The 576716-nt window shown below is 43.0% G+C and overlaps 3 protein-coding genes across 6 annotated transcripts; 2 read left to right on the forward strand and 1 right to left on the reverse strand.

Moving 5' to 3' along the window:
• The first annotated feature begins 6346 nt into the window (after positions 1-6346).
• Positions 6347-40802, forward strand: Rnf145 (ring finger protein 145). Its single transcript, XM_090321254.1, has 11 exons — positions 6347-6670; positions 14279-14500; positions 15458-15566; positions 23423-23514; positions 26038-26273; positions 29054-29229; positions 31011-31151; positions 32926-33108; positions 35585-35732; positions 36718-37074; positions 39205-40802. Exons 2-11 carry the CDS (start codon positions 14317-14319, stop codon positions 39571-39573), a joined length of 1995 nt encoding a protein of 664 aa, XP_090177380.1. The 5' UTR covers positions 6347-6670; positions 14279-14316; the 3' UTR covers positions 39574-40802.
• A 21258-nt stretch (positions 40803-62060) lies between these two features.
• Positions 62061-448227, forward strand: Ebf1 (EBF transcription factor 1). 4 transcript variants are annotated; one of them, XM_090321094.1, is made up of 16 exons: positions 62061-62330; positions 64163-64319; positions 64740-64803; positions 65267-65322; positions 77562-77635; positions 86384-86452; positions 302836-302917; positions 317017-317158; positions 345042-345175; positions 362008-362134; positions 415685-415773; positions 432407-432472; positions 433252-433429; positions 433999-434178; positions 437856-438050; positions 445779-448227. In XM_090321094.1, the coding sequence occupies exons 1-16, from the start codon at positions 62197-62199 to the stop codon at positions 445808-445810; spliced, it is 1779 nt and encodes a 592-aa protein (XP_090177220.1). In that variant the 5' UTR covers positions 62061-62196; the 3' UTR covers positions 445811-448227. The 4 variants fall into 4 exon arrangements, with proteins under 4 accessions (XP_090177220.1, XP_090177221.1, XP_090177223.1 ...); XM_090321095.1 differs by having other exon boundaries at positions 345045-345175; XM_090321097.1 differs by having other exon boundaries at positions 317017-317134.
• LOC150044575 (DNA-directed RNA polymerases I, II, and III subunit RPABC4-like) lies at positions 270938-271184 on the reverse strand. Its single transcript, XM_090321072.1, has 2 exons — positions 271128-271184; positions 270938-271057 (listed from the first exon to the last, which is right to left on the reverse strand). Exons 1-2 carry the CDS (start codon positions 271182-271184, stop codon positions 270938-270940), a joined length of 177 nt encoding a protein of 58 aa, XP_090177198.1.
• Positions 448228-576716: the final 128489 nt, after the last annotated feature.

Genomic DNA, 576716 nt, shown 5'->3' on the forward strand with positions numbered 1-576716 from the left:
TCTTTCTTTAGCCGCCTACCTGGCCACAGCATACTCATCTTTCAGTCCATTCCCCCTGCAGTCTAGGGTCCACTCATGTTTGGATTGTTGAGCTTCCTCCAAGTACTTTATTCCCAGGCAGTAACTAGCAAGGAGGATCATGTAATGTCCACTGTTCTTTTAACATTTTTGCTTAGAAGGGAACATCTCCCTTTCCACTCCTATTTGTCCACTTGAAACTTTGGCAGATGCTAAGAATTAATTAATCATTAATTAATAATAGGTAGTCCTGCTCACTGTAAGTCAGAAATCACAGCTTTGATCGGATTGCAATGTCCCCAGGCAATATATATCCAGCAGTGTTTACTCCAGTTGGAAAGCAAGTTGTCCCCTCTTTTTGTGAAGGCTTGTGGCTGGTTCCTGCCCTCTGGGTCTACCTGAATCTTCCTGTTTGTCCAAAGTGGCTGTTTTAGGCCAAGGAGGAAGTGCACTGCCAGGCATGGTTGTTATCTGCCTTCAAGTTCTCTGGACCCAGTGGGCAGTTAGACTTTAATACTTAATGCACTTTTTTTGCTCTTGTTTTGGCAGTTCCAGAGTTTGAACACAGGACTTCAAGTTCCTTGTGTTTGCTTGCTTGACAGTGTTTTATCACCTGAGCCATAACTCTAGTCTGCTCTTTGCTGGTTATTTTGGTTTTGGTTTTTGTCATTTGTGGGGCTTGAACTCAGGGCCTAGGAGCTGTCCTTGGGCTTTTTTTTTCTTTTTTTTCTTTTTTACATTCTACCAGTTTGAGACACAGTGCCACTTCTGGTTTTCTGGTGATTAATTGGAGATAAAAGTCTCACGGACTTTCCTGCCTCAGCTAGAAACCTCACACTGCAATCCTCAGATCTTAGCCTCATGAGTAGCTAGAATTACAGGTGTGAGCCACTTGTGCCCACCATGCTGGTTATTTTGGAGATGGAGTCTCAAGGATTTTTCTGCTTGGGATGGCTTCAAACCTCCATCCTCTGGATTTCTGAATAGGGATTGTAGTGTGAGCTACTAGCACCCTAAATCCTTTTTCTTTTTAAATAGTTGACTATAAATGTGTATAGAGCCAAACAACTGACATAATTGGTAAAAAAAAAAAAAGAAAGAAAAGAAAAAACTACAATATCACCAGTTCTCTGATTACTTCCATGCAGTGATTGAGAAAGGATCTTGTCAGTACAGTAATATTGTAGAATTTCTAATGCATAATAAGCATTTTATACAGCATCCTGCTGTTACTGATATCTCAACCAGTGGCCTTTTTAAAATAAATGCTAAATATGGCAAGAAGCTGGCACCTTCCAGGGGTTGTCTGGTGTGTCTTGCTTTTAGTATCTGTGGTCCAGGTGGATGTATCTCTGTCTTACAAGATTGCATATGCCCCTAGGAGTCATGTTTCTTTTCCTTCTTTCTTTTCTTTTCTTTTTTTCTTTGCCAGTCCTGGGCTTGAGCTCATGGCCTGAGCACTGCCCTTGGACTTTCTCAAAGCTAGACCTCTACCACTTAAGCAAAAGCACCACTTCCAGCTTTTGTCTATGTATGTGGTACTGAGGAATTGAACCTGGGTCTTCGTGCATGCTAGGCAAGCTCTCTACCACTAGGCCAAACTCCAGGCCCATGTTTATTTTCTTTTCCTCCAGCTTCTTACTACTGGATTCATCTGTCCTATTTAATCCCAGATAGAAGTGGACGGGTCCTCTTCCTGCTGTGCTGCCCAGATCCTCCCGTGCTCTTGTTCCACCAGAGATGCTAACATTGTTTATTCATGTCAGAGCAGCCCCTCTCTTCTGCAGCCCCAGACTTTGGCTTGGCTTTCTCCGGTGAGCAGGGGACCCAAACTTCTTTCAGGGGACACAGGGGACACTCCTTTCAGCTTTGGTGAGTGGTCCCACAAAAATCTCAGTACCACTGTATCTGAGTAGAAGGAGGTGGCATACACCAGGACTCTTCCCCCACTTTGCAGGGCTGACAAGAACAGATTGATCTATCTAAAGAAAACTTCCTAAATACTCTTCTTTCTTTTGCTGGATAAAAGTCCATCTGGTTAAAGGGTCCAAGAACTTTGGAACTAACTTACTCTTATTCCTTCATTCTCTTTGTAATGCCAAATGCTACCACCATCTCACCGGTACCCACCCTCTCCCTCATTTTTGCCTATTCATTCATGACTGGCTTAGCAAAGTTCTGTATTTTTTTTCTCCCTTTACCAGCCACATTATTTATATCTTTATTGTCAGTCATGGGCTTAAACTCAGGGAGGGGCAGAGTGCTGTTCCTGAGCTGTGTTGCTCAAGGCTAGGGCTCTACCACTTTTGAATCCTGGTGCTACTTCCTATTTTCTGGAGATAAAATTCTGGAGATAAGATTCTCTTAGACTTCCTTACCTGGGTTGGCTTTGTACTGTGATGCGTAGACCTCAGCCTTAGAAGTTAGTTGGATTATAGGTGTGGGCCACCACCTCCCAGCTATATTCTATTTTTCTTTTCTTTCTTTTTTTTTTTTTGCCAGTCCTAGCTTGAACTCAGGGCCTGAGCACTGTCCTTGAACTTTCTCAAGGCTAGAGCTCTACTACTTGAGCAAAAGCACCAGCTTTTTCTGTGTATGTGGTACCGAGTAATCTAACCTGGGTCTTCGTGCCTGCTAGGTAAGTACTCTACCATTAGGCCAACTTCCTGGCCCCAACTGAGTGGGATTCTTTCATACTTCTCTAATTTGGACAGTTCATTATTGAATTGAATATCCATTTTTTAACTGGATAGAGAAAAATCTCTTTTCTTTTGTTGGTTGTGGGCCTTGAACTCTGGGCCTGGGCATTGTCCTTGAGCTCTTCAGCTCAAGGCTACCACTCTACCCCTTGAGCCACAGGGCCACTTCTAGTTTTCTGGTGGTTAATTGGAGACAAGAGTCTCAGGGACTTTTGTGCCTGGGCTGGCTTTGAACCTTTATCCTCAGATCTCAGCCTCCTGAGTAGCTAGAATTACAGGTGTGAGCCACTGTGCCTGGACTGAGAAAAATCTCTTAACTGCTCAGGAGATAGGAACCTATAGTGTGTCAATGAATGAATATAAACATGAATTCTCTTTGCTCTTAAATAATCTGTGTCAGTTATCCCCATTCTTTGGATTTTGGCTTCAGTTGTGAAATCTGTTACCTGAAATTCTGTGTCTAGATTTGTATAGATCAGCAGTTACCTGAATGTTCACATCAGGAATTTATTTCTACAATTTATCAGCAGTGATCAGTGCTGCAAGGTCTCTTTTAGAGCAGCTACTAATGCTGCAGAACCAGAACCCCTCCCCCCCAAATATGCACAGTACTGAATTTTGCACTATCTTCCTCCTCCAAGTCTGATGTATCTGTAAGGAAGATAAACTTTAGAATCCTGTGTGCTGTGCCAAACCCAGTCATAAACAACCCACTCCTTTCCTTCAAGCTCCCTATGTTAGTTCCTTATACTCAGATTGGTGGTTTCTGCAGCGTGTTCAGTTTGTCTTAGGTGTTTTATGGTAAGTTCAACTCCTGGTTTTTCCTGTGGGTGGTTAAGGTATCTCCAGGAAGTACTTGTTGGACACTTAACCGCTGTCTTCTATTTGTGGAGCCCTCTCTCCAAACTCACCCCTGTACTTTTTTTTTCCCTCATTGGCTTTTCTTTTTGGTTCCATTTCATTGCCCCTTTCCAGTACAGCTCTCACCAAACTGGACTGGCAGCAATGTTCTAGCTGTAACCATTTCATTCCCACAGTAATTTTCTCTTCAAGTTGTTTTGATCATCAGCATTTACAGCAGCTCCTATAAAATTCCAAGGTAAGAAGGCGTATGACTTTTTCCTGCTTTTACAAGTGCAGACTACTTATGGTGAAGCCATTTTCTTTCCCCTTAAAAAACAAAAAAGGAGGGCCGGGAGTTTGGCCTAGTGTTAAGAGTGCTTGCCTAGCATGCACGAGGACCAGGTTTGATTCCTCAATACCACATAGAAAAAAAGCCAGAAATGGTGCTGAGGCTCAAGTGGTAGAGCTCTAACCTTGAGAAAATCCCAGGACAGTGCTCAGGCCCTGAGCTCAAGCTCACAACTGGCAAAAAAAAAAAAACCCAAAAACCAAAAAAACAAAAAAGGAACTGAGGTGAATCTTTTTCTGTTTAAGCAAAATAAATCCAATAACAACTAAAACAACATTTTCAAGCTTGTGCAGTTTATCCCAGAATCAAGAATCCATTCAGAATGGAGTGCTATATATATTCTGCCTGCCTTGTGTTCTGTTCTTCTGTTTGCTTGATTAAGGCAACAAGGGAGCACCTTGGAAAAGGCCTAGATATTTTAGGCAGTTTCTGTTCCATTCATTAATCCTGGGGATGTCTGTATTTTCTGCTTTACAAGGCTCATAAAACTGCCTACCTGAGATGTGACAGGCTGAATGACTAAAGTAATGGAAGGCATCTGGATGAAAGGTTACAAAGACATTAACACAATTCCCAGAATTAAAAAAACAAAAACAAAAACTTGACTTGTACAGAGCTCTCAGGCTACTTACTAGAGGACAGTCACTGAAATTGGCAGACTGATGTCTCCAAGGATTGAATTTTCTAAGTGTAGAGCTTAGCTTGACAGCTTTAACAAGACATAAAGTGTTCAGATTGGGGGAGATGGGCTGCCATTGAAAGTGCCAGGGGCACAGACTGGATCTTCCAGAGTGGGCAACACAGGTATCAAGAGTAAGGTACACCCATTTCTTTAGTATATGCCTGAATCGAGGCTTTGGCAAGCTCAGCATTCTCCAGTACAGTTGCAGCATTTTACTCATTACTGCATTGTAATGTTTCTGGTCTTGTGTTGACCAAGGCAGTAGTAAAATGTTTAGGAAGGTGAGGGGGCCAGCTTTTTTTTTTTGAAAGACTTTATTAACACCGATTTTTACATATTTCAAAAGTCATGTTTAACAAGTATTTAAGAAGGGAGTCTATATATGCAATCACTGGCACGTAGATTTTAGAACATAATTAAAACCAAGCTGAGGGTTTGTACGTCATAGATGCATATCAATCTGTATAACATTCTGTCTATAGAGTATATATCCCATCATAGATTCTTTTTTTTTTTTTTTTTTTTGCCAGTCCTGGGCTTGAGCTCAGGGCCTGAGCACTGTCCTTGGACTTTCTCAAGGCTAGAGCTCTACCACTTGAGCCTCAGCACCACTTCTGGCTTTTTTCTATGCATGTGGTGCCAAGGAATCGAACCCGGGTCTTCGTGCATGCTAGACAAGCACTTTACCACTAGGCCGAACTCCCGGCCCCCCATCATAGATTCTTATGTCTATGTAGTTATGTTTTATATCTCCAAGACCACGTCCACCACCTTATCTGAATACTGAGTCCTCGCTCTTGTACAGTGTGGATCTAACATCCACACATCAAGGAGGCCATGCGCCTTTTGATCCTCAGGTCTTGACTTGTCTCGCTCAACATGATTCGCTCTAGTGTCATCCACTTCCCAGCGGATGCCATTATTCCATCTTGTGTGTTGGCTATGTAGAATTCCATTGTGTGTAGGTACCCCGTCTTTTTTGGTGTGGATTCGTCGGGGGGGGGGGCATCTGGGTTGTTTCCACGGCTCATCTATTCGAGTATCAGTGAACGTGGCTGAGCAGGTGTCCTTCTCATATCCTGGGTGATGAGTACCAGCTTCTTATTTGCACTCCTCTTCCCAATCAAAGGCCACACTGGTTTCTGGGACTAACCAAGGAGAAAGTGGGGTGTGTGGGGGGGGTGGGGGGGGCACTGTGGCTGGGAGGGGAGGGGGGGGAGTGAGGAGTGCTGCCCAGGCCGCGCGGTGCTCGGGCGGACGCGCACGGTGGGGGTGGGGGTGTCCGGGTGTCCCTGCCCCACGGAGCGTGGACGACCGGCCTGCCCCGCAGCAGCTGCTCCAGTCATTCGCCCCGGCCTTGCCCTCCTCCGGGGTGAGAGGGCCCCGCGCTGGCCCCGGGCCGGGGTCCCAGCGGGCCTCCCGCGCGCCCCCTCCCCGTGCAGGCGCGCGCGGGTCCACACCCGCGGGAGCTCCCGCGTCCGGTGCTCGGGGAGTGCGCGAGGGCACGCGTGTCGGGACGGCGCGGGCCCCGGGGGGGGGGGGGGGGCGCGGGGCCGGAGCCCGGCTGGGGTGGGCGCGCGCGGCGGGAGGGCTCGGGGGCGGCGCCGGCCGGGCGCGGCTCGCCGGCGCGCGGGAGGGGCGGGGCCGCGGAGGGGCGGGGCCGGGCGCGCGGGCGGCCGTGCGCAGGCGCAGAGCCGGGCGGCCGCCGCAGAGCGCCGGAGGCGGGAGGAGGCGGAGGAGGAGGCCATGGCTGCCGCCGCCGCCGCCGCTGCCGCCTCCGCCGGTGCCGCTGTCCTCGCCGCCGCGGGGTGCTGAGGGGCTGGGCCCGAGAGCGCCTGCCGTCGCGGACGATGGTGACCGCACGGGTCGGGCTGCTGCCGCCGCCACTGCCTCCACCTGCCAAGACGCAGCCCCCGAGGCCCGGCGCGGAAGAACCGCCGCTGTGAGCCGCGCCGTCCCGGCCCCCGCCGCCGCCGCCGCCGCCGCCCGGAGAACCGGAGGGCGGGCGCCAGAGCCGCGGAGCTGAAGAGGCCGGCGGCCGGCCGCGACGCCCCGCGGGGAGCGAGGCCGCCGCCCCAGGTGACCGCCCGCCCCCCCCCCCCCCGCCGTCGCCCCCTCCCCGCCTCGCGTCCCCCCGGGGCCCCGCGCGCGGCCCCCTCCCCGCGGCCCTCTCCAGCTTCCATCCCCTGCCTCCCCCGCCGGCTCGGCCCGTCCGGGCGGTGCGGGGCTGGAGGGGTGCGGAGGGGCCTGGCGAGCCCTGGGAGCGGGGGCCCCCTCTTCCCCCCTCCCCGCTACATCCTCACGGTCCTCCCCCCGCCCGCCGGCCGGGCTGCGCCCCGCTCCACCCCCGTCCCCCGGGGGGTGAGCGCCCCGGCTCCCCGGGCCGAGCCGGCACCCCCGGGTCCGGGCGGCGCGTCCTCCCCTCGCCCCGAGGGCCGCGGCCGGCTCCGCGCCTCGCCGGGCCGGGGTTACTAGAGTTCATCTGCGGCGGGCGGGGTGGGGGCGAGGAGGGCGGGAGGGAGGAAGGGGCCCCGCCGCGCGCCGTCCGCAGGAAGCGCGGCTGCGAGGCCCGGCGAGCACCCCCGCGCCTTTCATTCCTGTAAAAAGAAAAATACGTGTATTTAATCACCGTGCGGAGCGTGCCGTGCCGTGCCGCCCGCTCCCTTATCCCGCCCGGAAGGATGAGCTGTCGGCCGCGGTCGGGATCCGGGCCGCGCGCCCTCCCGAGGGGTGAGGGCCGAGGCGGGGCTGTGATGAGTGGACCCCCCCCGCGGGGCCGTCCCCGCCACGCCGCCCTCCCCCCCGGCCCGGCCCCCCCGAGTCACCAGATCGCCGGGCGTCGGTGGGTGCCGACGGGGCAGCACCGCGCCAGCCGGCCGCGGCCCGCGCTTATGTAAGCGCGTGCGGTGGACGGCGGGCGCCCGCGGGGACAGCCAGAGCCCTTTCCCCGAGGTCGGTCTGACCGGGCGGGGGATTTTAACTTTCTTTTCTTTTTTAAACACTGGTGGGAGCGCAGAAAGGTGGATGATAAATGAGCGTTTGGGTTTCCTCTCCTTCCGGTGGAGGAAGGCGTCCAGCCTTTAGCCGCGTTCGCAAGTTGACGCGTGAGTGTGGCCCTGTTTCTCTGCCCTCTTGAAGGGGAGTTCGGGAAATACCAGGGGGACGCACTCATCTTTCCTTGGGTGAAAGTGCAGTTCCCGTCGGTTTCTTATTTAACACAGTCGTCTTTTTCTTTTCCCCCCTTGCTCAAAGCGGACATCACCTGTTAGGTACCAGATGTAGTTTTTCTTGCTGTTCAGGATGATGTGTTTGGTTTCATCCCATTCAGTATTCAGATCGGAAATGTACCTTCCGTCACGTGCAGGATGAAGCCTCTGGGTTTCTGCCCCCCACACAAATCCTAGTGGTGAGCGTGCGCGCCTTGTGTGTGTACCGCACACCAGACATGACTATGCGTGAACTTATCGGCGGCCGCGTCCGCGTCTAGGGAAATCATTCCTGGGAAAGAAATGTCACTTTTCTCTTTCGCTTGTGTGTGTAAACCATCTTGGAGTCACCTTTAGTTTATTTAGACTACTTCAAGAGACATGATGTGGGAGTATTACTTTTCTCAGTTTAAGAAGGAAATTTTAAGATCTTGCATGGAAAGTAATACAGAAGAGAAAGTTTGTATATTTGGCCTTAGGCATGTTAGATCTTTAATTTTTTTTTTTCTTTTTAGTGATCCTATTTATTTGTTTTTTTGCCGGTCCTGGGCTTGGGCTCAGGGCCTGAGCACTGTCCCTGGATTTTTCTCAAGGCTAGGGCTCTACCACCTGAGCCACAGCACCACTTCTGGCTTTTTTTCTATGTATGTGGTACCGAGGAATCGAACCCCGGTCTTCGTGCATGCTAGGCAAGCATTCTACTACTAGGTCAAACTCCCAGCCCTTGATCCTACTTATTTTTTTAGGACTATTTGGTATTGCTGTGGTTCTTCAGAGAACTTGAAGCTCCCTTCAATTTTATAATATGCTCTGCTGACAGTGAATCTAGGAAAACATCTTGTAGAGTAAATAACCTCTTTATCCCAGAAAAGAAGCCTCCATTCAGGTATCTGCAAACAAAATGAATTCTTCAGAATTTTGTATAGATATGGGTTTAGTGTGTGGACTAGAAACTAGTATAAGGTAGTTATTTGTGGTGATCACTGCCTGCCCTGTGTACTTGTACTTTAGAAAGTGTAGACTGAGGTTTTGAAAAACACAAGTTTCTTTTTCTTCTTTTGTTTCTGTGTTTTGAGTTCGTTGCCTCTGTGTAGCCAGCCTACCGCTGGGCCTTTATAGCATCACTGAAGTCCACAAAGGAAAACAATATTTAGTAATAGATGTGTTATTGAATGGTCATGCTATATTCCTTCCAACTTTCTTCTTAAAGACATTTGACTTTTTATTTATTTTGGCATGCTGTAGAGCTTGGGGGAATCTTTCTTCTTTCATATTCTGACTCAAGGTTTTCTTTTTGTTGTGTATTTGTGAGTTGAATGTTGTGACTGGAAATTAGGGGGAAACACATACCATGATGATCCCTGGTCAGGATTAGAGAGGCCCTCCCCTCTTGTTCAGGATTAGAGAGGATTTCCCCCCTCCTCCTTCAGCATATCTATTTCTAAAACAGGATTATTGGTTTATATTTTTCTTTCTTTTTTTATATTTCTTTGGGAGCTACAGTTAATAGTCAAAATGGGCACATTTTTAAAAAGAACATTAAACCGAGAGGGAAGACTGAAAGTTAGATGCCCATGAACATGTATAACAAATAGTGATAATAGTTCTCCCCACCCCTTTTGTTATAAAAATTGGTAGCAATTTAGTGAGTTCCTGTAGTATAGCAATTATCCTGTTTGCCTCACAAAAATTGACATCAATTTATATTAGACTATGAAAAACAGTACCTTTTTTTTTTTGCCAGCCCTGGTACTTGAACTCAGGGCCTGAGCACTGTCCTTAGACATTTTTTGCTCAGGGCTAGAGCTCTGCCACTTGAGCCACAGCGCCACTTCTGGCTTTCTCTGTGCATGTGGAATCAAACCCAAGGCTTCGTGCATGCTAGGCAAGCACTCTACCACTAGGCTATGCTTCCAGCCTGAAAAACTACTTTTTCAGCATAAAGAACAGATTCTGTTAGTAACACTTAGTAGTACTGGTTTTCCACACGTGGCTAGTGGGCTGTGAGAACATCTGCAATTCATAGATGTTGAAATCAGTTCCAACTAGACGTTGAGTTACCACTTTGACCACAGAGAAAGTAGCTCTTCCCTGAGGTCATTGAGGTGGCTGAGATGCTTTACAAATGACAACAACAATTCCTTTAGTACTGTCACCATAGAGATTCTAGAAACCTTAGCACAGTGATAGGATAGAAAGGATACTAATGAGAATATTTTGGTATACTTTTCCCCAAGGTACCGGGTCCTTCAGTATCCTGAGGGGTTGATGGTAGGTCTCTCTCTGGTAGCAAAATCTACAGAAGCTTGGGTTTCTTGTACCTTACCACAACTCCAGGTGACTCTTCATTCTTTTTCTTTTCTCTCTCTTTTTTTTTTTCCCCTTGGGTGCTGGTCCTGGCCCTTGAACTCAGGACCGAGGCACTGTCCTTGAGCTTTTGCTCTCAAGGCCAAGAGCTCCATTTCCAGCTTGTTTGGTCTCTAATTGGAGTTACGAGTCTCAGGGACTTTCCTGCCCTCCCATCCAGGGCTGGCTTTAAGCTGTGACCCTAAGATCTCAGCCTCCTGAGCAGCTAGGATTATAAGCATGACCCACCAGCATCTGGGCCTCTAGGTGACTTTTTAACACCTAATATGTATGTTATTCTGTGGGTAGTTGTTTCGCTATATTGTCTAGGGGAAAACAACATTAAAGCAGTCATTACTCATTTACTACAGAAGTAGTTTCATTTCCATGAAATTTCCAAGTTGCAGTTAATTGAATGAATGGGTGCAGAACCTCTGGAGCGTTAAATGTAAAGTCAGGCCTTTCTGAAATGTACTTTAAGTTCCTGCATGGCATAATTTGCACTATTAAGAGATTTAGCTTTTCAGTGCTTTTTTTTTTTTTCTTTTTCTCCCTTTCTGTACCTGTTCTAGAGCTTGAATTGAGGCCTGAGCGTATTTATATTTACTCAAGGCTGATGTTCTACCACTTGAACCACAACTCCATTTCCAGATTTTTGGTGGTTAATTTAAGATAGGAGTCTCACACACTTTACTGTGGAGGCTGGCTTCCCACCACATCCTGAGATAATAGCTTCCTCTGAGTAGTTGAGGTTATAAGCATGAGCCACAGTGCCTGTCTATAGGAAGTTTTTTTTTTTTTTAATGCTTACGGTAGTTTTTTGTTTGGTTTTGTTTTTGCACAGGAAAATTATTAAAAGCTGTTCCTTTGAAATAATCAGAATTATAGCTGGGCGCCAGTTGGTTCATGCATGTAATCTTAGCTACCTAGGAGGCTGGCATCTCAGGATTATGGTTTGAAGCTAGCCCCAGCAAACCAATCTGTGAGACTCTTTATCTCCAGTTAACTAGCAAAATGCCAGAAGTGGAGCTGTGACTCAAGTGGTAGAGTGCGACAGAAGCAAAAAAAGCTCAAGAACAGTGTCCAGGCCCTGAGTTTATGCCCCCCCTCCCAAGAACGTCAAAAAAAATCAGAATCACAATATTTATTGTAATTTATTGGTAATATTAATGTACATGAATATAATAACACTTGGATTATGGTACTAACATGATCATTAAAAACTTGTGATGTGAGTTGAACTGTGTTGGAGTTTTAACTTTCTGAGCTAACAAGTTAGGAAAATTGGAGGGTAAGACAGAAATACTGACAAATATTTAACCATAGCTTAGCAATCTGTCACTGTAATTTCCTTCAGAGATAAATGTTTTCATTTATCCTGTAATGTCTGAAATTACTGCCAAAACAAGGAATGTGTTTAGCTTTCTCAGCAAAATTCTTAAAAGGATAGTGTAGAAGCCAACAGTCCAGAATTATCTTTGCTCTTTAAATTCTCCTTTATCCTCTTTGCCCTCTTCTGATTCCATGTATTTATTTGCAGTTCTAATCCTCATAACTCCTTTTCATTAAGAAAAAAAAACAAAAACTTTTTTTTTTTGTTTGCCAGTCCTGGGGCTTGTTCTCAGGGCCTGGGCACTTCCTTAGACACTTTATTTGCTCAAGGCTAGTGCTCTACTACTTGAGCCACAGCACCACTTCCAGCCTTTTCTGTGTCTATGGTACTGAGGAATCCAGCATGCTGGATGAGCACTCTTCCATGGGCCATGTTGACAGCCCCTCTATTTTCGTTCTTCATAGTTGCCAGCATACTCATGGAACCTTGCAGGCTCCATGTTCAGTTCTTTTCATTCACTTGCCAGTCTGTAAAAGACACCACAGGTCCAGAGAGACAGACCCTGTGGGCCCCACCGGGAAGAGAATTTTAAACTAAAAGTGGGAATGATTCAAGGACAGGGTATTTCTTCTACCTGTGAAGTCATTATAAATTCTCTGGGTTGGGGGAGGGAAACGGGTACCAAGACATGTGAAAGGGTATCAATGTATGTGAATTAATGCACCTTCTATCTGGCAAATATCATGTAACCCTTTTACTAATTACAATAAAAAAAAAAAGAAAAAAAATAAATTCTCTGGGTTGTAAATTTAGTACTCCAATGTTGAGTCTAAGTAAGAAAAAGGAATCAGGACTTGTAAGAGGTTACAGACTAAATGTGAATTCGATAAACTTCCTAGTTTCATTTTTTTTCTTAGTATTCAAGCCTTGCCATTTAAAAAATAATTTTGTTACTATTAAATTTGTCTTCTTCTTAGAGAGCTTCTGATATTTCAGATAATTAAAACCAAATGAATTTTTCTCAAATTAATTGGGCTTGGGTGCTGTCTCTTAGCTTTTTCACTCAAGGCTGGTGCACTCCCATTTAAGTTGTTGCTCCACTTCCGCTGGCTGGCTTGCTTGCTTGCTTTCTTGCTTTCTTGCTTTCTTTCTTTCTTTCTTTCTTTCTTTCTTTCTTTCTTTCTTTCTTTCTTTCTTTCTTTCTTTCTTTCTTTCTTTCTTTATTTTTGATCGGTTGTGGGGCTTGGACTCTGGGCATGGGTGTTGTCCCTGAGCTCTTCAGCACAAGGCTATCGGAGATAAGAGTCTCACAGTCTTTAGTGCCCGGGATGGCTTTGAACCTGGATCTTCAGATCTCAGCCTTTGGAATATCTAGGATTACAGGCATGAATAGCCAGCTTGGGCTGGCTTTTTTTTTTTTTTTTGGCTTTTTAGTTATTTTTTCAAAGTAATTCTCAAGTTTTCCCCCTCGGCTGGTCTCTGATTTTCACCTTCCTGCATATGCTTCCCTCTTAGTTGAAATTATTAGGGTATGCCATGACTTCCAGCTCATTAGCTGATACAAGGTGTCCAGACTTCTTGCCTGGACTGGTCTTCGATGCCAATCCAACAGTTCCTGCCTCTCAAGTAGCTGGAAAGTATGTACCATCATACCTGGACAACTTAGCATATTCTTATACAGGGTGGTTTGTTGCTAAGTTCTTAGATTTGGAATTGGTAGCTTCCTTAAAAATTTTGATGTGGTCTGAAGACATCCCACGCAAAAGTGCAAAGAATCTATATGACAAGCAACTAAAGCAGAAGAGGGGGCTTGGAGGTGTGGCTCAAGTGTTAGAGTACTGGGCAGACTGCCAAAGGCAAGTACTGCCCTAAACAAACAAATAGCATGCCATAGCTGTACAATTTTGTATCCCCCGAAGTACTTTCCAATTTAGAAGTCTGCTAACACTTTGTTTTGCCTAAATTAGTTTAACTCACTGCTTTTGTCAATATTATTCTTTTAGCTCTGAGATTTTTCATCAGAGTTGAGTTCCCCAAATATTTTCTGTCGCTCCACCTTTGGTGTTTCCTTCTTGGAATTTATCAGAATTTCTAACTATGTTTGGAATGTTAAAATTTCATTGGTATATGAAAATAGCATGAGGCAGAGACTGGTCTGTTCAAGAGTAAATGCTGCTCACAAATTGTGTTTAGTTTTGGCAAAGTACAGAAACATGGATTTATACTCAAAATAGTATTTTAAATAATAAACTGGCTGAGTGCCAGTGGCTCATGCCTGTAACCCTAGCTATTCACAAGGCTGAGATCTGTGGATTCTGGTTCAAAGCCAGCCTCTGGGGCACGAAAGTCCATGATACTCTTATCTCCAGTGACCACCAGAAAAATGGAAGTAATGCTGTGACTCAAGGAGTAGAGCATTAGCCTTGAGCTGAAGAATTCAAAGACAACACCCAGGCCCAGAGTTCAAGTCCCACGACTGACCCCCCCCCCCAAAAAAAAAAGTAATAAACTGGCCAGAAAAACAAACAAGTTTTGAGGTAGTAGAATCCTCAGTTTGGGTAGACCTGAAAGGCTAATGTAAGGCTGATTTCATAAATACCTAAGAATAGCTGAGGAATTTCAGTGCTCCTCCTCCCCGGGTCCTGGGGCTTGAACTCAGGTCTGAGTTTTGTCCCTGCGTGATCTGAGGATCTCAGCCACCTGAGTAGCTGGAATTTTCGTTTTTATGACAGTCCTTTAGATTTATAAGAAAATAGCCGATGTTATTTGTGTTGACTTATTCTTGTGCTTTCTGGATTTTAGATCTGTCCCAAGTGAAAAAACGAAGACAGAGAAAAAGCATGGCTGCTAAGGAGAAGCTGGAGGCGGTGCTGAACGTGGCCCTGCGCGTGCCCAGCATCATGTTGCTGGACGTCCTGTACCGCTGGGACGTCAGCTCCTTCTTCCAGCAGATCCAGAGAAGCAGCCTCAGCAACAACCCCCTTTTCCAGTACAAGTACTTGGCTCTCAACATGCATTACGTAGGTGCGTGTCTGCTCTCACCGCCTGACCTGCTGTGTGCCTGGCTTTGCACACGACCAGTTTGGGTGAAGTAAGCTTCAGTTACACTGCTGTGGCTGTGGCAAGCATCTGGGGAAATCTTGTTTATGGCTTTGTCTACCATGGTGTACAAATCAATAGGAAGAGAGGAAAGTAAGCAAAGTTGAATTTGTTTTACTAGGTAAAACTCATAAGGCAAGAGGAAAAAAAGGCATTTTAAAGTGCGGTGTTTTTTTGTTTTGGTTTGTTTTTTTTGGTGATCCTGGGATTTGAACTCAGGGCTTCAGGCTTCCCAGGCTGGGATCTTCTGCATGAATCATTTTACTCAAGTCTAACAGTTTGATTTTTAATATGATAAAACATAAATAATGACAGATACTTTTCAAATAACTTTTCCTTTCTGACTTGTCTTTATTTTAGGGATTGGTTATAATTCAGAAAGTAAGTTTTAAAAAATGTAACTCTCCTTTTATTCTTGAGACAGCCTAAACTATTAATGTTAATTGAAGATAAAATACTCCTTTTAATTAAATGGAATTTTGGGAATGATAGTATAATGCAGTATTTTCTCCCTTACAAAGTACTCCTGGCATTAATGTTGATATACTTTGAAGTTAGTAGTACAATTAATGATGCAAGATTAAATTAGAAGCAAGAAGTAGTGCTGGGGCTCAAGGGGTAGGGTGGTAGCCTTGAGCTGAAGAGCTCAGACACAATGCCCAGGCCCAGAGTTCAAGTCCCACAACTGACAAAACAATACATAAATAAACTCAGTGGTATTATGGTACTGAATGAACTTTGGTAGTGAAATTTAGAAAAGTAGTGTCTCAATTTGTGATACCTATTGGGAAAATACATGTTTCATATTCCTAGTATAACTATGTGTGAGACTAAATTAGGAGCGTTTTTCAACCTTTGCATGTCTCTTAATTTGTGCTGCAGGTTACATTCTAAGTGTTGTTTTACTCACCCTGCCCAGACAGCATCTGGTTCAGCTGTATTTGTATTTTCTGACTGCCCTGCTCCTCTATGCTGGTCATCAAATCTCCAGGTAAGAGTGTGGCCCCATTCTTGATATATGTGACTAAATTCAGGTTTCCTTATGCCAGTGTAGCACTATTCATGAACACTGTTAGGAAGCTAAGGCTTTGGTAGATATTCCAAACTGATTTTTTTTCACATATGTTTTGTAAATAAATACTACCATTCAAGACTAATACCTAGGATTGTGTTCAAATTTTATTCTTGCAAAAAAATTAAATATGAAATAGGCCCTCTGGTTATGTTGAAAGATTCCCCTGGGTTTCTTTTTTTTTTTTTTTTTTTTTTGGTCAGTTCTGGGGCATGAACTCAGGGCCTGAGCACTGTTCTTGGGTCTTTCTCAAGGCTAGAGCTCTACCACTTGAGCCAAAGCACCACTTCCAGTTTTTCTGTGAATGTGGTACCGAGGAATTGAACCCGGGTCTTTTTGCATGCTAGGTAAGCACTCTACCACTAGGCCAAACTCCCAGGCCTATGGATTTTTGGGCCTAGGTTGGCTTTTAACCATAGTTGTCAGATCTCAATGTGTTGAGTAGGGTTACAGGGGTGAGCTACCTGCACCTGGCTTGGAGTCTGTGTTTTAGTGAAAAGTAAGTGCCCAGACTCTTGATAGTAGGCGAGTAAATTCATGATGCAGATGATGGACTCACTGCTAGGTGACCCCGGGTGTCACCAGGAAAACAAGCCTTAGTTTTCTTTCCTATAACATGGTGTTCATATCTGCAGGAGTGATTGTAAGTTTCAATAAGACAAAGCATGTAGTTTTTAGAACAGTTTTTGATAGTGAAGGCAGTAATACTGGGGTTTGTACTCAGGGCTTTGTTTGCTAGGCAGATGGAGGTGTGCCTCCAGCTTTGGTAACTTATCTCTAGTGTTTTTTTTTTTTTTTTTTGCCAGTCCTGGGCTTGAGCTCAGGGCCTGAGCACTATCCTTGGACTTTCTCAAGGCTAGAGCTCTACCACTTGAGCCTCAGCACCATTTCCGGCTTTTTTCTATGTATGTGGTACCGAGGAATTGAACCCAGGTCTTCGTGCATGCTAGGCAAGCACTCTACCACTAGGCCAAACTCCCGGCCCTCGTATATTTTTAATAATGCAGCAGTGCTTTATGAGGATTTCCTTGTGTCAATAATATTTAAAAATGATTTTAAAGTGGGATCTGGTGGCTCATGCCTGTAATCTTAGCTACTTGGGAGCCTGAGAATGAAAGGATAATGGTTTGAGGGCAGTGTAGGCAGAAGAGTTCAAGAGATCCCTAGTGGCACACACCTGTCATCTCAGCAGGAGGCTGAGATTGGGAGACTCAGAGTTGGAGGCCAATGTGGGCAGAAATGTTTGTGAGACTCCTCAGTTCTTAGCTGGGTAGTGGTGCAGACTTGGTCGTCCAAGCTGTGAGGAAAGCCTTAGGTGAGTGGATCTCTGTCCAAGCATGTGCCAAAACAGGAAAGAAACCGGAGATTTCATAGACTTGGAAACCTAGGTACTTTTCCTTAATACATGCATTTACATAATGCAGCTGATTAAATTGAGTCAGAGAACTTGTTTGGAATTTGATTGTAAAATAGGATACAAAGTGCACTGTGGAATTAGACATTAGAAAATCTATGGCTTCAGTCAGTGTAATATAAACTTTTAATATTAGTATTCTAATTGAACTCATTAGAATTTGAGAACTCACATTCCTTAATTTTTAAAATTACTAAACTCCGCTTTTCATTCTGAATGATGCTAAGGAATTTATTTTCCAGTATGAATCCTAGTTTACAGTTGAGGTTGTCTAGAGCTGAGGGAGAAAAAAAGTGCAAAACTGTGCCTGACACATCATTCTTATGGGGGTCATGGCCACCGTTCCCACCCACACTTGTGTTTTTCTGTATGAATTTTATTATTATTATTATTATTTTTGCTGGTCCTGGGCTTGAGCTCAGGGCCTGAGCACTGTCCTCGGACTTGAGCCTCAGCACCATTTCCGGTTTTTTCCTATGTATATGGTACTGAGGTCTTCATGCATGCTAGGCAAGCACTCTACCACTAGGCCAAACTCCCGGCCCCTCTGTATGAATTTTAAATTCCAGTATCTTCCGTTATTTATCTTACTATAGGTTTATGAATCAGCTTATCAATCTTGTATGTCTGTGACCTGAATTCAATGTCCACTGCACTGTGGATATCCTGGCTCATGAGTGTGGAAACTTGGTTTCAAGTGAAAAACTTTCCCAAGGGGTTGTTTATATGTAAAATTTAACTAATTTCGTGCTCATTTAATGAAAACTCATGTGATTCTAAGCTGTATGTCGTGCTTCTCTGTCTTGGAACCATTCATGCTATGACTTTGCTCATTCTTTGTTATGCAGACAGGTTATCCTGGATGTCTGCTCACTACCTGTCAGCACTTTGGACCACTGAAAAGTGTCTCTTAAGTATTGTCACACATGTTTACGGATTAGCAAAGCTGTCCTTAGTTGAAAATCACTAAATCATTACTGTAGTTAAAAGTAACTTTTAAAAGACTTTTTACCCCTTACATACTTAAAAAATTGGGAGGTCAGAAAGTAGCTGGAGCCAGAAGTAGTAGTATGTGAAAACAATTTAAATCATGGGTAGATGTACAACAGCGGAGGTGCCACCACAGTGCTAGTGTGTGTGCCAGGTGTGTGTGTGTATCTAGGTACTCAGTATTAGCATTTATGGTCTCTGATGTTGTAGGGCTTTTTGTTTGCTCATATTTCAAGAGATGACTTGAAGGGTTCTTTGATTTGTGTGAAAGCGGACTCTGGTTTCTTGGAATTAGTGTCTTTTGAAAGCTTCCTGTAAATGGGCATTGTACAAGTTGTCTCTAGGTGGTCCAGGGTCTGACTCATTGTGTAAGAGACTGTTGTGCAAAGAGAGAGGAAGTGCATGGTTTTATTGGTGCTGTTTCTTTATTTTTTAACTTGGATGCAAGAGTTTTTCTAATTGTAATTTCTAACTGTCCTTAAGGTCTTTTTCATAAACCTTGTACTGTGTGCCAATGCCCAGGATGGTTCGTTTAGAAGAGATGGGTGTCACAAGGGAGAATGTTTTCAGAGTGTTTAGTCTATTGGTGCTTAGGGTTGATTGTCAGCATTCCACAAATTACATAAATGGAAAAAAAATTTTAAGAAGAAAAATATTCAGTTACAAGTAGAATGGCCAGAATTCTTGCTGCTGAACAATTCAATACGTTTTGGCACTCAGATTTTTTAAATTAATTTTTAAAATTTTAGTTAATAGAGGGTTACAGTTTTATTCGCCAGATTGAAGGCATTACTTCACACACATTGCTACTACCCCTTTGCATGTTTTGTCCCCATTTCCCTTCCCTCACCCCCACCCTTCATTTTGTTTGCTGCTTAGATTTTCTAAAGTGAAAATGACAAACAGCTTATGTTTGTCTTAAAATAATTGTCAAGTATTACAAATTAGAATTTCCTGTCTCTTACTGTCACCTACCTTTTTTTTTTTTTTTTTTTTTGTGGGTTATGGGGCTTGAACCTCGGTTAAGCTCTTCAGCTCAAGGCTACAACCCTACCCTTGAGCCAAGCCTCACTTCCCATTTTCTAGAGATTAATTGGAGATAAAGAGTCTCAGGTCCTTTTGTGCCTAGGCTGGCTTTGAACCTTGATCCTTAGATCTCAGCCTCCTGAGTAGTTAAGATTATAGCTGTCACCTAATTCTTTTTTTTTTTTTTTTTTTTGCCAGTCCTGGGCTTGAGCTCAGGGCCTGAGCACTGTCCTTGGACTTTCTCAAGGCTAGAGCTCTACCACGTGAGCCTCAGCACCACTTCCGGCTTTTTTCTATGTATGTGGTACCGAGGAATCGAACCCGGGTCTTCGTGCATGCTAGGCAAACACTTTTACCACTAGGCCAAACTCCCGGCCCCTCACCTAATTCTTTAACTTAAGATAACTCATGAATTTTGGGTAGCCCCTTCTCTGGGTCCTTCTTATTTATAGGCTTTAAAAAAATTACATTGATTGACTGCAAATGGCTGTATCTTTGGGACTGAATAACACCCTGGAAGATGTGTGCAGTGAGTATTGAGATCTGTTTTAGCGTCATTCCTGTACTTTAGTTTTCCACAGCTCAGCATGTGGTGACGACTGAGTATTTCAGCTCTTACCACAATCACTACCCAGGTCCTGGGGCCAACTGTCTTTACTGGCCAGTCAAATGGAGGGTTCTGTAAACAAAGGTGATTGAGCTGGGGGGTGACTGACTCAGAACAGTAGTGATTTCTGTGTTGGGATAGTTGGTACGTACACACATCAGGCTGGGTAGTCCAGGCATGGGGAGAGCCAGAGCTCTTCCAGAGCTTCCTAGGCACGAGAGGAGGAGAATGGAATGGGTGATGGTGTGTGTGGAAGGAAGTTGCTCTGATTCAGGGTTGTGGTTATGGCCTGCAGGTTGACTTTTTTCTTCTGGAATGTAGAACTTCCTTTGTGCCCCATGGTTGTAGAAATCACCAAGTAGTCCATATATAGAATGAAGAAAAATTAAAACGAAAGCGAAGGGAAGGATTCAAAAGTTAAGAGGAAGCTGAAAAAACAAAGGACTAGAACACAAAGTTGGGTAAGAGAAAATAGTTACGTTAATACCTTGCATAATAACCCTGTCAAGTGGATTGTTTAACATAAATGAAATAAAAGTAGAACTACGTAGATGGAAAAGAACCTAGCAGGGAAAAAGAATACAAGATGGGCTTTGTAGAGAACACTGTGGACTTACGTTTTTAAGACAAATATAAAACTTTTGACAGCTTCCCAGCACTTGGTATTTATTTTTATAGCATTTCTTACAGCTGTAATTAAGTATTTTTAAGAGCAAGTCTTCTTGCTCCTGGCCTACTTTGTAAGCTGTGGTTCAGGCAAGGTGTCCTTTTCACTACAAGCCCTCAGGGCCTGGCAGAGGGCTTACAATGCTGTACTGCTGTACCACAAACTCCCAAGTTTAGGCCAATGTAATTTCCCTTAGAAGTTGGGTATGTGATTTTAGAATAGAAAGTAAAAAACTTCAAAAAAATATAAGCTTTTACAAAGAAGATAAACTGAAGAAGGACATGAAACAATTAAGGGATGGTTCAGCACGCAGAAATTGCAGAAAAAGGTTGGGTTTTCTCAGTTATAATAAAACAGTGAGAGGAAAACAACAAGCAGAGTTGAGGTGATACAGCCAGGGACCCCACTACGTCTCTTCTTACTAACAGTGCTCAGTGTTCGTAGGACCCTGAACCTTTGTATTGAGATGCAGTTCATGTAACAAAGAAACAGCCCTTTGATTTTCAGGTGGCATATAGAATTCTTGTAGCCATTACCTTTATTAAATTCCCAATACATTTTATTACCCCACAGTAAAACCGATACTTCCTCTTGTCTCTCTCCCAGCCTTGATAACCATCGGTCTGCTTTCTTTTTACACTCTTTTCTGGCCCCCATTTTATCTGGGCCTGTTGGGAAGGGTTATGTTGTGGTGAAAAGAAAAGATTGGGGGAGTGGGGACAGGGAGTTTGGCCTAGTGGTAGAGTGCTTGCCTAGCATGCACCAAGACCCGGGTTCGATTCCTTGGTACTACATACATAGAAAAGGCTGGAAGTGGTTGTTGTGGCTCACATGGTAGAGTGCTAGCTTTGAGGAAAGCCCAAGGACAGTGCTCAGGCCACGAGTTCAAGCCTCAGGACTGGCAAAAAAAAAAAAAAGAAAAGATTGAGCTTTAGAGTTTCAGGTAGCATTGGAACTGTAGTATTGGAACTGTGCATTTATTTCTTTAATAACATTTCAGAGACTTAAGTATTAATATTTTTATATGTATAGTTTATTTTAGATTTTGTAATTCTTAATTTTCTCTCTTAGAATTGTGTAAAATTGTTATTTTATTCCATTGGAAGTTACTGGAATAACCATAAATTTTAGTGTTACTTGTACATACAAACATTTACCTTACAACAGGGGTACTCAGCTACCATATGACATCTTAGACCAGACAGTCCTTATTGTGGGGACTCCCCTGCACATTGTAGAGTGTTGAGGCTGTAAAAAATGAAACCAAAAATGTTTCTGATACTGCAGAGTGTCTTCTGGGGCAAAATTGTCCACAACTGACAAATGCTGACTAAAGTCTTTCTTGTTGCCGGGTGCTGATGGTCACACCTGTAATCCTAGCGACTCAGGAGGCTGAGGTGTGAGGATTATGGTTTAAAGTCTGGGCAGAGAATTCCCCTTAAGAATCTTACCTCCAATTAACCACTGAAAACACAGAAGTGCTGCTGTGTCTCAGGGTGGTAGAGTGCTAACCTTGAGCAGAAGAGCTCAGGGACAGTGCCCAAGCCCCACTTCTACAAAGAAAAACCGGTGCTTCTTCTAAATCCTTGTGTAATAGGAGTTAGCAGAGAAGAGATGTGTTCCATCATCTATGGAACCAGTCAGACTCAGACCCAGAAATTTACAATTTTCCCTTAGACCGTTGCATTTTACGTACTCCTGAATTATTTGTAATTCCAGTTTTAAATTTTGAATGCTTAACAGTGCTCTGTGGCTTGATTATATAATAGCCATTCCTTGTTTGGATATGCTATGCTAAAGGAATCCAAGTTGATTGCCTAACAGGAAGTGATTTTTTTTTTTTAGAAAAAGTAAATACAGAATTTGAGTGTTTAGAAATACTAGAAGCATTCAAATTATTCTTAAAGTATAATGTATAAAGTATTCAACAGTTGAAAAATCAGGGAGGCAGTTTTTAAACCCATTATATTTTTTTCCCTCAATGCCAGACAGAACTTAGGAAGAATACCATCTCCTAGAAAGCCCATTTAACTTACTGCTGGTAATTCAGGCCTGCGTTTCTGTGCTTCCTGCTTATACTTTCTCCAGGTTTAAAAGGCTCTCAGCAATCCTACGATAAATAAACACTTAGAAAGCAATATTTTATATGACCTAATATTTGTTTCAAAATAAATATGTAGCCTACCTATTATGATTCTTGTAAAATATCCCCTGTGGGTTTGAAAATGACATTTTTTTAAGGATTGCTATGAACTGAATTTTATAATTAGTTTGAGATTTTTATCTGTAACTAATGGAATGTAACTGGGGACAGACTCGAGTTGGGGGCGCTGGTGGATAAGACAGGTTTTGGTAGAAGCAAGCCAGAGGGGAATTTAATGTACTGTCACTAGATACTTTCAGTAAAGGAGAGCTTGAGAGATGGTGGGTCTTTTAATTGAAATACTGAAAATGTCCATGGGAAGAAAGACAGTCCCCACTAGTACAGCTTTGGTAGCCATCTCTATATAGTAAAATTCAGCTTCAGTTCATTGTGTTCTTTGTATCTGGGCCTTTCCTTGGGTACAGAAAGAGAAGTATCAACATATGCTTTTATGAGACTGTTGCTTCTCCTCTTCCTCCTCCTCCCCTCCTCCTCCTCCCCTCCTCCTCCTCCCCTCCTCCTCCTCCCCCCCCCTCCTCCTCCTCCTCCTCCTCCTCCTCCTCCTCCTCCTCCTCCTCCTCCTCCTCCTCCTCCTCCTCTTCTTCTTCTTCTTCTTCTTCTTCTTCTTCTTCTTCTTCTTCTTCTTCTTCTTCTTCTTCTTCTTCTTTTTTGCCAGTTGTGGGGCTTGAACTCAGGGCCTGAGCACTGTCCTTGGACTTTTTTTTTTCCTCAAGGCTAGAGCTCTACTACTTGAGCTTTCCAGCTTTTTTCTATGTATGTGGTAGCGAGGAATCAAACCCAGGTCTTTGTGCATTCTAGGCAAGTATTCTGCCATTAGGCCAAATTCCTGGCTCTGTTTCTCTTCCTCACCCAGTAGGTTGTTGTTGTTGTTGTTATTATTATTATTATTGTTCTTTTCTCCTTCTAGGGACTATGTTAGGAGTGAACTGGAGTCTGCCTATGAAGGACCGATGTACTTAGAGCCTCTGTCCATGCATCGCTTCACTACAGCCTTAATAGGTAGGTATTGTCAAAGAATTCAAGTGAAAATAGAGTCTCGCCAGGCTTACTAGCTTATAATGAAAGTGGCCGTTTGAAATTATTCAAGCACGGGAAACTTACTCATGGTGATTCTTTTCAAGTTCTCTTCCTCTCCTTTCTCCCCTCCTTGCCCCCCCTCTTCCCTCCCCTCTCTTTTTTTTCTCTTGTTCCCCTCCCTTTTTCCCCTGTGTTCAGTGCTAGGTGTTGGAGGAGTTGTGGGTTGCTGTGGGCTGACTCAGGCCGACAGAACCTAAAGCTGCACAGTGACAAGCTCATCACATGTGGCCACTGAGCATCTGAAATGCAGTTCTTCCAAAATAAAGTGCACTGCACATGCAGACTAAACACGCAGTTCCCACTTAGTACAAAACAGGATACACAATGTCTTTTTATAGACTTGGTATTTGGAACATATTTGATGATGTAAAATATATTGTGCATTAATTTTTACCCATTTTTAACTTTTGAGATGAAGCCACTAGACACTTTAAATACATATGGTCCGTTGTATTTCTCATATAATATAAAGCTAGTGATGGTTTCTGCCCATGTCAAGTGATTATGCAATAGAAATGCCTATAGGAGTTCCTATGTTAACTGCTTTGTGGAGGCAAGGAATTTCCTGAAGGTTAGAAAGGAGTCTCAGAACCCACATGGGATTTTCTTAGGGCCTGCTCAAGGGGACCTTTAGAGCGAGGAGATGACCATAACCTGTGTTGAACTTCAGGATTCTCAGGAACAGAAAATAGAGCCAAAAGCAACCAGTGGGAAGTATGTGCCAAGCACCCGAGGATAAAGCAGAGGAGAGCCAGGGTGATGGGGTTAGCCCTGGAGAACCCATAAATCTTAGCAGTAGCTTGTAGCCACCTTTTACCGAGAGTCCTCTAGTAAGGAATTGAAATATCCATAAACTAGTGTATAACGTTTTCTTCTTTGATTTCTTAAGTATGCCTTATTTCTTCATCATCGTCGTTATTATTTTTTTGTAGTAGGTCGTGGGGCTTGAACTCTGGGCCTGGGCACTGTCCCTGAGCTCTTGAGCTCAGGGCTGTTGCTGTACCACTTGAGCCACAGCAGTTTTGGTTTTCTGGTGGTTCATTGGAGATGAGAGTCTCAAATTGTGGTATCAGGGCTGGCTTCAAACTTTGATCCTCGGATCTCAACTTCCTGAGTAGCTAGGATTACAGGCATGAGCCGCCGGTGCCCCGGCTTGCTCGTATGTCCATTTCTTATCTCCTATTTCAGTGGTAAACTTCACGAACACCAGAGTAAGTTGACTATGTCATGCAGTGTTGCAGCTTCTTGCAGAAATTTGGTAGTAGCATCTGAAGCCATTTATTCAGGATTCCCAGTTGGGACTGGCACATCCGAGTGGGCAGCTCGCTCTCTGGGAGCTTGCAAGGGAGATTCCACCAGCTGTGTGACTCATGCCTTTGACAGGGTCACTCCTTCCTTCTTCCACCTGCACAGAATGAGCAGTCCTCTCTCAAAGAGTATGTCCTGTGAGTCATGCTCTTCAAATGAAGCCTGGAATACCAGAGCTGAGCTCTACCTATTCTGGCTGCCATAGATTTCTGAGAATCTGAGAGCCTCGGGGAAGTTTATGTCATGCGGAACAAGGAAATTTGAAGTACCATAGCTCTGAGCACAGGAAAGTCGGATATACCAAAATGCATTTCCTTTGACCCGTTCAAAGAAATACGCTTGTTTTTGCTCACCCAAACCACTACAGTTTTATGATGGAATCACATTCTTTCTCCCTAGTCCAGAATAGTTTAAAACTGGAGTATCTTGCAGAGGAGCTGCATGAGAACAGTAGCAACTGAGTTACTGTAAATGAATCAGACATTTAAACAACACTTTTCTCCATGTTAGACCTCCATGTTATTTCTGTTGTCAGAAATGTGATGAAATTGGTGCAGATTTATGCTGCTGTTTTCAAATCATCCCAAGGAAATAGAATTGACAAAACTCCCACTGACAGTTATCATCTACAAATGAAACAGAAACACGGATCTTAATGTACCGTGTCTTAGCAAAGGCCTAGAAGAGAGGGGAGACACGGATAGGAAGCCTGTGGTGTTGGCAAGGGCAATGCCCTTTGTATTACAGTGCACAACGGTCTTAACTTTTCAGAGCAAATAAATAGCAAAGCCAGGGAAAGAGCTGTAGTCAACAGTGGGACTGTAGTTATGAGAAAAGTCAGGATTTGATCATGAGGTATTTGACTCCTAATATTTTTTGCCTTCATTCTACAAGCAACCACTAAATGAATGCCATCTGCCTGGCACTGAGCTCATTGAAACTCACAGCACCCTCAGAGAACAGTGTTCTTTTTAGCTCTCCTGTCGTCAAAGCCAGGGTTGTTGTTTTAACCTTAAAATTTGAGGTAGAGTATTCAAGAGGTCTTAGACCCTTTCAGAAAGTGCAACCTCATTAGGTTTGGTGTGTTCTGCCTTCTGCACGAGGATAGATTGTGAACGCCTCTCTTCCCTGTTGCAGGTCAGTTGGTGGTGTGCACTCTTTGCTCCTGTGTCATGAAGACCAAGCAGATCTGGCTCTTCTCTGCTCACATGCTTCCTTTGCTCGCCCGGCTCTGCCTTGTTCCTTTGGAGACCATTGTGATTATCAACAAGTTTGCCATGATTTTCACTGGCCTGGAAGTTCTCTATTTTCTTGGGTCCAACCTTTTAGTACCATACAACCTTGCTAAGTCTGCATACAGGGAGTTGGCTCAGGTAAGACTGACCAAGCACCCCCAGGTGGGCAGAATCCTACATGGATATTTAAGGTCTAGTAGCCATGGTTACGGGACCATTCTTTTTTCTTTAATATAGCTAAAAACAGCAAGTGTTCTCTGCCCAGTTAGGAGCATCTGAAATTCTTTTCTAGGAAGTTCTGTTGAATGACAGTGAGGTGATGATTTTCTGGGCGCATACTCTAAAGCTGAGGTTTGCAGCTGTGTGACCTTGAGATTGCTACTTGCCTTGGCTTTATGGAGCTAAGGACAACACTGTTCCTCTGAGAGTGCTGTGAGATTTACATGAGCCCTGCAGTGCCAGGCAGATGGCATTCATTTTGTGTTCACTATTTTAGTGAAGGCAGAAATAATCAGATACCTCAAGTGAATCAAATCCTGACTTTTCTCATAACTATAGTCCTGCTGTGACTGCAGCTCTTTCCCTTGCCCTGAAAAGTTAGAACATTGTGTGCTCTAATATGATGGGTTTTGTTTAGGTCCAGTGCATGCACTGCCCTTGTCAACACCACGGGCTTCCTTCCCATTTGTGTCTCCCCTTTCTCTTCCGCCTTTGCTGAGACAGAGACCTCCCAGACATGGAAGAGTGAGATCAGTGTTTGTGTTTCGTTTGATTGACAACTTTCAGCGTGAAGTCCATCCTGAAGTCTGTCTTGTTATAAACAAGACTGTTGTCTTGCTTATCCTGACTGTGTGCTTGGGACCTTAAGGAATGAGCAGGAAGTTCCAGATCCCCCACATTCATCCCAGATCCTGGAGAACAATTTCTCTGAGCTCTGTGGCTTGACATTCTTTGTGAGAATGAGAAATTGAACTTCTTGTAGAAATCTTTGAATTTACAACAAACAATAAGTAGTAACCATTTATTGATAATACCTAGTATTATTTAAAAAGTATTTAATTGCCATGAGACAAAAATCTTCGATTTTTCATATTCTTACTGCTTTTGCTGCCATAATGTTCATGTATTATAAATGTTACAGTTGGGGGCCGGGAGTTTGGCCTAGTGGTAAAGTGCTTGCCTAGCATGCACAAAGACCCTGGTTCGATTCCTCGGTACCACATGCATAGAAAAAAGCTGGAAGTGGTGCTGAGGCTCAAGTGGTAGAGCTCTAGCCTTGAGAAAGTCCAAGGACAGGGCTCAGGCCCTGAGTTCAAGCCCAGGACTAGCAATAAATAAAAAAATAAATATAAATGTTACAGTTGGGAATAAATGACAAGCTGAGAAATTTATGGCGTTGGAAGAATTGAATGCATAAGAAAGGGTAACTGCTAGATTTCTCTGCACTGATCCTTGAATGGAAAACCTTCTCTCCACCTTTCAGTTATCAGTGTACCTCTGATTATAATTTTGCCAGTCCTGGTGGTACACATGTATAATAATGTTACCACGGTAGAGGCTGAGGCCGGAAGACTGCAAGCTTGAGATGGTCTGGGCTTACATTGTGAGACCCCGTCTCAAAAGTAAGGCACGAAAGTAATTACAGGTCTTTGAGGAACTTACTTGGAAAACAAAACAAAACAAAAAAAACTAATTGTGGCTAAGTGTAGAAAAAGCATTTGTTCAACTGAAGAAAAGATTTTTAAAGTTGTATTTTTGAATGACCACTTAGAGCTCTGTAAACATGACTCAATCATGTTCCTATTACATGGAAAGAGCAGTGGCAGCCGTGGTGCTGATGCTGGCAGCTAACCTGGGCTGGCAGCTAAACCTGCGGGGCTGGGGATTTGAAGCTGCCTTGGGGAGCCTGCCAGCTTGGCAGGGTCTGATCCCTGGCTTAGAAAGCTGTATAAACTTGGTTACATTGATGATCTTAGATCAAATCAGACTCTTGGAATTGATTCTTGCCAATGTTTCATGAGTGATTGTTTCATAAACTGGAAAACTAATTTATTGAGTTACAGTAGATTGGTAAGCTTTTTAAGAGGTGTGCATTATTCCTAGTGTTGACATGCCAAATAGCTTGATGAGTACAGTAGGAGCAAGGTAATTGGTTTGTCTGGGGCAAAATACTTGCTACTGTGCTATCTGTATATTTCTCCAGTAGTTACCTCAGTCTTCCATCTGTGAATAAGCCAGGAGTGACATTAGCTGCGTGTGTATCAGCTACTCTGATACAGGATTATTGTGGTCTAAGGCTGGCCCTAGGCAAATCCATAATAAGACTCTACCTGAATAATAACCAAAAAATAGAAAGGGCTGGAGGCAAAGCTCAAGTAGCTTAGCAACTGAGTTCAAACCCCAGTACCAGAAAACAGAAAGAAAAGACTCTTTTTCATTTCCCTTTGCCTGTCTTTGTCAGTGTGTGTGTGTGTCGGTGTGTGTTGGTGTGTCAGTTGTGAGGCTTGAAATCTGGGCCTGGGTGCTGTCCCTGAGCTCTTTGGTAGCGCTCAGGTAGTAGAGCGCTATTGAAGGCTAGCACTTGAGCCACAGCACCACTTTCTTTCCTGTCTTTTTAGTCAATATTGAATTACTCAAGCTGGTTCTCCGAGTGCATTAGAGGTCGTTGTCATCTTAATCTGACCTTATTCTGACTTGACTGAACTACTGTTCCCTGCTTATGCAGTGTATCATGTGCTAATAATAATGCAAACTTCAGTACATTTTTCTTAAAATGCCAACTGCCATGTGTAGAGCTAACTTTAGAGGAACTAAACAAAGGAAACAATATTAATTACTGTTTGCTGTAGATTAAACTGCCTGATGCTTGGAAGTGTCTACCAAAGGTGACAGGATGTCCTCTGTCTTTTCTCACTCAGGTAGTGGAGGTGTATGGCCTTCTCGCCTTGGGAATGTCCTTGTGGAACCAGCTGGTTGTCCCTGTGCTTTTCATGGTTTTCTGGCTTGTCTTATTTGCTCTTCAGATTTATTCCTATTTCAGCACCAGAGATCAGCCTGCATCACGGGAGAGGCTGCTTTTCCTTTTTCTGACAAGGTAATTTATAAGAGCCATACATAACCTTGAAGAGAAACTTTGATCTGTAATAGTAAGGTTTACACATTTTATTAGTCAGGTAATACCACTTTATAGTTCATCAAGTCAGATTGTCACACGGTGGGGATCTAGGTCTGACAGTATAGGGATGTTTGGTTCACTGGGACAGGATAGCCAATGAGCAGAGTCTAAAAGTATTCTTAAGTTTTGAGTTAAAACATTAACAGAGAGCTGGAGTTTGGCTTAGTGGTAGAGTGCTTGCCTAGCATGTACAAAGATCTGGATTCCATTCCTCGGTACCACATATATAGAAAAAAGCCAGAAGTGATGCTGAGGCTCAAGTGGTAGTCTCTAGCCTTGAGAAAGCCCAAGGACAGTGCTCAGGCCCTGAGTTCAAGGCCCAGGACTGGCAAAAAACAAAAAACATTAACAACTCCCCCCCCACACACACACATTATAGAAATACTATGATGTATTAAGTCTTTTAAGTGTTTAATATATGGTCATACTATGGAACTGTTCTTAAATTACAAATCCTGGCAGCCCTAAGGGAAGAAGCAGCAGGCACCTAGGCACCTTTGTAGTAGAGGGAGTGTGCCTAGAGAATCGTGCCTGAGGCACATGGTCACACGAGCCAGGGTGTTGCTCTGACCCTTACACCCCTCTGACTTGCCTCTGTAACTCCGCTGTGCCCTCATGTCCAGTGCTTGGTTTCAGTTTAGAGATTTGAGTCAAATAGGCAAGGGCTGCATCATGATACTGCACTGTTCAAGCCAAGAGAGAGATGAGGTTTGTAAGAATTAGGTGTGTTTTCATCATGTATATCATGAGTCCTTTTCTCATTTTTACTATAAGCTCTGTAGGCCTGCCTTTGTCATTTGTTCCACCCCCAGTGTGAATCTCAAGCCCCCAAATCTTGGTTTCCTGGATCCTTGTCACTTTGGAAGGCAAGGAAGAAAACCTACTTTCCTGGAAGTGGGGGTAGGGAGCCATGGAGCCTTGAGATCCCGATGGAGGGGCTTCTGCTGCTTAGTGTCTGATGTGGGGGTGAGGGGCACGGTAAGGCCGTCTTGCAGCCCTATGGCAGCATGCTGCGTGCTGAGATGGCAAACGCTGACACACATGGGGCATGTGTCCACCCTTGGGGGATTGTCTGAAAAAGTGACAGGCAGTGCCTAGCTTGACTGTTAGAGTAAACTTGTCCATACCAAATCACAGTTCAGAGTCATGAAAATGAGTAACTTGTTTAATTCTAAGTAGCTTCTAAAAAACATGGAATAAGTTTGTGTTGACAAAGTCCGCATCATTTTAACCATCAGTTCAACATGAAATGACCCTGCCCTGGGACAGTGCAACCTAATAAGGGACTGACATCAGCAGCAAGATTAGCAGTACAGTCAGACAAAGAGAAGAGGCAGCATCTTTTCAGAAGAAACCACGCAGGTTTCTCCTGGGTATTTGCCCTCATGCTAATCCCATATTGTTTGACATTTGAGCTAGATTTTAAGCTCTGAATTTCTCTGCCTTTGAAGATAGCACATATGACGATGGCAGATAGTTAAGAAAAAATACTCTTACTTCAGTTACGATTCTGTGTGCTAGATATTTGCCAGAGAAGTAGAAAAATAGGGTTTTGAACAATAGTACCATGGCTTCAATTATTCATGGCATAATTGGGTGCTTTTATCTGATTTTGATTGGAGACAGTTTAAAGCTCGGCTATGTAGACTTGAAATGTTTTTGTTCCAAATAGGAGGTCTCTTGATCCCCCTCTTTTCCAGCATCGCCGAGTGCTGCAGCACCCCGTACTCTCTGCTGGGCCTGGTCTTCACAGTCTCATTTGTGGCCTTGGGTGTCCTTACACTCTGCAAGTTCTACCTACAGGGCTACCGGGCTTTTGTGAACGATCCCACCATGAATAGGTAAGTCCTTTACTGAGTACGTGGAAATCCAGCAGACAGCTTGGAGGTACAATGACACATTTCTTTTGTTGATGAATTAGGAAAAATGTAGCATATTTATCATCCTGCCTTGTCCTGCCTGCCTTATCATCCGTCCTCTGTTACCCTCAATCAAACTGCAGTGTTTGGAGGAAATCCAAGACATCATTTACACTAAACATTGTAATCTGCAATTTTTAAAAAAGACACATTCTTCATATACTAATTCTTTTGACATCCCATGTCCAGTTGTTACCTCTCTGTTTAATTGTCTGTCACTTTGCTCTAGGTAAGTAAGACCCACATTGTGTTGGTTGTGAAATCTCACGAGTCTCGTAGACAAGACGAATCCCCTCTTATGTGCTTCCTCTGCTGGTATTGGTTAAAACGCTATAGGTTTTCAGCCTGGATTTTGCAAAATACTTCCACAGTATCACAGAATACCTCCCACCTTCTTTTTTTGCTTTTGTGCTGGTAATGGGGCTTGAACTTCGGGCTGGGGCACTGCCCCTCATCTCCTTTGCTGAAGGCTGACTTCTTAAGCCACACATCTGCCTCTGGTGCTTTGGTAATAATTGTAAATGTTTAATGGACTTTTCCTGCCCAATCTGGCCTTTGAACCCCACTCATCATACGTAAGCATCGTAAATAGCTAGTATTACAGGTATGGGCCACCAATGCCTGGCTCTGAAAATCCAGACATTAAGTTATCAATAGGATTATTAAAGATTTCTATCTGTGCACCTCATTGTGCATCTTTCACATTTTTCTACACTACACCATGTTATCAAAGTATCTGAGTGTAGAATTTAAAAAATTTGCCAGCCTTTGCTAATTTCTTTATATGTGCATGTTCTTTATAAATCAAGCCACTAGATTAAATGTTTATGACTTCTTTCATGAAAATTAAATTTCAATAAATATGTGTATTTGTCTTGTGTCTACTAGTCTATGGTATTTTTGTTTTTATTTATTTATTTATTTTTGCCAGTCCTGGGCTTGGGCTCAGGGCCTGAGCACTGTCCTTGGACTTTCTCAAGGCTAGCACTCTACCACTTGAGCCTCAGCACCACTTCCAGCTTTTTGCTATGTATGTGGGGTACCGAGGAATCAAACCCGGGTCTTCGTGCATGCTAGGCAAGCACTCTACCACTAGGCCAAACTCCTGGCCCAAATCTCAACACTTTTTTTTTTTTTTTTTTTTTTGCCAGTCCTGGGCTTGAGCTCAGGGCTTGAGCACTGTCCTTGGACTTTCTCAAGGGAAGCTCTCTACCACTTGAGCCTCAGCACCACTTCCGGCTTTTTGCAATGTATGTGGGGTCCTGAGGAGTTGAACCCAGGTCTTCATGCTTGCTAGGCAAGCACTCTACCACTAGGCTAAACTCCCAGCCCTACTCTATGGTATTTTTAAAGAGACGCTTTCCTGAGCCTATGAAGATGTGGCCCATATTACATATTTTGGATAATCACAACGTAATGATGGAGTAAATGGGTAAATCCTGTGTATATCTGATAGCAACAAAAGTACCTAGCACTGTGTGCTACTCTTAACAGCATGTTCTTGCACATATGGGGATGTGTTTAGTTGCCTGTCATCACACCCGTGTTATGGGACAGCAAGTGACCTTGCAGACTGAGGAGGGTTTCAGCCTTAATTGTCAGACTTGCTTTAAAAATATACCCACAGTCTGTGTCTTGAGATTACTTTCTTTGGGGGAAAGAGTCGGAAGCATTGCCAGAAGTGCTTCTCTTCCAGGGGAATGACTGAAGGCGTGACCCTGTTAATCCTGGCGGTGCAGACGGGCCTGATCGAGCTGCAGGTGGTGCACCGAGCCTTCCTCCTCAGCATCATCCTCTTCATCGTGGTCGCCTCCATACTGCAGTCCATGCTGGAGATTGCAGATCCCATCGTGCTGGCCCTGGGAGCATCTCGAGACAAGTAAGAACCTTCTGTGTGTTGTTGAACTTCATTTGATTGGTGTAAAGTCCTTCTCACGAACTTGTGGTCTGAGGTTCAGGGAACATTTACAAAGATGGACCATGGCCATTGGCAAATTCGTTCAGCGAAGTTGGCATTTCAAATTTTTAATATAAAACACTTCACTTTTCTACTCTGGGCTCTTCCTTGAAGAGCAGAAGTTACAGTGCAGGTCCCTGATGAACTCTGGGACCAGATAAAATTAGTAGCTGGGTCCAGACACACATGGTATTACAGAGATTTTTTTTTTTTAACATTTTATTAACACTTTTTTTTTTTACATCATATTTCAAATGTCAACTTAACAAATAAGTATTCAAGAATGGGATCCCTATATGCAATCACTGGCACATAAATTTAAGAACAAAATTAAAATTAAGCTGAGAGTTTGTTTGCCATAGATAGATATTGAACTATATAACATTATGTCTATGGAATATATATTCCATCGTAGATTTTTATGTCTGTGTAGTTATGTTTATATCTCCAAGATCGTATCAGTGACCACGAGCACCCGAGTACTGAGTCCTCGCTCTTGTACTGTCTGGATCTAACATCCATACATCAAGGAGACCATGTGCCTTTTGTTTCTTTGGTCTTGACTTACTCAACATGATTTGCTCTAGTTTCATCCACTTCCCAGTGAATGCCAGTATTTTATCTTGCCTGATGGTTATGTAGTACAGAGATGGTTTTAAGGAATGAAACTCGGGGCCACAAGTTTGGCCTAGGAATAGAGTGCTTCCCAGCATGCGTGGAGGCCCAGGTTCGATTCCTCAGTACCACATACATAGAAAAAGCTGGAAACAGTGCTGTGTCTCAAATGCTAGAGCTCTAGCTTTGAGAAAGCCTAAGGACAGTTTTTAGGACCTGAATTTAAGCCCCAGGAATGGGAGGTGTGCAGGTCGGGTGGGGAAGGAATAAAACCCAAATGATTTCTTCTTTAAAGATACTGTTTTTGGGACCTGCAGGTCATTGGCTGTGTCTGGCTCCCAGTTGATACAGTCAGGGCCGGTGGGGTCAGTCTGACCTTCTCCCCTTCCTTTCCTATGGCTGTGTGCTCAGAGACAGCCTTTCCATTTCAGGATGACCTTGCTGAGGTGAAAGGTACATATGTAGCTGCTAGACCCTCTAAACAAACACTCAAGGTGCTGGCTTGTTGTTTTGTTTTATGCTGGTACTGGGATTTGAACTCAGGGCCTCAAACGAGGCTCAGCATACTGCATTGTTCTGTGTGTACTGGTGCTGAGGCTTCACATCTCAGGTATTGTTTGGATAGTGTACCTATCTAGTGAACAAACACACTGCTAAACAAACAAGAACCATTTTGAGGGCTCAGCTAAGTAGCCCACACAGGAAGATGGGACTTAAACCACCCAAGACTCATAAGGCTAAGGATCTTCACAGCATGCCCTAGGGAAGCAGCACAACAGTTTATAAGAATGAATGGTTAAAGTTTTAAGAACTCTTGAGATCCAGTGGTTACATGCAACCATTAGTAAAGATTAAATGTATCTCTCATGTGTAAATTTGCTGTTAAATCTTTTTAATATACTTAAATGCTCCCGATTTACCATGTTATGCTATGCTGTTGGTGGCATTAAACCTGTCATGTGTGTGTTAAAAATAAAAATGTGCTTTCATGGGGCTGGGAGTTTGGCCTAGTGGTAGAGTGCTTGCCTAGCATGCACGAAGACCCAGGTTCGCTTCCTCGGTGCCACATACATAGAAAAAAGCCAGAAGTGGTTGAGCTCTAGCCTTGAGAAAGTCCAAGGACAGTGCTCAGGTCCTGAGCCCAAGCCCAGGACTGGCAAAAAAAAAAAAAAAAAAAAAAAAAAAAAAGTGCTTTCACATCTCTTTCCAAAAAATTAAAAAAAAAATTACCAAAAATAATATTTCAGCTTATGTTCATTTTTGTAAAGAACTTGTTAAGGGATGGCTGAAAATGCAGTGTCATTCAGGTTTTCGTGTTTTCTGTCTACATGGTGATTATTATTATTGGAATACCCTGGATTATTGCTTAGTGTAGGAGGTAGAATTGTGAAAGCAGATTACAGAGCATCCTAAATTAGCATTTTATTTCTAGGCCATCCAGTTTGCTTTGCATTCCCACAATCCACATTGCCAGACACGACTTTCTCCAGCAGTAGGGTAGCTGAAAGAGTCACTTTAAGCCTTTGGATTTGCTTTAGATATTCTTTATCACCACAGTTAATTATAGTTATTTGAATTTTGTTTTGGGGACTAAGGTTTCTCCATGGAAGCATTTGAGATGTTGAACTTTAAGGGTGAGCTCAGATAAATAGATCTGAATGTGACTTTTCTCATGGGGAGGTTCATGAGGAAAATGTAATTCCCCACCCGTGATTGAAATATGGACAGTTGTGTAGCAGTCTGCAAAGGTCATCCCCTAAAGGACCATTTCTTCTTCCTCCAGGAGCTTATGGAAACACTTCCGTGCTGTGAGCCTGTGTCTGTTTTTGCTGGTCTTCCCTGCCTACATGGCCTATATGATCTGCCAGTTTTTCCACATGGACTTCTGGCTTCTCATCATTATCTCCAGCAGCATCCTCACCTCCCTTCAGGTAAGTCCAGCATAGCGATGCCAGCAGCTGCCTTCTGACTTTGCCTCCCAGGGAAGAAGCCGAACTCTTCAAGGTCTCTGAGTTCCCGTGGCCTAAAGTTTAGGTAGCTTCTTCCCCAGACAACAGGAGGCAGGTCATTAAATGTGCACAGGATATGTCTGTGTTGGTCCGTTTTCCCTCATCCTTCCAGGTTTCTCTTACAGAGTGGTATAATACAGTTGTAATATGAATATTAAGTTGATTGACAACCACAAAATATTAAAAAATCTTTTAGGGCTCAGGTAGAGTAGTTTTTTAAAAGTCAATGCCAACTTTAAAATGGCTATCATCTCACAATCTAAATCTATGGCAAAGCAGAGATTTTTTTTGTTTTTGTTTTTGTTTTTGTTTTTTGCCAGTCCTGGGGCTAGAGCTCTGCTACTTGAGCCACAGCACCACTTCCAGCTTTTTTCTATGTATATGGTACCAAGGAATGGAACCGGGTCTTTGTGCATGCTAGGCAAGCACTGTACCAGTAAGCCAAACTCCCAGCTCCAAAAACACTGTATTTTATGTGCACCAGCAGCACTGCCCTAGAAATGGCAGACATTGTAACTCACAGGTGGGTCTGCGCAGCCTGAAAGAAAATGTGGCACCTGCAGCAGTAGAGGGGGATGCATGGAGGTGAAGGTCCTTTTGTTGCCAAGGACCAGGGATGGGTGGGCAGTGATGGTGAGGAAGGCATGCTGGACTGAGGGGCTGGGATGACTTTGAGTCATTGCAAGTGTTGTATCTGATACCTGGGTCACTCTGCTCACCACCTTGTTCGCGCTGCTGGCATTTTGTTTTCCTTAGGTATTATTTAAAGAAGGCATTTGAAAGGTCCAGAAATGCAATAACATTTAGCACTTGCTAAAAAATGTTCTTAATGGCCACATGCTATTTCACTGTACGTATGTATATATGTCTGTCTGTCTGTCTGTATGTTTTGTTTCACTGTTTTCAGGTTCTGGGAACCCTTTTTATTTACGTCTTATTTATGGTGGAGGAATTCAGGAAGGAGCCGGTGGAGAACGTGGATGACGTCATCTACTACGTGAACGGCACGTACCGCCTGCTGGAGTTCCTCGTGGCCCTCTGTGTGGTGGCCTATGGTGTCTCCGAGACCATCTTTGGAGAATGGACCGTGATGGGCTCCATGATCATCTTCATCCATTCCTACTACAACGTGTGGCTTCGGGCCCAGCTGGGCTGGAAGAGCTTCCTTCTCCGAAGGGACGCCGTGAACAAGATCAAATCATTACCCATTGCCACGAAAGAACAGCTGGAGAAGCACAATGACATCTGCGCCATCTGCTACCAGGTAACTTGCCGGGAGGAAGGCATGTGGGGAGGTCACACCATGCGGCCCTGGGCCTGCAGCTTAGACCACAAGGCCACTTCAATTTCCAGGCAGAATTTACTCTTGGGTTGGGGGAAAGAGGCTTCAGAAATGATTAAAGACATCCTAAAATATTTCCCTCTTAACTTTGTAATTTAGTTCATACCATTCTAATTATTGTGTTCACCATTATTGCTCACCCACCAATAAAGGAATAACAGGTTGAGGTATATTTCATATTTACTTCTGAACACACACACACACACGCACATGCACAGAGGCACTGTCAAGTCAGCAGTCAACAACTTGTGAAAAGCAGTGTGTCAAGCCTCTGACTTTTCCATCAGGGAACATGTACTTGGTGAGGTAGGGGGAAGGTGTCCCTGTGGGTTGCTAAGTGTCAGAGTCTTTGCTGGGGGTGGACAGTGAACGTCACTGTTAGCAGGTGTGCTTGTGACGCTGGCCTGCTGCCACGTGCTCTGTGATGTCCTTGAATTACAGATGAGAGATAATACTTGAATTGCCTTGGGGAGCAAAGGCCTAGAGTTTGGTCAGCAGTGTATTTAGGAGGGTGACTGAGGAGCAGCTTTCCCTACTGCACTAAATGGCTAGTAGCTCCAGAGACAGTGCTCTCAGAGTCGCCTTTATTTAAAGAATGGGGGCCAGTGGTGGCTGCTTAAGGCTGTAGCTGGCATCATCTGATGGCAAAGCTTTCTTTCCAGGGCCCCATGAATAGTTCAGGTGTGTGTATGTTGAAAAATCCCTAGCATAAGGATTTTTTCCTTTTCTGTTGGTTATGGGACTCAGCCTGCGCTCTTCAGCTCAAGGGCTAGTGCTCTACCACTTGAGTCACGGAACTACTTCTAGTTTTCTGGCAGTTGATTGGAGATACGTCTCACGGACTCTCATGCCCAGGCTGGCTTTGAACCACAATCCTCAGATCTCAGCCTCCTGAGTAGGTAGGATTATAGGTGCGAGTCATTGGCACCTGGCTTAGGATTTTTTATTTCTTAAAGTAAACTACAAGAAAACTTCCACTTTTAAAAAATGTAACATGCTTTTAGCCATTAGCAAAACAGTGCTTTCCAGGGCTTGGGGTATTTGAGGGAATGTGTCTGACTTCAGTCCCTGTGCTTGGTTGTGTTGGTTGTTAAAGTGTACTCCAACTTGTTTGTGGCCTCACTGTTTTCAGCAGTGCACATCAGAAGCAGATTTGGGGCACTTAGCTCCAGGACCCAGGAGTCTTGAGGGAGCTGAAGTCTTCCTTTGGCATTTCCTTGAGGTGCTGGGGCATGTGAAAGCCAGAGTAGAATTGCTTAGCTTTCCATCTGGATGCTCTTCTTTGGATGGCTTTCTGCTTAAAAGTTAGCTCCAGGTCTTCACCAGTTCTTGGCAAGGAATTTCTGGGATATCCACACTTCCTTGCTTGGGGCTTCAAACAGAATGAATGGTTTATTCCCCAGGTGTATGCACAGGCCTCCGCTCTTGACGTCATGTCCTCCTCCTTCCCTCCCCAAAGGTTCTTATGCAGGATGCTCCTCATTCTTATCCAACTTGAGAGCGTGGGCTTCACACATCCCACTTCAGATGTCTGATTGAACAGGTCTGGAGTGGGTTGCTGGCTGATGGTTCTGATGCAAACAGATGTCGCATGCAGTCCAGACCTTAAGCACTGGGTATGCATGTGGTCTCTGATAATAATGCCATTTCCTTGCCCAAACCTTGATGTTCTCCCCACAAATAATCTCATCATGGAAGTATCTGGCAAGCTGTGTTCAAACGTAGTTGTGGGAAAACTCCTGACTCAGATTTTCTGAGGTAATTTTGTGTCACCCAGTGATTCAAGGAGCTTGAGTGACATGTGTGTCAGCCCAGTGGCAGCTGCAGCTGCGGTCCTGAAGCTTTGCAAACCCAGCTGAGAAGGCAGCGTCTTCCTCACCGGTGGCTTTACTTTTTCAGTTTGTAGAAGGGTTAAGATGGAAATAAAGTGAGTTTTGTTCTGAGATCTGTGTTACTGGTTTTTGATGTGTGTGACATTAGAAGTGTTGGGGGTGGCTGCAGAGCTCTGACACGGCAGACACTTACGCGGTACCTTTTTGGCCCTTCCTTCAGGACATGAAATCTGCTGTGATGACACCGTGCAGTCATTTCTTCCATGCAGGCTGTCTTAAGAAGTGGCTGTATGTCCAGGAGACCTGTCCTCTGTGCCACTGCCACCTCAAAAACTCCTCCCAACCTCCTGGACTAGGGACAGAGGCTGCTCCTCAGCCCCCCGCTGCCGCTCAGCAGAACCTTGTGCTCCAGCAAGGCCCCGAGCCCCTAGGCCATGAGCATCCTCCAGAAACCCAGAGGCAGGAAGAAGGCTCTGGAGACAATCGTGGTACCCTCCCCGGAAGCTCAGATAGTCAGCAAGAGGCTGTGGACCCCAGGCCGGAGCCTCAGAGTGGGGTGGAGGACATGCATCCCTCGGAGTCCGTCTAGAAGGGAGGAGCAGCAGCGCCCTGGTACTGCACAGGCGTTCACCATGGAACTCTGCTGAGATCTGACGAGGGGTGTGATGGCGTCAGGCAGAGGAAGCTCCATTCCGGGGATCTGCCCATGCTCTGGGAAGCCCTTCGGGCGGAGACTTCCCACTTCAGCCCCCGGGGTGGTAGGAGGGGTTTGCAATGTATGCTCATCAAAATGTATTTATATGTTCTATGCCGATGTTCTGTCGAGGTTTGCCAAGAAATTCAGCCCCAGCAACTCGAGGCACAGCCCCTGGCTTGTGAGGGATGCATAAAATCAAATTTTGAGTTTGAGAGGGGCTAAGGAAACGATGCTGAGGAGCGGAACTGGCGTTGTTTTCCCTGTCCCGAAGTGTAAGCTGTGACCAGCCCTTTTCTCCACTTCTTTCCTCCCAGTTATTCGGAACTCAGGTGGCTGTTGAGTTTTGTACAGCGCTGCAGTGAAATCAAAGATGTAGAACACAGATTGTATTCAAAGACTGACGCTGGATCACACTCGGATGTACTTGGAGGGGAGGGGCTGATGTCGCATTCCCGCCACTGGGACTGACTTAGGATGTGCTGTGGGACTAGGGGGGGCTGGCCCTGGTCCTGGTGGGTGCATTCGTGAGACTGAGACTCTTGAACTTCTGACAGAGTCCTTGTTATTTTGTTGTATATGGAACCTCTGTTAATATATTGTATACTTGGCTGGCTGGGTGAAGTAAACTAAAGCTCTAATGAACACTTTGGAGTCTGCTTTAGCAAAGGAGGCCACAGTGGGAAGGGCTTTAGGGCATTGATAAAGCCCCAAGTGTGCTTTCCAATCCTGTGTAATGTTTAATTCTTTCAGCTGAATCAAAACAGTGTTAAATTATGGCAATACTTGCACTTTGGGAATGAGTACAGACCTGTATGACCACTCTGCAAATGCCACTTTAAAGCTGTTTGTAGTACTTGCACCTTTTCTTTGACAAGGACGTGTCATATTTAAATTTTTACCTTCATCATGGCTACAGGTAGAATGGGGGGGATTTTTTTATGGGAATTTTGATATGAAAAGAAATTAGTCATTTATTTATACAATAGGCTTGGCTCAAAAAGTGTTTTTCAGACTTGGTATTCCTAATGTGGGATGTTGACTTCATTTTTTCTTAGTAGCAAATTGGGGTGTAGACTGACAGACATAGCTGAATGTCTTAATAAATCTAAATTTGAAGATAACTGGGTTTGGATCCTGTGGTTTGTTACTGTTGGAAAGTTCTTGTCTCGCTTGTCAGTCCCTATCACAAAAGCCCTGCACATGGCAACACTGAAGGGTCAGTTGGGCAAGTCTCCTACAGCGGAGGAACAGACAGCTTTCTTTAATCTGAAGCCTGCCTGGGGAAACTTGTAAAAAGATAAATACGTATTTCTGGTTACCACCTCAGACGCACAGACTCAGTGCGTGGAGTGCCTGACAGCTTGGATTTCAGGCCCTTCCAGGGGTTGTGTGCAGCACTCCAGTTTCTCAGTGTCCCTTTGCATATCAGATCAGGAAGGAAATAAAGCAGATGGCTCCCTCTGGTGGCCAAAGAATGCTGCTTGCCCTACCCACTGGGCTGAGCTTTGAAAATCTGAGTCTCAGTCTTTGTATATTTAAGTTCAAAGGTAAGTGTTTTTTTATACCTTACTTAAGGAACAAAACTGCAGATCAAGTTGAGATTGAGTTGTCCCTTAGGCCGAGAACCTGTGGGAGATCTTTTTCAAATCTTTCCACCAAAGGTCATATGAAGTTGTAAGGAAAAGCTCCTGGCTATTTTAATACCTATAGAGATTGCTTTGGTTTCAGTGTCACAGCATTTGTTATAAAAATACTTGCTTCTGCCTCATGGTAGCAAGTCTCAGCAGCTCTGCATATTGAGTTAAATGAGCCTCTTTGGAGCCATAGAACATTGTGTGCATGTATGAACACATATGTACAAAGGACACTTATGTAGACAGAAGAGCCGTACTATGTAGCAGCAAGCCTCAAAATTACAATGGTTCTGAGAATACAAAGATTTATCTCAAATTACCGCAAGAATTTAGTTGGCAGGGTTGCCCTGCGAGGGGGAACCTTCCCGAAAGTCCTGCTGAAGGGAAAGGACTGCAACGCTGTACAACCACCTGCTCCTGAAGTAAACCATCACCTTGACATTTCTGTCCTACAGTCTTCCGTTAAACCGGCAAAGTGCCAGTAACAGCTCAAGTAGCAGAGTGCTGAATGTTGAGCGAAAAAGCTAAGGGAGCGCCCAGACAGCCTTGCATTCTAAAACAGTACTGGCAAGAAACAAAGCACAAAATGCACATACACATGAAAGGACTGGAGTATATGGTTCAAGTGCTAGAGCACATGTCCACAAAAAGAAGATTAAAAAGTTCTTTGTAGAAGCAGCAGAGAAAGTAGTAATCCATGCCAACTGGAAAAGTCATTTCTGTGGGTGTCCTTTAATTGTCTCACTGAATTCAGATGAATTGGACTTGTTTTTTTTTTTTTTTTTTTTTTTTTTTTGCCAGTCCTGGACTTGAGCTCAGGGCCTGAGCACTGTCCTTGGACTTTCTCAAGGCTAGCACTCTACCACTTGAGCCTCAGTACCACTTCCAGCTTTTTGCTATGTATGTGGGGTACCGAGGAATCAAACCCGGGTCTTCGTGCATGCTAGGCAAGCACTCTACCACTAGGCCAAACTCCCGGCCCCAAGGACTTGGGGTTTTTAAGGCCAACTAGCAGATTTGGGAACTTTGGGTGATGAATTTTGTTTTGGCCTCTGCAGTATATTTTTATGCATTTAAAAATAATTTTTGCCAGTACGAGCGTTTGAATGTGGGACCTCCATCTCTCAGCTTGTTTTGTTGTCACAGCTGCTGCCCTACCACATTAACCAGACTCCCAAACTAATATTTTGCTGGTTAGCTGGAGTCTTGTGGACTTCTGCCCAGGCTGGCTTTGAACCTCAGTCCTCTAGATCTCAACCTGTTGAATAGCTAAGATTATGGGTGTGAGCTAATTGCTTCTAAAAATATGCTTTGGAATATATTTGGGGGTTAGCTCAGGGGTAGAGCACTTGACTTGCATGCACAAGGCCTTTGGTTCCATCCTCAGCATCAAAAATAAAGACTAGAGGTCTGAATTCATTGTTGGTATTTTAAAAAGATGGCAAGTTTTGCAAGTTACTCAAACTCAGATTTTACGTTCCTAGGAAACATAACCTGCATCAGTTACATCTTTGCCTGTAATAATTGAACTCAGGGCCTCAGATTTCCTTGGTTTACTTAGTTGTCCTGTCTTTTATCATTTTTCTCTACCACCTGATCCTCCAGGTCTCAGTCTCCTGAGTAAACTTGCAGGTGTGAGCCACTGGTGTCTGGTTTACATTACTTGTAAAACCTAATACACTATCCATGCTCGGCGTAGATATTTTTACTTGTAAATGGATTTGATACATGGTTGAATCCGTTGGTGAAGCCAATCTATATTCCTGTTAGGATCTGTGCTTGAATTTGTATACTCCAGTGAAACACCAAGTTGTTCCATGGCCTTAGACCACTTTGGAGTTTTCTTTGTTGTTTTTGTTTTGTTGTTTTTGCCATTCCTGGGGCTTGAACTCAGGTCCTGGGAACTATCCTTGGGTTTTCTCAAGGCTAGCGCTCTACCACTTGAGCCAAGTACCACTTGTGGCTTTTTCTGTATTTGTGGTACTAAGGAATCGAACCTAGGGCTTTGTGCCTAGGCAAGCACTCTACCGCTAGGCCACACTCCCAGCCCCAGACCACTGTGTTTTCTTAATGTGGTAAGTTGTTAGCAGGCGGGATAGTCATAAGAACTAACAGAAATCTGGGCCTAATCCTGTAATTCTGACTTTGTAGGTATGGAATGGAGCCAGAGCTGAGGTTCGTTTAGAGAATTCAAAGATTAAAAAAGCAAACAACTGCTTTCTTAAAGGTGAGTATGGAGTCAGTGCAAGAAGTGCATGTCGAGGGGTGGTTTTCACAACTACTAGTCTTCCCTAAACTACCCTGAAATTCACGCCCTGAGGAAAAGAAGACACAGCAGCTGAGATTTGAAGCCCGGTTCTATAGTTTATGATGGTGCAGCGAACCTGTGCACTGAAAGGTCCCTGGTTCTGGTGCTGGTGGGTTTTTGATGTCTGAAAGGAAAGGGAGGAGGTCAGTCAGCTGAGCTAATTTGCATAACATTTAAAACTTTCCATGTGTGATCTTTTTCCTTTAAAAAACAACTTAAATCGGGCTCTGTGGCTCTCGCCTGTAACCGTAGCTACTCAAGAGGCTGAGATCTGAGGATCAAGGTTCAAAGCCAGCCCAGGCACCAAAGTACCTGAGACTTTTTTTTTTTTTTGCCAGTCCTGGGCTTGAGCTCAGGGCCTGAGCACTGTCCTTGGACTTTCTCAAGGCTAGAGCTCTACCACTTGAGCCTCAGCACCATTTCTGGCTTTTTTTCTATGTATGTGGTACGGAGGAATCGAACCCGGGTCTTCATGCATGCTAGGCAAGCACTCTATCTACCACTAGGCCAAACTCCCAGTCTGAGGACCTGAGACTCTTATATCTCCAATTAACCATTTGAAAAAATAATTTGATTGGTATTAAGATATTGTATAGAGGTGCTGTCATTTCATAAGCAAGTAATGAGTGCATTTGTCTGTTTTCGGACAATGTCACCTGTCCCTTTACTTTCCCCTAGTTTCCCTCTCTCATCCCTGCCCGCAGGTTATTTAGGTCATTTTCCACACAGTGCATACTAAATAGCATAGTTGCATTTGTTCAGCCTTCTCTCTCTTGGTGCCCCTCTACCCTTTACATAGCTGTAGTCTACAGCCTGCATGTTATTGTCATTGGTATTTTGCTGTGAGTGTAGGTTTTTAGCAAATAGTAACTATAAAGAAATGATACCTAAGAAATGCATCTGCCACCATGTGCTTGGCACTCCAGGAAGCAAACCACCTTAAAACACACAAAAACTTCTACAGTAGTGACTCACCATGGCTGTTTATTTCCAAAGCCTGAGATGTTTTAAATTTCCTTTCTTCCTTCTTCCCTACCTCCTTCCCCCCCCCTCCTCCCTTTTGTGTACTGGGACTTGAACTCAGGGCCTCACGCTCCCTGTGTTGCTAATTTTTTATATTATTATTATAAAGGTGATAGAGGGGTTACATTTACATAAGCCAGGTAAAGAGTACATTTGTTTTTTTAACAATGTCACTCCTTTCCTTGCTTTCTCTCAGTTTTTCCCTCTGTGTTGATTAGTTTTTGAGATGGAGTGTCACTTTCATGCCCTCCCAGCCTGGACCACAGATTTTCTTATTTGTGCTTCCGACATAGCTTTGATGACAGGCTCATGTGCTACAAGCATCCAGCCCTCAGTTGAGTTGGAGTCTTGTGAACTTTTTGCTTGGGCTGACCTTGAACTGTGGTCCCCCCATCTCTACCTCCCAAGTAGCTATGACTATAAGTATGAGCTACTTCATCCAGGTCTTCCTCCTTCCCCTCCCCTCCCTCTCTTCCTCCCCCTGCTCCTCCTCCTTTTCCTCCTCCTCCTCCTCCTTCTCTACCACCTCCTCCCTCCCTTTTTGTTGGTCGTGGGGCTTACAGGGCCTGGGCACTGCCCTTGAGCTCAAGATTGGTGCTCTACCACTTTAGCTACAGCATCACTTCTTGTTTTTGAGTAGTTAATTGGAGATATGAGTCTCCCAGGGACTTTTCTGCCTAGGCTGGCTTTGAACCAGAATCCTCAGATCTCAGCCACCTGAGTAGCTAGGATAATATGTGTGAGCCAATGGCACCCAATGTCTTTTTCTTTTATATAAAACCCACTCACTGGGAAAGAACGTAGAGGAGTAAGAGTTCTGGATGAGGAGTGGGTGGTGTGTCGGGCAGGCAGCTTCCTGGGGTGCGGGGGGGCCCTCAGTGTCAGTCATGCAGCCTGAGGCGCGCTCGTGCCTGAGCCACGCTAGATGTCCTGTCTGGGATTGGGTCATCCAGCACACACCTGCTGCTGACTTCTGCCCTGTTTTGGCTTTGCTTGTTTAAGGCAGAGGTAGCAATGTGCCTGCGACACATCAGCTTCACTCGAGATACAGAAACCTCAGGCGATGTAGTAAATGCCAGTTGTCAATTAGATTTTAGCTTGGTGACCAACTTACTCTGTTATACATCAAACTCCTCATCCTCCCAACTCCAGTGTATTCCTCTCCCAACCAAATAGCCACCAGTTTCCTTTAAAATAAGAGTATCTATCTAAGCCCCTCCTCCTGTTTTGGTAGCTCAAATTGGGGGTGATTCCATCTGGTATTTTGTACATGATGACATTAAATGTGTGTGCTTTTGTACAGATGTGCCTGCCTTTAAGGACTTCTCCAGGCATTTGGAGGAATTTAAGGTAATAATATATGATAGATAGTCTTATCTGGCGAATGTAACTGTAACCCCTCTATACAATAATTTTTTTTTTTTTTTTTTGCCAGTGCTGGGCTTGAGCTCAGGGCCTGAGCATTGTTCTTAGACTTTCTCAAGGCTAGAGCTCTACCACTTGAGCCCTAGCACCATTTCCGGCTTTTTTCTATGTATGTGGTACCGAGGAATCCAATCCCGGTCTTCGTCTTCGTGTATGCTAGGCAAGCACTCTACCACTAGGCCAAACTCCCGGCCAATACAATAATTTTTTTTTTAAAGCTAGATAGTCTTGACTAGCAGATAATTCACCCATAAAAATGGAGCAGCAGTGAAAAGAAGTGGAGTTGCTAAGATTCAGAAATTCTCAAGCCCCTAGTTTAGTTCTTTTTTTTTTTTTGCCAGTCCTGGGGCTTGAACTCAGGGCCTGAGCACTGTCTCTGAGATTTTGCTGAAGGCTAGCACTCTACCACATGAGCCACAGCACCACTTCTGGCTTTTTCTGTGTGAGTGATATCAAGAAATCAAACCCAGGGCTTCATGCATGCTAGGCCAGCACTCTACCACTGGGCCACATTACCAGCCTAGTATGCTCCTTTTTGTTGAATAGATGAGGTGTTTAAAAGATCCTTAGAATGTCATTTCCCCTTTTAGCTAACTTTTTCATATAATTTCAAGCTTTGATGAAAGTGGCTCCATGCATCTTTTACACAGATTTACCCATTATTTGCATTTCGCCATATTTTCTCTATGCACATGCATATACATGCACATACAAAACATGTGCATATGCACATGCGAACACTCATATACATGCATGTAATACATAGTACACATGCCTGCACATGCACATGTGAGCATAAACACACATGAACACACATGTGAATGCAAGCATGCATGTACATGCACATACACCCCTGTCCAGTGTCTGTCTGTTGAGCCTGTGCAGACTCTAAGCCAGGCTTGGACATTACAGGGAGTGATCTTAATCTAGGATATGTCCTCATATTTTGTTACCTTTGTGGCATTTAAAGAGAATTATAATACCAAGAAACAACATTGTGTAAAGCTTTAGGATCTGTATTTTGCACACAAATACATAATCTATCATATGTATGCATAGCCATACCTGAGTGGACCCCAAAAATCTGGCACATGATAAGAATTCATGAGTCTATACGAGTAAATGAGAATGAATACATAGGGAATTAAGAGAGACTCCTATTTTATTTAGATGATAACTAATAAAAACATGAAAGAGAATTAGAAAATTACCATTTTGCAAACTATTACAGTAATAACTAGACAAGATTTACTGTTGGATACTAAAACAGGTAAGTGCAAGTTTGAAAAGGCAGATGATACCCAGACAGTCTAAAAATATTACTTCCTGAGCTAAAACTTTATAAGGAGTAAATTTGGGCAATTAAATAATTGAAGTTAACATCACAATGACCTGACAAATAGCTACGATGGATCTGTAGGTACAATGCACTAGGTCTTCACGTAACTTGTGTGCTGCTCCTGTGAAGGCAAATCTAATCACCAAGGAACAGACAAATCCAAACAGATATAGTCTGCAAAGCTATATTTCTGTTTCTCCCTGTAAACCTGATTAAATTGAGTTGCATAAAGTACATTACCAGAGATTACCACTAGATGTCACTGTGGCCCTGCAAATTGTGTGTGTGTGTGTGTGTGTGTGTGTGTGTGTGTGTGTGTATGCATGTATCTTAAGTGGTTGTGTAGACATTACCATTCAAAGCCAGGCTCACACCTCTAATCTCAGCAACTCAGGAGGATGAGGTCTGAGGATCAGGATTAGAAGCCAGCCCAGGCAGAAAAGTCCATAAGACCCTTACCTCCAATTAGTCACCAAAAAAGCCAGAAGTGGAGCTGTGGGTCAGGTGATAGTGTTAGCCTTTCATCGGATATGCACTGAATACTAGGACTGCCTTCTCTACTCCTTCCTCTCTTCATTTTTGTTCCAAGAAAATGCAGAGGAGTTGTCAAGTTTTATGAATGCTGTGTGCACTTGCAGACCGGACAAATTTAGCCAGTTTGAATGCAGATAGCCTTAGAGAAACTTGCAAAGTAAATAATACAAAAAGAAATGGAGGAGCAGGCAGCAAGCTTAGAATCAAAATAGCTCAGTCTGTGGTCTGTGGGGCTGAACAGTGCCTGCCCGGTCTCTAGGTCTGCATTTCCTCATGTGTACAGTGAGAAGGCTTGGACAGCCTGCCCTCATCTCTTCCGGCTCTGACATTCTGTCACTTTAAGTCCATGGTTTCTTAGTTAAATTTATTTCAGCACCCTTTACGTGGTTTTTTTCCACCTACCATGGGGGATGTACAACTCTTCTGTCTCTGTCTCTTTTCTAACTCTGTACTGTTATTTATCTAATGTTTGTCTTTCAGTTAAATCAACAAGTTCACGTGCCCTGAAACAGAAGGTAGTCACAAAGATAAATACAATAAAGACACATGGTAATGTAGTATTATCAGCTAAAGACTAGGGATGTGGGCTGCTGATTTTTACCTGTGTTTTGCAAAGAAGATTTGGAGCTGTTAAAGAGAGGTTGAAGACAGACTAGCCCTGAGACTTAAGATAAAAAAAAGAATTGAGACTGAAAAGAAAGACCTTTCTCTCAGTGGGATTCGGTGTTACTGAATTTTGTACCCATGAACCCAATCACATACTTTATATATACGTGTCACCTAAAACTAGACACATACTTCCAAAAGCTCAGCCAAGTTCTATGGTTTCTGTCATTTTCCCTTCCCTTTCTCTCTCCCTGCCTCCTTTACATGTCTCTTTCTCCCTCCTTTATTCTCAGTTTAATATCTCTCATAGACACAAATGTTTTGTTTCCAATCTTCATTTAAGCTTTTGGGGTTTTTTTTTAGTATCCATTTTGTTTTGTATCAGTTTAATTACCCTAAAGTATTTTTTTTAAATTTGCTTTCCTATCCAGTCTTCCTCCACTGAAAATGCTCTGCCCTCTCTAACAGAGGATTTGATTCATACCCCTCCACTGTCAATGTCAAAGCAATTATATGCCACCAAATGGCTTGCGATTTGGCATCTCCTCCTGATAAAGGCTCGTGATAGATAGGGTGTGGGCAGAGGTCAGAAATTCCACTGAGTACAAACCAGAGGGGATTCTTCACATTGCTTGAGCTTTATCCAAATCCCCCAGGATACAATCAGAAAACGGGCTCTCTTCAATTTTGGGGCAGGGCTTTTTTCTTCATTCTTCACAGAGACTGAGAGTGAAGATGTGTAAAGCTGAGAATCTAATTACAATCTTCAATCCCAATGGTGAGTTAGCTTTTCCTGCTCTATGTAATCTCTTATAATTACTAATTTTCTGCCCACAATTAGCATAGGAGGGTTTTTGTCAGAGCCAGACAATTTCTGAGCTACCCAAGGTTACTAAATAATTTAAAAGGGGGAAGACAATGCCTGGGTTCTCATGATGGAAGAGGAATACTCAGAAAGGGAATTCACCACAGCAATGATTTCCCATGTTATAAACATGACTCCCCCGTTTTCTACAGGAGATGGATTTAATTTGCCATTAGCAGCTCAAGAGCTGAATGTTCATTTCTCTGTTAAAACAATGCATCCGGTTTGTAGAACTCTAGAGAAGAAATGGTCGATTGTGAGTCAGTGGTGACGTGAGAACAGAGCTCTGAGGAAATATCACGTACCTGACGCCAGCCGGGGCGGCAGTGCTCAGCAACAAGGACTTTCTTCCTCAAGTGTTTAAGAAACTAAACTCTGACGCTGCCAGCTGACCCCCTGAATTTCCAGCAGGCTGGGATCCCAGGTGATCCATGGGAACTTTGCCCAGCCCTTTTGGGCACAGTTTCTCCGCACTGCTTCCTGGCACATACTCAGACACAGATAGGGAAAACCAAGTCTCTCTTTGGACACAGCAGAAAGGGTCAAAGACAGCAGCTTGGCCTTGGGTGGCCTGGGACCTGATGCTGGCTTTACTCCTTCAGGTAGAGATCTCCCCTCTCTGTGTGTTCGTTTCCTCATCTGTTAGAGGAGAACAGTGAGTACATCTGCTTCATCATCAACTCGTAAGGAATTAGTGAGATTAACAGTGGAAAGAATTGAGATTATCACTCAGTAGATGTTGGATACTGTTATTCTAACTCGAGTAATATTTTGCACAGCTTTAGTTATTAACTCACCTAGGGAGAGAAATAGTCTCGAGTGATGGTTTTGAAAGTAGTTCAGCAATAATTAAATGCCTTCCTGGATTGAAATAGAAAGGCAATTAAGACAATGAAGTATCTAGGACATATTTTTCTCATTTTTTTAGTATTTGTTCATTTATTTTAATTTTATGCTGGTACTGGGGTCATTTTTCTTTTGTAAAGGGGAAATTTGAAACTCACCCAGAGCGGTGACAGATGACTCATCCTGAGGTCACTTGTTCCACAACAGCAAACACATCTCCAATGGGGGTGGTGGACAAAGGACCAGAAGACCAGAACCCAGGACCAGGTAACCTGATATTTAGAGCTTGAGCCTATGTATTCCAACACATGACTTCAGAATAGTTCTTTAACCCGTCTAAGTTCCAGACTTCCCTACTACACATGAGGAGTACAAAATACTAGTCCAAAATGGAGTGCTTTCAGGCTTGTGGGAGACAGGCTGTGCTAATATGGAGTAACTGAGCCAAAGCCCAGAACAAATGGGTTCCATGGATGGGGCACTGCTATAGGGAGCAAGCTGTCTGTGGATCATGTCATGCTCTGCTCACTGTACACAAGGAGAGTCACACACACACACACACACACACACACACACACACACACACGCATGCATACATACGTGTCTTTGGTTAATCCAGTGGTGTGTTTAGCCCCACAACTGACTCCCCCCCACCAAAAAAATTCAATAGCACAACAGATTTACTTCTGGCTCCTGGCTCGTACCAAGTCCATTGTCTCTTTACGGGCCTGACTCCTTCCATTTCACAACTCTGCCATAAGCTAGCATAGGGACAAGCAGTAATGGCTTGTGGGTCAAGTGTGACTTATTATTTTTGTAGATTCAGTTTTATTAGAGCATTGTCACACTCATCCATTTGCACATTATGCATGCTACAAGTCGAAGGGGTTGACACAGAGACTGTAGCCCACCAAGCCTGACACACTTAACTTGAAATCTGTTAAGTCCTGCACCAGAGACCTGGAGTCTCAAGCTGGATTCTCTAATTAAGCCCACAGAACAGGGAAAGAATGAATGGAGTGTGGGAGGGACTTCCATCAAGGGAGCTGGAAGGCACCACCTAGCTGTAAACAGAGGAAAACGTAGGCCTGTCCCTGTAGAATGGCACCCTCATAAGACTCTTCATTCACTTTTGTTGTTGTTGTTGGTCTTGGGGTTTGAACTCCTGGTCTGCTTGCTCAAGACCAGCACTCTATTACATTAAGTTTTCTGGTAGTTAATTGGAGATACAAATGTCATGGACTTTCCTGGGTTAGCTTTGAACTATAATTCTCAGATGTCAGACTCCTGAGTAGTTAGGATTACAGATGTGAGCCACCAGTGCCCAGATGATAGAATTTCTGAGCTCAAAATTTAACACACGTTTATTGTCAATAGTCATAGCTATCATGGGTTGATAAGAAAGGGACAATGAGTGGATAGTGAAATGGTTGCATGACGCTTCCCTTATACAGTGTGCATCAGGATTGTTTTTTGTTCACTGGAAAGGACAGAAAAGTGGTAGGAAATAGGACCACACCCTATAGAACCTACTTTACTGAATTCAGAGCAACTTCAACATTTTCATGAAAATTTAGTTTCAGCAAAATAGCACAGAATCTGACATATTATTACTTTTTATTTTCTTTTTGTAAATCTTGGTTCTGTGGGTTTTTTCCTGATTCATTTAATTTGGAATTTGGTTTTAGTGCTGCTTAATAATTATGTACACAAAGAATTTACTATTTTTAAGCTTGCTTATATTGAAGTAACATTACAAATTATTTAACTAACAATGAATAGTCTGGGAGAATATTTTCTCTTTGAAATTGTGTGTGTGATGGGATATGAAGTTTGAGCTAGTTCCCCCCCTTTTTGGGGGATGATACTGGGTATTGAACTTAAAACTTTGTACTCACCAAGCAAGTACTCCATCACTTGAACCACACCTTTAGCCCACAAAGGACTTAAATTTGATTTAAGAAACTTTTCCAGTCACGACAGGTTAATTTCAGCTTTGAGGACAAGCAGACCTAAATTCCCATGGGTGTTAGCCATTTGCTTACATTAAATTCATTGCATATTGGTGAAGTCATGCTAAGAACTGCAGTCAAAATGAAACCAATAGATCTATCCTTTGTATCACCTCTGCAAGACTAGTATTCTGGGGTGGGGATGGGGGAGGGCTCTCTAAACTCTGGACCAAGAAAGTGAGCTGGCTACACCAAACTTCCAGAAGAGTATCATCCTGTAGGAGACCCAAAAGGAGAGTGAGACCATTGAAAGTAGGAGTGAGGAGCACACGCCTCTCTGTGGGGAGTGCCCTGCGGCACAATTAGTGACACTCTGAATTCCTTACTAAAGTATTAGGCATCTTTGAAAATTCCATAGCCAGCTGTGGCTCTGGGGTTACAGCCACAACCACTAGCTCTCAACCTCCATCCCCCCCTTGAGAGGAGTCAAGGCACTAAGTCATGTGAAACTCCCTTGTCAATTTTTTGTCAGTCCTGGGGCTTGAACTCAGGGCCTGGGCACTGTCCTTGGGCTTTCTCAAGGCTAGCGCTCTACCACTTGAGCCATAGTACCACTTCCAGCTTTTTCTATGCATGTGGTACTGAGGAATCGAACCCAGGGTTTCAGGCATGCTAGTCAAGCACTCTACCACATTCCCGTCCCCCCCCCCATCAATTTTAAGTTAATATTTGAATGAAAACAGAGTATTATTCTTGGCAGGCAGTCATGTTACATAAGGATGAAGCACAGATCGTAATGATTTCACTCTACTGCTTGCCACACAATCAATATCTTCTCACAAAAGTTTCCTGAAAATTCACAGAAAGTTTCCCGAAGGGATCAGATAGCCAAAGAGAATAGCTCTTTAATGTAGAAGCATATTTCTCTTCTTGATCAGAAAATAATGAAACATTTTCCATGGTCCTGAATCTACAGGGCTCAGTTTTCTAGGAGATTCCTACATGGGAGACTTTTGAAGAAAAGAAGCACTGTTTACCTCGTCCAGGAAGCAACTGAATGGGAATCAATAGGAGGAAACAAGCCTTTCACGACATAGTGCTGGAAGGGAGCACCAGGTTATACTAGGAGAGCAGCCACTGCTGAAAGCAAGGACTAGGTGAACCCCCCAGGTCATTTTGTGCAATTATATTTACTTCTTAGATGTTGTAGTTATTACACCATGCTACAACAGACATTTACTTCTCAGTTTCCATAGTTGGGAAAACTGAGATCAAGGTACTAATATAGCTGGCTTTTCCTTCTTTTGGAGTAAGAAAATAAGGAAAGAAAGAAGGAAGGGAGGGAGGGAGGAAGAGTAGAACAAAGGAAGGGGGGAAAGGGAAGAGGGTAAGAGAAGGGGGAAGGAGGGTGAGAAAAAGAGAACCCTAGTTTTTTTTTCTTTCAGGACACTGTTTCCATCTGAGGGCTCCATTACATGACTGTTCCATTCATTTAGATATGGAAATCCTTTATACCTTCATTCTGTCCTGCCCGCCCTCCCTCCTTCCCTTCCTCCCTCCCTTTCTTCCTCCCCTTCTTTCTAGGTCTTGCCAATACTAGGGTTTGAACTCAAGACATTGTATTCTGGCCTTTTTTTTTCTTTTTCTGATGTTCAACCACTTGAGCCACACACAGCTCCACGTCCAGATTTTTGTTGGTGAATTGGAGATAAGAGTCTTGTGGACTTTTTTGCCCCAACTGGCTTCAAAGCATAATCTCAGTGTGTTGAGTAAGTATGATTACAGGCGTGAGCCACCAATGTCAGGCTCTTTATTCTAGAGGAAGAATTTTCTGGCTGCTCACCAAAAGGAAAGGAACAGTTCTGAGTATGCTAATTAAGAGAGGCTAGGTTACATCTCTAGGCTTTATAATGAGGACAGTTTCCCATTCATGCTGAATGCCCATGTGAGAAGAAGTCTCTAGATCATCTTTGCAAAGAGTAGCAGGCTGACAGGAACTCCATTTAGGGGTCTTTAACCCCTGGGGCCGGGGAAGGGGATTTTAGGAATTGCACACTGGTTCTTTGTTAAACTTGTGATGTATTTCTTCTGATTTTTCATTTTCCATGGCACCGTAGAGCATCACATCTGAATGCTCAGAATACTTCAGTCCTACTATGCACATGGAAAAATGAAGAAAAGCCAGAATTTTGGTGAACATCTCTAACAGATCCCATGCTAGGAATCCAAGAAAGAAGAGAGCTACAGTGTGGCTCAGGCACTGAGAGTTTGCCTACCAAGCACAAAGCCCTGAGTTAAAATCCTAGCACCATCAAAGAAGAAGAGGAGGAAAAAGAAAAGGAAGAGGAGGAAGAAGAGGAGGAGGAATCAGAACAGACTTCCAAAGTGTCAAATAATATAGTATCTTGCACCAGCAATGTGACTCAGATGGGACAAATCAAGGACAACAAGGCATCCATTAGCTGTTCTATAGTGTGCAGGAACACATGAATTTACCACAGGTAAAGCTTTTGGAATGTCTTTCTTTTTCCTCTGCTGAGGCTATTGGAATGAGAGGCAAATTCAAATGAACTAAACTAATCTGGGGCCAGAGGGAAGTTCCTAAAGATGGATTCTGGCCAAGTAAATGGAGGAGGCACATTAATAACTTTTGTGGATTTTATTAGCCTCATTTCTCGGAGGAGAAATGGTGTGTTTATGGCAGGCCCACACCAGTCTGCAGTCCTTCCAGAGTGATTTGAAAGCAGGAGAGTTACAGCCCAATCAGGCAGAACGTTCATTTTCACCTAAATATGAGTAATTTCATCTAATATGAGTAATTATTTAATGAGTTATTCTAGAAAAAGACCCTAAACTTTTAAAGGTTGGCCTTTTGGGAAATGCCTGAGGTCTGGATTATGTTCAAACAAACCTCATTTGTTTCTTTTATTTGGGTACAACAATTTGCTTAGACACATATTTTTAAACTTCTAATGCATTTAAAGCAACAGAGATTTTCAAGTGGGGAAAATCTTAAGTTGGCTTCTAATCTCCCCTAACTTAAAAAGTAAGGTTTTGTACTTTCCAGAATAATAAGCAGTTTTTATAGTTTTCCTTTACTTCTTGGCAAAAAAGAAAATCTACAAAGTAGGAGGAAAGGGTGTGAAGCAAAGTCTGTTGATTTACTGTCTAATTTATCTCTCCCCCCTGCCCCTTAAATGTTTATAACAAAGCAAGGTTAACATTAACACCCAAAGCACCATAAAATAAACATATTTTTATCACATCATTCAGATCCAAAGTGGAAATGAAGATATAACCATGAAGATAATTTTATCCAGAGGTATGGAGGAATGAGTGGCATGGGTGAGTTCACTTTGGTTTTAGTTTTAGCTTTTGTAAACCCTCAGTAACTATATTTTGAGTTATTATTGAGAGGCATATTCAGGCACTAAATTTTCCAAATTTAGTTTTCACAATAAATCTTTTACAGATGATGAGATGGAGGATAAGGTGACTTTGTCAAGCATGCTTAGCAAGTCAGTGGTAGAATGATTTTTGTTCATCAAGGTGTCTGATAAATGTGATGCATTTCCTAACTTGTTCTGGGTACTGGGAATTGAACTCAGGAGCTTGTGCTTGCTAGACAGTCATTCTACCACTTGAGCTGTGCCCCCAGTCCTTTTCTAGCCTAACTCTAGGGGAAGGCAATGAATGAGTGGCCAGTCTGTGGCTTGTCTCATAGCCTTTGGATATAGAGTAGAATAATTGCAAGACACTGAAAATAAGAGTAGTAGCCAGTCAGCAGTTGCTCATGCCTGTAATCCTGGGTACGCTGGAATCTGAGATATGAGGATTGTGGTTCAAAGCCAGCCTGGGCAAAAAAAGGCCATAAGACTCATCTCTAATTGACAAGATGCTGGCGCCAGACAAAAACTGGTTCTGGGACGCGCTGGGCTGGCTTGAGTTCCGCTCGGCAGCGGGACCTTGGCTAACTACTTATTTTCTCTAGTCTTCATTCCCTTGGTCTGAAAAAATGGGACATGATATTGGCATCACCTTCTGGCTTTTCGGGGAGGAAAACTAGTAAGACAACATCTATTGCCTACCTTGTCCCATAACATGTACTCAGTGGACAACTAGATGGATTGTTATGGTTGGAGAAGCAACACTCGCCACCGTTGAGGGGTAGCTCCAGGGTTCTGGGGGACAGAGAGCGATTTACACAGGGTTTCCCTTCCAGTGTAAAAGGAACTGCGGAAGCCAGGTGCCAGGCTGGGGTTTGACATTTTTTTTGTTCATAGACTACACCATGGGTGCTTATCACACAGTGTCTTCTTTTGTACACACATGTGTCGTCCAGGCCTGTGTGGGGGACCCTTAAGGGGTGATCACAGGGGTGCTGTTCCCGGGGGAGGAAGGGAGCCCAGGGGCCGCAGCGGAGGTTTGGGGACGGAGGGAACGGAAGGAGCGCACGGTGGCGCTGTGACTCCACCCGAGGACAAGATCCCAGCGTCCCGGGCGCCCGGCACACCGGGGCGGCCCGGCGTAATGATGGGGGTGAGGAAAACGTGCACAAATAGTCCTCCAGCCGTGCCTTCAGCACACGACCACCACAGTCAGAAAGCAGCCCAGGAGCCGGCCAGCCCGGAACTCTCCCGCGGGGACCCCCGCGCCCTGGGCGGCGCGGGGTGGGGGGCGCTGGGCGCCCAGGCCCGGCCCTGGGGCGGCCCTCCAGGCTCCGGCCCGTGGGAGCCCGCCCAGTGCCCAGTACACAGTCACCCGCGGGGCGCGTGCATCTCACCCACAAAGGTAGCAAAGACCGGCGGTACACATCCAGGGAGTTGGGGGACCCCGAAGAAACGCACGGGCGGCCTTTCGTGTCCCCCCTCTCCCCCCCCCCCCCACAGCCCACCTGCACCGGATCCTCCCCCATCTTTGCAGGCCGATCTTCTTTTCCACTCCACTTTGCACTACTTAAGCGACACGAATTACGCGCCCCCCCCATTACTGCACTGCACCCTGAAATCTCCCTTCCTGGAGCAGGCAGGGGCCTGGAGCGTGGTGACGCGCCGCGCGCAGCCTGGGCGGCAGAGGCTCCGCACGGTTTTCAGGTGGTTTTCAGGTGGACTTCGTGTCCTGTGTTTCCTCGGGGCTCTAGGATCTCAGTGGAGCCCGGGGTGGGGGTGTGGGGAGGGGAGACCGTGACTGACGTGTGGGTGCGGAGCGAGCGGGGAGAAAAGCCTTTCCCCAGCCCAGCACCTGGGATGCGCCTCGGAAAAGAGGTCTCCGCTTGCAGGAGGACTTCCAGAACTTTCCTTGGCTCTCCTTCGCCATCGGTTATCCCCCGAGGGAGGCCAGCACGCAACCCCCCCCCCCCCGTCTCTTCTCGTCCTGGCATACGGCAGGCCCGGGATCTCTGCTTGGTTAACTTGGTGCCGTGGCCCTCTCAGACTCAGTTTCCTCTCCTGTGAATTGGCCGCTTTCTTGGGACGTGTGGGGGGAAATCCAGTGAGTTTACGGCTAGGCTTCGAATGAACGTGGTCTTTAAGGGGGACAGCTTGGGGACGGAGCCTGCGGGCGCCCTGGCCCGGTCCTCCCCCCCCCCGCCCCGCCCGTCCTGGTGTTGTTTGCGTTTCCTCTACCTCCTGCTTCCGCCTGTGTCCCTCCCCATGCCTCAGTTTCCTTCCGGCCCAATGGGAGCAGGTGCGCTGGGGGGGGGGGGTGTGCAGAAGGCGGTGCAGACGGAGAGGGAAGAGGGACTGCTAGGAAACGCAGTGGTAGGGTGTGTGGTGGGGGGTCGGGAGGCTGCGTCCCAAGGGCGCTGTCACCCGAGCTGCGCCCAGCTCTGGTGCTCGCTCCCTTTCCCCACCGACCTCCCCCCGAGGCGCGGGGGGGTGGGGGGAGCGGCCTGCTCCCAGGCCAGCTCTCTCCAGCACCGGACACCCGGGCAGTCCTGAGTGTGGCCTCCCGAGAGCCGCCCGAGGACTCACTCGTGGGCCCGGACCGATCTCCGAGGAAACTCCCAGCTCAGCGGAGAACCTGCATCCCCGGGGAGACGCTGGTCTCCCCCGGGGTTCCTGCCAGAGAAAAGCGGTTCCTCCGAATCTGCGTAGGTTTCCTTCCCCCCTCCCTCCCTCTCCCCTTCTTCTTTCTCTTGGGAAGGGCGGGGGGGGGGGCGGGGGATGAAGGGTCCCAGTAGTTTTAATAGAGACTCCCAGAGGTTCTGATTCTGCAGACACAAAGCTTGGACATGAGTATTTCCAAAAGGTGTCCCCACCCTGGGCCACGCACCTCCCGATTTATAAAGGAAGAGCCACAGAGCTGCCCCCACTCACTCCCCGTCTCTGGAGGTAGGCTGTGAAGTCAAAGCTGCTCTCTGGCCACTTCAGCCACTCACGCTTTGTCTCCAGAGCTGGTGAAAACTTCACACGAGGGAAAGGTTTTTAAAATAGTCAAGAGATTTTTTTTTCTCCTCAGAGCTTAAGATTGCATCCACCAATTCTACATTCACCAGAGGATATCTGCCAAAAGGCTATGATGACTCTACTGGCCTGGGTGTCATTCTCAGTTTTCTGTCAATCTCTGTCTCTTCTCTACTTTCTTTTTAGCCTTCTTTTCTGCTTAAACACTTAATTACATAGGATGCAAAAGTCAGGTTGAAAGCACAAGGACACCTGGCAGAAAAACGGGGAATATACTTTTTGATTAAAAGAAGGAACACATGTCATGTCAGATGAGGTGCCAGATGCCTCTACACAGCCAAAGGGAATTTAGTCTTATCAAGAGATTCCTGCCACTTTAATGTTCATCCCATCTCTGGTTTGGGTGATGTGGACACGGTCACCCTCATGTTTGGTTTCTGGGGCCAGTAGCTCTGGGCAGGAATTGGACCAATTTCTCATGTGGTAGAGTAAGTTTCAGGTATCCCAACAACCTCTCTAGAGGTTTCCAGATCCTGCCTGCCCTCCCAAACTCATCTCTTGTGTGCCCCTTGCCTCTCCTCTACAACTTCAGCAATGATCTGTTTCTTTATTGTATGTACCATCAACCACACTCAAGTTGGAGTTCTGCAGACAGTTTACTACAAAGTAAAATGGAGGCTCCAATAGCCTCCAATAGCCAACCTCTTACACTAGACCTACAGGTGACCCATTGGTAGGAGAGTGGCCTCTCTTTCCTGACTGGTCTCCTGCGGGAAGGAGACTCCCTCCCTCCCCCCTCCCTGCCCTCCAGCTGTGGGAAAGGATTAGCTCTGGGCATCCCTGGGCCTGGGGCAGGAAGTGGAAGCTTGAAGCTTTGGGAAGCTATTAGCAGGCCTGATTTCACTTATGTACTTGCATTCTACAGAGGAGAGCCACCTTCCCTCTCTACACAAGACTAGAAGCCTCCCTGTCTCTACCAACTTCCCCTCCCTGAGCACCTTCCACTGCATGCTTGGAGTCCCACTTCATGCTCTGGGCAACCCTCGTGAAGCACATCCATCTCCTCAGGAATGTCCTGGATGAGATGACATGAAAAATGGTGCCAAGGACAGCGTCTTCACACATGAGTGGTCCAGTCTGAATGTCGTGAGCTCTGGGTAGCACATACATGTTTGAGAGCAGTGACCAAGCACACCTGCAGGCCTGGGGCACATGCTGAACCCTTTCCTTCCCTACTCATGCTCACCTGTCTCCCTCTCACCCTCCAAGATGAACATTCAAATGTTTTCCTCACCAATCCCAAGACCTTTCTAAATCAAAGGGCCAAGGAAGGCGAACCCGGGTATCTGGCAGAGAATTTCCCTGAAGGAGTTCTTTGGCAGAGTTGGCTGCAGTCAGGGGGTTCACTAGAGGACAATGAAACAGACGTCCACAGTGAGCCCCAAACCCGCTAAAACATTGGGGGGAGGACCCATTGCGCAGAATCATTCATTTCCGTGGCCAGCCACAAGTATAAAGGCCAACTCCTTCCTCCCTTTCCCATTTCATTTCTCTCCCCTCCCCCCTCCCTCCCTCTCTGTGTGGCAGGGGCAGAAGTCAGGGAAGGTTTGTGGAGTTGTTTGAGGGATATGTGTGTGTGTGTGTGTGTGTGTGTGGAATCAGAGGTGGTGTATCTTCTTGTTGCTGTTTCATTACTCTAAAGGTGTGGGGGGGGAGGCAAACTACTTTGGGGAGGAGAAGCTGGAGATTTGAGTTTGGAGAAGATGTAAAACACAGCCTTAGCACAGCCCCCGTGAGGTCATTAATTCCACCATTCACCTTCTTCGGGGCTGGGGGGGTGGGGTGGGATGGTGGTGGTGGAGGAAGGAGGAGGAGGAGGAGGAGAGAGCAGACACGAACAGGGCTTAACCCTGGCGGCTTCTAGGTTAGCGGCGCGGCGGGAAGAAGCATTTCCGAGAGCGTCAGGCCGGGCCCCTCACTCCCGGAGGGGGCGCGGAGCCTCCTTTCCGAGGGGCCCCGGGCTCCCCAGCTCCTCCCCGCGGCTTGGCCACCGTGCCCCTCCCAGACCCGACCTCCAGCACCTCTCCTCCATCCCACCTCCACCCCCGCCTCAAAGCGAAGAGGTGGGCACCTGGGATGCGCGTCCTGCCTGTTCTGCCTGGGCTCGCCCGTCACCTCCACTCTTTGCCCCCGACGTCCCAGGACAGCGGAGCAAGCCGTGCCAGCCTTTCCCCGCGAGGGCGCAGCCCGGGCGCCTCCGGCCCGCCTAGGGCGCGCGGTGAGAAAGCCGAGGGACTGCAACCGCCAGGAAGGACGCAGACCCTCCGCGTAAAATCCCCCGGGAAGGATGCACCCCTGTCCTGCCCTCAGTCCCCTTCCCGGCGGCGCAGGGTCCCGCTTCCTTCCCAGCCCAGACGCGGGGACTCGGCCCTCCCGTCCGCCACCCGGCCGGGAACTTTGGCCGGCTCCCCAGCGCCCCAGAGAGGACGATGTTAATGAGGGGGCGTGGCCCGGCGCGACGAGCCGGCGGGCTGCCGAGCTGCGATTGGCTGAGGCGAGGCGGAAGGATGACGTTATGCAAAGGAGGGGGCGGGGCCCCGGCGCGGAGGCCCCGCCCCCTCCCTTTGGGGTTAGTGTGCCCGTGTTTAGCTCTGGGGAGACTCAAACTGGATTCCATAGGGAAAGCCTGCAAATCACTTCTATTTTAGCAGGGAGAAAACAGAATCTCCATCCAGCGGGGTCCACCCCTCTCTCTCTTTCCCTCTCCTCTCTTTCTATCTCTCTCTCCCTCCCCCCTCCTCCCTCTTTTCCCTCTCTCCTTCTCTCTCTCTCCCCTTCCCTCCCCCCTACACCCCCCCCCTGTGTTATCTGTCTACGGCAACCAGCGTCCTTCCGATCTGCACGCACGGAAAGGAAAGCCACATCTTTGGATGGGAGAGAAGGAGGAAAAAAAAAAAAAAGGAGAGAGAGGAGAGGAAAAAACTTGCCTGGTGGTGGAAAATGACACTTGAAGTAGCAGAGCCGGCAGCGCGACTTGAGTCTATTGTTTCTTAAATTGCCAGCAGGGTTGTGTGTTTTTTTTTTTGTTATTTTTCTTTTTTTTTTTTGGTTTGTTTGTTTCTTTTTTTTTTCTTCCTGCCTCTTCAAGGGAAGGGTACCTCTACAAAAGGAAACTCCAGCCCCTCCTGTGCTCCACCCGCCTGTGATCACTACAAAAAAAAAAAAAAGCAAAAAAAAAAAAGCAAAAAAAAAAAAAAGCACCCAAACCAAAAAACCAACCAACCAAACAACCCCCAACAGCCAAGCATACATCTCTAATTTTTTTTTAATCATTTGGTCTTTTCGTTGGATTTTCCCCTGTTTTTTTTCTTCCTCCCACCCCTTAAGTGATCGCTCCATTTTAAGGGGTTTACTTTTTTTTTTTTTTTTTTTTTTTTAAAAATCTGCTTTCCAGCCTGCCTTGGGTCTTCTAGCGCGAGTTCATCGACTAAAAAAAAAAAAAATCACTGGTTGGCTTTTTTTTTTTTTTTTGATATTTTCAAGGGGGAGGAGATTTTTCCAGCAGAAAAGGTTGTTTTCATGTTTGGGATCCAGGAAAGTATCCAACGGACTGGGAGCAGCATGAAGGAAGAGCCGCTCGGCAGCGGCATGAACGCGGTGCGGACGTGGATGCAGGGCGCCGGCGTGCTGGACGCCAACACGGCCGCGCAGAGGTGGGTCCGGGGCGCGGGGATCCGGCCGGCGGGCGGCGGCGGGGCCGGGGGGCGGCGGCGGGGCCGGGGGCCGGGGGGCCGGGGCGCCCGGGCCGCGGCGGCCGGCGCTCGGCGTCCGCCCCGCGCGCCCCGGGGCTGCGCTCCGCTCCCCGCCGCGGCTCAGGGCCCGGCAGCCGGGGTTGCAGGCTCGCCTCCCCCGGCGGCGTCCGGAGCTCCGGGAAGGACCGGCGAGCAGCCCGGGCTCGGCCGGGCACTTTCCCCGGCCTTCGCCGGGGACCGTTTTCGCGTTGTCGTTCTCCGTCAGCCCGAGGAGGGAGACCGGGGTCTCTCCCCGTCTCCTCTCCCTCCTTCGCTCCCGTGCGCCCCTGCCCTTTTCTTTCTCCCTTTCCTCCCCTGACCCTTCCTGTGCTTACTTCTACTTTTTCGTTCCCCCACTTTCTCTCTTCCCATCTCCCCCCCCCCTTTCTTTGCGTTTTCTTTTCTTCTTTCGCTGCACCTCTCCTTCCCTGGCTCCCCGCGTTCCTCCTCTCCCTCTCCACCGTTCCTCCAGCCCCCCACCCCCAGCCCCGGGTTTTCTCAGCCCCATTTCTCCCTGGAGTTTTCTCTGATTTCTCCTATCTGGTTCTCTAAGCCTTCAGTTGTGTTCGCCGTTAGAACAGCAGCTCCCAAGTTTAATTCTCCCCTCTTCCCGAAGCCACCCCGTCCCGTCACCCGGGCCTCCTCCAGCCCCGCTCCCACCCGAAGCTGCCCGGGTGGCAGGCGAGGCACCTGGGCTGCGTCCCTTTGTGGGGAGGGGGGAGTTGACAGGAAGAACTTTCCTGGGCTCAGTCAATGCCCTTTCCAGGTGTGTGTGGGGGCTCAGGTCCCAAGTGGGGGACACCAACAGGGCTTTGGGGAGGGGGGTGGGTGACCCGGAGGGTGCTGAAGGGGAAGGGGACAGAGAACTCCTGCCATCACCCCCGGCCTCTCAGGCCTGGGGACCAGTGTCCCCCAGCCGGGTCCTTCTCCCCGCAGCTCGGGAGGTTGGGGGTGGTTGGTAGTGAGAGTGAACTGGGTAACTGGGCTGGGAGCGAAAGTGTGTGTGTGCGCGCGCGCGCGTGTGTAACTCCGCGGCCCGTGCGGGGCTGTCACGCGCGGCCGGACCCCGGGTCCCCGGTCCCGAGCCGCCCTCCGCGTCTCCGGGCCCCGCGCTCCTTCCTCAGCGCAGCAGAACTTCGTCAGGACCGCTTTGGGGGGGGAAACACCCCAATTCCTTTTCATTTATTTATTTTTGCCCAGTAACCAGCCCCCGACGTGCCCACTCTGGCATCCTTCTCCACTCCCGTGGTGTTTGGTTTTTTTTTCTCTTTTTTGAAGGGTGGTGGTGGTGGTAATTGGGTTCTCCAGGACCCGGCACCCGCGATTGGCCAGGGCGTGGGAGGTGTCCCGAGTGGGCGGTGGTGGTCCCAGCCGGGAGAGCCTCGCCGTCTTCCCTGCACCTGCCCACGAGCTCCAGGCTGCACATCCGAAGGGGTGGCGGGAAGCCCCGGGGCTGAGATGCTGTTCTCCCCGAACCTCATCCGCCGGCACGGCTCCCCTCCCCACGTGGCGCGCTTTAGGTGGGAGTGGATGCTCGGCGCGTGTCGCCTCCTCGCGCGCAAAACCCCAGCCCGCCCGACTTTCACACCTCGTCGGAGCGAGTCCGCCAAAGTGCGCGGACCCCGCGGCCGGGGATGGCGGGGTGGGGGGGGACGTGGGTGTCAAAGGCCAGCGACGCCCCGGGGGTGCGCGTGGGGCGCGGGGCCGGGCGGCGCGGGGGCTCCGCGGGTCTAACTCTGCGTCTTTGGCCGCAGCGGGGTGGGTCTGGCCCGGGCTCACTTCGAGAAGCAGCCACCTTCCAATCTGCGCAAATCCAACTTCTTCCACTTCGTCCTGGCCCTCTACGACCGCCAGGGCCAGCCCGTGGAGATCGAGAGGACGGCCTTCGTGGGCTTCGTGGAGAAGGAAAAAGTAAGTGGGCGCCGCCGGGGGCACCGCGGGGACTCGGGGGAGCCAGGCCCGGGCCTCGCGGGTGCAAAGCATCCGTGACACTCCCGGTGTTGGGGGGTCCCCTCCCCACGTCCCGGCCTGGGCGAATCTGGACTCTGGGTCCACGTGGAGCCCCCAGAGCCGGAGAGAGGCGAGCCAGGCTTCACACACCGTGGAAGGCCATGGGCGCGTGGAACCAACCCACCTCGTCCACTCGACCACGCCGGCCCTGGGAAGAGGGTCACCCCGTGCGCGCCCCACGGAAATCTCGGGAAGGGTGGACTGGGGGCGCGGGAGGGGGTGACAGCCGGGGGGGGCGGGGGTCCCTTCGAAGGGGGCCCCTCCGCTCACCCGAGCTCTCCCCGCGTCTCTCGTGTCTTTGCATCCTGCTGCAAAAACCAGGAAGCCAACAGCGAAAAGACCAATAATGGAATCCACTACCGGCTGCAGCTGCTCTTCAGCAATGGTGAGGCTCCCGTCGGGTCGGTGCCCGCACGCTGGGGCTCCGGGTCGGGGCAGGGGGCTCCAGCTGGACGCCAGCCTCCCAGCCCAGCTCCGCCGTCGGCCTCGCTCCAGGTGAACCGGCCTCTCCTCCACGGGCGTCCTGGGAAGTTTCACCTGTGGAGGGCCCGTGCGCCCGCCCGTGAGCCCCTGGGGCTGCGCGGGTCTCCAGGCCCAAGGCCCCCGGGGCTCAGAGCTGGAGGCCCCAGGCGATTGCAGGGGGCGCCCTGGGCACCGGGGCGGGGGTCGTGCCCACCTTTTCCCCTGGACTGTGGCTGGGGCCGGGGAGGAGGCGGGGGTCCCCCCCGGCCTTGGACCCCCCTGTGAGTGTGTCAGTGTGTGTTTGCGGGGTGGTGGTGGTGCGGATCTCCGAGGCTCCGGTCCCCCCTCACCTCACTCCTCCGCGTCCCTCTCTCTCCCTGCCCCAGGGATCCGGACCGAACAGGACTTCTACGTGCGCCTCATCGACTCCATGACCAAACAAGTAAGTGTCTTCACTCCACGGCCCCCCACCCGTGGCCGTGTGTGTGGACTGACCCCTCCACCGGGTCACGGCGTTCGTGGGGGGCGGCTGGGACCCCGAGGCCTGGCGGACCTCGCGGCCTGTCTATCTCCCAGCGCCTGGCACGGCCTGCGCCCGGGGCGTCCGCGTGGGGACGAGGCCTCGAGGCGCCTGGGGTTCAGACCCTGGGCGCCTGAGTGAAGCCAAGCCGAGGGGGGGGGGCTGCACTTCCTCTCCCTTGGGGCGCAAAAGGGACCCGGAGGCAGCCGCGGGGAGACGGGGCGACGTGGACGCCTGAGCCAGCCAGGCGTCCCCGGAGGCCCAGGTCCAGGGCAGCTGGCCCAGGGCCTGTGAGGTGGACTGGGAGCGCAGATGACCAGGGCACGGATTTTATTTTATTTTTATTTTTTAAAGGAGGTGGTTTGCAGAAGAGTAGTGTTGGAAAAGGAGCGACAATTGTTAGATGATATTTAAAAAAAAATACTCCTGCCTTTTTGCCTCTAAGTTTGGCAGGAAGCCAGGCAGCCTGAGCTAGCTTGGTGTCTTAAAGGTACATAGCGTTTTCTTAAGCTCCCCACACGCGGGTGTCAGGCAGTATACATTAAGGTTGAGTTATGGTTTAAAAGATACAATTATGAGCCGAGTCAGAAGAGAGGCCTGACATTTTAATGAGACACAGAAGTTTTTTTTTTTTCATTTCTTTTCTTCTTCTTCTTCCCTTCTTAATTTTAAGAAAAAAGTTAAGATTCAGAATGAAGAAGTAGCTGGTTTAGGTAATTGGAGGATTTTAGTAGCAGCAGGGGGGTGGAAAAGACAGCTTTATTGGGTGGGAGAAAGAAATCAGAACAAAGAAAAAAAAGTTATCCTGGGTACAGTACTTTAGGGAGAGGATTAAAATGTGTTTGCTTGTTTTTTCTTTTTCTTTTTTTGAAAATAAAGGAAATGATCTTTCGTAAATACTGGCTTAGAAAGTTTAGAATTAGGGTATGTACACATATTTAAAAATTGCTTTAGATATGCCATGCAGAGCTCAACTAGGTTGTACAAAATGCACATTGATATGCCGTTGGGAGTGTCAAAATCTTAACAAGAGCCAATTTAAGGACAGTTTCTTTAGATTATCCTTCTCATATTTCATTGTGACCCAAGCAACAAAAAAGCAGGAGATTGTCAAATCATTAAAAATATAATACTTAAGTATCTATTGAACTCAAGTTTATATTATTTCCCTAAAATATTTGTTTTTCTTGAAGATACTTTTCTTAGTGGATAGCTCAGAGTTAAGTTCACATGTACACTTAAGAGTATGTTCACATTTTACTTTTGGACTTTTTAAAATGGATTTACCCAGGATAGCTTTCTTTCATTTGAATACTATTATGTCAAAAAAATTTTTTTCCCTGCTAAGCAGGAAAAGCTTGGCTTTAGTGACTTTTTTTTTTCTTTAACAGTATCAAACCAGAAACGTCTTAAGTGGAGATTTGTTTTCAGAAATGTCTTTGATACCCTGGGTGCCCTTTCCTGTCATTCTCCTCAGTGGGAGGGTAGAGGGATAGGAGGGAGGGTATCAACTCTAATGTACACCCCACATGTATTTGTTGGGATTTACGTTTTTAAAGATTAAAAAGTACAAATAAGTATTTAGGGATTGTGTGTTTCTGCAACAGTGACCACATAAATATTAAATTGCAGCCAGCACTGTAAAACAAGCAAGTTTCAGGAGCACAAAATTAGGATAAGCCTGAAGTGATTATTTTTTATCTGATTTATCTTAGGTGACTATGAATGACTTTATCTTAGACCAAAAGTGCCATCAAAAATGATTTTGCCATTATAAAATGAACTGGCTTGACACATTCTTATAGATACACAGTGAGAAAATGTCTTTTTATTTATTTATTTATTTTTGTAAAGCAGTGCATTCAATATCATTTAACTAACAAGGCTATAGCGTCTAAGAAAAAAAATGTAGCTCAGGGCATTGGTTTATAGCTTGTTATTACTGTAAATTCTAAAGGGAGGTACAGATAGAAACAAGAGGAGGATAAGAAGCAAGAATAGATATAGTTTTGTTTTAATATAGCAAATACGAGATCATTTTCTGTATATGCTTTCTTACTGAAAAATTAAAATGATAAATTACGCTGGGGAAGTGATCTGAAAAAAGGTTTAATAATTAATTATGTAAGTGTACATAGATCAAGAAAAATGGGCATTTTAAGACATTTCTGTTTGCTTCATAATAATTAGTGAACTAGCCACCTTTTCTATTGCTTTCACTTTGAAAGGCAATCCTTGCTCATTATCCAGTTGCTTGTTCTTTGAGTAGGAGCTGTTAGAGTTTAGGAAGTAGGTTAGCTTCTTATATACGCAGTTAAAGCAATAGTCTCAAAAATGCTGGCAGATCAGAGTGAAGAAGCCTAACTTTCTCTAGCTATGGCATAATAAATTAATATTTAACCTTTATTAGTAAAACAGTGTATCCTCATCTGCTTCAAAATTATTGCATGATAAACAGTTTTGCATAAAACTTACTTTTTCATAAAGTAAAGAAGGTTTGACAGAAACTATCTGATTAATTGGTTACATTTCCCTCTTGTGGAATCCTTCCTCACAGATTCTAGATTTTGATATGTACAGTGCAGAATAGAATACTTGTGGCCATGTGATAAGTTGTAAAATAACAGATTGTGAAGGAAATACCTGGCCACCATTCAAGTGTCTGAGTTGTTTGTTTACCGTAACATTATTCAAAATATGGTTGTGACTCTGTGAGTGAGAGAGAGAGTAAGTGAGTGAGTGTATCTCCTATTGTTGACTCACACGCTGGGGTTAGAATTCAGAAAGAATATTGGGCAAGCAGTGAACAAAAGTAGATGTGCATCCCTTGTTTTCGTAGATTGTTCCTAATCTGAACAGCACTGAGACCAAACAGAAATGTAGCCAATCAACCAAGAAGTATTGGTATGACACAGAATTTCACACCTTTTCACAGAATCTCATTAGACACTTTTGGGTAACGACTCTTAATTTTGGACTCTGTCAGGAATAGTGAAACTTCATTAGCAGTGCATGAGGAAGGATCTGAAGTTCCCTTATCCCTGTGTCCCTTTTGTCAACCACATAATGCATAATATTAAAAAATACTGTCCATCGACTAGAAAATGAGGCTAAGTTTTGGGAAGGGTTCTTCAAAACCAAGTTTAGCTGGCCTAAAAATAGCTTGTTTTCGTGTCATTGCTGCTTTTGGTATTCTATTAGTGAACATTCACAGGCCTTTAGGTCCCAAAGTTTATGGCTGCTGAACTCAGAAGCTGTGTCCACTTCAGAAGCTCCCAGAACTCAACCGAAGTGTGAGGGTTAATAAGCTTCATTTTAAAATTCCATGAAGTTTTTGAAATAACATCATCTTCTGTGGTTGCTTCTACATAGTAAAAAGGCAAGGCAAAACTAGCTTTTTCTCACCCACCCCCTCTACCAGTTTTCTCTAGTGACACTCCAGAGAAAAGATAGCAACTTTTATAAAGTTAGTTGAAAACAACATGTTCTCTGTCCCCAAACTAAAGCTACTTTTTTTTTTTGTAGAAAGGAAAATAGTCACATCTTTGTATGAATTTAAAGCGGTGAGAGATGGACAGAGAATCCTAAGACAGCCAGGGTCTAAAAAACAGGAATGCTGTATGATCTATATTCCCAGGTTGACGTCGCTCTCCTCCAATCTGGAGTTCTTTATATATTTATTTGGACATTTCCAGTATTTTTATGTTATCAGTGCAATTATATATGTATATGCATTTCCTATTGATTGTTTAATTATACCTTGCCAGGGCTACTTGGATTTGACTAACAACCCTTTCTGTTCATTCATGGCTTTTCCCTGGTAGATAAGCCTATTTTTAGTGTATCACTCATTTTCCAAGGAATTCACTAGGCCCACAAGAAAGAGCCTTTCATATATCTGGAGAAACAAACAAACAAAAGGAATAGAGCAAGTTTATAGTGAGGGAGCATATTTCAGCAGCTTTCTGTCTCCTTTGGTAATTTGTCAAAAAAATGCAGGTGATTTACATTTCCTTGCACATAGAGGAATGAAGAAGTTTGGAATTTTTATGCATGATCAGGACCTGTGTTTGGGAAAATGTAAACTCATCACAGTGGAAAATGTGTTGTTTGGAGTCTGGGGGTGAAAACAAAGCTGATGGTTTTGGAGAGATTGCTGGAGCCAGATGGCCTAGTACTTCTCAGTCTGGCGATCCAAATGCTCCCTCCTGGATAATATACAGCCATTTGTTCGGGGATATTTACGCTAGAGCTGCTTCCATGTGAATGTTTGAATAGCATTAAAGTCAAACATATTAGTAGGGAAGCATTTATCGAACTTGTGTGACTGTACAGACAGCCTGTTATCTCTGTCTTCTGTTGCTCAGAGGGATGAAGGACTGTTTGGGCATTGGTGAATTGTTTACCTAGTTGTTGAGTAAGAAAAGATTTGGTCGTAGTAATTAAAATATATAAATACTTGGGATCCAACAAATAGAAATAGCCTCAAAGGTCTGTTATGAGAATTAAATGAATCTGTACATGTAGGGAGGTAAAATGAGTGATGGACACATCTTAATGTACAAGAAATTAGGTGCTCATCTTATTATTATTATTGTTCCATTGGGCTGACAAAGTCATTTGTGTGGACTAATACAGAGGTAAATATAGTTACTGTAGGAATGAAATAACTTTTGTGATGGTTAGGGAGGGAAATATAATATATGAGATTGTTAGAATGATTTTGCGCTTTTATTTTTGTCCTGGCATTTGATTCATATAAGGATTTTTCATTCTTTGGGACATAAAAAGATTCACTCACATTGAGCACGCATTTGTTTTTTTCTTGAACGCTGTGAAGTAACTGAATAACATTTGAATATGATATCATTCCTTTGCGTCTTGGCTAATTCACTTTTGAAAATGGACCTGCTTAGCTGCTGAGCTGAAATTACATCTTTGTAATTAGTTCACCAGTAGCCAAGCTGCTAATTGAAGCAAAATCATGGTTTTTTATTTTACCCTACTATTAATGTTATAGTGTAGTTTGACACAATTGTTTAGAAATGTGGTGCTTATGTTTTTTTCCTTTAAAAATATGAGGACTCTGACACTTACTGTACATTTCCAGGACCATATTACTTTTTTTTTTAATGACAAGTAGTCAGACTTGGTTGCTGAATGTATTTATTATTCGATTATTATTAGAGTTGCAGAGTTTTCATTCTTTTCCTAGTTTAGTTGTTGGTAATTTACCACCAAGGACTTACTGGCATTTTATGTTCCAAACATATTTCACTTCTGGTTGAAGCAGCTATCTTGTATATTGATGAATTTACCTTCTGGGGCAGCCAATTAGATTTGGTCTTTTAGTTTGTATTTGGAAAGGGGAGTAACATTTTTCAAAGTTATTGTTTTGATTCAAATGGAAAATTAGAATTTTTTGTTATAGATAAGTTTTATCTCTTCCTTCTTCCCTCTTTCTTATTCTTTCTTCCTCTTTTCTCCTTCCCTACTTAACCCCCCCCCCAAAATAATGGTGACAAACCTTCTATTTCTTATTATAAACAAAGACTCCTGGTGAAGCTTTTTTTTAAAAAAAAATACCCTCTCGTTGAGTGTTAGTGGCTCACATTTTGCAATCTTAGCTATACAAGAGGCTGAGATCTGAGGATCATAGTTTAGGTTAGTTTGGGTAAGAAAATCTATGCAACTCTATTTCTTTTTTTAAAATAATATTTTATTATTGATATTTCTCTATTTCCATTTTAATGGCAGATTTTCTCATGTGGTGTTTTTTTTTTTTTTTGGCCAGTCCTGGGCTTGAGCTCAGGGCCTAAGCCCTGTCCTTGGACTTTCTCAAGGCTAGAGCTCTACCACTTGAGCCTCAGCACCACTTCCAGCTTTTTTCTATGTATGTGGTACCGAGGAATCGAACCTGGGTCTTCGTGCATGCTTGGCAAGCACTCTACCACTAGGCCAAACTCCCGGCCCTGCAACTCTATTTCTAACCACCAAAAAGTGGAAAGTAGAGCTGTAACTCAAGTGGTAGGAAACTAGCCTTGATTAGAAAAAGTTCAAAGACAGTATCCAGGCCCTGTGTTAAAACCCCAGGACCATCACAAAAACAAAACAAACCCAACAACAACAACAAAAACCCTTTAGATTTTATTGAAACAAGGTGAAAAGTATTTTCCTTTCTCCCTGTATACTGATGTGAACACAGGGAGTTATACAGACTATTAGAAAACAAACAAAAAAAGAAATGCCAGGCTCAGTTTTCTACACTTCTTATTAAAGTGTTATCCTAGAAGATACTTGCTGTGGATTTTTCATTTTATTTGTGTGGTTTTTATCCATAGTAAGTTTTAATGAATGTTTAAGACAAGTGATATTTTTGAAAACCAAGGATAGACTACACTTCAAAGATAGTCTTTGAAAATAACAGTGGGCTGGGGGGGCACATTTAGTACATTGATTGACTTTCAAAGATATTGTTGGCTAATTTGCAACTGAGCATTTGAAATGAATATTTTATTCTCTAAAGTCACATTCCCTGCACTGTTGTTGCATACAAACTTAAAGCTTAACCACTTCTATGCCTTTATTCTTTAGTTAATTAGAAAATAAATTGTGTGTATGTGTGTGTGTGTGGGAGAACCTGCAATATGAAAGTGAAAAGAGTGTTAACACATTTTATTTTCTGTCTGATTACTATATTCTGTCTATTTATTGGAGATTGTCACTTAGAAAAATAAATCTTGAAACATGTCCAGTTTTGCCTGCTTGTTTGGCAATATTACCAGGTTTTAAAAGCTGAGATAAAGTTATTGCCATAATTTAATGGAAGCACTGGTGGCTCACGCCTATAATCCTAGTTACTCAGGAGGCTGAGATCTGAAGATAGCAATTTGAAGCCAGTCCTACTAGGAAAGTCCACGAGCCATTTATCTCCAATTAACCAAAAAGCCACAAGTGCATCAAGTGGTAGAGAATCAGCCTTGAACAATGAAGCTAAGCAACAGTGGGGAGGCCCTGAGTTAGGTCTCTATCAGCAGCCTCACAGGCACACGTTCTTACACACATGCACACTATTGCTGTCTGATATTAAACATTCTTTTAATCCTACCCTTGACGGGTTTAATATTTACATTATTAAAGAAAAAATAAAAACCTGGAAGGGGCGCTGTGGCTCAACTGGTAGGGTGGGTAGCCTTGAGCTGAAGAGCGCAGGGATGGTGCCTAGGCCCAGAGTTCAAGCCCTGAGACCAACAAAAAAAAAAAAAAAGGGTCGGGAGTTTGGCCTAGTGGCATTATTTAGAGTGCTTGCCTAGCATGCACGATGACCCAGGTTCGATTCCTCTGTACCACATATATAGAAAAAAGCCAGAAGTGGTGCTGAGGCTCAAGTGGTAGAGTGCTAAGCCTTGAGAAAGTCCAAGGACAGTGCTCGGGCCCTGAGCTCAAGCCCACGACTGGCAAAAAACAAAACAAAACAAAAAACACCCTCTGGTATAGTGTGTGTGTGTGTGTGTGTGTGTGTGTGTGTGTGTGTGTGTGTGTACACACTGTTACAAAGGTCTACTTGGTACATCATTTGTCTATCAAGTAATGCATTTGTGTACTTTGTCTCCTTTTCCCTGCCATCCCTGTAGCAGGCCTCCCATCCTCACTTCTGATACACACATTGATTTATTTAAACCACTGCTGACTTGGTGGCTCTCACGGCAGAGCAGCTTGCTTCCAGGCAGCAGACCCAGGATTTACTAGAGAGGGTCACATTCATGCTACTTTCCTGGTGCTCCATTGTCTGGGCCTGGAAGCAGCTGTCTATTAAAATGGTCTCACTTCCAATAGTCAGTGGTGTTTATGTGCTCCGGGGATCTCCCAGCTGATCCAACCTCAGCCAGCTTTCCTCCTGCCCCACAGAAGCCTACACATAAAATGGAAAGAAAACCAGAAACTTCCCCCTGAGTTGGTGTTAGAGGTTTGGATTTGTAGTCTGGGTTTGTGACCTAATCTTGACATGTGTGCTAATTGTAGGTGGTAGGGAGTTGACCAGAAATTTCTGTCAAAGGTACTAGCTGGGGAGAGAGCTTGGTGGCATTATTTAGACAAAACAAAACAAAAAGACAAGGCTGGTGATGGTGGCACCTGCCTGTAATCCTAGCTACTCAGGACTGATCTGAGGACTGAGGATCAAAACCAGCTGGGCAGAAAAATCCATGAGACTCCCATCTCCAATTAACCAGCAAAAAGCTAGACTAGAGGGATGACTTAACCGATAGAGCACACCAGTTAAGTAAGCTAGCTAAGCATTCTTGAAGCCCTGAGTTTAAATTTCAAGTATTGAAAAAAAACAAAACATAGAAACACATTTATACTAGATCCTATTGGATCTTACCAGAATGTTGTTTATTTGCGCCTATGTATTGTGTATGGTTGTGTGTGTATGTGTGTGTGTGTGTGTTTACAAACATTCCATTAAGAAAAACTATCAGGGTGCTGTTGGAGGTAGCTCTGCTTTTGAGTTGCCCTTGAAAGAAAGTCCCCGCCCCTTAAAGTGAAACTGCAGTTACAGATTTTTAGCCTTGTCCTGTGGTATTCCACTGGCTCTCTTTCCACTGGCTCTCTGTAGGCCCAAGGAGAGGGAAAACAGAAGCTTCATGTTTCCAACCTCCCCAGAGTTCTTCATTATTGCTGAGCAAATCCAAATTCATGGTTTCATTTTCCTGGGCTTGATTGGGAGGATTCTCTGTTTTGACTCTGCGGCCTGATGTGAAGAGATGGGGTGGTGTTTGGTACCAGAGATCTATTACAGAGGCCCTAAGTCTTCAATTAAGTAATGTTTAGTGAGCAAAGAAGAAAAAAAAAACCATGGGATTTCTGGAAGTTCGTATTGTCTACCGCTTGGGGGATTCATAAACAGATTTGCTGTGGAGCGTCATCTTTCATTGACCCCATTCAAGTCAATGGATCCAGGATTCTCAGTAACAGTAATATGTATGCAATCTAGAAAGAATCAAAATGAGAAGATCTGATGGATCTTCCTCTCCTAAAAATCCAAACATCTTTTGTTGTTGTTTCTTCATGGTGGAATAAACCTCACCAATATCTATGAATTTATTTACCAAGCGACTTGTTTTAGTTTAGCAAGACAAATACTGAAGTTGAAACAGAGGTTATCTAAAGCATTAAGAAAACAAACAAATAATTTCGTGATAATAGAATTTAGCAGAAGTGCGTCATTAGGATTTTTTTTAAGCACCATGTGTGAGATCTAATCAGTAATTTACTGTTTTTTTTTTTTTTAATTTAAGCAGTGATTGCAGGAAACAAAACAGGCAGATATAATTTTTGGTTTCCAGAGCATTTCTAATTAATGCATTTTTCTCAAGTAAAGTAACTTGGGAACTTGGAAAGGTCTTGTAAGAACATGGGAAAGAAGCATGTATACACATGTGGAAACCAGGAATGGCTGGAGATTTGATGTGTAGTAGGATATTCATATAGTGAAGATTATTTTCCCAGAAAGCAGTGATAAATCAACACAGGATAGAATAGTGGCTGGTGATCCCGGATGGGTGAGGTAAAAGCATCATCTCAGTGTTTGTGGGTCCAGTTGTAGAGCTAGTCAGTAGGGTGGCATGAGCCACAGACAACTCAGCAACCTACCTTCCTCTGGTGGTCCTTCTCAGAGTTTAGTGTTCAAATGAGAATCTCAGACACACCAAAAGGAGGTGTGCTCTGCAAAATGACTGGCCTAAATTCTCCAATAACATCAATCCCATGCTATTCAAAGACTAGAACATCCTACCGTGCTATCGTAAAGGGGATGTGGATAGCTGAATGAGTGGCTAGTATTTTCTTTGGCTGCAAAAGACATTATTGGGTAACTGGTAAATCTCAGATCTAGAGATGCAATTATTGTTTTGTAATTTCTTTCTTTTGGTTGAGGCAATTGTACTATGGTTATGTATGAGATTTTCTTGTACTCAGGACATATTGGGAACATAGTTGCAATTTACTAAGAGGTGATTTCAGGAAGAAGAGGAAAAGATCAAGCAAGTTTAGTAATGTGCAAACACTTGAGAAACCAAGGATAATGAGAATCCTTCTTTCTGTAATATTTCAAATTTTCTGTAAGTCCACAGAACTTAAATAAAAGCAGATATGGGATATCTATAAAATGGTTTTTATGAGCTAGTGGCAGAGAAACTTCATGTAAGTTATCTCTCTCTTCTCCCTCTCATCTCTTTCCCCCTCCCCCCTTTCTCTCATCTCTCCCCACCCCCTCTCTCTCTTTTGGCTGTGGGGCTTGAACTTGGCATGGGTACAGTTCCTGAGCTCTTTTTCTGAAAGTTAGTGATCTACCATTTTGAGTCACAGTGCCACTTGCCGTTCCTTAGTGGTTAATTAGAGGTAAGAGCTCATGAGCTTGACCTGCTCAGGCTGGCTTTGATCCATGGTCCTCAGATCTCAGCCTCCTGAGTAGTTAGGATTAATGGGTGTGAATCACCAGCACCCAACTCTTCTGAGTTTTTTTTTTTTATTTTTTTTATTTTTTGCCAGTCCTGGGCTTGAGCTCAGGGCCTGAGCATTGTCCTTAGGCTTTCCTCAAGGCTAGTGTTCTACCCTGAGCCACCTCACCATTTCTGGCTTTTTCTATGTATGTGGTACTAAGGAATCGAACCCGGGTCTTCGTGCATGCTAGGCAAGCACTTTAACCACTAGGCCAAACTCCCAGCCCCTCTTCTGAGTTTTTATTTAATTTGTTGCCAAGTTTACTTTGTCATGTGCTCTGATATCATAGCCCCCGTCTGTTGTAAGGATCCATTCACACTGGGTTTGTTGTGGTACCCATCATTTGAAGGTTCTGAAAGTCCCAGGTTCATAACAGAACCAAAACCAAAATGCATTAGAGGGAACTACCAGGTCAGTCATGAAAGCATCGTTCTAACTACATAAATCTCTGGTTAATTTAAGTCATTTTTTTTCCATCACCAAGAAATTGAGGGTTTTGTGAATGTGTGAAAGTAATTTTATTAACAATTTAAAGCTGTGTTACATTAGTATTATGCAGTGATACAGTGTTAAATTAGTTAAAAGTATTCCAGTGCAGGGTACCACTCTGTCAAATAGCTGTGTGCTTTTCTTTGGCTCAGGTTTGAACATATAGATTCATGAGGGAGGTCAGGTCTCAGGGAAGCTTCTTGGTGTCCTGAAGCAAAATGTGCAACCATTTAAAAAAATGGCAGAATTGTCTTGGCTGATGAGACAGTGGCCATAGTTTGAGTATAGGATGTAATTTTAGTTTAGGGAGGTAAGTCAGTGGTACATGCACAAACACAGCCTAGTAAGTATTCCTGCGTGGGTGGGTGTATACTTCATGAGAGTCTGTATTTTCAGCCTGTTGTTGGGAAAGGGATTTTTCTCTGACTGTGAATGATTTAAACCTGACACAGTGCCTGGATTCATTAGCTTTACTCATAGTTGTTTTCAAATGCTTACTCTTGGAAGACTAAATGTTAGGGCTAGAATTGGTAAGAGGATGAGGCAAACACCTATCATTTAAGAATCCAATCTGCATGCTTTTCTACATTGCAGCTATTCAACCTTCTGAGGTTTCTCCCTTATCGATTAGACTTATTTTTATTCTGTATTGAAAGGAGAATTATGGTTGTCTTGACAACAGAGGTTCGTCATACCCACACAGATTCAAAGATGCTTACTCTGATAAGATCGTTGGTGTGCAGAAGAATTTATCTTATTCCACTCAGTTTGGGTGGATCTTAGACAATGTGCCTTTTTTTTTGGTTCTAGTTCTGAAGTTTCAATTTAGGGACTGTCTCTGAACTTCTTTTGCTCAAAGCCAGTTGCTTTACCACTTGAGCTATAGTTCCACTTCTGGGCTTTTTTGGGGGGTGAGGGGCTAGTTTATTAGAGATAAAAGTCTCATGGAAATTCCTGCCCAGGCTGGCTTCAAACCAGGACCCTCAGATCTCAGCTTCAGATCATAGGTAGAATTATAGGTATGAGCCACTGATGCCAGGCATATATCTTAAGACAGGCTGCATAGTGAGGGCTCTGGGCCTGCAGCTGAAGCGATCCAGAATTCAGTTATTATAGTTTGTGTTTTGCTACTTGGTTCCATCCCAGCTAACTCATGCTTTTACTTTCAGGCCATAGTATATGAAGGCCAAGACAAGAACCCTGAAATGTGCCGAGTTTTACTCACCCACGAGATTATGTGCAGGTAAGAAATTTCTTGGTTTCTCTTTAATTAGTATTTGTGTCTCATTTGTGGCTGATTTGGGGTGAGGTGGGAAGTAATATATTTATCTTGCTTCTAGTGACCATCTAGAAAGAATTGTTAGATGTGAATATTTGATAGCAAAGTGTCAAGCATCATAGTCATTGTCAATTATTTATCAGATTTCATCCTGAAAGACATCCATTTCTTTTTTGATGTTGCACTATTAATGGATGGAAGGCAGTGTCCTACCTTCTCCCTTACAATTGAATAAAACACCATCAGACTCTTTCAGTGTTAATATATACCCTCAGCTGCATTGCTAGGAAAATGACCAAGCTGTCTACTGAAGTCAGCCAAGGTTTCTGTTTGGGTAAACTTGAAAGATCAACTCCCTATTCAGTTCTCACATTTAAGAATAGGACCACTTGTATCTGCCATCATTTCTTCTTAAATCAAGTGAATTTCTTCTCTTTTTCCCCTTTCATCTGATCTTTTCCTAACCCTGTATATAACTGACAGTATAGCTGGTATTTCTTAGAAGTAGTAAACTTTGAGCTTTCAGAAAGATAGCAAGATGAATCCCTAAAAGGTCGAACAATTCACGTGGCTTACGAACAAACGTCTTTCTTTATTTATTTCCTTGCACTCGGGCTGGAAGCTATGTTTGAAAACAGACGAGCAGGTCAGATTCACCTGCATGGCCTCAGCCAGGTCTGCCTGTGTGAGGAAGGAGACCCCAGAAGTGCCTGTGAACTGTTACTCTCTGTAACAATAACCCAAGCACTTAGCTCCCAATATATTCTGAGTAATTGGATAAAGCCCCGGAATGCCACTGTGCATCAGGAGAAAGCTACTAATTGCTTTGTTAGCCATGCCGCTCTTCCTGGCACAAAGTGGGTCTGACTGCTAGAGTTCCTGACCAATCATAGAGGACGTAAGCTACCATCTCTGTCTGGGGCCCTTTATCAGCGGCTTGTGGACTTGGCAGGGGGTAGAGGTGGGATCTGAAAACTATACAGGTAAAGATAAAATCAAGGGGGTTTAGTGTGTTTCCTGGATGACATACAGAGGTAAACTTCTTTTTTATTATCTTTTAATTTTTCATATTTGTATTTTTCCAAAAGAAGACTTTTAATATGTTATTCTAAAATATACAGGAGATTCACAGGTTTTCGCTTCAGTGGTTTGGAAAACTTGTTAATTATTGAAAAGAAAAAAAAAACACCCAGGTTGTTTTTCTCTAACTTTATATTTGTAGCAGAATCCAAAAATAAGTTCTTGGATTTCTTACATTATTAGGCACATATTAGGAGCATATTGAGTCTAACGATTGCATAATATAGCTGAGATGTAACTTCCAAAAGTGAATGAGGGAAAACCATCTTGAAAAATCATTAGAAAATAACTTCCTTTGTATTAATTTTCTAATCTCTGTATTTTAGTATCTTACAATTAGTGTGAATTTTCTGTGTTCTTCCATGTGTGAGTCTAGGAGAATGGAAGTAAGACTATGGATCTCAACCATTAGGCCAGATAATATTTATATATTATACACAAATCATAGATTTACATCTCATATCTGCACGTCTGGATTATGCTAGAAATAATTCTATTCTTGAAATACTTAGATATATTACGCCTTTCATACCCAAGCATACCCTCTATTAATGCAGTTTATATTTTCCTTGTTTTTAAAATTCATTGGCCCAAAGTGCTTTATTATGCTAGCTTGGTGTGCTTTACAGCTCATGTTCTCTCTATTTTTCAGAAACATAAAAATAGCAAAAATAAAATTCTGAAGCCACTGAAGGCAAATGATGCCGTGTTCTTTCTGCGTGGCTAAGAGGGAAAAGCCATATTCAAAATGTCATCCTGTTAATGTTACAGATTACCCAGCTCTTGGCTGCCTATAGATGTGTTTGTTTACCAGGCCGCCATGACCCCATTACACAAACCTGTCATCTATTGTATGGCTAACAGTCTTTTAAATTGCAAATCTGATGCTCTTTAGGGGGCTTTAGGAAAAAAAAATATTCTCACTTTCCACACCATCCTATTTCTCTTGATTTCTTGCCTGTTGTAAGTGGAAGTTGGGATGTGCTGAATTTGCACCAGGGGTGCAAATGCAGGCTCAATTATAAGCATAAAATTAGAGTCTGTTCACCATTAATCAGCTTGGCTAATTGCTATGCACCACCATTAGCCATATGGTGTGAAAGACAGCTTGCTCTCCCCAAGATGAAATTTCTTCATTGCAGACATGAAATAGTAGGGCCCTGGATTTTAAGATGGCTTGTTTTAGATATTTAATTTCTAAACAACTTTCTGCAGTGCTTTCTATCAAAGCTAACGGCACAATAAAACTTTGCTTGGATGTCACAGAAGCTATGTATTTATAGTTCCTTGGCTATGGTTAAGGAGACACAGAGAATTTAGATCGACCAGAAAGGACTTGATATGATTCTGTTTCGTGGTAGGCAAATGAGAGGGGAAAAAAGGATAAACACCAGAGGATTGTGTCTCGGGTGTTGTAAATTAAAAAAACCCCCTTGTGTTCTGTTACGAAGGTGACACCATTCTGTGTGCCAGTGAAAGGAATTGCTACTATTAGCTTCTAATTATTGCCACTCGGAGACAAACCCTCCCTGGTTTGATGACGTGGAGCTCTTTTGTGAGATCATGGTAGAGTTTTTGCCTTTTGGTGAAATAGAATCTCTCAAACCTATCATTGTTACATTTGTCAGTATTGGTGACATCTGTCAATAGTGTTCCTTAAAACAATTTGGCTCCATGAATCATGTTTTAGAGTGGGAATCTATGAGAGATGTGAGTGTAAATACATCCTGAAATTTGTATGTTCAAATGTGGATGGGAAACAGAAACTGTTCAGTAGGTGAACTTGGACCCCAGGCCTCAAAGGAGGTTGAATGAAGCAAGGATCTTCCATTTTCAGCACACAGGACATTTCGGGGCGGGGCAGGGGGGGACAGCCATTCTGTGGAGAGCCATACCGTTTGTCCACTAGCAGTCTGATTTCCCATAAGGCCATATGCTCTCACAATGGCCTGGTTGCTTTGTAGGCTCCTTCTTCCTCCGTCTTTGCAGGATTCTTCTGATTTCTTCCTTTGGATGCCCACTTGAACGTGGTTTTCTCATGGTTAGGCCCTTGGCTCTGGGTCTGAGTCCTGTCTCCTTGGATGCAATCCTGTACAGACTGTGCTTTTCCTGAAAAGCACTCAGGATTCTTGCAATGAGTGAATGGCACAGTCACCATTCATTTTTCTCCCATTTTTTCCCTTCTGTGCTTCAGTTGGCCTATTTGTGAAGCTGGGCTTTAAAACTATCTTAGAATGGTGGTAGTTAAGATTATATGTTATTGACCCTATCATTTTTGTTGTTGTTGTTGTTGGTCATGCAGCTTGAACTCTGGGCCTGGGAGCTGTTCCTGAGCTCTCCAGCTCAAGGCTACCACCCTCCCCCCCTGATCCACAGCCCCACTTCCCATTTTTGAGTGGTTAGTTGGAGAGAAGAGTCTCACAGACTTTAGTGCTTGGAACTGAGATCCTCAGATCTCAGCTTCCTGAGTAGCTAGGATTACAGGCGTGAGCCACTGCGCCCGGCTTCCCATAAACATTTATGATAGAGCCCTATACTAAATGTTTAATACTATTATTATGAGTAATAGGGTTTTTTCCTACTGCTTTTGTAGTGCTAGGGATCAGACCCAGGGCTTCACATACACTAGACACCATTGAGCCACATCCCTAGCTGAGATAGTGTTAGTTTTCAGGAGGCTATGGTAACAATATTCACGGTGCATAGCAAAGTACCTGGTGCACTGGTGTTCGGAGTGAATGGCGAGAAGAGATCCTTGAAAGGAAGGGGTATGCAGTAAGAAAAGATGGGGACCCGAGTGGCCCAGTTTATCCGGGCTTGCTGGTGCCTATAAACAAACAAACGAATTGAGTTCTCCTTGGAAAGGTTGAATGGGACGTACAGGCAAATCTGCCTGTCCAGACAAGGGAAGAGACATGTGCAGGCGGGTCATGGCCACAGAAATGGAGAGAAAGGTCAGGTAGGAGGAGGACTTTCAGAGGGCCCGTGGAGACACGTTTGTCGGTAGTCCTGCAGGACTTCTCCAGGGAGTAGTCTCCAGCTCCGTGCCCCTGTGCTGGGCAGAGAATATTGGTCAAAGCCAGATAAGTAACTTCGCTGGTAAAGGTGAGAGTGGAAGCCTTGGGCTGAGATGGGATTGGTCAGGTGGAAGAACAGAAACATGAGAAGCTCCAAAGTGGTAGCTCTCTACCGCTTAGAGCGCCAGCTCCACTTCCGGCTTTTGGATGGTTCATTTGAGGTAAGAGTTTCATGGCCTTTGGTGCCCAGGCTGGCTTTGAACCGTAATCCTCAGGTGTCAACCTCCTGAGTAGATTCAAATAGGTGTTGAACCCTCCCTGACCCTGTAGTGATGTGTGGCCACACATGGTGGTGACTCAAGAGAAAAGAAGGCAAACTCGATAGTGTGAACCCAGAGGGGAAACTAACTTAGGGAGGAGCAGTGTCAGATGCAGAACCGGGGCGTGGTCAGTATTGGGAAGTCACCAGGTAAGACAGAAAGGGAGGGACAGTCATCTTTAGAATGATTGTCTAGGCTCTCTTAGGCTTATTCCTCAGCTGCCTTAGCTTCACAGGGAAGGTAAAGTACAGAGTTCAAAAGGACACCTTTTTGAAGTTGAAAGGGCCTCTCCTTACAGGAAGCTCTGCACCTGAGAGCAGGGTCTGCAAGCCCCTGGGTGTGGAAAGCATGTTGATGTTTCCTGCCTTGATTTATGAAGCTGTGGGTCAGCTTGCTAAGAAAGACTTCTAAGCATGCTTTTCTCAGCATTGTGTGGAAGGCTCACAGTCCTGCTTGGGGGCGAGGGGGAGAGGTGTGGGAAAGGCACTCCAGGTGTATGTGGGAGAGCCCCTGCTGTGACCAGCCGCATGGCGGCTATAGATTGGGAAGTGGTACATGCCATGGTGGCACTTGCCTCCTTTTGGAATCTCGCTTAGTCGTGAGGTAAATTAGACAATGCTGAGTTCCTCAATAGATCAGCTTCTGTCCCAGGCATGTGGGCACACAGTAGGACTCTAAATATGGCTGTGTGAATGGAGGAAGGCCTCAGGCTAATGAGCACATTATAGTCCTATTCCTTTCCTTCCCTCCCTCCCTCCCCTTCCTTCCTTCCTTCCTTCCTTCCTTCCTTCCTTCCTTCCTTCCCCCCTTCCTTCTCAGTTGTAGGGCTTGAGGGCCTGGGTGCTATTCTTGAGCCCCCCCTTTTTTTTATTCTCAAGGCTAGCACTCTACCACTTTGAGCCACAGCTCCACTTCTGGTTTTCTGACAGTTAAGTGGGGAGAATAGTCTCACAGACTTTCCAGCCTGGGTTGGCTGTGCGCGGCCATCCTCAGAGCACCTGGAGTCCTGTTTTTCTTTTTATTCACACAGTACTTTTCCTTGCACGTGATACTGCCGTTGTTTCCCGTATTAGACTGCGTATGAACCAAACCATCTTCTGTCTTAAACGTTAGTAGATTTGTTCTCTTTTCAGCTGGGCCTTCCCGGTGAATGCCTGTCTCGGGCACAGTGTAGTGTGGAGCTCATCTCTCTTGATCTGAGCTTAGAGGCTGCTTAGCCTGAGAATGAAGCTCTCATTGGGCAAGACTCTGGAGGGTAAAGGATGGAGCATTTCCCTTCTTGGTGCTAGCAGGTCACCTGAGGTGGATGTCAGCCCGGTCTAGGGAAAGGCCCTCCTTCTCTTACTTGAGGTTACTTCTTAATTATTTAATGATACTGCAATACAAAACAGAGCAATGCAATTTCAGAGATATATGCACAAACATAATGGAAATGTATGTGTTTGGATTATTTTTGTCACCCATATATATGTGGAAATGCCTGTTGTTATTAGTAGTAGTAGTAGTTTATCACTGTGATAAAATATTTTTTGTCATCTATACATATGTGGGAATACATGTTGTTAGTAGTAGTAGTAGTATTCTATCACTGTGATAAAATACCTGGTGGAAAGAGTTTAAGGGACTTAATTTGGACAGAAGGTTTCACACTTTGACTATGTGGATGTGTTTCTTTAGCCTGTAACAGGCAGCAGTGAGCATCCAGGCAGAAGGGTGTGGTGGAGGAAATCTCACTTCATGGCAGCCAGGAGGGAGGGGCCATAGGCAGAAGTTAGAGCAGCTCCAGAGGGCACACCCCCAGTCACCTGCTTTCTCTAGCTAGGCCTTGCTCCCTAACATTTCCAGCTCCTTACCAAATAGTACCACCAGGCTTCAACATATTAGCCTGTATGAGAAATGACATTTTCAAACTGTAACTGTATGTACATATGTATGCATGTAATGCGTCTCTCTATAAGCTAAACTAGATGCATATATATATATACACATGTGTGTGTATGCATCTTAGTGGGGTAATATTAGAGATATGTTTGTGGCTACTGAGGTGTGGAATATCAGTATAATTCTCACTTCATTCCACACTCGGAGAGAACAACAAGCTGCACGAGGAGCCTAATTTTGATTATGGGTACCGTGCCAGGAGAGACCTCTCTGAGGAAGGAGCAGGTGCAGGCTGAGCTCTGAGGACCAGTACAGGTAACTGGCCTGGGAAGGTCTAGAGAAGGAGCTGGCCAGCAGAGACTCACCTGAATCAGAGGGACTGAAATGGGCCAGCGAAACTGGAGCGTGGCAAGCTGGAGGGAAAGGCAGGGGGTGGGTGGTCTGCCGTCATGTCATTCATGGCTTTATTCTGTGTGCAGTGGGAAGCTGTGTAAAGATCTTGCATCGTAAGCCCCATGGATGCTTTCAAGTTGCATTTAGGTCACAGTAGAAACAGACCACATGAGAAGCCAATGCCGTTGTCCAAGAAGTAAATGAAAGTGATGGGGAGGAAAATGGTGGCACCATCCTACGGCCCCAAGGGGTAGATTCTTGTCTAGTCATCCTCGAGACAAGTTGGAGGAGTCTTTGGCAGGCATTGCATCCAGCCAAGACCATTCGGATCTCACAGTCATTTTCTGCCCGTGAGCAAGGGAGTGATAGCTCTGTTCATGGGCTGCTTTCGCATGGACCCAGCAGGTTGCTTAGATGTGGGAGAAGGAGGAAATGGGGAGAAGACCCAGCAATGCTGCTTTTCCCTGGGGCGTTCATAGGATGAGTCAAGGAGCTTCAGGCTTTATACACACTTGTTGCATTGAATCTACACTGGAGTGTGTGGAGCTGGGTCACCAGCGTCACCACACTGGATAGATGAGACACTGGTCATTAGGACGTGGGCATACTTTGTGCAGGTGACACAGGCAGCTGGTTCCGATTGCACAGTCAGTGTTCAGACAAGCCTGACCAGTGTTCAGAGGCGATGGGATTGAGTGTTTAAGCCATATTGTTGCATGCCTCCCGTCTATTTGTACTTCCTTTGTCCCTTGTTCGTCTGCCTCAGCTATCCGGATACCTCGGATTTTCCATCCCCAAAATACTAGTACAGCAGAACTCAAGCCCAGGAGAACACCAGCAAGGGTAAACGTGGTCAGATGGTGGAAAGAGTGGTTTCCAGCCAGGGTTTTGACAAAGCAGGTGTAATTCTTAGTACCAGCTTGAGAGCTGATTCACCCCTCAGATAGATACACTTAGGGTGAGGAAAGAGGCCTTCCAGGTTTGGTGAGCGACTTTGCACCAGATCTCTAGCAGAAATTCAGCCTGTGTGATTCATTAAGTCACGCGTATGTGTGTACATGCGTGTGCAAGTACAGATTATACTTGTGGCGCATGCTAACTGCTCACCTCTGGATAACTTGCTACCTTTTCTCACTCATGAAAAAATTTATCAGTCACGGTCCATTCGTTATTTGCTAGTGGCAGGTACTTTTCCAAAACATGATTCCCCCCCCCACACACACACACTTTAGGGAGTATCTGTTCATTTGTTTGAAAAAATTAATGACAGGCTTAAGGTAAAAACAAAAAATTGGTGAGATTTTGGTAGGGAGTGCTTTGTTTACTATTGGCTCATCTTCTGAACTAATAAAGAAGGTCCACTGTCAGAGCAACCGACTCACAGACCATAACCTGACAGAGTGGCCAGTGCCAGCCTTAGAGCTATCTTACCCTTTTCTTACGCTATTAGTTATCTTTTACCTTTATGCTCATGAAGATAGTTCACGAACAACAGTTACCACATTAGGATCTGGGGGGGGGGTGTCAGTGGAGGAAATACCATCTAGGAGAACAAAAAGGAACCCATTTAATACAACATGACTAGAGGGGGTGAAATCACTTATACCTCATTATTGACGTGTTCCACACAATTAGTGTGATCTGGAAGGAAGAAGTTTGAGACACCCACAACCCTGACTGTTCTTACTGGGAGGATAAAATAATAATGCACTTCTCACATTGAACTCTGCCAACACTGCGGGCACTGCAGGAGAGACCCCATCTTGAGGCTGTCATTCTTGGCTCTGGGAGAGCCCCTGGCCCACTCTTCCCTCACTTTCCAAGGAGAGGGAGGTTAAGCCTGGCCATTAACCCATAGGTGACCCAAATAGAATTTTCTGTCTCAGGAATCCGTTGACTGCTAGGTATGGCTTTGTGGTAATTCTAGTATTTGCAACCCAGCAATTTGAACCTTCTGTCTGCTTAAATGATGATTTTACGTCGTAATGGTTGTACTAAATCCTTTCGCTTTTGCTCCATAGCCGCTGTTGTGACAAGAAAAGCTGTGGCAACCGAAATGAGACTCCCTCAGATCCAGTGATAATTGACAGGTAGGGACACTTTTCTTTCACTGGCTTCTTATTCCTTGTTATAATGAAACACCTGCCTTGTGTTGCACCCAGGCTGGGAACGCCTGTGGCCAAAATTTGTCTGTTGGTCTTGATTTACGCTGCGCCGAGCGACGGGAATTCCTGGGAAAGCCATATGGAATGTTCTTTGGAGGCCTGTTTCTTGGATCACGCCGGTTTTGTGTCTGATTCATGTTCCTAAAGGAATATACATATATATATTCCTGACTTTCTGTGGCTCTATCTTCATGCTGTGCCAGGAAGCTTCAGAAATAAAATAATAATAGTTGGTGATTTATGCAATGTGGTTGGGTGCTTATAAATATTTAACTTTTATTTGAAAAATGTTTGAATCATTATCACTTTTAGCTACAGTAGTTCTGTTGGATGTAATCCATCTACATTTTAAGGATTTTATTTATGCATAAAAGCAGTTTAAAGAGATCTGCGAACCAAGATTCTCTACTGTTATTCCGCCTTTGATTACAGCTCATCTTGAATTGCAAGTTGATTAATTTATCCTGCTTGTCTTAATTATTGCGTTTTTAAAACAGACATATTACTAATCTGACATGGCCAAGTAAATCACATAGGAAATAAATCTTTTAGTTATTCAGGGCAATTTTGAGTCAGTGACTACACACATTTTACAAAGTTGCATTCCAAATATTCATTCTACATTTTAATTATTCAAATTCATTGTATGGAAGCATGTATGCTATGCTATTTGTTAAATAGCATTACTCAGTAAAAGTTAAATGGCCTGGAAGCTTTATAGGTATTGTCATTTGTCAGCCAGAAGAGCTAGCATTTTATACTAGATGGAAAGGATCATGTGAAAAAAAAAAGAAAGAAAAAAAAAGAAAGAAAAATTGACTAGAGTTCTATTCCATATTGGCGATATCCCTACCTAGATAAATAAAAGTCCCATTTTGGAGTTTGGTAACAGTACATTTTGCTGAGTACATTTTGACAACAACAAAGAAATAAGAATTCTATCTTACAAATTTTCCACTGTTTCTGGAGTTGATTTGTCATTTTTTTCAACTAAAAGAAACCAAAGTATTGATTTGTCTTTATCAGAGATCAAAAGATGATTGATTTTTTTAAAGCTGTATAACTTTTCAAGTTTTAACCCAATATTGATTGTCAAGTAGCTCTATAAAAATTAGATTTCAATAGAATAGGTTAAAATATCTGTAATGAATATTTACTGAGACCTACTTTCCCTTGATATACATAACATACTTGATTCAAAGTTAAGAGATGTAAGAGTTCAGTGTGTAATCTGTTGTGAACAGCCCGGAGAAAGAGGATGGTATGTTTGTATGCTTTTCTTTGAATCATTTTCTCTACCCTGGGTGATAAAAACCTCCAAATAAGGTTAAAAGTAGACATAATCTTCAGGTTGTTTGCTTCATTTAGATACTCCTACTTAAAACACTATTTTTTCTTTTAAACACATTTTTCTTTCCCATTAAAAAAAAGTAGTCTGATCAAAGGACCAGCCCAAACATTCCTGAAACTTTGAAACTATAAACATTTTGCTCTGCAGAGAAACTTCTTGGTTTAAATGATGACAAGAACCTTACCTTGCCATCCGCAATGAAAACACCTTTTTCCTTACTTGTGAATAAGTTGAGCTTTTAAGTTCTCCATTTGGTTTTAAGCCGTGACTCTGATACAGAAGGTTGATATGAGTGTGGTTTGAATAACGTTTGATTTTGACCTGTTCCTGTGGGTTGCAATGGCTGAAGAAACTTGACTCAGGAACGCTGTAATTAGCCCAGCCGTGTTTTTGAAATGGGATTGTGTTACCTGGATTGCATTAGTGTAGCATCTATTGTTGCTTTGCATCTGTCCCACTAGGGCATTTAAAACCTTTTCTTGGCTAGAGTAGTTCAAACAGTTTAGGTAAAGTAAGTATGCATTTTATGCTGTTGGTGCCTTTAGAGATATTACAACTTTTATCCTCTTCCCCCACCCCGATTTTGATTGGACAGTGGCTAACGTTGAACTCTTAAGTCAGGCATCATTTAAATATGACTGGAACTTAGGGAGTGTGCACAAGTCCCAGCGTATGTTTATTTGCTGGCTCTTGCCTCTGCCCCACATGTACGATTCTTTCATGCAGTTCTATTATTACTTGATATGTATTTAGCCATTTTTCATTTGCATCTGAGAGTTTCAGAATTTATTTGTCCTTCAGTCTGCCAAAGGTTTTTTTTTTTTTAAATTAAAAATTCTAGTCCTGTCTGTGCTGATAGGTGAAACTTCCATTTTTAACCACAAGAAGAAAATAACCAGAAAAGAACTTATGCCAAGAAGGGTAAAATAGGATTTTTTGTTTTCAATTTCATAAAATTGTTGCAAAGAAAAAAAAAGTGATGACAGCCGCCTTTGAGTTTCAGGAGTTCCAATTTCATTCTGTATTACCGATTACTTCACATCTGTTACGTGCTTAGGGTTTGGTTTGCTCTCAGATTTCTGGATACAGATCTCAGAATATTTAGTAAAAACAGACTCTAAAGTCTGCATGCAGTGTCAACAGAGACTTGTGTTTACATGATGCACACAATAGCAATTCCAGAGCTGAGGGCACAGGATTGTTGCTTTAGGACTTAGCATAGCTTTAAAACACAGTCACCTTTTTGGGCACCAATAATTTTAGCTCCATTTGCTTGTCCTTCAGAATTTGGAAGAACACTGCTATTTATATCAGTCAAAAGACTTTTAGCAGTGGTTATTCAGGAAAACTATTTCTAGGATGGATGGAGGAGGCTTTCTGGTTATATGGACGTGCGGGACAAGCTATTTCTGTGTTGAATGTTGGCTGTATTACGTGCTGCTAGTACTTTGGGGATGTGAGCTAGGCACAACACATCAGAAATGGAATCAGCAAAACCAGCAGTTGTATACTGTGATTTGAGAAACTATAACCCGGGTCCTTTTTATCTTTATTTTATCTTTTGGCACTCATGATAATGTGTTAAACCATTTCAAGAAAGTTTGTAGAAGAATTGCCTGGAATGTAGGAAATGCACATCTTGACTTGACTGCTAAGGTTATATGGCTACCCACTGCCAAATAGCTTGAGTCAGCAAAACCTAGCCTGTTCCTGATGATTCTGATATTTGGGCTGTGTAGACATGGGGAGAGTCAAATGTGTTATGCTTAGTAACTTATGATCAGGAACTAATAACAGCAAATTTCATTATCTTTGAGATAAAGGGTCATTTGTAGTAATTATTCAAGTGAAAAGTAAAAAAAAAAAGAGAGAAGACTTTGTTATTGAATGAAGGTAGAGATTGATTTAACCTATTTATACACAAACTCGTGTTTGTGTTTTAAAGGTTGCAATAAAATTTGTTTCAAAATTGAATAAATTGTAGTTTTATTACTACATGGGATAGCCTTATGTTCTAACCTTTTTCCCTTAGAGTTAGCGCTTAGTTCAATAAGTAAAACCTCATTAGACTATTCCCATTTCAACGAGTTTATTAAATTTTGCAGGAGCAATTAGCATAAGCTGTGCTAATTTTTCTAGAAGACTAATGAGGGAGGTTCTTAATTAGGTTTACTTTGTAGGAATCAGAAAAGATGGTAATGACAAAAGTCAGATAGGATAGTCTAAACTGGGAACCCAGTTTTTCCGGTTCCATTGGAAAAAAAAAACCCTTCTGTTCTCTATGCAGAGGCTCGTTTATAAATGCTGATTTATGTAAAGACTGAAGACATTTACTCCAGGTTTAGCGTTAAGTTAGCGTTCTTACTAGATCTGCTTCATAGAACACTTGTTTTCTTAAAATGTCTTTGAGCTGTGACACGAATGAGTAAATAGTGTTATGGAAACATTTCTTTTTCCAAATTGTCCTATGGGGCTCCTTTCACAAAGAGCACTGATGTTTCTGGTGAGAGTGGGCAAGATAGGAGCAGCTCCATATTGGTTTGTTTTTTCCCCCTTCAATTTAGCATTAATATGGTTGCTGAGATTCTTAGGAAACTAAATAAATACTTTGGATACTTAGCTGTTAACGAGAAGGTTTTTTGTTAATGGACAGAAACAATGAAAGACACCTGTCCTGTCCTTTATTATTATCTTCTGCCATCTCATGCGAGCTAAGACATCATTCTTTAAGGTGATCAGGGGCTCAATTTGCAAACTTTGGGTTCCCCAAAGCATACATATGAAACTGAACTTTGAAAACCCGTCAATGAGTAAATTCCTCTAATAGGTTTGCTTTCTACACCAGCTCTGCCATGTCTTTCCTTCCCATTTGCAAGCAGTCCTTTATCTGTGTTGAGTGGTTTGAGATGTGGGCTGTGACATGGGACATTAAAAAACACCCACATTTTGTATCATGAAGACTCACTCTGTGTGGAATTTCTTCAGGCCACATTTATCCAACCTTCTCCTAAAAAAAGAGAGAAAGAAAAGGAGCTGTATTTGTTTGTATGTTGTTTTTTTTTCAGTATTGTTTGAAGACTGCCCACATCTAGGTCATCCTGGTTTATTTAGTAACACTAATTGGACCTGTGTTATGATTGTTATCTGCACTAAACTGTTAAGTAAGGAAAATATTAAAACACTCAGCTATTTCATTTACCTGGTATACTTCATTTAAACAGATAGCTTTTAGACAGGTGATGATTGTTCTGACAAATTTTTATGGAAGACCCAGTTTTCATCTAAGATGAATGCAGTGCAGTGGTATGCCTTTTCAGAGCTCAGTGTTTCCTTAGTACCCAAAGCTTTAGACTTAGGACATCTGTATCTACTTTTAGGAGGGAATATACATTCCCTTAAGACTTTGCAGGCCTTCAGATCCCACAGCTAGGAGTTCCTTCTTTATCATGAGCAGTAAACCTCACAATTCATTAAAACATTTTTTTGGGTCTTCCATAAAAGTAAAGTTCTTAACTAAGATGGGAGTGAAGATAATACTTTTATTAGTATTGCCAGTGAAGCTTTTAGTCCGTTGCATGACTTCATTTCTTTGCTCTTTTAGTTCTTTTTATTTTGGTCTCTTTCCAGTTTGTAGCAGAATCAACTACCAAATGGAATCCTTCTGTACAACACACAATCTACACAATACACAAACAGTTCCCCAAGTCACAAAGAACCAGAGGTGTAAATGTATTTCTCAGAGCTCATATAAAGGCTAATTCCACAACCTTGTTAAAATAGAAGAAAGTGGAATTACTCTCTAAAATCACCCCAGGGGACATAATTGTTGTCCTTTTGCCTGCTTTGGGAGGTTTGCATTTTTTCCCCCCCTCAAAAAGTGGCAAGCCAGTACGACACCAAGCATGAATTTACAGTTGTTTATTAACCTTCGTGTGTTTAAACATTTGTTTTCTCAGTGGGAATTCCTGTGTGATTATTAGCAATGAGACTTATGTGAGTGAGGATCATTCTAAATTTTATTACAGAGCAGATGATACCATCCCGAATATGAGATGAGCCTTGAACATTTGTGTGTAGTTTGCTACTCTGATAGGAAAATAACTAATACAATAAGCTAATAGCAGGCTCTATTCCATTTTCTATCAACTGTTCTCAAATATACAACTAGGATGCATTAAAATGCATTTCAAATACTCTGACAATATATCATAATGCAGAGTACTTTTGCATGGTAGAGTACTACTGCAGACATTGTATAATGAGCAACCGTGGTTTTCCTGTAAGGGAAGTAATGGCATCAACTTCCAAGAAATGTATTTAACGGAGCTTCAGACAATCCTCAGTGTATATGTGTCACGTGGGTCTGGTGTCAACTCATGGCCTAGGTTTTTACACCATACCTTCCCAACTTGGCTTTTGTAACCATTTTGGGAAAAGTGCAGAAAAGCAATGCCATCTCCTGTGTGTCATTAACAACTCTGGACACTTAGTAATGATAACTTATCTGTACATTACCCATGCTCTTACTTTAAAAAAGTTGCTTAGAATGGTGAACAAAACCCTTCCCAAGTACAGCTCTCCATTGATAAAAATCCTCAACTCTCTGAACGGCAAACAACTGCTCCTACTGTTCATAAAAACCCGCCAGATTGGAAAACTCCACGTAGAGGTTCCAGCCTAGAGCGATAGCCCTGGTCATTTCAATTTGCATGAGATGTTATCTAACGTAGACTACCAATTCTTTCTCCTCACTGCCCCCTTCCTCCCCCATTCCTTTTTTTAATAAACTGTGTAACAATACACTGTCCAGAACAATATAAAAGTGACTCAGTACTCCTGTTGGCAATTAGTAGAGTATGATGAACAGTACAGGTTTGTCTTCTGTTACTTGTTGCCTTCAAAGGTGTGGGGGAGATGAAGATACATTTCCCTTGCAAACCATTTCTCCAGTTACAGGCCTTTTGTCCAGAAGCAAATGAAGGTTTTCATGTTATAGGACTTAATTATAATACGATTCTAATTGCGCTAATCCAGCTAAAGTGCGAAGGTCTGTATGTGTGCGTGTATCTGCATGTATTCATGTGTATGAACATGGGTGTGTATTGTTCATGGGGAGGGAAGTCAACCCCCCCAAATTACCTGTCATATTTTCCTTTAGGGGGAAGATCACATGTTCAATGATACACATTTAGTAAACCTCATCGGGGGGCGGGGGGAGGAAAGGAAGCCACAGAGTGGCCTTCCATATTCACTGGGAAGTTTTGAAGAGGAAGTGTTTGGTCCCAGTTCTGAGCATGCTTCCACCTCTCTTGGTAAGGACTTAAGTAGACAAACTGCTAAATTAGATAGCTCGAGCCCACACAATAACCTCCAAAGTGGCACTCGGTAACTATACCATCCCGCTAACTGTTGGAGGCACAATAGTGCCGTAATATAATATAAAGTAATGGTGTTAGCCAACACATCTTTAATAAGATATTGTCCCTGCCTTTGCCATATGTTACAGAGCTGCCTCTCACTCGGTGGGCCTTTTGATTCCTCTCAATAAGATTATTTCAAATACTCTAATCCTGAATCATTGACATGAATACAAAAGCCCAGTGACATCTAATAGATGCCTCTTAGCTTTGCTTTTCCTCTTGTTCCTTTCCTTTTTCTTCTCTTTTTACCTGACAAAAAGCTTATGGACACTTGGGCTCTGTCTCTCAGGAGCAGCATGGGGGTTCCTCATGAAATATAAAGGAGGAAAAAGGACCGACAGAGGCCCGATAAGCTACAGAGTGAAGGGCCATAGATTAAAAGTAAATGCCAGTAAATCCTACTCGGTCCGCTCACTCGTTCTTTTATTGTTTTCTTTAACACTTTCAGTGCCAGGGAAAGGGGCAGTGAGAAAATAATTATCAGAATATGTGTGTTTAGAATCAGGACATTGTCCATCTATCTATATGTACAGTTTTAGGGCTTTCCATCTATATATACATTTTTAGGGCTTTGGCAAGATTGGCAATTTTTGGCTCATGTAAATGCTGTAGTCTAACAACAACAACAAAAACCCCAGGCACTTTTAATCAGTGGCAAGGATCCTTCATTAACTTTGTCTGCTTTGTCTTCTTTGCTGCTCAGTTGACCAGTTATCCGCCCTGTACATAGAAATGCTAGATAGATGAGCTAAAAGAGCTCTAGAGGGTGTGACCCCGAGGAGTTCTGGGTGCTACTTCTTCCAGGTAGAAATAACCTTTTCTTTTCCCATTTTAATCCATTGTGGGCTTTGAACTCAGGACCTGGGTGCTTGTCCCTGGGCTTTTTAGACCTCTTCCACTCTGAGCCACGGTTCTCACTTCCACTTTTTTGGTGGTTAATTGGAGATAAAGCATCTCATAGACTTTTCCTTCCCCAGTTGGCTTCAAGCCATGATCCTCGGATCTCAGCCTCCTGAGTAGCTAGGATTACAGGTGTGAGCCAGCAGCCCCTAGATAACTTTCTCTTTCCATCAATGAATTGAATATAATCAGAGGGAAATGCTGATACCTTATCCCAAGATAAACAATTGCCTGTTGTTTGCCTGGTTACTGTCTCTGCTCATGCTGGGAATATTCCACCAGCTCTGCCTGCTGGTTTATGCACTGATGGCTCGCTGGGTTGTTGTTAGCACAGCCTGGCACCTCTCTAATGGTCCTGAGTTTGTTTTCTTCTTCACTTTAGCAAAACAACTACGATTAATCAAAGCTCCTTTTTCTCCATTTGCAGGTCAGATAATCGCATTCTTTAAAATTTTTATTATTCAGGACTTAACTATTGGGATTTCTTTTTCTTTAAAAATAGTCTTCTCACTCAGTAGTCTGATCTGCAATATCCTAAAAGAGGTGAATGCACTATTGGCTAATGTCCCCTCATAGAATAGGAAGTAAAGTTTGCTGAACTCTAGACCTGTATCAAGTTTTCTATCTGCCTATCTGTCTGTCTCACTGCAAAGATACAAAGATGAAAGTGAGAAATCTCTTGTACCTGTTCTTTAGAGAAGAAATTTAGTTAGGAGTTCACTTGACTGTCTTCCTGCCTTATCTAAAAAAAAAAAAAAAAACCCCAAAGCTGTTACCAACAGTGTTGTAAATCCATTTTTCCTACACTCTCTTGGCATTTTCTTAAAGCCAGATGTTAATTTCATCTTTATGGCGTACATCACAGAATACCTTAAAAAATGCCTTCCTCCTTCCTGGGACTAGAAAAGAGTGGGAGCCCCTAGGTTGGACTGTCTTTAAGTTCTCATAAAGACCAGCATTCGAATTCTGGCCTTTGGAGCTTCTTAAAATGGAACAAAAATCCCAGAGCACTGTGAATTTTAAGAGCAACATACATGTTAGTGATAGTTGCGAAGCACCGAAGATTCAAAGAAATCTCTCCTTCCATCTACTTGATGAGCCCAAGACCCTCTGCAGGGCGAATGGAAACTTACCACCTCCAAGCTCTCCGCATGCATTCCTCCATTGCTCAGTCTAAAACATCCTCTCTCATATATTATACTTCTCTTGGTATCTAGATGTCTTTCTGTAAATCTGTTTACCCATTTTCTTAGTTGTTGTCATATACTTGCAATTAACAATGATAACTGCTGGAACAGTGTTGGAGTTCATATGTTCTTGTTCCACTTGATGAAGGAACTTTTGTGTATTTCATTGGTCAAAAACAACCCCCCCCCCCAGATATTGAGAGAAAAGTTTTGTATGATGGAAAAGGCAGAGGTTTTGGGTGAAGGCTCAAATCTCTTCGCTGCTGCTTATGATCTGAGCCTGTGTGCTCAGTTTTCCCAAAGTCAATTTCTCTTATGAAAGGCAGGTGAGGATTACAACATTTAGCACTGGGCTTGATGTATATCAAGTGCTTAAAGCCATGCATCTCTTATAATTCAAACATCATATACTATATGCATGTATATATATACGTGTATATGTATGTATCCATATACATGCAATACTGAAGCTTAACTCATGGCCTCATGCTTGCTATGCAGGTGCTCTGCCACTTGAGCCAAGTCTCTGGCCCTTTGGGGTTTAGTTCATTTTTCACTTGGATTCACAAGCTTTTACTCAGGAACAGGCTCGGGCATGTTCCTCCTACCTCTGTCTTCCACAGAGCTGGGTTACAGATGTGAGTTCAATGCCCTGATGGACTGGCCTTCTTTAGGTTATCAATTGCCATGAATTTTCTAACAAGCACAAGTACCTCACTCACATTCATTTATGTAGCTAGGTCCTCTTGAATGAGGAGTGGCGTGTCTGTTTCTCTCTCTTTCTCTCTCTCTCTCTCTCTCTCTCTCTCTCTCTCTCTCTCTCTCTCTCTCTCTTTCCCCTTCTCCCTCCTTCCCTCCCTCCCTCCCTCCCCCTCCCTTTCTCTCCCCCTCTCTTTCTTTCTTTCCTTCCACAAGTACTTATTGAGCTTCTACTGTATGCTATGTACTATTCCCAGGGTTGTCTTGGAAAACTGCAGAGTGGAGGGCCATAGACTAAAAAATAAACACCATTAAATCCAGACATGGAGCTTTCTTAGTGTCTCAGTGTTGATATAGTGTATGTATGTATGTATGTATGTATGTATGTATGTATATATATATATATATATGGATAAGGTGTAAGAGTAATAACACACAGAAACAACATATATATTAACTTTTTCTTTTTAAATAGAAGAACGCTATTTCATGTTGCATAAGACACATACTGGAAGTGAAAGAGCCTTTCCATTCACACTCAGTAACTAAATGGGGGCAGGGAGGGAATTCCATGGCTTTACTGCAGCTCACATGTTGATTAAAACTGCAGGCTAGGGAATGTGATGATCTCTGATCAAATCTTAGCTTTGTAGGGCTGTGGGCAGATCAACTTCCCAAAGCCTCCATTTCTGTTTCCTCATCTCCAAAATGAGGCTGAAAATGGTACATCCTGCTGTCATCCCTGTGCTTGGCATAGGATACATATTCAATATGATGGGGCTATTAGGTTTAAAATCAAGCCTGGCTAGACTTGATAGCACATACCTGTAATCTCATCTACTCAGGCATGGCAGAAGGATAACCATTCAAGGCCAACCCTGGGCAAAAAGCTAGAGGATATATATTAAGTAACTAAACCAAAGCTGGGGAGCTGGTGGTTTACACCTGTAATCCTAACTACTCAGGATGTCGAGATCTGAAGAATGCAGTTTGCAAAGAGGAGGAAAAAAGAATACCAGGAACTAGAAAAAAACAAAACAAAACAATTGTTGAATTTGGTAGTCTCATCTCTCTGCCTAAAGACAAGCTTGTTATAACTGTGCCATAAAATGAAACTGGCACTGGCATTAAAGAATGATGAGAAATAGAAAATGTAAGCTAAAATATTAAATTTGTTACATTTTAAAATGTTAATCTTTACACAATTACCATGCAAATCTCCTCGTTGCCTGGCTGTTTAATTGATCAAGTAAATCACAGAGCAGATAAGCACTCAAAAAGCTCTGCTGTTGACATTCACACAGAACGTACTTTCAAGAAAACATTCTGCTAATATGTGTACTCCACTGATTAACATGGATTTAAAAAAAAAACCCTAGCACATGTATTTTGTAACTTTTCCAAGTCAACATATTTCAGAGACTTTGGGGGAAAGCTTTTATTGTGGAGGTAACTCAGTCATAAACCTCATTATGTCCAGTGTGAGATATGTGTGCAAATCACACATTTAAGTTGAGCCTTTGTGTTTTATATAATAGTAGTAGAGGATGTAAGAATTCACTCCCCCCCCCCCCCCCCGGGCAAGTGTAGTATTGACATGCTACTCTGGTGGCAGAAGGGTTAATAAATTCTCTAATTCTTTCTCTTTTCCTCTCCACTCCCCCACCCACCCTCCTGTCCCCCACCCCAATCCCATCATGTGCCTGGTTGACACTGAAAGAAGGGGCTTGAAGTTGCCCACAGGGCAACCCTTTTCCCAGCTTTCTCCAAGGCCACCTGGGCAGACGGGAGTTTGCCTTCTGTCCTGAGGACACAAAATCCAATCAGGCACTGGGTCTGCCAGTCTCTCTGACCTGTGAGTTGGGGGAGAAGGAGGAGAAACAGAAGCTGCTCACATGATAGGATGGCTGTGTGTGTGTGTGTGTGTGTGTGTGTGTGTGTGTGTGTGTGGCTTTAGAGGACAGGGCTGGAGTGGGGGAAGGAAGTTTTTCCTTATTTTCATGATAAGGTGTCATTCAGGAGAGCAGTGTGCTGAACTAATCAGGTTAATTGAGAGGTCTGCAATGAGCCCATCTTTTCTTGCTGTTAAAGGCAGACAGTGCAGACACACAGCTTACACTTTCTCCCCCTCCTCTCCCCAAATCTCATGGACTCTGTGGGCAGGCAGCTGCATGTCCCTTAGACTATCTGAGCATGGGTTCTCACTATATAAAGGTGAAGCAGGAGAAAAGAAAACAGCAAGCTCTTCTGGAAATTAAGCCATTTGAGTGCTTTGGGGTGTTTAGTGGTATCTGGGATCTTTGTTTTTAAATCTTAAAACTAATCTCAGCATTTCAGATCAGCCAAGGAAGGCGGCTAGTGGGAGAACCCAGAGAGACCTCCCTATCCCTCTCTGGCTAATTGAAGTGGAAACATAAAACACTAATCTGGTGGTGGTGGTGTGTCCTAGTGACAACCCATGCCTTGGCCTAAGTGTGGGTTCTTCTCTGGCTTCGGAGCTGGACGCTGAGGGTTGTGGCTGAACTAATAATCGAATCCCAGGCCTGATGGTGGAGCTGCAGGGAGTGGAGGAGAAATAGAGCCAGTTCCACTGAATTCTGTACAGGGTGGGGCTCCTCCTACCTCCCCCACACTCCAAATAATTTGTCATAGTTTAATTTTAAACACCGTCATAGACTATTCTTTTTTTTTTTTGATGCCACCTCTTCCCGACCTTCCCCCACCCCCCGACTTTTTTTTTTCCTTGGAAGTTCCAGGAATGACTTTAATTATCTCCACAATCAAATTCTCATTGCTGCCTCCTTGAAAGTGTGTAGTCAGAGATTGCAGGGATTATTTTCTTTAGCACTTGGGAATAGAGAAACCCGTTGTTTCAAAATGAGAACCGGCTGGTTCCACAGAGCCGTCATTTACCAGGGAGTCTCTGGGTACACAAAGCCTCCGCTCAGCTCAGTCATTACGGCAAACCCCAAATCAGCAGTGTTTGGGCTATCGCTCTTCATTAAACGTCAAACAAAGACTGTTTAGCAGATAGAACGATAATAATAATAATAAAAAATCAACCTACCCCATGTCTTTAATTTTGTCTCTGCTAAACATTCAGGTTTGGAAGGAACACCTCTTAAACTTCTTCCTATGGCAATTATAATCGTGTGCCTAGTTTACCACTTTCTCTTGGGTGGTTTAGATTGTGTGTGTGTGTGTGTGTGTGTGTGTGTGTGTGTGTGTGTGTGTGGAGAGAGAGGGAGAGGGAGAGAGAGAAAGGAGAGAGAGAGAGAGAGAGAGAGAGAGAGAGAGAGAGAGAGAGAGAGAGAGAGAGAGAGAGAGGAGCTTTAACCCTCTCTAAATCTAGAAAATAAAATTAAGCTCATCTTTCAACATAATCTTTTATCTGACAAGCATAGTAGACAGACGAAAGGTAGATGGCCAACTTGTGGTCCCATTAATGGAACCAATTGGAGGGCAGAAATAACAGCTATTATCAAACATCTTTTATGCCATCCTGTGAAATAAGGACCAGGGTGAGATACCATATATATTTGGCTGTCTTTCTCCCTTGTAGAAATTGGTTTGTTGTCATACCCACTTAATCTCTAGCAGCACCAAATTCAATTTGAAATGAGAGTATTTTCACTATTTGTATGAAATACTTTTGGAGCTTGCAAGATAAAAAAAAGCATAAAAGACACATAAAAGCCCAGGAGAATAGGAGGAATGATTTGTTTTTAGAACTCAGGTTGTATTTTTATAAGATAAATGAATTTTGGGGGTACAAAATTTATTAAATCAGGGATTAAACATAAAAACACCTTTCTACAGTTAAAAAAAATCTAGTGGAAGCAAATGTTATCTTTATATGTGAGATGTTCCTTTGAATTTTATTACTAATTTATTACTTTATTACTAATAAAAATGTTTCCATTAAAAATCCCCATGGCCTGCTTTTTTATTTTGATAACACATCAAAATAATCTGAACAAAGGGTAAAGATTTAGAAATTAATTCCCACAGAGAGTTTTATCAATAAGCTATGGGAGTGGTATATATATTCTTAGTTATTTTCATTTTTGTATTGTCTGTTTGAAAACATGATTTGAGTGAAACTCACCCAATAATTTTTTTGGTTTGTTTACTAACTAGTTTGGGTGTGTAATGTCCCCTCAGTTCAAATGATAATTCTATGGTCTACTTCCTATATCTGTCTTTTCACAAAAAAGGGTTCTGTGGGTTTTTTAATATAAAAACAAATAACTGTTCTATTTCTAGTCACTCAAATTTGAACTGAATTTTACTTCCTGTTTCAAAGGTCAAGGCAAGCTGACCTCAACAGCAGTGTGGAAGCTGCTGAATTATTCATATCATTGACTTTGTGTCAGCTTCCACATTTGTGGAGAGGGATGTTTTATTCATTTATCTCATTTAGGGTTCTTCTCTGCACCTGTTTCTACCATTAAGTACCCTGTAATTTGCATTTGATGCTAATTTAGTTTCATATCAGCCTGGTCCCCCCTTGTTAATTTAATTTTCTAAGACCCTTTTCATTACAGTAGAACTGTTTTCCTCTTTAAAGCAAACATCTATACAAGTAATTGTATAAACTGCCTTTTAAATAATATCTTTTAGAAGATTCCATCGTTTAATTCCTTAATTCCTCTAATTAGCCACGGTTTGATTAATGTTTCAAAGGGTTAAATTAAAATGCAGAATTACTCAAATACATCCTTGAGTGATTTCTTATATAGGGCAGAGTTCATGTTGTGGTGGGTTCTTCCTGACAATCCTCAGAACAGGATGTCTTAAGTGCGGTAATTTTCTTTATTTTAGAGTACTGTTTAGTTTACTAGTAGAAGTTTCTTTCAAATCACCGTGCTCAATATTACTTGTGAAATGGTAGGTTGCTTTCTTTCATCAAACTCCTGATAGAAAGCTGCTTAAAAAATGTTTTGCAACATTAATGATGGTAATCAGGGCAGAAAAAAGTCTAGTTCTCTGATCTACCATGGAAGTTTGGTCCTGTGCATTTCACAAAATGGAAGTGTTAATTGTGTGCGTGCGTGTGTGTGTGTGTGTTTCTGTTTCTTCTAACCAGTTCTGTGATTTCAGTCTTGCTTGGAATTAGGTTGCCTGAGAATTCGTTAGCTTTCAAAAGTGGTTTTGAAGCAAGCCCTCTCTCATTTATATCCATGGGCACTCATTGTGGAGTCTAGGGATGTGCAGTCTGAAATGCGAGCTGAGTGAGAGTGGCCATGTCCCTAAGATGTCTGTCTGGGGTTAACAGTCACAAGGACGAGCAATTCATATAAACCAGGTATACAGCCCCACGGAGTGTGGGTCCCTGTGCCTGCTTGACACAGGCAGGTTGGTTTTCCTATTCGCTCCCTTAGTGGTGGGAATTTTAAACAAAGGTATGAAGCACTGTATCAAGTCTGTGAGCTATGTAGAAATTAACCAGAAGGAAAGTTACAGCTTTGGCCAAGTATTATTGAGAAATTAGCCCAATTTCTGCATGACTCTTTTCTCTACTGGGCTGCATTACTTTGATCTGTCATTCTTTTTCTCTGGGGACACCACATAATACTGTTGCTTTGGATTTCTATAAGGATCTCTCTCAGGCCTATGGAAACTGGAGTGTGAGGCAGGCTTTCTTTCTTTCTTTCTTTCTTTCTTTCTTTCTTTCTTTCTTTCTCTTTCTTTCTTTCTTTCTTTCTCTTTCTTTCTTTCTTTTCTTTTCTTTTCTTTTCTTTTTTTCCTCTCAGCTATAAATGACTCCTGGGGACTGCCGCATACACTCCTTTGTCATTGTGGAAACGAGAAGGGAAACTTCTAGATTCTCTAGCAGATAGCTTCATTTGTGTCCTTTCAATGTAGGGCCAGAGGTGGATGAGATGTGTTCAGGATGTTAGCCTTCACCTGGAAACTTCTGTGGTCTCTATACCATGATGAGCTTTGCAGATTTTAGTGTGTGTGAAGGTAGCCTTGGGTGCTTGTTGCTGGGTCTAAAACAACAGGAGATTTTTTTAGGACCACAATACAGGATCTTTATTCATTCACCCACCATTTACTTCCTTTGAAAATCCCTTCCCCTCAGGATAGATGTTCTTTCACTTTGAGCAAGTCTGTGAGCTCATCTAGAAAAGTCTCCCCAAGGTTTGCTCAAACAGCCAAGTTTAAAAACAATACAGAATATTTGTGGAACTCTAAAGAATGCAGGAAAGGTCTTCCTGCCCAGTTCTGGTTGGGGCTTAGAATTCCACTGTCAGAATTTTGTCCTTTAGATAGGAACCTTTGATCTTTCCAAAGATGTATATTAGTTAGGGAAGACTAGTTCTTGCTTTCTACCACTCATATACCTGGCAGAGGAAAAGAAATGATGATTGTACAGGGGTTCGGCTCTTTTCAGTTTCCATGACAACACTATAAGATCTGCAGAGCAGATTTTTTGTACCCATTTCTGGACATGGAGATTCAACCATTTAGTTTAATCCAATAAATACATTATGCAGCCAGGTCTCAAAGGCAGAATTTCTGAGGAATCTTAAGTTCCTGAAGGAAGAAACAGGCTTCCATTAGAGCTGAATGGACTCTCAGAGATTACATTCCTATCCCTTCATTTTACAGAAGAGAAAGCTAAGACTTAGAGAAGATCAGTGATCTTGCCCAAAGCGCTAATTAGCCCCAGAGCCAGGACCATAAGCCAAGTCCCTGGCTCTGATTCCAGTAACTTTTCTGCTGCTACACTGGGCCATCTGGGTCTCCTTCCACTATCCATTTCACCTTGTGTGAAATCAGCCTCGGGGAAAAGAACAACTCGCATTTTCTGGGTTTGGGTCCAAGGAAACCAGTGAGCTTCGTATTTCTAACAAGGCCTAGCCTGTGCACCAGTTAAATTGTTTTTAAGAAATGGCAGCCATTGCAGGGAGAAGGAATCTACAGAAGAAGCCCATCTGACAATTTTTTTAACCTTATTTTTCAAAAGCTCACATATTTATTTGCAACTGTGCTTCTTCCTACTATGTCATAACAGCAGGCAGGGAAAAAACTTTGCAGTTTTCTTTTTATTGTCAGAGATATTTCATCAGTAGTCATTTTCCAGTGAGAATTTTATAAATTTCCTTTCCATTTCCAGATGTATCATCTCATGAACAGTTGTCTCTGACTATTATCTTTTTCTAGAAGGTATTGACATACCTAAATATTGAACTTGGCTATTTTCAAAGTAAGTTCTCATTAAAAAATATACTTCAACCTACACAAATTTAATAATCTGTCACTTCCAAAAATAACAGTAAAGGAAATGAGGTATTGTTGCAGATTGTAATTCTGAAAATAGCCGTAGTGAAAGGGGAAAATGCACACTGCATTTCCACCAACTCAAAACCACTTTTGTGTTTGTTTTTGCTAATTCTGAGCAAGTGTGTCACACATTCGAACAACCAAGGAAGGGACCAACTTACAGGTAACTGAGAATCCTAAGTGAGAGTCCTGCATCTTCACCTCAAAAAAATGACACCAAAAGAGATAGGGTCTTGCACTGGGAGGTTGGGTGGCATAAAGCACAGTTGACCACTTTTGTACTTCTCCATAACTCTTGCACTTTTACTGTATTAAAGGAAAGGGAGATGCAATGATTTTTCTCAGCCTACGAATTATATGTCTACCTGACCCACCTGAAGTGACTGTGTGGATTTGGGAAAATTTTGACTTTTTCCATTTTAATGCAAAGGTGGGACAGAGTGCAGTAAGGAGCCATGGCTTTCCTTCTTACCTCTGTCTACTGCCTGGTCACAACAGGCCAATGGCCTCATTGTGAAAAGGTAGAATTTCAAATTTCTATAGCTTCTCTCTATTTTTTTCCATTTCTTCCCTCCACATTGTCACAACCAATCCCACCAGATGAGTTTTCTTGTTCTCTTTAAATGTCTTGATGTCCGAATGCAGACAGAATAATTCTGCTAATACCTAAAAGAAATAATTGTTTCATGATGAGCGTATGCGCTTGTTTGGAAGCCATTGTTTGCATTCACAGAGGTGGTGAGGTTCAGCACCTGTTGAGGTCGCTGACCCCACATTGATGAAACAAAGGGGCCAGCATGTCCATTTATTCAGTAAGTGTTCTCCAAGCATCTGCTTGAAAGTAAGATACATTCTAATCATCCTCCTGCGTTGCAGCACGACTCTGAGGCCCTCTGTGCCCCTTCCAGAGTGCTCGGGCCCGAAGGCAATTGCATTTGCTATAGAACCCTTACCCATTCCCCAGATTCCCAGTGAGTGCATCGTGTGGTTCAGCCTTCTCTTACCCTTTACCTTCACTGTCCCTTCCCAGGCCACTGGCCTATCTTCACTATCAAGTTTATTCATCGGATTTAATACAAGCTATATCACCTTGCTGTGTTCATTTTCAACCAAATGTATTCCTTGAGAGAGGAAAGAGAATGCCCCCTGTGAAGGAACCTTGCACAGAGACCTAACAAGTGGGCTTGCTCGTTCTGAAGTTGGAGTTTTCATTTGTAATGGAAGCGAGGATGGTGTAGGATGTTGCACCAGGACACAGGAGATGTGGTTCTCAGTACTGCCTCTGCTGTTTCTTAGATGTACGGGGTTGGGCGAGTCTCTTGCCTTCTCTGGGTTTCTGTTTTCTCATTTATAAAATGAGAGAATTGGACACTTAGGATCTTTTCAGGATTCCATTTCGCTCAGTGATCTTCATCCTCTCACTCCTACAAATCTGGTTCCCACTTGTACCTGGTATTGGATAAGAGTGCATAATAGTGTACTGTTAACCATTCAGGGTGGCATGCATTTTAACATGAATATCAATTGCCCAGGTCAGAACTAACAGCTAACAGGAGTAGCCTCTGCTAACCTTCCGTCCTCTGTTATCTTGTCCAAGGTACCGTGAGGCGATGACAGACAAGGATAAAGCAAACAGCCCATGTCTGTTACTAAGACCAACCTCAAGGCATGAGCCTACTAGGTGAGGGAGATTATTACGTGGGGTTCCTTAGGAAGCGAATTGACTTGGTATGTTTAATTTATTGGTAGTATAACTTGGGCAAGATAGGGAAGGAATCTATTGAACAGAAAATTGCAGGTTTGTAAAATGTGAGGCACATGGACCAATGTATTTATCTATGTGAGACAGTCACTCCATCAGAAGGGGTTTACCTGTGTGAGGCCTGCAAGCTGCCTAATTGATTCTTCTGCTTTCAAGTTGTTTTCCAGGAAAAGCACCAAGTGACACATAGCATGGGGTCTATAAATGGTAATTCCTCATCGGTCTATACACTGTATAGTGCAGACTTTCAGAATGGAAAGTATCTTTTTAAGGCCCCAATAACTGAGTATCTTTTTTTCCCCCCCAGTCCTGGGCTTGAGTTCAGGGCCTGAGCACTGTCCTTGGGTTTTCTCAAGGCTAGAGCTCTACCACTTGAGCCTCAGCACCACTTCCGGCCTTTTCTATGTATGTGGTACTGAGGAATTGAACCTGGTCTCCGTGCATGCTAGGCAAGCACTCTACCACTAGGCCAAACTCCTGGCCCTTAACTGAGTATCTTTTAAATGGAAATATGAAGTCACAGGCCTTGCAAGTACTCTCTGCTTGTATGCAATAACACTATACACACTTTTTCAAGCTTAAAGAAGAGAGAAGGTCACAAAACTTTGAAAACTTGGTTCTGACATGTGCAGAGATGAAACACAACTTTGGGATGGGTCCAAGATCTCTAGAATCATAAAAATGCTGTCTCTAACCTTTTATACATATCATAATATTTTGACAGATGCCCAGGGAAACAAATTTTAAGCTCCTGGATAATGATTTTTTCTTCTGAGAATTCCAGGTACAGAATAGGCTCTTAATATCTCCTGTTTTCCATTTGCTTTCCTGCATCTCTTATTTTATGTCCAAATAAACCTGCATTTTAAGCAGGATCAAGTGTTAAGACAAGCCAGCTCCAGAGCTAATGGATTGGGCATTAATTCCAGAGAAATGCCCTATAAAAACCCAAACGAAATAAGACTATAAAAAGAAATCCATAGGTCTCTGGAATTTTTATTTAACTTTATATTAGCAATAATGACCTTGGTCCCAGGGAACTAGGTACTGGATTAATGACCAGCAAGGGGTCACTGGCCCCACAGCGCTTTGGTCAACAACCTTCCAATGGGGATAAGAACTGGCCATTTATCCCGAGGAAGTGCCCCAAGGCGGAGTCCTTATCCTTTGCCATCTGATTGTAATTTCTCTGCTTTTAAAGGGACCTGAGGAGTGAAGATACAATGGGTTACACTTTCTATATTTTACAGAATTTGTGTTTACCACACCATGCATAACTGAACATCATCAAGCAGAAGTGGCAACACTGATAATTGTATTCCTTTCATTTTGAGATTTAGGCTCTCACAGTATATCTGAAATCTGCTGGCTTGTATTGATGCTGAAGATATCCAGATTTATATTCGTGTGTGTGTGTGTGTGTGTGTGTGTGTGTGTGTGTGTGTGTGTGTGAGTGTGAGAGAGAGAGGGGGAGGGGATTGAGGGAAAGGGATGGGGGAGAGGGAGAGAGGAAGGGAGGAGGTTAAAACATTAAATACAGGAGAAACCATAAATAAAACGACAGATTGTAGAAGCTTCATTCTTGTGGAATGGGGAGGATGTAATTCTGTCACATAGAAAGTAAGGGGCCAGAGTCCGAAGAAACTCCCCCCCCCCCCCGGGTTAAAGACGGCTTTCATGGGTTTGGAACTGGCTTTTGTATTTTCTGTGTAATTGCTACTGCAGTGGCCATTCCTATAGCCAACAGGTCTTAAGTCAAATCTTTCCTAACCTCTCTCAATCCTCTCCTTTGGTGAGTATTCTTCACCCACTTTATGGAGGAGGAAACTGAGACTCTGGGTGGTTAAATACCTTCCCTAAGGCCAACAGTGCCATTCACTGGTGAGCCAGGATCCGTGCCTTGCTGCGACTGATCCTAAACAGATTAGGGTCTTAATCATTGCACTCCTCTGCCTTTATCTAACTAACATTTCCATTTTTCCAAGTGCAGCCTTTAATATATTCATTTAGGCAAATTTTCCTCCTTTGCTGGAGTAACTGTTATTTCTTTGTTGGTCATTGCTCCCCTGGGCTTTCCTCAAACATGGCCAGAGGTGCCCCGGACTTTTTAAAGATTGAAGAAAGGCCACATGGCCCTGCATAATTTGACCGAGACAGCTGTGCAGTGGATTGTCTCATTTAAATTACACACACACACACACACACACACACACACACACACACACACACATACACAGATGTGCCAGCCTTCATTGATACAAAGCTAAGGGCAGGAATACAGAAACGGATTTCTTGAACCTGCCCTGGACAGCTGCCAAAGATGGGCATTCTGCTTGGCGGGGTCTTGGAGACCAAAGAGGAGGTGGCCGCTTAGCTAAGACCATTATCCCTCTCCAGTGGCCCTGAGCGCCACATTCTCAGGGTAGGAGATCTGTTCACCTCTTAACTCCAGCCAGGAATGGTTGGCTGAGGCCCAAAACCTTGAAGACAATTCACATGAGAGTTAGGCGTAAAGACAATGGTGTGGGCTCCAGTAGTAAAGAGATGGGTGGGCTTTGGAGAAACCCCATTGCCCAGGGCAGAACACCAAAGCTTTGGACTCCAGCCTCGGCTCCCAAGAGAGATTCATGGACCTGACCAGATTATTTCAACACAGAAGGCTTTTTGAAAGTTTCATATGTCTATTCCTTCCCCGGATATTTCCTGTATCCTTTAGAATTGGGTCGGGTTGCCCCAAGAGTAGCTTTCATGTACAAAGTTTTTTCTCTTCTCGTTGAGGTATTTAGGAACTTTTCTGGAGCTGTGAAAAAATGGATGTCTATGTGACAGACACTGTCTTCTTTCTTTGAGGGGCGAGGCGGTCATGATTTGTTCAATTGCATATTTTGTTTTTCTTTGAAAGATTTAAAAAAATTACCTACTTTGTTACTTTGTTTCATATTTTAGTCTTCTAAAACTTAATTGTTCACGTTAGATGCTCCAGAAATCAGATCTGTTAATTATGTCTTTAGGAAACAATTATTATAGCAATTCTTCCAGAAAGGTCTATAAGAGAGGTGTCAGTCATTTTTTTGCATGAGTGTATTAATAGCCTGTGTGTATGTGTGCATACATGCCCGTAGGATTGTATAAACATATCTGTATATACACACACATACATATATATATATATATTTTTTTTAGTATGTTTGGACAAAAAGAAGGTGCAGATGACTCTTCTCCATTCTAGGAAAGCAAAAAAACATTACAATGAAATTAAGGGCAGAAGTGGTAGGTGTTGGGCTCTGTGCAATTGTGTACGATTGGAAATGGAATGGGGAGGAGGGAGGCCCACAGAGCTGGAACACCCCGATTCTGCTGCCCCCCCCATACATCTCAGTAGTGGCATTGTGAGGCCTCATGAATTACTTCTTACAGTCGGACTCCTTGCTATAAATCCAACGTTGGTGCCGAGTGCGCTGTGGGCAGCCCGGCACAGGGCAGAGGCGGGCAGGCGCTGTTTGTGTTGTTGTTAGGGATGGGAGCGGAGTTCCTCCTGAACGGAAAGGCCCCGGCTCCAGTTTGTCGCCAGTGAAAGCTGAAACACAAGTCACACATGTGGAGAGGAGCTGGGGCGCCTGGGGGTGGGGGGACTGCCTGGAGGGAGCCGGCCTGCCCTGCAGAGAGGTCCAGCTTCTCTGCCAGGATTTGTTTTGGGTGGGAAGTTAAAGGGCTAGGGTGGAAGTACAGAAACTAGCCCCTGACCCCTAAATATTATTATCCCTCCCACATTTCACCTCACTTCTTGTCTGAATATTCAAGAAAATTTTTTTAAAAAGTCTCATTTGCAATGTGGCTTTTAAATGGTTTTCTTTCCCAGGATATCCGGTGTCTATCTTCGGGTGGGATTTTTTTGTGTGTGTGTGTGTGGGTTTTGGTTAGGAGATGTCTCCTAGCCCTTTAAGAAGCAAAAACAAGAACAAATGTAAATGTAGAGACTTTAACACTCCGCCCCCCCCACCCCCAACATTCACGTAATTGCTGTTAAGCCACATTCAAAACCCTGGGGCCTGGTGTTCACTAGGGTAACGTTACATTTCACAAGCAGAAAATTGACTCCTCACTTAGGAAAATTGGCTACCAATTATGTGTCAAAGGCTCTAAAGTCAGACCTGAGGTTTTCTTTAAAAACATTTCCCCCCCGAAAATGTGGAATTAAAAAGGGCCTAGACACCCTGCTTTGTCTTCCTTAAAAATCACTCCTGGGAGCAACTTCTTGCTTGCTGACCATATTTCTGAGTTTCCTCGCACGGCTCCTCAGCTCCATTGGGAAGGAAGGGGAGGCCTACAGACACCAGCGAGAAGCCAGCCCGCACCACTGTGTGCGGAATGTGGAGAGAGGTCCCTGCCCCAGTGGACCAAAGGTCTGGGAGGTGTCATGGAGTTTCTCAGGGCTAGGGGAGCTGGGGGGATGGAAGGGGTCCAGGAGGCCAAGCCACACAAGTTAGGGAACATCTGTTGTCTCTGGTGACTTGGTTGTCACACCCACACCATATGCAGAGTTCATTCTGGAGATTCACTGATCCTGCCTGTTGGGAGATGAACAGGAGGGTCTAGGCCCCTGTGGAATTGATGACCCTGGATAGGGGGTGTACGTAGAAGGCGAAATGGTGTGTGTATGTGTGTGTGTGTGTGTGTGTGTGTGTGTGTGTGTGTGTGTGCACGCGTGTGCGTGCGCGCGTGCACACACACTCACGCACAGTGGAAAGCAGGATGGGAAACCAGAGGAGGAAAGAGAGAGACCAAGAACCAGAAAGTAACTTAGAAGGGGGGAGAGGATGGGAGAGAAGTTCAGGAGACAGAAAGGGGGGCGGGGAGTGAGGGAAAGCCCTTCTGCACCTTTCCTTTTCCTCCTTCCCTCTCCTCCTTGCTTGATCCCTACCATCTTCTTCTGAGGCCTATATTCTGTTCCTGTCTGAGTGGCTTAGCTTTGTTGCTTTTTGTTTGTTTGTTTGTTTAAAAAACCCTGAAATTAAACCTTATTTAGTCGTTCATTTTCTGCCTCTAGAGGGAGAGAAAGAGAAAGCCATCAGAATGGGCCCCGACTGAGTAAATCCACTGTACTGTGTCAGGAGAGAGCGGAGTTTTTCAGGGTAACCAAGATGCAAAACCATCTTAGAGATTATCCCAAGACAAGGCCTTCTCCCCTCACAACAGAATAGGATAGGTAATCATTTTCATGAGTAAAACCGTTCTCATTTTTTTTGCCTTCTGGGAAATCTTATGTGAGCTATTTGTTTGATGCTAACTTTGTATAATTTCCAGAGTTCTCCAGAACCAACTACTTTAAATCCTTAGTGCTTTCGACAGAGAAGACTGTTTTGTCTAAGGGATAGCACTTTGGGGCTCATTCTCTTCCCAGATATCTAATTTCAAGTTAGTTCTGGCTTCTTAGCTGGAACCAAGGAAAGAAAGCATTCATAATTTACACAATATTTAACTCACCTCAACAACATCTTGATTGGGTTAAGGAATTTGCCAATGTGAGTTATTTTTCAGTTCAGAATAGATGAGGGTCTATGTTTTTCTAATTATGAGTCAAATATTTTGAATGGATTGTTTTCCCCCTTCACCCTCTCGTGTGTGTGTGTGTGTGTGTGTGTGTGTGTGTGTGTGTGTGTGTGTGAGATCTTTTCTAGTTTTAAGAATCTTACAGGATCCCTCAAGGGCTGCTTAATTAGAAAGGTGTTCTACCCGCCAAGTATTTTCTTAAATGTATAATTGATTGTACAAGGAAGGAAGATCGGCAGGAGTGAAAATCATACATCACTTCATTATTAATGGCAGTGTCTAAATAAAATGCAGACTTTGTCATGCTCACGCACAGTGGAATATGCCTAATGTTAAATCAGAACCTTTTCTCTGTTGTTATTTTTTCCTTTTCTGTTTTAGGATCGTGTAACCTATTGATATACATGTTCTAACATGCCATATACTTGGTTTTGGAAAAGACATCAACTCTAGTTCCAAAGAACTCAGGGGAACAGTGTGACATGGATGGTTACAGAAGCCATGTACATCATTTCTTTTACTTTGTTTCTTTTCTTTACTTTTGTTTTTTAACTACCTGTGAAGAAGTGGGATTTCTTACCTGGATTTAATTCGGAAGGTGTGTATTTGGCCCATGGTCACCTGGCTTCTTATATCTGGGCTGTGCTGAAGCAGAATGTTCTGGCAGCTGGGGTGTGTGTGTGTGTGTGTGTGTGTGTGTGTGTGTGTGTGTGTGTGTGTGTACACACACATGCATGTATATTTGTGTTTGTTTGTGGTGGTAAGGAAGGGTACAGCTAGGCTTCCTCAAGTTTCCAGACCCTCCCCATATAGTGTTACCAGCTTGGGGCCAAGTCTTCAATACATGAAATTTTGGGAGACATCTCCAACTGAAACCATTTCTGGAGACTTTCTTTTTGTTTTTAGGATAAAGAGAGTAAATTCCGGATTCTTACGCTGTTTCCATTGCTGTCAGGGACATCCTTCCTGTCTTCATTCATTAGATACTAGCTCCTGAACCTTCAAATCTCAGACACTTCTTCATTGGCCTTCTCTACTGGGTCAATTCCCAGTGGAGAATGTAAACTCCATGGGCCAGGACCCATGACTGTTGGTTTATGGTTTCATTCCTTCTGATCAACACAGTGCCAGAAGCTGAGAGTACACATGTATATGTGCTTGGGTAAGGGAATCTAGCTAGCTGGCATGATGGAGGAAGGAGCTAGTGTATGTCTACGTACGGTCTAATGGAGCATACACAGACTCCCAAGAACCAGCTGAGAAACTCTCTTCTCCATACTGGTCAGTGAAACCACATGGTGAAAAATTATTCATGGTGGGGGTACGTACACCATAAAAATTGGCAGATACTACAAAACTGATCTCCTCCCTCCAGCTTTCTAGAATTCTGTAATTCTGTTGGTCAGGATTCCTATTGAATCTTGTATTCCTCAAACTTTCCTTCTATTACAAATCTTTGTCATCATCAGGCCTCTGAAGGGCACAGTCCACCTTTTACCCTGCTCTGAATCATCAACTGGTAACAGAACGTGCAATTCAATAAGTATTTGTTCCAAAAAAAAAAAAAAGTCCAGGAACTTAGGTTTCCACTTGTGTTGTTTGTCACACTTCCCATGTTCTTGAGAAAGGCATTTTGAAATGGTATCTTGGGCTTCTTTTCACTCTACTCTTCCACATTCCCCTTGTGTTAGAGAGTATGCTTTATTAAAAAAAAAAGGGAGACTTGACATGTACACAGTGACACATGGAAGCGAAAAGTGAAATTGCACAGTGAAGTTAGTGAGTTTAATCCATGAAAGTTTTTGAGGGACTTTTTCTTTTTCTTTTTTTTTCTGGGGAGAGAGACTGTCTGTCCTTGGTGTAGCAGGGGCATTTCTTGTCCTCAAGTGTCAATGTATAAACACCTATGTAAGCAGCTAACCAGTATGTGTCCGATGGTTGAGGAGCATGTATGTGTACCCATAGCAGGACTGGCTGGTCTGTAGAGGATCACAGTCAAGGAGAAGTAATATTTGGGTTGGACCTGAGAGATATAAGGAGGGCTTTAGAGCGCAGAATCCTGGGGCAAGGAGATAAAATGAGGAAGGGCATGTGGTGGCATTGATTCAGAGAATAACGTCTGGGTCAGTTTTACTGGCGTGGATAGAAGGGAGTGGATGGGTGGGCTGTCTGGAGAGGAGGTAGAAGAGAGGCCAGAAGACTGCCTGGATCATTTTCTCCTCCGCTGCTTGTGATGGGAAGATGGAGAGGTGCAATAATCTAAATATGGCTCCTTAATGTTTATGATATCTTGACTAATCTTGATAAGACTTTATGACAACTTTATCTCAGGCTGCTGCTGTTTTGATAGATATTGGATTGTAGGTGGCACAAATTGATTTAGTTATACAGCTGTGGGCTCCCATCCTATTTCGTTGTCCCTGAGTTTCATTACTGTCATTGTCTGGCCACCTAATTTCATTTCTATTTGAATTACTCATTAAGTACCTTAACATTATGCATGTAGTAAATTCACAGGATAACTTATGCAAATAAGTAACCTCCTCTCACTAGTCCTCAATAAACTTTGTAGGTTTGTGAAATAAATTTGGGAGTTCAAGATCATTGGAGTCTCACACTTCTAATTCAGCCAAACATTCTTTTTTTCTTTCCTTTAAATTCTAAAAGAGAAAACAGTAAAATATTTTCACTTTGAGTCAGAAATAGTGTGTGAGGAGAGATAAAGGGCAAGGAGTAGCTGTATATTACATCCTTTTCTGGTTTTGGCAAAAAAGGGTAGTTCCCATAAACTTAACTTGGCTAAGGGAGACGTCCAGATAAGAATGAGATCTCTGACTCTCCACAAAAAAAAAAAAAAAAAAAAAACCTTAAAACTAATAGTAAGAAAGAAGAAACTACATGATACGGTCTTCAATGCCAAAACTCTAACCTTTGATGTTGGCTTTCGGAAGTTAAATAATAAACCATAGTTTATTATTTTTTCTTTTTTTTTCCTTTAAAGAGGCCTATTTTATAAAGCCTATCTTACTTTATAATAGAAGGAGGAAAACATAAATAAAAGACACTCAAATATTTATAGAGTCATTGAAAGGATTAAATGTATTTGGTGAGGTCAAGGGTTATTTAGTATTTTCCCTTTCTTTTGAATCTGTTTTTTACAGTGGCACATTGAGGATATTTTTTTTTCTCTGTGGTTTTGTTGTGATCCTTAATAAGTTGTTTAAGAAATGTGCAAATACAAGTGAATTCCAGCAAGGGAATATGAATTGATGAGATAAAGGAACATTTTCAGAATAACTATGCTGTTTATAATAATGCCAGATTAACCTTTGACATTATTGAGTGATTGACCAAAAACTGAGTAATAGGCTATTTATTGGACTTTAATAGAAATCTCAGGGACCCCTAAATATGGAAGAATATAATCTTAACTAGTGAAAAAATATTATATGTATTCCGTGGCAATGTACATGTTCATAAACATTTTCCCCCCTGTGACTTAATCTGGGAAAGGAGAGGAATGGTTAGTTTATGTGTTAAAAAATGCCGTGAATTTTTGTCTGGATGTACTCTGCTAACATCCTCTTCTGCATGCCAGCTAGGATGCCTTGGAAAACAGACCCAACTTTTGCTCTTGGTCTGGCTTCTAATTGTACCAAAATCGAAAATCCTGACATTGGTTTCTGGTAGATTAAAACCATGACAGCTCATCATGTAAGTCACCCATTAAATGAAGGCTCTCTGGAAATTCTCAATAATGTAGTTTCCTAATATTGTTCCCAATATTGTAATTTTTCTTTAATTCTACAAAGGGATTTCAATTCAACATATCAGATTATGAGTACAATGTGTCTCGATCATTGCCACCCCTTTCATAATTCTTCCCCTTCTCTTCCAACGCCACTCATCCCCTCAATTTTTCTTGCTCCATTGTCACATACCAATATTGTAATTTCAGTAACTAGGGACTAGGCCCAAACTTCTTTTTTCAAGATGGCCAGCACTTCTTATTTCAGATGGATTAAAGGTCTCCTTGCAAACATTAATGGGTATTCTATGGACTTTTAACATTCTAGTTAATAGATAATTTCTTTTCCTGGTACACCTCCAACATCACTGTCAGATATAATAACATAGCTATGATTAACATAGCTTTATTAAACAGTTATGTGTTGTATAAAGCCTCTGGGGAATTGTATCAAGTGGTCCCCTTTCTTGCACAAAGAACTTCTCACCTCATGTCATTTTTTTCCCTGTGATTTGGAGGATACCTTGGTGACTTGCTATGAATTAGGGTCATAATTATGGCTATCATTTATCATTGTACTGTGACTGGGCAAGTGCTTGTTAATAGAAAATTCAGAATGATAGAATGCAGGATAAATCACACTACCTCTTCTTTAGAGCAGTGCCTTGATGGGCCAGAGCAGGAGCAGAGACTGCAGAGAACACTTCCATCTGCAAGGCCTCCTGACATATGAAGTGCCCTGAGACATTTATGGTTTTGTTGCTACCATCAAGACCTTTGGCAGAGACCTGAAATATTTTGGTTTTTCTTTCTCTCCTCTTTCACTTTTTGTTAACCATTTCCAGCTGCTTATTTTTAGCTTGCTTTGAGATGTCTAAATGAAAGACATAATTTGAGTCTGAATTGTGGTTGTTATCAGATCTGGCTAAAGCAATAAGACAGTGATAACAATTTGGAATCTCCTGGCTATGTGTTTTGTGTTGCATTGTTACAAGGGTATGTTTGAACCAATCCTTCCTTCCTTCCTTCCTTCTTTCCTTCCTTCCTTCCTTCCTTCCTTCTTCCTTTCCCCTGCCTCTTCCCTCCTGCCTCCCTCCTGCTTTCCCTTCCTACTGTAAATGCAAGTATCTGCTATGTACATCCAGTGGTTGAGACAGTTATTCAAAGAATCCTATCAATAAGGTAGAATTATAGCTGCAAAATTACAGCCATAGGAGAAGTACCAGAGAGTGATGTATTATACTAGGAGAAGAGCCCCTGAGGACAGGGGAACTTTTTCCCAAGGGAATATGGTCCCAAGAAAGTGTGGCCCCAAGGAAGCGATTTAACAGAGCAAACCATTTGTATCTGAGCTCTCCACTTAGAACCCAGCACCACCAAGTATAATTTGCATGGACAGTAGAGTCAGGCAGGGCTTCCAGCCTCCAGTACCGCTGAATAGCTATATAACAACTGGAAAGTTTTCTCATCTTTTTTTTTTTTGCCAGTCCTGGGGCTTGAACTCAGGACCTAAGCATTGTCCTTAGGCTTTCTTAAGGCTAGAGCTCTGCCACTTGAGCCACAGCACCACTTCTGGCTTTTTCTATGTATAGGACCAGGTCTTTGCGCATGCTAGGCAAGCACTCTGGACCTTTTTTATTTTATTTATTTTAATTTTTTTTTTTTTAGGATTTTATCTGCAAACTAGAGAAGGTAAGCTTTTCCCTGGGATTATTTTGTGTGATAGAAATATTCTTCACATTCCTAATTGATGACTTAGTAGGTGTTTGGTAAACACCAATGACCATTCTTGTTTTGTTTATTATAAAATTTGAGTCAGGCAATTGGCCTTTTCCTTTCTAGGGCTTAAACTCCGGGCCCTGGTGCTGCTCGTTAGCTTCCCGTGTCCCCTCCAGGCTGGTACTCTACCAGCTGAGCCACAGTTCCACTTCTGGCTCATGAACTTTCTTGCCCTGGCTGCTCTGCACTGTGATCCTCAGAGCTCAGCCTCCTGAGCCATGAGGCAGGAGCCGTTGGTGTTGGCTCGGAAACAGCTGGTCAAAGAGCTCTTCACTGAACATACAGCCTAAGCCGGGTACTTCGCAGTTCCTCGTCATGACTTCGTGTTTAACCGTCCATGCTTTTTACCGGGGATATTCAGTAATGAAGAACTCATAGAAGTAACACATTAGGAGGTAATGAAAACCTGTATGTTTTGTACTGAATTTAAGAACTTAGATTTTTAACCATTAACTTAGATTAATTACATATGACATTCATGGTACAGTTCTGATCACGAGATAGATTTATTTTTTTAAAGTAAGCCAAGAGAGATAGTAAATAGGCCTCAGTATAGTTTTTGTTGCTGGGAAACCAACACACATACACACACACACACACACACACACCCACACCCCTTTTTTTCCTTTGGGAAAATAGTAATATGCCTGAATTTGTTTAGAGGAAATGGATTGTTTCTCAGTCAGATTGACATTTAGGATACCATTTGAACTGGTTGATCATAGTTTTATGTAAATAAACTCTAATAAGGTCAGCTTTTAGACATGTGGAGCTAATGGCTTTGGGCTAGGATGCTTAAACTAAGATGGCATTGATGGGCTGTGCACCTGTGGATATTTATTGTGGTGGTCATGGTGTGTGTGTGTGTGTGTGTGTGTGTGTGTGTGTGTGTGTGTGTGTGTGTCTGTCTGTCTGTCTGTCTGTCTGTCTGTCTGTGTCTAAGTCCCTGTGTCCTTATCCTTACCTCTAGACTGAGTTGATGCAATGATCTCCAGGGTTTAGCAATCCCTCAGCCAGCCAGCCGCTCTTAGAACTGTGGTCTTTCCAGATGCAGATTCCTTTATGATGGGGGGGGGGTTTGGGGAAGGGAGAGGCAGGCAAGGACCAGGCTCCCAGAGAGGGAGCAAGGCTGCCCACAGGTGTGTATCTTGCAACACATGGGCTGGTGCCAATAGCAGACTCCTTTGCATGGGAAAAAAAGTTCCCTTCCAATTACACAACAGTTTTGTGGTGGCTGAGGGTTATAATGGGAATGCCCGGCCACCCAAACACTCTCATTCATACATTCCATGGTGCCACTCTCTTAATTTTTTTTCTCTGTTGGAGGGATCACTATTCTGTGGTTCCCTCTGCCACAGCCATGTAAGCAGAAATGAGTAGTTAAATATTGTCCTGGCCTTTATGTCTCTGCAGTACTCAGAAAGAACAGTGTCAATAGTAAGCAATATTTGGTGTGGTATTCAAAAGTGAGTGGATCCTTCCGATATCTTCTGGGAAGCCGTCTTTTCAACAAAGTGCAGAAAAAGCTAAAGATGGGAGCTCGTTGGTTTCCAATGGATAGATTTCTGTGGAAATTGATTTTTTTTCCCCTGGTAAAAGCCCTCTGTTAATCACATGCTGCTAGATGCATCTGCCAAATGTCAACCTTTCTGTGCAGGTGTGAATATCTATTGTAAAATATGGAAATTTAAGCTGCTTTAAAAATATTTTCTACATCTGCTTTTGTAACTTGCATTGTTCCTAAGGTTCCCTTTTTTGGAAGAAAAAATGCAAACAAACAAAAAAAAGCCAAGAAGATATTGCTCAAAAGAATGAAATATATAAAATAATCACACAGCATCTGTATATGACACAGACTATTTAGCATTTATTTAGTTTTTAAACATAAGGAGTACATTCCCTTAAAGCCAGTGCATCAGTTTGTTTTTTTTTAGCAGTGACCTAAAAGATTTATGACTCATGAAAAAAAATCTCTTCATCTGAGAAGAGACTCCGTGCATTTGTATAGTTATATATATGGTACAGTGTTAAAAAACAAAGTGAACCTTTGCATTCTGCTATGTAGCGTTCACTAAACCATTCACGGTAGGGACGAGACACATTGAAACATTGAGCATAACTTTAATTTCAGAAGAGCCATTAGTGTCGTGCACCCTTGGCAATTTGTCAAATTTATTTCTCATGAACTTGGACATAATAAGAATGGGTATCATATTGTGGTAGAGCGAACTGTGGATTGTAACTTTGCCAATGGTTTGCCACTGTATTTTTCTTCAAAAACAAAACTATTCCTCTGTGGATATGTATCACAGAATCTGTTTCTAAACAGCTACAATAAACTGTTTAGTGGTATCTCTGGTCTACATACAGCCACTTGTCTGAAATAATAAATCCACATGTATAGAGGGGTCTCTTCTCCACTTCTTCCCTGCCCAAGTATATCACGCTTCCCCCACCTCCCATCAGTCAATGGGAGAAGTATGCTCTCCAGCAGAATAGATTCATATGCTGTGAAATGGTATGGAATTCTGATTTATAGTCTGTGTTGCTTTTAATGGATATACCTGCAACCACCACCTAGCTAAAAACTGTAAGGTGTTAAAATAAAACATTTTACAGTGCAATATATTGCCTGCTTGTTAGTTAAAAGCACTACCAGGGAGCACATTTTAGTCAGATTTGGTTGTGTGAAAAATACATGTGGAATAGCTTTGCTTGCTTTTCTCCATCCAAGCTGCCTGACTTTTTCCCCCAGTGTGTCTTTCCTTGTTTCAAGGGACTTGGGGCTCAGTGACTCCTTGAACCCCAAGGGTAGACGTTGCATGTAGCTTGAAGTGAAATTAAAATGGAAGGTTCAAGCAGTTTTGTAAGTTTTCAAGATAAGATACTGCTAACTCAGCTTCAGAGGGGGAAAGAGAGAGAGACAGAGAGAAAGAGAAAGGAGGGAGGGAGAGAAAGGAGGGAGGGAGGGAGACAGGGGTCTGGTTTTTGGGTCTCTTGTAGTGTGTATCATAGTTGTATTGCTGGTGGCCTCAATGGACAGAAAGTAGACCGAGCTTTCAAAGGCTTCTTGCCAGGGCTCAAAAACCTGTGCAGAACTGTTTATTAAATATTTAAGTGTTTCCCCTTTCTGCTTCTCAGCCACAGAGACAGAGAACAGCATTATTATTTTTTTAAGTCCAGTGTGTTGCAGGCAAGGGTCAGGCACCACTCATCTGTGGCTGGGGGCTACTGGCTACACAGACACACAGACACACAGACACACAGACACACAGACGCACTCACATGCACGTACACACACACACACACACACACACACACACACACACACACACACACACACACACACACACACACACACACACACACACACACACACACACACACACCCCCCCCCCCCCCCCAAGAACAAGTACCTGAATCCCTATCTTCTGGGATGTCCTTAATGAAAGATGCAAAAAAAAAAAAATCTAGAGCACTTTAAAGGATGATCAATACCACCAAAAAATAATTTTTGGCAGAAAATTACCTCTCCCTTTTGGAGGTGTATTGGCAAATATTTTTAGGTTTAACCATCTATGTCAAGATTCTATGTACTTTGTTATTATGAATGCTGGGTTGTGCTCATTTGACAGGTTCTGCTTTACATGTTTTTATTTTAGGCTCAATTCTTGCTTTTAGATAAGCATGAATCAAATCCAAAGAAACATTTTTAGGACTACCAAGGGCTCAAGAGAAGGAATAGTGTTACGACTTGGTTTTAAGTTTCATGGCAAAACTACTTTTAATATTTAAAGAATTATTTTTCTGACAAGGGGGAAAACTTCAAATAAGAAAGTTATTTAATAGCTCCATTACTTTAGCAACTGGCTTCCTAATTTCTTTAAAATCTCCAATGGTGCTAACATAAAGTATAACATAATATTTTAAAACAAATACGCCCAGGACCTGTGAAAATCCTACTTCACAGCATTTGTAGGGAAATGTAATGCATGCAGAAGGGTACAGTAGTTTATATAGTAGTTTTATTTTAACTAGTACAATATAACAACCTGACATGCTGTGAAAAATAAATAACTTTTTGAAAATGCATTTTCCAAGTATGAAAGTAATATTGAAAAATGACTTTTGTATAGATTCTGAAAGCAGAAGAAAGAGGAAAGAATAATTTATGGTTTAATGCAGAGAGTTACATATACAACCATGTGGAAGGTTTCCTTCTCTGGGATTCTATGAAGAGTATACTGGGCCATTTTGTCAAGTAAAAAAAAAAAGCTCGGAGGCCAGGTCGGACTTGTGTGTGTGTGTGCTTGCCAGAAGCCTGGCCAACTCATTTATTCCAAGGACTCTTTTTGTTTTGATTGTGGAGTTAGCAGATTGAGTAAATGGATTTCTGTCTTATTCCTAGGGAAGGGAAAAAAATTTCTCTTTGGCTGTTAAATTCCAATTTTCTGAAGGAAGTAAACATTCCCTCTTGGCCTCTCATACATTCAGATAAACACACCACTTTGAATCATATAGTGTTTATCCTGAAAGGAAACGGCCTCTCTGATTTAGAAGACATCCATCGTTTCTCTAGAAAGGCCCACTCATCCAAGGTCCTTCAGCCTGTGGGCTTCCATCTAACCGGTCCTGTCTATCCAGTCCTCCCCGGGGCATCAAGATAGTCTTTCACGGGTGGTTAGGTGCCCAGACACTGTACCATGGAACCTTGGAAGTGTGGCTACTGGTCTTGATAATAGGGCAGACAGTCTCCAACAAGCCAAGGATCATTGAATTACTGGTTCTATCAAGGCCAGGTCTTAGCCTCCCTCCACCGTAGTCTCCTTTGGCTGCCCTGGGGTCTGCACAAGTAAACATCTGATGTAAGTTCATGTTGTAGGCTTGCTGAGACACTAGTTTCTAGGTGCAGTTTCTAGCTCTCTGCATTCCGTGTCCCCCCAAACCATGCTTTCAACGCGTGTCTTAGGTAGACTGCCACTGTGTTAGATTTTGTTTTGGTTCTTGGACTTGCAAGTGTTGATATCTCTCTTCCATACCAGTATCTAGGGCTACAGATTGGAGATGATAACAGAAAAAGTTATTTTCAAAAAGTGTAAAAATCCCAGAGCTGTTGCCTAAGAGAAAGGATGGGGAGAGGGCGTTTCTCTATACATCTTCCTCTCTCATCTTCGACTGCTTCCCAAGCTTTTGATTTTTTTTTTTGCCATAAAACTTGTAAGTCAAAGAAAGAAAAAGTGTGAGACTCTTTTCTATCCACCATAGTGATGGGTCAGTGGTGAGGGGAGAAAGGACGAGAGATGAGCAATGTAAGGATCACGTATCTTTGGGGTAAGGATCACGTATCTTTGGGATAAGGACAGGGAAGGACCAGGGACAAAATCAGGATACTCTTTCCTCATGATGTCTGTAAGTCAACAACAACATGGGGCCCCAGGTTTCTCCAGTCACAGTTCTTGCTAGCAGGCTGGAACCAGAGTCAAGTTTCCCTAGAGGACACGTGGGAAGAAAGAGGACAGCGCCAGGCAAGGAGGCGCTTACCTTCCCTCCAGAAGCACAGCCTGTGGAAGGTACCAACATTCCCGGGGGCTGATGAGCGGTTGACATGCAGCCCTGGAACCTTCTTTCTTTTGACTTCTTTCTTTCTTCTTCCAGTTTCCTTTCTTGCAGTAAACCTCTATTCCCCTTCCCTTATGAAGCCAGTACCACCCAAGACCCAATGCCTTCCTGACTAGGGTAAGATGACTGGAATAGGGTGAAACCATTTAATGGTTTCCAGCCCTGGGAATGAGGGAAGGGGGGGAGTTCCATTTTCGGTTTTTGGGGGAGACCAACCTAAGGATTGAGGTTGTTCACAGGGAGCCACAAGGCCCTCTATACCCAGGGAAGTTATTTTGGGGAATGGAGGTTATTCCAATACTTTTGTGTAGACATAAAACTGAGATTGGATTGGTGCCAGTGGCTCATACCTGTAATCCACCTACTCAGGAGGCTGAGATTCTTAGGATCATAGCTCAAATCCAGCCTGGGGCAGGAATGTCCTGGAGACTCTTATCTCCAGTTACCCACCAGAAAGCCAGAAGAGGAACTGTGGCTCAAAGTGGTAGAGCGCTGGCCTCGAGTGAAAAAGCCACTAGCAAAAACAACAGCAGCAACACACACACACACACACACACACACGCACGCACGCACGCACGCACGCACGCACGCACGCGCACACACTCACATACACACTGGGAAAGGAGTAACATGCTAGGTAAATTCTGATTTTTTACATTCTATAGTCTCATCACTCATAAAATGCCAATATAAGAACAAAATATCTGGGGACTGAAATAATGATGGTCAGCAGTATTCACAGCTGTTGTCACCTTTAGACAAAGCAACCAAAGCTCAAAGGATGCAGTGACATGTCCAAAGAATGCTTTTAGCTCTGACAGGAATGCTAGGATTTGTGTCTGGATAGTTTAATTTCAGCATGGAGGTATCAAACCCACAACTGTATCTGTATCCCATCCTGTTCCTTATCTGTCCTGAGAGTCTTCAGTTCCGTGACGTGTATCACAACATTTCTGTTGATCATTTTGTTAATGTTCAATAACCAGAGTTGCCTTTTCTGACCGTTTCTTTTCTGCAGTATACTTTTCATTTATTTTGGTAGGTTTGACTGATGCCCTATAGAACAGAAGTAGAGCGGAGAATTCCTGGGTGATTTAGGTCTTTTTTTATTTTGTCCTCATCAGCTTGCAGTGCTGGATGGTAGATGAGCCTTTGTATTTATTGCTTCCTGATGAACTAGTGATCTAAACTCAGCTGGCCTGGTGTCCATTCTCTGTCGCTCTCTGTGCAACTCGGATGGCTTTGAAGCGTCAATAATATCATTAGGCCATAAAACATAGAGGACAGCAATGGCTTTTGGTTGCCTTTTGATTTCTCTACGAGGAGATGTTCTCAGTCGTGGCTGTTCTTTTGCATCTATGTTCACGGTGAGTGAGCTGTTGTTGAGTTGTTTTTGTTTTTATGACACTGGGATAGGACGTTGGGCTGTATGGACCAGGTAGTCAGGAAACATAGGGCAGAAGGATTACACGCTTTTGCTCTTGGATTTTATTACCTGGAGCTCCATCCTTAGTCTCTGGGTGGATTGAAATCCTATATTGAGGCCAAAAGTGAAAGGAAAACCAGGACAAAGAAATCTCCAGGGCAAGGGGCGGGGCTTTGGAGGAGCTTGTAGTTTGCTGCCTAATATGTGTAAAGCGATGGTACAGGCAAGATGGAGTTAATTCAATAAAATAAATATAAAATACTCTCTCCTCTGTCAGGCCTGCTGGAAGCGGGTCAGGGGTCACTGAGCCGCTTCACTGGAGCACTAATCGATTTGCTGTCAAGGTGGCCTGCTGGGGTTTCAAGCCAGAGAGGAATTGAGAGGCGCTCTGGCCCAATTTCCATAATTGCTCACTGCCTTTAGTGTACAACCTTTTATGAAACACAAAAAATATATCATGGAATTGTATTGATTAGCCATTGGGCTGAATAATTCACTTAGTATTTATTACCTGACCCAAAGAGGTTAAATAAATCCACTATCTAACTTGAGTTTGTGAGAAATATTACTTATTCATTGAAATGTGGCCTGATTATTGCACAATAGGCCTGTATCTTTGTTTCTTGATTTTGCAATCAAGATTAATCTTTTCACAGCGTTGGAGCCCAACAAGTCAAAAAGATGATGTGGAAGAAGAAAGAAATTGTTCCCTTCAAATAAGCCCAATAAGATCACCATTGACTGTCAGTGAAAAAAACCTTTGAAGCAATATTTCAATCTTGAATTGTAGACATCTGGATCAAATTTCAAAATTCCCCCTGCTCCCCCAAATGTAGGGATGACAGTGAAAGACCTTGGCCCCGACTTTTATTGTAAACACTACATTTTTAAATAACAGACTTATTATTGGCATTGACATCTGAGTCTATTTTTATGATACCTTTTTAAGAAAGGTTAGCCTCTTATCCCAAACACTCATAAATTAAAAGTCCCAAGAAACAAAAGGGGTGTCAGGGAAGAGGAACAGGTAGTAGGGAGATGACTGTTTCAGTTTGCAAGATAAATCCAAACGACTGGCACTCGTTTGTCAGATAATTTCACCATTAACTTGAAAATCTGAAAGACTTCAATGTACAGGATATTTTAAGCATTTGTAAACTTTGGGGGCCATCATTAATAATTTACTGGGCAGTGACATTTGCACATTTCTGCTCCTCTTGACTAGAGGGGCAATCTGTTTTGATGTGCTATATACATCCAGACACAACAGCATGACATTCAAATCTAATTATGTTCTCAGTTGCTCTCTCCCTGTCAAGATACAACCCTTCCCTACCTCCATCGTCCTTCCTCCAGAAAATAACGTTTTAAACTTTTGTGTGAAGTCTTTCTTTGGTTTCCTGTCTGCATCCTCCAGCATCTCAAAGCATTGTTTTTGAAGTTTAATGGAATTTGTTGCAGGTCAAGAAAAGGAAACCATGGGTAGGTTTCACCCCCCTTTCCCTTAAGGGGGGGGGGATGGGGAATTCATTGAGTTCAGGGCTAACTTTATGTTTGTTGACCATCAAGCATTTCTGTATCCAGGATCTGACCTTAGAATTGAGGGTAGGAAAAGCCAGGCATCTGGCCCCCTGCTCAGTGAGCTTTTCCTGTGCTGCCTGGAAGGGGGAGGAGGAGGAGGAGATGACTGCAAAGCTGGTGAATGTGTGCAGAGCTTCCTGGGGTGTGTCCAGGGGTACCCCACTTCCCGTTTTCCAGTGGCTGCTTGTGCAAAATTGTACATTCCATTTGAATTTTGTGTTCTGTGTGACAATGATTTGTTGATTACCACTTTGGAAAATTTCAAAGTCCTGGGTTTTGATGTTTGGTCTCTATATTTAGTTTGGGGGTGGGGCGGATATGAAAGGGTGGAGAAGGTAGGGAGAGAAAGAGAGAGAGAATAGAATATTGGAGTTGTTTTTTTTCATTTTTGTGTGTGAGCATGCGTGCATGCGTGTGCATGTGTGCGTGTGCGTGTGCGTGTGTGTGTGTGTATGAGAGAGAGAGAGAGAGAGAGAGAGAGAGAGAGAGAGAGAGAGATTTTAAGTCTTGCTTTTCATCTGCCTGTGTGGGGCTTGCTTAAATGAAGGCCATAGTTAACAAAATGATTTGAGAACTCTTGATGGCCTCTTGAGAGGATTTGGTTGTAAGCAAAATGCATTCTCGGGATGTACTCATTTCAAGTGCTCTGCAAGTAGTGTGCATTTTTTAAGAAAGCTAATGTCATAGTACTGTTCATGGTAATTCCAAAATAAATACGATTGGATTGTTTTAGAGAGAGAAGAGAGGGGCAGACACAGAAACAGAGAGAAACAAATAGGCTCTGGCTTAGGGCTCCACAGAAAACATCTATGACTGAACTTGGGCTCTTCCAGATTGCACAGGGGCTATCTAGACTTAAGAAGAAGAACATAGAGACATTAGAGGCAAGAAATACTTGCTTTATGCAAGCTTCATGTAACAGTTTATGGGGCCTAGTGAAGACCTGACCAAGGCATGAGAAGTGGTGTGTTTCTATTTCTAAAGAGAATTGTCTGGAATGGCTGAGGGAAATTCCTTCCTGTGAAAAGGACCATAATAAAGGAGCCTAGATTTTGGAATCAGATGGCCTAGATTTGAATTTTGGCTATTAACTGTAGCTGGCAAAATATATTCACTTCTTCTGCTCCTTAAATTTGTCCAATGGAGAGAATACTTCCAAGAAGTGCAAGATACGATTCTGACCCGTGAGGAGTCTATAAATCAAAAACATTTAAAAAATAGTTCAGAGACATTTTGTACTTCCATTACTCTTCAGAAAATTAAATAGGGATATTTGATATACCCACTATATTGACAAGAGCATAATCAGTATATATCAGAGGATTCTAGAACGTATTTATCAACTAATCTAGAACAAAAATGTAGTCTGACATTTGAAAATGTCTTGTTTTTCTTTACTGTGAAAATTCCTCCGGAGAGGAGAGGAAGATGGCAGGCTTTCAAGCTGCACCCACAAGAAGATGGCCGTTTTGTTTTTATTTTAACTGCAAGTGGCCAAGATTTCCCAACTGTTCTATTTTTATGAATTTTTAAAAGTTTCATTGCTGGGTCAGATTGAGGGCCTGTGTGGGAAAGGACAGTTCCTGCCAGCACGCACGAGGCCTGCTGGGTTGTGGTCTCCATGCAGTTTTACATTCCACACATTGCTGAACCCTACATACGGGGGAGCCCTAAATCACCGGCGCTTTATGTGAGTCTGCGGCCTTCCTATTTGGACTTAAGGGTGAACGCATGGCTTGAAAACTGGCCATTTTATGCTAGCGACCACCACGGACTCTGCCTCCCCCATCTCCTGGCTCCATCTTCCACTTCCCCAGTTGAAGTTAAAGCTCATTTTTATATATATAACACAGGAAATATTTGGGACTACTAATAATCAGATGTTAGATGATGAGGCTGGAATTGTTGAGTGTACCTCTGCGTGCGTTTGAGATGGAGAGATGATGGAGGGGGTGGTGGATCCAGATTTTTCAGGACAAATGGTTATTAGTGGATTCTTGGCCTGGTATGGGAGAATCCTCTGGATCTGTAGGGCCTGCAGCACTCCTTATTGGTCACCCCCCACTGGTCTCTGGGGCTCTGCAGGTTTCCCATTCTCCCCTCACTCCAATGTGTGTGATGCCTCCTGGGTCACATCTATCACAAACACCCATGGGAAGTCTTTCCCAAGGATTGTCTTAAGTTATTTACCCATTGGGCTCAGATCACCTTGTCCACTCATGCTCCTGTCCTGGCAGGGGCATGGTGTTTCCATATCCTCTGCTTCCTCTGCTATCCCGGGCCCTCTCTGATCAGTCTGCTTTGCTGTTCTTGCCTGGATGCTCCCACCACACCCTGAAATCCCCACCACCTTTCAGGTCCTCCACAAACACCTCCTTCTTCCCCTGCCCACTGAGAAGTTGTTTCTCTATTGTTTTATTCCTGATCAGATTTTACTAAAAAAAAAAAAAAAGTATCTATTTAAGAAATAGTTGTGGGGCCGGGAGTTTGGCCTAGTGGTAGAGTGCTTGCCCAAGCATGCACGAAGACCCAGGTTCGATTCATTGGTACCACATACATAGAAAAAAGCTGCAAGTGGCATTGTGGCTCAAGTGGTAGAGATCTAGCCTTGAGAAAAAGTCCAAGGACAGGCCCTGAGTTCAAGCCCCTTGACTGGCAAAAGAAAAAAAAAGAAATAGTTGTGAAATATGGCTCCTCTGCCAGCTCTCTGGTTTGATGTTGGGATGGAGAGAGAAATGATAATACATTCCATGGCTAGTCAGGGTTATTTTTAAACCTCTAGAAAAAAAGGTTTTAAAAGTATATTATGGAAAAAAACTGAAACAAAACACACACACACACACAACCCCATTACTTCATGTGCATTTTTACATGTTTTAAAAGCTAAAGTAATAAAAGTAGTATAATAGTTTGGGGTCCTTGTTTTAAATTCATATAGGTTTCTACACAACTCTTGCTATTTGGTTACTAGTTCATTTTTTGCAGGTCTTGAAAATGTTTGTTTTGTTTTATTTATAAATAAGGAGATAGGGAACATTCATATTTATAGCTATTTCTGCATTTTGGGTCATTTCTTTAAGAAAACATTTTTCAGAAATATCAACTGGTAGAACTTTCTTTCCAGTAGACTCAAAGCGCAATATCTAAAACGTAACTAACCTGGGTGGTGGTGAAGCTCATGCCTGTAATCTTAGCTACTCAGGAGACTGAGGTCTAAGGATCTGAGAAACTATCCCAGGAAGGGAAAAACTCTTATCTTCATTAACAGTAAAACAAACAAACAAACAAAAAACCACCAAAAAACAAAAGGAAGTCGCAGTGTGGTTCAAGTGGATGAACACAAGTCTTGTGTGAAAAAGCTAATAGAGAACATTCAGATCCTGAAGTCAGGCCCCAATACAGGCATATAACAACAACAAACAAACTGGAATGTTGGCCAAGGAGAGAGAGGACTTATCCACTCTCTCCCTTTCCTCATTCTTCCCCATTCTTGATATTCAGAGGTCCTGAGGCACTTCTGCAGAAAACGAGGGCTTTGCAGAAAATATTTAGCCTTGTGAGAAATCTCAGAAGAGGAATTGCTCCTTCAGATATTATAAACATTGTATGGCAATCAACCCGAGATGTCAAATTGCGTTACTTCCTGTTTTTGTCAGCACTTTGTAGCTATCATTGAATCTACTTTTACCTGACTTGATAGATAAAAATTAGATATTATTCAAGTATGCACTTGTCATGAGTATGGCTGGACATTTTACCACTTTGTGAAAGTGGTGGCTTCTCTATTTCATTCCTGTCAACTACTAATTGATTAGGGTTTTCTCTGCGTTTTTAAACCAATTTGTCTGGATTTTGATAAAGTAAAGGCAAATAAGCTGTCAAAAATAGTGCATTGCGCCTATTTTAGGGTTGCAATTCTCCCATTTTGTTTGGAAGAAGAGACTCCTAAAATTTCATTTATTTTATTTTGGTTTGTTATTTCATTTGCTTTAGATAGTTGTCAGAATTCCCTTTCTATAAAAGCCTGAGCAAGCAAAAGGAGCCTTGGGTTTCTTACACCTTGAAACTAGGGCTTTTATGTATCAGCGATTTTGGAAGTACGTTTTGGATGGATAAAATGACAGCGAGAGCTGGTTATTGTGTTTCTGCCCCTGTCTGTGTTCCAGCCTTCAACCTTGCCACCTCCCCATCACCTGAGTACCCCTACATCCCCTGCCAGCACGTCATCATGCCTCAGGAACTAGTTGTTTCTTCTCGCTGGAACTTTTCCTCAGGGGCAGTCATTGCTGGCTCTTTCTGGTTTTTAAATCTGGTGATCACTTCTTGGAGAAGCTTTTCTAGCCCACGGTTTGTTTCGCTCTGGCTTCTGTGCTCCTATCCATCTGTCTAGACTTCCTTCAACCCCCTTCTCCAACCAATGTTCACTGAGTGCACACGACATGCTGTATCCCAATTTTATGACTTTTTCACCCCCTCTTCCTGTGGAGGCAAACAGGCACCTTATAGCTTTTGCTTAACTACATCTACCTTAAAGCTTTTGCATCCTACACACACACACACACACACAGTTAAAGATTTGCTGTGGGAATAAATCCTTTAACACTGCCCCCTCCACCACCCAGCGCAGAATCATTTCCACTGTTTGCACTATCAGCGGCATCCTTTAAGACACATAGACTTCTGTCAGCCTAATGATCTCCATCCATTACTTTTTCCCTATCTACCTTGTCGCCAAGTTCCTGGATAGAATGAAATTAAGGATCCTTCTCTCTCCCTTGCTCCCAGCCCAAGTATTTCCTGTTCTACTCGGGACGCCCACTAGGTTTGACCCAGAGGATAAATTCATGTCTTAGAGCTTGAGCCCAGATCCCATTAGCGTTAATGAAGACGCTGCTCTCCCAGCTCGAGTCTGCTGGGATTTTCAAATACTGTCTCCACACTTAAAAATAGAGACACTGCAGAAAGTAGGAAGCAGTTGCAGCAAGCCCCAACTTCAACCTGCTTTTAATAATAGAAGCTCTTACTTGCCAAGTCCATGTCATATTTCCCCTCCCTGCCAGCTTTATTTGGAAAGGGAATGGGATAAAGTTCATTCTTCCCAAAGAGAATAAACGAAAGAAGCATCTGAGCTGCGGGAACGCTGGTCACAGCCACCTTGTGTGTACTTATTTGGTGCAGCGAAGACCTGCTGTGGTGCTGAACTGTTGTGTGACAGCTAGGAACTTGGCACCTGAGAGCAGGAACCAGAACCAGCCTGTCCTTCGTTCACCCCATTAAGTGTTTTCCAATGCCAGCCACATGCTAGACACGGTTCTGAGTGAGCAGAAAGCGGCTGGGATGAAGGGCTGACGTTTTGGGACAGTGCAGTCAGCAGATCACCTGTGTGTGAGTCATTCTGGTCTGAGGAATCAGGATTTCTGGAGCCAGATGACTGGGCATTTGTGTTCTTAGCCATCCCTCTCTAGATTCTTTTGCATTCTAAGACCTGAAAACCCACAGCTGTGCTAGTGTGGGGATGAATGGCAGGGAATCCTGGCGCAGGGTTGGCTGGGAAGGCAGGGGGTAGAGAGGGGATTCTGCAGCAGGGCGTGAACAGTGGTTGGGGAAGGCTCCTTGAATGAGTGATACTTTGCTGGTTACTTGGAATGAACCAGAGAGTAATGAGAGGAGGAATTTGGCATCTCTCTGCAAGTTGTCCTGGTCTTCAGCATGAACGAACACAACAGCCACGTGCCAACCAACAGTGAAGAATTGAAAATGGCACGCAAGGACTTTGTTGCTGATAAAAAAATCCCTGGGTGACAGAGACCATGCACTGTCCTTGCTGAAATGCTGCTATCCTCTTTCCTCATGGAAAGGTGAGGCTGCCATGAGAAGGTGTACCAATGGTCCAGATAGACCCTCGAGGCTAGAGCACCCAAACCAGTAGGTTTAGTGAAGAAGCCAGGCCGGGCTCCAACTATGAAACAGACCCTATCTTCTCTTTCTCTTTACTTTTAGGTTTGTTGGATTCCTGCAGTGGGAACTTACGTGTGCCACAGACATAAATCTATTGTCATTTCCTCGCTTAGAGATACAGTGTAGAGGGTGAGGGGCACAAAAGGGGAAAAATGATGGTTAGAAAAATCAAGCGTGTAGACTATTGTGTTATATAAATCTAAGCGCATTCTACATTTATTTTTATATATAAATGGAAATAAAAGTTGTTCCATTAGCTCAAAAAAAAAAAAGAAAAAGAAAAATCAAGCAAGTGGTGCCAAACCTTGGCTTGAATCTTGCATCATGCCATGACAGGTAGGGATTCTAAGTGCTGGAACGTGGTTGATTTCAATATCTAGAGTTCCATTTAGCTAAAGATTCAGTGAGAACATGCACGACATCTCGGATTTGGAAGTTTTTACTGACCAGAGTTAATAGAAATCCATGAGTCCAGCCTCAGGGCCTTTTCTATACTAGAGAATAGAGACTGTGATATTTTAGGGACAGGTGATCAACCTAGGACTTTGTTGGCTGTTACTTCAATGTTTCCCATGCTTGCGAGTGGGCAAATATTATTATTATTATTATTATTATTATTATTATTATTATTATTATTATTGTTTATCTCATAGTTGTTAATGATGATTGCTTGGTTCGTTAGTGCCAGCTGCCTTTTCTCAATAGCTCCTTCCTTCTTTGGTGATCTCAAAGGTTCCAATACTAGCCAAGCTACTTGAAATTTTCTGACTTGATGTTTCTAATCTGAGGATATTACAGTTCAACCTAGAAATTTTCTTCCCGAAGTGTGATTTCTAAAGAAAATGAGTCTTCATTCACACAGGAGACTGCTTTACCACAGACTTAGTAAATCTGGCTATAGAGTTTGACTTCATGACCTTTTAGGGAGGCAAATGTCAAAGCTTGAGCCCTGGGCAGCGTGAAATAATAAACAACTGGGCAGTAAGATTCAGCTTGACGGGCATCATTTGAAATCACCTTCCTGAATTTATTAGAGTTAATCAATCCAGGCTGAGAAACGGAGCTAGGAAATCTCTCCGACCATGTTCTATTTCATTCACACTTCCATCAGGCAGTAGAACTTGGAAGAGTTTGTTGTATTTTGTCGAGACAATCAAAGGTGTTCCCAAATGGATGCCTCTTAGATGTAACTTGGAAGGTGATAAAAATGCCCACAAAGAAAATCACCAGGTTGTTTCACTTGAATTGCTCTGGGTTGCTTCCCCCCCACCCCTTTCCTCAAGGTAAAACTTATTCCTCCTATTCTGAGGTGTATGTTGGCATTGACCAGAGGTAGCAGGAATCACATCGTGTGTCAAATATCCAGACAGACCTGTAGAGATATATTAAGGAGATGACCCGTAGAAAGAGAACTACCCATAGAAAAATCGTACAAGGATCAGGCTGGGGCAGCTGCTTGTGACCCCAAAGATTGGAAATAAAAAGGCAGCTATTAGTTCCACGTCAGTTCTCGGAGTGAATGCTGTAGAATGATGGAGGGTGTTAAGCTGTCAAATACCAGCAAGGGTTAATAAGGTTAAGGAAGAAATAAAAGCTGGTCAACAATAAAGCAGTGTGGATAAATCAGCTGTAATAAATAAAGCGTGTCACATCATGTGCACACCGCTGGGAAAAACAAAAATCATATGTCACATACTCCGGTGGTAGTTTCAGGAATTCTTTGGTGGGATTCCTCCAAGTTACCTCCTTGTGCATCTCAGAACTCACTGGCCCCCCATGTCTGTCTCTCTGGCACTGATGCAATTGCCTTTTCTTGCTTGAGAATTCCCAAATCCATCAGAGTATGAAATACAGGAACTACTGAACCATTCTCATTTAGCACCTAATGTCAGAGAAGGTTCGTTATAAACCACGGAGGTGATTCACTTCCCATACCCTCTGGCCCCTGTCCTGAAAAGACAGGCCACATCGAAGCCTTCTATGTGGGCTGTTTGCCTAGCTGTCCAAGGAAAAGTCAAGTTCACTGGCCAAAAGGGTTTGCCGATTATTCTGTGCATTTGAATAGGGTATGTCCTCTTTAAGAGTGTATGGTCTTAGGGCCGGGATCGTGGCTTAGTGGAAGGGTAAGCACACATGCCAGGCATAGGTGAGGCCTTGGGTTAGATTCCTTGGTAGCACATAAAGAATGAAATTAATACAAGGAAGAGATAAACAGAAGTCACATCTATTTAAAACTAAGAGAGTATAAGGTTTTGATGCCTCTGACTGAGGCTGAAATAACCTTCACACCCCTAGCTGTTTGTTATGGGCCTTTAGTGGGGAACCTCACAGACCAGAGAGCTCAAGAGTATAAGCCCAGGATTCCAACTCAGTTTTACGTGGCTGGTGGTTAATCATCCCTTCTGACCCCTAACTTTGATGGTCTCGTGTTTACTTCCAAATCCAGGGGCTGTGGAGAAAGCGTCTGATTAGCATCTACTCTGACTTGGAGAAGAGTTTAGAAAGGATGTGAATAATCTAGGAAGATCACACGATGTATTTGCTTTTTTAAAGAAGCCCATCCCACTTACACATTCATGCCAATATTGCTCTTTTGAGCAGCCATGGGCCTTCAAATCTACTCCCCCTCCCCCAAGCCTGCGGCACATGACTGTGAGTATCTGGTGGTGAAAAGTCTCCATCTTTGGAGGACCGTTTCTGGAAACAGCCGGACACTGGGAGTCAAGCAAAATGATCCAGTTAGATGACTTTTCTTTTGAGGCATTCAAGTATGAATTCTGATTTTTGTTTCGTTTATAGTAGGGCCTTCTAAAAGAGATATTCCAAAAATATATCAAGCATGGAATTGGGAAAAATTGTATGCTTACACTAGTTGCATGGTTTTACGTCGTGGTATGTGTGCCTTGCTAGACATTAAACTTGTTTCACAACCCTTCTTCCCAGCTGTGGTGCAGGCAGAAAGTTCTGTCCTCAGGATGTCTTCTGCTGGGCACGGTGAAGTCTGTGGACTTGAGCCTGGTGCCTTCCTTTCTCCAATCTGTGGCATTTTTGGAACTCTAGGAACCAGGTCATGGACTATGGAAGGGTTCTGGGGTCCCAGGCAGCAGAAGTGGCCCACTCAATGTCTGGAGAGCTCGTGGGAACTCTGAGCAGTCCTGTAGCCAATCTACAGTAACAATTTTCATTCCAAAGGGATAAACTGCCAAAGCCAAGAACTATGAAAACATGGGAGATGGTTTTTTTTTTCCTAGTAGGGTGCAGGGTACCATTACATACCTTGCAAGGTTGACTGTTGGGAGGATTGTAAGCTGAGGCAGAAAATGTTATTGAGATCCTCTTCTGAACACACAGCTGGGAGCAGGTGTGCATGGCTGCCATTTCAAGTGAAGAGGGGAACAAATGGACTGGGGGGACAGAACACATCCACAAGACATCACCTCCACAGAAGGAAGCTGGGTAATGTGATGAGTGGGGTGTGCGGATGGTCCATGCCACCATGGGAAGCCTAGAGAGGGTGGAGCGCAGCTCAAGAGTGTGCCTGGTCCAGAAGCGAGACCCTAGGCTCAAAACAACCAGCAAGAAACAGGACTGGAGGAATACTGAGCAGTATCACGCAAGGCTCACAAGTATGAGGCCCTCAGTTTAGTCTCTAATATGAGAGAGAGGGAGAGGGAGAGGGTGAGGGAGACAGAGAGAGAGAGAGAGAGAGAGAGAGAGAGAGAGAGAGAGAGAGAGAGAGAAATAGAACTCCACCCCCATCCTCTTGTCTTCCTTCTAATTCTACATTCATCTCAAGATGGTTTTCCTTCAGACATCAAGGCCTGATTTTTTTTTTTCCAATCCTGGGCTTGAGCTCAGGGCCTGAGCACTGTCCTTGGACTTTCTCAAGGCTAGAGCTCTACCACTTGAGCCTCAGCACCACTTCTGGCTTTTTTTCTATGTATGTGGTGCCGAGGAATTGAACCCGGGTCTTCGTGCATGCTAGGCAAGCACTCTACCACTAGGCCAAACTCCTGGCCCAAGGCCTGATTTTTTTTTTAAGTGGATTAGTCTCCTATCGATGGGCCTCTCTCATATTTCACGTATTTTATGATGAGAATACACATGTGACCATTCTTTTAGGGCATGTCTGACTTTTCTTATATGTTTGAGCAGAGTGGGTGGCATAGAAGTTGGTGGCTGCAATTTTGTTTTTATGAGGAAACAGCAAAGCAGTATAAACATGAACTAAAATGAAAAGATATAAACTTGTGACTTTGTCAATATATTGTGGAGGAAGGGGCTCGTTGGTCACAAAGGCCCCATCCCTTGAGAACATGGTTTCCTGACACACAACACAGCAGGCTTCAAGGGTATCACTCAGAGATGAAGGAAAAGGCAATGGCTGGAACAGTGGATAATGTGTGCATCAGATGGAAGTGGGTTCCACCTTGTTTCTTATGGATGGGAGAGCCTTTCTTCATTTACTCTGAACTTCATTCCCTATCTGTCCAATGGGCCTCAGTTTTCTGACTATCTGTCATGTAATTCCCACAGCACATGACATTATCAGTGATCTCTGGAGTCTTTTCCATAAGCACATTGCAAAACCTAGCCTAAATGAAGAAATCGTGGCATCTGACATACAAAATAAATGAATGTTTGCTTAGGAAATCTTTTTGTCAGTGATTATTGATGTGTCTCCAAGCTTCCCCCAAATTCCAACAAACAGAAATAAGCCCAAGAACTTTGACATGTTAAAGGGAGAATTGGGTTCAAATCCAGGGTCATTTGGATATAGGAATATGTGTATGGTTGGATATATACTTAGTATAACTTCTTATCTACATCATTTATTTATCACTTATCTGTCTACATTTGATTTGAACTTACGGTCTTACACCTGCAGGTACACTACCACTTGAGCCACGACCCCAGCCTTTTTTGATTTAGGTGGTCCATTTTAGATAGGGTCTCATGTTTTTGTCTGGGCCTGGCCTACAGTGATGGCTGTGTACCCCTCCCACATAGCTGGTATCGTACGCATGTGCTACCATGCTTGCCCGGAAAATATAATTGCTTAAATTTGTAATTTTTTTCATTTAGTGACTCAAGTCTTTTTTTAAATAAAATCATATGCTACAAAATAGTTACATGCAAAAAAAAAAAGAGAAGAGGTCTGAATACAAAAGCTTTCCCGTTTTTTCCTCTCCTCTGCCCTCTCTCCATCTGTCTTTGAATACCATCGACATGAAGAGTTCTTTTGAGAAACATGTAATGGGTGTCACCTTGTTTAACTGGTCTATACCCACTTAGTGGGTATATATTTTAGTGGCTAGTGTTCCGAAAACAGAGGATTTTGTTTTTCTGTTCCTTGGTGGTGGTGTTATATACAGATTTCAAGGCAGAAAGCTCTTGGCGTGTCCCCTAATTCTTTAGCCCATCCATAATTAGTGTTTTTATGGTTTAATCCCCACCATATATCTTTAAGAGTTTCACATGAGTTGGCTCCCTACAAGTTTTATTGAATTCAAAATAGAGGCAAGCTGGCATGTGTGATGGTGGGAACATATACAGTCACCAAGCAGGCTTGGCTGTTACTTGTAATTGATTGCTCACTGAAGCCTGCCCGCGCACTTTACCCCGAGGCCTGACTTTCCTCCATATGCCGAGTGTCAGAATTTGGAAGCCAGCTGGTCAGTCAGCACACATCCTGTGGGGAGCGGCAGACACAGGCGGCCGGGTAACCATCAGCTTCCTTGAGCACATTTCCTCCCGTGTTTTGATAATAGTTGTGGAAGCTTTAATTATGCTGTGTGACAACACATTCATGAACTATCAAAATAAATCCTTTGAGGAGATGGCTGCTAACAAGTTTTGAAGCAACAGGGCTTGTTGCAAAGAAATGAGAGGCCAGGCAATCAGATGGGTTTTCTTTTTTTGCAGGATTCCCCCCTGAATGTTGAAACCAGATGAAACGTTCTCTTGCCTTTTTCTTCCTGCTGACAAATGTGCCTTTGAAAGCTGTGCCCTTAAGAAGTTAACTGAAGACACTTATTGCAAGACTCGAGTGTATCCAACACAAGTGCTTTACAATTAGCAGTGGTAATGTGAGCAGAAAAGCTGTGCCCCAATATCAGCATATAATCTGAAGGAGCACTGCAGGGCCCATTAGGGGCATTTACAGTTGAGACTGAGACTAATGGCATTAAATTATTAGAGCTCTTGCTAAAGGGGCATTAGAAGCGAATCCCTTCCAGCTGGGCTGGCTATAGCCACTCTTTGTCAGTAGTACAGTCCTTTAAGGGGATCCTTATTGTTCCCTGATCGTTTAGACGAGATGCCATGTGCTTTACTGAAGGTATAAATAACACACCCGACAAAAAGGCTGGGAATGAGTGCTTCATTCAGCTGGGCTTCGAGTTAAGTGGAGTTGCGTAGTTCCTGGGCAATGCCCTCTTGTGTTGTGTGTGTGTGTGTGTGTGTGTGTGTGTGTGTGTGTGTGTACGTACACACGCACAGATACCCGTGGGCTCACTCGTGGAAGGGTACCTTTGTCTGGTTACTTGTGTACACGTAGACTATTAGAATTACCTAGGTTGTTCTCTGTGGTGGTTTTGTGTAGAACTTGGTAGAATTCAGGGAAGTTGTGTTAGCCAATCAGAGCCAAATGTCTTTGGAATCCAACTTTAAAAAAATAGGAGTAATTTATAATTCTCTGAATGCATTAGCCATTTTCTCTATTCCCCTACCCCTTCCTCCCCCCATCCATGAACATGGTTGTCTTTTCTGTGGGTAAACGATGACCAGAATCTCTTCCAAAGTTAGTAGCATTGTTAAATGTTAAGATATTTTAGTTTCTTCAACACGGAAACAACAAGAGACTGTTTTAGAGCATAATGAAGCATCAGAGTCATCAGTAAAGAAATTGCGAAGAACAATTGGGGAATGAATTCAAAGTTGTTCCTTGAGCTCAAATAGCGAGCGGGATGTGAACTAGTAACATTAATATTGTGTATGTGTGGGGTGCTTGTACCCACAAATTCACCTTCTCAGGAGGAGGTCACAGGTCACACCACGACCTGATTAAATACATTGACAATATCATACCTGTGACTATTCCACTCTATGTCTCTTTCTCTTCCCTCTTGCATAACTTAAACCATTCTAAGTAATTCAGTAATTGTGGTCAGTCCACCCCATAGTCTGCCCATGTGCAATGAATGCATTTGCTGAGCATCTTTTTACTTTGTGACTTCTACTGCTCTGGGTACTTTGGAAAAGGAAATGTTGTATCCTGCACGGCTCCTGCTTCAGTGAGTTTATGACAGGGTTACGAAGCACTGACAAACACAAACAGAGGAGTTTGTTCACTGGGTGATTTTAGGGCACTGGTTTGGAGTATGATGAGCGTCTGCAGATAGATCAGGTGTGTGAGGTGGATTTGCAGCTGGATGTGGAGGAACTGGGCCTTTGGCTGGGCCTGGAGCCACATGGGGGCGACAGTAAGGAGAGATGGAAGGCCTTCCTCTCAGTAGCACTAGGAAGGGCTGCTAGTTAAGATAGAAAGAAGCCTGCCTCTCACCAGGGACACTGGGGACACATTGACCTCCCCTCGGGGAATTCCATGTTTGACACAATTCTTCTCAACCTGGGCACTCTCCCACTGAAATGAAAACTTGTTCACTGCGAATCAAAAGAACTCCTGATTCTTTAAGTCTATCCATAGGTTTCTTGACCCAAAGCTAAGAGCTGGTACCTCATGGGACTCAAAGGTCATAAGTTTAAGGTGGGCTGATTGGTGGCGGGTGAGATGGGAAGAATGAGAACCCTGGCGAAGGAGTCTAACTGACATGGAAGGCAACAGGAAATGTTAAGAGACAGGTCCTGGTCTGTCAACCTCCTTTTCAGATAGGGGAGCTGAGAGCTAGGGGCTGAGCCCCTGCTAAGACACCCACATGTTCCTGGGGACTCTTCAGGACTCTTAAGTCGAAGGAAGATCTCCTGCTAGGAGGCTTTCCAGACATTGCCAAGCTGGCTACAAAGGGTGCAAGATGAAAAACTGAACTTAGGTTAACATCTTCTTAGAAGAGATGTGCCAGGAAACTATTAGGGGCAGTAAGGGGAAAAGGAGAATTTAGGAGGAGGCTAAGAACAAAGGATGTAGCCTCCAGCATGAAAGAGACTCTACCAAATATAGTTTTAATGCACATTGCTATTGCACGACTCACTTGGTGAGAAACCTCATCTTGAACTTTGTAAAAAAAAATAGTAGAGAGTCTTTGCAATCTTTGAAACCTTTCACTTCGGAAATATCCACAAAACAAATGGGAAAAACAAACATTAATGAGGCAGATATAAAACGCTTTGGAGAAAAAAATAATTTAGCATTTTTATAGTTGCTATAGAAACACCTCAGCTCTCACTCTTGCTAATTAGTTGGATTTTACACATTTTATATTTGGAAATGCAAATCAGTTTCATAAATTATTACTTACTTTTTTCCTCCCATTTATATTTCCAGTACTGTTATGCAGACAGACACAGGAAGTGTAGGATATTATTTAGTTATATAACGTAAGATACTTAGTTATGTGAGCCTGACATTTATATCCACAAGCCATTTCTTAGTTTAAATATGCTCCTGTTAAATGTTGTGGGAAATGATAGAGGGATTTATAATTTTTTACAGACGAAAATGAGAAAATGTAAATTATGTGGTGGCTTACTAACGTGCTTTCTCATGGACTCTTAGGAGGGAATGCAGAGAGCTTCACCCCATAGTAGACTCCAAATAATAAACATTTTAAGACTTTCCTCTAGCCGTGGGAATTACGGTTGGCTTGGGTGTCTTTTGCACTTTTGATACAAAACACTGACCATCTGTAAATACTTACTGGACTCTTGCTGATTGGAGAAGACTCAGAAATGTTTGGAGGAAAAGGCATATAGGAAAGCTCGAAGACTGGGGGCGGTTTATATAGTCCTGTAGAGTGGAGGTGAGTGAATCTATCAGTAGTCACTAGATGGGAATGATAGATATAGTTTGAATTTATAACCCAAAAGACAGGAGGAATGAAGATGTAGGCTTTGGCTTTGCTGTTGAACAGAGCGACTTTCTGACAGCCCGGGGGTCAACACTTATTCCTGCTACTTATTAGCTACATAATTTGAAGCAAATTATTTGGCCATTCCAAGCTTGTTCCTGTAGAATCGGGAGGAAAAGCATGATGTATACATTGTGGAGTTTTTGCAAAGATTAAATCATAGAATATTTATAATGTTTGTTTTAGGACTCAGCACATTGTAAATGCTTACCCAGTGATATCTATTACAAAATTATCATCACAGTCAATTTTTGGTGCATCTGCATTTATTTTCCCAATAAAAGGGAAAAGGCAATGCTAAGAGGAGAACAATTTAAACATGGTTCTCCATCCTAATCATTGCCTGCCTGAACTCCAAGTGTAAACCTGCTGACAATCAGACCTTTGTACTAATGTACAATGCTGTGAGTACACGGGTGCAATACTCCATGAAGAAGTTAAAGGATTTGCAAGGACTGGTTTGGCTTTATGCAATTGTTACTTTATTCTCCAACTTCAGATGTTTGTTCTCATTACCACAGAAGACACAGTATCGTTGTGTCGACAAGGTGGTCCTGGGCCTTCAATGAAGGAGTCAAGAGGTCAGCTGATGGAGTGACCTGAAGCTCTACTTGAGACCAGGGATCCAATCTAGCTGCCTTTGGCTGATTTTGAGGAAATGGGAGCCACAGAGAGGAGACAGCTGGATGCTTAGCTTCAGATGGAGACAGTGACACAGGCAGACAACCGTACATGTCTTAACACTGGTATTGTTAGAAACTGCCCATAGTCGTGTGCTTGGTTAGGGAGGTGTTCTAATGCTCAGTCCTATGGCTCTGGTTATTTGAAAAAGTGTAAACAGTGCCCTTTTCTTCCCTAGACTGATTTCCGCCTTTCCCTGAATCAATAAGCAAGGATTTGTTTCTTCTTTTGTGTATGTGACCCTATTTAAATGCAGGGTTCATGGTAATATAAACCAGTAAGTGGCAGGAAAACAAAGAAAATACAAATGGATAAATATATTTCTTGCTTTGGAATTGACCACATCAAACAAGTGGATAGTTTTGATGTTATTTAGTTCTATAAAGTTGTGACTTTGCTGTTTATTATATCTCCTGGGATATGGCTGGCCAGTCAGGAGCTGCGAGGTATTGAAGAGTGGGGGAGACCACGGCCAGGGAAGGGAATAGTCCCCGAGACAGTGGGCCAGCATGGGGCCATCCTGTTCTCAGCTCCGTATACCCGTTGATGCTGAGGACCTGAACCCAGAGTTAGTAAGCGTGACATTTCACCAGAAGACAAAAGTTGGTATTTACAAGTGAAATTTGATTTTACACAATGTCAATGAATTAAAACAAAGTTAAGTCACTACAGAAGCTAAGAACAAAGTCAGTCTGTACATTGCCAGTAAGCCCACTTTCTTTGCTAGCTCTACTATCCACTGGCCCACTGTGACTGCTGGACATGTGGGGAGTGATGAGTTCGTATTGAGATAGTCAAAAACAAACAAAAAAACCCACGGGCCAGTTGCCAGTGGCTGGTGCTTGGGATTCTAGTTTCTCAGGAGTCTGAGATTCTAAGGCTTGGCTTCTAAACCAGCCCAGGCAGGGAGGCTCGTGAGACTCTCACCTCCAGTTAACTACCAAAAAAAGCCAGAAGTAGAGATTTGGCTCCAGTGGTAGAATGTTAGCCTTGAGCACAGAAAAGCTCAGGGACAAATCACAGGAACAGTACAAAACCAAAACAAAACATGTATTGGATCGAACTGACAAACGATACCAATAATTTTATTGATTGCCCATTTAAAATGTTAATATTTTAGATATGCTGGGTTCAATGAAAGGAATTACTAAATTTACTTTTACATGATGGTTTCCATTGTGTAAAGGGCGGCTACCTCAACATCATTAAAATCCCATCTGCCGTTTGCATCTGTGGCTTATGTTCTATTTCTTGTGGACATACAGCCCTAGAGAGTTTGGGGGTGGGTCTTTCTTTCAAGGCCATCTGCTCATATGTTGTGATCTTCTGTGAGTGAACTTTATCTGCTTGTCCTTTCTTCCTTAAATCTTGAAGCAGATTCTCACTACATGATCTACGTTGGTCTGGAACCCATGATTTTCGTGCCTGTGTCTCTACAGTCCTGGGATGACATTTGTGTGCCACCACACCTAGCCCTTCTTGCTTCTTAGACCAACTGAGAGGTCAAGAAAGGTCTGTCTTTTTAGTGGGTCCTCTAGCCAGGTCAGTTTTGATCCAAGGATAGAGCTACAAATGGAGCTCGTGCTCCACGCTCAAGTTTTGGTTGGTTGAAGAATGTGGATCCAGCTGTTGTCACCAGGCCCCCAGTTATTATGACCTTGACATTTGGCATGCCGGGCTGGGGAACAGAGCCTGTGTCACCTGGGCTCTTCAGAAGGCATGGCGAATGCCTGGGAACTCACACTTCTTTGGCTGGCCCCTAATTTGCTTAAAATATTGTTAATACTGGGGGGAAATAGCATTTACAAATCTCCCCAGTGAAGATACGCTTCCCAGACACAGAGACATTTTGAGCTAAATTGAGGCTCACCTTTAAAATGATTTTAATGATTTAGTAATAACTAAGTCTCCACCCCTGTCCCCATGACAGTTAGCGAAGTTAACCCATGAGAGAGCCCTGTCTAAAGGCAAGAGGGTGATGGCGGAGCAGAAGAATTGGAAATACAATCTTAATATCCTGGGATAACTTCTGCTCTCGCTCTCTCGCTCTCTCTCTCTCTCTCTCTCTCTCTCTCTCTCTCTCTCTCTCTCTCTCGCTCTCTCGCTCTCTCGCTCTCTCGCTCTCTCGCTCTCTCGCTCTCTCTCTCTCTCTCTCTCTCTCTCTCTCTCTTTCTTCAGGGAATGGTGTAGATCTAATCAGGCGAACTCTAGACTCAAATTCAGAAAATCGTAATGATCTATTTTTGAGGTGCTAGATTCTGTGTAGAATGTTTTCATAGGCATTATCTCATTTAATTCTCACCCAGTGAAACACTTCAAGTAACATCTATTGAGATTTTGCATGCTTCTTTTCAAGAGAGACGAGGAAGACCTCTTTAGACTTGCCATTGGGCCTAGACGGTGTCAGAATATCCTTCCCTCAGTTAGGGGGCAGAAATCCAGGGAGATGTCGTAATGGGGAGTTGAGATGGCCCTGATGGATACTCTGAGAGGGAAGCCAGCTCGTCCAGGAACCGTGCACGGGCCTGTTGGCTTTCTCAGGGGTGTTGGTTGGTCCACATTTCAGTTATCTCTAAAAGGAGTTTCCAGCTCCTTTCCAAGTTGTGCTCTGAAGCTTCCACAAGGGCCACTTATGGGCCCTCAACTTTAAACAGCCTGGATGTTGAAGCTTCATGATAATGAAGAATGCAGTGATTGAAAGCTGATGTCTACTCGAGGGCTTATTGCACATGAAACACTGCACTTCATAACGTTCTCTCTCATCCTCGCCCTTCAGAACCCACTTTCAGAAAAGACCCCGTGAGCCCTGAATTGCCTGGCCAGCTTTCTCCTCTGAGCATCTGTCCTGGTGTGTTCATCATAACTCATTTTCATCTCAAGTACTTCTTTAATGACCCTCTCTGCAGACATAGTTAGTCCCCGTCTGGGATACTAGGGGCTAAACTTCAGCCTGTGACTTTAGAGGGAGGGACAGAGTTTAGCCCAGGCAGTAGGTATATTAGTCTTACCCAATATGGAAATCGAATGTTCTTCAAATTGCATGGTTGTCAGCATTTTTCTAGGCCTTGAGCCTGTCCAGGTCAGAATAATACAAAGCCAGTAGCTTCTGAATGATAGAGGAAAAACAAAAAGGCAAAGGACAGGCTCTTATTAGGTCTATGGGGCTTGCCTTGAAGAGACAAATTTATTTTCATTTTTCTCAACTGAGGGCAGTTAGCCAGGCTCCAACCAAATGTTCTTGGTGACATTCTGGAGTTAATATGAGGAAATACCTTTTGTATTACCTGGTATTGAAAAAATGTCAGTAAACAAACGGGCAACAGTAAATGAAGTGTGGGGGGGGTGGGTTGGTGGATAACAAAAGACATTGTTTCTGGATGGGGGGGCACCTTGATTGTTTGGAACAAAGGCTTGCTCAAAATAGGCTTGGTAGCAAACTTTTAGGTCTTGGCTTTGGGTGTTCAGCCGGGACCTCCCTTCTGCTGAAGTGGCTTTGTTTATGATAATTCTTATTTTAGGCAGCGCCCCCTCTCCAGTCCTCCCCCCCCCACCCCAACTTACTAACACAAACACACTCTTAATTTCAGGGCTGACAGCAGGGCTGGGAAGGTCCTCATAGGATCACAAAACAAGTTGGGCAGTTGAGGGCTTCCGGCAGCCAGCTAACAAAAATATACTTTGAGAGGGTGCAGCCTGGAGAGGCGTGGGACCCAAGCCGCCCAGAGCCTGCAAAGCTGGCCTTTCCGTTTTTGTTTTATAGAGCTTCACCCCTCACATCTGGCCGACCTGTGACAATCAGCGTTCGACCATTTTAGAAATCAGATACCCAGGGTACCAGGAAGTTGATTTGCCTTTCACTTCCTTAAGAAAACACACATTAATATTTAAAACTTGGTTTTCATAAAAAGAAGCGTTGTGTGTTGGTGATGTGAAATAGTCAGGCGGCTGGGAAAACTCCCCCCTTCCCCCCTCCTCCCTTACAGTGACCCTGGTGCAATTTTAAATCATTCTCCAGATTTGAAAAAGGAGAAGGGCTTAGCACCCCCGCCCCCACATCCTTGTGACAGATTGCATCTCCCATTTCAAGGTTTGTGCCTGTAGTGTAGGAGAATCTGCTTACCCTTGGAACTTCCCGCAACCCACCATGGACTTTCACAGAAGTTACCTTCCTAAGGGATCCCCCAAAGCAGGTTGTGGGATTTCTTCTCAGGATTGTTTCTTGCCTCACCATGGACTCTTCAGCCTTGTGCCTTTTCTTTCTTTGCCCTATGGAGATGATGGTGAAATTCTGATGGAGTAGTTAGGCGAAGCCAGCCCATTACCATCTTGGATGTGGGGCATAGTTTTGGTCTATCTGTAAGAGTGGGAAAGACCAGTACAGTTCTGAAAGGGTAAAAAAAAAAAGCTTTCTGCAAAGATCAGTGTAAATGGTTTACTTTAAAAATAAACATTTTAAATCACTTTGATCTTAGCTGTCCAAAAGATGCAAACTAGTCGTGCTTCTGGGGGAGTGTTTTCCGGGGTTTTAAACCTAGCATAGACCATTTCCTCTTTGTATGCAAGAAGATAAATAAGTTTTTTTTTTTTTTAACAATAGAACACACTGGAGGAGAAGCAGGCAGGTAGAATCTTGAAGGTATTGTAAAGAGTAAGAAGTTGATTTTTATATCTGCCAAGGGAGATTTTTGGCAACCTTTCAGGCCAGGTTATTTATCTAGATTTGAGTCCTGAAAACTGACTTCTCCTGTTTGAGTCTTCTCCACCTACTCATCCATTTCCCCTTGTTTGCAAGGATATCAGAAGCTTCTGTGGGTCAGATACCTTTTGGAAAATGTGCCTGTATTGTGCTCTGGTACATCTTCAATAATTAGACGTGGGACTATATTCATGTAAGGTCATTAATGTACATACTCAGGCATCATCATTCACATACAATAAGGAGCAACATAGGAAATGAATGTTAGGCCTTGTATTCGATATCTTAGTACAGTGGTTAAGATTTTTGAGGGTTGCCTGAATTTTAGATGAACATAATTTCAACAGGAATAAGTTGTTTAGTTCTCTCTCTCTCTCTCTCTCTCTCTCTCTCTCTCTCTCTCTCTCTCTCTCTCTCTCTCTCTTTCTCTCTCTCTCTCTCTCCCCCCTCTCTCCCCCCCTCTCTCCCCCCCTCTCTCCCCCTCTCTCTCCCCCCTCTCTCCCCCCTCCCCCCCCCTCCCCCCTTTCCCCTCTCTCCCTCCCTTTCTCCTTCTTTCCCCTGGGACTTGAACTCAGGGTCTGGATGCTGTTTTGAGATTTTTTTTTCTCCTCTTAAGGCTAACACACCACCACTTGAGCCACAGGGTCACTTTTGGCTTTTTTGGAGATAAAAATTTTATAAACTTTCCTACCCAGGCTGGCTTTGAACTACAGTCCTCAGATTTTAGCTACCCAAGTAGCTAGGATTACAGGTGTGAGCCACCAGTACCCAGCAAGTTTTTTTTTTTTAATTACAAGTAACTAAAGAGATAAAATACAATGCTTTATAAGTGTTTCCACATGTTTTCTTTGCATGAAAAGAGAAAGTATTGACCACCCTAATATAATATACAAGTTAATTCTTAAACTGATGTCTTCACTTTCTTTCTTCTGGTTTTATATGAGATGTTTGTAAGAGCTGGGTGATGGCTGGAAGTTGTCCTTCAGAGACTTAAAATTTTTTTCATAGTCATTTTATAAAGTTTAACTCTGAGAGTTAGGGAGACCAGTTACCATTTTCTAAGCTATTTTAAGACTAAGTTTAGCAGGGAGGGACACTGGCCTTCATTTTCAACTTGATTCCAGTTCATTTCTTAACTAAGGCTCCTTGGTCAAGTTCTACAGCCTCTGGGTAAGGAGAGCTGTAGAGATGGAGCTGGTTCTTTCTTCAAAATGTCAGGATGAAAACACACGATCTTTGTTAGACAGAACCACACAGTAGACACTGGCGTATCTGAGTGCAGACACTTTAATTCTAATCTAAGATCTTCTACTAACAAACCATGTGAACTTGGGCAAGACCTTTCACTTTTCTGGGAGATTGCCTTATTTATAAATTGTAAAGGGCTTGACTTGACAGCAAGTTAAAAATATGCACAGAATAAATAAAGGCAAAGCCACTGTGGTGAGGAGAGCTTACAGCTCTCGGGCTGGACCTCTCCATTGCATGCCAGAGACCCCTGGAGTAATCTGGAGTTCGGTGTGAAAGCTGTGGTCTTCTAGCATCTGATAGTCCTTAAGTCTAAAGGAGATACTATGAATGAGAACTGAAATAGATGAAAGCTCAAGCCATTTTGACTTATTTGGGGAAAAATTTAGAAAGGAGATAAAGAATCATTCTTATCACCACTAGTCAGAGATAGGCATTTGGAATTTCTTTTCTTTTTTTAAGATTTTATTAGCATTGACTTTTTACATCATATTTCATATGTCATGTTTAACAAACAAGTATTCAAGAAGGGATTCTCTGCATATAATCACTGGCACATAGATTTTAGAACAAAATTAAAATTAAGCTGAGGGTTTCTTATGTGATAAACCTGGGTCTTCATGCATGCTGGGCAACCACACCATCACTAGGCCAAACTCCTGGCCCCACTTATTTTCTTTTTTATGGCTTTCTTTTCTTTCCTTTATTTTTATTTTTTAAAAACATAGCTTATTGTTTGACTCTTGAGTACATGTCCATATATCTCTTCTTTCTCTTCCTTTCTTTCTCTTCCGTTCCTCTCTTTATCTAAAGATCTCAATGATTATCATACACAGCAAACTGAGGTTAACTACAAATACAACCTTATAATCCATAGGAACTGCTCTGAATCCTGTAATTTCTCATTAATTCACTATTATAAGACATAATGACCAATGAGATAACCCTTTCCTCCCTCCCTCCCTCTCACCCTCCCTCCCTCCCTCCCTCTCACCCTCCCTCCCTCCCTTCCTCCCTTCCCAGCTTCCTACCTTCCTACCATCCCACCATCTCTGTCTCTCTAACCTGAGACTGGGACTCAAACTTAGTATCTGATTCTTGCTTTTGCTCATTGGCTAGCACTTCATGATCTGAACCATGCCTCCAATTCTAAGATAGCCTATGTTACCAAGATATTTGTAGAAAATATTTTTATGATTTATTGTATATACTTGGATATATTTAGATTATTTCCAGTCTTCAGATCATAAATAGCACCACAACAGACATCGTTGAATATAAATCTTTAGCTGTGATTCTGATTACAGTTTTAGGATAATTCCTAGGCTCCTAACAACCTCCTTTTGCTTTTGCTTGATACCATTTGTTTGTCTTAAATATGAAAATCTTACGATTTGTTCAAACCAGGCAAAAATATACCCTGAAAAGTAGTGAACATAAAGCTGTTCTTCTAGATTAGTGAATAAAATATGTCACCCATGTCATTATTCAACGCATCATTGTCTTTGCTCTATTTTGTCCCAGAAACTGGTGTTCTTACTGGGAGAGAAAATATTCTGTATGAAATCAATGCTAACGTGTCGTATCAACTAGGATCTTCTTCTGATGGCTACTTTTGTTTTTTTTTTCCTTCAAAACTCATGATATTTACCATTGGTTCAAAGAAACAAGACCTATGTGTTTCTAACTCCTCTAATTTCTGAACTCTTATTTTTGAGAAATAAAATCGGAACTCTGCATTTTGGGGTTGAGCATACATGCATATTGAAGGAATGAATGCTTCTTTCAGAATTGATCTACATCTTGGCTCACTGGTCACTCAGGTGCACAAAGGGCCCTGGCTTCTTGGTCATTCATGGAGGAATAATTTTAAAAGCGCTTCCTTGACCCCCTTTTAGCTTGAACGCAAGCACATTCCTCACTTTTTTCCAACCAAAGCGAACCAAATTTTCATGTGCCGAGAGAGTGTGTTTTCAGTGGACTAGACCCAAAGCTATGTTGTTCTAGAGGTCTTAGAACTGCTTATGTAGTGCACAATAAGCTTTGTAGCACAATTTAAATGTTGACCTAACACATAAACAGCCATCCCAAAGCATTTCCAGAAAAGCTGTTTTTAGGAGTTTGCTTAAAATTGTATTGAGTAATGACTCCTAAGCCATTTTTTTGGTATCATTAAATGACATTTCTTCTTTACAGGGACCCCCCAAAATAAGCTATATGTCCCCTTTTCTGTTTCTCTTCTCTTCCCTTTCCATTTCCAGCTGTTTCTTTTATTCATCAGAGACATTAGATGACATTCTTTATTTTGCCGACAATGACTTATTTATATCTAATTGCCTGGGTTCTGGGATTGTTAGAAAACTGTATTGACAATGATAATTTTCAGTTGTCTCACAACGAGGGCACATGAATTAACACAGATCCCAATCAAAACATGGCAAGTGAGAAACAAAGCCCTCAACAACAGCTCATTTCTGACATTGCCTTTGTTACATGTCGCATTCAGGGGAAGGTAACATCCTTTTGAGAAGTAAGGCATATGTAAATAGGAGGGAAAAATTTAAAAATAGAATTCTGCGAGTCAGACTCATTTCTATGGCTTCATAAAGCAGAGAAGAAGGTAAGACAGAAACCTTCTGTTCATAGAAGATAGAAATCAGAGGTTCTCTTCCTGCTTTGATTTAGCAACAAAACTTTCTTATGCATTGGGTATCATTGGCTGTAGTTGGATATAGTCTGACAACTGGATTTTGTACTTGAATTTTATAATCAGAGAGAACCACTCATGTTTGTAGGCCTTCTTCTTAAAAAAAAAAAAGAAGAAATGTGATTACTGTTAGATGAGTTTGTGAATTGTAAACTTAAAGATGAACTATCTGAGAAAGATTCCCAGGTTGCTGGGTGATGATTGTGGTTCTTAGTTCTCTTTTTAAAAGGAGAATCAATATGCCACACTCGCAAATGACCCACAGGTCCCAAGCATCATCTTTTCTTCTTTTACCATCAACCTTTTCAAATGTAATCTATTATGAAATGAGATTGTAAAAACGGACAGAACTGCCACTACCCTGGGACTGTGGGGAAGGACACTCTGTGTCAGCTCTGTTCAAGTCCCTCGGGGTGGGGGGGGGAACCATTGCACTATTACTGGAAGCATCACCCAACCCTCCAGAGACTTCCACTTCTTCTGGAAGTGTCACCCTCCCAGCCTGGCTGTCCTGAGGATGACCAGGAATTCCTTTCTTGATGGTGGTCTCCACTGCCCTGCCATGCTGAGGAATGCATGCAGTGATGGTAGACAAAGAGGGCGTGAGGTTGGGGTTCCTGTAAAATGTAAATAGAGGTCACACTTGAACTCTGAAGCCATGGGCTTCCTGCTCTGAGTATGCCAGAGGTCCCAAGCTAGTCCCCGGTGAACTGATTGTTTTTTCTAGATTATAATACAGGACTACTTCATGGCAGTCCAAGATGAGATTTCAGGAGGAAGGCACTGAAACCTTAAAAATGGATGTGGCATCCTTAAATATGTAATATTTTCTTAGAAAAAGATATTTATTAAATTCTTCAGAAATTTATACCCATAAAAAGGGTAAGGAGCCATACCATTCTAGCTTTGTAACTTTTTGTATTTCAAAAGTTGATATTGTTTCCATATGTGTGGGGGTGGGGTGGGGGAAGGGATGCCTTGAACTCAGGGCCTGAGTACTGTCACTAAGATTATTATTACTATTATTTTGCTCAAGGCTCCTGAGCTCCACTTCCAGCTTTTTGGTGTTTAATTGGAGATAAGAGTTTCAGAGACTTTTCTGCACCATCTAGCTTTGTATTATGATCCTCAGGTGTCAGCCTTCTGAGTAGCTAGACCAGTGCCCGGCTCTGTTTCCTTGTAAACAGAGAGGGATGTGCATCTCGGCTCCACTCTGTGACTTTACGTTTTCCTCCCCTGTGGACATCCTATAATGCACAGGAAAGAAATATAAAATGCTATCCAAACTCAGTTAATAGCTCTGAGAAATGCACATTCAGAGTGCTTTAAAATCAGGTTACAAATGTAATTTTCAATTTGCTGGTGGAGAAAGTAAGGAAGGAAGACTCTTTCAGAATGAGGACTAAATCCATTGTATGCACATTATCGGGGTTGGTTCATTATATTTGTCATTGGCCAACAATTCAACCTATCTTTAAGAAGAAAGTTTACCTTCTCTCACTTCTGATGATGTAGAGGAGAAGGGCCCACACGTTGGAACTACTGAGAGCTAGGTCCTTGTAGTTGGAGAGGTGGCTGGTTGAATTTCATTCTTCTACCTCGTAAAAGTCTAAAGGTGATCTGGGTTATCAATTGGGAGCACTTTGAGGTTTTATTGAGAAATTTCCTGTGCTTACAGATTATTTCCTCCATTGGTGGGGCATTCTGGATGAATGTCAAGTCTTGGCCTTGGTAGATTTCAGAAAATAGGCACATTATAATCTTCTGTTGAAGCTATGGGACCCTCCAGACTGCAATCTTTGGTCCCTGAGATATAAAAGGCACTGGGTTTGTAGAAGGGCATGTCTCTCCTTTAAAAAAATTCTGCAATTCTCACAGCTGAATTTTACTATTCTATGACTAGCTGGCAATTTCACTGATTGTTTAAGAAGTATGGGTAGACAGATTGCTGACTGGCTTCTTACGAAGAGTCTTTACATTACATAGAGACTGGTTGTGATTCCAGCCTATACTTTCTCAGGTCTTTCAGCCATCATACATCCTGAAAAAATCCAGGGTCTCATCCACTGCATTCATGCAGAGAATCTGAAAGGCAGTGGATCTGTAAAACTTTTAAACAGATTTCCCCTATTGGTAGCTAGCTGTGAGGGAAACACAGAATTTATACTGTGACAGGTAGGAATGTACAAAATGAAATTTGGGGACCACAAACATTTTTCCACTCAGTGACATTGTTAGGCTTTGGGTCTTTCTATACACCTTTCTAACCATCCATCCATCCAACCATCCCTTTCTCTCTCTCTCTCTCTCTCTCTCTCTCTCTCTCTCTCTCTCTCTCTCTCTCTCTCTCTCTCTCTCTCTCTCTTCTTCATTTTGGCTTTCTACTTTATAAGTGAAATTATAGTATACTGGAAAGACCCACATTCCCATCCCAGATCTTTTAGTTCCACTTGACTTAAGATAGACTATCTTTAGCACCTGTGAGCTTGTGTATACTTTGTACAGAAGGATTATTCAATACTCTGCTGCCTGCTATAAATGACCTTAGGGTGATAGGAAATGAGACATCTGAAGCCAAACCACTTTGAGAAACATTTTAAAACCATCTTGGGATTGTCTTTGCCCCTTATAATGTCTTTCTCCGTATTTTCAGCTTAATCAAAAGCCCCCTACCCCAGGTGGCTCAGGAGTTTGAGCTCTGGAGTTGGGCAGAGCTGGGTGACAAACATGACCTTCTCAGCTGTAGTCTTGAAGAAGCAGCCTGTGTAATCTGAGTCCCTTTGCCCTCAGGTTTAAATAGGAATGGTCTGCCCGTAACAGACTGAGAGCGTGGACTGAATGAGGTGACATATGTGCAGTCCTTCTCCAGTGACTTCTGGAACATGCCCAGTGCACAATAATGTAAACCATTGTTAGGCTTTACCTACATTGTTAAGAATTAGAACATCCTGAGAAAGAGGCAGGCATGGGAGCCCTGAGAACTCAGGCTACACAGGCAAGCTGTCATTTTAACAGGAGATCACCCAAGGCCTGCTGGTTAGCCCTGCGTAATCACCTTCTATTACAGTCAGATTGGAGTTTCAAGTGGTGGCAGAATGCCAGTGTTTTTCCCCCCATACAGTTCTCAGTTTCCTGTGCCTTCCAGTGGTATTCAAAATACTTCACAATTCAACTCAAGAAATTTAGCACATCTTCAGAATAAATTACTATTGTCATTAGCACATAACCACCCAAGAAAACCTGTAGAGGAATAGAAAGCCCGGGGTGGAATGTGGGGTGATCACAAACACATGAGCACCACGTATACTAAGGGGTTTTGTTTCAGATCTTGTTTTTCTGTACACCAGAACTAAAAGCCAGACACACCCAATGGTGTTTGTTGATCTTATGAGTAACGGAGTTAGCAGAGACCCAGTTGAAACCGTTCAAACAGACAGCAAGATAAGGAGGCCAGCACAGAGAAAAGTCACCAAGGCCATACTTCTGGATCAGTTAGCAGACACCTCCAGAATGTCACCCTCTTACCTTTCTTTAGGTTGTCTGACAGGGGGAACAGTCTGAACTATGCATTCTAAGTACAGAAATCAGAAGATCCGTTTTGCTTCTTTCCACAGAACTTGCACTGCCCAGCTGTGAATTACTCCTCTCCCTTTCTGCATACTCCATCACTTTCTGTCCCTGTGATTCTTCCTACGTGTGGTTTAGCACATGACAAGTCTCTTTTACTTTACAGGTTTTCAAAGGTGATAATTTCTTGCATGACTATGTATATTGAAGCTGGAATATTGCTTTAAAGTACCATTTGTGGTAACCTAAATTTCCTCCTCCATATATTTATTTTCTTTTCTCTACATTTGACATACAAACTACAAAAAAAGATCAAATGACACGTACACTACAAAAAAAAAATACCAAAGGACAACAACTGAAACTACTATATACTTCAATCCTGAATTTAAAACTAAAGGAATGCCCTGTAGATTCTTAAGCCTGAGGTTGGAAAAATAGGAAATAATTCACTCTGGCTTGAAAGGGTGGGGATTTCTTTGTTTCTTTTTATATTTATTCAGGAAAAGCTGACAATCGTCCCACATTAATGAACTACACCATCAATCACTGGGTTGACAATGAGCGGAAAAGAGAGGTATATGTCAGGCTGACGGCATATTGCCTTTGTCACTGAGGGCAGGGCTGTTTATAGCACTTTCGTTGGCAAATCATTTTGCACTGGAACAAGAATAGAAAGAAGAATTAGAAAGGCAGCCTGTGGAAAGAGCTTTATATTTTTCAGATTATGGAAAATGTAATAGGGGAAAGTTGAGAAAAGATATTGTTATAGTTTGTATATCAATGCCACAGGACCTAAAGAGTAAATTTTGTGGGACTGATGGTCTTTCTCTAAAATCATGGTCTAGTCTCTCTTGATACTCCAGCATCTATTAAAAACGATGGAGAATTCAGGCATGTTCCTATATGGACATCTATATCTATATCTACAAAGTCACTGTGCTATGGATTCACATTTTATGTTCTTGAGACATTTTTTTGAGGAAATGTAATTAAATTAAAAAAGTATCAGTCCAATATGTATCAGTATGAGTACATTTTAAATGTTCTCTAAAACAAAGCCTTTATGGGCTGGAGTTTGGCCTAGTGGTAGAGTACTTGCCTAGCATTCACAAAGACCCGGATTTGATTCCTCGACACCACATACATAGAAGAAGCCGGATGTGGTGCTGAGGCTCAAGGGGTAGAGCTCTAGTCTTGAGGAAAGCCCAAGGACAGTGCTCAGGTTCCGAGTTCAAGCCCCAGGACTAGGAAACAACAACAACAAAAGCGTTTAGTACAAAGACCAGAACTGTTTCACATTCTAAAGCTTTTATTGTAAAGGTGATGCACAGAGTGGGGTTACAGTTCCTTGACGCATGTCATCGTAGTGTTACCTCTCCCTTGTCTTCTCCAGCTTTTCCTCCCCCCAACCGCCTTTCCCCTACAAGTTGTAAAGTTCATTCCTAATGAAGTGTGTAGTGAATATCTCTGCTGCATCGATGCCGCTCTGTCTCACTGTCTCTGTGATTCCCCAACTCCGACAAACTTCTATACAAAACGAAATCTTCCGTGTCTGACCATAGGAGACAGGGTCACCGTATCTGCTTCTCTCTTCTCTTTCATGGGGGTGTATTCTGGAACCTAGACTCCCATACTTGTCCAACCACTTGAGTCACAGCCCAAGTCCTTCAAGTCCTTTCATTACTTTTCTTCCCCCGCCCCCCGCCTCTTTCCCCTGTTTTTGTCAGTTGTGGGGCTTGATCTCAGGGCCTGGGGGCCATCCCTAATTTTTTTTTTTTTTTTTTTTTGTGCTCAAGACTAGTTTTCTACCACTTTCAGCCACAACGCCACTTCCAGTTTTCTGGTGGTTCATTGGCGATAAGAGTGACATGAGTTGTCTTCCCTGGGCTGTCTTCGAACTGCAGTCTTCAGATGTCAGCCACCAAAGTAGCTAGGATTACAGGCACAAGCCACCGGCACCTGGCAATGTATTTTGTTTTTGAGGGTCTTACTACCTTTGCCCGGGCTGGCTTTGAATGCCAGATCCTTTTTTCTTACTCTTCCCAAGTAGCTGGACTTACAAACATATATTCCCATACTTGGCTACTTCCATATTGTATTGTTTGTGTCATTTTGGTGAAAGTATATAAAGAAAGTTCAGTTTCACAAATACATGAAGTTGATGAAAGGGGGAGTGTGTAATAATTTGTTTCAGACCATTGTGAATATTTAGTATGGCACCAAAACTTGACAAGTGTTAATTTCTTTAAAATATTCATTGTAGTGTAGAAGCTAAGCCCATGTTAATAAAAAAAGCACTGTTCCTCTTTAATTGGACTTTGTTAATTTATCTTTTACCCACATTGTAATTTGGAAATATTGGTTCACTGAGTACTGCCCACTAAATTATGTGACATGCTTCATATACAGTACTAAAAGTTCATAACCAGGTGCTTATGACTTATATCTGCTCAGAAAGGTAAACTCTGGAAGAGCATGGGAGATCAAGGCAAGCTTAGGAAAGAGAAATTCTTAAGACTCCAAAATGATCAACAGAAAGCCAGCTTGGAAGTGTGGCTCAAGTGGTAGATTGCCAGTTCTAGCAGCCCAAGGCTCTGAAGTCAAGCCCTGGTACCAGCATAGTAACAATAATACAAATATAATGATAATATTCATCAACATCACCATTGATCTCAGTAAAAGTTACCTGGAAGGTGTCAAGCTCATAATGATTACAACAACCTTGAATTTTGTCATTACTATCATACATTGTTAATTATTCTCTTTGAAATATTTAGCTTATTTTTTTTAACATTTATTTTTCTTGAATATTTTTACTATACTTATGCATTAGTCTACTTTCTTTTTTTTTCTTTTTTTTTTTTTTTTGCTAGTCCTGGGCTTGAGCTCAGGGTCTGAGCCCTGTCCTTGGACTTTCTCAAGGCTAGAGCTCTACCACTAGAGCCTCAGCACCACTTCCAGCTTTTTTTTATGTATGTGGTACCGAGGAATCGAACCCGGGTCTTCATGCATGCTAGGCAAGCACTTTAACCACTAGGCCAAACTCCTGGCCCATATTTAGCTTATTTTTGAGAAAAAAGTTTGCCAAATACTGGAGTCTGAATAAAGCATAGTTTGATGGTTGAAATTTCTAGTAAAACGCTTAGAGAGGGGAAAAAAAGCAACTCATTGACTTTCCAAACTCCAGCAATTGCTGGTGTTTTACTTCTATGTGGAAGTAGCTGTTGCTACTGAAGCATGTGGAGTGAGGTCGAAAGCTTTACCTGATTTCACATTTCATAGAATGTTAAGATGTGAGAAGAGTCGAGATTTATCATGTCATAGTTTTAAAAGTTTAGTGAAATTAATAATCTTTCTATGATATTAAGGACACTAGTGAAATTGTTTCTATGGTGTGTATGTGTGTGTGTATGTGTGTGTGTGATGTTGAAAAATACAATGCTAACTATAGCTTGTTGTCACTACCTGGATTCTTGCCTTTTCCATAATAACTTTTGCAGATTCAGTACAAACATCATCCCAAGACTATGATTAGTAAAAGAGTTTGGACCTCATACACTCTCTAAAAAGACTGAGAGATTGGGGTTCTGGGAGAACATATTTAAGAACTGTTGTTGTAAATAACACTGTCTCTCAGAAAGTTGTTAATGGTTGTATGAGTAAAGTTATCCAGAAAAACTGAAGTATAAACAATCAGTATAAGGAAAATTTTATTATTAGTTTTATGGTAGGTTTTTAATGCATGTGTTCATGTGTATTGGTAACAATGGATAAATGGTTTATTAAAATGATATGTATGTATGTATGTATGTATGTATGTATTTTTGCTTGAACCCAGGCCTGGGCACTGTCCCTGAACTTTTGTACTGAAAGCTAGTGTTCTAACACTGTACATGCATGAGTCACAGAAGCCCCATGTGTTTTTAAATTTCTTATAGAATGATTCATTTCAAATGCAGGAGGAAATAAACACACTAGATCCATGAGTAGCATGCTTTTGATGCCATCGTCGACTACTGTACTGGGTTTTCACTTTTACCACGTGAACACTGATGCATACCAATTTACTGTCTGTTTATAATCCTGAAGACCAGCTACTTGGAATAGCTTTAAAATATTTGTGTATAGTTACAGCATTTTAAGAGACACAAAGCCACCAATTTCTTCCAAATGCTTTGGCAACGTTTCTTTTCTGGAACAGAAAACATCTCCTGTTGCCTCTTAGCCAGGAGAGAGAAGGTTTAAAGACTGATTCTTTTAACTTGAGATGAGGTGTGGGGCTGAGATAGTTGGTAGAGAGGATGGGGAAGAAAAATGGAGTGATGCAGATCAAGACAAAATATTGTACTTATAAATTAACCAATGGAGTTGAAGCTCCTCTGTACAACTACTTAAAGACAATAATAATAATAATAATAATAATAATAATAATAATATGTGTCCTTTTGCGATAGGGTTTTCTAAAAACCTGCACTAATTTTGAAAGCTTCCCATCTTAAAGAGCAGTCATGTAGTCAGTCCAGTCTAGTCTTGGTAGATGTCAGGAAAATTGTCAGAGAAACTTCTCCAGAAACAAGTCATACATCCTGATATTTTTTGAAGTTAGGTCTCTATTGTTTTGAAATGGTTATTGTCAATTCTATTCTTGGGGCATTGCATAGACTTTATAACATTGTGGGTATGTCAGAGGCATGGCTCAATCTGAATTGAGTCTCCTGGTAAGCCCCATCACTCTGGCTCTTTCATCCTGTTTCTTTTTCTGTGAGTTTTTTCTTTTTCTTTCTTTTTTTTTTTTTCCTCAAAGAGCAAAGGAAACACAAAAACTCTGTGTGTATTTGAGTTCATTCACTGCAATCTGAGAAGTGTGGAATTTGGGCTAAGTCTTTGAAGCTCCCAGGACAGAGAAATACTTAGGGTATGGGCACTAAATTTTTCAGGTTGTGGGTATTTTTCAGGAGTAGGTGAGGAGTGTGTATAATATACTTGGCGACCTAACTTGGGCAGGGACTCGAAGCTGTGTTTAATCAAGTCAGCGTTTCCCGAAGTTTGAGAAGTCATCTGGGAAAGCAGCAGTGTGGGGGGGAGGGGAAGAAGGGGAGCTCTAAGATGATTTTTGAAGAACCAATGATCATTTGAGTTTAAATATTATTTGCCTACTTTTATGGTTGCCTTCAGGTTCCTGGCTTTCATTTAAAATATCCTGGAGTAGAAACAAGTTATTAGGGAAAGGAGACTATGAGAGGCAGATAGATTAGCAAAATGATATACATGGAAAACAAAAGTTGGAGAAAGCAGAAGTAGTTGGATATGACTGGTGGGTTCATTCAGCATTATTTATATACAAAATATAAGTATTATAGACCAACAAAGTGCCTGCCTCCAGGGAACTCACATCTTAGATGGGGCAAGGAAACACACTGTCAGGTTACCTTTCAGCAGCTGCAGGGATGAAGAAATGCTCCTTCCTCCCAGGTCGGGCTTAGCCCTGGCGGGAGATGCCCCTGCATTGTGGGCTTCAGGGAAGTCCAGGCAAGAAAGTCCCATGTGAGCAGAAACTCCCCGGGGACTGAGTTTGGTTCATCCTGCAAGCATGGCTCTGTCACACTGCGCAAGACTGGTCACAGGAAATGCATGCTGTGGGAATGGAGGTCTTCATGAAAATTTAATAAGCCAGAGGGCATTTGTAGTAGACTTTGGAAACAAAGAGGAAGCGAATGGCTGCCGCAAGTGACAGGAGATACGGTGGATGCACTTGTCCTGAAATGCATCTTTCGGGACCAGAGGGAGGCGGTGGTGGGGAGGACAGGGCCAGCGGCCGTGGAGGCACCTGGTGTACGTGGGGAGCAAACACAGCTTGTCGGTGGCCAGGCCGGGCGGGTGCTCACATAGTGGAAGGGTGCCGTGAGGAGCCCTTGGCCATTGTGGACATGCCAGGGCCGAGGCGGGGAGTGGAAGGAGAGCAGTGGCCTGCGTTTGCTGCTTTAGCAGGCTGGCGAGTTTTACGAGTGAACGTGTCCATCACGCGGGCATCACTATTGAACCACTCTCCTGCTAGTCTGGAGGTCGGTTATTCTGTGTGCCCTCAGGCCCAGCCTTAGGGATGCCAGGAAGGGGCGTTGGGAGCGAGGTCCACTAGGGTGGAGGAAGGGGTGGTAGTCTAGAAGGCCAGATGGACCCCATAGTGAATTTAAAGCACCATCTATGTGGTGACAGAGGAGCCTGGGTTCTGAGACACTGAGGAGAGCAGGGAAGGGGTGAGCCCCTCCAAGGGCCTGACTTGGGTTTCCCCACTCACCCACACCCCTCCAGATGGGGTGAGAGATCCAGGAGACCACCAGGGAGCCTCACTGTCCTTCAGGTCACGCTTAGCTCCTGCCACCCAGGAATCTACTGACCCTGAAGGACCTAAGGCCACCTTCAGGGTCTGGTTGTGTGGAGAAGGGCTCCACTCGAGCACTGCTGTCTTTCCTGAGAGGTGGAGGAGGAGGAGCACACACTGGGGTGTGTGCTCAATGTGATACAGACCTCCTTGACACTTGGGGTCTAACCACATGGGGAAGGAGGGGGATAGGGTGTGGTTGAGGCAGACTTCCTTCAGACCCACCAAGTGCTCAGCTGGAACTTGGAACAGTCTGAGATTTCTAAAGTTGAACTTGACCCTCCAGGTTGTAAGGAAGGAATATTGTCAAAATGGGAGGGGACTATATATGTAGCGTGTTAGTTTGCTTCCTAGCTTGTAAATATTTAAGACATGTGATTAAGAGAACCTGATTTTTAAAATTAGGAATGGGCCTAGGTTATCATTATTTTTTTTAAAGTAATTACCTATAAACTACAACTATGTAGAAGTGTCTTGTTTCTGTAAGGGTTCTTAAGTGGCCCTTATTCAATAGGCAGCTTTCTCAAGACACTATGTTAGGATTTGCTCACTTTCCACCAGTACCCCATGCCGGCCTCTCCCAGACTCCATAAATCCACATCCAGAACAAAGTTACATAATCCAGAGCAAGCTCATGTTTCAGAGTCACTTTCTTAAGCACAACTTGGGGAAAGTAAAAGCATCTGGTCACTACTTTGGGGCAAAAGGCAAAACCCATAGCTTTCTAGATCACCAGTGTAGATCTGCATCCATCTTTATGGTTAGCCTACTTGGAGGGAGAGTTAATTGACAGTATCTCATAAAATTTAGGGAAAATTGAAGCACAGCCATTGCTAATTTACCAAGGAAGTATATTAAGAAAAGATATGCTTATAAGTCCTGGACATAGTTTTTGATCTGATTAACACAATACTAAATACTTCCAGAAAAAATTCCTTTCTAGATTAAAAAAAAAAAGATCCAAGAAATCAACATGATCATCACATTTTTATCCAGTAAAAGAAAGGGCGTAGGAAAGAGTGAATTCCAGATAAGTCCTGTGTAATACTCCTGAAAGCCATGAGGTCACCAGTAAATTAAAGTTGGATCAGGGACCCAGAATCTGTTATACTTGTTTATACTCCGAGGGTGGAGGCCAGACTGCCAGAAGCAGGGATGAGATCCCGAGACTGAACGAAATGGTTTTGTTGCAGGATTTCAACCCATCATTGCACTCCTAGAATCCAGAAGATTTAATTAACATGTTTTTTTGGTGGGGGGGGAGTGGGTGTGTCTCACATCACATGTTTTTGGCCGAAGCTAATATACTTTTTCCTTGCTCATAGTTTCAGTTAAGTACTTCACTTCCCATAAGGTAGAATAGACTAGAAATCACCAAACAGGAAAGAATAAAGGTCTTGTCTTTCCGTTTTCCTGTGCCAGGCTGGGTGCTGGGCTTTTTCTTCGGTTTTCCAATGAATTCTCATAACTAACAACCCTGCAAGAAACTCGGAGAGGTTAGGGAATATAGCCAAGCAGTTTGCAGAGTGAAACAGACTCTAGAGCCACAAGGTTTTTCTACCTTAGGTGCCCTACTCTGGGCTTTCCCTTAGCATTGGAGTGGGAGATACCTTTGTCCCACCAGGCCCAGTGGGTTCTGAGTCCAGCCTCCTTAGCACAGATCTGCTCCCTCCCTCCCCCCCTCATCTTTCCTCCTTTTGAAGGGCTTGAACTCAAGGCCTCACATTTGCTAGGTAAGTGCTTTACTACTTGATCCATGCTTCCTCCGTTCCCTGCCCTTTTGTGTTTTAAGTCTCTTTTTCTTTTTTTCGCCTGGAAGCAGCCTTGTACTGTGAACTTCCTCTCCATCCCTCCCCTTGTACTACCATGCCTGGCTTATTGGTTGAGATGTGGGGGGTGTGTGTGTTTCTTTACCTCTTTCTGAGCCCACCTAGCTGGGATTGTGTGGATGAGCTATTCCACCTGGCTGAAATTCCTTCCTGGAAGATAGCACGAATAACTAGGTTCTTATTGTTTGCAGGTATTATTTAGAATCCAAGGACAATGTGATACAGGAGAGAAGTAGATTAGGATAAATCTGGCCTACTCTTTCTTCAGCTTCGTATCACTTGCTCACACTTCCCAAATTGTGCCAATCACGAGGTGATGAGTTTGAAAAAGGAGCTGAGTTTTTCTCTAAGTTTGGCCAGGAAACAAATAAATAGATATCTTTTTTTTTTTACCAGTCCTGGGCTTGAGCTCAGGGCCTGAGCACTGTCCTTGGACTTTCTCAAGGCTAGAGCTCTACCACTTGAGCCTCAGCACCACTTCTGGCTTTTTTTCTACATGTGATACCGAGGAATCGAACCCGGGTCTTCATGCATGCTAGACAAGCACTTTAACCACTAGGCCAAACTCCCGGCCCCAAATAAATAGATATCTTACTGGAAGATGCAGGGAGCACTAAACTAAAAGTCTTGTATCTCCTCTCTTACCTTCCCCTTTCCTCCCCCTACCCATTTTTTCCCTCCACCCTCATTTTTTTTTTTTTGATTTGAGGTAGAGTCTCTGTTTAATGCCTGAGCTATCCTAGATTGCAGTCCTACTGTTTGGGTTTCCTTCCATCAACCCTGAATTTTCTGCATTATTAGTTTCAACTTTCAAAAATCCAAATGAACTTAGGAGAATTATTTAGCTCTATGTAAAGACTTCTCAATCAAAAAGTTATCCATAAATTTTCCACATTATTGTGCTGAGCAAAACCTTTTATCCCCCCAACTGGGTTTTTTCATGAAGTGATATATTTGGGATTTTCAAATAGAACCCAATCTCTGATTGAAAGAAAAAAACCCAGTCATTCAAGCGCTGAAATGTAAAATAGTATTACAAGATTTGTCATTCTTGTTATGAGACTTGGAGCTAATGTGATCACAAGTGTTGTAAAAGTCAGAGGAAATCTTAGACCTAGGGTTCTAAGAAACAGAACTTTACTCAGAATGAATGCAAGTGATATTAGGGATGACTCTCCTAGTGACATCACTACATCAAGGGGTGACCTTCCAGGTTGAGTCACTGTGTCTACACCTGGGTTCATGTAGTCATCTGTCACAAGGTGTATGCCGTGTGTGTGTGTGTGTGTGTGTGTGTGTGTGTGTGTGTGTGTGTGTGTGTGTGTAGTGAATTTTCTAAGTTGAAAGCTCCTTCAACTACAAGGCCAAGGGGTTAAAGAAGATACTGGTGGCTTGCTTGCTGAGTTTGGTCAAAGCCACGCTTCACAGCAATCTAATACTATTTCCAAGCTTTCTCATTGTCTTGCCTTGGTGGGGAAGTGAAATTAAGGGGGTCATTTAGTCATTTAATTTGGTGTCAAGTGCGGGGAGATGGAGATGTGGCTGGGTTCTGAGACATGGCCAACTGCAGGAAAGGAAGTAAGAAAGGAGGGACCACTGGGGTTGTCATGTCTTCCTCATACCTGTTCCTCTTGGACAGGAGTTTTGACCAAGGTGTGGGAGCCTATGTGAGCCTTAAAGAGGAGAGTTCTAATGGCTCACCTGTCTTCTCATCAGCCTTGGCAATAGACTGAGGTTATTTCTCCTGAAAGGTCAAAGCCACAGAAGGCAAATCAGAAGCACTGCCTTTTTATCTCCCTGGGTTAGGTGTACTTCTTGAGATTTTTTCTGTCCCATAGGTTTGCTAGAAGTTGAAATTTTTTTTCACTCAGATTTGTGTAATTCCTTAATCCATTCGGATTGGAATCTAAGACTGAGTTTGTTCCTAGGCTGAACTCTTTTTTTTTTTTTTTCTGGTTTGTGATCATGGTTCTCAAGTTACACTTAAAAGACCAGACATATAGACAGGAGCCTTGGTGAGTTGCCTTACACAGTACAAGGTACTTTCTCCTTATGCAGAACTTTTAGGATGAGGAAGACTGGTCCCTTTTCTCAGGTCAGAAAAGAAGGCTCAGAGTAGTTCAAGAGCTTGTCATTTTTCCACTTGGGAATCTGCCTCTGGGTATTTATTCTTCTATATCCCCCCCCCCGCACTATCTATATGATATTTCCCACTAATATGGTGTTCTCTGTGAATAGGATTTTTATCTTTATTTTTGGCTAGGAAACACTGAGACTTTATGAAACTTTCTCGCTGGTAATCTATCGATTTAGTCACTTAGGCCAGATAGAAGCAGACACCGCTTTGTGGGTCATGCCCAACTCCTAACAAGTCTAAAGGAAACAACAGGCCTCTTGATATACCCCTTAGAGGAGATAAATCCTATAAAATTACATTTCAGCAGCAAAATAGACAAGCACAGTAATTTTGGTGTGAAACATGCAAAGTCTTATTTACTGAACACCTCACGATGCTGTTCCCAGATGTCTTTTTAAAGAAATTTTTAGTTACAGGCGGAGGAACTGAAAACCAGGAATATAATTGGTAAGAAACGTAAATCTGTCCAAAGAAAACAATTACAACAACTTGATGAGATATATATTTTCTCAGCATCAGCATAAAATGAAAAAAAATTGTGATCCAGAAAATGGTATGTAAGTAAATAAACTTTAATTGGTTTGACAATGCCCTTTTCCCTGGCTGTGCCAAGAACCTTAGCAATATAATGACATAGTTTGAGGCAGACATGTGGTTTCCATTAAGAAAGACTTGTGATTGACTGAGTTCATGAGGCATGTCAGAAAAAACACATCAATGTCTTCATAAGAAGGGAAGAGAAATGGATCTAAATGTATTTATAACTTCACAAGATATACATTCATAAATAGTCTCCAAAGGGCATGCATTTCTTTAATTCAGATGGAAAATCATTAGAGAAAACCACTGGGGGCCTTTTGACCCTCTCCTCACGCCAGTGAGTAACTGGCTTTTAGGTAAAAAGAGTTACCTTACTTTGCCCTACAAGGATTTACAGAAGGAAAATGCTGAGGAAAGTTGGAGATGAATAAGCTGTTGCTTCAGAGGCTTAGATATCCCCACCCTGCCATGATTCCTTTTAAATGACTTTACCATTAACAGAAAGATTGTTCAGAACCATTCTCTCAGCCCCATGTGGCGAATCATGCGCTTCTATTCCCCTCTCCTCCCTTCCCCCATCTCAACTTTTTTTTTTTCCTTAATGGAAGAGGAAATGGGGATTGGAGAAGTTAGTAAATCGCTGAAGGTCTTAATTTAAAAAGTGTGGCAAAAAAGAGAGAAAGTTAGCGTGAGCAGGCAATTCACCACTAGGTTGTGTAAATAGCCGCGCTCCACAGGTACTGGACAGAACTGATGGAGAAGTTTGAGTCTGCAGTGCAGAAGAAGAAACCAGCTGGGCTGGGAAAGGGCAAGCCTCCTCCAAGAACATTTTAAACCCAAACCCAATGACTTGCTGTAATTACCTAAAGTGACTACAGTATTGCATAGTTTATTTTCTGCTTTTGCATAAATACTTTTAAGATGACAAACAGTTTTAAGTCTGCCAAGGACTGTCATCTTTTGGCACTGTTAACATCTCAGGCTTGATATATTTTCTTGACACTAGAACAATTGTATGTGTGTGGGGTGTGTGTGTGTGTGTGTGTGTGTGTGTGCGCGTGTGTGCTTGTCTTGAAAAACATTTCATCAGGAAGTAGTGTCGAAACATGTGGTAGTGTTTTAAAAAAAGGCTATCTTTGCAAAAGCATCTCTTGCATAAAATAGGAGATTTATTTAATTAAAAAAAACAGTGGCTTTGCTTCTTCAATGAACTGTCTGAAGATGTTCTTGTGAGTGGTTCCAATATTTTTTTAAGCAACCATCTGGTATATGCAAAATATTGTCATCTGAAATGAAATGAAACAGTGGTCTGTGATACCATCAATAATAAAATTAACAATGAATAATAACCACTATTTATTCAGGGCTCAGAAAGCACTGGGCTCTGCTCTGTGCATTGTGTTTATTTAATACTCTTTTTAGGACCAGGAGGTTGGGGCTGTTAACCCTGTTTTACAGAAGGAGAAATGAAGATTCAATCGTAAATTGTCTGGGATTATAGACATAGGTAGTAAATAGCAGATTGGAGGTTTCTAACCGCCGCGCCATGTCATTCTTTCTGTAAAGACTGGATGTGAGGGCATTTGAACAGGACTCGTGACAGCGGCTCAGGGTTGGGACTGGTTTGTGGAGGAGTTCTTATGCATCTTGCGATCAATTGGCTTATCAGTGCCAAGGGAAATGGAAATGGATAGGTTTCATTGGGATTAGCCACGTCTAGAGTTAGATTATCTCTGACACGGAAACTAACAAAATAAAGAGCTTTGAAGGAGCCCGCTTATAGAAGCTGAGCCATTCTGCTCTTAGCCTGCTCTGTCTCTGGAGTGCTTATACGGGTATCTGAGCTACACGCTGCTCTGCTGCTCCCACTCAGTCACTGTGGGTTGTCATGGACATGAGAATCCCTTCTGTCATGCCTCTATGAAATAAAATGAAACCAACACCCCAAACTTTACTTTTGACAGAGCTGAGATTGCTGAATGCGAGCTTAGATCCCAGGGAATCCTGGGTTGTCCCACAGCGCGTTCTGTCTCCAGTGGAAGAGCCCCTTCAGGGAGCCGTGGAATCTTTTTCTGTGCACATTACACTGTTCCATCTGTGCTTTAACGGCACCCCATCGCGTCTAGCTAGCTTGGAAGCATTTCTGGTCTGTATCGGGAGGGTTGGTGCTTTTGCTTCTTCTAAGCTTCCTGACCCATCTCTTCCTTGGCCTGCCACAGCTCCGCCCCTTCTGCTTGCTCGTCTAGCTCTCCTGTGTCACTCAGATTTTCCATCTTGTATTCTAGAAGGTTTCCCGTTGTTTCATTCCTCCTCAGGCTCTCTCCTGAGCCCGTGTCATCTAGCGCTTTGCACAGACCATGGAGTTTCCTGTTACACCTTGCCAGGAAAGATCAGTAGTAAACAGATGATGTCTGCTAGGAAGGAGGGAGGGAGTTGTGGCACGTTTTGGGTGCTGTTGTAATGAATAAATATGTCCTGAATGAGTGAACACATGAATGAATGGCTGTGATCCGCACTTGACCTCTTACAGAGCCTTCCATCATGAGACACGGAGTAAGAGGTTCAAGTGTCAGGACCATGGCTGCTAATCCTGTTCCCTGGGCTCTCAGACACTCAGCAATCAAGACCCCGAGCCACGCACAAAGGGGAGACTTGAGGAAGAAATGCGACAGTCGCCCCCCTCTCCCCCAACCCCCCTCCCCCTCCCCACTGGGTGTCTATCCACCTACATTAGAGGAGGTGGTGTGGTTTTAATTGCAGTGTATTATGGCAATCACTAAGTGACTGAGCACTTGTCTGAGGCTTTTCCAAGAGCTCATGGCCACTTGTATCCATCATTGGACATGAAGAGAGTTATGTCTGCTCTTTGGTCTGACGAGAAAGGCCTGTCATCTGGATGAGAATCAGCTTGTCTCCAGCAGTTGGCACTCAGGCCCCACTGTGAATTTCTTTACAAACCAAGCAGCCTAGCTTACTGCTCCAGGGGATGGAGGTGAAGCCTCTCAGAAAGTCTTCCTCCTCTCATTAATTTGTCCCTTTCTGTTTGTCAGAAATAAGAAAAGCATGGCTACTTTGGAGGCTGAGATTTGAGGATCAGGATTCAAAGCCAGCCTAGGCAGAAAAGCCTGTGGGACTATTACCTCCAACTAATTACCCAAAAGCCAGAAGTGAAGTTCTGGTTCCAGTGGCAGAGTGAGTGTCAGCCTTGAGCAAAAAAGCTAAGGGACAACATCTAAATCCTGGGTTCAAGGCCCAGTTTTGGCATGGGGAGGAGGGGTGGGTGAAGATTCAGGCTACAGCTATCTAGCTGCTGTGCTGTTTTGGGTTGGAGGGAGTACACACACACACACACACACACAGTGTGACTCAAAGGCCATGAAGCCCACTGGACATTTCAACCATGTCTCTTTGGTACAAAGAAGGGGGCCTAATTCTGTGGTTGGCAATGCCAGAGGCTGCCAGAGGAAGTCCAGAAAGCTGAAGGGGTTTCTTGGAATTGTCCAGGAGGCAGGTTCAATTACAGGTGCCAGCTGCTGACCCAGGTAGAGAGAGAAGGCCCCTTCAAAGATGCAAAATTAGCTTTTTTTCTTCCCACTGTTGATCTGCCCTCCGCATTTCCCTCAAGTCTGGGATGGGAAGGGAGAAATGGAGTAAAAACATCACAAGCCAGTCAGTCTCTGTTGAGTCAGCCAAGAGCGCCCTGAATGGTCAATGCCTGCCTCCATGCTCATGCCACGTTGTCACTGGCTTGCTCTGGGAGGCAGACCTAGAAGATCAACGGAGTTCTTCCTTCAAAGACAGGCTGGGAAGTGGGTCAGAGGGGCCCACTGGTTGCAAGTAACAGAAACTGACACTTGACAATCGAAGCAAAGAGAAAGGGATTTGTGAAAGAGATCGTGGGGGTGGGTGGTGGCTGAGAAATCGGAGAAGAGTTGAAAGATGAGGTACTGGGTGGAAGAGGATGTCAGGCAGTGGTGAGGAGCGGGGTCATGAGAGGTCAGGCTCAGGACCCTTGCTAGTCCAAGTCCTGACTCCTCAAGTTTTGGTCTCCAGGCAGGGGTGAGGTTTGCCAGGCCCCGTGGGAGTTCTACCACCCTGAAGAATGGACTGGGACAATTCTTGAAAGGAAGCGTACAGTTACAATGAGAAAGGGAAGGTCCAGGCAAGGAAAATGGACACACATCGCCAGGCTGGGTCAGGTCCTCCGTAGAGGAGCTCACAGGTTTCTTTGGTCTTTGTGAGCATAGACATTCATTCATTCATTTCTTCATTCACTGTATCTACCTTGAGTCAGGCGATGTGCTAAACACTGGAAGGCCAGAGTTAAATCCCTCACGTGCAGTGAGGTGGTGAGCACTGGCTGCCTTCCCCTCAGGGCTGCCCTGCGGAGTCCCAGGGACACCATTCCTCGTCCCTGTGTCCCCATGCAGACAGTTGTAGCCCAACTTCCAGTCGTGGCAGCCACTGCTGCTCGCAACTTTATTATTTTTTTCTCTAAGTATGCACCCAAACAGTTTGCTATCCATTACATTCCAATGCGTTCATGTGCTTTCTGAAGTCTTCTTTAGTTTGCCTGCGCAGATGTCTGGGTAGTGATTCCTGGCTCAATTTTCAGGCTCCCGTGGCCCCGTGGTGCTTCTGTGTTCAGGAGACAAGTAACTGGGAGAAAGCACAGAAAGTACAGAAAGCACTGTGTACCCGGTGGTGCTGGCAGTCGTCTGGTCTTCTCTTCATTCTTCCTTCTGTCAAATGCAGTAATCCTGTCCCACCCCTGATCTCCATTGGGTTGTTGTGAGACCATGGATCTTCAAAGATGTTGAAAGTGTTTTCCCAGCTCAAGGGAGTATCCAGATCCTATGGCTTTAGGGTACAGGATTGAGCACAAGCTAAGCGAGGAGACACAGATAATAATCCAAGAGATTACTCCATCGGATCCAGTGTTTATTCGAGTCTAGACACTTGGCCAAACTTCACCCGTGTTGCTTCACGCAGTGTCCACCCCAGCCTATTAGGTGACAGTAATGCCATCTCCATCTTTAAAATTATTTTTTAAGGTGATCTTTAGTTCCAATTCAACAAGCAATGTTAATTGATGGGTATACTACATCTTCATCAGTGTCACCCCTGCCACCATTCTCTTTCAGTCTCACCCATCACCTCAAATTACCTGGTTCCAACGTCACACTGGATATTGTGATTGCATTCCCCGCAACTCCTTTCTCCATTCTTCCCCTTGACCACATATGTGTTTTAACTTCCTGCTATTCATTTTGTGACACTGTAAGTTAGTTGTTTGAAGGGCTATCTTTACTTGACATAGAGAAACTTGAGACTATGAAATTGCAATGCCTTGTCCAAGGGAACAGGATGGATGGAAGGAAAGCCCACGTTTGAATAAAACTCTGTTTATTTTGTCTTCCTAATGAAACCAATAAATAGTCTTCTTGTAACTGCTTGTGATCCTTTAGATCCCCTAATTCTGGGGTTAGAAGTATTCCCTGGTGAGAACAAGATGGATGCCAAAGTCAGTCTCAACATTCAGATTTGTCTCCTGTACTTCCTAGCTATGTGATCTGAGATGTATTTATTCTTCATGACCTTTAGGTACTTTATTATGGAATGGAAACCACTATGGTCTCTTATTGACAAGATTGTTTAGAAGAAGCACATTTGAAAGGTTGTAATAATAATCATTTTTTAATTGGATGTTGAATGAATTGTCAGACTGGGGTGTAGGTGACTATGACACAAGTCTATCTAGCAAGTCCAGTGACATGACAGAGATTAAATTCTCAGGGATCTTTTTCTTGCTATCCCCAGCTTCCCCACATGAGTGCTTCTGACTTTGTCTGGTCCCCAGATCTATTTGATTTGGTCTGCTGTACATCCTCCAAAAAAATCTGAAAATTCTATCACGTTGGCTTTTGATGCCAGAAAATGAGGTGTCACTATCAAATCTATTTATGTGACTTTTCTGACAAAACTAGAGAATGTGTAATCACAGGCTCACTTGCTTGCCTGTCATCCACCCACTGAGACTGATCATAATAGCTACTTTCTGTTACAGGGAGGTGCAACTCTTCCACACATTCCTGTAGAAGTTTGAGTTCAGGATCCTGCCCCAGAGCCACCAGTCAGCTTGGGAGGGCTAAGGAATAGATAAAAAAGTAGATAGATAAGTAGGTAGATGGATGGATGGATGGATAGAGATACAGAAATAGATATGGACAAATATGTGTGTGTGTGTGTGTGTGTGTGTGTGTGCGCGTGCGTGCGTGCGTGTGCACATGCGTGCGCACACGGCTACCTGGGTACTATCCCTGAGCTTTTTCACTCAAGGCTACCACTCTACCACTTGAGGCATAGCTCTATTTTGCCTTTGGCTGGTTATTTTGAGATGAGTGTCTTATAGACTTTCCTGCCTGGGGTGGCTTTGCACTACAAATGCTCAGACCTCAGTTTCTTGAATAGCTAGGATTACAGGCGTCAGCCACTGGCACACAGCCGATATGATATTTTTAATTAAAAAAAAAATCTGTCCTGGCATTTTGCCTGTTCTTCTACCTGCAATACTATGTAGTCGGAAGTAGCCTACAGCTACTGTCCCACTGCAGAGATAAAAAGGAAAACTAGAGAGAAAAGGGATGGGAAACATGTTGTATCTTAATTAATCTGTGGGAGGAGCCGAGCCGAGAGAGACAGGCTGGCTTGCAGCTTAGCATTTATCACGTCATTGCCCCCTGACCTGAGGGCCCCTGCTGGACAGAAGAGCTAGGCTGCTGGGAATGGCCTTGCTGATGGACCATTCCAGGGGAAAGTGGTTATTGATGAAGGGACTTAAGTGGTGTTCGAGAACATCAGCCCTTGAACTAATGCTCTGGGTCTCTGCTGCACCCACCATCTCTGGGGAATCGTGAGACACATTCCTACACATTGTTGGACTCATGAGGTTCTGGGCTTCTGTGGGTGTAAATTAAGGAGTCGTTCCTCCTTCCTTCTCTCTCCTCTTCTCCCTGGGAGTTAGAAATCTTTCTTCTCAGGTCTTCTGAGCTTAAACACGGAGGCTAATTTTCGTGGCTTTACTACCCATCCTGGACGTTAGCTTTGGTGTAGTTAATGGACCCTTAGGAGCTGTTAGAGGAGCCTAAAAAAGTCCAGGGTAAATGAAGTATGAAACCCAGGGCATCAGAAACTTATACAGGCTCACGCCTGTAATCCTACATATCCAGGAGGCTGAGATCTCAGGATCAAAGCCAACCGGGACACGAAAGTCTGTGTGAGTTTCTTATCTCCAGTTAACCACTGGAAAACTAGAAGTGGTGCTGTGGCTCGAAGTGGTAGAATGAAAAAGCTCAGGGACAGTGCCCAGGCCTTGAGTTCAAACCTCATGATGACAAAAAAAAAGGAAGAATGAAGGAAAGAAAGAAAGAAAATATCAGTTCTTTGTGAACATCATAGTAGCCAGTTTTCAAGCCAAGTGAAAAAGTTAACAGTTATGATTGTTATGGTTGCTGTATTATCATTAGAAGATTTGGAGACCAACTCTCAACGAAAGCAGCGAAGGATGGAGTTTAGAGTGGATGTCTTCCCTCCACCACCTTTTTTTTTGTGATTACAGGTGTGATTTATTAAATTCATGGGAAAGCAACTCCTAACTAAAGAGTTAAAATATTACAGCAGTCACCAGCATTTAGTCTTTCTTGGTTTTGTTGGATTTTTATTCAAAGGGACATAGTTTTGTGTTTCTTTATTTGGTTACCCATACAAAAGCTTGTAGGGTGAGACTCAACCCAAAGTACTGAAATACCCTCAGATACTTATTTTTAAAAACCATGCCCTAGAACCTGTTCATATTCTAGGTTTTGATTGAGCTTGTCCCATTGTCTTGGGATTTGATCCTCCCTCCCTCTCTCCCTCCCTCCTTCCCTCTTTTCCTCCCATGTTTTAGCATTCACTTTCCAAATTAAAATATATGTTTCTTATTTCCGTTGATTTTCCAATGGAGAATGAAATCGATAGGGAGTCTTAGTCCTCTAGTCAATAATCTTTGATACATTTACCTAAAAGGACATTCTTCATGTGCTTGCATCCACATAGTAATTAAATGGCCCCTCCAACAGTATTGAAGGTAGGTTGTTTTTGATCTTATTGTTAATTAGTTCAGGTTTGTCCTGTGGCTTCCCATCATTATATACTCAATACTACTCCAGAGAACATCCTCCTGATCCTAGAAAAAAGATGCTCTGCTTCCACTCGTGGGTGCATGGGCTTCAGGCTATATCCTCAATCAGTCGTATTGGAAATACAAAGTTGATCATATTTTCAGAGTTTGGTCAGGGATGGGTGGCTCTTCAAAGCTGTGTACACACAAAACTTTTACACACATTCTTGGGATGTCTTGGTTCTTTCTTCTTTCATCCTCAGGTTGCTTAGTATTTCAACCCAAATGAAATGTCTGTCTGGCTTTGTTGTTGTTGTTGTTTTTCCCCCAAGGCCTCCTGCCCAAGGAAGCCTTGGTGTTACTTAACCATTGTCATTTGGATGAAATGAAGAATGGTTGCTTTTCTGATTGAGAGTTCTTCATGGAGTTGAGAAAGAAACAGTGAACATCTTGGATGCCGGGGGCCTTTTAGATGAGGGGGGTACATGAGGACAGGTGTCAGGGGTGACAGGGCCTGCTTCAGCTTCTCCTCATGAAGTGGCAGATCAGTGCCCAGCAGGAGGATCCAATCAGAAGGACTTTCATAGTTCCCAACTGTTTATGTTGGATTTCCTTCCAGGCTAATTCTGGTAAATACACAGGATGCTGGATGGAAGTTTGGCCCTTATTAGACCACAATATAGATCTTTTCCTTTAAATGCCAGTGGGAATCTAGTTCTCCGATTCAAGGGATCATGGATATTTTAAGTTATTTTTAGCTATGGAAGCACTTGGAAAAACAGCAAGCTGTGATTGCAATGGAAAAATCCAAGTATAGCAAAAAATAATCAGACTGTGAATTTCTTGTCAATAGGGATTTATTACTACTTATCCAAGAAGTATTTATCAAATATCTTTAATATGTCAAGCAATAAGATGGAGTTATGGCCCTGAGGTAGTTTGTGTTATTTTGTTAATCTTCATATTCCTACTGCCTAACAGTGTCTGACATGAACTAATTCTTCCATAAATGATTGCTAATTTAAATACAAAAGATTACCCACTGTATCCTCCTCTGTTTATAAGCTTTGATCAGTTTGTGCCATTCAGCCTTATGTTGCAAAGAATAACATTCACAAGGAATTGTAGCAGTTAATATTTATTTAATAAATGTCACATAGTTTACATTCATTAGCTTATGGTCTCAGGGCATTTACCTGTTTGACCTCAGATTTGTAAGGATATTTTCAGGTATGTTTTAAAATCGATGTCCTTTTTCTTAAAAATGGAGTTTCAATTAATTTGTGACTTGGGCTAGGAAGCTGTAAATTGTTTTGAATGCTATTTTCTAAGCCCTAGACAGATGACTAATACCCATGTGTATATCTCATTTTAGTCAAGGAGTTTGCCCTCACACTGGTTCTGTTTTTGGAACCATTTAGGCACGTAGTATGCCTTCATGCAGGTTCTGTTGTCTGAACTAGATACAACTTAAAAATTATATAATCAGGTGCTTCATCTGGGAAGTCTTGAATCAAGTATGGTAGGTTTTTTTCCACTAATGATTTGAAGTTGTTATATAACATTGTTTTGTTATATGTGCCTGCAAGACTTTTTTCTAAACTTAATTTTGTTTTGTAGTAAGATTCTAGCATCCATATTTTGATGAAATAATTAAAACAATAGCAATTGTCTATGTAATTTTTTCAAAGTAACCATAGCTTCTTGAACTCTTTTGCTAAGAGCAGCTCATGGATTACGTTATATATACAACAATAACAACATAAAACCTTTGAAAGTACAGGACTTACAGTACTTGCACATTTATAAAGTATTTTTAAATTAATTTTTAATGAGTTTTAATATTTTAATATTGTACTGATCTTAAGAAAGTTGTTCTTGTTCTGGGCATTAGTGTACAATATTATTTTATGGGATAACGTTTAATTAAAATACATTAATTTATGTGTGGGTTCATTAGCTTTACCCCTAAAGCAGAGAGAACCTCTACATGACTTTATGAAAAATGTAGATGAAGGTTTTGGCATCACTAATGAAGTTAAATTAGAATATGTAAAAAATACATGGGTTTACTTTCCTAACTTTTATAGGAAAGAATCTTAAAGTGTTGATTCAAAATACAAATAATCAAGTGTAGTTTTCAGCAAAAAGATTCAACTCCCATGAGTTTAACAACCTTTTGTTTTCCTAATTTCCAATGGCTTTATTAGGTTTTACCTGATTTGTTCTTGTCCCAAGAAGTTTTCTCTTGTTTCTGTAATTCCTGGAGTCATTTGATGCAAGAATATTGTAGTGATTTTTTCTGTTTAACATTTGGAAATAGTTAACTGCCCTCAGTCACTCCGGCCCACTTTGAATATTGATGTAACAAATGAGAAACACCTTATTGAACAGTACATGTTCTTTGCTGATTTTGCTTAACCCTAACTTAGATTTTACGCTCCTCCGGTTTGGGGCCTCGTTTCTGAACTTTTGCTTCAGTTCTGAACATCCTTCATATTTTAAAAATTAACATTGATATAGCCTTAACCTTATTGTTATGGAACTAATTACCTTATTTCTCTCTCTTAAAAAATGTTCAGTCAGTCCCAGCTGCCTAATGGATAAGGAATTGGTCTTCTTAAAATAAAAAAATTGTTTAATTCTCTCAATTTGAACAAGAAGAAAAAAAAAGGAGAAGGATTGACACAGTCCAGCTTTTCAGTTGTACCGAAATGTTCTACATAACAGTGCACAAACACCTTTTGTTTTAAGGATCTTGTTTGTCGTGGAGAGAACTTCAATCGAGTCTTGTTTTTCTGTTTTCCAACAGAAAAGAAAACAGTCTCAGAATGCCCGCGAGTGGGAACTGCCCTGAGATATTTGTTTTCTCCTTCTCCCTTTGTTAGTTATTTATATTCACACGTCTTCACTTTACTACATTCCTTAGTAAACAGCTTGCAGGGGGTTGATGTTTGTTAATGAACTGTCAATAAACACATGTTCTCCCGACTTCTTTAAAAAAAGAAAAGAAAAAGACTATTTTGGGGGGCAAGTGAGCTGGTTTCCAATTCTTGTTCACGCCATGGAGACAGAGAGAGGAGTCTTGGCTGAGACCCCGGGCCTCGGAGCTGGGCACAGCTCACAGGCACGTGGTAGAGCCACAGTCCTGGTACAAGTGGGGAAGGGAAGTGGCAGATTTCCATGGAGAAGGTGCCAGCAGCTATTAGGAAGAAGTCGGGAAGTGTTTGGAAACAGAGCTGCCAGCATTCCCAACAAAGCTGGAGGAGGAGAGTCTCCAAAGAACAAAAGGCAAAGAACAACACACACTCAGGGCCAGGACTGTGCCCTGTGGCGGGTAACTCCTAATCATATCTTTGTGGGAATAAATGGAGTGTGCTCATTTTCTTGTCTTTCTCTTGTTCTTATTTTTTCCTTGGCTCTTCTCTCTGTAGACAAATATATCCAGTGGAATGTCTGATGGAGTTCCTCTGATTCTTGGTCATTTGAAAAAAAAATCAACTTTTTTTTTTTTTGGTCTTGTTTTTTTTTTTTTTTTTTTTTTTCCTACAGTGATCCAAACCAGTGATACCTGGGTACCCTAAAGGAGACACAGCCTGCCTTTGTGCTGTTGGCATAGACCTACACTACAATGAACACGAGAAACTTAGAACTCCCTTTAACCATAGCTGTTTATAATTCAATTGGTATTATTCCTACCCTCTATTCATCTGGAAACAAATTGTCCCAAGAGCAACTATTTCAGAGATTTGTATTTTGGAGGGAAAAAAAAAAGTTGAATTTTCCAGGATCCTGATCTTCCCCTCCCCCCCCAAAAAATTTCCTGCATTGTTAGGGAAGAAAAGTCTAGTCTAACTCACAAATGCATCCTTATTCTCATGTATATTTGATACTGGCCCCAGTCTAATCTGATAAAGTGCACTTTGCCTGTGGTGTCTTACAATAAGCTGGCTGCATTAGTGCCGGGAAAAATCAATACCGATTTATAATTTACCATCGCAAAAACCTATCACTTTTTATGACCCTCCATCCCGGCTCATTAATATTACATTAAAACACACACACCCACTGCAACAGGGCGGGGGATTGTAAGCTTGTCAGGTTTACGGCCATAAAGAAACCTTTAATTGGGCTTAGTTTGGGAATTCAAGCAGATTTTTGTCTATTTGTTTTATTTTTAATGTACGATGTTTACCTTGGTGGATTTATTTTTTTTTAAAAGGATGCATAATAACCCTATCCATTTCTCTGAAATGAAAGCAAGAAATGAATATCCCAGAAATTTTGACATATACTTTCACATAGCTCTTAAAATACACATTTTAATAGTCTCCCAGTTGTATATTTCTATAGTCTCCACCCTTTCCCACTTTTTTTTTTCTATTGGTGTGCCTGTGGGGCTTTTTGTATGTGCCTGAACATTCCAATGAATGGTATTTCTCTTATCTTTTTGGTTTGTCACAATTGATATTTATTCCCCCTCCCTATACCTACCCCATATCATGAAGATGCTAAATGCCATCTTCTGCATTGTCTGCCTTCCAAAGAAAAGATGCATATTTGTGTGTGGAGTTTTTTTCCCCTTTCCCAGTGAATAGAGAATATTACACTGACCCTGTTTAGAAACGGAACCATTTTCTTAGCCCTTATTCTTCTCCATCAAAGCATTCTCTGTGAGTGTGTGTGTGTGTGTGTGCGTGCGTGTGTGTGTGCACACACGCACACATGTGCAATTCTTTCACCTTAAAGATGAAAAATTAAACAATAGTCTTTCCTTAATCAAGTTCATTAGGCAAGCTTTGCCCTCATGGGTTTTAAGACTTAAAAGTCCTATATCTAAATTCTTTCCAGATAAGGTTAAAAAAAAAAGAAAAGAGAAAAAAATGATGTCACTGTTTATGTTGGCGGCAGTAAGGTGTTCTATTTATTTCATACTATTCAAGTAGCTTCCAGGGAATTTTTCTTGCTTAAAAAAAAATCATGAAGAGTCAACTTCGGGGCTGAGTTTGAGCTTCTGGTTGCATGAAAGGTGAAGGCATTCTCTCCTCTTTGAGGAAAGAGGTGAAAGGAAGGATGAAACCAAGAGCCAAGGAAAGAAAGAAGGAAAGGAAAGAAAGAAGGGTGGGGGGTGGGGCGCGGGTGGAATGCAGTGAGTTCTCAAGTGTGCAGTAGACCCACACCATGCAGCAAATGCACGTCGTGATTGGGGTTTTAAAAGACGTCCGCCTGGCCCCTGACTGACAGGGCCCTATTGATTTTGTAGGTTTCTGCCGTCATCGGTTTCCAGCCTCGCAGCGGCCACATGTCGGGGGTCAGGGCACACCGGGGCGCAGTGAGCCAGCCCTCACCACTTCCCAGAGTGAAGGGCTGCTGAAAGAAAATCAATCATGTCATAAGTGAGAAGCATCAAAAATTTCTCCCCCTGTATGGCCAAGGCCCATCAGTCTGTCTCCACTCAGTAGCTAAGGTTAGGCATCTGTCAAGTCAGACTAGGTGAAAAGTATTAGACATGTCTGTTAACCCGTGGGTAGACTGAATGCAGCGAGGCTATCTCTGGCAATCCAGAGTGACAAGGTTGGCATTTCCTTGCTTGATTTTTTTTTTATGGAGCCGGAAGTACCCATCTCTCTCCTTTTTAGCCTCTGCAATGTGTCTCCTCTCTCCTCCCTTCTTCTTGAGTCCTGAGATCCTGTTTATTTATAACTGGTCAGCGTCAAAATGGTTTCTTTCCCTAAGAGATCAGTGCGGTTGCCTTTTTACCTAGCACGTTGTATCTTTCCCTGAATGAAGCAGATTTTTTTTTTCTTTTTTAAGCCACTCCTTTCCCATCTTGCTTTGGAAACACACATGCCAAGGACAAGTTTACTTGTGAAATTAATCATGCACCTTATGCAGTAGAGATTTTATCGATGACACTGTCCAAGTGTCTGAAACTGATGGGTTGCTAAATTTTCTTCCCAGTTCAACTAATTGGGGGAACAGAGGGTTCCCCCCGCCTCAGTTCTCTAGAGAAATGATCAGGATTGTGCTGTTCATTTTGAAATACTTCCTGCCAGTTTCTTAGACCCAGAACTTATATAATGAGATGAGATAGTCTAGTGAAAAGAAACAGTATGCAGAAGAGTCTGCAGCGGGGACCTTCTGGTTCTGAATTTGATAATCTGCAATGGCAGAATAGATTTTGATTAATCTAGCATAGATTATGTATTCGGTTCATCATTAAGTTTCAAGCGAACAATTTTCATGTCCCCTCCTGGTTTGTTGGTGACCTGGTCCTCAGAATGTTGCACTGTCTGTGTGGTTCATGTCTGCAAAGTGCCTCTGCTTTGTTTTTGTTTTTGTTTTTGTTTTCAGCTGTGTCTTCGTTGGCTGCTAGTTGCTGTCATTTTAAAACTCGTTTGAAATCTCTTGATAAAAAGCTGCCACGAGAAACCCCACAGTAGGAGTTTTTTTGGTAGTTAGAGCTAAAATTCTCTTTCCAGGCTTGGGATGAACAATCCAGAAATAGTAGAGGAACCTCAAAATGAATCAAACTGAGAGCTGTGTTGTATAACTTTCCACACCTACATTGACATTCGCTGCCTGAACCAAGATGTATACTCACTGATAAATATTTCAGCTCTCTATGCCTTGGTGATTACACTGGCCATTCCATACGGATAAAAAGACAAAATGTTTCTTTAATCAGTCCTGTGATGTGAGACCGTTAAGGTAATAGTGCTTGAAACTATTAGAATCTCAAAGATATTGACTGGCTTGGCTTGGGCCTGGCGATAATAATTACATTTTTAGGTTACATTTTATGGGTTTATACTAGTTATTTTAACATAAAAGAAATTGCTGTCCAGAATTTTAAAAGAGGGGGGAATGATTTGGTAGAAATTCTCAGCAGTCTGGACATCAGGGCCTGCTAATACATGATCTAATTGTGATCAATACTTTCTTTTCTAGTTTCTGTAATGACGAGACCTTGGCAATAAAAACACTACCATCTTTTTGAAATCCACAGAATGATAAATGACCCAGGGTAACTGGGGAGGGGGGAGAGGTTGTGTAGTGTATTTTACATTTCCAGTGATTTATTATGGGTTTGCACACATAGCTTGTGTGAAATCGAGCTCAGGGAAAAGAGGAAAAATACCCAACAAAGAAATCCATTTTGCCTAAAATGCCTAGGTTCAAGTCCCATTACCACTGATATGAGCTAAGTAGTCTCATTGAGAGGCTTAGCAGCCCTTGAGTATTTAGATTCCTTTTGTAACATTACAGGAAAGGGGAAGAAAGCAACAATGAACCACTACTTTGCTATGTATGAATGGCTAGGTCAGCCTAGCTCATATGTGACATAAAAAGGGCCAATTTGATTCTGTCTTGACAATAAATGAAAGCTTGGCTTTGAAGGTACTCTTAGCTGGGTCTGTTTCCTTTCTGAGCAGTCTATTGGGCTGGCTCTGGGAAGCAGGTTATTTCAGGTGTAAGAGAGGAAATCTGTTCATTTCGTTAACTATTAGAGATTCAACTTCCTCTGCTGTAAAGCGAAGTCCAATCATGCCAGACCTCTTTGACCCATATGGGGTACGTTGCTGTCCTAATCAAACCCAGCTGTTCACTCAGGCTCGCCAGGTAATGCTTTCTGAGGAAGCCCAGTAGAGATTTGTGAATACTGTAGTATAAAAATGTGAAAAATGTGTCTACAGGAGCGCCTTTCAATTCCCACCCCGATTGTTTATGTCCAACTATGTTTCTCATGTGGCGGTGGTTAAGTCACTCCATCTTTCCAGTTTTGACTTCCATGTATAAGTTGCCTGTGACATTTTTGCTTCAGGCTAACACTTAGCATATACTATTACAGATGCCTGAAATCTCTCAGCCTTTCCCTGTTTACTTTTCATTTTTCTTCCTTTCTATGGTACCTGCTCATTCCTTTTCTCTTTCCTCCTTTTCTTCCATTTCATATCTCCCCCTTTCTTTTCTCTCTCTCTCTCTCTCTCTCTCTCTCTCTCTCTCTCTCTCTCTCTCTCTCTCTCTCTCTCCCTCCCTCCCTCCCTCCCTCCCTCCCTCTCTCTCTCTCTCTCTCTCTCTCTCTCTCTCATCCTTACAAAACCCTATACTCTTCTGTTCTAAAGAATTGGAAGAAAGCACATTTACAGCATTAGGTCATTAGGATCAACATGATGTCCTTTGTGGAGTTTACCACTCCTGATTATCCCCTTTTAGCCAGAAAACATCTCATTTCCTTCCACAGCAAAGTGGACAGTATGCACTAAGTGTGAGACTTAGGACTCAAATTTCAATGTGTGTGTGTGTGTGTGTGTGTGTGTGTGTGTGTGTGTTTTGTTATTGATTTAGTTAGGAAATCAGAAGGAGATACAGGAGGTATAACAGCACAAGTTCCTACATAATACCATGAATTGTGTCTTTTCTCTTGAATCAGGCTTGGGACCAAAAGAAGCAGTGTTTTTCCCCAGGAGTATCTAATTGGTCCTATCAGATTTCCCACAGTGACTTTCCCTACCAACGTCTTAATGCACTATAAGTGAGCCTCACTGGTGACCAGAGCTGATGAGGCCTTTGAACATTAAACAGTACCCATTAGTCAAGGTCCCTGCACTAGCATCTTAGGATGGCATTCTCTTCTAAGTGTTCCATTAATTCATATAAGGGATGGGTGTCTGTCACCCTTTGAGCAGGACAGAGGCACATCCAAGACCCTTGGTTAGTGTTTTTTTTTGTTCCATTCTAAAAACATGTTCCCAGCAACCTGCTTTAGCCCTTGAGAAACAATAAATGTTAATGGTTCCAGTGAAGTCTTTGTCAGCTCCCAGGTCAGGGATCTTGAAAGTCTCAAATAGGAATTTACAAAATACTCTTCAGAGCCATTATAGTCTTTTGGATAAATAGTTTTCGTTTTAAAACATTTTTTGTAATACACACCTTTTAAAGTGTTCTAAATACGTATTTTTACAATTGATGGTGACAGCTCTTTAAAGAGCCATTATTGTCTGTCAGGGTGGTGTGTGTGCTTGTGTACGCACGTGTGTGCATGCATGTGTGTAGTGTGTGTCTATAAGAATCCCCGTCTCCAACAAGTAATATTTTCCCCTTAACGAATAAACCCCTGAATGTTTTATGTAAAGCAATTGAAATTTGGGCATATCATCAAAGTAATACAGCTCAGAGTTGAGAATTTTTGCACGGCCTCTCAAGTAGCAATTGAGAAATTCCAGGATGTGAAAGATCAGAAATTCTGGCTATGTTTACTTGAGGCTGTGAACATAGGTTACCAAAAGTTTGGATGATTTTTGTCAGACGTTCTGCCTCAAGCCTGCATTTAAAAAAAAGACAAGCCTTTGATTTTATTGGGCTCTGTGAGCCACAGGCTGTCACCCAATCACAGAGTGCTAGAAACAGTCGGAATAGAATAACTGCTTGTTGGTTTATTTAAACTTATTGAATGTATCACTGTACTTGGATTAGAGATATAAAGAAAATAAGTTATATTCTAAGCATGCAGTGCTTAGAATATACTTACACTGGCAAATTCTACAGTGGAAGGGAGGCATATATGAATAAGAGTCTACAGAATGCTTTAGGAACAGCAATTTAGCTGCACGTTTCTTCAGGGTAGCCAAGACTTGAGCATGCTGGGTCACATGGGAAGGACCAAAGTGACAGTGACCACTAGCTAGCACTGTAACTATTAAGAATTGCTATCTGGGTACCAGTGTTCATGCTTGCTATCCACCGGAGTCAGGAGGCTGAGATGGAAGGGTGAAGTCAGCACACATAGACTAATCTTCGAGACTTTTATTTATAATTAACCAGCAAAAATTGAGAAGTAGAGGCATGGCTCAAGTGGTAGAGTGCTACTCAGAACAGAAAAAGCCAAGCAAGAGCAAGAGGGCCGAAGTTCAAGGTCCAGTTCTAGATACAAACTGTTAAAGCTTTCATGGGATACTTAGCTAAGAATTAATGTATGAATTACTTTTTACTTAAAAGGATATATATATATAAAATCTCATTCAACCAAGAAATGTTCACTGCATGCTTTATGCTAATAACTTGGGGGTATAATGATAATAGGGGCTATTTTTTTGGAATCGGGTTAAGGGTTCTGGAGTTTGAATATTACATTTAAAAATTACATACAAAAAATGGGAAGTGTATAATGGGATAAGCTCATAAATGGAAGGGCTTCACATGTTTTAGCTGATTTGTTCGACTTACCTAATAGATGGAAAAGGTATTTAGGGTAGCTTAGAACTGGTCAAGGAACTACAGGAAAGTCCCAAAGAAAATGGTGAAGGAAGGATGGGAATTGAGCAGAGGAAAGGGTGAGGGTAGATTGTGAAGATGTAGCAGGGTATTTTAGCACAAGAAACAGGAGATTAAGAGGGAAGGAAGAAACAGAAAACTGGAAGGAGGCATCAAGGAGGTAGCGGGCCATGTGTTGACCCTGTAGGTGATGGAGGGGTCTTAAGAGTTGGTTCTCAGTCAGCTGGAAAGCTTAGAGGACTTCGCACCAAACCCTCCCAATTTATCTGTCCTCCCTCTTTAACTAGATACACCAGGTCTGCCAGCACTTTCTTAGTGAAAACCTAAAGTGATTGCAACATGAAATTCTTTTTTTTTTTTTTAAATTCCTGAATGACTTCTATGTCAAGTCCATTAACAAGATATTCAAGTTGACCTTGATTCATAAAGATGTAATTTTGGAACAGATCCATTTACCTCATTAAAGACCTGCTTTGGTAACCCCAGTGCTACATTCTGTTGTCTAGGTAGGTGACAATTGCAGACCCAGGCAGACATGACAGTGTGCATGCTTCACGGGAAGGGTGAATGCCAGGCAGCAGAGCCTTGAGTGACAAGATACCCAGCTGTGCAGGTGAAAGACAGGGAGGGAGGGAGGGAGAGTAGCTGTGAATGCAGATGGAATAGCTGGACTAGACAATGCCCTGTCACTGATAAGCACCTTCCCAGAAAGGTCATCAGCCATCATGGAAAGCCAGCTCTTACACCTTGGCTTTCCTGTAAGCTGAAGTTTCCTTCACCTCTTAGAAGAGCCTGTGTGAGGGGAAGATGAAAAGATCCCAGTACATATCATCAAGATAATTAATAAGGGAAGGAATACTTTGTTATCCATAGCCTCCAAAGTTGTCACCAGTCCATAATCATCTTTATCTGTGGTCTTTCATGGATGGATTCTCAGCATTTACTCAAGATGGAGGAAGAGGAGATGCCCAGGGACAAAACTCTTAATGCATTGGTTGCTAGATATTTGAGAGGGACCGCAAGAAAAAATAAAATTCTCATGTTTACATCTCTTCAGGCTTTGGGATCACTAGTTATTTCTTTACTTGTGATCTGTGGGTTGTTTTTCCATGTCAGTTCCATTCTTCGACTCTAAGAGGGAACCACTGAAAATTCATATGGATGATCCCAAGCTTGATACCAGAAAATGGATTTTACTTATGTGTGCTTAAGTGACGTCTACATTCCCTCTCTTAGCCGTTCAGTGAAAAAAAATCTGTTTTTTTTTTTCTTTTAAAGTAAAAACCGTATTTCTTTGTCTACACAGAGCCAGAATTCACAGACCCTCCCTGGACAGGCCATTTCCCTGAGTCAGATGAGTATAAGGGCAATGATTTTCTACTTCTCAGCCTTTGTCACTGAAGCACTTTCTAGATAGAAACTCGCTGCCTTTGCAAGAATGAAGCTAAGCATTGTCATGAGCATGTGCAAATAGATGTGCCCGCATTTCATTCTTCCACAGACAGGTTTTGAGCCCACCACAAAAGCACTTAGCCTCAGAGTAAATCAAAGATGACAAAACGTATCAGGTCCCCCCCGTTTTGTATCGTCACCCCCCTGTGTATCTGCAAGGACCAGAATAATAAGAAGTGCCTGTAATCTACTTCCTAGTGTTTGACCGGGCCCCCCCACCCGGGGGGAACCTCCCTGTAAGGATAACCTCAGGAAAGACTCTGCTTCTAAAAACTACTCTTGTGGTCTCAGGGTTGTAACCTCCCTCACTCCCATTCTCCTCCCTACACTCAGCTCAGAGGCTCTTGGAGAGTTGCTTTTTCCTTTCCGTGTTGAGGAGAATTTTATATTCCCAGAGTCACGTTGGGTATCTTTGTAGAAGTTTGTATGCCTTCTGAGGTTTCCTCACGAACCTTCGGGATTCAGAGTTCCAGTGGGGATGTGAGCTCATGAAATGAGAGTCGTAACCCCTCTTATCCTGTAGGTCTGTAGGTTCTCATGTTTATGGAATAAGCAAGTCGTAACCGCTGACCACAGCCATTCAACCCTGGTTGTGAGTCAACTTCTCGCACAAAGACTTTCTCTCAGCCAACACCCTGGAAGCAGAAATGATCACAAGTTAATCTAACGAGAATAATTAATAAGGAGTGTGCCAGTGACCTTGAATATTAATATTGTTTCCTTTTCCTGTAAACAAACTGGGCTGTTTTATTATTATTTTAGTGTGTAGCTTGGCATCACATAATTTCCCCAGGTGACTTTTGTCTCCTTGGCAATTTCCGGCTTTAATAAAGAAAACCTAATTAAGAAGGAGCTGTTGATTGGTTTGCTAGTGTAATTAACACAGGTGATGCTAATGAGTTTCTATGAAACCAGTGGCTTATGGGAAAAATAAACAGACCGTTGTTACATATGGCCCAACTGATATGTGCACTCTGGAAGAAGTGATGATTTCCAGGTCTCCTGTGAGTGGTTTGTGGGCATGGAATAGGCAGATAAAAACATTTTATAAGATTCATTAGTGGCACTAGACCAAATTGGGAGCAAAAGTCTCCGTGATAGGCGATATTAAAAAAAAAAAAACAGAAAAATCCAAAACTGATCTCTGGCTATAGTAAAGCTTATTAGGTCTGGTCTTGTTTGCTTGGTTTTTATGAATCCACCTCCCACCCCCCCAAAAAAACCCCACAGGGCAGAGATGTTTTGTTTGGGTTGTTTTAGGTGTGCTTCTGGCTTACGTGATAGACATTTGAGGGTGACAAAGCTCCCAGCAGACTTCCTAGAGAGGTTTCCATACTTTCTCCCTCGATTTCATTAATTTGTAGGGTTCCTCTGGCCAGAAATGCAAAGTGGCATAGCTTCAGAGTCCAGACCTCCCAGGTACTCGTTTTCTTGGCCTGTACTTCATTCCCAGGAGCTCCTGAACATTTGTATTTCCTGTGGTGCCAATTGCTGGTCTAGTGTAGCCACAACTACTCTGGGGAAGTGAGTTTCCTTTTTCTTCCTTTTCTTTCCTGGGCCAGGAGAGGAAATAAGCACAGGGGCTCACTCTTCATGTAGTAAACAGCATCCCTAGATACCGTTCACATAAAAGACTAGCATATAATAAGATCTTGGATGCTTGCATGGAATTTCCAGTCCTCTTTCCTCTTTCATTGGTATGTTCTACAAATCAGATTTTTTTTTTTGCCAGTCCTGGGCTTAAGCTCAGGGCCTGAGCACTGTCCTTGGACTTTCTCAAGGCTAGAGCTCTACTACTTAAGCCACAGCACCACTTCTGGCTTTCTCTATGTATGTGGTACCGAGAACTTGAACCTGGATCTTCATGCATACTAGGCAAGCACTCTACCACTAGGCCAAACTCCCAGCCCCGAATCAGACTTTTTTTATGTTAGTATTTCCTCTTCATTTTTACCTTGCTTTCTCTTCATCAGCTAATTCTCCCCTATACCTCGCCTTCAAATAAGCCTTCTCTACATCGTCTCTTGTCTACTGCTCTATGACAGAAAAGCCAGAGATGCTCTATGCCTAGCCGTGCACCTCCAGGGACATCTTTTGAACTCTCATAATTTGTATTTATTGCCACCCACTTTGTAAGTTCACAGTTTAATTTGCCAGTAGTGGCAGTGTTAGGCCGACACAGTAAAACAAGATAACGTTAAAATGTCAGAAAGAGAGGGTCCATGAATGATGCATTACCCCTACCAGGACTTGCACTTGTCATTTCCTTCCACCGAAGTGATGTTAACTACCTTTTGAGAGCTTTATCTGAGTGGTATTACTCAGAAAGAGGATCATTAGTTCAGTGTTCTGATTAGGAAAGTGCTATGCTTGATTAACTCTTCTTGGACTGGGATCTCAGTGGAAGCATTACATGAATTGCACTGGCTTCGACATCTAGAACTAATTCATAATTATTTTTCGGCAGTTATTTGAAGTTGTTGACATGTGTTTTTCCATGATGTGATACTCAATAAGAGTTGAACCCAGCAGAGGAAAGACACACACGTTCCATTGGTATGTACAGTCCACATTTTAGCAAAGGTCTTCTGGATTAAAAACAAAAATGCCCCATGGATCATTCTTAACAATACTTGTGTCTAATTGATTCACAAACTTTTTGGGTTTTCTGAATTGGGGAAATAGGTCCTTTTTTAGTTTTTTTCTGAGTCATGGCTCTAGGAGGAAACGGGCTGACTTACTGTCTATCCTCGGAGGTGACCTTAGGTGTGAGAAGCAGAGTTAATGTGTCTCTCCAATAAACTTCCAGAATGATAAATTAAGAGTACTGGGATAGGAAACTCCTTTGTACTTCCTCAGACTCCTACCTTACCCCATTTTCTTCTCGCTTAGAACTTTCTTCCCAATCTTGTTGCTTCCTGAAATCGTAGATTATTGACTCACTGGATACTGACCAAGTACATATCTCTATTTCCTTCCAAACACTCATATAATACTTTTATTCTTTAGTGCAGATGGCACTTTATTGTCTCTTAAGAGCAAGTCTTAATAGATGAAGCATCGAAAGGAGGGAGGGGATTTGGGAGTGACACTACAAAAGAACTTTGTTCTACAAAGATCTCTCTAATAATACCAAAAACATTCTTTGTGTTTCATAGAAAAAGACTCCATGCCCCGGTAAAGATCAGTTCTAGATTCTGGCCCACAATTCAAGAAAAAAAAAAAAAACTTGTATTTTAGTCTCATGAAAATCAGAATATTTTTCCATAAAAAAAAGTCCAAACAGAAATAGAAATAGGGAACCATCTGAGAGGGACGGTTCCCTGCTCCACTGTGTGTCCAGTACCTAGTTTTTCTAAGTATTAATGTGCATTTGTCCAGCTGAGTAAGTTATAAGGTGCAGTCTCTGTCTCTGCCACTTAGTACGTCTCCCCCCATCCCCAGATTTATTTACTGAGTTTTTTATTTTCATCAGCACAGATCCAGAAACTCGGGTTGTTATTGCAGATGCCTCTGATGAACCCGAGGTTACCCTGAGAGTATTAACAGCACCGGCCCATTATGTTCCTTTATCATATCCTTGACATCTGCCCTAAGCCACTCTCCTCCGCTATCTGCACGGGTCAGCCTATGTTCCCTTCACAGATTTCTTGGCAGCTAACACTTGGCTTCAAATACAGATGAATTGGCTTTGAGTTACCTGTATTAATAAAAATATAGCCATTACTTATTTGGCCAAGAAGCTTGGTTCGGACCTCTTTTCTTTTTTAAAGACCAAACCAGCTGTTAAGACCAGGGAACTTGGATGGCTTTATCTTGGTAGTTAGAATAAATCCCTAGAGTTATAGGAAAGGGAGTGTGTGTTTTGTTTGAGTTCCTTGGGTCTATTCATCGCTGTCTTAAGAGTATATACTTGTTGTGGAGGGGAATCAGTTATAGCAAATTCCACTTTATTGATATTTCCTATTTTTCAATGGTTTTGCCCTGCACTGCCCAGAGGACTGATGCTGTCTAAGATTTGACTGTAATACTGCCTTTGTAGAGAAGGAAAGGAAGGCATAGAAAAATAAATAGTTTTCTATAATCCTCTGTGAAAAGTAGTCATCACATCAGAGAGACTATTTTTTTTTCTTTTTTATTCTCTTATATGGGAGATCATTTTGATCAACACAGACCAGGCCTAACCAAAATTAACCTTATTTTAACACTGCTGTCATCTGGAAGTTTTCTTTTCTGGGAGTTCTTTTAGAAGGGGCAGTTTGATGTACAAGTTTGGAAAGGAAAGCTGTTTGGTCAAAGAAATATGAAAAAAAAATTCCATCTCAAAGTCGTACATAGGAGCAAGTGCTTTGGGAAGCCAAAATAAATATATGTGACTTCTTCTAGGACAGCTGTAGGGCCTAAATTATGATTATGGCCCCAGACCTGTTCCTGTGCCCTACTCAAGGTTTTCTGTGTCCTGCATCGTCCCAGGTCGAGAACAAAATGAAAGTCTCACTAATTTTGTCTACCTTTTTTTTGCTCTAAGCCAAGGCTCTGCAGCACCACCAGGATTTAGATGATCATATTTAAAACCTGTGATGACACCGTTGTACCCATCTGAATGATTAATCTGCTCATTAAAAGAGTGCCGATGGGCTAGTCTAATTGGAACATGGATCTTCTTAAAGGACGTTACAGGGTCGGGAATAGGAAATATTACTCATAACATAAAGTAGGGATTAATTATGCTACTAAATACTACTGTGTGAAATTTACATATGGGTCCGGTTAGAGACAAGGATTAGACCAAATGTAGCTTCCCATTTTATAACATTTATGTCAACTTTAAGACAGGTGGCGTGTTCTTCCTCTAATCCCAAATCTTAAATCAACATTTGCAAAAGCTGGTATCAACTCAAATGCCACTGAGGCCTTCGAGTTCAGGATAAACATTGCTTTTTGCATCAGTGAATCTCTGTGATTTAACAGTACAATGGTTTGTTGTGTGTGTGTGTATATGTGTCTGTATGTGTCTGTATGTGTGCATGTGTGTGATCAAAATAAAAATTGAAAAGAAACAATGCTGCAGAGCAATCTCTTTGCTCTCTGAAACTTCTAAATGATATTAACCTTCCTGGAGAGTGAAAATTAAATTGGGACCTTGAAGAAAACGAGCAAATCCATTGAGCAGAGGGAAATGGGTACCAAGACATGTGAAAGGGTATCAATGTATGTGAATTAATGCACCTTCTATCTGGCAAATATCATGTAACCCTTTTACTAATTACAATAAAAAAAAAGGAAAAAAATCCATTGAGCACAGGTTTACAAACTCTTTTGTTTTCTTTTTAAAATAATTTGTTGTTGTTATTGTTAATCATGGGGTTTGAACTCAGGGCTTCGGTGCTGTCCCTGAGCTCTTCAACTCAAGGCTAGCACTCTACCAATGTGAGTCACAGCACCACTTCTTGTTTGCTGGTGGTTAATTGGAGATAAGAGTCTCAGGGACTTTTGTGCCCAGACTGGCTTTATACCGTGATCATCAGATCTTAGCTTCCTGAGTAGCTAGGATTACAGGCATGAGCCACTGCACCTGATGATAACTTTTCTTTAAGCAAACAATATGTATAAAATGAAGTAACGGGACTGATTCCATGAGTGGTAAAGAAGACAGGAAACTTGAAGCTTCATTGTAGTCTTCGTGCCCTGGGCTTTTGTGGTCATGCAGTTTAAAAGCTTCCCTATACATGGAGGTGGATCCTAGGATCTTGGGATCAAAAAGGATCTTGAAGGTTCTTCTCTTCTGTCTTCCCCATCTAGAGGGACACAAAACTTGTTCAGCTAGCTAATGACACCCTACAGCGAAACACCAAAGCTTCTGACTCATTCTCCTGGTCTATTTTCAGTGTCTCCAGTCTGAATGCCATATACCTGGACACATCGGCCTATTTTGTTTGATGCATCATGTCTTAAGATATCTTTGTTTACTGAAGTCCGTTCTGTTTGACAAATGTGAAATATTTTCTTACACATCTTGAGGATTTGTTGCACTTCCACAACTTGAAAATTCATATCCTTTTTTTTTTTTACATGTAGGCAGATGTTATGTCACGTATCTTGGCTGATCCCAGCCAAGAAAGAAATGAGAATTGGGGTACTTGTATATTAGTGAGGCAATAAGATGACATACCAGTGTTTTGGGTATTGTTAAGCTTCTGGAGTTTTCTTGGGCCTGGGGGGGGGATTTGGGGATATCTCTGGAAAACCAGAAGAGAGATGCTAAGTTACTCATCCAATCTTTTGCATCCCTGTGGGCTGTTTTTTTTTTTTTTTTTTTTTTTTTTTTCCATCTATCCTGTTTTTCTGTTGTCTCCAACCTAGCCCAGTAGTCTGGCTGAACTGGGTTTACCAGCATCCCCAGCCCAGATTTCTAGATCAACTTACTTCCTTGTTGCAGTCTGGACCTCACCCAATCTGCGGTCCATGGACCAGCTAGAATGACCTTTCTGACATCCCTCTTCTGGCAGGCAGCTGGCCAGCCTGCCTTTTCATCCTCTTGGAAGCGCAAGCCCAAGCTCTTCGTTGTAGCCTGTCCTGGCTTTGCTTCTTTCTACTCCTTTGTGCACAGGACCATTTTACACAGATACTGACTGGCTGTACGCTCTGAGCTTATGTGCACTTTTGCACCTATTTCCCCCTACAACTTAATTGTCCTTTCTAGCTTTCCCTTTGCCTCAGCTTTCATCTGGTGCTCTCTACTTCTCGGGATCAATGCCAGCATTCGTTCCTTCTGGGAGTCCACGATAGATGCCTACTCTTTACTATGTGCTTCTCATACAGTGTGGTGGCAACTTACATAGAGCTTCTTCTGACCGGCTGGCACAGTGGGGGCCAGGAACACAGCATGCTGTGTTTTTACTCCTGTGTTTAAGTTCCATGTCTGGCTCAGAGGTACAAATTAATAAACATTGAAGGAAGGAAAGAAAGAAGTAAACGCTAGTGAGAGTTTGCATTCCAATAAATGGCACAGACTTTTTTAGTTTGCTATTCTATCATATGCTATTATTCGTTAATAGCTAAGTAATATTGCTTTTATGTGAGGCAATTCTATGCCTTTGTTTTGTCCTATGTCACATCCCTTAGGAATCCCCTGGTACTCTGTTATAGACACACCACGTATTTCCCATGGATGAAGAAATCTACCATTGATAGAAGAGAAAGGAAAGCTGTTTTCTAGTCCGAGAAGGAATAAAACCGAACGTAGTCATGGATGCTGGAGCATTCTGTGACTGAGTTGTGATATGTCTTAGAGGTCAAGTCCCATGATGTGACCTAATATCGGAGGTGACACCTTCATACAAGCCTACATTATCATTCTGCGACTGTTAATATCGTGGCAAAGCGGCAGAAAGATGTTTGTGAACGTTTTGTAGGCTCAGGTGGTGTGGAGATCTGGTGGATGGCACAATTACTTCTTGGTGAAACTAACCGAATTCTTCAGTGAATGTTATTCATGGCTGGATATTCCCATAGCTTAAAGAGACAATAGGAGCTATAAGCCACCAAAAAGTTACAGAGGCCCATGAATGTTGTTGAACTTTGATTAGCCCCAAGGCATGGAAAATGGGGTGCATGTTGGTGAATAAATAAAAGTGTTTCCCTGTCTTTCTTTGAAAAGTAGTCTAGTGAGAAAGACATATCACGGGAGGCACAGGAAGTTTGGACCAGATATGAACTGACCTTGGTGTGTACAGGGTTGCTTTCCTCAGCCATGGGTTTGTGGGTCTTCTGGTGTCACGACAGAACTTACCCAGTCCTTCAAACCCACCCTTGAAGAGGAATTGAAGGCCAGCAAAAAGATCTAATTCACCTGACGCCTTCTACTCCCACAAGTAACCGGGACTCTCCGTTCATCTCTCTTTACCTTCCCCTGTAAGTCTTCCTGTGGGCTTTGAATCCGAGCCAATACAGAAGGCCGTGAGGGTTCGTTGAAGGAAATGAGTAGGATATAGCAGGCTGAATTCTAAGCAACTAAAATTTGACCCCGCTTCAAAGCACTGAGAATCTTGAGGGTTCTGAAAACTTGTCCTAGGGAGTATGAGTAGGAGTGAAAGATCACTGACAAGCAGCAGAAACCCCCATCACACTGGCTCGGGGAGCAGTCCAGCATCTTCTTTCTCCTTGTCAGTAAGGTCCCTGGGTCTTCAGTTTGACTCTGTCCCTTCCCACCGCGTTGATCACATACTCCATTCTATCATTGAACTGGTCTCAGGGCTTTAAGTTCAAAGAAGACGAGCTCATGTGCTGTCTTTGGGCTCCTTCGGATCCTACAGGGAATAAGCAAGAGGTACACGTTTCATATTCCATGCGTCTGAGCAGGTTGCTGCAGTGATGGGATAGGTTGATTGTTGACAATGTTGTTTACATATCTGGAGGCTGCTGCTCCCCCACCCCCCCCAAGCTGCCACCGGCCTCATCAGATCCCTTAAACGAAGGCCTCTGCCACCATCAGCATTAGGCCAAATCTGTCAAAACTGGCAACGAGAGTTAATTGGTCTGGGCATGGCACAGATGCAAGCTGCACAACAATGAGATGATTATTATGTTTGTGCCACAAACCATTCATGTTTAAAGAGGAGGTCGCCAGGCTCTCCTGTTTTACCTCAAGTCTTCCCAGAATGTAGGATTGCCATATTTTTCTCCTCATAAAAAAACAAACTCCCAACTTTACTCAGAAAAAAATCAGACAGATGCATTTTTAAAAATAGGAATGACTTCCACAAATGAAAGTCTAACTGGATGACAAGTGGTAGATGTGTTATTCATCTCTTGTTCCTAAAAATTTCTAAAATTTTCCTAGAGGATTTCTTAAAAATTAAAAAAAAGGAATGCATTGTGTTCTTTGCAGTAAATTTGACAGAAGAGACACAAAAATGCCCAAATTACTTTTTGTTCCTTTTTCTCTTTTTAAATTTTTTTTTATCTTAGTATTTTTTTCCTTCTCCCTCTTTTGAGACAGGTCTGAATAGTCTAGGCTCGTCTTCATCTCGTGACTCTCTTGCTACAACCTCTGTGGGTGCAGAGGTGACAGTCACATACCCCTAAAACTGACTCGAAAAATTGCTTGCTATCTAAGACTTGGAAAAAATGCTTTAAAAGATTTTGCTATAGTTAAATTCTTAGAGTATTTTCTCTGTACATATTAGAACAATATGTTCGTGAAATCAGAGCCCACTGCTTTGTAACTTTGGAATCTCTGTACATCATTGCATCCTATGTCTATAACTTCACTAGAACATCCTTTTCCTGTGGCAAAGTGAGCTTGCTTTCAGTTCTGTTAGTTGCCTTGAACTGTCTTGTGTTTAAATCTTTGGGTTGCAATCTGATTTTCTTTAGGCTAAACCAGTTGAAGTATAATCTTTGATATAAAGGAGATATTCTTATTTTTGCCTTGAACTTTATAGGCTGGCATTCTTCCACTTGAGTCATACCTCCAGTCCTGCTTTTGACTGGCTATCTTGGAGATAGAGTCTAGCAAACTTTCCTGTCTAGCTTTGGTCTCCAACCACAGTCTTCCAGACCCAAGCCTTCTGAGTGGCTAGAAAATCGGGTGTGGGCCACTAGAAACTAGCTTTAAAGGAGACAAACCTTTCAAAGCCTTTTGCTTCATGGTACTGAGGGGTAAGTTTCCCTCCAGAAATGTGCTATTTACACACAATTCTGTGTTCAAAGAGGGCAAGTTCAACAAAGACTTACGAAATTGAAATATAGTTTTCACTTCCTGTTTTATTTTGCACTTAGCTATATTTTTTTGTTTTGTTTTGCCTTTCAAAAAATGAAATTGGTATCAGGCTGGGCAATAGCTATTGGCCCAAGCTTCCATCTCCTTTTCCTTCTCCAGTACAGATTCTTCTAAGTTTACAGGGGCTTCTTTGTCACATGGAAAAAAGGTATGTGAGATGTTGGGCTTCTCAGACTGGAGCTCCAGGGATAGTACAGCAATTTCTTCCGCTATTATTTTTTTGTCGGTTGTAGGGCTTGAACTCAGGGTCTGGGTGCTAAAAGTTCTGAGGTTTATTTTAGCCAGTCCTGGAGCTTGAATTCTGGGCCTAGGTACTGTCCTTGGGCTTTCTCAAGGCTAGAGCTCTACCACTTGAACCACAACACCACTTCCAGCTTTTCTATACATGTGGTACCAAGGAATCGAATTCAGACCTTCATGCATGCTAGGCAAGCACTCTACCACTAGGCCATGTTCCTGGCCCTCTTCTGCTATTTTTTTTTTTTTAATTTTATTGTCAGTTGGTTCTGAGATTTGAACTAAGGGCCTCCACCACTTGAGGCACCTGCAGCCCTAGTTCTGCTAGCTTGAATGCTGACAATGGAAGTGCAGACATGGCTTTTGTTATCTTATTGGTTGATCATTTAGTCTGATTTCTTTGCAAAGAGATTTCTGAAAATAGATTATTTGACTATTGGTAGTTCTGAGGATGGAACCCAGGGCCTTGTTCATGCAAGGCAAGTGTTCTACCAGTTGACTCTGGCCCTTCTTGTCCTTCTTAATACTTCTCAGTGCCTCTTCCTGAGTGGTTTTGGAACTTGTGATATTCTTCTGCCTTTTGAGTAGATCATGTTACAGATATATATCACAAAGCCTGGCCTTAAGTGACTTCATTTCCAACAACTATGTATTTCGACTTTTTTTTTTTAAAGACTAACTTTTTTTTTTTGCCAGTGCTGGGCTTAAGCTCAGGGACTGAGCACTGTCCTTGGATTTTTCTCAAGGCTAGAACTCTACCACTTGAGCCTCAGCACCACTTATGCCTTTTTCTAAGTATGTGGTACCAAGGAATCGAACCCGGGTCTTTGTGCATGCTAGGCAAGCACTCTACCACTAGGCCAAACTCCCGGCCCATATTTCGACTTTTTAACCATCCACCATTTTCATATTATCCTGTACTCGTTTTTGCAAGTACACAACAGAATCATTTTTTTTTTAGGCTAAGAAAAATTCTCTTAGCATGTTGAGTAAGTTGTATTAAAGACTGGGGGTGTTGACAACTATGCAATATTGAGATAAACGTATAGAGCCATTTCATGAATATGGAATTAACATTATAAGTACAGTTTTTCTTTAAATTTTTAAATGAGTTGATTCTTGTTTAATTTTCTTGTTATGTAGGAGTAATCTTTCCAAAAGAGTGGCAAAATTTTTTATTACTTTTATTGTTCATATATGTTCATTGCTTGGGGGTTGTTTGAGACAATCATTTTCCAAGGTTCCCACTGGGTTTTTGAATTCCCTTCCTAGGATTTACAAAAATTTGGTCCCAGCCAGGCACGGGTGACTCACTCCTGTAATCCTAGCTACTCAGGAGGCTGAGAACAGAGGATCATAGGCAGAAATGTCTGTGAGACTTATCTAAAAAAAAAAAAAAAACCCTCAGGAAAAAAACAGAAGTGGCACTGTGGCTGAAGTAGTAAAGTGTTATACTTGAGCTCAAAGAGGCTCAGGGGCAGCTCTCAGGCTCTGAGTTCAAGCCCCAGGACTGGTAAAGATGAACAAAAATAAAAATATTTGGTCCCTTACTAACCATCTTGGTGTGATGTGTGATCACAGAGACAATCCCATATAGACACAGTAACAGCCTTTACTTTTCCTTTCTCCGATTCTTTCTGTTTGCCCTGTTGCTTAAGTTAAAATACACCTGACTCATGTGCCATGGAACGTGGGGAGTTTGTTAAGCTTTGAATGGGATGGTTTGAAAACTGTATTTCTGACTTTATAAGATTCTTTCATCAGTCTGTAAAGCCCAGAATATACCAAACCTTTACCCCCCTGTGTTACAATAAAAAAAAATATCAGACAACTTTTAACAAAGCAGCTAGCAGTCACCCAAGGCATTGGTCCATTAACCTGTCCATGGGGTAAAAAACTGAGACCAATGGGCCAGCAATTTAGGTAATGGTGTTCGTCTAGGAAAACATGCTGCTTTTGCCTCCATGCTAATCAGGAAGCCATCAGAGTCTTCCCTGACTGAGCAAGGGCAGGGCAGGAAGTTAGCTGGCATCGTGTTTTTGAAGAAGAAGAAGAAGAAAAAAAAAAAATCTGAAAGGTGAACTGAACTCTTGTGATAGGGACCTGGCTAGAAGGCCGCTTTCTGAACTTCAAGGTGTGATAGGTCAATCAGCAGCACAAATTGGAGGCATCTGATTTGCATGGATTAACAGGAGTAGGTCACAGCCCTCTGACAGGTCAATGGCACCAGTGGGGATTTGAAGGAAACTTTGATTCTTTCTCTCTTTCCACCCTTCTACCAGGCAACGTTCATGCTGTTCTATTGTCAAAGAGAATCCCTGACTTAGAAAGCCAGCTTGTCATTTAAATTCACCCAAGTTAGGACACCACAGAGTTCTGTCAGATGTCAGTCTCAATACAGCAGGACAATGTTTTTTCAACAGCTTTCTAACCCCTTTGCTAGGAATCACAGAAGCCTGGATCAAGGGGGAGGGGCAGCTGGCTGGGCTCGGAGGGTGTTTCTTTTCTTTTCTTTTTTTCCTTTTCTTTCTTTTTTTTCTTTACAAAGGCAAGAATGGGATTTTTCATTTCAGACAGATTTTCTTTACGTTTTCTTCTTCTCTCCCCCACTCACCTTTCTCCTTTAAGTTAGGTGTGAAGGGCACCATAGGGGAATGAGGTAAAATCAGATTGGTTGAACGGACCCCTTCCTGTGTGGCTCTCCTTGAAGGAGTGGAAGCCTGAGGGGGTGGGGGAAGCAGAGGGGAGAAGAGGGAGAGGTGAGGAGGCTGGCTTTTTTTTTTTTTTTTTTTTTTACATCAGAGCTCATGCCGATTTGCCAATCATTTCCCTTGGAAAATACAGCTTGGCATTAAGGAACTACAAGATGTTTGGCAGAGGAACCATCCGTAGCAGAATGAGGACAAAGAGAAAGAGGGATTTTTCTGATTCCGCCTCTGGTTCCTATACCCTAACGAAACTGAGTCACATCTGCTATTCACTGAGGGCTTCTTCCCCAGAAGCCATTCAACATCTCGGCAGCTTTAAGATGCTACTCTCAAGGTAGAGGCCATGATTTTGCCTTTGATGGACCAGATGTTTGGGAGATAACATCTCCTGGAAGTGCTAGTATGGGAGTTTACCTGACACTGTGTATGTTTATCACCAACTACTCATTATGTCCAAAGAGGGAAGACGTTATGCCAGGCCCTGGATACCCTGTCTGCCTGAGTCCTACCCTCAATATCCTTTTCTCACCTGGCATGATCTTTGCTGAGTTCTCATACTTTTTTTTTTGCATACCCCATGGTGCTTGGCATTGCAAACACCTTATGAAAAAGTCTGGCAAATTTTCCCTATTTTTGGCCTGGCTGTTAGTGATCTAGAAACTCGGTGTGCCTCTGTTTTCTCATCTGGAGAAGGAAGATAATAGTGTTTTCACCACACGGAGCAAATAATGTTAATGGTGAATGGCACCCAGCACAGAGCCTGGCACAGGCTCTGGCATAAGACATCGCATGAGTGCAGAGCCTGGCACGGGGCACGCACAGCCAGCACTCGGACTCCTGACGAGCTTTGATGGCAGACGTGAGTAAGGCCTCCATGGTGGCAGTGGTGGTGCCTGCTGATGTCTAGAGACTTCTGTTCTGGTTTGTTCCCTTGGGATAGTTCTATGATACTTTAAATAACTTTTATTAAGCACTGTCTCTTTCAGTGACTTTATCTGAATGTCAGTAAGTAACTAGCAAATCAAAGATCATGCTTCAAAAAAAAAGTTCTCATAGGTTGTTTGTAGAAGGCATATCTGGAAGGTAGGGAGGGTGTGTGTGTGTGTGTGTGTGTGTGTGTGTGTTAAGGTAAGTCTTGTGGCTAAGCTTTCAGGTGAAATTCCTGACTTGAAAAGGCCGCTTGGAACTCATCATGCCATTTCCCAGGCCAAACAGCAAGAAAACACACAGAGCTCACCAAGCTGCATCTCCCCGCAAGGAAAGTGCAGAATAGGGTTTGTCTGGCAAGTCTGGAACCTACCCCCTTCTCCCCACCACATCCATCTCAGTGGAGACCTCGTTGGCTGTTCAAGATGGGGCAACAGTGAGAGCTGCTAGAGACTGACAAGGGTTCAAAGCACGGCTCTGCTATTTGTTAGCTTTGTGTAGGTGAGTTTTCTGGCTTTTGTGGTTGATCATGGAGCTTGAATTGAGGGCCTGGGCACTGGCCCTGAGCTCTTCTGCTCAAGGCCACAGCTCCACTACTGATTTTCTGGTGATTTGTTGGAGGTTAGAGCCTCATAGACATTCCTGCCTGGGCTGGCTTTGAACTGTGTCCCTCAGACTTCAGCCTCAGGAACAGTGAGAACTTACACATGTGCGCCATCGGTGCCCAACTTGTTGGTGGTGGTGGTGGTTGTGGGGCTTGAACTCTGGGGTAGACACTGTCTCTGCTCTCTCCTGCTCAAGGCTAGCACTCTACTATGTTGAGCCACAGCACCACTTCTGGTTTGCTGGTGGTTAATTGGAGGTAAATGTTGCATGGACTTTTGTGTCTGGGTTGGCTTTGAACCTTGATTGTCTTATCTCTGCCTCCAGAGTATCTAGGATTACAGGTGTGAGCCACTAGCACCTGGCTTGAGCATATATATATATATATATATATATATATATATATATATATATATGTCATAGGGCTTGAACTCTGGGCCTAGACGCTGTCCCTGAGCTCTTCAGTTCAAGGCTACCGCATTACCCCTGGAGCCACAGCCCCACTTCCCGTTTTCTGGTGATTAATTGGAGATAAGAGTCTCACATTCTTCAGTGCCCAGGCTGGCTTTGAACCACAATCCTCAGATCTCATCCTCCTGGTAACTAGTATTACAGGCATGAGCCACCACATCCGGCCTTGAACATATTTTTTTATATAGCACATACAGACCTACCAACACACCCAAACCTGTGTACGCATATTAATATTTAATAACCCAATGCAATGTCGGATACACTCAATCACAAGCTTGCAACGAACAAGCAACCAATGTGACAGATAAAGTATTGGTTGCCTACCAGAAGAATAACCAAGGTTACCATGGTGACGTCTTAACTAAGCCTGACTTGGACTGTTCCTCTTCTCTTTAGTTGCTGACTGAACCCACAGCATCCTCTGACTGTCCCCGGTGATAGCACCCACCCTCTACTCTTGGAGGGGCTGGGTAAGAGTTTTGCCAACAGCCAGCAGGGCTTTGAATCCAAGGCTGGTGTGAAAAAGATCTATTAAAGTTTGGTTTGGATCACACATGCTGAATCCTGGAAGAGAACTCTGAGTTGACTTTCACCTTCTTCCTGAACTCTGCTCTCCAGCAAAGGCAGGGTGGGTGGGAATGGGGTAAATGTTATGAAGTGTGTGGTTCTAGTTCCGGTCTTTAGATTGCATTGACCACTATCCTCTTGAAAAGGAATATGAGCTTTTTCTCCCCCCTGATATGAGAAGCAGAGGGCTAAACCCTCAGCTGTTGACTTAGTACTGAATTTGAGTCTCGCCCCTGTCAATCACTAGCTGTGAGGAAGGCCTGTGGTTTGTTACATAAATCTAGGTGAGTGTACTTTTTCATAATTTTTTTCTTCCCCTTGAGGATTGCAGCATAAGCATATGCTTGACACATTCTACATCAAGTTTCAGGATTATTTCTCTCTCTTTTTTTAAACACTTATTTTAGTTTCTTTTTCACTTACTCTCAGGGTTCCCACCTTGCCTGGCTACTAGTGAAAACTGACCTAAGAAATGAATTCCTGAGAAGGATTAGTGATCTAGTTAGTCTCTTACTGTTTTTACCTTTCCTGTGAATATTTGTCCTTAAAGGTGGCGCTCGGCTAGGCAGGGCCTTAGTTTGGGGAGGGTGGCTGTCACTGTTTCAGGGTTGGCAAGGCTGCATTTGAGATCACACACCTGCCACACTACCAGCGGACACCACCAGGCAGACAGAAAGGTGGAGATGCCTGGAAGGTGTCTCCTTAGGCTGCTGGCTGGCACGAAATCCAGCAGTGGGTACATCCAGTGTGATTCTCGTGTTTCCAGGACGAGTCATTGTGAATGGATGGCGTCTTTGTTCACATGGTACCACTTTGGAAAGCAAGTTAATTAATAAAGCCAGTGGCCGTGGTATCCAGTATGTCTGGATGGTGTGTTTTTGAGGCTGGGAGTGTATTTGGCACCGCCGCTGGCGCATTTGGGTTTTAATGGCATTGACAAGCCATTTTCCTGGGACTGGGTGAAGGGCCTACTATCATCCGGTCATCTCACTGGATTGTGCCTCGGGCTCCAGGGAGAGATTTCCCACCCCCATCACCCCTCAGCCACACGGACCTCAACATTTACAGAGAAGCTGAAGGCTGAAAGCTGCCCACAGAACACCCTGAGAAAATAATGATTATCAGGGTAGAAAAGTTTTAACTATTTGCATCCCCACAATAATGTGCCGGCACAGACACTTTCAGTTCCCCAAACCTGAGTGGTGGTTAGACAACCTCATGTGAAGTTTGACATCCTGCTATACATATCAATGTAAAAGACAGGTTGGGAAATATACCTCAGAATTCCCCCGTGTGTGTAGAGTCTTGTGCATATATTTTCCCGTTTATGGGAGGCAATTTATTATTGCTAAACTTAATAGCTTGTACTTTCAGCTTGTTAATGAAACTCAGCTATAGAATCATGGGTTAAAAATATTCCACGCTGGTGGCTCACACCTGTAATTCTAGCTACACAGGATGCTGAGATCTGAGAATTGTAATTTGAAGCCAGCCTGGTCAGGAAATTCCATGAGACTCTTAACTTCCAACTGACCAGCAAAAGCTGGAAGTGGGAGGGTGGCTTAAATGGTAGAGAACCAGCCTTAAGGAAAAAGCTAAGGGACAATGCCCAAGCCCTGAGTTCCAGCCCCAGTATATATACATGCACATAAATATATACAAACATACATATGTACATACACATACATATACGCATATATACATATATACACATACCTAGAAAGTCTCAGGCTATCTTACTTTTTGACCAGGTATCTTGAATCCTTGTTACCCTCTGTGTTCATCCACCCTCCCAAAGCCTTTAAAATATCCTCCCTTTGTAAAACTCTCCATTGAGCACTGGTGGCTCATGCCTATAAGCCTAGCTACTCAGGAAGCTGAGATCTGAGGACCATGGTTCAAAACCAACCTGGGCAGGAGTCCATGAGACTCTTAATCTTCAGTTAATCACCAGCAAACCAGAAGAGGCACCGTGGCTCACAGTGATAGAGCACTAGCATTGAGTTGAAGGCTAACACACAAAAAAATAACTCTCAAGCTTGGTGCATCTGTTAAATGTAGAGTACTAGTAGATTCATTAAGGAAAAAAGAACAAAACCTATCAGGGGATGCATCTTATCTTTCAAAGCAAGATTTGACCTTTCTTCCCAAATCCCGCCCCCTACTCCCAAAGGAAGAATCTCTGGCATTTCTTTATCTACGAGGCTTGTCATAATGGCAAATAAAAAGTGTTGGTGTTAATATGAAGAAGAAAGGAACAATTACAACTGCTTAAAACAGTCTTAAAATATACTTAAGCTGAGGTTTGCCATGTAAACACACAATTAAAGCAGGAATTTGATGGATGCAAGTATTTGACGGAGGTAGACATACTGTTTACTGGTGCAGTTAGCAGATGGATAAGTCAACTGATCCCAGCTGTGTGGCTTATAAATGTAAACTTATGTCTTACTAGTGATATAAGTCTGTAAGTAGCAGCAAATTACTTCCTTTTATTTATTTATTTTTTTAAAGCAAATGACTTTCTATTTAACTCTTACCTATTCGCTGGGGTGGGAGAGGTAAGGAGCCGGAGGAATCTTTGTAAGGGGTACACATTTGCTTTTTTTTTTTTTTTTTTAAGGATTTTTAATGGGTTTCCTTTTTCAAAAGTGGTGTAACCAAATATCTAGGGAAAAAAAGTAAGTACTTTTTTTTCAATGGGTTTATTTTTTTCTTTTAAGTTTGGATATCTAAGCCTTGTATCCCTAGCTACAGTTTTCAGATACTTGCAGCTAATTAATTCTTGGGAAATCTAAGCTAAATTGAATTAATTTTCCTTTTAGGATCCACGAAGCAACTTTTAGGTAAGGGTGTTTGTGTGTGTGGGGGGGGGGGGGATGCAAGCAGCCTGTGTTGCATATAATTCTTGCAACTAATGAAAAGTAATATTGTTGTGCCTTTCAAATAATGCAATAAGGAAACACCAAATGAGAGCATTGCTCTGTATTGTTATATTTGCTGTTTAAATAATTTAGCTGCAAAAAAATCTGAAGGCTGCTTTAGCGGTAATTAATTATTCATTAATGACATGCTAATTGCACAATACTTTGAATATTTAACAAAATGCAAAAAGCCAGCCTCTGAAGTTATGGTTTTTTTTTTAGTGCCAGGAGAGAAAGAAATCTATTAGTCCATCTCCTCATCAGGACAAAAAAAAAGTCTCTTTTTTTTCAGATGTGAGTTAAGGTGGTAACTAGTGGCCTACTTTCCTTTCACAGACTCAGTCACCCTTTGTGCAGGGGAATAGAATGTCCTTACCTACGCTTCACAATTGACAGGGTGGTAAATCCCTTGACTTTTGTCCAAATGATTTCTCTACAAAAAAATGGGTTAATTATCGCCTTTCCCTAGCTTTTTGACTAACAAAAGGGCCAGGGTCTCTTTTTTCCTTTCTTTCCTATTTACTGTAAGGAACCCTTTGAAATGTGATAGTTTAATCGGCAACACCTTCTTGCCGAGGACACTGAGAAGCCAGCCTGGCCCTGCCTGGAGCTCAGGTTCCTCTGTGAACATTACCATGGTTAGCAGAGATGACCTTTATTATTCCCAAGTCATCCTGGACTTTCAGGATGAAAAACTCCCGAGTGCTCAGTAGTCCACTTCATTTGTTTCTGTTCATAAAAGCTGGCGGGTTTTTTAACAGTGGCTTTTAGTAGGCAGATTGACGAAAGGGCAAGCTGGGTTGAACTGGCTTAGTTATGTTTCACGAATTCCCCCTCCTAAGGCCTGGAGTTTGCATCTTTTTGCGTCCTGTCTCTGTTTCCGAGCTTCAAAGCTCCCCATTGTCTTTGACCTGTAAGTCAGGAATAATCTTGGTAGTGAGTAAGCAGAGAACAGGGATTGGCTCTATTTTATTTTATTTTTTTCTTTTGGTTTTGCTATTATCTTGGTCCAAATCAGACACTCACCAGCCCCTAATTTAGTACAGGCAGCGAGCTGTGTGGCGGCTTGTCCTTGTGGTGGAGAATATATTTCATGCACTAGGGCCTACTTAGTCATATTTTGCATTTGACTCCATTACTATTAATGGCATTTATGAATGCACATTGGCGGGAAGAAGACCCCATTGAATCTGTACATTATCAGAGAGATGGGGAATTAGCATACTCTGTGTCTGGCCCATGATGGATTTTACTGTGCTGTGGTAGAAATATTTAGCAATTAAATGAGAAATCACCATTATAAACGTGCACCTGCCAGGAAAAATGAATGGAACAGAGAAGGAAAAGTGTTCAGTCAACTTGGCACCAAGTTCTTGCTTCTGCTTTTCACATTCTATGGTTTGGGAAATGTTAAATCTGCTTATAGCTGTGGTTTAACATGGCAGTATAATATACAGTCCCTTTCTGATAAATGCGTGACATCGTAAGGCACATCCAGCCAGAAGTTTGTCGGGATCAAAAGTGTTTATAGCCAATTTGGGGAGTCCCACAGCTTGCTAAGTGAAAGGTGGAATAATGAGAAAGTCATGGCAGAATCAGAGCCATATGAATGAGAATCTGGGATTGCAAAATGGCATTTTCATTGACTGAGTTCAATTTACAATCAGACGAATTCTTCTTGACTTAATTCTTTTCTAAGTTTGAGTATACATCTTAATAACTGGCATTTTAAGTTAGAATCCATCTTGCCATTTTGTGAACAGGTCACAGTAATGTGGGTAACAGTCATTACCATATGGTAACAACCCGAGAACCCAGTACCTGGACTTTCTCTTTCCAGTTGGACACCTGATCTGCCTGCTGTCTGTAGACATTTAACTTGTCTGCTTTGGGCTGTGGGGGATTCAGGTACAAGTGTCTAGGTTGGAGTGGTTAAGGCAGTTTGACTTTTAGGCAAACCCTACCACAGAAATACTACATACTTCCATACTACTCAGCCATAGTGATACTTTCAGATGCTTCAAGTCATTCATTCACGGCCTTTCCTTTCTCATATTCAAAGAGGACGCCCATGAAAGTGGTCTCCAGTTCACAAGGGAAATGTTTCTTTTGCCTTCTACATGTTTGTCAGATCAGTACCAATCTATGTCACCAATGAAACTTAAGCTTTAGACTGTAAAATTGCTTTCAGTAAGTCCCTCCTTTCTGCGAGACCCTGGAATGGGCATTTTTCACACGAAAGCTCCCTTTTGGTCTCACAAAGGTTAGACTCAGCAGCAGTTGGTGAAAAAGGTTGGACTGTGTTTGGGGAACATTTGTCTGACTGCAGATTTCTTGGAAGATGGTGGATGATGAACAGGTTTTCGTTCTTCACTGGCTACTGGTTCTGGCCTCCAGCCTGTCCTGAGCACGTTTTTTTGGTGGAATTCTCAGTAAGGATTAATGTTGTTACACAACATCGTGCTTCCTAGCAATTGGAAAAATGAATAACATCTAAGGGAAGTGAGCAGGAATGCCAAGAGAAGCCAATTCCATGAGTGTTAATTAGAGACTTTTAGGCCAGGAAATAGAACAACAACAACCAAAAAAAAAAAAAAAAAAAAAAAAAAACAAAAAAAAACAACCAAATCCAACCTTACATTGGTAATCTATTTCTCCTTTGCTCACAGCCTCTGTGGAAGCCAGCCTGAAACTTTTCCTTTTCCTTAGTGGCACGGGGGAAACATCTGTGAACAGACACCTTCCCACGCTACTACTGGGAAGTGCTTAAAAGTGACACAACATGAGTTATCAAATGACAAATCCCTCTGCGGGGAGCGTGGCTGCTAGATGTGTGAACACACGAACCTGTCTCCCTCCAAGTGGAGACTGAGGTCAGGAATGGTGGTTTTCAGGAGTGAGAGAGACAGAGGCAGGAGAGGAGAGAGAGGAGAGGCAAGGAGAGGGAGTTCAACATAGAGTAGTAGTTCAAAGTAGCGCAAAGAGAGTGTGCGAAGTAGGAATGGATGACAACTACAGTCTGGACTCTCGTTTAAGGGTGCCTGTGAGAGGGAAGCACGGTCATGGGTTATCTAGAGAATGTGTGCGGCAGGGGAATTCCCATACATGGAGAGTGGCAAGGATGATCAGAAGTCTTGGATTGGCCAGCCCTGAGTGGGTGGAGTCTAGTTTAGCTCACTTTTTCTCCTGTCTAGGCTATTGCTCAAGGAGGGAAGGTTCTTCTTTACAAGAGGCCTAAACCTAACCTTTCCACCGTGAGCTGTACTTTTCAGGAGGGAGAGTTGTTCAGCAGGCAGAGTGGTGCAGAGAGTACTTTCGCTTATGGGGTTTTGATCATGCAAACACCTAAAGCTGCTTATGATGATTTTAAGGACCGGCAGACTGCAAGTAGATCATGGATTAGACCGCTAATATTATTCATCAACACCAAGAATGAGCTGAGGGGAGAGAAGAGATTTATAAGAAGAGAAGGGAAAGTTGTCCGAAAAGGTTCTCCTACAGGAAAAAGAAATCACAAATGTCGGACTGGGGATAAAAGGAGGGGAGGGGGTCTTAACATCCATTAGCATTTCCAGAAAAGACTCCATGACTGACTCCTGTTGCAAATGTGCCTTTTAGGGTTGCACAATGATAAAATGCCACGATCCAGCTCCAGAGCACAATTAAGGGCTTGTGCTATGCAGCAGGCAGCCCTTCCACACTCGAGAGTCTTCATGGGATAATTAAAATAAACCGAGGGGCAGTAGGCAGGGAATGATGCAGGGGAAGGTCTGGTGGAAGCATATTCAGACATGACATTTTCTCATGTCGATAACCATCAGGAGCTTGGCTTCCCTGTCCGTGAAGACAAGAATGCCACATGTCAGTCAAAGGCAGAGGGGCTGAGCGGGGCTAGAGCATGGAGAAAGTCACCGAGGGTTTGTTTGGCTCACGCCAGTGTTCCCTCCTGTCAGGCTTTAATTGTGCTTTCTTGATGTGAGTGATGCCCACATCTGGATTTCTGATGAGAAGTGATGAATGTGGGAGCTAGCAGATAGTGTGAAATTTGCTCTTCCTTTTCAAGCCAGGATTCTAGGCCATGCTTGATCCCAATGGAGTAGATAAAAATAACACACTTGGAGAGGCAATCTCAGACAGACTTCTATTTTGGAGAGTCATTTTAGGTAGTTTGGCCTGTATGCAGCACCCTTATGTAATGTCCCTGCGACAATGGCACACATTAAAAATATAAATTCCCGTGTATATCCTTTCACGAGGTGGAGACTTTATTATTCTATTTATGTCTTGTAGTAAACCTGCCTTGTGTCCTTTGCCTAAGCAGAAGCTGCCTGCCCTCAGGCCTCCCTTGACATTAATCCAGCCCCTCCCATCTCTCCAGTTGCAGGAGGAGAATTCCTATCACCCCGACTTGGAGAAGGTTGGCCATGTTTTTGCACTGCCTCCTGCCCCATGAGCAGGATACACGGGAATGTCTCTGTTTTGGAGAATCTGTCACTTTGGGTTCCTGTATGGTTCTTCGGAAACACTCTCACCCTCTTGGGATGGGGGATTCATGTCCCGAAAGATCAGAATACGTTAACTTATCTTAGTGCTACTGTTGTAGAGCAAACCACGGGGTTGCAGAGAAAACTAGAAGGCCTTGGCTGTTCCTCGAGGGAACTTTAAAAAGAAAACATTATACATTTGTGAGGCTCCTCTCCTCTCTCATTTCTACTCCAGAGGGGAAGTGCTTTCCATTCCCATTGTTGGTTTTCAATCCTGCTCTGACGTGATTGTGTCTCCCCTCCCACTTCCGTGGGTGATGCTCTCACTCTGTGTACCTCCCAGACTCAAGAATAGGAGATTGTGATAACTGAGGAATTTCAAGTAAGTTTGGCCTCCTCCGTGCACACCAGTGGATGGCAGGGTACTTTCTTGAGGTCAGTGGGAAAAGGCTTAATGATAAAACTCAGTGATGTTTTTCCCTAGTCAGAAAGCAGGAGTGCTGGTGAGGGGCCAAGATTTCCTGACAATGGTCCTGTATAATCTTATTTGCTATAGACCATGAGAGAAGTGACCACACGTGACTTGGCGAGCCATCTAGCATACAGCATGTGTGCTGTACAGAATGGTCTAGGGCCATTCCGGAATGGCTTTAGTTTTCCCACTCTGTTTTCATCTCATGTGAGATCTCACTGGTGGTTCAGCGTGGTCCCAGAAATACAAAATTCTACTCAGAACAAGTATCAACAAGCCCTCAGTACAGTCAACTGGATTCCTCGACTTTTAGGCCCCTGATCACTTGTAGGTTATGTGAGTACCACGAGAACAGAGTTCTGTAGGAAAGTTTTTCTAGAGGGATTTTGTACTGATCAGGAATGCCATTTGGAAACCATAGCAGAACAGGTATAGATTACTTCTTTCTGTAAATAATTATTTTAGAACTGTCTAGATGGCAAGCTACACCTGAGCAGTCTAGCCTCGCACAGCGCCTTGTACATGCTGGATGTCCAGTAGCTACTTGCTAAATAGAAAACCAATGGATATCGGGACTCTTGTGGTCTCTGGGAGTTAGCCCTGAAGGTTCCCTAAAGAACTGTCCAGTTAGACCCATGGCTAGTCTGTATGTCATTCTGGCTACCCTTTTGCATTAGTGTGACTCTCCAGGAAAGACAGGAGATTCAATTTGTCCGATGACTGCCCCGAATTCATTTTTAACTCATCGTTAGTCTTTCCAGTCAGTCATCTGGAATGGTCTCCTTTCTCTCTCTTTCCCTCACCTTGTTTCCTCTTTCCTCCCCCTTTCTTTGGTTTTCCCTTTTTGTCTCTCTCCCTTCTTCCATCCCTCTTGCCTCTCCCCACCAACCCATTCTCTACATTCCCCTTCTTTCTACTATATTTCTTCTGCCTGCTTTTTTTTTTTTTAGCTTTTCTTTTTGGTGGTGTTGGGGCTTGAACTCAGAGCCTAGGTAGGTACTCTAGCACTTAAACCATACCTCTTAGCTTAAAAAAATGATTTTTTTTAGACTAAGGTCTGATGCGTTTGCCTAGGGATCCTCTTATGTACACCCCTCAGATAGCTGGGATTACAGGTATGGCCTACAATGCCTGGCTCTTCCTCCTCCTCTAAAAACATTCTTTTAAATACCATTGCTTTGTCATTGCCATTTCCACCATTCCCATCTGGAGACACATGTGGCTGGACCCAGATAATCAAAGGGCTTTCTAGTTAGCTGCAGATAGCTTCACCTTCCTCCCTTGCAGTGTAAGAAACCCAGGAGCTTTTGTAAAGGCTTTTGCCTTACCACTACTATTTCAGAAAACTTCACTGGATCCTTATTTTTTGTCTTTGAAAGTAAAAATCTCTAGAATTCCTGATGTACACTTGTCTAGCTCTACGTATCCAATCCTAATGTTTAGGGAAGCAAAATCACACACAGTTATAAGGCACAACGCCTGTGTACTGGCCACTCACCATTGGTCCAACACTGTACTAAATGTAGTTTTATCCCCTGTGGCATTCTAAAGGTGGTTATTGTCTTTAATTTACTATTCAAGACACTGAGGCTTATAGTGGTAAAGTAACTTAGCCAAGATCACACAACTAGTTATTTCTAGAAGTCAGCCTTGAACACAGGTCGTCTCATTCCTGAGTAATAGCCCTTGACAACTCACTCACAGTCTTATGGTTTATGTATGTAGTATATTACCAGAGAGGGGTTTTATAAATAGAGTGACATGGTGCTAAATTTAGTGATAGCTTAGGATCTTGATTCAAGTAGAAAGTATTTCAAATAGCACTGTGTATATATTTTATTTTATAGTGTGCAGTTTCTCAGAGCAATCCCTTAAATGATCTATGCATTGATAGCTGTATTTATATTTTTTTCAACCTATTTCTTCCTTTCTTGTTTTCTAAATTTGTAGAGAAAGGATATTAGATACGCATAAAATGCCTGTTTTCTTTAGAGGCAACATGTTTTTAATCCCTCTCATTCTCCACTAAAAGTAACAAATGGCATTGCTTTTTGACTGTATCCAGCCCTCTAGTCTCTTGAGATTTGGGATTTAGTCTCTCTGTACCCTGATGCTGGGTTTCCACATGGGTGTCGGCTGGGAAAGCCATCCTGGGCACACAGTTGCCAGAGCTACCTTACTGTTTGGCTGTGTACAGCTGGTAATTCTGCTAAGCAGCAGTGAGAGCAGGGGATTTTTCTCCCACAATGCAACAGGCCAAGCTCGGGTACCTGCTACTGCTTCCAGCCAGGTAAAGAAACACTTGCATCTGTGAGGAGATGTGAGGAGCAGCCAGGGGGCAGGGTGACCAGAGGGTGAGGAATGTGCTCCTTGAGCCCCAGTGGGGATCCCTCCTTCGAGTATTCCTATTTATACTTCTGGTGCTCTAAGTAGGCTGGAGGCGGTACCTGAAAGGGACCCTGGGCTCTGCAGATCTAAAGACAGGTGGCTTCCATCCACTCTAGGTTATCTGATGACCTCTGAGCCAAGGGGCTACTTCCTGGCTTCTCCTACTCAGGATGACAGCCATGGGAGATGGTCCACGTTTACTGATACCTCACGGGTTGGTTGTGTGAGAAGTAAGACTCTCCACCCCCCCCCAAATGGAACATGCTCTTTCTACCAAACCATATCACAGGGCAAAGTCTGATGACATCATTTCTCCTTCGTATATAATAAAGTCGAAAGCTTATGTTGGAGATACTCAGTGATCTAATCACTTCTCTCTAATTCGATCTCAGCTGAAGCCCCATTACTGACTTAGGGCTGCTGGGGAGTTTCAGCTTCAAAGTCCTGGCATTTTCTGGTGCCTACTTTCGGCTCATCTTCCTCATATTCTACAAGCTTTCTCTAGTCGTTCCTCTTCCTGCCACTGGAAATGGCCACGTGTCTATGTCTCTGGGCACTTCTTTGTGCTTTGAAGCACAGAGTATTTCTACGCTCTCTTCTCATACGGATCTGTAAGTCCTTGAAGGTCAGTTTCTTGTTCATTTACGTGTTTTCGGTAGACGCAGCCTCTGTGGTGCACATGATAAACCCTCAGGTGTAGGGAACATGAAGTGCCCATTTATGTCATGTGTGTCCTTTGTGAGTAGTTAGTTGGAGATAGGGGTCTTCATGGACTTTGCCTGGGCTTCTAATGTTGATCCTCACATTTCAGCCTCCTGAGTAGCTAGGATTCCAGGTGTGAGCTTGGCACCAGAGCCCGCTGTAGGTTTTCGTACAGGAGAGTTTAAGTGGAGGAGGAAGAGGATTCTAGGTTGGATATCTCAGGCTGTCACAGATCAGGGCATGAAGCCACTGCTACAAACCTTACACTCACAAACCTGAGGGCAGAAGTGAGCCCTTAATTTGGAAGCTGTATCACAGCCTCACTGCTCAGGATCCCATGGGCAAGGAAAAAACAAGTTTGTTTAAAGTTGTGAAGGAGGGCTGGGAGTTTGGCCTAGTGGTTAAAATGCTTGCCTAGCATGCATGAAGACCCGGGTTCGATTCCTCGGTACCACATACATAGAAAAAAGCCAGAAGTGGTGCTGAGGCTCAAGTGGTAGAGCTCTAGCCTTGAGAAAGTCCAAGGACAGTGCTCAGGCCCAGGATTGGCAAAAAAAAAAATAAATAAATAAAGTTGTGAAGGATCCAACAAACCAAAACCAAGCCACTGCCATCTTGACATGGAAAGGTGGTCAATGCACAGGGGAGAGCCAGAGTGAAATTCTCCCCGGGAACTTGGCTTCGTCTTTTAAATGCCTCCCAAGTGTGAATCGTCCAGGTCCATGATTTCATTCTGAGGGCTCTGGCTGGCGGCAAAGAGCCCTGAGGGGGCTCTTGAGTTGAAGAGGGTGATCCTTGAGCAGGGCATGGAGAAATCACGAGAGGACCACGGGGACAATGAGAGGAGGACACCGCCTGAGGAAATCCCAGGAGGTCGCCTGTCCCACCCCCTGCCCAGGCAGGGTCCTCCTTGCACTCTTTCCCTTAGCTCTTTGTCCAGTGGGTTTTGTGTGCCTCAAGAGACAGGGCTTCTGCTGCCTCCCTCGGGAAGCAGATTTGGCACTCACCCGGAGCCTGCTCCTGAGAACATTGCCTGGTGTTCGGCCCAAGTTCGCCTGTCTGTAATTACATCCCGTCCCGCTCTACCCCTCCGACTGACCCTGGGTGATTCTTTCCCTTCATCGCTTGTGCCTGCACCTTGCTCTGGGAGAGTATTTGATCCTCCATGCTTTTTGTCATCCCTGAGCTTTGCTCATTCCTGGCTGGTGGTGCAGGATCCCTTCTAAGTAGCTCCTGCTGCTCTGCTCTTTAATCCTCTTGGCTTTCCCCACTTTGATTTCCGTCCAATTTGCCTATTTCTTTCAGGGGGACTGCAGGGCCTAGAATGAATTCTAGGCTTCCTTGCTGTATTATTTATTCCTTTTTTTATATGGAAGACCTTCTCAATGATGCTAAATCAGGTTGGGTGGAAAATAAAAAATCTCTTTGACAGACATTGTGGATGTGAACTCCGCGTGGAAACTCTGGCACTTCAGAGAGAAATGAGTTTGACTCGGAGAGGAAAAGTCCCACCACCCAGTCCTCTGATTTTTTTCTTCTAGGCAGCTGTATACTTCATCCTATTATGGAGGGCAGAGGAAGCAGGGGTCTAGGCCACGTGGGGGGCGTCATAAGAACTCTTTCCATCCAGTCTCCAGACACCAGCCTGTTCCCCAAGGCCAAGCTCTTGGGTTTCCTCCTCTTGGACCCCTTCTTTCATCTTGATCTCCCTACCTCACTTGGGTACAGAGGAAAATATTATCTTTCCACTCAGTTACTTTAGTATTTTTGGGGGGTGTGGGTGTGGCAGCTTTTACCCCCATTCTCTGTCTTATTCATTCTGATCCTTAAGGCAAACCTTTATCTAGCACCTTCCCGGTTTCTGATATTGTCTTGTGGATGGTGGGAAACGGAAGACTGGCATGATTAAAGCCCTAAGGCAAGCGTCTTACAGTTTCTGGTTCTGAGGTAGAAGGTGGCACCTGGCTGTTGATGGATGTCGAGGTAGTGAAGACCGAGCACTGTGGACATGGAGGAAGTAGGCCAATATTCTCCTTCCCATTATGCACTGGGAACTCCAGAACGTGGGAAGAGTGTTGCCTTGTTCAGCTCAACCTGGGTTTCCCCCTCCGAGCCTAGCACATGCCTTCTGTACACGAGGTACCCAGCTCACATCTGCATACAGCACTCGTGCATTCTACACGCCTCACGTGGAATCACTACAACTCTGGCCATGATTATTACTGCAACTTACCAAGGAGGAAGCTAAACCTCCAAGATAGGAAGCCATGTTCCTGGAACTACACAGGTGGTGAGGTGGCAGAGGAGAGGCGCTTCCACTCTCCTCTGTGCTTCCACTCTCCAGTTGTCCTCCTCCCTGCACCGAGCAATCTGCAGTGTGGAGAGGGGAAACTGAGGCAGGAAGCATGGTTCACAAGATGGAAAGGCAAAGATCATATTCATATGATAACCTCCATTGCATATTCTGATACTAACAAAAAAAAGTCCTCCTCAAACCAAGAGTAGGATCAAAAGTGTCAGATAAAGAGAGGAAACTCAAGCTTTTCCTAGTTTTTCTTTTTTTTTAGTTTATCCCAGAGCTGGGAGTGTGGCTTAGTGGTAGAGTGCTTGCCTAGTGTGCATGTAGCCCTGGGTTTCCTTCCTCAGTACCACATACACACAAAAAAATTAATAAAATACAATTTTTAAAATGCTTTGACAATATTGGCTTTTCTAAGTTTGTTTTTTAATTTAATTTTCTTGTCAAGGTGATTTACTGAGGGGTTAGTTCCATTCATAAGGTAGTGAGTACATTTCCTATCAAACATTGTTAACCCCCTCTCATTTTTCTCCCACTTCCTCTCTCCCCAACCCCCGCCCCCAAGTTGTAAAGTTCATTTCTAAGTATTTTAGAAAAGTTTTTTTTTCCTGAGCTCATTAGCACCTTGCCATTTAACCAGTGTACACTAGAACTATGAGAGGGCAGGGGACAGATATTTCAGAACATGACCATCCAGCAGCGTGGAGTTAGCTGAATAAAAACGAAACATGGATCATTTGCATATATGGAAAACCTCTGTGTGTGAGGCAGACTTTCGGTATCGTGTTGACATTGTCTTGTTCTGAGATTATACCTTGGATGTGCAGTACACAGCCGGCCCTTCTGATGTGGTTTCCACACAGAGAAGAATTATTCCAGTGGATAAATGAGCTTCCATTAAGGACTGGCTAATTCTAAGGATGAGATGTGATCATTTTTAACAGAGCTCTAAAGGGAAGGAAATTATGTTAGTTGGCTTTTTATATAAACTGTCCCTTCATAAACGCCTCTTAGGGAGATGGCTCTAGTGGGTCTGCTGCTCACCCCTTGCCTCTGTGTGTGTGTGTGTGTGTGTGTGTGTGTGTGTGTGTGTGTGTGTGTGTGTGTGTGAGCAGAGTGGGAATCTTCTGCAATAGGTTTGGGGTGGTCTACCAGCTGGCCTTCACTTACGCCGCCCCAAGGGTGGGCACAGCTCCTCCGAGGTCCATGGGGCAAGCTGGCAACTCTGCTGCCACCAGCACATTCATATCACATCCCGGGAGTGCGCCCTCCGTTCCTCCATATCCATGGGCTGTGTTCTTGGAAGTTCACCTCCACAGTGCCCTCAGAGCCAGGCCTCCGACAGCTGCTGGCTGCCAGCACCCCCTTCTCACGGGAGGAAAGAAAGGGGAGAGTCACAGGGGTGGATGAAGGGCGCAGGCCTGCCGGGCACCTGCTCCGTGGCCAAGCAAACACTGCGCTCATCCTTTCACGAAGAGAAACATGGGTGTCCGTTTTCCTTTTGAATTGGTTAGAAAGTGCCCTCAGCTCCCCACCTCACCGACCTGGAGTGTGTCCTCCCTCTTCGATGACTTTGTTGTTGAGTCTTTTTCAAGTGAAGCTCCACACTCGGCCGGATTCCTCTTGTGGAGTAGTGACATGTGCCTGGTAGACTGGTGGGTGTTGTTCTAGACATGAAGCACTGAGCACCGGGCCAGGCTGTCCCTGTTCTCGTTGCTTCCTCTAACAGTGACATTTAGAGAACATGAGGTCCCAGCTCTGAGCTAGACACTCTAGGTGCATTACCTCGTTGACCTTGACACAGCCCAGTTAGGACGCGGAGGTCATTTGACCGAGCAGCTTGCCAGAATGCTCAGGCCCATTTCACTGCGACTTTGCATTCTTCCCACGTATTCACTGCTGCCCACCCTACACGGGTCTGAGAGCTGCTGGTTGAAGGTTTATTTGAACTGTGGAAAATGATTGAATTTGAGAGTTGGAGGAAGAGGAAGAACAAGGGTGGTCACGGAGGCTTCTACCTCCTCTCTTCCAAATGAGCTCCCTCCAATCTCCACTGCGTGGCATGGCATAGGTTCTTCTTAGTAACAATTGAGTCTGGTGATGGTGGTGAGATAGTTCCTTCCTGAAAGGGAGGGAGGGAAGAAAGGAGAGAGAGGGAGGAAGGAGGGAGGTGTAGAGACAGGACAGAGGGAGAAGGAGGAATGGGGGGGAGGTATGGAGACAGGAGAGAGTGAGGAGGAAGGGAGAGAGAGAGGGGAAGAGAGAGGGGGGATGAAGATATGGAGACAGGAGAGAGGGAAGGGAGGGAGGGAGAGAGAGAGGACAGAGTGTAAAAAGCACACCATGTGTGATTAAATATTGCTGAGATTAAATATTCACTCAATGTTTGAAGCATTTATTATGCTCACCAGTGCCATGTGGTGCTAATGTGTAAAGCAGCCTTCATAAGCCACTCAGAGAGTGCTTTCATCCTCATTGCTTAGTGATCATGTCGCACGCATTTCTATCCACTGAATGCATCAGGTATCATGGGGTCTTCCTGAGAGCCCACCCATCTAATGCTTTGGTTTATCTCATTTTCAGTAATATGAAAAGCTCTGAGCTTTTCCATCTAGACTTATAGCAATAGAGGAACCATATGCTTTTGACAGCTTTTTCCTTTGGTGTAGAGAATCCACGTTATTTGTTTTGAACTATTTTGTTTTGTTTTGTTTTGTTTTTGACAGTCCTGGGGCTTAAATATAAATTCTGGGTGCTGTTCCTGAACGTTTTGTTTAATGCTAGCGCTCTACCATTTTAGCCACAGCTCACTTATTTTTGGTGGATAATTAGAGATGCATCTTACAGACTTTCCTTCCCAGACTGGCTTCAAACTGTGATGCTCAGATTTCAGCCTCCTGAGTAGCTGGGATTACAAGGTGTGATCACCAGTAAGTACACCTGGCTTGGCATGCTGATTATAAGTAATTTAAAAGCTATTAAGTGCCTATCGTTTGTTCAGTTCTGTGTTAGGCTACTCAGCCATTTCACACCTCTTTTTTTTTTGGCCAGTCCTGGGATTGAGCTCAGGGTCTGAGCATTGTCCTTCGACTTGCTCAAGGCTAGAACCCTACTGCTTGAGCCACAGCACCACTTCTGGCTTTTTCTATGTATGTGGTGCGGAGGAATTGAATGTAGGTCTTTGTGAATGCTAGGCAAGCGCTCTACCACTAGGCCAAATTCCCGGCCCCATTTCACACCCTTTGAGATACAAGGTAAGGCCCACTGGCACAGAGGGGCCTGTCACTGGGCCAAAGTGCCAGTTTTCCTAAGGATCAAGACAGTGGTGCCAGTCCATTCCCTGTCCTCAGCTCCATTTTCTCCTCCTAGCTCTGAAAAGGTTAGAACAAACAATCCACAAATCCTGTGATGAGTAGTTTAAATTTATTTAATTTACTCTCCAGCAGAGGAAGAAAAAAATCTATATTATTTTTCTCAACATCCCCAAAGCCCACGTAAATCCGGTTGTATTAAGAATGTGATTGGAAAATGTTAGGCAAACCATTTATTGATCCGCTCATCTCTAGCTGACAAGATAGCTTGTATTGTGCACCTCTTTCTATGTCTTCCTTTTAGTTCTAATTATGTTATTCTTCAGAAGGGTGAAGGTTGTCAAGTGTGCTGTCTTTTCTTGCCGTTAGGACAGTCTTTTCAAGCATTCCTTAACAACAACAATAGCAACAATAAACAACCACCACCCCTCACAGTGAGACACTTTATCCGTGAAATGATTTTTTATTTCCATAATCTAAATAATGCTCAGGTATATATCTATGGAAAGTTTTTGATGAGGAGAAAACAAAAGCAAAATAAAACAAAACCCCCCAAACCAAACAAACCCAACCACAATGATAAAAACCAGTATGAAAGTATGAACTCTTAGGTGCCTAAGTCCTGAACCCAATACAAGCTTGCAAACAAGAACAGAAGGGCTTCTGAGACATAATGAAGGCTGTTTGTCACTTTTTAAAATAAGTCGCCAGAACGTTCAAGGAGAATATCTATCCCCGAGAAACCCACACAGCACAGTGAGTGTTTGGAGACTTCAGATCTCTCTTGTCCTCAGTGCACTACCTGGTGCTTTGGTTGGGAAATGTGGGGAGGAGCTTTGAAAGGGCTGTCATGTGTTTCAGGAGTCTCTGGGCTTCATGTGACTGGCTCATGAAGCTCTTAGGGGAGTGAGGCTGATAAATGGAGCACACATAAACCAAAACATGATACACAGTTCCTAGCAACAGCTTAGGAGCAACCCTGAACAGACAGGTGCATGATTGAATTACTTGATTTTTAATAGTTAAGAAATGAATGATTTTTTTACAGTGTATATAAATGTTAAAATCATCTTTTATTTCAACTGCCGGAAATAATCACTGCTTCTAGTTTCATATCTGTTTGGCACTTTCTCTCTCTCTTTTTAAGGCTTGTGTAAATAGACATTGAAATCTGTGAATGTGTGGGCATGCTGTATGTGTGTATGTGCATGTGTGTATGCCTGTATGTCTGTCTAAATGTCAGATGCTACATCTCTAGTTCTCTGCTTTATTGCTAGTTTTCTGAACAGGCTGTGGACAGTGCATCTTGATCAGGGTAAACCTTCTGGCATCCCATAGACTTACTTACACCATCCCCACCTCTCTTAGGAGTACTTGATTTTGGATGATTGTGTGGTATTATATCATGTGACTGTGGCCTCATGTATTTAACACATCTACCAAGTTTCAAACACATTAGTTTTGAATTTTTCACTATACTAAATAATGCTTTGACGAACATCTCATTTCCTTGGGACAGATTTCTAGAAGCGCAGTCTGAGTTCAGAGCTGTGAATGCAGTGCTCCCGCACCGAGCCCTGTTCTGGCTCTGTCCCTGGCCTCCATGCACCCTCCTCCATGCATACCTTGGTCCTTTCAATGGGGAATATCTACAGTTAAGGTGACAAAAACCAACCAACAAAACTGACCAGACAAACAACATAAAGAGAAGCAGAAATTAAATTCTACACAACGAGCCAAGATCAGCAAAGGCTCCTGGTTCTTCCTGCAGACACATTCTTAATTTACAGACGAAGCTCTCTTGCTTCTAGGACTGCGCTGCAACACTTCTTTATCTCTTGGTAAACTGGCTGCCCCTTCCCTTTTCTTCCCCTGTGTGTGTGTCATGTGTGTACACGTGTGCATGCACGTACACACACACATATTCACGTTGCACTGAAGCACATTAGAGACTATTTAGAACTTTTACAGCCTTGTTGGTACTTCTGTGCTGGTCTAATAGTTTCCCTGTGTCCAGCTCTTCCATAAAATGCTCTCCACCTCCTGCTCATGTCTGTAATAACAGAATTTTTCCTTCCTCTGTAGTAACTGGTTAAAAAATGACAAGCTGAGCTGGGCTCGGTGCTCATGCCTGTAATCCTAGATACTCAGAAGACTGAGATCTAAGGATCGTGGTTCAAAGCCAGCCTGGGCACTAAAGACTGTGAGACCCTTATCTCCAATTAACCACCAGAAAACAGGAAGTGACCCTGTGGCTCAAGGGGTAGGGCGGTAGCCTTGAGTTGAAGAGCTCAGGAACAGTGCCCAGGCCCAGAGTCCAAGGCCCATGACCGAACCCCTCCTTCTCCCCCCAAAAAAGAGACTTTCAAAGCTCAAATTTCTCCAGGCGTAGTATTGATATTTAAATTTCCTGAGATACTTTACAGAACTGACCAACTATTTTGATAGAGGCAGCCTTTGAGACTTTGGAAAAACTCCCTAACTCTGGAACCAGACCAGTCCCAAAGGGGTATTACGAAGGAGAACAATTTTTCCTCTTTGAATCCCAATAGCTAAGACAAATACCTTGAATGAGCCTCCCAAACCTCTGCTGCTCCTGATCTGTGGCCGGGGTGGGGGTGGGGGATGTGTCCAGGGTGCTTCCTTCTCTGAGCTGTCGGCACTGTTGAAAACAGAGTGATCACTTTAAGTCATGAAACACCATGGGCTGAGAAGGAAGGAAGGCATTCGAAACAAGCGCCAGGGAAGCTCTGACCCTGGATGGCATCCACCTGGTTGGATAGGAGATGATCTGTAGAGGGCTCGCTGGGCACAGATTTCTCAATGGTCGTCTTGTTCCAACAGAAACAGGCTAGCATACACACATGCGCGTGCGCACACACACACACACACACACACACAAACACAATGACACAACAGAACTTAGATAGGCATCTCACATAATAATTTGTGTAAGCTATAAAATGCATATGAAATGAGTTACCTGAGAAAGTCAAGGGAGACAAGGTGAGATGCATGCACTCTGCCTCCAACCTGCACTCACTCTGTGCTCAGTTGGTCCTGCCTGTTAAATGGACACAGGGGTACACTTCAGTGAGATGTACAAAAGCATCTCTTAGCTTTTAGGAAGAAGACGACGCTGAAATTCACAAAGTGACAATTTCCTAAAGTGGGTCACCCAACCACATTGTATTTAGGTGGCTGGAATTGTTCTAAAGGAACAGGGCCGCAGTTTTCCATTCTAGTCCAGCGTGGGGGGCTTCTGCAGTGGTGTGGGCACATGGGTGAGGTGTTGCCTCTCCCTCCTTGCTCAGCTGAGCAGCCAAATCCACTCCTCTGAGCCAGGCATTGATTCTGGCTTTTGTCAAGTAGGCATTTGCTTACTCATTTTGGTTTTGTGTCTCAGGGTCTGTTAATTACTCAACAGGAGAGACTTATTTTTAAGAAGAAAGGAGTTTTTTCCAGCCCAGCATTATTCACTCAAGGTTTGTTTTAGGTCCAGCAATTTGAATTGGCAGCCAAACAGAGCCAGACAAGGTGTGTGTGTGGAGGGGGGGGCGGGGGGGCGCAACTGGTCCACCTGACTAACTTGCATCTTGTAGTTCTAATGCTCAAAAGTATAATGCTCATGGTAATGAATTTTATCTATTATGAGAGAAAACAATCACCTCTGATGACATTATAGAATAAACACATTTAACAGCGTGCTGGATTGCTGAGGTATCATTTTCAACGACCTCATTAGTGTCACTTAATTAAAACTTCCTGCTCTTGACTTTGATGCTGGTACAGGCAAAAACACAGAGGGAATTGAACAACACACACACACACACACACACACACACACACATACGTACATACACACACATACACACACAAAATATAAAAGGGAGGGGTGCATGTTCTAGTGATAAATTGCCAAGGTTGCTAATGAAACCAAATTATAAACTGTTCCCCCCCGCCCCGCAACTCTGATAAAATAACCCGAAACACACAGCACCTTTGTATCAAATTAATCCGTTGTCAGCAGATATGCCTAATAATAATCTTTTGCACTTATTGATCATTTAAAAGGGGGAGGAAGAGTGCTTTTTTTTCCCTCCCTTCTCCATACACAAGCATTAGGTTGGTGATAATTAAAGCCTCAGCTTCAGAAATGCCATAATAGCCGTTAATTAGCAGGATGCTATTTTCAACATAATTTGCTAATTAGGCAGTGAGCTGGTATAGTGTATATACCTAATTATGAAGGGTCTTGTGCTGTAGACACATGTGACTAGAGTATAAATGACACCATTATAGGGGTCCTAGCAGATTTTTTTTTTAAATATAGTTTATTCCAGAAGCGCTTAGGTCTTTAAGGGCTTCTTGGTACAGGGGAATGATTTCTCTTGGCTGTTGGGCTTAAAAGAAAATGATAATATGGAGTCACATTGCCTCTCCTTTCTGGACAGAGACATCTCATTCTCAAAAGGGATTTTGTTACCCCATGCCCGGTGATAGCACTGATGATCTGGCTCTGAATTTAGCAGATTCTACCAAGGAGCATTAGTCTCTGTTTTCTTGACACATACAACTCATCTGTGGGCAAAGATGTTGTGAATTTTTGGCATACGGGTTATGTCCTTCACCTTGATTTTCCTGCCACTTATCACCACGCCCCATAATCTAATTCTTTGTTTCTCAGTGTTTTCCATCCTTCTGTTTCCCTGTAGGCCCCAAAGAAGTTCTAGACTTTTCAAAAAAAAATTTCCTTTCCAGCTCATTCATGAGCTCCTTTGTTGTGTATGTGTGTGTTTTTTTTTTAAATAAATGGTAAGTGTATGAAAAGCCAAGGCAAACTCTTCATGGCCATGTCTCACATTGTATGTGCACTTGTAATATTTATGAGTGGAAAATCTGGCTTTTCAGCTGATTAGAGATCTCTTTGCAGATCTGTAAACTGGCTTCCTGGATCACCAGTGCTGATTTCATCTTATTTATTTATATATATATATATTTTTTTTTTACCTTATTTGAAATAAAACTATATTTCTTTATTCCCTTTTTAACGAAATGAAAACTTAATTCAATAATAAATGAGCTTCAGGAGACACAAGAGTCACTTAACTTAAATCTTTTTTGTAGAGGTTTCCACTTAGGCAGCTTGAAAGACAGTAAATCACGCCAGGGACGGGCGTTTGTATCTCCTTGCTGTGCCATAGAGAACAGAATTAATGGCCGTCTCCTTAGGATGTATGGGTGTGCTTCCCAGCTGCTCAGCCTGACAGCGTTATAGCTCAATTAATGGGATTTTGATGTAATTGCAGATAGGGAACGTCATGCCGAAAAATTATTTTTTTAACCTAAGAATTACATTTTATCATCCAGATGTGTGCAGTGTGGTGTGATGTGTGGTGTGTGTGTGTGTGTGTGTGTGTGTGTGTGTGTGTGTTGGTAGTGGGGAGGAATGTTTTGCAAGGCTGAACATGATAAGTTACAGGGTATCTATTTTTATTTTTAATAATGTTTCTCTGAAGTAGGGAGAGGATAATGAATCAACATGGCTCTTTATTGAGCACTTAATATGTGCATGAACTCTGCTAAACACAGTAATGCCATGTGTTGTTTAATCTCCACATGCCTACCAAGTACCCTGTAGTCACATTCCTGCCCCCATCATGTAGAAGAGAAAATGGATCTTGAGAGATGATACCAAGGGAAGGGCTGGGGTTTGAAACCGTGTGTGTGTGTGCGCGCGCACACGTGTGCGTGTGTATTTGTGTGTATTTGTATATAGCATCTTGAGATCTTCATCTTAGGGTCAGTTCTAGGATTTGAACTCTTAAATCTCATGTTCACTAGTCAGGTGTTTGTCCACTTGATCCAGGCCCCCCAGTTCTTTCTGACTTTATTTTTCAAAAAGGGCCTCACAGTTCACACGCATTCTTTTTATACTGATGGATTTTGTTGTGCATCATTTCAAACATTTTGTATGTTTCTTTTTAACTGTGTATACAGTCTGTTCTTGAACAATGTTCATTTGTCAGAAGAACTGTGAGAAGAAAAATATGAGGATACTGTCTGTCCATCTATCTATCTATCTATCTATCTATCTATCTATCTATCTATCTATCTATCTATCTATCTATCTATAGGGCCTCATAGCTCAGTACTGATGGCTCATGCTGATAGCCCAGCTACTCAGGAGTTTGAGTTCTGAGCATCATAGTTCAAACCCAGCTCAGGTTAAGAAAAAATGCCCGAGTCTCTTATTCAGTGACCTAGTTACAGCCTTGAAAGAAAGGTCAAGCCCCGCATGCACATACAAGTGCATGCACACACACATACACACACATCACACCAAGAAATATACAGGCTCTCACGTTGTTGGTCCGACTGTGATCCGCCTTGCTTATGCCTCCCATGTAGCTGGGTTCAGTTCCATGATGCCATACCTCATTTGTGTATTGAGATTTGAGTCTCAGTAACTTCCTTTCTGGGCTAACTTCACACCTGCTCCCCACTGCCCAAGTAGCTGGAGTTATAGGCATAAGCCTATAGGCAATCAGCCCCTGAGAGCATAATTAAAGATCAAATGGGTTGTCCCTATCAGCTGTCACCAGAGCTGTGTGGGTGTGACACCTTCATCTCTGTTACTGAAGGCCAGCTCTTGAAACAGTCCTGGCCTGGGTTTGCCTAGCTTGTGAGAGTGAGAAACAATGGTGCTTCTCTCCTAGAAGCTGTTCCAAGAATGGTGTGAGGGAATCTGTGTGAGATATTCAGAATAGCGTCTGGAACGGAGTGATAGCCAGTAGGACTGTGAGCTAAACCCAAGGCAGCAGGGTCACTGGTCTCTCGCCGCCGTGCATTTCCTTTGTCTCATCTGTTGGGCACGCGTTGTTCTTGGAGCCTGACTGCCAGTGCTTTCTGGGAAGGCCCCAGAGTGACATTTAGCATAACACGGGCCGTGCCTACTGGCATTGATGCAAGAGGTCTTTTCTTTTCTTTCTTTCTTTTTTTTTTCTTGGAGCCATTTTTATTTCTATGTGATTGGAATGGATAACAATGTTAACTTCAGCACTGATAAACTTTGGACTTGTTCGTTTCTGTGGCTTCAGTCAGCAACCCCATGTCAGCTCATACATATGAAAAAGAACTCTAAATGAAGACATGACTTGGGACTCTGGGGGACAGGATGAAGAACAAAACAGTAGCTTATGAGCTGGAACTAAATTCAGGAACTCTCGCAAGTCCACTGTAGAAAACCTCGTTAAAGAAAGAGCCTAGAGGAAAATGGCTATCCTGATGACAATGATTATCATGGTACCTGGCATTTAATGAGTGCTTACTGTTTGCCAGACACACAGCAAAATTATTTCCTTCAATGCCCACAGCACTGCCAACTGAGAAGAACTCGTACCATCCTCTTTTACAATGGAGGAACATGAAGGGCCAGAAAATGAAGCCAGGCTTTGTGACTCATTCCTTGTAATCCCAGCTACTTAAGAGGCCCAGGCAGAAAGTTTGTGAGACTCCTGTCATCAGAAAGCCCTTGGCTGGGTAAAGAGTATGCTTGTTACACTAGCTATGAAGAAAGTATAAATACGGGGGTTACAGTCCAGGTCAGCCTGGGCAAGAAAAAAAAAAAGACTAGAAAATAACTACATCAAGAGTGCTGGGGAATTCGGCTCATGAGTGTGAGTTCCTGAGTTCAAATTTTAGTTTGTTCCCCTCACCCCAAATCTTTTCTTTTTCCTCGTGGGCCTTGAACTCTGGGCCTGGGTACTGTCTCTCAGATCTTCAGCTTAAGGCTATACCACTTTGCTTCTTTGACTTTTCTGGTGGTTAATTAGAGATAAGAGTTTGAAGGACTTTCCTGCGGGGTTGGTTTTTGTTTTTTGTTTTTGTTTTTGTTTTTTATAGGTCATGGGACTTGAACTCTGGGCCTGGGCATTGTCCCTGAGCTCTTTAGCTCAAGGCTACCACCCTACTCCTTGAGCCACAGCGCCACTTCCAGTTTTCTAGTGGTTATTTGGAGATAAGAGTCTCACAGATTTTAGTGCTCAGGCTGGATTTGAACCTCCAACCTCAGATCTCAGCCTTTTGAGTAGCTAGGATTTTTAAAGTACATAATCTACCCAAGCTAATCCTTTCTTTGTACCCTATCATCTTGGCCCCCTGAATTGTAGTAGTAGCTGGGCCCAGACAGGGGGACGATACCTTGAATTACCCATGGTAGAGCTAGAGAGAGCAGGGTAAAGAACTCTGGGTTGCATTTCCTTCTTGGGCATACCTTCCATCAACAGTGAGTCTGGCTTTTCCAGTAGCATCTCCTTTAGCAAATAGTAACGGTCTCTATTTGTGGTTATATTGATTGAGTTGCAACTAATAAATTACTGAAGTTTCTATGGACAATTTATTAAGCAGCCTCTTACACACAAATAGCATATAGTAAATCCCAGAGATTTTCATTGCTTGTGGGTCAATAATTATTTAAATATGCCAGTTACTTCTAATAATGTTCTGGTCTGGTACATTTTTAACATAATAATAATAATAATAATAATAATAATACTCCTAGCTTACATGGTGCCATTATTCCTTGTGATCGTTGCCTTCTGAGTCCGTGTGTAAAAGAAATTAATATTAAATTTCAACAACACATGGGATATATTTACATAACAGAAAGCACCATCATTTTCTTATAAATAAGTCCGAGTAAACATGAGCTAGATGTTTGGTATAATGGTTGAAATATAAACAGATGTGCGACGTAGACAATAATTACGGGGAAAGATTGTTCGGGCCACCCGCCGTGGTTCACACCTGTAATTTCAGCTCTTTAGGTGGTGATGATCACTAAGGAAGAGCTCAGTTTGAGGCATAAAGTTATTAAGATCCTCATTTCAACCGGTAAGTTGGAGATGGTGCCTTACATCCCAAATCCAACATGTGTAGGAGAATCAGGGTCTGGGCTGACTCCTGAAATCCCACGGGCCAGTCTGAAAAATAAGAAAAGCAAGAAAAAGGGAGGAGGGGAGCGGAGGGCGGGTGTGGGATGGGTCAAGTTTTCTAAGCAATTTGGGGTGGTCAAGGTCTTCTCATAGCCCAGGTATCCAGCGACTCCTTGTTTCCTTTTTTTGTTGAGTCAGAGTGTAGTGGTAGAGTCCCATGCCTCGGATGCTGAGTTTGAGTCCTAGGGCAACAAAATACATTTCTTCCCTGACCTACCAGATTATGCATCATCCAAGGGGCTTGCTTGGTTGGTAGGCATGGAGAAGCGAGCAGAGCAGACAGGCTCCCTACTCTTACTAGTTTTTGCATGACATGGAGGGGTTCACAATGCCTGAGGTGGAAGTGATAGAGGCATTGCAGATGGATGCCACAAGGGTCTGAACTGGAAAGTCGGAGACACCAGTTCCAGGAAGATGACCTTTGAGCCGGGCCCTGCCTGCTAAATACAGTGAGCTAAGGGACCATAAGATTTCATGCAATGGGCAGAGTAGATGCAAAAACGCTGCAGTGCAATGGTGTTTAGTTTGTTACAGGAACAGAGAGAAAGCTCAGTCAGCTGGTGTGAAAGGAATGACCTTGAAGAAGAAGGCAGGAGCAGGGCACCAGTGGTCATCCTCGATACTCAGGAGGCTGAGACCTGAGGATCGAGGTTCAAAGCCAGCCCGGGCAGGAAGGTCCATGAGACTCGTTTCTCCAGTAAACTGCTCTGAAACAGCTGGAAGTGGCACCGTGACTCAGGTGGCAGAGTGCTAGTCTTGGGTACAGAGAGGCTCAGGGACAGAGGCCAGGTCCTGAATTCCAGCCCTAGGACAAGCAAAAAGAACAACAAAATACCAACCACAAAAGAAGGAGGCAGCAGCTAGGCCGTGGTAAAGGGGCTAGGTTCCCTGGAAGAGCAGCACGGAAGGGCACTGAAACAGTGAGGTCTAAGGTCAAGTTCGTACTTTGGTTTCTTCTTATGTATTTATTTGTACAAAGCAGTTCATGAATAAATTGTGTCTTGGTCTACATTATCCATTTTAACATTCTGGGGTTAGAACCTGCTAGATAGACGCTCTACCACTTGAACCACATCTCCTGCCCTTTTGGCTCTGGTTGATCCAGGGTCTTTCTTTTTGCCTGTGCAATCCTTGGCCATGTTCCTCCTATTTTATACTTCCCACACATGCACACCACAACACCCAGCTTTTTCTGTTGAGAGGAGGCCACAAACTCGATTAAATCTCCCTGATCTCAGCATCCCAACAGAGATGGAATCCCTGCCATGAGCCATTGGGCCCCGGGTGGTGACTTTTCAGAGATCAATCCAGATGCCACAAGGAGAAAGGTAGATGACACAAAGGGGTGACATGGCTACAGGCAACTGTGGCGGATGCAGGGTGCTGATGGTGTCTCTGTCAGACAAACACTAGGGTTGCTTTCGTGGTGGCACCGAGAGATGTGTGTTCGGATGTGGCTTTAGCAACCCATTGAAGAGCAGGGCATCGTAGAGACACAAGTTGACCATGCTGAAAACCCCATCCTCTGCAGTGGCACTGAAGGTGCAAGGTGGGAGACATTTGCATGGAAGGCCGCAGCCTGGACCAGTAGTCCCTTCTTGCTCATTCATCTATCATGGGGAAGAATGGGTCAGGTTGGCCTACTCTAGGCCCAGCTGGGAAATTGGGGGGGGGGGCGACCCCCAGGAGGAGAAAGTTAGTGGTAAACAGATCATTCAGGAGGCAGGCTTTTGTCTCATAATTCTCAGGAGGGACCGTGTTTTGTCAGTGACACATCTGGACCGTGAGGCATGGTCTCCTGGGCTCGCAGTGGCACGTAATTAAAGCAGTACCGCTCTGAACAAGTTGTAAGGATCATTAAAATGAGGCTTCAGCCAAGGAAGTTTTGCCTGTACACAGGGGTCCATGGTTGGCTTTTTCTGAGTGTACTTGTACTGGGACTTGAACTCCGAACTTAATCCTCTTTCTTGGCGTGTGTGTGTGGTTGCTCAAGACTGGTTCTCTACTACTTGAGTCACACCTCCATTTCCAGCTTTTTGCTGGTTGAGTCTACTGTGTTTCCCACCACTGCTGGTCACAGGAAATGTGTGGTCTATCCCTTTACACCTCTGCCCACAAATATTTCCATTTCTTGATCAGTGTTGCAGAGCTGGAGGGACCTGCAATACCTCTAATCAAAATTAGATTTTTTTGATCTAAGTGAGAATTCACTCCCCAAAGTCAAGAACCTTCCCGAGCATATTTCCAAAGCCACAAAATTTTCTCTCAGGAAAAACTGAAAGTTGGAATCATTCTCAGCATTCAAGGTGGGAGTCAGCTTGTCAGAGGAGTTTGAATTGGTTAATTTCCTGAGAAAGGGTCGAGGAGAAGGAGCTGTTTTTATGGCTAAGGTGAAGCCAGGCCTTTACTTTGTTTGGAATTGGGAGATGTGTGGGCATCTGTTAAATGCGTTGAATTTTGCCCTCATAGTGACAGTGATGCAGTATTTATTACCTGGATATGGAGAATTCTGGAGTTATGGGAATATATGGACCGAAAAGGAATTTTCTGATTTAGTCAGTCTAGCTCTGGCTTGATGGAAAGACTCCTGATTCTTTCTAGGGTTCCTGGGGCCTGGAAAGGATGGCAGAGGAAGTGAGGGTGGGGGAGGGAGTGCTGGAGCTTTCTGCAGTGACAGGTTCTTCCCCTCCAACACAGCTTAATTGGCTAATTGTAGGCTCAGCCTTGCACTTGGGTTGCAATTAGCCACTTACATCTCCACAGATACAAGTGGCCACTTGAATTCTCAAAAAGTCCATTGTGAATTCAGTTATTTGTGTGTCCAATTTCACCTGGGCAGAGGAGTTATAGGAAAGGAAGAAAGAAAAAAAAAAACAGGTAAAACAATAAATGATAGTCCTTGAAATGAAATCCCTCTGAAATATGGCTCAGGCATTTGCAATTCTAAAGTGACAATAATAGGAACAGATTGTTCTCTTTTTTATTTTTTATATATAAAGTATATTAAGCATATCACACACCAATATCCCATTAACTGGAGACTTCATTTTTCTGCGAATGTTCTTAATGTAGAGCAAGATGTAGCCACCTGCTGAGTTCCAGCTTCGTAACTTTCTATAAATCTACCTTTCTGAACCTCTCGATCTGCTGAGTATAATTTAATTGGCTACCGTACTTCTCTGTGCAAAACGAATGTGCTAATTTCTAGAGGGGAGTGCATTTATTCTCTTTGTCTCAGCCACAAAATTCTGGAGTGCTGGAAGATTCAGCTGCAGAGTCGACTCCACATTGAGTGTCTCTGAACAAAGTCCAAGAGCTATTGTTTTCATAATCCTTTTTGATGTAGCCCATTATTGTTCTCTTGGGTCAAAGGGACTTACCTGGGAGATGACAGATACAGGCACTGTGCCACCAGTTTTCCTTAGAAGTGCACAATAGCTACCAAAAAAAAAAATCACTCAGAGGATCCTGGGTCGAAAGTTGCTTTTAGCAGGGATTCCAGGAAAGAGAGGAATTCTGACCTGCGTTACCGCCGGGTGTCAAGGACAGATGGGAACAAGGTATGAATCAATATATGTCAACTGCACAGATGGTGAAGCCATACACTGTCCACATCCTACCCCCCGAAACTGAAATTAATAATGCCTTCATTATAGGCAGTCGCTGCCAAGCAGCTGAGCGGGCCCAGCGAAACGCAGAGTGCTGCCGGAACAAGGTAGAGCCTTCTCCCTTTCTTAAAGTGTTAGGTGAGGAACGCTTCTGGACTGGAATGGAAAAAGAGTCACCCTCAGACGCTGAGTGTTTTCGACTCCCCAAACTCTAAGTGGCAGGACCGTGGTGGCTTCCTGTTTGCAATTTGTTTGTGCCAGGATACATCTTTTCTTCACACCCTTTGGGTAGAGGGTTAACTCCATTATTGCCCGTTACTGGACTCTGGCTGTTCGAGATCTCAGTCCAGGGTGAAATGGGAGGTACAAATAAGCAACCACAAACCACCAAAACAAGTATTGGCACATTTTTCTGCAAGCTCTGGCTAGTAATGATGAATTCCGTATTCATCGCTGGACTAATTAATGCACACTAACACATCCCAGTGCGACTTGCAAGTCGCAGATTGCATTAGGTGATACAAATGAGTCATTTGTGAACCTGGAGGATGACCTTTGGCAGGACTATCTGCTGACCTCAAAAATATGAAAGAAAGGTTATTTCACCTTGCCATTGTCTCCAAATGCCAAAATAGCCCAATTAAAAACCTTGACTTGGAACCATAGGAGCAGATGCGAGTCTAAAGGGCATTAATTATTTTCAGTGTCAGCTGGTTGTGTAACTGAGGCCAAATGAGAGTTTGGAAGGCTATTAAGCACTGTAGTACATGCACCAGGTCTGAGATTTGAATTCTGAATAAGGCATAGATTTTGTTTACTTGGGTAAGCTCTGTAGAATTTGCACTGGAGATCTTGTTAAGAATCAAGGGCTAGAATCAGTAAAATACGGCTACTCACCCTTGATGGGCAAGTACAAGTATCCATTTGTTTTCTTAAACCTTGTATGCAAACTCTCCATTGGTTCCATGCTGTACAGGCCACATAGCTGGGCTCCAGTGGTTCATATCTGGAGTCCTTGCTACTCAGGAGGTTGAGATCTGAGGATCATGGTTTGAAGCCAGCCCGAGCAGGGAAGACCTTGAGACTCTTATCTTCAGTTAACTAGCAAAGAAGTGTCTCTGTGGCTTCAAGTGGTAGAGTGCTAGCCTTGAGCAAAAGAGCTCAGGGACAGCGGCCCAGGCCCTGAGTTCAAGCTCCATGATTGACAAAATATATTAAACACAATTAACCAGCAGAAAAATCCAAAGTTGGAGGTAGGGTTCAAGTAGTAGAGTGCCAGCCTTGAGCAATAAAGCTAAGGGATAGCACTGTGGCACTGGGTTCAAGCTGCAAGACAGGCAAACATGCAGAGAAAAGTGTAAACATATGCTCAGTATTACTGTGCACACAAGCAGACTTTTCTGTCTCCCTAGGGATCTGACGACTACAACGATCCCCTCATGATCTCCCCCCAAATGCAGAGACAGATGAAGTTATGTACCCTAGCTAGGTTCCCATCTGGCCGATTTCTAGTCATTGTAACAACACGTGGGTTTTTAGGAAATGAGCACAAATGAACATACAAGGGCCTTTCTATTTCCGGGCCTTTCCTCCAGTTCCGTGGATTTTCACGGTGCTGTGCCAGGGGCCATCCGTGTCCATTCATTGTAAGTGGCCCTCCACAGTCCCTGTGACTGTGTGCGTCGTGTGCCCCTGGCATTCTCGGCATGGAGTTTCTCCGTGGTCACCGAGCAGCACTGAGGGCCTCTGTGAGGATCTGGGTTATGAAACAGGCATGATGGATCCTTCCGGCTTCTTTCTAGATCAAGTTGAAGACTCTGGCTTTCCTTCACCTCCTGTTGAGTGGAAAGGGAAACGACACCTCCGGTCTTGTTAGACAGCCTTGTGTGGTAGAAGGGGAGGCAGGTCCTTGTTGCATACCAGCTTAGACGTAAAATTGAGTTTATCAGTGAACTCTGAGCTTCAGCATCCTTATCCATGACACAAGGAGAAGCATAATACCTGACAGGATTGTTGAGAGCAAATGAGGTCAACATATATTACACATATGTTATATACATGTGTGTGTGTGTGTGTGTGTGTGTGAAGGGGTGTTGTGATACTGTGACTCTTGCTATTTTCATTAAGGTAAATTTACAGAACATTTGTAAGGACTCAGTTTCTTCTCTCTCTCCCTTTTTTTCCTTCCTTTTTGCCAGCACTAGGGTTTTTCTCAGGGCTTTGAACTTGCTTAATTGGCACTCCACCACTTGAGTCATGCTTCCAAATGGCATTTTTACTGTTTTTTTTGCCAGTCCTGGGACTTGAACTCAGGGCCTGGGTATTGTCCTTGGGTATTCTCAAGGTGCTCTACCACTTGAGCCACAGCATCACTCCTGGCTTGTTCTGTGTATGTGGTACGAAGGCCTTGATGCAAGCTCAACAAGCACTTTATCACTACACCACACTCACTGTTTATTTTTTTGAGTTGGAGACTGGAAGACTTTTCTGCCTTGGTTGGCTTTGATAAATCCTCTGAATTTCTCCTTCCTGAATAGCTAGGATTCCAGGTATAAACTACCTATCTCTGGCTAGAACTCAACTTTTTGCCCCCAACTTTTTCCTTGTCTACTTTTGTGGGGTGGTGTATAAATATATGGGAAAAATATGGCTTAGAAATTAGTTCCTGTCCCACCTCCTCCTCCTCTTCCTCCTCTTCCACTTCCTCCTCCTTTTTCTTCTCCTTTGTGGTATTGGTGTTTGACCCCAGGGCTTTGTGCTTGTCAGTCGGGCACTGTTCTGCCTGGATCATGCCACTAGCATAATTTGCTTTTTGTTTCAGACAGGCCTCAAATGTTTGCCCATGGCAAGCCTCAGACCAAGATTCTACCTACATGCGCCACAGGTACAGGCATCTGTAACCCCAGATGGGTACCTGTAATTGCCACTAAGCCCAGTTTATTTGTAACTGTGAAATAGTGTCCTACTTATGTCCACCCAGTGTGGATTTGAACCACAATCCTCCAGATGTCTGCTTTCTGAGTAGTGGGAGTTGCAAGTTTGTACTGCCACACCTGGCTCCAGCAAAGATGTATTATCGGAAACTTTCCAAAGCTACTTCACTGTTTTGGGTTTTTTTCCCTTTAATTCTGAAAAATTGAATATGTCTTTTGGAATACATTTGCCTTCAACCTATCATGCTGACTTCCCATTGAAATAGAATCTGCTTTCTCATCTGGGCAGCCCATTGTATTTGTTGTATATGCTCCATGTTCTAGATCAAAGTACAGTAGGCCTGAAGGATTCTTTTCACTGGCCTCTGAGATACAGTCTATCTTATTCTTTAAGATAACCCACTGCAGGTTTTTACCCTCTGGCTCCTTCAACTCCATCTTACCCAAGTAACTCAAACACTTCCCTCTTTCCCAGAGTTGCTATTCTTCTACCATGGCATTTAAAGTTCTTTCTCTCCCTAATTACATTATGAGATTCTCAAAAACAAAATGCCAGAAGCTAATGCGAAGGGGTTTCTGTCTGGCTCTTTGGGAGGTGACCCACCCATTTCAGTAGTGGAGAGACACATGTGCACATTCTCAGCTGCCCAACAAGTGCTACCCAGATGGAGCCTGAACCCTCAGCTGAGCTGCCGAAGAGAAGAATTCTGTTCTCTCACCAAGCAAGATCTTTCCTAGCCCTTTGGCCGAGAACTCTAGGGGGTGGCACACTGGGGGAGTTAGTTCTGGAGAGAATGAATTCACTGGCTGCAAGAGCAAAGGAAGTCTATCAGATACAATGCTGTATCTAGGTCTCAGGAAAGAAGGCCTGTGTTGGGGCCAAGGGATCTGTATAGTAGCAGAAGGTTTCTCCCTGGCTTCAACCTGTGCCACGAATGGTCCCTGAGTACTGGTGGGCTGAGGGAGCCTACCTGCTTCCTCAGGAGTGAGGTGTCTAGATAGCGGACCCCCATCCCCTGGCACCCTTTGGCACCATGTCTTCTGTGGTCTTAGTGGTTTGTCAGTGTCTCCCCACTCCACGTTGGCACAGCAGCCCATGCTGCAATCTCATGGCTTGTGTGTGGAGCACACACTCCTCCCCGAGATCCAGCATCTTATTCCCGGCTGGACACCGTCTACTGCGGCCTGTCAGGAAGTTTGTCTAATCTTCCTGCGCCTCAGTTTACAACCCTTGTGGAGAAAAGGGAGGGCTTGGACTTAGATCTGTGTTTCTGGAGGCTTTTCTTCCTCAGGCTCTCCCAGGACCCTTGCTGCGGGAGTAGCTCTTGGATTATTATTGACATGTTCTCTGTCTTTATACTGGAAGAAATATATTCACCATTTTTTTTTTTTGGCCAGTCCTGGGCTTGAGCTCAGGGCCTGAGCCCTGTCCTTGGACTTTCTCAAGGCTAGAGCTCTACCACTTGAGCCTCAGCACCACTTCCGGCTTTTTTCTATGTACCAAGGAATCGAACCCGGGTCTTCATGCATGCTAGGCAAGCACTTTAACCACTAGGCCAAACTCCCAGCCCTATTCACCATTTTTTAAACCTACGTATTCAACTTAACAGTTTGAGTTAGGCAATGCTATCTGTGAAATCAAAAGTTTGACATAGCAAATATGGTTGCTTTTTAAACTCGCTTAGGTGAAAATAAAATACGTAGCCACTAAAAATGTGTAACACCTAAAACCAGTCACGTGTGTCTATTCCTTGGGCAGTTTTTCACTGGGTGGCCTTAAAAAAAAGACTTCCCTGCTGTAATGTCCAGTGGAGTTAAATCCAGGGAGGTCTCTCTGGTTATTACCTGGGCAATTTGAAGACGGAGGTAGGATGGTGGCAGAGAAAAACAAAGAAATCCTCTGGGTGTTTTCAGCCCGTGAAGGGAATGGGGAAGAAAAAACAAAGTTGTTGTGTGACTGGGAAGAGAGAGGGAGAGCAGAAGGCTTGGTGTGTGTCTACCAATGGCTCAAAGAGGGTTTTTAATATTAATTTTGTAGAGACATGGGGCCACCAGCTGCTTAATTTTATTTAGATCTAATAAGGAGCTTAATAACCAAGAACATCATTGGTTTCTTGTTTGTTTCTTTTATTGAGTGTCAAAGAGCTAACAGCTTTTATGATGCATCTCCCAGGGTGGAAGTGGGCTATTTTAGGACAGTGGTAAGGCGGGATGCTAAGGGCAGACTCCAAGAAAAAGAGCCTGACCCTGTACTTGCCATGATTTGAAAACTGAATTCCAAAGAGCAGGATTTCAAGATGCGCTTTGTACAAGGCAGAGGCAGCTAATGGATTACTTGTGGCACAAAGCACAGAATGGAAGACCAGTGTTTTTAACCTGCTTATTTCATGGAAGGGGGAGACAATGATTCTTAAACACATATCTGCTGGGGGGGGGCTTGGAAAAGGCATGCAGACAACTTAGCATTCATGGTAATCCAGAGCAAGGAAATCAAAATGCAATTGCAAAGCAAGGGAAGCTATTGTCTAGTTAAATCTGGCCACCTCTGAGGAGAGCTTACAAAGTGAAAATCAGCACAGTGTAGACATTAGGTTAACGGTTTAGGGTGAAGACACATGCATCCTGTTCAAATCCCAGCTCTGCCGTTTCTGGCTATAATTCCTTGAACATAACACCCATTGTCTCTAAGCCTTGGGTTGTTTACCAAATGGGTAAAAAAAAATGTACTTCTGAGGTCACCTGAAGTATTTAAAGACTGAGCTTGTGGAGTGTCTGGCACATAGAATGATTTTGATTTTGGTCAGTGGTAAGCAGTGTTATCTCCATTATTATGTGATGTGTTTGTTTTATTTAGTTTGATCAACTCCAGTCAGCTAAGTAACACAGGGTGGCCCATAGAGATGGAACTGAAAACACTGGAGCTTCTCTAAAACAACCCATTGTGTCTCTTCTGATGAATAGTCAGCAGATATTATTATTTGATGATAGATCTTACTATGTTAAGGCTAGCATTCTACCACTTGTTTTGTTTTGTCAGTTGTAGGGCTGGGCATTGTCCCTGAGCCTCTATGTGCTCAAGGCTAGCACTCTATCATTTGAGCCACAGCATCACTTCTAGTTTTTAAGTAGTTAATTGGTGATGAGTTTCATGGGGACTTTTTTTTTTTTTTTTTTTTTTTTTTTTTTGCCCAGCCTGGCTTTGAACCGCCATCCTCAGGTCTCAGCCTGATTACAGGCATGAGCTACCAGTGTCCAGCTTGCTACTTATTTTTTAGATGAATTCTTCAAGGCTTCCACTTTTGATCCTCTGGACTTCAGCTTCTTGAGTAAATAGGATTACAGGCTTGAGTCTCTGGCTACTGGTCACTCACCTTTGGGCACAGTGTTCCGATCAAAGTGTTTTAGGCAGTGTCTTTCCCATCATTAGCATGAAGGCACTTCTCAGTGGACGTAGAAGGAAGAAAAGGGAGGAAAACAATCTATGGCTTCTGTGTACTCTGAAAAGCTTGGAGTTGCTTTGTCACCACGTGTCCCCCATCTTTGTCAGGAGCCACAGGTGTGAGGTAAATGTCAGAGAAGGTCTTGGAAGGTCCTTGCTCCCCAAGGCTCCCCTCTGGGGACTGTGAAAGCCGAATGCAGATCCGCTCAAACACGGGAAGTGTGACAGTGAGGAGAAAAGATCACATAGACTGATGAACTTTTCTTTCCTTTTTGGGCTTACCTGTCTTCCCGTTCATTAACAGAAAAGAACCCTAGACTGCTCTGGTAACATTTAACCCTTTCTCCAGCCCAGTGGTCTTCCTTAGTGAGATTGTGTGAACTGTCAGTGTTATGAAGGACCCACTCTTTCCTTACTACACTGGCCATGACGAAGAGCTGTACCTTATGTCTCAAAGGAATCCCCTCCGATTGCTTTGTACAAGTGTCCAATTAATGCCAGTTAAGAAGTTCTTGGTCGATCTGAAGGGGGAGGGGGCAAGAAACAAAGAGGAGAACTGGAGCCGCCACTGTCCCTGCCATGTTTGTCTGTGATGCATTACAAGAAACTTCAACCCACATGTTTCTAAATTGTCTCTTTTTACATTTATCCTTTGACAATTGTGTTTTCTTTTGTTGCAGCAACAGCTGGAATTGGTAACTTTGGGTTCCGAGCCAATGTTTTCCTTTGCCCTGGCATTTCTGAACATTTATTATTATTTATTTTTACTTCCAGCCAAAAAAATACCAGCAAAGATGCTTTCCGCACAGATTTCGTCGCGAAACTGCCCATTGCCCTCCGAGGCTGTCCCTTTAAATGAGGCCCCTAGAGTTCACTTTCTGAAGTTCATTAGCTTGTGTTATCAATAATTTAAGATAATACTCTGGTGGAGACTGAGTGCCTGGCCCACCCCATTTGCACTGTCAGTTTTCTCCCAGCCTAGCCGTCCAGTGAACTTGATAAGTGTCCCCTCATCCTGTTAATCAAATTACTTATGAACTAAAATTGACAGTTTTCATTAATTATAAAGGATTATTCTAATTGCAATTCAAATTTATTCATTTAGAACAGACGGCATTCAGTAATATTTCAGGAAATTTGCATATTAAATGGAGAGGGTCGTCCATTAAGTATGGTAATGTATGCATATTTCCTTATTTTTAACTTCTAGGCCATATGTACTGCTGCTACTTCAGCAGGTGAAAAAACCAGAACGTGCTTAATTTGTTCAACAAACACAGGGGCCAGAGCACATCTTTTGGCACGGGGCGCTGGCACCTCTCTCCTTTCTCCCTTCTGCCTTTCCTTTTTTTTCTCCCCCCCACCCACAACATCCCTACATTCAGCCAACACACCAATCAATGGTTGATCTTTCGAAGAAACTTTTTCTTTTTCTTTCTTTTCTTTTTTTTTTTTTTTTCCTTTACGAACCTGGGTACTCTTCTCCCTCCTTTCCTTTTTCTTAAATGTAGGCACAGCTGGTAAGGGTTGATTGAAATGTTTCGCCATAGAAGCTGTGTTCATTAATTTCTTCAAGATGCTGAAGGAGGCATTAAGGTTGCCGGCTGGAGTCCCTTCCCTGTGACATGTGGAACAGCAAGGCGTCTAATAGTCAGCCTTGTAACATCAACTGGTTACCCCCTCGTGCGGCGTGAACCTTTCCCCTCCAGTGAAAAATGAACCTGTCTGAGACAAAAGCACAGACCACGCATGCAACGAGACAGTGCTATTATTCACACCATATAGGTTGTTTTCGGAGATCATTAAAAATCATATCTCCATGATATTAATAAGCACCTTGGCTGATCCAGGTCTCGGGAAACAGGAAGGTGTATTTAGAGCCACCCTCCCCCTCCCTCACATCTTCCTAATCTGAGATCATGAATCCAGAAGCTTGGGGAAGCATGCAAGACCAAGGCTAACAAGCCGGTATGGTAGGAACCATTGGCTCATTAAAGAGCTGGTAGGTCTCCACTTTCCCCTCCGTGGGTCCTTAGCGAGGGGGAAAAAAAAAGGTATGGAGAATCCCCAGCCACCTCAAGTCGTTTTCTGGTGAGTTTTGCCTCCCAATTTTCAGGAATTATTGATATCTGGTCTTAATGATCCGAATAAAGCATCTGCCAGCTCATTCATCTCCAAAAAAAAAGAAAAAAAAAAGCTTACGTTGAAGAACTGCTTGCTCATTTAGTCTGGTTTCAAGTAGATTTGTTTTTCATTTTCTGCTGTTAAGCGAAAAGCTTTGTTGTTTTACATACAGATATTTTATTTGCGGAGCATATTTATTTCAGTCTGTTTGTATAACACTAACGCTCTCACGGCCATATGTTATTGATTGCGAAGCCTCCAAGAACTCAGAGTTTTGAATAGGCCCTGTGTCCTTAGTGGGAGTCTGAGAGGAAGGGACCGAAGGCCTACTTGCTCCCTTGCCAAAACTGGACGAAGGGCCCTTCCTTCTGCCCCTCTCCCAGCCATCAGTAAATCAGAACTGGTGCAGAGCCTGCCTTGTGTCTGACTAATTTACCCAACTGCTCCCCAAATCTCAGTGGGAGCTGCCTACTTATTGGGGTACAGCCATTCTGCTAGAATTCCCAGGAATGATGCCGAGTGCACAGACCACCAAAACGCTGTTTTAGAAAACCCTGATGGAAAATTCTCAAAAATCATTGAAGCTTACAGGCGTGTGCTAAGTCAAGGGAAGTCTCCCCCTCCATAGCATCTTTCCCTACACTGAATTTAGCTTTAGAACCATGAAAGCCTCGGTCTTAATCCTATTTCTGATGAGAGTTAATTTTCAATGCAAGTCTAAAAAAAATTTAATTGTCACTGATTACTCTGCCATGCAATAATAAAATAATATAAAAGAATGCCACAAATGATTAAAGTAAAACTCAACAACGTATGCATTAAAAAAATCCCATAACTCTCTTTTGGTTATGGGAAATATTAAGTTGTATAATGTGACCCAGTGGTACAGGATAATTGCTTAAGAAGCTGTATTGTGCAGATATTTGGGATATTACATCCTCATGTGCAGCATTTATTTCTGGGGATGAATTCCACAGCAGAAGGAGGCCTTCTAGAATGGATGTTGATTATATCAGAATCTGGACCCAAAGGGATGCCAGGAATAGAAAGTGGGCACAGAAAGAGGACCTAGAAAGAGGACAGGGTCTCAGGGTTGCTCTTATAGCCAACAGCCATATTACTTGCAAGAATAAACTACTTGCTTGTGTTTTGCCAAGAGTTACAGACACTAAGAGGACAGGAACACAAATCAGGAACATACACTGCCAACAAAGTAGGATAAAATGCAATGAAGGAAACTAAACTTCTCCTCCCTCCCCACACCTTAAAAATTGTGCTGGAATTTGAATTCAGGGCTTTGTGCTTGCTGGACTGACACTCTACCACTTGCACTATGTTCCAGCTATTTAGTTGCTGTAGTTATTTTTCACTGAGGGTCTTTCCCACTGCCCCACTCACCCAAACTTCCCAAATACCTGGAATTATAGATACACGGTACCATATCCAGCTTAATTGTTGAGCTAGGCAGGCATATATGTATATGCATATATATTTTGTTCATGGTTCTGCAGTTAGAATTTATGGTTTTGTGCTTGGGAGTCAGGAGCTCTACCACTTGAACCACCCCTCCAGCCCATATGTTTGCCTGTAAGCTAAAGGTAATATTACCCTGCCTCCATCACAGAGCTGTGGGCAAGATGTATCCCTTGCCACCCACTTATTTTTCTCTTCTTGTATTTAAACATTAGAGAATAGTTAGAAATACCCATTTCCAGGCCCTTCTGCCAAGATATCCCAACTCACCAGAAGACCTGGGGAAAGAATTGAGAATTTGGGAAGAACTGAGAATTTAAATATTTCGATAGTCTTATAGTCCCATGTAATTTGTACCACAAGAAAATTTGCATGGCATTGAAATCCCATATGACAAGTACTCTGTAGGGTACAAGCTCTTAAGGAGACAAGACTTGCTCAGAAAATAATTGGAAGGTAGTTCAATTAGTGTGTGTGTATATATATGTATATATATAACATATACATTTATCTATGTGTGTGTATATACATGCACTATCCAGTTTTACACTTGGTATATATAGATCTATATATGTGTATGTAGCTATCTATCATGCAGATGTGTATATATGTGTGTATATCTCTATATAAGCACACACACAAACACATACATTGTATGCTATCTTCTGACCAGGTCAGTCACTAGAATTTACTGTTGTTAATGGTGACCACTGGGAGAGTACTTGCCTAGCACACACAAAGCCTGGGGCCAGACTGTCAGACTTTGGCAATATTTGTGGGGAAACGTGATCTCCTTGCATCTGTCCCTTAGGCTCCGTGAGGAGGAGGACTGACGTCACCATTGTGAGCGCACATCGCAGACTAGTTAGGTGAGGTCTGGGTCAACAGTTGGTGCTTTTCTGCCAGATAAATACCCAGGTCATTCAGTACTCATTCTTCATAGTTACATGGACTCTGAAGGTAAATCTGTCATTACTCTGCCACTAAAGAAATGAACTTGGGGAGGCGGAGGAGGGACTTGTCTGTGAAAGCATATGGAAGTGGGCTGTAGTTATTAACCATTATTGATGTAGTCATTTCCTACCATGTCGGAGTCGGATAAATTGGATAACAATGGGATGACAACATCCTCTAATCTAATATCAGTGCTGCTTAATATCGACATCTGAGCTGCCAAGTAGGGCCAGTGTCGGGGGTACCGAGCAGCTCTGGGCCTCTGCTGAGGGCCAGTGGAGCTCAGGAGGTCCTGTCCTGCTGCAGACACTCAGGCCTGGCCGAGGCGATTATTTTATTTGTAATGATGATTGTATTTATGACTCGCTTCCACTGTACACTGTCAATGCCCTGCTCCTTCGGGTCACAATGAGAAAGAGAAGAGGATGAAGTGTCTTGGTACACTGATGATTATAAGCAATTATATATATGTCAGTGAAAACATTCTCTTTCCATCCACCACTTCTGGCCAAGTATCTTTTTATAACTCATGGACTACCAGACAGATAAAATGGTCACATTTCTGACTGCTAAGAGCTGACAGCTTTGGTGACTAGTACTGAAATGGGCACAGAATGTGTAAAGATAAACAAGAAGGCATCGAACACACACACACACACACACACACACACACACACACACACAGAAGTCAAAGAAGGCCCTAACATTTTGTACAAAATCAGGGATTTTATTTAATGTTTCTCTTTTTCTTATGTCAGTTGTAGGGCTTGATCTCAGGTTCTCAGGTGCTGTCCCTGAGCTTTTTTACTCAAGGCTGGAGCTCTGCCACTTCTGGCCTTAGCACCACTTCTTATTTGCTGATGGTTACTTGGAAATGAGTCTCATGGGCTTTCTTTCCCTGGGCTGGCTTTGGCCAGCGATCCTCAGATCTCAGTCTCCTAAGTAGTGGAGATTATAGGCGTAAGCCACCTGCACCCTGCTGTATTTTTAATTGTATTAGAAGCCTAAAATTTGTTCCTTTTTTCTGGACTTGGACTTTCCCCGGCTCTTATCTGATTTATAACTGCAATCACCCCTTCTCCCCGATGGCCACTGTCACTTTTTTCTAAAGAACCTTCTATCAGAAGGGTGAATTTTTCCTGACCTAACCAGAAATCAGAGGGTGCCCGGAAGCACGAGTTTTGATTACCCTTAATTCAGTATGCATAACTTCAAATGGTCCTAATGGCCGTCCAATTATCTGATCTACTTTAATATGCAACCATAGTTATTGGTGGTCTAGTGAAGGAAGATTTTCTTTCTTTTTCTTTTCTTTCCACATAATCCCCTCAGTTGCTTGGCATTTGTTTCTATACTTTCTAAATCAAAAGCAATAACAAAAATCACCCACCAAAAATTAGCAACACACACCCACACACCTCCTCCACACCCCCCACCCCACACCATGACCACCTCCCTGACCTACCTGTGTGTACACAGAAGAAATCCACTCTGTGTGAGTGGCACCTCTGTACATCTCACATCTTGTTTCTCGTTGGTTGCCGCCTCGGCTTCATTTTTCCCATGTGCTATAACATTCATGTTTTCCCCTACTGGCTTTCCAGCCCGGGGTGGGGCCAGGGCAAAGGGAGGGTGGGAGGGGTCACAGATCGTGTTTCACAACATGGGGCACCCAACTAATAAATCTCCTTTAAATAATACGGATGGCAGAAAGGGCACTGTGGAGAGAGCCAGTCGGTCTGAACAAAGTGGCATTGATGCATGGTAAGCAGAACAGCTTGACCACAGTCCCGCTGGACAGGTAGAGTGTGGCGAGGCTTTTATGTAAAGGAAAGAAGGCCTCCTGTCTGCACAGGTCCAAAGAGCCAACCAGTTCTCAGTGTGAGCTGGCTGCCAATCACAGGGGCATCCTGAGAGTAATCACACTACCTCGGCTCTTGCTAGAACACCTGATTCGCATAATCTGTGTTTGGAGGTGTAAATGCATCTCCTTGGTTATAAATCTGCATTTCGCCAGGCCTTTCAAACATATTTAGAATGAAGTTGGAGCTGCCAGGGCTAGAGTTAGCACCTTGCTTCCCTTGCCTGTTTGGTGGAAATAACTTTGCTTATCCCAAACCCTGAGTGGTTAATTGAGGGAAATGGAAATAAAAGCTATCCAAAACTTGAACCTTTTGGTGAGGTTCCTAGAGGAGCTTGGTAAAGTAAAGAAGAAGAAAAGGGTATACCCAAGAATTTGCTTTTTGTAGGCAAAAAATATAACCATTCATATGCATTCAGGGGCCAAGGTGACAGGCTGGGATAATATATCTGAGGTTACACATTATGCAGACAGAGGAAATGTATGGACAAGACTCTATAGGCATGCACAGACTATATGCACCTACTGAACAAAGATACTGACTTTGTCTACAAACATACACTGTGTGTGTGTGTGTGTGTGTGTGTGTGTGTGTGTGTGTTTAGTCCAGCCTCAGGAGTTTGGCAAACAATTTCCAGGCACATGTTCTTACCATTTTGTGGGAAGACAAGACAGAAATGGCGAAAGGAGCCACAGAAATCTCACCATCTGCTTTTTTTTCAGAGTTGTGCTTTGCTCAGCATTCTTACTTCATTTTTTCTTTCTTTTTTTTTTTTTCTTTTTTGGTGGTACAGTGGATATGAGGGGTGGAGGGGAGGAAAGGGCGGAGACAAGCATTTTATTTGGTTAATTTTCCTCATACTTCCATTTTTTTTTTGCAGCTATTCATTGCATTTTTGAAAAGTTAACATAGCGTCTAATGTAAGTTAAGTAGTTGCTCATTGCAGCGGCACTAGAAGTGGCTTCCATGGAAGAAATTTCTAGAATCTACCACTGACCTAAATACATGCTCCCTGACCGAAAGTGTAGCAGCCAGCTCCGGGAACAAGAATGTTGGCTTTGGTTGGTTACATCAACGCACTTGTTGTGTTGACATTAATTGTCACCATACTATCCTAATTTCTCAGAAGACATGCTTTGGGAGCCTGGTAGAGAAGGGGGAACTGGCTCTTTTCTTACTCATTTAAAAATGGCAAATGACACTGATTACATAAAAATCCATTTAGTGGCATCAGGATTTGTAGGAGGAAAGAAGGATTTCAGTAACAGAGTAATATTTTGAATTTTTTTCTTGTCTGATTCATTTAATATCACCCAGAAACTTCAGTGATGAGTTTGTGTTATTATATTAAACATATTGTACTCTTAATGCATTTAATATTGGTGTAAAACATTTTCTTATATAAACTGTGAGCCATTTGATTTTAAGCTTTTTAAAAAAATTCTATTAATACATAGATGTTTTAAATGCTTTACAGAAGCTACTTTTTTTTTTTTCTGTGTGTACTAGTACTCAGGCTTGAACACAGCACCCCAAGCTTTCGCTAGGCTTTTTCCTCAACACTGGCGCTCTACCACTTGGCCATGCCTCCAGTTCTTGCCTTCTTTTTGCTGGATAACTGGAAATAAGAGTCATTGAGCACGGATTTATTTGCTTGAGTTGGCCTCAAACTACAACCCTTAGCTTCTTGAGTAGGTTAAAGGCGTGAGCCGCCAGTGCCTGGCCAAAAGCTACTTTTGCGTTTCTGATGTTGGTAACTTCTTAGGTGTCAGAGGAGTGAGTCTGTGTGTCCCTTGTACCTGATAGCCCTTCTTGTCCCTCTGTTTGTCTGGGTCCCCACTTCCCTGACCGCTGGGTGAATGGGAGAATGATGTCTACTTCTTACTCTTACTCCACTATTGAGTCACAGCCCACTTGATGGAGACCTGGGATTTCACTTGGTTTGGAATTCACAAGTTCCAAGCCCAGAAAGTTGCTCTGTCTCCACCTGCCTCCCCTTGTAGGTGGCTCGTTCCTACTTTCTGAATAGATGAATCTTCTTTCCTGGACTGGTTGCAGAGTTGTATGAGAACAAAAAGGACTTCAACTTCTCTTCCAAGTTCCTTACTAGGCCTGTCTCTCACCCCCCTTCCCCCATCCTGTTCCAGGGCACAGGGTGTGAGGGTGGGCACCACATTTCTTTCTGTGTCTCTGAATTTGTCCCCGTCCTGTAGAAGACCTTCCATGACAGAATTCAAATGCTCCACAACATAAACCCAGAGAGCATCAACTCATGCTCTCTTCCTCTCTGGCTCCTGGAGATTGGACAACTCCCACATCATCTCTGTCATCTTTCTCCACTGGGGACAAATAACAGTGCCTGATCTGCACCGTTTATGCCAGGATTCAGTAAGCTAGATGCAGAGGTGTGGCACACACCCTGCCTCTGACGTCTTCTACACTTGCTGTGTATGAATATGTCAAGGAAAGCAACAGCAGCCTTACTTTTTGCTGGTGCATCTTCTTAAACGGAGTCTCAAATTGTGTGTATGTGTGTATAAATGAGTCCCCTGTGGGGGAAAAGATACATTTTTTTTTTTGGTGTGTGTCTAATTGGTTTCTCAAACGTCCCATCCATTTCTATCCCATCCAGACTCTATTCAACTTCTTCCTGCCTCACTGGGGCAAGAGAAACAGGCCTGGCAGCCTCTTTCCAAACAGTGCGTTACAGGTGGCTTAGTGGAAGGGGCCGCTTGCCATGGTGGGTGCAGTGTGGCTGATAAGGAGGCCTTCAGTGCAGGCCTTGGTGTATGTTGATTCTGCCTTCTAGCCTCCTGTCCCTGCCCCATCTCCTTCCCGCAGGGGTAGCAGCCAGCTACGTTATTCACTGCTGGGTGACTGCAAATAAATGGGAGTGTAATGAAAAGTAAATCAGGAGCTATTTATAAATTGCTCTTGTTAATGAAAGCATGTGTTTCATGAAAATAATCTCATAAAAAAATGAGTACTTTATTTTACCTCCTCCTCGGTGCCCCCATATCCTTCCTGCTAACCACTAAATGGGGGGAAAAAAGTGTAGACTTTCCTTACAGGCTTCTTGTGTTTTGAGTTTTTCTTATGGCAAGCAGCAAAATAGCCCACTGGAGCCCCTTCTGAATTTTACTCATTAAATCCTGTTTTGCCCTACCCCTGTGATGCATATTTCAATAATGAGCAAGAAAAAAATAACATTTTATGGGACCTTAATAAACACAGGAGATAAATGTTTGCCCCCGTGCCAAGGAACTGAATCATACGTTTCATGAACTAAATGAGTACTGCGACATTTGACTTTGTTCGAGCCATGATCCACCTTTATGGGCCCATTCTTCCACAAGATAAACATGGCACCCGCCAAGATTTCCTTGAAGTAAATATTGTAAATAATAAAATCCCCTGCCAAGGAAAACGGAGGAATGATGTCATCCTTGCCCAGTTTCAGGCAATGCCAAGATGCCGCTGTCCCTACACAGAGACAAACTGCCTGCCCCTTTAATAAGCTCATCTGCATGATGATGAGGGCGCAGGGCCCTTTAAATCTCCCAATCATCTTCAATACGCCTCAATTCGGGCTTTAAAAAAAAGTATTCGCATAAGGAGCTGGGGCATTTTATGGCGCAAAGCAGATTTGATTACTGAGAAACCAAATATACTTTGAGGGCAGCTGGGAGTCACGGCAAGGCAGTGATGGTGTGAGCGGGGTAGACTGGGGTGAGCTCTCCAGAAGGTGAAAGCTAGTCCACGGAGCCCGATCCTGTAATCCTCATTTTGTTTTGTTTTGTTTTGGTTTTTTTGCTTCATTTTATTCCAGTTTGATCTCAGACGTTTTCGGTTTGTGAAATGGGTGAAGTCCCCTATCATGGAAGGTCATGGCCAGTGGGAAGGTCATGGTTTCTGGTGCCAGCAGGTACCCTTTAGAATGTGGTTCAGTTTTAGGTGTGCTGGGGGCATTGCAGGTTGTGGTGAACAGGCAAGAGGACCCTGCAGAGAGAATTATCCGCAAAGCTGTTGCCATGGTATAGCTGGACTTTTCATTTCCAAGAACTTTGAGAAATCTTGATTTTTTTTTTAATCCGTTGAAAGCTTTTGATCTTTCAGTGTAGACAAACCAAACCAAAACAAGACCAGCTCTTTTTGCCCTAAATGAAACTAGAGTTCAAAACTTGTGTTTTGGAATTTCAGGCTTGAAGCAAGAGGAAATAGATGTAGGGGTTGAGAACTTACTGAGTGGCAGGGTCCATCCTCTTCTCCAGCTAGGGGCTGGCAATACATGCAGTTCCTTCTCCATTCGACAGATGGGGAAACTGAGATCCCAAACGCAGGATGGGAACTCATTCATCTGTGGTCTTCAGCACCCACTACCATTCCCTCACCTTTGACTTGGAGGTTTGAAACAATATGAAAAAAAATGTTAAATCAGAGTTAGGGACTTGGGGTTGTGATGGTCTCCTTTTCCATGGCCTTGGGTCTTTGACCAGCTTCCATTTTCCACCTTTATCAAGTGGATGCTTCACAGTTTTCTCAATTTGCCTCACAGGGCGTGGGGAGGGGTCTCCTTAGGAGCATGTGCACATGAGTGTAGAAAATTATGAAGTGCTCTGTCAACACTGGAGGAAAGAATATTACTCATAATGAATCAGAGGATACTGAGAGGTGAGCCTGTGGACCTTCTGATTGCCCTGTTGGATCAAATACAATTAAATAACCTTCCCTCCTTGACTCTTCAACTCAATCAAGTGTCTATTTGTAGAAGTGGCTTAAAACTGAACTCACTTTGAAAATTAATCAGCCACCACTAATGGCTGGAAACTTAGCAGACTGCATTTATTTCAAGTGAAAAAAGAGCGAGTGTGAGAGGAAGAGATCCATCTCCTGAACAGAAGTTAACAACCCAACCCTTGCCCATAGACTGTCAAGCTAGTGTCAGAAAGAGCTTGAGAGACCCCTCCCCTCGCCCCCCCACCAGGATTACATACAGTCAATCAACAGACTCCCTTTAGGACAAGCCTGAAAGAAAGGCGGTTGCTGACCTGTCACGGAGCCATTCATTGAAGGCCGTAGTAGGGGAAATACATCCTGACCCAGACCTCATGAGCATCAGAAAGGAAGAGGAAATTCATGAGGAAGGATTAGGAAAAATACTCCCCCGCCCTGCCCCGTAAAATACCCCCTCTGTGATGTACAAAGCCTTTATGCATGTAGGCAGCAGGTAAGCTCCTTATTTTAAAATGAATGATAAGTGAGCTGGCCTGGGGAGGGGAGGGGGATTATAATCACAATCCGAAGTGACAGGCCTCTCCACTGAAGACCCTGTGTCCTCCCTGACAGCTGAAGCCTTGCAGAATTGTCCCTTCTTCCTGTCAAAGTCTCAACCTAATGGAGGCATTGATTTGTCCTCTGGGCTGTGACTTTAATTGAAAACCTCTATGTTGCGTTGGAGGCATCTCCTCTGTGGATTCTACACGTCACATCCCCCTTACCTGTCTCTGCTTCCTTTAGGGCTTTTTTCTTCTTCTTCTTCTTCTTCTTCTTCTTCTTCTTCTTCTTCTTCTTCTTCTTCTTCTTCTTCTTCTTCCTCTTCCTCTTCCTCTTCCTCTTCCTCTTCCTCTTCTTCTTCTTCTCTTTACTCTATAGATCCAACTTTAGTGGAGCTGTCACAGAACCTTCCCATCTCTGGGTTGTGGAATGGACACCTCTTTTTTTTTTTTGTCAGTCCTGGGCTTGAGCTCAGGGCCTGAGCCCTGTCCTTGGACTTTCTCAAGGCTAGAGCTCTACCACTTGAGCCTCAGCACCACTTCCAACTTTTTGCTATGTGTGTGGTATGGAGGAGTTGAACCCGGGTCTTCGTGCATGCTAGGCAAGCACTCTACCACTAGGCCAAACTCCCGGCCCCAGAATGGACACCTCTTTTGGGACCCTTTCTCCGGCTCTGTGGGGCCAGGCTCAGCTCTACTCTTCCTATAACCAGCCGTTTTGGCATCACTCCACTGAAATGGAGACATTATCCAGATTAGGATCTGGGTATAGGTTGCCATTGGTTGTCTTGTTATGCATTAAGCCATGCCAGTGTTTTGCCAGTGGAGTTTCTGTTGCATTGAGTGGTTGTTGCTATTTTATGTTATTTGTGGGTTTCTTGTTAGCTTCTTATGAATTTTCTATCTTTTTCCCTCAGCAATAAAAACAAAAATTATATAGACAAGTACTCCTGACTCTAGGTAGAGGAGAGGCAGTCTACATTTGAGCCCAAAGACGCAGATATATTCACCCATTTATTGCTGGCTCCCCACAGAGCAGCAACTGAGAATATTACCATGAACAAGACAACCAATATTCCTGCACTCTTGGGCTTCAGTCCCAGTGGAGGCTGGCAGATAGGAAGCAAGTTAAATAAATAATCAAGGTAGTTTTTCCACATTTCACTGCTGATTTTTTAGCAGCGCTAGCTGAATATGATGATAATTATAGAGGACTAATGGTATTTACCCTACAATCAACCCAGTGGAAACCGGAGAACCGACTCGAAGGCGAGGCAGAAGAGAGGGAGATCTGTTCTCTGTGTTATTCCAAAGAGCTAGAAGTAGATCCACATGACAGAAGCTAGCACGGAAGCAGATTTCATTTCTGGCTAACTCAGATACTTGGGGCCAAGCAGCGTAGGTGCAGCAGTGAGTTGATGAGCACAGGCAGGGAGCTGGGCAGAATCTGAGGGCAGTCCAGCATTGGAGGTAAGGTGGCTTTGGTTAATCTCAAAAATCCTTTTCAGTGTCCAGGCTCTAGGGTTCTGTGCTCTCCAGTCATCAGTCAAGGGTATCTCTGAAGGTTCTAGAATCAGGGGACATGGTATTTATGTCCCTCCTGTGGAGAATGGGTAAGACCCCTGAAGAATGGGACAAGGATTATACTTACCAAGTACCCACTATAGTAACCAGTGCTTATTAATTGATCATTGCTTGCGTAGACGATGTTTTGTTGGCATAGTCATTTTCATCAAGACTTGGGGACCCCCACCTTTGTGTTCCTCTTGAGGGGATTCTTTGTGCTAAGGCAGGGTCAAGGGAGTCTGTCCTTAGGCAACTGGGGGACAGGTGGTGGCTGTGTGATGGGAAAAACTGAGGGTTGAATAAATACCAACCATTAGATCCGCTGCCAAGGCCTCCCTTGGATCAGAACTCTCCAGATAGCTCTCCTCCTGAGGCGAGATCTGTTCTTGTCTCCCTCTCCCCATTTTGTGTCATCCAAAATTTGAAATAAGTTTAGCAAGTAAAAGAAGGAGAAAATGATGGAGGGGTAGAGACAAAGCATAAGGTGTTGGGTATCTCTCCCCCTTCCCCTGCCATCTAGCCCCCAGGTCTTCTAGAACACAGTTTCAAAAATGCATTTAGAGATGCCTTTTGGATCCTAGTATCTTTGTATTTAAAAAAAAAACACAAAAGCTCCGCAGTTTTTTTTTTTAAATACAAAGATACTAGGATCCAAAAGGCATCTCTAAATGCATTTTTGAAACTGGGGGTGAGGGGTGGGGTGAGGGTAATGGGTACCAAGACATGTGAAAGGGTATCAATGTATGTGAATTAATGCACCTTCTATCTGGCAAATATCATGTAACCCTTTTATTAATTACAATAAAAAACAAAAAACAAAAAAAACCCAAACAAACCAAAACTCCAGAGGGAAAGACATGAGATCCCCTCCATAGATAAGGACCTGCCAATTCCTCAGGTCCAAAACGTCTTTGTGAGAAAAATTCCCTGCAGAGGTTAGAGGAAGCTCACACTACGCAGAAATACAGAGGAGAAACATCTGGAGAGAGCCCAAGCTGGGGAGCAGAGGGCCTGACAGTCTGCCAGAGGGCCTGGTGATGCAGCTGCTGGAATCCTCTTGCCTCCCAGCTTGTCATCTGGGTCCGATGATGCCATCCAAAAAGGACCACAGAGAGGGAGGACCATGAGCAATTCCTCTCCTCCCACCCAGGGTTTCTATTTGTGTGATTCAGGGGGAAGGAAGGGGGAGAGGGATACAGTTTGCCCACAAAACCACACCTTCCTCGTGGAAAAAGGCCATCCTGAAACATATGGCTCTGACCACCCAGAACCTAACACCAGAATAACTCCATTCGATCCCCCTTCTTTTTCCTTTGGATTTAATGGAATGGCCCCCACAGAGTTAGCTGTGTAAACTGTCATCAGCAGGAACTGCCATCTTCTGTCGTCTTGCGAGTCTGTTGTGCACATCTAGCCAATGGCCGGTCGTTAGGGTGTCTTCTTCCTGTCGCCAGTGTTCTTGTGAATAGTGTTTGGTGTCTGATTTGGGCCCAAGCAGGTCACTGGGATTCAAAGGGAGGATCTTCTGTCTTTCCATTGCAGAAACAATCAAGAGCCTGTTCATACAGCAGTCATCAAAAGAAAATGACCCAACCCCCCCACGGTCCCCCCCACAGAGACTATTAAGTGGTAGATGAAAATATGGCTTCATGTACTTCAAACCTTTCAGGAATGTCTTTCTGCCTCCTAATTGCCATGTGACAGAACAGAGCGTCACAGGTAGCATGGCAAACACAGTCTCTGTTGTGTGATGTTTTGTGCTAAACCCTTAGGCCTCCAGAATAGCGTCGGTGTGCTCTGTTTTTAGCATGAGTAATGTGGCATGTTCTTACTCTATTGTACACTTTGTTTTTGTTTTGTGGTACTGGGGTTTGAACTCAGGGCCTGGGTACTATGTCTTAGCTCTATTACTTGAGCCACAGCTCCACTTAGGGATTTTTAGTGGTTAGTTGAAAAGTCTATTGAAGTTCTGTGCCTGGATTGGCTTCAAACAGCACTCCTCAGATCTCCATCTCCGGAGTAGCTAGAATAACAGGCATGAGCCACCGGCAGGGTCCAGCTGTTCTAGTGTATATGTTTTTCAGTTAAGAGTAATTGTAGCATTTTCTGTATGTAATTCTGGGACTGTTTGATCCTTTGCACTGGCACCTGTTGGGATAGTTTGTTATGTAGTTTTTAATCGTGTATAATTATTCAGCTATATTGTATAACTCAGGAATTGAGAGAAGGTTGTATCTAGATAATCCTATTGGGAAATGTACATATGTTGATAGTCAGGACTGCGGCTAATTCTGCAATGGTTAGGAGACTACCTGGGGTGTGTGATAATAGTGTTATCACTGCCTATTGCAAGCAGGTTTTTGGGGCCACTGTAAGGAGGAGGTTGTTTCCAATTTTCTTTTCCCACAGCTGGTAGATCCCATGTCCTGTGACATGGGGCCGTTCTAAAACTTCAGGGTTAGATTGTGTTAGAACTTCTGACCTGTAAGAGCTGCTTCTGTGATGGAGAAATGAGGTGCGCAAGAGACAAAGTCATCCTCCTTCTGAAAGTGTGGTTCCACAGCAGAAGTGGGAGAAATTTATATTCTAAGTCTATGTTTATATTCTACGTCCCAGTTAGAAAAAAAATCACAGATCCTGGGCATTTGGGGAAAGTGAAGGTTCTCACTTGTTCTAAGGCTGAAACTAATGCTTCAAGACTCCGTGGTGGGCAGAATTTCTGGTTCTGGCTGGTGGGTGTCACATATGCTTCAGAGACTTAGACACATTCGACCACATCGACTCGTTTCTGAGAAAGCATTATGAGGTGCGACAACCCTTGGGCCAGCATCAGAAATGTGTAGGTCTGTTGTGAGTAAGTAGTAATGATATGGGACAGTGGCCAACTCAAATATCAATCAAGGAAGAACACCTCGAGAAACCCAAGGGACACAAGCTACATGTGCTCACTGTTCAGCGACTAATTATTTATACTACTGATACCATTTTGATCACCCCCTCCCTCCCTTCTCTCCCCTCCCTCCCCTCTTCCTTTAAATGTTTGAAAGACCAAAGACCAAAGACCGGCCTTAAAAGTCATGGTCCTTAACTAGCAAGAGCTTAGAGTATTCTGGGGAACTGGACGTTAGTAAAGGACTCCTTCTGTCTTCCACAGTTTTGGAATTGGCGTTGACCTTTCAATGGAAGATAGTAGCCTTTAAACATGCTGGACCTTGCTTTATAACTTTTGTACATCATAACAGTTCCCTGTCACCCCAACCCCCTGGTGATACTAGTGATATCTCTAGTATAAGCTCACCCCTTTTACAGTGTTGGACTTAAGGTGTTGTTCTCCTTTCTAAAGTTTATTGTCGTCTAAGAGGCAAGCAACAGTGACTCAGTCAAGGTGACCTGAGCACTGAGGAACATCTGGAAACGGATGTAGAGTCAGGCAGCTCTTTCCATCAGTGGGTTTCTTAATTTCGCATGTGTATTAGCTATTCTCTTTAACTTGGTATCGCAAGGATTATTTTACTTGAACTAGACGTGGGTCGCTCATGCCTATAACTCTAGCTACTCAGGAGGCTGAGTTCTGAGGACCTCAATGTGATGCCAGCCTGGACAGGAAAGTCTGTGAGACTGTTCTCCAGTTAACCAGCAAAAAGCTAGGAGCAGAGCTGTGGCTCAGGTGATAGAGTGCCAGCCTGGAGAAAAAAAAAAAAAGCTAAGGGACAGTACCCAGGCACTGAGTTCAAGGCTCAATACTCTCTCTCTGTCTCTCTGTCTCTCTCTCTGTCTCTGTCTGTCTGTCTGTCTGTCTGTCTCTCTCTCTCTCACACACACACATACACACACACTATTTTATATGATCTTAGGTTGTACTGAGTATCTAGTGGATCCTCAGAAAAGATGAAGAGGATGTTCAAAGTATCTCTTGTATACAAGCGTGTCTTGTGTTCTAGTCAGTGGATCCAGCCTCTCCCCCCCAATTCCTGTTGAGCTGCATGGTCTCAACCCATCCTCGCAATTTTATTTGGACCATTTAGGTAATAAGGTGAGGGTATGAAGGTTTCTTCGGAGCGCCTAGGGAGAAATGGGATGGGAAGAGTCTTTGTATTTTTTAAATAGAAGGTTTTTAAAAAGCTACTGGTGTCATTGGGCTACAGAGTTGATTGTCATGGAGGAGTGATGGAAGGTGGAAAGACCAGTAACAATAAAGCAGCCACCCAGAGAGCATTCACCCTATGGAAGCAACTAGACCCGGCACTTATGTACAACATCAGAGAAACAGTACTTTGAAATCCAATGGTTTGCATCCCAGCCCGCGAGACTCAGCTGTGTGGTCTCTAGCAAGTCACTTAGGCTTCTTCTGCTTTGATTTCTTCATCAGGAAGCTGTGGGCAAAACATTCCCCTAAAAGATTAAATGAGAGAATTAGGAAAACAAAACTAGCCCATGCCACATGAGAGCCTTTAAAATGGTAGCTGTTAACTATTGTTACTGAACGAACTATTTGTTAAACTATTTGTTTCATCTTTCGGTTACAAAAACAAAAACAATAAACAAAACAAAAAATACCAAATATACGAAGACTAAAGAGAGATCAGAAAGAATGAGGCAGAACTTCTGCCTCTGAAGGTTATTTTCGAATTGATGGTAGCTGAGAAAAAAAAAATCCTAACCTTTTGTCAGTACTACAGAGGACAGATAATACAATGAATATTTTGTCATCCAGTATCCAGAGCAGATGATTCTGTGGCTCCTGAAAACTCTTATCCCCAAGTGGTTGGAGAATGTTTATTTTGGCTGCAAATGATTTGAAACTTGCCTTCGGTGAGGGCCATATCATTTTCTTCTCCTACTCACTCTGTGTGTAAAGGGTCTTTCTTTGTTCAACCTGCCTTTACCCTGGATTTTTCTCTAGTTTATTTGTTTAGAAGAAATTGGAATTTCTCTGTTCCTTTCCATTTTTTTTTAAAACTTCCTCCTCTCCTCTGCCTGTTTGGTACTCTGTCAAGAAGGCATTTCAGAGGAAAAAATCCTGATATCTGTCAATAGTTCCCAACATGTAATTCAGCTGATCATGAGCTTTTTTTTTATTTTTAGAAGTTGGAAGCTGCATTTCAGCAGCTGGTTGAGGAACTCGGGTTTTGGATATGTTTCTAGCTAGGAACGGTTTCTAATGTGATCCCCAGGGATCACAGTGGGGTTTTCAGGCCCCTAAGTCACTCTCTCCATATGAATTGTTTACTTTCTTCCCCTCAGAAAAAGCTTGTTTGTTGATGGTCCCTTAGTGGAATAATACACTGTCTTCCATCCCTGAGTTGGATAGGTGACTTTCTGTCTTTAATCCCCAGTCTGTAGATTATGATACTTGAGTATTGTAGAATAGCCTTATAAGGTGTGGGACGTGTAGGAAGCATTAACAAACACTATTAGTTTCATTATCAGCACCATCATCATTATAAGGCACCCCAACAAATCTTATTGTTGTGCCCCTTTTGCATTAACTGAAAGCGTTGTGCAGAGAACACCACTCATAATAAATGCTTAATGAATAATGGGCTGACTGACATTTCGTATCTGGCATCTCCCTGACTGTTGACTTATTGGAATACTGTAAGAGAAAAGGATAATTCATTATCCTCAATTGGTAAAGGAAGGAATGTAAACACAGCTCTTGGAGACTGAAAGGGATTTGCATAGTCATGGAAATCCCGACTACCCTTGGAAGTGGGATTTATCTGTTTCACTGACGTTTATCTATGTCATGACCCACCCAAGGCGTCAAGTGGGTAGCACATTGACCTCCTAAAATCTGATTACTCTGAAATCTGAACTATATCTGGCTCCTCCTGCTGGTGGGGAGAAGGGACTCAGCTCTGAGAGATGTGAAGGAATTTGGACTTTATATTGCTTGTGTCTGCACTGGTCCATTGCTTACTGGGCAGCTCTGTTGACAGTGAAGGGGCTGGTGTGAGAAGGGAAAGGCCTGTGTGTGTCACCCCCGCCCATGCGACAGAGTGCCTGGCTGGGTTCCCCTGTTTTTCCTACCTCACTCTCTGCTCTTCTTCAGGATCTTGAAAGAACAACTAATCCTGTCCCTAAGGTCATGAAAGACGTGATGGCTGGCCTGGGATTGAAAGGATGAGTTGATCTCTAAATAACACAAATAAGTGTGGAAAGGGAGAAGGCTTGTGTTCTTGCCTCTGAACACCAATTAACCCAGGGCAGTGTCAAGACTACGAGGAGAAAATTGAACAAAATAAGGTGTGTATATTGGGGTGGGAAGGGGGGGAAGAAAACAATAAATGTGAAAAAAAGTCATTTAGACATTAGGATAATTTTTACTTTTTTTTCTCTGTACCTTATAGTTTCTCATGTTTGTAAATAGGATTATCAGGTATCAAAGAAAATTTAAAAAAGTATCACTGGGTATCGGTGGCTTACACCTGCAAATTTAGCTACTCAGGGGGCTGAGACCTGTGGATCATGGTCTGAAGCCAGCTCGAGTTATATAAAGCCTGTGAGACTCTTATCTCTAATTAACTGAAAAAGCTCGAGGTGGAGCTGTGTGACTCAAGTTCTAGAGCACTAATCTTGAGTAAAAGAGCTCAAGACAGGACTGTGAGTTCAAGCCCAAGGACTGGCAAAAACAAAAAACAGTAATGTTGTCTTCCCCAATTCCAAGTTGGGGATAAGGGTGAAAATCAGATTTGACCCAGTCATAGCTATTCTTTCAATATTGATATTCCTGAATAGGGAATTTAAAGATGGTTTCACTATGCAGTCAGCAAATCCTGTAGGCCTTGTCACCTTTGCCGTAGCATTTCACACAACATGTTAATTCCTTCTAGCAACTTCTGCCTTCTAGATATTTAAAAGATATTTAAAAAATACTTTGGGCAGAAATTACTTGAAATACCTTTTAAATAAAGCTTTCCCGCCTCGCTCACCCTCTTTTCTTAATGATGTAGGCTTCAGTCATTTCAGATGCTCTAACAAACCTCTTAGAAGAATGACAAATCTCTGTAACAGTTCTCAGAGAATATTGTTCTATACCTGGAACACAAAACCCATTTGGAAGCAGTAATTTGGTCCCCAAAGGGCCTTCAGCCTCTGGCCTGTCTGCTCACTCTGCTGAACTACCTAGAAATAAAGCCCAGGATAAATGGGACTGGATTTGTTCAGTCCTCTAAAGTCTCAGCCCCATTGTGTCTTTCTGGTAGAGAATGCACTCAGAAAATACTTCAGTTGGAACATCTGATTTCGTGATTTTTGTTTTCTTCTCTCCCTGTAAAGATCCTTTATTAGAAGGATGATGAACTCTGGCCTTGGCCAAGGATTAAGTGAGCAGGTTCTTCATGTAATAAATCGAAAGACATATTAAAAGCAAGAAGCAGGGATTTCCCATGTGTTTTGCGAGGATTGAAAAGTGCCAAAGGCTCAACAACTTACAGGAGAAGTCAGATTGCCCCCTTTTCCCAACCTGGCTATGTTCTAATATTGTGACATCGCAGGGAATTAAGCTGGCTTACTAAGTAGAAACATGTAGCGTGATTGAAAATGTGCAATGGAGAGAGGAATCCTCAATATAGCAATGTCCTGTGGTGAAGATTACACTGATTTATAAGGAGTGCCCTAACGCCCTAACTCCTAATCCCACCTCTGCAAGGCCATGGAGTCAAGTCCTTTATAACCAGGAAAACACACACACACACACACACACACACACACACAGAGAGAAACATTTAATAACATGTTCTCGAAATTGAATATAAATTTGGAATTGGTGGTTGAGGAAGCCATTCATTTCTTTTAAACAATGTAAATGCTTTTATTACATTTTGCCATATGGGTTTTCAAAGATGTTCAAACATTCTCCATTCCAGAAATGATGGGTTATAGGCAGATCATAGAAAATGAATGGGGAAGGAGGTGGGCAGGGAGGTTGTGGAGAAGTATACATACTGTAATACACAAACTGTTTAGAAAAGATGAACAAGGAAGAAAGTATGGGGCTGATTAAAAACAAAACCAAATGGGGCCGGGAGTTTAGCCTAGTGGTGGAGCACTTGCCTAGCATGCACCAAGACCCAGGTTCCATTCCTTGGTACCACATACATAGGAAAAAGCCAGAAGTGGTGCTGTGGCTCAAGTGGTAGAGCTCTAGCCTTGAGAAAGTTCAAGGACAGTGCTCAAGCCCTGAGTTCAAATCCCAGGACTGGCAAACAACAACAACAAAAACCAAAAGAATAACCTTATATATAAAACAAGGGTGAAGAAAAGGAAAGTCCAAGTGTAAGAGAGAGAGACCTTGAAGTATATGCTGAGCAGGTAAAATCATTATGGCTTGAAATTAAAAAAAATAATAAAGAATATGAATAGAAACAAAGTACCTTTTCTTCCTTTTTTTCATTCTTTTAATATGTTGTCAGGAAGTCTTATCAAGTTTGATCAGAATGGGGATTTTTTTTGTTATTTTGTAATTGTATTTTTGTTATTTTTTTAAATAGTTGTCCAGAGGGGTTTCAACTCAACCTGTCAGTTTTTGAGTACAATGCATCTTGATCAGGGAAATTTGGGGAGCTTGTTTGTATACCAATAAAAATTTTAGCACTGTACCTATTTACCAAGGGTTGATCCCTCTATCTCAACTTTTCCCTTCTTACTTGCGAAATGGAAAAGTACCATCCTCCCTCATGCTAGATTCCATGAGATAAAAGTAAAAGAATAAAATATGGAAATACCATAGGATAGAATTTTAAACTGAGCAGGAGAACTATGTGTGTCTGTGTATAGATGCTTGCATGTCGAGTGAAGGGAGTGGATTTCAGAATACAGTAATTCCCTGAGATATCATGCGGTTAAAATGTGAAACTTAGAAATCTATAAAAAAAGAGTCCTAATCCATAGATATTTAGGATTTGAATATTCGAGGCCAAGGTAAATTTATTGAGCCAAGAGAGAGTTATGAAAATATACAATATATACAACATACATGTCTGTAATATCACATACAGACAGAGGTAAGGTACAAACATACACACTCAAACTCACACACATATACTATTTAGCTCGCTCCATGAAGAAAAATACACTGGAGGTACAAAAATGAGTCCAAAGTGGAGACTCAAGCGTGGGAGGCCTCTAGATACAGCAGGGCTATCATCATTCCTTCGATTGCAAAGGAAATACCGGGCAGGAGCCACTGGGTCAGTTTCTTTCTTTATTTTTTTCATTTTTTTTGCTGCTTCTTGGGTTTGATCTTGGGGCACTGCAGTTGTCTATGGAGCCAAACCCTTGACCCTTATGCACTGGTTGTTATTGCAATAAGATCTCACTTCCTCCTGTATCTATGCCTGGACAGCGATCCTCCTATTTTAGGCTTCTCATCATAGCTGGGATGGCAAGGATGCATCTTTGCATCCAGCTCCTTCTTCTGAGATGGAAGCTCATGAACTTTGTTTCCCAGGCTGGCCTTTTATCACAGTCCTCCTGATCTCAGGCCCCCAAGTAGCCAGGATTACAGACAGGAGCCACAGGCACCCGGCTGGATTTATTTTTGTGTGGGTTCTGGTACAACACACACATTTCTGTGCCAACAGAAGGGGGAGGAGAACTTGCCACTTTAGAAGAAGGGTGGATATCTTGTCCTAGGCAGCTCTCCTCCTGAAAGCAACGGTCACTGTGCTTAGTTCTGTAACTTCAGAAGCTGGCAAAATACAGACTGGGTATGGTAAAGCTAAAATAAAGAGCAGCCGCAAAAAGGACACAAAGCCAAAAGTTGTGCACATAGTTCAAGCAGTACAGTGCTTGCCTAGCAACTCCAAGATCCTGAGTTCAAACTCTCAGAAAAGGAAAATAAAATACCAAAAAAAACCCAAGAAGAAAGCAAGCTCAACAGCAGCAGCAGGGTGGTTCTCAGATAAAACCAAAGCCATCACCTCCGAGCTGGGTGGACACAGTGGAGAATGATGAGCTTTAATGTCCCGGGACTGCAGAGCAGCCTGAGATTCTTTGTGGAAAGGAGACTGACGGCATTTGGTGCATGGATTCGCTTCTGGAATGGACAGAAAGTACTCCTTGTGTCCAGGAGTCAAGGTGTTTATTTGCCTTTAAAGTGCTAAGCAGAGCCAAGAAAATGGAGAAGGGCCCAATCGGTACCCCTAGACGCTAGCCAGAACGCAGGGCCAGAACACGGCTACTGAATGTCAGCAGATGAGGCCGCCACGAGGAAGACTTTGCCAGGAAGGACGTGGTGCCTTGAAAGCATCAAAAGTTGTATTTTAAAATGTGAACTAGAAAACCTATCCCTTCAGGAGCGACCCATCTCCAGCCAGAGGGGATAGAGCCACGATCTCAGCTGCAGTATCTAAAACTCTGGTGTATTTGATGCCTGGCTTAGCAGCGCCGTGGCAGAGGAGGAGCCGGGGAGAGAGAAAACAACAGAAGCAAACAAGACGAAAAGTATAAATGGGAGTATTGACTATACGGTGACCCGGAGGAAATTACTATTACGCTGTTTTCAGTTCTCCATTTGTAACAATGAGAGAGAAGCGACTGAGGATGATAATTCTCTAGTGTCCTGGGGTTTAGACGGGGAAAATATCTATGTCTTCAGAAAAGAAAAATCAAACTCAAAGACAAACACAGGCCTGGGGAGAAGTTTGCCTGGTTCTCAGAGGCACACAAAGGTGGTAGACAGCTGGCGGTTTTGGTATTCAATAGGACAGTAATGACTCTGAGATGAGTCAGGAAATAGGGACCGTCTTTAGTTTTCTTTGTGAGAAAGCATAATTATTAGTAATTTTAATAAGCATAATTATATAATTAAAAGCTTTGGGGCAGAAGATCAGGAATTAAACATTTCAAAAAAATAAAGATAGAATACTTGGCTTGGGTTAGCAATTGTAAGGCTCTGGGTTTGAACAAATGAATGAATGGATGCATGGATGGATGGATGGATGGGTAGATGGATGGAATGCTTAGGAAAAAGAAACAATATTGTTTGATCCTTTATAGTATCTGTTATGACATTTTTGGTTTTATAAAGATCTTCCATATTTTATTTCTGGTTTGTTTTGTTGTTGTTTTTGTTTTGTTTTTGCCAGTCCTGGGCTTGGGCTCAGGTGCTTTTGTGTATGGCTGGCTTTGAACCTTGATCCTCAGATCTCAGCCTCCTGAGTAGCTAGAATGACAAGTGTGAGCAATCTCGCCTGGCTTCTGGGCACTTTTTGGCTCTACCACTTGAGCCTCAGCTCCTTTTGGCTGGTCTATTGGAGATAAGAGCTTCTTGGTCTTTCCAGGATCCTCTTATCTCACGTTGTGAGAATGTAGGATTACAGGCATGAGGCACTAGTGCGCAGCTCATATTTTCATTTAATCCATTGAGGAGGATTTGGGCTTTGGGGTCTGCAAGTAGCTCTTTCTGATACTTTCTCAGAAATATCCTTAATTGCTCTGGGTCTCATATGCAAAATGGAAGTGTATTTGAGCAAATCATTTTTTCTCCTAGTGCCAGGAAGGTTGGATGTCTAGTTGCACCAGTTAATTAGGTTTAGCAGAAGTTCAGATGGTTTTGTGTCGGCTCAGCATGGTAATGTCTTTTATGCATTTTATTCTCAAGCTTTCTGCATGCTTGCTATCGTATGAGTTTTTCAATTTCCTCTGTCTGTAAAGTTAGAAAGTAGAGAAATTGCTAGCACTTTGCTTCAAGAGCAATCATGAACTTGAGCTCTTCTCAGTACTTAGGCTAAAATCTGTCCTTCACGGCTATTTGAAGAACCTTCTGTTTCTTTCTTTTTTATTGTTGGGATAATGTATAGAGGGGTTACAGTTTCATTTGTCAGGTAGTAGGTGCATTCTTTCTCACACGATACCCCTTCTCATATTTTGTCCCTGTTTCCCTCCCCCAACTCCTCCCAATCATCTTGTTCCCTCCCCCACCATTTCCTTCCCTATGAAGAACCTTACATTTCTTACCATGTAACAACCACCGTCTGACTTAGGTAGGGCCAGCCAGCAGGTTCATCTTGAAGGCACAAAAGGGGCAAGATGCATGAAGTGTTGGAATCAGCGTAACGTGACGTTTGTGTTTCAAGGGTGGTGTTTTAAGGGTATGAGAAGTTGGGATAGTTTGGAATGAGTAGGTCATTCCCAGGGGGCAGATACATGGTAAGAGAATTTCTCTCATATAGTCAGTAGGGATTAGATGGCTTAAAGACATGGGCAGGGCAAGGCCAAGACAAGAAGAAATTGTTCAATATGGCCTGGGGTGAATTGCATTATGGGAAGGATGAAGAGGGATTGGCGAGAATAGATCAAGTAAATCCTTACAGAAAGAGACACAAACCAAACCTTTTGGATTATACATTTTTTTCCCCCACTGCAGGCTTTCCTCCTCCCCCGAAAACATATCAGGACCAACTCTATGGCCTGTAGTATGATTTGTCAATTTTTATTAGGCTCTGGTGGAGGTATATGTTTTACATCGAAAAGATAGAGTCATAGAAAATGTTTTTCTTGCCAACTCACTGAACAAATTTAGCACATTGGGTGTGAAAGCTTTCTGGAGCTATGTAGATTTATAAGCTTTACGCTATATACCCGTTTCACATTCCCGTCTCTGAGGAATGCACATGACTTTCTCTGCAAACAGTCTGGCCCAGTTACATTTTATTATCCGTAATACTAACTAGCCACAGTCAATACTGTGATTTTTTTTCAGGCAGCCCTTGATTCCATATGCTGCATATGCACACACACATACACATAAATACATGCATAAGAAGGGGAGGGGAAGGAAAGTAAATTTTGACAGCATCCTTTATTTTCTTGACCAAGAGGGAGAAATAGAAAAAGAGTTCAGTCATAGCAACTGTCATTATATGTTGCCTTTTGTGCCTTTCTTTCCAGATCAAATAAATAATTTGTAGGATTTTGCTGACTAAAAGACTTCTGTACCAGCCTTCACCTTCTAGCACAAATCCCTGATCTCGATACATAAGCAGAGAAAATATCCTGCCTTCCCTTTACCCTGCAAACAAGGGGACCCAGTGGCAAGGTTAATCATTTGAATTTTGCAGTTCATACAAAAGCCCAGGAGTCGTCGTTCTTCACCTCTGCCCCTGGAAATTTGTTGGCAAACTTTTTTTTTTTTTTAGAGTCCAAGGTTAGACTTTCTCCCTCTTGGAATCATAAACATGAAATGCTTTAAATATATTGTTTCATAACCTGGTTTTCCACTGAAGCGAGTCGTAGCAGGTGATGTACTGCGGTGTAGAAACCACTTCCAGACTACTGGGTTGGGATGAAAATAAATAGAGGTCTATAAAAGAAGGTTCGAGGCATAGAGAAGCTCGTGGGGGCAGGGGGAGGGTGTGTAGGGGAGAGTTCCACACACAGAGTTAGTCATTCAACCACTTCTACCTCTGCTTTTCTTAAGAACTGTCTAGAAAACCCTATAAGGACAATGTTGTAAGGTAACAAATTTGGAAAGTAGGTTACAACCATTTCTGATAAGTAGAACATTCCAGAGATAAGCTATTAGCATAACACATGCTCATTCTAGACCCAGTCACCCAACAGCATTATTTCTAATATATGACAATATGCACAATGGCGTGGTTGCGTAAAACTGAAAACTAAATTTTTTAAAACATTTAGGGTAAAGTGATGGTATGCTTTGCAGTACTTTTTTTTTTTTTTTTAGGGCCAAACAAATTGGTTAAGCTGTTGATGGAGATGTCTCTATAAGTAGCTGAGGTTTTAGAGCATATTTTTCAAACCAAAAAGGGGACATATGGTTGTCTAAATCTAAAATCAGTTACAAGGACAGCAGGGCAGAAGCCATTTATTGGCTTAGTCGTCAACAGAAAGTTTATTAAGACCCAATTTCTTTTACTTGGTATGCCAGAAAGAGGCTGAATGCTCAAAAACAGGGTCATTGAAAAATAGGCGTTTCTGTTTGCCTGGTGTCTTTCATGTAATAGCAAGTCTGCTTTTATGAAGGAGATTGCCTTCCTATTTGTGTTTTGTAATTTAAAACAAATATTCTTCTTTTCCCCCTCAAGGTGGCTCTAGCTATTTCTTAAAATTAATCTCCCAGCAGTGAAGCAGTACTGTTCTATGTAGATGCTGGGCCAAGATTAGATGGGTTTTATTATTGTTGTTGTTTTGAAAGGGAACTAGAAACATCACTTCCTTCCAATTGGCTTAAGATAGAGTGGAATTTGTAGAAGGGAAGACCTTGATTTACCCCCACGTCTGTACAGAAATGCTTTAGTCTAAGAGATGTTATTTGTGCTATTTTATTTATTATTTATTTATTTATTTTGGACCTGACTTCAGCATTGCAAAGCAAATGCCCATCCATCTATCTTGGACTCTTAGACTTCAGAAATAACATGCAGTTCTGTCAGTTATTGATGACTATTGCTGGAAGACACAGAGCCTTTGGCTCCAGACCAGTATTTGTTTTGCCAATTCAGAGAACGTCTGCTGGGCTTTCTGAAAGTCGCGGTTTCACCGCTGGTCCGCCCAACTTTCCCAAGGTGAGATGCTGATGACAGAAAGAACCTCAAGTGATGGCTTTTTTTTTCTAGAGTGTTGCATAGATAGCAGCCGTATCCATGCCGAGACTCTGCAAAGCAGGCACCGATGGGTCCCTTGTAAGAATTAGGGCAGAGGTGGTGAATTATTGCAGCATCAGCCTTTGCTTCCCCCCCCACGAATGCTGGACACGGTACAAGCTGAGTGCCTGGTCCATAGCAGACGCTCCCTATCCCTCAGCCGAAATGGTGAGGGTAGTTGTTGCTTTTACCAAGCCTGTTCCTCACAATGCCCTGGAAAATGAGCATAATTTAGCCAATTGTCTCAGGGTCACTGAATCAACAGTACTGCCAGCCAGTTCCCTCAGCACAAAACTTGGGCGCCACCTGCATTCAGCCTGTCATCTCTTATCTCCATTCCTGCCTCCATCTAGCTCTCCTCCCCATCACTGTGACTCTTCTCTGATGGTTTCCCCTTTTGATTTTTCATGCCTCCACTTTAATTTGTCTTCATAAGGCAGCCAGGGGTATGGCTCCCCAAACCTCATTCTCTCAGTGCCTCCCCGTTGCCCTGTAGCTGTGCTGGGACGCACGGGCGGTTATGGTGTCTTCAGTGATTAGCCCGTGCATGGGTTCTCTTTCCCGTGATCCTTCACGGAATCACAGACCTAGCCTTCATCCTCCCCGAGTGCCCTGCTGGTGTAAGAGGGCACCCCTTCTCCCCAGGCTGGTGCCACTCTATTCCATAAAACACTCTGCCACCCTCCGTTTGGTGATGAGCCAGCCAGCATCGATGTCCCTAGGATGGGCCACCGGTCTCTGAATCTTAGCTCTTCCCTTCAGAGACTTGGATAACTTGCTTCATTTCCCCATGACTGAGTTTCTCCTCCTTCTGGATCATGATGCTGGTGATGTGCCTCTCCTAAAATAAGAGGAAGAGTGGTCATATGGTTCTGGTGACAGCTCCTCCTGCTCACGTTTAGGATCTCAAGACTGAAGTCTTTTATGATGACATATCTGCCCTGACCCGAAGCTGACCTGAGTGTGTCTCTTGCACATTGTTGTATGCAAGTGGTGCCACATATCGGGCACTGGCATTGGTTCACAGCCCTCCAGCTGTCTGTCAGGGCCCACTCTCATTTACTCCCTGTTTCCTTTTCACATTCCTATCTCCAGCCGCAAGCAGAGTGCCTGGTTACTCATTAGCACTAAATAGGTGTTCATTGAATACATTATCCTCATTTGAAGAGATAAGAAAAGTGAGATTAAAATAATTTGAGAAGTTGATCCAACATGTTGAAAGAACTCAGTAGACTCATACTTCTCACTGCCAAAAAAAAAAAAAAGGATAAAATCAGGTACCTGGCAGGGTCAGACATAACCCGAGCTCTCCGGCCTTTCAATCCTCTTTTATTCCACTGCCACTGATTTATGCCGCATTTTGCTGTATGAGTCTGCAAGCAGAGAGATGACACGTGATTTCACATCACTGTGGCTATTCTGTTCCCCAAGCCAACCTAACCTCAGAAGAGACAGCAGCCATTAGTTAAGGTTTCAGTGACGGTGCTTTGCCAGATACTTTAGGGGTGCAGGGCCATTGAGTGAGTCCCTGCTGAACACGTGTGCAGTAGAAAAGTCAGACCGTGTGTGCGTGCTTTGGCCCACACAGTACCCAGAAGTCTCCGCTTCTAGTTCAGCCAGGATTCACCAGATGTGTCCTCACGTCTTCCCCTGTGGGGTTGGTGTTAGTTGATTGCGGCATTGGGTTGGCACATACCACCTTGGGCTCTCCTCCAGGGCAGGGGCCGATTCTGTCTCCTCACACACACTGGCTCCTTGCACAGGCCAGGGCGAAGCAGGTTACGACAGTGGTAAGAGGCTCTGGAGTCGGACACATCATAAGCCTATCAACCACGTGGTCAAGCAAGCTGTGTCACCTGCCAAATCCTCCACTCTCCCACGTGCCAGGTGGGACTGAGAAGGGCTGCAGGGGTGATGTGGATGCTGGCACAGTCCTTGGGGCCCATTCAAGGCTGCGTGTGTGGAGAACTGACCCCCTCAGAGAACTCGGGGCCTTTGTGACAGACATGTCTAGTGGTGGACGGTGTGCTTTGTGAACTCTGTCACCTAAACACTGTGCCTTTTAATATAATGTGCGTGTGTATGTGTGTGTGTGTGTACATGTCAGTGTCCATGAAAGCAAAGGGACATTTGTTTTTTTATAAGTATCATATCTATGCCTAATGTCTATACAATATATAACAAAAAGATCATTTCTCTTACAAAAACCTCTTGATGCTTTTCTGTGTATACACATACATAGTTGTGTGTGCACACAAATATTATGCACACAGGTATATACATACACATGTGTAACTACACACATATGTACATGTATGTAACATGCACACACATGTATCCCTGTGTACATGATACACGCGAATGGATATAAAGTATACATAAGATGTACATATGTACAATCTGTATATGCATTATATGCGTTTTAAGCAGGAACGCGCCTTTATCTTTCCATAGAAAGCCTCCTTTTTGCTCTTGCCCTTACCTGTTTCAAAGGGAAGCAATGACTGATTGCATACATGATAATTGCTGACATCAGATGGGCTTGGGGCCCCGTCTTCTTCTCTAGTAAAAGAAATGAAGGAGGAAGCAAAAGAAAGATGGGCAAACAGGAAGGAGGTGATCTGACCACTTCTTTCTCTTCTCAAAGCCTCTGCTTATCACTGTGGATACCTGTATCCAACTAGCATAGCTGGGCAGTTCCTGCATGAGTGTCAGCGTTCTGCCACCCAACATTTCTTCCTGCATGTCTGTGTCCTGGGAAAACCTCTCGATAGAGAAGATATGTCAAGTGACAACTGTCTTTGCAGGCTAAAATCAATTGCGTCTCTATGAATTATTGAGTTGTTTGCCTTACTTCCTGTCGCTTGTTTTATTATAAGGGCTCATTGCTTATGGTTGAATATGATTGTTGTTGTTTTTGCTGTTTTGTGTCAGTCCTGGGGCTTGGACTCAGGGCTTGGTCCTTTAGCTTTTGCACTCATCACTGGCATTCTACCACTCGAGCCACATTCTGGACTTTTTGCTGGTTAACTGGAGATAAGAGTCTTGATTTGTGTGCCCAGGCTAGTTTTGAACCTTGATCCTCAGCTCTTAGCCTCTTGAGTAGGTAGGATCACAGATGTGAGCCACTGGCACGCTGCACTTTATGTTTTTGTTTCTTTTAATCTTCTCACAAAGTAATTAAGAGGAACCCTGCTTTATTTTTTTTTTGTTTTTTATCAAATAATTTATTAACATTGATTTTTTTATTTTCTTTTTTTTATTGTAATTAGTAAAAGGGTTACATGATATTTGCCAGATAGAAGGTGCGTTAATTCACATACATTGATACCCTTTCACATGTCTTGGTACCCATTTCCCTCCCCCCCCCACACCCCCCACCCATCTTGGTTTTCCCCCCTTCCCTATCAAATTTCAAATATCCAAATACAAATAAATTCAATATATTAGATAACAAAGTGAGATACTATACCAATATGAGATAACAAGGGACAGCAAAGGAGATGAGAGACAACATAGTACATTAAGGACAACAATCATTCATTATATGGCTTTTGTTTCACTATCCTGGAGGTCCTTTTAATTAGCTTCACATTATATGTCCTTATGTATCAAGATTTTGCTCTATTGCAAATCTCTGCTAGTAGAGCCCAAGGTTTCTACTGATTATGACGAATGAGGGAAACCATTGAGCCTAAGTTCCTTTGAGTCTGGCTTACTTCACTTAATATGATTTTTTCTAAGTCTTTCCATTTCCTAACAAATGGGGCGATGTCATTCTTTCTGATAGCAGCATAGAATTCCATTGTGTACAAATACCACATCTTGTTGATCCACTCATCAACTGAGGGACATCTAGGTTGGAGGAACCCTGCTATAACATCGTTTTCTGGTTTGGATGTTTAAAACTTTCAGGACACTTCGTGTGTGGAGTCCTGAGCCCCTAGCATATACAGCAGGCTCCTGGGACTCCAATTCATTTTATTGATTGATTGATTGATTGATTGATTGCCGGTCCTGGGCTGAGCACTGTCCTTGGACTTTCTCAGGGTTAGAGCTCTACCACTTGAGCCTCAGCACTACTTCCGGCTTTTTACTATGTATGTGGTACCGAGCAATCGAACCCAGGTCTTTGTGCACTCTACCACTAGGCCAAACTCCCGGCCCCTCCAATTCATTTTAAGGAGAAAAACACTCGTTTTGTTCTGTGTCAGTGACCATGACATTCACAAGCTTGCATCTCTCCCTGTCTCATAGCTTTTATACCAAATAGAGAAACATTACTAAATGAACTATTTCTTGCTCTTGTGTAAATAGATAGATTAATGGCATTAAATAAAAACCAAGCCTGCCTGAGATGTTAACTTCCTTATGGGGTTTTGAGTTTCTCTTATTTTTGATAAATGGACCAATCTGGCAATAAAAATCCGTGCACAGTAGGTTAATAATGTCATAGCTGAACTGTGAAATGGTAATGTGTGTACTATCTCTCAGCAAACAATAATCCTTGAAGCCTGATAAATCTATTCCAGCCTGGATTACATGTTCACTGTTTGTCTGGACTCCTTTGCAAATACAAAGCAGTTTTGTCATGTGCATTGTTATGCAGAAATGGGGATGTTAGAGGCACATAGACCTGTGAAGGTGTGTGTGTGTGTGTGTGTGTGTGTGTGTGTGTGTGTGTGTGTGTGTGTGTGTGTGTGTGTGTGTTGTGTTTAACTAGAGGGACTAGAAGACTTGAGGCCAAGGAAGCAAATAAAAAAATTCCCCAACTCCAGCCCCATCTTCTTCTTTCAGTACATAATAGTTAGGACTTGATGTTTTGTTTTATTTTTATCCCCCAGTCCCTTACAAGAGGGGCAGTAGGGAGACTTCACACTGAGTTTCTGCAGGGCTGGGCACAGGGGATGTCTGCAAGCTTCAGACAGCCTCTGGACCAATCCTTCCTTGTAAACAAAGACTGCCAAATGTCTGCCTTGCTCAACAGCAGATAGAGGATCCTCCAGCTCCCATCTGGGCCCAGCAGCAGGCAACTGCAGGGTAAAATTTACACTGCCTTGGTCTATAAAAAAAAAAGTATCCCAAATCAGGGCTGATTTTGAAGGGATTATTTAAGCATCAGAATCTAAGTAGCTTGGGGCAGTGCACATAAACTTGACAAACAGGCTACTTTAGTCCTGTCTGACTGTATCAGCATAATAGGGCAATGAAGCTTTTATTCATTCAAAAAGAAAGGTTGCGTTTGATTGGCAGGGCAGCCTGCCTGAACGCAAGTGGCTCTTTCTCTCAACACTCCACCACTATCAATTACCGGTTTGAATACAAAGTGTTTCTAATGTAAAATAATGCCAACCTCTGCCTTCCTCCTCAGGCCAGAAAGCTTCTTTGTATTATTTATTCCCAGTCTGTGACTGTTCAGAACCTTCTTTCCTTTACCTCCTGGTTCTCTTTTCCCCCCCCTCCTTTCCTCCTCCTCCTCCTCTTCCTCCTTTCCTTGCAGTATCTAAATGATACAACATTGCCAACAGAAGCAAGCTTCATGCAGAAAACATTCCTGCTCTTTATTTTAATCAATAACCCCCCGGGTGAATGACATTTCCACCTTAGTGATTTAAACTCACTAGATCAGGCAGAAGGGAGGGGTGTCCCTGCTTGTGAATCACCGTGGGTTCCAGGAACAAAGGGGAAAAAATGTTCTTTTTGGTAATTTCCCCTTCCTATTCCAAACAACCGAGTCCTGAAGTTGACTTTGTTTCACAGTCAACTTCTGTGTGAGAAACGTGCACAACCCAGCAGACCCGTGGTCTGACTTAAATCAGCGAGCGATTTGTTTAAGCTGCCATCTGTTGGCCAGTGAGCTATTTTAATGTAATGCTGGGGACATTCCCTGAGTTTGTGTATTACATTTTGATATGCATCGTGTTGAGAAAGGAGAGGACTTTAAAGGAGTCTGCTGAACAAATATGTACATATGTTAATTCAGACTGGATGTGAGTGTGTGCTTGGGCTGGGGTCTGTGTGTACAGCACGTCCCTTACCGAATCAGCTTGATGGCCCGGTGGATAGCAAGTGAATCTCAGTCCTTTACATTTCCTTTCCTCTCCATTTCTAGTGGATTCTCCTCATTTTCTTCCTTTGTTGTTATTAGGTTTTGAACTTTGGGTTCTGTGATCCTCCAGCTCCCTTTGATGAATTTTTAACTTATTATTAAATATTTTTATTGATATTATAAAGATGATATACGGAGGGGTTACTAGTTCATAAGTCAGGTATACATTTTTTATTAAAAATGTTTTTTTTTTTTAGTAGTCCTGGGCTTTGAACTCAGGGATTCATATTTGCCAGGCAGGAACCACTAAACCATCCCTTTAGCTTCAGCCTTATTTATTTATTTGTTTGTTTATTTATTTATTTATTTATTTTTGACCAGTCCTGATCTTGAGCTCAGGGTCTGAGCACTGTCCTTGGGTTTTCTCAAGGCTAGAGCTCTACCACTTGAACCACAGCACCCCTTCTGGCTTTTTTTCTATGTATGTGGTAATGAGGAATCGAACCCAGGTCTTCGTGCATGCTAGGCAAGCAATCTACCACTAGGCTAAATTCCCAGCCCCACTCCAGCTTTATTTTGTTCTGCTTATTTTTGAGATAAAGTTCTGACTTTTTTTTTTTTTTTGCCAACACCAGCATGGAGTCTAGTTCAGTACTTAGACTTCTTCCCACTAAGCTGACCACAGGCAGTCACCGCACCTCGTGTTTGGCTGAGATTAAGGCCTTGTGAACTTTTCTTTGCACAGGCTGGCCTTGAACCACCATCTTCTGAGTAGTTAGGGTCACAGGCCTCACTTAACCGCCATTAAAGCTGAGTTTCATGTGGTGAGTTTCTAGTCGGCCATGTTTATACTTAACCCTTGGGAGCCAGTCTTCGCTGGTGAGGACAGCCTGGTAGAGCCTCTGGGCCTCCAGCCTGCCAGTGGGTTGCTCTTTCGTATCTTTCTCAACTGTGAGGATTACAAAACGCCCCTCCCGCCCCAAATGAGGGGGCAGGGCAGCTTGAGATTGAGTTTCCTGCATGATCTTTGGTGTAATCTGCTCTGACAAGTGGCTGTGATATTGATTGGGTGGCTTTCTTGGCTCACCCACTCACCTTCAGACATGAAGGCAAAATGGTTCCTCTTTGAGCTTTGCCCTATCTGGTAACAGCCTCTTAGCCAGATGCACCTGACACATCCCTTCGCCTTGGGCCTTCGTGCCTGCCAGTTGCTCACAGTGGCAGCCACCATGGTGGCGGTGTTGGGGGGGGGGGATGTACGGCCTTTCTACTTTAGCCCTTCTCCCTGTCATCATTGATTCAGAGCCATTCATGGGCTGTGGAATGGACAGAAGAAGAGTGGGCACTGTCTCTTCAAATATGTAATGAGGTGAGGCTCTTTTCCTCCTCCATGTGCTAGACTTGGGGAATTTGTGAGGAAATGTTTATCCAGGCTGAGGATGGCAATGCATGACCTGGGACGAATGACGGAGTTTTGTCCCCCGACAAAACAATGCAGGAACTCACAGTGGGCGCAGACCTCATTTCATAGGGTTGGGAGATGAGCCGAGACACTTACTATTAGCCTCCAGTAAAGTACTCACTGCATGGCTTCTGTTGTTAATGCTAAGCACAAGTCATGAAGGCCAGAAACTAGGGTATTAGGGGAAATATTCTCTCAGAAAAGTGGGCATAGAGTAGGCTGCTGGTAGCTCACGTGTTACCTAGCTACTTAGGAGCTGAGATCTGAGGATGGTGGTTCAAAGCCAACCCAGGGCACAAAAATCCATGAGACTCATAGCTCCAGTTAACGACCAGAAAACCAGAAGCTGTGCTATGGCTCAAGTGGTAGAGGGGTGGTCTTAAGGTGAAGAGCTCAAGGACAGCGCTCAAGCCCAGAGTTCAAGCCCTACAACCAACAGAGAGAGAGAGAGAGAGAGAGAGAGAGAGAGAGAGAGAGAGAGAGAGAGAGAGAGAGAGAGAGAGAGAGAGAGAGAGAGGGAGGGAGGGAGGGAGGGAGGGAGGGAGGGAGGGAGGGAGGGAGAGAGGGAGAGAGGGAGAGAGGGAGAGAGGGAGAGAAGAAAAGATAAATGGGGCATGGCATTGACTTTGGAAACTCTTTGTTTGGAGATAGCTTCAATCTAGCTGATAAACTTTCCTCTCTGGCCCCCAAGACCAATTCTCTTGTTCACATATGCTTTCTTCAATTCCTTTTTACCTCTCCCCTTCCTCCTTCCCCCCACCCCACTCATGTTCCTATTCCAATATTCTCATTGCTCTTAGATGCAAAACTACAGGTGATTTCCCTCCTAGAAAAAATACATTTTTTTTTTAGTTCTGCATTATCTACTGACTTTGCTCTTGTTTTCTGTACAGCCTTATTTTTTTTTTTGAGGAAGCAGTTTTAATTTTCATTATGAGTCAGAATACATAGGTCATATAATCGAACACATTTTTTATACAAAGTATTGATACCTAAATACAATCTCATTTTTCACATGAAATAAAATCTTATGTACACAGTTTTATACCCATAAGGTAAGTGTACTAAATTAATTGATACCAACAATAAGTACCATTAATGGAGCAAATGCAAGTAAAATGAAGACACTCCTGGATTTCCATGAATCATCGAGCATCAAAACCCACCCATCTTTTATCCTTTTTCTTGTACATTATTCTGTATCTGCATTTTCTGCATCTGATTGGATCTCCGGATTTTATTTCACTTTCCCTGTGACATTCCCCCTACATTTATATAGATATACAGATATGTGTACACACATACACACACACACACATACACACACACACACACACACAGATATATCATGGACTGCTGCTTCAGAGCCTGAACGTCCTTCTGGGTGTCCATTGCTAATCCAGAGAAAAACTTCAGGCCAGGAAACTCGGAGAAACTTCCCACCAAGCTTGCTGATCCCATCTCAGCATCGTGCGGCTATGGCTGTCTGGGTTGTGTTCTGATTGCACACGGATGGATATAAACATCTCCTCCGGCAAACAGCGGCAAGCTTGCTGTGCATGAGAGCCCGACACAATGGCTCTGGGTTTGGGTCCCACACAAGCAGCCGCGTGGTGCTAATATTCTTTTTGCCCTATGGCTTGGGAGTTGGCAGTTGTGTTCTATTTCTTGCTGCTTTTACAGGCACCGGAAGCCATTATTTTCCAAAGTAAGATATGACACACGGAAATGGCTTCTTCCCTAATTATTGTAATGAGACTTCCTGAGCATTATTGGAAAAGGAATCCATGAAAAGTGTAGCATCATCATGAAACTCAGTGCTGCTGGGGTAGCATTTGTCTAAACAGATTTTTTTCTGTATAATACCAACTGGCAAGAGGACCTGTATGCATGCATTTGTCATATTTGATTATAAAGTATTGACATAATTTGGGGTCACCAAGATGTCTCTTTAGGGGGGAGAAGAGCCAACTAGCAGTAAAATAATTTCATCTCTGTTTTATTTTTTTTCCGAAGCAGTACTATTTTGGAGACTGAATGCCTCCTAAGTTGTCCGGGTACCTAAAGGGCTTAGAAAGTTCTTCCATGGAGATAAATAAGCTGTCAATTCATGATGAGGAGAAATCAAACGTGTGGTGTTGATCTTGGCCTGCCTAACTGCACAAGTATGAGAGAAATTTTTGCCATGTGTTAGCAGTTAGCGCTGGAGTGTCGCTCCATACCTCAGCTAGCCTTTTCCAAAGATAAACATGGTTGTCAAAATAAGGAAAAGAAAAAAAAAGATAAAATTAACCCATTCAGGTGTCTGTAAATAATAAATGACTTTGCAGCTCTCAGGAGTCTCAGTGAAGAAAAGAGACCAGGGTCCAGGCAGTGGTGTTTTTCACTTAGTTGAGTTTCCTTTTCTGAACGTCTTCTTCCTCAGGCTTGGCCTGATCGCTGCAGGATCAGAATCTCTGAAGTCAATCTGGGCACAGTGGAAGTGGAAGGTGGTGGAGTTTTAAAGCCAGTACATGCTAGCAATCAATTCTGTTGCTGGTTCCTTAGTTTTTTACAATATAACAGAGCATGCTTTTGTTGTTGTTTTGTTTTGTTTCATTTTTCTGACCTTGTGTGAGGCCAGACATACTTTTGAGGAAACTCCAAAAAACCAAAAACAACAACAACAAAAAAACCAGGATAATTCTGTTTCTGCCAGGATAGTACACCCTTGTCCTAAGACCTGCATGCGTTTTTCTCCTATTATGGAAAATTCACTAGTGAGGCACAAGTGGGGACAGGAGCTGTGATGGTTTGTACTTCCTCAGCAAAGCCTTCAGGGGGCTTGGATGGTGGCTGATTGCCTTAGGAATGAAAGATTCTCAAAGTCTTTTCTTGCTTCCACCTCCAATGTGAAGAACATGCCAGGAAAGCAGACACTGGGACCTGCTTAAACTGAAAAAAAATAGGATCATGCCAAATCCTCCATATAGAAAAGCACTGTTTACTCTGAAGTTCATGTGGTTTAGTAGGTAGGAGCATATACTTTCTTTACTTTGGCCTCAGTGATCCACACAGCAGCAGAGGAAGGTGGAACGCAATTCCCTAGCTGGGAAGTCTGACAGTGAAACCAATAGTTATTCCCTGCCATGCAAGCGTGTCTCCAGTAGTGTCAGGAGTCCCTGTCAGGCTTGTAAACATTAGCTACTTGAGAAGTCAAGATCTGGAGGATTGTGGTTTGAGGCTAGACCAGGCAGAAGAAAGCTCTTAAGACCCCCTAAACCCCCTTTCAACCTATGGCTAGGCGCAGTGGTTTGTTTTCTTATCCCAAGTTACATGGGGAAGATGAGATTAGGAGAATCATGGCTCCAGAGCAAGGCAAGAAAAGTTGGTGAGACTCCATCTTCACCAAAGGGAAGTCAGTAGTATGTGTCTGTAATCTCAGCAGCAACTGAATGGCACAGAATGGCATGTGGAGGCATCAGGCATGAGCAGCGTGAGGAGGCATCAGGCATGAGCAGCGTGAGGTACTTTCCTAAAATATAATTGGTGAAAAATAGGTCTGGAGGTATGACTAAGTAGCAGAATGCCAGGCTAGAAAGCACGAAGCCCCAAGTTCAAACCCCAGTCTTGCCAAAACAATCAAATAAATCGTATCCAATAAGGCTGTGGTATTAAAGGTAGAAGGAGAGTAAACATCCCTAAGCCTCAGTTTCCACATTATTCTAGCAGAGGACAATCATGACACTTACCTCTTAGAAGTGTTACAAGGATAAAGGAGACTGAGCCTGCAAAGAATGTTGCCTGAGTAACTGTGGCCCACTGAGAATGTCCCCACTCAACTTCCATTCTTGCTAATACTGTTGTATTTTTCTGATCTGCAAATCAAAACCATTGGGGCAAATGATATCTTAGAGGCCATCTAGAAGATTTTCTCCTTCTCCTCCCCCTTCATGTATGTGTGTGGGGGGGGGTGTGGGGGGTGTGTATCTGTATGTTCAGGGGCTTGAACTCAGGGCCTGGGTACTGGCTCTTGTTTTTTTTTTTTTTTACTCGAGGTCAGTGTTCTGTACTTTGAAACACAGCTCCACTTCTGGCTTTTTGGTGGTTCACTAGAGATAAGAATCTCATGACCTTTCCTGTCTGAGCTGGCTTCGAGCCTTGATCCTCTGATCTCAGCCTCTGAGTTATTAGGATGACAGGTACGAGCCACCAGTGCCCAGTTCAAGATACTTTCTTATCCTAAGATCCTAGCATCCTAAAATCCCATTCGTCTCAGACTGGGGAAAGTCTTTATAGTTTTAGATTGTAATAAAGAAAGTGAATTATACTAAAATTGACTTCAGGTAAGCAATGATGTATCCTTTAAGCACATGGATATTATCTGGGTAGATGTAAATGAGAGACAAGTGAAAGAGATGAATTCTGATCATTGTAAAATTCAAATGAATATTAACTCTTATTCAAATACTACAAATGCATTTTGCAGAGAAAACAAGATGTGAATTCAGATGATTTTATTTTACTATTTTTTTCCCACTGTGCAGATTCTTTGGTTCCAGAAGTAGCTTAGGATTCCTTCCTAACCGAGCATGACATTTGTGCTGTTGCTTTAAATATAGTAGCTTGTTTGCTCAGGCTTATGGCTCTGTAATACTTGTTTTGTCTTCTCCACATAGTAGAAGCCAGGATTACAGGTATTCCTTAAGGAGTAATTAGAAATAAAAGCTTATTTGCACCAAGGAACTTTTCAAGTAATGTGTGTTCTTACCTAAGTCATACATTGACTTGTAGCACTTTAATCTTGGTGCAATGGAATTCTGGACTTTTCCTGCACAATTCATTTGGAGAGGTTTTTTTTTTTAAATCACTTGAAATGTTCTTGCACAGGTTTGGATTAAAAAAATAGCCTGCTCTTCTTTCCACTGAAGCTCTTCTATCCCACTGATAAATCCACTCTTGCACTTCTCTGTGTTTGGATTTGAAGAAAGAAATTCCAGAATGGGGGGTGGGGAGAATATATATAACTATCGACGTCCTGTCTATAAAATGAAGGTGTTAAAGGGATCAAAAAGAATCAAAAAGAAGCTGAGTCTTGGCATACCATTTTGTCACAGCTGCCTCATGCTGGTATATCTGTGGTGTGTGTGTGTGTGTGTGTGTGTGTGTGTGTGTGTGTGTATGCATGCATGTGTGCATGTGTGTGTGTGTGTGTGTGTGTGTGTGTGTGTGTGTGTGTGTTCATCTCTCCATGATTCATTCTGAGGGCTGTTTTAGCCTTCATAAAATATTCATGCTAGTTGTGCATGGTTCTATAATTGCCTTCTCAGGCCTTGAATTATTTATAGGTTGTACTGTTCACATCGTCTCATTTACTGATAGGGAAGATAACGCCATAGAAGAGGATCGCAAACACTCTGAGGCCTGTTACTTTGCATTAAGTAGTGGAATTATATTACTGTAGGTGTAAAATGCTGGCCTTTCCCCCCCTCCTCTCCCTTTAATATATTATTTTTGTATTTATAATATGCTAATTGTCAGAAGGCTGTTAAGCCTCATAATTCCTGCTGAGGTTTTGCAGAAAGCAAAATGTGGCTGTGATGATTTAGTTTTTGATCTCAGAATGATGGTTCTAGAGAAATAATAATAAAGCAAAACAGCAAACCCTGTCTTTATACACAGCATAATTTATTGAAATGATATATGACTTTACATGCATACCTGAGCCCTATTGTTTTGTACTATTGATTAGTTTGTATGTCTCAGTGTTAAGCCAACATGTGGTTGGTTTCTGTAGGTGTTTTTCAAGAGGCCCTGAGAGCCTGTTCTCTCTAATTAAGTACTGAGCTCCACTGGGTTGTGTGACATTTTCATTTTGGCTTTCCTAATTCCCCCCTGCCCTCTTTGTCAACTGTCTCTTTTCATATAGTTCCAACTGTTTTGAAACTTACAGAAGGTAAGGAAGATAGGGTAATTGTATCTCTTCTCTTTTTCTTCATATTATCCAGTTTCTAAAAGTTCAACACTACTGTCCAACACGATACTAAAGTTCAAAAAGACTAGCAGGTATTGCCCAAGTACGAGAACTCTTGCCTAGCAAGTGTAAGGCCCTGAGTTCTACCTCTAGTACTTGAGAGAAAAAAAAAAGATCAAGGAAAGTGATCAAACAAAGCACATGAAGTAAAATGTAGCCAGATACTGTTGTCTTCTAAGAGCATGGACCAGGGAGCCCCAAACAGCTGTGGTAGATCTGTTAAAGTTACACCAGCACTGAACGTGGGACTTTGGCCTGATCTCGAGGAGCCTTGCACACTTGCTTGTGCACCAGAGTATACTTTGATGATGTCTCATGACTACTTTCTGTATTGAAAGAGGACACCTAGGCAAGTTCTTGGCAGCTCATAACCAACCGCCATAGGTTGTCATTCTCTCCTACCAGCAGTGGAAACTCACAAATTTTCTGTGGGTCTAAGAACTTCCAGCCCTTTTACCACCCATTTAACAAACTCTCCTCCACCTCTTCTCCCAGTGTGGAGCAATAGTTTCCCTCTGGCATTCGTTCTCACATAGGTGGTAGTCTCCTCTGTGTGTGCAAGTATTTCCCACACTGTGTGTCAGACACTCAGGATGTGTCTACTGCACACTGCTGGCAGTGGGTGGTATGGTATTAGGTTGGCAGCTATGTGTTTCGTTTTGTTTTTAAAGTTGTATCTATGGGGGGGACCAAATAGCATTGAATCAGGTGGGGAAGAGGCAATTCTATTTGATTGTTGGAAGTCCTTCTGACTAGACAAGTGTCCCAGTTGAGTGCTAATCTGTCTTTGAGACTTCTGTAACCTTTGCTTCATCTTCCTTGGCTATAGCAGGTGAAAGCATCTGGTTAAATTTCAGTGATCCTCTTGAACCACTCCCCCCTGCCCCCTTTTTATCTTTAGTTACTTTTCAGTAGGACCTTATATTTTTACCCAGGTCCAGCCACACATCTTCCTGTCAATGCCTCTCACAAAGCTGAGATTACAGGCATGTGCCCTCCACACCATCTTTGTTTTCATTGAATTGGAATTGTATTCTTTCTCTGTATTACAGGTGAATGGTATGGATTATTTTTTTCATTCATAACAGGAATAAAAAGCATTATTTTAATTAATACATAAAAGTGAATTATTAGGAGTGAGCAGAATTGAAGTTGTATATATAATATTACTTAAATTATAGTTTCAAAAACAGTTGAATATGGATTTGTGAATGGTTGAGGTTCAAGACACCTGTGGTAACCTCTGGCAAATCATTGTACAGATCTGACAATTCTGCAGAGCCAATGGGTTGAATGAACAGCAACAAAGAGCATGCGAATCCCAAGATAATGTTAGGGTAAACACATGTACTTTGTGGGTCATTTAGTTAGATTTGCCTACGGACAGTAGAGTCTCCACGAACTAGGATTCTCTTCAACTTGTTTTTCTGACTTTTCTGAAAATCCATTATGTTGATCCGTTTTTTAAAAGAGGCATTGGAATTCTCTTTCTATTATCATCAAGTGGCAGAGGTAGGAAATTACCTAGACATGGGCTTTTAGGACTCAGGTGGTTTTTAGTGGCCTAGAGATCGTGTAGATTATAGAAGACCCATGCAGACGTCTCTAGAAAAGCCCTTGGACAAACCCACCTTCCCTGATAAACACACAATATTTAGTGTGTTTTGTTCTCCAGAGACAGTGTATTCTTGGAGGTTTCTGGTTTATGCCCAGGGTTAGTGCCTGGCATCTTGTAAAAAGCTCATCACATACCCACTACTGTGTTGAATTGAATTGATGTTGGATGGCAGAGCTCTGATTAGTGTACCCTCCCAAGACAGACACCCAGAAAAGCCAAGCATAATTGAAGATGCAATCGGATTATTGCTTCATTCACACAGCCTGTCCCACAGAGTAAATAACCATGTCTGCTCCCCGGGGGTGGGGGATGAATTACCCAGTCCTTAAGGTCTTAGGACAATTCACTTGACAACAGGGGACTGTGTGCTAAGCAGGTTTTCAAGTGAAAATCCTCATGAGTGTCTTGTGTTCTGACTTCTTTCCATGGTTTTTTTTTTCTCATCTTAATGAAAGACCCAAACCCTTCTACTAGGGTGGGAAGGAGGGTGCTATCTGTAGTCAGAGGAAAGTGAAAGACAGTCTTGGTGCTGAGCTGACGCTGACTCTCCAGGCTACTTCTTAGTACCTATTTTGGCTACAGAATTGGGCTATAAAGGAATTTAGAAAGCAGTTTCTCTCAGCCAATATTTTCCATTCCAGCTGGTGCTCTAGCCCTGCTCTGGGAACTCTCTGCCTTTCCTCTAGGCTCACACCCCAAAGGTGTGCTGTCTGTGCCATCTTGAACTTATGTTTCAGAAGGATGAACTTGGTATATTGTGCTAGAATGAGACCCTTAACCAGAGGGCTCATTTCAAAGGTGCGTGTGGACCCAGCTCTGCTACTGTTACCTGTGTGTCACGGAGCTTTCATTGCTCCCCTGTAGAAAAATGGGAATGAATTAGAGGCTCTCCATCTTGACATTATGGGAGTCCATGTTCTGTTCATGTCCTCCATCATAAGGGTCCCAGGCTAGAAGGCCTGATGAAGTCAGAACCTCATCTGGCATTTTCTTGAACAAGCTAGAACAAGAGCAGGGGAGGGCTAGAAAAACTGCCATGTTCTCTAAGAGGCTAGCAGTTTGGCTTTGATATCTTCCTTTGGTTTCTGTAGCATCATCTTGCCTGTCAGACATTCGAACCTCTGCGGTGCACTGGAACTTTGTTCTTTTATTTATGGAGTCCAGGTGGAGGGTTCTGTGTGGTTCAAGTTCAGAATGGTTGACTCTACATCCTGCTTTCTGTTGTGCTACCTCCTTGCCCCCCCCCCCCCGGTTGAGTTGGGCTACATCCCAGATATTTAGCTTTTAGTTTGTTTTTCAGATAAATTGTCTTGCAAACGTTGCTGGAGCCAGCCTAAAACCACAACCCTCCTGCCTTTGCCTTCTAAATAGTGGGGATTGCAGGCATGTTGTATACACTTGGCTGCTCTGTAGATGGTTTCTTAATAGTAGATCCACTGCTTTGTCCAAAGAGCAAAGAGTTCAAACATTTGGAAACAACTATCTTGTCTTATTAAGTCTTTTTTCCTTGAGACTAATGTTCCTTGAACATTCTCCCCATGACTTTGTATTCATTGCTCCAACTCTATGACTCTCCAAGTCAAATATTCCCAAGAGCTCAGCACAAGGACATTGGGTCGACCAGATGTCAGTTCAGACTCTAGCTTCATTACTTACCTTGGTATAGGGTTGTAGATTGTGGGGATCTATTTACTTCTTGATCTTGGGCATCCCTCCCCTCACTCCACGTGAAACATCTGGGAGCAGAGAGAGCAGGGAATGGGGAAATGAACAGAGTGGGTCCTACACAGAAAAAAACAATCAACAAAATATCATGTTCCTCTGTGTGTGTGTGTGTGTGTGTGTGTGTGTGTGTGTGTGTGTGTGTGTCTGTGTCTGTGTGTGTCTGTGTATGTGAGCACATACATGTGTGTGTCTGTATAGTGTGTGTATTACAACATGTGCCAAAGTACAAGGAGGAAAAGAGCACTATTATATATATATATATATATAGCAAAAACCAAATGCTTCAGAAAAGAGGAAATATGCCATTCTCCTGGATCTAGTGGGATAAAGTAATAACCGAAGTGGGAAGGGGCAGCCGGGGGGGGGGGGATGCGCCTGCCTTTCTTTATGAGGGGCTGGGCTAAAAAGTGTGGCATTCTCTCTAAGGGTATCCACCTCCTCTGGGTGCTCTGGATAAGTAATACACATTGTTATGCAAATCGCCACGATTCCCACAAGGATTTCACAGAGACTCCCTAGCCCTCACTGCTGGGAAAAACACTTTTCAGCTATCTCCTTCCTTGATGTCTTCATAGTATGGCCAGAGCAGACAGCATTTTATATGTTGTTTCATTGTCAGACTAAAGTTCTATTCTGTCCTATTTCTACCACACTTTTATGTCACACACACACACACACACACACACACACACACATGCAAATATAAACCCTATGAAAATATACACACAAGCACATACACAGCCCCAAACCTGCTGCCTCCCCGCCCCCACTCTTCAGCAGAAGGCCCATCAAAGAAGATCAAGTTGAATAGCACTCTTTGTGAGTCCAGAGATAAAATACACGATCCCACTTGCTGTCAATCAAACCTCCTCTAGTCCTTGTGAATAGTTTTTGTGAAGTCATTTTACTGTTTTTCAAGAATCAGTTACAAGCTTATGCTTTCAATATCAAGCATGCCATGGTTTAATGGGATGAAATTATCATTTATATATAGGGTTGTATAGTCAGGTAGTGATGGTAGCCTATGTATCTCTGTAGACACCTGAAAAAGTAAGTGAAGGGACCAGGAGATTAGCCTAGTGGTATTGTGCTTGCCTAGCATGCATGAAGACCTGGGTTCCATTCCTTAGTACCATATGTAGAAAAAAGTCAGAAGTTGTGGTATGGCTCAAGTGGTAGAGCTCCAGCCTTGAGAAAGCCCAAGGACGGTGCTCAGGCCCTGAGTTCAAGCCCCAGGACTGGCAAAAAAGAAAAGTAAGTGAAATTGGGGTGTGAGATCCTCGTGGTTGGAAGCCCAACACAGAGAAGCCATAATTGAAATCCTGCAGCATCTCCACCACATTTTCTACGTATGCGTATTTTCAGATTTTGTTACTTTTTTTTGTCCATCGCAGTAATTATCTCTGAAATGAATAGAGCATCACAGAGAGAAAGACAATAATAATAAACGAATGGAGTACTTAACCATATGGAAGTCCTGGTACTTTCCCCCCCCCGCCCCACAAAATAAATAAAAGAGCTCTATGTTTCCTAAACAGCACCAATGCCAAGAACTCAGCCCCTGAAGCTCCTGCCTCATACAGCTAGACCCTTGAGGAAGCCTTTGCCCTCCTTGGCCCCTGGAGTTTGTGACACTGCTGAGTACACAGTGTGACATCCAATTGGGGTCAGTGTTGGAGCTGGCTCCTACATGGGCAAAGACACAAACGTAAAAGGGATGAAGCTAAGGAGGTGTCAACCTCCTGCTTGAAAACTGACTTTGGTGAAGCTACAGGTTGCGTTATACCCAAGTTACACAGGGATGAGTTTGTGAACAGTGCAGTCATGGCTTTGGAGAAGATATAAATTATTCAGGTCTAGCGAGAAGCAGCTAAGTGCTCTCTTTCACCCAACACCCAAGAACCATCAAAAATTTTTTTTTGCCATGAAACTTCTGTTCCTCTAACTACTGGTCTTTCAGAGGCAGGCATTGTGTGGCCTTCCAACTTCGACCTCAACTTCTGAGTTTTTGTTATTAGTGGGGCTGTCAGGCTGGCCTGAAACCTGGCCAGGAATAACTAGACCAGAACCTAGACAAATGTGAAACTGACAGTGACCATATTTAGAACACTGTCTTGTTTCCCGGCGTGGCATGTTTAATCTTTTGGAGACAAAAGTATGGTGATCATTTCATAGCTCTTTGCCACAAATTACTTATCACATTTATTTTGTAGGTAGGCTCCTATGTGTTAGCCTGCTGTGTTAGTATGTGTTTGTGCCTATGTGCTTAGATGTATGTATAGATACATATATACACACACACATATATGTATATACACATATATATAGTGTCGGAGTCCCCAGTGTATAGTTTATAGTTTGGAGAGAAATCATCTTCCGTCATTTGTCACTGCCTGGCTGTTGTAGAAGGGGCCAGAACATCATTTGTTAACGGTGACAAAGCCGTACTCATAAACGCCGACATGTTACATTAATTTATAGGCACTGAGTGACTTATTAAAAGTGACGTGTGAAATATAACAGGGCCCGGTATGGATGATTAGGTTTCAGGCTTTGAATTGTTGACAAGGCAGGGGTAATGAATTGCGGGACACCAGTGCCTGTGTTTCCCCCTCATTAGTCAGTATTAGCTGCATTAATAGTAATAATTGAATATATTCATCATTTAAAATGTTTTAATAAATGTTTGGACAGTCCCTGATCGGAGCTGTCACATATGAGGCTGGAAGGGTTGTGACAAGAGAGAGAAAAAAATGACGATGTTCCTCAGGTGAGAGATTTATGCGACTCGAGATAGCAGCCTTGAATCTTTCTCCCTTTGGGCCCCTGAGTTCAGAGGAGATGGTGGAACAGGGAATCTGACTCCCCGCTGCTTGGCAGGCATGTCTGAAGAGGACCTGGCTCAGGTCAGGAGTTGTGTTATTTCGAGGGAAGAGGCTAAGACAGAGCTGTAGCTTTGACTCACGTTAGCTTTGTGACTGTGGTCAACCAAGTCTCCAAGTTTCATGCCATACCTGTGTCTCACGGAAATCTGTTGGAGGCCTAATGTCTTACAAGGTTGGTCATCAAAGGAGCTACTGTAAGTCTCTGGACACCTCCAGCTCCCTTTGCTTGAACAGTGATTACTGGCTATCTTTTCTCTTCCAGTGGGTCCATGCAGTACTTGACATTATCTTGACTTAACAAAAACAATCCCTGCTCACCCCCTCTCAGATGTCAGGACCATGATGGGAAAGAGCTTTCCAATCTGCGCCACTCCACTCTTGCTGTCCAAACGAGCCTTGGTCAGGGGTCTTGGGGACAGCACCCTGTCTCTGAGTGAGTAACCCCTCTATCTCTGGCTCGTTCCTGTGGTCCAAGAGTGTCTGAGAGGGCTACAGCCGTTGATTTGTCCGAAAGACAAAAGAGTGCTTGAGGTTTTTAAAGGCCTCAGTGTCAGCCCTTGGTTGGTTTAGAAATCATTACTCTTTGTATCCACAGTCACCCCTGAGTTGGTTTAATTTACCTTTCCAGGGGAATCTATGAGGGGCTCTCTCTGTCTGTGGCCATACAACTTTGTGATCAAGCAGAAAAGTGCCTGACCAACGACAACAACAACAACAGGGATTCAACTACACTGGACTCTGCTCCCACCGTGGTGTATTTAAGAGTAGAGTGAGAGAAAGCTTGTCCTAAGATATTTAATTCTCAGCCCTCAATGACCTTGAGTATGAGATATCTTTGGACCTCTGTGAAAAAAATTGCATCCTTTGTAGAGTGTATGTTATAAGCTTATACTTGAAGGAAAATCCAAAACAAAGGACTAATAGTATAGTTTCTATTATTAAGTTTCTCTATGAAAGTATTTCAATAATATCATCCTCTCAAGCTCAGTGGCTTTTCACTAAACTAATACTCTCAAATATCTGGGTTTCAGAGACCCAGACCAATTCCTGTACACATGTTGTTTTCCTGTGATGGAAACCTATAATACTATGGCTACTGGAGGGCTGTGACTTCTCATTATCCTGTGACCTTTATGCTTTTGTTCCAAACAAGTTAATTAGCTAATCTCTTATGCTCCACCATGTCATTTATGTTCCTTCACACATAAAAAATAATAATCTGATCATTCCTAAGCCCTCTGAGCTTCTAAAGACTCTCCTCCCCACTGACAGGAACACCCCACCCTCCCTACTCCTTATCCAAAGGAGTCTTCTATGCCGGACATAGGGACACACTATGCATGCTGCTTGCCTCACTGATTTTTTTTTGTTTTTACTTCTTTCACAAATTTTGATGACCCTGGGGGCTAAATGTTCAGAACCCCTGCACTGTAGGGCCACTTTTTGGAGTTGTCTCAACTGAGTGTGACTGAGTCTTAGATTACCTTTAACCTTTGCTGACATTTTCAGATGAAACAATTTTGCATGAATCCCAATGGTTTGCCATTTTGACCTCATAGTTCCTGTCCTAGGTGGCTTTTTAAAGAAAATACTTAGATATGCAGAGAAAATTTTTATGTACAAGAATGTACAAAAATTTTGTGTATAAGTATTATTTGTAATAGCAAAAAGTTGAAGCTCTTGATAAGAAATTGGTTGACTCTCCTAACTTGAATGACATGTAAATAATGGAGTGACATGGAGTTTTTTTTTTTTTTAAGTACCACATTTTGAAGAATACTTAGTAACATGTATAAAAAGCCAAAAAAATTTACTTAGATGTACAAAATCCATATATTCAAAGACAGGCTGGGAAGAAACAGGATAAATGAAGTTTTTGTCTATTACTTTTCGGTTTAAAATATGAAAAAGAAATTAGTCTCATTCAGATGTTACCAGTAACTATGCTACCGTAATTCTAGCTACACAGGAAGCTGAGATCTGAGGAGCGTGGTTCCTACCAGCTCAGGTTGGAAAGTCTATCTCCACTTAACTACTGGAAAATAAAAAGCCAGAAGTGGAGTTGTAGCTCAAGTGGTAGGATGGTACTCTCTTAAGCACAAAAGCTAAGAGATAGCAACCTGGCCCTGAGTGTAAGCCCCAGGATACACACACACACACACACACACACACACACACACACACACACACACACGCATACGCATGCACACACACACGCATGCACGCACACACGCACGTACATACACACACGAAGCCCTAATGAGCAGGAAGAATCTAGTTACTTTTTTAGTCTGTTGTAGTTCTTAAGCTCAGTGTGTGTGCTGTCCCCGAGCTCTTTTATTCAAGGCTAGAGCTCTACCACTTTGAGCCACCGTTCCACTTCTAGTTTTCTGGTGGTTGACTAGAGATAAGAGTCTCACAGATTTTCCTGTCTGTGCTGGTTTTGAGCCACAATCCTCAGAACTCAGACTGCTTAAGTAGCTAAGATTACAGGAATGAGCCACCAGTGCCCTGCTCTAGTCACTATTTTAAAATGCACCACCCAAATTTTATAGTAGTATTTGTATTGATGATACCTTATGATCAAAGGAAAAATAGGATGCACGATGGTGAAATTTCCCAAACCAAATGAACAGAAAAGAAAACAAGAGAGGGAATTGCCAAAGTCAAATGAGCTGCTTTGGGCTTTAGCTCTTGTCGAGCACAGAGCAGCATTTATTTCAGGCACATTTGACTAAGCTAATTCTGGATGCTTCTCTCAACTCCCGTGCCACTGGTTTTAAGTTGCAGGGAAGATTTCTGGCTCGGACCAATTAAGAAGCATGTACAGAGCCATTTGGGGGAGGTTAGTTCTATACCATCTTTTGTTGTTCTTTGTGAACATTTATTAACTTTTGAAACAAACAAAACCCCAACCCCGCAGATCATTTCTTGAGTGAAAAGTGAGATGTTTTCGTGGCAGTGTAGGAATGGAGGGTAAGTTCGGTTCTGTTGTTCTTAATATTCCTCTAGGTTGCCTTCATTTTTTTCTTTTTCTCTTCTTTTTGTCAATGAACGCTTTCACGTCAAATATTTCCAGAAATCCCTACCTACGTTTTTTTTCTCTTCTGTGCTTCTCACGTGGCAGGTAGAAGTCATTACCGACGCCTCTCTCCTTTCCAGTTTGTTTTGCGTGAGCCTGACTTTGACAAAAAATTTGGACTCCGAGCACCTCGAATCCTCCAGGGAATTCAAGGCCCCACTGGAGGAAAAGAGGTGCGCACGGAATTCCACTCATCCCTTCAGCCAGTGCAGGAGGAGAGTGGAGATTTACAGTTAAGGTTCTAAATCAGGTCTGGCTGCTGAGGCTTTCGTTGAGGATTTGGGGAGGCTAAAGCCAAAACGAAGTGTCATGGTAGGGGTTAATCTACCTCCCTCACCAGGGCACTGACATGAGAGAACAGCTGGAGGAGAAAGGCCCTGTGTTAGCCTCTGAGCAGGGCACTGCAGGTGAAGGTAGGGTATTTGTGGACTGAGACTCGTGTGTGTGTGTGTGTGTGTGTGTGTGTGTGTGTGTGTGTGTGTGTGTGTGTGCGTGCGTACGGAGGGGAAGAGAGGCAGACAGAAATGGCACTTGTTTATCTTGCAGAGTCTTAAGCTAATCACAGGGGCAGGAGATGAGCAGGCTGTGGGGCAGGCAAAAGGCTTTGGGAGTTTTGTTTTGTTCTTGCTCTTTCCAATTGAAGAGGACTCAGTTACACTGAACGAAAGTCACGCCAAGATGGCAGCCCAAGTTCATTGCCAGTGAAAGCCAGGTGAAGTGGCTGGGTTTCCATATGGCTGTTTTTCCCACGGTGTTGTCTCGTCTCTAGACTCTGAATGGGGACACCGGGACATTTCTTACTCCCTATCTTTATTCCTGTGTCTTAAGAGTCCGGGTGAGTAAGTTGCTGAGGAAAGGCACCTCTGCTGGTTTCCTGAAGACCCTCCAAATCACAATGAGCTTCAGCTGAATAATGTTGTGAGCCAGTGTTTGGATTTTTCTCCTAGTCACATCTGGATTTGAATCCAGATTATCTCCTGTACTAGATTCGTAACCACAGACAAATAGACTATGAATAATGTCTGCCTTACCGATTGCCACATAATAGATGAAGCCCACAAGATTATCCTAATTGAGGGGCCATAAATGAATATAGTTTGCTGTGTGTCCCTTGAGTAAAATAGAAATCTGAGCCTTCTTCATGACACAATTGAGCTGCATCCCTCATAACAAAAAGTCAGGGGAATCAGCCCTTCTCTCTCTAGACAGAGGAACTCGAGGAGTGATGGTGGTGTGAATCCTCGTGTTCCGTGACTCCATCAGGAGAGGACTGATGAGTCTTCCTACTCTGGAGCTCTCAGGGTAGGGAAACAAGACCCCTGGAGGCTGAGATCTAAGGATCATGGTTCAAAGCCAGCCTAGGCAGGGAATGTCTGTGGGACTCCTAAAAAAAAAAAAGACAACAACAACAAAAAGAGAAAACTGGAAGTAGGCCTGTGGCTGTAAGTGGTAAAATGTTACCCTTGAGTAGAGAAGCTCAGAGATAGTGCCCAGGTCCTGAGTTCAAGCCCCACAACTAACAACAACAACAACAACAATAATAATAATAATAATAATAATAATAATGGGAGCCAAGTTCCTCAAGACCAAAATATCTGTTCAAACCAAAGGCCCCCCCCCATCCTTTCTTTTGAGCCCCCACCTCCTCCCTGACCCCACTGGGAAATGTCTTTGGCATCCTTTTTATTTATTTATTTATTTTACATCTGTTTCAAACAAGGGGCAGAAAATACAGCTTCTACAAGCCTCTGTCATTTAGAACCTTGCTATTTTTATTTTTTCCCCGTTGGGCTTTGTAGCCTTAAATTCGAAAGGAGAAAAAAAAAAAAAGTCCGAAGAGAAAGAACCCACTACCACAGTGCCTTCTAGGTTTGTCACATTGTGAAGACTCTGTTATCTCATGGTTGTTTCATTTTGGGGGTGTGTGTGTGTGTGAAGCAACAGGCGTGAAGATGCTGTGCTTGGGCAGGTAGCCTGGTGTCAGGTGGTAGCTCTTTGCTGTCTTTGAAACTTTGCGGTGTCTTGGCGTGTGGCTTTCATGAGCACCTGAACAAAATGCTAGTTTACCACCCGATACAACCAGTGAAATGCCAGTGTCATCTTACCATTAACGGTGATTCTAGTGGCTGTCACCACTGCTCACAGAGGATCTCCGGCACGAGCGTGACACTGTCACGCCTGCTAATTCACAGGCATTGTGTGAACTATGACAGGACACCTGTACCTTTTATACTTATTCAAATGAACACAGTCTAGTGGCTTCCAGGGAGGGCGGCAGGGGGAAAGTTGTATTTTTTGTTTTTTCAAAAAAAATTTTTTAACACATTTCCCTAGATGAGCCCACGCAGGGTCAACTTGGTGGGAAAAAGTTGAGTTGAGGAAAGTAATTAAACAGAGGCAGAGAGATGGAATATTAGTGCTCTTACAGAGAAAATGAGGATAAGTTCTGTTAATTATGTGACTTTCCCTGGTACTAATGTGATAATAAAGTGCTCTGATTCAGCAGAGGCTTGTCACAATCCCAGCTTAAGGCAGTGACCCTTCCAGGAGGTGAAGTTACTTAGAAAGCTTTCCAGCCATGGGTGTGCCCTTTTCCCAGTGATTAGTGCAGAAAATTGCTTCCCAGCACCATACTGAGACCACTGGTGAAGGGACTGTCTGATCTGAGGTCCCAAAGCACCAACACTTGCTTTTCTGTTTAGTTCCTAAGTGGGGGGGGGACTGGGCAATATAGTGTATAAATAGCCCGGTGGAGAATTCTAGTCTGATTAATAGAACCTAAATAATTAGAACACGGGTGAAATGTTGGTCGACAGGACTTGATTCTGTTAGGAATTTGTGATAGAGTGATGGGGCAGAAACTTGTTTTCAGGAGCCACAGAAATCTAGTGTGATTGTTGGCATTATTATAATCGTGTTCCAAGCAGGGGACAGAATTTGAGAATTCTTCTTTGGAAGACTCAGGACAGGGTACTGCCTCTGTGTGTGTATGTGTGTGTGTCCTTGTGTCCTTCCATAATCTCATTTGAGCAGGGATGGTTTTTGAATGTTGCTGAGGCAGAATTTCTTCCTTACTTTTTATTCTTTTCTTTTGCGTGTCCTAGCTGAACTCAGGGCACTGTCCCCGAGTCATTTTGTGCTTAAGGCTAGCACTCTACCACATTAGCCACGAGCTTTTTCTGAGTCTTTCATTGGAGATAAGGGTCTCATGGACTTTTCTGCCTGAGTTGTCTTTGAACTGCCATCCTCAGATCTTAGCTTCTTGAATAGCTAGGATTACAGGGATGAGCCTCTAACCCCCGGTTGGCAGAATTCATTTCTATCTGTGAATTTTACTAACAGATTGATCAGAAAATGCTAGAGTTTGATAGGTCCTGTGGCTTAGCCACCATCCAGACTGGAAAACTCAGAGAGCTGGGAAGACCACATGCTTTCATTTACATACTGGTTCCTTCCTGGGGAAGACAGCCCAGAGTCGGGAAGAAGGCGGAGTGTCTGTGGGCCTCAGGAGTTATGACAGGAGACATGGTAGGTGCTAAGGAACCAGAGCCGGAGTCTGCCACTCACCAGCTGAGTGACAGTGGTCAGGCCCTGACCTCTTCAGGTTCTGTAGGACACCTCCATCACTTCTGGGGGTGACTCCTCCCGCCTCTGCCATGTTCTTAAAGAGTTCTTGTCAGGATCATTTTTTTAAAAAAAACTTTTCTACAGCGAAAACATGCTGTAGAAAGCCTAGTGTTATTATGATTCATGAAGAAATATGGCTAAGAGAACTTAGCTTGAGTTGGTATACCTGATTTCTTTATAAGGACATTTATTCCTGCAAATATCAGAAACCTGTTTTGTTTTTTGTTTTTTTAATTATTCTGTTTTTGTTGTACCAAGGATTCAAACCCGGGGCCACATGTATTATAGGCAAACACTCCTACCACCAAGCTATAGTCCCAGCCCCCAGAAGCCTGGTTTTGTTGTTGCTGTTGTTGTTTTTGTTTTAAACCACATAGCTTTTCTTTCAGCCCAGTCAAAGGGTAAGCAGTAAGCTCCAAACCCTGTGAGCCACCTCCTAGGCTCCATCCATGTCTGGTGCTTTTGACCTTGGGTTCTTCTGCCAGTTTTCCTGGCATCTCCGTATTCATTTGTGATATGGGGTAATGAGCAGATAGCTGTATGGGCTCATTGGAATGGTTGCTGTAAATGCTCAGTGCTTGGCACATGCTGGGTCACTATGTGGGAATGAAACGTGTGAGTCCTACACCCATGAGGCACACGCAGACTCATGCATGCATTCTCATCTTCAATGAAAGAAGGGGTTACAACTGGCTGGTGTCAGGCTCGTTGTCTCTTTGTTCATGCAGAGAGTTCTAAATTGCTGACTTTCGAGGGCACAGACTTGGAAGCGGAGAGGAAGGCACGGAGTCAGATGTTTTCTTTCTGGCATGGTTAATTGGTTGTAAAATGCTACCAAGTCTTACAGCTTCTGGTTGGATTAAGTGCCCTGGGAAATCCAGCTGTGAGCAGGTGGGTGTTGGAGGCTTTCCCTGGGCCTCTGTTTGCTGTCTGTGTAAATATGAACTGCCTTCGCTCAAGTGTCTGGGACCAGATGCTTTCCCCAACTTTTCCCTTCACCCTACGCATCAGCTGCCAAAGGGCCCGGGAGCAAAGCAAGCTTGATAATACCCACAGATGAAATGGAAGAACTCACTAGAAAACAAACAGGACAAAAAGAATCCCCACATCAGGAGCAAAGCATGCGTTTGTGATTTTAGTTCGGGAGTCCCACTCAGTAGAGCTCCCTATGGCTCTACTTATTAGTAGTAGTAGTAGTATTTTTGAAAGGGATCTAAGAAAGGGGAGCCGGGGAGAAGGGAGAGTGGGAGAGAGGTTGGAGTACTTCATGTGTATAGATGGAAATGTCACAATAAATCCCCCTAACTAATGTATGCTAATGAACAATCATTTTTAAAAGATGATTATTTTAAATTAAAAAATAAAGGTCCAGTGGACAAGTGATTTGTGGATACTGTGATCATTAAGTTCAGAGCAGAAAGCCTAAACCTGAGCCCCTCTCCCAGCTGTGTTTTGTCCGGCTCTTGAGTTGTGTGGAGCGCTGGCATGTGTCTGAGCCTGCTTCGAGATGGCAGGCCAGGCGGCATGGCCCCCAGGGCCCCGTGGAATCAGCTGGCAGGGGAAGGGCTGAGCTGTGCTGATGACAGGCCTTCACTCCTCGGTGTGTGCCCTTCCAAGGAATCTCGGCTGTCCTGCGTGCAAGCCTGGTTCACTTGTTGACGCCTCCTGCCTGGGCTCCTGGCGATCGGAGTTGAACAGCAGAAGATGTCAAAGCTTCTGTTGTTTGGAAAATGTGCAGCAATTCTGTATAAGAAAAGAAATGTGTATGTATGTGTGCATTTTACATGTGTGTAGGTGTGTGTACATTGTGTGTACGTGTGGAGGTGTGTGTATGAGTGTATCTGCATGCATATGCACGTGTGTATTTGCACGTGCATAGGGTGTGCGTGTGTGTATGTGTGTATCTCATGTGTGTATGTCTGTGCATGTATGTGTGCAGACATGTACCTATGCATGTACTCGTGTACACGTGTGTGCATTTACATGTGTGTGCTTGTAAGTGTGCAGGCATGTGTACATGTGCGTGTGTGTGTGGGGGGGAGGTAACCTGAACTATGGAAGGACTAAATGGGTTACTGTTTGCCTGTGATATCACTTCAGTTTTATTTTCCTTCAGCCTCCACATGATATCATGAGAAATCATGCTTAATCAAGTGTCCGCCTCTATTTTGCATGCTGATTTCAAAATGATACATTTTCCCTCATATTTGTATGGACCAGAACATAACAGACTTATTGGATCCCCCGTAATATGAACTGGAATAATTGAGAGCTCATGAGATTATCCAGCGTTGATGCTCACTGGAGACTGAGCTTCATATCATAACAAAGAAGCCACTTTTTATCATTTTTTGAAAAAAATCTGAAGTCGGCTTGGGGGCCCTGTTGGGTTACACAGTGAGTCTTCAGTAGAAGTCATTGCTCGAATTAAATTCATTGTTTCTGAAGACGTGCGGGCCTACGGCATGACAAACCAATGCAGCGAGATTCTGAGCCAGGGACTAAGTGGGGGACACCTAGGTGAGAGATTTTAATGGGTGATGATGACTGAACAGTTTTTTCAAAATCACTTTCATGCTTACAAGCTTCTGGGCCTTCTTGAGGTAGAGTTTTCCAGATCATTCTCTTTTCTTTCTGAAAAGAAATACCTTCTTTCTTTCTCCCTCCCTTTCCTTTCCCTCCCTCCCCTCCTTGCCCTTCCTCTCTCTTTCCTCTTTCCCTCCCTCCTTCCTCTTCACCTTCTCTCTTTCCCCCCATTCATCCAAATTTTGGAGGAAACCTAAGTTTGTTTCTTTTCCTTGAAGCAAATACCTGTCAAATACCAATTTCCATCTGCTGGAACCCTTCACTTTCTCTGTGGTTTGTCCTGGGGATGAGGAAGGAAATTTCATTTTCTTTTCATCTCAAAGTGATTTCATGAAAGTTTTTGTGCTAAATTTTAGTGATGCAGATAAGAGGCCCACCCCTTCTCTACAGTACACTGTTCCTGCTATGTTAATTTCTTCATTTTACTTATCATAGGGCATTGGGGTTTTTTTTGCTGATTTTTTTCTTTTTTTAGTCAAGTATCTATTCAATTTTAAGCTTCAGTGTACAATCACGTGGTCTTGATGCTCTTATGTGCACAACACAGTTTCCAGGTGATTCTGATTAGCTGGGGTGGGGATTCTCCAGCCATGTGCTCCCACGATGCAGGGCTGGGTCTACCTCTGTATGCCTTGAACTTGGCTGCCATCAGGTGCTTTGTACAGCGTTATTGAATGGAGGACCTGAGGAGGTAGGCTGATGGAAGTAAAGAGCAGGTGACTCAGAGTTCTACAGACTAGGTAGGATTTCAGAGTGAGGAGGTGCATCCACGCAAGGCTGTGAGTTCCATAGCCTTTTCTCCTGCCCAGCGCCAGGTGAATGTTCTCAGCACAAAGACAAGTTGACCTCAGATGTAACACGTTGAACCCAGATATGTAGGGAAAGTTTTGAGTAGGATGCGAAGGACAGCTGGGTGTAGAATGTGCCCTTTTATGAATTATGCATCTGGGAGGCTAATGAATGCTCTAACAGAGTGCGAGGTGGAGGGCTCTTAACTGTTCTTGTTGGAATTAAGCAACGAATCTTAGAGGGCAGAGACTGAGAAAAATCAGTTACTATTTTAATTTCCTAATAATTCCACTGTCAAGTCGTGGCCGCATCTCCTTTGTTCTGTGCTTGAAAGATCCTTCCTTCCACTTTCACAACAGGGAGCTGGTTTACTTTCTCATCCAAGTAGTGTCCGCACTGCTCAGAAAATTCAGAAAAGAAGAAAGAAGAAAATAAAAAGAAAGCCACAAGTCTTTGTGCTGTGATTCAAAGGTAGATGTCATTCACAGCGACACAGTCAGCTTCAGGCACACATGCATTTAGTGCTTTCTGTATACAGCCGTATACAGAACTATGGGGAGAAAAAGTCCCCTGACTTTTTCAGGGCAGGGATGAGACAGGGGGACGTCAACCACTCAGAGTGGTAGCACTTGTGTAACGAACCGTCAGGAGGAATAAGTGTATCCATACAGGGAAAGCCCTTAGAATGGGGGCCTCACACATGGTATGGGTGGGTACTGTTGGAGGGGAAGAAGAGATGGTTCGTTCTAGCTGGTGTATTCGGGAGAGCTTTAGAGGTGCAATGCCTCTATCCAATGCCTGGGAGGAAGAATGGGGATTGTGATGGTGGTTCTGTCCCAGACCATCAGCAAAGGCAGGAAAGAGACTTCCTGTGGAAGGCACAGGTCATAATTTCAGGTGAAATGAAACAAAAAGGAAATACCAGGAGGTGAAATGAAGGCCAGTACCATGCCTGGAAATATCTAACAGTGACATCATTAGGTCCCGGTCCAGCCTTCACCAGAACACTGGGAAGAAATGAATAGGCTAAGTTCTTGACCTTCCCTGGAAAGTACTCGGATACTCAGTCATCCCTAGAGCCACACGTATTCCTGGAAATCTTTTAATCACTTTCCTTTTTGGGGGAAAAAAAAAACACCCAATGTGTAACTTCAGACTTTAGTATAATTGATATTAAGGGAAAATCAGTGCACAGTAGATTGTCTAGAAAGATTGGTTGGTTGACCAGGTGAATGACTGAATGAACAACAAGGAGTACTTACACTTCTTGAAGGAGATGAGTAGGTGAGCTGAGCATCCCGGAAGGCTACACATCCGGTCACTGTGAACTTGAACTTCCTGATCTCTCTAATGCATCTGTGACCGACACAGAGGAAATTCATACTGAAACCTTTGGTGAAGGAAAAGTGAAATTCTAATACCGGATTCTAAATGAATCTGGTTCACATTTTGAAATGTGTGTGCATTGAACAAGGGGGTATTCGAGCCTTTGATTTTTCCCGCCTGTGGCTTTCTGTCTATGTGACCGGAGAATCAGTGACCACACGTAGCCCCCAGAGAGCGGGTGTCCTGACTCCCCATCCTCTCAGAAGACCCAAGTCCCACGGCTTTTTCCACTGTCTATCCTCTGCATTTGGTTCTGCTCCACTGCCGGACCCATTTGCTGTTACACTGGCTGAGTTGTGTTTGGAGGGGCCGGGTGGGTCATAAATAGAATGAAGGTGGTCAAGTGCCATTTATGATTAGAACTGTTCTCGTGAACGCGTCAGGAAAATGTCATGCCGGATTCAGGTCTCATTTTGAATGGATCTGCTGCTGATGAGTCAGTGGACAGCCAGATCTGTTAGTGATCAGCAGTAATCACACATCACGCTGCGACGCCAACCGGCACGGAAGGAATTCCGTACATGGAGACTTCAGAGCCAAATGGCCCGTGTTCGAATCCCGGCTTTTCCGAGTTAACTCAGTGGGGAAACCCTGGGCAGATTCCACAATTCTCAGTGGTAAAAGCAGTAAGAGAGACCAGAACTAAAACCCCCACAGGATTCAAGAGGAAGAAGCAAATTTATCCTCGTACAACCCCAGGGCCTCACATGTGGCATAGTTCACGTGTTTGCGAGGGTTACTATGAAGGCCAACTGCTCACTTCTGTGCTTAGCCCTGGGCGCCAGCTCAATGATTCGTCATCCCTGAAGCCAAAGTGGCTGTCTAGTCTCTTATCTGTCGCAGCCTGATGGGGAGGGATTTATATCAGAGACCCAGATGTCTAACCTGACACTCTGCTCAAAAATGTATTCCTAAGTCTTCAGGTGTTCTGTGCCCAAATGCGTTCCTTTAGACTGGGTTCTTTCTGGTGAATGGGAGCAGTTAAAGTAAACGTGTCTGTCTCCTAGGAGGGACAGACAGACACGTGGTTTTGTTTTCTTGCCTCATTCCTGTTGCCTATCAAATGATGGACAAATGTCTTCCGACAGCCAGTTTGTACCTTAACACATGTTGGCCGGAAACTGGGCATTTTGGGAGTGTTTGCAAAAGGGAATTTATTTATGAAGATAAACACTCTACCTTGAAGGGGTCTATCAGTCTTTGGAGGTAGAGGTCAGAAGTGGGGCGGGTGTCATCTCTTCTCATTTAATGGCCAGTTGTACTTTACTAGGGAAATCAGTGGGGCCAGAAAAGCAGAAGTTGGTGCTAAATCCCAGAATTCTGGCTCTGATGCTTTTTCTTGTCATCTCCAAGGAAATAGCTATGTATTCTTTCTCTTCGGTCTGCTGGTTAATTATCCTCTCCTCCTTTACCCTAGAGAGTGACTTCAAGTAGACCTGCTTGCATCAGGTCCTTTCCCTTACAACTATTTTTAAGTTCTTGAATCAGCTGCGATGTGATCCCAACACCTCTCTCCTTTAAATCTTTGCCACTAATTATGTTCTTCTACCAAGGCCAAACTCTGAGCTCTGGGGCAACAGATCCTTTTTCATGTGGCTCATGTTCTTCTCTTCAGGCTGAGAACACTTTCCAGAAATGCCTAAGGTTGGAGGTGCTTGTCTTGGGTAGAAGGTAATCTCCAAGTCGGTGGCCAATGACAGGGAAAGCCACATGCCCACCCCTGGGATCCCCAAGACAGTGCCACAACACGGTATCCTTCCACTGTCCACGGAGGGGAGAGTGGAGAGATGTGCTTCGTTTGCATAGCACTCCCCCCTTACCCCCCACCCCTCAGGCCAGACTTGAGGGGGGTTGAAATCCCCAAGGATGGCCTCTTCTTGGTGGTGCTTTTTAGTATCCAGAGGGGGAGGAGGTCAGCCCCGCTTTGCTCACCACAGTGGCCGTGCCAGGCTCTTGGCAGAGTCCTGGGTGTCAAGTTTTCTCATGGATGAACTGTACCCTGCCACTTCTTCTGTGTAGCAGGAGCCAGGGCGGTTGCCTCTGACACGGGATGTGGAATCTTCTTTTGCTGTTTTTAACCTGCTCTGTCTTCCAGGGAAGATTTTTTTTTTCCATGATGGAAGCACTCTTGTTTACCTATTGTGGGCCTGTGTATCTCTGAAGGCTGCAGCTAAGTAGCGGGCAGCTTTTCTGACACAACCCTTAATAGCCCGAGGGTCTGGGCAGGGAGGAATGCTTTCTGGTTAAATACTTCTGAGGGGAAAATTCTTGCACTCCAGGAATGGGGTCCTTGATTATTTCTGAGGTCTGCACTTTGCCACAGCAAAAGTGACAGCAACACATGTGGAAATAATCTCTCCATGAGGACATTGTTTTGAAAAAAAAATTAAACTTATTTAACTTATTGTTGTTATAAAGGTGATATACAGAGGGGTTATAGATATGAGTCCAGGTAATGAGTACATTTCCTTTCCTATAGTCCTGTCCCCTCCCACTTTCCTCTGCGTCCAGTGAGTTCCACTGCTGCCCCCTTTTACCCCTTTTCTCTCACGTTCTGTGTCCTCTCCCCTGGAGATCTACATGTAAATACAGCATACAGAAAGAAAAGAAGACAGAGCCATCAACAAAATTTAAAAAATGAGATCTTCTGGTGGCCATATCTTAGCACTCATTTTAATATGTCTATGTGTATACATACGTGGTTTTATAGAAATATAAAGAAGCACGTAGGCAGTGCACCTTTGTGTTTTCAAAGAGGATCTTTGAATCACCAGGTGTGTCCTGTCCTGCCCAGGCACCTTGAACTCTACCCACAAGTGAACTCAGAGCTGCTTCTGCCCAGCTCTTCCTTGCATGGGTCCAGCATGCATCCTCACCCCCGAATCTTCTTTGCTTAGGGTCAGGAGGTCTTTGGGGGAACCTTAGGATTGCAAATGGGGTTTTATGTCTTTGTGTCTAGATGGGATCCCAATGGGACCTTTCTGATTTTTTTTTCTTCAGTCTGGGTATTGTGGGAGCAGCTGTTAACAAGCAAACGTGATATTTTTTTTTTCAGACTTTGGGCTGGAGGAGGTAAAACCTCAACCTGCTCAGGCCAGATCCACTGCAATACTTTGCATACTAATTAATGAGGTACAAGCTGTTGTCTAATGGACAGTTTTACTGTGTGTGCCCTTCAGTTTCTGACTAGCTGGAGTCCTCCGTGATTTAGGCTCCCAGCTCTTCCATTTACATATGAGTCTTGGTCTTTGGGTAAAGTGATTGTAGACATTCCTGCCTTTCCTTGGTCATTCTTTTTTTTCCATATATTTTTTATTGTAATTAATAGAAGGGTTACATGATATTTGCCAGATAGATGGTGTATTAATTCCCATATATTGATACCCTTTCACATGTCTTGGTCCCCATTTCCCTCCCCCCACCCCCACCCCTCATCTTGTTTTCCCCCCTTCCCTATCCAATTTCAAATAACCAAATACAAATATATCCAATATATCAGGTAACAAAGTGAGATACTGTAACAATATGAGATAACCAAGGGACAGCAAAAGAGATAAGAGATAACATAGTACCTTAAGAACAACAAGCATTCATTATATGGCTTATGTTTCTATATCCTAGAGATCCTTTCATTTAGCGTCCTACTATATGGCCTTTTGTTTCAAGGTTTTGCTCTATTGCAAATCTCTGCTAGGAGAGCCCAAGGTTTCTACTGATTATGACAAATGAGGGAAACCATTAAGACTAAGTTCCTTTGAGTCTGGCTTATTTCACTTAATATGATCTTTTCTAAGTCTTTCCATTTCCTAACAAATGGGGCGATGTTGTTCTTTCTGACAGCAGCATAGAATTCCATTGTGTATAAATACCACATCTTGTTGATCCACTCATCAACTGAGGGACATCTAGGCTGGTTCCATATCTTTGCTATGGTAAATAGTGCTGCAATGAACATTGTTGTGCTGGTGGATTTAGTATGTCCTTATTTCTGGATGATTGGGCAAATGCCAAGTAGTGGAATTGCTGGGTCAAAGGGGAGCTCTATGTTTAGTCTTTTGAGGAACTGCCATACTGCTTTCCATAGTGGTTGAACGAGTTTGCACTCCCATCAACAGTGTAGTAGTGTCCTTGGTCATTCTTTTTGTAAGTCACTCTATGAACCTATAGTTCTTGTTGAATGCATAAGGATTTGCCTCTTTTTTTTTTTTAACCTTCACATTTATGGGGGAGGGGCATGGGGGAGGAAACCCTTTTTCTGGTTTGAAAAAATTCCCAACATCTTTTCAGCTAGGCTGTGCATTCATTGGTAGGGAGGAATGGTTCTTTGCTCTGTGTCTTAAATAGTCTCAATATTCAGCCTTCATATATTATCTCATTTAATTTCCATTGGCTTTCTAATATAGGTTCTGATAGTACCTCCCATTCGCAGATGAGAAAACTGAGATTCATTTATCTAAAGACATATAGCTAAGCAATAATGCAAAGATGACGATGGGCCCAGAGGTACTAATAAAGAGGTACTATTCAATTATGTTTACATCTTTTTTGAGGCCACCTGAGTTCAAGGAGTTGGTGTTTGCTAGTTTCTAATAGACACCAAATTTTCTAGTTTGCTTTATTCTTTCCATATTAAGGAAAGCTCCTGTTTCTTTGGAGACTCTAGATTCTGCCTTGTTGAGCCAGAATTTATTAAAATCTAACGCTTGTAGGTGTCCTGACACTCCATGTATATCGAAGTGAGTTTTTTTTTTACATGTTACTATAGAAGAACTTGATCAGATTGGTTAATCTCCAATATTTACCTACAAAAAGCCACGCATAGTGTTTGAGCAGGGGATTGAATGGCTAGCTATCCACTAGTAAAGAGCAATACAACTCTATCACTGAGTCAACAATTTTGTCCTGCACTGTATGTGTCTGGTTCAGTTAGCTCAATAATAGTCTCAACACCCTACATCATCCTGATGGATGACCCTAAACACAACTCTTAATAGGATGTCACCTTTGGTTTTATGACTATCACTTCCCTTAATTGAAGTGGTAGACTAAAAAGTTCAAGAGCTCAGGCATGGAGCTCTTATTGGATTGGTTTTGGGGCAGCTAATGTTACACTGGAAAGATCACACATACGTCAGAACAGTTCTCATAATCACTATTAACTATGCATTGCCCTAGCTCCTAAAATCTCATTTTTTCCCTCCTACGTAAACTAAGGGGGATAGATGAAAAAAGATGGCAAAAGTCACTTAGAGAGTTCTGTAGTTCGTGGGAAACTTGTACCAAGACTAGTCTTGTTGGTAGTCTACAAGGTTCTTTTTGAACTAGAGATTAAATCCCTTTGGTTAGTTTTTGTGGTCTTACCTTTCAAATGGATTTCCTCATTCCTGGCATGCCTAATTTATAGGCCCTCTGAGGATTTAGACAAGATACTGAGTGTTTAAGTACTTCAATATTTGTGGTGACAGTTAACAGAAAAGTGTTGGGGTTTTTTGCTCCTCATCCAGTCACCCCTGGTGTGGGGGGGAAAGGTTTGAGTTAAAAAAGAGTTTGATCGTGGAGTTTCTGGAACTCTCTGGAACTCTCCCGGAGTTTTGTCCCGCTGTGGGTCAGTTTCCCACAGTTGAGGACAAGCAGTCACACTCTTCTGCCTCACAACTCCTTATCAGACGCATCAGCCACACAAAAATGCTGCGATTCATGGGACAGAAGTGATGCTCTGGGTTACAGTAACCTCTGCTTTGTCAGAAGTGCCTTCGGAATGCGAGATGGTCTGCGTGAGACTGGCAGACACGCACACACACAGGCTTGTGAATACTTGCTGCACAGAGCCTGATAAATCATCCCCCCAATTTGTGGGTTGTGTCTAACTCCATCTCTTCGCAAGGGTATTTTTAACTCCTCCAAGTTCCTTTAAGGAAGTGTGATCTGAAAGGGTCAGGCACTTGGCTTCTGCTCAGGGGAAAGCTTTGAGAGAATTCCCGAGGTCCTCCCTCGGGTGGGACTGGCTTTCCCCAAAGAATCATCCCTTCACAGTGTTGTTGCCACATAAGGGCTGGTGTCAGGCCCCAGGCACCAGTTGACGGCTGTGTCTTCCCCACGACAGATGGATCTTCAATTTCAGCAAGTGATCCATGGCTGAGGTGGGGGAGGAGGTTGGATTCTGCAGCCACCGGCCAAGTGTCCAAGCGGCTTAGGGTAATGTGGATCTGCTGAGTGCCAGGCATAGCTCTTGTGCTAATGACGGACTGCTGACAGGCGTCTCTTTCCTGCTCATCTGGGAGGCTAAAGATCTCCAGCTCCTCTCTTGATTCTGTTTCTCCCTGGCAGAGCCCACGTCCTGTTTGCCTGTCTTTCAAAGCCTATTTTGGCACCAGCTGGAACCCCTTACGGTGACTAGCTGTTGTCTGACTGGAAGATGCCAAGGAGGAGTGCGTGCGTGTGTGTGTGTGTGTGTGTGTGTGTGTGTGTGTGTGTTCTTTCTAACACAGTCTAAATCTGGCTGTTGGGTCTGGTCTCAAATGGCTTAGACACACAGACAGCAGATAGTTTCAGCTCTGAGGAAAGCAGGGGAAGCATTACCACCCCCCCCTCCCCACCCCACCACAGACTTCTTTCTCTCCACCACGTTCTGGTTACTGTTGAAAGATAATAATACCAATCAATTCTCTTCCCAGTGCCATGACTCTTATTTACTCTTATTAGTACACTTGCTTTTTATGCTGTGATCGCTATCAACATTGCAATGAGTATTAATAACGTCGCCACGGTTCCACTGAGCAAACCACCGTGCTGTGCTGGTCAAGGCTCCCGATCATCCCTGTCTTGCGTTTAAATTCTAGATGCACATTTAATTCTATCTGCTCACTTTTGGAGTGAGTTATTTAATTTCTCTGACTCTGTTTTCTCCTCAAGGAGGATTCACAGTGGAGGTTGTTTAGGTCTTCCCGTGGAGGACCGTGTTTGAAGTGCTGAGCTCCAGACTCAGCGCTGTGCGCACTTGACACACAAAGGCCATCCCCGATCTTAAGATCACTCTCACTGCACAGTTCTACACCCTGAGAAAATTCTTCCATGGTCTCAGTTTGTTCTCTCTAGGGCCTTGAAGACTGGGAAGTCTTAAGTCTTACCCCCCTTTTACAGACAAGGCAAGTTAAGGTGCAGGCTCCTGACCTGCACAGGGTCGAACGAGGCTTCCTTACCCTTACAAAACCATACACGGAAGGCTGTACCGCACCATCTCTCATGACCAGTTTAGCAGTAATCAGTCCTCTCCGAGGCTTTTAAATATCTTTCAACTATCCTCTTCTATAACCTTGGAAGAAGCAGTTGTTTATTACTTAATTTTCTTTTCTTTTGCATCTTGGATCTCTGTATAGAGAATTGAATGCTAACCTCACCATATTAAGTGGTTTCTGAGCTGGGTGCCAGCGGCTCACATCTGTAATCCTAGCTACTCAGGAGGCTGAAATCTGACAGTAGCGGTTCACAGCCAGTCCAGATGGAAAGTCTGTTGAGACTCTTGTCTCCAGTGAACCACTGAAAAACTGGAAGTGGCTCAGAGTGGTAGCGCTTCAGCTAAAGACTTCGAAGATAGCACCCAAGCCCAGAGTTTTAGCCCAGGACTAAGTAAATAAATGAATGTTTTCTGCGTACCCATATGATCTGAACAGCCATCCCAAGGCTCACATGAGTGGAAAAAGTGACAGGGAACATGGATTTTGACCACTCTCTCACATTCTTATTTTAAGTCTACCCAGTCAGTAGCTGTGCAATTAGTATATGCCTTTATAGTGTTGCTCTTGGGCACAGGAGAAAAGGCTTGGACTTGGTTCACTGTACACAGCTAGGATTCACAGGATTCGGGAGTCATTTATCGTGGCTAAAAGGCTGATAAGCTTTGGCCTGTGTGGAAAGAAGCTGGGAACAGGGTCCAGTGATTGCCATCCCAAGGCCTCTCCCCCCACATGGGGTCATCAAGGGTTGCACGATATTGGAAGAGCTATTTTAGGAAGATGGAAACGCCATGGTAAAATCTTGGGTTGAAAAAGTCTTTTCTTCCCTTGGAAGAGTTTTCCCCAAACCATTCTCTCATCTTGGCATATTCTGAGCAAGCAGGGAGGAGAGAGCTTCCTCAGGGACTCTGCACCGAGTAGTGTTAAGAATCTGGCTGAACTTGGTGTCTCTTTGCACAATGTCTTAATGGTAGCCGTGGTCGACAGGCATCCTGTTCAGGCATCATAGAGTAATGGTTGTTCTTTAGAAGTGGCTTGTCTTGGGGTGGCAGTTTTTCACCAATGGAGATTTGAAGTTGAAAAAAATCCTAAAAAAAATGTCATGGCTCAGAATGTCAATTTATGCTGATATTTTTTGGAGGAAAAAAATATCTGAACCTGAAATGCCATAGGACCATGTAGGTCTAACAAGCAAAAAGAGTTGTAAAACTTACATAGCTTTAGAGATTCCCCCCCTTTTTTTGCCCCCAAGCAGAAAACAGATGGAGAGGCTTAGCAGTAGCTGGCTAGCAGATGCTCTCACATGACGCCTCTGACACCTGTCACCTTTCCCTGATGGACTCTGACAACTGTGATTGTTACATAAGAGACAACTCAGAGAGCTAGGTGACCAAGCCATGGGTCACCCATACAAGGACGTTTTTGAGAGAACAGCACACATGGGATTCACATCCCCACATTGGAATTATGTGGTCACTTCAGAAGTAAAACCCATGGATCTTGCCACAGCACCAATTCAGAAACCAAGGTGGCTGTGGAGCTTGGAAGGCCAAGTGCATTTAACCACAAACACCTTCGCATAGCAGGCCTCCACGAAAACGTTCAGGAAATACTTGAGCTTAGTCAGCGTGCGAATCCGACCTCACTTCTCCCGGGTACTTCTGATTAGGACGTGTTATTTGGAGGTGTTAAGAGGGAAGTGTTTACCATCTCCTTACATTTGTCTAGTACACGTTTTGCTCTTCGTCACCTGTGAGTTTATAAGGCTAAAATTATGTGCGGTGCTTGGGTAGCAGGAAGACTTCTTAACCACTTAGATCCAACCGGACCCTGTTGTAAATGTTAGTGAGGAGCTTCTCCCTGTATGAGGAAAAAACACCTTCGGGGCGGCCAAATGAGGGAGCGAGGGGAGGTTCCTGCTCTTGTGTGGTCCGCTGCGAATACCAAGAGTGTTTTCTTCATCAAGAAAGTTCGGCTAAGATGCAAAAGCAATTCTTAGGATCGACTCACAGTGCTACCTCCGACCCAGATTTCTCAACTACTCTTTCAACTCCCGTGTCACCACCGAAAAGTTCACCGTGATCCTTGTTTTCTCCACAGGTTCTTCTTGAAGTTTTTCCTCAAATGTAACCAAAATTGCCTAAAGAATGCAGGAAACCCACGGGACATGCGGAGATTCCAGGTGGGTGGCTCTTGGCTTGCTGAACCTTCCTTAGCCGTACGGATTTGGGGAGAAAGGGAAAGTTAGAGTACAGGTACTTCCTTGGAGGGGAGGAGCTGGTGCGGCTTGGATCTCCTGGGTATCTGTAATCTATGTGTTGCTTCTGTGCCACGGGCATCGGGGTTGAAACACCTGCACTCACTGACAAGAGAACGCCATGTTTTTGGAGCCTGGTTTGGCCAGGCAGACACATCCACAGATCGAGTAGCATAGAAACGAGAAATGGTTTCCCTGAAATGTGTAAGTAGAAATGCAGCAGCAGCTAGGGTAGTTCATGCCTATAATCCCAGCTGCTCAGAAGGCAGAGATCTGGAAAAGAGCACCTTGAGGCCAGCCTGGGCAAACAGAGAGGGGAGGATTATCTTCCATGACTGGTTTTGGGCACAAAACCAGTTACTTTCCTAGAAAGTAACTAAAGAAAGGAAAAAAAATGGCAGCTCCCTTGCACAACTACTTAAAGATAATAAAAATATAATTGAAAGAAAAAAAGGCTGAGGATATGGTTCAAGTGATAGAGTGCGTGGCTAACAAGTACAAGTCTCTGAGTTCAAACCTGGGTACCGGTGGAAATAAAAATTAAAAGAAAGAAAACAGGAAAAAACAGTATGTAAAGGGTAAAATTGAGGAACCTCTTCTGCTGTCTTGACAGCTGCCAGCAGGGATTGCAGATGAGAAATGAACCCCTGAAAAGCAGAGCTTGTCTAGAGCAATATGGGGGTGGGCACCTTCTCCAACAGCGTCTTGTGTATCGCATTTAAACATTCTCCAGCACCAGGCAGATCTACCACCACTGAAAACGTGGGTGGCCTGCCCATCTCACTAAAGAATGAAACCTCCAAGTCACTGGGTTAGCTTCTAAGGGATAAGGTGACGCTTGAGTTTTGGTGACTTCCAGTCATGCCGATGCTCTCAGAATCCCCAGGAGACCTTATTAAGATGCTGAGTGAGGTCTGGGGTTGGGGAGGACAAGGAGACTGGAGATCTACATTTCTAACAAGCTCCAGGGCGAGGCCAGACTCTGCAGCACGCATGGAGGAGTGGCATAAAGACCCTTCCTTGCATTACCAGTGTCACCGCTCGGGTGATTTGCATGGTCATTGTCGAGGTGTGCTTGTCCACTCAGTCAGAAATATAGCAAGGGGTTTAAAGTATATTCTCTCTGCTTTTATCATCAGCATAAGTAGAGATTTCCATGTGTGATCTCTGAGGGGCTCTGGAGACCTTCTCTGAGGGGAGAAAAAAAGGAGTGATTTTGAGCGTTGAGGGTGGCTGCCACTCCCTCCTTTTCTCCAAAGATGAAATTTAAAAGATGTGAGACATTCGCCTCATTGAAGAATAAAAATCCACTCATGGTCTCTCCTGAGATTCGAAGCTATTTCTACAAAATCATCTCAGTCTCACCAGCTGGCATCTAGAAAGACATGAATGAGGAGAGTCCATAGCTTGTAGTTTTCTCAGAAACTGTTTTACCTAACCAACTTTGGATCCTAAGTTATGCGACCTTAGAGGATTTCATTCCCACAGAGGAAGAGTGTGTGTGTGTGTGTGTGTGTGTGTGTGTGTGTGTGTGTGTGTGTGTGTGTGCGCGTGTGCACCTGCCTGCCTGTCTGTCTGTCCATCTGTCTATGGAGCTGGAGCTAGCCTTGCTCTGGAGCTGGTAAGTCTGCACTGTAGTGTAGCTTGCTGTGGTCTTGAGCTGCAGTAGCCCTTGCTTCGGTGGCAGTGGGTGTCTCTGGTGCATCACAGGATGTTTGGAGGTGTCACCAGTGTGTCCCCACTGGATAACAGTAGAATGCAGCTCTGACCAAGACATCAGAAGTCAACACACATTGCCCGATGTCCCCTAGTCAGGAAAAAGAGGAAGGTGGACCTTGCCTCTGATTGAAACCCATGGTTCATTCTTACTCCTCAGGACTTCTGATAAGAAGACCACACCCTAGGACGAGGCACAAGAGCCCCCTGACTCAGATCCATATTGACCAACAAACACAAATGACCAGGGAGAGGTTAAGAAAGCGTCCTGGGCTGGGAATGTGGTAGATTCGTGGTAGAGTGCTCACCTAGCATGCGTGAAGCCCTCGGTTCAGTTCCTCAGTACCACATAAACAGAAAAAGCCAAAAGTGGTGCTGAGGCTCAAGTGGTAGAGTGCTAGCCTTGAACAAAAGAAAGTCAGGGACAGTGCCCAGGCCCTGAGTTCCAGCCCCAGGAGTGGCTAAAAAAGAAAAAAGAATCATGGAGATGAATTTGATCAGAGAACGTTCTATGCATGTCTGGAAATACTACAGGGAAACACAGTACAGATCCCCAGAGGTCTGCGTTGTTAGTCCCTTTTCACTTGTGGAGGGTTAAGAGAAGGTTGCCTACCGTTTAGCACACCCAGGTTTCTCTTGAGCCATGGAGGTTTGGGCTGGAAAGTCTCCTTAGCTCCATGGCGTCCTCAGAGGACTCCATTGAACAGTGAAGTGGAGACCACGTAGGCCGAAAGGCTGAGCCCTTTCAGCTATCCAGGCCAGGAGAGAGGACATAAATAGGCAGAAGGTAGTTTCTGCACAAGGCACACAATTTCATAGTGCACGGATTGTTTTGCTATCTCTGATGCCTCTGAGGAGGACACCCAGCTGTCTCTGTGGCAAAAAAAAAAAAAAAAGAAAATCATCCCTGGCCTGTGATTTCTATCACCGTGGCTTTGGTGGAGGATCCTGGAAGTCCTGGCGATGCCTGCTGGATGTCCCCTCGCCTGCTATTAAACAGCTCCCATCAACTGACCTAGAGAACTTCCCCCATGGAGTTCTGGGCCCTTTCCAGGCCAGCCTGGCTCTCCCGTGGCATGTCAGACAGAGCGTGTCTCCTCTGAGCGGCCATCGGGGGCCGGTGTAGGTGACTGAGGAGAACATGAGAAAGGTTGTTGATCTCTTGACTCGTAAAGATGTTCTGTCAGGAAAACTCAGCTCTGCCGCTGCCAGGCTTGGGGTGTGTATGCAGAAACTGCTTAATTACACAGGTCGTGTCAATTCGCGTGACCCGAGTGTTTTCAAGAAATTAATCACTTGCAGCAGAGCTGAGTCGTGTTCATACTTTATGGCATAAACCCTGTAGAAAAGCTGGCATAATCTTTTTTTTAATGATTTATAATGGATGTTTTCTTTTGAAATTCATAGATGGTAATTAGAGAAACAAACTTGTTTAAACCCAATGCTGGATATAGGCTCCATGTAGTTGTGGTTGTGGGGAAGGGTGGAGGAAGGAGAGGGGGTAAGCTGGAGCTAAAGAAGAAGCCCCTGACACATTGACCAAAGAAGCTCATTTCTCCTTCTCTTCCTCCCTCTTACCTTCCCTCTTTCTCTCCTTCTTGCCTCCCTTTTTTCTCCTCTTCCTCTTCCTCCTCTTTCTCCTATTCTCCCCACTCTCTGTTTGCTGTGCTGGGGCTTGAACACAAGTCCTTTCCCTCTAGCTTGGCTTCCTCCCCCCCTTAAGACTGCTGCTCTACCACTTGAGCCACAACCCCACTTCCAGTTGTTGGGTGGTTAATTGATAAGAGTCTCATGCTGGCTTTAAACTGCCATCCTCAGTTCTTGACCTCCTGAGGTGCTAGGATTGCAGGTATGAACCACCAACACTTAGCTCCTTTTCTTTATCTTGACACTCTAAAGAATCTAATGTCTGAGGACAGTGGTAAAACCATGATGTAGTCGGATTTTTTAACAGTTAGCAGTGCGAGGCTAAGTTTCAGCCACTCTTCAAAGCCTTCCTTGTTGGGGATGGCAGGATGAAGGGAGCGAGGAGAGGGGCCAGACGTTGTCTTGTGATGTTTATTAAAATATCTGGAGACAGAAGTAACAGACGCATTTCCAGATTCATCTTCTCCCTCTGACACAGCTTTATCCGAGCCTGTGGATGTGCATTCATGTATAAATGCTAGGTCTATAAACACAGCATATATGAATATAGATGTCAGATAAAGTCTTTCCTGTGTGCACACACTGTGTTCATTCATTCATGTGTGCAAGCACTCAGCAGTGTTTACAATAGTGCTAGGTAGTAAATCTACAATAACAAACAGCGTCCTTGCCCTAATGAAACCTATATTTCAGTCAAAGTCTGTCTTTGAATTAACAGCAGCTGCTGTAACACACAGACCAAAGAATAGATAATAGCTTGTGCCTAACAGAGTAGTTGATGGCATAGGACAGGTGTTTCCTGCCCTGACAAGTAGATGTCCTTGACATTATTTGGAGACCTGAAATAATCTGGTTTTATGGTCCCCCCTCACCTCCTATAATCATCTTGTCTTTATGGAACCAGGCCAGAAAGAAGCCTAAATCAACCTTGGCTTAGACCTGGTCCTTATCGAGTCTGCCCTCATTCCATTGGTCGGGATACCCGTTAGCTGCTACAGTGTAGAGGGTATAAAAATTAACCCTTATAAGTAACTGGGAATCGTAATGATAGCTAGAAAAAGTTAAACACCTTACTCAAACAGAGAGAAAGAACAAAGTGGCCTGACTATGGACACTGACCCCTGCTTACATCAGGTGACCAGAGATGACGTCACAGCAGTTAGGGCGTCTCCATCCATCTGTGACACGAGCAAGAACTAACCTGTTAGATGTGAGCCATTATATCACCAGTCGATTTGTTATGGCATCTAATATCTGCCTAAAAGTAGTCAACGCCCCCCCTCCCCTCCACTGAAATACAGCTCTCACTAGAGGAAATCTCTAATTTTCATGATTATTAGCAAAAAAACCTCATCCCCACCCCTCCACTAGAAGATGGCTAAAGACTATACATTGAAGATCCAACCTGTTTCAGAGAGGAAGTATTTGAAAAGAACTGTACACCCTTACTGAACATGTGTAGACTATTTTCCTGGATTCCCTAAACAATACAACGTAACCGCTATTAACTGTTGAGTCCACGTTGCATTAGATAGAAGTAATCTCGAGCTTATTTGAAGCACCTGGGGGGATGTGCTGATGCAAGGCCTTGTTTACAGGAGCTTGAGCATCCACGCGGGTGGCGTGTGTGCCCTGGAATGAGCCCAATGCAGATGCCAAAGGAGTTTTACAAATCGTGAGAAGAAAAATCAAAAGAGGGCTCTGAACAAAGGAACAGACTCCCACTTATCTGAGCCTTCTTCTAAAACTTAGAAGAGAGGAAATATAGGAAATCAGGGCACTTGATATTTCCAACAAAAAGATGCATTTTTTGTTTGAAAAAATGATGCTATAGGACTGGATGTGGTGGCATGTGCCTATAATACTAGCTACTCAGGAGGCAGACGCAGCAAGGATCACAGTTCCCAGCCAGCCTAATGCAAAAAAGAATTAGTGAGGTCCCCATCTCCACAAACATATCAACCATGCAAGAATATCACGGCTCAAGAGGTCAGCTTCAGGCAGAAGGCTGACCCTATCTGAAAATAAGCCTAAAATCAAAATGGGTTGGAGGCCTGGCTCAAATGGTAGAGAACTTGTCCAACAAGTACAAGGTTCTGAGTTCAGTCCCTACAATTTCCCCCCCTCAAAAATAGGTAACATGATAACATAGATTATAATATGAACAAATCAGTCCCTTTTCTTTAAAAAATGAATTATAGAATTTTTGTTATTAATACCATGGTCTCTCCAGATCAATATATTAGGGTGTAATCAGAGCATTCTAGAATGATCTGCCTAGCCTGCAGTTGCTGTCTGCTCAGAAAGTCACTTACATAAAGACTCGCCCCCCCCACCTGCATCTCCTACCCATCCTGGATGTATTTATACTGTTTTGACAGTGCATCTTGCAATTAAGTTCTTTACCAACAGAAGTCTAGGGACTCGTGTTGCTTTCAGTCTCCTCATACAGAATAATTTCAGGAAGTGCCATGCCGATTAATTATACTAAAAGCAGCTTTAATGATAGTTTCAGAATGCAGGAACCATTCGCATAACATGGTAAATATGAACGGTGGGGTTTTCAACTTGATCTATTAAACCATTACAGCTTATTGGGCAGATATGTATCTTGGCACGGGCCTTCTGTTGAGCCTGGGAAGGAATTATGCGTGGGTGAGGAGGGACTAGGTGAGTGGATGGAATCCCGCACGCAGTCTGTGGGCACTTTGGGAAGCTGTATTTTCACATTAACCACTGCGGCCTTTGGAGAAAATATAAAATACATGGAAGAGTAGATGTAAAGCATTGCGTGTGACTGGTGGTTGCTGGGGGATATTGCTTCTTTATAGGCTTTGTAGTTATAGGAGACTCAGCAACAAAATGTATTCATCTATTCCTCCCCCTTTAAGCCAGGAACTAGTTGCGTTCGGGAGATGCATCAGAGACTGCGTTCGTACCACCTTGGCATCCAGCTATTCTTCTTGAGCATTGTCTTCTAATCGAGCCTATTGCCCTCTTCATCTGGGCTACTGGAATAGTCAACACTTATTCCCAACACAGGATCTTTGCACTTAGGAGTCCATCTTCCTGGAAAATGTTTCTGCCATAGCGTTGCATTGCCAGATACCCGTTACTCGTCTTTCAGACAAAATGACAGTGGCTCAGGGAGATCTTCCTTAAGCACTCAGCTGGAAATGGCTCCAAATCTGACCGGTGCCCCCTCCCATTTTATTTTCCCTGTTTGTGATACTAAAATCTGTGTGCGGTACTTACTTGTGGGTTGCTGCGAACTAAACTCTTGGTAGCTGCTTCTCTAGTGTGTAGAATACGTCCTGGCACATCGTAGGACCCCAGCTCATTGCTATGAGTAAGTAACTAGCTGGGCCCAGGGGCTCATGCATGCAATCCTAGCCTCAGGAGGCTGAGATCTGGGGATCAAAAACAGCCCAGGCAGAAACGTTCGTGAGACTCTTACGTCCAATAAACTACTCAGAAAACAGCCGGAAATGGTACTGTGGCTCAAAGTGGTGGAGTGCTAGTCTTGAGCACAAAGAGGCTCAGGGATAGTGCCCAGCCCCTGAGTTCAAGACCGAGGGAGAGAGGGAGAGGGGGAGAGAGGGAGAAAGAGAGAGCGAGAGAGAGCGAGAGAGAGCAAGAAAGAGCGAGAAAGAGCGAGAAAGAGGCAAAGAGAGAGACAGAGAGAGAGAGAGAGAGACAGAGAGAGAGAGAGACAGAGAGACAGAGAGACAGAGAGAGACAGAGAGCCCTGAGCCACCAAAAGGAGGAAGGGTCATGTCTCTGAGCTTGATTTTCAGGTTTAGCTTCCATTGTCACAGCTCAAGAGGTGCAAGAAGAGTAGAGTAGTTTCCCATGTAGAAATGCCTACATTTCAAGAATGAGACAAGTGCCCGTTCTTGTCTTCTTGTAACAGGATAGTCTGGCCTTGAGAACTTAAGTGAGGAATTAATTCAGCGAGCCATCCTCTTGCTCCAGTAGCTCTGTCCTGTAACTTTACATGTCCTCCATAATTTTTAATGACTTATTAGAGATCTTTCAACCACACAGAAAGCAGCAATCGGGCACATTTCTGAGCATATCCCACTCTGTCATCAGTCAAGGATATTTTAAAGGACGGAGTTAATGAAGACCTAACGACTGCAGACCATTTGTACGTAAATAAGACTGGAACTGAGGTCAGCCACGCAGACACCTGTCCTGTTGTGCTGGGAGATACCAAGAGAATGCACGCAGCAGACATAAGCCAGGATTGCATGCTGTGTGGGAGGCTGCAGGCTGCCTTAGGCAAGGTCCCATATATGGATCTGGAGTTTTCCCTGCAGGCTCGCCTCTGCTCTTAATTTGTCCTCTAGCTTTTGAGGATGTTTTAAAAGCTCTCAGGCCTGAGTTCTGTAAGCTGGAAAGGAAGGTGTAGCACAGATTGGCCATGTCAAAACTACTGAGGGCCCTTTTTATCATTTTTTTTTTCCTTTCCTCCACAGACCTTACGTGATGACATACTTTTTCAATCTGATTGCGTTTATGGAGTAAGAATCACACTCTCTCTACTTTAAAATTATTCAAAGCCATGTAAAACTGCCAGTTGAGGGCTGATCACGTGCGTGAGACAGCCAACATTTCCATATGGAGTTGATACAGCATGAGACAAAGGGTCGTTACCAAATATTTGAGTATGCTGCCTTATTTCGGATGTATTTAAGATTCTCTTTCTGTAGTCTTGTTCCCTCCCTGGCTTCACCAAAAGCCTCTAGGTTGTGGATTTCTTGAGTCTCTTACTGTTGGACCCATTCATAAAGTTGGGGTTCAGCAGATAGCTGGGGGGTGTGGTAGAGACTTTAGTGCCTTTGAAAAATGTGTGTGTTTATTTTGCATAGCAGTTTCAGATTTAGAGAAGAAAATCAATCTACACCCCATATATATTTTCCCTGGTTTCCCTCTGATGAGTATCAGGATGAGCGTAACACATGGTGACAAGTAAGGTCCCCCAAAGAGTTGATTATTAATGAAATCTTATAGTTTTCACTAGGGCTCACTTTGTGTTGTATGTTTAGACAAATGTGGCAATGTTAGTAGCCATCGTTACTGTATTGTGCGAAATATTTTGTTCCACTGGCTTCAAAGCTGTGTCCACCACCTCATTCCTCTTTGCTCCCAAGCTCCTGGAACCGTGGATCTTTTTGCTGTCTCCGTGGGTTTGGCTTTTTGCAGAATGTCATTGAGTTGGAATCATCTACTTCGCAGTCTCTTCAGATTGGATTCTTTTTTTTTTCCATTTAGTAATATGCATTTAGACTCCTCCATGCCTTTTTGAGGCTTGACAGCTCATTTCTTTTTATCACTAAATGATATGCTATTGGGTGCGCTGCCACCTTGTTTATCCATTCACCCTTGGAAGGACATCTTGGCTGCTGATGTCTTAGATTTAGTTGAAATTTTTATTGTTGTAATTGTAGATTCGTACACCATTGTAAAAGGTCACAAAGAGAGCACTCACACTGATCTGATGATTACCAGACTCCTTCCCCTACCCCACACATAATTAAAGAACGATACTACCACCACGATATGGATATTGGTATAAATCTGCCTATCCTATTCAAATTCCATAAATGTATTTATACTCATTTGGGGGCGATTTTTTTTTTTTAGTTCCAGCACCTTATATTGCAGTACAGATTTATTTACCATCACAGTCAATGCGTTGGGCACTTATGTCACACACACAAAAAGAAGATTAAAGAAGCCTACCCTTGTCCTTTTCAACTACACCCTCCTTATGTCTGGGTATTCAAATTTCCTCTTGGAAAGACACTAGTCGGATTTTGTTAGGGATCAAGTCAATGGCTTCACTTAAATGCAATCAAAGACCTATCCCCCAATAGATTCGCATACTCACATACTCATAATATGTAATCACTTGGAATTAGTTTTCCACTCTGAATAATTCTTTGGAGGATAACACACGTGTGTCAGCAGTTTGTTCTTTTACAACTACTGTGTATCCTAGTCCATGGAATGCTAACACCTTTTACGTACTTAGTTCATGTGCTTCCAGTTAATGCATTCAAATCTTTTTATTTATAAGGGTTCTCAATGAATAAAAAAATCAAAGCTAGAGATAAGGAAACCATGGGCCAGACCACTTTACCACTGAATTCTTTTTAGATGGGTCAGTCCTGGAAATCAATTTTTCAATTGCCATTCAAAATTAACTCGCTAAAACTATTTTGTGGAGGGAAAACAGTACCAAACGTATTCTCAGTTTGAAACGGTCAGAATTCCTTTCTAGACCAACACACACAGAATTCCTTTCTGGGATAAGCTTTCCTCTCATTTGCCATCTGTTGGGAAAATGCTCAAGATCCAGAATGCAAGAGTCCTGGTTGCTTCCTTCCTATGTGTGTTCCATGCTCTTCTGCTCATGACGGAATTCATCAGCTTGTGTCCTTTGGAACATGTGTGCACGAGACAAAGGTGGTGCTGGAGGCATCTCAGATGGCATAGTTCAGACAAGGCCTCCTGTGCGACCTGAAGAGGGCAAGAGGGAGGAAGGGTTTGGGGGGGAACCAACTGCCCCCCACCACTTCTCTCTGGTAGGCGTTATTGGGAAAATTGGGCTCAGAATAAGCTGCCTGATTCATAGGCAATTTCAACGTGGTAAGGTTTCATTGCGTTTCAAGCCTAGCAATGTCGCAAGCTAAGATGGAGGTACATTCTGGAAAGCCAGGTTACAGCAGAATTGATCTCCGCAGATCTCACTCGAGCTATAGCTGATCCTTGCCAGTGGCACACATTATTTCAGAACCATCGCAGAGAACTGTTCTCTAACAAATATATCCGAGTGTGCCCTGTCTAATCAGAACAGTAGACACCAGCCACCTGTAACCGTGAGATTCGGAGATGGAATTTTAAACTGTGTGAGTCAGTGTATATTTACATAGTAAGACCTTCAGCTACTGTACTGGCCCAGGAAGTTGCAATAAGTAAGCAGGCACCATTAGAACAGCCACTGTAAAATCATAAACATACCAGTTCCTGCTGTTTATTGCATATCTTTCTCTGAGCAGAGGTGCCAACAGGAGGAAAGAGAGAGAGATAGACAGAGAGAGAGAGAGAGTGAGAGAGAGAGAGAGAGAGAGAGAGAGAGAGAGAGAGAGAGAGAGAGAGAGAGAGAGAGGTAGGTAGTTGAATCTGAAGGAAAAATCATTTTCTGTGTTTATTTGTCCCAAATTCAAGCTGTGTTTTATTGACAAAATTTGGGAAGGTTGAAGATTTGGCAAGCCTATCTATCCCATTGCCTGCACGAACCCGTCAGCAGCTCATTAATCTTGGGGTGAACTCGAGAGGCTCTTTTCTCTTCTATCACGGGATTCTTTTTAAAGGACATTTCAGTGCCCCTTTTGTATCTCTCAGATTTTTTTTTTTAAATTTACAAGTTGCTCTGTGGATTAATTTCAGCAGATGTTTATTTAAATCTGTCCTGATGGTTTCCCGAATTGGAATGGGAGAAATGATTTTGTGGTAGAAATTGTGTGTTAGGAGATTTTGGGGGTTTCTTTTTTTCACTCCTTTTTGGTCTTTTTTTCCAGTTCTGCAGGTTGAATTCAGGACTTAGTTGTCTTTGCTCAGCTTTTTCACTCAAAGCAGGCACTCAACCACTTGAGCCACCGCTCTACCTCACCTTTTTGCTGGTTTATTGATGAGTGTCTCGTGGACATTTTCCCCTTAATTGGCTTCAGATCTCAATCTTGTGAGGAGCTGGGATTATCAGCATGAGCCACTGGTACCTGGCATACTATGTGTATTTTTTCAAAGACACACTAGCCATTTATTTTCTAGTGGTGAACAGCTAAAAGACAATATTTTCTCCAGTTTTGATTGGCTTTTCTACTAAATGATTCTGTCACACGTAGCCCAGGTGGCCTTTCCTTGTCAAGAAAAGAAAAACGTATGTTCTATAGTTATTCCTCCCCCCTTAACCGTTTTTTTTTGACATTTTTATTTGATGTTAGGAATTGGATGACAGCGTCTTTAAGACACACTGAATATTTTAAGCTTTAAGTTGGTAGCACTTGTGTCTTACAGGTGCATGGTGAATTATCATTTGCTTCCCCCCCTTACCCCCAAAGACAGACATCTAGCGTAACCACCATCTATTTCCTGATACTGGAAACAGACACCGTTTGGGATTCCTTTTATAGTTTTGTCAGCTAACGATTCCAGTGACCACTCAATTGTGGTCTTGTAGTAAATCAAAATTTCTTTGAAAGACCCAGTTCTGTTATATAATTGTTAGTGTCTATAGAATCAGGTCACTAACTCCCCTACAGTAGATTTCAGTTGGGCTAAATGGCATTAATCCTACTACTACACACAACCACCCCCCCAAAAAAAAAACCCCACTTCTCCCTCCTCACATCCTCCTCCTCCTAACCTACAATGGAGAAAGAGGACAGACTAGCTTTATGATGGACCAGGTTGGCTGCATGAATAAAGAAAGGGATTTTGGAAGTGGGCTCAAGTGGTAGGGCAAAAGCCCTGAGTGAGAAAATCAACCCAGAGTGCCAGGCCCTAAGTTCAAGCCTGAGTACCAGCACATGATGGGAGGGAGGGAAAAAGGGAGGGAGGGACGAAGGAAGGAGGGAAGGAAGGCAGAAAGAAGGGAGGGAGGGAGGGAAAAGGGAAGGAAAAGGAAGAAGGAGGGAAGAAAGGATGGAGGGAGCCGGGAAGATAAAAGAAGGAAAGAAAAGGAGCAAGTAACCATAGCACCTACTCCTGTGTTTTCCTTCCTCACCTGCCCACCAGTGGCTTGTTCTAGATGGACTCCCGGGGTTTGCTCTGACTCTGCGGGCTCTGATTTTTTGTGGTCCCTCCATTGTTTTCTGTACTTTTGAATGAAGCGGACTTAGAAAATAAAATCACCCCGAACACTTCAGCCTGCGAGCCTTGCATCCACAGCCAGTGGTTCGTGACCATATCTGAGGCGTGGGCACAGGGAACTCACCTTGTTTTAGAAGGACGAGATTGGCGGTGGGATCGTCACGTGTGGCGTGTCCCGGGTGGATGGGGAGTGAGGCAGTGCCGCCAGTCGGTGGGCGGGTGCCAAGGCCTCATGCCTCCCCAAGTGCCCATAAGGGGACGGCCCCCTGTGCTGCCTGAGGCTGTGTCTCCTTGAGCCAACCAAGAGAAAAGACTTTCTCCTCTGAAGCCTGGGCTCCAGGACCCCGCCGACCCTGTCTGTCCCCACCATTCACCTCTCCAGTCCCTAATACCTCTCAGAACAGAGAACAATTAAAGCCAGGCTTTCCAAGCAGCTGGAGAATTAAGCCAAATAAAGCAGAAGTCCTCAGCCTCGGCTGGAGGCCCGCCTCATTATGAGAGCAGAGCTATTAGCCCTCTTGCCGTTGTCTTTCATTTCTCAAGTGAGGTGATTCTAATTAAATTAATCTGCATGTCAATCTATCGGTGATCAATCAAAGAGCCTTAGGTCTCTCCCATGCTGCCCCAGGGATGTCGGCTGACAGGGGCTGATAATGCAGGAAGAAATAAACTGTCGAGCAAAGTTAATTAGTCAACATAATAGGTGGATTAAACAGGAGCAGGCAGATCCCTGTTTCTCCTGTCAAAGCATGAGGTGGGAGACCACGTTGCAATTACAGACAATTATTATATTTGGTTGTAAGAGGTCGCATGAATAAACATATCTCCGTGGGTTTCAGTTTTAATCCCCTTCCCCATTTAATATAAGGAGAAGTGTAGGTCATTGCTTTTTATTGTTTTAGTCAAAGTTAACTGAGGTCCTTCTGACAAGCTGGGCTCAGACTGACTTACAGGAGATGGCCTGGGAGCATCTGAACTGTGTCTTAGATCCGCTCTGTGTGTGTGTGTGTGTGTGTGATGTATCATTTACGTAATCTATACATACAAATACATATATATGTATATAATTTTTCTTTAAAACAGATCTAAGAGTTAATTAGCAGGACTTCACTTTCAAGGGGGTGGGTATGATAGTATGTGGAAAGAAAAAAGTATAGGAAATCTCAGGAAGATACCCACGAGAAGAACATGTATTCTCCGTCTCTCTCTCTCTGTCTCTCTCTGTCTCTCTCTCTCTGTCTCTCTCTCTCTCTCTCTCTCTCTCTCTCTCTCTCTCTCTCTCTCTCTCTCTCTCTCTCTCTCTCTCTCTCTCTGCAACCTTCTCTTTCATTTCTCTTTCTTCTTAACCCTGACACAGTAGGGAGGAAATATTTAAAGATTCAAAAGCCTTTTATTTGCATGATCGGCTGTGATATCTGCTTCAGTGTCGAAACTGAAGGGTAATTTAGGTGAAACACAACCACCCTTGTGTAAAAAAATATGCTAATAAAGATCCTCTTGTTAAAATTATGGTTAACAGTGTACCTTCTGCTGTGTAACTATAAACTGTGCAATTTTACTTAAAACTACATCAAAAACGTTCCATGCCAAAGACCCTCTCATCAATAGCTCCTCTTGTTAGATTTGTATTGCATAAGCACCAGTCATTATGTGAATAGCTATGCAATTTTCTTCAACTCCCAGCTGTTATTTATTTAACTAGAGTTTATTACCCACCATGCTTTTATATGAAAATGTTCATTCATTTTTCCCCCCCTCTTTCTCTCTCTCTCTGTTTGCAGGTCGTGGTATCTACAACAGTCAACGTGGATGGCCATGTCCTGGCTGTCTCTGACAATATGTTTGTCCACAATAACTCCAAACATGGGCGGAGGGCTCGGAGGCTCGATCCTTCGGAAGGTACGCCCTCTTATCTGGAACATGGTAGGCGAATCATTTTCATTGGTTGGCATTGCTCCGTTTTAACTGTGCATTTATTTGCTTTCTTTTTTCCATGCTACCCTTAACCCATGATCCACTGCTGTATCAGATTTCTAATGGCAACTTGTATCGATCCTCTGGGAGTTTTGTGACCATTCAAAATAGGATGCTGAATATTTAAAGATGGGAATCTATATATATATATGGCGTGTGTGTGTGTGTGTGTGTGTGTGTGTGTGTGTGTGTGTGTGTGTGTGTGATGACTCCACCCAAGATAGCCAATATCTTTCTTCAGACTGAGAGGAGAGAGACTGGAGTGAAGTCAAGGCCAGTCCATCGGGGGAGATAAAGAAAGGTTCTGAGCCAGGTGCCGGTGGCTAGCTACTCAGGAAGCCAAGATCTGAGGATCATGGTTCGAAGCCAGCCTGGACAGGAAAGTCTCTATGAGACTGTTATCTCTGATTAATCACAGAAAACGCTGGAAGTGGCACTGTGGCTTAAGTGGTAGAGCACTATCTTTGAGCAAAAGAAACTCAGAGATTCAAGGACAGTGCCCAGGCTCAGAGTTCAAGCCCCAGGACTAGCCAAAGAAAAAGGAAAGAAAGAAAAGCTCTGCACCCTGATATTGTACCTCTGTAATCACCTGTGGATTTCGTTTGGAGATGAGGTCTAGAGTTGAGTTTGTAGATATATTAGGAATAGGAGACAGACCAAATATTGGCTTCAGTCAGCTGTGTCCTCATCACTACATGATAGAGCTCGGCTTCTGCTGCCAGACTTGGGTGGAGGGAAAAGCTACTTTTGTTTTGAGAATAACTACACATCAGTGATGTCTAGGAGGGGACAGGAGGAAGCCAGGTAAACATGAGTTGCGCTGGGTGTGAGAATCCATCCTTCTATCGGTCCCGCAGTCAGCGACTGAGACTCTACTGGATAAGGAATGCCATACCCTACTTGCTCTCTCCCTCAAATCCCCAGGTGGCTAGGCCAGCAGGATGCTTTTGAAAATGCTACCACACAAATTGTCACCCAATTGCCTGATTCCCTCCCCCCGCCCGTCATAGGTAATGAACTGTCCATGCTATAATTCATAAGGTCACTGCCAATGCCCCAATTTAATAAACATACCACTATCACCCTCTTGCCTCCCCCTACCATGCTTAGGGAATACACAAACAGTTCGTTTTTATTAATTAGTCAGATGTAACACTCTTCGAGGGGACCCGTCACTATATCCAGTTTTATAGTCCTTTTAAAAAAGTAAACCATCATCTTTCAAAAGCTGCTTCTTTATGGTTTCATTAGGACTGAAACAAATGGATATTACTTTTTGCAGGAGGCCATTTGAAACACCTACTTGTGATTTCATTCCCAGGACCATTTCTGCACTTACAATTATTCTGATCTTAACTTTACAGTAATGTTTTTAATTCATTTGGAGTTCCTCACCGTATTATTGTACAGTCAAAGGTATTGAGAGGAGAGGAAGGAAAAAAAGATAAGAGGAGGAACCAGTGGGCAAAATTTGGAAGACCCTGGATTAAGAAATGTAGAGAGAGAAACAAGGGTGCGGTGGGGAGGGTGGGTGGCTCATAACTTTAATTGTAGCTCCTGAGAAGGTTGATCTGAGGACTGTGGTTCAAAGCCAACCTGAACAGGAAAGTCCATGAGGTTCTTGTCTCACAACTAGCCATTCAAAAGTCAGAATTGGAGCTGTAGCTGAAGTGATGGAGTTCTAGCCTTGGGTGATAAAGCTACGGGACCCAGGGGTCAGGAGTCCAAGCATAAAATTAAAAACAAAATTCAGTGAGATTACTGACCCTGGCTGGTGGGATGAAATGGGGGGGACTACCTTATCTGTAGATGGATTTGACTGTCAACTTGAAAATTGGGGATGCCTTCAGTTTCACTAGGTGCTCAGAGGAGGCTCCCATTTCTGCTCTTCAGGAGCCAATAAGAAAACTTGTAACACCCTGCCAGTTACCCCTCCAATGGGAAAAATCCCAAAGCAAGCAAATAAAACACATTCTGCTGGGAAAAAAAGAGATTGGGGTGCAATGTGTATGACAATTGCTGGCATCCACACCAGGAACCCCCAATTCATATCAGTTGTTTTTTTTTTTTTTGCCAGTGCTGGGACTTGAACTCAGGGCCTGGGCCCTGTCCTTGGACACTTTTTGATCAAGGCTCTGCCATTTGAGCCACAGCATCACTTCCGGCTTTTTCTGTGTATGTGGTACTGAGGAATCGAACCTAAAGCTTCATGCATGCTAGGCAAGCACTCTACTACTAGGTCTCACCCCTGGCCACCCACATCCATTTCTTTGCCTAATTCTGGGTTCCGTGTGACCTTGGAGAAGTCACCTTAGCTTTGGGAAGCCTTAGGCTCCTTCTTGCAGAGATGAAGGTAGTGGCTGGCAGTGGGGTAAAACACAGCCATGAGTCTCACCTGTGCTTTGGGTGGGGGCAGCGATGTGGAGAAGGAAGGGCACTGGGTGGGGAAGCGCACGCTCTGCTGTGCCCGGCCACAGCCAGTCACCAAGGGGAACCAAAGGCTGGAGGCACCAGGTATTTCAGCCTGGCAAGAATTAACTCCTCCAGGCACTGGTAGCTCAGGCACTAGATACCTTGGAGGCTGAGATGTGAGGATGTCAGACCAGAGCCAGCCAAGGCAGGAAGGGACATAAGACTCTTATCTCCAGTTAGCCACCAAAAAGCCAGACGTGGAGCTATGGCTCAAGCAGTAGAGCACTAGTCTAGAGCACAAAAGGCTAAGGGACCTGAGTTCAAGCCCTCAAATCAGCACACACACACACAAACACACAAAAAAATTATATAAAACTTTCCTAATTTTTAATTGTTGATATTTCAACATTAAAGTAGAGAGAGAGGTAGAAGAGAAGGCAAACACAGGAAGTAAGAATCCACAGCACAAGTTAACACCCTGGCTCGAACATCTCTCAGCTTCCTCCCAGCTCCAGCATTCTCTCTACTGCAGGGCCTAGGTCCTGATAGTTCAGCTGGGATATTCTAGTTTACAACTGACAGATGCTGCTTGCTTGATCTGCTTCGGTTTACCAATCCACAGATGACCAGGTTTGTTCTTATGATACCACTCCAGAAAATGGTGCCTTTGCTGTGAGTTTGTGACTGTGCCCTGTGCTCTCCAGGCGGGCGGGGTTGCTCACCCTTCCAAGCCGTAATTACTTCTTCCATGGCATGAACAAGGAGACACATGGAGACGCTTCCTCATGACAGTGCCGTAAGAGCGACCTGCTTTATGGCAGCCTGGACCAGTCTCTCACTCATTTAGACCCTTCAAGCTGATCCATCCTTATCTACTAGCTCATGTAGGTGATGCAGGCCAGTGGACTTAGATGCTAAGCTATGCTCATTTGGCTATAATACTGCATTTTGCTACTGAAAGATCATCTCTAAAACATTGTATTTGTCCCCTCTGCCTCTCCATTCCCACCCTTACCTCAAAATAGCTACTGCAAAGTTTGCCAAGTGTCTTCACTTCTCGAGACCTGTAGAAATCTTCATGTCCTCTCTCTCCTCTCTCTAGCACCCACCCCCAATTCTGGGCCTTTTACCACCTCATTTACAGGTGGCCTGAATTGTAAGCAGCTCAGCACATGTCTATTTATATCCTGCGTGTCAGAGAGTTGGGGAAAATTTCCTTTCGTGGCTCATCTTTCTGCACATAAGTAGACAAGAAATCATGGCTCACGTTCATGCATAGTTTTCCTTGTGTGACCCATGAACTCTGAGCCTTCACACTGATGAATGTCCCTGCATTGCAAATACCAGAGTTGACAAATGTAAATTTCTGACATTGCATCTTGCATGGTCTGCGGAAGAGGTTGAGTGTTGCTGCACTGTAGGTGATGGTAATTATACCTCCCCTACCCCAAGCTGTACATTTTCTTCATTCATAAACACTGAGATTTTCTTTGGCTGGATCTTTATGGGAACATTTAATGAGTTTTCTTCTTTAAGCAAGAGCTTTAGGCAGGATGTACAGTGGTGGAGAAAAGCAACCTCAAAAATGTAACTGCACTCAGGCTTCCAATTGTTTACAAAAGCATAGGCTTGAAACCAAAGGCCTTGGGTTGAGGCCACCCACGGTAAAACACAGCATTACCTGTGTGCTTACCTTGGCTTCTAATCACTCAGGCCAATTCCTAGGTACCGTGGGATGCCGAGCCTGAGGGGCTTCCGAGAGTACTGTTCTTGTCATTGCTGTTTATCTGGATGCTCAGGTTGTGTTTACTTGAATTTAAGGCCAACTGTGGTATCAGTTTGTAAATTTCTTCCCCCTGTGGCAAAATGGGGTGCCCCCACTATGCAAGAGAGCAGAGACCCTGTCAGCTAGCACGCACTAACACTTTATTATCTAATGATCTAATATGCACCAAGGCAAAGAACCGGCGCTCATCACCCTGACACGGAATGCCGGGAGAAGTGACTAAATTACTTTATGTTCCATTAGCGCCAGCAATGATGGTGAACTCACCGCAGCATTTATGCAAATGTCTGTGAATACACCCCAGTGGCTTTGTCAGGAAGCCAGCTGACAGGCAGTTTAAATGCTCAATTTTTAGGGGATTTCTTATCTCTATCCTTTATGTCTGTCTGTCTGTCGGTCTTTCTTTATGTCCATCTGTCTGTCTACCTACCTACGTCCCTACCTATCTATCTACGCACATATGCTATACATATGTGTTTGTGTTTTTTTAAAAAAAATTTGGTGTGTATATGTTTTTCTCCCTTCTTCCATACCCTGTTGACTTTGGGGGCTGACTGGACAAAGTGGAGTAGCTCTAAGAGTCCCCCCTCAGTCCCATCCAGAAGTAAGATCAAGGTCTCAACCTGGCTTTCTTCACATTTTGGTTGTTTTTTTTTGTTTTTTATTTTTATTTTTGAAAATCTTCTGGATGTGGTATGATTTTCATATTTTTTTTTGTGAAAAGAAATCAATGGAATGATCATGAGTTTTTTAGAATAAGAACATTTTAATGTTTGTAAGTTCTGACCTGTGACTCTACTTTATTATGTGGCATGAGTACAGATTAAAAAAATAAACAAATACACCCACCTTTTAGAAATGGAAAAAATCTGATAGGAATGAACTAAATTTCCCTTCAAAGTAATGACAAGGATTTTGACATGAAAGAGAAATGTGCCAAGATCCCCAAATAAGACAAATCAAAACAAAAGTGGGCTTGGATCAAACGGAAAAGTATTTTGAGAAATAGAGAGCAGGGGTAGATTCACCAGGGACCAGCCCCTGCTTGTAATTACAGCTTGAGAGAAATAGAATCAGGATTTCGCCATTGCCAGTTAGTTCTGACCTTTGGTTCCAGATGTCTCTGACAATATGGTGTTATTCTTGATCTTTAGCATATGACCTTCTTTAATCCTTTCACTCCGGGCTGGAGCAGATTTTGCTTCTGTTGGTTGCTCCTGGGGCCTTGGTGATGTCGACTTGCCTCTGCCCAGCTGTACTTAAGTTTGTTGCTATAAGGACATGTGGAGAAAGATGGTTTGAGCCTGAGAAAAATCACTCCAAATGCACAGAATCGCATGGACTTTCCAATAGAGACGAGAGGCCCTGTTCTCTTTTCCTCTTGTGTAATAAGACTCAGAGATCCCTAAGGATTGTCAGGCTGCCTGGCTGAAGAGCTAATCCTTTCTTTACCATTCACTAGCAGTGTGGCTTTTCTTCCGTAGGTCTCGTCTATGAAGGTGCCTGAGCAGGTCCTGTTCTATGGCCAATCCAAGCCAAAGCCATTAAAACATGCTTTCATGCAGGAGGAGCCTTTGGAGGAACAGGGCCTTCTCCAGAGAGACTCTTCCTTTGGGTCTCCTTTGGCCAATGAATTAGTCGGGCATAAGTCAGCAGCATGGACTTGAACCCAGTTGTCCATTTGACCTATTGGGTACATTGTTTAGGCATAGTAGCACAATGGGTGGCATATCCCTGCCTCCTCAGAGCTTATGATGTAAATACAGAAGAAAGCCATGAGACAAGTTCTGTAGCTAACCAATCGGAGCAGAGAATACAGGAACCCCACAAAAAGGTCGAGGACTCATGACCTACCAGGAAAGCTTTCCTCGAGGATGTTTCATTTACACTCAACCCTACAAGATGAAATGGTTCACCAGGCTTTAAAGGGGACCGCTAAGCTTCCCAGGCAGGAAGAGGTAGGATGTACAAAGGCTGTTTTGCTTAGATGATTTCAAGGAACTAAGGAGTCTGGAATGGCTTGTGTGTTGCACTTCCAGACAAAGAATGAGTGGCAGGATAAAAGATGGCCTGGCTCAGGGCGGGCGAGGCAGCATCCTGTAGCCTGCATGGGCTGGCTACAGCTAGGGACAATGAGGAGATGACATTTGGGGGCCTGTGGGGTTTTGCTAGAGTCATCGTCATTTAGATGGGTGTCTCCTATCTCAGGGTGGCCTGGGTAGCACTGTTTACTGTTGTCTATAACTTTACCCTTCCCTGCTGGGCTCTGGAGACTCACCAGGGACCTGGCCGAGCCTCAGAACTACCTCCTTCATTACAACCTCTTCTATCCGTGGTGTTGGTCTTTGATACTGGCAATCTCGCATCTCAAGAGTTCTCTTCTTCCAGGTAGGCTTGCTTTCCTGATGTATTTGCTCATAAGGAGCATGGAAAAGGTTTACCTACAGACTTGTCTGCAGACACTCATAAGTTTAGACCTTCGTCATGGAAGGTTGCTGTAGCATTTAACTTACAGGATGTCTGTCCCCGCTTGCCCTCAACGTACACACCAATGAATCACTGGAAGAGTGAAGATAAACTAAAATAACAGGCAAAAATGGACACTTCCAGATTTATCTCTCTTCTGGACCAGAGCTACAGCTCAGGCTGGGTGATGAGTCACCAGAGTGTACAAGGCCATCTCCTTCATCCTCCTCCCTTTATACGAAAGGAAACGAAGTGCTAGAGAGGTCACAGGTCCCGCACACACTCGAGACACAGCCATTTCCTGCTGCGACACACCGGGGTGGTCGTTGTAGTTACTCATGGGCTGTGATTACAGACATGGGTGTAGGGGTTACACAGCTTCCAGGTCTTTGGGTAGCACAGAAGAGGAGGAAGAGGAAGAGGAGTGTGTGGGGGGAGGACTGGGGTCCACCTGAGTGTCCTTGCAATCCTGGTTGGTGAGGACTCTTTTCAGATGGGATCCCAAGGAAGAATGCCTCTGCAGCCACACTAGCTCTTTGTCAGGAGGGAACGGGGTGCCAGACAGTGAAGAAGAGCACGCCCTTGTGCTCCCGGGGGCAGTAGTCACTACAGAGCTTGTGCAATGGGCTGCAGGGCAGGCTTGCTTAAGCAAGCACCTCTCCAAGGGGCCAGGTTCCATAGAAAAAAATCTACTAACATTGTTTTGTGAGCTGAGGGTGGCATGTTACAGATGACCAATGGTTCTTTCCCTGGGACAGGGGAGGCTTGCATTTTCTCCATGTGTCATAAACTAGAGCAAAGAGATACCAACGTAAGTGGTTTGTTTTTCTTCCCCCCAACATCAGATTGGGATTTTTACTTGGAGCAGTTGGAAAGATGTCTTTTGTCTTCCCTGGGAATCAGAAAATAGGTGGCAAGCAGTGAAGATAAGTCTCAGATCGAACGAGGACCGGTTTTCTAGTGTGTTTCCTAAGGACGTCAGAAAGCAGAAATCCAATTCTGGAAACTTGGGAGCCAGGAAGACTGGAACTTGAGGCAGGAGGGTAGACTTAGCTGCCCTGTCTGAGAGACACCAAGCCAGGAGTTCATTTTTTTCCTTTTTTTTTTTTCTATTTGGTGCTGGCACTGGAGCTTGCACTCAGGCAGTGAGTGCTGTCCCTTGCCTTTTCACTCAAAGATGGTGTTCTACCACCTGAGCCACAGCTCCACTCCTGGATTTCTGGTGGAGTTAATTGGAGATAAGAGTTTCAGCGACTTTCCTGCCCAATCTGGCTTCTAACTTCAATGCTCTTGGCCTTCTGAGTAGCTGGAATTACAGGAGTGAGCCACTAGCTCCTGGGTTGTCTTTTTTCTTTTTTTTAATGGAACTTATCTGAGTTTACCTCCATACTTAATTTTCCTCTTCTTCTATATGAAAAAAATTTAAAAATACTGATGTGACTTGATGACTCATACATTTTCCATGGAACCAGCAAGATAATAAGGAAGGTAGTAATTGTTTGTGAGGATGTTCTAATTCAACCCCCCAGAAATGTTGATACTATGGATTATGGGGTACATGTGTAGAGAGAAAAGAAGACAATGAGAAAACTATGAGGCCAGATATGTCTGCACAAGCCTGTACTCCTAGTATTTCAGAGGCAGAGATCAGAGAGGATCACAGTTTGAAGTCCGCCCAAGTCAGAAAAGGGCAAGAACCGCATATGAACAAACAGGCTGGTGAAGGTGTTTCACATCTTGTTATCCAAGCTGTGTGGAAGGCTTGGGGTGGGGAGGGGGTGTGCGGATTACCGTTCAAATCTCGCCCTGAGGAAAACCATAAGATCTTCTCCAGAAAACAAAGCAAAAAAAAGTGGGATGGGTGAAGCTCTAGTAGAGTTAGCTGCCTTGCAGAAGCAAGACTCTGAGTTAAAACAAAACACAAACTGAGACTACTAAGCAAGCACACAGATGCTGGAGTGATGTAAAATATACACTACACTTCACTTAGTGTAGCCAGCGGTCCATGGGTGGGTGGGGATCTTTTATAAATTTCTTACATACTCATCAACTGTGGGAAATTTCCCTTTTCTGCCATCTTGTTTGATGGAACACACATGTGTTCTGCACCTATTTTATTGACTCATTATCATTTTAATAAGATTTCTATTATTTTTAAGTAGTTATCCAAAGGAGGTACCACTTAACAAAATCGTTTATGAATACAGTGCATCCTGATCAACATTTTCACAGCTCTCCGACCCACACCCTACTTTACTTTTCATAATTTTGTAGTATAGACAGTGGATTATTGACTGCATTCTCCCGTCCTTCCCTCTTTCATTCGTCTACCTCTCTCCCCTGGGCCCCATGTAATAATCAGTGCAGAGTTGTGTCGCCAGGAGGCAGTTGGGGATGTGTTTCTGTTTGGAGAGTTTCTTTGAGGCCCGTTTTTTTGGTTTTGGGGGGTTGTTTTTTTTGCTTATCCGCGCATTCTAAATCCAGTTGTGTTTATGGGCCTGTGGACAGTTCCAAATCCCCGGAGCATCCCGCGCTAGAGAACCTCAAAGACTTCAAGTGAGAGTTAGATACCAGCAGAAGCCCTGCCGCTCTGTGCTGAAACCCTTCTGACTATGGGATGTGTAGAAGCAGCGGCCGAGAGCTGAGTGTGGGATGTTTCTGTGTGATGCTTATGGGAATACATGAAGACAGAGTTCTGCCGCTGCCCTGCTACATGGCTTCCGGCTTCTGGCAGGAACGAGGCCTTCTACTCTAGGCCCATTTCCTCATTTATACAGGGGATGCTTGCTAGAATCCTTCAAGCTCTAATAGTTTGGTCTTTTTTTTTTCTTTTTCTCTCACGCAGCTGAGTCTAAGAGAAGTTCTATTTCTCGTGCTAACACATAGCCTTAGGTGGCAGTGGCCAAAGTGGCAAAGTGACCGCACAGCAAATGTCTTTGCTAGGCCACTGCCTAGTACATTTGAGCCCTCTCTGGAGGAGGCTGGCAGTTGGTTGCAGGAAGTTTGGAGAAGCCACAGGTTTGGCCCAAAGAACCATTTGGGTCTTTAGTGGGTCTCACATGCTGTGGTTTCTCCGATTCTTCTGCTGAGAGGACTTGGTTGATAATCACTTGAGTTCAGCATTGGACTTTCAGACCTGTGTTTCCCATACAGGTAGGGAGAAAATTCCTAGGAGACGAACATACAATATTAAAGTATTTCCACTGCTGCATTTTAATTTGGAAGCAAAATAAATAATGACCATCAGGAACTGAACCATTGAGGTCTCCCAAGGATTACTGCTTAGAGTGTGACTGAAGAAAAGGTTAATTGATAGAAATGAAACTCATAACTACCAAGAAGTCAACGAGTGGTTATACTGCCTACTTACACAGTTGGAAATACTGTCGAGAGGGCTTTCAGGGTTGGGAGAAGTAATAATTCTCCTAAATCATCAGAATCAGTAGAAGCCTCTGGAAAGTATTCTTCTTCTTCTTCTTTTTTTTAATTTCCAGAATTAAATTGTTGTTTTTCTAAAAGCAACAGCAAGTTTATTGGCTTAGTTTACAGTTAGAATAGACTTAACATCCCCATAGAGCTTAACAACAACGATAACAATCACCAAAAAATAAAAACCTCCCCCAAACTCTTTAACTCTGTTGCTAATTTTTAATCAAGTGGTGTCTGCAAGTCAGACAGCAGAAATCACTGTGGACAGAAGACTATCGTCAAGGCCGAGCCTTGGCCTGGCTCTGCCTGGCAGTGCGTGGTGGTGATTTACACTGTGCCCACTGGGCCCTGTGAAAAGCTGACATGGTGATCTCAAGGGTAGGATCGCCTGTCCATTTCCCAGATAGCATTTGAGTTCAAATGACAGAAAAAAGGGGTAACTGTGTTGATGCTGCTGCTGGAGGGAGGAGGGGGTGGGAAGCAGGGGTGGGGCCCCAGGAACCAGCCGGGCCTAAAAGACAGGAAGTCCTGGCACTTCCAGAAGCGGAAGTGGGCCGCTGTGTTTTCTCATCTGGTGGCTACCCTTCCTCCTAACCTTAACATCTGTCAGCAGGGCCCACCTGGGCCTCGCACGTTTAGAGCCCGGTTCAGGAGGAGGGACAGTGACACTAACTGGTGCTAATTTTAACCCCCAAGAGAATGGAGTGCCTGGCTGCCGGAATGGGGGTCAGATCAGCCCAGGAAATGGGGCTCTCACAGAGCTGTGGCTTTCCCACGTGGGAAACTCATTGTGGGGTGTCCTGGCTGGCAGTGTTCGCAGTTTTTAGGCTACTCAGTTTAGTTCCGTTCAGTGCCATTCCTTGGCTTTTCTGTTCTCTCATGAACCACTGGGTGTCTGTCTCAGAGGATGGAGTCCCCCAGGCCTGCAGAGGGGTGCTTCTTGACATCAGCAGCCTCCAGGATGTGTGCATGCTTATCTGTGGCAGTATTGAGGGAGTAATGGCGCACAGAAGGGCTGAGATTGCAGTGGTGGTAATGCTGTGTCCCAAGAATTAACTTAAAAAACTTTCATATAGAGTGGTTTAGCATTTAGCAAAGCTAGGCGGGAGTCCAGAGCATTTTGGGCAGAGAGGACGTGTGTGGAAAGGTGGGTGAGGGTAAAACACGAGGCTGTTCAGGAAGGTGGGTGAGGTCTAAGGTCCGATTTTGAGGAGTGAATTTGGCAGTTTTCCATGGGTTGCGCTCCCCCTCCCCCCCGTCTTGGATGTGGGTCCAGTCGACACAAAATCATAGTCTAGTGAAGTGCTAGGTTTTCCACTAACGTTTCAGGAGACGAATGGTTCCACTGTTAGGATGGCCATATATCTGTCTACTTATTATTAATTTTCTCAAGTAGTTGTCCAAGGTGGGTCTCAACTCAGATGTCCCCTTAGGAGTAAGAGGCAATGTTACCCCTCTCCTGCTTCTCCACCAACCCCACTGAGGATGCCAGCCTGTCAGAAAACAAGGAGGCATCAGGTTCGGAGCTGAGCACTTGGCCTGATCTTTTAATCCTCTTAGCCACCATGGGAGGGCACTGCTGTCACATGTCCATCTAATGAGGGAAACTGAGGCTCTCCTTTTAGACTTTAGTAATGGCCCCACAGAGGATGAGCTGAGCTTGTTTGCAGTTTTTGTCCTTCCAAGCAGCTGACACATGGCGGGGACTCTGCTCACGGTTACCTTCCACCAGTATCGCTGTGCTGTTCCCAAGCTGCAGCCCCAGAGATGGCTCGTGACCCTCCCTGCTATTTGAGCATGTAATGCAAAACCTGCTTCAATAGAAGCAAACTGACGACATTACTCAAAGGGAAACTGAAAAGCCAGATCTGTGCCCAGTCCCCAGGGCGATACGTTGGCATGCGCAGGGATACAAGGGAAGGGGCTTTTCTGGGTTAAGATAAAAACTCCTGGTATCACATCACGCTATCGGCAACCCCATCTCAAGCTCCCTGAGCCAGCCCTGCAACCTGAAATACTCAGTGGACAGAAATGAAACTTTATAGAAATTCAGTGATCATCACCCTTATCAGATGAATACGATACCATCTCAGGATTTTCGCATCCTGAGGGAAAAGAGTTTTACCTGTATACGTGCTAGGGAAAGTCAGAGGGTGGTAGATCTGGGGGGAATGGAGACCAGTCTACCATAGGCAAGTCAACTGGAAATGACTGACCAGCCATTAAAGTCCTACTGAGACATGACAGCCAGGGTGGGGGTGAAGGGTCGTCCTGGTATGGGAACCAGATGTGATGGGAACCAGAGAAGGAAAAGAAAAGTGAAACACAAAAGTCACACTCTCCAGGCCGCAAGGTGCAGAAATAGATCCAGGTCCACCAAATGTGTGTCTGACCACTAAACATGAAAGCAGAACTCGGGTATTAATACATGTTTATTCCAATCGGTGCCATTCATCAATATTTTATACGTGAACATATGCTCCTGTGGCTGCCTTATCTGACAGTTGTACTCAGCATGCCACCAGAGGTACAGAGCTGTGCTCTCCACCCACCGCAGAGGACACAAGACAGGGAGAGCGTGAGCTCAGAAGCGGTTTCAGTTTCTTGCATCAGCCTTGGAGCAAAGCGATAAAGATGTGAAGTGTGGATAGGCAGCAGTGTATTTAGAAGATGAACACAATTGGTGAGACCGAGACCTTTAATTCTTGTCTGTTTTGAGCACAGTAGGTTCTCAAGTGCACTCAAGCCTTCATCTATATTATCTGTGGATGACGGGGCATGTCTCAGACAGCTCTAAGACTCTTCAGCATTTCTTTGTAGGAAGGCTCCCCCCTCTCTCTCCCTCCCTCTCCCTCTCTCTCTCCCTCTCCCTCCCTCTCTCACCTTCCTCTTTCTCTCTCTCTGCTAAAATCTTCTGGCCAAATCATCAAGCCAACAGAGCTCTTCCAGTAACTATTTGGTACAACAAAATTTTATACACTTGAGAGCCAGATTCACATACCTTTCTTTTCACTTTGGCAGTTTCCTAAATGTTCTTGGTGTAGTTAGCCTGTGGAATTCGATCCTTGTTACTCAGCAGAAAATGTGTTTGTTTGTTTTTTTTTTTTTAAAAATCCAGGCATGGTGGTGCATGCCTGCAATCCCAGCACTCAGGACGCAGGGGCAGGAGGATTGTGAATTCAGCGCCAGGTTGGTCTACATAGCAAGTTCCAGGCCAGCCTGAGCTCTGTAGTAAGACCTTATCTTAGAAAAATACAAAAACAAAAAAAAGAAACAAGAAAGTAATTGGGAAAAATATAAAAGTATTGTTTTAGGAGAACCAATTTTTTTTTTTTTTTGCTAGTCACGGGGCTTGAACTCAGGGTCTGAGCACTGTCCTTGGGCTTTTCTCAAGGTTAACACTCTGCCACTTGAACCACTTCACCACTTCCAGCTTTTTCTATGTATGTGGTACTGAGGAATTGAACCCAGGTCTTTGTGCATGCTAGGCAAGCACTCTACCACTAGGCTAAACTCCTGGCCCAGGAGAACCTATTTTTAAACAATAACATTTTTATGTGCAAATTTCCATGATGTTTACCATTGAGAGTGCATCCAGACTGAACATGAGTGAGAGTGAGGGGAACTTCCTTCCTCAACATGAGATCTACAGCGTTGCTGTCAGTCATGACAGATGTATAACACACACACACACACACACACACACACACACACACGAGTGTATGTGTTTAGCAGCCCAACATGCAACTCTAAAGAGCTGTTAAACCAGCAAGTTTGGTGATATGTTTAGCGTTCCTGTTTGGATTGGCGCCTGTAGTGTTATGTTAGGATGCCATTTTCTGAACTTGGAAATAGATTTCACTATAATTAATATGTGGTTTTATGTCTCAGGAGTGGGGGTTGGGGATGGGAGAAATAATTTTGCTTAATAAAGTAGTATTACTCTTTAAAGTTAGTAAATATCCTCCCTCTATCTTGTACAAGTAAGATTTTTACAGGACTTTGGCTCTATTTTTATAATTGAAATGGGCATTTTAGCAAAATGGAGCAGAATTTTCAGATAAACACTAGCATTAGAGGAAAGATTGGGTGTTGTATTTGGGTGTAATGATCAAAGTAGATTCCTAAGGATTCATGTGAGTATCTGAGATCTACTCCTTCATTTATAAAATGGATTTAAGAGTAATATCTGCTAACTTACTGCTTGAGATGGACATGGAGAGTAGTACAGGAAATGTGATATAAGGCCCTTCCAACCCTTCACGTTGCTAGTCAAGACTCAGGCATTAGTTAGGTATAGAGTCGTGTGTAGCTAGTGCATGCCAAGTGCTCATGCACAAGGCTCCCATCTCCAAGAGATGGGTTAGAACAATGGATTAGTTTGCACACATAGCTATGTGTACAAACACACACACACACACACACACACACACACACACACACACATTCAAGACTGAGTCCAGCAAAAGACAAATGGTTTAAGAAATATGGATTTGCAACTCCAGAGAGTTGGGATAGAAAGATATAGCTCCATTGCAGATGAGTCTTTTTGGAAGAGAATCAGGCCGGACAGAAGTGAGTGATGGAACCTTCTTGAAATAGAAATGTAGGGCATGGGCTAAGGACATTTAGTGACTGTGGATTAGGAGAGCCTGTTGCCACCATTCCATTGTCTCTCTCCCCGTTATCTTCCTTCTCCTGTTTCTTTTCTTTATTATCACTCACCTCTATTCCTTCCATGCTCTGTGCTGCACATTGATTAGCTCATTTAAACTTGGTAACAACCTGGCAAAGCAGACTAATAATTATTAGCCCCAGTTCAAGTGGCAGAAATGGACTTATAAAAGTCATTTGTGGGGGCAAGGAAAGGACTGGGTACTGGGACTAAATTCACTCATACTCTCCCTTGGCTTTGTCAACTCAAGGTTGGCACTCTACCACTTGAGCCACACCTCCACTTGTGGCTTTTTCCTGGTTCATTGGAAATAAGAGTCCCATAGATGTATCTGCCTTGGCCAGCTTCTAACCAGAATCCTCAGATCTCAACGTCCTGAGTAGTTAGGATTCTAGATGTGAGCCACCAGTGCTTAGTTATGACAATTAATTTTTTCCCAGCTGGTCAGAGGTAAAGCTGACCTGGGAGCCAAGGTCTCATAAATGCAGAGACCAAGCTCCTATTAGCATACCAGTACTGCCTGCAAGGCTGGAGAGGTTGGAAAGGGAAACTCAGCCAGACTCAAGAAGGTGAACTTGAACTTGTAGGCCCTTAGGAAGGTTAATCTAGGTTTGGGTGTGTGGTCTGGATTAATAATCAGACAGCAGACATGTATCACAAGCAGACCAGTGTGAATATTTGCTTAGCATAGTCTGACAGGATAGCCCAGACCTAGAAGAGCTATTGTTGAGGAAGGTGAGTCAGTACAGTTTCGATGGAAGCCAAGTCCTTATTGGCCATTGGCTCATATTGTGTGGATGTTTGATGATGCGCCTTCCTATACTGGTGACGTCACCCATTATCACCACAGAAACACCTGGGCCGTCACAAATGCGGGAGAGAAGCCCAGGGACGGTGTGCAGGAGGAGAGGAACCTGGATCCACATGATAAGGCCCTCAGCCTTGAAAGTTCATGCCAATGCTTTGGCCGTAGCAGGTGTGGTTGTGGAGAGAAACAGAAGCGGAACTCTTTGGAAAAACACAAAGCAGGGTGGTGCAATATTAAAGGCGGGGCTAGGTTAATGCTGAAACGCAGCTCACATTCAAAAAAACACCATTTCCTTAAAGAGCCACTATGTATGCTGTCTTGGGCGATGACAATAGAAATTCTTCAGGAGCAGAGAGCTCTTAACATCTCATACATATGTGCTTTCTGAGGGGCCTGCGGCAGGCAGAAGCAGAACTAGCTGGGGTTGGGTTCATGTTTATTCTTCTGTGAATCTGTACAAGGTGTGGGACTGCAGAACCGAATAGCTTAAAAGATGTTTCTGGGCTCACCAAGGATGTGTAGAAGTTGCACACTTTGGGATCATGGAACAGGGAATTAGCCTTCAGCCCTATATGGTTTGGCTCTGATTTGCTTGGTATTTGAAGCAATTTCATACTTGTTGACAACCTAAAGGATTTTTTTTTCTAATATAATAGTGTGGTTTGCAAATTCCCTTTATACTCTTAGAGAAGCTGGTAGTGCTGGGTCTCTAGTCTCAAATGGAGATAATTGGGTCTAGTTCAGAAGTTGGGCTCCTTTGGATGGGGCATAAGAGACTATCACAGCCACCCCATTGTACTGCACCTCTCAAATTCAAACGTCCTGCCTGGCCCTGTGAACAGTGGTTTTTCTTTTCTTTTGTACCAGTACTGGGGCTTGAAATTAAGGACCTAGGTGCTGTCCCTTTACCTTTTCTGCTTAATGCCGGCACTCTACCACTTGAGCCACAGCTCCACTTCCAACATTTTGGAAGTTACTTAGAGATAAGTAACTTTGAACCATGATCTGCAGATCTCACAGGCTTGGGCCTCTGGCACCCAGCTAACCTTGGCTTTTGTGGTTCTTGGTGGAGGAATTTGAGATTCATGATGCCCATCCCTCTGCCTGGCACACACAGGGTACCCTCACATGGTCACGTTAACGGGTGATAAGCTCCATTTTCTTTACTTGGCTCTAAGATTAGCACTATCGGATAGACCTTTCTTTGAAGATGGACTACCCACTGGATAGGTTGCTAGTGTGACAGCAGAAAAGAGTTTTCATTTGCTATTGAACATTAAATTTAAGGAGTCTCCTGTGGCTATAGGCCACTGGACTGGGTAAAGCCAATAAAACAATATATGGAACATGAGTTCAGTCTCTTTGTGGAACACACTCTAGGGCTCTGGTGGGTATGTGTATAGGCAGGTACACGTGTGTGACACGAGGACTTGTGTCATCCACTGCTCCTTACTTATTACCTGATTGCAGTTCTTGTCAATTGAAGGAGCTTTATCAGCCACGCGGGAAGTTCACCATTCTCTGTCCCTTAGGTGGCCAACTAATGAGACTCCTTAAACAGAACGTTTATATAGAAGATGATTTGGTTAGCGGCTCACCCCCATCGTTTGGGGCGCCATAGGCCCGAGAGCAGCATGACTAGGGGTACCATGGAAGGCTCATGTATGTCCATGTGCTTTCTGTCCTTAAGGGTCTCTACTCTTAGGGATTTGGTCCACAGGCTGTTGTCTCTTGTGGTTTCTACATCTAATGTGCTAGGGCCCAGCTTCCAGGTAGGATTCTAAAAGACCCTTCCCCAATGCAATCCATTCATACATTCCCTCACTCATCATTCTCATGTTGCTTGTCTGGGAAGTTGTCTCAGGGTACCTCCCCCAAGCCCAGTATCTAGAGCCTTCTTTTTGTCTTTATCATGGGATTAGAGATCCCAGAAGCATCTTCCAAGCCCTGGCTTCTTGGTAGCTGTCTGGTTTCTAACCGGAGCTCTCCTATAAGTTAACTTCTGTAGCTGATAATTAGCTTCACTTCCCGTAGGGATGTGTACAGAGGAGGACAAAACAAGACCAGCCTGTTTCATTCAAGAAGCTTCAAAACACAGCTGTGCCGTCTTCATCACAACTGAAAAACAGGAAATGTTATAGAAATGATAGTTAGATGGCTTATGCCAACCCTCTTGAAACGGAAAAGAACAAAATATACTTGGGTCAGTCATTCATACACCATTTGGTCTTTGTGTCGGCGTGTGCGTGGGTGCACACACACACACACTCGTACTGAAGGTTTGAACTCTGGGTCTCTTGCTCTCTGTTGTTTTTGCTCAAGACTTGCATTCTACTTGAACCATACCTCTAAGTCTGACTTTTTTGAGGGGGTTAACTGGAAATTAGAATCTCTTGTGCTATCTTCAAACTTCAGATCTCAGCCTCCTGAATAGCTAGGATCACTGACGTGAGCTGTCAGCTTCTAGCTCACACACTAGTTTTATAGTTACTTTCTGTGTAGAGAAGGTGACAATCATGGTCATACATCCCTATATGATATCACATGAAGGTCTACAGTTCAATAGGAAGGGGAAGACTAAATGCTCTGACCAAACCAAAATAAAATAGAACTTAAAAAAGTATATATTCTGCATGCTTTTACATTTCTTCTTAGCTGAATTCTTACAACATTTTTTTCTAGAAAAATGATAGAAATAATATCAACTAAGGCTAAAAAATCGTCAAATTACCTGCATGCTTCTGTGTTTTTCATGGCACATTAGTCCTGCTATAGTCCTAAGAAGGCTAAAAAAATTCAAATTCATATAAGAAAAGGCAAACTGTGGTGAACAGATGGACCAGAGTTCGGCATAAAGGTTTAATCCTATCAGGCCGATTCCTGTATGGCCATCTGGATAGTCCAGCACACACGTTCAAGGCCTGTTAGAAACACCACTCCAGCCAAGGTGAATGTCACACATTTTCCACTAGACTTGTTTGTATTTGACTTTATGATTTTTCAGCCCCAAGAAAACTGCTTGTTAATAAAGAGTTGAATATTTTTTGAAGAAGCAGTTACATGCTATGTTTGTTGGCTTATTTTTTCCCTTTCATTTTTTTAAGCTGGAAATGTTTTCCCTTTTTCATATCAGGATTCCGTTCTAGGGAGAGTATTTTTGTGCCCTTTTCTTCTCTGGCTTTCATTCCTCAAACTTTTCTTCCAATAGTAGAATGAGGAGAATTGAGCTGTAAATATTTTTGTACATGAAGGCTTTCCTTGTTAGGGAAAAGAGAATTATGTGCTTATTATATAATCAGAGGCAAACGAATTTAATATTGTTTCAACAAACACCACAAATGGGCCCATGAGTAATTCATTCACAGGGCTCTTCCCCCTCTCCCTGACAATTTTGTTCTCTATTGCTTTGCAATGGAGTGATTGACAGTCATAGAACAGAGAGAGAGGCGGAGAGAGAGAGGCGGAAAGAGAGAAGCAGAGAGAGAGGGGCAGAGAGAGAGAGGGAGAGACAGAGAGAGGTGATGGAAATGTGCTTTTAGCTGTTCTAAGATTAATATTTTGTACATTTTAATTTTGGATTTCTCACATCAAACATGAGGTGAAAAACATTGCATTCACACATCTTTGAGTTACAAAATTCTGAGTTTCTGTAGTATATTTAACAAACAATTTGTTGCATATAATGAAACAATGCTCTGTTGTGTGTCATTAAATCAAAATTCCTTCAATAAATGAAGTGCAATTTAGAAGTTACAGTGACATCAAAATGTCAAGATTCATTATTATTATTTTTAACCAGCAAATTGCTAAATAACCCTGCATTAGTGAAAACCAGAACAAAGTTCTAGATTTTAGATGTATCAATCCATAAATCCAAAAGCATTTCCCTGGGATATTACAGATGATAAAATAGTTGCAACAGCATCTCTGTCACTCCCTTGCTTGGATGCTCTGACCACTGACTGTTGAGAATGCTGTGCAAAAAACAGGAAGTTCACAAGGTGGAGGACTGGTCTGTCGTTAGCAAGTGTGGCGGCTTAGACACAATTCTTAGGTGTCTGCCACTGGGTCACAGATAGATGACCACGTTTCCCTCCAGTGACAATTTTTTCCCTCTCCTTTTTTTCTGTAAGCCCCATGAATGGTGTCAAAGCAAAGGGATTTCTTGCCAAATGAAGTCATTTAGGAATAAAGGATGAAAAACACTTGAATTTCCCAATCTCCTCATTTGATATTTAAGAGGTTTAATTGCATCTGGTATCAAGAAATCTCTATAGCATGCCTTACATTTCTCTATAAAGTGAAAACACTGCACACATATGTATACACACACACACATACACACAAAGGAGAGGAGGAAGGAAGAAGAAAGAGGTTGGCAGGTATATAATATGTGATCCTTTGCAGTGTAACATCTTCATCTTCTAGTGGACAGGGCAATAAATGTAGACCAATAACAAAACAAAATAAAAACCCCAGTGAACAATAAAATGCTTAACTGCATAATGCAATTACTGAAGATGATGAAAGAAGGCAGAAACTCAACCTGGACTAGCGACGTGAAGGGTTGGAAGGGCCTTGTCATACATTTCCTGTACTATTCTCCATATCCATCTCAAGCAGTAAGTTAGCAGGTATTACTCTTAAATCCACTTTATAAATGAGGGAGTAGATCTCAGATACCCACGTGAATCTTTAGGAGTCTACTTAGACTGCTACAGCCAAATACAAGACCCAACCTTTCCTTTAATTCTAGTGATTATCTGAAAATTCTGCTCCATTTGGCTAAAGTGTCCATTTCAATTGTAAAAATAGCGCCAAAGTCCTGTAAAAATTTTACTTATACAATTTCTTATCCCCGAGATAGAGGTGCTCCCTGTCTCCCTCCACAGAGATGGCATTCTTAGACATGATCGAAGGCTCAGTGACCCACAGAGTTGGGGTTCTTGTCCGTTTTCAAGCATTCTAATATTCCACATAGAAGTATTTGTCATGTGATTTCTTGTCTGTCTTCACTCAAGTGGGAAAGGGAGGTGCCTGCACCTCCATTTTCACTGGGGCCCAACTTCCCTGCTTTGCAGACCTGCTCATTCTTGGATGTGTGTTACAGGACACTGACCCAAGGAGAGTGGGCACACGAGCCTACAGGCACACATAGAAATGGGGAAATGGCGTCTACTCCATCCAAGTGGAATCTCATTGTGAGACTAGGATAGGAATTTCCAGTGTTTAAACATACGTGTTTTACCAGCTGGTAAAAAGTATTTCCTCCCAGTCTATGGAAATACAGCAATGGGTTAAAAAAATAAAACATAGTCAATGCATCTCTAATTAGACTTCCCTAATGGGGCATCGACTGTCACCTAAAGCCTCGTTTGGGGGATGAGATATGATAAATGTCGGACCTGGGTCATCTCTACAGCTATGCCAAACAAGTGAGGTATTGATCAGAGCACAAAGAGATCTCAGAGGCAAAAGCAAGACCCCACCACCGCTGTATCTCTACCACTAATTCACCTCAATGGGCAGGCACCTCTGAGCTCAATTAACCCTTATTCCCAAGGCCACCCATAAACCCCGAGGTAAACATGGCCTCCTGGCCCTGGCTTTCTATCAATGAAATAGATCATTTCTATTGGAGACCCAGCTTATAAATCCACCTTGCTAATAAATTCCACCCAGTGGTGCTTTCTGCCAGGGGCGTGAAGGTACTCGGATTGTATGTAGCATTGTTTCTGTAACTCAGAAATTTCCCCAACCATTCCAGGCACCTGTGATGTCCTGTGTCTTCCGAAGCTCTCTGGGGAGGTGTGGCCCCGGAACGATTTTCTGCACACACCACACGAGTGGTTACATATGTACGGGGAAGCTGAGCGATTTCTTTCTTTTCTGTTTCTTCCCCCCACCCTTTTTTTTTTCTTCTTCTTCTAATAATTCTTCTCTCTCCTTTTGCTCTCACCGTGACCATCGTTCAGAAGCAAATTGGAAATCTGGTAATTAGGCCCTGACTCACCGTGTAGTATTAAAGTCCTGAGCCAAAGTTCAACACCCTGAAATGAAATTTAAACCAATTAATCTGTTAGATTTTTATCGCTTGTCCGTGTTTTCTCAGCAATTCCCCCAGCACGTGGCCTTTGATCAACTCTCATACAAACGCTAATATGTGTGCCTGCTGCTAGCAAGACGAGAGTGACATTAACACGGCACTCATAAAACAATCAGAGCAGAGAAGCCCGCAAACAGGCAGGGCATAGTAATATTTAATAAAAGCGCACACATAATCTTGAGAATTAGCATTTTGTGCCTCGCAGTACCTTTGGGAGGAGAGCTTTTATTTGTGGAGTGATCATTACTATAACAAAGAAGAGCTACCTAATAATTTCCACTTTAACTCTGCAATGTGCCATGAGCCTCTCAGAGCCATTATGTTAAACTGGTGGGATAATCGTGTTATTGTCATAGTTTGAAGGAAAGGAAAATCTCTACTTTGGTGGCTGGTGCAGGGTGGAGGAGGGATTAAAAAAAAAGAGACAAGCAACAAGGAATAGCCAAACTTTTTATTTCTGATGAAATGTAGCACTAGAAATGATCTTCTTGTCTTTGTAGATAGGGGGTGGAAAAAATTTACTGGTAAGGAAGAAAGAGTCTTTTTTTGTTTGTGTGTTTTAATGAATTAAATCAAGAATTTACTGGTGAAAGGTGTTTTTAGACTCAAATACACCTTCTTCACACCCCATCCCATACTAATTTCTGGGAGACAGAATGTATATTGATGACTGCATCTCTGGGCTTGAAGACTGGTAAATCTTTTCTCTTTTCTATTTGCACTAAGTCCATCTATCCACTGTGAGTATTAAAAACAGCCTTGTCTTCCCGCTGCTTTTCTCTGGGTATGAAAGAAAAGTCTCTGTCTTCTCTGGGTGATCTCAGAGCACCCAAACAAATACCCCCCAAAAAGAAGCGGGAAAGAGGGACTCAGGATCTGTGAGTGAGGGAAGTTGACTGTTGATGATGGGTTGGTTTTTAATCTTGGTTTACTCTTTTTAAAAGTACAGCTATTACCAAATGTTCTGTTGTCATTGAAGTTCTTCCTCTTATACCCTTTACCTTAATATATACTCAATGAACAAAAACTTCAAACCACATAAGTGGCAACAGAGTAAAACTGCATAGTCTCCTTGGCTTCTCAAACCCACATTAGTCACGTAAGGATCTGCTGCAGGACACCTGTTATATTTCCTTGCTCATGGATCTTTGCCTAGCGCATCTGTTCACATCTAACTGTGCACGCGTGCGCACGCACACACACATACACATACATATGTACAGCTCACCCATGTCCACCATGTGTCATGTAAGAATAAATAGAATCACACTAGTATCAGTCTACAAATTGCTTCCCCCCCCCACACTTAGTAACTTATTTTGAGATCTTCCCATGTCAGTGGGTAGAAATTTTTCTCATCTACTCTACTGAAATTCTTTGTATTTTATAAGCTGGCTGTGCTATAATTTCTGTAACTGCTCTTCCCTTTTGGGTTCAGCTAGCTTCACGAAGATTTTGGTGCCAATACTGCAGTGAACATTTGGGTATATATAGTTTTGGCCACAACTACAAGTATTTCCTTATCTTCTTGGTTTGTGATCAGGGTAAAGGTGTAAATACAGCCTACAAATTAAAATCAGACCATAATTTTGCATTTAGACTCTCTATATTTAAAAAATATATTGTCTGCGGCTGCTAGAGCATGCCTGCTGCTTATGAGGCTGAGATTGGAGGACTGCAGTTCAAAGCCAACCTGGGCAGGAGATGCTCGTCTCTAATTAACTACCAAAAAGCTGGAAGTGGAGCTATGGCTCAAGAAGTAGGGTGTCAGCATGGAGCAAAAAAGTTCAGGTATAGTGCCTAGACCCTGAGTTCAAGCCCCAGGACTAGCAGCATGTGTGCGTGTGTGTATGTGTGTGTGTGTGTGTGTGCGTGTGTGTGTGTGTGTGTGTACTGTTTTTGAACTTTGAGAAGCCAGGACCTTACTGGGTCTACCTTGTCTGGATTCCCAAGGTCCAGAGTTAGTTATCTTTTGTCCCCCTGAGCAGGGCACACAGTGCCCAGCTCCTCAGCTTTCCCGTGACTTCCTAACACTGCCAGTTGCCTGTCATGGCATGCTTGTCTGGTAGCCTGAGCCATTGTATTCAGTCCTGGCATTCTGGAGCTCTTCATTTGAAAGGACTCATCGGGCAGTGCAGGGACAACCCCAGGCCTCACTCCAGATTTCACACACCAATAACAACCTCTCCTCCCTCTCCATCGGGAAACCCACCAGTGTCTCATGTGGTTTCCCAGAGTGCCACTGGGGAATTAGCACAGAGCTTCCTCGATAGACAAAGGTGACTAGAGATCCTTGAGAACTGTGAGGTCTACCTTGCAATACCTGCCATGAGAGTGAGAGATGGGGGGTTCTGGGGTGGAGATGGGAAAGACGTGGATGGGACCCCACACTCTTCCTCTCTCTCAGGCTCTGCCCTCAGGGCATTGTTCTCCAAGGGTCAGTCGAAGAAGGCCATGACGCCATGTGTTGTTTCCTTGCTAGCTTATCGTTCAATGAGGTCTTCGTGCACACTCCTTGACCTGTAACTTAAGTCTGAACACCTGATCATATGTTTGAAAATATTACCACTTTCAGAGAGGGGGGGGGAGTGTGGGAGAGAGAGAGAGAGACAGAGAGTCAAGGAGAGAAGAAGAGAGGAGAGCAGGTTTTGAGCATGCTATTAGAAAGCCTTTCATATAGGACACTTGCTCTGTGGTATGCACACACATTTTTCCATATATTTTTTACTGTAATTAATAGAAGGGTTACATTATATTCACCAGATAGAAGGTGCATTACTTCCCATAAACATTGATACCCTTTCTCATGTCTTGGTCCCCATTTCCCTCCCCCACCTCCACCTTTCATCTTGATTTCCCCCCTTCCCTATCCGATTTCAAATAACCAAATAAACATGTATACTATATTTCAGATAACAAAGTGAAATACTGTAACAATATGAGATAACCAAGGGACAGCAAAAGAGATGAGAGATAACATAGTACATTAAGGACAACAATCACTCATTATATGGCTTTTGTTTCTATATCCTGGAGGTCCTTTCATTTAACATCATACTATATGGCCTTATGTATCTAGGTTTTGTTCTATTGTAAATCTCTGCTAGGAGAGCCCAAGGTTTCTACTGATTATGACAAATGAGGGAAAGCATTGAGCCCATGTTCCTTTGAGTCTGGCTTACTTCACTTAATATGATTTTTTCTAAGTCTTTCCATTTCCTTACAAATGGGGCGATGTCGTGCTTTCTGACAGCAGCATAGAATTGCATTGTGTATAAATACCACATCTTGTTGATCCACTCATCAACTGAGGAACATCTGGGTTGGTTCCATATCTTTGCTATGGTAAATAGTGCTGCAGTGAACATCGCTGTGCAAGTGGATTTAGTATGTCCTTGTTTCTGGACAACTGGGTAAATGCCAAGGAGTGGAATTGCTGGGTCATAGGGGAGCTCTATGTTTAGTCTTTTGAGGCACTGCCATACTGCTTTCCATAGTGGTTGAACGAGTTTGCACTCTCATCAACAGTGTAGTAGTGATCCCTCCAGGCCACATCCCTGCCAGCATCTGTTATTAGTAGATTTCTTGATCATGTCCATTCTAATTGGAGTGAGGTGGAATCTTAGAGTTGTGTTGATTTGCATTTCTTTTATGGTCAGAGATGTTGAGCGTTTCTTCATGTGTCTATAGGCCATTCTTATTTCTTCTTCAGAGAAGACTCTCTTTAAGTCTTTGGCCCATCTTTTAATGGGATGGTTGTTTCTTTGGAGATTAGTTTTGGATTGAGTCAATTTTTTGAGCTATTGATATATTTTAGATATGAGGCCTTTGTCCGTTGTTTGGTTGGTGAAGATCTTCTCCCACTCTGTAGGCTTTCTAGTTAGTTTACTAGCTATGTCCTTTGTCATACAGTAGCTCTGCAGTTTAGTGCAGTCCCACTTATCCAGACTTTCTCTGATTTGTTGTGTTTCTGTGTCCTTATAAAGAAAGTTTCAACCTGATGTACACACATTTTTTTTGCCTCCTCTTTTTTTTGCCACCATGAGCCCAGAAGAGACTTTTTATCTAAATGAATATGACTACATGACTTAAGATTTAAAAATACTAACAGAAATCCCAAAATTCATACAGATAATAATCACAAAAGCCATTTGGCAGTTGGTGTGGGTGATGTCAAGAGTTACAGACTCTAAGGTTCCCTATTAAATAAGATAGGAAGGATCACTTCAGATAAGTCAATACTCAGCATGTCTCCCAAGTATCTAAGGAAGAAGCAACAATGTTCCTATTTCACTCTAGCAACCAAGTGTAATGAGTTATTCATTAAAAAAAATAACGATCCAAGGCTGTTAACAAAATGCTTTCTAACTGCTTTTTGTTTTACAAAGAGTTTTTATATAGTTTTTAGATGCTGCATAATTACTTACACATTTCTTGAAATTATATGTGATCTTTCACCATTGGTTAAGGAATACATTGTGTTTTTTACATTTATCCTTAAGCTTTTGTTTGAGAACAAGTCCTATGCCTGTGGGAAAACTGGTCACAACCTTTCCCCCATACACATATGTAAAAAGTTGGATGAGAATGTTGAAATCATACTTTACATTTTCTCGATTAATTATTTTGTTTCGGATAAAATGCAGGCAAGCAGTCGGCCTGGGCTGTCTTGTTTTGGTGGCAGGCTAGGTTGCTCTGAGTTCAGCCAATGTGAAATGTTTAGTTTGGATATTTCCAAACTTCTCTCTGTAATTTTTTTTAAAGATTAATTTGGATCAGAACCAAGCTCATTGTACTTGTTTGCGTGCGGGCACATGAGCCATGGTCTCACTGGAATGGGCTTCATGTTTTCTTTCCTTCTTGCAAAAGTTAAAGCAGGATACTTTGCCAAATTTAACAAAGTCCAATAATTTCGTTTTTGCCAGATTTCCCTGCACTCCTCTGTCAAAATGAACTAGTGTTCTCATTGGCTTCAGTGCCTAGAAAGTCAGTCTTCCGTACTTAATAAACATTTTTATAATTAAAGAGGAGGGGCTCATTCTCTCTCTGCTTGCACAGCTTCTCCTTTGCCTTAGAGTTTTGTTTTGTTGCTTTTCATAAAAGAAATAATAAGAAGGGCAGCATGGCTGGGTAGAGCTGAAAATCCTCAGTAGTACCAGTGAGCCCTCAGATTTCCCAAATATCCCCTGACAATTCCACATCTGCGTGCTGCCATGCCATGTTCACTGGCACAAGGGATCATAGTATTCACAAGTGATTTCCCACTCCCAAGGGCCTTTGAGAATGGAAAGAGAAGAGAAATATTAAAAGAAGTCAATCCTAGGATTCTGAGTGTGAGAAGCACTCTTTGAGTCTGTGTAAATGAGAGCCAGAGTATGGATCTGAAGGAATTCTAGCCAGGTACTGGTGGCTCATGTCTGTAAACTTAATGACTCAGAAGGCTGAGATCTGAGGATCACAATTTGAAGCCATCTATGACCAACAGAATCTCATCTCCAGTTAACGAGCAAAAATCCAGAAGGGAGGGAATGGCTCAAGTGGTAGAGCATCAGCATTGAGCAAAATGCTGACCCAGTACACACACACACACACACACACACACACACACACACACACACACACAAGTATTCATTTTAATGAGTCAAGTTTTGCTATGTGAGGGTAACAGACAGAAGGTTTAGTGCAAGAACCCCTCCTGCTCCACCCTCTTCTCTTTCCTGGCTGCTCATTGGATAGAAATGTGTATCTAAAATTGTGTCCATTTTCTACCAGATAGATTTAATTATCAAGCAATTCTGTACAATTTCCAGTCCATTTCAGAGTGTCCTTTATTTCAAATATCTAGTATTTCATAGATTCAGTTTTATTCTCATGTTCTATAAGGTTTCCAATTTGATAAAGATTTGAGTAACAAAAATATATATGTATATCGTAGTAGAAACAATTTTTAAAAATGCCTTAGAGATATATAAAGGGACACCCTGCGATTTCTGGTCCCAGTAGATAGCCAGGAAATGTGGAGATCCTGAGGAAGCTTTCTGTGAGTGAAAAAGATAAAAGCTGTTTTTTTTCTCCTTTTTCTCAAGTCTCCCATCATTAAAGTTTGGTTCTAACCGTGGATTCTTTCTCTTTTTCATGTGTGTTGAAAAGCAGCTACTCCCTGTATCAAAGCCATCAGCCCGAGCGAAGGCTGGACCACGGGAGGTGCCACTGTGATCATCATAGGAGACAACTTCTTTGATGGGTTACAGGTCATCTTTGGCACCATGCTGGTTTGGAGTGAGGTAGGTGTTGTCTGAACATTAATATCTAATAGCGTGGTCTGGTTGAAGGCACTGTCTATCCTTGAATGTCTAATAGGGTGTGTAAAAACTTCGTGGTGCCACTCTGGGTGGGCCAGCTCTAGTCCACAGCATTGTGGGAGTGGGGGTGGGGGAAGAGGTGGATTAAGGTTTCCAGCACTTGCTATGGAATGACTTCTATCCTGTGAGCCCATCCTCCTGAGGATGGAAGGTGTGATGTACCTGGGCAATCAGAAGGGAGATACAGGATCAAGAAGTAGACAGGAAAAGCCACCCTGCAAGGGAGGGGTCGGAGGGGTAGGCAGCCTCTACTGGGGCCTGATTTCCATGAATGTCCAAAGGGTCATGGAAAATCCAGAATGGGGAGCTGATTCTGTTTAGAGAGCCAGCAGCTCCCTGGGAGAATCTGGAAGAGGGCCGTGCTTTTCTATGCCAGCGCTGCACCAGGCACAGGCGCCCGGCGTGGACGGGACCCACGTGACAGTAGCTGTGTCCTACTTGGGCATTGCTTCCCAAACACGGGGTGGTCACTTTAAGCCACCATTTGACTTGTTTGGCAGTGGTCAGCCCTGGCTCGGGTTCACCCAGCGTGAACAGTACTGTCACAGACAGACTGCTTCTTGGATTCTGAGCCTCCATCCGATCTCTTCCCCAGCATTCTCAGACATTCCTCCCTGCCAGCTCACCATAGGGTTAGAACAAAATGAGTCTTGGACCTACAAGAAGCACTCTGTCGTCTTACTTGCTTTTGAAGTCATCGTATTAACTGATAGGCTTCATTATGTCTTGCTGTATGCTAGGCAGTATGCTTAGTTTAATCTGTCTATCTATCTATCTATCATCAGTCTTGTTGGTACTGCTGTTTCAACTCAGGGCCTTGTGCTTGCTTCCCAGCATTTTACCACTTGAGTGACCCCTCTGGTTTCCTTTCATACAGGAGCTCATGGTGTAGCCCATGTTGGTTCACGCTGCAATCCTCCTATTTATGTCTTCCTGTATCTGGGGTTCCAAGTGTGTGCCTCCAGGCTGGCTTGGCTTTGGAGATACAGTCTGACTAATATTTAGCATTGGCTCGCCTCTAACTGTGATCCTTTCTAGCAAGCTCTGTTCTATACAGAGACTCTCACTCTTTCCTCCATACTACCAAGTCAACACTCTCAGATCATTTCTTAATAAGCATACTGAGCTCCAGAGATAAATACTACATAGCCGGAGAGCAGTGACCACAGGAAGAGGACAGAAGCAGACCCAGAGTGGAACCCAGATCTCCGATTTCCACTTCTGGCATCAGTGAACACCAGTGTTGAGCCTACGTAGGCATTTGATTTGTGACTTGTAGCATTATTTATGTCATCCTCCTGCGACCCCTGTGTGAGGTACTCTGGTTATTCTGTTTTTATCCATGAGGAAACAGAGATTAATAAAAGTCGAACAAGGTCATATGTCAGTTAATGCTAGGCATTTGAACTGTACTGTGAATTTTTAAGGAACTAGAAGTCACAGTTAACATGAGCTCAGGTGTAGTTCTTGGGAGAATGGCAGAAAGGGGAAAGGGAGGAAATTGTAGTCAGGGTTGTATTAATGGCAGCAGCTGTGGTAACGATGCTTGCTGTGGTTGATCAAATCAGATGAGAGTCTTTTGTTTTGCAGGAGTGAACAAAAAACAATTCAACAAGTTTAAACCCATTTCTCCAGACTTCCCTTGGATAGAATTAGGACTCTATAATGTGAATATTGGAGGGGAGCGATTTGTGAACATGCTATAAGAAAGTGCAGAGTTTGGCTCACACTGTCTGACATCCATCGAGCACTTAGGTTTGGCCAGGCCACACACTGCATGGTCGCTGTGGTGTCAAATGAGCTTCATGAGAAACTTGTTCTTGGGAACATTAAAGAAGTTGTTCAGTGACTAATTCATCAAAGGTAGAGAAGGGACCTGAACTCAGATGGTCCAGACCTGGCATTCTGCTTCTTACTCTTTCATGATTTAGTCCAGGTTAGTTTCTACCCTGGACCTCTCTCCACCACACCAGGGTGCTGTGTCTTCCAGTGTCATGGGTGACCTGTTTTTTGGGGGGGCAGGGTCCTGGCAGAACCCTTCCAAGGAAAGGAAGTGGCAGTGCCATGAGACAGGTGTGAGAGAGTCTCTTCATTGTCTAGTGTGCAATTGTGACTGGAGTCCTTGGAGCCTTCCGGGGGGAAAAAAATTAATAAAGGAAAAGACACCTGCCGTAGGCCGGAACAAGGCAGCTCCCTTGTTTGGGCCTCATCTCTTCCACCAGACCCCTCCTCTGTCCATTGTCTTTGCCCCTCTACCAGAGCCTGCTGTCTCTAAGACCGGTCTATCTGCTTGGAAGTCCACTTCTCTACCTCCTCATTCTGTAGCCAGTGCACCCAGGAAACAGGCTGGTGGGTGGACCAGGATAAGCAGATAAGATAACATTTTCCATTAGTAGCTGATACTATTATTTTGGGTCTTTTTTTAGCTGTAGAATTTTAAAAAGAGATAGAGAAAATAGAGTTGGCTTAATTTGCCCTCCTCTGCGCTGCTCTTTCCCCTATCGCCCAATCTTTTGCAAATGAGTAGTTCAGTTTAGTCTCTTGATTGACCCAGGAGGATTGGATAGAAGGCGGAAGCCCGCTGAGAACTCCCAAGCTCCCTGCGTCTCCTTTCTGGGAATTGGCTTTGTTATCATGGCTGCTCTCCCTTGCTTGTTCCTTGACCGTTTTCCATTCCTTATTTTTAGAAAGTAAATCATTCCACCCCTGTTCACAGCCTCCTCATTCTCCGCCTTAATCCCAAGCACTGAAAAATTATGTGTGTGGTTCTGGGATGCGGGAGGGGGGGGAGGACGGGGGGATCTCTGTTGTGTTTTATACATAGACCTAGGGGAACCCACAGGGTTGATGTGTGCTAATGTTTATAAAGTGTGGGTTGTGATTTTTCTCAACCAGAAACGTGCGTGGTTGTTTTGTCTTTCTTCCCACATGGGACTAGAGCAGGGAGGGGGCCTTGGCTACTAGGGGTGTGTGTGTGTGTGTGTGTGTGTGTGTGTGTGTGTGTGTGTGTGAGACTCATCGTTTTAACATCCCCTCCTACACGCCCTGAGTTTTTAAACAATGAGTGGTGTATAGATGGTGTGGTGGGAATCGAACCCTGGGAGGGGGACCCCTGGGCAATCAGTATTGGGCTTTGGTGGCAGCTGATGTTTTATTTGGAAAGACAACTCGCTCCCATGAAGCAAATTAGAGAGTTGCATAATAAATTTATGTAATCTAGTATTAAATATGTGGTTTAAGATTCAAGGCATGCGTTCTAGAAGGCAGAGGAAACAGAGGAGTCAGAAGGGTGCTATTTGAAAAAGGAAAAAAAAATAAGCAGATGAGTTTTTTTTCCCCCCACACATATGAAGGATGGATGGTTCTTCATTAGGTATTTTAGGCGAAGATGGGTGAGATTCACAGACAAAAATCCCAGGTAAAGGTTTAACTTGCGTGGAGTAAAAGACCGAGACAATTGTTGCGCTGCTCAGATTTTGGATGTACTTGGCTGTGACCACTGGACTTCAGCTTCCCCCTCTGCAAATGAAGTTTAGATGATCTGCTCTTTGAAATATCAGCTGTATTTATTTATTTAGCCAATCCTAGGGCTTGAACCCGGGACCTGGCACTCCCTGAGCTTTCTCAGGGCTAGCTAGCGCTCTACCACTTGAGCCACAGCACCACTTGAACGTTTTCTGTGCAGGTGATACCGAGAAATCGAACCCAAGGCTTTGTGCATGCTAGGCAAGCACTCTACCACTAGGCCACATTACAGTCCCTGCCATCTCTAATATGTAGAGCTTCTACTCCTGAGCATCCCTGCTGTAGGAAAGCAAGAAGGAGACAGTGATGGTGACAGTTCCTCTTCTTCCACTGCTGTACAATACACATCGCCATTCTTCTTTGCAAAAGGATATGGAACTTGGTCACGACAATTGTTATAAAACTGTGATCCCCTCCCTATTTGGGTTATCTTCAGTCAATACTTTTTATTTCCTGTGCTTTAGATTTCTAGTATTGGATAGAAACTGGAGACTTTTACTACAGTATTGCCCTGATTCATCTTCTGGACAATTCTGTGGAATACTAGTTCTTAGGGATATTAATAGATGCCCCATGGGAAATGAGTGAGGGAGATTGGGAGATTTTCTTTTCTTTTTTTCCCCCCCTTTCCCAGTCTGTTTGGGAAATGTAGAGTGAAACCAAGCTCAGCTATCCCTGGTTCCAGGAATTTGTAGACATTCCAAAATCCTCACATGAGCACCTACGCTTAAACACACACACACACACACACACACACACACACACACACACACACACACACAGCCCTCATTCTCAGGGGTCACCTTACCGGAAGATATATTGGCAAGAGCTGAAGTGCATTTTGATTTTATGTTAATGAAGCCAAGTCATGAAATTCAATCATGAAGTGATTGGGCTGGAGAAATGTGAGAGAATGGCTTGAAATATTTGCAGAGTATTATTCAGATTAGGCCAGGAATGTTTAGAGCTATTATTCTTTAATGCTGCAAAGCTTTGAACAAAATATCTCTCATATTTTGCATCTGGTTTAAGTCAGTGCACACTTGGCGTGGGATGCCGGGTGATTTTTGTGGGACGGCTCTATTTAAAGATTGGAGATGCAGCTGAGCTCAAATTGGAGAAGCCAGAGTCACATTGCTGTATGAACCAATTAGCCTCACTCTCATCTGGATGAATGTTTTGCTTTATTTTATTTTATTTTTTTCAACTGCATTTTCAGAGATAGGAAAAGAAGTCAAAGACACTGCTAGGTAAGGAGGATTGTAATAAACGTGCTATTTCAATCTCTAACATGCAGAAATAAAGATTGATCAGTTTTTTTTTAATTGATACTAATACTGGGGCTTGAGTTCTTTGTTTTGCTCAAGGCTGGCCCCCAACCACGAGAGCTATACCTGTACTTCTAGATTTTTGCTGGCTAATTAGAGATAAGACTCCTTGGTATCTGCCTGCCTAAGCTGGATCTTCAGATCTCAGGTTCCTGTGTAGCTAGGATTACAGGCTTGACACACTCTAAATCCTTTGTTTCTCTCTGCCTGCCACTACTCTCTCAGTTGTTATTTATGCAGTCAGTGGCTCAGAGGACATTAAAAACAAAAGAGAATTTTCTTTCCTTCCTTCTTTCCTTCCTTCTTTCCTTCCTTCCTTCCTTCCTTCCTTCCTTTTTTCCTTCCTTCCCTCCTTCCTTCTTCCCTTCCTTCCTTTTTTCCTTCCTTCCTTCCTTCCTTCCTTCCCTTCCTACACTGATAGGCTAAGACATGCGTGTTGGAAGTTTCCCAGGTCTTGTTATACAAGCCTTGATTTCCACTGTGCTTCCTGTCCTTCAGGGTTTTAAGGAATGTATCCAGTCACCTTGTGCAGTGGCTTTGGTTTGAGAGGAAGAAGGCTCACTCTGACGCTGTGGCTCCTCCTGGGAACGTACCAGTGGGTTAGTGCTGGTGTAGAGTTGCTTTCCTGACACCCAGTCAACTTATAGTTGCGCCAGGTTTTCCATGATCTTTCTGTACTCTTCTAACAGACCAAACATTTCCAAACTTACGCATAATTACAGGGCACTCTGTTACCTTATTCATAACATGGAGGTGTGATAGATAATTCTACCTAAAATCATAAAGAAAATTAAGAGAGATGATAGAAGACATTATCTCAAATTTCACCTCTTTCAAAATTTTACAGTTTAAAAAAATGGGATGAAATAGCATTGTCTACTTGTTTTATGTAAGAATTTTCACGCTGGGCCAGGCACTGGTAGCCCATGCCTGAAATCCCAGCTACTTATGAGGCTGAGACCTGAGGGTTATAGTTCAAAGCCAGCCCAGGTAAGAAAGTCCAGGAGACTCTTAAGTCCAGTTAAACCACCAGAAAATCAGAAGTGGCACTGAGGCTCAAAGTGGTAGAGTGCTGGCCTTGAGCAAAAGAGCTCAGGGACAGTGCCCAGGACCTGAGTTCAAGCCCCATGACCTCCCCCCCCCAAAAAAAGTTTTCATGCAAATTGAATGGATCAAAAACTGACTAAATGCCTGGCTTGAAAATAATCGATAGCTGTTTTATTTTTCCCTAAATTTGTGCTTCAAATCCTGCATTTATTTGACATGTATGTATTAACTACCTATGACATAGAAGCCACTTGATAGAAAATTATGAGCTTTGTCTGAATCAGTTATCCCAAACTTTGACTATGACTTTGAAGGACAACTTTCAAGCCCAAGTAATTTTATGGGTCATCATTTCTAAATGAGTTAGCATATTTTTAAGAATGAAAAAGAGAGAGAGCACGCATACATGTGCTGTAGTTTAGTAGCTGTTTCAAAATAGTTCCTAAAAATGTTTTTTTTTTTCCAGTCCTGGGCTTGAGCTCAAGGCCTGAGCACTGTCCTTGGACTTTCTCAAGGCTAGAGCTCTACCACTTGAGCCTCAGCACCACTTCCGGCTTTTTTCTATGTATGTGGTACCGAGGAATCGAACCCGGGTCTTCATGCATGCTAGGCAAGCACTTTAACCACTAGGCCAAACTCCTGGCCCCCCTAAAAATGTTTTAGTCTGTATTTTAATTTTAATTATCAAGAGACTTGAACTCCGCCCTTCATGTTGATAATTATGGGAGAGAGACTTCAAGATGACATTGTCACTTACTGGTTTTGGGGAGGTGCAGTGATCTGTCTGCAACTTCAAACCAGATCCACAGCATCGTGATGCTTGTGAGTCAAAGCCTGGCTGCCGTGGTACAGCTTTAGTGAGAAACCCTGACCGTCCTGTATGCAATCAGTGCTGAACTGACTACTCTTTGATGCTCTGAGCTAAGACTCCTTCAACAGCCTCAGTGGTTGCCTCAGCCGTCCTAGTTTAGGATTCAAGCAGGCAGCCCCAGAGGTGTCTACACTGGATCCAATCTCATCGAACGCCACCTTGTGCCTTTAGTCAGTCTTTATCCTGAGCCCTTGGCTTTCTCGTGCTTCCAGTGCCTGCATCTCTTGGCTCTTTGGGTTTTCATATGAAATCATCGGTATCATTCTCCGTGAGAAGATTGCTGTAAGATCTCCCCTCGCCCCACACCCACCCTCACCCCCACCCGGGGTTGATGTTTTCCCACACTGCCTTGTTCTCTACCAAGTTGTGTTCCCTAGACCATTAATTTCTGTGAGTTGAAGACCTGTCCCTTGTCTGAAGATAGGATTGGTGTAAAACTCCAACTCGATCTTTCACGGTGTCTATGACCAAGTGTTATAAATATGATAGATTAAAGTTGTTGACACTACTTCTCTTTTCATCCATTCATTCACTCATTCATCAAAAACAAATGCTGCTTAGTTAGCACCTGTTTGGTGATGTTTGTAAGGATCATATAAATAGACGAACGTGAGGCTTTGTTAATGCCTATGTCCATGCACCATGTGTTTTTGTTGTGCAAAGATGTGCAAGTAAACATTGACTGCAAATAATGAGAATTACGTAGTGGTTAGAAAAAATGGTGCTCTTTGGATTATTATTATTATTATTATTATTATTGTTATTATTATTGCCAGTCCTGGGCTTGAGCTCAGGGCCTGAGCCCTGTCCTTGGACTTTCTCAAGGCTAGAGCTCTACCACTTGAGCCTCAGCACCACTTCCGGCTTTTTTCTATGTATGTGGTACCGAGGAATCAAACCCGGGTCTTCATGCATGCTAGGCAAGCACTCTACCACTAGGCCACACTCGTGGTCCACATTTTTTTTTTTTTAATATAGATGATATCTTTCCATAAACTCCTTATGGGCACAGTGTGAAAATTAATCTTTACCCTAATACTAGCAGGCAGCTACTGCTTCCCCACCCTCATTTCCCGTAACAAAACTGAGGGTCAAAAGCTGAATGACCCCCACAAGTCCCACATTTCTTTATTTGCAAAGCTTAGACTCAAACCAAGATCCATTAGACTCTGAAGCCATCTCCTAGCCATCGAATGGGATGGTAGTGGACTCATTCATTCAGAGAAGAGTGTGAGCATAACCTGCCCTCCCAATCCAGCATGAAACCAGATCAAGTAAAAGAAAACACCAGAACAACCAAAGTAGAGACTGCACAGCACACTAGATCCATGCTGTCTGTGGAGTGAGGGGGCTAGAGCACAAAACCAGAAAACCTGAAAAAGCAGGCAGAGACATGGGTACCATCTTTCCGATGACTGACCATGGTGAGGTTGCTGAGAGGCGTCGAGAGGGAGCAGGCAGATGTGTTGAGCAGGTTCTGCTTGGACAGCGGGCTCTGTGTATTGCATCCCCGTCAGACTTCCAGACAAAGCAGCTGCGGGACCATCGGTTTGAAAGGCAGGAATGACTGTGTGTGCGGACATGATGTACTCGTGCTGCCGATGTGACCCACACCACAGAAACCGTGAGAGGGACTCCCCTGAGTCTTTCTGCCTTGATAACCTCGAAGGGTGTTGAGACACTTTGGGTAAACTGATTCCCTAGAAATGACCGACTTTGGTAACAAGTGTTTGGCCCCCTCCCTTTTTAACATTTGCTTTTCTTTTCTTTTCATATGTTTAAGTAGTTGCACAAAGGAGCTTCCTTTCCGTGTATCAGTTTGTGCGTACAACACGGCTTCATCATTCTCCACTTTTCCAGTGTATCTGGCTTTCTTTCCTTTCTTTCTTCTTTTTTTTTTTTTTTTTGTAAATGTTAACTTCCATGCAAACAGGAAGGAGGGCTTGAGTTAGGGACCATATTCCCTCTTGACTAAGTAGGGCAGAAGAAGCGTCCAGAAAGAGCTTTATGTAGAGACCATCCCAAGCTCCCGCCGTGGCCTGATCTCCCTCTGAACATCAGCTCCCGCGGACCTTTCCCCACCCCAGATGGCCGGGACAGGGTCCAAGCTTTCATGACCCCACTGGCACAGAACCACATCGAGGGGGAGAGAGCTGGAGAAAGGTTTATTTAGAAAACAAATGACAAAAAGAAATAAACAAATAACCCACAAAACCAAAGGTAGCTGAAGCACAATCTATTTATTTTAGCCTTCTTCCCCCCACCCCCATCTGCTGTTTTTAAAAATGATCTTGTTGCTGCTTTGTTTTTTGTACAATTAACTGCATTGATTGAGGGTCTGAGCTGGCTTTCTGGTCAGAAGAACTGGTCAGTATATTTTGGTGGATTCTTCATGGGAATACCAAAAGTTTGTGGTGGACAAGTGAGGGGCTTTCTGTTGTTGTTTGAGTGAAAAGGAAGAATTTTAAATGGAATGTGGAGGATTCATCCTTCCTTCCCCTCCCCTTTCTTCCCCCCTCTATCTTTCCTTCCTTCTCCTTTTCTCCCTTTCTTTTCTTTTCTTTTTCTTGGAATGGAGTCCAGGTCCTTGGGTATGCTAAGCAACCTACCACTCAGCTGCAACCCTCTTCCTCTCTCTCTCCCTTCCTCTTCCTCTCCCTCTCCCTCTCTCTCTCTCCCTCCCTCCCTCCCTCCCTCCCTCCCTCCCTCTCTCTCTCTCTCTCCCCCTCTCTCTCCCTCCCTCTCTCTCTCTCTCTCTCTCTCTCTCTCTCTCTCTCTCTCTCTCTCTCTCTCTCTCTTCCCCCCCCTCTCTCTCTCTCTTTCCCCCTCTCTCTCCCTCTTTCTCTCCTCTCTTCCTTCTTCCCTGCCTCCCTTCCTGATACCCTCCCTGCCTCCCCCCCTCCTTCTCCCTCTCTCTTTTTTTGGTAGATTCATAATGGAAATTTTTGGGCCTTTACCTTAAATCTGAGTTATTTTAGTTTATGGCATGATATTTATTTGTTCAGTGTCCAATGGGCAGTTTTTGAAGGCCTACTGTTTTCAAGGCCCTTTGAAATAGGAAAATGGTGAGAGAGGCAAGCATGCTTCTTCACAGGGACACAAATGCTACAGAGAAAGTGTGTCCGTAAGTCCTCACAGTCTGTCTGTCTGTATCTGTGTCTATACCTCTACTAAGGGACCTTTAAGATGGTGCCTAGAACCCGCACTTACCGTTCAAAAGCTAGGTTTTAAATCCCCAGCATAATTTCATTTCTGAGGGTTTAGCTGCTGAAGTCCCCTCCAACATTCATACATAAAAGTTTATCTTTGGGGATTCATGTGACCCGACATATTTCGCTAAACATTGGTTTAAAGCTATTTTCTTGAAAGGACAAAGGGAAGCCAGAATGTTTGTGAAACATTAGACAGTAAATGCTTCCACTGGCTTTCTCTCACGTTCTCTGAGAAATCATATACTGCCTCTGAGACAGGCAATCCTGGGGAAGGAAAAAAAAATCTGTGTTAGGAACCCCAGAGAAGTCTGATTAGAGAACAAACCAAAATACACCCAGCGACTTGGAGACATCTAATTTATGCGGTGTGCTCGTCAGGGGACCAGAAACACAGTATGGAGAGCCAGTCTGTATAGTCTCCCAGAATATTTGCTCTTCATATTTCCTAGCTTGCTATAGGAACACAAGAAATAAAAGGTTATTTCTTTTAAACATCAAGTTGAACTATGAAAAAGAAAAATCTTCCAGAGCAAAGGAGAAATAAGTTTTCTTGTTTGGTCAGTAACACTGTAGGATCTCCGTCTCTCTCTCTCTGTCTCTCTGTCTCTCTGTCTCTCTCTCTCTCTCTCTCTCTCTCTCTCTCTCTCTCTCTCTCTCTCTCTCTCTCTCTCTCTTTTATTTTTAAATCCTCGGATTGATTTGGTCTTAAAGCTTTAATTATGCCTTTATGTTCCAGTTTGCTTATTTAAGTGTCTGTTTAACATCCATCACTCAGTACCCCTGCCTTTCTCTAAAGAGATGGGTATTATTCTCCTAATGGAGGAGACGAGAGAGTGCTGTGAGAATATTAATACATAAATTTAAAAAATAATCTGGAAAGCATTTTATAGTCCCTAGGGAAAAACTATCAAGCCAGAAAACATATCCAGTATCATCAGTCCCTGTATAGAGAAGATGTGAGCTGATGAAATACATGCTCAGCTTGGTAAACTGAGGCACGGAGACTAATGATGGCCCACTGTCTTAGAAACCAGCCTCTACGAACCACAGTGCTAGTCAGAAGTGTTTATAAATTTTCCAGAGAATAGCCTCTCCTTTTACAACTTCCTTCTGAGTCTTTGTTTCAAAATCATTATTTTAAAATGTGCTTATCCGGTGATGAACACTCATGGTGAGAAAAGATCTCTGTTGAACAATGGACACTGTGGCCGCTTGCCTGTCATCGTAGCAAGCTGGGAAGCTGAAAGTGGGAAGATCCAGGGTCCTGGCCAGTCTGGGAAATAAACTCCCTTCTCAGTTAGGAGTTGTGCACAGTGACACCTTACTTGGTCCTGCCTACAATGGGAAGCCTTCAAAGGGCAGATCATAGTCCAGGACCATGCCAGGCCAGGAAGTGAGACCCTCGCTCAAAAATACCCAGGGCAAAAAGGGGCCGAGGTGGTGGAACTCCTGCCTAGCATGTGCAGGGCTCTGACTTCAAACCTCGCTCCCCCTTCCATGCACAAAGAATAAGAAGTTGACCATTTAGAAGGCCACTTAATATTGTAAAAACAAGAAAGGGTAACAACCTGAGCAGGAAAAGCAAAAAACAAAGAAATGTCTGGGAGATGAGGTTGGCTATTCTCAACATGATTTAAGAATTGGAGAGAGACTGGGGGTGGTAGTGTAGACCCATAACCAACCCTAGTTTTCAGAATGCAGACAGGCAGGAGGATCAAGTTCTACTCGGTGTGAAAAACAAAGTAAAAACCCAAGGGCTGGAGGCATCAATGAATAGGAGACAGTTTGCCTAGCAAGCACACGGCCCCGAGTTCAATCCTCAAGATTATAAAACAAGCAAACAAAACACCAGCACCCAAACCCCAGAATGAGGACAAAAGTAACTTAAAGCTTTCTATTTCAAATGCTCTGAAGGATGGTTCTTTTAACTGAGAAAGGAAACACAACACCCGAGCGATGAGTACGATTTGAGGTATGAAGACGATAAATGTATCTTGCGCCATGTTGAGATCGAACTGGCGGGAAGACAGTTTGGGAGAATCTGGCCTTGTTGTTGATAAAAACGTGGTGCTTGGCTAACCAGACCAAGTTTCCAGATGTAAACCGAGAATGCAGTTCAGCTGCAATGATGGAGCCAATGAGTCAACTCAAGAGGTAGTCAGTCGATAAGGGAAAAGAAGAAAAAAGCTGGTCAACGTGTTTTTCAAGGTGCGACCCTGATGAACGATCACTTAGCGAGTCCTGGGACTGATGATGAGCATCATAGGCATAAAGAAAGTGGAGATTCCAAGAGGGGAGAATTTTATTTTATTTTTTATTGTTGGGGTAATGTATAGAGGGGTTACAGTTCTATTCGCCAGATAAAAGGTGCATTATTTCTCAGACATTGATACCCCTTCTCATGTTTTTGTCTCCATTTCCCTCTGCCCAACCCCTCCTAATCATCTTGTTTTCCCCCTTCCCTTTCCTATTTCAAATAAGCAAATAAACGTATATACAATATACCAGGTAATAAAGTCAGACATAATAACAATATGAGATTAACCAAAGGGCTAAAAAAAAGAAGAGAAATAACAGTACATTAAGAACAACAATCACACAAAATAAAGCTCTTATTTAGATATCCTAGAGATCCTTCCGTTTAGTCTCATCCTGTGTGACCTTATGCACCTATGTTTTGAGCCACTGTAATCCTCTGCTAGGAGAGTCCTAGATGTGTACTAATTATTACAAATGAGGAAAACCATTGAGCCTATGTCCTTTAGGTCTGACATACTTCACTTAATATGATTTTTTTTCCAATTCTTTCCATTTCCTTACAAATAGGGTGATGCCATTCATCTGATGACATCATAGAATTCCATTGTGTACAAATACCACATCTTGTTGATCCACTCATCAACTGAGGGGCATCTGGGGTTGGTTCCATATCGTTGCTATGGTAAATAGTGCTGCAATGAATATTGTTGTGCTAGTGGCTTTAGTATGTGTTTATTTCTGGATGATTGGGTAAATGCCAAGTAGTGAATTGCTGGATCATAGGGGAGCTCTATGTTTAGTCTTTTGAGGCACTGCCACACTGCTTTCCATAGTGGTTGAACAAGTTTGCACTCCCACCAACAGTGTAGTAGTGATCACTCCTGGCCACATCCCCTCCAGCATCTGTTGTTATTAGATTTCTTGATAATGGTCATTCTAAGTGGAGTGAGGTGGAATATCAAAGTTGTTTTGATTTGCATTTCTTTTATGGCCAGAGATGTCGAGCATTTCTTTAAGGCATTCATATTTCAAGAGGGGAGAATTCTTGTTCTGCTGGATGCTAGTCTGTTTCAGAACTAAGTATTTCCTGCTCAGTTTGTCTGGTGATTTGTCATGGAAAGAATGAAAAGTCCAAAGAGTGAATCTGTTCCCAAGTTCTCTGGAGCAGGAGTTCCTGAAGGTCATGGCACATGCCCCTTCTCTACCAACAACCATCTTGAATTTGACACACAGCCTATAGTGAGTCACACAACGAGGAAGTCATTCTCCTCTTGCTTCTCTTTTACTCCCTGTGATTTATGTGAAGAGAGGAAGTCTGGGCTAGAGCAAACACAACTTTAACATCTGATGCTAGCTGATCTTAGTTCACAGTCAGGCGCTGCAGTGTCAGGAGATAACACCCAGTTAGATTTCAGTATTGCATTAACTCTCAGCCACCGAGGACAGCACTTTCCTGGTTGCTCAGGAGACACCTGTTTTGTGATTATCCCTACAGAATAAAAGCTTAAAGACACAGATAGGACAAATGAGAGTGGTGTTCTATTCTGAGGGATGTTGGGCAGAGTTATTTGCCAATTTTAAATGATCGCTAGCATTCCTCCCAGTAATAATTCGGATTGTTTGTGCCATTAATAAACAAGCTTGTGTGTTCAAATTGATGGAGGTTAGCAGGCTAGCCTTCTCCTAGAAAGCCCTCCGGTCTGGTGTGGACAGGAGAGGCTGTTCCCAGAATGACCTCTGGAGTGAGGAAAATATGAATGAATTCATTCCCTGGTGATATCTTAGACGTTAACCTCATCTGTGGAGGGTGAGTTGTTTCAAGAAGGACCCTGCTTTCATTAGAGCAACTGACTAAAACTGAAAATAAAATTGTAAATGAGAATTTTCTTGGATATGCTGAGCTTAATGGCTTTGTGCAAAACCTCGATTATCTGCTCACTATTTTTAATGGGACCACTTCTTATCAACCCACACAGGCTCAGGGATTTTGATCCATAGTGTAGAAATGCACAGATAGCAAGCTGGCCTACTTTAAAAAGAAACCTTCATCTACTACCTACTTACTAACAGCTTTCCATCTTTTAAAACTATTCCCCTAAGAAAAGGGAAGGCAGGCTGGTGCAGTGTTTTCTGAGCAGCTCAAAGTTCTTATTCAACATCCTAGTAACTCTTAGAAATGTATGTACTTAGAATATAGCAACAGGACTATATTCCCAACACAGAACTCAAAGCCAGGGAATACATGAAATGTGGCATTGGCAAATACACAGTCTTTAGGTCTGAAAAATCAGAGTTATGTCCCATCAATTACAAGTTTCCATATGAACAGTTTTCTCCGAACAAAGATTTGTCCAAGTCTTTTTCTTTTTCCTTTTTTCTGGCGTTAGAGACTAGACCCAGGGCTTGTGCATGCTGAGTGTGTAATCTGCCACTGTGTCATACCCTGAGTCTCCCCCCCCGTCATTGGGTAGAAGCATTGTGAAAAGATTACAAGGTAATTTTGGGCGAGCAATTTGAAATTCTGTCTTCACATGTGAAAGAAGAGCAATGCCCTGGTGTTCAGACCAAATTAGCATTTGCATTAAATTCCCAGCATTGGGGAAGATACCTTCTGGCTGGTCAATTCTGCTAGTTCCCAGGCTGGGCTTAACGCCCCTCTGAACGTGAAGAGCAAGATGGAAGGTTATCTTTTTACAATCTTGCTGAGTCTGTTCTCGGCGTCCATACCGTGTGAAGTGTGATTTCCTGGTTTCTACAATGACACATTCCCAGAGCCAATTAGAAAGTGCAGGGAACACCAGGAGGAAATTAAAAAGCAAAGGTCCAGTATAAGAATGGAAGAATTTGGGGAAGCACAAAAACCATTCTTCTCACTGCAGTAGTCAGAACTTTGCTACTTTACAGCAAGATATAAGACAGCGTACTCCAAATGGTGATTTTTTTAATGTAGGGAAGTTAAATTACATATATTTGGGATGTTAAAGAAAGCATATAAATTGGTTTTTGAAAGATTTCGGTAGTGATAGAACAGAAGTTTAAGACAAAGTTGTGTGTGTGTGGGGGGGTATATGTGTATATGTGCCTTATAATTCAGCCCTTAGCTGTCAATTTGGAAAGACTCATTCTCTAGGCTTTGTTTATGGTGTGTTCATACTGAGGTGTCTTCCATGCATCCTCAGTGGATAAGCTCAGGCTGCACGCAGGAGAGAAGGCCTTGCTAGCTGAAGAACAATCCCTATCCTTTCTTCATGTTTCCAGAGGGAGCACGTGGCACAAATCACTTGTGGTCTGTAACACAACAGTGACTTTCTCACATTCTACAATCTTCTTCTTCTTCTTTTTTCCTTTGAGACATGAAGTCGGGCCAGTTGGCAGAGGGGAAAGCAGGGGGGCGGGATCTGGGGGACTGTATTTGGCATCTCCAACTGACACCTGGTGATTCTCTGGGCAAAACGCATGAACTCAGTTTGGCTCGCACAGTAAAGCGAAACCCCTTTCCTTAGTTATCCCCATGAGGAAAGCGCAGAGGTAAATTGGTACCAACTGATTGGAGGCTGTATGCAGGCCTGGCCCGACTGGCTATGTACTGTACCCACTGTGCACAGACTTAGCACCACAAGTGTGGCGGGGGGCAGGGGCTTCTGAGTGAGTCACTGATCTCACAGAGAGAGAACGTAGAGAATCCAGCACCACTGGAGTTCAACCAGTCAAGTACCAGAGCTGGGTGTTTTTTCTTTCCGAGAGTCAGATGATGCCCGTTTTATGGCCATTAATAACATTTTAGTTATATAAACAGAGATAAGAGTAATAAAGCAATAAATTCTGCTTCACATTGTAATCTGGTTGCCAACCAGCACGAGCAATCTCATTGTACGTGTGGTACCGTAATAATGGACCGGGGGCCATATTTCATTTGGCCCCTCTTCAGAGTCTCCCCATCCCCCACCATGTGCAAGAGCCCTAAGCTGGTCCAAGGAGAGAGAATTCCTCAGCTGCCCCCTTAAAGGCCTCTGGGAGCTAAGGAGCTCAGTGGGTTTCCGTGGCATTCTAGATGTGCACTGTGCAGCTCACCAGAGCTCCCAGACCTACCCTCTTCTCCTTTTGTGCTTTCTGCACCTGTTAGGGTTCCTTCAAACACCAGGCCCATCAACTTTTGGGGAGTTGGGGTGGAGTTTTGCTATGATTCACTGTCTGCTTTAAGCAGAGATTTCCCCCCCCCAAAGGATATCCTGTAAGAGAGAAACCATCCCATGAGGCCAGGTCCCCTTTTCAAACCAGAAAAATACAGGGCTCTGCCATGTAGGCTATCCCAGATAACATGGTGATGGCTGTTGTCTGGAATGCTTGTAAATAGGGATGTCTTTTCCTACAGGTTCCACGGAGGTTGGGTTTAAACCCCGGCGGGTTAATTATGTGTTTGAGAGCTTTGTTCATGGATTGCTAATAGAGCAGTGGTGAGAGGATGCCTTGGCATATTGCAATGACGCGTCTCCCGGCACACGTCTCTTTCAGCTGATCACGCCTCACGCCATCCGCGTGCAGACGCCTCCCCGGCACATCCCCGGAGTTGTGGAAGTCACATTGTCCTACAAGTCCAAGCAGTTCTGCAAAGGGACACCCGGTAGATTCATTTACACAGGTAAGGACCTTTGTGCATGGTCAACATGGTGTTACCATGGCCTGCTGGGATTGCTTGCTTTCTCTTACGTGCGTGAATAAGTATTTTGAACCATTTTAACCCTTAAGATCAACTTTCTCCTTTTCATTGGATGGATACCCAAATGGGTTGCTTTGGTTGCTATCATTAAGATTTCACCCAAACCAGACACAGGAACACACATACACCTGTAATCCTAGCTGGGTGGGAGACTGTCGGTAAGAGGAATAGAGTCCAGCTTTAGGACCTGTGGGGCAGGGAAGGGGATGAGACAGGAAATCCATCCTAAAAAAAGAACTAAACAGCCAAGCAAGGCTTAAAGTGCTAAGCAAGTACAAGGCCCCAAGATCAAATCCCGGGGCTGCCAAAATATGCAAAAATTAAAGAATTCAGCCAGGCATCTAGGTTGGAGTAGCAGGATCTGTGGAAATAATTAGCCACGTACCTAAAGAAGCATCAGGAGAGCTCAGAGCAGGGCCAGCGGGTGACTGATGGCCCTGCAGTTTCTGGGCTCTCAGTGTCTTTGTTGGAATTGAACGCTTAAGGGAGTAGGGGTGGGCTTTCCTGAACATTTCCACTTTTATGTTATGTATGTAGTTATTTTTTGTAAGCCACTCTCGTGTTTGTGCCAGGTACAGTTGGTACCTTGCAGAGTTTAATTCTGGGTTGGTGTTCTCTTCTGAAACGAGCTGCATTTTATCCTCCCAAATCAGCCTTGGCAAGCAGACCCACCTTGTGGTAAGAAGCTGAGGTTACAGGGAACAGGAATTCCCTCTCACCAGGCAGGATCTGCAGAGGGGCCTAGCACCCCTAGAGTGTGTAGCAGACTTGCCCAGGATCTCTGTGACCATTTTGGTTCTGCTAGGGTGGATGCGGGTTGACCCTGAACTCTTCATTTCCTACAAGGTTAAAGGCTGCTGGTCAGATGTCCACTGGCTAGCTGAGGCCTTGAACCAGCCTTCCACTCCTCCCTGTGTGGGGCAGGGTAAAGAGGAGAGATCCAGAGATAGCTGTTAATGTTTCCCAATGATAATCTCACCATTAGATTTTGCCACCAGCATTTTACCACAGTGCATCCTTGTCTAGTGTATTTTAACTCTAGGAAACAAAAATGTTTCTTAGTCACTCAGTCCTTCACTCTCCCTCCTCCCCTCTCCCTCTCTTCCTTTCCTCCCTCTCCTTCTTCCCTCTCTCCTCTCCCCCTTGCTTCTCCCTCCCTTTCTCCTTCCTTGCCCGCCCCCTCCCCCTTCCTCCCTCTCTTATTCCCTCCCCGCACCTCTCCCCCTTTTCTCTCTTAAAATTATAAAGACAATTAATGCACTCTGACCCTTGGAAATGCCTCCCAGCCCTTTAAACAAAATGCAGGTTTGGTGTCTGCCTGGCGATTAGTTTTAGTTAATTGAAAATTATAGGATTGACCCAAGAGGAAAATTTTGTTTGCACTCCAATCACTTTTACAAATTAAGGAAAATTACCACAATTTTGTTTAGCTAAGGTTTCACACTGAGTTCAAGAAATTAGCTCAGCCATCCCAACAAAGTCAGCACTTTGTTAGCGAGTGCTTGAAAAAAAAAATAATAGTCTATCTGGAGTTTTGTGGTGTATACAAACGAAGCATAGAGCAAGCTATGATGCTTTATAGAAGTAGGCCAAGTGTTTTTAATTAGGCTCATTGGTTCAGCGTAAGTTTTGAAGAACAATCAAACTAGCAGATTAGCTGTTTCTTTTAAAGCTAGGATTTCTTGCCATTCATTTTTCCCATGAGAACTTCCACATAGCACTATTTTTTTTTTTTTACAAGCCTCATTATAGGCCTGTAGGAAAAGGACCAATTGAAGTTTCTGATACTGTGGCATTCCACACCGCCGCCATTCCAAGGGATGGGAGTTTTCACAATGTTCCTCACTGAACTCGGTGTTCTGGAACATATTACAAAACCACAGAGGCCAATGTTTTCTCTGAAGAGTTTGGACCCTGTTTTTTTGGCCGAAAACATTTAGGCCTCGCTGACTGCTTATTTACTCTGCTATTAAGCACAAGTAAAGGAGAAGAAAGAGAAGAAAATGTGTGTGTGGTGGGAGGTAGAACAGGCAATCAGCCATGGTTTCTGCCTTGGTGACAATGTCCCTGATCATTAATGGCTCCATTTTGTGGTCAGGTCTCATTTAGAAGAAATTATTTTTAATCAGTGTTCAAAAAAATATCCCCTAGAGCCACCTGGCCATAAAAGTGTTCGTTTTTTTTTAAAATGATCCTCATTAAATTACTTAAGTTCTCAAAAGAAAATAGCTAGGAACGCATCATTACTTGAAAATTTTTTTATTTTTTAACCATTAGAAAAATTGCCACCAATTTACAAAATCACATCTGAGAAAATTTGTATCATCCTGGAATTAAGATCAAAGATAAGAATAACAGGCTTTGCAAGCTTTGCAAAGTTAAATTGGAGAAGAGAGAGTTGGCGTGTGTGTATGTGTGTGTGTGTGCGTGCATGCACACGCGTGCATATGCATGTGTGGGGAATTTATTTAAGATAGGAACTATGATTTCTGCCAGCCTTGCTTTAAACTGTGAGGAATAAACAAGAAGGCCTCTTTAAAGTATTCTAGGAAAGAGCCTAACCTCTCCCTGTATAAGAAAACTAAGCATTTAAAGATATGGACCTAAAAGTGGGCTGTTTATTGACTATAATGGCATCCCATAGGTTGTAAACAAAGGAGGTCCCTCTGAGCTTCAGTATCTACAGCATCAACTGTCCTGGCCAAGAGTCCTTACTCAGGCTACGGCTACTGTCGTCTGTGATTTACTCAGTTTACCTCTCTGCTTGTCATCACTTACCAATGAAGGGACAGAGAAGGGTGATAAAAACTCTGTTCTTTGTATCCCAACAACTGCCTGAGTCACTGCAATTGCTCGCCCCTCCCCTGTCTACCCAAAGAAGTTCACACTTCATTTTCTTTAACCTCCATAGTATTTCAAGATGTGAAGTCTGGCTTTCTGGACTGAGGGACTAACCTTCTTTCTTAGTGAAATGTCATTGGAATTTTTTTCCTTAAAGAGAAAGCGAGAGAGAGAGAGAGAGAGAGAGAGAGAGAGAGAGAGAGAGAGAGAGAGAGAGAGAGAGAGAGAGGGAGAGAGAGGATTACAAGGCTGGAAAGTAGCATACTGAATTAAGGTACTGTTGCTGTTTTAGAGTACGCAAGAAGAAAGAATTGGAGTGTGTATATGTAGAAGACTGTAAAAATCTGTAATTGTTTTGTAAAAAAAAAAAAAAGAAAAGGACAGGAGAAGCATGCAGATTTTTGGAGGAAAGAATTTGACAGAGCACAGATGGCTTGCAAATAGGTTCCTGTTGTTAAGGAGGTGAACTCAGCTCTATAGTTGATTCTCAGAGCAGAAAGACACAGGAATTCTTGAGCCACCAGACATGGAATAGACTTGTGCTCATCCATTCAGAATCTTTATGCATTCATGCTCAACCAATCAGAATCCTTACACTCTGGGGCTCACCCAATCAGAATCCTTCCTTATGTGCTGGTACTCACCCATTCAGAATCTGGATGAATTTGTGCTCACTAATCAGAGTCCTTACGTGCTTTAATAATCCAATCAGAATACCAGAGGAGAATGAAGCACAGTTTGAGAACACCAAAAATCAAAGTTTCTGTAATTGGTTTTCCCGATAAGAAGTGGCCAGATTGAAAAGACAGAAGAATCTGCTATGTGTTGGGGAAACATAATTTGAAGAATGGGTCACAGGATGATATTCGAACAACTCAGGTATATGCTGAGGCCCTTGTGCTCTCTGCTCACCCCAAAGGTGGCGAGAGCCCCCAGGTCTGGTCATTTAATAGCCCCAATGTTTGGTGATGTCATCTCTCAGTTCCTATCCCCATTTATCCCATTTTAAATGTGTTCGGGCAATGTCTGGCCCTAATGGAAAGATTAATCTAAATCCTTGGATTAACTTTAAAATAAAGCTCATTTCTGGAGGCCAGATTCAGTGTTTCACACCTGTAAACCCATTTATTTGGGAGACCAAGACAAAAGGGTCTTGGTTCATGGTTTGAGTCTGGCCCACGCAAAAGTTAGTGACCCCCTATGTTAATAACAAGCCAGGCATGAGAGGACACCTGTGGAGGTGGAGGTAAGATTGCCATGTAAGGCCACCCCACAAAGTTAGGGCAAGCCCCTCTCTACAAAACAAGCTAAAAGCAGAAAGTGTAGGGGTGGGGCTCAAGTGATAGAGCCCTGGTTTAGCAAGCAGTAGGTTCTGAGTCTGGTTGCTAGCACCACACCCCTGCACACGAATTCTTCCTGGAACTGCTTCTTGTTTGTGCCTTGTGCCCAGAATAGCATCACACCCTTTGAGATTGTGTGACATCTAGCCACGCATGCAGGATGGACATAGTTTGCTCAAATATGCTCTGAAGAACTTGATGGCTTTGATCATGGCTTTCAAGCTTCATAACCATTATTTTCTCTTTCTTTCTTTCCTCTTCACTTCCTCCTTCCTTCCTCTTTTCTTTCTTCCTTTCATTGTTTTCCACTTTGCACTCCCAAGAAGGCCTGGGTTGAAGGTAATTGATGTAGCTTGAACTCTCAGCTTGGTTCTCTTCTACAATGACAAGTTGATGTGGTTTTTTTTTTTAAATTAGAGTCAGGGAAATATACATAGAGTACTTCGAAGTGGGCAAGACACTGGCTGTTGGCCCTAATAAATGGCCACTATTATTTGTATGCAGTTCTTCCACATCTGAGTCCCAGCCACGGAGCAAATATTTCATATGCTGCTTTATCATCATTTCGTATCATCATCATCATCATGAAAATGATATACATCATCTTCCTCTTCCTGTGGGTTAAAGAAATATCCGTTAGGATTTGTAGTAACTGGCATTTTAAGTAGGCATCAATAAAGAAATGTGACCGATCAACTACAGATGAAAGAACAAGCAGAAGAGTTATAATGTGACGGAAGTGATTTTGATTGCATTCGCTCCCTTTTGTATTGTTGTAAGATGATGCATACCTGGGGCCGAGTGCTTGTAAAGAAAAGATAGTTGTCTAGCTCACAGCATCGGAGGCCGAGAGCCAGAGGTCAGGTGATACTCTTGGTTTTGTATTCTGGTAAGAGCTCCAGTTGGCTGCCGTGGCAGTTGTAGACGGCATCACAGCAGGGAGTGGGCGAGAGTTATCCATGGAAAAACCAGAGGACACCAGAAGGATTTGGGGTTGGACCGGCTCTGTTTACAGCAACCTACTCTTGAGGGAACCAGTTGGAACCCCACAGAAGTATGTTAATTCCTTCCGAGGACAGCGTCTTGAGATGGCCCATTTCCTTCTTCTAGGGCTCAACTTTTACTATCTCCAAATAGTAATGGATTATAATATATACTTGCTCAGCAATGCATGGCCTCAAACAATCAACATTCTGGTAAGGCAGTCCTGATCTGTAAAGTTCTCTGGTATTGATTGCTTTTCTGGGAACAACACGGATGCCTTTCTTACTTTTACCTCTCTTCTCTAGGCAGGAGGAACATGGCTAAGCTTGTCACTAACTCCCTTCAGAGTGTTCAGATTTCACTCCTGGCTCTAGCCCACCATTGTTCTCTAGTCTGTTGTCCCCTTGCCCTTCAGGACGACTCCTCTGTGATATCTGCCCTGCAGAGAATGTTCCTTGTTTACTCACTGTTCTCTTCTGGGCTCTTTTCTCCATTTGTGTCCAACAGTCTTCTTACTTTGTCAACTCAGTTCATGTTTAGCTTCTGGGGACATGGCAGTTTGTTCTGGCAAGCATGTGTGTAAAACCTAGATCCAGTTCAGACTCATGTGAGTGTTCTCTGGCCATGGTGATGCAGTGGACAGAGCATTGGACCCAGGGCAGAGTTGTGTGTGTGGTTTTGGGGCGGCTCTGCTCTTACCTGGATATAAGACCCAGCACGAGTTGCCCCTGTGCTCTGGACTTGTTTATTTTTTATTGTGACTTTGCTTTCCACTGGGCCTATCTTTATGAATTAGAACAACTTTGTTCTTCCATCTCATTTGTCTCATGTGCATGTTCTGTTCTTGAGCAAGATGGATGTCCACTGAGATCATAAGAAAGAGGTAACTCACCCCATTCTTAACAGATACTTGGCCAGTAACAGGCCTGTATTGAAGCAACTTGACTCAGTATCTCACTCGCTATGGGTGTTCTCTAATAATAGATTGACACTTTGCCAAGGATCAATGGGTCCTCATTGATTCTTGGGCTCTGAATGACACGGAATGTAAATAAGAGCTGTTAATTAAGAATCCATACTTGTTCAGTTCAAGTTTTCATGCATGGAATTTTCTCCTTAAGAGAAGATGGGGATGAGGTGTACCTTGTAAATATTCTTCATTCTCTCATGTGTAAAATGGAGTTATTCTATGTTGGCTGTAAGGACTAAATCCATTAGTATAGGTAACGCCTCCTGCAGTAGGTATGCTCCCTAACAGTAAACTCAAAGCGAGACAGCTGGCAGTGGAGAACTGTTTCTTTTAAAAACCCCAAGAACTGTTCATCTCTGGAGCCCACCTTGATGGATGCATATAGTCGCCGTGGCACCATGGATGTTGGGGGACTCCTTAGGAGCTATTTGTGGTGACTGATTTAAGTGATGATGGGATGGGTGGAGATGGCCTCGGGTAGAGTAGGACTCAAGACCTGGGTTTTAGTTCTGATATCATTACTTCCCTTCATTGCTTGGTTTCTCTCGTGAACCTTTGCAGATTGCCTGCCCTTTTCTGAACAAATGTTGTAAACCAGGCACAGTCCCTCTGTTCATGATCTTACCGAATAAGAGAGGCAGGAAGGGTGACTAAGTTTAGACTTACTAAGACTATTCTTAAGTTTATTATTTACTATTACTACTCCTAAGTTTACTATTATGAGTAAGTCTACTTAGAGTTACGAAGTCTTACTCGACAAATTAAGTCTAATTAGAGAATAGTCTTTTTCAGTAAGTACTGAGAACAACAAAAACAGGAATATATATATATATATATATATATGGGGAGAGAGAGAGAGAGAGAGAGAGAGAGAGAGAGAGAGAGAGAGAGAGAGAGAGAGAGAGAGAGAGAGATTTGCTGGAAAGGATAAGTAAAGTAAGATTTGAAAGATGGCTGGCCATCAATGAAGGGTGAGGCAAAGGTGGAGTGCAGAACCCGAATCTTCCAAAAGATGCATGGAAGTAGTCACTGGGTGCAAGGAATTATCACACCTTGTCCCATGGGGATGCAACCATTCCATTGATGCTGCAAAATGGAGAGGGAGAAAGAGAGTGTGAGAGAGGACTGAGGAGCGTGTGCAGGGATAGGGAGATTAAACCTGGTAAGTCAGAGATAGGATTTGAGGGTCGTGGATCGAGTGGTTCTTAAAGTATGTGGAATGACAAGTGGACAGGAATGGATCTATAGTTTGGAACATAAAATGGAACTCTGTACCACTGGAGACCAGAATGGTTGTGCAAAGATACCCTGAGGTCTTTGCAGTAGTAGCTGGGGAAATCCATTGGAAGGAAGTGAGAGAGAGAGGGACTGCTTGGGGTGGGGACGGGGGGGGGCTACTCCAGCACCGTCCCCCACCCCGCAATGGTGGGACCGTCGTTCTCCTCTTCCCAAGCATGTTCAGATGATCCATGAAGGAAGGAGCGTGGAGCTGGTTTCCACCCCAGCACACATGTTCCTCGTGACAGAGTTGGGCCCTTGAGAACTCATGAACAATGGGGGAAAGCCGCACAAGAATGTGTCTTCTTTTCTTTTTTATCGGATTGTTTTCACTTAGAATTCAGCCTGAAGAGGTTCTGCATCATAAACACTTGACAGGTGGCTGTACCTTAGCAGCCCCCTGCGTGGAAAAGACTCAATAAGAAAGAACATTTTATAGGCCCAAACCAGTCCACTTATCTTGGGTATGACTCCCATTGAGCTTGTTTGCACACAAAGAAGAAATGCAATACAGAAGGAAGGTTTATTCTTTCTTTTTGTCCTTGTGATATAAACAGTAGCTCCCAGCCCTCTCCTCTGATGAAGGGAGTTTTAATTTATTATTCTTTTCTTAACCCACAAAATGAGATTTCTGTGCTGACCCTGATGTATGCTGACAGGACCATTGGTTCTGAATCTCCTGGCATTTGTACTCGTGAAAACCGTGGTAACTTAATGGTTACAACCACAACAACAATCACTAGAAGTAACCATTGTACTTCTGTGACAGCCATGAGACGAGAGTCATTTCTGCGAAGAATAAAGCTGCTCTGAAGGAAGCATATTACTTTGCATATCTTATGTATATACTTTCCAAGAAATATGACCTTTATTTCCTATTTGGAGTGGAGTGTAATCAGGGCTTGAGTAGCTAGTGTAACAGGATCATTAAAAGGGATATTTCTACTGATATTAGAGGTTTAAATGGCCTTATATACAACCTTGGCTTTTTCCTGTCTACCCAGAGTTAATAAGTGATAAAGCCAGGAGAGAGATAAATCACAGAAATCCCTGTCCAAAGAAAACATATTGACTACAGCCAAGCAAATAACAGACCATAACCAATGTCCGCATTCATCATTCCTGTAATAGGGATATAAAGTATTTCCTACCAATGAAACTATAGAGAAGGAAAAGTCAGATAAGCTGGCCCGATCTAAGGCATGTGATTTGGTTATTAAAGGACATGAACTATTTGTCACATGGCTTTAATCTTTAAGATGAGTTGCCATTCCTAAACTATAAATTTCTGGTAAGGGATTAGAAAACTATTAACAATGAAAGTGGGACCTGAGCTTTCTGTGTATTCTTGCCAAGGTAATGCAATATGATAAAGTCCTGAACCTCTAATCTTTTTAGTATGATCTAACATGATTTGGTTTTTCAAAGCCAGTAAACTGTTGGGAAGTTTTCAAGGTATTTTTTGTAACTCAGCAAGCATCATGATAAATTAACCCTTCACTCTTTAAGCTATATATCTTCAATTTTCTCTAATCTTGAGGTAGGAAGAAGAAGAAAAGTGAATTTATTTTTACCCTCCCTTCCCCCTTCCTTCTCCTAAGACTTATTCCTAATGTATGGTGGAGGGCTGTTTTCTGTTTTGTTCATCCATGTTTGTAGTTACATTGTTATTGTTCCTCTACCCATTGTTCAATGTGACTGGGAGATGTGGTGTCCACTGGAAACCGCCACAGATAACAAAGGAATGTATCCATAAAAAGTAATTAAAAACCCCCGCACACTTCCCGAACCATTTTCTAAGCATAAATACTCAGTAAATTTGTAATGAATATTTTTGCGGCATCCGTCTTACCGTCTTCGTTCTTGTGCTGTAGGACCGTCTCATTATCAAAACAAACACCTGACATACTTCTGTGTCATTTGCTATTTTCCATTTAGCATCAGGGAATTATGAACTTAAACCATTTTCTATCTTTGATAATCATTTCACGCTCAGCAGAGCCTTATAATGAGATATGTGGAAGATAGACTCAGCCAATTCGTGCTCTTCCCTTTCATTTCTGAAAACTCTACACCCCGGGCTCAGTCATTCTATGCTTGGATCCTTTGGGGTCAAAACGCTGTGGTAGGCTCACTGGTTGGGATAGGGGTAGGGTTGGTTAGGATAGGTTAAGGTGACTCCAGGACCTCAGTTGTCTTTAGAGATTGGATCAGCTCCCCAAAGCACCTTGAATCACAACATAGAATTCCTGTTGTCAACCCAAACAAGCTTTCAGACCAATCCATTTCATATTGTCCCTCCCTGCGACATAAAGCAGTACTCATGTTCTTTCCACAAGTAAAAATGGAACTTAAAGTCCTCGCCATACTGGAAACAAATCTAGAGTGGCGATAAGTCGATAACTGTAGTCCCTCCCTGGTCCCTCCTACTAGAGTTTTGTGCTCCGGTCTTCTCTTGCTTCTCTACTGATTTTTCTAGCTTCCAAACATCCCTTGCTCACTTTTTTTTCTATTGATTTGTTTGAACTCTTTATAAATTCTCTTTCATATATATATATATATATATATACATACACACACATACACAGGCACACACGCACACACACACACACACACACACATGCACAGTTGTCATAGTTGTCTTTCTGCCACCCAGCAGAGCCATCCATTTTATTTTTTTTATTTATTTTTTTTATTATTTTTTATTGTAATTAGTAAAAGGGTTACATGATATTTGCCAGATAGAAGGTGCGTTAATTCACATACATTGATACCCTTTCACATGTCTTGGTACCCATTTCCCTCCCCCCCCACACCCCCCACCCGTCTTGGTTTTCCCCCCTTCCCTATCAAATTTCAAATATCCAAATACAAATAAATTCAATATATTAGATAACAAAGTGAGATACTATACCAATATGAGATAACAAGGGACAGCAAAGGAGATGAGAGACAACATAGTACATTAAGGACAACAATCATTCATTATATGGCTTTTGTTTCACTGTCCTGGAGGTCCTTTTAATTAGCTTCACATTATATGTCCTTATGTATCAAGATTTTGCTCTATTGCAAATCTCTGCTAGTAGAGCCCAAGGTTTCTACTGATTATGACGAATGAGGGAAACCATTGAGCCTAAGTTCCTTTGAGTCTGGCTTACTTCACTTAATATGATTTTTTCTAAGTCTTTCCATTTCCTAACAAATGGGGTGATGTCATTCTTTCTGACAGCAGCATAGAATTCCATTGTGTACAAATACCACAACTTGTTGATCCACTCATCAACTGAGGGACATCTAGGTTGGTTCCATATCTTTGCTATGGTGAATAGTGCTGCAATGAACATTGTTGTGCTAGTGGGTTTAGTATGTCCTTGTTTCTGGGTTGTTGGGTAAATGCCAAGTAGTGGAATTGCTGGGTCATAGGGGAGTTCTATGTTTAGCCTTTTGAGGCACTGCCACACTTCTTTCCATAGTGGTTGAACGAGTTTGCACTCCCACCAACAGTGTAGTAGTGATCCCTCCTGGCCACATCCCCTCCAGCATCTGTTGTCATTCGTTTTCCTAATCCTGGCCATTCTAGCTGGAGTGAGGTGGAATCTTAGAGTTGTTTTGATTTGCATTTCTTTTATGACCAGAGATGTTGAGCATTTCTTCATGTGTCTATAGGCCATTTTTGTTTCTTCTTCAGAGAAGACTCTCTTTAAGTCTTTGGCCCATTTTTTAATGGGATGGTTGTTACTTTGGAGGTTAGTTTTGGAGTGATTCAATTTTTTGAGTTGTTGATATATTTTAGATATGAGGCCTTTGTCCGTTGTTTGGTTGGTGAAGATCTTCTCCCACTCTGTAGGCTTCCTGATTAGTTTACTAGCTATGTCCTTTGCCATACAAAAGCTCTGCAGTTTAATGCAGTCCCACTTATCCAGCCTTTCTCTGATTTGTTGTGATTCTTGGTCCTTATTAAGAAAGTTTCGACCTGTGCCAAGGAGGCCTAGTGTATCTCCTATTCCTTCCTGTAGAGTTTTCAGTGTGTCAGCTTTTACCTCCAGGTCTTTGATCCATTTGGAGTTAATTCTAGTGCAAGGTGACAAAGAAGGATCCAACTTTAGTTTTCTGCAGGTGCTTAACCAGTTCTGCCAGCACAACTTGTTGAAGAGGCTGTCTTTCTTCCATTCTATTTTTTTGGCTCCCTTGTCAAAGATTAGGTGGCCATAGGTCTGTGGTTTAATATCTGGGTCCTCAGTTCTATTCCATTGGTCTTCAGGCCTGTTCCTGTGCCAGTACCAAGCTGTTTTGAGGATTATAGCTCTGTAATAGAGTCTAAAGTTTGGAATTGAAATTCCTCCAGCGCTGTTCTTTCTGCTAAGAAGTGTTTTTGCTATACGGGGTCTTTTATTATTCCATATGAAATTTTGGATTGCCTCTTCTATTTCTTTAAAGAATGACATTGGGATGTTGATGGGTATTGCATTGAATTTGTAGATAGCTCTTGGCAAGATTGTCATTTTCACAATGTTGATTCTTCCAGTCCAGGAGCATGGGAGGTTTTTCCATTTCCTTAGTTCTGCTTTAATTTCCTTTTTTAGGGTTTTGAAGTTTTCGTCAAAAAGGTCCTTTACATTTTTAGTTAAGCTAATTCCTAGGTACTCTTATTTTCTTTGAGGCTATTGTGAAAGGAGTTTCTTTCCTGATTATTGCCTCGTTCCTCTCACTGTTGGCATAAAGGAAGGCAGTTGATTTTTGAGGGTTGATTTTATAGCCTGCTACTCTTCCAAAGCTTTGGATCAGCTCAAGGAGCTTGGGAGTAGAGTCTATAGGATTCTTTAAATACAGAATCATGTCATCTGCAAAGAGGGATAGTTTTATTTCCTCTTTCCCTACTTGGATCCCCTTTATGCTTGATTCTTGCCTTATTGCACTGGCTAGGAATTCTAGTACTATGTTAAAGAGTAGTGGAGAGAGTGGGCATCCTTGTCTTGTTCCTGATTTTAGAGGGAATGGCTTTAGATTTTCACCATTAAGTGTAATACTAGCAGTAGGTTTCTCATACACAGCCTTTATTACATTAAGGAATGTTCCATGGATTCCTAGTTTCTCCAGAGCTTTTAACATGAAGGGGTGTTGGATCTTGTCAAATGCCTTTTCCGCGTCTATTGAGACAATCATGTGATTTTTGTCTTTGCTCCTGTTGATGTGCTGAAGTATATTAATTGATTTGCGTATGTTGAACCAGCTTTGCCTCCCTGTGATGAATCCAGTTTGATCATAGTGTATAATTTTTTTGATGAGTTGTTGTAGACGGTTGGCCAGTATTTTGTTGAGAAGTTTTGCATCGATGTTCATCAGAGATATAGGTCTATAGTTCTCTTTCTTTGATGAATCTCTGTCTGGTTTGGGGATGAGGGTTATACTGGCTTCATAGAATGAGTTTGGTAAAGAGCCTTCATTTTCAGTTTCATTAAAGAGCTTGAGGAGTATTGGTGTGAGCTCTGCTTTGAAGACCTTATAGAATTCAGCTGTGAATCCATCTGGCCCTGGGCTTTTCTTAGGTGGAAGTTCTCTAATTGCCATTTCTATTTCAGAGCTTGAAATAGGCCTGTTGAGTTGGCTTAGTTCTTCTTGGTTAGTGTGGGTATGTTAATATTGGCTAGGAATTCATCCATTTCATCTAGGTTCTCAAATTTGTTGGCACAAAGGTTTGAGAAGTATTCCCTCATGATATTCTGGATCTTGGTAATTTCTGTCGTGATATTACCATTTTCATCTGCGATTTTGTTTATTTCGATATAGAGCCATCCATTTTAAACCCCAGTTAAATCTCTTCTATGGAAGTTGAAATACAGAATCTATGTGAGATGCATTCATTAGAAGTTTCATTCTGCAACATACATTAATTATTTTCTGTATTTGAATTAAATCTGGATGTGGTGGCATGAGCTTGTCACTCCAGCTACAGCAGGAATCAGAAGTTAGGAGGGTTACAGTGGGGCCAGCCCAGGGGATAAAAAGAAAACCCTATTTCAAAAATAACCCAAATTAAAAAAAATAATTGAAACAGTCAAATGCTTGCCTAACAAGCATCCATCTCCGAATACTACCAATACTATTGAAAAAGAAAAGTTCACAACTGAGAAAGCACCTTGCCATAGAGAGGAGAGATTTTGCTCAATTTCACATAGGTAATGAGGAGAACTCCTTTGTAGCAGCTGGGAAACCCTTCTATATATTTTAGCACATCGACACTTCTTCCCTGATGTTCCTTCCTCCTCTCTCTCTATATGGTTTCTGCTATGAACAGAATGGTCTGTATGCACATGGCATTTTCAAGTTGGATAAGATCTCCTCACTCTCTTTGGTGAGGCTCACATTACTCCGAGTACTGAGCATGCAGTTAGTAGCCACACTCTATTTGCAAGACTTGAGACGGTAACATTGCTTTGAGAGGCAGACAGAAGCTGGGACTCCCTAAGTCATAGGCACAGACAAAACAAGAAGAGCAAAGACTACCCTTCTGCCTCTACACTTGGACCAATTGTGCATCTTGTCCCTGCTCATGTCAACTGTGGTTAGCCTCTTTTACATCATGGGTGATAGGCTGGGGCCTCTGAGGCATGGCACCTGGGATTAGTCTCAGTGGTTAGTGTCAGGAAACACCAACTCCCAGTCAATATGGAGCTAACTTGGAGCTTTGTTTAGCACCAAAAAATACATTCACATTTAAATATGTGCACAGACCTTCCTAGGCAAGCCACATACACACACAAACATGCACGTGCATTTGTGTCTGCACATGCACTCGCACATATGTGTGGGTGTGCGCGCGTGTGCACACACACACACACACACACACACACACAGAGCATTTCCTTTCAGTTCCAAATGATTTTTAAAACAGCCATGTTGACTGTGAGAATGTTGGGAGAACTGGGTGGCAGATTCTCAGAAGAAGCTATTTAAGGGTCTTATATGTATCTAGTTTCATTTTTTAGGCCAGTCCTAGGACGTAAACTCAGGGCCTGGGCACTGCCCTTGGGCTTTCTCAAGATTGGCGCTCTAGCACTTGAGCTACAACACTACTTCCAGCTTTTTCTGTGTGTTGTGGTATGGAGGAATCCCAGGGCTTCATGCATTCTGGGCACTACCACTAGGCCATGCTCCCAACTCTCTAGTTTCTTTAAGACTAGAAGAAACAGGAGGGTGAGCTACAGGTTTCAAATTTTTACTTAATAAAATTATTAGCACCAAAGCAAAAAGACAGAATTACACATGCACATATGTGTGCACGTGTGTGTGTACACATACATACACACATCTGTTATGGGTCTTTACTCAAAAAGTTCCTACCTGTGCCAAGAGTCCTGTGTTTCCCTCACTCTTTACTATAATAGTTTCATTGTTTCTGATTTCAACATTGAGGTTTTTGATCATTTTGAATTAAGGCTGGCACAAGGTGAGAGATAGGGATCCAGCTTCAGTTTTCTGCATATGGATATCCAGTTTTCCCAGCACACCATTTGTGGAAGAGGCTCTTTCTTCCAGCCTGCGTTTTTGGCTTGCTTATCAAATATTAAATGACTGTAGGTCTGTGGGTTTATTTCTTGGTTTTCTATTCTGTTTCACTGATTCTCAGGGCTGCTTTTGTCTCAGTACCAAGTTGTTTTCATTGCTATAGCTCTGGTATTGTTATACTTCCAGCACTACTTTTTCTGTTCCAATTACTTTTGCCATTTGGGGCCTTTTGTGGTCCCATAAGAATTTTTGCATTGTTTTCTCTATCTCGTTGACGAATAATGTTGGGATTTTGCACAGAATTTGTAGTTGACTGTGGGCAGTACTGTTGTTTGCACAATATGAATTCTACCAATCTAGGGGTAACATTGATCAAGATACATCACATTCATAAGCTGCTTTATTAAATGGCAACCTCTTTGTACAACTACTTAAGGATAACTTTTTAAAAAGAAAGAAAAAAAATGTTGTGAGAGTTTTGCCTCACCTCTAAGTAAGTTAAAATCTCCCAAAAGAGCACAGTGATATTTTTCACCATTGAAATACAGATGTACAGTTTACTGGCATTTTCTTCACATTGCTTTGTGTGGGAAAGCCTGCCATCTGTCAGACATGAGCCCACTATTGGAAGACTTCACTGGGACCAGATGTCATTTCCTCAAGTTTCAATCAGGATGGGATATGACGTGGTGGGTTCTAGTTGAATGTACTCTCTTGGCTACATCTTCATCACGCAGGCCCACGCCAATTTCTGGTGATGTTCCCATTTGATCCCGGGGCTTCTGTGGATCTCCCATCCTGTGTCTAAGACTCCATCCCCTGGTGGTTCTTGAAGAGATAAGTGATGGCTTTTGAAAGTGAGGGCCTTTGCTAGTCTCAGAGTTCTTTGTGAACTTGGAGGCAGAGTCATCAGAAGTAGAAAGAAAAGGATTCTTGAAAGATAGTGTTATCCAGAAACAGGATTCAGACCTACCTGGGAAGTGATTTCTGCTGCTGGCCAGGCTCCGTGGGTTATTTTGGTGGCAAACCAACTATAAACGAGTATGACCTCTCGCCACACTAGTAAACTAATAAAAACAGACTCTAGAAGAGCTTTCTGCCTCAAAGCTTTATTTGAAGGCTTGAATGAAAGAAAAGAAAATGATGATTGTTTCAGATATTTCTAAAAACACTCACTTTTCTATGTAAAAAGCCACAAAAGGGCCAGTTGTCCACTGGTGCTAAATGTAATGAGCAGAGTACAAGTAAGAAATATTCCATTTCCCAACCGCAGCTAATTAAGGGTAGCTCATTTGAAAACAGACCTAATTTAATTTGCTAATATAAGTATTCAATTAAAGTTGTTTCTCCTGCTTTCTTCTGCTCAGAATACTTCTTTATATACTTGAATATGATGTGGTCATGGTGTGGGGCCTTCTAAGGGACTAGGTGACAATGGAAATTTTTTTGCAAGATTTTTAACTGCCCAAATTAAACAATATGTATATAAATGGAGACCTGCATATCAATTGTACCCTAAATACTATAAGGAATTGAGCCTCTACATCCCAATATCTTCCAACCAACCAGAACAAAAAGTTTCTCATTTTATGCTATACTACTTAGAATAGTTTATGGCATTATTAAGTACACATTACAAGAAGTACATTGTTGTTTAAGACTCATTGATGTAAGCAGAACTATTCTTATAAACTTCTGTAGGTTTTTACATAAAAACAGAGGAGCCCATATAAAATTATAAAACCTTAATGTAATATAGAAACCTATAAAATAATATTCTCCCTTTTTTTCAAGAAACCACCAATTTTTTTAAATGAGTTTATTAAAACTACCATTTGTGAATTCTGGGACATCATATCTAATGAGAATGGATTGACGTATTTCTTCAATGAGATTTGTAGCTCAACTCAGCAGGATTACGTTTCTTGTCCTTCTGCCCTTAAGATGATCTTACTGTATTTTTATTTTGGGTGACATTAAAAAGAAATGAAAGGCCATGAGTCTGTCCCCTTCTAGGATGGCTAGAGTGAAAAATACCATGCTTACTATGAAGTAAATGTAAATTACCACGTAATCACCCCTGGCTGCAGAATAGTGATTATTTAGTTACCACTGAGCATTCTCTGCCAACTAACATGCATTATTTCATAGGAAGCATAGAATTAAGTCATCCCAGAACTCATGGGGGGTAGGATAATATGGTGTCTATTTCTGATCTCTTCCATTAAGTGTAGGCGCTACTGATGGTAGCATCAGAATAATGAAGCTGGGAGCAAGCCAGCTGAATGGGCTACGAGTTTACATGATTTGATTTGCTGAGGTTTTAAACACTTAGCAGTAGAGTTATAGAATACTGGAGTCAATTAAATCTCTCCCAAGGTTCATAGCATGATCTCCTTTGGAAGAAACAATTTAAGGATAGCCTGAGCCTTAAGGAAGGTGGGAAAAAGTATCAGGGATGAAATTTCAGATCACTTGTGCCCCCCTTTTTCTGTTTCCTAGCCTGGTGCTATTTGTGCCGCTTCTAATTTGAAAGGATTTGTACTTTTATTTTGCAAGCTCAGGGTTATGTTCAACTTTTCTCCATGACCATTCTCCCCCCCCCCTTTGGATATTGATTATGATGAGCCTTGAAACAAGGCATTGCGTCTGAAAGCATAGAACAAAAAAACAAAACAAAAAGAGAAACAAACAGAAAACAACCTGTCAGTACATTCTGTCCCTTTCAGATACTGCATCTTATTTAGCGTACCGGAATTCCCAGTTTAAAGTAATCACAAAATTTATGGAGAAACGGATAAAAAAGGTTGTAAAATATTGATTTGAGGAAAATAATAACACAACTCATCTATAATAAGAAGAAAAATGAAGCAATAATTCAGGGGGTATCGAACGGCTTGCTGCTGGGAGTATTGATCCAGTCTTTTACTGCATAAGATCGCACCTGAGATTGCTCTGGGAAAAAAAAGAGCAGTATTCCTTCTCTCATTATTTCTTAGATACAATCACCTTGTTACATGGGTCCTGCAGAGGTGGAATGGTTGCAAGATAGGAGACTAGGACCTGCAGTAATAATAATAAATAAATAAACAGCTCAGAAATCTATATTGCTTTAAAGCCACCAAGCCTGGTCTTAATAACACATTGGCTCTGGTTTTTATAAGTTCTTCGTTGCCTTAGAGTGAAGCTAATGACAATTCCTAGGCTGTGGGGTTCACTTAGGACCCACGCACATCTTCTATAATCGGTTCTGGTGTTCAGAAGAAATTCTTGTGTGGGGTAAAGAAATGTACATGTGTTGTATGTCTTGTTAAGTTACTAAATTGAAAGAAGACCACTGAAGCTGTTTGGCTAATTTGTGTGCGTGCGTGCGTGTGTGTGTGTGTGTGTGTGTGTGTGTGTGTGTGTAGAACTGGGGCTTAAGCTCAGGGTGTCAGGATTCCTATGTAAGAAGCTCTCCACTTGAGCTATTCCACTGCCCCATCCACGCTGCTTTGAATGGACTATGGGAAGTGTGTTAGCTTTTGCTTCAATGACAAAATTAAGAAAAAAAATGTTGTGGGTGAGATAGGGGCATTTTTGGTGCAAAGCAAACATCTATAAAGAGATGAAGTATAAACATGAAATCTATGTTCATACATCATGAGTATCCTGTGCGTGTAAGAGCCACGTTTATTCATTTGGCTGTACTTCCCACAGCCTCCAGTGGCAAAGCCACTGGTGCCATGCTCCACAATCCTTGGGATGGCAGAACACGTTTCCTGGCAGGAGAGTTCTAGAGGCTCTCTAGAATTAGGATTGTCCTGGAAGTGGTGTGGAGAAAGTAGCATGTTGTTTTTCTGTCTGGTGGTGGTGGTGTTTGGTTTGGAAACCTCTGAGTCCCTTGTAGGTTCTGTGCAAGGCAAGGTTCTAGCAGAGAAAGCAAAGCACAGAACAGGAGGCAGAGAAGACAACTGCCAGCCGGGCACAAACCTGAGAAGAGGGGGCGGCAAGCCCAATCCCTGAGACTGGGAGGGTGAATCGTGAAGATCATAGCATAAGGCCCGGCCTGCACAAAAGTGAGAGACTTTTATCTCAGCCAATCAGTGAGGGAGGAGTGGCAGTCAGTGCTCACTGCTGACCCCCAGCTAAACTGGCAGAGGTGGAGGACTGTGGTTCGAAGTTGGCCTCAGGGCAAAAAGCATGAGATCCTACCAGGAAAGCAATGAAAAGAAAACAAGAAAGTGTGGCTCAAGGGGTAATTCATGGTGGTATGGGTGAGTTGAAACCTTGTTACTACTGAAAATCTAGACAAAGCTAAGGTGTGGGGGGGGCGGGTTCTTTAAGACTGTCCTAGGATGGAGGGCACAGCCTGCTCCTACATCCACCAGAAGCTTCCTGTCCCCTCCGCTAGCCCAGGCACTCTGGAGGGATGAGCTCTCTACCAGCTCACCATGTTCTCAGCAGACCAGGCTTCCAGAAATTTCAATAAGCATCGATCCGTGTCACTGTGGCAGATTGCTTCTCTGATATTTGTCTCTGACTCTAAAGGTGGTGGGGTGGCGGGGGCTGAGATCTGATGTCAGTAGAGGCGGATGGAGGGAGGAGGGATGGAGGAGCAGAGAGGATGGGATGAGTAGCCGGGGAGCCTTTGGGAGGCGCCCCTCCTCCCTCACCACACGCCCGTTAGATTGAGAGTCACGGCCGAGACTTAAATGGTGAATATTGAAATGATGAGATGGATGGCACAGTTAGTGGGGACGTTGGTGGGAGTGCAGAAGTCATTTTAACTTTGTCTTTTAATTTTAAAGATTTATTGGCTGCAAGGGAAGAGAATATTTATAAGCATTCTTTAGGTATTCACAAAACATGTAGTTGCCAAACAGTGCAGAGGATGCAAAGAAATCATCATTACAGGAGCTGGATGACTCTGGAAATGTGATGAATACGGGAGTGATAGCACATTATCTCAGCCTCCCCCAGCCCCGCATTTTTTTTGAGTTATGATTATCAAATGTAGCTACTGCAGGCATGCACTGGGTCGCTGGAGAGAGAAATGTTAGTTTTCAAAAAGAAACCAGGAGATGTTGAGAACATGCCAATAAAATAAATGATGTCAAGTCAGCTTGGCTTGAATAAATGTATATTGTATAAACACTTCTCTCTTAATTTGGCACGCGTGTGAGTGTGTCCAAGTACTAGGACTTGAACTTAGAGCCTCACGTTCTTACTTGGCTTTTTCTGCTCAAGGCCAGCACTCTGCCATTTGAATCACACCTCCATTTTTGGCTTTTTGGTGGCAATTTAGACAGAATCTCCTGGGCTTCTTTCTGCCAGGGCTGGCTTTGAGCCCTAATCCTCAGACCCTGAGTAGTGAGGATTATAAGTGAGGACTGGCAGTGCTCAGCTCCTTTAATTCCTTATAATACAAGAAAAATGGCACGCAACAAGAAAACAATCGATTGTAACAGTGGTCACTTAGCTCCCCTAGTGCCTGGATGAAAAAAAAAGTTAGGATTATTTTTCTAATAGCTCATTTTAAAATAAAATCTTTTGGCAGATTCATTTGAGTTATTTTCGGGTACTAAAGCTTGACCTCAGGGTCTTGTGGTCTTGTGTGGCTTCTTCATTCTAAGCTGGCATTCTAGCACTTGAATTATACCTTCCACTTACAGCTTTGTGGTGGTTAATCAGAGATTAGAGTCTCTTAGATTCATCAGCTCTTCAGATCAAAGTGTTGCCTGCATGCCATCCCTGAACCTCTTTGTGCTGAAGGCTAGCATGCTACCAGCTGACCCGCCTTGCTTCCTCTGGCAGTTTCTGAGTAGTTTATTGAAGATAAGAGTCCACAGACTTTCCTGCCTGGGCTGGCTTAGAACGGAGATCTTCAGATCTCAGCCTCCTGGGCTGCTAGGATTATAGGTGTGACCCGCCAGTGCCCAGCCTGTGTGATTCTTTTAACGGGGGGACACATGGGTTATTGGAAAATCAAGTTGTGGCTTTCCCTGAGATGTCATGGCATGTCCTTGTTCTCTCAGCCCTAGAGCCTCTGGTGCAGCAGATGTTAAATGAATGAGAAGTGGAGTCCAGTGCTGAGTCTGGCTTGGACAGGCCACAGGATTAGACTCTGTATAACCCTGCTTTCTTATCTGGGTAATGAATTGGGCGTATCTTCCTCAGTAATATGTTGTGTTGACTGAATGAGTAAGAACTTTTCATATTATAAACTACATATAAGGATTCCAGAAGTGGCCATTATTATCATTAAAGATTTGTAACCATTCTCAATGTATAAATTGACTAGCTGAGAACCCTTATTTCAATTTGGTTCACCTGTGTACTTTCTGGGCCCTGTTACTGTCCTGTGCCCTGGGCCAGAGGAGAAGCTCAAAACAATGTCTGTGGAATGAACAATTCCCTGACTTTCATTAACAATTCCTATTACTATTACTGCTCACACCTCCCGTGGAGCACTTCCCCTGGCCACGTATTGTCACGGGCATTCAGCACATTCTCCCACGTCTGGTCTTAAAGAAAAGCAACTGTGAGACAGACACTGTCATGTCCACGTCCCAAATTCAGGCACCGAGTCAAGGAATGGCTCTGAATTTGCTCCAGATCCTGTGGTCGGGAAGGTTCAAAGTCTGCGCTGAGGCTCACTGGCTTCCGAGTCAGGACAATGGCAGGAAACCGATCCATGGATTCCATGGGCCTTCATCACACTACAGCTACTAGTGGCTGGAGATATTATTCACACAAAGTATCGCCCCTGCCCTCTTAGACATCATAGTCTAGCAGATCGGATGCGATGAAATTTCAATCTGTCCCACATGTTTCTTTCTTCAGCAGCAACCATGGGGAGGGGCAGTTAGAAGCCTGGGTTGGCGCGGAAGATAGGAGAATGCAGGAGAGAAGTCCTGAGGTGTCATTGATAATGGTGACCTACTCAGTCTATATGCCGCCTTCCCTCTAGAGAAGGGGTGTGTATGTGTGTGTGTGTGTTTGTGTGTGTGTGTGTGTGTGTGTGTGTGTGTGCGCGCGCGCGAGCGCGCGCATGCGTGCTACATACTTTCCATAGACCTGGAAGCCACCAAGGCCCCTCTCTGCACCCACATCTGTGAGCAGATGTGTGGCCTTGCCTGCTGTACCATGCCACTAACATCTGGGCTCAGACTGAGCCAAGCACTGCTTCACACCAGACAGAAGGCAACGAGCTCACACAGGCCATCTTCTTCTCTGAGCCTCTAGGGCAGAAGTCAGGTATCTGACAAGACATGTCCCCCAATTTTGCCTGTGATGTTTAGTCTCTAAACCTCAAGTTCCTGGAAATTAGTGCCACGTGCAAACATGTGCGGCAGAATTTCTGTGCCCATGCTAACTATGACAGATGTGTAAACTTGATGAAATTCTGCCATGTGAACTTGTCCTCGTTATAGAGTGAATTCATTTGCTCATTCATCAATTCCTCTATGTTCCAAATATAGACTAAGGGATGAAAAGCCCAGAGCTAGAAAGGGGGAGTTTCCATGTTGAGTATCAAGTCCAGCAATGTCTGTGGAAAGGACAGGTTGATGGATGGGTGAGGAGAGAGAGGATTAGAAAACTACATTTATATTGCATGAGATTATTTTTAATTAGGGATGAATGCAAGTAAAATATTCCAGATAATTCTTGAAGAATGAGTAAGGCATTCAATAAAATAAGACCTTCCGTCTATCAGTACCCTCCCCGCCAAAAAGAAAAATCAAATGGGTCCTAGAAGTAGTTCAGTGACTTAAAAAAAAACCCCCACACAACAAATCTGTTGATCTAGAATCTTCCAGTTTTGTCTGCCTCACCCTGGGGTTACCAGACAAGATAACTGATAATCCTGGGAAAGGCCAGAGAGCCTGTGTCATAAACAGAAGGAGGAGGAGGAGGAGGAGGAGGGAGAGGAAGAAGAAGGAGGAGGGAGAGGAAGAAGAAGGAGGAGGAGGAGGAGGAGGAGGAGGGAGAGGAAGAAGAAGAAGAAGAAGAAGAAGAAGAAGAAGAAGGAGGAGGAGGAGGAGGAGGAGGAGGAGGAGGAGGAGGAGGAGGGGGAGAGGAAGAAGAAGAAGGAGGAGGAGGAGGAGGAGGAGGAGGAGGAGGAGGAGAGAGAGGAAGAAGAAGAAGGAGGAGGAGGACGAGGAGGAGAAGGGGGAGGAGGAGAAGAAGGAGAAGGAGGAGGAGGAGGAGGAGGAGGAGGAGGAGGAGGAGGAGAAGGAGAAGAAGAAGAAGAAGAAGAAGAAGAAGAAGAAGAAGAAGAAGAAGAAGAAGAAGAAGAAGAAGAAGAAGGAAGAGGAGGAGGAGGAGGTGGAGGTGGAGGTGGAGGAGGTGATGATCTCACACTTGGTCAGAAGGCAGCCCAAACACTCCTTCTCCAGAGATGGAGGAAGTAGAGCTGAGACTGAGATTGTGCCGGTGGGAAAGCAGCAGCTTGAATGGGAGCTGGTATCTGGAGGTTCAACCATGAGTGGTGGTGTGGACCCAGGTCCGAGCCTGGCGCTCTCAGGAAATTGGGATTCTCGGCCAGCCCCAGAGGTTTACTACTTGAGGGCTGCAGACATGTGCTTAGGTTAGAATTTCAGAAAGAGAGGCTGAAAAGTGTCTGGTTCTGCTGGTTGCTGGTGGCACACACTTACTGTCTGTCATCCTAACTACTCAGAGATCTGAGGATTGCAGTTCAAAACCAGCCCTGGCAGAAAGTCTGTGAGACTCTCATCTACAATTAGCCACCAGAAAAACAGAAGTGATACCTTGGCTCAAAACCTTGAGCAAAAAGATCTGAGGGACAGCACTCAGGTCCCAAGTTCAAGCCCCACAATTGGCAAAAAAAATTGATTTTATATTTGCTTTTCTCCATAGGATAACTAGCTGTTGTCTTTATTGTGCGTTCTTCATTTTAGAATCATAGGTGGTCATTGCTGGTTTGAATACACAGGCTCCAGTGTTCACTTCTACTGATCAACCCTGTTCTCAGTCCTTCATTACCTTCCCAGAGCGTCTCCCAGCACTCACCCCAGCAGCCAATTTCTACAGAGCCTGCCTGGTGCCAGGCAAGGTGCCATCTCCACTAGGTTGTTGTTATGAGCTTTTAATTCCGTGACCATTTCAAGTCGATCGAACCTTTTAAAATGCTCTCCTCATCCAGCTAACTAAACCCAGCAAAAATATAGGGGTTGGAACACAGAATGAACTTCCCAAAGTAGAAGCAAGTCTGTTGTTTTCTCAAATTTCATTCTCTGCCTTTTATTGAATGCCAGTGATGTGCAAAGTATGGTGGGGGAAAAAGGAGCCCTCTGAGTACAAATGTGAATCCAGGACATAGCACACAGGACCCAAAGCAAGCTCTGCCGACGAATGATTCAGCTCAGGGGGGAAGCAGACATGGCTGGAGTGGGAACTTGAGAAATGGAGAAAGTTGTTCCTCAGGATTATTTCATGTTGTATTTTTGTTTTTCCTCCCTCTTTACTGAGCATCACCCTCTTTAAAAATGCATGATCTACCTAAAGAAAGCACTTAAAAATTAGTTTAGAAGAAAATTGTATGTTATACGGAATTGGAATTGAAGTTCTGCCATATTTATCCGCCTCCCTTTATTATTTTTACCTCTGTGAGAATATTCCAGACTCTTCCTAGATCTAGAATCATTGTTTCTCCAAGCCTGTTATTTGCATTGACTCATTTTACCCTCATTTCCCTCCCCTCACCCCAATACCCAGTGGGGTTCTTGAATGTGGGAAGGGTTCTTGTATTCATCTTAACCATGGGGAATCCTCAACATTGACTTGAATTCAATTTTGAGTTAGAAAAAAACTACTTGTAACTGAAATTTCCTTGCACCGAAGGGAATAGAGTTTCCTGTATTTATCATCTCGAACTTGTCATCATCAGGATTTCTTTTCCTTAGACATATATGTGAATTTCATATCTGCTCAGGCAAAGATGGCGTTTTTGATCTGATGTCGTAGAGTTGGAAAATGAGGTTGGTTGAAGTAGTGGTTAGTTGAAGAAGGTTAGTTGAAGTGGTGGTTAGTTGAAGAAGGTTAGTTGAAATGGTGGTGGCACAGGCCGAGGGCTCCTTTATGGACACTATATGGGGAGAATAATAAAAGAGAAACTAAAAACACAGAGCAAAGATGACTGGAGAAAAATTCTCACTTGCCTGTCTCTCCAAATCCCCAGTATTGAGTTCTGAGGCCGTTAGCATATGAAGTCCTCCAGCTGGCATTGCCAGCTGAGACATGGAGGAGGAGAAGCCTTGCCTGAGGGTTGCAGACTGGGATTTCTGGAGGGCAGAGAGTGGCCACCCTGGACCCCCAAAGAGTTACTGACTTTTGAGTTAAAAGACGTCACCTCGTGTATTTCCAGAGAGTCCAGCGCCTTCGCCGGAGATTTTGGATGGACTTTTGTGCAGTACTATGTAAAATATGAAGCTGACCAGAGTTTTACCATTTTGAATAATGGGATTATTAGTCAGTGAGTAATACTTCAAGTATGCCAAGTCCCAGTTTACAGCTGGACCTTCCCAAGCCAGAACTTTGTGTTCTAACAGTCAGAGGCACTCAGTGCTTGCAACTCTAACCCTGGGAAGAAAACACACACGCACACACGCGCACACACACACACACACACACACACACACACACACACACACACATGCACACGTATGTATATATATAGCAAGTACTATGTTTTTGGCTAGAAAAGAAAATTTAGGGCTGTGACATTTCACCGACAACCCAGGTAAACATTTGGCAGGTGAGCTCTGAGTCATTGTAGCCAGTAATGTCTGGAAATGCACATTTCCAGAAATGGAAATTTAAGGCGGCCTGGTAAAGCTGTCAAGTAACAGAGAATTTGAACAATACGAGTGATCCCTTTTGATGAAATGGCTTATTTCCGAAATAACTTAATCTGTCGAATATATAGAGTATATATTACTAAGAATATAGAAGCAGAGGTCATATGAAGGGAGGAAAGAATGCATTCACCCCCAAAGTTTGGCACACACAAAAGAAAACAGCCAGTTGACTGATTTCATTGTCTGTTTTGCCGTGGTAGGTTTGGTGTGGTCCAGACACCTCACAGTTTCCTGCCTCTGACACAAATCACTGCCCTGAAAAGACAAAGCTTGTTTGCAGGCTAAGATTTTGCCAGAAACCAACAGGAGGCTCTCATTTCTTTCCACTTAAAATTTGCTTGAACAGTCTTGTCTTTTGTCCGGTTTCTAGGTATGTGCTTAAGTTGATGGCAATATTAATTGTTTTTAATCATCCTTTTCTTGTCAGTGGCACGTCAGGAAAGAGTGAGATGGGAATTGCAGACTTTTCTTATTAAGAGATTTCCTGTTATGTGTACATGAAGTTTGCAGGCTTCCATTCCTGAGTCTTTCCTACCCCCACCCTGTCCTCCTTTCCTTCCTTCTTCCTCTCATTTGTCTTTCTTCTCTCCTTTCCCCTTTTCTCTTTCCAGTTCCTCCTTTCCTTTCTCTGCCTTTCTTCTCTTCATTTCCCCTACCTCTTATCCTTCCCCCAGATCTTTTTTGAAAATCCTTTTTCAAGTTAATTTGGTGCACTAGAGAAGAGCAGCTCAATTGTATTATCTTGTTAGATTGCTTAAGCCATGTTCAGATATATTATTTTCTTAAAATTTCTTTATGCTTTTCAGACTGCAGTTATGACTCCCATTTTGTAAGGCATCTTTTCTAAATTTTGTGCTTTATTATTCTTGCGGTGTTGAGCGAGCAAAAACAAACTGTAGTTTATAATTCACTTTAAAGAACATACTCTTTCTTTCTATTTTCTTGTTAAAACCAAATTGTGTGCAATTTGTAGGAAATTGAAACCACATTTTTCACTTAACTTTCCAAAATTAAAATTTATGGGGAAAAAGAAGCAATAAAACAGTTACAATCTGGTCATCTATAATTATCTCTGTGGCTTGAGGAGTTCCACATTTGAAAAGAGTGACACAGAGAATTTATCAAGATTTTATAACCGTGGGACATTTTGCTTCTCTTTTTCTTTCTCTTTTGAAACCAAGACCACCACAAAATACTAAAAGTTGCATGATAAATTCAAAACCTAAATGTGTGAAGGAAAACTCTTTAAAAAGTCTACAAAGGAATACACAATGTCTAAAAAGCCACTACTCTCTGTAATTCAATAAGGGAATTTACTGTAGAGAATTTTACCATGTTAGACAGCTCCTGCTTCCTGCTGTCCTTGATTTCCTTGGCTCTAACATTTGCTGGCCATACTATACCAGGTAGGAGAAAATTACACAGCCAGTGAGTTGAACTGTTCATCTCTGTTCATCTTCTCCTGACCACCTTGGCTTCTCTTCATGCTGATAGATTCCCTCAGAAAAGAATTCTTGAAAACACTCCTGCACAGAGCTGTGACTTAAAAAATATCATAGGGAGGGCTGGGAGTTTGGCCTAGTGGTAGGTGCTTTCCTAGCATGCATGAAAACCTGGGTTTGATCCCTCGGTACTACATATATAGAAAAAAGCCACAAGTGGTGCTGTGACTCAGGTGGTAGAGCTCTAGCCTTGAGAAAGTCCAAGGACAGTGCCCAGTCCCTGATTTCAAGCCCCTGGAATGGCGATAGATAGATAGATAGATAGATAGATAGATAGATAGATAGATAGATAGATAGATTTTTAAACATAGCCTAATAAGCCATTTGCCACCCATTAGAACTTGTTCTTGAACCCGATCTCAAAAGGCTGTCTCATCACCATGTGGATTTACTATATTTATCCACTTGCTTTAGCCATTTGTTGTTTTATGTAGCGTTTTATAATGATACACATTTTGCTTTCTTTTCTAACATTGATGCTTTAAAAACCATTGTTATTTCTGACAACAAAAATGGTCTAAAGCTTTCGAAGATTAAAAAAAATCTTTCTAAATAGTTCGTTTTTTTGTGGGGGGTAGATTTTTAACAATATAAATACATATTTGAAGTGGTTTTGTTTTTATTGTTTGAGCATTTGCACTGTAAAAATGCTACAGAATATAGAATAGTGGAAATGAAATATGCCCAGATGTCCACATGAACTCACAATTAGCCTTAAGGAATTATATCTAGCCATAAAGCAAGCATATTATGGCTCTTGTATGTACATTAATACAATCAGCCATACTTTTTAATGTGTAAGTATTTAATCTATCAGTGTCTTCTCGCTCTTTCTCTCTTTTTTATCACCTAGCTTCAACTAGATTCATTTTGGATAATTACCTTTGGTACTAAATGTATATTATCTGCCCAGTTAGAAAATAGATTGGAGGGAATTCAGAAATCAATAGTAATAAAGTAAACAGAATAGATGCTATTTCCTCCCTTACCATTTATTTGAACCCATTCTGCTAAAGACAGAGACCCTGTCTTAATGGGGTTGGCATAGGACCACAAATAAACCCACTGGGATCAGCTCTCCTTTAAGAATTGATCTGGCATCTCAGTAAGTTCCCTGTTGTTTAATATTAAAATGGGAGGTGCTTAATGATACCATCAGAGCTTTGGCTGCTGCTGTTTCCAGAATTTATTTTAGTTTTTCTGTGAACATTCCTGTCTACAACTGGGAGTGTCTTTTCTGCCCAGCTTCTCCCTGGACTTCATGTAATAATTATTTTTTTGACAGTGGATTGATGTGAGATTCACTGATGTTATGCAAACCACAATCTCATTGCGCAAAGGGAAATAAAATCCAATGTGCCATGTCGCTGACTGGAGGAAGCTGTCTATAAACTTCCCATACTGGTGTCATTAGGAGGAATGATAATTTAATACTCAAATGGGGACACGTCTATTGTGTATTAGCACAAGTGTGGGAGAGTTCGTTTTCCTTGCCCAGACCTCTTAAGTATTCTGGCAGGCTAATGAAATGCAGAGAATTGGCATTCAGATTCTCCCTTGTTGATTACTACATCCCCGAGCCAAGGAAACCTTCACAATTTCTGTTATTCAGTATATGTTCATCTCCCTCCTGTAATAATGTATCTTGTTTTGTCCCAATTCTAGACTCAGTGAGAGCCTACTGGCTTGTCTCTCAACCCTGCCAAGGCTTACAGTACCCAAGAACCACATGAATGCTGGCTCTTAACAAGCGTGGGCTTCAGGCAGTGGCTGCTCTGGGGATCAGGTAGACTGAGTTGATGTCTTCCGTGCTGCCATTGTAAGGTCTGGGCTCCCACAAGGCAGGAATCTCTTCTGAGGTAATAGAAGGGTGGTCATTGTTGGATTTGGAATCTTAGCCAAGAGGAAGGCGGTCAGACTTATGAGTTTCATTTCCAAAGCAAAAGTAGGATGTCTGAAAAGGTGGTACTGGATGCTGTTTCTGGAACTAGACCTTCCTGGTGTTTTCCTCCACTCTCCTGACACTTTGCAGGTTTCCATAAGGCCCTGATGCTCCTATGGCAGGATCGACATCTGCTTACGTCTCTTACAAGGTCTAACACTACAATAGAGGTCCATCACGAGGGAGCCAAAATCTCCCGCCCTCCTCTCCTGATGGTAGAGGCTTCTTCCTCAATAAGAGATGCTGCTGGCATCGCTCGTCCTCCAGTTGCTTGCTTCTAAGCTGGCAGAGGGCGGCGTGGCTCAGTTCAGCTTCCCTATTCTCTTTCCCACAGAATCTGGCCACGAGGCTCCTTTGGGTGCCACTCAACTCCTGAGATCCCTGCTTAGGTCTAAGAGTTAAACTTCAGATTGGGCCGAATATTTTAGGAGAGAAATCTGTGATTCATTTTTCTCTCACCTCTCCTCCCCGCCCACCCCCCCAACCCCTCACCTTCTCTCACAGTCACTTGTCATTTTAGAGTCCTTGTGGGTCCCTTTGCCAGCCCAGTCCCCATCACGGAGACTCCCAAGAGCAGAATCATACCATTTGCCATTCCCTGGCTGTTGTCTCACAGCAGCCATGGGGGCTGTCAGGTTTTCACAGGCAATATTATTTGCTGTGCTCGCTGTGGCTCAGCCCCAGAACGCTCATTGGGTTGTGAAGATGAGTGGTGAATATTCTGGCACCTTCTCTCTTCTGTCTCTCCTGTATTTCTGCTGAATTTCACAGCCCTGTGAGCAAAGCCTTGAGAGCTCAGCCCTTCCACAAGTCAGAAAGGAAGAGCAGGCGCTCTGTACAAATGGGGGCATTAATGGTTGGTGAATCCAAAGATAGCTAACTGATGTGTGCATTCAATTAGGATGAGTTTTTCACTTAAAAGACTCCCCAGGAAGAGCAGCTTTATTCTCATTTCTGGGCCATGAGCAGTTAATGAAGAAAGCATATCAGAATTTCACCCGTGTTCCCCAGAGCTGCCTTGAGACCCCATACAATTTTCAAGTTACTTGATGAAGGAAAGCTTGCTAGGTGAGTGTAAACAGGCCAGAATGTGATCATAGAGAAGTAGCTGTCATTTCTCATCTTCTTTTCTTCTTTTTTTCTTTTGTGGGTGACATCACCACCCTACCCCTCATAAAATTTGGCTGTGGGTTTAAGTGTACCCATTCTAGAATATCTCCCTTTATAAACTTTGGTCTTCCATCTCATCTTTGTTTAGGGTAGGTGAATATAACTGTATTTGTCACACAAAAGTCAGATAGTTTTACTCAAAGTAGTGTGTGTGTGTGTGTGTGTGTGTGTGTGTGCGTGCATGTGTGCATGTGTGTGCGCGTGCCCATGTGTGTGAACGAGCATGTATGCCAGCATGTGCACGTGCCAATATTGGGGTTTGAATTAGCACTCAGGGCCTGAGTGTTGTCTATTGAAGTTTTCCCCTCAAGAGTGGCACTCTATCAACTGAGCCACACACAGATCCACCTGTAGCTTTTTGGTGTTTAATTGGAGATGAGTCCAATGGACTCTCTTCCTTAACTGGCTTCGAACTGTATTCCTCAGGTCTCAGCCTGCTGAATAGCTTAGGTTTCTGAGTTTGGTTTTCAGTGCCCTGCACTTAAAGATCTTTTATTCCTTGTTTTCGTCTTTGTTGCCCCAAAGGGACCGACAGCATCCTTCTTTCTGGTGTGTTAGCTAGATCCTCACCCTAGCAGAAGGGAGAGGGAGAGGAAGGGCCTGGGAAGATAGAAGAGGCACACTGCAACTCCGAATCCCCATTCAGCATTTTGAGATGTGAGCAGAGTATGTCAGCTCTGCCAAGCGCTGGTGGCTCATACCTGTCATGCCAGCCATTAGGGAGACTGAGATCTGGGAATCAAGGTTCAAAGCCAACTTGGGCAGAAAAGTTCCTATGAAACTCATCGCCAATAAACTACTCAAACAAAACAAAACAAAACAAACAAACCTGGAAGTGGTGCAGCGGTGCAGAGACTCGAGTGGTAGAATGCCACCTTGAGCAAAAGATGCTCGGGACCAGTGCCTCGGCCCTGAGTTCACGCCCTAGGCCCTGTCATTCCTAGAGCCTTACCTATAAACATGGTGATAAGCTAGCCAGGGACTAATGGCGTCGCTGTGGTGCTTGACACAGTGTGGGATGCACAGTGACTGTGCAGCAGTGGCTGGGCTGCATGATATGGGTAAAACCCAGATAGGATTTTTTAATCTTAGACACGTTGGTGATGGTGAGCTACGGTCACCGTAGTCTCCTGAAATGACCCTGCGGTTTCTGTTGTTCCTCATGGTTGGCCGCCGCTTTACAAAATGTGAGGCCTTCTGGGTTTTGTTTGCTTTGCCGTTCCAGGGCTTGAACTCGGGCCTGGGCACTATCGCTGAGCCTCTCTGTGCTCATGGCAGGTACTCTACCACTTGAGCCGCAGTGCTACTTCCAGCTTTTACTGAGTAGTTTACTGGAGCTAAGAATCCCGTGGACTTTCCTGACCAGGCTCCTCAGACCTCCACCTCCTGAATAGCTAGCATGACAGGCTTATTCACCAGTTCCCAGCTGCCATCAGGTGTCTTACAGGCCAGTAAGATGCAGAGATTGATCTTGACTGTGCGCAGAATGTCTGAAAGGCTGGCTGGGTTGTCATTTGCCACAAGTACAAGGTAAAGGTAAATCCTTTACCTCCAGACTAACTGACTCGAGATTTTCATCTGTGACTTGGGAATACTTAGTATACTATAAACAAAAATAAGTTACCAAAAAGAAATAAGTAGTCCTCCTCGACATGGAGGCTATGGTTGTTTCTGGCCTTTCTAGACCTCCCATTGCCTTGGGTCTGCAAATGTGCCTTTTTAACTGAATTCGCTCAAATACATTGCAGCTTTTAACTGTCTTGATACTCCCTGAGCGTCACTCTTTTTCCTTCCTTGGAGTTTTCCTGTGGGTGGGATAGCATGTGTCACATCTTAATAAATGGCCTTTTTCACCTTAAGGTTTACATGGAGGAGTGGTACAGACAACCTTCCGGCATTTGAAATCACAACCGTCAGTAGTGAATGAACTGTTAACTAGTTGTTGATTTTTCACTGACCATTTAGACTGCAAACTGGGTATATTTGCTCTACAAATCACAAAAGTTGATTGAATAGATGGTCCCTTTGGCCCCCTGGACAGCTACATCAGGATCAAGTTGTTAATTGTGGAGTTAGAAGGGAGACATAGTTGCACCTAAAAAGTTGTCTGGGTAGGTTTTGAAAAATGCAATCTGATATGTTTGATTTTGTCCTTACGGGATGAGGGTACCTATTGTCCCAGTAGAGTCATAAACATTTTCCATCTGGTACTAGGTCAGCAGTTTATCAAACTGATCTCTGCCCTTGCAGATGTGTCCCGGCCTTCTGGAAAAGGCGGTGATAACATGTGACGTGGTGGCCCCCAGATGAAGTGAGTGCCACAGATGAAGCTAAATATGTATTTTTATTTCTTCTGCATTCGCCAGCTGTCAATAGGGGCTGGCAGCCTACAGAGAAAGAGGATGAGGGGAAGATTACTTGGTATTCTTTGTGCTTGTTTATATCCAGTTTGAGCTGGTCCGTGCAAGCGTCAGGAGAGGAGGGGATAAGGAAGCTTTGGTGTGCGTGCATTTAAGTCACTAATATCGGGGAGAAAAGATTCCGAGGAGCCTTAGTAGGCCAAGCGTCTCCTGCAACCCTAGATGGCGTTTCTGAAAGCTGAGAACACGGGCGTCGTGGGTTGAGTTAGTCCTTAGCTCACCTGGGGAACGCGAGTGGTGGTGTGTGTGCTTATGAGGCTGCTTCTGAGAAGCTGTGACCTTGATGTGTGTCCGTGAGCTTGTCCCGAGGCTTGAACTCAGGGCCTGAGCATTGTTCCTAAGCTCCTTTTGCTGCAGGCTAGCGTTCTACTTGAACCACAGCTCCACTCCTGGCTTTTTTTTTCAGTGTCTAATGGACTTCAAGCCATGCTCCTCCGCTCTCAGTCTCCTGAGTAGCTAGGATGGCAGGCATGAGCCACTGGTGCCCTGTCATGTGTCAGTCCTTAAGGTGAAGTCCTTATCCATTCTGTCGACAGGCAACAGCTGGCCTTCCAGAAAGCTTACACCCACAGCTAAGCCACTATCTGCATACAAGACTTCTTACGTCTCCGTCAGAGTTGTCCCTGCTGAAATGGCACTTCAACGAGTAAGAAGGAGCCTGGGCTGTACCCGACGGCTCACACACACAGCATCCCGCTGAAAGGGCGGGTTGTGCTACACACGCCTCATCGCGTGTTCTGCACCAGGCCATCTGGATATTTGTAGCATCATTCATGGCCCATAGAGAATTAAGAGCACAGGAAAGTGGCTGGGGGCTCTGGATGAGAAGGGCAGGTGTCTGGCCAGTGATGTACCAAATAACATTTTAGGCCCCCGAGGCAGATGCTTCCCATTCCTACAGTCCATCTTCACTGATTCCAGGGACCAGAGACACGAACCACACAGCAACCCAAACCCAGATCCCCCAACCGAGGCCCTAACCGGATAACCCCGAGTCTTGACTGTGCTGGGCCAACCCCACGAGTTCTCTGGCGTAACTGGGTGAACCCCTCTCCACACTCTTCCTTCACCCAGAGCATTCCAGGTGTATGGGGAAGCGTCTTTCGTTCCTTGGATGGCAAGTGAGAGAATCTTAGCCTGCTCATTCACTCTATGTGGGTAGTGAATGACCAGGGTGTTTATTCGTAGATCAACACAATAGTAGGTACCATTCTGTTCACCTCCCGCCATTTCTTTTTCCTGTACATTTGGAGAACACCTTTTATTAGCAGTGTTGCCCCCCTCCACGATGCAGTTTCTAGAAACTCTTTCTTTAGGGCGTACATCCAAATTAGAATCCTAGAGCCGTGAGGTCAGTGGTGTCGGTAGTAGGGTGCTGGGTTCCGCCTCTTCAGCTCCTGCAGGCTGACGAGGGCGTTAGCGGGATCCGTTCATTGAAGCGCCTTGAATAGATACTTGGTAATGCTACAGGACGCGGATGGTCTCCTGGACCCCTGGCTTGGGTGGGTAGGTTCACCCATCTCCCCGTTGCTAAAGGTCAGGGCCAGTGTCGAATTTACAGCAAGTCCATTTATGACGCTCTGTGTTCCCTTTGGTTTTTATCCTCACGGTAGGTTTAACCTGACCAAGAAGTAATTACACCATTATTTTTTATGTGGTGCTTTATTACTTGCTTCTCAAAATTGGTTTCCAGCATCTTATGGGCTAATAGCAACAAATGTGAGATTGTAATGGTCGCTCCATCAGGAGAGCCGGGGGGTTACTGAGGAAGTGGTCACGTGCCCATTACCCACACAGTGACTGTAAGACCCCAGCAGGTGAACTGCTGAACTAAACCTTCATTGATTCTAAGGTGCCATGGACTGACACAGAGACCACCAAGACCCAAAGGGGAAGGACCAAGTTTTGGTGACCCGTACGTTGCCTTTGGTTGGTTCTTTGTGATGACAGGTGCAGGATGAAAATGAGGGGAAGTCTGAACCTTATTGGAAAGCATCCTATGTGTCTTCATTCCATGTGCTTCTCAAAAGACACGAAAACCCAGCGGTAGAGCAGGAAAGATGACAGGAGCAGGAGAAGGGGCCCATCCTCAACTATGCCCCATCTGTGCCAACAGGGCTCACCAAACGCAAAGGAGAATTCTGGGCTGCTTCTCAGCGCTCTTCAGGGAGAGCCATGAGCCTTTGTTCTCGGGGTACCTGGAGTCCTGTGTTTTTCATCAGAACCCGGTGTCTTCAACCTGAGACTGAATTTCTTCTCTCTGATGCCATGGCTCTTGTGATGAGAAGTTTGTTGTCCATACTTACCTGTGTTGAGATCTTTGTATGACAGGAATGGAGGCAAAAGAGAACGAGAGCTGTGGGGTGACAGTACCCCCTCTCCTGTCACCTGGGGCACGTGTGCTGATGAGCTTAGATGGTCTACTTTAGAACTCCTCCTCAGGATCCCTCGGCTAGCTAGCCAGCAACACTGGACGCCGCTGCAGATGACTCCCTCACATTTTAAGCTCCTCCGTTTTTGTTTCAGGCACACTGTTCTGTGAGTACCCTGTCTACCTTTTGGGCTTGCCCTGGTCCATTCTTTGGATGTTTGTTTAATCTCTGGATCTTTCTCTCATCATTCTTAAACTGTTGGCGATCTCCACAGTGTTCTGCATCCCCCCAATCTCTTCTCATAGCCATGGTTTCCCAGTTCTCTGTGTCTCGGTATGACCCACAGGTGTCTCTGTCCTTGATCTTTGTCCCTGAGACTCTGTGCTTTATTTCCAGCCGTCTACCATCACTTTTACCTGGATATCCTGCAGGCACCTGAAATCCAGTGTGTCTGAAATGGAACACAAAGGATCTTTCTTTTTTTTTTCTTTCTTTCTTTCTTTTTCTTTTTCTTTTTCTTTTCCATCGGTCATGGGACTTGGACTCTGTCCTGGGCAATGTCTCTGAGCTCTGCAGCTCAAGGCTACCACCCTACTCCTTGTGCCACAGCACCACTTCTGGTTTTCTGGTGGTTAATTGGAGATGAGTCTCATGGACTTTAGTGCCTGGGCTGGCTTTGAACCACAATCCTCAGATCTCAGCCTTCTGAGTAGCTAGAATTACAGGCGTGAGCCACCATGCCCGGCTTTTTTCTTTACAGAGTTTTCTTCCTGCACTTAAAAATATGTATCTCACTAAATAACTACTTCACCTGCCAGGCAGGTGAACGAGACACACCAGAGACATTCTCCCCTGTGTTTAACCTCTCACATCTGACCTGCTGCTTTGTCATAGCAGTTCTCTTCTAAAATGCCTCTGAAAGCCATCTGCCTTCTCCTCTCAGACCACCTCAGCATGCGTTGGTTTTCCAGTTTCCATGTGGGTTGCTGCAGGCATTGGTGGCTCTAACAATTGCCCTTCCTGAGATGCTCTCTTTGCCTTGCAGATCTTACCATGTCTACAAGATGGGGAATTTCAATAACCCCTTTCTTGCCTACCCTATAAAGTTCTTAGCAAGACAATCAAGACCAGTATTCCTAGGGTCAATCTTCAACTCCCCACTCCCAACACACAAGCTACACACTCCCTAAGCTTCAGTTCTCACACTGGCTGGCTTTTTAATCTTCTTGCTTTGACTTATGCTGTTACTTTTGCCTGATTTCTTTTCCCACATTTTTTCAAGTTCCTATTTACCTTTCTGCTGGAAAGAAGTCCTCTTTGGAAAATGTTTCCCTCAGTCCGCTGATGGTTATTATTATTATTATTATTATTATTATTATTATTATTATTATTATTGTGTGGTGGAGTTTGAGTACACTGGCACTGCTGGGTTTTGTGTCTCAGTGGCTGATCACAGGCCATCTACCTCCTAGATGATTTCTTTTTCTCTGGGGCCTGGCAAGGAGTCTCAGCTGAAGCCACAGCCATAGGTGCCTAGAACCTAGGACCCGTGCGGTCTTCTTTCTCTTCACCTTCTTAAGCCCAGCCCTTGCATATGATTTTACTGAATTAAGGCATGGACAGAATCTGAGGTCTGGGAAAGAACCCCATCCGAGCTTTGTGTCTCCTACTCATTTTTGTTTTCACGTATTAAACCTGTTGTGTCCAATTCCAGAAAGAGCCCCAGGTCAGAGTGATACCCCAGGATCAGACGTGGGAGGATTCTTTGAGCTGAATGTCAGATTAGTGTAGGAGGGAAGAAGGGTTGAGCCCAACAAGCGAACCACGCCCAGTGTTCTTGTAGAACATTTAGATCCTGTGTTCTCACATTCAGTGCCCAGCCTTCTGTCCCTGGAGAGGAAAGGCCATATAGATAAATCTCACGATGCCTGTGGCTCACATGCAAGTCCTCATTTCTAGCCCGTGGCAAGTATTCTATTGAATAGAAGTAAGAACTGCCTGTTGAGTATTAATTACAAGCCAGCATTGCTCAAGATAAGGAAGACTCAGAGGAATGCGAGTGTCTTTTCCAAAAGGCACGTAGCTGGAAAGTGATGTGTGGCTGCAAATCTAACTCTGACTTATACCAGAAGTGGTGGAACTCAGGGAAGGAGACTGTAGGAAATAAGAAAAGGCTAAGGGGGAAAAAATGGAAGAAATTAGAGACAGAAAATAAGAGCAAAAAATGTGTTAGGGTCTATGCTAGAGGTGGCGTCTTGGTTGTCCCATGCTGTGTTGGAAGCACTTGGAGTTCTGTGTGGGTGGCTAAGAGCAGGGCTTTGGGATTTGCATGTGTGGGTCTGAATCTCTGTCCTTCCATTCATTAGCTGTATAGAGTTAGGCAGGATACTTAACCTGTCCAGTCATCAGTTGTTTTTTGGGGGGTAAGAGAAATAACAATGGCGTCCCTGTATGGATTTTGTGTGGGGGGGTGGGAGTTGATCAAGTTAATCCACAGCAAACAGTTGGTATGTAGTATCCCTCCCTTGCTGCCATAGTCTCATAGTCTCATAGCCCTCTCCCTTGAACCACAATACCAATACTGAAATAATACGCCATTCAATAGCGGGTGAGGAGAGCCTGCAGTTGACCTGCACAGAGCTGTCCCATGGAACATGCATCCTGTTCAGATGTGATCGGGACCACTGTGAGGACAGACATATGGTTGTGTTTCTTTTGTGGCCTTTGTGTCCTTTTCTGGAGTGGCTCGTGAGTTGTTCAGGACATGGAAAGTAGCTCATAACCAGCAGTGTCGGGTCTTCCTTTGGGAAGAGCACCGAGTTGTGCCTGTGTTGCCAGAGACTTGAGTGCCGTGCAGAGTGGCTGTGGAGCAGGTATCTCAGAAGGCCAGAGGGAAGCTTCCAGACGGCTGCCCTCACAAGTCAGGATGGAGATGTTTTGTGGTGATAACCACTCAGGTGGCGTGGATACCGTGAGAATACTGGCTTCACGTATTTCCTATCAAGATGCTATGTAAGTTGGATTTGGAACCAACGGAAACTTGTTGACTTATCGTGAAGGTCAGTGTAGGCTTCTTACACCCCGTGGGCTATCAATTATCCATTAAAATGTCACCAGATACCCACTTCATCCTCTCCTGTCTCCCAGCTTTCAGTTCCACTCCTTTCTTATTAGTGGAATTAGTGGTCTACCCAGAGCCAAGTTCATTTCAGTGTTTTGGGATTGTTTTTCTCCCCACTTGGTCTTTAGACCTTTTCTGCTACCTGGCTGCTTTAAAGGAAACGACTATTGTGAACAGTGGGGAGTTGCTTTTTGTGAGTTGTCTCATAAAACTCTAATATTAACAATCACAAGGAAGACCTCAGCATGGCACCGGGCTTGGTTAGCGTGCGACTGGGAGAACGGCTTCTCAGGTGTGGCGACTGGCTGGGTGCATGTCCCGCTGAGAGCCCTAAGTTGCTGGTGGCTTGTTCTAGAAGAGTAATAAGTATTGTTGTTTAGCAATTGTGCTGTTGAAATTCAGCTCCACTATGTCTGACAGTATTTATCTAAAATACTTTCCCTGGTGCGTGTTCAAGTTCCAGTAAACCGTGTCTTATTGTGCGACCTTTTCATTTTCCAGTGAAAAGGATCAGCTCGTCAGATAAAAGCTACAAGCCAGAGTACAGGAAAAATGCGTGCTCAGAAAATCCAGGCATGATTGAAAACAAGATGTGTTAAATCAATGCGGTTTATCGCCTGCCTATTCCCGGCAATTGCTGTTCTAAGCTCATTCTGAACACACACGGCTTGATAAAAGTCCAGTGTCACAGCGCGCTGGGGTGGGGACGTAACGAACATGTTTATCAGAAAGGTCGGGTGATTTCCCCCCTTGATAACAGTTATTGTCAAAACTCTCTGGGAAGAAATCTGAGGAACAATTATAGAAGTAATATTACTCTTGTTATATCAGAAGATACGTCAGGAGAGAAAGAAAGAGAATTATAGATTTATCCTTAAATGTTAAGAAAGAAAGACAGAGTGTGCTGGCCTCAACACTTAAACACACATCATCTATTATGCAGTGAGAGTCATCCTTCTCTCGTCCCTTCAAGGAATTCAGGGGGCTAGGAAACCAATCATAAGGAATCCAAAGGAGTTTTGTTGCTGTTTTTCTTTAGTCAAAAAGAAGAAAAATGTTGAGAGGTTTAAAGAAGACTGAGCAACTGGCTTAGGAGTTTCAATGTTAGCTTTAAGCTTGCATTGGGTTTGGAAATGAATACTCAGTAGCCGGGTGACTGTTCTCACCAGATACAAAATAATTAGCAGTTCAGTGTCTGCTCTCGGCAGACGGTAAGGAGGAAGATGTGGGCCACTCTGAGATGTCCACTCTGCTGGACACACAGTGTGTCCCTTTTCCCCAAAATGGCAGTCCTGGGACCTCCTCTAAGCTCAGACCTATTAGAAACAGTGTTGATGATTCACTGGGCGAGGTTACAGTCCTGGATGGGCTCCTGCAGTGTGTGTGTGACTTCAGTGTTGGAATTTTGTTTCAGGCCATTTTGGTCACTGGTTTTGGTGGCAACACTTGTCTATAACTGCAAATTGAGGTTCCACCTCTTGCAATAATAAGTACAACACCAAGAAAAACCCCCAAGGAGATCACTAATTCTTGGAAAAAATACTTTGTATGTTTTATTATCTCTGACACTTCACAAATCCAGCTCTTTCTGTGTCTCAGATTCCCCCCCCCCCCACCTCTGTGAAGCGGAGGTTGTTATGTTTCATATGTAGGTTGAGGGCACGTTTTAGGAATCCATGCTTGCCAAATTGCTTTGATATCACTGGGAGAGCCCCAGTGATTCCTCCGCGAGGAATCCTCATGACCATTCACATCTCCTGAGAACCAGTAGCGACCCTGCTAAATACAGAATAATGGAGTTCAAGAAACGAAACGTGAGAAAATTATTCTTTTGCAGATAACATTAAAAGTCACCTGTTGATGTGTAAATTGCTATCAACCTGGTGCAGGATAGTTAGGATTTGAAATACGCATCTTCTGTTAGGAATTGACTGTTGCTCATTGTGGCTGTTCTTAAGTCTGTGTAAATTTGAGGAGGGGGGAATCCTCCATCCTCATTAATAAGGGATTTATTTCATTTATTGTGACTTCATATTATACAATATGCTGTAGGCAGACACATATCATCTATATTGGTATAAAATGCTGTGAAAATGTCTTGACTATATTGGTATAAAATGCTGTGAAAATGTCTTGACAGGCTAACGCAGGCAGCGGCGCATGGGTGAGTGGGGCTTTCCCAAACGGGATCTAAGAGGTGCATTCCAGGAGACACAGAAAAGCAGGATAATGGTTTTATTTTCAGGAACTTTTCCCTGCTCAGGACAGCATTTGTTGTGTGAGAACGAAGGTCTATTGTCGTGCAGGGTCTGCTCTCATCTCTGGGAATCTCCCTTGGCAGGCCGGAGGCCTGGGCTTCCGGCTGACCTAGTAGTGTCTTTCAGGTTCCATTCGTCTTCCACAGCTCCAGTTCTTCTAGGTGAGCCACAGACGCGTGAGGTACAGTTCTCAGCTTGAGCCTCTCCTCCCTTCTCCTATCCACCTGCACTCTCTTTCTGCTTCCTCGTTACCTTTCTGCTGCTCTCCCCACCACCACCTGGACACCTTTCCTCTTCTCTACCTCCTTCCCACCTGCTGTCTCCTCTCTTCCACCTCCTCTTCAATTCCTTTCCTCGCTGCTGCTCTCCTCACCTCCTCCTGTTCTACTCTTGTCTTCTCACTTCTACACCTTTTCCACCCTCTCCTCTACCTCCTTACACGTTCACTTCTTCACCCCTCTCTATTCTACCTCTTCTACCCGCCTCTTTCCTCTCTGCCTCTGTCTACCTCCTCTCCACCACTTCACCTTTCTTCTCCTTTCTACCTCCTTACACGTTCACTTCTTCCGTCTTCTCTTCTGTCTCCCTTCCACACTTCTCCACGTGCTCTCTTCACTGTCTCCTCTACCTCGTCATCTTTCCTTTCTACATCCTCTACTCCACCTATTCTACGCCCATCTATTTCACTTCCTTTCCTACCTAACTCCTCTCTTTTCCACCTCTTGGCCTCCTCCTAATCTACTCTCACTTCCCTTTCCTCTACTCTTGTCTCCCCTCTACTTCCCCTGCTCTCCTCATCACCCCCTCTACTCCTGTCTCCTCTCTCTTTACCTCCTTACCTGTTCACTCCTTCCACGTTCACGTCTCCTTTCCTCTTCCCCTACTCTTCAATTCCTCCTCCCCTAGACTTCTATCCACCTCTCTTGCACTTTTCCTCTCCACGCCTCCTTTTCTACTTCTCTCTTCATCTCTCTTTTGTACCCCTTTACCTTTCCTCTTCTGCACACACCTGCTACTCCAGCTCCTCTTCAGCTCCTTTTCTCTGTTCGTTGCTCTTCTCCTCTCTACCCTCTCCTTTCTATTTCCTAACATGTTAACTTCTTTCCCATCCACATTGTTTTCTTCTGCCTTCACCTCTCCACCCTTCCTGTCTTCTCTTGTATACCCCCTCTTCCTCATCATTCCTCTTTACTTCATCTCCTTTCCTCTCTGCCTACTCTCGTCTCTCACTTCCCCTTATCACTCCACCCCTCTTCACTGCTCCTATTCTTGCCTCCTCTCCACCTACTGTCTACTTTCTTCTCCTCTCTTGCACACCTTTCCTGTTCACCTCCTTATTACCACACATCCTCTACTCTCCCTCTCCTGTCCACTCCACCTCTAATCATCTCCAATCCCCTCGCTTCTCCTTACCACTCCTCATCACCTCTTCTACTCCTCTCTTCCACCTTCACCTCTCTTTGTCTCCATCCTCTCTCCTGTCCGCCCCCCCTACTCCCCATCCTTCTCTCTTCCACACCGATCCTCTCCTTGACACCTTTTCTCCTCCTCTACTCTCTCTGCTCTCCTTCTCTTATCCCTCTCTCACTTCCCCTTACCTCTCCACAGCTCATCTATACCTGTGGTTCTTAGCGACACCTCTTCTGCGCCTACCTCCTTTTTCTCTCCCCCTTCACCCCTCCCATGCCTCTCCTGATCTCCTGTGCACCACCTCAACTCCACTTCCCTATCCACCCCCTCTGCAATTCCTTCCCTCTGTTTGCTGCTGCTCTCCTCGCCACCTCCTCCTACATCTGTCTACCTCCACCTGCCCTCCTCCTCTTCTGTACACCCCCTCTATCCTCCTTTCCCATTCACCTCCTCCCTTCCATGCCTCTCCACATGCTCTCTTCACTGTCTCATCTACCTCTTCTCCACCCCCTCCTTTACTTCACCTCCTTTTCTACCTCTTTCCTGTCCTCTCCTACTCTCACTTCCCCTTACCACTCCACTCTTCCTCAACCCCTCCTCTCTCCTCTCCTCTAGTTCTTCAGCTTTCCTGTCTCTTCCTCTGTACTCCTCTACACCTTTCCTGTGCTCTCCTCCCTTCTCTCCCTTCCCACTCCACGCCTCTTCTCTGCCTGCAGTTCTCAGCCACAACCCTCCTCTCACCTCCCCTTCCTACTCCACCCTTCCTCAACACCTCCTCTCCTTGACCTTCTCACTGTCCACCTCCTGTCTATTGTACCTGAGCACTTCTTCCACTTTCACCTCTCCTCCTGCTGTCTCCTCTCGTCTCCCCCTTCACCTTGCCTCACCTCTTCCGCCTTCACGGCTCCTCTTCATCTCCTGTACACCCCTCTATTTCACCTCCCCTGCCACCTCCTACTCTACTTTCTCACTTCCCCTTATTACTCCACCCTTCCTCAACACCTCCTCTACCCCTGTCTCTTCATATTTCTTCTCTACTTCCCCTACACTCTGCCTGCTGCTCTCCTCACAACTTTCTCATCTCCTCCTGTTTTCTCCTCTCCTCCACCTCCTCTCTACACATGGGTATCTCCTTACCTGTTCTCTTCTTCCACCTTCACCTGTTCACCCTCTCTACTCCACCAGCTCTCCCCCTTTCCTGTCCTCTTCTCCATACCTCCTCCACTCTACTTCTCTTCTCTGCCTGTGGTTCTCAGCGACACCTCTTCTACTCTTGTCTTCTCCGTCTGTGTACCTCCTCTCTACCTCCTTACCTGTTCACTTCTTCCACCTTTACCTCTCCTCTTCATTTCCTTTCTTCTCATCTCCTGCACACCCACTCAACTCCACCTTCCTCTCCACTTCCAATTCCTTTCCTCTCTGCTGCTCTCCTCACCACCTCCTCTGCACTCTGGCTCCCCCTGCTCTAGTCTTCTCGCTTCTGTACCTGTCTACCTCTTCACCACCCTCTCCTCTCTTCTCCTGTCCACCCCCTCTACTCGTCTTCATCTCTTTCTCCTCCTCTACTCCTACTCTCCTGTCCTATGTCCTCCTCTTGCATGCCTTTCCTCTCCACTCCTCCTAGTCTTCATCTCTGCCTCCTGCTCAACTTCTTTCCTCTCTGCTTGCTGCTCTCCTTATCACCACCTCTAATCCTTCACTTCATCACCTCTTCTCTAACGGATGCGCCTCCTAACACCCCCTCTACTCCCGTCTCCTCTACCTCCTTACCTGTTCACTTCTCCCGCCTTCACCTCTCCTCTTCGTGTCCCCTCTACTCATCTCCACTGTTCCATCTCTTCACCTTTCCTGTCCTCTCATTTCTTCTATTTCCTCTCCCCTCTCTGCACTGTCTCCTCTTCTCTACTCCTCTCACCACCACCTCTTTTCCTTTCCTCTTCTTTCCTCCCTACCTCCTCCACGCTCTCACTTCCCCTAACCTCTCCACAAGTCTTCTCTACCTGCCTGCCTCCTTTTTTCTCTCCCCCTTCGCCTCACCACTCTGTCTCCTCACCTGTTTCCTTCTCTTCCGTTCCTTTCCTTGCTGCTTTCCTCACCGCCTCCTCCTACTCTGCTCTTGCCCTATCGCTTCTACACCTGTCCACCTCCTGTCTATTATACCACCTCTACTCCCATCTTCTCCTCTTCTGTACATCCCCTCTATCCTCCTCTTCCATCCACCTCCTCCCTTCCACTACTCTCTTCATCTTTCCTCTCTATTTCCCCTGCTCTTCAACTCCTGTCCACCTTGCCTCCTCCTTTCTTTTCCACCTCTTACCTTTCCTGTCCTCTTCTCTCTGCCTCTTCTACTCTCTCACTTCCCCTTACCAATCCCCCCTTCCTCAACACCTCCTCTGCTCTTGTCTCTTCTGTCTCATCTTTTCCACCTCTTCATATTTCCTATTTCCCCTCCTCCACACTCTGACTTTGTCTCTTTTCTGCCTGCTGCTCTCAAGGCTTCCTCTGCTCTTGTCTCATCTCTACTACACCTGTCTACCTCTTCATCTTTCCCCTGTATGTCCACTACTCTTTGGCTCCTCTCCTGCCCTCTCTTCTCTACCTCTCCTCAACCTCCTCCACTCTCCTCTTCCATGCCTACTGCACTTAATGCCTCCTCTCTTCTCCATGTGTTCTCTTTACTGTCTCCTTTTGGAGTCCTTTCTCCTCCTCCTCCTCGTCTTCTCTTTTCTCCTGTCCACCCCCTCGTCTCCGCCTCCCTATCCTCCTGTCCTGTCCACTTCCCCTAGTCTTCACCTCCTATCCTGTTTACCTCCTCTACTCTACCTCTTCAACTCCCTTCCTTGCTGCTCTCCTGATCACCACTTCTCCTTATGTACCTCTCCTCTTCATCTCCTTTCCTGTCCTCCTCCGTAGATACTCTTGTCTTCTCCTCTTGTGTACACATCCTGTACTTCACCTCCCTATCCTCCTCTCTTTAGGGTCTCCTCACCTCCTCTCTACCTGTTCACTTCTGCCTTCACTTTCTTCTCCTCTCTTGTGCACCCCCTCTACTCCACTCCTCTATCTTCTTCTCCCATCCACCTCCGTCTCCACCTCCTCCTTTCTGCCTCCTGCTCAATTCTTTTCCTCTCTGCTTGGTGCTCTCCTCATCACCCCCTCTATCTACTCTTGTCTCTTCTACACCTGTCTACCTCCTCTCCACCCTCTCCTCTCCATTTCTTTACCTGTTCACTTCTTCCCCCTTCACCTCTCCGTCTCCTGTCCTCCTCCTCGACTACTCTTATGACACCTCTACCTGCTCTCTTCAGCAGCTCCTCTTCTCTTCATCTGTCCGCTCTACTTCACCTGCTCTCACCTCCATTCAGCTCCTCTTTTCCTTTCCTGGTCACTTCTTCCACCTTCACCTCTCCTGTTCATCTCCTTTCTCTTCCATTTCGCCTACTCTTCAGCTCCTCACCACCACCTCTACTCATCTCTACATCACCTCTCCTCTCACACTTAACCACTCCATGCCTTTTCTCTGCCTACAGTTCTCAGTGACACCTCATTTACTCTTCTCTCCTCTATACCTGTCTACCTCCTCTCTACCCTCTCTTTGCAGTCTCCTCTCTTCTCTCCCTCCTTCACCTCTTCAAATCTCCTTTCTTCTTCCTTCTCCCTCCTCCCTGCTCCTCCTCTTCTCTCTGTACACCCCTTTTACTCCACCTCCCCTATCCTCCTCTGCCACACCTCTTCAACTCCTCTCCTTACACCCCCTGTACCCACCACCACCTCTATCCATCTCCTCTCTTCCTCCTCCACTCTCTCCCTTCCCCTTACCACTCCACCCCTCTTCACGTCTTTCCCTGCTTGCCTCTCTCCTTGACGCCCTCTCCTCCCGACTCTTTGTTCGACTTCAATCTTTCTGCCCTGCTTCCTCTCCTCTTCAACTCCTGTCCACCTTGCCTCCTCCTCTGTTCTTGTCTCCTGTACCCCTTTTACTCCACCTCCTTTATACTCCTGTACTTCACCTCCTCTAAAACTCTTCTCTCTGCCTGCTGCTCTTCCCCACCACCTCTACTCCTCTCTCACCTCCTCTATTCCTGTCCCCTCTCGTCTACACCTGTCTACCTCCTCTGTTCCCTTTTTTCCTTTCTCTTCCCCCCTCCACTTCATCTCCATTCCTGTCTTCTGTCTTCTCCTCTCATGTACACCCCCGTCCTCCACTTCCCCTACGTATACCCGCTCTCTTCACCACCTCCACTCATCTCCTCTTTTAATTCCTACTTCTTTACCTTTCCTCCATTCTCTCATTTCTCCTTACCACTCCACCCCTATTTGCCTCTTCTGCACCTGTCTACCTCCTCTCCACCTGTTTTCCTGTTCACGTCTTCCCCTCGACACTTGTCTCCTGGACACCTCCTTTATTCCTCTCCTTTCCACCTCCTCTCTACTTGCCCTACTCTTCAGCTCCTGTCCACCTCTGCTCCTTGTCTCCTCCTCGACTCTTGTCTCCTCTCCTACCCCCCTTCTCTACACCTCTATCCTCATTTCCTCTCTGCATCCTCTCTTGTCTACTCCTTTACACCCCAACCTCTCCCCTCCTTCTTCCCTTATCACTCTCTCCTCTTTTTCTTCCCTCTAGTCCTCTCTCATTTTCTTCCTGCTCTTTTCCTCTCTTCTCTACCCATGCCAACCCTTCTCATTCATCTCACCTTTTCCTATCTCTTCCCTTCCAGTTCTCCGCACTTCACCCTGCTTTTCCTTTTTTCTCCTCTTCTTTCTTCCTCTTGTCTCTCTCCCTCTCCTCTCTTCTCCCCCTTCTTTCTGCCTCCTCTTCTCTTTCCTTCCCTCCCCTCTTCATCTCCCCTTTATCATCCATCCTTTTCTTGTGCCTTCCCTCCTTCCCTCACCTCTGCTTGCCCTCACCCCCTCCCACCCTATTGTCCTGCTGCTTCTCTTTGCTTCTCCCCTTACTGCATCACCTCTTTTCTAGTTATCTTTTCTCTTCTCCCAACTTTACCTGTCCTTTCCTCTCTGTCCTCTTGTCTTCACTTCTCTCCCCTTCTCTATTCTTCCCTCTCATTGCTCAAAAAAATTATTGTCAAGGTGATGTAGAGAGGTTACAGTTACCTAAGTAATGAGTATGTTTCTTTTGAACAGTGTTACCCCTCCCTCCTTCTGTTCCCTTACCTGTCTCCTTCTCTTCACCCATTTTTTCTTTTGTTCTCCTCCTCCCCTCTGCTTTCTTCTACTTCTGTTCTTCTTTTCTCCTGTTAATGGCACTTGAACGCAGAGCTTTATGGCGTTGCTTGACTTACTTATGGATAGGGCTATATCACTCAAGCCACACTTCAAGCTTGGCTTTTGGTTGGTTATGTAGATAGAGATGGAGTGCCATGGATTGTGACCTGTGCTCTCACCTCGGTGTCCTGTGTAGCGGGGATAGCATGTGTGAGCCACCATTGCAATGCTCATTTGAAGACTCGTAATTAAGAAGTTCATTAGAGACTTTCCTTTTCCTCTCTCTGCTGACTCCGTCTTGACATTCTTTTGTATTGGAATCCCAACCCTCAAAGCCATCCTGAGGCAAGCCACCTGGTGCCAGCCTGCTCCCTACCAGAAGCAGGACTCCTTTGCAAGAGGTTTGTCTTGTAGATTTCCTGGAGGGTGTTTCTAACCTTCCATGGGTACACCAACTTGGCATGCCTCTCCTGAACCAAGAATTTTAGGAGATAACAAGATACCCAAATGCCGAGAAATGTAACCTAACTTTTCCTTAACTGTATTTCTGGCTCTTGTTTAAACTATAAAAATGAAAGAAAAAAATCAACCAGATGCCTTAAAGTCACTCTAAAAGATAGGTTTTTGAAGATAACTTGCTGTTTTATTATTTATTTCTGCTTGTTAATTTAGTGACTGAGGGAAAAATGGGTCATTATAGAACAAAAAGGCTCTGCCTAACACATATGTAATAACTCTCCTGCCCAGAATGGATCTGCCTGCAAGGGGAATGCTTGGCTGTTTACTCCTTTGGTTCAAATATAGAGTCGTCACCAGGGGAGTTGAGAGACCCAGGTGCTGGTTTTATCATTGCCTCTGCTACAGAGCCCTTATTTATTACTTGGCAAAGAGTCTACATATTTGTTTGGACACTAAATGGCAATAGAATGTACCTATTACCTTCGAATATCTACATTTCATTTCCAGTCAAAGTGACATCATGTCACACAGCCATTAAAAAAAGGAAATTAAAATCCCAGAAATCTGTTAGTGTACTGAAGTGGGTTACTAAGCTATAAAATATAAAGGCAGGGTCTCTGTGAGCTCTTGTCCCGTCTCCACTGCTCTGAGGAGTAAGTGATCAAGAGGTTCCTTCAAGAAGGAGGCTAGAGGGGGAGGACTTTCTTTAAAAGCCCCTTCTGAGCAGAGACATATCCATTTTTCATAACTGAGAATGTTTTGACTACAAGATTCTAATTTAAATGGGCTACAATAATTTTATTGATATGTGCATGTATGCAAAGTCCACATAGTAATGAGGGTCAGAATTTCCTTTTGATAATCTTGTGATTCGTCTTAGTGCATAAAATCTAGTTGCGTTATCTAAATTTTCTTTGCACATAACATTTCATGCTGCATAAACACTGGGACATTGTGAAAATAGCTTTGTGTAACTGAAGCCTGAAGGGAAAGGGTCATTTTACTTACTGGTTTCCTTTAGGGGCTTCTGAGATGATGAGCTTGGGAAGAAATCTAAATAAAGATTTTTTTATAAGTAGCCCCACACACACCAAAATGGTTTGATGTTTTTAACCATTTGAGTAACTTCTTTGATTCCACACCCACAAAAGAAATCCGTTTTTCTCTAGTTACAGTGCTCTCCCCGTCGACAGAGTGCAGGGGCTCCCTTGGTCAACTGTGGTACAGTTGGGCAAGCTTGCTCTTTATATACTTATAAAAAAGTTTCTAATTTTCTCAGCACACCATCTACCTACCAATAAATAAGCTTGAAGGAGTTGGTGGAAGACATTATACATTCAATTGTTTGTGGCGGCTCCAAGCCTGGTCACAGTTTAAATTTTGTTCTCTTTAAGTATATTATGGCCTTGGCAGATAAACCAGGGGCTGGTGGCTCATGCCTGTAATCTTAGCTACACAGAAGGCTGAGATCTGAGGAGCATGGTTTGAAGCCAACCCAGGCAGAAAAGTCTGTGAGATTCTTACCTCCAGTCAACTATTCAGCCATTAGTAGTGCAAGTGGTAGAGCAAGTCTTGAGAAAAAGCAGCTCAGAGATAGCACCCAGGCTCCGAGTTCAAGTTCTAAGACCGGCACACATAACCACCACAAAATGTAGCAGGAGAGGTGGTGCATGCCTGTGTGGAAGGAATGACAGCAGACAGTGAGCATTGGGTTCCATTCCTACAATCCAGGATTCCATCTCTTCTCTTGAGTTGATTAGACATACTTTCCTCAGTTTATTTTTAAGGGCTTAATGCTGTTCTGGCGCCATGTTGCAAATGTTTAACAAATGCACAGGATATACATGGCTCTAATTACCAAATAAGTAGACCATCCAGTATCTTTTGGAATTTTAAGAATGCATACGTTGGCCCCGTTTAATCCTGAGGGTTTACACACTAGGTCTCCTCTGCTTGGGATAGAGGGTGGTTGCTAAACCATGCTTATTCGACTGTCATCCCTTGCTAATTAGAAGGACATACTCTGAAATCCTTTCTAGCGTGGTTGAGGTGTTAAGGACAGGACCACAGATAGTGCTCTTACCTTCCCAGTCCTGCTGCAGCTGACGGCTGTATCTGCTTACCTTCTTTCTTTCTCTACCAGATGCTCAGCATTGTCTCAAGTTTGAAGGGGTGAAAATTGCTTAGTCCCATTTCTACTGGCACCTCCTGATCCTGAACACAAGGAGGTCACTTTGTTGAAGAATTCACTTTCTATTACATTCTTGCAGAGTCGACGTGTGTCCCTACGGTACAACCAGCCCCGCGGATGAAATAAATATACTATTCTTTATTATTCCTCCCCCATGACCTGCTCTGTTGATTTTCAAGAGATTTTATGAATAGTCACATATTTATACAACTGGCCAAAAGTGTACTACTTATTTTTCTTATAGTCTGTAATAACCTAGGCAAGGTTGTTAAAGGGTACACAGACCCCTTTTAAGGCATAGTTTCTTATGTCATTACTTTATACAAGCAGGTCAAATTCCGTCTCAGCAACAATCTCTCGCTCTTAACCTTTCCCTGTGATTATAAAAGTAATATATGTTCGTTCATTATAGAAAACACAGAAAATGCACAGCACAGAGGAGGAAAGTATCCTCAGAATCATACTTAGGAACAACTTTCTGCATTCTGTGTTTGGACTGTTTCTTTACTACTTGTGTTCTTATAAAAAGTAACCATGTTACATATATATGTGTATATATATATATATGTCAGTATTATGTTTGTATAATCTGTTTTAATCTAGCAATATATGCCAGTAGATAATATGTTACTACAACACTGGATTTGTGGACTGCATCACATTCTATTTTAAATACAATCTCATTTTATTCTATTCCATTCTATATCTTACCCTATTCTGTATGTGCTTTTAAAAGATTAATCCTTATTAGATGGCCCTGTCACATAGTAATTAATTTTTTTCTCTACTCATTACAATCAGAAAAATCACGATGTTCTTTTGAATATAGGACACTGTGCTATGTCTGGCTTATCTTCATCATGTTAGCCTTTGCTTATAATACTGGATGATTCCACTGTAATAGTTAATACCTAAATGGAGTACAAGTCCACATATATAAACTAGAAGCAGAAAGCAAATCATAAAGACATGGGAAATAAATTAGATGTGTTGCTGTTTACTATGTCTTCTCTCATTGTTTTCCTCAATAGAGTAGACTCATTTTTCTTTGAATAATGACTTTCATATGTCTAATTCAATTACTCTTTGGGGCAGCAGAATGACATCTCAGCCCTTCAGCTACTAGTTGTATGTGATATTTAAACTGAGTCTTTTAACTGATGATATTAAAAGTCAGCCATTCTGCAATGAGTTGGTCTTATAGGCAGAAAAGTTACATTGCATTCCCTACCCTCCCAATACCTCAGTCTCTTCATGAATAGCCTGTGGTTCTAAACACAATAGGAGTATTCTGCAAATGATTAAAGGGCGGGTCTATTCTGCTTTTATTGGTTGACTAGACAAAAAAAAAGCCAAGAGTTGGAACTTTTTAGGATGCTAATTACATGTTGAGATACTAAAATGATACATTTAATTGTCTACTTATGTTTAGTTGTTTTTGTTGGCAATTAGCATTATGGGAGGAGAGATGGATTTGGAAAATAACTTAAAACTTTAATGTTCATTCCTGTTTCTCTCATGCATTTCTTGATTAAATACCATGGATTTTTACGAGTAACTGATTCCCTGCATAAGGAATTCTATGGCTTTTTTTTTCTCTCCAAGTGTAATTCAAAAAAAAAAAACACATCTTCTCAAGGGTTTAGAAAGTAATTCATAAAATGGAAGGAATAATAAATATTGTGCCTTAACTCATATAGTAGTATAGAGAGATTTGGTACACCTGGGTATAATTTTAGTTAATTTCCACAAGAGACAAGTTGGAAGTTTACTGTTTGGAAAGCGGGGGCAGGGAGGAATTGACTGAATCTCTTATTTGCAAAAATGATTACATTATCCTAAATGAAAATGCTACTCTATTAACAACTTCAATAAGCATTGCATTTGGGAAAATTGTTTTTAATAAAAACTTACTCAAAGTTCACTTTGACTTAAGATATACAAGTGAGGAAAAAGTACTTAGTCTGATTTATGTGTCTTTTGGAGGTGTAATTACTGGCTCTTTACTCACCCATGTAAAACAGTGTACTTTTGTAAATGGATTTCTGGCCATATTATGCAGCCATTTTTTTCTTCTTACTTTATATGTGAGAGAGAGAGAAAAAGAGAGAGAGAGAGAAAGAAAGAAGTCCTGTCAATCAAGGAATTTTAAGGTTTATTTCCTCCTCAGAAATGATTGATAGCCTTTTAGATTTACAAGTTGACAAGTTAAAGGGTTCTATTGGTATAATTATGTACTAAATTCACAGTCTTTCAATTTAAATGTCCTTTTAAAACCACAAGATTATCATACCTGTATTTTGAAAAGTGGGCCGGTTGGTTTGGGCTGGTGTACAAATTGCTTCCCATTAGCCTTGGAATCGATTTGAATTTAATACAGTTTTTTAAAGTTAGTAGTAGGAATCTTACTTTTAAAATTTAGGTTAATGGAAATGCATTTTAAGTAAAAAATGTGGCAACTTTTTTTTAATGTATAGCTAAATGTAAGAACTGCCTTTTCACTTAGTAAGAGAAAAAATGCATGGTCAAAGGATTTGGTCAAAGGATTTGGTTAAAGACTACATATATAAATATATTTTTTAACCCCATGCTTGCTATTACTTAGAAAATATAGAAAATACCTGGAAGGTAGTTGGTGAATGGAATGGGCATCTTTCCAATTTTCTCAGTTGAGGCAGGCAGAAGGTACCTAGTATGCTGTGGCATGAATTCTGAAAGCAATGAGAAAAGAGCTTTTTACTTCCAGTGATAATTCAGGGAATGTGGTCAACTGGTACACAGGCCATTGTCTCCAGCTCTTGTGATTTCTTTTTTTTTTTTTTTTTAAGTAAACAGAGAACCTTTATTTGAAAGTGAAAGGAAAGTCATGGAAGGAGGCAGCCAGTAGCCAGTCTATTAGGAGAGGGGCCCCAAAGAGAAGTCCAGTGAAATCCTCCTGGAGAAAGGTTTAGAACTCCATAGAGGCTGGCATTTCTTTTTCTTCAAATAATTGTACTAATGCTATTGAGTGGACCTGTTTTTTTTTTTTTCAGATGGAAAGGTTGAATGGAGGAAGTGTTAAATAGCTGTATTTCTTTGTAGACTCTACCAAGGGTCTTGTATCAAGCCCACATTTCAGTGTCACAAGTGTTCCTGATTCTGCCCTAGACGAGCCCTTGGGGATTTTTGACCTAAATGTCAATCAAAGTGAATCCTAAATCTCACATCAAATACTATTTTACTATCCCAGTTATGCACTGAGACTGGCTCTGGGCAGAACTGAATAAACTGCAGTAAAACGGACTGGGGCACTGCTTGAGTGGTAGAACACTTACCTGGCAAGCACACAGTGCCAAGTTCAAACCCCAGTATCATCAGAAAGTCATAAATCATTCATGTTATTATTTCCCATCTACCACCACATAAGAAGGGATCAATGTTCAGAGAACTGTGCTACCAGTGAGCTACGCCTCATGGCCTGTGGGGACGAGTGGTCATCCCTGGGGGTCATGGCCCCCCACCACGGTCATTCACATGATGGCTGTGAGCAGGCTCAAAGGATTGATGCACAGCCCAGCATCACGAATCACATTCGGCTTGGTTTTCTGAGAAGCTCTAATTGTGTGACTTCTTCATTGCAGCACTCAATGAACCCACCATCGATTATGGTTTCCAGAGGTTACAGAAGGTCATTCCCCGGCACCCTGGAGACCCTGAGCGTTTGCCAAAGGTCAGGACTACCTCCTCTTTGGGGTACGGTTTGGGGCAAGGCGGTCTGAGTGAATGGCAAAATGCCCGGCCATGGATTCAAGTCAGTTCAGAGATAATGGATTCATGTTTTGCTGCTTTGTGTGACTGGTACTAGAGGGGTAATAAGAGAAGTGAGCACTCACATGCAGGCGATGCTGTGTTAACGTGGCATATGACATCCTCCCGTCCTCCAAATGCCTTTCGAGTCCTGGGACTCTGACCATTCTAATTTTAGGGAAGAAAATAGTGAAACTAAGAGAGGTTAAATCAGTTTCCCCTGGTCAACGCAGTATGTTATTTGTTAAGCTGACCATCAGACCTACCTAGCATAGGTCCAGAATCTGAGCTGGTCAATCTGGGTATTATGCCAGTTCTCTGTGTGTGTGCTTGTGCGTGTGTACACGTGTGTACACCAGTACTGGGGCTTGCACTTATGGCTTTGTGCTCTCCCTTGGCTCTTTTGCTAAAGGTTGTTTTCTACCACACACTCCTAGCCCTTTTGGTGGTTAATTGGAAATAACGGTAGAAGAAGGTAAGAAGAAAACCTATTGGAAAGACTGTACACAATCTAACAATAAGTTAATTACAATGAATGAAGAAAAAACCCAAAATCTACCTTTGCTGATTGCTGTATATCTCTTTTGTGTCCTTGAGAGACTTGGGGTCCTGTGCGGAAAGGATGGGCAAACACAGCTGATCACAATGGTAAATCCTAGCCCTGTTGAAACGAGGGCACCCACAGTTCAATGTGAAAGAAGTTCCACGGATGGACTTAAGGTAGCTGTTCACCTGCTGTTCACCATGTATACAAGAAAGCAGAATTAGGTTTCCTTTTGGGCCTAAGTGAAAACTGTCCAGTTAAGCTAGTGCTTGAGAGGCCCCTGCATGGCTGAAGTCTGCAGATGTGCTATTTCTAGGTCTGTGAAAACTCATTTGAAAAAACCCAGAAATTAAGCTAGCCTTCCTTATAGCTTAGGGACCTGCCTTCTGAGCTCCATCGTCCTTCCAGTCCAGCTTATGTGGTGGGGTATAGATACAGCCCAGTCAGGACACACCTGTCCTCTGCCTCGACATCAGGAAAGACCATCACTTCTTACATTGGCCTCTCAGCACAGCCTCTGTTTGATGGAATTGCTGTCTATCTTCATGAAAAGGCTCTTGAAGATTGCTCCCTGAGGTCAAGTGCTTTTGTCTTGGAGAGGGGTGCTCTTGCCCCTGACTTATTCTCAGTGAACAGTTGAATAGTCCACTTACCTAATAGTGAGTAGCAGTCCTCCTTCCACAGAGTAGGTCATCCATGGAGATGCTCATAGTATCCTCAGGTAACAGATTTCGTATTTGTGTGCTTTGGGTGAATGGTCCTAAAAGGTAAGGAACACTCAAAGTTGTCAGTACTTGCGGGCAATGAATGCTATGTTATTGAGGATTCTGTCTAGGATTCAGCTTCCTCCATTTCCCAGGAGACACACTGCGAGCTTTATAAGGCCATGGTGTGAATGATGTGTTTCTCCCTACTGTGCAGTAGCTAGGTGTCATGATGCTAGAACAGAGGACACAGACAAGGTCATTTTCTTCCCGCTGCTTGTGTTTAGCCTGTGACTCACTGTTTCAGGGCCACACTCAATGGATTAGGTGGAATTCCGAGCTCAGCCACCTATTAGCTATGCAGCCTAGGTGAAACTTCATGACCTTGCATTGCCTCAAGTTCCTTATCGGTCACTGGGCAGTGGTGATAGGACCTACTTTATCAGGTGGTTATTTCCATCACTGACTCAGAATTCCACCGAAGGTACTTCTCAGGGAATGATCAGCCAGGCCCTTGGCTTCTGAGAGCTCACCCCTCACATCTGTCCAATGCAGAAATCTGAATCCTGTGAGTGGCCATACATTTGATTTCTTTCTATGCCTTCGTTTTCTCACCTACAAAATGGGGATAACAACTGTCAATTTCATAGGACCCCACCAGAAGAGAAGCCCACGTGTGCCTTCCTTGTAGCGTCTGTCCTGCAGTGACCACTCTAAATAAAATCATGTATTGAAATTTTAGGCGACGTAATTGGTTTAATGGCTGAGGTCTTAAGAGGCCAGATTGTATTTTTCTTCTTCACAAAGGAAGGAGAGAAATAGGAATGCAGGGGTTGACGTCTGTGTACTCACTTTTGAGAACATTTTTACAGTTGCATGTTATGTTGGACAAGTAGCACAGGCATGCATGAGCTCTCTCCCTGATGGCTGGTGGTGACATAGCTCAGCCCTTTCTTCCTGGGTTTAGGGAGAGTAATCAGAGACACAATGGGGCTGTGTGTGAAGGAAACACTCCACAGCTTGCATGTGGCCACTTGACCACTGCAACAACAGAGCCCACCCCAGGAAGCTCTTGGTGTGACTCAGCGCCCCAGGCCTGTCCTCTTGGCTCCAAGTGTTGAAGTGGAGGAAAAGTTCAAGGGCAAGGTCAGGAAGTTGTAGATGGAGCCAGCACAAGGTATTCCTGCGGACTGGAGAGATTTATACTCCTGGGTTCATTGTTAGGAACCTACAACCGGGCTCCGCCTTCTCAGGTTCACGGTCAGCGTGTTTCAGCTGAGCTGTGGACCACACACCCTAAAAAACAAACTGCACTTTATTAAAGCCATGTGTTTGCAAATAGACAAAGCTAGATTCATACAACCACCCACATATTCTGTCAAATGAAACGGCTCCAAAAAATAAGCAGACAACTTTCCATAATAATATGCCTTTGTATACAGGCTTGTGACTTTTTTTTTTTTAAGAACTTGGACATGCTTTGGTTTACCAAAGGCCCTCTTTTGAAGGAAATTGGAAATGCTGACATGGTTCCCCACTTACCAATGAGGAAATAGGAGCAAGCTGAACCCTTCTGTATTTTGTCTCAGGAAAATAGCTGCTGTTCATACAAATTTAAAATACTCACCCTAGATGCGTTATTGACTTTCTTGTCATATGTACATGGAGAAGGGTGGGTGGAGGTTTCGGCTGTGTCTCCCAGACTTGCTTTCTCTGAATCCTGGCAAGAGAGGGAGAGTCATGTGACTTTGGTGTCAAGGGTGTGACTTTTCTCATAATGTAGAGGTGAGGGGCATGGGGACTGGGGCCCGTGAGGAATTCTGAGTGGCAGTGGCTACAGTAATGCAGAGGGGCCTCCCTTCTTTCTCCACCATCTTTTTATTATCTTCACCAGTGCTTCAGACAGACTGAGCCTAGCCAGCCTTCCACGTGTTTGCTGTGAATCCTGGGAAGCGGAAATGTGTTTACTCTATGCCTATTGGCAGAGTAGCTGTGCAGGATCAAGTTTTCTGCACAGGAGAGAAGTCAGCAACGCTTAAGCTCTTAGCCACTCCAGTGTGAGAGGTGTGGAAACTCTAAGCCTTGAGTTTCTCCTGTGTGAAGCAGGAAGGTCTGCTGCTGGGGTATTCCTGGCATACAGGGAGACTCCAAGGAAATGGGAATCACAGATGCCAGCATGGTGTGTGTCCCCCCCCATCCACAGATGTGGAGGCGGGGCCTTCGGAGCTCTGATGACTTGCTGCTGCAAAGTCATGGCTAAGGAGCAGGAAAACTAAAGTTCGAGCTCAGGTTCTTGGGCACAGAAGTATCATGGTGCCGAAGACATTGAGTTTCTGATGTCCTTGGATTTGGCCACCCCACCATTTTCCCTGGATGAGATTGGCTTCTCTGTCCTCTTCCTCACCGGCCTCTGGCCACCTCCTAGATCCTTTCTCTTGATTCCTCCATGGAGATGGGCTGGCATGGGGACCTCCACAGGGCAAGGGTGTGTGTATTTGCTCCCAGAGCAAGTCCTTGTTTTTGAGAAAATAAAGCAGTTAGGGAAAAAGTAACAAAGGCTACATTTGTGTATTTTGTTTTATGGAGCTGAAAATATCTGGCAAATTGATCCAGTGGGAGTAATAAATACACATTACTTTATCTTGTTCTTCACGTCCTATACCCCTGAGCCTTGATAGAACAACACTACTTAATAGACTTAAAGAAAGAGTAATTACACTCATTGGGGGTGTGATTTTTTTCCAGTTCTCCCAGCCCTGCCTGACCTTCTAATTTAGCTCACCGTGCTAACGAATGCATTTATATTCGTCTTTTATGAAGCATGTATACTGTAAAATTGGCTGTTGAACCCTCTGCAAGCTGTCCTTTCCAGGTTTCCAAGCCGAGCAGGAGAAGGAAATCCATCCATCTCCATACATCAGCGTGAATGCACAGCACACAGATGTGGCTCCCGACCATTTTTTTTATCCTTTATGAAACGTAATAAAAAGTATTTATCACATTTTTTTAACTTTAAAGCTTTTATACATCCTAGCATTATTTACAGCTAAACATGCAGGCAAAAGATGTGAGTGTTTTTAAAATGATTACTGTTAATGTTTCTGCTTGTCAGAAGTGCTTAAATTTTCCTGCAGTTTGTCTAAAAACTTGGTACTGTTGCCTTTTAAGAACAACACATTTAAAAAGATCTTGCAAGTCAGATTTGCAAACACGGTTGACAGTTTGTGATGAATGATATTGCAAAATCTGCAAGACGTTTGTCATTTTGCAAAGTCGACATATTAAGGAATGGATTAAGAAACTCAAAAACCCCTGTGGAAAATAACCACCCCAAACAAAACCTCAGCCAAACCTTGAACCCAGAGAACACCACCAGATTCTCTCACCCGGGTCTTCCCTCAGCCAGCAAAACCCGATTGTTCGCAGTGCATTTTCTCTCGCCATATGGTACCCTCATTACCATACACTAAGAGTCCATATGGGAAACTTGTGAAATGAACTGTATTCATTTTAACTGCCAGATGAGCAGCCTTTTGCTTTGCAAGCCTCGCTTAAGTCATCTGCTGTCTTCATGTTGTTATGGCAACACGGCACCAATAAAAAATTCTAATCTACTGTAAGTGATCACAGTATTTTAAGTGCTTGCCTATAACGGCCCTCAGAGGGGACGGGATAGGAGCGCTTCTCTTTGTCCAGAGGAGCCCAAAGGGTAGCCAGTCATTCCAGCAGGTGTCAGCAAAGGAGGGAAAGGGACAGGGGAGCTGCTTGTGGATTGTCTGGGAGGGAAGGATGGATGGACAGCAACCTTTTAAGACACACCGCCATCAGATACTCTACCCCAGCTCTGGACCTTCCATTTTCTGCTGGTGCTTGCTGGGCACTCAAGGGAGCCACGGAGGCAGCCTCTTCTTAGAAGGCTGCTCACCCTGTGTGTGGGGACTGGGGATTCCAAACACCAGGCTAATTAAGAGTACCTTGAAGTAGGTTGAAGTAATGGAGCCGGCAGTGCCATCTTTAACTATAAATCATCTTCACCTCGGCGGGTCTCATGATCTGTTGCCTCTCTGTCGCTCTCTCTGTATTGGAAGTGAATGTTTATAGTCTCAGTTCATCAGCTCACATTAGCCTCATGCTGAATATTTAAACACAGAACAATTTGAACACACCATGGAAGAAGACAGTGGCTGCACTTTCATTTGGAACAGCAAGGGCTCATCTAATAATAATTTAGTAAATCAGCCATTTAGTGGCTCGGTTGTATACTGCATTGTGCCAAATATTATTCAGTGCAACTGTACACTTGCAGAATTGAAATTTCAGACACCAAGTCACAGGGCCTGGTTCTTACTCAGTGGAGATGAACCACTCTCCCCCCAAAATCGCCCTCTTTCGTGTTGTGCGATTTATCATAAATACAGAGCTAGGGCAAAATGAAAGCAGAGTTGGCTGTATACCATGTATTCTAATTATGTTTTTATTGTTTTAGTCTTTATGCAAAGACTATCAGTAATTCAAAACCTGCCGTGAAAACACAAATAAGAAATCTTTGCCTAACCACATTGCAGCCTCACAGAAAAGGGGGGTGACTAAGGGCTTCACCAAAAGATAAAGGAACACCTCCATTTTTACCCTCCATACACACGTCCCTCTGGCTTTCTCCCTTTCATCTTTCACATTCATTTACTTCCTTTTCTCATGCAAGGAAAGGGATTGGCTATGACTTGTATTAGTAACCTAAATAGTAACTGTATGAGTTAGCATTATATCCAGAAATGAAAGTATCCCTTCTCAAACATGGAAATCAATGCACGTCCCATGGTGGATTCAACTCTTAGGAGGGGAAAAACCACACTTGAATTTGATTCCAGGAAACATTCTTTTCTCCATTCTCTTTTGACACACACGGAGTATGGAATGCGGTCTGTTTCCCCCTCCCTCCACTACATCTGCCAGAAAACTTACAGGAGAGTCGTTTTCCCATTGTGATGTTCACAGGAACTCGGTAGTCTCTACTGGTTATGTGCCTTTTATCTAGGAAACTCAGCATAGACTTCTGCTTCCTTGAAGTTGTGAATAGAATTCTGTGTATCGGCGTGCACACACACACACAATGCCACTCATGCTATTTTTACCAGGGAAAGAGGTTGTAGCTTCATTATAAAGCCATATGACCTTCACAAAACAGTCATAACTCTAGCTTCTTTACACTTAGAAGCTATCTCACATAGAACTACAGCCCCAGGTTCACTCAGGGATGGGGAAACTGAGACTTAGGAAGTAGCCTGCCCAAACTCACGTGATGAGTAGATGAAGATTTCCTACCCCACAGTGCTGCTCCTGCAGTGCTCTGTTCAGATCTGTACGCAGGGGGTTACAGAGGACTTAAGGCTCACAATCTACCCTGACTAGAAGAACACGCATGTTCTGGGGGACTCGGGATTATCGCTGTGATGGCCGACGGTGGCCTGATGTATATGATTCATGGAGGCAGGTGCTACCCCTTCTGTGGAGGGGAATGGAGCTGGGTGGACGCAGCTCATCGTCAGGTTGCAGCATGGCTTTGAGCCAAGTCCACTGGACTCCCAGCTCCAGGGCTCTTATCCCTTAGCTCCTGACTGAAGGAAAAGGAGGTCTAAGGAGAGGCTCTTGGTGCACATGAATCTTAAAATCCCTCATGCTCCGTGTGGGGCAGAGGGGAGGGAGAAGTGCTAGCATGGGCAACTGGGCTTAGCGTGCGCACACATACACACACCCTTGGGGAGAGTTCTTCCTCTCCACTGCAGAGTCCCTGTGGTTGGAAGCCAATAAGGATGATCCAAATGTTCAATTCTGGCCCCCTCTCAAATGTGGGAAGCACTGGGTTCTCCACAAGAGAATCAGTGTGTGACACTATTCCCCCCACACTCGGGGGTACCAAAGAGAGTTCCTCATGTATGTCTGAAGTAGCAGAAGGCCACAGGAAAGCTCGTTTCCAACTCCCAGCCAACCAACATCCTCGCTTTTCAATGAAACCTAGAGGAGCAGAAGCAGCCGCTCCAAGGCCCCAGGCCTTGCTTGCTGTTTTGGCCCTGCATAACGTTTCCATGAAGCTCTGTGCCAGGCATTTCAACTATGGGGGGACTCTGGAGGGTCTCTTGCTTGTGTCATTGATCTGGAAGATTCATCTCATCATCGATCATGCTCAACAATTTAAGACACAAAAACCTACTATCCCTTGACAGGCTTAACGACAAGTGAGTCCTGCCAGATGCCTCTCACTTGACCGAATTTCATACAGCTATAAAATATACACATGTAATTTTCCTCACTCACACACATCCCATCCATGTTCACAGACACATGACCAACAGCTTTCTTCGCTCTTGCTCACTAGTCTTTCGGAATAAAACTAGATAAAGCTAGATATCTATCCCAGCCTTGTCCTAGGGAAAAGGAAGGCACAGCTAAAAGACAAAGAGAAACAGAAATAGTTAATTTAGGGCTGTGTGTGTGTGTTTCTAAAAAGCTCAGGCTTCAGTGACTTAAAGGTGACTTAAAAGATTTTCAAGGGTAATTTTGACTCAAGGCAGTTTTTTGTTTCATGTGTGACTTTACAACCTACCCCCTGGAAAAGGCTCCTCTGTCCCTAGCTTTCTTTTTCAGCAGAGTCTTTTATCCTGATCAGAAAGTCGATTTCCAAGGCCACTCGGCAGGACCTAACCAAGAGCGCTGGTCTTAAACCAGCACAATGGATTGGAATAAGAAGAACCAGCTGGAAGTGCCCAGGTTCCGCTCTGTACCTGGGCACAGGTCACATCCACAAGGGTGCAGACCCCATTCTTCACTGTATTTGTGGCAGGAAACATTCCAGGCCCCCATTCACCAATTACCAAACACCATTTAGAAGAAAAAGCCAGGGACCAAAACAAAAAGGGAAACCATTGTCATAACTCTTCCCAGGAACGCCTGGTTCCACAATTTACACTTAACTGCTGACATCTGAAAAGTGGAACATTTTGGTAAAATGAATCAAGTTGTAATGTTTCTTTTATGAGGAAACCCCTTTCCCCCTCCCTCCTCCCCCGCCCCCGCCCTTGCAGGAAGGGAGGCTCAGCACCTCATGGAAACCGAGCTCGGTTATCCATCATCCCGAAGTTAGCTGTCCTAGCCGCCTTCTCAGAGGTCATGCGATCGAAACGGCAGCTCTTACAACTATATTATTGCTTATGGAACAGTAATTGAGGCACCAGATAAAAATTACCTGGTCTAATAGGCAGCGAACAATTTTCACTCAATAAAATTATAAGCCAAATCATTCATTTCATAACACTCTGGCTAATTTATTTGTTGACCTTTTAATATCTATAGCTCTTCAGTGGTATTAACTGCAACTCAGACAAAATCTCCTGTTCATTTCACTTTCATTGATTTTTTTCCCCATGGAAGCAATAAGGGCTGCTTGAAAACAGCCCTTTTTTTTCTTTGCACTGTAAAAGTCAATCATGTAAGTGAGTGTGTCTCACGTGGATATAGCTGTGTTAGCTTACAACCTACTTTAATTTCATGTGATTCAGAAGTCTCTTACACCCTGTTTGCAACAAAGACAAAGCTTTCAAGATACTCTAGCCACACAGGGTAATACTGTGTTTGAGAAGAAGGCTGCTGTCTCATCTGAGCATAAAACCAACTTTAGAATGAGGCACAGGTCCCAAATCTCTCATGTAGTTTCTTTGGATTCAAAAGCATTGATGCCTTGGTTTTTCATAGTAAATCACAGTACATTCTCTCGAAATACATAACGCCTTCAATCCTAGACATGGCAACCGATGTTGACATGGTTTGCATTTTCTTTTTCTTGAAAAACAAACAAAAGGATGGACAACCAGCATTCACTCGAGTGTGCCATAGGACAGAGTGGCTTTAGCTGCCTCTTCCTGTATAATAAAATACTAGGAAGCCTTTAGATCACAGCATTCTCAAAGGTAGTCCTGACAAATTTGGCATTTTATTTCTCTCTGGATATATCCTACTCACAACCTACACCTCCTCGACCCCTCTTTCCATTTTAATTTACTCTAAAGTGGTCCTTAGCCATAGAGAATACCCCTTCCAAGAGACACGTGCTACATGACAGCCACGCTGAGTGTGAGTCACGGGGTTCCTGTGTAATGTGAGGTTGGAAAGGGCATGGAAGGCTTCTGATGATCTGGGGACAGCTCCATTTGAAGAAGTTCCTACTGTGAGATGAAAAATGGAAGGAACGTCTCAGCGGATCCAGAGCTAAACAATGCCCATGTCTTTTTTTTTCTCTTTTTGACAATTTATTTTTTTAATATATTTTTTATTGTAATTAATAAAAGGGTTACATGATATTTGCCAGATAGAAGATGTATTAATTCACATACATTGATACCCTTTCACATGTCTTGGTACCCATTACCCTCCCCCCCACCCCCCCACCCTCCCACTCCTCACCCCTCCCACCCCCCCACCCCCGTCTTGGTTTTCCCCCCTTCCCTATCAAATTTCAAATAACCAAATACAAATAAATTCAATATATCAGATAACAAAGTGAGATACTGTAACAATATGAGATACCCAAGGGACAGCAAAGGAGATGAGAGACAACATAGTACATTAAGGACAACAATCATTCGTTATATAATAATGCCCAAGTCTTATGGTGGCTTGATTCATTCCCTGGCTGCCCTCATTATCCTGATGTCTCAGAATGCAGAGACTACCACTGTGGAATTTTCCATGTGGCTGAATAAACACAAAGGCAGCTGGGATATGAAACTGCTGTCCACTGGAATACAACTCTGTACCACCAGTACTTATGGTGTTGTATGCCCAGCGCTGCAGGAGAAGAGCTTCCAGAAACTTCTCATCAAGTTTTCAACATTGAGGTTTTCCCATCAGGAACATCACTTAGACTTTCAGGAGCAAGTGGGAGAAAGAGCCAGGGCTTCAAAGTCCAATGACATGGAGGAAGTCAGGGCCCTGCAGTAAATGCTGCAGTTCCACGCCCCCCCACCCCCCGCCCTGCTCAGGAATCTCCCAACTCAACTTTGTAATTGATGTTTGCAGTTTCTCTATGTCCCTCAACATAGTCTGTCTTGCTTGGTGAGCCTAAGGCCAAGCCAAGACTGTCCTCACCAATGACAGAGCTGTCCCTGAGCCTTATTATGACTTTTTGAGAGGAGCTCTCTCTCACACACAGAGTCCCAAGATCTAGTTATGAAAGCTGAGAATGAACAAGGCATGGTATGTGGGTAGCTGATGACACGGAGACCTGGCCTGGCGTTCCATGAAAGAAGGAAGTCCAGCTCTCGTCTCTGCTCACAGGGACTGACTTACTCTAAACACGGGAGGACATCGCTCCATGGCTCCAGTAGCAACCAGTCAGTCATTCTGCCTCTCAGCCTGGCTTATCAGCAATATATGTGAGGTCACATGCTAGCAAGAAGACTCCCACTGGTGGTGAAGGAACCTCAGAGCTCCTTCCTGTTGTGAAATGGGAGGAAAGAAGGGCTTGTTCTATCTGCATAGGTGGCTTCTGTGAATATGGAAATTCCTATGTATTTCTACCAGCTCCAGAGGACAGTTAATGAAAGCGGATGAGTGTCAGGACCAACCCTCAAGCTGCTAGCGGCTTCTATGTTGAGGTCATGTCTGTGCTACACATGATTCATGATATGAATCACAATTTTAAATGGAACCACAAGGCATCAGAAGTGAAAGAGCAAATTCATTTTTTTAAAAAAGTGATATTAATGACACACACAGAGTCACATACACACATCTCTCAATGATCAAAAGTTGACCTTTGGGAATTTGTATATCAGATTTTAAACATCTAGAGCCAAGTGGAACACCAAATCCAAGGGTTCCACTTTTATAAACCTCACATCCTCAGATAAATTATTGTGCACTTTTTTTTTGTCAGTCCTGAGCTTGGGCTTGGGCCTGAGTACTGTCCTTGGATTTTTCTCAAGGCTAGGGCTCTACCACTTGAGCCACAGCACCACTTCTGGCTTTTTGATACGTATGTGGTACCGAGGAATTGAACCTGGGTCTTGGTGCATGCTAGGCAAGCATTCTACCACTAGGCCAAACTCCCGCCCTCCCTTTTTTTAGGGTTGTTTTTATTTGCATTTCCTTTATGACTATGGATGATGAACATTTTCTCATATGCTTTTCTGCCATTTTAAGCTCTTCTTCTGATAAGTCTCTCTCTTTAGTTCCCTTGCCCATTTAGTGAAGGGTTTATTGGGTTTAGGGGAGATTAGTTTCTTTTTTTCTTTTTCTTTTTGCCGGGCCTGAGCACTGTCCTTGTGCTTTCTCAAGGCTAGAGCTCTACCACTTGAGCCTCAGCATCACTTCTGGCTTTTTTCTACGTATGTGGTACAAGGACATTCTCAAGGCTAGGGCTCTACTACTTGAGCCACAGCACCACTTCTGGCTTTTTGATACGTATGTGGTACCGAGGAATTGAACCTGGGTATTCGTGCATGCTAGGCAAGCAAACTCCCGGCCCCACTGTGCACTTTTTTAAAGTCAGCAATGCCATCTTAGAATAAACTGTCCAGCAGGAACTTGTCTGGTGTTTAGCTAAGCATTATGCCAGGGGCAGAGAGAGAGACAGAGAGACAGACAGAGAGACAGAGAGAGAAACAGACAGACAGACAGACAGACAGAGACACAGAGAGAGACAGAGAGAGAGACAGAGACAGACAGATAGAGAGACAGACAGAGAGAAAGAGAGAGAGACAGAGACAGACAAAGAGATAGAGAGACAGACAGAGAGAAAGAGAGAGAGACAGACAGAGAGATTAAAACCTATACATGTCCTCAAAGAGGTCTATAGTCCCACTGGCTCTATGCCAGATCAGGGAAGGTGCTGTGTGCCTGGCTGGGTGGCAGAGATGAACGATACTATTTTTTCAAAGGAATGATAAGGATTGCGAGCTGGCATATGAGTGGACTTATTTCTGATAGAATGGGATAACTGTTTCCAGTTTAAATTGTTATACTTAACTGGTCTGGGTGAATACTCAGAGAAGGTTACCTGACCTGAGCCTCTGTGTTTTCATTTGTCAGAAAGCAAGTGGATCAACTCTACTCTGCTAAAAGATTTGCGGGGAAGTCTGGATGCACTTACATTCCACACTGAATACATGACAGTTCTTTCTTTCCTTACCATACTACCACATCCCCAATACACTGGTACTCTTCATTCCCCAACCAGTGAAAGGCAAATGAGAACTCCATTCCCAAGAAAGAAAAGCAAACGGAATGGGGTATGGAGTCCAGGAGGAAGGAGCCTGAAGTCTATCTTAGACTAGAGGACTTGGTAGAACAGAACAAAGAGCTATTTTCCAAGTGAGTGGAGGCAGAAGACTGAATAAGGAAGACAGAGGAAAAGGTTATTCTGTGCCACTCAGGAAAGGCTTGCAGGGCAGGGGGTGGGGAAGAGGCATGCCTAGAGAGCTGATGGAAAATAATATCTACATGTGACAGTCAGGGCCACAGAATGTAAAAAAAATCCTATATACTAACACATAAGGTTGCAACCTAATAAAGCTGAAGGTCCCCTCCTTCTATAACCCAGTCAGTATTTCCCCTACATTTTTATGTATGTTCATCGTTTAATGTAGGGGTCCATTTTGCTGTATCTCTACATGCATACAATATATTCCAATCTGATTTTCATTACAAAGACTCCAAATCACAAGTAAAATCCATAACAATTATCCTTAGACTGTTCTTGGATCTCAACTCCTCAAGTCTCCCCAGTATTTCTGCAGACTCTATAATTTCTTTTACTCTACACCCCCCTGACCCCAAAGACGCATAATTATCAACCCATAAAGCAATGAAGTGAAGCCAAAAGTTTGCATGTAAGAGGAAATAGAACACTTCAGGATGTGTTGTTAAGAGTAAACATTTTCTGTTTCTTTAAGAGGAAAAAGTCTAAGGCCACAAAAAGAAAAATAGTCTGACTCAGAATCTAGACTGAAGAACAAACATTGCCTCTCTATGCAAGCTCTGTGGATTTTCAATATTTAAGAGAGTAGTATTTGTCTTTATAATTCCCAAATGGGATTTAAAAAAAATTCCAAGGATAGGATTAATTGTATTGAAAGACTTTAATCTCTATCCTCATGTTTGAAACTTCAAGCGGGGAGACATTTTTAAACATTATGAAGAGAAGTAAAATCTCTCCTGACAAATATATTCCTTGAAAAATTGAAATTAGTACTAGCCAAGTGCTCTTTCTTTTCAGAAATATTAAAATTGAAAATTAGAACTGAAGGATCCTTATAGTTCTACTTCCTCTTAATGCCACTAAAAAGGGGGACTTTAGGAACAATTTTAGAGATAAAAGATTCTATGAAATATCATGCTTTTCCCCTTATGGGAAATTTCTTTTTTTAAACATCCTTGGCTCAATCATTTCCTAATGTGAAATTACAGATTTTTCAAATTACCATATAAAACTGCAAAAAAATTACACTTGTGACCACAGGAGAGATAGCATACACTATCAATTTGATTTTTTAAAGGCATACATCTTTTATACTACCTGTCATTTTTATAATGCCTTTTACAAATTTAATCAATACATTTTAACATTCTATATACTTTAAGTGCAATATACAATAAATATTCAAGTTTCATCTTAAACATGCTCTAGCCTTTAAATTGTTAAAACTGCAGTGCCCTTTCAATCTACTTACATAATGTCATAAAATATACATTTCAAGGTAAATGAAGTCAGCTACTTCAATTTAGTCCCTCAAACTGGTAGTAAATGAGAGGTTAACACTATGGTGCCAAACCCATTATTGAGTAAATTTAGCACCTTGGACAGCTCTGTAAAATCTTTATTGCTTTCCTGACCTGCTCGTCATGTTCTGTCTGTGTGTTCAGTGGCTCTCAGCTCTGATTGAAAGGCAATATATTAGATCCCCAACACAAACACGCTTGGGGGCTAGTTCACTGGGAACGTAATGACATGGAGGTGAGAGCAATTTTCTGGTCACCGAAATCCAAGCACCTTGCAGGTCTGTTGCACTAACTCACAGAGGACCCAGAAATGTCCTTTCCCCTTCCCATTTGCACAAATAATGAATAGCAGCTTGAACTGACGTCGGCGGCACTGAACCAAATGGAGGTCTCCTTGATACCCCAAAGTTGCTGCTGTCGAGAAGGGCATTTTGAAAGGGGTGACAGTATCATTAGTTTCCAGGGCAAAAAAAAAATGTAGGTTCACCCTCCTCAAATTTAAGATGCTTGGTCCAGAGTGACCCTGTGCTAACATCTAACCCATCGCTGGCTCCATGCAGAGGGAAAGCCATGACCCGCCAGCATGGATTGAGGCAGCATGGGGGATGAGAGGAGACTCCGACTTTAGGAAATGAGAAGCAAGTGTTTTCCTTTCACAGGATTACATGGGGATGAACAAAATAGCGAAATGTCACGGAGAGCCTTTAACTTCCAAGACCCATCAAACGGAAATGTTGTCAATGGAAATATGGGATGGTTAGGTTTATAACCCTTCTGCCCCAAGAATGTTCTTTGCCTTTCTTCCTTCCTGATTCTGTAAAATGAGTTAAAATTAGGGTGGCCTTAAATCCCCAACTAACACACTGCCAGAAAACAGTTCTGAAACAGAATGATTTACCAACTCCTTATCAGGACATTTTTCATCTCAAAGATGGAAAGAAAGAAGAAGAATTTGTCTTCCAGACTCAAGCCCAAACAACGGCATACGTATTTACTTGCAGAAATTCATGAACATAGTCCTAGAAACATCAAATCTTAATAAATAAACTACTTCCCCCTGTTCGTTCTTAATCTTTCCTCGGAGCCAGATAAAGCCATAAGGTTTTAGTGAACCCAGTCCAGGCTGAATGGATCTGAGGATAGGGTTTAGTGTGCCTATGCTGTAGTAAATTATTAACTGCGGTGGTTAGACAACACTGCAAACTAAAGTGGTAAAATATCTTGCAGCTTGCATTAAAAAGTAAACCAATGATTTCAGATCTATGGGTTCTAACCCCATTGATTATATAATGCTTTCGTGACCTGAGCAAATGTCAGAATGGTTTTATAAATAGGGTCTAGCAGCTTAAAGCAAGCATAAATGTTTTTTGGGGGGAACTAAGAACCTCCCTCATTTTTGAATTTAGGACAATATATATGTCACCAGTCGTTACTGCAGTATGACAACTGTTTTATCTTATATCGTGGAGAATTTAAAATTGAAAAATGCTAATACAGATCTAAAAGCTTGTCATTTCCAGAGTTGTTCATGGGTTTTTTTTTTTGAAGAGACTATGGTGACAGCAAAATGAATGCAATTATATCCCTATTTTCTGATCAGCGTCTGCCATATATGAAAATTGAAGTTGAGCTCCATGCACAGTTCTCCACTGTTTCATATGCTGAGAGTTAAGCTTCTGTTGAAACTTTACTAGAAAGGTGAAATAGTAAACAAATCCTCTGTAGGCATTCACGCTCTGCCCTCGCTCCCTTGACCCTGCCTCGAGCCTCACTTGGCTTCCCTATGCCCAGTCTGCTGGAGGAGAATCAGCTCAGGGAATGAAAGGAAGGAATATGATTTCTTTTTTCTAGAATGAAAAGCATTATCACTACCACTGGGGTAAGGGTACCACAAGTTATTAGAACTGTGAGTGAGCAGAGGAGAGATTTCCTTCCTTCGAACGGAAAGAGGGAATGGAGGGAGATGATAACAGCATGGTCACAGCAGAGAATTGTTGAGAGAGGCAGGTGTTGCCATCTGTGAGCATGGGTGCTGAGGAGAAGGCTGGGACAGGACAATCGTCAATTTTCCCCTCACACCATGGCTCTGCCAGAGACGGAGGTTTTATGCCATATGCCTCAAGCAGCTAAAGATTGATTGGAAATCCCTCCAAAGTGACCCGTCTCATAAGGTCATAGGTCCCAGAATAAGCAATCAAAGGCAAAATAAACACATCTGAGAGATTCATACCATCCGTCGAATGACATCGATTGTAGTGATCTGGCAGACGACCTCAGAATCACATTCTGCAATAGGCAGATGAAGGCTTTGTCGTGCCTATGGCACGCGATCGGGTGACGTATTTTATCTCACAGCACTGACGACACTCGCCTTTTGACTGGATTAAATGTGTATGTGAACAAGGGTGAATGGGTGATATAGCACTCTTCCGGGGATCCCCCAAGCTACGACATTTACAACTCTGGCTTGGCACAGGACGACCACGCAGATGGGAGAATGACACTCAGAGGACGGCTGTCTGCTTCTCTCTTGACAGGAAGTGATACTCAAGAGGGCAGCTGATCTGGTGGAGGCCTTGTATGGAATGCCACACAACAACCAGGTAAGCCAGCCGAGTGTCCAACCTGTACTTCTTCCTCCTCCAAAGAGCTGGGCCTAAGGAAGCCTCCGACTTCCAAAGCCCTGTTCCAGGAATTCAGGGCTATGGACTCCCTCCCTCCTTGCTCAAACTTTTATTACCTTTCCTGTTGACTCGTTTTCCCTTCCTGGAAGAAGTAAGTACTCCCTTTGAAACTGACCTCTACTGGAATGCCCTCCACACGTGAACAGGAGAGTTGTGTTTGTGACTTAGTCTAATGTGGACTGACAAGGCCCGAATGATCACCTCTGTTTCATGGAGGAACTTGGGGTATAGGACTCAGATTGCTTAGGGAACTGAGAAATCCTTCCACCTTTACCTGTCCTCTGAGCCCATGTTCAAGGGACAAGGTCTCGCAGAGACTCAGACCCCAGGATAGAACCAGGAACGGCAGCCCCCCTGCCCCTTGCACACAGCTACCCTCAGTGAACTCCACAGGCTAACCTCAGAGTCCCCGCTGGCAGAGAAGGGGCCCAGTACAACGGCTCACATACCCACCAGAATGGACATACAAGGCCGCACGAATGGCATTATGCCTCTCCACAATGGGGTCCTGGCCTTCCTGAGCCTCAGTTTCCTCATCTGTGATATCAGCCTGACAGACGATGATGCTATCTCACAGGTGTGTTTGTAGGACCTGCACACAGAAATTAATACACTACACGCCCAGCCTGGAGTAGGTCCTCAAATTCAAGGGCCTCATGCGAAATAGGCGTGGTATGCTCATTTACTATCTTTTTCAGGAAATCATTCTGAAGAGGGCGGCTGACATTGCAGAGGCCCTGTACAGCGTCCCTCGGAATCACAACCAGCTCCCCGCCCTCGCCAACACCTCGGTCCACGCGGGCATGATGGGCGTGAACTCCTTCAGCGGACAGCTGGCTGTGAACGTGTCAGAGGCCTCCCAAGCCACCAATCAGGGTCAGGAGCCTGCCTTCCCCTCCTTTGTGTGGTCCTTGCCCCCCCCCCCCGTCCAACCTCACCATCCCTTCCCCACCCCACTACTTGATCAGTTGTTGTGCTCACTTTCCTTCCCAAAGAGGCGATCTCTAGTTTGCACATGTATTCAGCCATCTCTCTGTTGGACTTTCTGCATAAACCATGAGTGACAGAGCACAGAGAGGGTTGGAATTAAAGTTCTGAGGGCCCAAGGCCCATCCTTCTTGCCCAGGGAATAGGGATGTGTTCACTCCAGGGTTACATCTCTTAAATTGGGATTTATTTCTGCTCCAGAATGGTAATGTATAGTCCCTGCATTGCTCCTTCTCACAGCCCTGCAAAGTAGTTATGATCCCCTAAGAAATGTGTCTTTTGCCCACTTCCTGTGTTAATGTAGAGCGAGTACCACCAACCTGTTACCCATGAATCACCAGGTCCCCTCCCTCTGGGATTGCCACCAGGGGGCCAACAACCAGAGACTTCCAGTCTCCCAGCCTCTCATCTACCATCTGAACGCCACCCTCACCCTGGGTTTTGCCTCCACCCCTCAGGTTTCACCCGTAACTCAAGCAGCGTGTCACCACACGGGTACGTGCCGAGTACCACCCCTCAGCAGACCAACTATAACTCCGTCACTACAAGCATGAACGGATACGGCTCTGCCGCCATGTCCAATCTGGGGGGCTCCCCAACCTTTCTCAACGGCTCAGCTGCCAACTCACCCTATGCCAGTAAGTAGATGTGTTTGTTGTGTCCTGTTTCCCTGAGAGGGGCTGTCTGAGGACCCCTGCCTGCAAGGTCCTGTCCCTGACTGTTGCCCCACCATCCTCATCACTAGCAGCCATCTCTACTCCCTACTATCTCCCCAACAGTCAGAACTTGGCTGGAATCAAGAGTAGTGGCAAGAAACAGAGGGTGTGGGGGTACCGCCAGCTTTGGCCAGTCACTGAGGCCTGGGGCAAGCTCACCTTCTTTGCCAGCCTCAGATTTTCTCATCTGGACAAAGGAGAAGGAACCAATACCCCACTCGGTGGCGTGAGGTACTGTAAGGAGTCCTAAGGGCTGGTACTGAGGCCTTCCACAGCAGACACATGTTCAGAAATCTAAGCTGTAACTTTAGTGTTGAAGGGAAGGAAGTGATGGTGGTATACAAGAGCAGGAGCTACAATCGAAAACTAAAATCCCCCTTTGGAAATGCCTCAATGGAGCCAGGAGTTTGGCCTAGTGGTAGAGCGCTTGCCTAGCATGTATAAAGACCCGGGTTCAATTCCTCGGTACCATATATATAGAAAAAAGCCAGAAGTGGTATTGTGGCTCAAGTGGCAGAGCTCTAGTCTTGATAAAGCCCAAGGACAGTGCTCAGGCCCTGAGTTCAAGCCCAGGACTGGCAAAAAAAAAAAAAATTAAAAAAAGAAGTGCCTCAATGTTTATTGTGTTCTTTAAAAACAAACAAAACAAAACAAACAACTCATGATCAAAACAGACATTGTTTTCCCCCCAGATACCTAGCAATATAAAACACACAAAGACCCAATAAATATTATACCTTGTTCCCCGTCTTAAGGACATTCACCTTAAAGGATTTGTTTGGGTGCAACATTTAGAATGTATCTGGAAAGCCTCAATAAAATGGCACCCATGGAAAGGGGCTCTCTCTGCAGTGTATGGAGACCAAGTGCCCACAATTGCTTGTACAAAGATAACCCAGGTCAGATGAGACATGACAAGGTCTCTTCTACATGTCCAGTATGTCCAGACTCACAGACGTTTGTTGAGGGACCAAAGGTGTTGCCCGAATGAATGTGATTTTTTTTTTAAGCGCCTTAGCTAAAATTTGTAAAAAGGTAATGCTGTCTTCCAGCTAGAAATGTGGGGTGAGCTAATTCTTTGCTGGCCCTTGAAATCCTTATTTTGGAAATCTTTCTGGATGAGTTTTTCCGCCCAGGGGGAACTAAATTCTCCATTTCTACCTTCTTGGGTTTCAATCAGCAGTTGGTTAGCTGAGCATTTAGAAGTCTCCCTAACAGTATGCATATATGATGTGTCTCTGCTCAAGATTCAACGTCTGAGCTCAGTTTCATATTCGATTTCGATTTATCAAAAGATTGAATCCCATAGATCTATCATTTTAATATTTTTTCAACTATTCACTCAGAAAATGTTTCAATCACGACCTGAAAAGTAAAAGGTGCCATTCTTAATTAAATCAATAAACTAATTGCTCTATGGTCACAATCCAATTTAGGGGCTTGGATGGTTCACCTTCGCAAGCCACACAGACACCCAACCACTTGGGCCTGAGATTGCATCTGTCAGACTGTGAAACCTGAACATTTAATTTCCATTAATTGATTTCCTCACTGCTCACAAATATAGTATTAAATTCTCAAATAGGCCCTCAGATGGGACAGTTTTAGCTGCATAAATGCAAATAAAACAATAAACACAAAGCCCAGCTGATTTGAATTTTTGCTTCTGTAATATTTAATTATTCATAAACCACTCATGTTGAAAAATTCCAACAGAATAAAAAAAATAAGACATTCTACCGGTGGACACACTTTCTGGTATGGGGCCGATAACTAATAACCATATAACAAATGGAGGTGCTTGATTATATTTCACCTCTCTCTCTGTTAACCACCCCCCAAACGCCCCAACTCTAAATACACATAATGATCGCATTTGCCAACGAGATTAATTGCTTTCCTCAGTGAAGCAGCAGAATTTCAAGTCTAGGAATATTTAAAAATCAAACCTCCAGTGCAGGAGGTTTTGCAATTTAAATGCGTGTTATTATTGAGCGGATTTTCGCATTTACAAATCCTAAGAGATGTATGAAAATGCTGGCCTCATTACAAGAAAAAGTACAGTTTAGAAAACGTTTGGGGGACCTTCTGAGGTGGCAGCTCTGTGTTCTGGTCCCTGAGGCCTTGGGACTGGGTGGCGCTGTTCAATGACTGATTTCAGTCCAATACTGCCAATTTTCCAGACAGGAGGCGAGGGATTAGGCCGCTCAACAGTTCTGGGACCCTGGTGGGTTGCCAGGCAGGGGGAACTTTACTTCTGGAAACCTGCTTCCTTCACAGGGTAGTGGATAAGCAGAAAGAACATTGGATTTGGGCAATTTGCTCAACTCCCTTCTGAGGGTCAGTTGGCTCAAGTGTAAAGAAACCTCTGACTTCAGGTGGCTTTGCCAACGACGAGATGAGAAATGGGTGAAGACTCTGGTGCAGGAGAAAGCAATACGGAAGGCTTACTAAATCATATGAGATGCAATAAAGTAGAAGGAAGTGCCTTGGATTTCAATTAAGTCCTTGGAAAAAATCACTGGATGGGATTCAGAATTTTCTTTAGGAAATAGAAAATGAGTGTATGAAAACATTAGGCTTGGCAAGGTAAATGCAGAATCTCTCTCTCCTGAGGCAGCTAAGAGGCCAATGACCAGGAGCGAAAGGCCAAAGTCTGGCAGACAGAACCACCGACACATCCACCAACCAGCTACTTCCCTTCCCTCTCTATTGCCAACGTTCTCCCATCATTGGCCGTCTACACGGGTCACATTATCACAGTGGGAGTCCTTTTGTAAGGCTCCTCGCCTCCTGCTGAACTGACAGACATGTGTATGGATCCTTAGAGGGGCAAGTCTGACGGAAGTGGGACAGAGCCTCTTGAACCTGAAGACAACACAACACCGACTGCCAGGGTCTTATGTGAGGATCCCGGCCTTGCCTTTGATCTCACCATCTTCACACCTGTCAATCCATCATCAGTGCCTTCACCCTCAGAAGACCCCGCTCCCCTCACCCAAGCCCTTCTGCTTAGAACCATAGCTCGGGACCTATCTAGAATGTTCTGAGAAGTCTTCTCTGATTTCTCTTCTTGCCTCCCCAGAGCTGACCACACTCTGAACTGTCCCATCCTGAAAAGAGCGTACTGCCTATTCCTTTCCTTGCCTGGAAAACGCAAGAGGATGGTGGCTCTGTGTTATGGGCCATGACAGGCTTGGTGTGTTTGCATTAGGAGCTGCTGAATAGAAGGGAAGATTTCTTAGGATGCATGCGCACTGCTGTCTATGATTCCAGTCCCTAGCAAACTCCTGGGGTAAACTGAGGGGTAGGGCTGCAGAGATAGGGGAAGAATGAGGAAAGTGAGTGACATTGTTCAAGATGCAGTGTACTCACAGATGGACGTGTTGAATTACAACTCCAGTGTAACACTACTTTACGAGAATCACCAAACAAATGATTCCAGTCCCTCACACACTACCGGGCACACTGTAGACCCGCGGCAAACACACAGTTGCCAAGAAAGCATGGCAGCACTGCATTGTGAAGGTGGACGGCAGGGCCCTACCCGGGGATGTGAGCTCCCCCCTTCTCATGTTCCTTTCCCATTGCCCCCTCAGTTGTGCCATCCAGCCCCACCATGGCCTCCTCCACAAGCCTCCCTTCCAACTGCAGCAGCTCCTCCGGCATCTTCTCCTTCTCACCAGCCAACATGGTCTCCGCCGTGAAACAGAAGAGCGCTTTCGCACCAGTCGTCAGACCGCAGACCTCCCCGCCTCCCACCTGCACCAGCAGCAACGGGAACAGCCTGCAAGGTGAGCTCAGCGGGGCTGGGTGGCGGAGGGATCGGACATGCGCCTTCCCACCTTGCTATTCCTTCTTCTTCCCTTTCCCTCTGCGTTTCTCCTGGCCCTGGGTTCTAATCATCAGGCCCTGTTTTGGGCCTCGCGTGATCAAGTTGCTAAGCAGTCCCCCTTCAAACTCTAGCCATTCTGCTCGGGCCCGGGATTTGCAGAGGATTATGGTTTCCATCGTTTCTCTTTTCTCCTCTGTCATTCCCTGCTGTCACCATTATTCTCTGGAGAGACTCTAGCAAGTTCTCCACGGCAGGCTCTCTCCCAGAACTGGCCTTCTCTTGAAGTATGTTGTTTAGCCTTCCTCTTCACGTCGCCTGAGTTAGCGTGAATGTGTGTGGGGATAATGATGAGAGGGCATCCTGGAACCCCATCGCAGCCCTGAGGTTAAGACATGTACACCAGAGGCCGAAGGCTGACTGCCACAAACCCACGGGAATCCGGTTCATATTAACATAGGGAAAGCCGTGGGAGTCGTCCGGCTTTGAGATGACCTTTACATTAATGGAAGGAGCCCCACCCTTCCAACCCGAGTCCGTGTCTCACATTCTACCCACATGCCAGGCACGGAATGTCACGTCCACTTGCCTGACCTCATTGCAGTCTTGCAGCAGAACCACGTGGGAGAGACACACAGCCTCGGACTTACAGAAGGCGAGGTGGTGGCACCGCTCATCTCCCAATAGCTGCCGTGTGGCAAAAGCTGGTGGCAAAATCAGGCTCAAAAACTCACCTCCTTTTTCCCTCTCCCAAGCACTGCATTCCTTACTCGCCCACCCTCCGAGCTGGATGCTCTGTGCTGCTGTAAGCCTGCATCCCTTCTCCCGAAACCTCTGAGATCTTACAAGGTCTATACTCTGCCCTCGGAATAAAAGGGAAATCAAGTCTGTTAGCTTAAAAGGTCACGTAGCAGACAGAGCTGTTCAGCCAAAGCTGAACCTAAACAAACTCAGTTCAGAGCCCAGGTGCCTATGCACTTCTCAGAATGGCTTCACGCTCACACCCACTGGAAGAGCAAAGAGCTGTCTAACTGTACATCTACTCAGGAATCAATGTGGACACACTAGAACATGGCCTGTCCCACAGAGAGAGCCACCGGCTTATGCCAGGGACCCCTTAGCAGCTACAAGTAAAATCTTATCCCCTCCCAGTCACACCCTCAGCTGTCACACTGTCCACGGTTTACATCATGATGTAGAGGGAGGCCAGGAATGCTCCATTCCCTTTCCCCCATTTTAAAGCTTGAATTGAGTATGCACAGGGATTTCTCTGTGATGCCAAGCATGGAAGATCACGTACCTGGATCAAATCCATCTACTCCATTCCGCCACCCTCCCCACTGCTTGGAGCAAGTTTCCTCCGGTTCAATTCTGTCCTCAAAGGTGTGCAAAATACGTTGACCATATTCACATTCCCAACCCCTGCCTTGTCACCCGCTCTCCTCCTGTTACCCGCCCTGGGTTGCCAGTCTCAAGCCTGGCTGAGCATACACTTGACCTCAGGGACAGCCAAGGGGCTGCACTCAGGAAGGAAGGAGAGGTCTGCAGAGGTGTCGTGGGCCACAGTGGCTTCATGAGGCTTGATGTCCCCAGGGCACAGGATCTGGGCGGCATGTGCCTTCAAGGCTGAGGCATGTGACATGGGTGCATTTGGCTCCCAAGAGTGTAGACTGCCCTAGCTCCATGGGTTTGAAGCTGAGTCAGGCGCTGGGTTCAGAGGTCTTGGAGTTAAACTCAGAGACACTTTTCCTGCTGGGTTTGCTGCCGCGGGTGATTCTGAGTGATTCCACCTTCCCTTTTAACTAGGCATGCGTGGAGGAGGTGCTTCCTGGACCCTCCTCTCCCTGGTGTTCTCATATTGCGCGTGATCCACAGGGAATAAAGTGATATTTTGTTCCCTCAACACCACTTGTATGGCATAAGTAAACAGACTTCTGTCCTTCTACTTCAACTACTACTGCTCCCTCCCATGCAAAATAAAAAAGTCCATTCTAGCAAGGCTGGAGGAATTGGTCCTGGCACCAGAGGTGACATTTTGAAGCTTCTGGAACGCTTCATCTTTAACATTCTCAACTCCATTTCTGCCACTAAAAGGGGACCTAGGTACGTGATGGAATCGGGATGAGGTGCTCTCAAATGGTTGGCTCCTCCTTTTCCTACTTTTTCCCCCGATACAACAGTGTCACAGATTTACTGGGACATGGAAGTTCATCACTCTGTTCATTAAGGCAGGTCAAGTGACAACAGAAGAGTTGGTCAAGCAAATTGACCATGTAAACAAGATCAGAAGGGAACACACTGAGACTCTAAATATCTTACAGGCCTATTTACCTCCAACTACCAACTACTCTGTTAATTGTACATCACTGGTTTTCTTTCTTTCTTTTTTTTTTTTTTTTAAGACTACTCCTTTAACAGCCTCTTTGCCTACAGCCTAACAAACAGGTCCTGTAGTCCCATTGAATGTTGTGAGGCTATCCCAGGATGTCATGGGGCTATCACACATTCACTCTACCCCATTGCCTTATGCTGTTCAAGGCTTGGAGTTAGTCTCAGGTGGACTACAAAATCCAAGCTTGAAACCCTTCCCAGGATTCAGGGAGACAGGACACCAAAGGCAGATGTGCCTGAGAAAGGCTCAGCTCCCAGATGTGCAGTTGAGAGGAAGGATGGGTTAGACAGAGGCCAGGGAGCTTCATGGAAGAAGCTACATTTGAAATGTGCCTCAGATGAAGGGCAAGAGGAAGGCAGCCCAGGTGGATGGAGGAAAGGGAAAGCAGAACTTGAGCCAAGGCTCAAAAGCAGACAGGTAGCGCTGGATGTCGTGCATGCTTATAGCCAACAGCACAGCAACCTGGAGCCCAGGGGCCAAGAAGCAGAGGGAAGTCTGAAAAATGAGGTCTTTCCTCTGCAGTCATGAGCCCATCCTTCTTTGTGTATTTCCAAATTCTCTGGCTCTACTGTGATTCTAACTAGCTTTGTCTCCCAGGTAGAAAACAAAAACCCTTGGACATTGGCCACAGTTCTTAGTTTTTGCCGTTTGTTTTTTAGGACAAAGCATCTCTTGTCTCAGCACTTCAAGAGCCTCCCTAGATGTTCTGTTCAAAAAGTAAAAACTGTTGTGGTCAAACAAATTTAGAAATGGTACTTACTGGATCTCCATCTTGGGGAACCACAATGTAAAATAAATTTACTAAAGGCACTGAGCCATCTTTCAGCGAAAGAAAAGTAACTACACTCATCCCTCCCTCATCCCCAGAGAATGAATTCCAGGATCCCTGTGGAAACTAAAATCCATGGATCCTCAGGTCCTATAGAGAAAATAACCTCCACACATCCTCCTCTGAATTTAAGTATTCTCTACCGTAAACAGTACAAATGTTACGTAAATAGTTGTCACACTGCATTGTTTAGGAAATCATTGACAAGCAAAACGTGTCTATGTATTCAAAAATATTTTTGAATTTCTAAATGAGCCTTAATAGAATTCTAATGGTAAGTATGGATAAGATAGTGAAGCCTATGCATTGTGTCATAATGAGATCAAAACGACTGGATAGCTATCTCAAATATTTCCTATTTCCTTGTTAGGACATCTAAAGCCCTGTGCCCATTAAACCTTCCTTTTTTTCTCCCTTTCCAGCTCTGTTAATTACCATTGTACTCTCTGCATCTATGAGATCAGTATTTTAGCTGTGCTTAACATAGTACCCCGTGTGAGATTTTTGATCTGTTCTCGGCCTACTCTGCAGATGAACCGATGGATATAAGTCGCCGACTGTTTCCCACTCTGTTTGCTGAACTAAGTCCCCTACTGAGTTCTTCCCCACAGGTTAAGGCCAACTAAACAGTATAGAACAAATCTAAGGAAAGGCAGTGGTCCTTGGAATGGAAAGATACAGAGGAGGCTTCTTCCATTCTTATCCAGATAAAGTCATCGATAATTACTGATTCAAGACTCTCCGAGTATGCCAATTTTTGTAGGTCACAGACACCTCACTGACTTTGCTGGACCCTGGCCTAGAGGGATGTCCTCTCTCTACTTTCACTGCTTTTGTCCCCTCAGGTTTCCGGCCCAGAGGACTTGCTTAGTCAGAACAGGCAATCCTAAGTGCATTGACACATGGCCCTGGAACCACCTCTAATGGGATTCCGGTCCTCACCTAGTACTGGATGGGCTAGGCAAACAACAACTCAAAACTAAAAGGCCCGTGTGGCTTTCCAGAAAGAGGATGCATTTAGAGACTCTTGTCCTTTCCACTCTAGATATTACACGATTTAGCGTCAGTCCTGAGGGACTGCTGTGCTAAGGCTGTGCAATATGTCTCACCATCCCTGTACCCAATAAGCTCAGAATTCACCACACACACACACACACACACACACACACACACACACACACACACATATTTGTAGAAGGCCGTATACTATCCACACATTGCCTTCCACTTCTAGCTCTGTAAAACCTTACATTTTTTTGTCACCATTCTTATCAGGATGTGGAAACTCTAATGAAAACCACATTGCCTTTTAAGCCAATCACTTTCGGGGAATGTGGGTCCCCCTCCACCCCCCGCCACCAAGGGGACCGTGGTAGAGCCACCCATCTTGCAGGTGGTTCAGGGGGGTGTGGTACCCTACAGAGAATCCTCCTGGGCCAGTAGCACTTCTGGAACACTGTAAGCTTCAGGTGTCTGTCTCTCTCACCCACAAAGATTAACATGGGGATTGCAGCACAGCCACAAGAGAAACAGCCCTTAGCTGATCTCCAAGAATCTGCATTCGGAAAACCGTACGTGGTGGTCTTTCCCTGGGATTTGCTTATTATTTCTGTCTGTGGAGTTCAGGAAGTTGTGGATATGCTTTGGGGTGTGGTTATTCCCTGACAAATTCCGGGGGGAGGCACGTGCAGGGCTTTGTTCAGGAGGCCCGATGGGGGCAGCTCAAGACCTTTCCCAAGGCCCCCTGCTTGTTTGATTCTTCGCCAAGTATAAATTAAGCCATTATATCATTTCAAACCTCTACACCTCCAGGTTCTCTTCAGAGAATTCAGAAGCCCTTGTGGATACCCGGGCATTCCCAAATGGCAGCATCTGGGCTGCCCAGACTCTGCTCTTCTGTAGAAGAGATGTCCTGGTCTCCCTCTCTGCCCAGGGCCCTCACTCTCCCATGTACCCAGCTGAGGGTCTTGTGGCTCTGGAGCCTGCCACTGCTGTCCCCACCACCTGTGGAATCATCTTAGCTCCCAGCGCATCAGCGAGCTCTGTGGTGAAGTTTTCCTGGGGTTGTATGTGGAGGTTTCATCTAATCAATCTAACAGATCATTTAGGTACCAAAACACATTGCCTAATCACCCTCCCCCAATTTTGGTCATTCAAATGGGGTGTTTTCAAGGCTCAACTGATGAATGATGGGGAGGAGGAGATGCAGGAGGCCAAGAGCAGAAGCTGTGTTACTTGGCTTTGAATAATGCTGACACTGAGTCACAACAGCTGTCCCAAGGCGACTGTCCTTTAATGAGAGCACTGTAGAGAATGAAGAAGCCTGGTTTTGGCCCTAGCTTTAGGCTCCTCCTGAAGCCTAGATGAAGAGGCCCTGAGCTGTCTCACAGGGTGGGGTGGGTATGGCGTCCTGGCTCTCTTTGCCTTCTGAGCCTCACACTCTTGAATTCTCAAGTACAGGCTGGAATCGTATCACTCACTCATTTCTGGGTTCAGTGAAATCCCCAGCTCAGTAGGGTCTGGAGGTGTGTGTGTGGAGGGGGAGAAGACTACTTTTCCAACTGATCCCAGATCTTGGAGGGGGGGTAGGTTAAGTTGGTCTGAATTTGGCAAAAGACAGCTTCCTGTTTCTAAGAAAAAAAGGCCGAAGAAGGCTTAGGAAAGGACTCCAGGAGCTTTTGGACTGCAAAACAGCTCTTGCAAAACAACATTTGGATGATTTACGTGTAAATGAATCAGAAACATGTGGATTGAATTTCCTTGTGAATACAGATGGGTTTAAAAATTAACGGAAAAAGTGTTTGGCAAAATACACTTGGGTTTTTCTTTTAATTGAATCTAAAATGTCAAGGCTGGAAGGGGCGGACTTGAGGGCCAAGGCTCTGTCTGACCTCTCCGAGTGCCCACTGCATGACTTCTAGTAGTGTGTTAAAAAAAAAAAAGTTAAATTTTATTCTTTTTTAAAGGCACATTTTTTTCAGACACCATAGCTGATAAATGAAGAGTGCTTCTTTCAAGAGACAGTCAAGAACATTCATTTAAATTTAAACTTTCCAATAAAAAGAAAGCAGTGGGGGTGGGGGCGGGTGGAGAATTTGGCCTAGTGGTAGAGTGCTTGCCTAGCATGCATGAAGACCTGGGTTTGATTCCTCCATACTACATACATAGAAAAAGCCAGAAGTGGTGCTATAGTTCAAGTGATAGAGCTCTAGCCTTGAGAAATCCCAAGGACAGTGCCCAGGCCTAGGGTTTAAGCCCTAGGACGGCATGGGTGGGGGAGGGGGGAGAAAGGAATGACTTTCTCTCAGGCTTCTAATTCTTATCTTGACTCATCTCTTACTCCATCTTAGGAGTTGTACCACATGAAATGGATAGCTTATATAATAGGAGATATAAGACAGCCTAGAAGCTTCACTGCACACAAAGTTACCACGAAGTTGAGCAGAAGGGGTGGGTAGCAAACTCCGCTTAGCTCCTCCTAGGAGCAGGACCCAAGTGAATTCCTTGCCAGATAGGACTGCCTTTGAACCCTAGGTGATCTGATTAAGCTGTAGGCTCTAGCTAAGGCTGCAGATGTCCCGGGAGACCAGGGGACCTAATGTAGGTACTGGGAAGCAGTTCTGAACATTATAGGGTGGCCTCCAAACCCTCTGTAAGAACTTGAGTTACCTTAAGCAAGTCTTCCTTCTTCTACCTCCCTCCCTTCCTTTTTCCAGCTTTGCTAGACTGTAATTTTCTTGGGCTCATGGTCAGAATATTCCAGAAACGTTAAGCAAAGCAGCGGTGGTGAAGATAGTCTAGATTTCCATGCTCATGTATCCTCTCTTCCTGCCTTGATACTGCATGCTTTCTCCTCACTTTCCATCGTCAATGACCAGTGCCTGCAATGGCAGCCCCTTCCTGCAGGGCTGAAGGGAAAGCCCTCAGATGACACATGAACAAGTGCTCTCTTATTGTTTTCCTGTAAATACACACCATCGGGAGAGCTGTGGGCTTTTACTGAGTACTTTTTTGTGGTGGTAGTGGTTGTTTATTTGGCTTGCAGAAATTGCTGGCACTGGTGAGGGGCCAATTATTTTATAGTTGGGGTACAAAGAAAGCAGCAAAGCAAAGTGACAAGCAGAAAATTCTCACTCTTTTCTAAGGTTCCAGGCTTCAAGTTTCCTAATGATATTCTAACTATGTGGCTTTCTAGTTAGGTTTACAAAACTGAAGTCAGACTCAGAGGAATGCTTAGGGTATGCCATTGCATTGGTGCTATGTCCACAAGTTGCTATCATTTTGAATAAAGTGTATGTATATTTCATGACAAAACAACTTTCCTGAGGAGACACGGGCACACGTGTGGTTAATATTCAATTGGCATAGTCATATGTGGGTCTCTCCCCCCACCCTGTTAATAATTTTTGTTTTCTCAGTGTAGCCATTTGCATGGAGTTGCATTTGACTTGTATCTGTTCTTTCCCTAGCGATATCTGGAATGATTGTTCCCCCGATGTGAAAGAATTGCCTTGAAGAATTTTATTAATGAAGAGGTTGGATTCGGAGACAGCGAGGAGAGTAATCTGATCAAGTCCCAGAGTGGAACTTTTAACTCAGGCCTTTATAAGAGGAGTTACAATAACTGCAGATTTTTAAACAAACAAAAATCACCGACCTTGCAAATACTGAAATTGGCAAGGGTCTTCGAGGGCAGGGTGTTGGTTAGAGGGGTCCCTTCCAAGTATTTGGGGGTGATATATTTATTCTGTATGGATAAAAAGCAACTCCACTTTTTTTCTTTCTCTCTGTTTCTAAAGCTTAACTCTGCATCATTTGTCTTTTATAAACCATAAAGCTATACACAAGGGACACTAGAAATAAGATTCCATGTTTTAATTTATGTTCTTAAAGCTGTGTAAAAGGAGAATGAGGTGGTGATATTTACAAAAAAGAAAAAAAGAAAAAAAAGAAAAAAGGAAGAAGAAAGAAAGAAAGGAAAAAAAAAGCTTGTATGGGACAGAATAGGAATGCCAGTTAGATATATTTTAGAAAACTAAGGGTCGGCTTTTGCGCCTTAAAGCATCTCCAATGGTAATTAGTTCAGACCGCATTTCAACCTGCCATCCCTGAGCAGAGCAAGCTTATTTATCTCTTTTGTATCGTTGTCTTAAGTAACTGTAAATAAATGCAGCCTGGAGAGTTAAAAGGTGATGTTAAGTGATCCCATCTTTTCCCTTCTACTCAAAAATAAAAAAATAAAAAAATGAAAAAATCCAGTGCCTCTAGACAGATTGCTAAAACTGCATACTTAAACCCAATAGTATCCTCTCCTTTCCTTCTGTCCACTTTTTCCGACATCAGTGGCCTCTTGAGAGCTTGGTGGAAGCCACTGAGACTCAGTCACTTGGGGAATTTCACAGGACAGGGTCCAGGCACAGAATCCCGCCTCGGTTCTCCAGGGATCAAGCCAAATTCCCACCTACACTCTGCCATTTTCAAGATTAAAGTTTACTCACCCTACCTAGAACCCAACATACTGAACTTTACACTCCGACTAAAATAATAGAGTGAAATAAAATCAAATCTATCAAGAGTAACCTAAGACCCTCAGTTCACAACGTCTCCAGTAGTGGCCTCTTATCCTTTGTCCCAGCCCAGATGAGGTCTCCAGGTCGAGTGCCTGCTGTGAAGAAGAAGGACAGGACCCCTCAAACATTTTCTGTGCTGTGGGCAGCTTTGCTCATATAGGAAGTGTTCTTAAAAATAAGAATGAACAGGAAAGATGTAGCAAAGATCTGAGGATGCATTGCCTGATATATAATATATATATATATTTCCCCCTTTTGCTTTTTCCTTTTATGTTTTTGTATGTAGTTATAAATACTGTAGATTTTTTTGTGATTTTTTTTTGCCAAAGTTGTTCTATTTATACATTTTAATGTCTTACCATGGTTTTTCAATCTCACACACACACAAAAGATTTTACTGCAAAGGAAAAAAAAAAAACAAAGCTCACTACCTTTAGTTTGCACTTACTTGCAAAGTTAATTAAAAGGCTTTTTGTTTTAATGGGGATTTTTGTAAAATATCCATATAAATAATGTATTTATCTTTGGAATTTGTAAATTGCTTTCCCCCTTTCTCCTCTTCTTCCCACCCTCCAGTTTATTTTATTGTGTATGTTTGCTATGTGAAAAGTGTGTCTTTGTTTGCTCATCTACAGTTGTATTAGCTGTTTCAATGTGATTTTAAACATTTCATTTATAGTTATTTTTAGTATTGTTTTAAACCATGCTTCGGGTTTTTTTTTGTATTTCCACCCAAAAGCCATTGTCTATTTTTGTATTATTTGTAAGTTAAGAAGTTTTTTCCAATATATGGCAAAAATAGTAGCATATTATTCTTGTAGTATTTAGTTCTGTAGACTAAAAAAATGTATCCTTTGCTTTGGAAACTTACAAAAACTAATGCTGTTTTACTCTATTAATATGCATGGAATCTCTCCCCTTGGAGTGACACATTTTGTGCATTAAATTTCGGGGTGGGGGGAGCAAGTTCATAGAAATCAGTGAACATACTTTCTTTCTTAAGTCTGCTTGTATATTTCCTCTGTCTCTCACATAAATATAAACCAGCAGATTGGATGCCTTAACAATGCAAATCATATTCATTTCACTTGTACATTGTAACCGTGCACCAAGAAACCCATCATCAGTCATCACTAAACATTCTAAGAAAAGAGAAAAAGAAAAAAAAAGAAAAAATATAACAAAGAAATCGAAAAGCACAAAAGAACTGTTTTGTTACCTTACGACAATGTAACTTTTTCTAGTAGAGCAAGAAATCATTTACGACAATGCTGCAATTGTGCATGCCCCATATGGATTTTGCAATGGTTTTCCACTAGACTGTCAGAGTGCGATTTTTATGGGTTGGGGTGGGTGTGGGGGGGGTGGGGAGGGAGGAAATTAGGGAAGGGGTGGGGGAGAGGGAGGAAAGTTGATTTTTCATGGTGAGAAATACTGATAACTAATAGTAATTTAAAAGAAAAACTGGAAAATGTAAGTAAGGCTTAGCATTGCTTCTCGGTACTCAGAAAAGATTTGTCTGAACTCACGTGGTAAGTGCTGGCCTGAAGATGTATACCGTTTAAAGCCATATTTTGTCTGGTGAGCCCTTAACTGTCTGCCAAGAAGTGATCTGCCGGCGCGGTGTCCCGGCTCAGACACTGACAAAAAGATGCCACCAATCTGTGAGCCATGTGCCGTGGTTACAACTTTTCTTGAAAGTCCAAAGAGCCTTTAAAATGTGGATGGTTTGTGTTTGGTTGCTTCCTTTTTTTAATTTTTTTTTTTTTGGATTAGATGGAAAGACATTCTGGCCCTCGGATCTTCTTTTCTTCTACATAAACAAACATTCTACAAGTTCCTTTTAAATATGTCCCCCTAAATGCAGAATATGGCTTTAAGAAGAAAAATGAAATAGAAAATTCAACTCAGATTTCAGGGTTTTTTTTGGGGGGGGAGAGAGTAAAGCCTCTGGATGACTGGATCACAATTCACACCCAGCCTCATGTTGGATTTTAGATGCAGCTTGATGAAGTCATCTCTGAATCTACTAACCTTTCACCTTCTTATCCAAACTTTTTGAATAGACACACACTGTACAGTTCAATTGTTAGAGAACCTAACTACTGTAGAAATTGTTATAATTTTTTTTTTTTGCAAAAATTCAAGCTGTAAAAACTTTTCAACTTTCACACTATTTAATTAAAGTTACTTCCTGTCTGTGATGGCAGCTCCGAGTTGTGTGTTCATTTCTCTCTTGCAGACAGATCAGTGCTCAAAATAACGTAAAAGGTTTGTGGTTGAGATTACTCAGATCCGTGTTGACACCCAGAGAGAAAGGACTGTGGACAGGCCCCTGGGACACCCACATTCTTTTCTGGTGGGGTCCTCAGGGGATTTGCTAATTGGGCGGGGGAGGGGGGAATGCAAATTGAACACAGCGTACTGCTGCCCTCTGCCGGTGTCAGGTGGGCTTGCAGGTGCCCTGGCTGGCCCATAGAGCTGCCAAGAGCCCCAACAATTTCATTCAGTGTAACCACATAGCAGGGACAGAATTGTGAACCTGACAACAGGCCACTTAAAAACCCTGTCCTACAAATCTGAGCCAGGCTTTCCATGTGCAAGAACTAATGAATCCCAGTGAATCTTCTGGTCAAGGAACGATGTGTCTCAGCTCATGAGTAAGCTCACAACCGTCTCCACTCTGTTCTGTAACCCCAAAGAATCAGATATGTTTCCTGTCGGGAGAATCACATTTGTCCAAAGTCAAAGCTTCCAGCACACGGGCACAGCTGGGTCATCTTGTTTCATTTTAAGTTCTACCCTAATCCTGAGTTTGGTGGACCGCACTGGCCTATGCTTTGCCTGCTTTTGCAATTATCAGATGAGATAAGGTTAATGACGCTTTTAAAACACCTTGGTAACTCAGCAAACAGCCTGAGTTCAACAGAAACTTGATGGCCAGAATTAATAGGCTGTCACACTGCCCAGACCATCATTTATGATGTGGGGGTGACAGTGGAGGAAATTTAGGATTAGCTAGCCTTTTGTCCCAAAGTATAGCCCAACTGAAGGCAATAAAAGAGCATAATGTGTGAGTTAATAAGAAGCGTGTATCCTTTTTAAAAAGAAATAGGATTTCATACTAATAAGGCTGTACACTGGGTATACCTAGAACTCTGCATCAGATGTAGGACATAAAACAACGGAATGAAAGTTCCCTGTTCACTGTCCTAGAAAAGACACCCTACATCCAAGCCATTCTAGGTAGACTCATTGAGGCAAGCATGCTACAGTGCTCCACAGAATAAAACCCAGCCTGCATGTCTGACATTCAAGCTTCTGTATTCCTTCAGGCCTGCCTGCCTCTTGATCACGTTAGCTCATCCATACGTTCAGTCATCCATGGGTTGTTCATTCATTCCTGTACACCTCATATGTAGTACATGTCACCCAAAGTAAGGTGACAACACAAGCAAGCCAGCAACACAGTTCCTGGTCTCTCCCAGCTTATACCCAAATAGGACAAACTGACAACAGGCAAAAGAATGGACAGATGACCTTAGGCAGAGAGAAAGAGGGTTAGGAGGGCGAGCCTGCTTGCAGTTGGATTAGGTGGACGGCTAAATAGAAGGAACGTGTGAACACAGGAGGAGATGGGAAGTTCAGAGCGCAGCACAGCACACACGCCCCAAGCATCTCCTTCACGCCTGGTGCTGGTGCAGGTCAACTGAGGCTAAGACAAGTTCGTGAACTCGCAGCCCTCCCCCCGCCCCGTATTTGTGATAAAACCATGAGACTAGGTGGCTACAACAGGCAGGGCATAGAATTGTCTGCAGCTGTGTCCACTATGTTTTCTCATTATTCCTATCTCAATAAATGCTTTATTATCATGACCAAGTGTGGAGTCTTCTCTGTTCTCACACGGGGGCGGGTCTAAATGTCTATCTTAGAGGTGTTTCCTTGATAGTTATAAAGATGAACTGGAAAAGACGAGGGAATCAGGACCGCTACTCCGGGCACCACGGCGGGAGTCTAGGCAAGATGTGAGTAGCCTGGATGAGGAAAATGAAGAGGGCAAGACAGAGCTACGATTCTCTGGGGAATCCAACCACTAGGGTTTGCTGACTTCATGCAACATGGGTATTGAAAGGCAGGGTAGAGCAAGATAATGCTTAGTTCCCTGTCCTGTTTTGTTTGGGTGCTGGGGATTAAAACCAGAGCTTCAATCATGTTAAGCCAATGCTCTAACTTTGAGCCACACCTCCAACCCCACGTTTAAGAAAGGGTCGGTACCCCAAGCTTTAGTGATGGTCATGTTCCCTTTTGACTGTTGCCTCTGTTTCTTTTCCTTCTTCCAAATATAATTCTCTTCTCCAGAGGCTTCTATATTTACATGAGGAATGAAATTTGGTTTCCGGAACTGGAAATACTTTGTTACTTATTATTTTTTTTTAACGGATGCATCAAGCAGTTTTATCGCTTTTCTCTGGAGAGTTATGCTACAGTGGGACTGATTTTTATCTACTTAGCACGCATTCTTCCCACTGATTGTACCATTTCCACATTCTATATTAAGAACCAAAGTTCTGAGTCCTGGCCTCAGCCAGAGGCCTGACGACTATCTTTTTGCCGTCATCAGAAACACTCAACCAGGGAATGTTAGCCTATAAAGAAAACTTAGAATACAACCAAGGTGTTGATGAAATGACAATTAGGGGAAAGAAAGGAAAAGTATTGGGGGCAATTCACTCAAATTTTGGGGGGAGGTAGACAGCAGCTTCAGATGACCCCTGACCTGCGTTCTCACCCGTCCCCTTCATATTGAAAATTATAAATCGAATAGATCTGGGTGTAATTCAGATATAGTCAACACATTTATGAGATGGACAGTTAATATCCATCACTTACATGCAAATTTAAGAAAAACAGCTTTTCAACGTAATTCATGGTTTAGTTACTCATGTACTCAAATCTAGCATATAAAGCAAAGCAAATGGTGGTGAAACATAATGCAACAGAGAAATGGATTCAAACAGAACCCAGGTCACATGCAAAGGCAGACACAGGTCAGAGTAGAGAGGGCCAGGCGATTTAGACAGGATACAAGGACAGCCTGAACTGGCCAAGTCACGGGGGACGAAAGATTGCATCGAAGAGCTGGGGAGAGGACCTGGCCAATCATAAAAACAGCCCCACAACAACATGGCAGGGTGCAGTGTGCACACGGGAGAACAGATCCGTTTCTCATGCCTAGACTCCCACCCCTATCCCCTGAGGATCCCCCCCCCCGACCCCGGCCAAAGGACAGAGTGACCCAGAGCCTAGGACAACATCAGCAGCACATGCCATATCTCGGATGAAGACTCCATCCTTGGCTGGGGCCCCGAAAGGATCCAAGTGCTTCTCCAGAGAGATCACAATTAAGTCTGGAGAGAAAGGCAATTTTCATAGTGCTTTGGGACATAGAAGTCACCGTTATAGATGGGCACGGGTGGCTCAAGCCTGTAATCCTGCCTTCTTCAGTGGCTGAGGGCTGAGAGTCACAGCAGGAAAGCCTACGAGACTCTTATTTCCAAACTAAGTCCCTGAAAACAGGAAGTGGTGTGTGGCTCAGTGTCTCGAGCACTAGCCTTGGGCCTGGGGGTTCTGAGTTCAAGCCCTATAACTGACAAAAAAAATAAAAGGGAGAAGAATTTACTGGCACAAAATGTATTTTAAAAATCCATATAGGAAAAAAAATCCACATAGGGTGTGATAAAGTTGTATTGGCAAATTGTTGACTATCCATTATCCTGGCTTCAAAGAGACTAGGAGATTTACACAGGGCATCGGGATTCCTCACATTTCTCGGGGCAGAAGCGTGAGAAGGTGGCTCAGTTGTCAGTTAAGTCATTCGCCATTTTTTGCCCTTTAGACGTGATAAAGGAGTAAGGTAAACATGGAAAAGCCAGAAAGAGCCAGGAGCTATGGAAAACAAGTGCATAAGGGTTCACTTTGAGGAAGCAGAGTTTGGTGGAATATACTTCCTTACCCCAGTGGGAATTCAAACATACCCATCTTAAATTCTTTCTTCATAAGTAAGGCTGCTTACATAAGACAAAAGAACAGCTACTGTCAACGAACGAGTTCGATGAGGTTAGAAGCAGCCACCTCTCCACATACCAGAACTATGAGGAATAACGTCCAAGAAATACCAGACTACTTTTCACTGGTATTTAATATTCTTCTGCATGTGCCTTCCATGGAGTTTCTTCAAGACGGAAATGATGCCTCCATTTTCTCAACTAGCACTCTGTGTGGTGCTAGAAGGACCAGGTAGGCAAAGCCAGAAGTTGCTTTCATGTTCAGGGAGACTTCTGTCTCATGAGAGAGGCAGACACAAATAGAATATTTTCTGATGAAAAGCCCACCTCTTCTGAAAGTTACATAAGTGGGCAGGAAACAAAAAGAACACTGAATTAGAGATGTGACCTGGCTTGGGTGAAAAAAGAAAACCAAGTTCTGGTGGAATGAATAAATGAATGTGAATGAATGAATGAGGCAGGAGAGGTTCATGGAAGATGAACATGATATGCAAAGGACCTGCAAGAGAACAGTGGGCACTGGGTAATGCAGAGAGACCTGTGAAAAAGGCAAGACTTTGACGATGCAAAGCCTTGTGTAAAACAGGAAACGGTATTTTTATTTTAAGAGTTAAAACCAATCCATTGGAGTAAAAAATGGAATTACTCCTTCTAAATGCCCCAGGCAAGCAAGTGGGGCTACTCGGAGGACAATTCTGAAGCGTATCCTCCTTGCAGGGCTGGAAGGGACTGCAGACTGGCACACACTGAGGAGTTCTCTTTGCCTCCTCCCGCTAAGACACCACAAGTGAGGGTAACTGCCGGTTTACCTCTGCCTTCCCAGTTAGGTTTCAGATAATTCCTATCAGATCTGGTGAGGCTTGATATTTATTTTATTTCAACTATCACTCTTTCTGTTGTCAAGTGTAGCCTCAGACACAGCAGGTGAACCTTAATGGCTTAAAGTAATAAATAGACAAACTGACGGTGGCTCAACCCCATTAGCTAATGGCTCACTAAGCAGACAGGACCTTATTCCATCTCAGTGCACTTGACCCAGGGATGCTGGGAATTTTCCACAAGCTCCTAGGCCCAGGGGAAGGGAGCTCTTACTCACATATGGCTCCTTTGACAGACAGGTGGGTGAATGTGGCTATCATTGTGTAATCACACGTCTTTGGATTTATTTATTATCGGATTTGTTATCAACTATACAACAGGATCTAGAAATCTATTGGAGGCATTTGGCCTGCCAGGTTGGTACATTTGTTAGCTCTGATGGAAGCTCCATGATCCTTTTCATTTATTCCACCCAGGTCTCAGTGATTGATGGGGAGGCAGGTAGGGAGACACAGGGTATCTGAAACACATCATCTTCAAGTCAGGGTGCTTGAAAACCTGTTATCTGGAATGTTCCAGGCCTTTGTAAATTAGCCACCTCATGTACCGTGTTGAGATCTCCTATCCATCGTCTTTAATCTGCTGTTTCAAATATATGGTAAGTGATTCATGGATTTATCCCATTATTTGAGAAGAGTTAGCAGAAGGAGGAAACTAGCAAGTAAGTCCAACCCCAGAAACCCACCCACAGCGGATGGCTCTGTGAGCAGGTACAAGAGCAAGGCAGCTTTTTCACCTCCCAACCCAGGCAGGAACTGTTCTATTGCAATGCCTTCCAATGCCTCAATGTGGTCAAGTAGAGGTGGAAAGGAAGGCGTTGAAACTCACAGATCATCACCAACTGAAGGTATAACCTGAAGGATTCTTCTTCCATTAGTCTCACAGACAAGCTGAGCAGACAGACTCAGGGAGGGAAAACTTCTTAAATACCACCATTTGGGAAGGGTCAAACTCGACTGGCCACCTCAACTCCACCCAAGAGCTGACCACTTACAAGCTGCTTCTGTGTATCTCTTTGCTAGCAGTAGCAGTGCAATTATGATTTATAATAAGAATTCATAATGCCACAGTGGTGAACAAAGAGAAAATCTCTTCTTTGAGGAATTCCCATAATGATAATATCATTATTAGAAAGACATGCAAGTTCTCATTTTGGACAGAAATTTAATGATATATCCAGTAACATAGGAAAAGAATCCCAGGAGAGAAATTGTCAGCAAACAATTAACTCCTGCATCCTTCCCGGCACTTATCTATTACCTATCCATCCATGTGGGTATCTGCAGATCTCTTATCTAACTTACCTATCATCTGTCCATCCATTCATCCATCCATCCCACCTACTTATCTATCCACATATCTGTCTGTCTATCTTATCTATTATCCATCTACTCACCTATATACTATCCATTTTTGTATATATTACATATGCATCTCATCCATCCATTTTCCATCAATCTACCAATATATGTATGTAATCTATTTTTCATCCATCCAATATCTATCATGTACTAATTATCCACTTATTTACCAACCACATTGTCTAATATGCTATTTTGAGAACAGTCTTAAACTTCAAAATATTTCACGAAAACTACACAACTTAAGTGTATATTTACTCTTCCTCCTTTTAATTATTCTGCCCGTCCTGTGAAACACCCAAACTTTTCTCTCCACCTTCTTGTTGGGCATTGTGAGTGTCAGGTACCCTTCAGTCCATTCGGCTTCATGTTCTAAGCATTTTCCCCCTCACATCTTTCCCCATAAAAGGAAAAATATTCTAGTGGCAATGCATGGAAATACACGAATAATAAAATAAGCAAAGGAAACATTAATATTTACTATGTGCTAGGTGTTTTGCACACATTAGTTCATCTACACCTTTTAACAACACTTAAACAGTTCACACGTGTAGACGAGCGAGCGAGGCTCAGAGACATTCTGTAATTTGCATCAGGCTACTGAGCTGTTAGGTAAGTGCAGAGCGGGGTCTGATTCCAGAGCTCCTGTTTGTAATCGCTGTGCTAATTCACAGACTGTGCCTGGCCACGGATGTGATCTAAAAGACTGTTGAAGGAACTACTTAGTAAGAAAACATGATTCACCAGCATTAGCTTCCTATACTGTTCTCCTGGCTGTTCGTAGAGGGTTTAGTTTTAAACTGTCTCTTAGTGAAAGGCAGGTTAAGTAAGTCGGGGTACTATAACTAATACCAAGAAAGGGAAGCGTAAGTGGTTTAATAGAGCTGCAATCCCTTTTTTTTTTTCTTTACATTTGCCCTGTGGAACACTGCGATGGTTTTCTAAGATGGCTAAAAGAGGATGTAACGCTAAGAAAAAGGGGAGTTTCTTGGGCTGAAGTCATGCTCAGTTGGTAAACCACGTGCCTAGCAAGCGTGAAGCTCTGACATCAAACCCTGGTAATGAGCAAGTGAGAAAGCAAGCAAGTTAAAAAAAAAAAGTGGTGTGGGGAAGAGGAGATTCTTGCAGTCTTTCAACCTCTAGCACCGGTTAAGGAAACAAATGGGATTCATGGCGGGAAAGGAAGGCGGAGATTTGGGTAGGGGAGAGGTGGAGACAAGACAGAAAGGGAGGAATCCAGAGAATCCAGAGAGAGACTCTGTCCTCTGACTCTTAAGACTTGAGTACCCCAATATCCCTAGAGATAGAATGGTGGGGGGCACATAGGGCAATCCCCCCTGGATTTGCACACACCACAGCCTGCCCACCGCACAACACTGGTACTCTTCCCAGGCTCAGAAGTCGCCCCTGGAAGTGCAGGTTCTGGAGTGGGACTAGAATTTAAGCTGTAGGCCCTGTATTTGCTGGGGAGGTGCTCTGCCACTGGAGCCACTCCCTTGAACCTTCTTTTCCTTCTTCTTCTTTTTTTTTTTTCAGATCAAGAGGTTGCATTTTTGCCCAAGGCAGGCCTCCAGTGCGATCTGTGATTCCAGCACGGTGTACCACGCATACCATAACACCAGCTTGTTTGTTTGAGATGGAATCTTACTAACGATTTTGCCTGAGCTGGCTTGGAAGAGTCGTCGTCTCCAATCTCCTCTTCTTGAGGGATTACAAGTGGGAGGCTACCGATGCCAGGCTGGGCATGGATCGTGAAACCAGAATTAATCCTGGTGAGAGGAGACATGGATGTGTGGCTGCATGGATGGATGATGCCCAAGTCCCTCGCATTTCTGCTTTGTTGCTATACACTGGCTCAGCTGCTAGACTCAGGGGCTCAATGGGGAATGGAGAAGCAGCCCCAGTTCTGCAGGGAAACAGTGTTGATGGAAACATGCACAGGAAACTCCAGTGTAGAGATGTCTGAGCTGACGAGCTGGCCTCACACCATGACTACAGCCTGTCTTGGGCCATGGTTCTGTCTGTGTGCGGATTCATAGCTGGGGCTGCCGTGCGTGAATCCACCCTCCTCACCCCCAATCCAATTTTAACCGAGTTTCAAGTTGGTTTTGGAGAAAATGCATACAGTTTACAGGTTTAAAGTCTTTCATTCATCCCAGAGGACATGCAGGCGAGGGGGAAAGGAGAGGGAATTTGCTACCATTACAGAAAGAAGAGAAAAGCAAGGCCTCTCAAGAGACCGGAAAGAATGAGACTCGAGGTGCAAGAGGGCGGGATGCAGTTGTCATCACTCGAGTTTCATCACTCGGCTGTGCTTCTCTCTGCTCCCAACTTCTCTGGAAAATTATCCCCAGGGGCCCAAACTTTCCTTGTGTTGTCTCAGCCCAAAGGTGAGTGGATAGGAAGTCAGAGCAAAATTATTTCTGGCACCTCAGAGTTACTCAAAGCAGGCAAGGAAATGACATTGTCTCTGCTTTTCAGGTAAATAGAAAAAAGTTTCTGGTCACAGAGAACTCGGGGATGAGCAGGGAGAAATGGCAGAAGCTTCCAACTCCACAAGTCTTTCACATTCTAGGTGAGCTAAGAAATTTCATCTCCCCCCAAGACTTGGGAGTTGGGTGGGTGAAAAGGTGAAACAGATTCAGTTACCAAGGCAAGCCTTTTTCACATTTAATGATAATATCCCCAACGGGTAGAAAGCATAGAGTAATCCTGAGATTTTTACTGTCAGTCCAGTCACCAGAAATAAAATAAAGTTTCCATTTCCTGGCTCCTCAGACTTTCAAAATGTTCCAGATTGTCCTATATTACAATTGCTTATTTCTGAATGGACAGAATTTTGGGTTTCGTCCTCCCCTCTGGCCTTCCCATAGAAGAAAGTGAAGCTGTTCAACGGAGTACTTTTACACACAAGTCTGTAACAATCATGGAATCCAAACCAACAACAATCATAACAAAGATGTCCCCAAAACGACCTATATAAGCTGTGCCGACGTTGAACAGGGTAGACCCAAAATCTTTATTTTTTTTTTCTGGGCAAAATTTGACTTCCTTATTCATTAGTAAATTCATTACAGGCTCAAGACTTCAATGCTTGGCGGGGGGTGCGGGAGTTGGATACCTTGTGTGCTATCTTTCTAGCCTCTGGTTATGCCTTACGGATTTAGCAATTACATGACCTGGAATGGCCTATCTGATATCTATTTCCCATGCCATGCCCGTGTAATCCCGTCACTGGGATTCAACTAAGTCCCATCCTTGATCATGTTACCCTGCGGATGAGCTATAAAATAACAGGGGCAAGCGTCTGTGCACACATGAATATGTGCTTTAAACATCTCAATACATTCGGTGCCTAGCTATGACACGGAGGCCGCCTGGCTGCCCTGGTCCTGGCTCTGGGATTCATCCTCTCCCAGTGCCTGCCTTTTGATATGCAATGAGTCAAGGCCAAATCAGTCACTCTCCACTTTCCCTGGTGGAAATCTTTGAGGGGGTCATGGGGGGGTGGGGGTGGGATGGGAGGAGGTGAAGGCTTTGGTAGGGAGGTACCAGGGCCTGCAATTCAGACTCCATCAGCGAGTCCTCAAAGCAGAGTGATTTTGCAGAATTTAATGGGCTTTGGGGGACAGTTTTACAGACTGATTTCCAGGAGCACAAATATTCAAATTGCTCAGGCCTTATTTGAAGACACTTCACAAGTGAACCCTTACAACCTGTCTCTCCAAGGCTCTTTTGAATCTTGTCCTTGAAACAATAATAAAAAAAAAAAAAACGGTTGGGGGAGGGAAGGGGAAGAAAGAAAGAAATGCAGAGTCTCCTGGGACTCTCAGCAGAGACTCTAAGTGCAGACTGACTGCAAAGCCCTGTAAAGTCCTGGGGGCCAGAGGGAGGAAGTGGATGAGAGCCAGCATTGGGGAGGCAGTGGGTTGGGGGGGCTGAGTGGGGAAGACATCCACTAAAAACAACAGAAACACAGGTGGAAATGGCCTAGTGGGAAATGAAGACTGTCAGCAAACAAAGCTGGAGGCTAGAAACCACTGCCTACTCAGCCCAGCTCCTGGGCAGAGAGACTGTTCTGTAAATAAATTAGCAGTGGCGTTGACTGCTTGGAAATTAACACTGACACCACAAAAGCAGCAAATGACTCTCTTTTATCAGGAACAGAGCCCTACCCTTCACAAAGGGCGAAATCTTCTTCTTCTTCTTCTTCTTTGTCATTCCTTGTTTTATTTGGCTTTGTTTTCTCAGGGAAAGTAAATTAGAGCCACTCACATCAGCAGCTCAGGTTAAGGGAAGGGGAAGAAGAAAGAGAGAGAGAAAAATAGTTTCATTTCATGTACCAGTGGTTTAGAACCTCATTTAGAGCTAATCACACCCCGTCTTCCTTCAAGCCATTTCTGAGAGTAACAGTCTCGATGTACCAGTCGGAAGACACAGACAAGCCTGAGCTCAGCTTCGAAGTGACCCAAAGGCTGGGATAGGATCTCAAATGTTTTGGCAGTGGTCAAGAAAATGTGTTTGCTAGAGAGGATAATTCACTTCTACTAAGTCAGGGGAGAACAAAATTTTTTTAAGGCCTGCCCAGTATGGGTTTTTCTTAGAGGAGGTTTGTTTTGTTTTTGTTTTGTTTTGTTTTTTTTTTTTTCAATGCAGCCTTCACTCTCAAGAACTGCATTGTCTGTCCCCTTTAGAAAAAAACCTGGAGTAGTTTCAGACTTACTCAATGAAATAAATGCCCTCATGCATATATGTACAGGAAAGCAAAACAAAGACCTTGGAAGTGTGATCATCTGTATACTCCAGGGAGAGGTGAGAAAATCTTTCTGTCTTTCTATTCCAATACTGCCTGGCTAACTAGCCTTCGATCCAAACGAAACAGACCAGCAATCTTAAAGAATCAGAGCACCTTAGGAAGATGAGCATTTTGCAAATCTCCATCACCTAGTGTCCTATGAGTTAACCACCCCCCTTAATAATTTCTATACATCTACTGTGAGCTCGAAGTTGATGGGAGCAAAATGGACTTTGATGCCTCATAAATTCTTAAAGTACATTCTGGACTATCATAGATACAATTATTTGATCTAATTTTACAGGAAATGATGTGTTATCGCTTTATGCCTTGGAAAAGGCAATAATCCATATGCAATAGTTATGGCTGTTGTATAATGGCCAGAATTCTAGATTAGTGAGTATGACTCCGACCCCACCTGGTTTCAGGGCATTCATTGGCTGCATGTAAATTCTCAATCACTGCACAGAGGAGCCAAGAACCCCGCCCTCCTTTGCTGGAGCTGCCAAATCCCAGGTGGACAACAATACAACAAATCCAAGGTCAAGAGAAAGCCCAGCCCAAGTAGGGCTCACAGGGGTGAACCCCACTCAGAGGATGGTCCCCAAGGGCTCACCAAGAAGCAAAACGGTACAGAGGCTCCCTCCCTGCTCAAGATCTGAGACACACCTGAGCCATGGCAAAAGCAAGGAAGAAGAAATCATCCGAGGAAGCTGGACACATGACTGGGAAGCCACCACAGCAGCTCAGCCACCCTGTGCTATGTAGTATTTGTTTCAGCAGTCGGGACACTGTGAGAGATGTTTGAAAATGAACATGGGAAGTGGTGCTGTGGCTCAAGGGGTAGGGCGGTACCTTGAGCTGAGTTGCTCAGGGACAATGCCCAGGCCCAGAGTTCAAGTCCCACAACCGACAAAACAAAAAAAATGAACAGTTCACAGACTCCTCATTTGGAAAACAAATCGAGTCTATCAACATAATAAAAATTCAAACTCACAAAGATACACACACCCATAGCTAGAAGCACAAATACATGTGTGGGTTCATACCCACATGTGTGCCAAGAACATGCATGGAAGAAAGGACAGACTTGAGTGAATGGTTCTAGAAACACTGGCTGTTCAAATGGATCAATGACTGAAATGTAACCTCTGAAAACACAGGAGAAATGCTTCAGGAGAGTGGAATGCATGAGGACATTTTGGACAAGACTCCAACAGCATAGCCAATGAAAGCAAAACCAGACACAGGGGATTACATAAAACTCTGAAGGTACTGCATCAGAAAGGAAACACAGAGTTCAGGGTAAGTGACAGAGGGAGAAAATACTCGTAAATGAAACAGCCGACAAGGAGTTGATACATAGAACATGTAAAGAACTTCAAAATCTTCCTAGAACAAGAAATACATTGACCAAACACTCACTTTATATTCAGTTTTCTTGCTAACAATATAGTACTTCAAATAGCAAGCATTATTTGTGGGAGTCTTACCTTCCCCTTGGGCGCAGAAATCATGTCATACACACACACATATGTGTACACACATATACATATATTCATGCACATATATATATATATACTTAATATATATATTTACTTTTACCAACACTTATCTTAACTGAAAGAAAAAAAATGGGACTGTAATGGCCACATAATGAGTTAGAAATTCACTAGAAGACAATAGTATGAAAACCTAGTACTTACACACCTAGCAGTATGGGTGAAACACTAACAACGTGTTAGTCTTGACACTACAGTTGGCCATGACTTTAGAGAGAAGATTAACCAAACAACTAGGTTTTCTTCAGAATGCTCCAATATACTAATTTATTTCTAATCATATGGCTAACAAGACTTGAAGATTCTATAAATTCTCATCCACCAAACCCCGTAAGTCATCACCATCTTCTATATTTAGATGAATTCCAAGAAACCTCACTGGGATCCATATAGAAGTGGATGGCCTACGAGTGAGAGATTATGGAGTTATGGACTCAATTTTGGCTTCACAGATGACTATGGTTGCTAGTAAAAAACCTTAATGCATTAATAACTAATGAGAAATGAATGTACTAACTAATAAGTACCTACTTATCGTGATTATATTGTTGGCCCAGCAGAATTTATGGCATACAGGGTTCAACCTGCAAATGGATAATTAAACAACTTGAAGGACACAGTATCTCACACAGACCAAAAGCCTAACAACTTAAGCTTCCCTAAAACTTCATGTGAGATAGCAAGAATGCGTTTCGAATGAAACACACCAGTGACACAGCCAGGAGAGCATCCAGAAGGTCCACAGTCTTCTTCTCTGGAAACATAACCATGCAACTTCACTGCTGATGAGAAGGAAAACCATAGTGTCAGGCAGATAACGCAGGAAGACACATCTTGTAGGGATTTGCCTCCCTCTCCAAGTGCATATATGCCAAGTGCACATGCTCAATCCTTCGCCCACTAGACTGTGAGTGTTTGATAAATGGGAGGGTTCTACAGGCAAAGGGTGCAGGAACTGATGGAAAGAATATAAGTTTCTGGGGAGTGTTGAGTAATTGCACTGACAGAGTCAATTAGACACTGGAGTAAGAGGTGGGCCTGTCGGGTAATGTTACAGTGAAAACTCCTCTGTATGGAATACTTTGAGATATACCTAGAAATCTATATTTTCCAGAATTTTGGATAAATTTAACTGCTCACCAGATGAGGAGAGGAGAAAACCTTTGACCGTGAAAGACGAGAAGTTAGGCAAGTCTAGAGACAAGGCAGATTAAATCTGTTCTACTGAAACAGAGATAGATAATTTCTCTCCGGAGAATACCAAAGACTGACAAAATAAACAAAGAAATAACATGTTTCTTAACTTGCAAGATGTGACAGTCAATGGCATATGGCAAAACAGAATGTAGGAAAATTATGTTCCTAGCTAAAGAGGAAGGGAAAGGCACTCTAAAAGAAAGTGCTAGAAAAAGTCACTTTCTAGAGTCCCTTTACAGGAAGCGCTTCTTATTTTGACATAGGCAGTACTCTGGGTTGGACACGACAAAGGAAGATGAGCAAGATAATCTTTCCCAGCTCTCTCCTTCCTTCTTTCTTTTCTTTTTCCATCATCACTGGGGCTTGAACTCAGGATGTACATGGGCCAGAGGCATCCAGTTCATCTGTTTTCTAGAGTGTCTACTCTGCAGGTTCCTGTCCTCTGGCCTCTGTGATCACCTTTCACTCCACCTTTGTGAGCCACAGGATGCAGACCTCAGCAATGGCCAGATTCTTCTCTTGAATAGCTTCAGGGACCATGACAAGACAAATGAGAATCACATAAAGGATATTCGCCAGAACTAATGAAAGTTGTTTTCATTTCCTGGGGAGATGGTTAAACTCAAAACGAAAACCATGCAGCAGCTGCGACCATGCAGGAAGGACTTGTGCAAAAATAAATAAATAAATAAATAAATAAATAAATAAATAAATAAATAAGTGAAGCCACGAAAAAAGAAATAGGACTTAAAATAACACAGAGCATCCAGGCATGGTGAAGCCCACGTATAATCCCAGCAGAAGAGGCGGAGATAAGCTGAGCTGAAGTCCAAGAGCAGTCCAAACACAAAGGTATCGAGACTATCACAACCTATAATTCGACATGGTGATGCATGACCATAATCTTAGCTGCGTAGGAGGTGCTGAGAGGATGATCATAGTTCAAGTTCAGCCAGGACAAAAGTACAGACTCTATCTGAAAAAATAGCCTCAATCAGAAGAACTGGGAGGTATGGCTCATTTGAATCCAGATTCAAATCCAAGATCTGCCAAGAACCAGATTTACAAAAGAAAAACATTTCTGGTATGATGTGAGAACATGGGTGCAACTATGATAAACTAAATGCCTTTTATGCTTATCCGCTATGTGGTTTTCTTTCTGGGATTTCCTGTGTCTCTTCCTCCTTTTCCTGCTTCTGTTCGTCTTGTTCTCCTTGACCTCACAAAAAAAGAAGTCCAGTCTTCAACCCTGGCCAGGTTGATTGAGAGGGAGGGATGGCGGTTCCGAGGCAACACGTCAACAAGTTTGCACCTAAGAGTCTCTTTTAGGAGGGTGGACTTTGTTTGGTTGCAAACACATCCCAAGTCTAATGAGTATCTGATGATCCAATGATCACTATGTCCAACTTGCTGAAATGAATTCTAAGCAGTTTGTATAGTTTGTTCTAAGTGCTACACACACACACGCACGCTCTCATTTGAGTAGGAACCATTCCATCTCTCAGTACATGTATGACAATGTGATCTCTGGGGGTGGGGTCTGATGAAGTCTGTTTTCTCCATCCTCATTGCCCAGTGCCAATGCAGCATCTAGCATGGCACTAGCACGTCAGCAAGGCAGGAAAAGAGCTCTAGGACTTTCTATGTTGACTGTGGTGTGTTCGAACTTGTCTCCGATTCAAGGGATATGGCCAGCTATTGATTCTTTAAGCAAGCAGACAGAGGTGAATGAAAATGTAGTCTGAAGGTTGGAAGGCAAAAAGTTAACATTCTAAGCAGACAAACACAAAAAGGGCTAAGGAGTCCGTAAGCAGCCTGGAATGCTGATAAAGAAAATTTGTTCCTTGCATGTTAAATAAAATATTAAATCTTCAGAGAGATCTACTTCTTTTGAATTTTAGGGTTTGCTGAGGTAGGTTCTTAAAGAATCTTTTCTTTAGTACTTAAAAAGAAAAAGCCCTAAAAGTAGATCAGTCAGTAAATGACTAAAAATGACTATGTTTTAACAAAATGTTATATGTTCTCCAGGATAAGTTCTAGACAAATTTTAATAATAATAATTGAGAACTTACAGATAAAAATCCTAGGAATATCATGATACATTTGGCCTGGACCCCCAAAATGGTATAAGTTAATCAACAGACAATTACCTGGGAAATAAGATATTAAGGATATAGTAGACAAAGAAGAGGAGATACCATCTGCACATGGAAAAACATATGAAGTACAAATGGCTGGTGTACACTGAGAACAAGGTATAGTAGAAACATGAAACAAATCAAGATATAGAATCCATCTGGCCCAGTGGAATGGAAGAGGTCAACGAGTATAAAAATCCCCAATGGAAAAAAGGGGGGTTCTTCCAGAAAATTCTCTTGGCACTAATTTTCCTTTTATTAAAAATTTGGTAGGTAATTTAAAAGCCCACAATCCTATTTTTTCTTGGTGACAATTCTACTTGTAGAAAATGAGACTAGTCGTTATATACCTAGAAAAAGATAGATATGTGTATACGTACTATTGTTACCATTATTCATTGTTGTTATATTAATATGTTTGAATTATTAGGAAGTCCTGGCATCCTAACGATTCATATAAAAGATCTAGAGCCAACCCTCCTATCCAGCATTGAGGGGACTGCTTAACTGAATTATATTCATGAGATTGAGTAATTTATTTCTATTTGTGCCATCTGTGAATATTTGTGTCTAAGGATTTATCCAAATTGTGCAAATTTATTGGCACACAGTTAATTATAATTTTTTTGCCAGTTCTGGTGCACTATCCTCCAGCTTTCTCAAGTGCTCTACCACTTGAACCACAGCATCACTTCTGGCTTTTTCTGTGTATGTAGTACTGAGGAATCAAACCCGGGGCTTCGTGCATGCTAGGCCGGCACTCTTCCATTAGGTCAAACTCCTGGCCCCTTAATTGTAACTTCTGAAGTACTTATTTATGTATTTACTTTTGTGGCAGTCCTGGGACTTGAACTTATGGCCTGGTAGATTTTTCTGAACTTTCTTACTCAAGACTAGCACTCTACCACTTGAGCAATAGCTCCACTTCTCAACTTCTAGCTCTTTTTATTTTTTTTGCTAGTTATTTGGAGATAAGGGTCTTACAAACTTTCCTGCCCAGTCTGACTTCCAACCATGGTCCTCAGATTTCAGCCCTCCGCATAGTTAGGATAAAGCTGTGATCTGGTGAAAACTTATTCTTTTAATACTGCAAAATTTATAATGATGTCTCCTCTTTTATTCTTATTGCTTAAAATTTATATCCTTTTCTACTTCATAATCAGCCTTTTAGAGTTTTATAAATTTTAATAATCTTTTTGTACTTTCAGGTTTGATTTTTCTCTAGTACTTGTTTACTATTTTGCTGATTTCATTGTCAAATTTGTTTTCTTCTCTACACGCTGTTCTTTTTAGCTTATTGCAAATAAGCTAGAATTTTAGAACATAAATTAAAATATATTTTTCTTTTCTAACTATAAATTTTTCTGTAAATGTAATAATATTGACGTAATGCAATCTTATGTGCCATATAATAAAATACAGCATGCAATTTGTGTGAAACTTTACCTGTTATCATATGCACACATATCTCCATTGGCAATACACGTTCTGCTTTTGTAATTTTTCCTATTCTGAACATTTTTATATAAATGGAATGCACATGGCCTTTTAGGCATGGCTTGTTTTGCTTAGTATAATATTTTCAAGGTTCATTCATGTCTAAGTCCTTCATTTATCAGGAAATAGTTTTTGTTGCAATTGTGAATAAGGCTGATAGGAGCATTAACGTACAAGTTTTCAGATTTTACGTACACATGCTATCTTGGAGATTCACTTGGGTACCACGTGGCTACTCTAATTCGTTTTTGCCAGATCTGGGACTTGAATTCAGAGCCTGAGCACTGTCCTTGGGCTCTCTCAAGGCTAGTGCTCTACCACCCGAGTCACAGCACCACTTCCAGCCTTTTCTGTGTATGTGGAATGGAAGAATCAAACCCAGGGCTTTGTGCAAGCTTGTCAAGCACTTTACCAGTAGGACAAACTCATGGCCCACTGTGCCTAATTTTGTAAGGCCTGACAGCCATTCTCCAGTGCTCCTCTCACCAGTCACACCATCAATTGGTGAGAATTCTGATTTTTCCATGTCTCCAAATCACGCGTGCTACAACCATCTGTCCTTTTCCAATCACAGTTAGCGTAGTCATGGTTCCACTTATATTTCCCAAAAGGCTAAGGCTGTTGAGCACCGTTTTACAGTGCCCACTGGCAATTTACATGAATCTGCATACATTTACATATTTCCATGTTATATGAAAAACCGTCCATGGCTATTCTCTATTGCGTTTTAATTATCTTCTTCTAAATTGTTGAGTTGCAAATATTCTTTAAGTCTTTTTTTTTTTTTTTTTTTTTGCCAGTCCTGAGCTTGAGCTCAGGGCCTGAGCAATGTCCTTGGACTTTCTCAAGGCTAGAACTCTACCACTTGAGCCTCAGCACCACTTCCAGCTTTTTTCTATGTATGTGGTACCAAGGAATTGAACCCGGGTCTTCATGCATGCTAGGCAAGCACTTTAACCACTAGGCCAAACTCCTGGCCCCTCTTTAAGTCTTTTGAATGGAGACAAATGACTGGACGAGCAACAGAAGGGAGGCTGTTCATTCAAGACTGTAGTTGAGGCTATACGTCCAAGGCTATCATTGAGCCAAGAGAAAAACTAAAGCAAGCCTGCTGGAAAATATGTGATGAGGTGTCAACCATGTCCCAAGCTGGGAGCTACTCAGGAGGGTATGATAGAGAAATATGGTCTGAATCACACCAGTGCAGGCATGTTCATAGCAGTGATAACTTCAAATAACCAGCAAAAAAAACCCATACAGAAGTAAAGGCATGGCTCAGGTGGTAAAGCTCCAGCCAAGAGCTCAAGACTCTGAGTTCAAACACAATACTGGCACACACTGATACAAACATGCATGCATGCACACATGCATACGAGCATCCATACACACACATACACAGACATGCCTTAAAGTACTGTGTCAAATCTGCAGTGCATACCCTATGTGTGCCTTCCTTTCTCATCCAGCTCTGTGATTAGATGAAACCAATTGCCAGGACTATACCCTTCAGAAGGGTTGTTTTGTTACTTCTTTCACCAGGGTCTGTGGAAATATGGAGCTCCATTTTTCAAGTGAGTAATGGAAGCAGTACTAACAGATTTCCTCCTAGGAAAACAAAACCCCGCTGTGTGCCTTGGAGGTGGGGAGGTTTATGTTGGCACTGATGGGAATGCTAATGTGCAAAGAATCTGGTCTCCCCTCTCAAACACTAACAAACACCAGTCATTTCCTACTGATTGGTTTTAACCTAACAAGCATTTTGTTGAGCCCCAAAGAATATTTTATTCTCCAGTATTTAGATTATGTTGATTGCTCACTTATGAGGCATAAGTTGGTCAATGAAGAACAGATTGCTTCAACTTGTGATGTGAGAAAACTCTCCCACTCCTTCCACCACCCCCACCAGTCACCCCCCAGGGTTAGTACTCAGACACAACTAGGTATCATGGGCACAGTTGACTCCATCTTCCTTAAATGCTTCATTCACTCTGAAGTGTGAATGATACTAGCAAATGCCTCAACCCCCATATTATAAATATATGCGGTTTCACACATAAAAATACGAGCTAATAAGTAGCAACAGAAATAACAACACTCTGAGTGTCCTCTCCTAGTTACTGTTCTGCTGGCAAGTATATTTTCTTTTTTGGGGGTTGTGAGCTCGTCCAAAGCCATCAGTGTGGTGAACTTTGGTGGGGTCCCCTCAGTGTCTCACCTACAGGTATTTTAGATATGTGAACCTCATGGAGGAACCCTGAGCTTTGTACCAGATCTGTTTCACCTTCTGCTTGGTCTTCAAAATTTGGGATGTAGAGTTTATAAGGAATATTACCAACTATATTTCTACAGAGATCATACAGTGACATGTACCAAACTCTGGTGCCATCTCTGTTATAGACTGACACTGATTCTTAGTGATATATGTAACTACTAATTTTTAATGAGCTGTTTCAAAAATTCCAGAGATGTGTTCACTATCTGAGCATGTATACAGGACACAAACATAAGCTTGAGGAAAATAGAAAAGAGGCAACTTGAAGATCATCTCAAGTATCAGTGAGAAACACATTTATAATTGAGTGAATATTTGGTACTTTTCACTCTTCTGTACCACCAAATATAAAAAGATGGCTATTTACAAGTATAGTTCCTTCCCTTATTCAATTTCTTCCTTCAGTGCATAGGCACAGGTATGTATGTATGTAACAGTGACACATTGCATTAAAGGGGTGGATGGGTACTTTAAGAGCTTTATCTTATAGGGATGACAACAGATAATGTCATAACAGGTAACGTCACACATTAGGACCAATTACAATAGGATCACAGACTAGGATACATAGACTATCTGGGGAGATAACAAGTGAGAAAGGTGATGGGGAGAAGGCTCTAGAAAGAAATGAAGGATCAGACTCTTGAAGGAAAACAGGCACTACACAAAGAAGCCTTGGCCCTGCGTGAAATAACAGCACAATCCAAACTGGGCGACCCTTTCTCATCCACAAATCTGGGTCCACCAGCATGTCAGAAGTGTCTTGCGCCCAGAGGCCCAGTGTTCTCTGTTACCACTGGAACCACCCATCTGGGCCCATCCTTTGACAGCCAGCTCGGCTTGACATCATCTATACTTCCTCTCTCCCTCAAAATCTGCTGGCCTTTCACAGAGAACTCCTTTTGGGAGTTAGCCTCCAGACGGCTGGTGGTAAGGTGGACACGGAGTGTGTGGTGCTCAGATTTCCCAGCACACCCAGTACAAGCTCCATGTCAGAAAAGGCTTTCCACTGTACAGGAATTTCTCACTGCCTGGAGCCGACTTCAAAGTGACACACTTAGAAAACAGAAAAAAGATCTGGATTTCAATTCCAAATGCAGCTGAAAATGGAGTTTGGTTGTGATGGAGGGAAAATATTGACAATGTCACCAGCAGATTGTACCCCAGTACATTTATATAAGCTCTAGGTTGAGGAATTTCTTGTTAGAGAGTTTTGGATCACTATCTGAGTTTTAAATGTGGAAGCACACAAAGAAATTGTTGGAAACTCCTTCAACAGCTAAAACCTTGCTCCCAAATCACAAGGAATTTGGCCAAGGGAGATATTAAATAGAGTGGTGTCACTAGTCTGAGTTGATGAAATGCAGTCACAGAGATGGTACCTATCAAAAGGGAAATTAGAATAAATGAATATTAAAATATTTAAATCTCTAATAATGTGTTCAAAACACAGTTCTGAAGAACATTATTATTGGAAGTGAGAAACCAGCCCTAAGTCACTTAAGAGTCTTTTCTAAGCAACCTTCTTTCCTCCATTTCAACTCATTAGGATAATATTAGCTTCAAGTGTAATGGTGTAATTTTAACTGTACTGTACACAAATTATTCTGGTTCTTTCTCTGACAAGAGTTAGCAATAATCCCCCTCAGTAGACCTCTGGCACTTGCTACAATGCTGAAAAAAAAAAACAATAGAAAAAAGAAGAATCAAGCATTTAATGTAGTCAGGAAAGCCAGCAGATCAGATCTACCCAGAGTGCAGAGATGAATACTTGCTTTCTATTTTTTTGCTGGGTGAGACCGTTACTTGCCCCCATGTTTTATTCATTAAAAGGGAAAGGTGTCTGCCATTTATGAAACTCCCTGGCCATTCTGGATCTTGGAGAGTACAGTGTCGTGAGATACAGAACCATCCCACAGCTCTTTGAGTGTAACTGAGTTAATGGCGTGAAAGACATTTATTCTGAACCTAAATGTTGCCCATGTGTGTGCAACCATATGTTTAGATTACTCAAGATCAAGTTACTTCTTGTCACACCTCGAAGAGCGGAAACTCCTATTTTAATGCCTAGGCAATGACCAAGGATTTGATTTTTTTTACAGAAGAATGGGACAGAAATAATGACCTTCCAGCTTGCTGTGAGGAGCAAATGAAGCCCTGAATGTGAAACACTGCATTGCTGCTCGTAGCCCCTCGAGACTTGGTAAAGACAGAAGTTATGATTATTACTGCTAGAAGGAAAGCCCACAATTCCAAAGCCCTTCAAATGTTCTAGCTCATCTGCTCCTCAAAACCTTCTTCGGAGAAAGGCAAATAAGCGCTCTCATGCTTGCCATCCGCAAAGCAGGAGACTCATCAAGAACGTAGTTGCTTAAGGTACTGGGTTAGCAGCCCAACCTAGAGGAGAGGGTAACACAAAGGAAGGAAAACGAGGTGGTGTGTCCAGGCTCCTGTGTGTCCAGGCTTGAGAGGCTTGTGTCATGGCTCTCCTCAGTGAAGGATGAAATGCAATTGAAGATGAGGAGAGAAGTAGGGAAGACTCAAAGATGGTAAAGAGGAAAGTCTTGGGATCCAGGGATGAGAGAGTGCCCTGGCATGGTTGAATGATGATGCAGGTAATACTTGGGGGAGAAATGTGGAAACTGGATGGATTGAAAAATGGAACTGAGTGAATTTTTAAAATAGATAGGGGCTGGGATGTAGCTAAGTGGCAAGCCTAGCAAGTGCAACGACCTGGGTATGATCCCCAGTACCAAAAAAGACCAAAAAAATAACCTTAAAAATAGATGGTAATTGGTTATGGCCAAGAACAAGGTCTAGGTAGTGTCCAAGAAGCAGAATATTGAGAAGCCGTTGCTTTGAAGCACCATCTATCTTTATGTATGAAAGCATAGTATTCATTCACTCTTTCATTCAATACATTCATTCATGTGTATATTTGTGGACCACCTAGAAGGGAGAATGGATGTCTATAGAGAGCAAGATATCCCCTGCTAAACCCAACTAAGCTTTGAAGATGGCTTTAGGTTGGCCTTGGCTGAGAAATTTTGGTAATAGAAATTAGGAAAAGAAAAGGATTTCATGTGAAGTTAACTCTGAAACTCTTTTGATATCCAAAGAAACAATTAGTCTACAGCAAACAACAACAACTCTCTGACATCCTTCACAGCTTATGTTTAAAAAATTAGTAGTATTATTTGGCCTTCCTTGAAAGCTCCCATCTACAGTCTCTTGATATGTGTGTTTCCTGGGGATTCTATACACTTGAAAATCCGAGTAGTAAGCAAAAAGAGTGCTTCTGCTCAAACCCTTCACAGTTTATGACCACATTTACATAACATTAAATAAGTCAACAAAGGCATCATTAGCTCCCATTAAAATATGAGCAAAGAAATTTAAACGAACAAGACAGGCTAATTGGTAAGTAATGTTGTGTATCAAAAATTATGACTATAAGATACCCCAGTTAATGGGAAGCCCTACAATCATGTTTACTACATATTTAAAAATTAAATGAAGGTGAATAAAACTTAACAGGAAAGATTTCCCCCCTTTGTGGATGCTGTGATACCCATTTGTCAAAGTTAAAACTACCAAGAGTGATTTTTTACCATCTATTTTCACTCTTTAGGATCTGCTTAAAATTTATGCAGTCTTTACCATTTTAGCTCTTCTCTCTGGGTAATGAACAGGCCACCCCCAGTCAGGGTAGAGAGCCAGGGTTTCCTCACAGTGAGTAGGCCACCCTGGCTAGGGCCTTGGCTACCAGATGACCTCTCTGCCCTTGTCTATGGGGTCGTCAGGTACTTAGAAGGACCCCCTGGCAAAGGGGACTTCTCATGTGAGTACATTGCCACTGTCTTCCCAACAGACTGGTACTGTCTCCTTCTTCAGCAGACCTGGGATGAAACTGAACAGAGAAAACAATAAACCATATCTATATGTATCTGCATGCATGTATGCATGCATGTATGTATGTAGGTACGTACGTATGTATGTAGCTATCTATCTATCTGCTAACGTCTGGGCTTCATTCTAGATCATTAAAGTTTTAGTCTCAGGAAGGGCGTCTGTATTTAAAAACAAACAAACAAACGAACCCAAACCCATGAAACCAATTCCCTTATTCTAATGGTCAATCAAATATAGGACGACAGTCCTAGCTCTCTCATTAAGAAAATAATCAGCCATCCTTCCCGAGTGGTACTCAGTCCTCCAGGAGGCCTTAGGGAAGCTGTTCTATGTCTAATTTGATATAAATATGGGCCTCTGCTATTGACAGAGACTACCCAGACAGGACAATTCTTCCAGTGTTAGGAGTATTTCAGTGTTGGAGTATTTTAGAAAGTCTTATAACAAAAGGGACCGGACATCTCCTTGGCTTCCTTAAGTGGTTCATAAATGTGATGTACACATTTCAAATGACATGGAATGGTGGCTCACCTGGGCTTTCTAGAGAGGTGGAGGGGTCTTTGGATTGTGTGTGTGTGTGTGTGTGTGTGTGTGTGTGTGTGTGTGTGTGTGTGTTGCTAAGCACACAAGTGCACCAGTGTAGAGAGAAGCAGGAGATTTGAGGAGCTGATAATACTCAGTAAATCTGGCCTTCTTTATGTAGTTTCCTTCCTTGTCAGCACAGGTCTGCGAAACTGAACTAAGGCAGGCTCAGAAGGACAAAGGTTGTATGTTTTTACTATGTGGATGTTAGACCTAAAACACACACTCTCTCTCTCTCTCTCTCTCTCTCTCTCTCTCTCTCTCTCTCTCTCTCTCACACACACACACACACACACACAAATTAGTGGCTCCCAAAAGCCACCTTACAGATTATATTGATGGCCTCTTTTCCTTTACTCTAAAACTAGAGCTACTAAAATTCTGAGAGCCCTTAGGATTCTTTATGGGGAGAAGTTTCTAGAAAGCACAGAATTATAGGACTCAAGACATTAAATTGACAAGTTGAATTGAATTCCCTTTGTAAAACAACTTAAAGATAATAAAAAATAAATCTAATAAACATGAAATAAGATACGAGCAAGAATGCTAATGGAGGCCAGTGGCTCACACCTGTAATTCCTGCTACTCAGGAAGATCAATGAAGCAAGACCAGGGAAACAAAGCCAAGACTCTTATCTCCAATTAACCACTGAAAATTAACAAGTGGAGGTATGGCTCATGCGAAAGCTAAGAGAATGGTTGAAGTCCTGAGTTCAAGCCTCAGTATTGGCATACACATGACAATGGTAGTAAGAAGGATATTCTTCCCCTAACCTCTCAGGAAAGAATGATTAAGTAAAATTTAGAAGAGTTTTCAACAATGTGTCTAACTTATAAAAAAATTTGAGTAAAAAGAAGTATACTACATACATGGCTGGCCTCCTTCCATCCCATCTGCAAAGATAAACACATGCACTACAATTTCAGCATAGCCTCGTCTATATCCACGTCCTCCTATGGTCTCCAAACCACCAGGCCTCTACTCAAAAAAAATCTGTCTGAATTTGACCTTTTCCACACTTCATATCCTGTTCTTAGGATGGTCTGGAAGCCAAGTCTATTGTATCCTTCCTCCCCCATTTACACTGCTCTAGAAACTCAAAATTTCTCATCCTTAGTACACGCCTTGAGTCATCCCAGGCAGACTGACTGGAACACGTATCACGCCACACTACAGGCCAGGTGTTGAGGATGTGGTACTTGCTACACGGAAGGTAGCGCCCCAGCAGAGAAAGAACAGAACACAGTCAACTGAACACATACTTAGAAGCAATGTGGATAATGGTTAACATGCAAGTCACTCAGGATGACACAGTGAATGTGTGAATGATAGGAAAGTCTGTTCATGGAATCGGGCGGACTGAGGAAAAATGTTCTCCCAGCATCAGCTGGACATAGCTAGGTGAAGCGAAAGAAGAGGATTTATACCCATGGCTGTATTCAATGCAAGGGCCCCGAGACAAAAAAGAATGATGTCATCACCAGGACCTGAGAACAAGGAAGACGGTATTGTGGCTGGAAGAGAGCGAGACACAGCAAGAGAAGAGTAGAACAAGGGCCTCGTGCAAAGAGTATGCGTTTTATTTTAATCAGATCGGGTGCTTCTGAAGGTATTCTTAGAGGCAAACAGTTGACATACTCAAAAATGCATTTTTTAAGAACAATCCACACAGCCTGAGAATGTTGGTAAGATTAGGAAGAACCAATGCAGACATCCCGTGAGGAGATGATAATCAAGGCCCAGCCAGGGGCTGTGGGGATGAGGGAAATGTCCCAGATTAAGAGCAGACCCCCGCCCCACTCCTGCAGGGTCTTGCTTAAGGTGTTCACGTGAATGGAGAAATTCCCAAATGCAGGGACTTAGAAAGCAGAGAGCAGCCTTACCAATAAACAAACACAAATTAGCATGCCTGGGAATTCTATATGGCCTCCAAGACCAAAGAGGAAAGATTCTTTTACATTAGCCAGCTGTACTTTGGAAAAAATCCACAGACCTCTGTGAATCGTTTCATGGTTTATTAAACAAGATTCTGTTTGCAATTGGCAAGTGAGGGAAATAAATGTCCATATTTGTTTTCACTTTCTCTTTGCCTGGTTTGTCCGGAGGAGACTCACAGCCAGGTTCTTCAGGCTGTCCTTAGAGACCCATTAGGCAGGGCTCACAGTCCCCAACTTCTCAGTGTCCCAGGGAATTGAGAAGCCATAGCCACAGATCCCCATCTATCTTTGTGGGAATGGGGGTTGGGCTCTGTCATCAGAGAGGGCAGTCAAGCTGGCTGCTGGCCTCTTTGTGTGTGTCATGTTTTAGATGCTAACCCTTTCCCAAACTGGGAGAATGTCACAAAATAATCTCTAGACAGAAGAGGGGTGCGCGCGTGCTCGCGCATGCGTGTGTGTGTGTGTGTGTGTGTGTGTGTGTGTGTGTGTGTGTGTGTGTGTGTGTGTGTTTGGGGGAAGATTTATTTAGGTTAATTCTGTTTGGGTGTCTGGTGATTGCAGAATCTCTTGAAGGAATTAAACATACAGAGCACCAAGTTGCAAACCCAGAGCTTTTGAGTCAGGTCTAGGGAAGAGCTTGAGACCTCAGCATCTCTGAGCAGTCATCAGAGGATGAGGGTGTTATTCTGGGGATCGCATTTGGAAAAGTACTGGTGTAACTAATGCAGCTACGGGTGAGCTACATTCCGTGAACAAACACTGATGACCTCCTGTTCTGTGTGGCCACTGCCGTAAGCCTGTGAACATCCAGGGACTCTGGTTTGGAAATCACTAAGAGCTCCAGGGCTCATGGTAATGGGCCAGAGGGTATTCACCCATCCTCTCTCCACTGTAGGCTGATCCAATGTCTCGTGTAGCAATATGACCTGTCATCTTTATGCAGGACTTGGCCCATCACGTGGGTTCAACGATGTTTGGTAAGTCAGTGAATGGTTCAGGATAGATCTCTGACCCGGGCAGGTTGTAACAAATATGCACCTGGAACCGATTCTTATTTCTATTAATTCTATCACTTAATATGTGCTCTTCTTTTTAGATTGGCAAGCATTATCTCTGGTGGGAAAAGATTTTTTTCAATCCAATTATAGTAAAGAAAAAAGTCAAATACAAAATTACCATATGCAGATAACCTTTATCGTTGACTGACATATCTAAAATCATTAGCACGGGGGCTTTCTGAAGGAAAGGTCATTGTTTCTCTGCAGGTGTTAGGTGATGGGTGCATGGAGTAATTGAATTGCATCAGTAATTCCTGTACTCATATTCTTACTTACGTGCAAGGGGTTAGGTTAGGAGAACCTCTGAGTTCTACAGGGATTTAATTGATCGATCTCAGAGTCCCCTCAAAACTTCATCACAATCAGCTGTCTAGGACTCGAATGCTCCAGTTTATAGGAGATGGCAAACTCCTATGATAGATGCTTTGGATCTCTGTTGGCCACAGCCTTTCTGAAAGCCCTTACCCTTCCGTTTCTTCTGCAGGCAACCAATGAGCAACCCATGAAATAACAAAATTAAGAGGCAAAAAGTTTCCTTCCTAGAAGTCTTCCCCACATTCTCCATCGTCGATCCCTCCCCTTACCCTTAAACTCTACCTGAACACAAGGTAGCGCAGAGAATGAAGGGGCTTCAAGCTAGCATGGGATTGGAATTCAAAGAACATCTTAAACTCAGTCCAAGCCAGGAAATCACAAAAGGTTTCCAATTGCCTTCTTTGGGACAGGGGTTCTGTGTTTGGTAAGACAAAGAAGAGGCTAATGTTACGGTATTCTGACCACTGTGATAAGAGTGAGGTCCGAAATGATCTGAACTAATCCCTCAGGCCTTTTGTAGTGGGCAAGGAGAGATCTCTCCTTGACATTGGACTCAGCCCAGAGGGGAAAATGCACCCAGCTATTGACGGAAGACCTTTCCCAAGCTCTCACCTTACCCCTACACTCTCACCGTGGGAACTGGGGAACTCGATGGGCTGCATGCTCTCTCCTGTGGCCCCACGTTCCTGAATGTCATTAACATATAAAATGCCTACTTCTAGTAGCCCACAGGAAGTTTTCTCTAAGAAAGAAAGAAAGAAAGAAAGAAAGAAAGAAAGAAAGAAAGAAAGAAAGAAAGAAAGAAACAGGAAAGGGAGGGAGGAAGAGAGAGGGAGAAGAGGGGGAGGAAGAGGAGAAGGAGGGAAGGAAAAGGAGGATAGAGAAGAAGAGAAGTGTGGGCTTAAGTGAGTATGGGGTGTTCTAAATGAATTAGCTATGGATACTTGCTTCACGACATGTTGTGGCTTCCATTTCGGGCCGTCATATTCATTTATTCCTGTCCTCCTTCATGTGGGCAAGACATGATTCCCAAGCAAAGGACCCTTGAGGCTTTGAATTCTTGCCAGCCATCAAAGGTATACAGCAGGACTGCTGAAAGCCAGAGGAGGGCTCGTGGAATCTTAATAGCTCTGGGAACTCACTCCTTCCTCTCCTTAGAGTCCCATTAATAGTACAGCTGGTAACATCAAATGACTTTGATTTGCTTTTCTACAACTGCTGTTTTGGCTCCTTTGCCACCCTCAAGCTATATTTCCCGTGGTAATTATTATACTTCCTTTATTTCCAATGTCAGCTTATTTTCAAAAGGGGAGGGAGAAAAAAGAAAGAAGTCATATAACACAGCGAAAGGAGCCAAAATAGAACAATTTGTTATATTAGGCAAATACTTATTTGCATAATTGTGCCTCTCATTTCTATATTTAACACAGAAACAAAACGAACAGCGTTAATTCAGAAAGGCAGGACATGGCGGCAGGAAGACCTCACACCCAACTAAGGAACAGTGGGAGAAGCAGAAATTAATAGCAAATGACCTAAGACTCCCAGATTCAAGGTCCTTGATGGTCTTACTTTCGGAGGAATTTTACATGTATTGTGGCTTACGTTTTTACCTTGGTGGTATAATTAGGATACAGTGTTGGATTTAGGGGTGTAGCTCAGTGGTTGACTGGCCTAAAATGTTTGGGAAGCTCAAAACTACACTACAAACATTTGAAGAGTTTTTGTTTTCCAGGAAAATGGATCACTTCAAATAGTTTCAATTTATTCTAAGACAGATGAACTATCTGTCCCAATAATTAAAAAAAAAAAGAAAGAAAACAGCAGCCAATTCCAATGGTTGTCTGTTTAGTGGAACTCCATTTACACTTCATGTAAGCATTGTTATCTCACAATTACCCACGGAGGGAGGCCTGTCCTAGGATCCTTGAAAAGGTCGTGAAAATAAAACAGTCTCAGAATACAAAGTCTAAAATCATGCATATGAACTTGAGTAGCCTTTATGGTTAAAACTTATAAAATTTTATATGTTAGCTCCATGTGTTGCCATAAATAATTCTGTAAGATTTTTTAGTCAGGGGACAAAATTTTTCTCTATTTGTGAACCCATGAAATACCAAACTGCTCCAACTGAAAACTAGTATCTTCTCTACCAGAAAACACAAGTTTTCTGTCCTAAAACTGCCTCTTAATTTCAATATATCTAATATCTGGAAAAATATTTAATATCTAATATCTGGAGTGAAACCAAGATTGGTTCTTTTCAAGGTTTAAGCATACCTAATTGGGTACAAAGCCATGTAGTCAGATCTGGAGGAAAAAAATCATATCCCCGTCAGTCAGAGCTGTGTGACAAGTAAACTTGACCCCGGGAATCATTACCCTTATTTCCTGTAAAAGTGAGATCAGAAAAGTGTCCACCACCAAGATAAAGCGTTGAATGCTTCACGGGAAATGCCTAGCACTTAGAAAGAATCAGCCTCACCACAACAGACACTGTTGCTGTATTACTTTTCTTTTTTTGCCAGTCCTGGGGCTTGAACTCGGGGCGTGAGCACTGTCCTTGGGCTTTCTCAAGGCTCACGCTCTACCACCTGAGCTATAGCACCTCTTCTGGCTTTTTCAGTGTGATCAGTACCAGGAAATACAACCCAGACCTTTGGGCATGCTAGGAAAGGTCTCTACCACTAGGCCATGCTCCCAGTCGGACAGATCCATCTTTTTTTTTTTTTTTTGGCCAGTCCTGGGCTTGAGCTCAGGGCCTGAGCACTGTCCTTGGACTTTCTCAAGGCTAGAGCTCTACCGCTTGAGCCTCAGCACCATTTCTGGCTTTTTTCTATGTATGTGGTACGGAGGAATTGAACCCGGGTCTTCGTGCATGCTAGGCAAGCACTTTAACCACTAGGCCAAACTCCCGGCCTCGGACAGGTCCATCTTAATTGCAACTTGATCCGAGCATCTTGACCTCCCAAAGTGGCCACATGATCATGTGTCATCAGAGCCTCCATTAGTCAAAAGTGTGACTTGAAAGCAAGGTGGTTTCTTTCAAACTCTCCACTGGCATACAACAGGGACCTTGTCCTCCTCCCCTGGAATCCTCTGCTAAGGTTATGGCGTTTATGGTTCCCACAATGCACATGTACACTATCTATTTCATTTAATTCTCTATTAACACTTTTAGTTTCACTTACTGCAACACAGCTGGATAAAAAGGATTGAAATCAACCATCTATGGTGGAATTGCAAGGCGGGGCATTAGAGATTTCATTTGCAAACCCGCCTCGGCTCTCACCTTTCATGTGCCATGCCACCAATTCCACTCAACACACAAGTTTGAAACATGGCTTTTTAGGTTAAGCCCAGTCCCTAGGCTTTACCCAGAAAGCCTATGTATCTAAAAGACTTTCATTAAGAAAAAAAAAACAATACTTTTTTCAACATGCCTCTATCTGTACATCAAATTTTAACTTTTTTTTAAAAAACTTGAGTGACAGTTGGCAACTTCTAGCACTAAGTTTTGTGAAGCTGGAACAGTTTCCATTGAAGCATCATGAGGCGAGGTGTCCCTATAAACAGTGCCCCTAGCCCTGTAGTGAGAGGGGGTGCTCTGGCTCACTTGAGAACCCCGCCTCCCCAGAATGTATTGTAAATCCTGCCAGCAGCCCAGGATAATGTATGCAAGGTCTCCAAAGCTGCTGCTTGTGTGCAGGAGAAAACCACTGTGATTACAACTAATTTAGGATTTAATAAAATGAATACCAGGACACTGGGATGTGTATTTGTCCAGGAGGAGACAGATGGAGAAAGGAAGGCTGAGTGAATGCAGGCATAATATTCAATGTACACGTGTAAATATGGTCCCTGGTACTTGAAGGGATGTGTGGATCTGGGAGAGATGGCAGAGAAAATGAAGGAAGGGGTGCTTCTGATGAAGATGCATTGTGCTGATAAACTGACACGTTGTCTTAAACCCCTTTGCAAGAGTACCGAAGAGATAATTTTTAAAAAATTACCAAAAGGAAATGTGATGAGATCAAAGGAAAATTCAACAAAAGAGAATGACCTATCATGGGGCCTTATAGGAACTGGAGATAGAAAGGCCCCCATTTGGAAAGCATCAAACCTCTGCCATGTTTTCTTTCTCTCTCTGCAAATGATGGCTCCATATATCCAGGAAGACTGGCTTTCTCTACTTGTCCTTGTCCACAAATTGGTGAAACTATTCCCTTCTCAACAAGGCTCTTCCATTTCAGGGACCTGACCTTGTCTGATTCCAGGTGTGAGATCTCTCAGTTCAGATTTCCAGGAGAGAGAACTGAGTTGGCCAACATCTAATATCTGGCATGGCTCCTACAACATGCAAGTCTGCCCCTCTTCCCACCTGCTGTGGTCAGGGAGGGAGGGGTGAAATATCCCTGAGGCTGGGAACCAACTCTAAAAACATGTCTTCTGCAATGTCCTTTCTCATCCCTCCTCTCAACAGTTGAGGTACCCTGAACCTCATTAATGAGAACCCTCCTACTCTTGTCTTTTCAACATTAAACTAACATGGTGTTTCTTTAGTAGGCTTGTTGATTTCCAATGTGTTTAAGATGCTCTCATCTCTTCCCATTCTGATTCATCCTACAAGGCTGTAAATGGGCATATCATTTAGCTTCTTTAGCTTGTTCATTTCTGTCAGCATGCAGAGTGAAATCACATGAATAGTCATACAGAAAACTAACATTTTCTCCTATATGACTGGTAGTTCTTATTTTGAGTCTAGTTTTATTTTATTCATGCTAACATTTTGGACAAGCTAATAAATAAAAAAAGACTTGTGTAACTGCTTAGCTACTCACACAGAATAAAAATTGCCAATACACACAATATCCTGTTGTTTACAACTAATTCTGAAAATAGTTCTAGAAATAATATTTTCAGGACTCTCTGAGATGGAGCCAAAACCATCTTGCCTGTCTTTCAAGGTATAGCTGATTGCTTAGGGCTATATCACGTTCATTGTTCATTAGGGAAAGGTTTTTCCTGCTATTACTTTCTCCTTCTTTGGCAAGGAGGACAAAAAAAACACCCATGAAGGATGGGGGGGGTGGCCCTGAGTGGGGTAGAAGGCAAAGCCCATTTTGAAATGTATGAGAGTTGGATACTCCCAAAATTCCAACAAGATTACATCCACCAAGAAATCTCATCTGGTAAACATTACATTCTGTTTTTGTCTTTGCCTTCGTTTTGACACAATTTGACAGTTTGTGGTATTGTGCCACATTTCTGAGCTGAGGTTTACAAACATTTGGCTCGAGGGGCACATTCCATTCCCCGAGGCCTCCAAGTGTCTCTGGACCGTAGTGTTTGCAACATACCAACCGAGGTGGAAAACAAGAATTTTCCTAGAGAACAATACAGTGAGCACAGCCTTGGCTTTCCTGAGAGTCCTCTGTCATACATGCGGCCACCAGAGGATCTCTGGGAAGTGAGGGACTCTTGGGCCCCTGAAGACCCCTAAAACATCTAAAATAAAACCTTAGAAACCATTCAATACAGCAGTCTGAATCCCTAACCCAGTGAACAGGTTCTGTCCATCTACTAAATGGGGGAGAGAAAAAAAAGATCTTTCTTACAGTCTTCATAGAAGAATGTTAGGTAACAAGACCATATCAGTTGATTGCTATGGAAGAATACTCAGCAGTTTGAGAGAGCTACCATCATTATCATCATTACTAATTATTATTAAGAGGAGCTATCATCATTCTACATATTGTACATAGAGGGAGAGATTTTTTGAAGTTAAATGATACTAACTTACATCCCATATTTCTGCCTCTCCTTCTGTCTTCTCTGTGATCAGGCTTGTATATATTACTCCAGGCAATGAATATGAATGGTATTTTCAATATTTTAACATGGAAATATCCAGGTTGAAGACAGTTGATTCAGTCTGTTTCCTAACAACTCTCACTTCCTAAAATCAAATCCTTGCTTTCTACATGGTCTAAGACATTCTCAAAGAGTCGCCATCTTTATCTAAGTTAGAAGTCTGTGGTGAGGGGTGAGGTGCCCACAAATCCTTAGAAGGGTTACTTTACTCCTCCAACGTGTGCAAGCTCTTATGCATATAATGAAATACATTGTCCTAAAGAGCGGGCCAAAAGCTCTCATCAGATCTTCAGAGTCAGTCATTAAACATAAAAAAAGGTAACACCTATTACAACCAAGAGAGCTGATAGCTACAGTACAGGAGAAATATAGAAGTAGGTGGTCTCTGTTGTCTAGGTATATTCTTTTATTAAATCAACGTTGGCCTTTGTCCTTCTTCAGCTACCATGTATCTTCCCCTACAATCTTTCTCCACATTCCCTACGAGACTTCCTCTGAATGAAAAACCTCTTGTAGCTGAGATAGTATTTGTGTACATCGAACCTGTCCTATAATAACACTAGCACAGGACTAGGCACGTGCTCATGGAAAAAGAAAAGAAGCTGAGGCTTTGTGGTAAGGCAGAAGGGAGGTCCCATTCTCTACTACTTGACAAAAGAGTAACATGTCCTGAGCATGTTATACAACACCCTCGAGGATCATGAATAAAATGGATAGGATTCTAGTGTCTCCTTGGAGAACAACGGTCAAGACGGGACAGGAAAACGTAACACAAGGGTGTGATGTGGTTGATATACTGTAGAAACCAAATAAAACATAGTGGTCATAGATTCTCCCACTGAATCCTTCTACTTAGGATATGAAAAGCTGTGGCAAGCAGTTCCCCCATTTTGAAGAAAAGAGGACTAATGTTATTGGAAGGGGGGGGGGAGTAGAAGATAGCTATGACTTGACCTGAAAGGAGTAGAGCTGGTCCATTCTTAGATAGAGATGAGTTTCTCTAATGCATACGTGACACATCACTGGTCCAGAGGGTCATTTGCATGACAATTAGAAACAATAGTTATGTACTGATAACACATATAGAAAAATTGCTATTACCAGTCTCACTGTTCAGGGGCTAAGGATGAAGCCAGGTAGAAACAAAAAATTAAGGAGATGTAAAAATAATTACAGATGAGAAATTGAAGCAGCTAAATTACTCATGTTACTTAGAGACGCAGAGGGACAGACCATCATCTCATGGATGTAGAGTAGGAAAAATATCCAGAGGTAAAGGACACATGGATAACAATATATAAGCTGCATATGTTCATTTATGTACATATGCGTGTGCATTTCATTGTAGAATTTTAACTGCCTACATATCACCTTTAACTCAAATAATGAGTTCCTTACAGAGAATGTTGCCAACTGGGGGCCCATGTGGAGCCAATGTGGAAAGAAAATGGGTGATACGCCCTCTCTTCCCAACCTTACTTTTTTCACACTGATTTTACTATGGTACCCTCCCTCCTGTTCTGCCCAGTTGGTCTTGATCCTCCTGAGTCAGCTCGTCTCACCATGCCCAGCTGATAAGTCACAACATTCCCCTTAAGTTTTTCAGATCTCCATAAAGTAGCACTAGATTCCAGTTTCAATGTTAGGAATATTTCCCATGAAGGAAGGTGCTTCCTTCTTACAAAATTCATCTTTTTCCCCATGTTTTTGTTTCGTGTGTGTGTGTGTGTGTGTGTGTGTGTGTGTGTGTGTGTGTGTGTGTGGGCTCAAGCTTCCTTGTTGAAGAGGCCAATAGTCTTGCAACTGATGATTTTCCTGCTCTCACGTGGCTGCCTTTCTCGTTAATCCCAAAGGTAAAGGTGAGGCAAGCAATGTCAGAACTATAGAGATCCATGTAGAAGAAATCAAGTCAGGAGCAGATTGCAAACGGTTCCCATTTTACCCCTGCATTTCCAAGCTATCTCACCTTGCAAAGTTCACTGAGCATTTCTGAGCTCCAATTTCTCCATTAAAAACAATAAAAGACATCACCAAATACCCAATGGGGTCATGAAGATGAAACCATCACCAAGGAGGCAGAGAATCCAATATTATAATAATACACAAGATTTAAGCTATTTCTCTTTCTCATTCTGATTATTTCAACATCCTACACTGTAAGAGCCATCAATCCTGACTTTATTTCCTGACAATAAATAGGGAGGGTCGAATATAATTCCAAATGTTTTCTTCTTAAACCAAGCACTCTGGCTCAGACCCATTTTCTCACCTCCCTGCCTTTGGAAGCTTCCTATCTGAAAACTGTCAGCACAGCTCTGTTCAATACTGGTGAGTATCTGCCTTCGTGCGAGAGCAGCGTCTCTGTCATGTTCAGAGAAATGAGCTTTTCTACAGAGGGTGCCAAGGGGCTGTGCATCTTCCATAAAACTCATCCATCCTGAGAAAAGTCACGGCCAGCACACTTAGCTGGAACACTTTTATTTTCATTTTGTGAGAATGGAATCTATCATCTCTTTCAACAATTCCCTTCCTCCTCCTCTGTCTCTGGGAACATAAATCTATCTTTGGGCTTTTCTCTACCACCAGAAGATTCCATGTACCTGGTCCAATAATTTTGGGAATTTGAATGTCAAGGGATTGGCAGTCATTTTCATGAAGAGAAATGGTAATAGAGTCGGGTACAAGTTTTACAAAAAATAAAGCACTCCATCGTCTTGAGTAAAGGCACAGCTGGTATTCTAAATAACACAAGAAGAGATTGGACATTTTTCCATCACTCTCACGCCATGTTCATCTTATGTTTGACTTACGATAACCACTTATGACTACGTGTCACAGTTTTTTTCCTTTTTTCCCTACAAATTTTCTAATCAGTCTTCTAAGATTTAGCCAGCATATTCTTTCAGACATAAATCCAGCATCAGGCCCCCACCTGTTTGAAAACTTTTAGCAAATCGGCATCACTATCTCAACAAAGACTACAATCTCTCACATAGGTTGGACCATTACAGTTCTTTTTTCTTTTTCCGTAGCCTGTTCTGCCTCTGTACATGCTTGTGTCTGTGGGCTTCGCAGCCTTGTTACCTCGTTCATGCTGATAAATGACACAGGACAGTTCTGTGTCACAGGTTCAAGTTCATGGTAAGTTGTTTCCTATTGTCTCACATTCTTCCTGCGTTCCTTCTTTGAACATTTATTTGACAGTGTGATCACTGTGGGCAATCATTAGCACTGTTATTGTACTAGCTCCTCATTGTAAATAAGAAAGGTCAGTCATTTCCTCAGCCTATCTCCAGGGCCAGTAAAGCATTGGGGATACAGAATTAAGAGAGCCATGGCTACTCTGTTAACCAGTTCTAAGCATTTAGGATGCTAGCTTATACTTTTACAGCAGCCCATAAAGAAAAATAGTGTTATCTTCCTTCAGCCACCAGAGAAACTGAGACGTAGAGAGATTAAGTGAGCTGTTCCCAGCTTCCACAGGTAAGGAGAAAGACATCTGGGTTAGAACTTAGGTAATTTGGTTTTAGAGGCTGTTCTTTTCACAGTAAACCTCCTTCTCCAGCAGGAACAGGTGCTGGAGTCAATGGAAGTACCCAATAAATATTTGCTAATTCAATAATGAATAATGAATAGGCAGTTGCTAAAATAACTCACCGGGAGGCTTAACACCCTAGAATTTGTTTTAGGATTGAGAGAAAGTCACTGAAATGGCAATTCCAATGGTGTGTAAGATCAGCTTCTTCTGGTGAACATGTGTGGAAGTGAATACTAAAACACCAGCCCCCACCCCCCGTCCCACCCCCCCGAGCTGCACTTGTTACACTAGAAGTGGCCCTGGCTGTCTCAGTGTTTGGAACGCTAGCAGTCAACATCCCTTTTTCTGACTAAGCAAGAGGAACTTTAAATATAGATGAGGGCTCTAAACACGCAGCTGGTGAGGTAGTTACAGGTGACAGTATACATTTTTTGTAGGTAAGCACATTACACGAAGCCTTTGAAAGTTGAGTCTGGGCCATGACTACCCCGGAGTGTTTTTCCCCAAGAGCTTTTAATGTGATTCTGGGGACTATTGTCATTTACTGAAGGATTTGTCTATTTACCATGAATGTCAAGAGACTGAGAACTTGTCTATTTACCATGAATGTCAAGAGACTGACATTCATAAAGATGAACAAATACCTTTTACCTGCAGAGATGTGCCTTCAAGGAGGCCATCTGGGGGCTTCTGGCAGGTGAACAACACAGAAGAAACTCTAGGGGGATTCTTTTGTCCCATGAGAGCAAGGAAAATGGCACACACAGGGATTCTGCTGACCTTGTATAAGGATTTAACATTTGGAGAGTTACTTGCTCAACACTTAGTCAACAATATGGACAGAGAACATTTACACAGACCAGTGCAGAGCACAGGTTCTCGGAAAGGATAAACAAAGAAAAGATGGAGGACCATGTCCTTGAAGAGCTGATACTTTAGTCTGGAAGGTCAAACACTCACTCCCTGACCAGCAGAAGAGGGTAAATGAAGAATACACAACCTGAGCTAAGTATGTGGAAAGGAGAGTGGCTGAATTTCACAGGGACCAGTTTTGCTATTTCACTGGCCATGTTTGTTATTAGAGCCTGAAGTGGAAATACAAATGCAATTATTCTATCCTTTAAAGAATGTACATCTTGGATGCAGAGACAGACATTCCATGGCAGAAATGTTAAGTGCTAATATAGAGGTAAAATAGGTGTTAGAAATATAACAGAGAGAGAGAGAGAGAGAGAGAGAGAGAGAGAGAGAGAGAGAGAGAGAGAGAGAGAGAGAGAGGAGAGAGAGAGACAGAGAGACAGAGAGAGACAGAGACAGAGAGAGACAGAGACAGAGAGAGACAGAGACAGAGAGAGGCAGAGAGAGACAGAGACAGAGACAGAGAGAGGAGAAAGTAGAATGAGATGAGCTAGAAGCCTTTCCACAGCTGGATCTGAGATCTTAAGAGAACTTTTGTTGCTAATGGTGGTAGTGATGTTGCTAGTAAGAACAGAGCAGAGAAAATATATATCATTTATATATATATATATGGGTGTGTATTCTAGGCAGAGGATCTACATATTAACATATCTACATATTAACATATATCCATAGATGTATACACAAATATATATATAAATATGTCTATACATATTTATATTTCAGCTCCTACAGGTAATTGGACATAATCATCTCTCCTGTGCCCTTATAATTTCCAGTGGACCAGGCAGCCTTCCAAGTTATGACACATACATTGAGTTTTTGCTATATGTGTGTACTATGTTGCAGCTTGGCTTCTCTCTGACCCTTATTTACATAAGGACCTTAATGGATGACAGCGGACCCAGAATTGTCACACGTGTCTCTGCGGCATCTGTTAGACAGATGTAGATCAAGGTAACCTCCGGAATTCAGTCCTGACTCATTCTTTTCTCACCCTCATCCTTTGCCTCCCTCTCCTAAATGCATCAACTCTTCGGAAAGGTGATGGAGCTAGGTTTTAGCAAGTACTCCTATGTTTGTTTTTTAACTTGTCATCAGAGATGCTGTCAAGACTTTTTCCATCATGATTTTGTGTTGCCTAGCAAGTCTATATGACCCAGAGCCAGTTAGGGTTTCCTGGCACTACTGTTGGGATCGGAAGGTGACAGGTGGCCTTATGGGCTGGTAGATCTCAGCTTCTTCTCTTCTGTGCAAGCCGTATGTAGGCTTCTCAAAATTCAGCCACAATTTTGACTCTCAAATATCTTCTTCTCTCCAGAGTGAAAGGGTTTCAGGAAATACATGGATTTACTTCAGTACAATTCACCAGTGGGTCAAGTATAAAGCACTGGGAAGGAGAGTGAAATGCCTCACGAATGAGAAGCAGGTCTCCCTAGCTCTCCTCTACCCAAGAAAATACCACTGTTGTGTAAGAAGGACAGTGCTAGAAATCTTATGATAACCCTGATTTGGCTCCAATCAACATACAAATATCTACAATAAACATAAAAATCTTAGGTCATGGCAGAAACAAACAGGTCTTTATCTTTTATCCATACTAAAATCCCTATTTTGATAATTATCTTTTATAATTTTCTTGGGTACTTGTTTTTAAACAAGATCAAAAGCAGCAGCAGGAAGTCGCATGTACAGTGAGCTCTTCAGTTCTGGCTTTAATAAATAAAACAACGGATCCTTATGCCCTCATGGCTCTTTTCAAGGATTTCCAATAAAATTCTCCAAGTGGGTTTTGTATGGTGATCAAAAGTTAGTAATTCAAGTTACACGAGGAAGAACAAAAGTAACTCGATTGATGTCCCAAAACAGTCATTTTCTACTGATCATCTGGGGTGAAATCTGTACTTGCACAAGTACAGATAATAATCCTGACACGCATTATAATCATCAACATGTTTTCTCAGTAAATAAAGAACAATAACAGGGCTTTAAAATAAATTAGCAGAATATAGGGCCCATGATTTCCAAATGACTAAGATACTAAAGAAAATGTGAAATCAGAATGGCCTAAGTGGGTTGCAAAACTTTCCTTGTAAAACTGTGCAATTTTTCCCAATGCAAAATGGAAGAAAATTAAAAGTCACTATAAAATATGAAAAATATAACAAAGGAAAAATTGGCTTCTACAAATAGTGTAACTAGAGCTATTCAAAACAAAGCTTTGAGACTTGGCAGCTGGCACTGAAAGACGCCTGCCAAGAGATTCCCACCAACCAAAAATGTCCTAGTTAAAAATTATATATAATATGCGCATATAGAAACTTGTTATCGAGAAGCGTGAGAACGTCAAATAGGGCATGGTTCTGGGCTCTCTCCTAAGAACTAGGCAGCACTGAAGAGCTGAGATCGTTCCCCAAGAGACTGAAATGGGAGGGATCCTTATCTTCACCCCTACGTCATCTTAGCCACAGGACAGCTGGCAGCAGAGGCCAAAGACACATCCTTGAACAAGCTCCAGCATCCCAAAGGAGCTGGAGATTTCAAACCTTCCTCCCCTCTTATGGGGTTGAAAGGGTTTACATTCACATAGGGGAGATCAGGTCAGTTATTTCAGCCCTCTAAAGGGCAAACCATGTGAATTCATTAGGATACCATGGTTCCATGGAACAGAAGCTAATTCCTGGATGACAAAGCAAGAAAAGGAGAGGGCAGTTGTTATGAGGCCATAGAGGTGTTGTATCAAGGGCAGAAGCTGAACTAGCATATGTATCGGGGCACAATTAGAACTAAATAGTAGAAAGGAATGCTTTGCACTTTCCCTTTTCTCTCAGCTCTGTATCTGTTGGTTTTCTTCACTTTTTCTGGAACAGATGGCCACATTTGTTTACAGCGTGCTTCTGTATATTGGTCTTCAACATGTAGCTTCATGTAATTAACTAGCCTGGCTCTTCCACTGGGTTCTAGTTACAGATTCCTAGGAAAGAAAACCAGCTTGGCCCCTAACTTGTATTCTGTCTATCCTCGGTCCAACTTGCTACGACTGCTGAACACATACAATCCCAGCTTAGGGAAATGAGGTCTGAGTATTGTGTTGTGAAGGTGGAAGGTGACAGAGAAATATGACAGTGGAGAACTCTAGTGGAAATAATACCTCAACACAACCAACATTCTATTTTAAAAAGTGCATTTTCAAAGATAAGCCAATTGTCTATCAAAAGAACTCTGAGAAGGAAAAGTTTCACATAGCTGAGCTGGAGAGGTCACATGGAAGAAGCATGTGTTGACATCCTTTATAATAACAGACCTCAATAAAATAATGTTTTGAAATGACGTAGGCAAATAACAACTCCATCACCAAAGCTTAGAATTTGAGGTCTAAATCAACTATTAAGCTAGTAGCATAATGCAAAATCTTCATTGTGCAAAGAAGAAATCTGGAAATTATCATGTCATAACTTCAGAACACACAAAGCCATTCTTATTACCAATAGGATTATTTTACAATATTTGAAAACCATAAAAGCTAAAGTTCATGTTAAATATCACAGGTCAGCTGTTAAAGATTTTCTTACGAAAAAAAAAAGACTTTTTGACTGTCATGATAAAGCCAAAATTTCTTTTTTTTTCCATTTTTTTTGTAATTAGTAAAAGGGTTACATGATATTTGCCAGATAGAAGGTGCATTAATTCACATACATTGATACCCTTTCACATGTCTTGGTACCCGTTTCCCCCCCCACACCCCCCACCCATCTTGGTTTTCCCCCCTTCCCTATCAAATTTCAAATATCCAAATACAAATAAATTCAATTTATCAGATAACAAAGTGAGATACTATACCAATATGAGATAACCAAGGGACAGCAAAGGAGATGAGAGACAACATAGTACATTAAGGACAACAATCCTTCATTATATGGTAAAGCCAAAATTTCTAATGGACTGATGACCAATATGTGATACCTTGAATGAGTAACTAAGATATGCTTAAATTTCTCCATTATTATTAGATAATAGAAAAAGTGGCAAATTTAGTTTACTTGGGAACAAAATATATAAGTTTTAACAGTCTCCTACATCTCATTAAGCAATAAGTCATTCCTGTTATTGACCTGTTGATGAAGGAAACCTATTTTAAAATATGTACTTAAAATCACCTTCCTTGAAAGACTCACAAAGATGTTCTAGATAAATAAAAATACTTTTCATAACATATATTCCTAATTAAGTGCATGACTTTAAGACTATTTTCCCTCTGGTGATGCTTTTTGTTCTATAATTTTATGACTATGAAATTTTATGCTTTATTGTGTAATATAACCAGTCAGTCTCACAACAGTTTTGCAAAATAGTATCTTGAAGTCAGATTAGGAATTAATGTTGATTTTCAAAATTAGGTATTTACACACAGAAGATAATCCCTGACCTATGAATTTACAGAAATTCCTCTGTCCTATCTGCATAGCTCCAATTTAAAGATTGTTGACTCTGAATCAATGGAGTTAAGACTGATAAAAGAACATTATTGGGTTGGTAGACAAATTAAATTACTCTAATTCAATATTATCTCAGTCTTGACTACTTTGGTAGCTTTTGATAGAACCAAACTAGAGCATTAAGGGGATGGGATAGAAACCTAGTAAGTTTTGGTAAAGAAAAGAAGAAAAGGGTAAAAGGATTAGGACATGGGATAGAGAATCCTGACCATGAAAAACCTAGGAAGCTGGAATTTTGAGACTTCATTTGATCAAGATATATTGGCTTCCTAAACTGCTTTGTTAAACAACAACTCTGTTGTACAACTACGTGCAGATAATAAAAAATAAAAGACTTGAAAAGGCACAGAGTAGTACATGAAGGAACTTTTCTGCTCTCCAACTTAATATAATCATAGGCTCATTCTACTATGTATTTCTTCCTCAAGAAATATAGTCCACAATTAGTCATTGTATATATAAAACACTATTCTAGGCAGGGAACAAGTGAGATACTTAGCTTGCTGGCTGAGAATAACACACATTTCCTAACCCATCTCAAATGAAGGTATGCCTTCTCTTGTTGTAGGGAAGTGTATGCAGTAACTCAAACAAAAGCCATGAAGTTAGGATACCTTCATTGTTGTCCAGGGTGCTGGGGGCTTATAAAAGGGCCATCAATGGCACATTTATTAGCACCTGGGGGTTGGGTTTATTTGGGAACAGGGTATGATGTAATGGCTTTTGTCATCCCAGCTGCTGGGATTGAATCCACAGGAAAGAAGACTGAAGATAAGTTTTGAGATTGCCCTAATGGTGGTGATTCAGGAGCTAGAGACCCTGCAAGTGTAGCAAACTTAGAAGCAACCTCTAATGCTCTTTTCATTTGGTGAGCAGAAAACTATGACTCTGATTACCACGGTTTGGGAATTGAAATCCTGACACGAACAATTAAATTTTGTATTTATATCCCTAGCAATTTCATCTTGTCATTTGTACTTTTCTTCAAATTACAAAACAATTAAATGAAGAATTTGGCAAAGAAATCGAACCAGATGCAAGGTTTTTGCTCCCCCCCTCCCCGCTTTCCCCTGTTAATGGCAGGAAAAGGAATGTAATTTAAGTCTGCCCAGCTCTTCAGCTGTGAAACAGCTGAACCGGCATCTTGAAGGAGAAAGTGTCCCTTTAACTCCAGAATGTGATGTCGTGTTTTTTCTGTGGCATTGAAGAAGAAAGCCCGCGGAGTACTGGGTTCCCTAAGAGAAACGAAGCCCACACACTCCCACCACGGTGTTATTAGTCCTGACACCGCGACTTAGTACGCAAAAGACACAGGTGTCATTCTGGTCTACCTTACAGTTTTATGCGACTCTTAAAAATGTAATAAAACCAAAAGCGAGAAATATGACTCTAACATCAGAACTACCCTAACAGACGCCAAATGACATGATTCCATCAAGCAATGCAGAAGCTCAGAATTTGAACTTTAATCTCCAACTGAGGAATACATAGGATCAAATGCACTTTATAAACCTCTCACACCTCTGCCATCCATTTCAGAAGAGAGGTGGAGAACTCACTTTCGAAGGAAGGCCATTTACCACCTAAGTAAACTCATTATTTCTCTTAACAATCCTTCAGCTTGTACCACTGGGGAGGTATCTGAAAAAGCAGTACAGAACACCACTACAAAACCTTGGAAGATGGACTTCATGAAATTTTGGAGAAGACCCTCATTCAGCCATAGAAACACAATTTAGTTGGTCTCTCTCTGAGTATTTCTCTCTGCCTGTTTCATATCTGTTTACCTATCATCCATAGACACACATACACACACCTACTTGATACATATTATCTATCATAATCATCTATCTATTCTCTAGCTCTTAACATCATCATCCATCCATGTTCTATTTAGCATTTACTTATCTTCCTTTCATCCATCATCTATCCATCATCTTTCTGTCTGTATGTCTGTCCGTCTATCTCACCCAAAGAAACGTTACCAAAAGTTTGGCTGTGCACTTCTACAAGTTAAACCCAAGTGTCATGTTACAATTTAATTTTGAAAGAGCCAATTGAGCCTCTGCATAATGATTTCCTATGTTGAATGAGAGAGAGAGGGGGGGGGGGAGAAAGCTTTACCATTTTTCCTGATCCATAACTTAATATCAGGCAAAAAGGCTATTAGGTAAAGGAAATGCTATTTGCTTGAGTAGTTCCCTTTCTGTGAGCTGCGCCCCCACCAGCTAACTGCCTCTCTATGCCCAAGCACACAACACTGATTTAGAACAAAAGAGTAGACTTCGGGTCTCACCTCTCCTTGTAAGGAACAAGGTCAGTTGAGGAAAGCAGGATGCTTGACCTCAGAAAGTAGTGTGTGGCTTATCAGAACTCAACACTGGCTAAGAAAATTTTCCACCATGGAATGTAGGGCAAGTTACTTTCTCTGTACCTAAGAGTTTTCATCTTAAAAGAAGAGAGAGAGAGGGAGAGAGGGAGAGAGAGAGAGAGAGAGAGAGAGAGAGAGAGAGAGAGAGAGAGAGAGAGAGAGAGAGAGAGAGAAAGAAAGGAGAGGGAGGGAGAGGGAGAGAGAGAAATACATCTGTTATAGGTTATTGTGATACAATGTACAAAAAGTTCTAATGGCTGAGAGCTAGCGACTGTTGACAATAGAATTCAGACTGAAGCAAGAGCACTGCCAATGACAGCACAGATGTCTTCTGCCCTCCATACCACCACAGTCAAGGGAAAACTTGCATTCAGTGCTTACAGGGCCCACGGAATCTGAAATTCTTTATTTTCCCTTCTTTTCTTTTCCTTTCCTAGGTTAAATGAGTCTGATTCAAAAAAATATTTCCTATCTACAAAAACAGTAAATGTTCCAGATGAACAATTTTGGAAACTCAAATAAGTAAAAAGAAAGGATCTATAGTCCCCTGCTCCCAAAGATTACATTTTGTTTTGTATGTTTCAAAATGTTATTTGACTATTTTCTACTCTTGATTATTTTATGTTACTACCATCATGGATCTGGCCTTCACACAGCTTGCTCTGAGTTTGGGGAAGTCTCAGATGAGACATTTCCAGTAGGATAATGCAACCAAGCATTGTGTTGTGTGCCTCTATGAACCAACATGGGGGGTCACCTAAAAAGCAGGGGAAATTGCATGAAAAGACCAAGTTGCAGTTTGTATCTGCCGTGATTGGAGTTGCTGAAACACACGTGCTCTTGGAGAAAGAGCTCTTTGCCTGGGATATGAAGAAAACAACCAAAACACAGTACTGACATGCCTTATAACGAAGTCAGCATTTGCAATGGTCAAACTTGGTATGTTTGCCTTGGCATGGACAAGCTAAACTTTTGTCATTCACAAAGCAGACATCCACCAAATTAGAAACACTGGGACAAGCAATTTCTCTGATGTTTTGGTTTCGACAGTACTGATCTGTAATTATTTCTCCAAACAAAAAGAAAAGTGTTTGACAGAGGCATTTACAGACCTAAAACAACTTTCTTATAGAAAACACATGCTTTTTCTCCAAATTAAAATATACCATTATGCTAATAGCAGACACTCAGTATGAGGGATTCCTTAGTGATTTTTTTTGGGGGGGCGGTGATTAGGAGGTAATAGACAACCAATTGCTGTGAGTTGTCCTGAATGGGCGCCAAGAACCATAAGTTCAACAAGTGTGTCCTTGAAATGATCCACAGAAGGAAAGTCCTTTTTAATGTATGTGTTTTGTATGGGATCATACACAGTTGAGCTTCAGAAAACAATGAAAATGAGTGTCTTGTTTGTATTCATGTGTTCTCACCTAGTTCCTGAATTCTGTTACTCAACTCCTAATAGACTCAAAGGCAAAAGGCAAAGATTTGTATACCAATGTAGAGGAGATACCTGTAACTGACATCTCCTGGTGTAAGATCAAATGGGAGGCGGGGTGGCCCTTACTCAGAAAGCAAAGTCTGACTTCCTCTCACTTCCACTTTATCTTCAAAACCACTGCAGTCTCACCAACAACAAAAGAAAGAGACAGTATAAGTTCCACCCAAATGAGTACTGAAAGATACCTGTATTTGGAAAGGGACTTTTTAGAAAGCCCAAAAATTGTCAGGGAGACCGGGAGTTGGGCCTAGTGGCAGAGTGCTTGCCTAGCATTCACCAAGACCCAGGTTCGATTCGTCAGTACCACAAACCTAGAAAAAGCTGGAAGTGATGCTGTGGCTCAAATGGTAGAACGTGAGCCTTGAGAAAACCCAAGAACAGTGTTCAGGTCCTGAGTTCAAGCCAGGAATGGCAAAAATCAATCAATCAATCAATCAATAAATGTCAAAAGAAAACTTAGACAATGATGTTCTCAGCAGTTCAGTATAGACCCAAATGACTGCGCATTTTAAGGGGGTAATTTTGTTTATATGAAGGCAAATTGCTGCCAGCAACACAAGCAGGAATTCGGAGGGAGGGTTGCCACCATTGTATTTTCTTAATTTACTTTTTGAGTAAAAATGAAAGGAATACTGCCAAGATTTTTTTCCCATCTATTATTAATTTCTATCATTTCCTATCACCATCAGCCATCTTAGGAATCTACTTTGAAATCTTATTTGACTCCATTCCAAGTTTCTTCTGCTCCAGGGTAGGCTGTCTCATCAAACAACAAGAACATCAGGGACCCAGAACTGAGTTCTTTCTTTTTTTTTTTTCTGGCCAGTCCTGGGGCTTGAACTCAGAGCCTGACCACTGTCTTTGAGCTCTACCACTTGAGTCACAGCACCACTTCTGGCTTTTTTCTATGTATATAGCACTGAGGAATCATCAAACCCTGGTCTTCATGCATGTTAGGCAAGCACTCTACCACTAGGCCACACTCCCGGCCCTATTTCTTTTTTAAAATTAAAAAAAAATGTGCTTTTATATGTTGATCTGAAAACTCTTTGTACAACTATATAAAGATAATTTTTAAATTAGAAAATGTGTTTGGTTTTCATCTTGTCCCCAATTACTTTTCCCTTGCCAGTTTACAGTGTTCAGGATTCCATTTTCATAAGCATGCTCCCCTCTCTCTGCCCTCAGGACTCCAACTTAACACTTAGCACATTGCATTAAAATGCAAATGGCATTAGGAAGGGACTTGACTTTAACCTCTTATCAATTATCACTGCTTCAGAATGCAGCAGATTATCTGCCAATAACTAGAAAAATTAATCACTCTGTCCTGTCAGCCCTTGGATATTCTAATTTATTTTTCTAAGCACTTTCTACTTTATGTAATTTTATCCTTCTCAAAAAAGTAATTCAGTAAACCTTCCCTCCTATATTTTTATGTGTATGCATTTACAATATTTTACATTAATTGAAGTGTTCACACTGCACACATGTATGCATGTACACGTAATACACACAAACCTGGGCCCAATCATGCATCTGCATTTTCATTCTGAAAGTAGAGTGCAGAAATGGGGGGTTTTATTTCACCAGCCTTTAGCAGTCACTGGCCTGTGTGATTGGTGTTGAGTACATGTGGCCAAACATCTTCCCTGCTAGTCTCTCCTCAGACAAAGGCTAGTGTCCAGAAACACCAAGTGCATGTCCGGTGATGGAAGGACAGGATTTGAGTAGGCCACTAATGAATTTGGATTAAAAAAAAATCAAGGATTGGATCGAACAACATGTGGAGTCTGAGAAGAGAAAGTCAGAACAGTGGTTCTTAAGAATGTCAGTGGTCTTGCTTCCATGGGCCCTTTGACAATCTCCAGAGTCTTGGTTTTTCACCACTGAGGAAATAACTAACTGTTATGACAACTAGTAACTGGAATTATCCAAACCTGCTGATGCAGTTAAGCATTCTATACTGGACAAGAGTGTCCTCAACATGGTTTATCTGGCCAAAATAATGTCACTACTATTGATATTGAGAAATCCTTCTTAAGAACACTGAGTGAGTGGATTTGATGGTAAGGTGGGTGAAGAAGGCACAGCGAGTGGAAAGAAGAAATTAATATTAATAATGTTCCCTGCATATCATGAGCTTTGGAGTATGTGTTTGCCATAGATCATATCTGTAAACCTTGCTAATAAATCCTTGTGGTATGTATGATCTTTCCTGGATATTGAAACTAAGGTCACACGGGTAGGAAAGTAGCTGTCACTACAATTTTTGGCTCTATTCAAGCTCTTGTCAAGTTTTTAAGAAAATTAAGGGTAGCATGGCATGTGGCAATACAAGTAAAATGTGAAAAAAAGCATCACAAGGCGAAAAGAGGGACAGAAATATGAAACATTACACTAAAAAATCACACAGAGGTAAATAAGAGTTAGAGTTGACTTCAGAAGTGGACAAAGAGAAAAAAAAATTGTCATGACCCGTTGCTCAGGAATAGTCACTGTTCTGACATCATCAGAGACGAGCAAAAGAAATTCTGAGACCTCAGCAACTGGCTTTTTCCTGTATCCCCAACACACTCCTACAGTAAGTAAGAAAAACAGCAACTTGGCTTGGGCAGTTGTCTCCGCATTCCTCAACACCAAGGTCCAGAAAGTTTGGTAAGTATTGAATTTAAACTGCCGAAGAGTAATTTAAGTAGGGAGGTAAAATGTCTTCACCATGAACTCCATAAAACACTGATGAAAGCCATACAACAATCTTGATTTTTCAGAACTACTTGGACAGCATCATGGGGGAAACAAAGAGAGAAAAAAAGGAAGAGGGAGAGGGAAGGAAAGAGGGAGAGAAGGAAGAAGGGAGGGAGAGAGGGAGGAGAAATGAGATGGAGAGGGAAGGAGGGAGAGAGGGAGGAGGTGAGGGGAGAGAGGGAGGGAGAGAGGGAAAGAGGGAAAGAGGGAGAGAGGGAGAGAGAAAAAGAGAAAGAGAGAGAGGGGAGGAATATGTGGTAAATATAAGACAGGGAGCTAGGAAGATTGGGGAGGACCAGACTAGCTATTTTAAAAAAAATCCCCTTTCCAGGCCTTCAGACAACAAATTAAATCCTTTCCAACTTAACCCCCCCACCACGACCTCCCTCTGGTAACCCCTCTCAAGGCACCACCATTTCCCACACTGCCCCCCTGGGGAGGAAGCCTTCAAGAATGGCACCTCCAAGAGACACTCAAACCACATCCAAACCATAACTACTCCAATAAAACCAATACCATGCTTCTGTAACACAGGATCAGGCCGACATGCACAGCACAAAATCGTTCCTTTGAATATTGAACCCATGAGTTCAGCAAACCCAATCTACTTAGTCAAAATTGCTAGCACCCTTGGCTGTTAAAGCTCTATAAGGAGGTTGGTTCCCCTCTCTGACCTCTATAACACGTAGAGATTCATTTCCCTTCTAAAAGAAAGCTTCATTCCCCAAGAGAGAACAAGAATACATTTGGTCACCTCTGAGGTGTCTCCAAAAGTCATCAGGCTTAGATATTGTCATGACATGTACAGGGTACCATGTGGTTCTGGTGTTTAATTAGTGTGCTTGGGCAATTTCATTCCACACTGCATCCCTTCTTCTCCAGAAATCTCACCAAAGGGAATTTGATTTTGCCTGTGAAGTGACACGTGGCTGCACAAACGAGTCTGCGACCATATCAGAGGATGGAGTAAGGAACAGCAGTCTCTGGATAACACAAGTCCAGCTGGATAAAGAAAACATCAGAAGCCTGCAAGTGCCCTATGCCTCCCCACTGACACGAGTTCAGAAGGTCTAATGCTTTCCCACTTGGGTTGTGTCCATTCCCAGATCAGAGCTGGGAAAGAGGAATGTCAGAATTTAAGTTATATTTGGCTTCTAAAAACTCACTGTGCTTTCAATCTTGAAAAATGAACCAAAAAGAAGTGTGGTTGTCTGAAAAGGAAGAGAAAAGGCATTCTCAAAATAATGTGATAATCTACCATTGGGATGTATTTTGATGAATGTTGCTTAGACAGGTTGGATTAACTGCATGGCCTACTTGATTCCAAGGGGATTTCCATTCTAAAACAAGCAAATGTTGATGTAGATCTAATGTATGTTCCAATTTCCAAGACTCTCAGATAGAAGACACTAAAGGATACAGAACTATTTTGTTAAGAACACATATATTTGAGAATGTGGAATAAAACTCCTAAGTGTTGCCGAAACATTATAGTCAAAACTAGACTTATCCTTCATCAGTGGCTAGTGAACAAAGTTTTTTTTTTTAATAAAGTTGTTATTTAAACAAGTTTAAACTCAGAAGATCTTGAATTTCCTGGTCAGACAATGAGTTTCATTTAGCAGTTTTAAGATATGATATTTTTTGATTAAGGGAAGCAAGATCGAGTGGTTGTATTTATTTATTTTTTAAAAAGCCCTCTGAAATTGGAAATGCCAACAACCATAAACTTAATTGCATTGATTCTTTTTGTATCATTATAAAAAATGCTACTTATAAAATTAATCAGGACAATGACATGACATGACAGTCACTGCTTAAGAGACAAGATTAAGTTGACTTCTAGTTTTACCCCCCCTCCCCCACCCCCAGGAAATAGAATGCAAACAGGACCAGGTAATGGTTACTGACTTTTAATTAAAGATTCAAAAGGAAGTAAGAATTTAGACCATATCCATTCATATCTACCTACTGATAAGGAGAAGATGAAAGGAATGAAACTACATTATGTCTCTTATGTACAGTGAGACAGTGAGGCAACTGGATCATGACATCAGCCCTAAATGTCTCCTTTTGAGTAGTCTTTCCAGAATACCACCAGGAGAGGAGGACTGGAGAGTCACACTCAACCTTCTACCTTGCTTTTCTTTCAGCACTGACCCTGAAGAAACCGGAAGAGAGCTACTCCTCAGTATAATTTAATAAGTGAACATTTTTAATTGTGTAAAAAGCATCAGAGTAGTACCTGAAAACAGAATACCCCTAAGATGCTTTGAGTCTATATCGTATCCAATGACAGTTGTTTATTTATGGCATCAATTTCCATTTCCCTTTGCAATTACGTAAAAATAGCAATAGCATGTCAGGCGAGATGATGCCATTGATCCACATCCTGAATTATTCATTTGATTTCAGTTGTTGACTTCATAGCAGATGTCTCCCAACATATAGCACATAAATCATGATGAATCTTTTGGCCACCGCCACTCAGAGAGCTTATCCGATGCTTTTGTAGAAATGTATACCAGCAGCCAGGCGTTCCTGGTATCCCCTTACCTAGGTCCAAAGTCAGAGCACACCCACACACCCACTGTCCAGGAAGTAAAGTTCTCTCCTGTGGTGGGTCATGTGGAAAACACAAGTACCACATGCCATGGGCAGATTTACAATGTAACCTCACTCCAAGCACTAAGTTTTCAGTAAAATAAAAATGATTCTCCAACAGCCTGGTTACTGTGAATAATCAGAATACAGACCTTTGCCTGACCGTGATGTTGGAGCAGTCATCACTAGAGGCCAGAAAGCACTCACTGCTTTCCTATGGATGGATGATGTGGTCTTCAAATAGATGGAGACTCCCCTCATTATCTACGAGACACCTGCTACACAATCTCCTACCACCTGTCTTCATCCCCATGACACTGACAGCAGCAGTACTGGCTGAGGATTATTGCTTCTCTAGACTAAGCATTCTGTACCTCTACCTTCACATCTCCTCTCTCAGAACACGTGATCCACACTTACCTACCTCCTACGCAAACAACCATTCTTCCTGCTTAGCTAAAATCCTTGTAGATGAAAAGGTATTTGTTCACCTTTAAGCAGTTATACTTATGAGGTGTTGAATAAAATACCATCATTTCAACCTCTATTATGGTCTAAACTTTTTATAGCGTACTGGTTTGGTAAAAATACTAGATTAACTTAGAAATTACACCCATGGAAAAAAAAAAGAAACATTTCCTAAAAGTCTCCCGATTAGAATATTTTACCCCTCTCTTTATTCAAGGAGCCAATATATCAAGGAGATAATCTTATTTAAAGCAAAGGAGTATTTTTTTCATATATTTTTATTGTAATTAATAGAAGGGTTACATTATATTCACCAGATAGAAGGTGCATTACTTCACATACGTTGATACCCTTTCTCTTGTCTTGGTCCCCATTTCCTCCCCCACCCCCACCCTTTATTTTGTTTACCTCCCTTCCCTATCCAACTTCAAATAACCAAATACTCATATACACAATTTATCAACTAACCAGGTGAAACACTAACTATATGAGATAACCAAGAGATAGCGAAAGAGATGAGAGATAACACAGTACATTAAGGACAACAATCACTCATTCTATGGCTTTTGTTTCTATATCCTAGAGGTCCTTTCATTTAGCGCCATCCTATATGGCCTTATGTATCTAGGTTTTGTTCTACTGTAAATCTCTGCTATGAGAGCCCAAGGTTTCTACTGATTATGACAACAAAAAAGTATTTCTTCGTGGTCTAAAATCCTGTATTCTATACTTAAATGGTAATCGTGGTTGTTTTGGTTGGCATTGTTCACCTTTTACAAGTGAGTTTAAAGTTAGAAGTTACCTACTTTTGGAAATAAATACTATTCACTATTAAAAGATGTACTTTCAAACAAATGACAATGCTAAGCAAAGCCAGCAACAATTAGGCAATGAACTTGGCAAGATAGCATTATGTGTTGGGTACATTTGTACCTCTGAATTTGTCCTAATTTCCCATAGCCATGATTACAAAGTCATAAAGTCACTATGGAAGACTCAGCATATATCATGGTATATGCCTGTAATGCCAACGTTTGGGAGGTTGAGGCTGGAGGATCACGAGTTCCAGATCAGGCTGGGCTGCCCAGAGCAAGAACTCAGCTGAGTGATTCCCGCTGAAAACACCGTGAATAATTCTAACAATGACACTGCGTGCTGTTGTCTTGCTCTATTCTCCTCCTGGGTCATGTTTCCAGCCACAGATGATTAGCGGTAAACACTGGTAATCAGTAAACTGGTCAGAAAAACAGTGCCAAAAGCCACAGTCTGCCAGAAGTACACTAATAGATTCCTGGGTTCTGAATTTTATTAGGCCTGACTTTGGGTTCTGAAGTTGATACAGGAGGAGGAGGTCAGCTTTACAACCAAGAAAAACAACAGCAGTCAACAGGTTCTTTAGCCAAGTATGTAGCAACACTCTCTCTAAATTTTCTATACTTATAAACTCTTAGAATCCTTGTGCCTCATTATTTTTTCCACATGTTTGTGTGTGATAGAGTTTTAATCTCCCACGAGGCTTGACATGTGGTTTTGCTTTCTCATTGGTGGCTTTCTACTTTTTAAAATTTGTTTATTACTTTATGACATTGCCAGTCTAAAAATACACCTGCAGTGAACAGAATAATTCCTTGGGTATCTCTCCCCATCTGCCCCAGATGCTGGGAGGAGACTCTGTCGTTTTGAGTTATTCTAAGTTTCAGGTCATCAGAGATCCTTCAAAGGGAATGGGTGGGGTCCACAGAAGGGAGAGTTTCATTCTCAATCTCTATTCTTTGCCTTTCTCCCTGTTCTGCTTTGATTGAATTCTATCCATTCTCAACACACAAAAAAGCCCCAGCTGGAAACAGGCAAAGTGACACTGTGAGCATGTCAAGACTGAATGCTTTTCCACAGAGTGAGGGACTGACAAGGCAGTAAGCAAGTATTGCATTGCTCCTATCACAAGGAAATGAGAAGATGACCTATGTTCAAATCCACTAGGATAGGTCAAACTTCTCTGCATCCTTGTATTCCCATGTTTCTCAGTCTCCAGACTGACCTTCAGGTCCATAGCCTCCAAGGATTTTTCTGGTTTCTCACTAACAGGGTTTCACTCTCATTTGTGATACTTCCCTCTCCAGTTCATTCACAAATCTTTTCCTCTAGGGTCAAGGATAATACAATAATGATAAGAGTGGTAGGCCTCTGAGACAAAAATAAAAAATGAATCTCTAAATGTGTGAAAAGAAAACGGAATGTGTCTCTAGCAAGTATACAAGGAGGGAGCATTAAAATTTTTCCTGCAAAACCTCTGCTACAATAAAGAGAAAAAAGGTGACTCATGATCTTACATAAATTCCGAGTCTACCCGAGGGTTCTATGAATCACTTGTCTTTAGGTGATTGTTAATCTGTCAAGAAGTTGTTCCCTGAAAGCTCAGAGGGTGTCTCAAAGTGTTTTCAGCTCCTTATCAACCTCGAGGTACCTCACATGTCTGTAAGGCATTTTCAATTTGATTTTTGATAGTTGAATGTTAGCATCTGAATCTGTAAGATTTTAATAAAGCATCCCAGACTGGAGCAACTCCTATGATCACTTTTTAAAATTAATAAGCATATAACTAATATGACTTTTTTTTCCTGGAAAAGCAAGTTCATTCAGATCAGTTCCAAATGGTTACCAGGATACAGAGTCAAATCTGCCTGAATGAGTTAGTAAAGACAAGATGCACTCAAGTTCATGCAACAAGTCACTCAGGCTAATAATCAGTGAGGAGAAGGGCAACAGAAAGGTTTCCAGCAGAATAGAAAACACCAAAAGCTCTCTTTGAAATCCCAGTGTTAAACAAAAACTTGGTTCACCCTATTTCATTAATCTCTAAAACAACCTGACCAGTGGATTTCTTATCTTGATTCTGATTGTGAATTAGAGCATATTATTTAACTTTCTTGTGTTGTTTCCTCATCTGTTCAAGGCAAAGACTTAATAGAACCTACTTTAAGTGCTGGTTACCCATCCAGAATGAATCCAATCAGGGCTATCTCTTGGAAGAACAGGTAGAAGATAATAAGTGCTTGATTATTAAGTCAGGCTGGAAGAGGGGAAGAAGGGAGAGGAAGAGAGTATAAACATGATGAAAACTAAGAACAAAAAAAGCTATACAAATGAGAAAGAAAATACCCCTGATGTCATGTGGATAACACAAGGACTGTGAAAAAGCTTAGGAGAACTAGGAGAGAAGCTTGGCAGAGGCTCCTAGCTATAAATCCTAACAACTCAGGAGGCTGAGATCTGAGGATTGCAGTTTGAAGCCAGCTTGGACAAAGGAGTCTATGAGAATCTTATCTCCAGTAAACTCCCCAGAAAAAGGCAAAAGTGGTACGGCATGGTTCAAGTGGTAGAGCGCTAGCCTCGAGCAAAAGCAGCTCAGGGACAGTGCCCAGTCCCAGAGTTCAAGCCTCAGGACTGCTCCCCACCTCCCAAGAAAAAGATGAAAACAAAGACAAGATGAAGGAATAGCTTCACAACCACTTAGCTTCTCCCACCAGAGTAGGGCTACAACAGTGGGACTAGGAGAAACATGCCACTGCTTCCAGTCAGATTCCAACAGGGAAATTCCTTCTGTTGCGCAGGGTAGGTTTCTCAGAGTATCAGGAAGGGGGGGGGCATATATTGTGGGAGATCTTTATGGGTAAGAGTGTATTATGAGGGATTTCCTCGATGATTTGGGCTTTGATTAGCTCACTTCTGGGTTGTAGGGGTTTCCTCTGTCTGAAAGTGGATTTTGTTCTATAACTGACCATCACACTAAATCTACTACAAGGAATGAAGACTCAGGGCTAAAGCCGTAGAAGGCAGAGTCACAGCCGTCACCCTTAGAAGCCTACAACGAGGAATGTTTGGTATTTTTGCAGTTTGCAGAGTGATCTGTTCAGGGGCTGGGAGAGAACTATGAAGAGATCTTCTTTATGTGTCATTCTGTCTTGTCACGAGTGACCTCGGCTCAAGAAGCTTGGTGAATGTGTTCAAGAGTTTTGAGTTCCAAATCAGTCCCCAATGCTAGTAAGGCCTTCTGATATGTGATAGGACAAGTTTTAGATGTCAGAGTTGCCAGAGGTTATAGGAAGGAATGCTTCAGGAAGATTCATTATCATATACTATAAATTGAACAGCAGAGTCTCTCAGAGGCAGAAAGACCAGCTAGCCATGACAGTGGGGGAGTCTGCATTATCCATGCATCATCAAATGGAACAACCTAAAATCAATGTCATAAAATAAGAGCCATCATTGTCCCTATTTAAGAGATCCAAGACTCAACAAGGGTCAATCAAGAAATTGCTGAGGGTCATAGCTCATCAACAGAATGCACACTCAAGCTGGGAGTTTGGCCCAGTGGTAGAGTGCTTGCCTAGCATGCACAAAGACCTGGTTCAATTCCTCAGTACCACATACACAGAAAAAAATAAAGCCAGAAGTGGATCTGTGACTCAAGTGGCAGAGTGCTAGTTTTGAGGAAAAAAAGAATGCACACCCAATTGCTGCCCTGATAACTGAATCTTCCCAAGTAGTGACATGGCGTCTTGATGCCAGAAGTCTTTGAGGTAGAAGAAACAAGACTCATTCTCTGGAAAACATTCAAAAGACTACCTGGCAGCTTCCCCAGAGATTTGAATTTAGGGGTTTATCCTCAGAACTGAGAATCATTATGTACTATGTGTGTGTTAAACATTGAACGTGGGCCAGGTGCCAGTGGCTCATTGCCTATAAGCCTTGTTTACTCAGGAGGCTGAGATTTGAATATTGTGGTTAAAAGCCAGCCAGAGGCTGGAAAGCTCTATTTATTTCCCATTAACCACCAGAGAACCAGAAGTGGCAGTGTGGCTCAGAGTGGTAGAGCGCCAACCTTGAGCAAAAAAAGCTCAGGGACAGCACCCAGACCCCTCGTTCAAGTACCACAACCACCACCAACAAACCACACATTACACTTTCCCCAGTGTACAGAGATTTGAAGATTGGAACTGTAGGGGAAGCCTCTAAATTTGGCCTCGAGTTGGCAACAGCCATCAAGAATCTAACTCCGTGATATAGAGCTGGGTCAAAATGTGCTATTCTGTCATCTGATAGATGTTTTTTTTTTCATGAGAAAATAAAACAAAACACAAATGTGAACCTGTTTCCTTTAAGAAGGGAATGCAAGCCTTCAATATGTTCCGTCTTTCAGAGAATCAGAACAGCCGAGAATTGCTAGGAAGATGAACAGAGACTTCTTTAATTTTGTTGTTAAGTGGTGAAACAAATGAGCCGCTTCTAAGGGTGTGAATATTTGTGAAGTCAAGTGTTCAAACTCAGTGAGTGCTCTCTCTTTCTCCTCTTCTCTATGTCAAAACAGAAAGATATTAGGCATTTCCCCTAATCCTTTCTCCCAAGTAACTAGGGATAAAAATGCACTAGGGGATGTGAATTTCCTTGTTGAGTGGCTCACAAAGTAGGTTGCAGCTCCCACTATCAGTAGCAAAACTTAAGGAGAACCAAACAGAGTTATAACAATATGGAGTGAGGGTGGCTTAGCTTCATTAAAATGGTTGAAGTTGCTATCCCAGAATAGATACTACTCAATTTAAACAATTCACTTTGACAGTGCTACAAAACTCAATACAAAGCTCACACAAGTTGCAAAATGAGAAAAATAAAAAGGTATCAAGTTTTAATGAAGCTTGGAAAGTGGAGAAAAGCTTTAAGCAGCACGTGGGCGCACACACGCACACGCGCGCGCACACACACACGCACACACACACACACACACAAGCACAGGTGGGGACTGTAATTGTGACCACAGAGGCCGAGGGTGTACAGAAAGAACAGAAAATGATCCTAGCCCCAACAGTGCACACAGAGACACCTCTCTTCTCCAAAAGAAGTAACAGCAAAAATGCTTCGATGGAAACTGTCCATCTCAGAGTCTAAGATTGCTGCTCAAACACTGTGGCCAATTATCAGAGCAATTCCTGACAATTACCAAGCACAGAACAGGTTTTTCCACACGTTGGGCCCTACTGTTGATGATACTGAAACTATTTATAGGGGCTTCATGGATGGATTTTAAATTTTGGAATAGTTGCCTATTTATATAAAGGTTCTTTAGAAAAGGTAAATTCACCTGACACATATTGTTACTTAAAATGACAATATTTATTTAAGTAAAATTGGTAAACTTTTGGCAGAAAGATCCTGAAACGTGACAGAAATCTGCAGGATACTAGTATTAGAGTTGAAAGAAGAGATGGTGTAAGCTCTTGCTTAATGTTTTTTAATTGCTCAGTGATTTGGGGCAACTTTGAGCTTCAGTTTTCAAATGTGATGGCCTACTGAACTCATAAAAACCAGACGAGACAACACTGGTCTTGACAAAAGAGTAGCAAAGATACTCACAAGTCCAAATCTCTGAGACCAGAATAATTGCTCCTTATGTAGCACTTAAAGAAAAAATTTTGAATGAAAGCACATTCTCAAAATCTAGTTGGTTGGCTTGGGAATTATCATTAAGAGAACAGGAAAGAATGACATAGTGATTCATCAATATGGCTGTGGTGGGAAGATGAGAACCACGCCAGACCTCTCCCATTCTGCTCCTCTCAATCGTGTACAATCATCACCAAGGTCGTCTACAGTCACAGATGAACATACATTAGTGTGAAGTAGACCTTTCCTCAATGTAGAACATGTAGTGTTGGGCTCCTGTGATTAAGATATGCACTATGGAAACCCAAATCTGGACTTTATCTCTGCCTTAGAAACTGTCATACTAACATCCCACGCCCTCAGTAGTCTCATTTGTAAGTACGTGGGATAATGATAACTGAATACATTAATTTGCATGGCAGTCACAGGTAACAGAGTCTTGATACAGTGATCTATTACTTTTATCACCAAATGATAACAAAACTTAGGCTTTCATATCTTCAGTTCAACCACGTGTTTTTAGTTTGGTTTGAGCAAAATTTGGGGGAGACCCTAATTTCAAGCAATCCTTCTTGGGTGATTCATATCAATTTTTTTCCCTAATATCCTGAGAGACGGGCACTAGCTAGCCCAGGGATGGTTAGAAAAGGAAGCATCCACACTATGTTCTATCATCTCAAATCCCATACAACATCTTCCCTTCTCCAAAGGAAACAGCTTCATTAGTCTTTTCAGTGACCAAGATTGTTTTCCTGATGTCATTGTAATTGTCTCCTATCCAATTGATCTGTGTGGGACCACCTCCTCAAATCACAGACTAATTACTCTTGAAAGTAACATCTGGGTCCACAATTAAATGCATTAGAGATCAGATACTGCCCATTACTGGACATAGACACATGGCATGATTTGAGAGTTAATCAACCACTGTCCTGAAATGAAGTTTGGAGCATCAGAGAATGGCCCGCCCTAAATTCTCCTCTTGCCCTTGGAGGCAGTTAGATACAGAAAAATGCTCTGTGACTGAAGAACTTGGGAATTATTTTCATGGTCTTCATCTTCATCCCCCAAAAGGACAGAAATTTGGCTCTAAAACTCATGTGCAGTAATTGGTAATAAAAGCCAGCGATGATAGAAAGGTAACATCACACAAGAATTCAATTAAACTTTTTGAAAGAATCCATCAATGTATGAGGCCCATGGGAAGGAAGAAAGGTAGAAAGACGAGTGGGATGCAGTTCCTGCCTTTCTGGTACTTACAGTCTAGGAAAGTACAAGTGGATGTTGGAAAGGCCCCAGGGACACACAATGTTTCCTGGGTAGCAGACACTGCTCTGTCACATGCTCAGGGCAATATAGCCAATGGGTTCTTCCATCTCATGAGCTCTGTGTGTAAAATGGGTCATCAGATGCAAAAGGTTGCTCTAAGAAGATTAAATTTTCTTAGCCATGCAAAGATGTTTGTGCTTTACACAAGCACAAGACTCAAGCAATTTTAGCTTCTATAACATCTACTGTTCAGCATTAGCACAAGAAACTGATGTTCTTTAAGTTAATACGTTATACCAGCTTTAAGGTTTTTCGGTAACAGAATGCCAGCAAATATTTGACAATTCTGAAATATTGGCATCTATTAGAAAGGCACTGTGTTCTCCCTAAGTTTCATGGTATTTATCTTCTCTGGGCAAAAGAGATGACCTGGGATAAACACACCAGTGGAATAAAGGAAGTTTAACAAAAACCTGTCTTTATCCACCGAACAAATAATTCCTGTGACTTATTTGATGTTTTTTGGTGTTATGGGCAGAGAAGACAGAAAGAAAAATTCTCAATGCAAGGCAGAATTATATTTGACTCACCAAGTGTTTAGAAAACAAGTAATAAAAGTAAGTCAGAATTATGAGCTTGTCCCTATCAGCAGGCCACTTGTAGGCCTCTGGCATTTGTTAATAAATAGTAATATTGATAGCTGCCAACATTTATTTGCTAACTTATGATATACAAACGTTTAATTCACACAATTTTTGCAGGTATTATTGTTTTTATATTTTCAGAGAAGAAATTCCAGGTTCTCCCAAGTTAAATAACTTTTCCTGAGTGCACAAAACTGAAACATGGCAGAGGTAGCAGGAGTTCCCTACACCAGCCTCTTGTTCATGATACCATACTTCTCGTTACATTCTGTCTCCTTTAATATTTCTCCGTTATTTAAAGCCACTTGAACTTGAAGCATTTCAACTTTCCCCCCTCCGCGGGGAAAAACCAGCATTACAGTCAAACCACACCTAGAAGCCACATTAGAATCCACAGAGTGACTTTTGTCCTGGAAGTTCTTAGATCCCACTTTAGTTTCTAAGAAGCAAGTCACTTACTAGGGCTCTACCATCATGTTGTTTTGTTTGTTTTTGTTGGTTTTATGGGTGAGCTCTGGGCCTGGGTGCTATCCCTGAGCTCTTTTACTCAAAGCTAACACTCTACCACTTTGAGCCACAACACCACTTTAGGTTTTCTGCTGGTTAATTGAAGATAAGAGTCTCTGGACTCAACTGCGTTTAAACTGTGATCTTCAGATCTCGGTCTCCTGAATACTTAGGATTACGGGCACGAGTCCCCCAGTGCCTAGCCCATTGAGTACTTTCGAATCCATTACTGGTGATATGACAGGTCCATGTGTGCCACGGCCCATGGCTGAGAAGTACTGGTCCAATCCTAAGACTAAAAGGCATCATGGGAAACTCAAGCTTCCAGTTAGAAACATCATCTCCATTCACACTCCTGGAACCATTGTTTATAACGGATAGTCAAATAAAATCCATACAAGTCCTCTTTGAGGGTGTGGTGGAACAGAACAGGAAACGCAATTCTAAGAGATGAAATAGTTTTCATTGTAGGAAAAAAAAAATTAAGTGCAACAAGAAATCCCAACCAAAATTCTGCAAGCTTTTTGACTCAGTGGATTCTCCATGACCCTGTGGTCCTACCTCTCTTCCTAACTTGTCTCCGTGGAAACCTATCATTGGGGGCATAACTGTCACATTGAAATGAGACATGTTAGGGAAGAAAGTTAAATCCCATATACTCCAACAGGCCATTACATGTTTGATGACGGGAACTTTAACCAAGCAGCAACCCAGCCTCAGGTCCTAGCCCCTCCTGCCACTTCCCATTTCCTGCTTCTCTTTTCATTCCACTCAGCTTTTGGCTGTAAGAGTTTAACATTTGTTCAGCCATTCAAATTGAGAAGGCTGGACAACTCAGCGCAGTGCTTTTGATCATTTCAATTAAAATGTGATAGTGACAATTGAAAGCCAGGCATGCTTAATTTCTGAAGATTTTGGCTCCCCTCACCATACTAATTTTATTAAGATAATATCAAGAGATGGTGTAACACACAGAGCCCTGGCTAGCTGTGGCCAGCTAAACATTCCACAATACACAGACCCATTGTCACTGTCAAAGGATGAAGTGGCTCAGAATGTCAATATGGCTTAGGTTGGGAGATCCTGACCAAACAAATGAGTGCCTCCCGCAGTATCTAATTAGTTTAGAGGCAGTGGATAATGGAACTTTCAGAGCCTCTTCTCCCAGCTGCCCTCTGTCACCATCCTATTTACTTATTCATTTTTTATTATCTTTAAGTAGTTGCACAAAGGGCTTTCAATTCAACACGTCTATTTATAAAGGCAGTGCATCTCAATCATACTCTAGAACACAGTCAGGTCTGCAGCAAAACTGAGGGTACAGAAAATTCCCATACCCCACTGGTCCTCACATGCTCCCTCCATGCTCTGGGCTTTTCTGGGGGTAACTTCTTTTACCTGTGAGAATCTGAGGCTTTCAGATAGACATTCAGCAAGAGGTAGCCCTGGGATTTAAACTTGAGTTTACAGAATTTTTTTTTTCCAGTCCTGGGCTTGAGCTCAAGGCTTAAGCACTATCCTTGGACTTTCTCAAGGCTAGAGCTCTACCACTTGAGCCTCAGCACCATTTCCGGCTTTTTTTTCTATGTATGTGGTACCGAGGAATCGAACCTGGGTCTTCGTGCATGCTAGGCAAGCACTCTACCACTAGGCCAAACTCCCGGCGAGTTTACAGAATTTTTAAGCCAAGATTCTGCTGGTATGTCACTCCACTGGCCTGCCTTTCCCATGACTTAGGGTCAGGTTGTAAGCATTTCAGGAGGTAAGGGGAAAACTAGGGGATCTAGAATTCAGAGCCCCTCTTCTACTTCACACTCTAATCTTGGATGGATGAAGAAAAGGCTAAGGCAGTGGAGGTAAACAGTCTTTAGAGATACAAATGTATGATAATACCAGTCTACATGAAATTTTTGTTCTCTAAGCATTTACATGCCTCTGTGGTCTTTCTTCATTCTTCATTCTTTCCAGAGGAGTCCTGGGTATCAGCTGATAGCAGAGGTGAACCATGAAAAACGCTGGGTTCCAGTCATGGTAATTCCATTAGGGGCAGAAATGACTCGGTAAAACACAAGGAAGGGAAATGATTTTCAATATCCCAACAGCTGGGACCAGTGACATCACTTGCCAAAATCAGAGGAAATGAGCTAATGAGATATGCATAAAAGCCCCTTTTTCTGTTTGCTTGCTTAGAAAGTTATAATTTGCTTTCAGATGAGTAGTGAACAAAAGAGATCTCTTTGAAATATTTTGGCTCTGATATTTTGCTTTTTAAACTTTGTTTTCAGTTATGGAAGCCAATATGAAAATAAAATGCTTGAAACATTCTCAGATCACGCCATATTAGAAAGAATTATCATGGGGCATTGTCTTCAAAGGTTCCTGCTACCCATGGGGTGGTAGCCCCCACACTTTCACCCCCAGTGGATGAAAAAGAAGCTCTCTGTTGGTCTTTGACACATGACAGCCCTTCACACTTGCACCTTCCTTTTCTGTGTCACCAGCTCACCCAGCCTGATGAGTGAGTACATGCGTATCTCGAGGGCAAAACAAGAGTGAAGTAATATGAAGTAAGAAAATGCCAAGGAGAAGGAATTCAAAGGAGCAAAGCAAGAATGTGTATTCATTCTCCAAGCATGGTGACTGGGGAGATGGTTCCAGACAGGCCAGGGATTAACACACAGCGGAGTGGACAGGAAAAGCATGTGAAGAACTGAAGGCTTTCATAGGCTCAGTCTTTGGCTTCTTTAGGCAAACAGAACAGGATGCGGGTATTGCCTTCAGAGACCCAGTTCAGTCCTCACTGAGCAATGTCATGGAGCCTGACAAAGAGAGGGGCTGGCCTGATGTGGTGAGAGGGTAAGTGTTTCAAGTTATAGAGAAGATATGGCTGGAGAAGGCAGCCGGACAAATGGTGTCCAGTTACTGGCAAAGCATACATGCCTGTCTTCCCATTGAAATTATCCGAAACCAGATGCCAACCAGGTACCAGAATCCCCAGCGGTAACCAACTTATTACTATTCTTGTGGTAAGCACATTTCACATGAGGCCTACCCTTGGAACAAAGTTTGAAGTGCACAGTACAGTATTGTTAACTTCTGGGACGCTGTTGTTCTGCTTCTCTCTCAAACGAACTTGATTTTACACAAAACCCAGCGAACGGCACTCCCCACTTCCTACTCCTTGTAGTCTCTGGCAATCTCGCTTCCACTCTCTCACTATGAACTATTTGTCCTTCTATGACTACCTTCTATGGTTTCAACATGTTTCCTCTGAAAGTTATGATGAAATTCAATCTCTGCTGGGGTAGTATTCAAAGGAAGGGCCAGCTGGGGAGAGATTAAATCGTGAGGGCTATGCCCGCGTGTGTAGATGGGTGCTTGACACAGACTTGGGGCTCTGCTACCTTCCACCATATGACAGACAGATAATGAGGAGTCTGGATGGACATTCTCGAATGGGAGAGCCCAGAAGGTGGGGTGCTCTGGCCTCACGGCTCGGGCGCTGTGACTCAGGGTTGCCACTGGTGAAGGTCAGTGTACAGCCTTCTCTGCCTCTGTTTAAGTCACCCCTTGAGAAAGGGAGATCTTGACCTTCAATCAAAAATAACCTTCTGCTCTTTGCTTTTCTCTCCCTGAGGGCCCAAGAGGGCAGCTTTCTTCACCCAACAAATCTCTGCAAGTGTTCCAGAAATGCTTCTGCCATTCAACCACCACAAAAGGCAAACTTTCATGACTGCAAATTGGGCGAAGGATTTGAATAGTCATTTCTCTAAAGAAGATATAGCAAAGGCCCAACCCCTGCAAAGAAAGAGGGTCAGACTCACTAAGCACTAGGAAAATGCGAATTAAACCTAAAGGCTCCTCATAGTTAAAAGGTCATCATCCAAAAACCCAGAGAATAAGTGTCGTTGAGGACTACTAATGGATTTGTAAAATGGCACAACTCCTGTGTTCAGGAGTATATTTGCTTCTCAAAACATTACAAGTGTAACTACCATGTGATCTGTCAATTCCTTTTCAGGAGATACACCCCCAATAAGATACAGATACAGAGATCCAGAGCCTCGAGGGGATTGTTTTCTATCCATGTTAGAGTAGCAGCGTGATTTATAATAGCTAAAATGCAGAAGTAGCCCAATTGTCTGTGGCTGAAAGAAGAAAGAAGTTCAGATTCACAGTGAACATTAACCTTCAAACAGGAAGGAAACTCTTACATATTACAACATACATGGACTTTGAAGAGACTACACTACATAAGCCAATCACAAAAGAGCAAAGACTCTTGACTCTATACAACATACCTACAAAATTCATGGAGACAGAGGGAATTGTTGTCAAGCCAGAAGGCAGGTGAGGTGAAGGGCTATTATTTAACAGGTACCAGGATTCATTTCTGTGTGATGAGGAGTTCTGAAGATGGATGATTTTGATGTTTGTGTGACATTATGAATTCACTTAATGCCACCGAACTGTATATTTTAAAGTGATCGAGATGGTAAATTTGATGTTATAGCATCTTAGACCAATTAAGTCTTTCCTATGAGGCAGAGCTCTGGAGGGAACAGCCATGGGTAGGATTTGAAAAGGACTGGTAAGAACAATATTATTACATCTTCCTGAGTGATCGGAGCTACAGCAGGAACTATACATGTCTCATTCTGGGATAAGTGTTGAGTGTGCCTTTGTACAGACAAGAAACTTGGCTTCAGAAAGGGTTAATATCTTACTAGAAATACAGAAACTCAAGAACCCTATGGCTCTGAAATTTGCCATCTTCTGTAGTTCCTTCTCACTAAGCATTATATGCCATTAGACATGACAAGGACAATGAGACTTGGAGAAGTTGCACAGGTGGCAGCTCTAGAAAGCTCAGACACCGAATGCAGACTCAGCTTTGTCGGGCTGGTCCTTGGGCCACTACAGACTATGAGTTGGCACAAAAGACAACATCCATTAAAGAGAACAAGGTGGATTCTATTGCTGACCCCATCTGTAGAGATGGGGATTCCTTCGTACCGAGACTGTTTGAGAATTTTCCATGAGCACAAAGCTAGTGATTGGCAGAAGCCAAGGATACAAAGCCAGGAAGCCTAGCTCCAGAAAGACTGTGCTCTGTAAACAATCAGCTTCATACTGCTTCTTTATTAGAATTTCATCCTGCCCATTTGGTGAGAAGTCTATACTAATCAACCTCAATTGATTAAATATTTAGTGATAAAGAAGGCATTGTCTTTTAGAACCCAAAAGGCCTAGCTGTTCTTTTAGTTGGGTCTTTTGCCCTCTGACGATTCAAATAAATATATTTGTATTTTATTCAATGCTCAGACTGCTGTGTTTAATGAATCTAGGGGCCCCTGGAGCCACTCACTGTGCATGTTGGTAAAAAATGATAAAATAAAAATTAAAAAAGTACTACTCTATGTACTTCTGCAGCTGACAGTCCCAGGCTGGTTGGGGTTCTCTTTGGAGTTGATCCCACACACTCATACTTCAGATGAAGTGGCTAGCTGTGATGACTAGCTCTCAATGGTGGTAGGAGCAGTGATAAACAGGACACCTCTTACAGAGGTAAACTGAGGCACAGCAGCTTTTAATTGCTAACCTAAACAAACTGGGCTTCAGCAACTAGGCAGGTGCAACATGGTTTGAACCTGCCTTGATCCATCCCCAAAGAAAAGTTTTTCCGGGCTCTCACGGGGCACGAACATCTCCTGTCTACCATGTTTTGGGGGAATCTTTGGTTTTGTGCATGCAGCCTGAGATAGTAAATTGCAGGCATGCTAGAGTTAGAGTGATTGAAAAAGCATCAGCAAAAGAAATGCCCATACACAGATATCTGAGCAATCAAGCAATCCTCCTTTAGGGAAATCATCAGATACCTGGCTAGGATTCAGGATGGAAAATGTCTGATGTTTGCCTGTAGGCCAAGAGTGCCCTATGCCTTTGACCATTCATCACATACAACCTTAAGTCAGTGGATTTGTAGGTATAAGTGTGCTGCATGTGGGTGGCAGAGAGCAAAGTGTGGATTTCATTTGTACAGTCAGCATAATGAATTAAGGGCTTTAATTCCACTCCACTTAGATAAACCACCAAGGAGATCGCTAAAGACAAACACACACAACTCGGCAAACAAACACTAATCTAAAAGTTACTCAAGTTCCCTGCCTTGCATTCCTCAGAGGGAAGGATGACTCAACATATAATGTCACCACCTACATTAACCCAGAAGGCCAATCTGTTACTTACTGGTGGGGTGGCTTTAAATTAAGTTATTGAATACAAATGAAGCAAGGATTACTATAGCACAGAGCTACTTTAAAGAATTGTTTGGAGGACTAATATGGAGGGAATTTTAATGAAGATATTTTTCAATTATGTGGCACATAGTAAATTCGACATGAATTTTACATGAATTTTTTTTTCCAGTCCTGGGGCATAGACTCAGGGCCTAGGAAGTGTCCTTGAGCTTTCTCAAGGCCACAGCACCACTTCTGGCTTTTTCTATGCATGTGATACTGAAGAATCAAACCTGGGTCTTCGTGCATGCTTGGCAAGTACTCTACCACTAGGCCAATCCCCTGATCTCTGGATTTCAGTTTTTAATGGCTCATCACTGATGGTTCAGCATTTCTTCTGAACATTTTTCTTCCCCTCATCTTTTAAATCTTGCCCTCTTCCTTGTGTCTTTGAAGCACCAGGTTCCAGGAAGAAATCGACTGGCTAGAAAAAGAATTATTGGCATGAACGAAAAGAGGCCTTGAAAAACTTCATTTCATATATGTAAGATAGATTGTTCTATTTACATTGGTGTAAGCCAGAGTTTCCAATAGTGATTAGGAACAGGAGCTTAGGAACCAAAGTCCTGTGGCTTTTCATCCTTGCTCTACTAGGGCTATACCATATCCTGAAGGCAAAGGAATCTGTTACCTCTATGGTAGATTGTTGGCAGGACAGATTTAAGTGGGTCTTGAGAGGCTTAAAGCTGTGGATTCTAGATTGTATCGGCCTCCAGTAATCTTGAGGAGTGAGGAGTCCTTACTCCTATGTTTTTTTTTTTTCTGGCTCTACAAAAATAAGAAGCTGGAAGTGGGGAGTCCCAGGGCAAAGAGCCACAAGTACTAGAAAAATTGCTTAGTGTATTTGTTCCAAATACTCTGTGGAGTCTTTAGTATATTCTGACCCTCACTGCTTTACCCAGACTCAAGAAATTCTGCAAAGGCAGAAGGTGCTCAAGAAAGAGGGGGAAAAAAAAAACACAAAAAACAGAGCCTGGTTTTACCAAGTTACCACCCTGGCAGTGTGAACAAAGCCATCCCCAAAGCTGCAGGAGCAGGACAGAGAGGAGGTGCTAGATCAAGAGGTGATAGCCTGGGAGGAGCCATTCTCAGGCCCCAGAGGCAGGCAAGCTTCCAGGGCTAAATGCAGCACATTCCTAAGATCTGTCGTCACCAATCCATGATGCAAGCGCCTGCCTTGGGTGGAGAGGTGTTAGAATATCCATGAAAGACACAGAAAACCCACAGGCTGACCCTTTCAGACCTATGACCATATTCTAAGTGGAGCCAAACTAAATGAAATCAAGGTCTCTGTCTAGCATCTCAGAGCCAGTGAAAATAGGAACTCAAGTGTTTCTCTACATACACAGAGTATATTACCTTAGTCATAAAACTGGGGACTTTCAAATCTAATTTGTTCAGCCCTCATACCGTTGAAGGTTGGGCAGGCTTCCAAAGGAAATCACCTATACACAAACAGAGATTAGCGGCTCTGCACTGGAGACATATGGAAATGATTCCCTATAATCTCCAGTAATTGTGGCTGCATTACATTCAAATCCTGTTTTCAATTTTCCTAAACTTCTCGACTGATTGTGTTATTAAATCATGCTGGCTGATGTGTTTAATAAGGACCTATTAAATGTTTATAAAATTAGGGAAATAAATATGGGCTTTTAGTCAGATTGCCCAATGGATCTGGTAACCTATTGTTAAAATAACAGCTTGGCTGTTAAAATGGGTTCTCCTCACTCTCCTGGCTGGTACTCACTTTAAAACACTATCCCAACATTCACATGGAGCTGTTTATTCTAACACTCCATTTGCAGAGGAATTTGCGCTCCCTCCCCCAACGAAGAAAGAAATGCATACTAACTAGAAAGATGGAAAAGATGGGGCATCTCCGCTGGCAAGAAGGGTGCATGCTGCACCTTATGAAACATTTGTGCTTCCAATTTCTGATACAGATATAGAGGGCCTTGCTTTATTGTAATCAAGGAGACCCCACCTGGTTTCATTTCCAACTGCACGTCACAGGGCTCTTCAAGGCCTTCAACAGGAAGGTAGGAGGAGGAAAGAAAACCTGGCTAGGATTCATAAAGCAGGAGGAGAAAATGAATACCATCAGTTCTTCACACTGAAGAACTGCCTTCCTTGGGAATCACGTTATTTACGGAATCTTCGTGATCGTGGGCAGTTTGGGAAGGAGAGAATTTTTCCACAGTCATGGCTCAGAGGACTTCAATATACTTTGGCTTGTTGGTTTTTGAAAGCAAACACTAGAAAGGACCACAGAAGAAATCTGAGTGTGGATAGATAATGTCACCTTAAAGCTGAAAACTTCTGGTGCCTAGGACATGGTCTGCTGTGTTAGGAGAGTTGTGTCAGCTTTATAGTGTACTGGATCTAGGAAATCTATTCTCTATTTCCGGGGACCTCCTTCACCTCATCTCAGAAATAAAAGATATTAAGTATCCACCTCCATCTTCTTATAGAAATTGAACTAACTCAGACAGTAATGCTGGCTTATTCTAGGACAGGGAAAAAGCTCAGGGTGGTTGTTGAATAAATGTGAGCATCAACACACAGTCTGCATTAGTGAGCCCTTTCCAAGAGTTAGGTCTAATTACAAAACTGTGTCAATGTAAATGCTTTTAAATTTCGTTTACCTTTTTCGTGGGTGATGCTGGGGATGGAACTCAGACCCTCACCTCTGATCCCTGATCATGGAGGGAGAGAGGAAGGGATGGAGGGAAGGAGGGAGGGAGGGAAGGAGGGAGGGAGGGGAAGGAAAGAGGAAGGGAGGGAGGGAGTTGGTACTGGGGCTTAAACTCAAGGCTTCAAATGTGCTAAGCAGGCACCCTACATCTTGATCATGCCCGATCCCAGTAAGAAATTAATACTTACAATGTTCCTAAGTATGCCATTGTACCCAATACTGCATAATTCTTGTCCAGGGCAATTCCTTGACCCAGATATAAAACCATAACTTCAGTCTTTGCTGCCAAAACCTGCATGCTAGGCCACCTGGTCTCCAACCACAGTTTCCTTCACCCTTAGCCGCAGAGCTGGTAATTTCTGTTATCTTCAGGGCGAACTAAAAACCTCACTTCCTTGAACAAATTAACCTTGGAGTTTCCCCCAAGGAAAGGGAGGGCAATTAAACAATATTTCTGGCACTTAAAAATGGGGGGTACCAACAAACCGCATCATTATGTTGGGATAAACACCCCCACCTCCCCCTGCTCACCCACCACCCCAGCGCTGGTCCAGAATATTGCAAAGAGCTGGCCTGGTTCACATTAAAGACTCTGAAAGGTTGGTGGAGAATTGGATATAAGGTTAATATTTGGCAGAACCTTGTAAATGGCCTGATGGTTATTTTATATTGGCTTCAACCTTCAAATCATTGGTGCTAGCCAGAAAGTGTGTCTGGACAGGACACATTTTGTGTGTGTGTGTGTGTGTGTGTGTGTGTGTGTGTGTGTGTGTGTGCGCACTTAGGTCCAGCTAAAATATAACAGAAACTCAGTATAGCAATTATTTTTAGGAATTTTTTTTCAGTTTGTCCTCAGGGGACTGTCTCCCAGCTTAAGTGTTGGGGTGTGTGTAGGTGTGTAAGGGGGTTGTTTCTGTATGAGATTTTATTTCAAATATTCTTGTTACAGTTTTTATTTTTTTCCTGAGGAGGAAGGCAAAAGAGAATGGAATAAAAAAAATCCTTAAACACACAAAGCCACCATAATCACATAAAAATTCACCAAACTGTGTATCTTGAAATTAATAGAGGTGTTTTGTGATGCATAGATTTTTAAAAATGATTTGTCTAAAGATAGGTTTAGAATTGATTATATTAAAGGTGTATAAATCTCATGTTCCCTTCCCCCCACAACTGGGCCTTGGAAATGAATTCAGGCAAACCAACTGAATTTTAAGTTAAGACAAACAGGGAGAGAGATCATTTGTCTCCAGTTAAACATGAAATGCCTTATAATAGTGACGCCAAGTTCATGAAGTATATGTTTGACCTCCTTGGATATAAATCCCATCATCGGCTCACAAAGAAATCGTATTTATGCATAAGACAGTGCTCTCCAACATGAACTCCTATAAATTATGAGAACAGAAAATCCAAATTTATAAGATGCCATTTCTGTATTTATTTTTAATGCTCTCTCTCACATATTACCAAACAAATGCCACATTAGGCGAGCATGAAAGGCTTTTACAGGCATAAACTATGGCTATGAAATTCCTTGTCGGGGTTGGGCTAGAGTTTAGATGTAAAGAAAAAGCAGCAGAGGGAAAGTGCAGACAGGAGGCAGGCCTGAGATATCTGGGACTCCATAGCTCGTCGTGTCCTTCGGTGTAGATAAGCTAATGCCCAACATTTCTCAATCCACTGATTATAATAAACATGGGAGCCTATTAGCATTTACCACAAAATCCTCATATGTGTTCCTTGCAAATCCCACACCATAGGCTAAGCCTCACTTCTCCTCCCTTGTTCTAATTCATTCAATAATTCAATGATCTGTTCATTCATCTATCAGCTATTTTTTGGGATGTTTACTATGCATCAATTATTCAACTAAAGACTCGAGGACACAGAATTTAGTAAGGAAGACGACACAAGAGTAGTAGGTAGGACTCTCAGTCTGCCTATGTAATGCATGAAGAAATACTAATATTCATAATATCACCAAACACTTATCAATGACATATCTGATGTCAGACATTCTATCTTTTTCACATATCTTTATTCATCTTAGATACTATTTATTTACCCATGAGAATCTGAAGTACCAGGTAAATTCTAGAAGCTAGGAAGGAATAAACATTTGAACCCATGATTCACAGCCAGGCTTTACAGTCAAGTGTGGTAGTGCATACCGGTAATTTTAGCACTTTGGAGCTTAGCCAGGAGGATTGTAATCTTGAGGCCAGCATGGTCTACATAATGGGTTCAAGGACAGCAACACAGTATCAAAAATGGGAGGAAAAAGGGCAGCAGACTTCATTACAAATCCACCAATGATGCATCTCTCAACCCTGTCCTTTTCAGTCTATGAGACTCTGGGCCAGTTAGCCACTCCATTCTTTCCTTTTCTTATCTAGTGGTAACATTTGCGCTTCCTATCATGGCAGTAGAGACAGAAGGAAAAGTTATAGCACTTGGAGGAGAACCTGGCCCAGGCACGTGCCCAGTGTGGGTTTGTATTATTATCCTTGTCATTATTTGATGAATCTCCTTTTTCTCTCTCTCATTATCTGCAACGAACGCACTAAGACAAGAGGACAACCCAGTCAGGTATCTCGACAGAGGAAGGCCTCCACGAGCCCACAACATGGTATGATCATGGTTCTGGGTCTAAGGACAAAGTTAAAAATAAAATGAAAAAGGAAGAGTAAAAGCTGAAGCAATGGAAAGGTTCTTTAGCAATGATTCATTTGTACAATAGGGAATGATGGCCCCTAACACAGCTGGTTCAGAGCCAGCCAGGGTCCATCACTTGAGAACCAGAGGAGATTCTATCTTGGACATAAAGAACAACAGCGGAGGAGGAGATAAAGTCACAGCGCCGCCACACAAGGAGCCCTGCAGACCAGCAGACCAACATTTCATCCTCATGATTTTTCTGGGGTGTGGGGGGATGGATGAGTGGCACAACGGTTGGTGGTGCTCTCCCTCTTGAACCATACCTCCAGCGCTGCTTTCTGATGGTTAATTTGGAGATGGCCATCTAGTGAACTTGTCCACCCTTGCTCTCTTTCCTTTACATGACCCTCTTTGTTAGTCTTCCTGTCAGCCAGGTTTTACTACCCTCTGCCTGACAGATGCAGACTGTCTGCCAGCCCTGTCCCGACCCTTTCTGATTACACTAAGCCACCCTCCCTGGTCATTCCTGACCTTTGGACAGCTCTTTTTCTCTTCTAGCACGGACCGCTTTCTAACATATTACAGAATCGGCTAATTTGCCGCCGTTAGTGCTTTACTATCTGTCTTCCCCAACAAGAGCAGTGGTTCTTATTTCTTTTCAAGTTCATGCTGGGTATTGAATGTCTGGAGAGTAGTGTCGGGCACACAGTAGGCCATCAGCAAGTGTCTACTGATTAAATAGCACCGGGCGGGGGAAATGCTAAAACACACAAGTTGTGGAGTGGTCTGCCGAGTGCCAGACCAGAGTGCAGGACGTCTGGCAGCTTGATACTTGCAGGGGAGCAGCGAGCACTTGTCCTGCCAAATCCATCCTCCTGAGCACGGAGGCAGGAGCCCAGGGATTCCAAAAATAGCCTGTGTTTCTCACAAGTCTACGAGGGAAATATTGGAATCCAGATTTTACAAACACGAAAACTGGGACTCCAAGAGCTTAAAGTAGTTTCTCCCAGGGCAACAGTGGTGGAAAACAACACAAAGCTACAGAATGAGCTAGGTTTGCCTCATCTCAAAGCTCATGACCCTAAAGCCCTACTTGGAAGAGCTCTGTGCCTTGTGGGCCGGGCCAGTCTTTGATTGTTGGAGCCTCAAGCAAGGGGCTGTCTGTGGTGAACAATTCCGCATTAACAGCCAAGAAGGAAGTAAAGTCAGGGTACCATCACACAGGAGATGTTTCCGAACCATCATCTCATTTTCATCTTTTTATTTTCTTATTTTTCTTTTTAGGTAGTAGATGGCTTGTTTGGAGCTCTCCCACCTGAACCACCCCTCCAGTCCTACTAGTTATTTTGGCGAAGGAGTCTGATGCATTTTTCTCCTCTGGCTAGATTTGAACCATATATCCGTAGATCTTAGCCTCCCACGCAGCTAGGATCAAGACCTATAGCACCTGGCTCAATCACTTCAATTTTTGGACTGCTTAATAATAACACAACGCTTATACCCACATAATCCATTTCTTATTAACCATGAAATCAGTACTTTTCTAGAACCTTATGTACTACTCAGGAAAGATGTGCCTCTACTCCCATGGAAAGAGGGGTAGAAATTAATTCAGAGGCTATGAGAGGAATGAAATATTTATTCTTTTTAAAAATACGTTTGGCTGGGCTGGGAGTTTGGCCTAGTGGTAGAGTGCTTGCCTAGCATACACAAAGACCAGGGTTTGATTCCTCCACACCACATACATAGAACAAAGTGGTGGTGCTGAGGCTCAAGTGGTAGAGCTCTAGCCTTGAGAAAGTCCAAGGTCAGTGCTGAGGCCCTGAGCTCAAGCCCAGGACTGGCAAAAAAAATACATTTGGCTTTCCAACTTTTTGCCCCCTTTTACACAGTTGTTGAGCTGTTAAGTTTATACCTGCGTGCATACATATAAATATGGATGTTTTGTGCAAATACATATACATTGATGTGTGCATATCTACATATAGTATGCTTTGTGTACATGTATGTAGTGTGGGGGGAGGCCAGGTGCTAAGTTCAAAATCAACATCCAGCTGAATTCTAGCAGCCATGTGGTTTTCTGCATGTTCCAGATGCATCTGGTAAGCTTGTTTTCCTACTGAACGTGTGTGATGGAAGAGCTTGCCGAAAGCTCTGGAGCTGATTTCGTAAAAGAATCCTTATCCAGGTGCATTAAGAATGTTATTTAGGAATATTTCTTGGGAGTGTCTATTCGCAAAGCCATTGTAGCCAGCCAACACAGGAAACTTCACTGCATACCCTTCGCGTTCACTCCATTTTAAAACACAGTGTGCTCTCCTCTGCTTCCCGCTCTCGCCATTAGACTGTATGTCAAATGGCTTTTGATCCATCTCAAAAGTTAAGTCCACACTGCCTGGAGGACAGGAGGCTGCAGTTTTTTCTAGTCAAAGTATCTTTGGAGCTAGATTGTTGGAGGAACTGCGGTCTCACTGGGATCTGCATAGGAATTCTTCTGGTCCCTACTCTGAACAGGGTCCTGTTTGGATAGTTTGTTTTTATAAAATGCCCAAAAGTACCTTCAAGAGCCATGACTGAAAATTTCTTCCAATGAGATGATTAAAAGAAAAACAATTTTAAATAGAATTGTTCTTAAGTTATTTGGTGCGTACTGCTTTGTTCAGAGAAAACACATTAGTAAATAATGCTATGTATTGATTTTTCTAGCTAACTGGATGGCGCCATCAGAAAGATTGATATATCTACCTTATGATGACTTCTGTGACCCCAACAAGCATCACCATTGGACAGAGACAGGCCATACGGTGGCAGTGTATTCTCGCGTCTTAACATTCCCATTCCATTCTGGGTTACCCTGATCTCGTTTTTCATAGGCCCTCCTTTTAACTCTTGAAAATGTCTACTACCCAAAAGCACAGACTGAGAGGGTTGCAGTTTTAGACCAAAGCAAGAAGGTCACTAAGGCCTCATGTTCCTATAGAAGCTGGGTGTGGTGATGTATGGTGGTGTATGCTAGTCAGAATGCAGAGGAAAGAGAATAGGGCTCCAACACTAGCTCTAGGGCACACTCAAAAATAACTAAAGCAGGAAGGGCTGGAAGGGTAGCTATCCTGGGCCCAGCCCGGCCACACTGGTGGTTCAGAATTCTACCGTTGCCCTTTTGAAATTCTCAGTAATTCTTCATCAGGAGCCTAGACTTGATTTTGCAGTAAATCCCACAAATGGGATGTGCCTTTCCAAAAAAACCTGCGGTTATGATTTTTTAAATTCTATGTGTCTCCTGGAGATCTAGACTCATGAGCCATGACAAGGTGATGCATTAATCAGGAAAGATTACAGGGCCATCCCTACGGTCACTGGATCACAGCAACCCACAAGGATATGTCCACCTGAACAGTCAACCTGTCATAACTGTGTCACTGAAAGGAAGGGCACATAAAAGGTGTCCAGCATAAGGGGACATTCCCGGAACAGAAGCTCACATAGAAAATACAGAGACAAAGGCCATGTTCCCATCATCCCCTTGATTCCCCGACTTTGCCTCCTCCTCTTCCAGTCTTTCCCCTCCCTTCTCTACTTCCATTCCTTCCTATAAGCATTCAACCAACTTTTCTGGAAGACAAGGAAAAGTGTTACAAGAGTGAATGATAAAGTACTCTGACCCATTCAGAAAAGGGAGAGATCCCCGCTGGGCAGGGGAGAAGATACATTTGGAAGAGTTGGCATTGTCTCATTGTCCTTGGGGCGGGGGGTTGGATACCTGGTAACAGGAAGGTTTAATAAAGAGAGGGACAATGGAGACAGACGGATGGAATGAAAAATCCTGGGAGTGACTGTGATGAGCATGGACGGGGAGGTAGGGATTTCATTTCTTCCTCTACTCGTTCTTTTCCTAAATACTACACATGAATAGAAGCCACTGCTTACAGAAGGGGATGCTTGCCCAAGTATCTAATATTTGGTGACTGATCTTGCCTCTGCCTTATACTGGGACATGTCATAATTCCATACTTGGAGACTTTGTCAAGTCAGGACAGCCTTACTCATTGTGTGGTAACTAACAGCCTCAAAGTTTCAGTGGTTTGAAAATGTTAACAAGGTTAATTTATTCTTTATGCTCTACGCCCACAGCAGACTAGCCAGGCCCGTGCTCCGCTCAATGCTGTCTTCACTTGGGGAAAGCTAAAAACATCTACCATCTGGAGTTCCTCTGGCTGTCCTGGGAGACAAGAAGACAAAGAGCACATTGAAGACTGTCTCTTAAAGGAACTCTGGTCACCTCTACTGACAGTCCAATGTCCAGCACAAATCCATGCTCACAACCAAGGCGCAATGGAAGATGTCATCTTTTCAGGGACCTAAGAGAATCGATACTGGGAGTGTTTGCTGAATGTCACTAACGACTGCCATAAAGAACCTCAAGGTGGTTTCTTCCAAGACACTTGTATTGATTTGTGGTCCCCTGTGGTGACAGGACACCCGACCCTGTGACAGATGTAAGGAAAGGAGGTTTGAGATCACAGTTCTGGAGACCCAAGAGCTCGGTGCCAGCCTCTGCTCAGCAGGCCTAAGGTCCTCAGGGCAGATGGAAAAAGAACATCTGGGGCAGGAAGTTTGAGAGCTAGATGGGGCCAGCCTTTCTCTTTCCCTAACAACCAACTCTCGTGGGAGCCAGTTCGCTGGTGGCTCGTATAAACCAACGGCCCCGTGACCTCACCGTCTCCTGCTAGACTCCCCCTCCGAGACTCTACCCGCTCTCAACACCACTGTGGTGGAGAACAGGCTATCATGCCTGCAGCCTTACACACTCATGGACAACACACAAACCACGGGCCCCAAATAACAGCTGTAGTCTATGTGCAAATGATCTGACAGTGGTTCTTTGCAGTTTCAGATTCTGGTGGTTTGAAGTTGTGAATCAAGCTTACCTATTCATTTCAGTGGAAGTTTAACAAGGGACAGATTTGGAGCACTTCCTTATCACTCAGGCGAAGAGAAGTGCTTGCGTGCAGAAGGCTTTATTGCAACTCAGTTTTCATTTATATCCCCCTACTCCGGACTCATGTCTGGAGTCTGCACCACATTCAAACCCAAAAGCACCAACACAAAATTAAAAAAAAATAAAAAACTGGACTACTTTCTAAGAAACCAATCACATCTCAATTCTTTCACGTAGTTATTGACTTGCTGATTCCATCCCCTGATTTACTGAGCACTTGCTACCTGCCAGGTACTCTATTAGAAATAGATTTTGAGTGTTCTGGAAAGTGACCCCTTCTGGAGTGAAACCAAGGCTGCTGACATTGTGAAGCATATCTGTCAGTTTGTGTACCATAAATCTGGGAATAACAGTATAGTGAGTTAACAAAGGAGAGAAAACTAGACTTGACAAATACAGATTTGGAAGGAGGGCTGGGAGTGTGGCCTAGTGGTTAAAGTGCTTACCTAGCATACACAAAGACCCAGGTTCGATTCTTCAGTACCACATATATAGAAAAAGACCAGAAGTGGTGCTGAGGCTTAAGTGGTAGAGCTCTAGCCTTGAGAAAGTCCAAGGACAGTGCTCAGGCCCTGAGCTCAAGCCCAGGACTGGCCAAAAAGAGAAAAAAACAAAACAGGTTTGGAAGGTACAAAGATTACTCCACCGTTATTGACCTCCACAGCAGGAAAACACCAGTGTCTCTGCAGACATGATGGTTTGTAATCTGAGCGGTACTGTGTGGAAACTGCCCTTTGAGACACTCCTCTTTGTTTCCAAGTACAGAGACCTCGTTGAACAAATGCAGGGTGCCATGAGAGCTCATTTGAGGGATGTGTTTAAGATATACATCCACTTCTTTTCCCTCTCTTGGAGAACTGACTTAGGTTTATGTATGTGGTCAATGGTACGTGTGTACTATTTGACTTCCTTAGAATGTACACAGGTACTTTTTTTTTCCTTCCTCTTTTATCATGGTGTGCTTTATCCATCTAATCTAGTTCTGGTCAATGGGGTGGCTTGTGTTCATGTGACATTCCTACAAACATCAATGAGAAATAGACTTTTCCAGTGTGCCACTCCGGGGTTTTGGACTTTTTCTATGGTGGTAAAGAGAGTTAATTTTCCTAACAATATTACATAGGAGATAACCTGACTTTCTCTAGCTAGGAGGATTTTATTTCCTCTGTTTAGGAACCCAGCCATACGGAGAGTTTCACCTCATATCTGTTTTCCTTGCAGAGTAGGTCTATTCAGTGAAGTGAGAGTAGAAGGCACATTGCAATAAAATCAGTTTTCTTTCTTAGGGAACAGGGGGATATGGGGTTACGTCAGTCATTCTGAGAAAAAAAAGAAGATATGTTTTACATAGACTGGGCCCAGATAAGCAATGGGATAAGTATGTCAGCATAGAGTCTTTCCAATCTATTTGCATGGAGGAGGATTAGGGGACAAAAGCTATCACAGAGCGCCTCTGGAAGGTTCTGGGTTCCCTTACCAACACTGAGCTCTCAGCTCTCTGTCAGCCTTGAGGAGTGAGTGGGGTTCAGAAGGACTTCCCCCCATTCCGAGATCTCCACTGTGCTTGTCAAAGAAGCCTCCGGCTCTGGACAGCCACTCTGGGACGCTCTGAGCCATTTTCTTTTATATATATATTTTTTTATTGTAATTAATAAAAGAGTTACATGATATTTGCCAGATAGAAGGTGCATTAATTCATATACATTGATACCCTTTCACATGTCTTGGTACCCATTACCCTCCCCCCCACCCACCCCCCGTCTTGGTTTTCCCCCCTTCCCTATCAAATTTCAAATAACCAAATATAAATAAATTCAATATATCAGATAACAAAGTGAGATATTGTAACAATATGAGATACCCAAGGGACAGCAAAGGAGATGAGGGATAACATAGTACATTAAGGACAACAATCATTCGTTATATGGTCTGAGCCATTTTCTATAAGCTGTGGAATAGCTGTTGGATTTTAATGAATTTGACTTGGTACCTCCCAGGAGCTGGACTTTGTGGACACAAAAAGAAAAATGCCCAAGTTCTATAACACAGCCGGTCTATACCCCCTGTTCCTCCTACAGGAGGCTCGTCTTCTGAGGGAAGGTGAGGACATATCACTGTCTCTAAGACCTGTTCATCACCAGTAATGTTTCACAGAAAAAGCCTGCTGTCCTGGGGACTGCAATGCTTTGTGAGGGTACATTGATGTTTCCTGTGTCACTTTCCAGTGACTGGTGTCCACAGAGGCAGGCTTGCAACAGAGAATCCCCCCTGGCAGGGGACAACAATACGGGTCATAAGGGAACCCATAGGGGATGGATGGCTGGTAAAACCCTCGCTCTTTCTACTTCCCAAATAAAGCACTTGCCTTCATCTAGTATTCTTCTCCACGTCCAGCCCACAGCTCCTCCTGAGATACTGGGAGACTCTGCTGATTCGTCCTTGTTCACCTTTGTCCTTTCTCAGCCCATGCTTAAAGGCATCTCAAGTTATCTACCTGAAACTCAGTGCAGGTCTCCCTGAGCTAGCGCTCTGCCAAGACTTAAAGGAGCCCTAGGTGAGATCTGAGATCTAAGTGGGCATAAAGCCTGTTTCTTTGCTGGTCATGAAGGAATTAATACCTGTTCATTTTGTCATTTTGTTCCAGGCATTTTCCCTGCCTCTTGGGCTCTCTGCTTCTCTTTAGCTGCATGGAGTCAGTCACTAAAGGCCCTTTACTACCACTTAGCAGCATCCTTGTGGGTTTTCTCATCCAGCGAGGTCTTCTCTCACTCATCTCCTTAAGCTTCAACATTAACTCATCACAGAGATCTTCTCCGACCCATCTCCCATGTAGAAAGAAATCCTCCCTTCTTCTCCATCACCATGTATGCCCTTCATCACACTTTTCCAAGGAGAACTCACAAACTCCTGTGCCAACTTCATGTTTGATCTCTTTGAACCTCCTGCTATTTCATAAACACCTAACGGTAAGACCATGGCGTTGCTGACAGCCTTCAAGAGCCCTTGGAGATCAACACTATTGATTGCATTAAAGGTTTGATTTCAGCATGGCAACCTCAGGCCACTGGCCCCCTCTCCAAGTGTCAAGGATGGCATGGACCTCTTAAACTTGGTAGGAAGATCAGGTGCAGGCTGAGTTCTCAGCTGGTAAAGATGTGTAGTCACCGGGTTTAAACTCAGAGCTGTTTCTGGATGACATCCCTTCACTATTTTTTCTCAAGGCTGGTACTCTGCCACTTTAGCCATACTCCCACATCTGGATTTCTGCTGGTTAATTGGAGAGAATCTCATAGACTTTCCTGCATAGGCTGTGTTCGAACCATGAGGCTCAGATCTCAGCCTCCTGAGGAGCTAGGATTATAAACATAAGCCACCGGAACTTAGAAGAGTTGAGAGGGTTTTGGCATGAAGCATTGGTTATTATTGCTTGGATTAATATTACTAGTATTGTTTCTGTTATTATGCTGGTCCATTTACATATGACCCCAAATTGTTATTGAAACAGAGCACACGCCTTTCTTCTGCCTGTGTGTGTGTGTGTGTGTGTGTGTGTGTGCTGTGTACTTTTGTTTCAGTCACAGTGGTATATAACCCCAGCCTTCTGTTCGTTTTATACCAGACAGCATTTACCACAAAGAGCGGCTGCTGTTTCTCTAACGGCAGTCACACACTTAATGCTTCAATTTCCACATTTTATTTTATATGTAATTTAAAGCCCATGGTGCCTTAATTGTAAAATAGGCCTTATTAAAATAATAGCTTGAAAACCAGTGGGGCTCCCTGTGCCAAGCAATGAGGGTTTTTAGCTTAATGGCTGTTTACTAGGATTTAAAAAGAGACACAACCCAAATAAAGCTGTAAAGACATTTCCAGCATGAATGATGGGCCAAGGACCAGCTGATAATTAAGCTCTCTCCCCCACCCCAGTCCTGGACCAGTTTTTTTTTTTCTTTTGGTGCTGTCTAGAGCTTTCTTGAGAAATCCAAAGCACCCTCTTTACTGCTTTGATGATTGATGAGGGGGTGAGGATACTTCAGAAGGAGTAAGCAACGTGGTGCCTTGATTAATGATGCTGGTGGGACTCCAGGAAGACCAAAGAGAATAGCACTGTTATCAGGCAAGGACGGCAGCTTCTAGGATTCCTCACACCGTGAACAGCCATTCTTGGGGTGGGTCTTTCATTCAGCCCCGTCCAACCTCTCCTCCTGAAAGGCCAGAAGCCAGCGGAGAGGGAAGTGACTGGCATTATGTTCCGCTGCGTTCACAAAACCGGAACTGGCCACACTTAATCTCAGAGGATGAAATACACATGGAGTGGCAGGATTTATGATAGCCTCTTTTCTTTTTTCCCAGGGTGATTTTTTTTCCTTTAGGTAGTAAGTCAAGCTTGTACAGGATAAAAAAAATAATAATAATAGCTTCTCCCCATGGGCTTGTATTAAACCTTCATGATAGCTGTGAGATAGGGAGCCAGGAGATGTTTTTATTTTGGATAAAAGAAACTCAGATTCAGAATGACTTTGTAGGCTACAGATCAGACAGCCCTTGAGTCCTAAGATTCGAGTCTATGATGGTCTCAGTGCATAAACAAGTGTGATGTGGACCCCTTAGCAATCCTGGCTTTCCAAGGAGAAAAACCAGGGGATCAAGGGAAGATGGCAGCCATGATTCAGCATGCCTGGGTTTCTCTGGGTCTCTGTGTACTTAAAGATGAATGAATGAGACATGATCTGCTCTCCCCACAACGCTTCCATGAGGATCAAACGTGTACACAGTTACAAATGTTCTTTGACAAACTAGGACCCTGGTGGTTTTGTTTAGGTTTCATTCTAGCAAACCATTAAGTTGAACTCTATGGTAAAACACTCCTAATGCAAACGAAGTCATGCAAATTAAGAGGGTTGACTCCAGAAGAACCCAATGTGATCTCTAATCCCTACAAGGTACGCATTTGAAGAAGTCTCTAAATCTTAGTCTTCTGCCTCCCCAGCACTGCCTGGCATCTGCGCCCATCACCAGCTCTTTCATCTTCCCCTCTGAGCTATAGTCCACTCCTCATTACCCACTTGGGCAGAATTGTGCCTGCCTTTCCCCTTGGCTCTTTAGACCTTTGTGGCGTTATAGACTGCAAAAGGAAATACAAGTCAAAGAGTGCCCTGAGGCTCCAACACTGTGGTTTTGAAAGTCAATACGTGCCTGTCAAGAGGATAGTGAGACTCTGTCTCTTGAGAATCACCCCCAGCATGCTACAGCAAGCAGCTCTGCGGGGTCGGAAGTGCTGCTCAGAGGAAAGGCAGGATCCTGGGCGGCTCAAGCACCTGCACAGGCCCTGTTGGGGGGTTTGTGAGAACCAGGCAAGCCACATTCTGCCCGTGTCCTCTCATATCCAGCAAATGGCGAGAAATGATGCCCCTCACCTTTCACCAAGGGTTTTTCCACGCCAGAAGTGAATTCTGGGCACACAGACCCCCCCCCCATGAACAACCCCAAGAAGGAAACTAAGAAAGAGCGCACAAAGAAGTAGGGTCTTGGTTCTAAGAAGGTCAAACCAGACAGTCCTGGGCTTGAACCACAGTTCTGCCATTTCTGACTCAAGTGATCCCAAGACCCTTAGCCTCTCAACCATTTGCTTCCCTTTTAGAAGAAACTGGCTTTGATGCTAAAATGTGATGCTCAGATTTAGTCTCTGACACAGCCTAACTATGTATTCTCACATCATCTGCTCATTACTTTACCTGAAAAAAAGGGGGGGAGTGATGATAGAACAAAATGAAACATATATGTAAAGCCCACAATTGTAAGTACTAAATAAATGTCAGCCATTGTGTTTGCTAGAACAAGCCTAACTATGCGCCAGCGAAAAATAAACTTTAACATCTCTGTGAATTGGCATAATAAACATTGATTTCTTGCTTATGAATGAGGGAAGATATTATTTCCATGATCCCTGCAGCTTTTTCTTCAGGGATTTTTGCCTTTTCTGACATCACTGTGTCAACCTTTGCCAAGGTAGAAGAAGAGAGGGGTGGCTTGCTTCCTGGCAGAACTGTGGCTCATAGCATCCCTCATGGTCCATCTAGTACCTAAGTACTATTGCTAAGGAAGCTGCTGTTAAGGCAAAAACAGGTGAACTGCCTACCGCATCCTACTCTAAAAGCATGAACAGAACAATGCGTTTGGAGTGCTTAACACTGTGCCTGGCATGCATCAAGTGCCTATTGAATGCTCTGGTGATGTTTACAGTTTTTGATTCTATGCCTGCTTGACCTGATTCAGTGCAATTCTGACTTGGACAACCTCTGGCCATTCCAGTCTATTGTAGGCCCTGCGTTATCTCAGTGGCATGTTTGTCTCTCACTGTCATCAATATTTCTCTACTTTTATGCACCTCTTTCCCTCTTCTTATCAGTGCTCCACCAAACGAGAGTTATCACGCAAGGTTGAGTGACAATCTGTGAGTGTCTGACAGTGACTTTTATGGCAATGCACAAAGCCATTCGGGAAGGAAGTTTAACCTGGATGTTTATTCTATTCCTGGACAGGGACCAGGTAAGGATTCTTATAATAACCTGTCTGTCAGTTTAGATGATAATAAGATGTCAGTCTGTCTCAGCCTTGATTTGAGATAAACAGAAACTCAGAGAGGTTAAAGGACTGTTTTTAGACACACAGCCCAAATGAGATGAAGGCACATTCATCGGTTACTAAAGGTCCTTTACTTCTCCTTCAGGTCTCTACAGTGGCCATCAGTCTGCTTTACATAACATGGCATGCATTGTGGGCTATTTCAGAGCCATATTTCTGTCTCTTTCCCTCAAAACTTCAACATGACAGTGAGCAATTCAAGAAAATCCCTCAAGAACACAATGGCTTCCTATGGTCTCCCTGTCTGGGATTTATCCATGACACTATCATACCCCCAAATCTACTCACCAAGAATGGCAGGTGCCAGGCACTCAGCCCCCACCACTGATGTCATTTTGAGGCAGGGAGAAGATAGTGAGAAATGTCACCAATCACAGCACATGAGTAAGAGATATCTCCCCCAGCACGAAGGCTGATCTTTCTGGCAGTCACTGGCAGTGTTCAACTCAGGGATCCAATACCCCACATGGCCCCAGGAATAACACACACAACAACAAAGGTACCAGCGTGGAAAATGTGATTTCTTATTCTTTGTAGCTCCTCTTCACTCAGTGAAGATTTCTAGGTCAAATACATCCCTAACCTCAAATCTCGGCATTTTAAATCCCCAAATCTTTTGGAGTCCTGATAAGACACCATGGTAAACAAGTCTATACTTTGTAAGGTGTGTCTAGGCTGGTCACATGAAAAATACTGCATTAAAATTAACTTCACAACTTGAATGCAAGTGATATATGCAATGTAAGTTAAACCTATGTTTGGATTTGGGTCCCATTTTCAAGTTATTTAAGTACACATATGTAAATAACTACACATACTTCAAACTACAAATACTCCAAAATCTAAACCAACCAAACAAAAATCCCCCCCAGATTTTAAATGTTCCTGATCTCAAACATGTCAGGTAAGGGATTCTCTATCCATAGTATCTTTAAGTCTCACGATCAGACTTATTATTTCCTCAGGTGACAACACTGAACTCAGAGACCTTCAAATGGCTGACCCTATACACAAAGCAGATAGCAGAGGTGGAATCTGAAACCTACTTCATGTTTTGTTTTGATTTTTTTTAAACATAGTCACACAACAGCCAGATAGAGGATGCCAAAAATAGGAATAGGCTTGAAAGTATCTAAGAGCTGAGTTGCATTACTGGTAGAATTTCTGCTTTGCTGACAAATGACAAGGGTCCCATAGAGGCTGATGAAGACGTAGAACACAGGGAAGTTGGAGTCAGCCAGGCAGGATTCCAGGGTCCAGTCTGCTTCTTCCAGAGAAACTTCACTGTTATAGTTTGCACACTAGGTTTTCTCATGAATATTTTATTTGAAAACCATACCTTACTGTATAAAGCAGGCAAAGGGAAAGAAAGAACAAAGAGGAGACAGAGAGGAGGGGAAGGGAAAGAAGAAGAGAAGGAAGGGGGAAAGAAAAAGAGAAGGAAGGAGAAAGAAAGAGGAAGAGGAAGAGAAAGAGGAGGAGGAGGAGAAAGAGGGAGGAGGGAAAGGAAGAAAGGAAAAGAAAAAGAAATGGTAAGCCAATGGGAGGGGTGAGGAGATAAGAGAAGAAAGAAGGGAGAAGAGGAGAGAAGAAGGGAGGACAAAGGAAGACAGGGGAGGGAAAGAAAGGAGAAGAGAGGAGAGAAGGGTAAAAGTTCTGTTTTAGTACAATGGCCTCAATCTAAGAACAAGACATTAAGGCCCAGCAGGTGAAGTGATTTGTCCTGTGATCACACAAAGAATTATACACAACAGCTTGTGTTTCAGAGCAGGGTTTAGAAACTTTTTTTTACAAAGGGCAAAACAGTAAATATTTTGTGCTTTGTGGAGTGATCATACTCGGTCACTGTCTCTTCAATTCTGCCATCAGAGAGGAAACAGCCACAGGCAATACGTAAACAAATGAGTGTGCTGCTATGTTCTAATAAGCTTTAGTTACAAAGCATACAGAGGGTTGGGTTGAGCCCTTGGGCTGCTAGCTTGTAGACCTCAGCTTTGGAAGGAAGAATTCTACACTTTTTTTTTTTTCTATAGAAACAAAGCTGCCAGCTGAAGGACAGAGGGACTGTGTGATTCCACCGCTGTCTAATATTGAGGGGACAAAAAAGGAAGACCAATGTTGGAAAGCACTATTTTCTACAAGGAGATAACTGTTATATTTGGGGTAAAGGAGAAGATAAATATTCCAAGTACGGCTGTGGGCAGAGTTGTGAGGGTGAAGAAGGGACTTGAGGAAAGGACCCTGCCCTGATGATGACACTAATGTGCTTGAACTGGAGTGCAATGAACTTGACTCTATACCTGTAGTCTAAAACTAAATTAATGTACTTTAGAGATAGTTGGAGATGATGGTTGTAAAACAGCGGCACACGCCCAACATTACTGACTTAAACCTCTGGAGTGGTTAATCTTGTATGAGAATGTCATCCTGATAAATTTTTTTTAAAAAATGTATGAATACTATAAGAAGTAGAATTGTTTCTTTATAAAACAAATTCTATAGGGAGTGAATTTGTTTCCTTACAAAAAACAATAAGTATCAGAGAGTTATATACTTTGGTCTATATAGTAGGGTTTTTTTTTTTTTGTCAGTCCTGGGCTTGAACTCAGGGCCTGAGCACTGTCCTTAGACTTTCTCAAGGTTAGAGCTCTACCACTTGAGCCTGAGCACCACTTCTGGCTTTTTTCTATGTATGTGGTACCGAGGAATCGAACCCGGGTCTTCGTACATGGTAGGCAAGCACTCTACCACTAGGCCAAACTCCCAGCCCTATAATAGTAGTTTTTTTTTTACAAAATACTTTAATCTTATTTAAATTTCCTTTAATAAACTGAATAATTAAAAAAGAAGTGTATTAATAATGAAATTAAAAATTAAAATCTTAGCTAGGCACCAGTATCTCATGCCTATAATCTTAGCTACTCAGAAGGCTAAGATGTGGGGGCCCATGGTTCAAAGCCAGCCTTGGGGTCAGAAAAGACTCCACCTCTGATCAGGAAAAAATTCAGCTGGAGGAATGGGTCAAGTGGTAGAGAACCAGTCTCTAGGAAAAAAAAGAAGTACAGTGTGATACACTGATACAATGGGACTATGACTTTATGATGAAAAATAATACAATACTGATGTGAAATATGACTTAAATGAACTATGAAAACATATCCTGAACACTAAAAAGCCATATATCTTATAAGTCATCTATACAAAATGTCCACCATGGAAAACAGAATATAGATCAAGTTGATTAGTAATCTACCCTGTCTGCCTTGAATTTGGAAGCACCCTTTAAATTTCGTGGTAGATGATAAGCCTGTATTTCTGTGGTGATTCTATTTCTTCCCTTGCCTAGGTTGGGGGAAAAAATGAGAAGTGATAGTTCACGGATAAAAGGGTCCTTTTGGAGGATATTAAACGTGAATTTTAAGAAGAACATGCTGGAAACTAGTGAATTTTACTTCCCACCTGGGTGAATTGTGTACCATATGCCTTATTTCTCAACAGAGAAGTTGTATTATAGGGAGTAACCCAGATGGAAGAGCTTATGTGGTGGAACACCAAACGGAGACCACAAGGCTGGAGGATAGACAAAGCAAAGCCAAAGTGAGGCCTGAGGCAGGCCAAGCTGGCTCTGCAGGCCTTGGTCAGCCCATGAGAAGGCCAGTAGTTATCATTGGGATAACGGAAAGCCTACAAAAACATTTAAGGAGGGAGCTACTCCCTCCTTAATAAACTTCATATTAGAAGTTTTCACATTTATTAAGTGTCTGATAAGTCAAAATTAATATTTCTATTTTTTGTTGATTAACAGAAGCAAGTAGAATGCTTGTCTGTTTGCCAGTCCTGGGGCTTGAACTCATGGCCTAGTCGCTATCCCTTTTGTGGCTTTTGGTCAAGGTGAGCACTCTACCACTTAAAGCTACAGTTCTTCTAACTGGAGATATGATTCTAATGGGCTTTCCTTACCTGGACTGGTTTCAGTGTCCTGAGTGTTTAGGATTATAAGTATGAGCCACCCAGAAGATTTTTGGAGGGGTTGTGTTGTTACTTTGTTTTATTCTGAACATTTTTTCCCCTAAGGAATTCAGGCCCTGTCCTACAGTTTGAGGACAGGTCTCAGCTCCTGTGTTGCTGGCTATGGCATTTCATGTGCTCATATGGTTCCATGTTGCAAGGAAAAGCTGGATGTAGTCTCATTAAGATGTTGGCCCCATGTTCCCTGGTTAGGAATCCAGGCTTCTCTGAGCTCTTTGTCCTTCTCCAGATGGCCAAATGAAGGAAATTATCTGGTAAAATGTGAATTCCGCTTCATTTAATGCAGCTTACATAGGTGTGGTATCGTTGAGGCCTCTACAGGAAAAGCTGATTTCAAGTTCTGGCACATAGATCAGTTGATTCACAAAAGGCTGCCGGGCTATGTTTCTTTGCTGGGCATCTGTCCTGTCTGCTTTTAATTTGGGAGCATCAGTTTTAATTTAGTGGTAGGACTGTAAACTCCATTTCTGTGAACACAGAATGACATACTTTGTGGAACAGGGGTGGCTGGCCAAGATTTAACTCTGAAGTAATTGATGGCCAGTGACTAGCTGAGAAATGTTCCAGTGTGAACACTTTTCCATGGCAAAAGCCTGGTCCTATCAGCTGGATTGCAAGCAATCCTTGCTGGGCTACCGCCCATGGAAATACAGGTCATGTCCTGGGCCCTGATTTCCCAGAGTCTCAAAGGAGCCTCCAGTTCATTTCTACACATTGAAAGCTTCTCCAGTCCCTCACTCCCTACTATCTTTCTACTTCATCGAGAGCCTGGGCCTTCAATGCATAGATGTCTTCATCTTTGGGCGTCAACCCCAGCAGGAAGGAGGGCTTCAATGTTTAGGGTTGTTTTGTTGTGGCCAAAAGGACAATCTTTTCATCACATTTAAAAACCAATTTTTAAAAATCTCACTCATATCCAATCTGTGGTGTGTGAGAGCGGGAGGAAAAATAGGCCTGACATTGACATCATCCCTGTGGTTTAGGAAATCTTTTTCACAATGTGTAGATTGTTTTTTGGGCCTAGAGTTGGGAGAGAAAGAAGGGGAAAGGGTATAAAGCAAGAGGATCAGTGAGAAAAGAGAAAAATAAATCCTCTTCCAAACAAGAAAGAAGGGTAAGCCAACAAATAGCGTACACAGAACTTTCTTGGGACTAGAGTCTTGTAGAGTGCAGAGAATTGGGGTACAGAATTCTATAATGCTTTTTACTTTAAATATCAAATTCTATTTAAATCCATCTGTCTCGGACTTGGGAGTGGGGAGGTGTAAACTCAAGTGGTAGAGCACTGAGTTCCATCTCCAGTACCACAGAATAAAATAAATATCCATGCATCTTGGCTCGCTATTGAATCTCTACATGGTGTCTAGCACAAAGCATGTTTTCATGCATATTTTTAAATACATCAATGCATAATTTCTGAGCATTTACTATGCTCCCAGCACTGCTGTAGGTCACGGAGCGTGGGAAATGTTAACTCATAAGACTTTTGGGGTGTCTGGCACAGAAGAATGTCAGGAGGCACAGCTCATGGAATCGCCTGTTCCTGGTTCTGAGTTGAAGACTTAGCTTCACTGCTCAACAGTTGTGTGCCCTGAGGGGGAAAAAATCACTTAAGCTGCTTAATTCTCTTTTTCCTCAAATGGAAATAAACACAATCCTAGGACCCATTTTGTGTGATTGTTGGGAGGAATCATTGAAGTAAAGCCTAAACGGTGCTGGAAATGTGCTGGGAACATAAGAATGCTCAGTCCTGGCGGTGGCTATTGTTAAATAGCTCAGAGGGGGCACATGGCTGCCTTATGCAACACTTTTTGCCATGTGTCTCCCCAAAATGTCCTTGAACTGCCACCCTTGTTTTACATGAAACCGGATGCCAGTTCCTTCCAAAAACGAATAGTGAGTCCAGCATTACACACTCTTGTTGGTTTTACTTAAGTGTGAAGAGTCCCCTTGTCCTGAAACAAATGTGGATTTGTGAGAAAACATTGTCTGCGCTGAGGACAGGGCCGGGAGGCCCCAGCAAAAACAAGCAACCTTCCCAGATGGTTCACAAAGCATTGCAGATTTTGCCAAATGTGTTTTCCTCTCATTAAAGAAAAATAATCCCTGCATATTTTAAGTGAAATATAATTCACATGTTCCTAGTCAAGTAACCATTGAGGAAGGGATGGAGGCAGGAAGAGCAGAGAGGAGAGTCCCACCGTCAGTTCTGAGAGACATGGCCACCGCTGGACGGGGCACACTGTCACCAAGGGGCCTCTGACAGCAAGAGCTGGTCCTGATTCCCTACACCATGCCACAAACACTCACCACTCACTGACCCCATGCGCATGGGCCATTCACCAACCCCGCATGAACCCCTGTGCATTGTACAGTAGAGGGACGTGTACTATCTCCCTTTAAAAAATAAAATAAGGACTATGGGGTCCGCAAAAGCCTGCTGGGAAGGTCAAGACTGGAAATGACAGAGTGGGATATTTATTCTCTGCTGTAATTAATCCACTTGACTGTTGGACAACACATAAACCAAAGGACAGGGTGGGTGTCCTTAAGACTTCTTGGTGTGACCCAACTGTTGCAGAAACATCTGTGTTAGCTCAGTTTCAGAAGTTTCATGCCATGGTCAGAGACCATGTTGATTCTGGGCCCTTGATGGTTGGAGCATGTGGCAGAGGGTGTTTCCCTCATAGTGGACAGGAAACAGAGAAAGGGACTGCCCCTACTACCACTGGACTTTCTACGTGTTCTCCTCTTCTTCAACCTGGGCCTCGAGCCTACAGGCTGGTGCCACCCACATTCAGGAAGATCTGTGTTCCTTAGTTAATTTTCTCTGGCATACCTTTCCTGGGCATACCACAAGGTGTGTTTTACTAATCCCCTAGGCCACTTCTCAACCCAATCATGGGAATTGATACACATCAGTCATCACAGTCTGAAACCTTCTACAAGGAAGAGAATGAGGACAGGGTCAAGGGTCAGCTGTGAGGTCCAGTTCACTGGTCCCCAGGGTAGATGATGCCAAGAATGACCACCCTGTCCCAGACAAACCCTCGGAGCGTAGATAAACCCATGTCAATCAATGGAAAGGACGGCCCCATCAAAACCACACCCAAGAATTCTATGACAGGAGATCCCACAGACCCATGACTACAGCTCCCAGGAGAAAGTAGACTCAATTCTATCCCTAACACTTGCTGTCTGTATGTAACTTAAGACACATTATAGAATTTCTGCCAGCCTCAACTTGCCCATCATAAAAAGGGATACAATAAGTTTCCCTTCTTCTTTTTCTTTTTTTCAGTATGCCAACTGTATTTTTTTTCCTATGGAAATATATCTGACTGTCCTACTCAGGATAATATTTTACCTGTACGTTGTAATAGTATAGAATCATGAAAAAGATGTCCTTCTCAAGATTTAATGAGATATTGGATAAGATTTCCATGCGATTTCTAGTATTCAACTTCCATGTAAAGAGAATGAACATGGATTTGGAGCGTTAGAGTTCTGAGATTTAGGCCTCCTCTCCACTCAGTCATCCAGCCCAGGGGTGAGCAAACTTACACTGTCAAAGACCAATGACAGGTTTTAGCCTATGTAGGACACAATGGTCTTTTTTTTCTTAAACTTCACAAACCTCTGAAAATATAAAAAACCATTCTATCATTGTAGTTTACAAGCTGTACAAAACTAGACAACGAGCCACATCTGTCCTGAAGGCTAAAGTCATCTGAGCTCTACTCCAGTCAATGAGATCAACACATGCTAAGCCACATATGTAAGTTTAGCCTTTCTAGTAGTCACATTAGAAAAAAGGAAAAACAAATGAACAGGTGAAGCTGATTCTAATATTATACTTTGTTTGAGCTGACATATTCAAAATATTAACATCTCCGTCAGTAATTAGTATTCAGCGACTATTTCGCATTCTTTTTCCCTTTTTGTACTAAGCCTTTGAACTCATACGCAAATTTGACACCCCCAATACATCGCCACGTTTTAATGAATAAGGTGTTTGGAGGCTACAGTTGCTGTGTAGCCTCTGAGTCAGCAACTCAGCCTCATTGAGCCTCAGGTTTCTTTATCCTCAAATGGGGAGCCACTATTTGTACACAGGACTTAATTGCTTTAGTGATAGGGAAGGGAGTCTTGGTTCAGAATCCAGCAAATAAGAGACACAAACAGAAATGGTAACTAATGATTGCTCTCTCCCTCTTTTTTTGAGTGACATAGTTGGCTACTCTGACTATTCTTTCCTTCCTGATGCTGTATACCTTGCATGCTTCAGAATGTGACCAGCACAGTACTAGCAAATGGTCCACAGAGCCACAGACGGTGAATGGAGACATTGAACCACAGCGACCTGGCTGAAAAGGAGCAGAGAAGAACAAAACCAGCCATGGGATCTGTTCCCATGCCAGTAGAGTTTCCCCTGTGCCCCTTCCCCAGTCTCTGTGAATTGCATTCCCATAAGGAGGTCCTGCATTTCGCTGCTCCTGTTGAGCCATGACTTAGCCCCTGAGAAGGGACAGCTGACCAATGCCCATAACAGGAAAACATTTCTAAGTCAGAGTCTCTGGATGCTCTTACCAGGGACTGAATTATTTGAAGAAAGGAGGTACAAATTGACTTATTTTCTGACATGCATACATTTGGTCTCATCTTCATGCAAAAAGATTACATCTCATTTGTATGAGCATAAATTTGACCTCAGCAATTCTGGGAGAAATTATCCTCTTTCTCATGAAATAGGCCAGCACATTGTTACAATTAGAGTTACTTTCCTTACTATTAAAACAATGAGAGTAAGAATTAATATTAATGAGCTGACATATTTCTTCCAAGCTATATTAAGACTTTCATAAAGTCAAGCCTATGTATCTTTGACTCAACAGAAAGGCATACTTTGAATCAACATACATTTTAAACAGAACTTGAGAAATATAGCATCTTTCTCTTTACTACTATAATCCAAAGATAGACAAATATATTCTACAAAAGGTCACTGACTATTTTAGACATGCAGGCTGCATAGTCTCTGATTTGACCATTCAACTTTGTCAGTCCAAGTGCCAAAGTAGCATTAGATGATCTGGAAAGTAATGCGTATGACTCAGTTTCAATAAAACTTTATTTATAAAAATTATACAGTCAGTTTTACAGAGGCCATAGTTGATTGCTGTTCTGGCCTAAAACAAATAGCCAAGGAAATTCATAAAACACTTATGTCCACTATTTCAACGTAAAGAAAATGACTAATGTTGGGAGAATACAAGACTGGGAATTAGGAGTGACTATTCCATTTCAAAGGCACCAATATGAGTTGCATTTTGGCCTGTATGAATGCTATATGTAGGGAAGGCATAGAACTAAACAGAGTAAAAGCAGAAAAGTAGTGCCAATGTGTTTATCCAGTTAAGTCCCTTCAACACAAATTTACTGAAAACCTATAGCTTTCCAGACATGAAGTATAAAGTTTCAGTCCGCAATGATGAGGCTCCAGGAGAGGGTTTTTATTTCATTACTTTTTTGTTTCAAGATGTTCTCAATACTCCTGAAAGTCAGACCATGAAATAATTCCTATTCGGTTAGGTGAAAAACAATAGCAGTTCAAACTTTGGCTTTTCAGAACGAGAACTCTGAGTGTGCATGGGAGTAATTAAAACCAAAAAATGGAAAATAATTTTTAAAAACCCTGGTTATATTAGTGTTGTAACTGGGCATTAACACCATATGACATAATCGGCATTCGCCTCCAAGCTTCGTCTGAATCCAGAATTCTAAAGCCCTTTTGTAAGACCAATAAACATGAGCTTAGAAGAGGAGCCCTACACCCAGGCAAGAAGAATGGAGAAGAAGGGTAGGTTTCCTTTAAAGGATAGTAATCTGTTATGAGAGTATCACATCACTGTATTTGTGATGATGATAATTACACACAGTTACAGGACTTTGGAAGAGATACCAAATGGAAACAAATGCACAAACATCCCTGCAGAAGAAGCAGTGATGTTAGCTGGATGCAGAGACTGAGGTTTGGTGTAATTTCCCAAGGTTGGATGTGACCAGACTGGAAAGGAATGCAGATGATTCTAGCAATGGCTTTATTACCGTGGCTTCTCATCCTTTTCTCCAAGATGTCCTCATTTCAAGCAAGAAGAATTTATGAACAAGTGGAAATTATTACTTGGGCATAATATTCAGCAGAATCCCATCAGAAACAACAGAAGCTTCCCACTGCCTGAATGTCAGCTGGGCTTTCCTCAATTTTCCTATACTGAGAGTCAGTACTTCAAACTCCCCCCCCCGCCCCCGACGTGTATTCTGCCATTCTCTCTCTGGCTTCACTATTGAAAAAGATGTATATTTCCAGAGAGGTTCAAGAGACAGTTACTGAGGGAGACAGAGATACAGAGAGAACAGAAATAAAGAGAGACACAGAGAGACAGAGAAACAGAGAGAGGGAGGAAGAAAAGAAAAAGAAGAGACAGGGCATTTGCTTGCCAGTGACACCTTCAAGATTTTAAGTGTTCATAGATTCATGAAGTATCTAGAGGACATAGCAAAATGTATCTCCTGCCATTCTTGAAGCCCACTCTTCATGTGTATCCTCTTTGGTGGTTAGTGACATGAGCTGGGCTAGCACTCTGCCACTAAGCCATATTCCCAGCTCCTATCAGTTTATTTATTTGATAGTTATTCAGTTAAAATGGCCATTTCCCCCACCTACATAATCTGCATAAATATGAAACTTTAAAACATTTCCAGTCATAGAAGAGTTTGTCCCCAACAACACACAAAGAAAACTAAACCATGCATACAAAATCTAGCTCAATACATTGGCCTGGCTGGGGCTCCAGTCCACAGGCTTGGTGTGTTAAGAAAGGGAATTTATCAAACTTTAGTGAGGTACAGAGGGCAAGTTTGCATGAAAGGAAGATGTGCTCCTTGGAGGAACCAGAAAAAGAGAGTAAGAAATGAAAAAAGATGAACTTTCTTACTGTGTAGTCTAACACTGTTTAATGTCCATTTCTGGAAGAGAAACTAACTCTGGACATTGCAGTGTCTTACTTCAATAATTTAGGGGGCCAGCCTACCAGTAGTCTCGTGCTTTTGAACCCCTTATTAGACTCCCAACAGTACTTGCACATACAATACCTCCCACAGTCCTCATGATAAGCTAGCAACACAGAGGGAATCAGAAACTTGTAGTCTTCAGGAACAAAAAGTGAAAATGACAAGGTATTTTCAACTCATACAGAAAGTCGACAGAAAACCCACGGTAGACTTTACAGATCTGTTTTCATTTTAAAACATAAACTGAAGGGCTGAAGATTCAGCTCAGTGGTAAGAGCGCTTATCTGGCACATACAGGCCCTGGCTCTCATCTCTAGTGGTGAAAAAAAAATGACTAGACATGGTGAAGTTGATTGATAAATATTGTGAGTACATAGTCAATGGCATTTCATGTATTTTTCTTTTAAAAATTTACCTTGCCCCTCCAAATAAGAGAAAGGTGTTCATAAATAAACTTCACTAATTTATACTTTATAATCCAACTACCTATGGAAAGACTCTAGTGAAAATATATATCCTTTCCCTATCAATGGTTAGGCAGAAATAATATGATGAGTATCACCAATTCTGAGGTGACAACAGTCAAGCTTTTTGACTACTTGAATGCCATGTTTTTCAAAGGCAACTTTTTCACCAGTAGGGTCTCTGATCTCTGTAGCACAGTAAGTGGAATAGTGTCATTGAGGAAAACGGCAGTGTGTGAGACTTGGTACAGGCTCTCTATTACAGGAGAATCCTCTGCTTACAGATCCTAACTTTGATGGAAGTATCCAAAGTCTCTATACTTTGAGTAAGGTATATTTTGATTGAAACAGCAATTCAACCATTTGGGACCTGGTTGGTTATGTTTACTGGAATGAGTTCTGAACAAATGAATTGATCACCAATCCCATTTTGTTATCTTGTAGGACTGAAATAATTCTGCCAAGGAAAACAAGCAGTCCCAGTAATGACGACGGTAGAATTGGAGTGTCTACAGAGCGGAGATGAACTATTAACTTCATCAGCTGTACAAACACAATTTCTGGCCAGTGGAAAATGTTAGCCAGTATTTGAGGCAAGGAAAGGGCTTCAGAAGGAAAAAAAAATCAGAGAAGCTGTTAATGGCATATAGTGTGTCCTCAGAGCTCGGAGTAGAAGGGCTGAAAAGTCCTTCTCTTGGTGTGTTTAAGAACTGGCGAGAGGTTGAATTTGAGGCAACCTCTGACTGGAAGACGATGGAAAGCATACTTCATTACCCCTCTGCCTGCCCTGCTACTAAAACACTGTTGATTCTGAGCCTGAGTCACAATGTTAGAAAGATCTGTTATTTATTGCTGGAGCTGTGTCAGGTTTAACAAGGAAAGTACAGAGTATATTATGTATGTAACAAACGTCTCCTGGATCCTGTTATTTCAGAGATCTTCTTTTGTTTTACAAAGTGTGAGGTCTGAAGATTCCTACATTAACACCATCATTGAGTTGCATTGAAAAATTCTGCAAATCTTAAAGATTATATGGAAGGGCATATAGGTATTAAAGTAAGTTTTATTATAAAAATACCATGTCCATTCAAAAATACAAATTCAGCGTATATGCAGGCTGCTTTACACATGTATGAGTAAAGCACTTGTGAACAAGACTGCCAGTCTTGAGGGTGGGAGCTGTTATCATCTTGCTCATGTCTCAAAATCTGACCCAACATTGTCACAATGTAGTCATTTAATGAATGATATGTTAGATCAAATATGGACTGCCTGATGGCTTTTCCTTCCTCTATTCATCCACAGTGTGAAATCAAATGAGAGACAGAGAGACAGAAACACTCTAAATATATGGTACTGATCTCAGCATCTGTGCAAATGATCATGATAAGAAAGTAATTCCTTTCAAATATGTCTTATGCGTTGGTCCCAGGTCTACAAGGGTTCAGTCTCATCATTGTAATACTTAAATTGCATATCCTGTTCTTGGAATTTAGAACATGTCTATTCATTCAGAGTAACCAAGTAGGTGTGGAGACATTTGGAAATATTCTTAGATTTTAAAACAAGTTAAAGGATTTCTGGTTCACCCATGGGGGTAGATATTTCCGCAAATCTCTCTCACGTATATCCTCTCCTAAGCAATGTCAATGACACAGTAAATGCAACATTTTTATCTTCTATCCCCTCTTTCGCTTGATAATATAGTTTCAATTAGCTCCTTCTTTACTTTTACTAAATAGGTTTTCCACCACAGAAAAGATTCTAGAAGCTCGCTTAGCAAGAAATGATCTTTCCCTGCTCAGAAAAAGAAAGAAGACACAAAGTTGTGTGTCCTCAAGCATAAGTGAGTTCTGTCCTGGTAACTAACACAAGTAGATATGTCTACTTGTATCTCGGGGGTTTCTTGGGTCCCACACAACATCCATAGGCACATATGCAGAAACTTCATCAAGTCTTAGGACCACCTAATGAGAAAAGGCACATCATTAGCTAAGGCACAACTTCCTGTTTGCACAGGAAGTGGCAAAAGTGGAAGGGCCCACCCTAGGAAAAAGGCCTGGAGTACATCCTGATGCCCCTGGGGGGCTGAGTCTTTCCTAAGCCTACGAAAACTTGCATCATGGAGGGCCGAGGCAGGAACAGGATGTGTCTGCCAGATGTTTTCTCATTCTTCATGTCAACTTTCACTCTAGTTCCTTCCCCAGCACTCAAACAAAAAAATAAAATAAAAAGGCTCAAAGAACAGAATATCCTATTGTTACAGGACATTCAAACATCTCCCCCCACCCCAACTTCTTTGTAAGATTAAAATAGTCCTTGGTATGCTATCTTAAAGACTGGTGAGACAAGGCAAACTACTGTGGTTCCCCTGACTCTCATTTTTCTTTGGCAATACATCTGGGGCATCCAAAGCCTGCTATGACTCCAGTTCAATGTTCTCTCAGGCAGGGGGTGGGGAGGGGACATGATGCTAAGCTATGTAGAATCTGTTTCCCTAAGAACAGTAGTGACTGTGTCCCCCTAGGGAAAATCAAGCAAAGTCTGGAGACAGTTTGGCTCTTATGACTGGAAGTCAATGCTACTGGCATCTAGCGGGTAGAAGCCAAGAACGCTACTAATCATTTGTAATGTGGAGGACAGTCTCACTCAACAAAAACATATCCATTTCAAGATGACACTGCAGGCAATAGATTGAGAAGTCACGCTTGAAAAAATTTTCTTTTTTGACTTAGTAGCTTCGTGTGAATATTCTATCAGTTTGGGGTATCATCACAAATGCTTTATGGGTAGGAAAGGGTTTTATGTGAAACTGGAAGAGAGGAGTCATTTTTCATTACAAGGTTCTTTTCCTTTCTTTTTTCAGTCGTGGACACTGAATCTTTGAGCTACCTCTCGGACCTTTTTGTTTGATATCTTGTTTTTGCATAGTCTCACTAACTTGACTGGATTAGCCTCCACTCACAATCTTCCTATCTCTGTCTACCCAGTAGGTGGTATTATAAGTACACATCACCCTGCCAGACAAAAGATTCTTCTTAAAGTTTACAAATTAATCATAGATTGTTTTTGCTCTTCATGCCTGAAACCTACTGTGATATCCTCCAAGGCCATTCACTGATGTGCAGAATTCAGTCAAAACCTCCTCCTCCTCCTCCTCCTCCTCCTCCTAATCATAGCAATCTCATGTGAACTTTTTTTTTTTGTCTCTTCTCACTTTGCTCCTTTGTTCAGGGCATTGACTCATTAACTAGCATTCCATCAACAAGTCTTTGCATCTAAACCACTTACAGAATCCTACGAGAAGCAACTTGATGGCCCATATGTACATGTAACATGAAGTTACCACTATCACCTGAGCTGGGCAAGAATCCTGGCCTGGACCCTGAGTTTCGAACTCCTCTAGAGCTTGTCAGTGTCACTGGAGTGTGCCCATATGTGGCCTATAAACATTTCTTCTCTATCACAGTCTGGGTGCCAGGGACCCTGATATTTTTGCTGACATTTTTATGCCTATCTGCAGAGCCTGAACATATCTTTTCTCTTAGAGCATTCATTTCTGCTATAGGGAGTAACAGAGATATAACTTAAGCAAAGGCAGCTTGGTCACTTAATAAAAAGGGGAAGTTTTTGGAACAAGGGCCTGGAAATAAAGATGATTATGAAGCTAACACAGTAAGGGAAGAAAAAGAAGGAAAAGGAGAATCAAGCCACCTTCTTTCTCTTCCATTCTTCTGACAGTTTCCAAGGGCTGAAAAATGAGCTAGAGCACTTCTTACTTCACTTGGTGGTGACTTCTGGTAAGTTCTTTAACTTTGCAATGGAGAAATGGGTATTGAGTACCCCCCAACCGCAAAGAGGGAAGAAGACGACTGTCTACTTGAATCCCAGAAATTGAACATCCTCAAGATGCCTTCCGCTGCCTTGTTGTCCAAAAGGAGGTCTGAGGGAAAGGATTCTAAATAATGAGTGTCTCTCCTTCCTTCGTGTGGAAAGGCTCAGGCCAGAGCGCCCAGGATGACAGATGGGAGAGCGTCACGGTTTAAATCCGACAAGAGTCTCTTTTCAAGATGTTCAGGGGACTTTTCTCCCTAGGAACAAGCTGAGCCTAGAAGCCTGGTGGCCCCTGGTGATTTCTAGAACAGTCTAAATCCCTCACTCCCAGTTCTCAGCCAAACACAAGGAAAGACACAGCTGCCTGGGTGACACGTGGGCTTTGTTTGGGAAGGAGTGGGCTGGCTGCTGTGCCTTGTAGAGGGAGAGAGGGGAACCCCACCCCAACACGGAAGGAATCCTTGTCTCCCACCCTCAAGTCCAGGGTGTGTGCCTGGGAAAGGGCATCTGGGCTTAAACTCGGAAAGTGTAGGCTTCCAAGAGAAAATTACACAGCTCAGAAAGTTAGTCATTGATGTAATAGCATGAATCTATAATGAGAAAAAGACTGAAGCTGACATGATTTTTATCTTAGATATTATAGCTTCTGAAGTAGAGAAGTCATTACGTATGTTAATATTACATCCATTCCATATACTGTGAGGGTGGTTTTCTTTTATGACTGTTTCTTAATTAATCTTCCCTTTCCCCCACTCTCTCTCCTCCCTGTGAAGGCAAATAGTCATGTAATGCTTCAAGAATGATTTTCAGTGAAAAGCTAAGAAATCAGAAAAACTTGGACTTGAATTTGCATTGATGCTTGCCCTTTGGTATTTAGGGAGTAAGCTATAAAAATAATAATAGGCACCAGGGGATGCAGCTCAGTGTCAGGATGCTTGCCTAATATGTGCAAGGCCCTGGGCTAAGTCTTGGAGCACTGTAGTAGTAGTAGTAATAATAATAATAATAATAATAATAATAATAATAATGTTACCGTGTGAAAGTGCTACGCACATGATCTAACTGAATCCTCATCAAAGCTTGCAGGATATGGACTACTTTTTAAATCCAGTTTGCAGAGGAGACAAGTAAGGCTCTCAATGTTGATACTGGGCTTCCTGGCCTCCAGGCTGCCTGCATATCACAGACTGGCCTCTGAGGCCTTTCACCTCTGGCTTTGTAAGTTTGGGGTAACAGTGGAAGTGGCTGGGCATGCAGTGGAGGTGAATTACATCCGTTTTCACTGCCTCACATACCATTCCATTCTCTTCACTCTCTTTCCCACCCCCTGGCTGTCATATACCTCTGGTCTTTCCTATCTCTAACCCCCCCCCAAAGGACCCAGTAACCCAAAGCATCAGAAAAGCCATAACAATTTTCTCTCTGCACTTTCCCTGCAGTAGAATCTAACAGTCCTGGAGAGAATGACAACAAAGCCACAGCAGCACTTTCCACCCTCCTATGTGAAATGCAGACACTAGCTCAATGCCAAGCACAAGTTACATTGGCTAGATCTGCGGTCCTCACCTTTCAATTCCCCAGAAACCTGGGCCCTAAGATGCACATTGCTGAATCTTGAATTCCTGGAAGATTCTGGGGTAGTTACCCTTGGATATTTGAAAATAACAATAGAGTTATGAAAATAAAAAAAGATTACATGTCCAGAGGTGCTCACTAACGCGATTCCTGTCATTTGTCGGTGTGTTTTGAAGCTGATGAAGATTGGATGAAAGGAAAAGAGGAAGAGATCTTCAAGAAGATGCAAGAGGATACGCAGAGCAGTAGTCAGACATGGTGGCACAAGCCTGTCATCTCAGATACTTGAAGGGCAAACATGGAGAGACCACAGTTTGCAGATAGCAGAACTGCAGTCCAAGGCAGTCCTTGAGGGGAAAAAAATATGAGATCATATCAAAAATACAACTAAAGCAAAACTAGGGAGAGAGCATTGTTCAAGTGGTAGAATGCCTGTCACACAAGTGAGCCTAAGGCTCTGAATTGTAACTCCAGTCCCACAGAAACATAATGAGCATTTGTGATATACCTGTAGTAATCATTCATTTGCTTTTCCCCTCTCATCTAATAGATATTCGAACATCTGCTATGGTTCAGACACTGCTCCAATGACTAACCAGTGGTATGATAATGAAGAGTGTTTTACCCAGAGCTAACAATCTCATAGCAGAGAGGAAAATCAATAAATAAGTTGTCATTAAGGAGAAATAACTACAATAGAAGAATTGTGGAAGGAATTTATAATGAATGACTGAACTGGTCAAGTATGCCATCCCTGAGCTGGTGACCCTAAAGGTGACAGGAGTCAATGGTAAACAGGGAGGCAAGGAATTAGAATGAATTAGGGAAGAGGATTCAAGCTTTGGGGAACAACCCACGTAAACTTGCTAATTGTAAGACAGAACAAGGGAGAAAGAGAAGTGACCCTTACTTTCTCTTAGCCAGCTCAGAGGTGCCCCAGCCAGAAGGCCTGGTATCTTCTTCCTGCTCTTCTGAGTTCAGTTTTGTACCTTGTCTGTCAATCTATGTCAGGGCCCGTGGCTCTGGGCAGTTCTCTCTCCCCCAGGCCATGAGCACCTGATGATGTGCTAGCTCTCTTTTCCATACACAGAACACAAACTGCCTAAGAGCTTGAGATGCTGCCTTCTCTATTGACTAAACACAAGGCTGGGAACTGAGTTCCCTTCAGACATCCACAGTCTCATTCCTACTTTTCATGGTTGTGGCTTCATGGTAGAGAATGCCGATCTGTGTTTGGAATTAATTTAAAAATTATTGGTCTTGATCGAGGCTGCCTTTTTGCCTGCTTTCTATTGCTAATAAGTAGAAAGTGACCACTCATATGAATAGGGAAGCCCACACCTAAAAATGTTTTAATCGATTCACAAGTTTTTGTTCAGAAGACTATGTTCTTTTTCTTTTAGATTGCTTGAAAATAAGCAATTGAAAGTCTCTCAGACTTCTCTGTTTTTGTTTTTCTGTGTGTAACTCTGTGCCCGTCTCTGCCACTCACTCTCTCTCTCTCTCTCTCTCTCTCTCTCTCTCTCTCTCACACACACACACACACACACACACACACACACACACACACACACACAGAATACAGACACACATATCCCTTTGGAAAATAACTTAAAGGATTATAAAAGTTCAAAATCCTTACAATCAATGAAGAGACCATCAGAGGCTTGAGTGACAGACTCTTAAGAACAGACGAAAGAGTTGGAATAGATGAGGTGATGGTCTTTCAGAAGTCATGGGTGTGTACCAGCTCAATTGGTAGAGCTGTGGCTTGTTTGTCCCTTTAATTTAGACTCACCTACGCTCACTTCCACTGCTACTTCTTTTGTTACACACAAGTCTCAATTCTATTCTTATTTTGAAAGATGACTCAAGAGTCATGAGAAGGCCAAGTCAAATCATGCCTCTTCTTCTACCACATCATTTCCACAGCTCCCTTGAAGTAAACCCTAGCAGTACCTTTTTATGCCAGTGTGCATTCTGATATATATATATATATATATATATATACACAGTATATGCATTCCACTCTCTGCTTATGTCATCAGACCACTGTGTCTGTGAGTTCTGCATCTAGGGATTCCATCAACCATGTATAAAAAATACTTTTGAAGCACTGCACGGATACTGTGCATGTTCAGACAAGTTTCTCATCATTATGCCCAAAACAACACATCAATTAATTAGAGTATTCACACTTTCTTAGGCATTCTAACCGATCTTGACAGGATTTGAAGCATGCAGGAGGACTTCCATAAGTTTTACTAGACATTTCTTATAAAGGACTTCAACATTTACGCATTTGTCACCAGAGAGGAAGAATCCTGGAACCAATCCGCCATGAATAAAAGGGAATCAATATTCACACACCAGGATGTCTTGGCTAAAACTCTAACCTTTCTCAGTTAATACAATTTATCTCCAGGCACAGCGAATTTATCACAATATCAACAATGGCTACATAGAATAGAAGTATAACCCGGGCAAAAGACAATGTGACTAGAGTTAGGAAGTGAGAACAGAATTTGGCCAGAAATGGACAAGAATCCTTGCTCTTAAAATTTCTTTCCATCTGTAACAGACTAAACTATGTTAGCATCACAGTGGCTGCACATTATTATTCAGATAGCCATAACATGTGGAGCACTTTGTGTACATTTTTCTTTAAGTGTACTCAGTTCTGCAAGGAAGAAGTACATAGATGAAACGGGGGTCCTTTTCGGAGATGAAGGATCGTAAAGATGGCTATGAAGCTAGTAACTGATACAGACATCAGTCCCCAGTCAGGGCTTTTAACCACTATACTCTACCCATTTCTTCAGGTCCCAGGGCCTTTGGGGGGAGGGCTGGGGAAGGGATATACTTCCATTTTGTTTCCAAAAGACTATTACAAGCTCATCCATAGCTAGTACTTTGCATCCATCAAACACAACCCTTTCTTTTCTTTTTCATTTTTTTTGCCTGTCCTGGGCTTGAACTCAAGAGTCTGAGCACTGTTCTTGGCTTTTCTCAAGGCTAGAGCTCTACCACTGGAGCCACAGCACCATTTCTGGCTTTTTCTATGTCTGTGGTTACCAAGGAATCGAACCCAGGGCTTCATGCACTTTATCACCAGGCCCCTCTCCTGGTCATCAAACACAATGCTTAAGATATCCAGTCTATGCTTCCCCTCAACCTGCATCCCTTGAGACTCCACGAGATGTCCACACGGCCAGCAAGCCCTGAGCTGGCTGCAGCAGGGCTGGGAAAGGTGAGTGGACGCATAGAGGTTGCAGCCAGCTTGAGGAGGAGACACGCTCACCAAGTGCTATTAGTGGAAACCATCTTTATTAAAATACAGTGATTAGTTTCTGCACGACACTGGGACACTGGAGACTGCACAGGGGAGATGAGGAGGAGAGGCTAAGAGGAGTGTACTGTATGCAACTTAGTCTCTCTTAGCTTTTCCCTTCCTACAAAGGGAACCTCAGAGTTTGGCAGAGCTGGGGTCTTGTTTGGTCTGCCCCTGCCCCTACCCTCTCCCCTCTGCCCTCCACTTATCACTAGAGGTCCAGGGGTCTCATCTCAACGCTTTGCCAGGGAAGATGCTACTATGAACAGTTTTGAAGGACAATGTTGGTAGTTAGTATGACCTGCCATACGCTGAATGTGGCTAATATGATTTTTCAAAACATCTTAATGCACGGACTGTTTCACCCAGTGTTACAGAACTGTAATGAAAGGACTTCAGGCACCACCGAAATTCCAGGTTACTCCCAAACAACAGATAGATCTCTAAGCCACATGTACTTAAAAGGTGGATATGAAGGCATTGATTCTGTTCTATGGGTGCCTGAATCTTAGAGGAGAGGTAATTTCTACCCCTATAGGTTGAATGCTTTCTTTTAAACAAGTCTTGTAACTAATCACTGTTCAACTTTGACTTTCTGAAAACCATTGAATTCTATACATCTCTTTTCTGACAAGCTAGAAGAGTACCTGTATGTGTTCATCTAGGTTTGGCTTTGTGGCTTTGGGTATAGTTAAATTTGTGCTTCTTACAAAATTTAAGGATCTATTGTCAAAAAATTTGGCTCTCAAAATTTCATCCATTGACCAATATTTTCCTTGAATCTCTGTTTTGCTGATTATAACCTGGCCTCGAATTCTTATGCTTCACTGAGGGCCTGGGGAATTTTCTATGAAGATAAAGAATATAAAGTAGAGAAAGATATAAAATTATAGATAGAAAACTAGGGCAAAAAAGGAAAACAGAAAAAAAACTGGCACTAGTAGCTCATACCTGTAATCCTAGCTACTGGAGATGTTGAGATTTCAGCATGAAGCCAGCACAGGGGAAAATGCAAGAGACTCTTATCTCCAGTTAACCAGCAGAAAGCCAGATGTGAAACTGTGGCTTAAGTAATAGAGTGATAATCTTGAACAAAAAATGCTAAGGAATAATGTCCAGGCCCTGAGTTCAAGCCCCAGTACTGTCACACATGCATACATGTGTGCACACACACACACGCACACAGTACAGCGACTTTACGCTTTTTTTTTTTAAAACCTTCAGTGTTTTTTGGGAGAATTTGATTGGAAATATTTATGTAGAAATGCTGTTTGTGTCTCAGCTTCCTTTCTCCACCTAGAACCCACAATAGCTCTTACCTAGCCCTAGATAAATGAAGTCAGGGAAGTGAGAGAGAGGTTTGCTGGAGCGCCAGTGCCACCAATTTTTTTTTTTTAATCACAGGTCAGCCTCCACACATTACCATTTGGTTACATTCCAGTCTGAGCTGGCAGTTCTCTTCCCCACACTCACCCAGCTCTCCTGCAAACAGGGTAACCCTGCAGACGTGAACCCTGAGCTTCAGGCCGCCACCATTTCTCTCAGAACGCATGTGCTCATGGCATGTACAGAGCAGCCTCCTGTCCTGTCGGTCAAAACAACTGTGAAGAGGGAGAGGAGGGAATGCTCAAAGACAGGTGGTCATGATCATGTGGAATGATAAGTCATTAGTTGGATTAAATGGATCTTTTCCAGGTTCCTCCTAGCCAGATTGTGAATATCTGCTCAGCGCCACATTGTGCCAAACATCTCTTAAAAACCGGTTTGATTGAAAATTAACCCCAGGCCATATGGAAAGTAAGAAGTAGTCTGGTTTGGTTCAGACGGGTAAACTCATTTCCCTAGTCTGACTTCTGCTTGCTTGACGTGAAGGATTCCACAGAAAAAGAAGGAAGAAAAAGAGGGAAATAATGAAGAGACAGAAGTCAGGAGGAAAAAAGACAGAAGATGAGAGATAAAGGGTCTTACAAAAACAAAAAAAAGTAGATTAATGGAAAAAGAATACTTAATAAAGCTCTCTTGGGTTATCACTCTGTCTCTCTCCATTCTTTTTTTTTTTTGAAGCTGCTGTATTAAATTAAAGTCATACATAGGTTTCAAAGGAAATCACATTTCTGCAGTCTGGTGAACCCACCTGACAACGTACGCTAACAGAATTGTAAATGTAAAGGGGATTGCTTGTCAGTGCCTGACAGTTCTAAATGGCCTTTTAGTTCAGTACGCAGAGCTGTCATAAAAAACATAAAAATGCATATGCAGACAGCTGAAACTGCTGTGCACATCATTATCTGCAAATGGTATAAGTATCCTGAACGAAAGGCCTTCCAGTTTAAGGACATGCATAAGACATTTCTCTGCCTCCAGCTTTAAAACAAAGCACTGTCAAGAAAACAAGATTCTCTGTGCCAGAACTGAGGTTCTTCTGTCAATCAGGGAGATGCTACATTTGTACATATTTTTCTGACCCTGCATATGAGAAGAGCATTCTTAACAGATGTGTATTTAACTCTTGGCAGCTACATCTGTTTTCTTCTGCATTTTCCTCCCTATTTCTCTGTCCTTGTTCTAAGAACCCACTGCAATAGGGTGTTTGATTGTGTTATTTATTCATTTTACCCTATCTTTACTTTTTCCCTCCCTATTTCTCTATTTTCTCTTCAAGGCATCTCCTCCTTTTTTTTGGTCTTTCTTTGCAATTCAGGAATGCCAAAAGCAGCATACATGTGGGGCTAGAGCAATCAGACTAGTGGAAATGTTTGTTACTCCTTCCCTGAGTAGGAATTGTATTTGTCCTATACAAGTGAAAATCACATGGGGACAAGGGCAATATTTGTAATGTAATAGTTGTAAACCTAGCTGCAAGTCAGAACCACACAATCAATATGTCAAATTCTCATTTCCAGGCTCCTTAAGAAGACCAAGTTGAATCAGAGTCTTTTAGGTCAGGCTAAGGTGTTTGTATCTAACAAATGTCCTGTTATCATGTTTTCACTCATTCAAGCACACATCAGAAAACATTCACCACAACTCTACTCTGGGGCTGTTCTTGCTGTAAACACTCAGGATATAGATAGGGAGGGGACGGATGGAGTTGGGGGGAGAGGGGATGAGACCAACTCCTCCAATTAAAACATGTCTCATTCTATGGAAGGAGGGTGGCCAATAAACATGGAAATGCATACATATATACAGCAAGTAACAAATACCAGAGGGGAAAATGAAGCCATGAAACAGAGAATAATGCTACCCACAGTGACTGGTTCATGTGTGGAGGCTACGGAAGATGACACCAATGAACTGGTCTTTGATGTGAGGTCTGAGTGAAGGGGAGCCAGCCGAGGATGATAAGGGAGAAGCATCCTTGTCTCTTATTCTTTAACAATACAGACGGTGGAGTTGTGAATTTGGGAACATGGAAAATTGTATTTAGAGAAAAAAATTGTAATGACACATATAATTAAGTAGCCAGATGGAGATGTACATCTAGTGCCTTGTGAAATAAGAGAGAATCAATTTCAAATTTTATTTTGATTTCTCTACCTATCCAAATTCTGCCAAAAATTTAGGGTCAACTAAAAGCACGATCTCTTCATTATCTAAGATGAACCTATAATGTATCTAACCAATTGTAATCCATCCTTTAAAAATCTGTGTATCTCTCTGTATCTATTTATATCTATATTTATGCATGCAATACATCCATATATACACCCATCCATATATCCATCCACATGCACACACATATGTATTTATTCAATATATATGAAGAATATATTCCACTGTAGTCTTATAAAGGATACTCCATAACAATTTTCCTAACCCAGTTACAAACTGAACTTTATTATTTCAGAACTTTTAGATAAAAAAAACCTGATTTCCAATAAAAAAAAATTACCTGACGAATGTAACTGTAATCCCGCTATACATTATCCCAATAAATTACAATAAGAAAAAAAAAACCTGCAAAAAAATCCTAAACAAGGCTCTAAGATTCTTAAGCCATCATGCATATTTTATATCTTTACCTTTCTGGCCCACTGAAGGGTTATTACTTTTCTTTCACAAGTTTTCATATCTTAAAACCTCCAGGTGAGTTGCAAAAAGCAGTAATGGCTTCGCTCATCATTTTCCCTGTGATCAAGGGCTACTCCACTGAAACGTAGGCTGTGGAAGACTATTTAGCCAGCTGGGTGAGAACCTAGGACCTGGAATCGGAGATTACTATCCTACTATCCATTATACTAGTTGTGATAGCAGATAAGCCATGAAATCTCTGTTCACACAACTTGAGAATGATTATCACAGTAAGAGTTACATGAGGAGAGTCATTGTGAAGTTAAATAAGACAAAGCCTATGATACTTGGTCAGTGTCTGACACACAACCCAACTTAACAGATGCTATTACTTTCTTTGGTATGTTAATTAGATGCTACCATGTGAAAAACTGGGCCAACCACTAAAAGACCTAAAAACCACATTTCCCCTTACCTGCAAAGACATGCAAAGCACGGCCCCTCCCACATTCAAACAAGCTCAGTTACTCTCTGTGGCATTAGTCTTTATTCTATGCTTTCCTACCACAGTTCTTTCTAATAGGACTGTGTCTTCTAGCTATTATAAAAAAAAAATAATGCTTCCCTGTTCCATCTCCTGGGGTTTTACTCTGGCTAAGAGCAATTGCTTTTTATTGAATGCACAATTTTGTTGCTATGGAAAATATATTGTGATTAATGAGATCCAGTGACCAAGGTTATTTGTGATAGGTTAGAGCTGGTTAACATGATGTCCTTACTTTTCACAGGGCCAAAGTTCCTGCAGTCACTTGGCGGCCTTACTAATACTCTTAGTAACTCTTGGAGGGATTTTCATTTGGCTTAGAGTTGTAAAGAGATTTTAGAAATGAGACAGAGTGAGAGATCAACTAGAATTGGATATATTTGTAATTGCAGTAACAAGAAAAAAAATTCAACAGGATAAATATTAATTTGTAAGATTTATCCTACAGATGGGATGAGCTTATATAATTTTAACTGTGTGTGAAAATGTTTGTCACATACTTGTGCTAGTACTGGGACTTGAACTTGGGGCCCAGGTACTTTCTTTCAGCTTTTCTGATCAAGTCTAACACTCTACCACCTGAGCTACAACTCCACTTCTGGCTTTTTAAATTGGTTAGTTGGACATGAAAGAGCCTCACAAACTTTCCTTTGTTGGTTGACTCTGAACCATGAACCTCAGATCTCAGCCTCCAGAGTACCTAGAATTATAAGCATGAGCCACTGGTACCCAGCTATACTTAAATTATATACATATATATAATATTACAACTTATATAATACATTATATATTACTTTTAAATTTTACATACTATATATAACATAAAAATTTAAATGATCATTTAAAGTATGTAATTTATAGGTTTTCACACACACACACACACACACACACACACACACACACACACAATGGGTTCAGTTCTATCCTCTTAATATCTTTCTCTGCCTCTTGGCAACTTCTATCCTGGTCTTTTTGTTGTTGTTGTTTGGTCAGTCATGGGGCTTGAACTCAGAGCCTGGGTGTTATTCCTGAGCACTTTTGCTCAAGGCTAGTATGCAACTACTTTGAGCCATAGCACCACTTCTGCTTTTTGAATGGTTAATTGGAGGTAAGAGTCTTTTGGGGACTTTTCTACCCAGGCAGGCTTTGAACCTCAATCCTCAGATGTCAGCCTCTTGAATAGCTAGGCTGACAGGTGTGAACCACCAGTGCTCAGCCATTTTGGCCTTTTAAGAATAATAAAAAGTAAAATCATTCCATTGTTCCCCCCATAAGCGTTAGAGTTGAAAAAAGAGTTAGGGATCTTGTTCCGGAAGTTTCTTTCCTGGCAGTGAAGAACACGGTGTTTTATTTCTCTACTGTTTTTCCCTCCCTGTAGGTAGGTAGGTAGAGATTCACTTCCCTCATTGTGTACACTGAGCTTGAAGTGGCAAGGATGTCTGAATACACAGATTCTGAATCTGTAATTTGGAAGAGTGCGTGGGACAGAGCAACAGATTCAGAAACTATTGATATATTTCTTGGTAGCTAAACTCATTGTGGGGTGGGGATCATCTAAGAGGATGTCAGATGAGAAAACACGAGAAAAAGTTGAAATCCCAAGGTTCTCCCTTTCTGATATGATTGCAAAAGTTAATATCGTTACTTGTCATGGTAATGTAACCCAGATATAACTGAGATTCCACATGGCTCTGTGTTCTCTCTGTTGCCAAGATATGACTCTAAAAACCCTGACAAATAATGTAAATTTCTTAATGTGGGTTTCTTTAAGGGGAGTAGTGTATAAAATGCACAGTTAATCTCCTTTTCAAAATAGATATCTGACTCAGGATGGCTATGAATGTTTATAGTGCTTTCTTATCCTTACACTCCTTTTCCTTTGTCTGTAACTCATTCTCACTGCCACGGTACTTTTCCACAAAGATATTTCCTCTTTTCGCAGACATGCCGCTGGTCTTCCACGCACAGCACCTTCTAAGATTTCCATTTCAAACTCTGCTGGATAACCTGTGCACAGGTAGATGCTTCACACAGGAGAGAGCATGGGCTTTAGACATGGACTTCTTTTTCCTTTTTTTAATTAGGACTATTTGTGAGTTGGCTGTATACCTTGGAGCTCGCACACAGAATTTCCATGTAGTGGAATATCAATCACGTACTCGGAATTTTCTTTGAAAATTTTACAAGTACCTATTTATGTATGTATTTCATAAATCTTTCAGTGGAACGGAGTGAATGCTCCTAGCAGCATGGCCTGCTGGGAGAGACCCTATCTCTTGTAGATTGTCTAGGGAACTTTCACTTGACTGGTACTGATGAGTATGAAGTGACTTTTCATCAGACTTCAGATATGGCACACGTATAGTGATTCTTCCAGCAAAGCAAGAGGCCATTCAATTTCATGACCACTGATTCTTTTAAGGCATTGAATTAATCAATACCTTTTAAATATATATTATAATAGTTGGTTTATAATCTGCTAAAATATCCCAAAAAGGATATTCTAGCACAAATCTTTAGCAAAGTTGAGACTTCGTTTCGGTCCGCCTAAAAGTTCTCTTTCTCCACATAATAATACAGTTTTTCCTCCCAAAATTCCAATAGGTTACTTTTTCTCTGTTTAATCCTTCGTGAACCCATGAAGGCTATTACAAATCACTATATCCTTTGCTAAGTCTCCAAAGGTTAATCTATCCAAGAATTTTGGTCAAGTATAGTTAAATTCTTCTCCATAGTTCCCAGAATTTCTTGTTTAAAAAAAAAACAAAAACCATAAAACTGTTTATTTGCCTCTAGCATCCTGGCATCAACATCCTTCCTGAAACAGTCTAAAAAATTATAAACAGCTTTACTGAACAACATAATGTGGGACCCATATCCACTCCCACACCCTTGCCTCCTCTCTTCACTAGCAGTCTGGAGAGAAATAAATTTCTCCCCTCCCACAGACATTTCAGCTCTTCTGTCATTTTCCTTTCCCTCTCTGAAGTTGAAACATTTCCCCTTATCATTTCCTCTCCATTCCCCAAATGTGGGCCTACAGGCATATCTTCCCATTTATTGAATCCCATTTAGAAACAGGAAGTAGATGGTCCAGAGACCAGGATTTCTGAGCACAGCAGAGCATTTCTATCTTACCCGGACTAGTCATCTTGTGTTTTGATCTTCGGGTAGTTAAAACCATTTTCTGTGTGCCGTTTATCTAAAACCAAACCTCCTTCTACTTTCTTCCATGAACTCACAACAAGTTTAAGTAAATCAGCACAAGAAAAAATAAAGTGCTCCTTTATTTTTTAATGTATGGAGTGAAAATTTTTCAGCCTTAAAATTCAAGCCTTGGGCTTGAAAGCCACTGGCTTTGCCCCATTCTCTTGGCCTGGTTTTGATGTTGCTCTCTTCATTTGCTCTCCAAGCTGTTTCTAACCTCAGTCTGTTCCCACCCCTGGGCGAGAACTTCTCCAATTACCAGTTTCTCATCCTAACACATTGCCCTCTACATTTTCAGCTCAGTGATTACTGACTAATTGGGAAAACAATCCAAACGCGTGAGGAAATGGGTTATAATGTGTTTCCTCTCTAGGCAACAAATAGCAATCCCTGGCCACCATAGAAGTTACGTTCCTGAAAATTACTGGGGTTGACAAATCTATGCTTAGAAAAGTCAAGGTCTTCTAACAAAGAGGAGAGAGGGAAAGACGTGGCATTCCAAACAAATCCGGATTGATATTAAAATGTTTAAGCATAGACTTTTGAAAACCAAGAAGGAAAGATTTTGGAAGACATCTATTTCTGGACCGCATTCATCTATGTTTAAAACGTCACCTTACAATGACTGACATCTTAACACAAATGTTGCTAATAGAATTTTACACAACCATTTAGGAAATGTTGGTGCCGAGTTTTAAGGCACAACTCCCCCTCTTAGTTTACTTCTATGGAGTAATTTTTTTTTGAAATTTAATTTATATATTACAATCCTGTCTGCTGAATTTTTATCATATATGCAATAATGTATTTGGGACAAACACATACAGATAACTCAAATTCATGTCTGTGTGCATGTAATTCTTTCTTGCATAGTATTTTCTAAAGCTTTAAATTTGAACATCTTTGGATAGTTATTCATACTGCACTCTACTGTCTATGCTAAAATTTACAGAGTAACATACAAGCCTGGAGTCAAAAGTCACCAGTACTAGTTCCATATAGGCATAACTTAGCAATAAATTTGGGAAGTACTGGAAATTGGGTGTGGACTCTCACCCCTTTCCTTCAAGTCCCACCTTTTCCCATATAGCAAAAGTATCTTTGTCTTCTCTGCCAAGATGATAGAATTTATGAGATCTTATTATGCAAAACAATACAGATAATTGCAATCCTTACGCTGTAATGTGTATTACAGATATGTTGTAATATATAGGTAGTGAGAAGCTCCTGGACTATAGAAGACAACCCTTCCTCAACCCACACTTGCCAAGTAATTCCACCACTACCTGCCAATCATACTTTTGGAAATATTGAAAGAGAAGACGAGGGATCATTTACCTTGGTAATTTATGCCTTATATGGATCAATTGTTTATATAGGACAGTACGATTCTTCAGTCAAAAATTACTCCGTGCAGTTGTTTAATGGCCCTTTAATCACAACCAGGAATTGTCCCCATTCCACCATTACAGTTCCCATTTGTCTCTTTGATCATTTTCCTGACTCTTATTTGTATGCAGAGCTGAAAGTAACATATATATGCTTCCAGGCTAATGAATAGCAATGGAGCACAGATACATCAGTTAAACTCAAAAGTAGAAAGTTTATAGTGTTCCAATTCCATAATACATACATATTTGTATGTTTAGAGGGCAGGAATTATATATATATGTGTGTGTGTGCATATATATATATATATTATAGAATTACAACAGAAGGGTACATTCGTTGCTGTGTTGGAGGATCTTTCATCAGAATATTAAACCCTAGTCTGGATTAAGGAACTGTAAAAGTCTATATGAACACTTAGATCCCAAACATCCCAAACATCACAGACCCTGGTAGAAGTGGTCAGAGTGATATGTAGGTATGGGCTCATTCCACATTCTCCCTTCTCCAAATGATTCCAGCGAGTGGTCAGCAAGGAGCCCATGACCACTGAGCACAACCATCTGAGTACAACCATCCCAGTACACCTGGGAGCTGATCTTGTTTCAAATCCAATGGAGGGTTGGCTTGTGTTGCTCAATGAAAATTCTTTCTTTTTTAATGCAGATATTCTCTGCCAGAACCACAAGTATTAATTAAAACTTCCCCTGCCCAAAATGAATCTTTGACAAATATCACTTTCAAGTGGGAAGACAGAGAGGTTGCAGGTGACATTGGAATAGTGAGCCCTGGGAATCAAGCCCAGGGATTATCCAGAGGGATCAGTTACATGTACACATGTGCACATACATACACACGTACATGCACATGTATGCCTACACACAGCCAGCACACTGAAATACTACAAAGCTCAAATAAGAATAAGCCAAGTCCTAGAATCTCACTCACACTGACATGAAAACAAAAGCAAGGCATTTAAAAAAAAATGAAGGCAAACTGCAAGAGGATATATGCAAAACAATTAACAGACATGACAAATTCTCAATTCATGGCTCCTTTATATTTACTATGTATTTATATTAATTGCCCAATGGGCTTTCCTTGTGATATTTTAAGAACAGGTTCTTGAATTCATAGCAAAACACTCTCAATGGGAAAACATCAACCACTTTAGAAATAAGAAGAGATAAGGGAGAGAGAACTTTGGCTTTTCATTTTGTAATCTTTGTTAGCAGTGACATGCCTATAAACAGATACATTTATAGTTTTTTTTTCAAGAGCGGGGAAATATTTGTCATCCACACCCACTCCCCTCACACACATTTTCTTCCAGCCCAAATGTGAATCTGGCTCTTGCAAAAAGAAAGAGAGAGAAAAAGAGAAAGGATCGAGACTCTACTGGCTGAGATTCTCTGCAGATCCACAGCATGCTGTGTCTTTTCCATGCCGCATTCCATGAAAGCCCATCAGAGCCAAGTCCTGTGTGTGGGAAAGTGTGGCTGGGTGTGGATGATGTTGTAGTGACAAGACCCCTCCCTTTGGTAACAATTGAACACCCACGTGTATCCTGAGGAAGGTCAAAAGGGATCCGCAAGAGTGAAAAAAACAGGCTTTAGAAATGTGAGCTAGATCCCACTTGTAAAATTCTTTCTCTGTACATTCAACACCAGCATCACATATGTTTCCCCGAGTTTGGGTAGGTTTAATTAAATGAACGGCAAGACTGGCCAAAAGAGTGGGGATCCAGGAGTGTAATTTCAAGCAGAAATGAGGCACTGTTCTGGGATAACTAGATTTTAAAACATCAATGGAAACAACGCCTAAATTCTCTGTCCTATTCCAAATTTTCACATAGGGATTTGTGGCCCTTTTTGAAACAGCAGACAGAGTCCTAGAGGAGAGAAAATAATCAGATTTCCTATATTTATGGGAAATCAGTACTTTCTCAAATGATTAAAAAAATCAAAATTCCATTCACAAACAAGAAAGTCAGTAATTTCCTGTAATTTTGCATTTGGAATTTCAACCTAAACCTTTGGTACACTTAAGTGATAAAGCAGATAATCCAATAGTATGTCTTGAAATGTTCCAAGAGAAAAAAAAGCTAGCTTGGGAGACTGGTGGAGACACTTTGGTGGTATTTTTAGCGTGCTATAGTTCATTGGTTTTGTTAGCCTGCTTTGAGCAATCTCTCTTTCTCCATGGGAATGAATGAGTCAGGGAAATATGATATAGTCTTATAAAATATACAGTCTAACTTCAGAATGAGAATCCTGGATAACCAAGATTGTTATTGGAGATTTCCTCAAGCCCAAATACCTCCTTAAAGATGTTGGTAAACCTTTCTGTGCCACAGTATTAGAACCCCTAAAGTAGGAATTAAGAGGCCTATGAGGCGGAAAAATGAAGGAAAACACAATAAATATTTGAAAAGCTAAGGGACTATGTATATGAGCAAAACACGGCACAGAGAAACAATAGCAACTAAAGATGCACTATGTCAAGTAACTTCTACTAGCTGTGTCTTCATCTGTGAAAGATTAATTAATAATGAATGCAATAAATATTTAGCATCCTCGCTCTACCAAGTGCGAGGACTGTTTTAGTTTCTGGGAAGGGTTGTTTCAATCTACCAAATATTAAGGCCATCAAATACTATGGAAATTATGAAGTTCTGTGCTCTCTAGTTTCTTATACACATGTTTTTCTATTTTATTCAACAATTAAAAATATATTTAATAAGTAGTTACTATATTAAAAACTGCAGATCACACAAATTCTGCTCTCTCGCAGCTTCAAGTCTTGTATGGCTATTGAGTATAGTGGTAGGGTTATAATTAAAGTGACATAAGAGATGACAAGCCAGCTCCTGGAGCCATTCTAGAGAATGCTTTGTCTCAAGAGGGATTCCCAAGGGCCTCAAACTGGCCTGATGGTGTACAGAGAGAGAGGTTCACCACTTAGCAATGCCTCATCCTTTCAACAGGTGTTAGCTGAGTGCCGCCTGCCTGCCGACTGTAACATGCACCAGCTCAGAACACATCTTCCAAGAAAACACAGACATGGGTGTGTGGGGTTTGCTCACATGGAATTTCAAGTATCATTATTTTCTACCAGGGATTTGAAGAACAGGAATTTTATCTGGTAATAGGACAGAAGCAGGGGAAAGCTGAAAACCAGCCCTCTGGAAGACAGGGCAGGGGAAAGGCCTTGACTTCAACATTTCTCCATGCCTGTCGTGTGAATATTCCCATGCTAACTACCAACTGTTGGATGACAGATTAGAAAAGTCTCAAGTTCTTAATCATTGGTTTCCATAAGGTGGTAGGAACCAATCCCAGAACACTGCCTGAAACCAAATTGTTTTTCATTTCCTTATTCCCATTTGGATGAGTGTTCACCAAATACCCTCTGATTCCCATCTGAGTCCTTCTAAGGAATCTACAGCGACCTTGCCAATGTCCCCAAGAGTCCAGCAGGCAACAGCCACAGTAATTACAGACTGGTTTCCTATCCTGCAATCAGAAATGCCTAATCAGACTCCGGGATGCTGAATTGCCATTTTTATGGAAAAAAAAATCACAGGACTCACAGAAACAAAAACAAAATTTGACCAATTTTTTCAACCTCATGCATGAATTAAAAGGAAAGGAGAAAGAAAAGGAAAGGAGAAAAGAAGGAGGAAAAGGATAGAGAAAGGGAAGGGGGGATGTGTTCAAGGAAGAGAGAAAGAAAGAAAGAAAGAAAGAAAGAAAGAAAGAAAGAAAGAAAGAAAGAAAGGAAGAAAGAAAGGAAGAAAGAAAGGAAAAGCGGGAAGAAGGGAAAGATGGAGGAAGTGTGAGGGAGTGTGAGAGAGGGCAGACCACATGATTAAGAAATAATGTCATGGTAGAACATTAGAAAGACAAAAAAAACTACCAAGGTCAGAAGAGAGAGGCTCTGTGTCCAGGCATCGTTCATGATGTAAACAGCTCTCGTTGAATAAACAAACACAGCTAGCTCAAGGCAACCAATTTCTCATGAATACTTGGTGGAACCCAGAGCTCCTTACACAACAGAAAAGCATTTGCTATGGCACAAAATATTCCAGGCAAAAGTACATGCTCCATTCAACTTCAGCTTAGCATAGAGGACAACTGGGGCAATGCAAATATGTGACAAGCTTAGACAGACAAGACAGTGCCCCGGGGAGAGGGGGAACCTGAACTCCTCATCTTGGGTATACTGCAGTCTGAATGGATTCACTCATTACTACCATGAAGAGCTGCCTCCAAATGTTACACGACTGTCCGAAGTGAAAAAGATTCTGGGAGATTATTAGAGACTGCCAGCCTCTCTCCCTCTCTCCTAGAAACACCCAAGCAGAAGTGCATGAGAATGGGCGTGGCGTACACTGTCTGACCAGCAGCTATCTGCTTCACTTAGAGCATGGGAAAACCAATATTCACCTGCTAACTTGCCAGCCCATGAGTTAGATTTCTCTTGTATCTCATACTGAATAAGACTAAATGCTTCTGATCAGGCCAACAATTCTCCAAGCATGTGGTTCTTTTCCCAGGTTTATTTCAAAGGAATGGTCTAATCTTGAGGATGCTGGACTTTTCATAGTCATTCATTTTCTCTGATAGGAGACATAAAGCCTATAATGAGTAGCATGATTCAAATAGAGGGACATTACACTGAGTTCATGTAGTGAGAAATAGTTTCAAGAAGGTAACAAGGGAAGATCAAGGGGGAAGAAATATCCAGAATGGAAAATAAACCAACAAACTCACAAAGGTCGACTGGCTGCTATCCATAGGTTAGTATCTGACATCTTTTCACCCCAATTTTCTCAACAACCCCTCCCCATGGGAAACTTCATCACCCAATTTTATATAGGAAAGACATTGGTTTTATGGTAGAGAGCCAAGCAAGGCCACACAGTCCCCAAGCGTTTTCTAGACCTAGAGACCAAGTCTAGAAAACAGGTCCTAAGACTGTACTTTTGACAGGTCGAGAGTAACAGAAACCACAGGCTCTGGAGTCAGCCTGGAAGGCTTCCAATCTCACCTTTCTTGGCTGTGTGACCTTGACTGACTCTTCTGACCACAGACCTCAACTGATGAACCTGTAAAACTGAAGATTGCACAGAACCAACAAAATTCCTTGGAAGTAACGTGCAATCATCTTAGGGAATCACATAGCCCACACTTAGCTCTACAGAACTGAGCTGCTAGTTTTATTAGTATAGCCCTGTCATTACGGTACTTTCTCACCTGCATACACTACCCCAGCCCCTCAGCTAAGAATATTGTACAGTAAATAAAAATGCCAGAGTTGCTTTCCTTTTCACAGCAACTACAAGCTCTTCACTGGAGTGAAGAGTTCCTGCAACAGAGTCCTGGGAGAGACTACATCCCGATACAGAGCTGCACCGCACAGGAAAGCTTTGAATTCCCTGGGAGATGGGCTCATTTGGGCCCTGGCGGAGACCTGCCTTGGGGGGTGGCAGTCACAGAACTATTCCCAGCCGCTGTGCTTCACATCCTCTCCCCAACACACAAAAGAGAAGGATGAGTGACACCTCAAACAACTTTGGAGAGTCTAACAACAATTTTCAACTTCAAACAGGCCACACATAAAAGTTGAAGACTTTTGCTACAAACCCAACCACTGGGAAATCACTGCTTGGCTGACATTAATTCCCCAGACACTATGAAGCCGTTACTGAAAATGCTGCTTTTTTTTTTTCTAATTTCAAGTCCTTTAACATTTCAATCTAGGGCATTGGTGATGTGGAGCAAATCCAGGTCAGGTCCCACTTTAATCCCCAAATGGAGTATCAGTGTTAACTCCACAAGGAATTAAGGCCCAGAGGTGAGAGTAGGGAGGATGAAGGGTAAGAGGAAATAACTTAGATCCTACTTGACTGTCCTTTCTTTATCATTTAGGTCACTAGTATTGTTGTTCGTCGTTTTTATTCCTTTCAATTTTTAACCCTGTGTTACACTTATATGGCATTTTAGACTTCATCGAGCAGATCTCTGTGTGTCATCCTCTTTTGATCGATTGCTCTGTAAAAACCGGACAAGTTTATGAATGATGGGGTTCAGGGTAATCAAAATAAATCTGAGATTATTCTAATTTTATATGAGGATGAGCCAGTTCAAGAGAAGGTGTCAGCTGTGGCAGGGGTGCTAGATAAAGCCACAATCTGACTTCTGGATTATCAGATTTCTGAATATTGGAAAAGATGACTGGTACCAGGGGCCTCACACCTGTAATCCTAGCTAATCAGGAGGCTGAGATCTGGAAGATCATAATTCAAGGCCAGTCCAGGTTGAAAAATCCCCTAGACTCCATCTCCAAAATAAACAGCCAAAGAGCAGAGCTGGTGGTGTGTCTCAGGCAGTAAAGCACCAGCTGAGAAAGTTTAAAGCCCTGAGCTCAGATGTCAGGAACACCAAAAAAAAAAAAACCAAAGAAAAATTAACATTATTACAATGATGTCTAGCACTGGATACTGGAGCACAGACGAAATCTTACTTTTTTTTTTTTTCTGCCAGTCCTGGACTTGAGCTCAGGGCCTGAGCACTGTCCTTGGACTTGCTCAAGGCTAGAGCTCTACCACTTGAGCCTCAGCACCACTTCTGGGTGCTTTCTATGTATTTGGTACCAAGGAATCGAACCTGGGTCTTCGTGCATGGTAGGCAAGCACTTTAACCACTAGGCCAAACTCCTGGCCTGAAATCTTACTTTTAAGAGACATTTTGGTGTATTTGGAAAATTATCAGCTCCTTAGGTAATAGAAACTGAGGAACAGATGAGAAACACTTAAATACAGGTTTATATAAAAGAATTCTGTTGAGAGTTTTACACTGAAACTTTTCAAGGGATTTGGAAACATTGCTTTAGTAGTTTTAGACAAACCTGATATAGACCTATCGTTTAAAAATTCACATAAGGCAGGAAGGCACCAAATAAAATTAGAATTTACCCTGTGGTCCCGCTACTCAGGAAAAATATTGTAAATGTCTGATCTCTGAGGCTGTTGGTTACTACAGAGCTTTAGTATAGACATAACTGTATATATTCATATATGTCAGCATATTACACCTATCAGTCTGTAAAACTATTTTATGATATGATATAGACAAATTTGAATGGCTAAAAATAGTAAGATAGGTAGGTCACTAAACACTATTCAATTATGTGCATGTGCCACATTTTAATGACTACAATTTCTCCTTTCCTCTTTTCCCCTGTTCCCCTTCTTTATCTTCCTTTTCCTCTTTTCCTTCCTTCCTTCCTTCTCTTCCTTCTTTCTTTCCCTTCCTTCCTTCCTTCCTTCCTTCCTTCCTTCCTTCTCTCTTCCTTCCCTGTCTCCATTCCTCATCGCCTCCCTCCTTTTCCTTTGTTTTCTGGTCTGGGTATTGAACCCAGCATGTTAGGCAATGGTTGTATCACCAGTAGTCTTTCTATGACCATATAGCAGATTTTTATCTCTGTCCTTATTAACATCAGTTTGATGTTCATCTTTATGTGTACCTCGTGCACATTTATTGTTCCCTTAGTGTAAATTCCTAGAAATGAGATTTCTCTGGGTGACTCATGTAGATGACATTACCAAATGCCAAATGAATTTGCTGAGGGGTTCTTTTCCAAATTTGAAGTCTCAGATATCTGGATGGAGACTCCTGGTCTCCAATCCATTGTCACTCTCCAGAATTTAATAAAGCAGTCATGGAGAAGATAAGTGAGGGAAGTTTCTTCATGCTGAGATGCTTTGCGTAGCATTCGTGTACGTCAGACATCACAGTTGAGATTGGTGTAGCCTGCCCACCTTGAAGCCCGAGGACCTGGAAACTCAGAAGCTGGGTAGAATTCTCAAGGAAAGAGAAACGTTTAGGCTCAAACATTAAAACCTGAGCATTCCGAGATTCACAAAATGCCCTGCCAGCCTGGAGGCAAGTCACAGAAGAGAGGTAAAGGAGAGGAAGTTTATCTGCTTTAAATCTTTGTTTTAAATGCCACCATTCCTGTGTCTTGTTCTAACACCATTGAAAACCTGGCACTCAGGATGGTGTCGTGCCAAATTCATGCTCCATAAATGTCAGCACCTGCTTAGGGGTCATAGGCTGGCCTCTCTTTACCCTACAGGGCTGCATTTTCATGAGTTAAGGTCTGAGAAACAGGTGAGGCTTCTACTTCTCCCAGATCTTAAAACAAGAAACATCAGCCAGAAGCTGTGAGGGGGAAGCCAGCCAAGGTGTGTGTTTGCTGGAAATAAAACTGGGGGCCCCCGGGGGTCTAGGGATAGGCTCGGGGGTATTTCTTCGCCATCTGTTTCAGTCTCCAATGTGTCTTGATAGATGGCTTTCCCTTCGAACTCATTAGCCACCTGATCCTTTTCCCAGAGTGCCTTGAAATATGGTTCTCTCGTTTGAATGGCAATGACTAAGTGCATTGGAACCCACTCGCAGGCTTATTCTAGAAGCATTCAATTGGGAACACGCACTGCAGCCAGGGACAGAGTGCCAAACTATGGCAAAAGTTGAAGTGATTAAAACAATTTAATGTATCAAACATGTACTCAGGAAGGTAAAGAGAAAGAGTAACATTTTCCAGTACAACATCGGCCCTGTTCCGGATATTTCTGCAGAACTGGAAAAGAAGTCCTAGCCAAAAGAAAGTAAAATAATTGATGAAGACCGGAACGAAAATGCCCTTGATCTTGAAGCTATGACTTCATTTCTAAAAGTCAAAGACAGACTATGAAGTCAGAAAGTCAACTGTTTCCCCTGCTTGGGACACAATTCTAATATGTGCAGATAAACCTGTCAGAGTGCTCTCTGGAAAACCAGCAATAGAGCTTGGGATCCAGGTCATGTTTTCAAATAGCCTTATTATTCCTGTTATGAAGTGGACACTCAGGTATTTGGCCTGGAACATTTTGTTCCACACCCATTGTGGGTGGGTGATTTATAATTTGCTGTCCACATTCTCATAGCCGTTTGGGCCATTTCAAAGCCTCAAATTAGAGCTGATGTTTTACTCCACCAAGAAAAATACACACACACACACACACACACACACACACACAAACACACACACGCAGACTGCACTATCACCCAGTAAATTCATATCATAGACTAACAACAGTACTAGTAAAGTATCTTTTCCAAATTCTAGCCAGGGAGCATAAAGACAAACAAAAATGAAAATGAAATTAAAATATGCACTTTGTTTTAAAAACAAATCCACCTGTCCATTCATAAGTAAATAAAAGGTTTATGTTCCTTGGAAACACTTATGTGGGGGGGTTCTATCACACTGTGCAGGTGAGAGGTAATTCTTAATGTTTTTAAGTCTAGTTGATTAATTCTGGCCTGGAGAAAGTGTTGAGGACAGGGTCTGCTGGCATCTCATGCATCCATCCCTCTGTGAGTCTCACTGAGACTCAAGAGGAAGTGACATCAACTTCTGTTCAACATGTAGGTTGGGGATGGTATAAATCCATTAGAATTACTTCATTCCTATCATTAATTACAGTGCCAGGTATGGACACAGAAACTGTGTTCGTGGAACTATAAAGATGACCTTTGCTAAGCATCTGAGAAAGAAGCATTCCCTAGTCCTGAAGCATCTGAGGGAAAATTCAATCAATCATCTTACCATGTGCAGAGAACCGAACCTTATCAGAAAACAACAATAAAAACAGAGAGAAAACAGTTGGGTGACAGTAGTAAACTAGTGGATCAAACCCTACCTGAAGCTTCTGGCACTTTCAACTACTGCTTTTATCTACATGTGAGATTAGTTTTCTAATCCGAGAAAATACTGATATTCACAGTGATGCACTATGTAACAACTTTGGAAAATAAATTATTCTACTCAGATAAATGTTTCACTTCACAGAAGTTTGACCTAAACAGATGTTTAAATCTGCTTAAACTGTTTTGATGGAAATTATTGCAAGTTGTGTTACAGACTTATGACTTAAGAATTATACCAAAGAGTATGAAAAAATGTTCCCATAATCCTAAATTTGATCCCATGGTTCTCTATCTGACATCTTCAAGAATAAATGATGTGAGTCTGATGTTGTCTATGATGCTAAATGCTTCTGAATGGTGAACTTTCTTAGAAAGCTGCTTTTCATAGCTTTCTAGCTACGTTTCTGGCTTCTAGAATTAGCTCTGTGTGAAGAATGCCATGCCAGATTTTAATAGCTCTTCTTTCCACATAATTATAAACTTGTTATATGCTAGCAAAACACACAACCAAACTTTTCACTATTGTGCTTAAAGAATAAGTGGGCATTAAGCAAGTGCTATACCAGTCCCTAAGAAAACTGAAAGACGCATTCCAGTTTCAGAGATGTTAAGCTCTGAAAATGTTTTCACCTTAGAATCATGAAAAAGGACAATTAGAGAATATAAGACAAATTTGTTATTAAGAGAAGTTGATGTGTACTTAGTCTGTTACTCCTGATGCCACAAAACACATAAAACTGGGTAATTTATAAAGAGCAGAAATTTCCTGTTTTGGGGGCTGGAAGTCTGAGATCAAGGCGTTTGCAGGCTTGATATTTGAGGAATGCACCAGTCTCTGCTTCCAAGATGGTTCTTTTGTGTACCCCACAATGTAGAAGGAAAAGGGGCCTAACTAGTACCTTCTAGACCTTTATAAGGTTTAATTCCTTCCAAGAGGGTTCTGCCATCTACTTCCTCTTTCTGATACTCTGTTTCTTCTTCCTTCCATCTGGGATCATTTTCCTTCTGCATGAATAATTTAGTTTTCATTTGTTGGAATGTCTAATTATGTGCAATAAATTTGCTATTTTGTTGGTTGAAAAAAATATTTCCTGTTCCTCCTTGAAGAATTCTTGCTGGGTGTAGAATTAGAGACTTTCCAATTGTTTTCCAGTTTATAGATTGCTATCATTGTTTTTGATGGTACATGGCCTCTGACCCCTACTAAGTCTTCAAGAAAAGACTGTTGTTACTACAATTGTTTTTTCTTTGTAGGTCAAGTGTCTTGTCTTCTGGCTATGGTTTAGATGTCTTCTCTTCTTTTCTTTACAGATTAAATAAGATATGTGTTTATGTACTTTGCTTTGGCTTTTAGTCTTGCTCCAGGTTAAGCTTCTTGAATCTGTGGGCTATGCTTTCATTATTGAAAACATGTGACTGTTACTTATTCAAATATTTATTTTTGACTCCTTGCTGTCTTTCCTCAAAAACTCCAACTGCATAAATCTCTTTATTGTTTTCTATATGGCCATTGGGCTCAGTTTTATTCTTTCCTCCCTTTGTGCTTTAATTTAGATGTCAAACTTTTCCTAGTGTTTGAGTTAATGGGTTATGTCCTCTGCCATGTCTAACATTGTGTTTGAAGATTGTATTGCTCCTGTTTTAGCCAGCATGGTAATCACAGTTAATTTAAACTCATCTTTGTCTGTGGGTCTGATCCAGTTTGATTTTGTTTTCCCTGGATTATTGCTCACATCTTCTGCCTCTCTAGTGTGAATAATTTTACCCTATCTTTAACTGTGTGATAAAAGACTGGACAATTGCAGTCTTCCTATGATGCTTAGTCTCCTATTGGGCTCTTCCCTCTGTCAGGCCCAGGAGTAGCAAGCAAGCAAGACATCATTGAGTTGGGTTGGACATATACTGACATACAGTTCCCGAGTTGTGACCTCCCCAGGCTTTTGAATGGAAGAATTCTTTGAGGTCTCTCCTTCCCAACTCTAAGGTTGAAGCCCTCCAACCTTACATAAGTGACAGAAGTCAAAAGGAAGAGACTGATTACCTAACTTGTCTTAATTTCCTTTGAGAGGGAAGTTTTTTCCTTTGTAAACCTACATAGTAACCAACTGACTGTGGCTTGCTTGAACTCCAGCAGTTTTTCACTGGAAGTCCTACACTCTACAAACTTACCTAGACTCAGGCAAACCAATTCCCTGGTTATGCTATAAGGCCCATATAAGGAAGGGCTCACTCTTCCATTTTCTCCTTATACAAGTCTCACTTCTTGCCTCTGTTTATCATGTCAGATCTTTTTCATCCTACTTGTTAAGTTTTAAATTTTTTTTACAGATAAAATTTACCTATTATACAAGTCAACTATTTAAACATGCAGCTTAGATGGTTTTTGGTGCAGGTTTAGACATACATAATTATGAACACTGTTTTAAGATGTACTTATTACTTCACAAAGAAACAGAGTACCATTTAATTGCCTTCCCTACTCTCCTCCAACTTAGCTATAAACAGTCACGACTTTATTTTTACTTCATACATTTCCCTAGTCTGGTCATTTAAAATCATTTCATGGTCTTTCATGATTGGCTTCGTTTACTTGGCATAATAGCCTTAGTGGTTTATTTTCTATTGATACACAATAATTGGGCATATTTATGACTACACTCTGGTATTTGAAACAATGTGTATTGATGAGATCAGGATAACTGGTCTACCCACCACCAACAACATCGATCAGTTCTTTGTGCTGAGAACATCCAATATGCTTTCTTATAGCTCTGCTGAAATATACTATAAATCATTATCAACCTAGATGCCCAACTGTGCTGTAGACAATGAAAAGTTGTCCCTGGCAACGTGGGTGGTGGCACATACCAGCCGCAGCATTCAGATGGCTAAGGCAGGCAGACTGCCTGCTAGAAGCTAGGTTGGACCATGCCACAAAGGCTTTGCTTTAAAAAATCAAACCAAAATAAAAAAATCAAACCAACCAAAAAGAAAAAGGAGAGAAAGAAAGAAGTTATTCCTTAAATCAACAGTACCCATCTTCATTAACCATTTTCTCTCTCCACTCTCTCCCTCCATCTTTTCTTTCCATCCCTTCTCTCCATCTCCTCTCTCCAACCTTGCTCCAGTTCTCCTCTCTCCAGCCCTTCTCTACTTCCACAAGACCAACTTCGACTTGTAAGAGCACACGTAATTGAGAGTCTGTGGTATGTCTCTCCTCATCTGGTTTATTCCACTTAATACAATTTGGAGTTTCATGTATTGTTACTATACATAATAGTTCATTTATTTATGGATGGATAATATCCTACTCTGTACACATATCACATTTTCTTTATTCATTCACAGATGGGACACCTCACTTGATTCCATAACTCAGCTATTGGGAGGAATGCTGCAATAAATAGTGGGTTCAGACATGGCCCAGCAGGCCAGTTTTCCTAACCCTCTGGATATTTCCTCAGTAGTAGAATTTCTGGATCATACATGAGCTCTATGTCTGGGTATTTTTAGCATCCTGTGATGCCTTGACTATCAAAACTTCTATTTATTTGTCTTTCGTTCATAAAATCCTTCAATTTAGCTTACATCCAGTGCTTAGGCAACTCCCAGAACTTGTGAAAGTGTCCAGTTAACACAGATGCCAATGACTGTGGCCTTCTCTCACAATTTTAGCTTATCGAGTTCTTTATGCCTCTGTCGTCTTTTTGTTCCTCCACCTACCCAGAACTGAGGTCAAATTGAGGGCTTGTGCATGCTATAGAGAGCTGCACTACAGAGTTATAGCCCTAGTTCTATTTTTGTTGTTGTTGTTTCATAAAAGTTGTGTGTGTGTGTATCTCTTTTTCTTTTTGGTACCAGTCCTGAGGCTTGAACTCAGGGCCTGGATGGACACTGTCCCTGAGCTTCTTTTCCTCAAGGCTAGGACCTTACCACTTGAGACAGAACTCTACTTATTGGCCTTTTTTGGTGGGTAATTGGAGGTAAGAAGCTCATGGACTTTCCTACCCAGGCTGGCTTTAAACCACAATCATTAGATCTCAGCCTCCTGAGTAGCTAGGATTACATGCATGAGCTACAGGCACCCATCTCATTTCCCTTTTTACTTTGGATGCAGGTGTTTGCTCTGTAGACTAGTTATGAACCTTCCACGTATCACCGGTGGGACTTGAACTCATGATCTTCCTGCCTCTACCTCCTAAGGGATGGCGGTACTACATTGTTTTTGCTGTGTTGATGTAAAATTTTAACCCATGCCATTTAGTGACAGCCTATCTTAAGGTGGAAGTCCATATATAATGTTTCTCAATGTATAAACATGCAATATAATAGACAGAAATGTCTCCACTTTGCAAAGGTCTCAGAGGTT

The sequence above is a fragment of the Megascapheus bottae genome, chromosome 29, assembly GCF_031878675.1.
Source record: "Megascapheus bottae isolate mThoBot1 chromosome 29, mThoBot2.hap1, whole genome shotgun sequence".
NCBI lineage: Eukaryota > Metazoa > Chordata > Mammalia > Rodentia > Geomyidae > Megascapheus > Megascapheus bottae.

Bases quoted from the DNA above. Each gene is read 5' to 3' on its own strand.
- Rnf145 (XM_090321254.1), top strand. From the start codon at position 14,317: ATGGCTGCTAAGGAGAAGCTGGAGGCGGTGCTGAACGTGGCCCTGCGC. The intron at 33,109-35,584 runs GTAAGAACCTTC...TTCTTCCTCCAG, and splicing joins CTGGGAGCATCTCGAGACAA to GAGCTTATGGAAACACTTCC. The intron at 37,075-39,204 runs GTAACTTGCCGG...CCCTTCCTTCAG, and splicing joins TCTGCGCCATCTGCTACCAG to GACATGAAATCTGCTGTGAT.
- Ebf1 (XM_090321094.1), top strand. From the start codon at position 62,197: ATGTTTGGGATCCAGGAAAGTATCCAACGGACTGGGAGCAGCATGAAG. The intron at 433,430-433,998 runs GTCAGGAGCCTG...TCCACCCCTCAG, and splicing joins CTCCCAAGCCACCAATCAGG to GTTTCACCCGTAACTCAAGC. The intron at 438,051-445,778 runs GTGAGCTCAGCG...TTCTTTCCCTAG, and splicing joins CAACGGGAACAGCCTGCAAG to CGATATCTGGAATGATTGTT.
- LOC150044575 (XM_090321072.1), bottom strand. From the start codon at position 271,184: ATGGACACCCAGAAGGACGTTCAGGCTCTGAAGCAGCAGTCCATGATA. The intron at 271,058-271,127 runs GTGTGTGTGTGT...ATATAAATGTAG, and splicing joins AGTCCATGATATATCTGTGT to GGGGAATGTCACAGGGAAAG.